Source organism: Ochotona curzoniae, unplaced genomic scaffold (assembly GCF_017591425.1).
Source record: "Ochotona curzoniae isolate NIBS_2020 unplaced genomic scaffold, NIBS_Ocur_1.0 contig_43, whole genome shotgun sequence".
Taxonomy (NCBI): Eukaryota; Metazoa; Chordata; class Mammalia; order Lagomorpha; family Ochotonidae; genus Ochotona; species Ochotona curzoniae.
The window spans coordinates 5,069,325-5,646,040 of record NW_024466218.1 but is presented as its reverse complement, the minus strand read 5'-3'; the positions used below and the strand labels follow the sequence as shown (position 1 = coordinate 5,646,040).

The window sequence follows — 576,716 nt, the reverse complement described above, 5'->3', positions numbered from 1 at the left end:
CCTTGGGACCCTATACCCATTTGGGAGAACTGAGAGGCTCCTGAATCTTGGATGCAGAACGGCTAACCATTACAACCCTTGGGGAGAAAATCAGCCTCTGAAAGATCTCTTTCTGTTTCTCCTTCTCTCTGTAAGATCTGTCCTCCAACAGAAACAAATAATTTAAAAAACAGCATTCAAAAGATTAAAATATTTACAAATAAAATACTGTCAAGGAGACATAATGCATATACACGAAAAATTATAAAATCTGGCAAAATAAACTTTTTAAGGTAGAAAAATGCATAAATAGCTCATTTTCATAGATAGAAAAATGCATATATTTAAAATGTCACTATCATCCAAAATTATTTTAAAGTTCCATGAAATCAGGGTTGGCATGGTAGCTCAACAAGTTAAACCTCTACCTGCAAATGCCAGCATCCAATATGAGTGCCACTTCATGTGCTAACCATTCCACTTCCAGTCCAGCTCTCTTCTTACTGGCTAAGAAAGCAGCAGAGGATGACCCAACTTTTGGGGGCCCATGTCATGTGGAGATCCGGAAGAAGTTCCTAGCTTCTGGCTTCAGATCCACTCAGTTCCATTACATCCACTTGGGGAGTGAATCAGCAGAAAGAGGATCTTTCTGTCTCTTCTTCTGTGCATCTGCCTTCTCAATAAAAATAAATAAATCTTTTATAAAATTCCATGAATCCCAATTCAATTCCAACTATAACTTTTACAAAAATTGAAAAATTCTTTCTAAAATTTATATGGAATCTATTTTTTTAAAGACTTATTTTTATTAGAAAGGCAGATATACAGAGAGGAGGAGAGACAGAGAGGAAGATCTTCATCTGAGTGTTCACTCCCCAAGCGTCCTCAACGGTCAATGCTGAGCTTATCCAAAGCCAGGAACCTCTTCCAGGTCTTCCACACAGGTGTAGAGTCTCAAGGCTTTGGGCCATCCTCAATTGCTTTCCCAGGCCACAGGCAGGGATCTGGATGGGAAGCAGAGCTTCCGGGATTAGAACCGGCACCCATATGGGATGCTGGCATATGCAAGGTGAGGACTTTCACCGTAAAGCTGTCACTCCAGGCCCCAAATTTCTACAAAATCTTAAGAGATCCCAGTTAAGCAAACAATCTTGACAAAGAAGAGTGACATTGGAGAATTCATACTTCGGTCTCAAAACTTAGTACAAAGCTAGAGTAATCAGAATACTGTGATTCTGTCATAAATACTGGTATATAAGCTAATGGAATGGAATTGAGAGCCCCCAAAATAAACTCTCTCTCTCTCTCTCTCTCTCTCTCTCACACACACACACACACATTTGACTATATATGTATATATATTTGACTATGAATGTATATTTTTGACTATACAGTCAAATAATCTTCAGTAAGGGTATTAAGAATATAAAGTTGTGAAATGACAGTTATTGAATGAAATTGGACTTTTATCTTACAAAATATATGAAAACTAATTTAAGATGGGGTTGGTTACTTGGTATAGTGATTAAGACACCACATGCTTCCTATTTAGGTAACTGAGTCCAAATCCTTCCCCTATTTCTGATTCCTACTTCCTGCTAAGGCACACCCTGGAAAGCAGCATGTGCTGGTTCCAGTACCTGGGTCCCTGCCAAGCATAGAGGGGACCCAGATTAAGGTTCAAGCTCTTCTATTCATTCTTGCCTGGTCTTGGCTATTATGTACATATAGGTAGTGAATAAGCAAATGGAAGATCTCTATCTCATCCTCTCTCTCTCCCTCTTGAATTAATGATAAAATTTTAAATTAACTTGTATTAAAGACCTACTCATAAAAGTTAAAAATATAAACAGTTGGAATAAAAAATTTTAAAAAAAACATTATGACATTGGATTTGGTCATATTCTCTTGAATATGACATCAAAGTTTAGGTAACAAGAATACAAATAGATCAGTATCTCAAGTAAGTAATGAATTCCTACAACTCTATAATGCCAATTTTAAAAATCTAGGTTAAAAAACTCCAAAGAATTTGAATATACATTGCTCTGTGAGAGAGAGAGAGAGAGATGACCAAAAATCCATAGAAAGATACTCAACATCACCGATATTTGGGAAACATGAGCCAAAACAATGAGATATCACTTCATATTAATTAATATGCCTGCATTTATTTAAAAAGCAGAAAAATTAACAAAAACACAATGAGGATGGCACCCTCTTTACATGTTTCTGATAGAAACATAAAATTATGCAGCCACTGTGGAAAATAGTTTGCCAGTTACTCAAAAGTTAAACATGAAGTCAACGTATGATTCAACCATTTTATTTCTGGTTTAATTTATACGCAAGAGAAATGAAAGCATACACATGCCCACAGAAATATACACAAAATTTTAAATAGCATTAGTCATAAAAAGGGAAGAAAAATATTCTCACGTGTCCATTAATCTTGTTCCTTGATGACTAAGCTCAAATCAAGCCTGTTTTCTTGGGTAATAGATCTGTTTTTTTCCATCATTGTTGATGGTTTTGTAGCAAATTAGAAGATAATGCCTTTATGCTATCTTTTAAGCATCACTGAGATCCCGTTGTTTTTATGGGATATACATACACTTAGACTTTAAATATAGGAAGAGACAGACAATTACAGTATCTAGCACTGACTTCACATGCACCTTGGTTCATTGCTTATTCATATAGGTCAATGTTTTTCAATTTCAATTTATTTTTACATGTTAAAATACAATTATCTACTTGGTTGCAGTCAGTACAAATTGTTCGTGTTTTCCCTTTAATTTTACATCATCTTACATCATCTTGTCTCAGAGTATCAGTTACCCCGAAAGACCTCAACCACAAATGGAATACTGTAGTTTGGAATTATGCCGTTCTTTTTCCTCCAAGAAGATATTCAGCTTATGAAGCACAAGAGTCTCCTTGCAGGTCCTTCCCATTTGGGAGAGCTTGCTTTGCTGCTGTGTTGGTCCATTTAATGAATGACTGGCTGGCAAATGGGAATGCACATTAACTCAGCCATTATAAGCTTTTGCCAAGCCAGAGCACTGGGCTGTGTTAACTTGCCTTGTCAGAGACTCAGTAGTGTACTGACATGGGAGTCATTGCTTAATGCTGGTCTGGACAGTCTATTGGCCTCACTTCTATGCTGTAAACTATTGTCTCTGCAGTCTCAGTTAGATATAAGGAAACAGTTCTTAAAAAGCCACCCCAAGACTCTACAGAGTTATTTGTCTTCCTGGAAGGGTTAGGGAACCAGTTTGCTGTGAGACACATCTGTTACTGAGATGCAACGTGCTGAGGAGTAGGAAGCAGCTGAGTAAATCCCGGACTGTGTATTTTCTGTCCAAGTCCCTGGCACATTTCTGTCTCATTTAAGCAGCACTTGTACATGAAGTTCAGTGCAACATTTATTGGTAATTGTCTAGAAGCAAAGCACAATATTAGGCCTCATTGGAGGTAACAAAATAAGTGAAACCCTTCCATGCAGGTAGATTACAAACCAGTTGGCAAACAGGATTGTTTTTTAAAATAACAGATCTCTGTATAAATGCCACCAAGAAAATAAGCATATGAAGCTATTAAAGTTTGAAAAGGAAAAATTAAGCTTTCCTTTTAAGTTGAGAACCAGAATCTAACCTTTCTGGGTCCTGTGGATACAAAATTTCCTGGGCATACATGACGGCAAGAAGACGCCTGGTATCAAATCATATGAGACAATTAGGATTTTCATATACGAGGAGACACATCACAGTAGGAAGTTAACACTCACAATATTAGACAGATTTTTAAATTATCATTCTGAATCAGAAATATACTCATCAACTCATTTTGTCATTCTATATTTTTATTGAACAGCAATTCAAAGATAGAGCCTAGGCTGGGACCAGTTAGTAGAATAGTTAGGAAGACATTCTAGTTGGGCACTGCAGCTAAGTAACGTGACAAAATCATTGACAGCATTGTTCAGTGCAGATGGCATATGAATGCAGAAAGGGAACTCCTCACCCATTCTGGGCAAGCTACAGAAAGAGATTAATGTCTGGGCTTAATGTTTAAAAAGCATTTATTTCAATGCAAGCCGAGCTCCAAGTGCCCAAACATTGCATTTTATTTTCACAGATCCCCAGTCCAGAGTATGTCTGCCTTTCAGGAAAACTCGACCCTCTGCAGGACAGAAGCATGCAAAGGCTTCCAATTTCCCATTACAGTATTATTACTGCATAGAAGTGTAGCACTCAGCTCAATTTAAAAGGAAGTATTTACCACAATCTAGAGTTATCAAACATGTATTCAAATCAGTTTTTGATGAAGTCACATGCACTTGTGATGGCTGATTAAACAATTCGGCATTTCAATTTAAATAAGGTAGGAACAAAAACAGGTATGATCATCAGAATTTGTCGTTTATTGGGAGTGAGATATGGATTATTGATGGGAGAAAAAGGCCAGAGGGCTCTGAATGTATCAAATCTACTGCAATGATGACCCAAATCTCAGTCTGAAAAACAGACTGCATGGCTCAAGACACAGCTGCTCTACATTTTCGGCGATCAAAGAAGGGAGGAAAACAATCCCCATGTAGCAGTTAAGCATTCTCCCAGTACCAGAGAGAACTGGTGACATTTGTTCTAGTTCAAGAAGTGAATATTTGGAAGTAGTTAGGTGACACTCAGGAACATTTGTCTTTTTGTTACCATGAATAAAAAAAGAAATCCATCTCATTTACCAAGTCCTTTATATTATAGATCATTGGCAGAGTTCTGAATGTAGGGCAATCTCAATAGAGTCAGGACGAACTTCAATGTGGTTTTTATTTGTATTTACCTATTAACTAGGGAGCCCGAGTATCTTTTCCTATGTCTATTACCCACTTGAATTTTTCTTTTAAAACTGTCCGTTCATTTCCTTTGCCCATTTTTTTTTTCACAGGGTTGTTTGTTTTGTTGTCCTTGAGTTTCTGAGGCTCTTTATAAACCATGGACATTAGTCACCTGTCAGTTGTGTCTTCCCACAATGGAGATTTCTTCCCATTCTGTTGGTTGCTTCTTAACTTGTTGATCGTTTCTATTACTGTACAGAAATGTCTTAGATTGATATAGTTAGATTTGTTTATTTTGGCTTTGAGTAGCTATGTTTCAATGATTTTTCAAAGAAGTCTTTTCCAATTCCTCTAAGAGATTAGACATATTTCAGTGGCATCCATGAGACCTGGGTGTTCATACGAACCTGTGCCCCTAACTGAATTTCTCCTTTGCCCATCTTCATGTGTGAAACTGGGTAGCAAGAAATACCTTTAGAAGCTCTTTCCCATATTCCAGGTATCATTGATCTCATTCACTCTACTGATTTCCCTTTGGCATATATATATATATATATATATATATATTTATTTATGTGTTTCACAACTGTGAAATACCAATGGTGCTCTCCTTAGCCATGCTTCTTCTGGCTCATCTTTGTAGCCTTTGATCCCTAACACTGTGCAATCATCATCCATATTTCTTTACCTTGCATGTCCCTCCAGTTCCATTTTCAATAGTGAAACATTGGGCTAGTTTTGATCAATGCCTTGCTATTGACATTTTGATGACACCTGACTAGTGAGTACATGTTTTTTTAAGTATTTTATTTATTTGAAAGGGGAAAGTTGAGAGAGATAGAGATGGAGGAGAGAGAGCGAGCGAGAGAGAGACAATGAATCAGAGAAAGGTAAACAAAGATGCAGATATTTCCATCCACTGGTTTATTCCTGTATCCCCCAAATTGCCATAAATGATGCTGGGTCTGGCCAAAGTCAAGACTCCATCCAGTGCTCATATTAAATCTGTTTGCCTCTGAAATCACATCCCTCTTTCAAGCCCTGACATTCCTGACTGTTGCTTCTTTCTTTGCTCGCCTTCCCTTCTTCCCACTGATGTCTTTTAACTATTGCTGCTATTAATCACTTTATACAGAGTTTCAAGTATCTCCATTCACCTGGTAACCCTAACTTTATATTATTAGAGTAGTACCATCTCCTTTCATCATGTCTGTGATACCACTTGTCTATGCAAAAACTATACCTGAAATTCATAACAGCACTTCAAACTCCAGGTAGCCAAAGCCAAAGCCATCATGTTTTCATTCCTGGATCTCTCTACTACTTAGAATTGATTAAGGACAATTTTTGGTTCTGTCACTGAACTGTACTGCACACATTTTAAAGCTTATCTATTTGGTTTACCACTGTGTAGTCTGTTTGGAAGAACTAACCCATTCACTCTTTCGGATCTTCAGCACTTAGTAAGAACCATAGTCATTTTGGAACAAAGAAAAAGAGTGGATAGAGTAAGGCGAACAACACATGTATGCACTAAAATTAAGCCTATCATATCATATGAGTCTCAGCTAGTGGTTGAAGGGTCCTCCAGTATATCTCCAAGATAACTTGGTGAAATTATCTCCTGTGTCTCTCCTGGCAATGATAGCCACAGCAAATTCCCTCTAGGATAATCATAAGAATGCAGTCTCAGGAGAACATGTAAGGGAAGAGAAGTGCCCGTCAGAGTCCAGCTATGAGGAATGAGTACATTTACAGGGAAATGTGCATTATGCTCAAGGGTAAAGAAATAGGTCTCTTTTACTTTGATACTTAACATTCAGCAGACTGAAAGCATTTGGTCTTTATTAATGGATAGCAGCCTTGAAAAATGGCAACAGATTTTAGCAATAAGCCTTGCAAATCATAAAATCTTGAAGGAAAAAATGCAGCTGGAAATAGAAAATTACTACAGGGTGACATCAGAATTTGCAGCCTTTAAAAGTATATATACAACAGTGCCAAAAAGCCCAGGACCTTTGTAATGTCCAGCCCATAATAAAATGCAAGATGTATGTAAATGATGCCCTGAAGAACAGAAGAGGGACACCTCATTTGGCCTAGAGGGTACTGGATAAAGTGTTAAAATATGGGCCAGATACTGAAGATCAGCTTTCGAACTAGGCAGGATTAGCAGATGAATGAATGTATACTAAAGAAAAAGGTGGTTACTATGATAAATTTGGGGAAACCGTGACATCTGATAGGCATTAAATACAGTGTAGGTAAGGATACACATTTGGAAAGGCATGCTCTATCCTGTACATCTTTGTAAGTAATAAAATATATCCAACAAATTTACCCTTTTAAATGAACCATTTGGTGACATTAAGTACATTTACATTGTTATACAACTGTTACCAACATCTGTATCTGTAACATTTTTCATCCTCCCAATTTGAAACTCTGTTTCCTCCCCATTTCCTCCTTAGGTCAATCTGTGGTAACCTCTGTTCCACTTTTTGTCAACGAATTTGACCACCTAGGCACTTCAGGTGAGTGGAGTTATACAATAGCTCACCATTTGTGACTCTTTTAGTTCACTTAACATAATTTGTTAAAAACCCATTTATATGTAGGGTGTGTAGCATTTCCTTTCCTTTCCTTTTAAAAAAATATATTTATTTTGTAAGTCAAAATTGCAGAGGAGGGAATGGAGGTAGGGAGGAAGAGAGAAAGAGAGGAAGAGAGAGAGGGAAAGAGGGAGAGAGAGAAAGGGAAGGAGGGAGAGAGAGAGATGGAGAGAGAGAGATCTTCTGCTTTGTGGCATTCATTTTCACCAACTCTAGCCAAGAGGAAACCCAAAACAAGGCGCTTCATCCAAGTCTTCCTTGTGAGTGCGAGGACCCCCGTGGCCATCTGCTGCTGCATTTCCCAGGTATATTAACAGAGAGCTGTATCAGAGGTGAAACATTTCAAATATGAGCCAGTGTGCATATGGGTTGTCAGTGGCACAGGCTGCAGATTTACCCTCTACCCCACAACTTGCCTACCTCTTTTCTTTTCTTTTCCTTAGAAAAACATGTTGGGGCTGGAATCCTGGTATAGCAGATTAAACCTTTGGCTATGATGCAGGCATTTTATAAGGTGCCAGATCAAACTGTGGCTGCTTAACTTCCAATCCAGCTCCATGTCAATGTGCCTGGACCCCTGCACCCCAGTGACAGATCTGGAAGAAGTTTCTAACTTCTGGCTTCTGTCTGGCCCAGGAAGTGCCATTGGGGTCATTTGTCAAGTGAACCAGCAGAAGAAAGATGTCTGTCTTTCCATATCCCCCTTTCTTTGTAACTGTGCTTTCAAGTAAATAAATGAACCTTTTATAAATATGTTGCTTTAAGTCAGAGAAAGATGAAGAAGGAGACAGAAGCAAAAAGCTCCTTAGATGAGGACAGCATCCAGAACTGGAGTCAGAGGCCAGAAACTCAGGCTAGTTCTCTCCAACTGACAGCACAGCACTGTTATTTGAATTATCATGGTAGCAGGAGCCTGGAGTCACAAGCTAAAGATAAGCAACAAGCCCTGGCACTCCAACGTGAAACTTAGCATTTCATGGTACCCTTTTTTATTTAATTTTATTAGGATGGCAGATTTACAAAGAGAAGGAGAAACAGGGAGAGAGGAATCTTTCATTGGCTAGTTAGCCACCCCCCAAAAGGGTCACAAGGGCTAGAACTAAGCTGACTTGAATCTAGGATCCAGGAGCCTCTTTTGGGTCTCACACGGGTGCAGGGTCCCAAGGCTTTTTGCCATCCTCCACTGCTTTCCCAGGCTGTATTGGAAGTGGAACACCCAGGACAAGAACCAGTGCCTATATGGGATGCTGGCACCTGCAGGCAGAGAATCAACCAACTGAGCCATCGTGCCTGTCCCCCCCCCCCCTTTCTCTTTAAGGAAATATTTATTGCCACATTTTGCTCATTCATTAATCTGCAAACAGACATGGATTGTTTCCACCTTTTAGCTCTTGTGATTAGTGCTGCTGTGAACACAGATGTGTAAATAACTATGGTGTATATATTCATAAGCTGAATTCTTAGAATAATAATTCTACTTCATAAATGTCTAAAAGAACTCTAGTACCATTTTCTGCAAGGACATTACATTTCTCACAAATAATGCACAGGAGTTTTAATGTCTTCTTTTCTTCATTAAAACATGTTACATGTTACTCTGTGTGTGTGTGTGTGTGTGTGTGTGTGTGTGTGTGTGACAGCAGTCTAATGAGCATGAAGTATTATCTCACTTTGGTTTTGATGTACATTTTCCAGATTCTGAGTGATGTTGAGTATCTTTTTGTGTACTTATTGATCATCAATCTGTCTTCTTTAGGGAAATGTCTATTCAAGTTATTGCCCAGTTTTAATTTTGTTGGTAGAAGGTTGTTGTTAAGTTTGCAGGAGTTTTAAAAATTTTATGAATAGGGCCTGGCACAATGGCTCAATAGGTTAATTAATCCTCTCCCTACAAGTGCTGGCATCCCATATGGGATGTTCGTGTCCCAGCTGTTCCACTTCCCATCCAGCTCCCTGCTTGTTGTCTGCAAAGAGAATGGATGGTGGCCCAAATCTTTGGGCCCCTCACCCATGTGGGTGACCCAGAAAAAGTTCCTAGCTCCTGACTTCAGATCACCTCAGCACCATCTGTTATGGTCACTTGCAAAGTGAACCAGTGGATGTAATATCTTTCTGTTTTTCTTTCATTCTGTAAATCTGCTTTTCCAATAAAAATTTCAAAAAATTTAAAGTTATGAATATCAACCACTTTCTATCTTAAGGATTGCTTTTTGCATATCAAAAGATTATTTTATTTACAGTACCTGGACATAAGTAGCAGTGATGAAGAGCTGGTAAATATCTATTACTGGTTATAGACAGTGGAATTTGCAAGGCTCTAGAATAAAGTGAGACCAGATCTTTGTCAATAAGTAACATCTACTCGGAAAATTACAGTTTAGAGTCTATTTTCTCCTAAGGGTTTATCCTAAAAAATGGATAGTAATATACTGTTTATGAGTAAAATCTAATACAGACATGCTTTCCAAAAAATTGGAATTGGAATGCTTTTTTATTAAATTGTGTACTGGTATTAAAAAAAAACTTATGTCATAATGGTACAGATATTTATATTCTCATATTTACTTTAAATATTTTATATATTTATAAATAAGAGGGCATCTGATTAAGTTAGATCTCTTCTGTATAAATATCTATTTATTATTCCTCTAAGACTAAAATATAAACAAATTTACTTTAGGCCTTAGCTGAAATTTCTATTTCTAGCTGAATTCCTTCTCATGGTGCCATGATTTAAAGAATCTACAAATTTATGGTTCTTTGGTTCCTGCTGAAATGCATCTTTTTGTTTCTCAATTTACCTTTTCTCACAACCCCATTTATTACAAAGACAAGGTATTTACTCGGTTCAGCCATTGCAGTTAGCAACTAACATGTTTAACAATAATATCACAAAATGCACACCAGTGTTTTGGAATACAAGAACTGATCAGAGTTCAAGAGCTGCTTAAATAAAGTAAATTCAGCAATATTACTGACAATTGTCACAAGGATTTTTCAAAGGTTACCTTGAAGTAATGCTGGGAGAGCAGGGATCACCAGTGTCAAGGACACTATGATCGCTCTTCAGACTTGCCGACCTCCCTTCAAAGGAGCAGGCGACTTCTGAGACAGAGCTCATTCCTGCAGGAGGAAATACACTCCAAGGCAGGAACAGGAAAGGTTCAGTCTCAGGAAGAGAGAGCTGTTTTCCTTGTGACTTGTTGTCTGTTATGTTTTAAGTCTGGTAGACTAAATATCAGATCTAAGAACATAAACATCCCTAAAACTGCTAAAAAAAAAATAAATGAATGAATAAATAATAATAAATAAGAAAGTGAGTCAGAATAACTGTACCTTCCATTTGTATCATAACTGGGCAAGAACCCTTATTTGGGTCTTCTGTTGGAACTCGATGAGGCTCCTAGTTCATCAGACTGTTAAGATGCTTACTAAAATGCCCAAAAGAAAAGTAGAAGCAGTTATGGGGCTGGAATCCCCAGAATTATAGATGAGGAAAGACAGGAATTTGCCTGTTCAGCATTGCTTGTGTACAGTGGCCTCTCTGCTGTGGTGCCAAGGAGTCAAGTTTCCAGTAAACACATGAGCCCTGGGAAGTCACAAGGCTCATAGGAAATGAGAAATGGAAAACTCACATTCCAGCAAAGATTTTTTAAATGGAGACATTCTATGTATTTTCAAATATTCACGTTGCTTTTTTAGAATGCTTGTCGCGTGGGTATGTGACTCGCTCCTTGGAAATTGGAACTGTCTAGCTGGAGAGGGTCAAATGAGCCTACCTCACTGGAGACAGAGTTTTTCAGGCCAGTTATCAAAACAGCCAAATATTTTGCGGGAAAAAGAATTAAATCAGCCAAAGCATGAAAACCATTCTGAAATAGAAAACCTGGTGGCAGAGTACCCTCAGAGTGTTTGGCTGCACTAAGCTAGACACATCATCCGCACAGTCTGTGCAAACACCCTTTTGTGTGATGGATTGTGAAGCCAACACTCACACCAGAGCCTCAGGGAAGCCAGATTTCACACCCCCATCCGCCAAAGCGCTAACACGAGGGAAGAATTCTGGAGTCATGTCATCTCTAAGAAACTTCAGGCAGGAGAGATGAGATGCCAGAGCTGCAGTATTGAATGCCGACCAAGGGGGCTTTGCCTGGTGTCTGGTGCGATCATCAAAGAAAATGCTCATGAAGGTCTTTGCCACTTTTAACAATGTATCTAACGGTAACAATAACAAGGAAAGGTAATCTGACTATGGAGAGACAAAAGATTGTGTGCCCCTAGAGACTGGTCCTGCTTCATGGACAGTCTTTAAAACGGAGACCACGTAGTCTCCAAGGAAATAGACAGTGATAGAAGAGACCAGGATACCATTAAATTGCCATATGTCTGGGACAAGAGACCATAATACTCCCCGAATGAGACTCACGACCCAATGACCAGAGTCCTTTGTTGGATTCATGGCCAGTCTACTTTTTCACTTTCACCTAGGGAGGGCACTCATGTTCTTAATAAAATGTTATAAAATCCTTGGGTGGAGAGACACAAAACATCATCCTGGCTAAAATGAATAAAATGCTTGATGCTTTGCTTGAGTTTTTAACTAAAAAGCAATAGATCCCCTGCCCCTAGACACCTTGCTTAAAAACAAAGACATAAAAGTACCTGGGTTGGAGAAAAAACAACCTCTCTTTTAAGCAGTTTTCTACTCATAACACACACTTCACCTGCAGCTTCCTAAATGCAAGGACTCCTTTGAGTGAGCCCCTGAACTCCAGACAAGGTTAAACACACCCTGTCTTGGGGCATTGCTTTGTTACTCCTTTTTAAACAGCAGTATTGTAGAAATGACTTATGTGGTCACACAGTACATTTTGATGTTCCAGTCTCAATCAACACAAGAGATGTTGTTGAAGGAGCTGTCTTTCGTGTTTGCTGGATGAATCGTTTCCAAAAAATGTGTGGCTTTATCGATCTAAATAAACCAACCTTGTAGCAAAAAAAAGCAATAGTTTTCTTTCACCATCCAATATTTCAATACCAATAGGACTACACTTTGGAGAATTTTATGCACTTTTTTTTTTCAGATCTGTTGCTTTTCATTTTGTTTGTTTCAAATCCATGTTATGGAGAACAGTGCAATTACCACTTAGGGAAGAGGTTCCAGTACTCCTTTCTTTCCATGATATTTACGGCCTCTTGAATGAAATGCTCGGCATACAGCAAGCTGCTAACTAAAAATTAACTGTGCTGTTAGATTCAAGGAGTCACTACACCTTCAGGAAGGGGACACTGAACACAAACACATAATAAAACAGAAATTAAGAAAGGTGAATCTTGATCAAGTAAAGAAGCGTCCATTTCAAGCTAATTGAAGTTGAACAATGAAGTCTTCATCTGCCATAGCAATTAATGGAAAATATGAAGGAAAACCAGTGTAGTATTATGTTTGCTTTTCATTCCTAACAATTCTGGCACAGAAGGGATATTAGAGAATTATTTCATAGTTGAATTTGCTTTGTCACGTTTTGTCAAAATATAAATTCCAAAAACAAACAAAAAAACTTTTCCAATATGAATATTCACACGAGGAGAAGCTTCTCTAGGAAATTCCACCTTGTTATAGGAAATTAGGAATATCCTGCATGAAATAAAATCAAATTCTTAATCACTCATTCCATGTCTTGGTGTTTACACACATTAATTGCAGGAAAACAAGAAAAAAAATCCATATCCATTCCTATTCTCTTCTAATTTACTTTTTTAGATTTCTCTCTTTCTCTCTCAGAGTATGACTACTTTGAGAAAATATTCTGGTTGCCCAACATTAGCAAAGCCATCCACTTAATAATTCATACCTACTTTGATTTTATTAAATATATGTATTCCTGGAATCCTGGTTGGTAGTTCATGGGACAACCTCCGAAGCTGTGCACAAAAAAAAAAGAAAAAACAGGTTTAAAAGTTGGGAAGAATTTCAAAGGACTGTTAAGCACTTCTGCATAATTATCCTCATGTTTATTTGATGTATATAATTATATCCTGGACAATTAAAACATAGTTTCACTCAAATTAATCCTGAGATACATCAAAATAAACTTGCATGGCTTATTGTTACTTTTTCTTGATATCATTATCCTCATATCAAAGTGATATTATTTTAAATATTGATGTTAATAAATATAAAATATTTACGTAAAAAAGTTTATATGAAGTCGATATAATTGCCTGATTAGATATGAGGTACATGATGAAAGTTAAACTAGTAACAAATGCTTTCCTGTACGGTTGCAGAAATCCATTTTTATTACTTATTGATAGGAATCACATAACGGAAAAATTAAAATAGTCATCTATAAATATAAATACACAGATGATAAAAGCAAATTTTTGTAACATATATAATATGTGTTTCAAAGTCATGTGCAAGTGCCAATGTCTTGATACACGAGGGAGAACATATGCAAAAGTATCCACTTTGGTATTTGTGGCAGAAAAATCCCTCAGACTCAGAATCTCATTGGCTGCTCAGATGGGAAATTCATTTTGGTTCTGCTTAAAAATTAACACATCCTCTCATTGACATTTAAGCCCAGTAATTGGCTGTGAAGTGCTCACTGGTGCTTTTAGATTAACAGCGGAATATAGATAATATTATATATGTTACATAATATGTAATATGGGCATATAATTATAGATGCCACAAATATATTAATAATCTCATTACTAAAGCAAATTTGTAGCTCTCAATTCTATCATCCCATTGCTGTTTCTTCATTCACTTTTTATTGCATTACATAATAATATTATAGTGCAGAAAATAGCTGCCTTTTTTTCTTTTCAAGAGAGTTTTGAGGAAACAAAATTGAAATTAAGCTTTTTTTTTTTTTAAGTTTAAAACCCCTAGTAATTGGAAAACTGAAGAGACAGACACAAAGTCTGGGAAGTTTTTTCAAACAGATTTCACTTTCATTCATTAGTGAATGTAATTCTACTAAATAAGATATATATATATATTCCTATGATATTCTTATAGCAGCTGTGATTTTAATTATAAATTTTAAGTGAATTATAAATAAATAATAAATTATAAATTAACTCATGAGAGAAATGAAGGAACAGACAAGAACATATTAAGTAGGGAAAACAAAATACCAATACAACCCAAAATCTATACCCCTTAATGCCTGCTGTTTGCCTTGTTACCTAAAAATCATATTTTTGACACATAGGGCAAGTGAAAAAAGAAAGAAGCAAAAATGAATAGCTAACATATTGCACATATTAATGTATGTATGTATGCACCCCTTAAAAAAAATACAGTTAAAGAGAGAGCAGATCTTCTGTCTACTAGTTTGCTTCCCAAATAGCCATGATGACCGGGCTGGGTCGGGCTGAAGCCAGAACCCAGAAACTTCATCCAAGTGCCATCTTCCACTGCTTTCTTGGGACCATTTGCAGGTTGCTCCATAGGAAGTGAAGCAGCTGGACTGGATCTGGTACCTAGTGGGATGCCAGCCCCACAGCACTGGTCCCATGTCCTTTTTCTTCATCTTCAAATTATTCCTATTAGTTATCTCGCAAAGCTTTGGTTCATCTACTCCATGGAATACTACTCAGCTATTAAAAAAAACAAAATGCAGTTCTTTGTGGCTAAATGGGCACAACTGGAAACTATAATGCTAAGGGAAATGAGCGAATCCCAAAAGATTAGATACCACATGTTTGCCTTGATTTAACCTGTAATTTTTTGTTTGGTGGTTTGTTATTTTCTGAACCTGTCATTGATACTGTCTCAACCCAGACGTTTCGAAGAATGGAACTTGCATTATTTTTAACATATTGTTTACCCAATACTATGTCAATTAATTCCATAATGTTGTATAATGATACTGAGGCCTTGTTGGGGCTTTTAACTGACTGGATCTTTACTCTGTTAGACCTATCTTCAGACCATAGAAGGTCTCCCCAAGAGGCCACTGAACTTATCTGGACAATAGGACACGGAACTTTATGCTAGGCATGTGTTTGCAAGCAATGAATCTCAACTGAACTTGAACTATGGTTATGCAACAAGGTGGAGGAATCCACCATGGGGGGAGGGGTATGGGAGGGGTGGGGGGGATCCCCAGCGCCTATAAAACTGTACTACATAATATAATGTAAGCAACAATAAAAAATAAATAAATAAATAAATAAATAAATAAATAAATACAGAGTTGGTCTTTTAAATGGAGATAGTAGGCTGCTGGCAAAATTTTGTAAGATTTTATTGGATGTGAATCATGAGTGATATAATAATTCATTAAGATATTAAAGATTATTTCTGGACACAGAAAATATTGAAAATATCTTTCAGTTTGTATTAACTTTTAAGCACAATAATCCAAGAAAAAATAAATCTACATCAATTAAAGTGTGTTTGGAGGACCCTTGCTAAATATAGTGCATCATGTGTTGGATACACATCTAAAGATAAACACAAAAGCAGGTTGTTTTTAACGTCTACTTCACAATAAGGACTACATTTAAGATTTGTAAGAACCCCATTTATTTAAAATGTGTGTAGCGGAGCCATGATAATCCTGTTTCTCTCTACCACTACCCTATAAAACAAGAGTTCTGGTTTTTGCATAATGATTTTTTTTTTCTTTAAGAATGAAGAAAGGAAGTTAATGAGAACCTTTCATTTTTTTTTCCTGGCTAAAACACAACTCTAGCAGGAATACTTCGGAGAACACAAAAATGATTGAGTCACTTGAAATTGCAGTATTATTTGTATTTAAAAGAAAAATTTCTAAGATTTTAATCAAGTTAAAAACACACGCAAGCTGCTGCGGGTCAGATTTTGAAAGCATAGATAACTCCTGTGTCCAAGCATGCTTTAGCCTCTAAGACTGCATCTGAACAGTGGTGAAACCTTACCATATGTGGTTCATTTAAAGAACGCAATTACTCATTCAGTGATCACATAACCTAGATTCCATCCGTTGGCCCTTACACAAGCAGCACCGATCTCACATGGGAACTGTTATATTCTCTAGCTCACAAGTTCTCATATTCTAACCCAGAACTGTTGAATGAAGGATCTGGAGAGGAGATTCAGTCAACTGTTCTAAAAATCTCAAGGGGGATTCTGAGGCTTAAGATCCACAAGCTCCTAGAACATTTAGCTATAGAATGAAAACAATACTTACACACAATACTTTTGTGATGTAAAACAGACATTTATAAAATAGCAGGGTATATAATTCTTGCTGAATATTAAAATTTCTTTTTATATGTTTTATATTAGTCATGTTTTCAGAAGTTGTTATAATTCTTTCAGCATCACGTTGAACACATTTATTTGGTCTTATAGAGTACAATATAATTAGCTAACGCAGAATAGCTTTTAGGATGGTACTGTACTGGCTGCGAGCTTGAATTTGCCAGATCAGACGATGTAATATCAGTAAAATGTCCACATAGCATGCCAGTATCTATATTAGAAGTACATATTGGATAAAACACTGTTTTTCACTTGTTAAATGCTCGGGAAAATAAAGGTAAACTTTGACCAGTTGAGTCCATCAATAATTGCACACGTGAGAATAAATGCCGCTTTGTATGAACATAGAAAGCAATCTCCAAATGGGAAGGAAAGTTAAATCCTTAACCACTTCAAAATTACTGCCTTTTTTGTTATTTTAACGAACATGACCTTTCTAAAATGAAATATTTTCCATCCCATATTTCTCCAAAGGGCTAACATATGTAGTTCTTTTGATGAAGATAGATTATAAGAACAATTCAAGAGCTGCAAAACATGGAGCCCAGCACTGACAATAAGAAGTAATTACAGGGCCCAGCAGCATGGCCTAGCGGCTGAAGTCCTCACCTTGAACGTGCCAGGATTCCATATGGGCTGCCGGTTCTAATCCCGGCAGCTCCACTTCCCATCCAGCTCCCTGCTTGTGGCCTGGGAAAGCAGTTGAGGACGGCCCAAAGCTTTGGGATCCTGGAAGAAGGACACCCGGAAGAAGTTCCTGGATCCTGGCTTCGGATAGGCATAGCATCGGCCGTTGTGCTCACTTGGGGAGTGATTCGTCAGACGAAAGATCTTCCTCTCTGTCTCTCCTCCTTTTTGTATATCTGACTTTCCAATAAATAAATAAATCTTTAAAAAAAAAAGAAGTAATTACAGCACCTGCAAGCACAACAGTACCCAACCTGTATCTTGTATCGCTATCAATTATGAAGGCAGAACCTCTGTGTGCCAGCCTTAACTGCTCCATCCCAGAAGGCTTCTCCTAAAATGTCTTAGGAGTCACACATCAGAAGTGCTGAGAAATTCACTTTCTCTAGGAGCAGGCAATGGTAAAACTGATCAATCACCAATTGATGTAGGTAAGGAGATAAGTAGCATGGAGCTGTGGTTGCCATTCTTTTCCTGAAGCTCTGCCTGCAACGCTGTGACCCTCTCCTTGTCTGTGCAGTAGAAAACCACAGCTTCCGCGAGACATCTTAGAACTCCTACCATCCAGGAACAACAAACATAAGTGCCAGCTATAATCCTGTGATTATCTTCAGATTATTGTTGCTGACATTACACTTCCATCATGTACCTAATGCTATCACATTTCTCAGATTTCCACAAAAGCACGAGGAAGCAGACATTACTCAAGCTGTGCTTCAAACTGTGCCCTTTTGGAATATTCCATCAAACCCTACCCTAGACAACATCCTTATACCTCCATTTCCTACAAAGCAATGGATCCAACTCTCAGTAATGTACCTCTCCTGAGCATGTCCCTAATTCTTGCGTGTGCACTTTCACTTGGCATGCAAATAACACATGTTCCTCTGCTCTCTTTTACCTATCTCATCATCAAACTTCTTTTTTTTTTTTTAAAGATTTATTGTATTTTACTGTAAAGGCAAATTTACGGAGAGAAAGAAGAAAAGAGAAAAATCCTCCATTGACTGGTTCACTCTTCAATTGGCTGCATCGGCCAGGGGTGAGCCAATCTGAGCAAGGAACCAGAAACTTCCTTCAGCCCTCCCACGTGGGTGGAGGGTCCAAAGGCTTTGAGCCATTCTCCACTGCTTTCCCAGGCCACAAGCAGGGAGCTGGATGGGAAGTGGAGTGGCCAGGACACAACCGACACCCATATGGATTTCCAGTGGTTGCAAGAACAATGGTGCCAAGCTCTCATCATTAAATTCTTGTGTCAGAGACAGATTCTGGCAGAGGCACTCCTGGATACGAGGACTTGGGTGGTGGGTGTATAAACGTCTCAACCCCTTTGATCCTCTAGTGGGATAATTTTGAAGCACACAGCTCAACAATTCCAAGAGTTCTTATATTGGATTAAGCTTCATATTCACATTTGGGTCAGTCACTTTATGGAGAGCTTCTACTTTCTATACGACTTCCTATTTCTTTAGTAGTATTCTTTACGTCTTCCAAATAAATAGCACATTTTTTTCTTTTAGATTTACTTATTTATTTGAAAGACAGAGTCAGAGAGATGGAGAGACAGAAAGACAGAGGGATTGTCCTTTCGCAGGTTCACTCGTTAAATGGCTCTGGTGGCCAGAGCTGGGCCAGTCCAAAGCGAGGAGCAGGAAGCTTCTTCTGAGCCTTCCACATGTGCGCTTGGGCCTTCACTATTTTCCAGGCACACTAGCAGGGAATCATATTGGAAGTGGAGCAGCCAGGATTCAAATTGCCACAAATATGGGATGCTGGCAGCACGGGCGTCAGCTTTACACACTACACCACAGAGCCATGCCCACTGACTCACTCTGGGACTTTTTTGTCTCAGTGTCAACCTTTTGGGTAACCTACACTATAGCTGAAGTATGAATAATGTGGAAGACAAGATAGTTATTGTGTACTGTAAATGAACTAAAATGCATTTTTGCAAGCCTTGGACATTATATGCATTGCTATAAATATAACGATCAATGTTAGTTTCGCGAATAACACATTGTTTCTTGAAGATTTGAGCACTCCCCAGACTTATTATGAGGGCTTGAACCGCAAGTGATAAAGCAAGAGACACCTACTGGGGTGATATTCAAAACTGCTCAACAATCAGCATGTCAGGATTTTTCCAATCGTTGCAATAATAATGGGCATAGCCATAAATCCAGACCAAATCCCCTTTTGTGAGGTATTAACGTTGTTGGCAGATTGGGAATAGCTGCTAGGGTCTTCAGGAGACTGTGGAACAAGGAAGGGGTATTTGTGAGTCTAAGGAGAGCAAATATTTAACAATAAGCTTGGAAGAATTTCAACATTTTATTAGAAAGAGCTACTAGCTCATAGCAGCTGAATATCCAAGGAAAGATCTTTGACACTATCTATATGAATTCTTTCTAGTAATAAAAACAATCTAGTGCTATTTCCAATGGGATCAACATTGTTAGAATATAAAGTAACTGCCAAGAGGCACCCTTTTCTTGGAAATCAAGCATTCAAAGAAAACAACATTAAAAATATGGATGGTTTCAAACTATGAAACAGAAATGCTTGCAATCCAGCAAAATGACTGTCAACAAAGAATCTGTCCTCCTGGTGATGTGAGTGGAACTCCTCAACATAAATGAATATAACATGCCTATTGAAATACAATATCTCCCTGATTGGAACACCTCTTTATTTATGCAGAGCTGTAAACACAGAAGGAACTCACTCTGAGATGAGCATTGAACAAAAAGGTGAGCAAAAACACCCAGTTACTGAAGCACTTTCTATTCCCCCAAGGACGGCAAAGAAACTCAGAGGTGAGTAGCCAATTCAGGTGGAAATACAATGCGAGTGACAATTGTCGGAATCATTTCTACAAGTCTAGGCAATTAACTGAAGTGCCAGGGATGAGACTGCACCGAAAAAATAATACTGCTCCTGCCCTAATTGTACAGAATAAAAGGAATAAAAAAGGAAACTAATAAGCAAACTCTACCTTGAATTATTCAGGGTTCACGTTTTTCAACAATATCCTCTAAGCCTCAGAACAGCTTCTTATCTAGACAGAAGAAAATAAATCAAATTGAAATGAACTCTACCTGAACTTACACAAACAGATAATGAACTGGACGATTTTTGTGTTAGATTTCAATACCAACACTTAAAAAAGAATCATTCTATATCTAGAAGAGGCAGCTCATCTCTAAACAACAGATTTTTTTTCCCCCACCAAATACAGTAAGAGTTTATTTTACCTACCAAGTAACACCATCACAAGACACAAAGCAACCATTCAATTTATGCATTAGTTCTAAATTATTTGTTTACAAATTTCCCCTGTTTGACTTAAGATGTATATTATTGGATAAATCCTAATTCTTCTAGTAAACACCTCTATGGTCCATGCACAGATTACTTTTATCGTTTAAGCAATTAGTGCTTCTGGATTAATGCAGCATAATTTACATCTAATTGCATGGTGCCTGTACATTTCTCTTGATTCAGTAATCCTAGAGACGCACCATCAAAAATTTTGCATTCAGCAGTTTCTAGATTCTATTAAATTTTTTTGCATCTGTATGTATTTCTATAGCTATCACACCGTTGTTGGTTTGTGTTAGTTCATTCTAATGTTACTAAAAGATGGCATGATTCATACGATGATCTTTTGGGACTCATTTTTTTCCTATAACATTTTATTGCTATCATTTTCCATGGTAGAGTTTGCCGCCGTAATCCATCCAGCTTCACTGTGGATAATAAATAATCCATTGTGCGAATATAAAGAATGTATTAATCCATTCTTGCACAAATGTCATTTGACTTGTTTCCAGTTTTTATTATTGAGAATCACACTGTGAACATTTTCATGCATGTTTCCTTTGTAGATACGTAAGATTTTCTCACAGAGATTTCTTCTAATGTGGAATTGGTGAGTCATGTGTAAAAGAAATGCCCAATCTCAGAAGATAATGCCAAATTACACTGCCAACAACAAAAAGATAAAGAGTGAATGTAAATTCTAATTTCATGCAAAATCATTTAGCCCAGTGATTAAGACCCCAATTAAGATATCTGGGTCCCATATAAGTACCTTGGTTTGACTCTGAGAAATACCAGTGATGACTCACTTAACGGAGATCTACGTTTCCAACACACTTGGCTTTGGCCCAGATCAGTCCCAGCTACTGTCAACATCTGAGGAGTAAACAGGTAGATAAGGGAGCAAGCACAAGCTCTCTCTTTCTCTCTCAAATAAAAATAAATAAATGAAGTGTGCTTTTATATGAATGGTAAATCCATCTATCTAAATTCTCCTTGAATATTGTGATGCGCCATCTTTATTTTCCAGTGAGAAATATGAAACATGTGAGAGTATAACTGCATTACTAGTAAGACAAATATTGCACTTGCTGCAAGTCATTAGTAGCAATTACTATACTGTGAAGTCATAGTATAGACATGATTGTTATATTCTCTATTTTATTTCTAGCTAATGAAATAATATATACATAATTGAATATTGAATAATCTATAAATAATAAAAACACTGAACTTTAAGCTATCATGTAAATACTTGTAGTCATCAGAAAAAAAAAACACAAGAATTATGAAAATTCCCAAAGTAACTGAGGGAGAATTCACTTGGCTATTATCTGAACTTCTTCAATATTCACTAACAGAGAAGGTGTCTTTTCTAGTCTCCTGTTTGATTTGTCTCCTTCCAAACATTCAATAGTGATTCTATCCATGATAGATCTAACACCAATTTTCTCTCTTCCTCTTTGAATTGTCCAGCTAAGAAACCCTACCCAATGCTGATGTTTTAAAATATCACTTAATTATTTATCTGTTATCAATTTTATCTCCAACCCAATTCCTCTCCTAGGCTTTACATGTCAATTTCTATTAATCAGTGAACAAAATCAAAGTGTTCTCCCATATTTCCCCTCTTACCGTCATTGTCCGTGTTTTGGTTGTCATCATTTATCCACCAAAGTAGACAGACACCTTGGTTGATTTTATTTTTTCCCCACTGCATAGCAATCTTGGCTACGTGGAGAATTACACGATATAATTTATTTTCATAAATAAAGATGCTCAGGCCAAACTTACAGATGATCATCAAAATAAGGAATAAAGGTGGAATGCAAGCATCCTATATTCCAAATATAAAAATCTCTGAGTATGTGCTGTTATCCTTACCTAATGGTGATAGAAACTTCTACATTTTATTGATCCAAAATTGGATCTATGGAAATGATGCAACTGTTGATTACCCTCTCAGCTGTAGGTCTGAGAAGTGAGTTGGACTGGCACTGCAACAGAAGAGGCAGGTAATCTATCTTCGATTCTAGAGAGAGAGATCTCTCGAAGAACATAGTCAAAAGAAAAATCACACATGAAACATGTTAACTTAGGACTGAGGGAGAAAAATGTCACTAACATTCCATTCTTGTACCTGGAATACTCAGGAACATTATCAAAACTGTATTAGTTGGAGAAGATCAAGATTTTTTTTTGTGATCACAATTGAATTCATAAATTAAAACATAAAGAGAAACTGATTAACAAAGAGAAACTGACAAAAAAAAAAAACCCATGCGATTTAAAATGAGAGAGGTGAAACTGTGAAAGGCTGCTGAAATAAATAGTAATCTGATTAAAGGGCCATAGAAGACTCAGAGATGTATAGTATGTGTAGGTGATTGATGATAAAGATCTTCTAGAATTCTTAGGTGCTCTTGGAAGGGAAATTCTTCTGTGTACAGACCAAGAAAATCAAATAATAAATCATTCAGGGAGTAAGCTTGATAGTTATAAAATTTATTTAGGCTAACTCTTAAACAGTATGGAATTGGAAAAGGAAATGGAAGCAAATGAAGTACATGAAATAATTTTCAAATATTAATAGAGAAATGTATAATACAAAAGGCAATCATCAACAGAGCAGGACATTAGTAAAGAATTTCTGGGTTTGCATGGGGCATATTAATTGACAAATGCAATCAAAGTAAAACAAGATAAAAAAAATAAGATGGGAAAATTTTAAAAATAATGTTAAGGAAGGTAGATGAGATATTAGACTGAAACTATCAGCAGTGTATATTTATCACAGCAGTCAATAAGAAGATGGGAGTTCTCCATCTCTTTTCTTTTGAAAAAAGAAAGGTAATAATTGGAGACTTATTTAAAAAGATGGAATAAGACATAACAAAATGAAAACCAGAATATTATTATATTAATCGTTTCACAAGGTAGAATTTCAGGTTAAAGGTATAACATAGAAATAGGAACATTTTGTAATGAAAAAGATGCACATGAATGAGATATAAAAACCTAAGTAGTTGCATACCATACATCATGACAATTCAGTGTATAGAGAAGACCTATGGGAAAACCAAGGAAAACGTTAAAAATGGCAATGAGGTGAGGAATTTCAGCACTTCTCTCTCAGTAAATGAAAAACAATAATCTAAAATAATTAACTAGTACAACTAGTTAATCTGATCATAATTATATATATGTAATTTTGTATGACTCTAAAAAAGAATGTTTTATAAATAGAAACAAAATAATCCATGTGTTCTCAAAAACATGCTAACAATTTTTTGAAAGCTGATATTTTACAAGTGTCTTCCTTGATCTTAATCCAATAAAACTAGAAAAAAATAGACTAAATCTTGAAATTATTATCCATATATCATATATTCATTTATTAAGTATAATAAATGAATTAGCTGGCATTTCAGTTAAATATCAATATAATTATTATAAATGATACTGGCACACTGAACATTAATCTTAAAGAAAATAGATTGGAGTTCACATAAATATTATTTTTGAAAGACTATTTAATGTAAAACTAAATAATTAAATTGATGGAAAAAAATCATAAGAATTGGTTTTACTCATCTGAAAGACTCATGAAAATTATTATATTACATATAATATCTAATATATCTATATGTATGTAATATGTTGAGAAATTTCTGAGAAGTGTTTTCAAGTGAGAAAATATTTTCAACTGAGAAAACCAACTTATATATATACATACATATACATATATATACATATGATATACATGCAATAAAGAATATCAAAGGAAAAGTTGATTAATAAATGACACAAAATGAATGGCAAAGCTATTTCATGTAGGATTAGTATCTAAAATACTTAGGGAAATATTTTGAATTATAAATTTTAAAGAAATAGACCATTAGATGCTGCTTACCAAAAAAGAATCTTGATGACCAATTTTTTTCAAAAGCATACAGTCACTAAAAGGGAAATACAAACTAATGAATTAGATGTGATTCTATACCCACCAGAATGACAAATCTTAAAAGACCAAGAAACACATATTTTTGATGACAATGCTAGAAAACAGTAGAGTGAAATTATGAGGTGTTACATTTTCTGGAAATTGATCTAGCCACATTTCGTAAAATTAATAATGGTATATCTTTTGATCCAGCAATCTTCTTGTTGATAATGAATCTCCTAAAAATAATATCCCCAATGAAAATAAAGCAAGTAAGGAGAATGGTTGAATAATTGCAGTGTACCCACAGGGAATAATACCCAGCTACTCAAAGGAATGAAACTGAGCTACAGAAAATCATCTTTTGTAAATTTCTGAGAGGTAATTCCAATTTTAGAGAAGCAAGGTATACAAAGGTGTGTGTGTCACTTTTAACAAATGAATACTAAGAGCAGTTCATGCAGGGGAAAACAGGAAAGGATGCATTCTAGGCTGTTAACATGGAAGTAGAGGAAGGGATTGACAGAACCTCTTTAATAATCAGTGAATAAAAGGGGAAGCTGCAGATTGGCAATTGTTTTAATCATGTGATTTTTAGCTATCAAAATATTAGCAATGTACCTTTACGTATTTAACACATGTTACTCTAAACCAGTCATACCACTTCACTTTTATCTCATGAAAGCATTTCACCCTTATGAGATTTCTTAAAAGACGTAAGGATGTACTTCTAAAAGTTTTAATATATCCTCTATTGGTCTGGAAAATTAGGTGGGCAGGGAGCTTTTGTTCTAGATTCTGTAAGCTCTAAAATCTTTTCCTGTTTATTTCTCTTCATTTTCCCTCTAACTCCCTGACCTTTACTCCCCCAGCACGGTCTGACTGACCAAGTTGGCTCATTTTGAATTAAAAATCACTTATTCAGCACCACTGCTGTTCCTGCAGCTCTAAATGATAGCAATAATTCCAATTAAAAACTGTACCTATTCCTTTATGTATTAGCAAACCCATAAACCTCTTTTTAAAGATAATTGATGCTTGTTGGTGTCTCTGGGTTTTCAATGTCTCTGTGTTAATAGCTTCACTTTTAATCATTTGTTCCTATTAAAAAGCAGAAATAGGCATGAAAAAGAAAAAGAAACATGTCATTTGTATCTCTATAGAGATATTGCTTGCAAAGCTGTCAACATTTCTTTAGACTATTTAAATTAGAGAAGGTGGATTTTACAGGGAATGAATGTAAGGCAAGAGATGAAGCTGGGAAATTCATCAAAGATAATTTTTCTTTCTTTTTACACTGAGGTGTCTAATGCATTGTGTGTATGGATTTGTGTGTGGCTGTGCAAATTCTGATGCGATTGCATGGGTTTGAAAATGTGTGCATCACGTGTAGAGGTCCCCAGAATAAAATAACCTCTCTTGTTTCAGTAGCTCTTAGCAATTTTAGGCTCACTTCCACTCAGTAGAATGCATCTACAATTATTTTGATATACAAATGTAATCAAGAAATGAATATTATCCTAAGAACTCTTGCCACAGATTCAGTCTATTTCCACCTACAACTTAGATTTATGAAATGGTGAGAGATTCTTGCTCACTTCCTTGAAAGCAATTATTGTATCTAGACATATGATAACCAAAAAACTCAACCAATTAGTATTTATTTTCATATTTGTCAATCATCTGATTTTTTGTACTATGTCTGCTTCTATCTCTTGTAAGAAGTTACAAATAAACTTTGGCTAGAATGTATTTTCCTTTTCTGTGTAAGGACTAATTTTCTATGTCAACTTGACCAGGCTAAGCATGACTTCTGAGCTTGTGTGGGAGAGTGTTTCTGAAAAAGGGTTACAGTCACCAGGGCATGTGAGCAGCATCTTAGCCGTTAAGTCCTAACCAGAACAGGAAGGAGGAAGAGGGGAAAGTTGCTGTGTGCTCCAGCTGCTGCCTCCATCTCCTCCTGCCTTAGGCACCGCTGTTTTTGGCTTCCAGTTCTTCTGACTTAAAGCAGGATTTGCATCATTGATTCTGCTGATTCTGGCGTTTCAAGTTTGGACTTTACACCACTAGACTCCCTGATTGTCTAGCTTGTAGATAACAAAATTACCTGATTATAAGAGCCAATTGCTCAGAATCCCCTCTTTCAATGCATAGCCTACTGGTTCTGATTATTTGGGGATCCCTAACTAATGCATTCTATTAAGTCTTTTCCTTTTGTGATGAATAGTTACACCCCTTACTAATCACATATATAATATAAATTCTGAAATTTTAGTTTTGCTACCTATATTCATTTTTCACTACCAATTATTCAGAGTTGCTTGTCTTTTGTTATGTAGGCTATAATTTTCTTTATTTTTAGACATTCACATTATTATCTAAGGATTTTTGAAGTATCCAAATCGTTTTTTAAGTTTGCTTGGGTGAATATTGTTAAATTCTTCTAAAGGTCAAATATAAAATAATATTTGATATCATCGATGTTAACTTACATACTTAGAATATATTTAAATTTCCTTAAAATTGCTCCCACATTTCTTTTATTAATAAATCTGGAAACATTTAACATTTTATAAGGTCTGCTTTTTGTACTCAGACTAATTTCATTTTAAATTGATTTCCATGTCCAAATCATTTGTCGCATAAATCTGACATTTACATTTATCTGTCCTTTAGTTACTGTAATTGTTCAAAAAGAAATTATCTGAAAGAAGGCCTCGTCTTTGCCTTTATATCTAAAATTGTTGGAAACACACTTTTACGATACACCTTCTCCCCTCTCAGCCAGGTACCTGTATCATTCAATCTATTTTCCCTTTTCCTCCCAAACAATTTGGGAAACACAAAACTTATCTGAGTGTTTTTTTGTGTGAATTTTGTCTAGATGTTTTCCCTCTAAGGTGTTTTTGCTTCTCCTCAAAATTCAAACCAATCATAATGAATTGAGGCAGATCTCTCTTCTCTACTACCAATAATTCAAGTATATTTTCAACATCTCAAGGACTGTTTAATTCAGAAATATTTTCCTATCATGAGTACTGTCATGTTATGTGTTGGATTATTGCTTAGAATGCTAGCATCTCCTATGGGGTTGCTGGTTTGAGCTCTGGAACCTTTAGTTATGATCCAGCTTCCTACTAATGGATTCTGAGAGGCGGCAGATGACAACTCAAGGACCTTAACACACCTGCCACACATGTCAGAGGTTTCCATGGAGTTTCAGCCTCCTAACTTTGGTTTGACGTGGCCCCGTACTCTGAAAGTGAGCCGGTAGATGGTAGCTTGCTCTCTCTTCATGGCCCCACCAAGTAGCTCTCTTCCTAGAGGGCAAAATATAAACATTTTTGATAAGAAATCTTTTTTCTTTCATGGTATCTACCATTTATTTACAAAAAAAAAAAAACCTGTAAAAACATAGGCAAGAAAAGGTACTGTTTATTCACAAAAGCTAATTTGAAATAACTTAATATAGAAATCTATTTATTAGTTTTTAAAATACATATTATTTATTTTAAAAATTAGAGTTATAGAGACTGTAAGAGAGGCAGAGAGAGAAAGAGATTTCCCATGCACTTTTGGTTCACTCTTCAGATGAGCACAACGGTCAACACCTAGTCAAGCCAGAACCTGAAGCCGGTGCTCCACTCAGGTTTTCCGTGCTGGATGGGGAGGGACCAAACACTTGGTCCATCTTCTGTTGCTTTTTCCAGGCATTAGCAAGCACCTGGATCAGAGGTGGATCAGCCATGATGTTAAATGGTGTCAACGAAAGATGTTACCATCACCGATGGTGTACCCCGTACACCACAGCCCAACCCCTCTTTCTGTCAGTCTTAGGTCCTGTTTCAGGCCCAGAAATAGTTGTCTATTTGTCATAATATCAGCAGTTTGAATTCCGAGATTCCTTCTGGTCAGTTTAGGTTTAAACCTCAAATCATCCCTGGCTTTTGAGCATGTCAGGTGTGTAGTCTTCTCTTTAGTCTGTGAATATCCATTTTGTCAACAACTTTTAGTTTTATCACACTATAGGCAACAATGTTTTCTCCTCTCTTCTCTCTCTCTCTCTCTCTCTCTCTCTCTCTCTCTTTTTCTCCTCTCTCTTTTTTCCTGGACCCAAAACCATTTTTCCACCCCAAGATGTCATCATTATTATTCATACTCTTCAATTTCTTCTTAATTAAAAAATCAGCACCCTAGTTCCACCATTGTGTTATAGCTGGTAAAGCCAATACTTGCAATGCCAGCATCCCATATGAGCATTCATTTATATCCTAGCAGTTTCACTTTCTATTCAGCTACTGGCTAATGGGCCAGGAAAAGCAGTAGAATATGGCTCTAGAGTTTGGCCCCTGACACCCATGTAGCAGACTTGAATGAGGCTCCTTTCTCCCAATTTCTGCATGGCCCAGGCCTAGGGAATGAACCTGAGGATAGATATATGTCTGCCTTTCTGTCTCCATAATTATGTCTTTCAAAATAAATAAGAAATAACAAATAAATCTTTTAAAAAGTAGCATCTTCTAAACTCACTCCTACAGAGGATCAAAACAAAGGATTTCCACATAATTTGATGGAAGATCATAATGGAAGTTTGAAGCATAGAGCACAAGACATAGCATGCTTGATTTCATGACTGGTTGAGCCTTTGCTTGTGTGTATATACATATATATGTATATGTATATATACATTTTGTATATATATGTTTGTTTGTTTATGCTGAATGTTCTCCCAAGTAAATATGGCATTGATCCTTTAATTGATAATACATTTTAAAAGGTGAGAATCCAATCTTTCCAATTGGATTCACTTTTCTTCCAAACAATGTGATGCAAAGCAGGAGCTAGGTTGAGAATCACATCTCCTACTACAGAAAACAAAAAGTACCTTTAAACTTTGGAGCCAAAGGGATAAAATAAACAAACAAACAAAAAACACTTGCTCACTTCACCTTAATCCATAAACAATCCATTAAATCTCCAAGAGCTGTGAAGAAACACAGGCTATTATCGTGAACTCGTTGCTGCAGCTCCCCATTTTACCACCGTAGGCCTGAAAGTCACATCTTGTCTCTCCTAAGGACTTAGCTTTCTCTAACACTCACCTTCATCTCCAAGTTGCCAATTTGGGGATGGGTAATCATCTTCTATGTCTTCATAGCTCCACAACACCTACTTTAGACTCCTAAATGTATGATCACTGGCTCAATGAACTGAATTATAAATCAACAAATGCATCAATGAAGTAGTTGCTACCCCAGATTCATACCCATCTTCATTTCTAAGTCAAAAGTGAATTCCTCTCACAAATTAAAGTTGGATTTATGGTACAATGTTGTAACGTAAAGCTGCCTATAGGAGGGGCATTTTCTTTGTCTTTGTAACTTTGCTTGGGTCTCTAGAGAAAGATCGCTTAAGAAGCACATCTCTTTCAGGTACATCAATAGAATTGGCAGCACTCCGCTGAGCCTTCACTATTCCTCCTGCTGCCCTTACCCGCCAAGACAATCACTGTTCTATTTCAACCTCAGTCCATTCAAGTGCTCTGGAATTTGAGAGAACTATAAAGGTTACTCAGTGCACTGACACGGCATACTTTCTTCTCTCCCTTTTGTTCTTATTGCTTGACTGAGTTCATTGTATCCCACCTGTCTGTTTTCCTCGTGAGATTTGAGATGGCTTGTCAAAGAAAAACAACAATGAAGAGAATAATTAATGATGCTTTGCTGCCTGCCAGCTCTGAAGAGGTGCTTAGCTTTGGGCTTTCAAGTCTTCTGTAATGACTTGACAGTACCAACGGTTTACCCACCTTGCCAAGATTCCAGATTTCCCAAAGATTGCTGAAGATGGGGCTCGATATTCACTGGTCTCCACTGCACCACAGCGAGGTCTTCTCCAGTAACACGGTCGCAGTGTTATTTTACATGCCCAGGTTTCAGAAGAATGACATGAAGCTAAGATCTAAAATGATTTTTCTGAGAGGTCTGCAATTATCGCTTCAGATCTATTTTACCTTCTTCTGGCCAAAAGTTGTTCTAGCAAATAGACTCATACATAACTCACCCCATTCTGCTCTTGGCAAGGCCATTCAAAAGGAAATTAGTAACTCTTTATTCTACAGAACTTGGTTATTACTCTTTCAAAGATAGATCAAGTATAAATAATTATGTAAAAGATAAAAGGGGTTCAATGGTGCTGTGTGTAAGTTGGCATAAAATGTAAGTCAGGGCCTTCTGGATCTCTTAGGAATTCCTGATATGCCCTCTATTCAGCTCTAGTCCTGATTAATGAACAACTGTTAATGTCAACAGACAAAGAAAGATATGAAATGGGAATGTAGAGTGATTTTTATGTATTTATTTATTTAATAGAGACAAGCAAAAAGGTCATTCAAAACGAAAAAAAAGCATTATGACATTTTGTTTCAAATTAATTGAAAAAAAATTATAACTTTCTCTGGGGCTGGTATCTTGACACAGCAGGCTAAGCCTTTGTCTGAAGTACTGGCATCCCTTAGGGGCACCAGTTCATATTCCAGCTGCTCCACTTTTGATCAAGCTCTCTGCTTATGGCCTGGGAAAGCAGTGGATAATGTCTCAAATTCTTAGGCGCCTGCACTCACACGGGAGACTGGCCATAGCTTTGGCTCTTGCAGCCACTTGGGGAGGAGTTAACTAGCAAATGAAAATTGATTGTCTCTCCTTTTCTATATAATTCTGCCTTTCAAATAAAAACCGATCAAATCTTTTTTTTAATGGCAAATTTCTTCCATGAAACTAAACATCATCTCAATTTTGTACCTAAAGAAAGAGGATATGAAGCATATTTTGTAAATTACAATACTATTTTTATGAACGCTGATGTGTCAGAGGGTCCGTAATGTGGTGCCAATGGCAACATCTAATACAGGAGCACCAGTTCAAGCCTCAGGTGTTTTGCCTCTGAATCCAGCTTCCTGTGAATATACTCTGGGAAATCACTAGATGATGCTTCAAGTGCTTGTGCCTTGGCACCCATATGGGAGACTCAGAAGAAGTTCAATTTGTATTTACATCAGCATCAGGATTCGGGGTAGATTACTAAACTTTGTGCATATGTGAAAGGGGATGCTCCTCTGCATTGGTATACAGTTTGTGACTTTAAGCACTTGAGAGAAATTTCTTTTGGACAGAAAGTGTTGATTTCTACAGTTTGGAGGTTACAGATCAGGATCAGGCAGCCACTATTCCAGTGTCTGTACAGGATGATCAAGGCAGGTATGTGAGAGCAACCACATGGTGGGCTGGAAAGCAGAAGAGGGAGGAGAGAGAGGAAGACACAGAGAGATGCTGGACCAAACTTAAACTCAAATCAGAAGCAGTGCTCTGGTGAGAACCACCCTTTAGGATCTACCCATCATGACCTAAGATCTCTCATTGGCACCATAATTAAGCCAAGTCCTCATTCTTAATGCATAACCATTACAGAGGTTACATAGCTTCAAGGATTGAGCAAATAAAACTTACTGTCCCCATGGCATCCCCTTTTACTTGGTTGTCAGGTTTCAGTGGGATAGATACAAACTTCCCAGTTCAGTGCCTGGTAAATTGCATGTACCATATCTATTAGATGACGCATAATCCTTCCAAAGATTACAGGAATTATTTTCCCCTTTTTAAATTTTAAATAGTGATTTGGGAACTTAATGAGAACAAAACAATACAAAACAAAACCAAAAAAAAAAATCTTACAGCAATGTTATTTTTCAGCTCTTGCTGTATGGTAGGACGTTCCACACTTCAACTGCACTCCATTTGAGCATTTATAAAAGCCTGTGACAGTGATTTCAAAGGCAACTCAGACGAGCTGATTAATCATTTAGTGTCCTTCGCCAAGGCATGTTTCTTTGGCCTCCCTAAGGTGCTTGCTGCTTCCTCTAATGCCCTTCCTGCGTCATGTACTAACAATGCTCTGTTTGCTCTTCCACAGGCAATTCCATTCAGTTACAACATTTTTTAAAAGACACAAATAATGTAGTGACTTGTAAGTGAAGAATACCTGCCTTGTATATGTATATAGGTTTTTAAAAATATATTTATTTATTTAAAGTCAGTTACTGAAACAGAGAGGGAAAGACAGGGGTTTCTCATTTGCTGGTTTGCTCTCCAAATGGTAGTTGAATGCTAGACCTGAGCCAGGCTGAAGCCAGGAGCCAGCAGATTTGTTCAGGTTTCCAGCATGAATAGCAGGGACCCAAATACTTGGGCCATCTTCAGTTGCCTTCCCAGGCACATTAGTAATGATTTGGATCAGAAATAGAGTACCCAGGACACCAGTTCATGCCCATACATGATGTTACTGCTACAGAAGGAGGCTTAACCAGCTGTGTCCAGAGAAATTCTTACATATATCTTAATTTCACAATATTTTTCCTGTTTTAGCACAACATAAATTTCAATATATTTATATAAAACATCTCTTCTTAACTTTGAACATTGTTATTTGCCTTTCATTTTATATTTGAAAGGCAGAGAGATATCTTCCTTCCACTGGCTGACTCCACAAACGACCCACAACAGCCAGGCAAGGCAAGCTTGAATACAAAAACCTAGAATTCAGTCCAAGTTTCTCATGTGAGTGGTGGAGAAGCATGTGCTTGAATTATCATCCGTTGCCTTCCAGCAGGAAGCTGGATCAGAAGCAGAGAATGTGTGAAGGGATTTGGGTAGGGATAGGGGCTTTCCAATGAATAACTTAGTTACATTGAATACCCATTCCTGCTGTCAAGTTTTTTGAAATCGCACACGTTCCATATATTCCAGCATGATAACCATCTTCTCTCTTCACGTGACAGCCATTATTTCACTTCTAAAACAGATAGGAAAATATTTACAGAAATGGCTGCTTTTGTCAAATAGTAATCATACTTGTGCAAATATCAAATGCCTTCATAGATTATTTTTTTTTTAAAGATTTATTTTTATTATTTTTTTCATTGGAAAGGCGGATATACAGAGAGGAGAGACAGAGAGGAAGGTCTTCCGTCCGATGATTCACTCCCCAAGTGAGCGCAACGGGCCGATACTATGCCGATCCGAAGCCAGGAGCCTCTTCCGGGTCTCCCACGCGGGTGCAGGTTCCCAAAGCCCTGGGCTGTCCTCGACTGCCTTCCCAGGCCACAGGCAGGGAGCTGGAAGGGAAGCGGGGCCGCCGGGATTAGAACCGGCGCCCATATGGGATCCCGGGCGTGCAAGGCGAGGACCTTTAACCACTTGCGCCACCGCGCCGGGCCCAGATTATTTTTTTAAAGCTTGTCTTTTAACGCTGGGATGGACAATGTGGCATAGAGTTTAGGACACTGATTGTGAGATGTATGTCCCATATCGGAGTACCTGGTTGCCAGCTTTGTTTGCTCCAGATTCCAGTCTCCTACTGAAAAACACCCTGCAAAACTCAGGTAGTCAGGTCCCTACTGCTTAAGTGGGAGTCCTGGATTGAGTTCCAGCTCTTTGTTGAAAATATTTGAAGAATTAAACAGTGGTTAGGAGCTAACTAACGCTCTCTCTCTCACCCTCAAATAAATAATCATTTGTAAATAACTAATAGTCTAAAGTCTAGGCAGACATTTCCATGATTAAGTTAACTATTCAGTCAATTCAGTTAAATAAATTGGGCATGACTAACTCATTTTGATATTCCCTAACTCAGCTTACTCCCCTATCCAAACATAACAGACACTAACAAATATTGACTGAAGTTGTTTGTGCTATAAAATAAAATGTGCTTATGCTGAAACTAGAGCAAGTAATTTTGATAATACATGTGAACTGCCTAATAGTTTCTATTAAGATTTATTCCAATTCAGGCACACCTTCTCTGATTAGTGAGTTTCATTAGTTTCTGTTTCATTATGAGCTTGGATTTAGATGTAGATTGGCAAATTGTTTTCCCAATATTTACTATCTATTTTGTTGTAATAATTGCTTTTTTGAGTTTTAAGTCGTCTCCCCATCGCCTTTGTCTAAAGTATCCCTATGTTGTAAAAATCATACTAGCTAATATCTATAAATGATTTTAGGGGAAAAAAAGCCAAAGAAGAAACAGTGTGGATGTCAATGAGGGAATGCTTCTTAACAGCAGGTGTGATTCATTAATAAGCGAGCTCACTTTGGAAGGAAAATCATTAATGTTTTCATTCCTATGAGACAATAACTCTGCAAGAAATTTGATCAAATAATGATTAGATGAACTGTAAGAAGATTCAGATTAACTATGAAATTATTACTTCTGGGAATCTGATTTAATATTTTTTATATTTTAAATATGAGCGCATAATATCTAGATCAATAAGTCTGAAGAAAGAGTAAGATTAAGATATCACTCATTGTGCTCATCTATAATCAAGGAAGGATTTTACACATAACTTTAATTATACAATTATGAAATTTGTTAAAATAGTTATGCATTGGATTTTCTTTATCCTTTATATTTTGAGTTATAGTAAACCACCCCTAGAAATCACCAGGGCATAGATTTTTATCACATAACCTGCATTTTGTGATATAACCAGAACAGACCATCAAGCCTGTTTTTTAGGGGCTGGTGCCATGGTGTGATAGACTAGGCATCCACCTGCAGGCTGCCATTATGTACGGGTGCTAGTGAATGTCCCAGATGCTCCACTTCCAACCCAGCTCCCTGCTTGTGGCCTGGGAAAGCAGTGGAGTATGGCCCAAGTTCTTGCACTCACATGAGAGACCCAGAAGGAGTTCCCTGACCTTAGCTTTGCGTCAGTTCAGGTCCTGCAATTGAGGCCATTTGGGGAGTGAACTAGCAAATGGAGGGTCTCTCTCTCACACTCCCCCTCCTCTCTATGAAGCCTCACCTTTCAAAAATAAAATAAATATTTTTAAAGTGCGGTTCTTATTTTTTTCTCTATGACAGAAATGTATAATTGCTATTCATAAACCTACACTGCAGTAGACCTTATAGAACTCAACTCCCAGAGTGGAAAAATGTGTGTCTGGTTGATTCAAAAATCAGATTAATTTTTTGATCTTCTCTTTCTGAAGATTTTGACACAAAGGTCAATACATTTATCCTAGGTACTAATTCCATTATCACATATACTCATTGTACCATGGAGGCCCAGAATCCTACAGTGGTCCTAGATCCAGACAACTGGGACCTCACAAGGCCCCTCAGGTACTTGACATTGGCTTGGACCAGCAGTGCTCTTTAGGTAAGAATGCCCCAAACCTGGACCAGGCTTCAACCCAATCTTCTAAGACAGGCTCATACTAGGTTGACCAGATGCAGAAAGAAGCCCTGTGACTCCCAGCTGTGGGGTCGTCTTTTTGCCCTCCAGGGCTGACATGCATGGCAGACCCTACACATCTGCATTAGTTAGGCTCTGGCAATCTCCTGGCACCATCACAGTCTGTAGTAGACCCAGTTACCAGACAAGCAGTTCAGCAAGCAGCCATCTCACTCTCTGGAACATCATCTCTTGCAAAGATCACAGAGAATGAAATGCTACGAAAGTGCAAGTACACTAATTTGGAGGGAGGGGAAGTGAAGAGAGGCAAGCCAGATGCAAGCATGTCAGGCTCCAGTTATTAAGAAAACTTGAGCTCTGCATCCTTGATGTTGCCCTTCCTCCGTGCCTGGGAGTGATGATGAGGTACAGACATTTTTCACTCAGAGTGTTCCCAGCAGCTGACACCATAGCAACCCTTCTCCCTTTACAACCCCACAGCTATACAAATGTCAAACATTCCTGCAAGTGACTGTACTTATTACCCCTACACTTGAAGGACTTTCTAATTATGTTCTCTCTTGGCTTTGACTGCAGAGAGGCCATATTTCTTCTAAGTAATGACAGATGAGGGATGTTAAGTAATGAGGTGGCTCTTTTTGTTTTTTAAGATTTATTTTATTTTTATTGGAAAGTCAGATATGCAGAGAGGAGGGGAGACAGAGAGGAAGATCTTCCTTCTGCTGATTCACTCCCCAAGCAACTGCAATGGCTGGAGTTGCAACAATCCAAAGCCAGGAGCCCGAGCCTCTTCTGGATCTCCTATGCAGATGCAGGGTCCCAAGGCTTTAGGCAGTCCTCAATTACTTTCCCAGGCCACAAGCAGGGAGCTGGCTGGGAAGTGGGGATGCTGGGATATGAACTAGCACCCATATGGGATCCCAGCAAGTGCCAGAGGAGGACTTTAGCCACTAGGCTACTGTGCCAAGTCCAATGGATTGGATCTTAACACTAACCTTGGTGTCTGGCCTATGCTCCCAACAGGTGGTCCAGCATGGATGTCAGTCACATTCTAGGAGTGCGATGATTATAGTCTAAAGAGTGGTTGGAAGATGTGTTTTTCTTTTTTTTTTTTTTTTTGTTCACATTTCCCTGCATGCATTGAATAAGACATGCCTTTGTGCGTATCTGATAAAACTGTAAAAATCTTTGTTGGATAATGCCATTCATAGGATACTGAATTCACAGTTGGCACAGTGGATGACGCAGTCCTATGTAATAATGTGACTGACGTTAAATATATACTCTATGGAAACTAAAAAGCAAGCAAATCTATATTGTTTTGATAAAAATGTGTTCTGAAGACTCACGGCACTGTAAGAAATTGGAGCCTTGCCACCTTTATTGCACGATAAGATTAGCCAGATATGGATCTATACAGGGAAATGGTGCCTGGACAGTTGGCCTTACACTGATTACATAATAAGCACACACACGATATGTTTATATGTGTGTGTGTGTCTGTATGTACATATAAATCTATAATGTAATATATATGTAGATATATGACATGATACATCTACATATGTATGCCCTGGTTTTCTATTATGTTACAAGTATGTATTCATTAATAAATCTCTATACTTTGTGAATTCCTATAGCACAAGCATTATACATTTAAAATATGAAGGTTTTATGAGAAAATGACTAACATAAAACATTTGCCCGAGGTTTCACACATTCTAGAAGTAGACTTCAGTTCCAGAAATCAGAAAATACTTTGTCCTATTTCTCTGGCAAAGCAAAAGCTGTTAGCCAATGTCTGTCCAGTCTTACCAATGTCAAGTGCTCAGCAGGAAGCTCATGATCTCATAACCCAAGCAGTTGTATCTTGGCTCAGTTCTTAGTTATAAGAACATTTTTCCTAACGTTGAATCAATTGTGCATTATATCCTTCAACAGTGCTCTTCAATTTTCACTGTGCATCAGAACTGCTTGAGAATATTTTTAATGGCTCTTTCATTTCTATTTTCATTTTGCTTTGTTTTTTAACTCTTTTTATTTTTTATGATACACTTCCAGAGACTCAGGGATTTCCTGTCCTCCTTCCGCATTTCCTCCAACCATCCACCCCACTGATTTTCCCTATAGTATAGTAAAGTATAGTATAGTATAGTATAGTATAGTATAGTATAGTAAAGTATAGTATAGTACAGTATAGTATAGTATAGTATAGTATAGTCCTTCAAAAACCACAAGTCCATCATTCTGCTATTTAAAAAACCAAATGACCAAGTTCAGGTCTCAATGATTTGGTTTTGTACAGGAAAATAAATATCTTTCCCTCATGTATCCTTAGGTTCATGGCTAAAGTTCTGAGAACTAGAGACAAGCTTACCAATGTATTAAATATAGCTTTATGAGCCATGGGAGCTTATAAAAATCCAAACAGGTAAACCTGTAAATGTGTACTACATTCCAAATTTGTTAAACTTGATACACGAGAAGTACAGTTAGACAAAAGGAATAAATGTATTGGTAATGAACTGGAGGAAACTTAGTAAGCCTGTTTGTTCAGATTCTTCTCTGTGTCCTTACATCTTCAGAGATCAGGCTATTTCTTCTCTCCAGACACAGGTTTGTGGTTTTCACATGGAAGTCTTATAATCTCCATCCCAGAGAGGCCAGAGAGCTTCTCGTGGCTTGCTTTAAGGGAGAAAGAAGTTCAAAGAGCTTCCTGGCTCTGCTATTATCTGAAACTCCATAGTGCCAAATTTTAGGGTGATGTATCCTAAACCTCGTCAGTTTCTTTGGGTCAGAATGGGACTGAGATAGTTGTAATTTTAGAGAATTCTATTGCTGATCCTAATATACAGATCCACCTATTTTCATCTCTAGTTATGTAGTGGTATCATGTGATCGGCTATTAAAAATGTGTCAACACTCAGGCCCTTATCGTCTAACTAAAGTCACAATTTCAAAAGATGAAGTCCAAACATCCATACTTGAAAAGTCCTAAGATCTCCTCGTTGTAAACCTGCGGTGGGAGTTGAGATGCCTGGCTCAACTCATTTCAGCTAACGCTTTCACCTGCATTACCTCTGTTATTCCAAGTGAGTCTCTTAAATCTACTACAGAGAGAAACTCACTGAGAAATCTCACTAAATAGCCAAAGTGATTACATTTGACCTACAAAAACCACACTTTCCACTCGATTTTAATTAAGTTGATTCATTATTTGCATGGGCTTGTATACGTTCTCTACAAAGGCGGAGTATTTCTAAGCCCACGCAGAATATAGACTTATTCATCCTAAATGGAATCTAGTAGAGTCTGAGGTTACTGAAAGGAGAGGCAGGATCCTGTTAGGCAGCTTTCTGTTCATCTTGCATCCCGGATTTTGCAAGCTCTCTCTAGAACCAGAACTGTAGTATTACCCTGTGGCTGGTGGAAGCCAAATCAGGCTGATTGATAATAAAACATAGGAGCTGGCAAGACTAGGAGGAGCACAATCAAATCGCAGATGTACGTTGATCCAATCAATAAATGCCAAGACTCCTGAATAACTGTTGTTTGGATTCATTTCTCTGTGGCAGAACAAAAGGAATGTAATGAAAGCGATGCTGTTTGAGAACTCATTAGAGTCAGCAGAGAGAAAGCAGGCGCTACGATAATCACTCTTAGACAATATCCACACCATCTTTGGTTCACAATAATATCAGTAGGCAGTGTGGTGGTTAGGCAAAGCCATCTGCTTTATCTGTAGAAAGATTACAGAAAGAGAACAATCAATAGATGCATGACAGAAAAATCTCCCTCGTTTGTGCAATTTTTTCCTTGAATCTTTTGTTGATAATTTTTTTTTTTTTTGTAATAGGAATCTCCTCTACTGCCTTTCACTGTTAACATTTGAGGAGCAGTTAGCCAAGCAGAAAGGCCTCAGATCAACCCTATTGTCTGCTAGCAAAGGCTTCATTGAACCCTAATGGACATAGGAATCTAGCAAAACAAAGAACCCTTAGTGCCTTATTCCAAAGCGTACTACATCAGAAAAAGGGAAAGGAGTCATTCTGATGATGTGAAAAGGTAGTGATTAGATAGTGACCCTATTATGAACCAAAAAAGAAGAAAGGAAGAATGAAAGAAGGTAAGAATGAAAAAGAAAAAAATGAAGCTTCTTTCCCTGCAATGTTTCTCCAAGGACTTGTGGTAAAAATGTACACGATATACAAGACAGCTTAGAATTCCAGCTGCAATAGTCTGTGGTCTGCTTTTTCTACTCTAATGAAATAATTTGCGGCCTATTGTCTCTAAGCGGGGAAAGCCTTGCATTAGACTTTTGATCTTTTTCTAAATTCAGATCACTTTGTGAGAAGTAAAAGTAGGAAAGGAGTTGGGCTGTGCAAAACTTAGCTTTTACTTCTGGTTAGCTTTTAGTGTGCATAAATTATACAAATCAAATACTTTTTTCTTTAAAATTGCTTATTTCTAATCTCCACCTTTTTTCCCCTTATTCTCCCCTAACCATAAAGACAGTCTTTTCTTGATTGGAATCCTTCAATCATATCTATGCTTTATTGAAGTCAAATTTCAAGCTAAGAAAATGATAAGGCAAAAAAAAAGTGACTAAATTTTTTTAAAAACATATGGTAACCTTGAAAAAACAGAAGATGACCATCACTGGGAGACACTCAAACTACTGTTTCACAAAAGCAGAGTTCACTGTTCACATCCCAATCATTTACCGAGTTCTCATCAACTACTAGTAAAGAGTTATTCTCACCTAATATCCTGCTAGATTTCCTGAAGTGTCCATAGAGTTATTTTTATTATTTTAAAGAGTAATAAATTCTGGGTCTGGTTTTGTGGCACAGCATGCTCAGCACTACTGGCATCCCACATCAAAGAAGCAATTCAAATCCCTGCTCTTCCTCTTCTCTCAGTTCCCTGCAACAGGCCTCAGAGGGCAGCAGATGTTGGCCCAAGCACTTGGACCCTGTCATCCATGTGGAAGAACAGGGTGGAGGTCCTGTCTCCTGACTTCAGCCTGGCCCACTCCTAGCTCTTACAGTGACTTAGCGAATGAACCAGTGTATGGAAAACTTCTCTCTCTTTTTTTTTTCCTCCCTGTGTTTTCTCTTTCTCTGCCACTCTGCCTTTCAAATAAAGAAAATAAATATTAAAAGAGTGAAAATATTGAGGCTAAGAGAGCTTTAATGATTTCCTAAGCCACATGCAAATCAAATAGAATGATTAAACCCTTGCTAACTGGTTTAAGACCTTATTGAGTCTACCACATCCTCTATAAATATGTTTTTTCATGCTTCCCAACCTTTAGAGACAATGTCCAAAATTGTCACTTCTGAGACTGGAAACAGTGGACTTTTTGCTTGTAAATTGTAAAAATCTGAGACTGCAGTTAGAGACTTACATAGTCTTCTTCAGTAAGAGCAAAATCAAATTTAGGTGTTTTGTCAGAGGTTAAGGAGCAAGGAACTTCATACTGCCTCTAGCTGTGGCAAAGGTATTCCATTGGTTCTCACTTGATTTTGGGGGGGGGGGATCTCCAAATTTAGCAAATAAAAATGTAGAATGCACAGATGATTTTGAATATCAGATAAACACAAAACAATTTTAATATGTAGTAAGTATGACATACAAATATAGAATATTCTTATGCTAAACTTATTGATAGTAAAATGGTATATATTAACTTTATGTAAAATTTAAATTTAATTAAGTATGGTACACTTTATCAGGTATTCATAGGATTTATTATGATTAGTTTGTGCAAGTTTTGTGAATGCTAAAAATGAATTATTTATATAAATTGACTTCGCTTTTAAACAGCATTCTTCTAAATTTATTCATTCGTTTTTCATCTATTTAACAAATAGCGCGGCATAAAGAGAAAGGGACAGAGAGATAGAATGAGGCAGAAGGAGAGATCATCTTTTAGTTCAGTCCTGAAATGCATGCAACAGCCACGGCTAAACCAGACTAAGCCAGAATCCAGGTACTCCATCCGGGTCTTCTTCACAGGTGGCAGGTACCCAAATCCTTGGGCATCACCTGCTGCTTCCCTGGCACACTAACAGGATGTTGAATCAGAAGCAGAAGTGGAGGCAGAACTTGATGTCATAGGCTAATGATGTCATTGTCCCAAGCAGCGTTACTTCCCTACTCATTAACCTACTCAACAACGCATACCCATTTCTTCTAAAATTAAAAAAAAGAAAAAAGACAAAGTGATTTGGATGTATTCTGTGTTACATAATGAGCAAACTCAACAGAATGTCATTTGGTGTCATTTTGTAACTTTTTTGTGATTTCATTTTATCATTTAATTGTATTATCTTTGGTGGAATATGTTCTGCCTACAAATTTATTCATTCATTCTCTGGAATATATTGAAAGTACAAGGCATTTGACTCATGCTGTAAGGATTCAGAAATGAATACGAACCATATATTACCTTCAAAAAATAATAAGGAGCAAACCAAAAGTGTAATCAAGACAAGATTAAAACATAAAACTATTAAAATAGTGCAAAAACTTGAGAATTCAGAGGAGAAACAAGTCATTTTGATCTGTTTGATCAAGAGATGGTAAGGACAGATGAATTCCCTATCAGACTAAGGTGGAAAAGGAAAAAAAAAAAATCAAAAATCAGTCTTTAATTCAAATGCAGGCATTTGGTCTGATGATGAAGAGACACGATGCTCCTGAAACAGAGTGCATGGGTTAGATACCACGGTCTGACATACAACTTCCAAACTCAGCTGCCTGCTAACGCCAGGTTTGGGAAGGCAGCCTGGCTCACGCAGTTGAATCCTTGCCACTCATTTGGCAGATGTGGAAAGAGCTACTGACTCATGATTAGATTTGGCTAAGCCTCAGCTGAGAGTGCATTTGGGTTCTCAATCTGTGGAAGTGAACTCACATTTTTTTCTGAGTCTCTGGAAAGAATAACAATAATAAATTGTAATCAGTTTCTAAAATTCAGTAAGCCTCTGCCTGCAGTGCCAGCATCTCATACAGGTGCCAGTTTGAGTCCAGGGGACCCCACTTCTGAACCAGCTCCCTGCCAATTTCCTGAGAAGGCAACAGAGGAGGGACCTAGCTTTCGGCACCTGTGTATGAGACCTTGAAGAAATTCTTGCCTACTGATTTCCAATCATCTCGGCTCTGGCTAATGGAACCTTTGGGGACCTTTCAGAAACCAGAGGATGGAGAATCTATTTCTGTTTCTCCTTCTCTCTTTGTTCCTCTGCCTTTCAAATATAAACAAGCAATTCTAAAAATAAAAGTAAAAACTCTATTTTGGCCCAACATGCCTTTCATAGACTTGAGGCTGCCATGATCGCCATGAGGAGCTGTTGGACAGACACTTCCATCTGCAAACTTTTCATTTTGCAAAGTTGCATTGTTGGCGCTTTGGAGATGGGTCTTTCAGTTTTGTTTGTTTGTTTTTTGTTTTTTTGGGGGGTCTACATTGAGTGAACACAAGTTGCAGAGGGAAATTGCTACACTTCTCATTATCATGAGTCTGGGTTGAGCATCAGCCAAAGTATTTGGCTTGTCGACTTCAGCACGAGAATGCATTTCTCTCTGCTCCCTCCAATCACAACTACCTCCTTTTGTTTATTCAGCTCCAAGAGACTGAAAAATATGCTCATGCAACTAATTCCATCAGCATCCTTCTCTAATAAAGAAAGTTATTCCATGAATATCAGGAATAGCCAAGCCACGTTCATCAATATTTGTGTTTACCTTTCAGTTTAGCCATTCTCATCAATGTTTTAATACAAAACAAATCCCAGAATGGTAATGGTGGAACTAACAGGCTGACTTTTCTTACATCCGGAAATCATTTCCCTCTAAAGCACCCCATCTACCTGGAAGCCTATTTCTACTTTTTATGTGGCATTTTCTTTATTATTCATGAATCATAAACACATTAGACTTTGAACACAATTTCAGCAAATTTCTTTTGCTTCATGGTTATTATAGGTTAAGTTTTGAGTAACTTGCATGAAGAGATTGTCAGTTTTTGCCTTCCAATTAACTGATAAGGTCCCACAGAATTTCACTGTAACACGTGAGAGGCCTTAGAGAGAAAACCATCTCTGGTTGTCTAGTTTAATCTGATTGTTCTGTGACAGCTGGGATTACCTTATGTTCCAGGACAATTCAAACTGAGAAGTATTTGTCACACCTAATTGACAATTTAGTATTATAATTACATATTAAGTGTCTTTACTTCAGCCAAGCATCAAAGTAGGTAAATACTAGCTTTTTGCTTTGCAACAATGAGAGCAGAACACTCTTAGGTGTATCACTGTCTCCTTACGGAGAGGTTATCAGTAACCACAGGTCCCTGATTGCGTTTCGCGAGCTTGTCTTTCTGTGTATAATCAGTGTCAGCGTAGGTGAACCCCACTGGGGATCTATCAAAGCCAGGCTGACTCCCAGTCGACTCCCAGGGTCTGCTCAGGATCCCAACAGCAGCTGCAAGATTACCCACTGGGTTTCAATGCTCCTCTCTTAGCCTTTTGCATAAGCCTAAACAAGTCCTATCTCCTCAGTGTGCCCCTCTCGCTTTCCGAAGGAGATGGAGTGTCTGCCTGAGTCGCAGCTGATGCCGGAGAACAGTCAATTCTTGCTAGCAAAAGTTTTTGAGTTTCTTCTTTTTTTTCCTTCCCGAATTTATAGTAAGAAAAAGACAACAGAGAGAAGGATGGCACGTACTTTATTTTCCCATTGTCTATCATCTCTTCTTTCTAATTTTAAAATTACATCTTTTCTCCTGGGGAAAGAAAAAAAAGGCCTCTTTTTTTTTCCATGGCTAAATGTGGCTTTGTAGAGGTCAGGCAAAAATAAGAAATTGCAGTTTTCATAGCCTGGGAGCAAATCCCTGCCGTGCACCATTTTTTTTTTCCCTTTTTCTGTACCAAGATAAAAATAAAGTTTCTTTATCTTTGTGAGTGAGTGAATGAGGTTGAGGCTTTTACTCATAGACTCCCATCTTAGAACATTTCCAGATATCAGGACAAGAGGAGAGCTCCAGGTTTCACTGCTGACACTGCTAATAAAACAGAGAGATGGTGCATGAAAATGGTGGGAAGGCAGAAATCATTCTAGTGCAATTAGTATTATCTGCTATAGCTTAAAGTTACTTTGTGTTTTCACCTTACACAGGTGCTTGAATCTCAAAGTCTTATATTAGTAAAGAGCTGAGAGGGGGACCTTAATCCAGTCCCGCTGCGGCGTCAGAGAGTAAGGTCTTTGGGAAGGGATGAGTCTGGATTGGAGTATCGGGGTAGAGTTCCCTGAATGTGTCATGTTAGCTTTCTAAGAAGAGACCTCCGAGACACTCATGCCCCCCACCTCTGCACTTGCTGGTTCATGTTGCTACAGTTCAACATCTGTCCTGCTACCCTCAGCCCTCAACTAACGCCAGCCCCGATTTGGATTATGAACTTCCAAAACTAATTAGCAAAATTAAACCTTACGCCTTATAAGTCCGTGTCTTTCAGGTACTATGGGTGTGGTGCCAGAAGGCTGGCTGGTATACAACCATTGTTATCAAAAAAAAAAAAAAAAACCCACACAGCTTAAGAAGTTGAAAGAGTGCCTCAAAATAACAATTAAGGGCAAATGCTAATGTTTAAAACATTATTTATTTTATTTTTATCTGAAAAAACAGAGTTACACAAGGAGAGACACACACACAGAGAGATCTTTCATCTACTGGTTCATTCCCTATATAGTCTCATTCAGAACTGACCCAGTCTGAAGTCAGGAACCAGTAGCTTCCTCTAGAGCTCCCAGGTGAGCATATGGGCTGGAGAATTTGCACTATCCACTTCTGCTTTCCCAGGACATCAGTGGGCAGCTGGAATGGAGCAGCCATTGGGATCATGGCATTGCAGCCTACTCTGCCATGGCATTAGCCTCCAAATTCAAAAATTTAGAAGAAGGAAATGAATAGGGAAATCAAGAGATTTTTTACCAGACCTTAGAAATGCCTTTGCTTCCTCCCTCTGCACTCTCAGCCCACACACAGATACACTCACAAGAAGCACAGACACAGAATAGGGCTTAGTCTGTTGAAGTTGATCAAACTGTAAATAAAATTGTTCCTTGGTATCCAAGAGGGGATTGATTCCAGCATACTCATGGATACAAAAATCCATGCATGCTCATATTCCTTACATAAAATTCATGATTTTTGCATATAAACGTAAGCATTTTTCCTGCGTGCTACACATGGTCTTTATGTTGCTTATGATCTTTATTGCCATGTCAATGCTATATAAATCATTGTTTTCTTGAATTGTGTAAAGAATAATGACAAGGAAAAAAAAACTCTGAGCATAGTTAATAAAGACACAGCTATGTTATGAGCATTTCCAATCTGTGACTGGAAAAATCTGCAGGTGCTGAAGCCATGAAGTTGTAGGGCTGATTGTACTGTTGAGAGGGGTGACTCCCTGTAAAACCACCATCCCCTAACTTAAATTATTTTATGATGTCCAGGGAGAAAAGCTTTGAGTTAATTAAGCAGATATATTTTAAATTGTGCTGAATATGCCAGAGAAAGGGTTAGGGTTTGGCCACTTAAAGAGCCAGATAGCAGTTCCCAAATGGAGTATCTGGAGCCACTCGTCAATTCTGCCCAGAGCCGTAGTGAAGGATAGAGGCAGAATGGAAAGCATAGGGTCAAGGAAGGCAAAGCAACTATAAAGGATAGTGAGTCATGGGTAACCTTGATGAAGAGGGCCTCTGGATATTCCAGCATAAGAATCAATAGTCACGTGCTAAAATAGGCTTCCACTTCCCCTCACATTTGTGAGATTCCTTACATGAATCAGTCAAGATGTAAAATTGTATTCCTTTTAAAATGCACTCTCAAGGGGCATACATTTGGCACAGTAGTTAAGGCATTGCATGGAGGGGCTAGCTCTGTGACACAGTCGGTGAGCTATCCCATATCAGAGGTCTAGTCTAAATCCTGGCTGCTCTGCTTCCAATTGAACCCACTGCTAATGCGCTTTGGAAAGCAGTAGAAAACGCCCAAGCAGTTTGGGTCATCAGGAGAATAAACCAAGACAGAATATCTCTCTATCTGTCTTTCTCTGTTGCTATTTTTCAACAAAATATAAAACAGTCTTAATAATATAGTATTAAGCTTCCTGGGATGCCTGTGTCCCATCTTGGCGTGATTTCTTCCAGCCTCAGTTCTACTTCTGATCCAGTTCCTGCTATGAACTCCTGGAAAGTACCAATGATGGATCAGGTAATGGTTCCATACCAACCTGTCAGGGGCTCAGGTTGAGTTCTAAGTCCTGGCATTAAGTTGACCAGTCTCAGCTTTGGCAGGAATTTAGAGAAGGAATCAGTTCATGAAGGATCTCTCACTTTCTGTCCCTATGTGTATGTCTCCCTGCTTTTTAAATAAAATAAAAAATAAGCGAATGAAGTTCTTTAAAGAAGTGCCTTAAGCAAATAATACCTGCATGCAATATTTCTTTGTATAAGCTGGTGAACTATTACATCTGAAAATTAATCAATGGAAAACAATCACCTCTGAACATCTTTGCTGCTGACTAAATAAATGTAAGATAAAATTAGTACAAATGGGTAACAAGAAATGATTTCCATATTTTACTGACAAGTAATGTTAAGAATCATTATCCTAATGGTTTATGAACTTTTCATATTACCAAATGACATTCCAGAATAATATTATGATCAGAAGCAAAATTTCTCATCCCCACATGGCATAAGCAAGGAGGTTCTGTCATTTCAAGTGTATATGGTTCATGCCCTTAGAATCATTGCTTTCTTAAAAAAAAGATTATAAGTTGCTACTGATGAATTCTACATATTCAGACATCCATGAACATTGCCTGGGACATCAGTATTGTTTCTGTTTTCTGTGCATCTCTGTAAGGTGAGATATTTATCTTTATGACTTAAAGAACGCTGCAGCTGATGTGCTGATGTGCAGGGCAGGAGGCTGAAGAGAGCGGGCCTTTGTTCTCCATCCAGGATTGTCCTTCTGTTAATGACTCTGCATTATTCTGTGTTGCAGTGTTCAGATTCAGCTGTGATTGACATACACACTGGTGTTGAAGAAGATGGAACTGAACGTGAGCTTCTGGCCCTCTCCTCCCGTCATCAGGACATCCTCTCAATGCAATCTTGAGGATTGTGAATAGGGCCTCAGGATTATCTGGACTTGGGACAGTACACTCTCCATTAGGACTGAAAGGAAGCTCAGAGCTGGGAATGAATAACAATGACTAGTTAACTGGAAGGAGTTTGGCAGGAGGAGCTAGTTGGTCCCTGGGGAGAAGACAATCCTGGTTCAGACAATTTTAGGCATGATGGTACCAACCTCCCTCACTCCAGGGAGCTGTGTGAGGGTGTGTGTCCCTCCCCTGGATGTGCCACTGACCCCCCCTCACTCCAGGGAGCTGTGTGAGGGTGTGTGTCCCTCCCCTGGATGTGCCACCGACGTTACTCTTGGCAGCTGAAGAGAATCAGAGACAGTAAGACTTCATCTATGTCCTCAGAGTGGGGACAACGTGGAGGCCCACATCTACCTCACTTGTTGCCATTGTCTGAGACTGAAGCATCCGTACCAGAACTGAAATGAAACAGACAGAGGAAACACATTCAGAGGTGACTGCAAAACGGGAAGAGAAGCTAAAACCATTGAGTGAAGAAAGCACAGCAAACAGGAGTCACTTTCCTCATGAATACTTCTAGGATCCTTTGTGATATTTAAGATCCTAGTTAAGGTTGTTCTACTTAACTACTATAACAAATTCCAAAATGTGTCATGGTCCAACCACAGTAAACATTTATTTCTTGCTTATCCCAGCCAGTGAGTACCTTTCTTGTCTGGTAATGAATCACAGGCATTGATTGCCTTTAAAAAGGTGGCCATGTGTACAGGTTTCCCTTTGTATAGCAAAGCTACCAACACTGCTTGGAGGATGCTCTCCTGCTCAATCAGAAAGAGAACAATCCCAGAACATTTCCTGAAACAGGCAGCTGAATATAGTCCATGGCTGAATAAGAGATGCAAGCAAACTTAGCCAACCTGGGAGCTCATGGGGGAAAAAAAAAGAATTGGGTGGAGAAATATCCAGCAGATCCTCCCTCTGTAGTCTTCCAAATTCATTTTGAGTTACTGGTTTCTCCAGAATTTGGAATATTCATAAAAATCAATGCAATCCTCCACTAATTGAGATGCATTCTATAGATAAGACCATCACCACATGTAAATTACCACTGAAGTGATATTCCACACTAAATTACTTATTCTGAAATTTTTCAACTCTCCTAATCAGATATTCTTCTTCTTTTAAAATTTGTTTATTTTCAGACCCAGTGCAGTGGCCTAGAGGCTAAAGTCCTCGCATTGAACACACACCAGGATCCCATATGGGCGCGGGCTCTGATCCCAGCGGCCCCACTTCCCTTCCAGCTACCTGCTTGTGGCCTGGGAAAGCAGTCGAGGATGGCCCAAGCTTTGGGACCCTGAACCCCTGGGGGAAACCCAGAAGAAGCTTCTGGCTTCTGGCTTTGGATCGGCACAGTTCAGGCCATTGTGGCCACTTGCGGAGTAAATCATCAGATGAAAGATCTTTCTCTTTGTCTCTCCTCCTCTCTATATATCTGACTTTCCAATAAAAATAAATTAAAAAAAAAACTAGTTTATTTTCATTGGCAAGAATGATTTACAGAGAGAGCAATAAAGAGAAAAATCTTCCATGCTCTGTTTCACTCCTCAAATGGCCTCAACGGCAGGAGCTGAGCCAACCCAAAGCCAGGAGCCAGGAACCAGGAGCTTCTTCCAGATCTCCCACATGGTTGTAGGATCCCAAAGACTTGGGCCATCCTGCCCTGCTTTCACAGGCCACAAACAGAGAGTTGGATCATAAGTGGAGTAACCTTGACCTGAACCAGTGGACATATGGGATGCCGGAGCTTGGATGTAGAGGATTAATCAATTGAGCCAATGTACCAGTTTCAATCAGGTATCATTATAAGAAGATTTTGTCTTCTCCATTTCCACATAAAAGCTTGATTTTATTCTTTGCTGTGCCATCCACTTCCAAATGTGCACTAAATGTAGAATTCATTCAGTAAAGCCCATCTGGAAATAGGATATGCCCCCTGCAAATTCTCCTTTAGCTAAGGGCTTTGTAACACCAAATGTTCCAATAGCCTCTACCTGGCAAGCTGAAATTGCTGCTGCCCCAGCATGAAACCAGGATAAGGTGATGTGTCAAATAGCTGCTTCTTTCTTCCCCCCAAATCTAGTTGTTGACACCAAAACCTTGTCTGGACATAAGCAAAAACAGAAGATTCAGGATGTGCCAGTCTAGCAACCACGAGGCACCTCCTGACGGCTGTAGAGGCTGACATGGAGAAAAGCTCCTGAGAAATCCCCCTTTGGCAACACAGCCAGATTCTCACATCCACCCTGAAATCACCTGCTGAGCTATTTGCACTTTGCCACCAGAAGTTCCCATCCGCAGAAAGGACAATTGAAAGCTGAGTGTTACAATGCCACTCTGGGCTGTGTTCTGAGAACCACAGAATGGACTCTCACGGTCTTCCTGGCAGTGCTAGTAAGGATCTTAATGGAGCACACCACTTGGGAAGGGTAAAAGAAAATCCTGAAAACAGAAATGTAAATGCTGGGGTCACAGACAAATAGAAGTATTTAGACAGTTTGGGTGTGGAACTGGTGCTGGAGCACAAATGGTAAACATCCAAAACATTTCAGAGTTCTACCAGAGTATGCAGATTTGACCCAGGGGTTTGTTGTAATGGCCCTTGTCTAGCTGGGCTGGACAAGCCTTGGTAAATGAGTCACTGAATCCTGCTGTGAGGGAAAGTTATTAAATGCTACAAGGCACTGCTTAACTTGGGGTATTTTTGCCTATGTCTCACTTTGTCTGATTATAGGTGGTAATCCTGCACGTAAAGCCTTTCCATATGATGTGATAGTCACCCATCCTGAATATGTTGATAAATTGTGTCCTTTTATTTCTTCCTGTGTCATGGGACTGGATCACCATGATGGTGTAAACATTTGTCAGTTCCATCTTCCAATCTTATGTCTTGCTCAAACTTAAACCTGACTGAGACTACCATGACCATTATATCATATTTTCAATATTTCTTTGTATATTTTCTCTTTTATTAAAGTACATATGTGTCTTCTTTGCCTTTTCTAAGGCCTAGCCTCTACTCTCAGGTTAGGAAAGTGCCTTTTTACCTGAGAGATGAATATGCATAAAATAAGGGAAATTCTAAACATGGTGCTTCATCAAAACAGGCAACTCTGAAAGTGGGGACACCTTGCACAGTGTCAAGCTTGCGGGGTGATTGTTCAGGAGAAGGTTTCTAGTGTTCTTTAAACATCATAACAAAGTCAATCACTGTTTTTCTTTTTGACACATTTGGAATCATCGTTGTCTCATGATTATTTAAAGTTTTATGAAATATTAACAATGACTATGGTTATAGGGTTTTTTACATCACTTTTAACTACATTTTTATTTGATTGATGTTAGCACAAACGTTGGAGTGGCCATATCTTATTGCCCCTTTCTAGGAGTAAGAAACATGTGTATACTTTTATATGTCATGCTTCCAGTTCATTTAATTTGGGCCTTGGATTATCAGTAGATTAAAATAGTATAGGGAGAGAGACTATGTAATAGAGAAAAAGAGGGTAGAGATGAAAACAGTAACAGCCTTTCTAAATAGGTAGATGAAGTGCAAAAATGAAAATTCCATAGGTACTGATAGAAGAATCAGTGAAAAATCACTATAAAAACTCAAGATAAGAATGAGCAGTAAAAATAGTAAGCATACAGAGGCTTATAAAATGCTAGCTATCAACAATGAAACTCATTGATCAAGGAGATGTGGTCCCATTTGCGTTTAACTTCAATATTCAGAATGCTTTCACAATGGCATATGATGACAATCGGTGCACATAATGACTGTAAGTCACTGAAAAATCATGAATGCATTTGAATCACTAAAATTTGATTGTGTTTAGTATAATTTTAGGCATAAATGCATTTATTCTTGAATAAAGAGACTAAAAATATTTTCTTTCTCAAGAAGCTATTACACTAAGCATCATGAAATCAGAGCCAGCAAAAGCCCTGTTTCAGTATTCAAGCTGAATTATAATTCAGGACAAAATAGAAAACCAGAAAGAAGAGAGTGCTGGACAAGGCTAGAAAGCTGGGAGGAATCTATGACCTTGACTGCTAGGCAGGGGTGAAACAGAGTCAAGCTTACGGTAGCCGTGTCTAGACTGGCTAGATTCCAAACTGTGTGAATCCACACATCTGAACTCATGTAGTGTGTGTGGGCAGAGTCAGGGACAAACCACCAAAATGGGGCAGCCAGAACAAGCAATAGCTTACTTTTACCTTAGTGGTCTGATTGTCAAAACCAGCATTTTTACCCCAATCATCCTCTTCCATTTTACCAAAAAGCAGTACGAAAGTGTAAATAAAAGAATTGTCCAAGGTAACATACTTTTTAAGCAGCAGAGCTGGGAATTATATTTAGTTTTGTTTTTGTTTTGATGCAATGCTCTCTCCATCTAAAAAATAGCTTCCAGTGTCCCAGCGTGATGGCTCAGTGGCTAAGTCCTTGCCTTGCACATACCAGGATACTATATGGGCAACAGTACATGTCCTGGCTGCTTCGCTTTCCATCCCGCTCTTTGCTTGTAGGTTCGGAAAGCAGTAGAGGAGAGCACAAAATCTTGGGACTCTGCACCCTCATGGAAAACCAGGAAGAACCTCTTGGAAGCTTCAGATTGGCTCAGACTCAGCCACTGAAGCCACTTGGAGAACGGGCCAGTAAATGAAAGATCTTCCTCTCTGTCTCTCCTCTCTGTAAATTTGTCTTTCCAATAAAAATAAATAAATGTTTTTTAAAAAGGGAAGGAAGAGAAAGAGAGAAGGAGAGGAAGGAAGGAAAGAAGGAAGGAAGGGAGGAATGGAGGGAGGAAGACAGACAACTTCTGGGTAGACATACATGTGGGCTCAAAGCATCCAGCAACTGATGTAAAAGACACCAATAGTCAGGGAGAAAACAGAATCAGTTCTAATGCATTAATTTATTTTTTTCAATTTACAATATAGCACCAAGTGTTCCGATTATACAGCCAAACATTCCTGGACCAATCCCTCCATCTGAAAGTAAAGGGGTCAAATTTGCTTCATGGGACTCTAGAGCGCATCAAAGCAGTTACTGGTACAGATGAATCTAACAAGATAAATCTATTCTGTAAAACTTCAATTTAATGTCTATTAGATGCCTCATGTGAGTACCAAATAAGCATTTTGACCTCTAAGAGTTTGCAGGATAGGGTATTTATAATAAGAAGAATCCAAACAATGCAAATATTCTAAATGACTTTTGTGAATGATCAAACCTTGTTGATTTTTTTTTATCACAAAGATTATAACCAGTGTAAGGTTATTTGTGTAATTATAGTTGAAGAATATGTGGAGATGGTACAGTTCACCTGGCTTGGAATTAGCATTATTTACCCATTTTAAGATGAGTCATGATTTATCAATACAGAATTATTTCAACTGATTTGCCTGGTGTATAATAACAGTTTTTAAAATGAATCCATTTGTTTTGCTATACATTCAGTGCCATAATAATTTTTAAAAAGATAAGGAACTAAAACATACCTTTTAGTTCATTTTTTGAGCACTTGCCATTTTGGAGATCGTAAGTAAACAATCTTCTGATTTAAAATGGTGAGCTCAGCGAGTGTAGTTTGAACTCTCCTCAGATATTATTCTGCACACCTGGTCTCAAGGTCATGATCTTCTCCCAGGCAACAGTGTCTGGCTGCTAAACTATTTTTCGCTGCTTAGCCAACCAGTGTCACTTGAGGTTTCCTTTTGTGTATTACTTTTAAACTATTATTCCTGGGTTCTTAATTACAAACATTGTAACTAAAACCAATTGGCTCTTTAATTACATTTTCCTTCCTAAACAGTAACTTAGAACCACCATACCATTTTATTGTGCTTTTCAATGATGATCATTTGCTAGAATGTTGAACTTCATGAACGTTCTCTCAATGAAAAGTCACTTAAATGTTTCTTTTTAAAGATGCATGTGTAAATTTTATTGTAAGTAATGCATTTATAATTATAAACCAAAGGATTAGCCTGGCCTAGAGAGAAGAGTCCTTACCATTCTGGCTGTTCATGCTTCCCTGCATCCCTTCTCCTCCCTCAGAGGTAACTATGGTTCATGTACATATTTTCCTCCACAGTGTGACTGTGGATTGTAAGAGTAGACACAACCACATATTTGCATTCACCTCTTTACATTAATTTTCATCATATAAATTAAAGTGCTTTATAACTTGATTTTCATGTTCTATGCGTAGCTTTTTCAAGAAATGTCAGGGTTGTGTATAGAGTACTCTTATTCCATTTTTTTTCCTTTAACTATATTTAATGGATTATTTCTGAAATGTAGAGTCTCAAGGGCAGGTGTTTTATGCAGAAAAATCGAAATGACTCAACATTATTTTACTTATTCACAACTTAATAAAGCCAAAAAGAGAAAAAAAAAAATAGCAGTACTCCAACTTGTTCAAACATTAACTGATTTGTTCTCCAACATACATTACTCAGTTTTCAAGGGTTAGGGGAGCTTATAAGTGCATTGGACTTAGAATCACTGCACAGATGTTTTGGTAGCTAATTTATGCATGCAAAAGATCAGTGACTGATTCTATATTAGCTCACCCATGAGGGGGAGATCTTGTTTTATCACACAGAAATTAGACTAATTAGGTAGTCTTTACTTTCCACTGTTCTTTCTGAGGCATGTGCAAAGGAAGAATATAATTACCTTCTGATAAAGCCATATGCTCTTAGAATTGACAGTTGTTAATCCCTTTATGTTGTACCAGACTTTATCTGTTTACAAGGTGTTTTTTAATTTATGATCTTAAGATAAAGCTATAAAATTATCTTTCCTACAATACAGCTGAAAGTAAAATTAAAGACAAAATGTAGCACCAGCAATTGACCGTAGTACACAATGGTAAGTTGATGGCATCTGAAGTCCAGTTATGTGCAAACAGAATCCAAGTGCTTAGTCCTGCTAAGTTCAGTCAGCAGTCTCACCCAACACAGTTTCTGAGCAGAAAATCCATCTCTCACATAGAGATTCCATGATGATTGATTCTTTCCCAGTTTCAGTAAAACTCTGGCCCTCCCTTTTAACCTCGTTTGTGTCCTGGCAGCCCCACTTTCCATCCAGCTCCCTGCTTGTGACCTGGGAAAGCAGCAGAGGAGAGCCCAAAGCCCTGGGACCCTCCACCCATGTGGGAGACCTGTATGAAGTTCCTGGCTTCTGGTTTTGGATCAGTGTAGCACCGGCCATTGAGCTCACTTGGGGAGTGAAACATCGTAATCGGGTGGAAGATCTTACTCTCTGTCTCTCTCCCTGTGTGTGAATGTGACTTTCCAATAAAAATAAACAAATCTTTTTAAAAGTTGCTGATTAGGAAGTTATCTGAAATGATAAGATACAGATGAAAAATATATTCATATATTAATCATATATTAAGTCACAAACATGCTTTATTTCTTTAACAGCTGTCACATTCTTCTTTGCTGAATATTCAGTTGCACTTGCCATTGAATTCATCGGTTATATTCTGTTTTTTTCCTCTCTGAACTTTATCCAATATTGCTCCTGGTGTGAGGCAATTCACAGTACAATGCATTAGTTACTCCAATGCTAGTGGCTGTAGTCTTTGTATCAGTTCGTTTAACTGCTTTCCCGCTGTTTTTACAAATGCAACTTCTAGAAGTCACAGTTATAGTTTGACAAAAACAAAGAAGAAATGAATGGCACCAAGCAATAAAATGGATCAGAGCAATAAATAACTTTGCAGGAAATGATATTTCAGTTTGCCAGCCATTATCTAAGATCATGAAGAGGAAGTAAAAGTAAAATTTAATCATAAGTGTAGTTGTGTGTACACTGTTTATGTTTGGTCAGTCTATAAATTTTTTTCTTCAAGGTAAGAAAGATATTTGTGTTATACTGTCATGTCAAAAAGTAATGTTAGCAATATATAACATGAAAAATAAAATAAGCATACAAGTGAATATCATTTGCTTGCTACAATCCATCTTAGAAAGCTGTACAATTGTTTTGATACTTTTTGTTGTTGTTGTTACAGGAATTTCTCTTTTGGTGCTGTCTGTAAAACACACACAGTGGATTCAGAGCATTTTTACAGCAATTTATTGGGTGTCAACCAACTACGAGGCACGATGTTAAACATTCTTTCTAAGGGAATTTTAAATGCTATTTTCTTTTGAGTGAGCTCATTCGAGGCAAATATTCCTCCATGGATGGAGGATTTTATTTGGGGAGATGGTCAAAAGTTATTCAAAGTCATTTTTAATGAATGAGATGGGTGAGATCTATTGCACAAGATGACATTCTTAATGGTCAAAACTATGCCTGACTATAAATTTATGAGGCTGATTTTCTTTTGTGGTTCATTAACTGTCTCTGAAGAAAAGTCTACAAAAAGGAGTTCCAGTAACGCGTTGAGTGATGGCAACAATGACGAGGTGTGTGGTGCCAAAGCAGCTATTTTGATGGATGGCACTCTTTGGGTATATTAGTGCTGGCATATTTTAAAAACATTCATTGCTTATGCTCATGTAATATATACTGCCCAGAAAATACCAGACATTGTAAAAATTATACCCAGGATAATGTCATTTTCCAGAACTATATTTTCAACAATGACAAGGATGAAAGATAGCTGGTAGCACCTGTGGCTTATTATTGTTATTACTTGCACAAACAGGAAGGAGCTGGGGCTTAGGAATGATCTGTTTTAGTCAAGCAATTGACATGGAGGAAAACATCCCAACCAACGTGCACTTTGTTAATGTGTGCCATATAAAATCTTCTCCAGCTGGCATTATTGGTAGAAGTAGTGACAAAAAATGACACTTGCACTTATAATTTATGAAAGGATTACAATTAATTTAACAGAGCCTAAAGCAAATAAACTGTACTGGAGTGTTATGTATTGTTGATTCACTCCGTTCTAAATCTTCCCAACTTATTTGGATTCTATTCATTAAGAAAGCTTCTGTTTTAAAGAGAAGCCAAGAGTTGTAGAAATAGTATAGTAGTCTTCCAGGGTTTCAGTAACAAATCACCACAAATTGGATGGTTAAAATAATAGGAACTCATTGCTTCACAATTCTAGATGTCCATTATCTAAAATCAAGGTATCCGTAAGGATGGTTCCTTCTGGGGACACAGAGAGAATTTGTTAATGCTGTTCTGCTATCTTCTAGCACTTGCTGGCAACTCTTGGCTTCCCTCATCTGTCTATTTTGTAATGCCATTACTCTAATTTCTGGTTCCATGCTTTCCCTCTGCTTATCTGTGTCCAAATTTCATATTTCTTACAAATATAGAAAATATTGGCTTGGGACCAATATATCTAGCCTTGCCTTATCTTTACTTTATTGCATCTTACTTCCAGTTAAGGTCAGAGTCACATTTAGAATTCTTCAAGTGCCTATTAACTTTGCAGGGCAATTATTCAATCCAGGATTGTATGTATACTAAAAAATTGCATCTTTGCAAAAACGTACAGCTCGTTTGCTAACCAACACCATCATTTCTTCTGGAAGTTTACCTTACATCCTTCTCTTATTTCCAGTGAAGAGGAAACAGAATTATAGATACAACATATGTATGAATATAGATGTATATTTATATATCACTTTTTTATTCTCAGCTTATTTGATTCTATAGCTGTTTATTATCAAATTCATCCACATCTCTAAAATATTGAATACTGACTGCCAGTGCCATATAGCATATTATTGTAGTGATACACTACAATGTATAGATCTTACTGTAGATGGGTGTTCAGTCTTCTGCAGTTTGGGGTTACTATAGAGAGTGCTAGTAAGAACACTGTATTCTGTGTCTTTTGATGGCGTATCCTTGGAGTGGAATTCTTGCTCATAGGGATATGTCTGTGTTAGCTTTAACAAATTGGGCTGTGTAAGAGAACTTTATTTGTTCTGCATCCTCCAAAACACTTCATATTTTCCAATGTATATCTTTGTAGCTAATTAATTAATTAATTAATTTCTAAAGGTGATGCAGAAAAAAATTCTTCTATCCATTAGTGCACTGTCAAATGCATGCAACAGCTGAATTTGTACTGATCTGAAGTCAGTAACCAGGAACTCCAATCTTAAGATGAGAACACCAAGTCTTTAACGTGGCTGGTAGGGACTCAAGAACACAAGCCTTGCAGGTTGTACATGGGCAGGACTCTGAGTCAGAAGCAGAGGTGAGACTCAATCCTAGGCATTCAAGTATCAGATGTGTACATCCCAAACAGTGGCTTAATCCACTGCTCCGCAATACCACCTATTCCATTGAGTCTTCTCTCTCCCACTCATGTTTATCCTCATACTCTAGCAGACTTCAGGAAAGTTATACTACAGTTGTATGTGTGTATGACAAGACCGTGTTTTTGAGAAAGAAAGGATTCAGGCACTAGAGAAAAAAATCTTGGCCAGAGGAAATGAGTTAGAGACCCTGAAGTGTGGGAACAGAACCAGGGCAGACACAGAAAACAGTGGAATTCTCAGAGCAATGTAGACAGAGTTCTCCGGGATGGGCAATAAGGAGGACAGAGGGGGCAAGTGGATTCACAAGGGAGATGAAAAGACTCCAGAGGGGAAATAAGTTTTGGAAATGGTGTCCTGAGCCGACTTTAGGAATCAGTTCTGCATCTGCCAGCAGGGCTCTGCTAACCAGAACAATGTTCAGACCCAGGACAAACCAGAGTCAACAGATAACTGAAGGACAAGACTATCCTTTTCCAAAGCCACAGTTGACCTTAATTCCTTTATAATCTTGAGACCATCACAGAAAAGTACCAGAACTCCAAGACAGATCAGATTATTCAACCAATAAAATAGATTTGGAAGCCTCAACCAGTTGCTCAAAGATTCTTCCCTGAAACACCACAAAGGTAGAGAGTCCATCAGTTTTTTCATCTACCTAAATTTGTACGGAGGAACTTATACACAATACACACCAGTAATTATTCATTATATAGTGAGTGACAATTAAGCTGTCAAATTTAAAAATGCTTTCAGCCCAATACTAGGAAAACCTGTTATTACCCCATTTTTTTGTCTCTGAGTTTTGGTGATATAAACAAGGTCACGATTGCCCATGTCATGGACATAAGCTTTGCCGAGTGGGAAACTACTAGCATGCTTCACTTCTTTCCAAACTCTGATGTCATTAAAGGTCTTTCGATGCTTTGTTTCGTGCTCGGTGATAGCTCTGCTGGGGTGATGACATTTCATCTCGACTGTCTAGAGGCTTGTTAGCAGAGACCCATCAATGCCAGGGATCACAGCATTTGTGTGCTCAGTCCTTAGGGTACTGATCTCAGCTGTACAGCTGGACGCAGCAGCAGACACCACATGCTCTAACATGACAAGCAGCTGGATCTTCAGCCAACAGGCACTTATTGTCCTGAAATGAACGGCAGTTTGCAGAGCTGAAAAGGTGTTGGCTTTTTCTTCCTCATGTTCGGAAAATAGCTCCGCTTCAGCAATCACAGAGATCTGAGGAGAACAAAAGAGAAAAACAGCAGCATAGTTCTGCAGTGTATAACTGATGCGTCTGCTTAGAACAGAAAAAATGAGTATCCCCGTATAGCTAAAATATTGCTTCTGAATTTGCTAATGGTTGGATTGAGTATAATGCTAAATTAGAAATAATACTTAAGTATGTAAATAGGCTGAGTCTGAGTGTTTTCATATTGCTCTCGATAAGAATGATTATTAATATATCATTATTAATATGCCATTAATATATCCTGTTCACTCTCTTACCTATGTATTTTTGTTGTGGGGTAACCATCTGTCTCACAATGCTGTGGATGAGAAGGCAGCAATAGAATGAGTGCTGGCTTTAGACCAGAGTCTACTATGAAAGTTGAAGTTATCAAAGATATGGCAACTTCGTGCTTGTCGGCCTGCCTCTAAATTTGAACAGCATTATTGGCAGCTTCAGAGATGTCGTCTCTTATTTTTCCTAAGAAAAGTAAAGTGTCAACCAGTCAAGAAGATTATTTTGTCTTTCGGTATTTTGCTAGTCAGTGGCCTGTGGCACTCGGAACCACAAGGGGAGAAGCTCCGAGCACGGTACATTCTGGGTGAATCTTTGCAAACTTTGTTTTCAAAACATATTTCAATCTTCATGTTCTCCACTTCTAGTGACAGCTGAGTGAGCAAACAAGTTGGAAGGATGGTTTCTTGAATAAAAATATTTTACACTTTAGAGTTCATAGATACAAAGCCATTGGAATTGGGTGGGAGGGTTAAACTCACATACAAGTAGCTCCTGAGTTGTTGACTTTATAGTCACAGGAATAGAAAATTGGTTTGAAATCTCCAGTCTGTAGGGGTATATATATAAACATCCCCAAGTATCACAAGGAAGTTGTAATATCAAACGGTAAATGGGAGCAAAACAATTATAATCCTAAGAATGGAGAATGTCAATGCACAATGGAAGGTTATGTTTGGGTAAGTTGCCTTCCAATTCAGCATTCGAGAGGGGATGGAAGCAAATAGCAGAATTACGTGAGAATTAGAAACTGGACTAGGTCCAGCGACCAGTGGAATGCTTTGGAAGATTAAAACAAGCCAAAAGGCTCTCATGTTGTAGCTACATTTGGACTTAAATATCATTTGAGAGCAAAGTCTACAATCCTTTAAAATGAAGTCTATTGTAAGGAAATCCTAGCAAGATAGAAGGAGATCTTATATTAGTAAGCTATTTGGTGAAACTGTCTTAAGTGGAACTGTGAAGACAAGGAAGACACATCATTTTAGAAAGCAGACAAGAATCAGACAGAATTAAATACAAATGTAATTAAAGGTGATGTGCTTTATGTAATGAAAAAAATCCACAGATTAAATCATTAAAACCAAATTCTAGATTGTTGAAAAGGCACAGAATTGATTAAAAAAAAGATAAGCATAAATAAGTTGTAGCAGTTAAACAAAATATGTGAATAGTACTGTAGAAAATATTTGCATATAAAGAATGGAGGGATTTCAGATATTAAAATATGTAAAATATGTATGCATAAATACATTTTAAAATCCAGATGATGTCACTGCCTACTCCGATGTAGGTACAAAAACTGGCTTAAGATAATTTTGTACCAAGATTTAAACATAAAAGATCATTGAAGATTGACAATATGTGCATCTAAGAAGGAATTAATCCAGATCATACAGGTACATTCCTCACAACCATTAAGGAAAAGGCCATTTTGCAACAACATGGTTCCAACCAGAAATCATCACACTCATGAAATAAGCCAGTCCCAAAAAGACAAACATCAAATTCTCTTTGATATAAGGCAGCATTCATTCAAAATACAAAACAAACACATAAACAAGTATAAACACATATTCTCATAGTTGGACTGTAGAATGGAGACCAGATATGTTGCAGCAGGCATCTCTACTTCCAAACAAAAGGAGGACTCCCAGTGAAAGGTAAATATATCTAGTCGATAAGTTACTAAATTTTCTATCTTTGACTGTACCTACAATGCCATGATGAACTTATATGGAAGAATGTTCATCTTGTAACTGTTACTAAAGGACGAAGTTGCTGTAATGTTATAGGGGGAGCTGGGGAAGGGGAACATAATGAGGGAAAAAGAGAGAAAGAGGAAAATCCCTGTGCTCATAAAAATGTAGCAGGGGGGTCTCAGCACTGTAGCCTAGCAGCTAAAGTCCTCACATTGCACATGCCAGGATCCCAATGGAGGCCGGTTCTAATCCCATCAACCCACTTCCCCTCCAGCTTCTTGCTTGTGGCCTGGGAAAGCAATCAAGGATGGCCCAAGGCCTTGGGACCCTGTACTCACATGGGAGACCCAGAAGAGGCTCCTGGCTTTGGGTTGGAGTAACTTCAGTAGTTGCAGCCGCTTGGGGAGTGAACCAGCAGATAGAAGATCTTTCTATTTTTCCTTCTCTCTGTATATCTCTCTTTCGAATAAAAATAAATTTAATTTTTTTAAATATAGCATGGAAAATAACAAAAAAAATTTCAAAATATCTACGAAATACCATAATAGCAACTGAGAGGAGAGGATGTGGCGGCATGTAGGCCATTGTTTGGGATGTTTGAGCACTGGCCACTTCCCACTGCGATTCCCGCTGCTACAGCCCCTGAGGCTACAGCATGGTCAGCTGGTCAGTTTCTGTCATCAACCTGGGACACCCACATGGTGGCCGCAGGCTGCTGCTGTCAGCTCGGCCCAGTCCTTGTTATTGCACGCACGTGGGAGGGGAACCCATGGATGAAAACACTCTCTTTCTTCCCCTGTCATTCTGCCCTTCAATTAGCTAAAAATAAATAAGTAAATGGTTAAAAAGATGCCAACGTATTTGCTACAAAATAAGGAAATGATGATAAAATGAATTTGTAGTCGGCACTAACAGTCTTCCTAAGAAGCATTGCCAGTTTCTACTGCCCTCAGCAGTATGTGAGAGAGGCGGTTTCTCTCCAGGACTCACTATTGCCATCGTCTTGTAAATTTTCATGTCTTTGATTGATTACTAAGGTTGAAATTTTGTTTTTTAACTTTAATATTTAGGTTTATGTCTTATACAGAACCGACCTTTCTACATGACATGACGTAAGATACAATATTTTCTATTAAGCATATATTAAGTTTATCTAAAGGTAATTATTTAAAATGCTGCCTTCTCCCACCGTATTGCCGTATCACCTTTCCCATGAATCAGTTTTCCTGATAAGTGCGAGTCTATTTCTAGACTCTGTCCTATGACAGTGGCCTGCTTGTTTATCCTTGAATCAATTTCACTCTGTTTTAATTGTGATCATTTTATAGAAAGTCAAGAGATTTAGTAGTGTGTCTTCTAGCTGTATTTTTCTTTCAAGATCATCCTATTAAGTCCTAATATCCATTTTTTTTTGCAAATTAGATAGTCTATTTCTGTAAAAATTTCTTCTGACTTAATGAGGATTAGGAGGAAGCTGTATTTTTAATATAGAGAGTCTTTCGATTTATTAAAAAGCTTAACTTTTGTGTAATTTTTATAGATTTCTGTACACACAAATCTATTAAAAATTAATTGATTTTTACTAAGTATTTATTTTTAATTAATTAACACAGAGTTACAGTTAGAGAAAAAGCTTATTTGTAGATACACGCCTCCAGTGGCTTCAATGGCTGGAACTGAACCAATCAGAAACCAGGAGTTTCTTCCATTTATTTTGTGTGACTACCGGGGCATAAGTCCCGTCTTCCTCCGCTTTCTGAGATGTATTTGCAGAGACCTGGGTGGCCACCAGTGAGCTGGGACTTGAACCAGCACTCACATGGGAAGCTGGCACTGCGGGTAGATGTGCTACATCTCAGTGCAGACACCAATATTTAATATTTTTGATGCCATTGGAATGAATATGTTTTATACTTCACTTTTAATTATTTATTCCTTTATATAAATGCAGTACTGATTTAGTATTTAAAAGCCATAGTAAAGCTACCTACTAACTGTAATAATTTGAATTGTTCATCTATGGAGTATGTTAGATTTGATACATAAATCATTATAAATTTTAAATCTCCTTTCCCATTATACAGTTTGTGTTTATTTTAATTTTTGCCCTATTGCACCTGTATAGCTCTCATTGTGGTATTGGTCTTGGTCTTGTTTTGTTCTTGAACTCAGAGGGCAAGTTTTCAACATTTTATTATTATATTTGCTACTAGTGATGGTATTATTGTGGATATTCTTTGTAAGATTAGAGAAATTCTCTCCTTTTCCTTTATTGTTGATTTCCATTTTCTAAAATTTTTAGTAAAAATGAGGAAGATGGTATAATTGCTTATCTAGCACAAAAAAAAAAAAAAAAGAGTTGATTGTTAGGCCAGGCCAAATCCAGGAGCCCGGAACTTAATCCAGGTCTCCCATGGAGATGGAGGGGACCCAAGTAATTGAGCCACCGTCTGCTACTGCCCAGGATCTGCATCATCAGAGAGCAGTACCAGAGCAGAGCAGGTCCTCCAGCCCTTGTCCTGTGATGCTCAGTGCAAGCATTCATGGCAGCACTAGCGTCATAACCACTGCAGCAAACCTGCCTCTGCTGCTGATTTTCTAAGAGTTATATTCATCAGCAATGTAAGGTTTCTAGTAAAGTTCCCTTTTTTTGCATTAAAATCATAGTCATAGGATTTTTCTTCTTTATGAGGTTAACATTGAATTAGAGTAACTGATTTCCCAAGAATAAGCTCATCTTGAGTTCCTGGAGTTAAACTAACTTGATTGTGATTATAATTTTTATATATGCCAGAATCATTTCCTGATGTTTTGCTTAGAATTTGTGTCTATGTACATGAGCAGAATTCTCATGTAATTTTTGTTGATATCAGGGTTATGCTAAAGTCACTAATTAAGGGGTATATTCTTCTTGCTGAAATTTCCTAGGTGATTTGTGCTTGTTTGTTGTGATTTATTCCTTAAATATTCAATAAGTTAAGCTTTTTATATCCTCTTTGCCTGAAAGTTTTACCATTGCAAAGTTTTAAAGAATGGATTCAGTTTCTTTTATAGCTGTGGAGCTCATCAGATTCTTATTTCCTTTTTATGGTTAGTTTTGTTGAATTGTGATTTTTCTTCAACAAATTTCCCTCTTTAAGCTGTATTTCCAATTCATGGGTTAAATATTAATGTTTATCACAGTAATCCTAACAACTTTTATTTCCCATAAGAAAAAAAATCAGCAGTTGTCTGAAGTCTCACCTCCTACAGGCTGACGACAGAAGTCCAATGGATGCTTTTCTTCCCCTTATTTATTTTTTTAAATTTATTTATTTTTCATATTGACTTGGATTTCCCACCCCCAGACTCCTGATCCCCAACAGATTTTCCCCATTTTACTACAATGGTCATGCAATCCCTTCTCCTGTCACACTCAGAGCATGAATGATTCCATGCAAGTTTAGCATCAAAACACGCACAAATTCAATTCAAAATCAAATACAAAGATTTGTAGGTATAGATAGACATGGTTCACTTTCCCAATATTGAATTATTTATTTTGCTTTTAGGCATGTTAGTGCAAAAGTATTCTGTTCTTTCATTATGTACCAAACTTCAACTGGGTTTTCAGGTTCAGGACTACAGCGTGAATTCCAAGTGTGTTCCTTTCAGAATAATCTGTTGAAATGGTGAAAGCTTTCATTCCGTATCCATACAGGAACTAATGTTAAAGAAGCAAAATAAATTCACAAGCGACCTCCCCACCTCACTCCAATCTTGGAAAGTATCCACATTTTCAGCTCTTTCATATAGATACGTATAAACTTATGCCTCCTAAAATCTTCAACCCAGCTGAAAGTTTTATTCAATTACTCATTGTTTTACAGTACCTACAAATATAATAATTTGTCTAGATAGTGTGGCTTATATTTCACACTGGTTTCAAATGATCTTTTTCCCTTCAACACATTTTTCTCCTCATTTTAGAACTATATGCTAAACCTTGGACAGTTTATTCCAAGTTGATTATTTGCAAAAATGATTAAAGATATTTACAAGAGATTCAACTTCACTGGAGATGAAAGAAAAGCCTTATTTAAATGACAAAGTCTTCCTAAAATCAATGTTCATATAGGCATCTATGGAAATGGCTGTTTTTAAAGTTGAAGTCCTGTGTGGTAGTCCTGTTATTATCTTTTCCATCAAATTAATATGTTCTGATATGAATTCTAGACCAATAAAGCTGTTTTTCAATGAATCAGCCTTGGCTATTTCAACTGTATAATTTACCCTCAGAAGAAAAGAGACGATTTTTATGATGAAAAATAAATTTCATAATAACATTTCTAATGAAAATATGAAGTTTACACTTTTACTGAGAACCAACAGAAGTCTCATGATTCTGCTTCAGGTTTTCTAGCTTCAGGGGCAGTTCTGAGTAGGTGTGTGTGCACGTGTGTGTGTGGCTATGTGGAAGATTTCTGTACGAACTGTCAGAATGACTGAGAAACCATGAAACTTGAAAGGAGGCTTTTCATTCTATGACAAGCCATAGTGCATAAAATGGTCTTGGGATCTCTTGCTTTTAAAAAAAAAAAATCCACCTCTGCCCTTCTGCAAAAGGCACACATTTTATGTCCCTGTCACCTTCTGCCTCGTCCCTGTCATCAGAGGCCATCTGATCGACCTCTCTTTCTTACCCCTGTCTTCATTCATCAAAGAATTGGAAATGAAGCTCATTGCTGCTTTCCACACATCCTGGAGCTATTTTCTGTTTGTAGATGTAAATAATTTCAGATATCAATAATATAAGGTTTAAAATTGACAGGTAAAAAAATTGTTTAATCTTTCCTAATGTTTAAACCTATTTGGTTTAGTTAAACGGCAGAGAGAGAAAGAGGAGAGAGACCTTCCATCTACTGGCAAACTCTTTATTGGCCTAATTTTAGTATATTTGCTGCCAAAGCTAGTATGAGGTGTTCACCAAATGCATAATATCTATACTTCTTTTGTAAAACCACCTCGGTATTTTTTCTTTTAAAATTTTATTTATGTATTACTACAAAGAGAATAGGCTTCATGGAGTTTATAGATACAATTCTAAGAATATAGTGGTATACTTTCTTCTCTCACAGTCTCCCTCCTCCTTCCTTTCTTTCTTTAAAAAAAAAAATTATAATTTTTGCTTTAAAGGCAGAGCTACACAGAGAGAAGGAGAGAGAAAAAGATTACTTTCATTCACTTCTTCACTCCCAAATGGCCAAAATGACTAGAGCTGCGCTGATCTGAAAGCCAGGAGGCAAGAATTTCTAGGTCTCTCACATAGGTGCAGGATGTTAAACACTTGGGCTATCCTCTAGTGCTTACCCAGCACATTAGCAGGGACCTGGATTGAAAGCAGAGCAACCAGGACACAAGTCAGTGTCCACACGGGATTCCAGGTGTCACAGCTATCAGCAGCTTTATCTGCTATGTCACAATGCTGGCTCCAGGAAATTTTAAAATGTTACAAAGGAACATTAACATATTTTTGCAATTTTACTTTTTAAATTTCTTTAATTTATTTGAAAAGCATAAATTCATCAAAACAGAGGCCACCTGTACTGGTTGATTCCCAATTACCTGGAGTAGTTGGGGGTACTGGAGCTGCTACCTGCTGCTTTCTTAAAGTGTGTATTGGCAGCACATTGGAATTTGGAGTGGAGCAGGATTCAGACTTAGGTATAATTCTATGAGCTGTAGACATCATGTAGCATGTAAATCGTTGCAACAAATATCAGCCTCTTTTTGGGTTAACTCTTAATTTTGATCCTATTTGGAGGAGACTGAAAACTCAAAGCTTGACTTCCTATGAATTACATAGGAGATAGTGATTTTTATGTAATCGAATTAGCCAGGTAAATCAGTAGAGACTTTTGCTTCCCTTTGTAAACTTGAGCTGCAAATTTCAACACTTTCTTAAATAGATAGATAATCACATATTTTTGAAACACTGTGTGAATAAGATGGAGCATGTCCTTTTTAACATAAGTAATATAACAGGGGAAGTGGATGACCCACTGATACATTTTTAAAATATTATTTTAATCAAATTAGTCAAAATGGAACTAATCCTTTTTCAACAAGTAAAACCAAACAAATAAAGAAAAAAAAACATGAAAATAGATGGTCACTGTCCTGCAGTGATGGACTTGGTGCATGGAGCAGATAAAAACATGCGTGGACTTTGATGGTCAAAAGCCAAAATTTATTAGTGGCATCAGACTTTCTACACTGAGGGTCATACGGGATAAGGGAGGAGGTATTGAGCTTATCAACAAAACCCATCAACTGTTTCTATATTTGTCTTTGGAACTCTTTTGTTTTGTATGTCCCACCAAGTGTTCTCATTCACATGCTGTCCACTCAGCTGTTCTCATACAAATGATATCCACTCAGTTGTTTTCATACAAATATTATCCTATCAATTGTAGTCCAGTGTTCCCTGACCTTCTGGGGTCACAATGTCCTTCTACAAGATTAAACTTCAACTTAGGGGATTCTTGGAGCTTGTTTTATCATAGGAGTTGTCTAAAAATTCAGGAATTATAAAATATAGGCTTAATTAGCATAAGTGCCAAGGTGCCACATTCAAGTGGGCTGCTTTGTATGGCTGCTACTATTACCACATTGGACCAAACTTTAATTTGGCATGGATCTCCATGAAGAATTGATTTCCAAAAGTATGCTCATTGGAAAATTAAATTCTTTCTTTATCCTCCCCTGGGCAGAACCTAGTCAAAGTCTTATCTTTTTTTCCATTTTTTTTTGGTTAATTTTCGACAATCTTTACATGGTTAATTACTAGCCAAAGTCTTTCAACAGAAATATACCTTATTTAGATTTACTCATTTGAAGGGCAGAGTGATAGAGAGAGAGGAAGAGGAGCAAAAAAGAGAGAGGGAGAAATATCTTTCCTTCAGTCTGCTACTCAAACGGCTCCAATAGCCAGTGCTGCCTTTCCCAGACTGGACCAAGTAGCCAGGAACTCCATCTAGGTTTCCTAGGCGGATGGCAGGGTCTGAAATGCTTGAGCCGTTACCCTCTGTCTTCCCAGACACATAGGCAGTGCGTTAGATCAGAAGCAAAGAAGCCGGGAGCTGCTGAGCTACCATGCCAGCCCCAGAAAATGGAATTTTTGACAATTAGCAGAAGAAAAGGTATGGGAACCTGGCACGTACCATGATGCTTCCCTTGCAGAGCTTCATGATGCAGATTAGTCATAACCAACCCTAAAAACCATTCCTGGAAAGAGCTCTCATTTCATGCAAGCCAGCATAGCCCCCAATGTAGAGTCCTTTTAAATACAATCTCAATTTAAAAAAAAAAAAATCTCTACAAGAGATTCAATAACAGATATTTTCAGAACCCTGACCCAGGATCACAACCTGTCTCCAGTACGCACTCCTAAATGATTACAGTGCAAGTACCTCCTAGGCAAATGTGATTCAGAACTGAATAGCTCTGAAAGTGTCACCTACTTCCAAATTCTCCTTTCTCTTCTCACCTTGCTGAAGCCATTCAGCAAATGTTCCTAATTTGATACTGAATTAAGTTGTGTAGTGATTCACAGCCTAGATAAAACAGACAAGGAAGCATACAATTTAAAGGCTGATTTAAAAAAAAAAAAAAACCTTGTAATTCCTGAACCAGGAATTTTATTCCCAGGGCTTTGTCATTTATTCAAAATCGTGAGACCAATTCAACATTTTATAGGAAGCAGAATTTGCTAGAAAATACTGGCTGGCAATAGACTGTATTTGGATCGGATTATGCTACCTTTAAAGCAGAAAGACAATTCCAACTCTAAATGCTTTCAGTTCATAAATGAGCCAGGAAAGAAAAATGTCAACAGTGATAGAAAATGAAGGTGGTGTGTACTAGCCAGAAAGTCCATAACCAAAGTTGCCCTGCTGTGTATCATTTTGTGGCTGTTAGCAGCAAGCCCATCACTACAGTCTTCGGGCCAACATTATAAAATCTCAAGGTTTACACTGCCATCCGTCAGATGCAAAATGAATGGCTTTTCACGGGTTCTTCATTACTCTGGTATTGCCTCCAGTTTTCTTAAGTGTCTGTTAGAAAAAGAATTGCTGGCAAATTCATTAATTCATTCCCTTATGACCTCAGGGTAAAGGGGTTTCACATCTGCTCGTTGTTAGACTAGATGTTCCATTTTAATGGGTATTCCCCAGTTGGATTTTCATCAGTTGCTTTATGTCAAAATTGTCACCGCTTCCTTGTTTTTATGTTTCCTTTTTGTTAAGAACTAATTTTAAAATGCTCTCCCATGTATGCCAATGCCATAAAAATCTAAGCTTAACTAAACTGAAATGAAGACGAGCTGCTTTCCACCAGTTCCCTTCTTGGCATGTCCCATCAGTTTTGCATTTACATCATTATTACTAACAGTACAATCCCATAAACACTTATCTTGCAATGAACTCCCTTTGGCTACTTGGCATTTGTTCATTCCAGATGATAATCATTATCAAAATCATTATTATCTGAGTTTACATAAGTGTTGAGCCCCCACAGGGTGCATGTCACCAGAGTAGGCTTGTCTCCTTACGACAATGGAGATCATACCATGTAACAGATGACTCTCACAAAGTGGGATTTGAAAAACACAAACCTCCTTTATGCACCTGCCTGTGATCTGTTGTCTGAAAGTTCTCCAAACTTGTGACTTCTAAGTATTTAGTTTTTACTTCTTTAAAATGTAGATAATGCTCATGCCTGTAGCTGGTCTATTATGACTTTATGCAACACCATGCAATGAAATGTAAAGCTTTTTAGAAATTTTCTTGTATCGGCAGAAGATATTGGAGAATTACCTTTTTGTTGTAATTCTCAATTACCCTTCCATTTTCAACAACTCTTCTCCCATCTCCATTGCAAGCCTGAGAAGCCATGACTGTCCATGCCAGTATTATAAGCAGAGAGGTGAGCACAGCCAAGCGGCTGGGGCTCGGGGTTTCTGTTTGGAAGATCACTCATCCTGAAGCCTTGCTGTTCTCCCAAAATGACTAATCGGTTGACTAAATTAACTGCTTGCTTTGCAAACACAAACCTAAAGCCTTAAATAATTGAGAATAGGAAAATCATATAGAAGAGCTCATTTTTCTTTTTTCAGAATAATTGCATTGGATTAAATATGTGTTGTAAATAGAGGCAATAGTTTGATTCTTAGCTTCTCTGCTTACAACCAAATCTCTGCTAAGGTGCCTAGCAAAGAAGCGGAAGAGGGCACAAGTGCCTGAGCCCTTGAACCTACGTGGGAGATCTGGAAGATGCCCTAGCACCTGACTTCAGACTGGCCCAGTGAAATGAATGAACCAGCATATGAAAGTCATCTCTTTCTGTCTCTCCTGTCTCTAACTTGGCCTTACAAATAAATCAATTCTCAAAAACAGAGATACATTTTATTTCCTGATAATTAGAAAGAATAAGTTCTAGTCATTAAACTTTGAAGCTGTAATCATAGCCACACTGTCAACCTGATTTTTCAGATGCCATTGGACCTCGGATACTTATCTGCTACACGTGCGTGAATGACTGAGACAACTCTTGCGCCTGAAACTTAAAATACTGTTGCTGAATTCCTAATGGAAAACTTTCCTAATGGAATATTTTCGCATCTCCCACAGATCTTCCCCCTAACCTGCATCTTTCCCAGAATGATATCACCTCGATACTCAAGACCTAATCTAAAATATCACTCACCTCTTCTTCATCCTTACTTTCCTTACTTCATTTTAGCTTACCTTCTCACTCATTGTTTTTAAGTTCTCAGGTATGTTTGTTTGTTTAATTTTCAATGTTTGTAAGGCAGAGAAACAGCAAGATTCCCCAAATGCCGGAAGTTGACGCAGACCATAAAGTGACACTGGATTTGGAAACTCAGTCCCAGTCGGCTTCAAGAGTAGCAAGAATCCAACTACTTGAGCCATCACCACTGCCATCCAGGGTTTGCATGTATAGAAAACGGGAATTAGGAACTGGAAGTAAGTATCAGACCCAGACACTACAGTGTGAATATGGGTATTGCTATTAATCTTTAAGAACATTCACTCCTCTTTTTAAAATTAGCAAGAACAACTTTCTCACTTTCATCCTTACCAGTAATCCATCTTTATTGCTCCGAATCTCTACTGCACAACACAATATTTTAACTTCTGTCTGTTGATTCCTATAACAGCTACCACCTGCCATTATACAATCTCTTCTCCACCTCACTGCCATATCACATGCTCGCAGAGGGCCCTGAGATGGTTTTCTATCATCTCCAGACACATGAACCTGGCAGTAAATACACATTGCATCCCTGTCTTCACTGACACTCCCAATTTCATTAATCTCCACTCCCCTCCTCCTATAAAAATAGGGCAATCTATAATTCTTTCTGAGCATGCATGGACTTTCATACATCTCACCTGTTGTTCACACAGCTTGCTAAAATGCCATCGGCCCACTTCTCTGATGACCAACGGTCACTCCCTTTTCAGCAGGAATATTTTTCTATCCCATCTCCCTTCTCACATAAAATAAGGGTCCTTTCAGTTCTTGCATATCCACCAAAGTGCTTACGTTGCAATATAAGAAAAGTTGTCTTGTTTTCATCAAAAAGACAACAGTTTATTCATCTGTGCTTCTCTAGCACTTAGTAAGGGTCCTTCTAGATTTGGTGCTTAATTGCTGTTTGTTAAACAACTGAATGATTACAGGCAAGAGAAAGAAATTCACAAATTTCCAGTCTGTTTCTTATGTGTTATCAATAAACACCTACAACCCTGTGTCCTTAAGGGATGAGAGAAACCCTGAGGCTGCCTAACTGTGTCTGCAGGAAGACAGGAAAAGGACTCAGCTGGAAATTGTCAAAGAAAGATCAGAACTTTACTGTTTAAATATCATACCCGGGCTACATTAATGTGATTTACTCAAGAGAGAAGAAATTCAATGAGGAGAGGAAACTAGACAGGAAATTTTTTTAGTCTCTGTGTCTGATTCCCACTCATTAGCTAAATATTGCTGGGAGAAATTCATTAAGGGCACTTGGTTGAAGACACAGTCATTACAAAGCAAAAACTACTGATAGCCTGAATTAAGATATAGGAAATGTTTTTATTATATCTTTACTTTCTACAGCTCAGCTCCATAGCAAATCTTAAATACATGAGAGCCTATAAAAATGATCATGAATATTCATTTGTGCAGCAGTAGTTATGGCAAATATATCACTATACATCTTTCCTATTACTTTGACAATAGTTGGTAAAAATGGAACATCTTTTATTACATTTTTCCCATTTATCTTTATAATTTTGCCAACAATATTCATCATGGAAACAATGTTCTTAACAAATTATTTTAAAATGTTCATTTTCTATTTGAATGGCAGGTGACAAAAAGAAAGGAAGAGACAGAAAAAGAGATCTCCCCATCCACTGTTTCAATCCCCAAATCCATACAGTGGCTAGCATTGGGCCAGACCAAGCTAGGATCCAGAACTCCAGGAGGTACTCTGGCATTGGTGGCAGGGACAAGAGTATTTACACCATCATTCGCTGCCTTCCCAGCTGCATTAGCATGAAGATGGATTGAAAACAGTGTAGCCAGAACTCAGACTGGCATTTCAGTGTGGATGGAAGCATCAGAAGTGTGACTTAAGTCGCTGAGCCACTACAACTGTCCTCCTACCAGAATTTGATGGGTTGCAAAAATAGTATTCATTATTATTCCGTGTCATTTCTCCTTTGACTCTCCCTTCTCATTTATATTTCTGATTTCTTAACATTCTGAAATTAAATAATACATACTTTCTAATCATTCACCTTTTGTTCTATAACATACCCTTTATTGATTGTTATCAAAACTTGAAGCACTATGTAAAATTAAGGGAAATTGCCATGACTTGGAAAGACATTTTTCTTATGACTTTAGAGTACCTTGAAACTCAAGGTCACTTCTTAAGATCATCTGAATATTTCTGAAATGTTAAGGTAGAGAAAAGCTTAAGAACACTGACCTCTAAGTCAGGGATGGGTGTCTGATCTTAAATCCATCTGCAATTCATTCTGGACTTCGGGCAGGTCTCTGCAGACCTTACTCAGAGAATTTTTATCAAGAGATCAGTGATATCTTTCCATTCATTTACCACAGGGACATCTAGGCTTCCATAATGGTTTCAAATGATAGAATAAATGTTTTAGATTTGCAGAGAATCATGATATGTGGAAAGCAGTTCACTCTGTTGAAGATAAGTTTAAAATGCATGAGGAACAGTGCCTTAGAAGGCAAGTTACTTTAACCCCCCAGATGGAGCTTCTCGATCAATTTAATCACAGAAATAGTAGAGGAAAATTACCTGTTCTTCAGATGGTGCATGACTGTAGTTTAAGAAAATGAAAGGGGAATTCATTCATGAAAGAAGATACATCACCAAAAGCATCCACTCACTTATTTCACAAACACATAATGAATATCTCCCATATAGTACAGGCAAATTAGTAAGAACCAATAAACAAAAAAAAATTACGAATCATGATCCCTTACCCAAAGAACACAAACATGGATAAGGGAGAGCCCATGAAGCTGGGTGAGAGGAGTGGCGTAAGACATCAGCAGAATAAAAAAGGAAACAAAACACAATGTCTAAAAGCCATCGATAACTTCTGGTGGGCAAGACTTCATTCTTAATGACTTTTGTGCATGACTTACTTGGTTCTCTTGCTCTCACTCTGAAGAAAGTGACCGCTGCGGTGCCAGTCCTATGAATGAGGACACTAAACCTCAGTACCAACCCTAATTTAGTGAGTGGAGCTGCAAGCATTTGAATCAAGGCAATGAATTAAGTGCTGATAATAGAGCCACCACATTGTTCCTCTATGTATGTAACTGACCAAGGATTCAGTTTTTAAATACATATGGAATTTCCTCAGATTATCAAATGGAAAGAAAGCACACAACCCATATTATAAGAAATTTATTGTGTGTTTAAGCTGAGACAGAGAAAGAAAACTTAAAGACATACTTGCTGTCATGTTGAATGACAATGAGGTCTTTTATAGCCCTCACCCAATCTCCAAGCAGGCATCCCTGAGAACCCATCACATAGGTTCACAGGGGAAAAGCCAAAGGTTAGATCACAAAGGCAAACATGGAAAAGTTGCATGTTTATGAATGTATATAAAAATCCAAGAAACAAAGCGGGTCCACCTCATAGGTAAGATGAATTTCCAAATCATAATGGCAAATAAAAAGATAAACAGAATGGAAATGCATTATATGATAAAATGTATTTTAGACAACAGACAAAATATTTCTCTATCTGTGGTGCACAGATATACATATATGCAAAAAAAGCTGTGAAAGTAAGTTGAAAGAATATATTAGAGTGTGGCATTCTGGTGTAGAGTGTAAAGCTGTAGTTTGTCATACTGGCATCCCATATGGGTACAGCTTTACATCCTGGCTGCTTTGCTTTCAAACCAACTACCTGTTAACACTCCTGGAAGCAGCAGTAGAGGATGGCCCAAGTACAGGGGCTCCTGACATCCACGCAGGAGACCTGGATGAAGCATCTGTCTCCTGGCGTTATCTTTGTCCCGGACCTGGCCAATGCAGCCATTTCAGGTGAAAACCAACAGATGGAAGGTCTTTCTCTCTCTGTCTCTCTAACACTGACTTTCCAATATAAAAAGAAAAGTACTAGCTCACGGTAATGAGTTATGCACTACTGTTAGTCAAATTTTACAAATTGGAAATGAACATTAAAAGTTACATATGCTTTCCCTAAACACAGAAATTACAGATGTTGAATTTATGAGTTGAATCTATCAATTGTATTTTTATTATATTCTTATAATGACTTCATCTTTTAAAAGTTATACAATTTTAGTCCTTAAGCCAGTGATACATTAAGAGTCAGAGAAGATGTCCAAAGTGAAAATGGCATCTATCAAGGCTCAGAGACCTTGTTGAACTGAATGGATTTGTCTGAAATTCAAGTCTGAGGGTACTTCAAAATGTTCACGGAAAATGGAACCAACAATAAGTTTTACGGTAAGAATGTTGAAATCTATAGATAGCATGTCTTTCCAGTGAGTTTTTGAATAACCTCAAAGGTAACAAATGTCTTTTATGCCTCCACTACTGTCAAAGAACAAGTTGAAGTCAACAGTGAATTGAGGGATTTGAGTAAAATATAAAGGGATGATAAAGATAGATCCTATGCCTTCAGTTTCTCCCATGTCGCTCCATTGTACAAAATGCTCATGTATCTTACCTCACTTAATCTTCTACTTTGAGGTAGGAATTACTAGTCTCATTTTATAGACATTAAAAGCAATACAAAGGGAAGTTCAATACCTTCCCACCTTCCCAACATCAAACATGGTAACAGGAACTCATCTAACTCCAAAGCCGATCTTTCCATTTCATCATATCTGAAACAGGTTGGGTGGCATTCCAATCCTCCCATCTATTTATACCAGTGTTTCTATTCCTAGACAGAAACGTGCTGGTTACTCCATCTGTCCACTTGATAGACTTACCAGGTCTCAGGCCTCATGAAGGCACGCAGGAGGAAATGCATCCTGAGCCTTAAAATTGTTACTTTTATGTTTGCAGTATGAACACCAAGGTACTTGGACAGCTAATGTGGGGTGCCTATTTAAGGCTGCATGGTTTGCTAGTAACACTAAGCTTTCTGTGCTGCTGACAAGATATTACATTTTTTGAATGACTAGCTTTTCATTGATTCCTATTTCTATTTTCTCACCGGACTAAAAATGAGCATTTTTTAAAAAATATATGTTCACTACATATGCTAACTCTTTGCCTTTCATTCCTGGGTCTTCTCCTTTTCATCAGAAACTAAGTTTGAAATTTGCAAAAAAAAAAATGTGGATTTGATTTCTCCATTCCTGAAACATTAATCTGCCTTCTCACAAAAAGCAAGAAAGCTTCATAATACGTGGAGGAAAGAGGAAAATAAAACAGATAGTGGTGACTCCTTTTTCATATTTATTAAGTGCCGCAAGAGTTCTTGCCAGCTATGAAGATGCGGCAGAATAAAGGTAACAGGAAGAGCTTCAAAGTTGGGCACACATGTCCTGCAGTTTTGCTTCCACAACTTTAAAGTGGGCTTAAGAGTAGAAACCATTCTAAGTCATTTTGAAGATTCTAAAAGAATACATATAAACACCCAATATAGTGGGTGACATATAAGTTCTCAATGAATGGTTATAATAGTGGTGAAGCTGACACCGAAAGTTTTAAAAGAAAATGTACCTGTATATTCCACTAGGTATACCTGGGTATCTTCTAAGAAAGCAAATATTGGTCAGAGTTATCAAGCGGCTTATGTAAGCCTGCAGATATCATTCAACAGGTGCTGGCCTGAAACAAGACTCCTGATCCACCTGCCTCCATGTTTCACACACTTTTCTGTTATTTCTAGAATGTCATCAGTTTTTACTTTCCAGGTTCGTAACTATTCATTCATACGTGTACTTTTATTGTACCAGTGATAGATTATTATTGTGGTAGCAGCCACAACAATTGACACCCAGTTTGAATGTAAAATAGATTTGATCATTTCAGCGCTTGCTTTGTTTATGTCATATATGAGCAAACATAAGGAATTTGGAGCTTAAAAAAGTTCTTGGGGATTATTTTTAGCCCATAATTTCCTTACAACCTTGAATTCTGCATCCTTTGTGTAATTAATCTATCATGGGAAGGGTGATATTGAAAGAAATTTCCTCTGAGTCTGGAAGACACTGAAAAAGTATTGCAAGAAGTCACAGCAGTAGGAAGGCTGTTGCTGAGCATGGGTTCATTGGAAAGCAAAATAAACAGCAGGCTGCACGCTGACTTCAGCTTCATTAAACATTCATACTGGAAATGCTTACCTTGTCCACAGCCAAGATGTTATCCTTTGCAGATGGAGGGGAGGGGAAGGGGATCACTGAGCCAACATTGTGCAAGTGCTCCATGGTTCTGGGGTAACAGTGTTAGGTGAACTGTTGTAGGATCTTAGCCCAAGCGGTTTGTGTTTTAAACCATTTAGATCAACTTTGGCCATGACATAGTAGTGGAGAAGATCACTAGAACAGAATGATTTTTACTCCACCATGGAGAAAAAAAAATGTATATAAAAGTTGGAGATGCCTTAATGTCACTGCCATTGTGGAATGTGAGTCTGCTTGGCCTGATTGGCTAAGAGGATTAGTGCTCAAGCTGCATGAACTTTGATATAGCTCAATGAGCTTATGTGGTTTCCAGTTCAAAATGATCTTCAGCAAGACCTCTCTGACCGTCAGGAGTTTGGCAGCATATGTACTCTGCCACATTTTTGCAAAACAAGGAAGAGTCCCTAAGGGTCAATGCTATAAGAGCTCTTTTTCATTTGAAGTAGAAAGGGAGAATTAACTGGAAGCCGAAGGGATATGGATCACTTGGGAGGTCATAATGCAAGGTAAAATTTTAATATTGCTCTCTTACAATTTCCTAAAGTTCACACTGTTTAATCGAATTAGATTAAAAAAAAACAAGTAAAAACAAATGAAAAATCTCTAGTTGCTTCCTGATTATGAATGGATTAAAGAGTCAAACAAAAAACCTTCTTCCTACTCATTTACACTACAGGAGACCTCATGGATAACAGGTGACATTTCTTCATAGGAATAAAGGCCTCGTGCTGTGTGATTGATGCGGAAAACTAGATTGAGAGAAGAGCAAAACTCAGATAAAATCACTTTTAACTGATGCCAGAATTGTGGCCAAGAGGTTAGGCCAGCTTTGCTGCAGCCGTCTCATATGAATGCTGATTTGTATCCTTGCTACTCCACTTTTCATCCAGCTCCCTGCTATTACTCTGTGGGAAACAGCAGAAGATGGCCTAAGCGTTGGGGCACCTGCCACCCATATGGCAGAGCACCTGGCTCCTACCCAGCTCAGCCCTGGGGCTGAGGCTATTTGGAGGACAGATCCAGGAAATGGAAGGACTCTTCTCTCCCCACTTCTCTCCTCTCTCCTCTCTCTCTCGCTTTCTCACCTCTCATTCATTCCCTCTGTTCCTCTTTGTAACTCTGCCTTTCACATACATAAATCTAAAACTACTACCCTTACATATCAATGAGCAAAAACATCTCAGCATTAAGATAGTTGCCTGTTTAGTGTTACAATAGTCTCATCAGAAGTTGATCATTAGCCATGACGGATAATGTGGAATCTTCTCTCCTAGAATCATCTACATGTATTTGTCCATTTCAGCAGCCCCAGGGATATTTGACATCTCAGAGGCATGCTTGTAGAATCAGTGCAAAACACACACACACACACACACACAACACAGGCTAAACGACAAAAGCTCCTTCAAGGCATGTGACCTCCAGATACAGAATGCCTGCGACCTTTTGCTAGGGATGCCAGTGGTTCTGGAAGGAACTTACAGGAGCGACCTCATGCAGGAAGCAGCTGGGGAATAGAGACCCTGAAACCCTCCTGGGTCTCCTTTGAAGCTCTCCCTTTTGCTTCAAGGATATCGAATGACATGAATCCTCTTTGTCTCCAGAAGGGAGAAAATGTGAGAGCGGCTTGAATGCTTAAAACTCAGCCCTGTGTCATCAGCACAAAACACAATAGCTCAGACAGCAGTGGGCTCAGCAAGAGAAATGTCAAAGAATCAATGAAAGTTGTCAATACAGGAGACGGCTGGTGGACTCAAATGTTTTTGTTTTCTACAAACTGAGGCTGATCTAGATCATTTAAGAATACAAACAAAAAGAAACAAAAAACAGGCAAGCAAATGCTACTTGATAGCTTTGCAGTATTAACACAGAAAAAAATAGGCTCCATGCTTGTATTCCCTTCTAGTCTTTTTCCACAGCCAGTGGGTTTATGTAATAACTCTGCCATGTTCTCATCCCTCCATACTATGTCCACAGCACTAAGTGAATTCATGAGAAAATCAAGCTGGTTTGATTAAAAAAAAAAAAGCCATAGTCATAGCAGCAGTGAGTTTTTTGCAGAAAATATATTGTATTTTTAACAAGCCATGACTTCTCAGCTGAAGGAGACATAAAGCTTGATCAATTGCACAGGCCAAAATGCTTATGTTCACTGCAGTTGTATTTTCATTTATAATTATGTCATGCCAGGAACATTGCCAGAGCCCCATCTGAGAGCCAGGAACACCCAGTGAGCTGTACAATGTGATGGCATGGTAAGGCAGTGGCTAATGATCTTATGGGACTTTCCTTTAAGACTTTAAAAACAAAACAAAAACTCTAAGAGAGATAAAATGTGTGCAGCTCTGTTCAAGGCAAGGGAAAACCTACACAAATGCTTCAGAATACAATTCCAGAGAGGAAAAAAAGATATCTAAAAGATAAACAAATTTCAAACAGACGTTGTGGTGTTCTAGGTTATACTATCCCCTGGGATACCTACATCCAGTGCCTGAGCTGCCTGGGATTGCTGCTAGTTGGTTCCTCTCTTACAGGTGAAAGGATTCAGAGACAGAGACAGGCAGTAAGCAATCACATGAAGTTTACTGGAGGTTACAACTGGTAGACCACGCAAGCCGCTGAGACAACATTCATGGATCAGGATGATTTTCTTCTCGTCATCTTTCCTCCCCATCTCCTCTGGCATGTTACCAGACAAGGTTTCCAGGGTGCAGGACCAAAACGATATGGAGCACAGCCTCTGGCTTGCAAATTTCAGATGGCTTTCTAGACATCCAGAATCCTTTATGCATGAACTTGCTGGTCTTCTCACACACAGGGGCTCGTTTCTGCCTTCCTGGCAATCCTAAAAGGATGAAGTCCCACCTCCACTTCTAATCCAATTCCACTAGTGTTCGAGGGACACAGTAGCATTCAGGTCTCCTTTACTCATGACAGAGAGCCAGGTGGAGTTCTGGACTCCTGGCTTTGGCTTGGCTCCACCTTGGCTATTGCAGACTTTTGAGGAGTGAAACAGCAGATGAAAGATCTCTCTCTTCCTCTGTCTCTCCTTCTCTCTGTGGATCAAATAAATAAAATTTAAACAAATGAATAATTTTAGTGAAAAACATTTGTCCATTTATTTAATACTTAAAATTTATTTTCTACATTTTCCTGCCTTTAGGAATTTGAACCTCAAGAAGGAAAGTTGATTGATCAGGCAATTCTATCTCTGGCATTAAGGAGAAATTTCAAATTTGTTTTGTCATTAACCCTTATTATGCCATGTGCTCAGGAAAAGACTTAACATGCTTAAAAATACATTAAGTTCAGTTTTCTGCTTTTGTCTAAGTTTGTAGCCTGGGCTCCAGGTTAATAGATAAAGACAGATTCACAAGTCTGTTTACCCTGAAAGACTAAATATAAAAGTAGGCAATGGCCAGATCATATGAAAACAGAACAGAGGCTCTGATCATTGTGGTCATTGGAGAAGTGAACTAGCAAATGCACAAAGACCCTTCTCTCTTTCTCCTTTCAAATAAAAGCAAACAACATAAATAATAAATGCATTTTAAAACCCAGAACTGAGACCCAATAATCTGTCCAGGAAATTAACCATTATAATAATAATCAGCCCTCCAAGCTACTTTGCTTTAAGATAGAATTGCAGAAAGTCAAATTGTTATCTCTATTAACTTGTACATGAAGCCCAACAACATCCCCAGTAATAGTCAACCCACAACGTCCAGAACTTGATTAATAACTGACAGCTTCCTTAATTAAAACTTCACTTCCAACTTGGAACCCATCAGAGGAAGCCAAATATGCATCCCAAACCAATCCTATCACATGCCCTCCTTTGGCTAGCTCCTCTTACACCAGAAGCCTCCAATCATGGCATGTCGGGAGCTTTCCTTTTTCTTAACTGCAAAAATTCCTATTCTTCTGGCCACATCTGAGTGTCTGCCAAACACAGGTGATGATGGCAATGACGGCTGACTCCTCCCTCCTTACAGCAAACTAGTAGCCTCTGCATGTCCTCCTTTTATTATCATTAATTTCCACGATTTATTTCTTATCACATAAAGTACTTTTTTAGTTTACCTTTGTAATTTTCTTGTTTCACAGAACAATATACCGTTATGATGTTATGACTTACTTATCTGGAAAGTAGAGGTAGCAGTCTAGATTTAGGACTTAAATAGTCACTCAACGTGCAGTCACAAAAAAAAAGAAAGAAAGAAAGAAAACATATTGGATGTAGCTCACTGTGTAAAAGGGGATGTTCAGAAACATATTGGTTAAAAAGGAATTGAAATTGCTAATGTTGAAATGAGGAGTGTTCCAAAAAGCAAAGGAGCTCATTGTTGTTATCCCCAGCTCAGGAAGCCATTCCTACTCCTGGACCGGGTACCGGGAGCCCACACAGGTCTCTATTCTGATAGAAACACAGCATTGTTAAGCAGCACTTGGGAGCTGCAACCCCCCATCAGTGCTAGAGCACACACCCACCAGAAGGTCGCAAGGTCACAGCCAAGGCTGAAGCTTCGCCTGAGAGTGATTCCTTTCACTGTGCAACCTCTGCCAGTGCCTTTCCCTGGAAGGCCACACTCGGAAGCCAGCTGGCAACGGAGGTCTAGGGAATGGACTTTCCAGACTTGCAGCCCAGTTGGAAGAGAAGGGCAAGTACAGACCTGAGTTAAACAGCAGGCACCATGAATGACAGCAAATAAAGATGTTTTGGCCTAAACTGGATTATAAATCTAAACCAGGGGATTTATTCAATTTCCTCTTTAAATAAAATAAAGCAATTGAATCTGTAACTCAATTTCCATGTTCCTGGGAGAAAATGAGCAGCAGAAAGCTAAGCCGTGTTCTTCCTTCTTCTGCACTTGCAGCCTTGCAAATGGCTCTGGGGCAGGGGTGGAGGGGGGCTGCATGGAAGGTGGGAGGGCAGAGATGGACCTGCAGAAAGGAAAGCTTTTAAAAAGTCAAAGCTTTGGCTACAGTTGGAAGCAACAGGTGGGTGCTTATTCATCATGTCGTGGAAAGTTCTGATACTCCCTTCTGTTTGTGAGCCTACCAGGGCTGAAAACCTGGAGTTTCTGCAGCTCCTTACAATAGCCATTAGCACATCCTTGAATAGATGCATTCCTCCAGGAAGCACTGCATACAGAACACACATGATTAGACTCTGGGACTAATAGTGGAAACTGGCAGAGATGAAAAAAATCACAGTCTACTGACCTCTTATTCTTCAATCCTAGTTGTTTATTTTATTCACTCATTATTTATTGAGTGTGTAAATATGTGTAGGTATTATTTTAGGTGCAGGAAATTGAGAGACTAGAAAAAACAGGTAAAATCCTGATCTCATTTGAGAACACAGTCTACAGGGAAGAGAGAAACTGCAATTTTAAATGATTACAATTATTGTGACAAACAAAAAGGATGCGATTGGAGAGGATTGAGAGAGGGCAATATAGAGGTGCACATGAAATCTCATATAGATGATTATGGCTTTATTGAAGAACTACTGTTTGAGTAAAGTCTTAAAGTAGGTGAGTCATGTGAACACTAATGGAAGAGCATGCCAAACAGGAAACTGCAAAGCCAAAGGTTCTCAAACAAAATATGCTAGGCAAACAGGCCAGTGAGGCTGGAGAACGGAATCAACAAAGGTCACATCATGGAGGCCCTCAGAGGCCGTGGTTAAGGACAAGCTGTCTTTTCCTCTGAAGGAGGCGCAAAGAAATCTAACAGTTTAGAACTGAAGAGGGGCACGACCTAGTCCATAGGGAGTTTAGTGTTCACTGCAGAGGCTGGGTAAACGCATGGGGTGGGGTATATAGGGAGATGCTTGTGGGAAGCATAGTTGCAGGGGGACCAGGTAAGGAACCCTTGCAATAGTACAGGTGAGTGAAGCCCCAATGGCTATGGTGGTGAAGGTGCATTCCCTGCTTTTTCCCCGGAAAAGAAGCAAAAAAATGACTCAAGTCTTGGGCCCATGAATCTGTTGGGAGACTTGGAGGAAGCTCAGGGCTCCTGGCTTCAGCCAGGCTGAGCTCAGGCCATTGTAGCCATTTGAGGAATGAACCAGCAGGTGGAAGATCTCTGCTTCTCCTTCTCTGTATATCTGCCTTTCAAATGAAAATAAATTCTCAAAAATTAAAGTAAACGAAGTCTTCTTAAGGGACATACAATTACTTTTCGGTTGAAGCAGGGCTATGAGAGAGCTCTGGATGACAGTCAGGAACTTGGATACACACTGAGCATATGCAACTCAACTTCAATCTGTAATTACATTCATCCCCAACTTCTTGGAGAGGACTGGAATTAAAACTCATGTCTACCTGGTCCATTATTGTGTACTTTGCAATAAATGCCTCCTATGTTTTTCATCACCCTGGGGTCAGTTTTCTGTGCATCATATAAGTAAATCCATTTTTGAAAGATCTATAGCAACTCTATGAGCAAGTTTAGTGGAGTATTCTCTATGAACATGTCATTGGGAAACTATTCCAAATGTGTCCTCTTGATGAAGTAAGGTTGGCAGTTTTCTCTTTAGGCCTGCATAGCATACCAATATTCACTTTCTGTGCTCAGTCTTTGTGCCTGACAAAAATTCATTTGACTGAAAAGGTGTTACTTTAGATTCTAATTAAGAGGCAAATCACTATCGGCATTTTGCCTGGAAGACCCCTTCTTTCCCTTCTTTTACATTTTTATAGTGTGGATTCCAAATGAGAATCATTTTAGCACAAAATGATTTTGTGAGCACTTATGTACCTGTATTTTTAATACTGAGAGATGAAATTTATGCAGAACAACAAAAGCTACTATAAAAGCAGTAACATTTTAAAATGCCCTGTTTTTATATGTACTTCAGTAGCATCCCCATTCAATGGAAAAGTGATTGTAGGTATAAGCACAAGACCAAATATTTATAATTCATTGGTCATCTGTAGGGTGATTACGGTTTCACAAACCCCATGATATTGCCATGGACATAGCCTTTGTTGAGCCAGACAGTCTCTTTTGAATCCAACTAAAAGTGATTTAAATATGGAGATCACTTGTCACTCTGATAAGAAAAGCAAGGAAAGAACTCAGAATAGAAGACAGTAATAAATTGTTTAAGAAGAACTAAGCAAGTACTTTAGTCCAGTGAAAGTTGGGTATGGTCATTTCTCTTGAAAATCAAGGAATGAGACATCTCACAGCCTTAGTTGACCACTTCCCCTTGTTAAATTTCAAGTTCTGTGGTTCCATAACTGCACAAGGAGGCTACTTGCACTCATATAACCAATTCCAAATTCACACCCAGCAAACACTGGGTCAATTAGCAACCTACAGAGGTAAGCAGATGACTTTAAATTTAACTCACTTGATAATTTCATCTTGATTAGAACTGCTTCCTGAAACTGCAAATTCTTTAACAAACTAATATAGATATTTTGAAAGTTAAATTTAGAAATAGCATATATATAGAGAGATGTATAGAATATATATAGATGTATAGAAACATATATAGAATATATATTTCTGCTTTTGAATTGTGATGTTAACTTGAATATTATAGGTTTGCATGTAACAATAGAACTCATAAACCTTAACATACATGAGAATCGCAAGCAGAATTTGCTAAGCCTAATTACAACTTTCTAGATCCATGTTCCATTTTCTGACTTTTCAGACTTTCAGTGGAACCTGATAATTTGCATTTCAAACAAATTTCCAACTATTGCTAATGTGGCTTGACCAGAGATAACACTTTGAGGATCCCTGATTTAAAGTATCCTAAAACTCCCCTTGTTCATGAGGTAAATATACTAACCTTACAAAAACTGCTGAAGAACTTGAGAATATTAAATCAGATTTTTAAAAAATGAAGTCAATAATACTAAATGTGTAAATAAAATGCAGTTTGAGATCATCGAAAGTGATTTGTTCATGGGTTCAAACATTAATCAAGGGTCCTACAAAAACTTACCAGTATTATACATAGACTATCATCATAGTCTATCATGATCACCATTATTTTAAGTGAGTAACTTTATTGAACTGAATATTAATCTTTAAATTCAATGAAGTTTCTCATTAACAATCTTTTCTGTGTACAAAGCCCATACTTGAAAACTTAAGAAAATCTGGCCTCAATCATAGCCATTCTGTGTCTCAGAGCTCCGGAGGCTATACCTTGGGAACTGTTGGCCTGAAGGAGTAACAGAAGGCTCACCCTATCCTGAAAACTCTTTGATCTCTCTTGAAATGGTCAACCTCCTCATAGAGTTAGAGCTTGCTATGCAGAGGATGGATAGAAACAAAGAGTTCCCATCTTGATCAACTAGAAGTCTGTGTGCCACAGGGATGAATCTGCTGCTGCTGCTCTGGGAGCTTTTCTCCCCAGCTCCCCTGTTAACTGTCACTGCCTTCATGCTTAGTCAGAAGACACCATGAAAAGAAGAATGGCATGTCAAGATCTATCTTCCTCCAGAGACATTCCTTGAAGTAATGTTGAATAGCTACATGTGGAAACATTTACTTCTGAGACCAATTATCTTCCTGGTACGATGTATTCAGCCTTCACCAGCCTGACTGGTGGACCCAGCTGTTTGCGGTGAGGCCAGATGTGTTTTGAATCACAGATGTGATCACTTAAATTAGCTAAACATTCTGTGTCTTTATAAACATACATTTATTAACCATTAGGGAATACATTCATTTCTTAAAATTTTCCATATTAGAACTTTCATCCCTTATTTCTTTTTTAGTAGTAAAAAGCACTAAATACTTCATAAATAAAGACATACTGGAAGAACTGAAAGCTGCCCTCTCATTCAAGGAGGAAATAATGTTAGTGAAAGTCTTCAATTTCCAAGATAGTATCCTCCATTGAGTAGACAGCTCTATAGCACTCTAAATGTCAATCAATTGCTCAGAGTGAGATTTTGTCCAAAAGCATTCTTATAATTTTTTAAAAGATTTATTTTATGTTTTTATTGGAGAAAGTCAGATATATAGAGAAAAGAAGAGACAGAAAGGAAGATCCTTCATCCATCTTCATCCATTGATTCAATCCCCAATCAGCTGCAATGGCCAGTGCTGTGCCAATCTGAAGCCAGAAGCCAGGAGCCTCTTCCAGGTCTCCCACACAGATGCAGGGTCCCAAGGCTTTGGATCATTTTCAACTGCTTTCCCAGGCCACAAGCAAGGAGCTGGATGGGAAGCAGGGCTGCCGGGATTAGAACTGGCACCCATATGGAATCCTGGCACATGCAAGGAAAGGACTTTAATCGCAAGCATTCTTAGAATATAAACATTTTTTAAATTTAGGTTACCAAGACAATCTGTCATTTTCTAGGGATCTTAATTTTTCTAACTATATTTTTTTATGAACAATAAAAATAATTGTTTGAGAAGCATAGACTGGTTCGCTTTCCCATGGGTCTATTGTCTAAAACTGGATCAACCTAAGCCGGAAGTCATGAATTCAATTCAAGGCTCCCACTAGGGTGGCAGAATCTAATATTTGAGCCATCACCACTAATTCCTGGCATCTTCACTGGCAGATACTGGAGTCAGGAGCCAGAGGCAGCTATTGGGGTGTTAAATCTAGGAACTCCAATAAGGAATGTAGGCATCTATGCAACAATTTAACCGCTACTAAATGCTTCTCCCTGAATTTAATATTAAACAAAATTTATTTTTATCTTGTAAATTAACATAAAATGCACATATTTATGAGGCCTTATGTATTTTAATACATATTATAAGGGCACATGGAAATGTTTGCCCCCTTCCCTCTGTAGAATCACCAGAATAAACTGATTAAATAGGAGAAAAGGCATGCAAACTTATTAATATTCAAAAACAAAAAAGTCACAGCATGGGGGAAAAAATCACAGTAGTATGATTACCTAATCACTTAACATTCACGAATTTGTATGTTCCCCTTTATTACACGGGAGGGTCAGGATGGGGAACAAATAACTTTTAGAATGAAGTGTCCCACCTACGGCCATACCACCCTGAGCACGCCCAGTCTCATCTGATCTCGGAAGCTAATCAGGGTCGGGCCTGGGTAGTACTTGGATGGGAGAATGAACTGTCCCACAGGCAGTCCTGGAATTTGACAAAGCCTAGCAGAAAAGATTTTTCTTGCAATGGGAATCGCTCTCTTACATGTGGTTGCACTGCTCTGGATCCTTCTCTGAGATAGATAATGGAATTTCAGGTGAGGATCGAGGGCAACTGTGCTCCCCTGTTTGCAATCTGGTCTTAATGCAGATAAAGAGGAGTTCCAGAGAGAGCCTCTCTTTTTGCACGAAATTGTTCTGCATGGAAAAAACTACCATATGTAGTGTGTGTCATTATCAAAGGCCCAACAATGTATGTAACATTCAGTTGGAGGTGAGCCTGTTTCCTGAGCATCTGACTTTCCTTTGTAATGAAGCATCCTGTATCCTTTCTGCGAGCATTTATGAAGTATACAGTACCTTTTCACTCTCTGTAGTCACCCTTCCATGCAATAGAAGACCAACACTTCCTCTCTTATCTAACTAGACTTCAATGTCTATTGATATATCTTCTCTTTCTTTTCTTCCCCAGTATCTCATAAAGACACCATTTCTATGCTCCAATTTATATCTGATCAATGTTTTTAAAATCTTAAGTAAAGCTTTCATAGGGGAAAAAAAATCTACATTCAGTCTCATTGAATTTCAAAGTATCATGGTATGTATAACTAGTCCTAAACAACGGTCTAAGAAGTTTTGTTACTACAATAAAGATAGCCTATGTAGGAAAGAGAAATAATATGATTTCTATATCCATCACAGATTTTTGAATGATACCTGTATCACAAGAGATTACAAAGTGAAATACAGAACAAACATACTTAATAAAATTTCTATGTAGCACAGAGCCTTCAAAAAAGGAAAAATCCTAATAAAAAATTGTATTTTTATACTTAGGTTAAATGAAGAATAGTCAGTCATTGAACACTAACTAGACAAAAATGGATATGACAATAATAGTGATAAAGGGGAACTTGCCAACACCTGCTTGTTCAAATCCTTTCCTGTCTATGTTTTTATTCTTAAATTGAATGATATATATATATTACATATATATATCACATTAATGTGAGTCATAATCGTACAGCTTAAGACACACATCTCCTGAAAGAGAGAGGGTAGAAAGAGAGAGGTTAGAAAAAGATCAGGAAGACCTTTCAAACCAGCAAAAGGAAGATCTTTCTCTCTGTTCAGTAAATCTGCCATTCCAATAAAAATAAATATATCTTAAAAAAAGAAACTAGAAAATAAATAAAATTGTCATTTTCATCTTTCTACATTTTGTGAAATGTTTGTGCAATAAATAGACACCAAATAAGAAACTGAGCAAATAAGAAGTTGGAAAGTGCAAATGGGATGTTATTGGAATATTTGACTCTATAATGAATTGCCAATTGCTGTGGAACATTTTATCCCTCACCTTACAATAGTATTTTAAAACCTTTGAATCATTGTCTCTCTTAAAATAATATTTGATTTTTTCAGCATATCTTTGTAGTCATTTGTATGGTTTTGATTTCATTTTACAGGTAAGGATACTGGGAAATGGTCCATCCACCTTCTGTTTTGTGGGGCTGTTACAGAAGCCAGCAATCTACAAAGTGTAATTAACAGGGATCCCCTGGGCACCCCTTTTAAGTCCTCAGTGAATTATTTGTGTGCCTTGGGAAAGTTGTGTCCATGTACAAAATGGAAATACAGATATCTGCCTCTACTTCACGGGCTCATAAGAGCATCAATCACAGAATACAGGAAAACATGTGTGTGTGTGTGTGTGTGTGTGTGTGTGTGTGTGTGTGTGTGTGTATGCTGAAAGCATCTATTGTTATTCTTGTAGAACTCTATTGAAATAACCAGTATGAATTCTGGATAAACATATGCCTCATATTGTTTAGAAGGAAACTGTCACATCCGGTAAGCCCAAACATGTTAATTCCCTTTTTCCTTGATGGAAACTGGTCATGTGGTTAATAGTTCTATAGAATCTGAATTTAAGGAACCAAGTAGTTCATCTATGCAGCCTCTTCAAAGCATCTCTGATATCTCCTCAGTTGCAATAACAGCCAGGGCTGGTTCAGGGAGGATTCAGAAGCCCTATCTTAGTCTCACATGAGTAGTAAGAGCCCACCTGCTTCAGTTATCACACACTGTCTCCCAGGGTGTGCGATAACAGGAAATTGGACTGGAAGCAGAGGCCATAGGCAGTTCCAGGCTCTATGAAATGGAGTACGGGCATCGCAATAAGTGGCTTCATCCAGGGTCCCAAGGTTCTCTGCAATGGAAAGTTAGACTAACCACATGACTCTCTTGCCTTCTCTAGAATTCTACTTCCCATAGGATCATCTATTTCAATGAGTTCCAACATAAAGCAAAGTACCCTTTTTTAAAAACATTTAAGAATATTATAATCAAATATAGTTTGGAAACATTTTCTTTATTGTTTCCTTTTCCAGCTTTCTTCCTCTGTGCACAGATACCTCATTGGAATGTCTAATTAGGAAGACGTGTCTTTCCTGGCCTTACACTGAGCACTGTTACACAGCAGGAAGAGAATTCTAATTTTTTTGTTTAGATTTTCATCACATCCACATAATACTAGATCATAAAATAGAAATAGTGAGAAAGATAATAGCTTCCTGTCGGTTACGGATGCAGGATGAGTAGTAGCAGCTTGCAATGGTCTGCCTTGAACCTGGGAATTGGGTCTGTAATGAACAAACCCCTGTAAAGCAGCGTTGAGCACAGGTCCCTCCCAATGCTCACTCTGTCAGAATGCCGTGGGGCAAGAGAAAGTTTAAGCCTTACAAGAGCAATCTCACTCAGCAGGAAAACCTCCTTAGCTGATACCAATTTACATATGGAAAAGTGGAGAAATCTAAATATGGAGAATATTCAACTTTGCATGCCTTTGCTCATTTCAGTTGTTCTAAGCACTATGCCAGGTTGTTGATTTTTTTTTTGGGGGGGCGGTCTGCTGCAAACACTAGGATAATAAAGATGACAAATTCTGGGCACTAATAGTCACTTGTCCCTAGCATCCTATCTAAATGATGATGACTGTGAGATGGTTCTTAAAATTGGTTCTTTCCCCACACCACAAGATAGTTCAGGGTGTCCACAGGTAGGGTCTACATAACAAAGAAGTTCTCTTAGGAAGACAAACTTCCCATTTTAGAAAGCAATTTAATTAAGTTCAATGTGTCCTTTCGCAATTGCAACCGTGTTAGAAGACATCAATTCCTCATCCTCACTTCCTCAAGCCTAGACCACTCTGCCAGGGGTGTACCAGCCAAGAGAAACTTCCCTTTCTCTTCCTTAACTCAGAGAGTGAAGCAGCGCTCAGGTGCTTGCAAAAACAACATTCTTTTTCAGAATAAGAAGACCTGTGTGGCTATTTCCCAGGGATATCTTAGTTACTAATAAAAACAGTCACATCACAGGTACAGCTGTTTCAAGCAGAAATCACCTAGCCGTTGTTCTCCAGCAATCTTCCATCTCCCTGAGCACTATCTCCCCCAAACTCTTTTCCCAGAATTTTGAGAGGCATTTATCCACATAGGTATTTAGAGTTTCCTGCAGGCTTATGAGCTGAGCTCTGCAGTGAATAAAAATCCCAGGGTACAGAGCTATTTCCTTGTTCTCAGCAGTGAGTTGAAACCTGTCACAGTGCAAAAATAAATGTTGATGTTGTGCTCCGAATAAGGATGCCAGTGTACAATCTATGATGCTTAAATAAGCTGGTTGCCTCCAGCTCTTTCCTCGCTACCATGAAGCAGCCTGTGATGAAGGGAGACCTGGACATGATCAGCTTAAGACACAAACCTTTTATGTAGTCACCAGGTAATTTTGCTCAGAGATGGTTATGTCACTCTTATTAAACAAATATCAGAAAACTTGTTGTTCCTTGTCCTTCAGTATCTGTCCTCAGTATCTGTCAACAAAGATTTTACAATCAACGAACTATGAAAAATATGGGTTGATAAAAGTCAAACTTAGGGGCCCGGTGCAGTAGCCTAACACTAAGGTGCTCACTTTGAATACACCAAGATCCCATCTAGGGGCTGGTTCTGATCCCAACAGCCCTGCTTTCCATCCATCTCTCTGCCTGTGGCCTGGGAAAGCAGTTGAGGAAGGCCCAAAGCCTTGGGATTCTGCACCTACGTGGGAGACCCAGAAGAAGATCTGGGCTCCTGGCTTCGGATTGGCTCAGCTCTGGCTGTTGTGACCACTTGGGGAGTAAGTGAATCAATGGGCAGAGAAGATCTTCCTCTCTGGCTCTCCTAACTTCAGTAAGATGAAAGTTTTGGTAGATGCAACTTATCAGTCCGATCTTCTTCATTTCAAAATCTAATTTGTAGAGGCTGAACAGATTATCAAAAAAAATATATAGATTTTAGATACAACCATGTAACCATTTCTTTTATGTAAAGCCCAATGAAGTGGTAAAGCAGATACACATTGGAACTAGCAGGTGGATGGGGTTCCTATGCTACATACTGAAACCGTTAACTGAGATGAAGACACCGACCAGCATGCACAGACACCAGCTATCACAGGCTGAGGCCAAGGAGCCAGGAATGCATCCCAATGTTGGGGGGCAGGAGACGCAGCATCATTCTGAAGTTGTGGCAAAAACAGCTGTCTCACAGTTCAGGAGATCTGCTTCTGTGAACAGTAGGGAGGTCCATGAGAGGTCAAAGAGCTGAGCAAGCTCAACCAAGTTCACAGGGAGTTTCTATTTTCCTTTTCTTCATTGTCCTTGGCAACTAACTGTCATGGATGTGGAGAGCTCAGAGCTGTGACCATACCAGAGCCAGGGCGCTCATGCAGAAGACGATCAGAGTGGAGCAGCAGTGTGAAGACAAGGAAATGGAAAGCCAACTTCTGCTTACTTGAAAGCAGGAACAGTAAGGGTCAAAATCAGAAAAATTCTGCTTGAAGGAGCATTCCTTCCTTCCTTCATGATACCCAGGCAATTGGTGATACCCACGCAATCTTTCCGAGTCTTGATGTCCCTTACTGCTGCTCCGAGGGGAAGTATAAAACTTAAATGACACCTTTGCAAGCACTGCTGTCATTCAATCCATGGGTCTTGAGCCAAATATCCTGGATTATCCAATAACATCATTTATAGAGCAAAGTATTTTGACCACCATAAGACTGCTCCTCACTATCTGGCATTGTTATTGTTTGGTTCCTGGGTTTCATGTGACCCCTCCATTCTCTGCACTCAGCTTTCTTGTATGTTGAGAGCAAGGAGGGACGTGAGCTACTGCCCCACAGCTCTCTATCCACTCTGTTCTTGGGAATCAATCCTAGGAGCGACTATTGTCTTGCTTTGCTGTTGTATCATTGTTTTGTTATCACTGGGATTACTTACTCATTACTTTAGCCATTAGTTTATGTTCACAACCAGTTAATTTGATAACATTGTGCTGAATAATTTATCTTTATGGAATGCTTTTAATTTAAGTGATTGATGAGCTGCAAGAATAGTATCCTCCCAATGCTAATCCTCTTAGCGATGGTAGTTTGTCCTATGCCTTATGTGTTGGAAAAAAATTGTATTAATGCATTGTCTGTGTGTGTGTGTAAATATATACCATCTTATCTCCTAAGTAGGAAAGCGTAACTGTGAGTACACGCCATGATTCTCAAGATAACCAAAGATCAACCAGCAGTAAAACACCTGGCTGCCAATATCTCCCCTAGTTAACCAATATTCAGAGTAAAGATATGGCACTGTGGTTAAAACAAAAGCAGTGATTCTGTTAGTGTTCTGGAGCCCATCACCAGGATAATAATGGTAGGACGGAATATGCCTCTTCCATGATACTATCATCATGCATTCTCTCACATAATCTCCTGCACCTGCCTAGGTTGTCTCAATTGAGAAGAAAAAGCCCACTGATTATGTAATTAGTAGCAAACTTGCTATTTCTAATATTTTGCAAAAATAAATTGTGGTCATCCATTGGTTTGATCTGCGTGGTTGAATTTATCTTTTTCTTCTCTGGAATTGTACTTCACCCTGTGGCAGCAGAACTACATTCAAGTCTGGAAAGCTCTTTGTATTCTCTTTTTCAATAAAGTTTTCTTGAGAGATTTTCTCTTGGACTTCCTCAATTTACTTTCCATTTCTTGGTCTCTTTTTCCTACTTGTTCTACCTCAGGCTTTCTGTGGGCCCAAGGCCATAGCTCCTGCCAGTCTAACTACTGGAGCCTCTATCTATCACCAGAATCCTCTCTCCTACAAACAGGACACTATGATACTGGTTCACAAACTTATTGCTCTATTTTTCTTTTATGAAACATTTTTGTCTCAGTAAGCCTGAAATTTCCTTTTCTTCCAAGCTCAGCTAGGTGTCAATCTATGTGAGAAGTGTATTTTGTCCATTATTTCTAGGGGTTTTAGAAGGATGTAGACTGTAATAGCACAATTTTCCAAATTGCTGGAACCAAAAGGTCCCAAAGGCAATTTAGAAATAGCTGAAAGAGATTTCACAGAAGAGAATTATACATTCCAAAGCATACACATAAATGTGTGTGTGTCTGTGTGTGTCTGTGTGTGTGTGTGTGTGTGTGTGTGTGTGTGTGTGTGTGTCTGTGTGTGTAAGGAAGTGACATGATACCAAAGATAAGGGAAAAATATCCAAAAGCATCTCACTGAGTAGATCATGCAGCACATTGGATCAGGAAATCAAATGATGGATGATGTCAATTTTATTCAGGTAATAAGGGATTACTAATAATAACTTCCTCTTAATTTAATAGAGACATATTTTATGGAGAAGTAACATGCACATAAAGAACAGCAGTTGTTGCTATTATCACAATCATCAATGATATCAGTAACTGTATAAACTGAATTTTGTCCCACAACGTTGGGTGTTTTAAAAAAAAAGAAGAAAAATTAATGTCATCTGTTTAATTAAGTTAGATTTCAAATTTTATGTTTAGCAATCACCCACTAGGATGGCAATAAGTACTGTGCTAGTCATATTAAGGCTTGCCTTTTGCACATTGCACCGTTGTGGTGCACACACAGGCCAGAATGTCTACAGAAGACCTCATTCTTATTCCACATTTTAGAAGTCCATGATCCTTAAAGAAGATTGGTTCCAATATTTCTGTGCAAACTGCCCTCACTATCTCAGGAGATAAAATTTAGTCTTCAGTTTCCATCAGCACATCTTCATTACAGCACTCCACTGCTGAATCCCCTGGAATTTCCCTGAGCTGCAAAATAACCAGGCACTGGTTTCAGCTTCTTCTGGCATGAAGAAGTCCATTCCTGTCTCATAGTGTCAGAGAGAATGTCCCCAATTTTCCAAACCTCATCAACTTCTGTTGTTCTACCTGAACAATGGCTCATGATCCCACCCAGGTGGAGTTTCGGAAACCGGACTTTCCTTATTCCAAGGGATGCAGTGTGAGGAATAAAATGAGGAAATGTGCAATTTTTAAACTTTATAAGTGAGCATAACGTTGATGATAACATAAATAAGACAAGATATCACGAAAAGTGAGGAAAATTGAACTCGATGAAGAAGAAACAAGAAGAGAATGGCAACCAAGAAAGTACCTTCAGTAAACTGAGTGGTCAGTCCGGTGCGTCTGTTCCATGGGAACTCTTGTGACCAATACTGCATTTTTCACTTGGGCCATTGTTAAAAATGAAACAGGATAAAATCCTAAATATAAGTGTTAATTGTCTAAGTTCTGTGATCGCCTTGCTGATTGGCCTCCAGACATTTTGTTTCCTCGCCTTCATTTAAGGCATCTCTAAGACACTGGTGTCTCTCCTCTGGCTTCGAGGAGTTGAGCTCTGATGAACAGGTGGCATAAGCTGGAAAATTCATTTGATGTTATATATAACACAAAAAGATATGGTGTCCAGCGCCATTCACGGTAGGACCAGACTGAAATGTGCTTGGAAAAGAGTCATGGGATGTGATCAGGCATGAAGTCCTAATGGCTCACCAACCCCCGCTTCCTTCTTCCTTTAGCAACACACATCATCATCCCACATCATAACCGTAATTCCTATCCTCAACAATTGTATTTGGATAGCTGGTGTCATATGAATGTATGTAATCTTGATTGAGACTTTATTTAGTTAACCAGTTCTAGCAGTTATGGTAGTGCTAATCTAGAGGAACGAAAAGTCATGATCTTCATTAAACTCATTATCTATGAGACTTTACTGGTTAAAAACAACGGTGCTGATTGCGAAGACGACAGTGAGAAGTACAATGAGTTCAGCTGTCCTTGTGTGCACATCTGTGGTTGCTGCCTCCCACTGCTTGTCAAACTCCCTGAAACACAGGTAAGCCAAAACTTCACTGTTAAAGGAATCAAAAATAATGTCAAGGTAAGCAGAAAAATAAAGAGAAAATTCACCCTAATAGTTAGATTGTTTGATTGAAAGTTAATTCAGTGATACAAGGTTTTGCTCAAACTCTAGAATGTGCACCAAATGTTTTTTTGAGCTTTCATATTTCCCTTGATGCCATATATTCAAGCGTGCAGTACCCAATGAAATCCGCCCCATCTTTTATTTAGTATTTCCTCTTTAAAAGAAATAAGGCATGTAGCTCACTCTTCGGTGTAAGGAAGCTGCCTACATGCTAATTAGCTGCAACCATCATCAAATTTAACTTGATTTTTTTATTCTTGTACGTGGAAAATTTGTGTCTATTTTCAAACTCAGCATCCTTGGATTGTTTTTCTCAAGCCATGCCAGAGCAGAGAGCAATTCCTTGGGAGATTAGGAAAAAGAAGAAGAAGAAAAGAAAGAAAGAGAAAAGAACAATGAATTGGGAAAGATGTAGGGTTTGGTTGTTTAAACACTGAGGTGATTATCTCATTACCCCAGTTTCTGGCCCACTAACTCGTGGAATGAGCACTCCTGGGTTACTCCTGGTTCTGGGGCACCAACTGGGCTCTACGCTCCACCTCTTCAGCTGTTGAAGTCATGCCTCCTCCTGGAACAGACTTTCATCAACTGGGACAGGTTCTTAGGTGGGGAGTGTTTTTAATTGTATCACATTCTACACTGTATTTATTTGTCCTGCAACAAGTAATTCATCACCAAAGTCAGAGGAAAGTTCTTTGATCCCAGAGGATAAAATTTTCCTTCACCTATCAGTCTTCATCTACTCCACTGTAATTGCAGATTATTTATCCAGATCTCATCTAACAAATGAGGCAACATACAAGGTGATTAGTCATCAGTGCAGGTCGTTAGTTACTCAGTGGTTAAGCCTGTCCTTTCCACAGTGTGTTTTCTTTATAGTGCTGGGCCATGGAAGCCTTCAGAATTTGGATTTTGCTAGGAGAGAACTCATAAACTTCAGTTTTCCAAACCAGACACTATGTGCACCACCATGATTAGTATTTCCACAAATCTCTAGAGAGAAAAGATAATGAGAAAATTAAATCCAAAATGTCAACTAGTATTTGGCTAACACAGTGAAGGTACTAAAGGAAATTATTTGTAATATTTGAATTGTAACTTTACAAGAGAGTGAAAGTATATTCTAACATAGACCTTTGCTGATACAGCCTGTTTCTTACTCTGAATTTCCGCATCAGTCAGTCTTAATGAAGAGGGAAAATATTGCCTTGTGGCTCAGACAAGTGACTCGGTCATGGAGACCGCTGTAAGGAATACATGCCTCATCGGTTCTCCAGCTTACTGCTAAGAAAATGTAACTGTGCTGCCCTCTATTGGTTGTCACCTTACAGGGTTGCCAGCCGATAGCTATTGCACTACCATCTTAAGGTTGTCATCAGATGGGGAGAGCAGGAGACAGATGTTAAACCAACCTCACAGCCTCTTTCTCCAAAGAATCGCCATTGTCTAACAGTACTATAAATATCACTTCCATACATTCTTATTTGACTTGAGAAATCAGACCTCTTGGACACCAGTACTGTATGCCCTTTCCTTAATAGATTAAGGCGCAGAATGGATCTCGCTTTAGATGTCAATACAATCTACCTTCACTGACATCAGAGGACATTTTTTTGAAAAACAAGAAACACCTGGAATGTGCAGCAATGACTCAAAGGTGCTGAAGAGCTGCCATGTCTGCATCTATGTGCGTGTATGTGTTTCTATTTGAAAGCTGTAAATTCATTAACCGGAGATCTTAATCTATTTTACTAGTTTCCCTTATGCCAGATTAATTCTATTTACATAATCAATGTCACTGTCAAATGCTAAAACCAAAATCTTAATCCAAGATTGACAGTTTGAGCTTCCTGGTTTCTTACTTTCAGACTTAAGTTTAATTGACTCCAAAGAGATGAGAGAAAAGTAAAGAAAGCGCTGGGACTTGGATGTGTTTGGCACAGTTTTCAGACCAGGGAGTTGACCTTCGATTACCCCTGAAGTTTGGCAAAGAGAAGAATCAGCTTATAATTACAGGCAAGCGAAAATAGGAAAGCGTCTTCCACACAGCCCAGGGAAGACCTGCATCTAAACTAGCTGATCAAGTCACATAAATATTAATAACACTGTTTAAAGTGGCATGTGGTTCCATTGGCCACGCCTCACTCGGAGCAGCTTCTATAGCCCAGCTGCCAGTTGCTGTCTCTGAGATCCATTTATAAATAATTGAAGTGTTTAGTGTGAAATTACCACCCTGTATATGAAAGAGATCATTGTGTAAGTGCCCATCAGATGAGGAATCCCAAATTACTGTTAGATTGAGGGAGATGCGCACAGGTCATATTACCAGTGTGTGTGTGTGTGTGTGTGTGTGTGTGTGTGTGTGTGTGTGTGTGTGTGTGTGTGTGCATGCTTGCACACAATGTCACACTGTGGACATTAGCTCAACCATTATTTTATCCTCTCTAAGTGAGTGGTCCAGGTCAAAGAATTGGCTTTAATCTAAAACTCCCCAACTTCCTTCTGGTTGGGGAGACTGGATGACAGTAATGGAGAAAGAAAATTGAAAAGAAGGAAAGCAAAATGCCAGTGTAGGGTAACATTTCATCCACATTGCCTCAAAATTGTTTTGAACACAGAGAACAGTCAGTTCACATACTAAAATAATTACAAAGCAGGCCTTACTCAGATAGCAAAAAAGGGAAAGACAGTATTATAATTCTCTCATTTCAGAAACGGTGGTTTCCAAGGGGTAGGGATAATTTACATGGCAAACCTCTTCGCACTAAACTACACAGCAATTTTTTCCTTAATCATTTGATTCCAGGATATAAGAAAAACCCATGTATATATGATTGACAGGGTCAAATCCGGAGTGAGTGAGTTTTTATTTTACAAATTGCAAAAATATTCTCATTCTTATCTCCCCCAAACAGATTACATTAATTCTAAAGGGAAATCCATGTCTGAATTTATTAACAAACAGCTCCTTACAAACATTTTATAAGAAGATGCTGATGGAATTAATCTGAAGAAGTTGGTGAAGAAGCTTTTAAAAAATTAAAGTATTGTATTTCACTCTTCTAAAATTCCAGCAATGAATCATTCTTCAAAGTAATATATATATATATATATATACATATATGCATATATATTGCTTCAAAAGCACATACGGATTTATGAACAATTGTTGATTGAGAATCCTTCCTGTTCAAAGTTTGGTACTAGAGTCTGTAGGGGGTTCAAAGATTTATAAAGCGTGGTATCTGCCCTCAAAGAACTAGAAGCACAAAGAAATGTTCCAGCAGAACAAAACCATGTTCCGCCATTGATTTTTGGATCATATCTAATTCAAAAGATTTCTAGACAACTCTCCCAAGCAGCATCTGCTCAATTCCCACTGAATCATAAATATGAGGAATGTGAAGAGAAAGGGTTACCATATAAAATGTTGCTATTAGCAGTTACTAATGATAAAAGCAGAATTCATAACTCCAATAGCTTTGCCCTGAGATTATAATTGATCAACTTGGGGGAAAAAATAACTGTAGTTTCTCAGCATAGCCAGAAATTCTGAGAAGGATGAGAAAGAGTTCAATTGTTCTCTTTAACCTCGACAGCCTGTGCTGTCAAAGGAGAGGCTTCTAACTGGTCCAGGAGCTCAGATAAGGGAAAGCAAGAAGGAAAGGCAATGCCCATGTCTGGTATATTCAAAAGGCTTTATTACCTGGAACTATGAGGATAGGCTGGTGCTGAGACAGCTGCTGTAACTGAAGTGAGTATCATTTGCATCATCAGCTCCTGCACTTTACTTTCAGCTGCACTCCCTTACTGAACTAAACATTTGTGTGCTACTCAGCTTTAGTCAGCGTACTCTGGCAGTCTATTCCGCTGACACATTTCTACGCTTCTGCATGTCCCTCTGCCCCATGAAATCTAGGGGGGTGGCACAAACACCCACTTTTCATTCAAAGTGCACTTCCCTTGAGCATGCAAGCAGAATCTTCGGTGGCACCAAATGGGAGGTGGAGGTGTTAGCGCCTCACAGACAGCTGTTCTCTACTTAGACACATGGTATGTCTGTCAAAGGTGATGGCAGGACAGAGAGACTAGGAAAATGATGGGCTGAAAAAGCAAAACAGGGAAGCTTTGTTCTTCCACTGATTCATTTATTTTCTCCAGGCACACTGGAGTCTTCCCCTGAAACCTATTAGTGTTTTGGCCCATTGCTTCCTTTAGCTCTTCCGTACTCTTAAAACTTTGCTCCACGTCCTATCATGATTTTCAGTCTTAATCTTCAGACATGGAAGAGGTCACAGCTTGTCAAGTAAGGTGACCTTAACGGAGTTGCTACCAGGCCTGTAGACAGAACAATGTGTGTTAGTGCATGGAATATGGTTAGCTCATCACTTCAATCCTTTCTTCTTCCACACTAACTCAACAGAGAGCTTCTCAAAGAAAATGGAGCCGAGTATCAGAATAAAAACTCCAAAGAGATGTAATATTTTAATCTCTGTGATGAAGTATTTTAATCTCTGGTCACAGACTCCCATGGGTCAGTAAGGAAAAGACTTACATATTAAAGGCATAAAGGTGACTTTGCAAATGCAATTGTTTGGGGTTCATTAAACTGATAATTCCACTTTTTTATCTTTCCAGTTTCGTATGAGGTTTAGAAAGGGATATTTTCCAGGTATAAGGCAGTAACTCTGGTCTTGGGGAAATAAGCATCCACTTTCAAGTGGTCCCAAAAGTCCCTAGGCCCCTTTTAACGTGCCCATAGCCCCAGATGAGCACCCAGAAGGCATCGCTGGGAAGATGGGGGAACCATTTGTCAACAAATTAGGTTGTCAGTATCTCCTACCAATGTACACTCTTATCTGACTTTCATATTTGCGATAATCTGACCCTGATCCGCCCTTTGAAATCACTGAGGCCAGGATATGTCTTCTCCAGATTTGTAAACCCAGACCCAAGAATAGTACCTGAAACATGATAGCTTCCTGCTGATTGCTGAATTGAATATCTTATTCCCTACACAGGGTGCTTGTCCCAAATAAGTGTTATTGTAACTGAAATAGATACGCAATATTTGATCAGTTAAAGTTAACCTCTAAAAAATGAAACATTTGAACTATTATTTATCAAACAAGGGAAAATTTTATATATAATTAACCTGAAAGCTGGTGTTGTAGCACAGCAGGTGGAGCCTTTGAGCTCATATTAAAGCACTCATTGGAATCCCAGGTACTTCACTATTTTATTTTTTTTCTTAAGATTTATTCATTTTTAATTCAAAGGCAGATTCATAGAGAAAAGGAAAGACAGAGGAAAAAACCTTCCATCTGCTGTCTCACTCCCCAGATAGCCGAAACAGCCAGAGCTAAGCCAATCTGAAGCCAGGTACTAGGAGCTTCCTCCTGGTCTCCCTCACCCTGCAGGGTCCCAAGGCCTTGGGCCATCCTCTACTGCCTAAACCGAAACAGGGAATTGGACAGGAAGGGGAACAGCCGAGACGGAAACCCTTTGCCCATATGGAATGCTGATGCTGTTAAGGCAGAGGATTAGCCAATCAGGCTACTGTGTTAGCCTCCTTACTTCACTTTCAATCCACATTCCTACTGATATTCCTGGAACAGTGGTGTATGAGGGGCCATGTTTGGTCTCCTTCCAACCACATGGGAAACCTGGGAAACCGAGAAGGAGTTCCTGGGTCCTGGCTTGGTTCAGTCCCAGCTATCGTGTTCATTTAGGCTACGAACGACCAGATGAAAAGGTCTCTCTTCATCTATCCTCTACCTTCCTCTCTCTTGCTCTGCCTTTCACACAAATCCTTTAAAACAAATAGGGCCCAGTGTGGTAGCCTAGTAGCTAAAAGTTCTTGCCTTACATGTGCCGGGATGGCATATGAACACCAGTTCTAATCCCAGTGGCCCCACTTCCCATCCAGCTCTCTGTTTGTCACCTGGGAAGGCAATTTGGGACAACCCAAGGCCTTGGCACCCCGCACTCCTATGAGAGACCTGGAGGAGGCCTCAGACTCCTGGCTTCAGATCGGCTCAGCTCCAGCTGTTGTGGCCGCTTGGGGAGTGAATCAACAAAGAATCTACCTCTCTGTCTCTCCTCCTTTCTGTATATCTTACTTTCCAATAAAAATAAAATCTTTAAAAATAAATAAATAAAATTAACATCAAGGACCGTTTCACCTTGTTAGGAAGTGTTTTAAACCCCAACCCATGAGCAGATCTTAATTTTTGTGTTGCCTGACATTTTTAGTATTGGGTTAACAACGCTAAATATATGATAAGGATCCAGGAGTAGAATTTTATCACAATAAAAAAAGAAAGAGCCACCTTTTTCAAAAATATTCAGATTGAAATAAACACACTATTTGTGGTTAATCTGTTCATTTCACATGCCTTGGTGTGAAATGACACCATCACATTGCACACCAAGGATGAGGCTTGTCTGGGGAGATTGAGATCCTTCCACTCCACAGAAATACAGCCTCAGGATGAGCTCGTTATGAACACGGTGAAACAGGCAACAAATGACCTTTCCATAACCTTGCAATAATAAAATCTACACAAAGAAAAGATTCTCAGGTAATTAAATAAGCTATTGTCCTTGAAAATATTTTCCAAATCTCAAAGCATTAGGAACTTATATCATATTATTGGTGTTTAGAATTTATGAAAGTACCTCTACTTTACATCTTTAAGATGTCTAGCTGATTGTATAAAATACCAAAAATGAAAAACTAAGTCAATTGCTTAAAGTTTCAGGGCTTTAGTTTCCTTGTGTGTAAACAAAAAGAAGATAAATACTTATGTTACAAGGTGTACTACTAATTGCTAATTTAAAACACTGCTGTGAAGGATTCTTAAGTGTTTTACATGGGATTATCAACAGTCATTAAAGGGTTCATTAGATATAAATCATGGTCATTTGTCTATGAAGTACAATAATACACAATTATATATATGCATATAAGCATATTTATTTTAACAATTTCAAATCAAAACTCCTGTACCTGTTACAGAGAATCTTACTTGAGAAACAGCATCAAGAAATAATAAACTTGCAAAAAAAAATCTGTTTTCTTGCTTTATGCTTTTTTCACATTAACATAATTCATGTTACCACTAATAGTAAGAATGAAGACACTACTGAAAACAGAACCCTAAGGGATTAGAGGTCCATCAATATACACAGCTAAATGACCAGCTCAAGACAAAGGACAGGGGGAAGAAACACCAAACTATCTCCTTTGGGTATATAATGTGATTCTTACAGCCAAATTGAGCGTTTTACTAGTTTCTGCAGAATGGCCATGAACACGATTTTTGTGGGTTTTTTGCCTGTTTGTGCAACTCCAAGAAAACCCAATCTAGTGTGAATTGTAGCCTTGCAATTCATTGATGGATAGAAATAAAGCAACAAATATCTCATTTTAATAATCCTAACAGCATAAATAGAAAAAAGAAAGAGAAAGGATGGCAGAAAGGCAGGAAGGAAGGAAGGAAGCCAGAAAAAAAGGAAAGGAAAGGAAAGGAAAGGAAAGGAAAGGAAAGGAAAGGAAAGGAAAGGAAAGGAAAGGAAAGGAAAGGAAAGGAAAGGAAAGGAAAGGAAAGGAAAGGAAAGAATCATGACAAGCATTTCTGAATTTACTGCTATTACCAGGCTGGGAATTCAGAAATAAATTGCAAATTGTGGTTTAGAAAAAGATGGTTTGGGTATAATAAATCTATAATAACAGGGTTTGTTTGCTTAGTTTAGTTAAACATACTAAACATATCTCTATATCAAACAAAAGATGAAAAGTACTATTTTCAGGATGGTAGTCAGTCTGGATGGTCTGGTATAACTGGGCAGTTTGTGTTCTTCAATGACCACTAATGAGGGGATGTAAATGTAACTCAGTGTTGTCTATGAGAAGCCTACCATGTCGAAGTATAACGCTATACTATTTAATCAAGATTCTCTTTATTCTCCATTATATACTTACTTGCTAACCTTTTAGAATGTTTAGCACTTGGATTAATTTAAAAATCTAATCTATCCCTTCTTGAGATCTGAGCTTAGAATTTCATTTGATTAAGTCCACATTGAGAAGCTATAGTGTTTTAAAACAGTTTCTATCAGGCAAAAGAAACAGGTTCCACAGCCCAGATAATTTAAGAGCAATTATTTTTTTTTCAGTTACATAAAGAGACATTTTCAGACCTCTAATTGCTCCAAATTTATCTGCTAAAGAGTCATTACGATCCATTTTTAACCCCTCTCTGACATCAAGAACTAATGCTGTAATTGAACTATGTCATCATTGATCTCAATTCTACACCATTAGAAGAGCTGGTTTTTGCCTTTCACTGCAATTGTACCGTTTTCTCTCTGATCACTCCAGTACTTGCAGATATGCGCTGTGTAGCCAAGAAATGGTTGTTTAAAGCCCAGCCAGATGCAGTGACTGGCTTGCATTGCGTAGTAGACTATTACTTGCCATTCCCTCAGATTTAAGTAGGGGTAAACGTACACACATCTCTTTTTTTAAAGCTCAGTTTCCTGGTTTGTTTTGTTTTGCCCGAAAGATCTTTTTGGTAAATTAATTTAGTTTGCGAATTTATATTTATAGTGAATATGAGAGAACCAAAGAATTCCAGCTATGTCCCTGTGCTAACACCAATTACATCAAACAGTGTTGTTCTAAAGGGATTTGAGACCAGTACATGAAAAAAAAAATGCATTAAAAATAGAGGGAGAGCAAGAAAGAGTGTGTGAGCCTTGGAATTATAACTGTCCATTAAAATAGCTCTAATGCATTCTAACATTTTGCTGTCATCTTGAGTTAAATCTTCAGTTCAGTCCTAACCGCAATGACAGACAGGATATGTATGAAGGGACCCAGGTGAGACATGTAATTCTGTGAAGACTGAGTTGATCAAATTGTTGCTTTTTGTTGTTGAGCACACCATGTATGTCTTGTTTCATACAACCTTTGTGAATTTATGCGTTTAAATCTGAAAAGGTTTTTTTGTTTCGTTTTGTGTGTGAGGTGTTTTTTATTTGTTTTGCTTTGTGCTGTTGCCTCAGAAGCTACTTTAGATTTTATCTAGACTCTTGGTCTACCACAAGAACAATTTTGTAGAGTAAAGCTGTGCTTCTTCTTTCTTTCCTTTCCTCCTTTGATTTGCATTTAGTGCTCCCTTCTGTTCCTTCTTTCTTGTTTTGTTTGTTTGTTTTCTTGTTATTAATTAATGAGATTTTTGTACACAAGAAAGGAGATCCTGCACCTACCTCATTCATTCTGCTGCCTCCCCAGGTGCATTTGGAGTGCTGGGCTCCTGGCGTCATTGGCACCAGCGTGGCTCAGACTTGGCTATTGTAGCATTTTGGGAAAGAAGCAACAGATCTCTCTCTTTTTGTTTTCTCTCTCTCTCTCTCTCCCCGATTCTAAGTCTGTAATTTTCAAATAGCTAAATAAATAAATATGTACAGAGAAAGAGGGAGTTTCCAAGTCCATTGAGGAGGCTAGTCACATGTAGTGGAACAAATTTATAGCCCAAAGGAAAAACAGAATTAACCAGTGAAAGCTTTCTCACAGGATCATTTTAAGCAGTGGGGCCTGGATCATCCTAAGAACATGGCAGGCTGCTAAAGGCAATTCCACCGAGTTTGGATAAAAGCAACCGATTTCTTGTTTCAGGTTTGCTTTTTTGGTAGCAACAAACCAGTCTAGGACATTCATCACCATATGGTATCTTAGAGGAAACCAAAGCTCAGATGAGAAGACTTTCTGCTCCAATATAAAATCAAAATATTTGAAGTTATAAGAAGAGTCCACTTACATAACTAGGGACTTTAAAAAAAAAAAAAGAAGGAAAAAACCTAGTTGTCCCAAATTATCTTAGCCAATGGCTCCTCTTAGCTTTATTATAGCACTGTCCTGAATTGTTGAAATATCTATAGCTCTGTTTCTCTAAAGCTTGAATGTTCAGTTCATCAAAGCACTGTTTCTACCCTAGAAAAATGGGCCAAATGCAATAGGACCAAAGTAGAGAATGACAAGCCTGTTTGGTTTGTATTAATAATTATCGCTCTTCATATGCTCTGACCATCTTTTCTGTAAGAAAGAATTTTAAAGTGAAAGAACTTCAGAGGTCATTTCTATGAGAAGTCTTGTTTGACATTCATAAAAATTAAAGTGTGAATGTTTATAAATGAAAACAAAAATATTAAGAGTGCTCAACATATTCACAGGGGAGATTGGTATTTTTTCATGCAATATTGTTAATGCACAGACCCTCTACAGTGGTACAATAATTAAACCTGTTGGCATTTCCATTTTAAATCCAGTCATAAAAACAACCCTCTGAGTGATAATGTGCCATTCCAAGACTCAAGCCGGTAGCTTGCACTGTTTGGGAACAATATTTGAGAATGTTTTAGCAGGGGGTCAAGTTCTAATAAGGTAAAACATTTAGCAGAATTTTTTTCTTTGTCTCACCCTAGATGCTTTTTTGCCCTCTGAAAACTAATTTCATTCTGATGTGTGATGTTTATAAATAGGACAGACATATAGCATGAGAAATGCATTCAGCTACACTTGAGACAGAAAAATGTGATTTATTATGTGATGGTGTTTCCAGCTTCTGCTGGACCTAGAGTTTAAGTGATTTGGGAGGGCAATTAAGACAAAGCCAGAATTATAAATTCAAAGTAGAAATGGAAGTGACTATTTAGGATGGGAGGTATAGTCACAAGATATAAAGTATAAAAGGACTGACAAACACCGTGAATATGCGATCCCGAAGTATAGCAAGATGCTCATAAAATGAGCCTTTGCAATACCATCATACGTTGTTGTTGCTTTGGCTGCATACTTTTTGTCTGCCATCAGAGGTTGGCAAACTTTCTCCTCGTATAGCTAATGAAAAATTTGTCTTGGAGCACATGCAGTCTTTGTCCTAACTACTTGTCTCTGCCATGACAGCACAAAATCAGCACAGGATAATGCACAAGTTAATTAGGATGGCTACATTCCAATCGAATTTGTTTATGGACCTTCACTTTTGAAATATATATTCTTTTCCACATGTCATGTATAATATTATTATTTTCCCAGAATTATCCAGAACTGTAAATATCATTCTTTCACTTTGTAAATCCAAGCCCTAGTCTGGGCCTTTGATGAAGATCCTGGAAATGCTTGGGCCCTGGTCACCCTCAGTCTCACAGTCTCTTTTCTTTAAAGTTTCTTTTTCCTTTGATTGCCAGTCCACTCCTTATTAAAATGAGGTCACCAAATTGGGGGAGAATTTTAGCCAGTAGGGTCACACATCATAAGATTCATGATTCATGAGGTGAATGACATGAGGACATTTGTCTGCTCCACAGGTCATATTCTTATCTTGAGGCTTTTCCAGACACTCCAGCCATGAACCAAAGTCATTACCACCAGCCTGACTCAGGCCTACTCGGCCATCATAAAAATTATTACTGCCTAAGCAGTGAAGAACAACAAACATTGCAGACCAACCAGGGACCTGCACACAAGCTGAACATGCACCCCTCCATTCCAGCTTGTTAACAAGATTCCTTATCCTTAGTCCCTCAAGGAGCCTGGAGAGTTGCCTGACACTGTGCTCCATGCCTTGCACTTAAATTCCAAACCTTCTTGACCATCCTGTGTCAGTGGTCGTTTTTTTTTTTTTTTTTTTTTTTGCACATCAAGAAAATCAGCCCCGTTTTAGAGTATCTGCAGTAATGAGTCATACAAAAACATGGTCTGTTCATGTGCTGACATTTGCTCTACCTTGGTTAGTAAAAGTCTATTTTTAAGTTATTGGTTATTTTAAAAAGTTACTTTTGGGGTTGAAGTAGCAGTCTAAGCTACATGGATGCTGTTTCAAGTCCCAGCTGTTCCACTGCCATTTCAGCTCCCTGATAATGAGCCTGGGAAAGCAAGTATAGGATGGCGCTGTGTGAGAGACCCAGAAGAAACTCCCGGCTACTAGGTTCATACTGGTCCCACTAGGGCTGTTGTGGCCAACTGGGGAGTAGACCAGTGGATGGAAGGCTGTCTCTGTTTCTCCTTTTTTTCTCTGTGACTCTACCTTTTAATTAAAAACTAAATCTTTAAAAAAAATTACTTTTAACATTTCAAAGCATTGTTAATGATGTGCATATTTTATGACACTTTTCATATTTGAATTTTTTATATTTCAGCATTTTGAGGTTTTTTTATTGTGATTAATGTGAACACTCATGGAATTAATACTCATTAACAAGTCTGTCAATGGTATCCTTCGTGTTGTAATATGAATTTTATTATCTGTGCTACATTATTAGCATAGGATGTAATTTAGAAAACAACCATTCAGTTTTTATGAAAAAAAAACAAACTAGAAAAGTCATATATTGAGGTTTATTTTTATAAATTCAGTTTATTTTTGATGATGCTTACATAGTTGATAAGGATGCATATCCTTATGGACCACTGATTAGGGTCTGGAGGGTTGTAAATACGCAATCCGGAAGGATAGCAAGATATTCATAAAATGAGCCTTTGTAATACCTTCATACTTTTTTGTTGCTTTGACTGCATACTTTTTCTCTGCCAACAGACAAAAAGTGGATGAGGCAATTTCTTCCAATTTTATTTTTTCTTTCAGTATCTGGAGGAGAGAGAAAGGGAGAGGACCTCGCCCAGCAAGCTAACCTCATCAGTATCTAGGGATGGGGGACGTCAACTTGATGTCATCCTAAGATCCCCGATGTGGAGCATGTTCTGAGGGCACTGCTTAACTGGTTTCCATTGTTCTGAGATGCTGTTGATTTTGATGCTGCAAGGTTGAGGAAATCCTTCCAAGGTCCACTGGCTGACATAGTCTACCTTAGAGTCTCCACTCACCCAATACTTGCTGTCAAAGTTTGACCAGGATAATTGTCCAATGATTTCTGTCCTCCATCCTCCTCCATCCTTTGCCATGATATTAGACATCCTCTGCAATCCTCAATGAGCTATCACATCCTCCATGGGCATCTGGGCATGTGGTCCACTGCACAGGCTTTCAGTAACTAAGGAGGTCCAGTTCTGACACATGTACTCCACAGTCAGACAACAGAACCTGTGGTTTTCGCTATTATTGGAGTTTTGAGTACAGTAGTCCAGGTTGGAAGATCCTCAAAGAAACCACATCTGAGGTGACCTCAGACCTCAGACCACATCTGAGGTGGCACTCCTTGTGTGCCAGCCAGTGTGGCGTCCAGCTCAGTCCATCACCCACATCAACCTGCTACACATTGGTGGTTATAACTGCTCGATCAGTTCTGTCCTCATTCCCATCTCATAGTCAAATTAGAAGCTGCAGCCCAGCCTAACCTTGCTCACCACACAATCTTATCACTTGCAGACCAGTAGGAACTACTTTTGCTCATCAGCAGTAACTACGTCCTGATGGAGGCGTTCCCCAGGCTCCTCTATCAGGCTTCCTCACAGTCACAGATCTCAAGAGCACTTGTGGTTGCTTAACCAGCCTTGCTTTGCCCATCTGTCCCAGCACTCACTGGCAGGTTCAGTGGCCTTGCAAGACTGGTCCATGCTCATTTCAACTATTACTGTTGGGTGTTGCAGCTGAATCCCACCTAACCCAGACTATCCTATACCTACACTGGCTCTTGTGAGCACCGGAGTGTGTAAGAGCCTGGCCCAGTCTAATATAACCCCAGACCCAGTCCATACACACATGCTTCAGTCATGGCCAGCCCAGCTCACTGCTCCCATTCTGGCTCTCATGCTCACCAGTGGGAACTGCAGCCCAGCAGGGACATCCCATTAGCTACCCCACCAGGCCTGCTCCCAGCCACGTATCTTGCATATGCCAGGGGTTATTCAACCCAGCTTGGCACGACCTGTTTACTATCTTGGCCTTTGTCATTGGATGCTGCAGCCTGGCCTTGTCTGGCATAGCCTGACCTGCCCCCAGTCCCAACTTGTGGGTGCTGCATCTTAGCCCTCCGCAGTCTGCCCCCAGGCCAGGTTCCCATACAAACAAGGAGGTAAAGAAATCTAGCCCAGCAAGCCCTGCATCCCATCCTGTCACCCACATGTGCCACTGTGTGCTATAACTTGATCTAGCCTTACCCAGTCTGCACCACTAGCCAGCCCACCAAACTGCCAACAAGTGGAACAACCCTGCCTCTACTGGCCCACACCCAGCCCCAACTCTTCTGCTCACCAGCAAGAGCTGCGCCCTTGTGGGGGAATTCCACAAGCTCCCTCAGCAGGCCTGCTTCCAAAGCTGAATCTCATGCATGTCAGCAGGAGCTAGGCCCCAGCATAGTCCATCCCTCAATCTTGGCCTTTGTGAGTGCTGGTGGATGCTGTATCCTAGCCAATCCCCACACCAAATTTTTGGGTTCGCCTTTGGGTGCTCCAGCTTGGGACAGCTCAGCCTCCTTTGAATCCCAGTTTCCATGAGTGTTGGTGAGCTCTGTGGTTATGCATAACTTGGCTATTATCACCTCCAGCTCTCACACAAACCCAGTGGTTATTGTGGTCCCATAGGGATGAGCCCACAAATTTCCCTCAGAATCTGCCCCCAGACCCAGTTCTCTTGCATGCTATTTAGTATTATGGCCCAGCATAAAATGGCACACTGGTGGGTACTGTGTCCCATCCCTGCCAAGCAGGCCCAAGGCCCTTGCTTTCATATGTTACCAGTGGGCTGTGATCAATGCCAGCTTAGCCCAGCCCAGTTCTCCCCCAAGGCAGGTATCCTGGACTGACCCAGACATTTCCTCCGGTTTCCTGCTCCAAGCCACCTGTCTCAGCCCCCTTTTGTTTACTTGCAAGCTTCGGTGGCCCAGTCTGTGGAAGTCCCCCAGAAGCCATTCCTCACCTGTAATGTGCTTCCTCAACAATCCCTCCACTCACACATTCCCAAATCCCCTTCTAGGATAATTTATAGCCACCACATTCACGGCCAATTTGGCTGCAGCTCCAGGGCCTGGTCTTCTGACAGCATGGCACATGCCAGCCTGGGCACTGTCCACACCTACCCACGGTGTACCACCAGGTCTGGGAATTTTTTAAAAGGCTTACTTATATATTTGAAAATCAGAGTTACAGAGAGACCTCCCATCTGATGATTCACTCCCCAGCTTTCATGAGCCAAAAGCCAGGAGATTCATCCAGGTCTCCCATACGAGTAGTTGAGGCACAAACACTTGGGCCATCTTCCACTGCTTTATCCGTACAGTCAGCAGGAAGCTGGATTGGAAATAGAGCAACTGAAATTTGAATGGGTTCTAATAAGGGAAGCCAGCATTTCAGAAGGCAGTGTTATCCCCTATGCCACAATACTGGCCCCTATAAACTGGAATTTTGAATGTGAGATGTATATATATGCTTAGCACATTTCATCCAATAAAAATTAGTTTAAAAATTACATCACAATAGTATCATAATTAAAGATTCTAATTTATATTATGGCACATATCATTTACTTTACTATAATAAATCTGCAGCAATTAAGCAGCATGATAATGAAAAGGCTAAATTTTATAGGAAAACAAGAATTTCTTCTGAAGTCTCTTATAGGGAAAGAATATTTAGAAGCTGTGTGACCAAAACACAGAGAGAGTCTATGCTGATTGGTAAGATCATTAGGCCATTGTCTTTCTCCACCATACCAAATATTCCCTTTCAAGAATGGCAAACAAAACAAAACAAAACAAAAGTTATATGGGAATTTCAGGTTTTAGCTTCTTCACAGCCTAGGAAGCAATCAACATTCTCCCGATTATTTCCATAAAACTCCTGGAGTGTAAACAGAGTCATTTGAGGGTTAATTAGTCTGCAGCTCCAACTTCCTTCTTGCTTCCCTGCCTGCATTTCTTTTAGCCTTGGGGCCTTCATAACGCATCTCTGGACTAAACCCGCAGGTTTTGTGTCTATTGTCTTCCTAATATAAACCTAATAGCTTTTTTTCAGTATTGTGATTATCCATGGAAAGGATAATTAACTCCAAGAAATGACTATTCTTTTTAAGACTTAGACACTATAGCAGCACAGGTACACTAACTGTCTTTTCCAATCTATTAAGCTAAATGCTATGCTTAATCTTAAAATACATGCTTACAGTTCTGTCTGGCTTTAAAAAAAATCAAGTACAAGACAAAGGATTTTTAAAAACCAGATAATTAGGATAAAAGAAATATATTACACAGAAAGTATTTTATTGTATTCTTCCGTTGTCTTAGTTTCTGTACATCACAAGCTAGCTTACGGTATTTTAACATAACCTTTTTATCGTCAGTATATCAATAGAGTAATAACACGTTTGTCTTTTTCTTCCTTTCATTTTTGCCTTCTCAAGGTGTCTTTCTCAAGGTATGCTTCTACTCTGAGCAAGTTGATGTTGTTGCAAGACAATGAATTAACTGAGAGACCAAAATGGTGATGTGGGGGTGGGTGATCAACTATAATAATTGTGTTAAAAAGTTAACTTCTATTCACACTTATTCCCACTTCTATTAAGTAACACACAATTTGTAAATACCACAGAGCTTTAGGGAATATATTTGGAGGAAATGCTTAATTAGGCAATAGTGTGAATTCTGACATCTTCATGGTTCAGTGGATGCTCTCTCGTTGACACATAACTTCCACAGTTTGATGAACAGAAAAATTGTGTTTTCCCAATATCAAAAACAATATTACGAGGTTACAATATGCTGTAAAATGAAAATTTCATTTTTAACAGTAGGCTTAAATTATGAAATAGCATTGAATAAAATCTTCACGAAAATATACCACTGAAAAATATGATGGTTGTGCAATGGACTGAAATTGGCTTTGAAATCAAGAAATCCCCATGTTGTTTGTGAAGAAGCGTGGAGCATAAGTACCATGCTTCAGGAGGCTTGAAGCAATACATTCATTGTTCCATTGATATTGTCAGAAGTGACATTTGTGTCATGAATGACTTTCCTTCCAGAACTTGTCTGAATTCACTGGGTCCCCAAAAGATCACCAAGTGCTATCTGTGCTAAATAACTGGATATCTCCTGGAGTTTTCTACACTTACGTAACTCACAATCTCAACATGGAAGCCATTATTAAAAACAACTGACACATGATCAGATTTCTGAAATTTCTAATTCATAGCATGCTGAATCCTAAAATGAATTAGTTTAGGATCCTGAGTCAGTAATATTTATAGACTGTTGGATTCAACTGTAGGATGATTAGATTTCCCTTTGTATTTTGTCATTCAACAATTTCCTATTTTTTGTCATATGATTGTATGTGTGATTCATTGCCAAAGTCTATGCCATTATAACAATGGCAATAAAATCTGTGCTTATTTTCTCAGTATTGGCAAAGAAAATTGCTATCATCTAATATAAATATAACCATACTGTAAAACAATTTTTTTCATAACATAACCTCAGAAACTTACCAATAATGAACCTCCATCAATTGAAAAGAAAGAGGTATCTAGAAAGAGTTTTATAATTCCTAAATATCATCTTGTTTCAGAATCTCCATGACTCAGAACACTTTGCTATTTCTCTCCGTAAATAGGACGGCGTTGATCAAGTTCATCTCTTTTGATCATGCCGCTCAGCACGTAGGTGCCATGGAAGCAGATGGAGCAAACGAGAATAGTTTGTCTTCTGAGCTTCTCGAGTTACTGTACTCATGTACTGATAGTACACAGTGTCAATACTCCAAGGAAAGCATGGCACAGGGTATGTTATGGAAGTAGGACCTATATGAAAAAGAAATCAGAAAATCAAGGGAGGGGGGCATTTTAGTAAGTTTATCTTTTCGCCTGCAATTCACCAACCGAAGACATAGACCATGGCCTTTGTTCATGCCGCTGGTGCTAGAACCTGATTCTATCAGAGAAAAAGCAGTCATCACCAAGTTCACCAACATCGACCAAGTAAGCCAGGAAGCATGTTTTTGTTTTTATTTCCTTCGGTACTTTTCAAGGCTGCTGGCAGCAACACATGGAGCCTGGTGAGGTTCTGCTTGCTTAACAGTTCTGTAGGCCCTCTTTCACCCTCTGTGGTGCTTTTGTTTTTTGATACAGATGGACAACTAATGTTTTGTCAATGATGTATCAGATGTGGATTACAATACTTCTGTTTGTAACATATATGCTAAGCCAAAATTACAGACCTAAATTCAAACACAGCTTCAATCACCCTCTTTTCCTAGCACAATATTGCATCTTAACTGCTCGTGAAGAAGAATGCTGAATCTGGCTTTATTTTGGAGTTTTCCAGGTTTACTAATCACATAGGATCAGAATAAAAAAGATCCATGCAAAGTTGCCAGTTATCCTGTTCAGCTGTCAAAACCCCATGCAGAAGTTTTTAAGACCACAGTACCAGAATTCATCTCTAAACAATCTAAATGCCTAATGGAGTTGGGCAGAGATGCTCTCTGTCAGATGGAAGAATCTATTTGCTGCTATTGCACACTACTGAGTTTGAATGGATGATGTAAAGAAGTGATAGATTATATTTTCTGAATCTAGAAGAAGTCTCTAGGTATGCAATGTTGATTCTATCCTGGAAAGGTATGAGAAGCAACACAATGACTGATACAAGAGAATGGAGAGCACTGTAAAAAAAAGTAGTATGGCCTAAAAACATACAGTAAAAATATAAAGTAATTCAATCTTTTACTTTCCATAAGATTAGTAAGCTTCTTTTATTCAACAACTCATATACTCAGGAAACAACCTACTACTTTCCAGAATCATGGTTTATCTTGTTTTGTCAATGATAACAGGCTTTAATGTAATTTTGACTCTACATGATACTTGGGTTTAAGGATTTTAACGATTTTGCCTGAATCATTAAAATTAAAATTCAAGTTGCACATTTCAACACATTTCCTCTCTGATATCTTATACAAAAAATGCAATATTTTAAAACATTATGCCTCACAGAAAAAAATATTAATAGTGCTTATCCTCTTTTTAATCTCTAAAATGAAGTTAATTATACACATCAATCATGTTGCATTTCAGGGATGACAGAGGTCAATAATATATTATGTGAGTTAAATAAGGATTTTGGCATTTGATTAATTAATTCATGCAGCATTATACTTCTCTCTATTCTTTGAAACGGAGAATTTCCCATGAGGATCTCTACTTACAAGGTAAAATAGAAGCACAAGTAAGCAAAAATAGTTTGCAATGTTCCCTCATGACCCCGTGGTTCTTCCAGATTAGGCCATTCTGAATAGCAAACCATAGGCCTAGTGTCATTTTTTTTCTTTTTTTGTCATGACACAATGAATCACAAATGCTATCCCACATACTCAGCCCTCTTACTTGGCTCACAGGCATCTGACTTCCGACTCAGGTGTAGGCTTCATATTTTCAGTCTGATCTAGCTGACACTTATTATAAGTAATTTCACCATGTGTATCTTAGAAAGCTGGTGTGAATAGTCTTTTTTCTTCTTTTTTTTTCTTTTCTTTTTTTATTATTTTTTTTTACAATCTTTACATAGTTAATTAGGGTAAAAAGTTTCAAGGACTATAGGAAAGTGGGTAAGACTATTATTTCCATATTGTTTCCTTCATGTTTAAAGGGGGATATTAAGGGAGAAGGCCCACCCAGTTTCCCACCCATCCCAGGTCCCAGATGTAGGGCATACTCTGAGGTTCCTGCTCAAGTGGTTTTAATGCTTCAATAGTTATGAATTGCTGCCAATCTTGCCACTCCAAGCACTATGAGGTCTTTGAAGAATCCACTGATTGACATAGTCCATCATAGGTGAGATGGTTGGTTGACCTGTTCTGTCTTCTCTCTTTTCTTGGTTAGGGTTCTGAGTCCAGCATTTCGGTTGGGGAGATCTCCAAAGAAACTTTGTCTGAAGTGGTCTCAGACCAGATTCTTGTATGTACTAGCAAGTACAGGGCCTGGCACAGTCCATCACCCCGATCAGCTGGTGGTTGCAATTGCTGGGTTGATTCTGTCTTCAGACCCGACTTCCACTGGAACCAATGGGTGTTGCAGTCCAGCCTGGTTCTGCCCAGCACATACTCAGCCGGCGCATAAACCAGTGGGAGCTGTGGCCTAGTCGGAGCAACCCACACTAACCCCCACCAGGCCCGCCCCTACCCTGGTTTGCCAGTATGTGTAGCAGACTAGTCCAGTCTGTCCCACACCCCATTCAGCTCTCTTACATCTCAATGGGTATTGAAGTTTAATTCCATCTAACCAGCTCCACTATGCAGCCCACACAGATGCTGTTGGGTGTCTGTCTAGCTGCCGCTGGTGTGAATATTCTGTAAATTTTCTTGGTTTAACACCAGACATCATGGTTCACTTATTGGCTGTTGACACACATGCTGCTATTGACATTCAACAAAAACTGCGTGGAAAGCATGGCTTTGATGGAGCACTCAAATAGAGACTCAGGATTTGTCCCGGATGATACTTACACTGGTATCTGGCACCAGGTCCAGAAACACTGCTATGCATTCCCATAGCTTTGTGGTTAAGCTTTGTACATAATGTCCAACACAGCAAGCTGAATTTTTTTTTTTTTTTTTACTTCTAAGGAGGATTTAGCAGCTTGTCTTTTTGGGAGATTCTCACAAAGCAGTGTCCTAGAATCCGAAGTTAGCTTGAGATGTTGCTGAATCACATCAAAGAACAACCACCCTCCCTACATACAGAGAAACACAGCTAGCCTCTGCTAGCTGCTTTGCACACATTCTCTGTAAGGCTAAAAGCTTTACTTGACATGGATGCTCACAAGAACAATTTTGTGGCAGACAACACATTCGCTGATGAGGCTATAGCAGAGAACAAAGTATAAACACCCTCAAACACCATGGCACATGTCTTCTAATGGCGGAATGGCATGTCCTCATCTGTTTGGACTGTTGAAGTAAGTGGCTGGAAGTTATTGCCTATGGTTCTAAAGGTTGAGATGTCTAAGATCAAAGCACCAGCAGCTTCAGTTCCTGGACAAGAATTTGCTTCCCAGAGACCCAACTTTTACTCCTAGCTTACATGGCAGCAGAGCTGACTGCGCTCCTATGGAGCTTTTGTAATAAGGGCAAAATCCCTTGCTTAAGAGTAGAGCTTACAAAAGGCCCCACTTTCTAATACTACTGCTGCTTTGGGGGCCAGGATTGCAAAATCCAGATTTAGGGGACACACAATCAGGCATTACCAGGAAGACAGAAAATATAGAATCATGGCTTATTAGTTGGAAATAAAATTCAGTGGCAAAATAATAGGAGAAGAAACAAGTGGATCTGACAATGATGGTTAGATTGGCTTCTTAGAGAAGATGCCCTAGGGAAAAAAATGAAGTGAGGGGCATGAGTGGGTCAGGATTTTTTTATCTGCTTCAAAGACAGAGTCAACAGGATTAGCTGATGGCCAAATTCAAGTAAGAGAGAAAAAGAAAAATTGTGGATGATATCCGAAGGTTTGGCCAGGCCTCAGTCTATAAGCTGAACCATTCTTCCTTGCATTCCATTGGAAAAATTAAAATACATAGGTACATACTCAATATGAGTTTTGCACAGGTAAACAGCTTGCACCTACATGGTAGAAGGCAGTTCTGAACCAAGTTAGTAGGACTCAGGTACTTATATCCTCAACCACAGAAGCAGTTCTAGGATCCCTTAGTTTCCTCCTCCAGGCTTGCTTTGAACATAACCCTTAGAAAGCCAAGCAGTCTAAATGAGCACAGATTGAAGAAGTAGGACTAGACTCACTCCAGCTGTGCTCTGGGATTTGAAAGCGCTGCTGTGCCAGTCCATTGATACCACTCTGCACAACTCCCAAACAGAGCAAAGACCCTGCTGTTCCCCAGGCGTGGCATTTCAGAGATTCCTGCTGCTCATTTCTATTTATATATAGTCCGGTCCAGCCCTAGACCAGGTGCAGGACGCAGAGGAAATCTCAGTGCCTCTCCTCTATACCAACAGCCTCCAGCATATGGTGAGTGGGTGGAATCAGGTCAAAAAGAACATCAATGGCAACCCTAAAGAAGACATGGAATTATCACCAGAAGGACCTGTTGGGTAGAATAAAGAGAGACTGGTGAGTGGTAGACAAAAAGAAAGGAGCTGAGGTGCTGATCATAGAGTCATGAAATATGCCACTATAGTCCACTGTTTTTCACAATTTTCTACACAGACTGTTAAATTTCAGGCTTAGCAAGGAAGGGGAAAGGAAAGAGAAAAATATTTGAGGATTTCTGCTGTGAGCCAGACATCACTCTAGGTGCTTTGTATACATTTTTGCAATACCATGTGACATGGTTTTTACTATGCCAGTTTGTACAGATGAAGTCACTCAAGCTGAGATTACAGTTCAGCTCTGCTGCTCAAGGTCAATCTGGAGGCTCCATTAGGGAAGAAAATGTCTCTGCCAGGTTCATGCTGTACCCCAGGTGCGGTATGAAGCACTTGGTACTATGAGGGGCTCATTGATTCTTTAGTGAGTCGAAACCGCTCTCCTTCCAACTATGATTCCATACCCAGGATCACACCTCCCTCTGTCCTCACCAAAGGAGGGGAAAATGTCCAGGACTACATCTGGTTTAATATGGCAGTGGCCATGACTGTAAGCTTAGAACGGAAGAATAAGCCAGCAGGTGTATCCTCCAACAGTAAGGGGTGCTATCACAAAGGGATGTAAGGTTGAGAAAAATAAACAAACAAGCAGGTCAGGCAGGCAGGCAGGCTTTCCTAGGCATTTGTGGCTTGCCCACGCTCAAGATTTGCACAGGAAAAGGGAGCCTTCTCTTTTAAGCCAGCAGTTGTGTCTGTACAGGAGATGACCTCCTGAGCATTTGTGATCCCCGGGGGCTCTGTCTTACAATTGAGCTGTGGATAAAAGTCTCCACCACCCAAGCTCTTGTGCAGTTGCTCTGAGGCTTCCTGTCTTCTGCCACCTGCTTCTCTGAGTCATGGGTCTTTAAGTTTCTGAAGAACACCCAAGCCCTCGAATGGCTTTAATTCACTGATGCTCTCAGTGACCAGTTTTTCTTAGCAGAAGCACTAGAATTCAAGATGGCAGCATGCCCATGAAACAGGTGAAGTAATTATGTGCCTAGACTGTACCTGCCCATAGTTGTTAAAGTGGAACAGGAAACCTTCCTTTTAGTATTGATTTACTCCAACAATTAAGATGGGATGGGTGTTAGCAAAGCTTTTAGCTAACAAAACAAAAGACCAGTGTCAGTCCACATCAAGGTGACTTTTGAAAAACGTTGATTGAAAGCAGATCAAATTCAACAGCAGTTTTAACTAGGGGTTATCTAGTTAGGATGCATTTTTATAATTTTCCACTTTAGAGTAATAATTCAAAGCACAAAACTTAACAATCCCTCAGATATTTCAAAAATAAACAAAGCAACTATTCTTTCTCTTTCTTTTTTTGAATCCCACATCAAGCCATGGGATCTTCTTCATCAAAGAAGTGTATCTATGATCTAAAAAATATTTAATCATTGAGTCATATTTTAAGATAATTCAGTTTAAAAAAATGCCCATTCATATTTTTAAATTATTCCTCCCCAGTACATCTGTGACCCTGTCTTACATTCCTTCAGCATGTAACCTTATCAGGAGAGAATGAATAATATCCATGCTTTTGTTGCTACACTGCTTCTGTCCACTGTAGAGATTGGGTTGTCTTCCAGAGCCCAGTGCCATGTCTAATTCTCACCTTCTCCTTCCATGGGCCCAGATCTTATTCCTTGTATTTCCGAAGTGAGGTACATCAGTTTCAAAACCCAAACAGAAGGATGGGGCAAATGTTTGGTAGGGATAAATGTTCGAAAATTATTAGCATTGAACCATAGGAAAGAGAATTTTTCCAAACAAACTCCCTTCTATTTTCTCTCCATCCTTAAGAAAGAGAAGTCTTGTTCTCTACAATAGACATCCACTGCCTAGGAAAGTAGTAACATGGCAGCAACAGCCATGTACTAAGAGTTAAAAATCGTGACTTGGTAAATAACAGACTACTTCCGATGACACACAGAGTACTTGTACCTCATAGTTCTAGAAACACTTCCTCTTACTTTATAATGCTTGCAATTCTCATTGTTGTTCTTTAAAGATACATTTTAAAATTTGTTTATTGGAATGATGTAGAAAGAGAAATATGAGCAAGAGAGAGAAGCTCTCATCTGTTGGTTCATTCCCCACATTCCCACAGTAGCTGAGGGTGAGCTGGGACCACTGCCAGCAAGGGGAATTACAACCCAGTTCTCCTACATAAGTTGACTACCAGAATCTGCATTCTTGGAAGGCTGGGCTCATGAACTGGAGCTGGGGAGCAAATCCAACACTCTGATGTGGAAGGAGAATGTTATAACCTAAACACCTCCCCTCGCTACTTTTCTTTAACATGTTTTTCTCTTCTTATGAAAAGTGAGAGGACATTCTGATAACTCAACCAGATAAAGCTACTGCTTTCAAAGATAAGAAGGTTTTAAAAAGTTCAGAGGAAAACACACATTAAGGAAAATGGGCATAATTTTCTAATTTTTAAAACCAAAATAAACTTGGCTTTTAGTTTTGTTGTTCCACGAACTTTTCGAAGTACCCCTGTGTGCAGAATCTTTAAACTTTTGGTTTCCATTTGACTTTATTCTAATTTGAGCTTGAAATATTTTCTCACCATTTATAAACACACAAAAAAAGTCTGGTTTGCCCAGAATTTCACAGAATCCTCTCTGAATCTGTTTTTTTTTAATATACATAAAAAATTTAATAAAAGGACCTTCCACCAAGTAATGAGAAGAATCGGCACTTTCTTGATTTAGCCACTTCGCCATTGTGGTACAAAGCTTTTTCGACTCATGCATTTGGGCTCCTGAGCATCAGTACAGACCCCATTGCATTACAAGCTGTAGAGGTTAGACTATGCCTCAAATACACTTAAAGCCTCGCTCTAGGGTGACTTTCCCAGGTTTGTCTACGTGGCAGCTTGTAGTGGGCACATTTGGGAACTACTATCATTGTTTAGGACAAAGATCCTTGTTTCCTAACAAATCCTTCATCAAATGCATCCTTTATTACAGCAGACAGTAACCACCACTGATTAATTTATTCATAAGACATGTGATTTTGCCAAAGGAAAATAGAAGTCTCAGGCTAAAGATTCTATTGCCATAGTCCTTGCCCTTTTTCATGTTAAGCATATGGGGTCAATTCTTTATGATCTGAGAGATTCTCGTTCTGCCTGGACCACCTCTGATTTTGTGATGCTGATGTGAACATGCTCCTAACTCAAACATTTTTCTTTTCTTTTTTTTTTAACAAATTGCTTTATTTTTTTATCATGATTACATGGTTGATCAGGGTGGGAAGGATCAAGGCTTAGGGAAAATTGGGTGAAGTCATTGTTTCCAAATTGCTATTTCTTCTTGTTGTTTCTGGGGACAGGGGAGAGACAAAGGGGAAAGCCACACACAACTTTCCACACGTCCCAATACCCAAGGATGAGGAACCGCCACCTCATCTCAGCCATGGGTCCAAATGTGTGTATATTCTAAGGCTTCTGCCCAAGTGGTTTGGATGGTTCTGAAATGCTGTCGATTTTGCCAACCCAAGGATTGTGAAGCCCTCCCAATGTCCATTGGCTGACATAGTCAGACTCAAGTCTGGATGGTTCTGAAATGCTGTCGATTTTGCCAACCCAAGGATTGTGAAGCCCTCCCAGTGTCCATTGGCTGACATAGTCGGACTCAAGTCTGCATTGACCGAGATTTTTTGCTGTTATCGTTTGGCTGGAGTAGTTGTCCGGTTTGTTCTGTTCTGCTATGGCACTGAATGAGCTGCCATGTTCTCCTTTGACATCAGCGTCTGTATCCATGCATTTTTCTAAGCCAACATCTCCAGAAGGAAGTAGCTCTTCTTCTTTACAGGTGATCCTTGTCTTCCCATCAGAAATCTTTTAGTTTTGCCCTGCAAATTAATTGCTCCATAATTAAGGTACAAATGCCTCAAAGCCCTTGTTTCCTCCTCTGTCACAATAAAGATAGAAAAGAAAATAAATATTGTCCTGGCAAGATGGCTCAGTGGCAAATTCTCACCATGCATGTGCCAGGGCACCAGTTTGTATCCTGGCTGTCTACTTCCCATCCAACTTCCTGCTTATGGCCTGGGAAAACAGAAGATGATCCAACGTCTTGGGATGTTGCATTTGCATGGCAGATCTGGAAGAAGCTCCTGGCTTCTGGTTTTGGATGGGCTCAGTTCCGGTGCGGCTGTTATGGGCACGTAGGGAATGAATCAGATGGAAGATCTTTTTCCCCATCTCTCCTCTCTGTAAATCTGCCTTTCCAATAAAAATAAATCTTAAAATAAAAGAAAGTAAATGTTGCATGACATTTATTCTTATGCCTTATGTAGTCCATTTTCTCAACATATATTGTATTATTTGAGTAGGCATAGATTTAATATAACCTAAAAAATCATGGAATATGCGCCAGTTCAGAAATCCTTCTGCCGGAGGGTACTCTGCAGTCAGCCTCCCCCCAGAATTTCCCAGGCACCAGCACTACACTGCCCAATCCCCAGTGTTTCACTTTGGCCATGTCCCACATTTGTCTTACAATAAAATCGTAAAGCCCCCAGTCAGTACACCACTGCCATCAGACAGAAAGTAAGAGTGGGAGATAATATGTTCAAAAGCACCTGCATGAAACAGATGTTTTCTGGGAGAAAACTGAAAATTAGAAATGTGAAATTCTTAAGACAAGTTTTCACAACAATTAAATGTGAGATGGTAAAAAGCAGCATAGTTCACATCAAACAAAAGCACAACAGGAATTTTTTTGTTAGAAAAAAAAAGAAGCGGTTTCCTATGAAAATTATCATGAAGGATGATGGCCCACCCTTCTTTCAGGAGGGTATCAGCGCTGCTTCGTTTTGGCAAAATGCAAGGACTGATCACATGGAAGAAACACCCCTAACTATGCTTCCCCAACAGATGTGGATTGTTCCCTATTAAGTTGGCCAAAGACAGTTCTTTTATTTCTTGGGGAACTGAGGAGAATAACAAAAGACACTTTGTGCTCGCAGTCAGCTAAGAACGAGAAAGTTCAACAACATGAGTCTGTGTTGGAATAGGAAATGCTTATGGGCTTAATGCGACAGCCTGAATTCTTCACTCATTTTTAGCATTCTTACCCATCTTGGAGGAAGTGGAGACATAAAAGAGGAGTTTCAGAGTGGCCGTGGTGATAATGACAGCATATATGTACACACAAGGAGACACATAATGACATGTCAATACCCGTGGGCACTCACACAATTACAAAAGGGTAGTGTGTATCATTTCACAAGAAAATTAAGCATATGTGTCGCAGCCCATCTTTTTAAAGAATTTAAAACTAACAATTTGTTTTTCAATGAAGAGAAATAGACAACAGTTTCCTTTGACACCTGTTCTGCAGGGGTGGGGATAAGAGCTCAGGCTTACATTTCCAAGCTCACCCAAGTCCAGGCTTCTATTTACATTCAGGAACATTTACTGGAGTCTGTGCATCAATCAATTAACCTAACTAAATCTATTGAAATAACCTTTACATCCTGCTTCAGGATCACTGGATCACCAGGCACCAGGTGCTGTGGTCAAGATTTATGAAACATCTCCAAATTCCAATTCAGGATACAAAGACTTTACATCAGAATGTGATGGCTGCGAATGGATAGAAACAAACATCCACCAAAAAATGAAGTATTTGGTGAGTAGAACAAAGAAAATGAAATTCCCTTATTTCTTTTCCCCTTCTTTCTCCTTTCTCAAATGATCAGAGAGCAAATATCCCTTTTCTCCGCGTCTTTGTAAAAATGATCAAGACTGGATATTTTATCCCAGATATTTAATGTTAATACTTGTTCCACATCAGAAATAACCTCCATGATAAATGACACCTAACCAAATATCCCATAAAATTAAAAGAGTTTGAAAAGAGAAGCTGATTGAGAGAAAGAATTTTCATTTCAAAGTTTGGCTTCATGGTACAAGTTCTTTCACAGTGGAATCTTTCTAAGTCTGTGGTTAGGAAAGTACATGAAGTTCCCCTGGAATTGATGCTGGTGGCAATTTCTACACAAATGAGGGTGTTTCAAGTTAAGCAATTAGTCAACAACTCCAAAATGGTTAGCAAAATTTCATCAAAACTGTGCTTAGTATGGGCTGGCACTGAGGCTCAGCAAGTTAAGCCTCTACCTGCAATGAGAATGCCAACTCAAGCCCCATATGAGTGCTGGTTGTAGGCCCTGCTGCTCCACTTCCCATCCGATTTTCTGCTAATGCCCCTCAGTGGTAGAAAACAGCTCAGGTATTTGGACTCCTGCTATTTAATTCATAGACCTGGATGGAATTCCATGCCCGAAATTTCGGCCTAGATAAGCTTTAATGGTTACAGCCATTTGGGGAGTGAACCAGCAGATGGAAGATCTCTCCCTCTGTCTCCATTTCTGTTTCTCTTTGTCATTCTTCTTTGCAACAAAAACAAACCTTTAGCAACAGCAACAAAAAAATTTCAAGGCTTAAACACATATTGCTTATGAAATTATGAAGAGATAGAGTGGGAGAGAGAACGACCTAGAAAGATATTACCCTCTGATTCACTTGATTCACTCCCCAAATACCTGCAACAGCTGGGCTTGGCCAGGCTGAAGTCAGACCCAGAAACAAATGTCAGTCTCCTACATGGGTATCAGGGACCCCAGTACCCAAACCAACACTGCTGCCTTTCAGAGTATGCATTAGCAAGAATTTGGACTGGAGAGCAGAGCCAGAATAGGAACCAGACACTTTGATGTGAGTTCTGCGTAATCCAATCATTATCTTAACTACTACACAAAACTGTCTTCTCCAGACTCATTTTTTGCTCCATCTGGGCACCACAGAAAGTGTGATGAACACCTTCTGATCTATTGTATTTGGCTACAAGACACTGTAAGTGTGATATGATAAAAAAAATTGTCAATTGGAAAAATAGCCTAGCACTGACCACCTAAGTTTTGGTCATTTTTAACTTCTAACACAGCACTGGCTCATACAGCATAGAGAGGATATTAACTGATAAATGGAATGTATTTTTAAAGTTCTTTGAAAACTCTAAGGAAAATGGATCCAATTTTCTAATGCCTTATGAAAAAGCTGCACATAAAATTGCTGGAGAATAAAAAAGGGAAAAATCTTAGCTCTGCTTCAAACATCACACAGATCGAGCTTTCTATTCTGGAAGAAGTGAATTTTCTTATAATCAGAGTACTGTAGCTAGAAGGAGCCTCAGAGATGCTCTTTCCAACCTCTTACTTTATACAAGAGTAAGCTAGCCACCAAGTCACTGAAGTGACCTATTCAGGTCATCTCCATTCTCAGCTTCCTAGAAGATATCTTAGGTAACTCAAAGCTAAGATGTGTATTGCAATTTTCCTCACTCAGGGAAACCACAAGGATAAGAAAGAGTGTGCACCTTTGCATGGCACCCACAACTGGAAAGTTAACAGTCATTGTTAAACAGGTTCTACTGCTATGGTCACAGATAGAAGATCCAAAAGTGAGTGTTAGCATTTCTTGCTCTCAAACTCTTTCACTCTCTGTTTTGAGAAGGAAGCACAATACCTATTTTCTATTCTCTCCTTTTCATTCCTTCCACCACCATCCACCAACACAGGCTGCTATTGTCAGAAGGAGCAAGCAAAAACAGTAAGCCTGTACTTCCATCATTTTTATCTGAAAACACTGGGAATTTAGGAATGTTGCATGTTCAAGTAAAGCATTTCCATCAAAAATAAAACGCTATTAATTTTTAAAGAATGTTTCTTTGATAGCATAACAAGCAATGATTGAAGCAAGGTGTAGAAAGAGAGTGTTGGCTTGGGCCTAGTGGCCACCTGTCAATTCACATAAAATTGGCAGATGGATAGAGCATATGGACTGGTGGTTAAGATGCCAGATGCCTGGCATCTCACATGAGCGTACCTGGGTTCAATTCCTTGTTCTGGCTGCTGATTCCAGCTTCCTGCCAGAGTAGACACCGGGAGGCAGAGGTTATGCGACAACTAATTGTACCCTTGTCCTCTCATGGGAGACCTGAATTGAGGTCCTGGCTTCAGATTTAGTCCAGTGAGGTCCTGGCTATTACAAGCATTTTCACAGTGAATAACAGATGGGAGTGCTCACACTGTCTTTGTTTTATTCTCTCTTCTCTCTCTCTCTCTTCTCTCTCTCTCTCTCTCTTTCTCCTTCTTTCCCTCTTGAATAATATTTTTATTGTTACTATATATCAGAGATCCAGGTAAGCACTGCCCTGTGTTCCACTTCTCTTTAAGGAAAATGGTCTCCAAACTTAAAATGAGTCAAATTCAATCCTGATACATTTTATAAAGGAAGAAAGAAATTAACAAATGAAACAGAGGAAATTATATTAGTGAATATAGAAGCATCTTATGGATTTGATCAAGAACTATTTGTGATCATCCTTATGCACTCAGACAGGACAGAAGTAATTTACCTGAATGCACTGAAGATGGGGAAAATCTTAACTTAAACTCCAAGACACAAATTCCAGGAATTGTACAATGTTCAATGTTACTATAATTCCTGACAGAATTCTGTAATGCACCCATCTTGGTGCTTTATATATTGCTAATAGCACAATAGCACAGATTGAGTAAGTCATAAAAAAAAAGATTTTATTTAGTTCAAGAGTCTAGTGTCTAAAAGGTCCAAATAGCTTGGTTGGTGCCAACATCTGGTCAGACACCCCCAGCTCTCTTATAATATTGCAGTAAAATGGACAGGGAAATGTCTATGCACAGAAGGGGCCAAGCTTGCTTTGAAACTATTCATTCTCAAGAGAACTGATCAATGATGATACTTAGCCATCTCCTAAGAGACAGGCATTAATCTCTTTCAAAGTGGTGCCCTATTACCTAGTCATCTTCTGCTAGGTCTCACTTCACAATATCATTTTCTTGGAGATCAGAGCTTCCACCACATAAATTACTGGAATACAAATCACATCCAAACTCTAGCAGGATCCACCATCAAGTACGCTAAGAACCAACCAAACAATTCGGTTTACTAAAAACAAATTCTGAAGAAATTTAGGGGCAGTTACAAATCTACAAGATACAGGGTAAACCAAGAGTTTGCCAATACTTTTGAGAGAGTTTTTTATATTCTTATGAAAAACATAGATAAATGCATGATGTATAGCACTTCAGATGTATGGATTGTTTACCTACTGGACAAAACTTATTGACACTCCAGAAAGAAGGGATAAGAAAATTGAACCTATTATTACACATAATCCATGGTGGCCTTCACAACTTGCCCTACCTACTGCTCCCCTCTTGGCCAAGCTGAAGCCATGCTAAAGGTTTTCTATTCTTAACAAAGCCAAGTCTATTCCTTCCTGGTTGTATTTGCTGTTCTCTGTCTAGAATGTTCTCCTCTATCTCTTTGACTAAGTAGAAGCTATAAACACTAGTTTCATTGATTATTTCGACGTCATCCAATGACACCTAGAATCCCTGTTACACTATCTCCTTCCCTGTTTAGTCTTTACCAGACTGCTTATTTTCCACCTTTCTCACAAAAACCTCAGCTTTGTGGACTAAGTCCTAATTATTTACCAGTGATCCCCATCTTGCAGTGCAAAGTTTGGCATGGTCAAAGCTTCCATGGACATTGGAACAAGTTAATAAATGAATTAGTGCACTATGACCCTAATTTGTGACAACATGTTCTCTATTTAATATAATTCTATTATCAATATTTTATGGATATCTAGAAAGTCTGTATTTTTGTTTATTTTCAATTTTTCCCATAATAATGTCATACTGGATACTGCCTGATAAAATTAGAATTTATACAGGTTTTTAGGAAATGACTATCATAATCACAAAACAAAACACCATTACATGTGGATATAGGGAAAGTTTTATGGTTAGAATCAAAGGAACATGGGCTCCAGTTTCTGTCCTACCTGATGCACTTCCTCTTCAACTCCCTGCGTATGGCCTAAGAAGACAGCGGAGGATGGCTAAAGTCCTAGGAACCCTGCATCCACATGGCAGAGCTAGAAGAAGCTTTGTATCACCTCAGCTATAGTCATTATGGCCATTTGGGGAGTGAAACCGGTGGATGGAAGATATTTATCTCTGTCTCTCCTTCTTCGTAAGTTTGCCTTTCCAATAAAAACAAATAAATCTTTTGTAAAAAGTGAAAGGGAGTGTTTGCATTATTACAGAAAGAGAAAACCTCATGTATTACCAGGATTTTTTTTAAGCACTTCAAGTTTTATTTATCAAAATCTTTTTGTGAGCCAATAGTGTGATGGTGGCATTAAAAAGCATTGGATGAAAGGGTATTTAACCTAGTAATTAAGTGCCTGTGTTCCATGTTCAAGTACTGGGTTCATGTCCTAGCTCTTGACTCTGGGAGGCAGCAGGGGTGGATCGAGTATTTGGCTTTCTTTACAGTGTAGATTCCCATGGAAACAGCACATAGGATGAAGTAGAGAGGATTCCTACTCAATTTAAGCTTGGTGAGTGATTGATGATTGACTTATACAGAGCTACTTCATTAAGTTCATGGAAAATGCAATTGATAGGCAAGTTTATTCATCTGTGCTTCAATGATTTATTTATTTCAGTGGTAGAGTGACAGAATATGGAAGGAAATGAGAGAGAGAGAAAATCTCATGTGTTGATTCCCTCCCCAAATGGCTGCAAATGCCAGGACCTGGAGCAGGGGCCTAAACACGTAAGCCTTTCTTCTCATCCGTCCTGGGCACAACAGGAAGGAGCTAGATGGAAAAAGGATCATTCAGTCTGGACTTTTGTTATTGTACAATTCAAAAATGATCTTGACATAATAGGCATTTTCCATGAACTTTTGGCAGACCCAGTATTTCTCAAGGTTACCCTCTGCATTGCATTTACTAAGCAACTCCAGCATGATGGACTTCTCATTACATTACATTATGCTCATCTTAACCACAAGATAAATATATTTCCAATCGTAAAGCTCATTATGGTTTATACAATTTAGTACCATTTTGATTAGCATAAGGTTTTTGTTCCAAGTCCATAAAACTCTACACAAAATAAAGAGGCTGGTCATGGGCTACAGTCATATCACAACATAATGGCATCTCAAGTAGCTTTCTGGTTGACAGCCACATAGCTGGCCTCCAACCCCAATACTGCTCTCTTTCAAAGTTATGACAACTTCTGTTGACTACAGGCTTAATCATGAGATATTATGCCCTGGCGCAGATAATGAGAAAATTTTTGTTTTCTTGACATGAATAACTGATGCTACCCAATACTACTTTCTCAATAGGTACTCAGTTGCTAAGTTACTATTTCACTGTTTGTATAGATTTCACCCCAAAGCTCAGCTAATGGCAGTTTCAAATGAACTGAAGCTGACCAACTGAGCTGTACAATGGGGAACAGGCTGACACCTAGATCCAAAAACAGCACACCTAACTGTTCAAAACTAAGAGGTGGAAAGAGAGGAGCCAGACAGCTTACAGGAGGAGAGGGTCTGATGGACTGCCACACCCATTGACTGGGTTCTTCCTCACATCAACTTATACATAGGTCTGTCTCAGACTGAACCAACCAGAAATTAACTCCTTAATGTATCCCTGCTGGATTTCTCCTTCTTGACCCCAAAAATCATAGCCAGCCTGCACACCCAATGGATAGTTTTGAGTCTTGCTTCCTATTAATTGCATCCTATATACACAGGGTAGTGAACTCCTACTCACTATCATACCAATGAGTAAATAGAAGAATCAATTAAAACTTCCCCGAAGTGTAGAAAGTAATTCAAAGTGTAACAGAGCATGAGATAATCTGGCAAGGAAACATTCAAAGACCAAGGAAAGGCATAGTTTCCAACACTTGGCTATTTTAAACTTTAGAAGTAAGCAGCAAAGCTTGACTCTTCTACGGGGAAAGGACTGCAGATACACAAGGTGACCATGAGGTTTGGCATTTGAGAGATGCCTGTGCAATGATCTGTAGACCGGATATAAGACTACTTTCACTGCAGCCTCAGTGGGGAGGCTACAGATGAAGGCGATCAGATGATGCAAAGAGACCTCTGAGAAAAGGATGCTGAATCAGGTTCACACATTTAACCAGAAAGAGAACAACAATACAGCCTTCATCCCTGCATGCTTTTGGAAATAGAGAAGTTCCTGCTTGCCTTTTAGTGCCCAAAGAATGGAAAGAGAAGCTATTCTGAGTGTGGCTTGGGCAAGAACTGTGAACCACATCACCTGCACAATGTAACATTCAAAAGCCAACTGCCGAGTCATTATCTCCAGTGAGGAGTCCTTTTTTTCCTTCTGTCAAGAAACCCAGGGATTCAGAATGTCCACATTCTAAAAAAAAAAAAAAAAAAAAAAAAAAAAAAGGATTTACCTTCTTATATTGTTTATGCTTAATCTGTAATCAGGAGGGATTCTGTGGCATCATAAGTAGATAGTTTACAAGCAATTTGTCAAATGAGATGTGCCTGCCCAGTGCAGAAAGGATATAATCATGGAAAGCTAAGTGACCCCTGTCACTGGGCATTCGGCGTATCTGTGTAAAACACGCATTCACGGCTCACATAATTCCTCCCCATCATCTTAGGTCTTCAGAACATTTGCTTATATTCCAATGCAATGCGTGCTCTGTATTGGTTCTCTTTAGACATTCCTTCTGTAATATTGGACTATAGATTTGGAGAGTAGATTTTATCTACATGCCTGAGTTATGGCAGCTGTGAAGAATTCATAATGAAGATAGCATTTTTTACTTTCTTTCCAGAAATGTTTTTGAAATTTGAATGAGAAAAAAAAAATCAAGCAATAGAAAGAGAAAGTGCTACCATTTGGCTGTGTAGTTGGTATATTCAGTGAGTGCAGTGAAGTTGGTAGTTGCCTGGTGTGTTAAGATCAAGAATCTATATATTTTTCCAGGCTTACTAACACTGAAGCCAACTAGCCAAGGAAAGGTGATGTCCTTGCCATCCAGAAACAGGGGGAAAATAGGCCTGGCAAGATTTCTAATCAATACCAAAACAGCCAGAAATTTGGTAGTAGAGGCAGAAATTAATAAAGTTATTCTCAGTTCTTTCTCCCAGGTACTAAATTAACTTTTAGCCTTCTGATAAGGCAGCAGCCAACAAATGAGGATCTTAACAGTTCCCTGGCATACTCCGGGTTGACAACAAACAGGCAAACTTCTTTTAGACAAATCAAAAGATAGCATTTTATGTGTTGTGAAATATTTAAGCACCTGAAAATCTCTAGAAGCATAGTTTTATATCACGCATAAATACTGTTAACTGCTATCATAGGACATTAGCTGTCTGTAAGCAGTGCTATTAAAACAGGAAAAGAAACAAACAGGCCCCAGCAGCCTGTTAAAATTAAATCAGGACATGTGAGCCTTTTTATTCTTTCTACCATTAATTTACTTTTGAAAATAGTCAATTGTTTAGCATGTGGAACCGAACTATTTAAGGAAACAAGGGGTGGCTATTAGTTGTGGACGATAACAATCTATGCATTTATTCTCTGGCTACTCTATTTTATCAATGACTAATTTCTCTTCTTTAGTAGGCTTAGATGCTTCCTGGCTATTTCAAATGGTTGAGAGTGAGACTGAATGAATAAGAATCTGTTTTCAATAGCACAAAGATTCACAGCAAAAATTAAACCATGCAAGTAATGCAACCCCCTCTCTGAAAAGCACTACTTCCAAGATGGAAGTAATGAGAAAGCTAAGCTGGGATGCCAATGTACAGAAACCATATTCACCTGTTTCTGAAAAGTCACCTGCTGGGAAGTCATCAGTCTCTCACCAGCCTGCCAAAAACACTGGGCATCCTGCCTGAATCTGTGGAAGACGTTAACAACCCAGTTGCCTCATGATTGTTCAGCGACAATGAGTAGACAGCAGTCACATTGCTCCAGTTCTCCACCCAGGCTGCTTATCTTGAAATTCACGAACTTGATGGATTCTGTTCAGTGGCCCCAAATGCTATGACTTCCTACAGCCCTGGATTGTCATCAACCCGCTAGACTCATGGGTTAGATTCTGTCATCACCACTGAAAGAGAACATCCAACATGTGCTAGCAGCTTGAAGCCTGGAAACTACGGATGGAGTTAGAGTAACTTCAAGTTTTTTGAGACCTCAATAATGAGGAGCAAATTCTGGGATACCTAAGGAATGCACTGCTTCTGTTTCTGTTTCTGAAGTGATTCATTTTGATAAATGGAGGTTTATGGCACTTTGGCAAAACTGACACACATAATTTGAGTTAAAATACATTCCTCTCTCATATGAATGCCATTCCTAGTAGGCTGCAGAGCCTGAGGTTTTTAATTTAGGCATCCTCTAATTGGATGATATTTTTAATAAGTTATGGGAACAGAGGAGATCAAGAATGCTTCCTTAGCATAAAGAGCCACTTTTCTCTGAATGCAAAAATGCTCTTTTGCTCATTTTCCTTAGGTAAATTTGCATGATGTTTTAACATCTGAAACTGCCATCCATGAATTTAAATTTCTGCATCATTAAATGGGCAACAAGCTAGTGCTAGTTGATGAAAATATGAGCTGGAAGATAACAGCACCATATGGAATGATGATCACATAATGAACCAGAAAACCAAAAACTGAATGAGTCAGGCTGCTTTGAATCAGAAAACAAGGTTAGGGCACTCTTGAAATCTACATTCACAAATGATGAACAATGCAACCTTCTAAGTGGATATTATCGCCTCAGCTTGGTCTCACAAGGTCCCCAGATCACGTCTAAAAGATGCCAAGAAGTTCTCATGAATTACGAAGAGAACTGGTGGGGATTGCGGCAGGTCGGGGCAGGAGCTTAACCATTTCGTTCCAATAATGCTGTAAGCTATACCTTTGTCTCACTCTGCTAATTTTCCACCCACAGTAAAAACATGATGATGTGCACCACTATTTTTACATGGAAGCTTTAGACTTCCAATCATAGGCATGGTGGGATTTATATAACCCAATTGTTACTTAACCAACAGCAACTGGTTTCACTGAACCATGAGGCTTAGAATGATGACACAGCAGGTATCAGTTATTCTCCTATTGGAGCTATCTTTATTCAAGATATTTTGATACCTGATGATAGTGAACTCCAACTCAGTGTCTTATATTTTAATATAATCTCTGTACTTCAATATAATATACGCAATCATATCAAGAGATGTGTCAAGGAAGATGTAATGATCTTGGTGCTCCTGATGTTTAAATGATGCTCAGAGAATGATGGATTTTAAGAGACATAGAGCAAATTAATCATTTTGGTCACCAAAGTATCTTGAATCGCACATTCAAAGAGAATGGCCTAAGCTATACATGCACCAGATTTCTATGTGAGACATCTAATTTACCATAAAAAGCTTATGAGTAGGCTCTGTTATTCACATTTTACATTAGAACATTTGAAGAATTTTCTGTAGAACAAATTAAACCCAGAAGGATAGTAACTGCTGCCTAGAAGTGTAAGTGTGGAGAAGCGCTGCTCTGAGAGTGTCAGATCCAAACCTCAGGAGCAGAAGCTGAGGCCCAAAGTCTCCTGACTCAGGTCAGCTGTGTGCCTCCAGACAGGGCTTGCAGCCATCACTTCATGCTCCCTCTGCTACATCTAGGAGCTACAGGATGAATAAACAAAAATGCAAAGCTAAAGCTTCAGGACTCTGGCTCAGTGTTCCAAAGAACCAACAATCCTACAGTGATAATAATTCAATGAAAAAGACTGAATACCCAAACTCTGCAAGTACATAAAACAATACATTAAAATGCTAGTCTTCTTATTCCTTTGTTGTTTCTTGACAGTGTGTTCAGAAACCAGCAACCTTGTTCCAAAACACTTAAAATTATTTCATAAATGTTTTCATCTCCAACAGGTCTAGAGAACACTTCCATGCACTGTAAGACAATTTTTTTACTAAGACCACAGAGGAAAAATAATGTAAGAATACTGATCTTATATAAAACACTATATACCTGCTTCTGATAATGCAATACTTTAAGGATATATATAAAGAAAAAGAATTAGATAACTAGTTGTTTTAAAGTAGTTTTACTGTTTTCTTTTAAAGCTTTAAAGACATGGAGAACACATTTGGAAGTCATATTCTTATCTTCAGTTTTTTGTTAAATATATATGATAAATGATTCCTGAACTTGAACATTCCTTCTGAGCCATCATACTGGTCTCAAATAAATCTTTAGAAATGATGAATCGTAGTTAGTTCTATATAACAATGGAATTAAGTAGTTAGAAATTTATGAAGTATAATATTTGTAGTTGTGACTGATAATTGAATATATATCATGAGTGACAGGTGGACTAAATACATTAGCTATGAGTGTTGGTTAGTAGGCTGGCATCTCAAAGCCAATATGGTAATAAGTCTCATGGAGTAGCTTAAAACATGTGTTTAGAGGAAAGCATGTTTTTTAAAGGGCAAAAATAACATCCCATTACACAGAAAATGACCATCATGTGATTTATAAAAGAATGCGTATGTGTTAGGAAGCTTCCATGTGAAGCATTTCTCTGCATTCTAATCTACAGAAGATTTAAAAAATGCTAAATCGATTCAATGTAGATGTTGTACAAGAAAAAGAAGCAGATACAATTTATAAATAGCCAGTTTGAGGTTTACTTGTCAAATATCACAAAGTTTGTTCTGAAAAAGAGGTGAGCCTTCTTAAGACAAAAACAAAGACACAGAAAACAAAGAGACAACTCAGTGAAAAGTTCTGAATCATAAAATGTGAAAAACAACAAGGATGGCCCTACTCCCTGCCGTGCACACTATCACTCACAATGAAAGTGGACTCCTCCGTTTCACTCAAGGGAATTGCCATTTGATTGGAGAATTCATCTGTCAATCAAAGAATGCCAAAAATTGACAGCAAACCATTAGAAGCTGGAAAAGGCAAGGAAGGATGCCGCTAGAGGTGTCAGAATGGCTCTGTCAGTGCCTTGATTTTAGAACTCCAGCACTGAGAACTGAGAGATAACATACAGAGGCTTAGGCTGGTTTAAGACACACAGTGGTGTATTGCTCCAGGAGCCTTAGGAAACTAATAAAGACACTATAGACATTCTATTTTTGGTTTCTGTTTGAACACTTTCTGTTTTTACAGAGGATCTGGTAGAAGGAGTTTGATAAGCCTGAGTTGGGAACCTGATGTCACTGTATAATAGCGACCTGCAGGCAATTCTCTTCACTTCTCTAAGTTATAGGTTACTTATCTGAAAGTGAGAATAAACCTCTTTAATGTTCCTAAGAATACCATCCTTAAATAACATGATATATATGAGAATCTGGTCCGTGCTAGGAATTGAATAAATTTTAGTTCCATCTCTCCCTCCTCCACCACTGTATTGTAGCAAAAATTAAACGAGATTACACGCATCACTTTTCTTAACTAGGGTAGATATTTGGCATAGTAGTTAAGGTGCCCCTTGGGGAACTGACATCCATAACAGAATGTCAGGGTTTAACCTGAGGCCTTTGCTAATTATAACTGCCTGCTACAACCCTACCCTTGGAGGGAGCGAGTGCTGGCTCAAGTAATTGGGTCTCTGCCACTGATGTAGAAGAATGAACCAAGTTCCTGGCTCCCAACTTTGACCTGATCAGATCCTGGCTGTCGCAGGCATTTGGGGAATGAACCAACAGAAAGAAGCTCTCCACTTCTCTGTTTCTTTCTCTCCCTCTCTGTGTGTGAATCTCTGCTTCTCAATAACTAACAAAAATGTCTGGTTTCTCCTTTAAAGAGGTAGCTTTCCTATGTAAACAATAGCATACAGTTCTACAAATCACCTTCGCTTGGGCATGTCATGAAAGGCCTGAAAAGCTGCTTCTGAGAAAAGGGTTTTGAGTTCCCCAGAACCTATGAAAAGAACTCGGGATGGAATTGAGTTGAGCCCTGTGGGATACAGGGACTTACAAACGAGCCATTGGAAGTGCCTAAGAGGACGGGCTTATGTGTGTCCTCCATCACAGACCTTGAGAACTTATCCTGTGTCCTTGATCAGCGTACAATTGAACTTGAAAGAGTAAAATCACATCCTTTTCCAAGGAAAGCTACTGAAAGGGAAGGGGCACAAGCGTCCCCTGGCACTTGCTGCTCCTGTGAAGACGAGTAAAAATGTGCTATTGGAATAAAACGTCCCCGACAAGCATCAGTAGTGCTAGTACTATTGGCAAATAAGGTCAAGGCCGAGTTCAAAGGGCAGCCAGGGCAGAGATACTATATACCAAGTCTCGCTCGTGCTTCATCTTCTCAACTAAATTACAAGAGCACTCCAAAAAGTTTATGGGAAGTAAGTTTAAACAATAAGTTTATTTTCACAAAAATAAAAACAAATCCACACACAGCTTCATCATATTTTGCATCTTTGCATGAACTTTTACAAGTACCTTCATTTCTTACTCCAATGGAGAGAACAAAGCCATCAAACACTCTGCTAGTCATATATCAAAAACATACATTTAGGGCTCTACTACCCAAACGCCCTTGGTGGTTAGAACTTGCCTAGATGGAATCCAGGAGGCTGCCCATCTAGGATTCCAGCATGGCAGGTAAGGACCCAAGTACTTGAGACATCACCTACCGTATACCAGGATCTTTATTAGTTAGAAGCTGTTATAAGGAGTGATCAGGACTCAAACAAAAGCACTCTGATCTGGGATGGGGTATAACACCCAAGTGTTATCTTACCACTAAGCCAAAACCCTGCCAAGGAAGTCTGTTTTGTCTTAACATTTACTTTCATCTACTTGAAAAGCAGAGCGACAGGCAAAGACAGAAAGATCTTCCATCTTCTGGTTCATTCCCCAATTTCTCACATCTGCTAGTGCTGGGCCGGGCCCAAGCCAAGAGCTCATAAAGCCCACACAGGTGGCAGTTCATCCGTCTTCTCCTGGCTCCCAGGAGTCATTAGCAGGAAGCTGGAGCACAAGCACAGTGGCCAGGGCTTGCAAGGGCACTCTGACACACGATGCAGTCATTCCAAGCAATGGCTTCATCTATTGCATCCCACAATCTGTTTTTAAGACCACCTTATCTTGGTTCTTACTACAAATAGGAAGATTATCCTAATGACAATTGGACATTTCCAAGACTTCTTGTTCACCAACTATGTTATTGATGAATATCTTTGGGGTGTATTTCCTCGGGCTTGGAGGGACTTGGAGGTGAACATGCTCCCATACCTTCTGGGTAACCTGGAAAGGCATGTCACTCTTTACTTTTTTTTTCCCCAAGGAGAGCCATATGCAGGTTGAAATCTCCATGGAGGGAAAAGTCATGTGAGTTCCTCCTTAGAAAGCACACATACACACAGAAAGCAGTGACAGTCATAGAAGGCTCAGCCACCAGAGGATGAGCCATAGGAAATCATCCCTGCCCCTTTCCTACGATCTTATTTCAGTGCCTAACCCCAGAGAAGCTGGAAACCCTGAGGAAGGAGAGAACTGGGAGTGACAGATCAGAGCATTCTCCTTTCTCAAGGCAGGTGGGCAGCCCTAGGGCCAGGGATCCACACTGCATTGGAGTTCCGAGTCAGGTTTGTCTGGCTTTAATACCTGAAAGTGAACGGACTGCTGTTCCAGATCTCAAGGGACTAACAAGTAAGTCAACACAACCCTGTTTAAAGTGGTGACTGAAGCAAAACAAAACTTGTCATGTTTGTACTCCCATGGAGTAGAGAATCACTTCACTTCACACGCTAGTATACACTCTGAGAAGGCAGCCACTTGAATAATGCAGTACCCAATGTCCCCAGGAGGGGAGCACTGCAACTGGAGTTCACCTGGGCAAAGGTGAATAAGCCAAGAAGACTGGTGCAGGGCAGCCAGAGGATCAGAAGAGAGGCCAGGAAAGGGTATGTTTCTGGGTTACCAGGAACTCTGAGCAAATGAAGTAAGTATAGCACTTTAATGCTTTAGGAAGTAAATTCTGACAATCGACACATTGTTAGAGAAGTTGTTCAAGCAGGGTGGGCTCAAGGCTTGAAGGCTGAATCCAACTGGACAAATCCAGTCCTCTGTTGCTCTTCCAATCTAATCTAAACAGAGAGAGAAAAATAGAAGTTAGGACAAAAAAAAGTTCCCCACGTAAGACAGGGAATTGGTGAAAGGTGTGGACAATCTAAGGTCACTTCTCACATCATTCAGATCAGAATTTAATCCATTTACTAGTAGAGGAACATACACTTCTGCTCTAAAAGCAAATAGAATAAACTTTAGATAAGGAAAAACTGGATGTTTGGCTTGAATTAAATCTTCTCTCAGCCATAGGAGAAAATTGAGGCTCGGATTCAGGGAAGGAAAAAGTGGTTTGGATACTCAAACCCTAATGAGTATTAAGGTAGAAAACTTGGACACTCCATCACTGCTGTGCAATATAATTCTCTAACCTAGTACAGTGATTGACGACTGCATGAAGACCTAGGGAGTGAAGGTCCTGCCTAAACGTAATTCCGAAAGAAACAGCTAAAAGTACGAAAGGACTAAGCAAGTGACTGTAGAATCTGAGGAGGAATGATAAGAAAAGCACAAGCGGTAAATTGGAAGGGCTTGCCATCTGCAAGCTATCAAACGTGGAAAGAGCTAGGAAAACAATTGCAGGTTTAAAGAAGCAATGAGTGGAAATGGCAATTACATGAGCAGGAGTGAGAGCATGGGAGGGGATTCAGACAAGAGGGGAGAGATGAGTTAGATTTAACCATGCTGCAAGGAAAGCACCAGCAGTACACACACACACACAGTACTGAGAGTAGGAGGCTGGAACTCCAGGAAGTGACGGCTTCTCCCACCCACCCTGACAGCAGCCCATCCCAGGGATCTCTGTGTTCCTGTGCCAGAAAGGAGAACTAAGCCCCAGCTTTAGTCCACACAGTGGTTACAAGGCATACACAACAACATGTTTTTTTTTCACATTGACTGATCTAACTCCCCAAGGGTTGGCAATGTCTCCATGTGTCAGGGAGCAAAGACCCAGCATAACTAATAGCTAAGGATTGCAACTGTAGATGCTGTGATGTTTGTGACAAGTGGTAATGAAAATGTCAGATGCCACATGGATGAGGAACTTGGTGCATAAGGAACACATGTTATTTAACAATCTGCCACTGATTGAACAAAAACCAGCTGAAATCAAGCTGGAGGCAGCCAAGAACACACCACTGAAGTCATTACTGAGCAAACCTAGGACTGGCTCAGGAGCAGAGAGCTGTAAGGCTTGTTTTGTCGGAAGTCCAGATCAGAAGGGACGGTGAAAATGTGTGGAAAATCCAATAATAAATGGTGGGGAGCAAGTACTACTCATTGAAAGCTGGTTGCTGCATTGGATAACAAGACTAAAAGAGAGAGAGCAGGGTCACCCACATCCCCCGTAAACCTTGCTTGTCTGGGCTTACCCAGGGACAGTTTCATCTGACTGTGGATGTTCCCTATTCTTCCTCCAACAACAACAATAATGGCCTCTTGAAAAAGCACTTTCTCAAGTACCTTCAAGGAGGCATATGCTAGTTCCACTACAAGAGAAGGTGCTGATTCACCAGTAATCTTCAGTACCCCAAGTTTTAAGAGCAAAATAATGCTAAAGGCTTGCATCTATGAGCCTAATATGCAGAAAAACAGCTTCAGCAACTACACAGATTAAAGCTGGAAAGACCATTTTGGCCCAGCAAGAAAAGCATGGGTTATTTCAGCTGCCAACAGTCCGCAGTGAATGTGACATTGTGATCAATTTCAAATTTCTGGTAATTTAACTCCAGTTTTCTTGTCTGCAAAATGGATGTAAGAACCCCTCTTTTGTCAGGTTTGTCATGGTTTGAATAACGCCACCAACACTCATGTTGAAATCGAATAGTGGTTGTGACCTATTAAGAAGGTAGGCATTTAATTTGAGTATGGTTTGTGGGGAGAATATTTGGGATGTTAATCAGGTTAAATGAGGCCAGTAGAGTGGGTCTCCAATCTGATTGGACTGTGGCTTTTTAAGGAGAGGAGTCAGTGTTGTGGCATAGCAGGTAAAGTTGCTGCCTTTGATGCTAGATAGCAATCCATATGCATGCTGGTTCAAGTCTAGCTGCTTCCCTTCCAATACAACTTCCTGCTAAGGTGCCTCAGAAAGCAGTGGAGGATGCCTCAAGTCCTTGGGTCCATGCATCCACATCAGGAACCCAGAAGAAATTCCCGGCTCCTGGCCATTGTAGTCGTTTGGAGAATGAACCAGCGTATAGAACAGATTTCTCCCTGCCTCTTTCTCCCTCTTTCTCTCACCATTTATCTCAGCTTGTAAACTTTTGCCTTTATAATAAATAAATAAATCTTTTAAAAAAGAAAGGGCGAAATGTGAAGCAAGCACATAGTCCCTTAGACCATGTGGTACTATGGTGCCAATTCAGGGCTCTACACAGTCTCCCATTTAGTACGACTGACCCCTTCAGATTCAGCTATCTGATCTTGAACTCGCCATCCTTTAGAATTGCAAGTTGAATAAACCTTTATAAATTACTCAACCTATGATAGTCATTTGTAGCAACAGTCAATGGTGTAAGATGGGATTGCTGAATAAACCGCATAGGAAAAAATTTTGATCAGAAGAGCAATTGAGTAAGTTGGATGGTTAATAGAAGAACTGTGATATACTCAATAGTCATAAACTTTTATGTTCACTTTTCATGAGAAGCAGTGTAGTGGAACACTTAGCCTGCTCAACACAAGCTTGGCTTGTCAAGTTAGCAGCCAGGAGGCTCACCTTCTTCTTCTTAAAAGTGGATCTAATAAGGGCATTGTGTTTTTAGGTCTATTTAGGATTAATTTTAGCAATACGAGTAGCATTTTTATACAGTGACAGACACACAATACATACTCATTAAATGGGGACAAGATTGGGTTTCTTTTTCCACAACAAGAGGGAACTAACTGGAAGTTTGCAGCACATAAGCTCTTTCATGTTGAGAGATAGGGATTGTCTGAATGATATCAGTTCGCCAAATCTAATTATGATCCTAAAATCATAAAATAAAGAATTTAAAACACAAACCCCAAAGAATCAGATAACTTTGAAGAGAATGCTCCAAACAAGACATAGTCTTGCACATCTGACATGTGACACTGTTACCTAGTTGAATGTCTTTGACACTGGTGAAGAAAAATCCTATTAAAAGATCTGATAAATTTGGTCTCATTCAATGTGGCTTGATCATTAGCCTAAATACAACACAATGCCTTTAAAAGTTTACTTTGGGAATCAAAGCTCTATAGTACTAAAAAAAAAACAAAATTAACTTCCTTGTGCAAGTATGAAAATGTTTCATCTGAATTCCAGTTCAGAATTTTTACTATTTCTCTTATTTGCAATCCCAAAGATGGGAAAATAACTTGCCCAAAATGCCCTCAACAAATATCCCCCTGCAGTACCTATCAGTGTAAGTTAATCCCCCTCTTGCTAAGGTTCTTGCTCTGCAAGAATGCCTTCCTCACCACCTAGAAGGCTGGGACCTGTAAGCCTGGCTCCAGCGCAGTCGTCCTAAGGGACTCTCATGGGCTGTGACGCCATAAAATAGTCATAGGTAAATGAAGCCATTTTTTCTCCATAAAAGTGGCTGTCACGCCTGATTAAGTGAGAGCCATTCTCATACCTGATTGAGAGTCATTCTTATATGTGACCTCCCAGTCAAGAGCATCATGACATGTCTGATGTTTTCACTTTTGTCCCTTTTTGTAAAAAAAAAAAAAAAAAGCAGATTATTACTAAGCAAATAGCCAGTCTTACTAAAAGTGTCTAATTTGTGGCATGGGGTGGTGGGCAGTTAATGAGAAATGGATACCATCTGAAAATCGTACATTTTTTGTTTAAAATACCAGTGTCTACTAAAATTTGCATTAGTTATAAATAGCTTAGGAATAAAAGGGTACTTGTGTGCATATGTAAAAGAGCAGCCTCTAGATAAACAGCATTCAAAAAAAAAATCAGTAATAGAAATGTTCTCCTGGATTCATTCAGTCCTGTGTAATTAAATCACTCTGTGTGAGCTGTTGAGTTAGCAGATTCAGGAAGCCGTCTGCTTCTTAGCGAAGAAGCGGCTGGAAACTCTGACTCAGCCCATTGGTAAGCAACACCATCTGCACCCAGGGTCTATTCTTAGAAGAGTCAATAGTTTGAAGTACCTGCGCTTGTTCTGTGACAATACAAACTGTGACACAAATGCTGCTCACTCAGGTTAGAATCAAAGTAAAGCAAAAGCTACCTGCTGATGACAGAAATGTGAACTGGGTATGACTATCTACAACTGATAATTTCAAAGGTGAAATATGTGAATAAGGCAACTGATAAAGAAAAGTGGCTTTTTCTGTAGCACACAAAACAAGCGAATAAAGCCATTCCAATATTTTTTAGGCAAATATATCTAAGAATGCTGATAGGTCTCTCTTGAAATATTACACCAGATTTATAAATGCATGTACATGAGTCCAATAGAAAAAAAAATTCTGTAGAAAAATGTACAGTCATTCTGAGACGTTGACTAACTGATATCAAGAATCCACTAAGAATGTTAGGTGAAGAAATTTCAATAACATTGCTATAGGGTCCAGAAATTTTTATAAAACTCTAGGGGTATGTGTGATGTCCTTTATATTTTAGAAGCATGGAACAGTCATGCTAGATTCACATTCAAGTAGTTGATGTGTTCGAGCTAAGTATTCTAAATATTGACTGAAACTAGCGGATAATATTGTACTATTTGGGCACGATGTAATTACGCAGGTTATCAACAAGATTGTGATCAACTGAGACATATCCCAGACCTCGAGGACACCAACAAATCTCTGACTTTCCTGAAAAAAGCACCGTTTCTTACATATTTATGATATATTTTATGTGTTCAAATTTAATCTCAGGAAATCTGATCATATCTTATGATTTGGCAATTTATTAAACAAACAACTATTACTGGCTTCATTTTATGGAAACTAATCTTTTTCATTTCCAGAGATCTTCAGGGAAATATCAGAGGCAGTTTTAGGTATAAAAGATATCCTGTAATTTTGTTTCCTATGTAATTTGAATTCTATCTTTGAAGTGTATTTTTCAAAGGTCACAAAACTAAAACTTTGAAGAGATTATGGTTAAGATAGGACCTCCTATGGGTGGACACTTGAAAAACGTTAATTGATTATCTTTTTTATCTAAGTGTCAAGAAACCATGTAAACATAAAGATAAAAGCTACACAACTAAAAAAAAAAAACATTAGTTTTTCATGAAAGGAAGCTTGGTTCAGTGCTGGGGGTTGATTTTTTTCCATCAGATGAGCTTCGAAGATCTCCACATATTTAAGAGAAAAAAAAATTTAAGTAACATCATATAGACATGAAATAAACACACGTCAAAGAGTTTATTTGATTTATGCGTTCATTAATGGGGGAACCCGAAAGGTGTTGTAAACAGTTCCAAGGAAACTTCAAAGTTCAGGTAAATGCACAAGTCATTAAATTGCTTAGGAGATGTAACACCTGCTGTCTTCCTCCCAGCAAATGAACCCCCAACAGACGCTTCCACGTGCCTGCAGAGAATTACATTTGTATCAGTTTTTTACAAGCTCACTTTCCTTTCTACATTGTTGTCAAATAATCTAAACTACTAAAGCATCTGAATTTCATCGAATTGCATTGCCAAGGAAAAAAACCTTCCTTGCATCACTGTTCCATTGGAGCCAACCTAATACATTATTATTATTATTATTTTGGTCCATTGACGCCTTTCATAATTTCTCTTCATACCTGACACAAAAGAGGACTTTCAGAACCCTTTTTTATCATCTGTTCAGACTGGTTAAAATGTACCATAATTTTACAAATATGTTTACTACCACTCCGGCACACAATAAGGAAAAAAGGCAGATTGTCTTGGATGAGCTCTTATTACACTGGCAAAGACACACCAACAAATAAAACAAGGAGAAGCACAAAGATGCTTATAGGATGAGACACCTAAATTCAATTCGCAACACACACAAGGAGGTTGAACATCAGAAGGGAGGAACAGCAGAGAGATAGAGAAGGTTGGGTGTAAAGGAACAAGAGGAAAAGGATCCAGGAAAAAGAAATGGAATAGACTAGAATCCAGGGACAAATCAGACCGTAGGGAGTTCAACTGTACAAATAGCTCACTTTAGCTTGAAGGTCCACTCTGGGGATAGAAATGGGTATCACCTTTCCGACTTGACTTACTGATAAGCACCCTGGTTAGCAATAGTATCCTTCTAGCTTTAAAGGATCTTGAGAACATGCATAGTGAACATATGACCAGCAAAATGTGTGAGCAGGATATTGTAAATAATTCTTTGCCAATTCTAAAAATGGCTTGCAGCCATTCTAAATATTGCCTAGGAATTATTCATAATGCCTGATATAACATTCTGTGATAACACAAGCACATGTAATTGAGAGTGTGTTAAAATTTAATCTCAATTTAGAAGCTAGGCAGAGGGGTGTCAACACTAGAATAGGAGAAGGATTTCTATCAGGAGTATCCTACTCAAGTACAAGTTAGAAAGGACCCTTCAACAAAAATCTTCAAATGACCATTTCCCGGAGTTGATGAATTCTTAAATCAACAGCTGGTTATCTGTTCCTGTGATTGATTGTCATATTGAGCCTAGGATTAGATTACATTGGTCTTAGTGAGAAGGGCTATTGAGAGTAAATTCCACTCTTTGGTGAGCATGTCCCCAGCCTCTCCCAGCTCTAAGGTTTACATCTGAATAAAGGAGATGGTAATCAGGCTGGCAGATGGCTCCAAGAGTGAAGAACTCTTCATAAAAATACAAGATGCCATTTATTTACTATTTGCCATAAAACAGCACTTCAAAAACATTACAGATTGAATCAGAATATTGCCCTATGTGATAGCAAATCACCACACTAATTTTACAGGTGAACAAGAAGCAAGGAGAGTAAGTAAATTACTCATTTCCCCTTATGTTTTAGAAAGTGGGATTCAAGTTCTGATATACACGTATTGTTCCTATGGTCCATGGCTAAAAAACAGAACCCTTTCAGAAAAAATTGGATAATTCTACAAGGAATTTTAAGCTATAGCATTTCTTAGTTATCTGAGTTTATAAAATGTATTTGATACCCTTAAAATTTTTAGGGCTGTAGGAAAAAAATATAGTAAAAGTCTACATACCATATGTCTCAATATTCAGATCAATAAGTCAATCTAATAAGTTGTTAAATAAATTATGTTCTTTACTCCTGCCTTCATATGCACATCTATAATATTGGAATCCTGGGTTCAGATTTAGAATCTACCAGCTTTGTAGCAGGACAATGCACCTCTTCCCAGTCCCCTCCACAAATTATTCCTGTCCAAATATTCCCACAGGCTTTGTCCAATAGAACAGGGGCCTGACAGGAACCATGTCCCTTAGACACTATTGTGGTCAGCTTTCTACATAGAGATTGAGAGGAGTGTCCTTGCAGAAGTTGTGGAAACAAATTCAGAGTCCTTTGGCCAGGGGACCCTAGGAACCCGATCATGGTCTATGTTGTTCTATTTAAATCCCTGTCTTTGAACTTTTCCTGCTCTTCACACAGCTACCTGTCAATCAATTTGCACAGAAAATTAATTTTAGCATCATCCAGTCATAGCAATTTCACATTGCTATAACACTCAAGTGTAGAGTTAGTATTTTGGAAAATACCAAAGATGTTAAGATGTTTGAGTGGAGTGTTTAGCCATGGGGTTGGGACAAAAGCAGCTTCCTGCAATGTGGTGGCTGTGTGGGGGTGCCCCAGCCAGGCTGAACCCAAAGCTAGGGACTCAGGCCATAGTCATTGCTACCAGGCAGTGACCAAGTCCTAGGTTTAAGCCAGCACACTGAGTGGTGCCAGGCTCTGCTTGCTGGCTGTCCAGCAGCAAACTCTGGGGTTTTTAGGATATGTAATTGCTGCCCAAGGACATCCATGGATAAGGCCAGTGCGAGTGTAGGTGAGGGATGAATTCTAGTTGATTCCCAGCAATGGGGTCATGGAACTTTATGGCAAGAGGGGGGACTGAGACCTGGTGGTTTGGAGAGGAGAGTACATAAGATCTATTTGGGCCAGACTGATTCACCAGCTCAAATGGGATCCTGAGATGGGCTGTTAACAAAGAGCATCACTGACTGTCACACAGCAGTCCACACGAAAGCTATGGATGGGGGCCTGTCTGGCAGAACTAGGTACAGTACCTGATGAGTGGTGGAACAATGGATGGGTCACACTTGTCATGGTCAAGACACTAACCAGCACACGAGAGAACCAGGTCCAGGGGTAGATTCTGTAGGGGAAGTGTGAGCCCAACCCTGTGGAAATATAAGTCCCACTGGTTAGCTCAAAAGCTGCAGGTGTGACTGGCTGAGCAAGGTGTGATCATGGAACCTGCCATCACTTACGGGTAAAGGAACTGACAACAGTATGGGCAGGTCAAGGCAGAAGCTCCTGAATGTGCATCCTAAAACAGGGTGTGGGGTGGGCCAAGTTGTAACTGGAAGAGGGCAGACCAGGCAGGTTCGAGCAACCTCAGCTCACAAGGAAGAACAGAAATCAGGATGGAGCACAGGTCATGCCAAACTAGGCTTTTATACCAACTGGTCTGCATGAGCCAGGGATACTAGGTCACAGCATCGAAGGCAAACACCGAGACAGGTGAGGGGCTAAGCCAACTGGGTCAGAGCAACCACTGGCATGTGTGTAATCTGTAGAATGGGCAGGGAGTGTCCCAGGGTCACCTCCCTTTGTTTGATGACTCATTCTGTATGAGGAAGGTCCCAGACAGTGCAGTACATGAGCAAGGTCTCCAGAAAGGATTCCTCTTATCCAGGTCTGAGAGTAGCTCTGCACACTACAATAACTTTATCCACTTTTTCAGTCCTACTTTAAAGATCTGCAGATCTGAGGCTCAGGGCTGTGAAGAAACTACTACAGCTGCAAAAGCAAGTCCTGGTATTCCTCTGTGAGCTTTGGGGTCCCACATGACAACACACAGCTGCATAGCTAATCAGTGGCTAATCGGAAACCACTAAGCCTCTAGAACTCCTGCTACTTGCATTCTACTGATTAGCTCCAGCAGGAAAACCAGGTCAAAGACAAGAAAATCCAGCTTCTATTATTGCAGGTTTTTTGTTTTGTTTTTATCGTTGAACAAAAAATATTTTCAACTCCAGTTTTTTTTTCCTTATGCAAAACTTCAATTCCTGTTGAAGAGACAGTCCCCAATCATTCTTCCCCTTGTCTGTTGTTAAAGGAAATGTTTAAATAAAGGATAAGTACTTACGGTAGATTGAGATTTGTTTTAAGGAAAAGACTTTATTAAAAACAAAACAAACATAACTCAAAATAAAATTCATAATCATTATGGTGTTCTTGCCTAAAAAATGTGGACAGGGAAAATTTGCTTTTTGAAAAGCCTGAAACAAGGGAAAATATCCACCCTTATTTCTTCCCCTCATGACTCTCTTTACTCCATTAAATCTTTAATTTAATGTGTATATTCAGCACTCTCTTCCCACTCCTTTTTGCCGACCTCCAAAACATAAATTCACAATAATCTGCACCAAAATCAGAGAACTGATGAGAACTATAATAGCTATACATGGTTTAAACAGCATATTTGATTATTAATACATGACAAGCTTAGCAAATACATGTTTCTGATACAGCTCACATCATGAAGAACTACGCTTTTGAAAGCAGTAAATGATGAGCAACAATTATTTTTCATGAAATTACAAACCTCTAAGTTAGCTCTCATATACCATGTAGATTTTTTTTTTAATTTTTTATGAAGAAAAGCAGCTTGGAAATAAAGTGTCCAAAGCCTAGCTAAAGGGTAGCTTCCTTACAGAAAACTCTTACTCTGCTTGGCTCACATGTGTTTTGTGACAGTTTATCCCCTTACAGGCCAAGGTTTTGTTCAGCAGCAAAGATAACTATTAACTTTTCATGAGGGTTAAATTAAAGAATGCAAACCAACAAGAGCTTTCAATTTCTCACCTAAGATTACATAAATAGTGTTCAGTGGCACCAATACCTTAGTGAAATATGGGTTCCCATAAGTACATATAGGATTTTAACCCTGGAATAATCTGTCAACACTAACCCCACTTTGCTCAAACAGTGACTTGATCTCTGGAGGCACCGATGACTTAGGTCTGTTTTTCCGGAGAATTTCTTGGTATTAACTTATCTTAGGCAGGCATCTTCTCCTCCCTCTAGACAAGCATGCCTAAGCCTTAGAGAGCATAGGAATCATTTATAGCACACAAATTCCCAGGCCTTGTCGTTAGAGGTTTTGATTCAGGAGGGCTAAAAAACATTTGAATATATAGAACTCCATAATCAGCTGTACTCACCTCGCTACGTGTGGGGGGCGGGGTGCTGAAGCCACTCCCAGGAATAGGAAAGGCCATGGCAAGATGGCGGCTGGCCCAGGGCCAGGAGGCAGGGTTGGTCTCGCCAGCAGGTAAACAGGAAGTCACAGGGATAGGCTGATGTCCTCACTGCAATTATGTCATTGCTACTGGCCTATCAGGTAGTGCCAAGTGTACCCACAGGGAGACGTGATTGGTAAAGAGCAGTATAAAAGAAGCTGCTAAAAGCAGTAAGACAGACAAGGGAGAGAAGAATGAGGGACGGAAGGAGAAGAATGTGGCAGCAGAGAGGGGTAGAAAAGCTAAGATCTTTGGAGAGAAAAGTACAGGGAGAAAAGCAGCGGAAAGAGGGGTATAAGGCCTATGGGGAGAAAAGCAGCAGAGAAAAGCTAAGATCTACAGGAGAATAACTGGGAAGAAGAATGGGGAAAGGGCAGCAGAGAGGAGTACAAAAGCAATAAGCCCGATGGGGAGAAGGTCGGAGGAAAAAGCAGCGGAGGAAGGGTATAAAAGCTGCCACTTTTGACAACAAGGGGTCTGGTTGAGATTCCAGCTTTTCCCAGACCCTAAGAATGTGCCTCATAGGTAGTGTCACTGCAGGCCGGCGACAGCTACACAACTGATCGGCCAAAAAGAACATCCCTCTGTCTGTGCCTTTGTGTTTGACCATCGCTTCCCTATTCTCCTGACTCATCAGCTTCTGGGAACAACAAGTCTTTCTGTTCCTATGAATACAAGTGTTTCAGATTCCACATCTATGTAATAGTATGCAATATCTGCATTTCAGTTTGACATAATGCTCTCCAATTCCTTCAACATTGTTGCAAATGTCTTGGTTTTTAAGGCTGAATAGAGAAAGAGGAAGAGAGAAAGAGAGAGGTAAGGTCTTCGATCTGCTGATTCATTCTCCAGATTGTCACAACATCCAGGACTGGTCTGTGCTGAAGCCAGGAATCAGGAGCTACAGCTCCTGTGCGCAGATGAGGAGCAGGGACACAATACTCAGGCCATCTCCACTGCTTTTTCCAGGCTGCTATCAGGGACCCGGGTCAGAAGTAGAGAAGGTGGAACACGAACCATATTGAATGCTGCTATCTCAGGCAGCAGCTATTTCCACTACACTCCAGTGCCAGCCTCTATGATTGTATTTTGCAATCCCTCTATCCCTAGAGGAATTCGGGTGGATTCTATAACTTGCTAATAGTGATGTAATGAACACGGGAATGTACACATCTCTCCAACACGCCGATTTGAAATATCCAGATAGGATATTTTAGGTAAATACCCAGATGGGATGGTTGGAGAATATGCTAATTCTATTCTCAGTGGGTTTTTTTTTTTTAGGGAATCTAAGCAATGTTCTGCATAATGACTGTGCAAATGTACCTTACCACCAGCAATGTATGAAGATCACGTTGTCCTCTCATCCTCACTGACATCTGCTCTTTTGTCTTTTTGATAACAGGTACAAATCTGAGGCCTGTATCAGTGAGGTTTATATTTATATTTGCCATATTGTCTAGTAATGTTGAGTATTTTTCCATGTATGTTATGAAGATTTTGTTTACCTTCTCTTGATAAATGTCTGTTCAGGTCTCTTTCCCATTTCTTGATTAGATTATTTGTTTTATTTCTATAGACTTGTTGGAGTTCCTTTAAAATTTTGGATATTGATTTCTTAGCACCACAAGACAAGTCTTAGAAAACTTTGGGAGACTGAAATTATATTTAATGCCTTTCTGCTCACAATATTATAAGATTAGAAGTTAAGAGCAAAAGGAATCTTAGAAGATTTATACTTATATGGAAATTAAACAGCATGATCCTAAGCAGAAATGAGTAGATTTAAAAAGAAACAAAAATCTTGAGACAAATGAAGAAAAATACAACATACTAGAATTTATGGTTTACAACGAAAACACTTATAAGAGAAAAAATTAGAGCAATAAATGTTTACATCCAAAAATAAAACAATCACAAATAAACTGCTTAACAATATGTTTCAGGAAAAGAGAAAAAGATAAACAAAGCAAGCCCCATGTTAGCTGAAGGGAAAAAAAAGAAAAATAATAACAGAAATAAATAAAACTGAGATTAGATAATCCATACAAAATATCAGTCAAACCAAGCATTGATGTTCAAAAAGAAAAATAAAATTGGCAGACCCTTAGCTAGATTAATCAGAAGAAAGAAAAAAACAAAAGCTCAAAATAGCTCATTTGTAAACACCCTCAACATTTAACATAATCATGAGGAAAAGCAATAAAGCTGGTACATCACACTACAAGATTTTAAACTATAACACAGCAGTAGAAATAAATCAACAGAGTATTTTCATAAAAATAGATACATCAGGCAACAGCAAAGCCAGAGGGCCATGAATGCACAAGACATCACAATTAGCTGTGGCAAAGCTGCAAAGACTCTGCAAAAGAGAAAGGACACTCTTGCCAATAAATACAGAAATTAGATATTCAAATGCAAAAAAAAAAAAAGTGAAATTAGCTCCTCCATGACATATACAAGATCACCCGAAATGGAATAAAGCCTTAAGATTAAAGCATGAAATGACAAAAACCACCTTCTATTCTGGCAGATTTTAAATCTTTCAACTTTTTGTTTTGCGTGTTTTCCATATTCATCTGCACCCTCACCTCTGGAAGATGGCGTTGCCGGGTTGGTGTGCTGTATCTTTGGGGTTTTCTTTTCTTCATTCAGCATCTGATCTGTATCATCACATGCTTTCCAGACTTTTTCAGAATTTCTGCCGAAGCGCCTCCTGATAACAACATTAAGACTGTTCTGTGTATCATTCTTAAGTTATTGTTGCTCTCAGAATATATTTTGCTTTGATTTTGTTCACTTAATTATCACATGCATGTATAAAGATGAACTCAGGGTTGGATTTGGTTATTGAGCATCTCAGAAAGTTTTCTTGTTGGTTTCTTTCTTCAGGTCGTGATTTTCATCCATTGCATTTTTAGATATGTTTTCTGGTCCTTCTCTTCTGTCTTCTTTATATTTATTATACATAAATTAGTGATGCTACTGATACCCCAGAGTTGGCAGTTTTCCTTGTTCTTTTTTTTTCTCCTTTGACCCCATGGCAGATTGTTTTAGGTGAATACGCAAAGTAAAAGTTCTTTGGAGAATGCAGGTACTTCTAGGCATTTGAATCTGTGAGATTTCAGGTGGGCCAACTACCAGAGTTTAGTTCTGTGCTTTGAATATGTTTCTTGGACTCCGTGAGGACTTTTTTAAAACCTCTTTTTAAATCTTCCACAAACTTTTCTTTTGTGCGTATGAAAGTAGAGTTCCTGTTATTGGGAGATGTGAGTGGTTAGCAGTCCATTCCACCATCTTGCTGATACAGGCATCTGCATCTTTACAGGTGTCTCCCATGATTCTAATGCAATGCTTTCCAATGAACTGCCCAGGAATAGAATCATCATGGTATCTTGAATGATTTTAAGTTCCCAGTGGATCAATTTGTGCTTACTGGGTATTTGGCTTCAATTGATTTTGATAACTAAAATATCACGAAGGGAAAAAAAAGAATATAATTTCACAGAGTAATTACAAAACCAATCAGTATTCTGTAGAATAATGGAGCAATATTATTGTCAGAAGTTGCCAAGGTAAATATATTTTGGTGGTCTGTTATCATGAACTCTTTGTTGCAATTACCAAAATTTATAAGTAAAGCAAGAGGATGGTTGCATATCATGTCAATCCCAGGGTTTAACAGACTTAACGGGGGAAACTATCAGCTGTTTAACTTTTAGTCAGAGCTCAGACATTGTGAATCACATGTAAACTTGCATCCATCCATGGGAAAGATAACCTAAAATTTAGAATTACATTACTCTAAAAAAAAACATTGACCATGTTTGTGTTTGAGAAAATTAATCGAAGTATTCCTGTATCTGATTTTTTTTTTACATTCTTCACTTTTCAGAGTTTCCTTTGAGCTTTCTTATCATCACTGCTTCTCTTCCCCTAAGCCATGGATCAACTAAAAATATCAACATGTGCTCACTTTATATTTCTGTGAGAGTCCTGGTTTTGAATTTTTTGAGAATTTTTACTTTGACAGTATTGGAGTTTCCACAGGGCTACTAAAGAGCACTCACCTGCAAAATCCATTAAAATCATGCTGGCCAAGCAGTAAAAATGGCATTGTTTAATTCCAGGCCCATCTTTCCTTGGCTCCCTGAGTGAATCCCAAGCAGCAGGAGGATTCCTGAGTTTCTTGACTCTTGTTTGTGTTTGATTTCTACTTCTTGGCCACTTTTGATTCTGCTTCTAATTTGAGCACAATCAACGTGCTGTTTCCCTCTGGGGGCGGCGAAGGAGATCTGGTTTCTTGATCTCATAACATAGCTCTTCTAGATCAAGATGATGGGCATCTGTCCTCTGTCAGTAGAGAAGTCAGTGAGATTTCATTCCCATTTGCCTTTTTTTGTGCTCAGATCAATTGAAAAACTATTTTGTGCACATTAAAAATGAAAACACATTTGGAGACAGAAACTGGTGAGTTTTTCTGTTTCTGCATTTATTCTGTTCATTGTTCAGACTATATAGGTGGAATGTGCAGCTGTTTGCTTATAACTGAAAAACCTTTAGCGCCTCACTATAAACATTTGAGATGTTTTCTATCTCTAAGGGGTATTGGCATGTCAGAAGACAACATCTCTCACGATAAAGGTGCCATGTATTGTACTGACTTGTGGATCATAGAGAATGCGTACAGAAGTAGAACATTCTGGAAATGCCTCAGAAAATTAACAGAATGGGTATTAAATATGATAGTTTTTTCACAAAACAGGTATTTATAAACTGCTAGCACAAAAGTATATTTATATAAGAATCCGAAATCAAAAGTCGAGAGGACCATATGACAATTAAGACAATTGTGTCATTCTGGTTTAACAGCTACTTCATTATATCTTTCCAATGATTATATCAAAGTTGAATATAAACCATCATATGATTGTTTGGTTTTTCTTATATTAACAAATCTTCCTATACTCTTTTAGTGATTGAAAAAGCTAACATGACTCCTGTGTTATTTTTAAGAACATAAAAATTGTAAAATTGTGTTCAATGAAATTATTCAAAATTTTGATAAGCTTTAGATATAAACACTAATTATGTTTTGTAGAGTTTCAGTTTAAACATGATTTTCAAGATCCTTAGTTAAGTAAAGAGAAACCTTGGAGCAATTTTAAAGAGTTAATTGCTGAAGAATCTTCATGAACTTAGGTAATTTCAAAGTAACATAGAATACAGATGTTCCTCATCTCATGATAAAACTTGTTCCCGAAAAACCCACCTAGTTGAGAATGTCATAAGAGGAAAGCACAATCATACAAAAAGGGAGAAGTTCATGTGGTTCATCGACACAGTTCTGAGAGTGTAATGACACATTCTTCCTCCCTCCTTCCTTTCTTTTTAGTTTTTGCAATAGCACGTTTCTATTTTATAATCATAGTCCTAGTGCTGCACTAAGAGCTCAACAAGTGAAAATGAGAAGGAGCACTGTTTTTTTTCAGTGTTTTTTCCCATGATAAATTTCTGTCTTTATAAGAACTCCCCACTTGCTTTTCCCTTTGTTCCTTCTCGTTCTTCCACCACCCCCATTTCCCCATATTATTACAATAACATAGTCCTTTTATAATAATTACAGGGTTAACATTCTATTATTTAAATATATTATGGAATTGTAGGTAAAGACAATGATAGAAAATCTAATATCATATTATCAAAGTATATTTAACTGCTTCACTGGAGGTTCTACTTTTATTAGGGGAGTAGAGATGCCTGCTATGGCTTACCCTTACTTCATGGTATGCTAAAGAAAACTGTTAAGCAGGAGTCGTGAGAAAGGCTGTAAAAATGATCAAATCCCTAGATAATCAATTTCATTCAAATAGGGTAAATTTTTATATTTATTGATTGGCCACCACAAATCAGAAAGTCTTGGCCTATGCCAATTCCTTGCATCATTTCTTCTGTATTTTTCTCTGGGAATTTAATGGTTTCAGATTTGAGGATTAGATCCTTGATCCATTGTAAATTGATTTTTGTATAGTGTGAAAAGTAAGGGTCTTGTTTCATAGTTCTGTATGTGGAGATCTGATTTTTCTCAGGATCATGTGTTGGAGGAACTGTCCTCACTGGAGGAGAGTGCATTTAATACAGAGTCTGCTGAACACTACAGCCTAGTAGCATGGTGACTTTGGCACACGGCTGTTTGAGTGTGGCTCACTGCGCTTGCCACATATCACCAGAGGCTGATGATCCTTCATTATCTAGGAAAAGCTCAGCATTCAAGATGAGAGTGCTGTTTCTGCTGAATGCAAAGCACTATCATACCACAGAGAAGTTGAAAATTTGTGAGGTGTAACCATTTCTAAATCAGTGACTATATGTCTTGAAAGTGAAGTAAAGTTTATATATATATATACACATATATATATATCTTTGCTTTTTTAATGTATTATAAAAGGCAGTAATTTTGGAAGATGTAATTAAATGTTCTCATGACCAATATCTTAGTAGTGTCTACAACTATTATTTGTAAATATAAGACCCAGTGTGTTGGTTTGTTTCCTGAACTCCTTGGGTAGCAGGTAGCTATCAATGATTATTGTTTTCGTGGGGCAGAAATGACAAAAGTCATTTCTTGACAAAAGTCAAGAACTTGACAAAAGTCACGTTTAATATGACAACTGTGATGACACCAGATGCATGAGCATCAGAGAAATACAGCTGTGGATGAAAGGTAACAGACGACGTTTTATTTTTCTAGGAGATAAGAGTGATTTTGTGCCAAAGTGCCACATGATCTGCCATATAAAGGAATACAATGAAGAGCAAAATTTAAATTTGTGTAACAATTTGTAGACAGTTTGAGAAAAATGAACTTTATTTATCTTGATTCATAGCACTCACAAACAGCAACAAAATGCTTAACTTTGAGAAACCTTGCCCAGTTTTGATGGACTTACACATCAGTTACTTTTTAAAGGTCGTTGAGCACTCTTCATAGTCAGTTATACCAACACAAATTAGAACTTGGCTTTCTGACTGTTAAAATAACAATGCGTTTTGAGATGTTGTATCTTAACGGTGAGTGGGAAATGGTTCTACTGTCCCTCTCTATAACCTGTTTGCAGAGAATACCACACTGACCAGGCAATTTTTCCATGATTTTTATTCCTCTATTAAGTCCAGGAATACCAGTTTACAAAAGAAAATAAAACTCTTGCAGAAGTGACAAAGTCAGCGGGTGGATTCTGCCAAAGCAGATGCTGAGGCAGGTTGACACACAGGGCTCAGTATTTACATAAGGGACAGGACAGGTCAGGAGTGGAGTCAGGCATTGAAAGGAGTGAAATAACACTGTCGGCTGGTTGTGCACTCTTTAGACAACCTTATGAAAAAACTGTGGCACATATGTGGAGCTCAGGGTCCAGTGTTTCACTGTATATGTTTAACAAAGGACCTGACAAGTCACAGGTCGGGCTGCGCAGAGAAGATGTAAGAATGGACAAAGTCAATCTGCTCAGCCAAGCAAACTTCTGAAAGGGCCACATTGAACCTCCTTGCTGACAGCTGTGTAAGGAGACCTACGACCAAAAGAATTTGTACAGCTTAACTTGATGTTTGCCACAGTCTGCCATAGTCGTTACTTTCAGTCGTGTTCATTTTTAAATATTGTATAAAATCTCTGACTGAATAAGTAGCCCTTGGTGATCCTGCCCAAATCAGGTTAGAACTCTGTTCTCACAATCCTTGATTTCTCAAGATTAAAACCTAAAGTTTAAAAAGTGTAAACTTTCAAGATATTTTTATATCCAGTAAAACTAATTTTGGTGCTTCCCAATAAGCCTCAGTATAATCACAAATACGTCATCTAGTGCCGTATAGAATGAGATGATAGGGTGTTTTTGGTGTGCTCCACACTTCTCAATTGGCTCAACACTAATGTAAGAATACCATCATATGCTATAAAATCAAAAGATAAAAGTGAGTAATTTAAATATTATCAATAAAATCATTTCATAAATTATACACTTGATAGCATGCCTTCAGAAAACGGAATCCAGCATGCATATGGAATACCAGCACTACAACCATGGTTTAACATGCTATGCCACCACGCAAGCCTGTATAGATCTTCAATAATAGACTGTGCTTCTTATTAGACTGCAATTGTAAAGTTTATTATATAAGCATGAGCATATATGGAGTATCATATTTTAAAATAATTTTTATCTGACGTGGTATATTAAGTACCTGGTTTCAAGCCTTGGCTGTACTCCTGTTTCCAGATTCTGGCTAATTTGCACTCTGGGAGCAGTTGTGGTTCAAATAGCTGAGTTCCTGCCAGCTGTGTGGGAAAGGCAGTCTGATTTTCTGGTCCCTGGCTTCAGGCTGGGTAAGTGCTGGCTATTACAGGTATCTGGGGACAGAACCGGTAGTTGGAAGCACATTTTCTCTTTCTTCTTTCCCTTACTCCCTCCCTTTCCAATAAAATGAAAATGCAAAAGGAACACAATTTTAAAGGATAAACATTGAATACCATGATTATAGGTGAACAAGTATGAAAATGATTCAAATGTAGAAATAAATACGACTCTATGAACTTCAGTGTCACTGTAAAAAATATCTGGCAGAATGGCTTTTTTATTTAATACTTTTAATCTTAGTGCAGAAATTCTGAAAATTACATGATAATTTGTAGATTATTGTTTTGTTGCATAGTTTAGCCCATGTTTCGTACTTCAGTGTACCATTGGCCATTACTTAAAATCTATTCATGGACCTGGTGCAACGGTTCAATGACGAAGTCCTCACCTTGCATTTACTAGGATCCCATGTGGGCACCGGTTCAAATCCTGGTTGTTCCACTTCTCATCCAGCTGCCTGCCTGTGGCCTAGGAAAGCAGTACAGGACGGCCCAAAGCCTTAGGACCCTGCACCCCCATGGGAGACCCAGGAAAAGCACCTGGCTGCTGGCTTCAGATCAACCCAGCTCCAGCCATTATAGCCACTTGGGGACGGAAGCTAGTCTTCTCTGTCTCTCCTTCTCTGTGTAAATCTCCCATTCCAATAAAAATAAATAAATCTTTTCTAAAAATAAATATATATCCGTGCAAATTTATTTCTGCATTTCTCTTAGACTGCCTAGCTGGGGACACTTTTATTTTCTAACTTCTTCGAATCTGCCTCACTGCGCTACTGGTTTCCTCATCAATTAATGAAGTCAAAAAAAGTCTTTGACATGTGTTCTTCTCACGTTTGGAGGAAAGTCTTATTTTTTACATTTTCAAAAATTCTGTTTTGAGATGGGACCAGATGTGCCGTGGAATTTTAAATTCATCAGATTTAAGAAGCTGCAGAGATGTTTATTTTATATAATACATATTTTTATGATACGGCAACTGCCAGCAGTGTCTGGGAAACCACTCCATCTGTAAACATCTTAATATTTCTGCAGTGAAACATAAACATTTACACTCGATAGGCTGAAAAAAGTTCAGGAGTAGTTGTACCATTTCACAGTTGATTTTACCAAATTGCTTTTGGTGTTTCCCAGACCAGGTCAGGATGCTACAAAAAAAGTTACGAACAACTTGACAGTTTGTGGGATTTGGGTAGGTAATTAAGGGATTGAAACTTACAATGTCTACTGCCCCCGCAAACCTCATTTACTCAGTTAAAGGGGAATCTTGTCATAGGTAATACGTAAAAGAAGAGTGAGTCCTCATAAAATTTTCATAATGTAACATTTGAGAGTACAATCCAAAGTAACTCATTTATTTCAGAATAATTATAGAGTTGCAAAATGTAACACTGTTAAAATAATGGCTACTACTCTGTGATCCAGGTACAGAAAAAGTTCACTTTCAAGAGCTGAAGAAGAGCAAAGAAATATGAAAGGTAACTTGTCCAGAAGTGATACTTCAAGAAAATTATAAATCTCTGCATAATTTAACAAATCTGGCAAAATTTTGTAAAAAATATATAATTAGGTGAAATTTTTAATATTCAGAGAAAATAAATACCAACTTATAGCAAAATTGAAAAGCATTGATCAATTCATGAGAAAATCATGCAATGTGAATTTTTAAAGATGTACTTTATTTTTTCTTATTGAAAAGTCAGATATTCAGAGAGGAGGAGAGGCAGAGAGGAAGGATCTTCTGTCTGTTGAAACACTCCCCAAGTGGCTTCAGTGGCCGGAGCTGAGCTGATCTGAAGTCAGGAGCCTATAGCCTCTTCCAGGTCTCCCACCCAGGTGCAGGGTCCCAAGGCTTTAGGCTGTCCTCTACTGCTTTCCCAGGCCACAAGCAGGGAGCTGGATGGGAAGCAGAGTTGCTGGGATTAGAACCAGCAACCATATGGGATCCCGGTGTGTTCAAGGCAAGGACTTTAGCTGCTAGACTACCCTATTGTGCCCACAATATAAAATTTTTTAAGATTTATTTATTTTTATTGTAAAGTCAAATTTACAGAGAGAAAGAGAGACAGAAGATCCATCCACTAGTTCACTCTCCAAGTGGCTGCAGACCACAAGCAGTGAGCTGAAAGGGGAGTGGAGCTGCTGGTTTAAGAGTTGGTACCCATATGGGATCCTGATGAATACAAGACGAGGACATTAGCCACTAGGCCACTACATTTATTTGTTATTTGAAAAGCCTTGGACATTGCACCCAAGCAGGAGGCCCAGAGGAAGAGCTCCTCTCCTGGCTTCACATTATCTTAGCTTTGGGAACTGAACCAGCAGATGGAAGATCTTTCTTTCTCCTTCTCTCCATAAACCTGCTTTTCCAATAAAAATAAACAAATGTAAAAGCAAACAAACAACAAACAAAAAGCTCCTGAATTTTTTCCTTGGCAAACAAATCTCACAACATTTGCAGTTTTCCATTTTCTACCATTACCACCTCATCACCCTGCAATATATAAGATGTGACAACATAAGGAAACAAAAGAGGGAAGACGAAGGGAAGAAGTACAAGAAAAGAAGGAAAGCCATGGCCACTGGCAGACAAGGTGTCCATAAGAACTCATTTCTTGTAAAAATGGTTCAAGTTCAGTTTCCTGCAAATGGTACCTATCAGTTTGATTTCCTCACATAGGAGAGGAAATTGGAAATTTGGTATTTAGTCCCCAACTCTTAAGCTTTCTATCTGGAGTACAGGCGTTTCTTTTCCACCTTTTTGTCTTATTCTGTGCAACTTATTTCAATACATGGTGGAAAGGGGCAATCAAAGCCCGTAAGACTGTCTACCAGATAGCAAGCAGGATGAACACTAGAGTCAATCCTACACCTGTAACACATGCAAGAAAATCAGGCCAGAGGCCAGAGCTCCACAACATTGTTCTCCTCTAGCTGTAAAATATCAGGAGATGTAGATGTAGGCATATAGATCTATAAACTCAGACCTTCAAGCCTGGAGTCCTACAAATCTTTGCATCAGGTGAAATAGCAGCCATCACTTAGACTATCAGCTAACAGCTTTGTAGTTCCATTTCAGAATATTCAGGCTATGGAGTTTGAGAAATATATATAGTTATTGCAAATATCTGCTGCCTCAAAACATATTTTAACACAAATATTGTAGATGGAGAAGAGGAACCTGCTGAAGAAGGTGAAAACCTGATTCCAGCAAAATGGAAATGGAGTGTCCAGGTAGGCCCTGGACAGATACTGGCCTTGGCCACTTGTGGCTAAAATACTCAAGAAAGGACTGTAAGTTGTCAGTAAAACATTGCTGCATATATTGCATGAATAACATCTAGATCTCTAACAAGTGAGACATATATCAATACCAAATTTATTATAGCATCCACTTATCCTAATCCAGCTCTAAGTCCATCAGAGCAACCTTGGAAATGTCTCCACCTGTTGTTCCTGAAAACCACCAAAGCTGCTGCTCACAATTCATAAAGAAGCTCCTGCCCTTTTTCCCACTTCTCGATGAGGAGCCTGGTTGCTCAGTCCAGGCTGCTCAGCCTCCCCCATGGAAATGCTGCATTATCAGGCCTAGACTTCTGTCCAGATGCTGTCCCTACCTTTCAGAAATTCAAATCTGAATGTGGTCACTGGCAAAGTGGTTAATTACCTCCTGTGCAATCAAATCCTGTGAATTTACCGACCCTCTGCTTGTTGCCCAACACTTTAGATGCCTCTCTATTCACTTTCCTACTAGGAGATGCGTGATGGGTTACTTGAAAAAAAAAATGATGCCAACTCTTCATCACCCCTCTTTTATTCATGATATTTCCATTAAGAGGTGGAATTTTTCTGTCACATAAATCTGGCCTAGACTTACAATGTGATTTGGCAAACAAAAAATACCAGAAATGACATGTGCCTTTGTTCATTTGGCCTCTCTGAAATGACCAAGAGAAAAAGCCAAGCAAGCCTCCTAAAGAGTGAGAGACTGCGTAAACCAGTCAACCCCAGCCAACTCCAGGACAGCACACGTTCAGAAGTAAGACCACCTAACCAGCCCACAACACTCCATAGATGCAGGAGATAACCCAAAGAATGTGAGCATCATCCAGCTGCAGTCAGGCCAGATTGCTTACCCACTAAGTCACGAACCAAATAAATAGTTGCTATTTTAAGTCATTAAATGTAGGACGGATTTGTTATATGAATAATTACCACAATGTTATCCATGACAAATGGTCCATATCATAGTTAATTCTGATCCATCAAATTTCTGCCTAGCAGAAAAGTGTGGATTCTTGTTGTATGTTACAACTATATACTAGCATATATTATAATAATACTACAATATATTATACTATCGTATTGTATTACATGTACTAATTACACTGTACTGCATTACATTATTAATGTCCCTCTTTTCAGATGCCTAGATGTTCCAGAATTGCGGTGAGCAATATTGGGAAGGAGCACATTAGAGTCAGGCCAACCCTCTGCAGGAACACTACTCAAATCAGTGGCCAAAGCATATGACACTGTCATATCCTTCAACTTCTCACAGGAACTTCTCAAATCTTCACTCTAACTCTCAAAGTTTGTGACTCTATCACAGATACCTGTTTGTACAAAGACACTTCAAAAAAACTGAAGGAAAATGCAGTTGATTTGGGTGCAAACAAATTTGAAATTCTTACAAAGTTTTTTTTCATATGTACATCATCCATGAACTTTCTGAAAACCCATTTATGCACGTATTTCATTCTTTTCCTGAAAATAAACAAAGACCTTTTTAAGAATCATATAGATTATTTAACAGGGAGCGGGAGAGGGCTAAGGATATAGAGAGAGAACTTCTCACCTACTGGGAGAGATGGGATTCTCCGACCGACGTGTTTCAATGCCCACATAAGCTGGAACTGCAGTAGGAACAAAACCACAATGTTGATTTTCCACATGCGTCACAAGAATCCCACTGCTTAAGGAGCCATCACAGTGACCCCCGGAGTCTGTGTTGGAAGGAAATTGAAGCAAGCAGCTGTGTGGCGTTAATGTCACACATCCCAAGGAGGAACACGGGTGTTCTGATGGTTAGACCAATTGTCTTACACTTACCTTTTAATTCCATTTTCCATAAATTTTCGGAAGTGTCATCATAGATTTTCTGTATCACCTAGATTGACTGTCTTAAGTGTTGAGAAAGCATATTTCCTCACATATCAGAAAACCCAGACATAGGTATGCTAGTTTGTGTTCATTTTCAGTGGCTTCATGACAACATCAGAAATTCAACCTTCTCATTAATTATTCTCAATTTATCATCTTTAACCTCACAATATTTCTTTCCTGGGCAGCAAACTAATGCTAAAATTATGAAATTGTGCATAAACTATGCAAATATTATTACTTCTCTTATTAAATGTGTATTTTTAAGAACCTAACAATCCTTTCCCAAAGCCCACCAATCTGCATATATCATTGGCTCCAGCTGAGTGCCAAATACCTAACCCCTGCGTAGCAAAGAGTTTAAAACATGTTCATGGCATTCAGAAATTCCGTGTAAGATGGCATATTTATTTGAATATGTACATGCATCCAAGCGTCTTTCCTATTTTCATGAAAAAAAATCTTCTGGTAAAAATTTCTTCACAAGCGTATATGTGAGTTTAGCAGACCTACGATGGGTGGCTTCGGCCAAGCGACACCGGAGACATGGCTGGAGTTAGAGACATTCAGTTTTACTCCCTAGTTGTGTTCTTTCAGCCATGTTTAAATTTGGCCCCTGTATCATCAATGACAGCATCCTCTGGGAATTTTTTAAGATTCTACCTCAAATTAGTGTATCAGAAAATATGGACCTGGTGCCTAGTCATGTACACTCTTAGATCAGTAAAATTGGGCCCAGGGTGATAGCGTAGTGGTTAAGATCATTAAAATATTCTTTAAAATTTGTGAACCATTCTACTGTGTAATACCTATGTGGCTTTGGCCAACATAGACAGTAACTGTGGTCTTTAAAGCAAGATAATGTAACATCTCTACTGTAGTATTATTATTAAATTGAAATAACAATATATTTAACACTTTTTTCAATATTAGAAACATAAACACACATGTTTAAATGTTATTGTAGCTTTATATGCACACAGCACTATATGCATTCTCACTTTAAGAGATGTTTGCAACTACAAAGAAAGCATATGTGTAAATATGTATGTATTCAACCACATATGATTAAGTTATATATTTTAATACATACACAGAAATCATTGTGAATTATTGACTTTTGTTTTATTTGATAACTTTTAGTTTGTTATTTCTATTTTTATCAAATCAGTTTATTGCCATTAAAAAAAAATCTATGTGAACAAGTTTACAAAAGAATGGCAGCTCCCAAGCTACATTACCTCCTTTACTTAGTAACAAGGTGCACTGACCTCAGCCAGAGGGAGTCCGGAAAAACAAAGGAAAGATCAAATTCCCAGAAAAATGATGATGAGACATTTTCTGCAAAGAACGGACAGAATAGAACAAATTGTTCAATTAACGTTGAACTGTGAAGAAGGGTAAATTGACAAAATACCTGAAAGAGAATTTATGAGAAAGAGAAACAGCTAAATAAAATAAGAAAATCGGTGTCTGATATGGATAAGAAATTCTGCAGAAATAGAAATATTGAAGGAAAACTAACCAGAAATATTAGAAATGCAATATTCAGTAAGTCTAATAATACAGTGGAAAGTCTTAACACACTTAGGGAAGTAGGGAAAGAAAAGTTAATCTAGAACACAGTTATTCGAAATATCTCAGACAAAAAGAAACAAGAAATTCTTAGGAAGTCCATAAAGTTTTAGACATCGATGGAATACCATCAATCAATCAATTATGTGAGTTCAAGGTCTTGGGGGACCTAACCAGCTGGCCCCTACAAACACCGAGGGCATGAGGCAGTGGTGTTCCTTAACAAGAACCACCTGAGACAGTCTGGTCAAGCATGTCAGGTTCTTGCCAAAAAGCACAATCTTATATAGCCCCCACAAAGGGGAAGGCCGAAGGGTGCCTCCTGACACTCCTCCCACCCAGCAACAGCACTGCCATTGACTAGAAGGCATTTCTATCTTTCTGAAAACTCCAATCATGGTGCAGGTCACATACAGCACGTACGTTTGGCAGGTATGCTACAGGTCATGCACACCACATAGGCTTGCAGATAACGTGGGATTGCACTAACTTCTCAGAGTTGCTCATCAAGAAAGTCCCAGCTGGGGGGGCAACCCACTGCTCTCATTTGGATAGCTAGTGATCAGCTCAGGTTGAGATCTAAGTGTGCCAAGACCATTGCCAGGGGGGTTCTTCTGGGGCACAAAATGCCATGTGCTTATGACCTGCCATATAGACCAAGCAGGCAGAGATCCAGGGGCAACCTCTCACATTAAGGATTTGTAAAGGTATAGGAAAAAAAAGAAAAGGATGGCTTAGAAACCATATTTAGTACAATAAAAATATTTGTTCATATTTTAGCCATCTTACATAATACTTATTTCTGTCTTCCTATTTAATACACATCCTTTTATACCTTAATTTCTTAGTCGTATGTTTTCCCATTACATTGTTATACCCAGCTGCCCACAACAGACAGGCTTGTGCTAGGTCGAAACTGGGATTCTGGAACTCAATCTAAGTTCCCTCTGTAGGTTTTAGGAACACTTGTACTTGGAGTCATCATGTGCTGGCATCCAGGGTGCACAAAAATCAATATTTTTTGTTGTTAATTTGGCCCTGCAAATATAGGATTTTTTTTTCCAAATCGATAGTTTACTGTGACATTTCTTCATGTATTTTTTTCCTTTCTTTTCTGAGGCAATAAATGGTCCGACATTCCAGTAGTACAACCTTTCAAATAGCTTGGGAAAATCACTCTCAATAATACTCTCTATAGAAATATATTGTATACATTTCAATCCATGTTTTCCCCAGGGAAATTCTTCCTAGAACTGGGTGTTCTTTTAGAGAAATTGCTTCTTTTTATTCTACAACTTTCCTACCATTTTTTGAAGTTGTTTTGGATGCATTCTCTGATTCATTTTGTGGCAAATATCTTTTAGCAGTTTGCTAAAAAAAAAATACTGTAAATATTTGCTCACTTGAACTCGATATATTTAGTTCCTTCTACTACTAAAAAGATGAAAACTTAATTAAATTGCATTGTTTGAAAGTGGAACCTCTAGGGAGTGATTGGATTAGATTGGGACATCATGGAGCCCTCATTATTGAATTTCGGTGGTTTTTTAAGGTGACTATACAGACATATGCATGGGCGTTCTGTGTGTTTTGGTCTCTAATTCTTTGCATTTCCTCTGGAAGCAAAAAGGTCACCTCCTTGGAGCAGGCTACACGTCTAGTAGTTAAGATGCCTTCTTCCGACAGCAGAATGCCCATCTGCAACTGCTAACTGTGGCGTCGGCTCCAGTTTCCTAATACCCTGTGCAGGAGTAGTAATGGCTCAGATAACTAAATATTATTCTTGCCACCAGCCATATTGGGAAGACCTGACGTTCCCAATTCCTGACTCACATTTGGGGAGAAAATCAGCAACGCATGAGATTGTGTACTCTTTCACTATCCATCTCAAATAATTTTTTCCTTTTCAATTAATGCTTCTTCACTGATACATAATACTTATAATACTTTTATTACTATAAGTGTTGTTTAATATTTTCTGCTCTGTTTTCTCCCATTGCCTCTTGTGGTTTACTCTGGCCGGTTCCACATAGGATCTTTCTCAAATGTACATGCTGTTTTGATACCAATAGACAATTTAAAATGAGGCTTTAAAAATCCAATTGATGTCCTATTTTATTGAGTGTTTTTTTGGCAAGGATTTTTCTTATAGCACAATGAGGATGCAAACAGCCTCTTTCTTCAGAGAGGCTCCAATTTTCATTATCCATCAAATCCCACAGCAATTCGTCTACTTATGAGGAAAAAAATCCCAATTTCTGCCCAGAAATATATATGTAGACAAAAGAACCTGGAGAAGAAGATGTCATTTGACATTTAATTATTTGTATTTAATCTCCAACTATTCCCTCAAGTGAGAACATGAAGAAAATTGTTCATTGCATGAGGAAATGATCAGTAATCCTCTATAGTTGCCCACATTCTTAATGTGCTTTAGGATTTGGGTAAATTTTTATTTTCCTTATATATCTGATAGTTCTTACTGTGAAGTTTTAACCTCTAATCTCTCTGAGTGTAACACAGCAGTTAATAAAATTAAAATGAGGCCAATGCGATAAGCCCTAATGCAATGTAATCAATGTCCTTATTAGAAGAGATTAGGACATGGACACACACACACACAGGAAAAGACCATACAAAGATATAGAAGGAAGACAGTTCTTTGCCAGTCAAGAGACGCCTTCTGCAGAAATCAACTGAACTAACATCCTAAATCCAGCTTCTATAATTGGAAAAGGTTTCTGCGGTTTAAGCCACCCAGTCTGTGTATTTTGTTTTAGCAATCCTGGCAAAATAACACATTTACTTTTACTTAAAAAGTTACTTTTACATAAAATTTTCTTGACTGTATTCACCACTGACAAGTTATTTGACTAACTGGCACCATGTTCATATGCTTTTCCAGACTAGGTCACCAACTGAGAGCCCCATCACTACGTACACGAAAAAGTGAGTAGGGCTGGTCATATTTCATACTCTTGGCTGACACTCAAGAGAAACCAAGGTCAACTTGTAAGCACTCCAGCTTCCTGTCCCCTTAGTAGAATAATCCAGACATCTGTCTCTCAAGGAGTTATCACTATGCCAGGCCCCTTTCACCCACTGGCATTTCATAGTACATTTTCAAATTGAAGGTCTCTGTATAGGAGAGGAGGAAACAAAAAAATACAACAGGAATTATTTCCTACGTATAATAGTTCAGATTGGTATTCTATCCAGTGATGTCGACTGTGAAAAGGGCTGCTCTGAAATCTGTTGAACAAAAATCAATATGGAGACTGTAAAGCTCTATAAGAAATTTATTTGGTGTCTGGGAAATGGGAGTTCAGAAGACATGGATTTGTTTATAAACAAATGGGTATGTGAAGAGGGAACAAAGAGATAGGATTTAAGAAAGCCATACATTGCTTTGAGAAAAGCAACAAACAAACAAACAAAAAGAAAACCAAAACCTAGGATTATTGTAGGCAGGTGTTGGACTCCATGAGAACATAACTAATTAGTCAAAAACACCATAGATGACTGACCAATTGGACAATGTGGGAGCTATAGCCACAATGAGTTCTGTAAATTGAAAGAGTGGAAAAGTGCTATTTTACCAGTTCTGCCTGATTCTATGTAAGTGCATCAAATCACTCACTGTCTATCAGAATCCTCTCTTTTGTCTTAGATAAAATTTTCTGTGACTTCACAAGTTCAACGGAAGACATTATATCAAGGATTTTAAAAAGAAAGTATGCCTTTGAGAGAGTTGTTAGTGAGATAACGGACAACATATTATTGGAAACCATGCACATATTTCAAATTTTTAAGCTTTTAGTTTTTTTACACAAAAAAAAATTATTTATTTTTATTGGAAAGTCAGATATATAGAGAGGAAAAGGGACAGAGAAAAAGAGCTTCCATATGCAGATTCACTCCCCTAGTGGCTACAATGACCAGAGCTGAATCAATCCAAATTCAGGAGCCAGGAGCTTTTTCTGAGTCTCCCACTTGGGTAGAGGGTCCCAAGGCTTTGGGCTGTCCTCAACTACTTTTGCAGGCCACAAGCAGGGAGCTGGATGGGAAACGGGGACACCAGGATATGAACCGGCACGCATATGAGATCCCAGCAGGTGCAAGGCAAGGATTTTAGCCACTTGACTAGAGCACTGGGGCCAGGTTTTAATTTTACATTTTTATTATCTCTTTGATGTATCCTCATAGACTTAAAATCCCTGTCATATGGAATCAAATGTAGAAATTAAAATACTGTCAGTATGAGATATACTTACATACATTTGAGACTCCTTTCTGGTGAGGAAGTTCTGATTTACTCTTTATCTGTAACCATGCTGAGCTTTCATTCTCAAAGTGGTAGTTCATTGTTTTTCCCTTAACACTTGGGAGAATTTTTATATAACTACATTATACAGAAAAAGGAACCAATAAAAAAACTTAATGAAAAATGAAGTGATGTTCAATGAAAATGTATGACATCATAATGAGGGTATTAATTTGTTTGCCCTGAGTCTACATTCTCCATAATGTGCAATTTCTTATCCCTGGTAAATTATTCTGTTAACAGTTGCTTTCTTAGTCACAGTTGCTCAAATTCATTCTCAATCCAAGTGACTTCAAGGTGCTAGAATCACCCCAGTAGAAAAAAATCAAGGAAGAGGAGCCAGACTGGTAGAGCTTAAATTCTCTAAAGACAAAGTATCTCCAAACTGATATCCAATTTAATTTAAAGATGATTCAATCCAGAAGAGATCAAGGTATCTCCAAGTAATTAATAGCTGAGGTGACATTGCATTACATGTGATATCCCTTAGTAATGGGGAAAAAAAAACTGTAGCAAAGAACAAAGATTTTAAATATTAATTGTGGCCTGGGAATAGCAAATGTTAAAATGACAGAAGGAAGGGAATTTGAGCTCCACAAGGGCAATGCTAATTGTCTCCTGTTCATCGCAGTGAACTCCATGCTACTGTGGTGTCTCAGACATGGGAGCTTCAGAACAAATATTTACAAGAGGAAGGAAGGGAGAATCACATGAGAAGTGGATCAAAATTCTCAATAGCCTCACTTCATCAAGAAATTAACAATTAATTAATTAAAACACAGCATCCTTCTGAAACTCTGACTTGACAAGACCAAATAGGGGAAGTGCTTAAAACAAGAAGATTCATGGAGATTTGCATACGTATATGGTGACATTTCTTTGTAGAGGAAAATTGAAGTTGATTTTTCATTCTGAAATGTAGCCTTTAAAACTAGGTCCAATATAACTGGGGAAAATATGTATGAATGTTTAGAGTTTTGGAAACTAAGAGTTTGGATCCACTGGGGCCTCACTCACTAAATTAAAATCGTATCATGTTATCCTTAGCATGTTAAGTAGTAGTAGTGGTAGTGTAAAATATACAAATTAGAAGCTATACTGAGTACACAAATAACAGAAAAAATCCTGAAATCTGTGCATTCACCTTACTCTGAAGATCTCAGAGAACGACTTTCCACTGGACCTCAAATACTAATATTTGAATGCAGAATTACTGGCTCCTCAACCAAGCTTCTGACATCTCTGAAGCCCTACTCTCTCATCTGTGAAATATAAATAACAATAATGTTATTTTTCCTTAGAATGAGATTACTCATATAAAGCATGCTGTGAATATCTGTCACTGGAAAGCAGCCATTGTGCAGAAATCAGAGAAGAAGAACTTGAGTGTCATCTGATGGCCCTGCCACGTAAATTCTTTATCTGCCAACCAAGTATATTGGAATAGATCCCAAGTGTTCCGTTCATTAAAGGTACTTACTTCTATTAGCACATTAGTCCTCCACCCCCTTTTTTTTCTTGCTTCAAAATATATGAGAGGGAATTCTTTGGGAAGAAAAAAGATTATTTCATTTTTCAAGATTTACTTATTTTTATTGGAAAGAGAGCTTTTCAGAGAGGAGAAATAATGAGAAAGATACTCTGTCTGATGGCTCACTCCCTAAATGGCTGTAGTTTGAGCTGATCCAAAGGCAGGAACCAGGAGCTTCTTCCAGGTGTCCCATAAGGCGCAGGCTCCCAAGACTTTGGGCCATCTACTCCTGCTAATCCAAGCCACAAGCACGAAGTTGGATGGGAAGTGGGGCAGCCAGGACACAAATCTATGTTCATATGGGGTCAGTGTGCTTGAAGTTAGATTATTAGTAAATTGGGCTATTTTGCCCAGTCCAGATTATTTCATCTTTAATTTGGAGGATATATACAGTTCATGGCTGGAAGTCCATAATCTGATCTCTGATAGAGTTTGATCACAATGAACGCAGAATGACTACTTGATGAACCAGGAAGAAAAGAGAGAGAATCTTGGGCAAAAAGTGTACTGAAATGGTCAACTTTCTCATGAGAACCACCCTCCCAAGGCATGCCCCCAATAACCTAAGCACTTCCCACCAGAGAACTCGATCAAATCTCTACCCTTAACCCACCAACCATTAGTATTACAACACCAGAGTTTAAAAGTTTACATGAGCTTTGGGTAGACTAGTTCTACTAGACCCATGATAGTCAGGTTTTTGCTATTGTACCTAAAAACTTGACTAACTCATGGCTCTGGGAGGCTCACAGTCCAAGAGCATGTGGCTCTGGTGGTTTTGTACCCAATTAAATTGGAAGAAGGAGGAAAATGCATGGAAGGTGAACATGTACATTAGGAAGCAAAAATGAATGGCTAGACCTAATTTAGCTCATACAGTCAACCAGCTTTTGGGAACCACCATTCAAGGGTACACCTCAATGACACAAAGATCTCCCATTGTGTCCATCACCAAAATGTAGTCATTGAATCAAGCCTCTAATCTTGATCTGTCAAATATTAACATTAGTTCACAAGCTGTTAATATATCATTTTGGGTTTTAAGCCTCTGTGTGAGTTGAGTCAATGAATCATAAACAAACCACAGCATTCCTACTTAATAATAGGCTTTAAAGTATGCTACTTCAAAATGTAATAATGTGATACTTGAAAAAATAACAGTAGCAGAATGTTAACCTGAACCTCGCCCTGCTCTTGTCTCCAGAAGTGGTTCCTAACAACCAGCTGACAGCGGACATCCCAGGACCCAAAGGGGAGTAACATTCTTACTTTGGAAGACACAAGATGAATCTTAACAAAAAGCTCTTTTAAGGGCCCCACGTTTATTACCATTACATAACACTGCATTCCCCAACCAGATGTAAACATGGCTTCTTGCACTTAAGCTAACCCAAGTATAGAAATATGCAGACATATGTTTCTTCCAGTCTTCATTGTTTCATGAAGTCTCCCATGTATTATAAAATTAAATACATTTTGCTTGCATTTCTCTCGGTAAGCGATCTTTTTATTATGGATGCCTCAGCCATGGACTGAACAATGGGTTACAAAAAAATATATATTTTCCTTCTCTATACTAATAATATTAGATCTAATACTATGATTTCATTATATTCCCCCAACTTAGTGTGCCAGAAACTTAATCTCTAACGCAACCATGTGTGGAGAAGGTTAGTAATAGGTAAAATTACCTAATACTTGGCAGTTAATAAGTCATGAAAGTAAGTTATCTGGAGAGTGGGCTTGTTAGCCACATAAGGTTAGCTCTACTTGCTGTCTTTCCTGTGAGCTCTTTGACCTTTGATTTCTGGAAAACACAGCAAGAAGGCTGCTACCAGATGCCAGTACCATGCTGTTGCACCTCCAGCCATGTTTGAATGCCGCAGTTTGAACAAGGATGCCATGCAATGTTCTTAGAGCTCTCAATTTCTTAATATAAGTTACTCACAGCCCTCTCTGCGAGATTGTTAATTTTGTAATATGCATGCAGGAAAATCTGTTTAATTATGATTAATTTTATTTCCTTAGTCTTGAACCATCATTCCAACCGCATAATTAAGTCTGCTTTTCATGTGTTGGATAGTGCTGAGAGCTGAAACGGAGCCCAGTGATTCCCATCAGCAGCCTCCATGCAGTGAGACTATAAGTATAAATCAATTCTGCTTTAATATCATCTGATAAACTTTTAAAGTTGTCTAGCTGACCTGTCACCTCGGCTAATCTATCTGAACTCAGAATGAGGAACATCTTGCAGTGCTGAATGCAGCAAAAACATGTATTTAAAAAATGTTTAGCAGAGTTTGAATTAAGAAGTGAGCTCTCAGTGAGTGCTAGGTTCTTCGTTCCCTATGCAGTTGTTAATGTTTCCTCAGGGTACAAGCTTTATACTTACTTTCTCATGATACATATTTTTAAAAGATTTATTTATTTTTATGGGAAAGCAGATATACAAAGATAAGGAGAGACAGAGGAAGATCCTCCGTCCAATTGGTCACTCCCCAAGTGAGCGCAATGGGTGCAGCTGAGCCAATCCGAAGCCAGGAGCCAGAGCCTTCTTCAGGGTCCCCCATGTGAGTACAGCGTCCCAAGGCTTTGGGCCATCCTCAGCTGCTTTCCCAGGCCACAAGCAGAGAACTGGATGGGAAGTGGGGCCACTGGGATTAAAACTGGTGCCCATATGGGATCCCGGTGTGTTCAAGGTGAGGACTTTAACCACTATGCTTTTGCATCAGGTCCATACTTTCTCATGGTATTTTTCCTTGATTTCATTGTCTAAATTGGCTGAAACCTGATGACAAAAATCCGAGCTGATTATTACATGTCAATTTATGTACAAAACGTGAAAACATGATTGGTTTTTAATTCTCAATATTGGTGGTTTAGGGACTTTGTTTTAGCTCTCAATATCATGTGGCACAAAGTTACTTAATTCTTTGGAAAACAGGTTTGACTTCGTAGGGATGATGGCCTGCCCATGACCAAGAAAATAAAAGTCACTCCAGATCCACAGGTTTTGGTTCCAGAATAGGTACTAGCATGCACAGATAACAGTCCCTCTTAAAAATTGGCACAGCACATTTTTGTAATTGATGCACGTCTTTCTGTATACTTAAAGTCATCTTTAGATCATAATATATAATACAATGTCAATGTTACATAAATAGTTATAGTACCATACTCTAACGATAAATGACCAAGAACAAAAGTTTGTGTTGGTTCAGTGTGGGTGCAATTATATTTTGATATTTTCTATCAAGAGTCGGTCTAATCCTGGTAAGTACAGGCTGAGCGATTATAGGCTAGCTGGTCTTTTCCCTGGCTGTTCCAGACTTTTTATATCAGTGTCTCTCTTTGTCTATCTGAAAAGCCAAATGGGAAGCCTGATCAGTAAGGTACAAGCTGAGTGATTATCAACTAGCTGACCTTTATTTAACAACATGGTAGCTCAGATCTAAGGCCTCAGCTAATATCCTCAAGATTGGGACATAGTTAAAAGGAAACACCAAAACATTAAAGTTATGCTTGAAAAGTAGAGTGGGGAATATACTACCCCTTGTGAACTTGGCCTTATTCACCCTAAATTTCCTTCATATTTTGCGTTCTGCTGAGATGCCAGCTGTGTGTCACTGGAAGCTGCTTACAGGCCCAGGGCAGATGCCTTTGGTCCGTTGGAGGAACCCAGCCACCCTAAAGTGGAGAGGTCCCAACCCCTTGCTAACTCTGGAAAGAGGGTTTGCTTGTGTTTTCCCGGAAACTGAGCCTCAGCCTGTGTGGGTCCCTGCTTGTAATGTCAAGCCCTGAACCCCATCCACTGGAGGATGCCCCTGTAGCCAGACAACTTTGCAACTTCATCCTGAAAGACCCATCACCATCAAGGAGACAACGGAGGAAAAAGAGGCCAGACCCCTCCCAACGCCAGATGACAAGGGGGATTTTAAGAGACTGGTGCATCAAGCACCACTGTCCCTGACCTCATGATGTATTTGATAAAACAACTGAATGATTGATATTCTGGAACACTGATAGTCCATGGATATTCTGGAACACTGATAGTCCACTCTTGTCTCTAGAATTTGCTGATGGATCCTCAAAATCTGTGAGTTTCCCTGTGGCTCATCTGACCTCAGAAGTGCAGCAACTCCCTAGAATACAATGCTGCCCCTGGAGAAGATGAACTCTGCAGTGGAACTGCCTCTAAGAACTGGAATGCATGTCTTAAGACTTGCATTTGGCATCAACTCCCTTCTTCCTAGGTTTCTCTTTGCTGTCCTACACATAAAAACTTATTACACCTCCCCATGAATTTCCTGGAGGTTTACTCATTTTATGTTGTCACAATGAGTCTGATCACAATTTTTTTTTTAAATCCCAACCTTTTAGGATATGGTTGCACATGTACAGAGAAAACTTAAGCTAAGAAGCATGTCATGCAACCCAGGCACATGCAACGAAGAAAAACCTAAGTGGCAAAACCAAAGAGGAATCTGTACAGTGGCATAGTATCCTAATCCTCTGCCACATAGTGCCTGTTCATGGGAGGGCTGCTCCACTTCTGATCCAGCTCTCTTTTGAAGGCCTGGGAAAACAGCAGAGGATGGCCCAAGTCCTTGGGACTCAGCATCCACGTGGGAGACCTGGAAGAAGCACCTGGGTCCTGATCAGCTCAGCTCTGGCTGTTGTGTGGCTATTTGGAGACTGAACCAGTGGATGGAGGACCTTCTCTATCAATCTCTCCTTCTCTCTCTTTCAAATAAAAAACAAATACATAAGCCAGAGAACAGTGGAACTTGAATGCTTCTGAGCCCTTTAGGATGGAGGTGCACGCTGCCCTCGTTCCAAGTCTCTCAGAACAAGATTCGCCTTGCTGGGCATTCCCTCACAACAGATTTCTGCTACCTGACTTATGAGGCTTCCCCCAACCCCTCAAGGAGACAGCTTTGAGCCATAATTGGCTGCCTCCTCAGTGAGTAGTAATAATAGAACGTCTTTGCCCCCAGGCCTGGCCCCACAGAAGTGACTCAGATCCACAGGCATGGACCCCATAACACTGTCAGGCAATGAGAACCAGTTTATGACCATCCATCAGGGAAGAAAGGCAGGAGGAGGTCAGGCTGACCTTATTGCTTCTACATTTTTCTCCATTGCCACAATGCCATATTTGGGAATATCGTGCCCTGAGCCCTGGCAGCCATGTGTTTTAAGCTGAAATGGGGATGAGGGCTCCATGGGGAGATCTTTCTGCTTAGCACATTCTGTTAAACCCTCACCCAGGCTGAGCTAAAACCAAGACAACCCAATGCCAAAGCAGGGCTTAATTTAATTAATGCGATTCAACAGTTTCACAAAATCAGTGTAGCCAGGTATTTGTGCTCCATACGCAAGACATAAACTAGAAAAATTTTCTAAATGTCTTAATGTTTTAAACTGGTAATTTTAACAACATCAGCACATACACACCTCCACCTTTTATATTAAAACATAGCAAGCGAATATGCATAGATTTCCATGTTTTTTGAAATAAAAATTAGCTTATCTTTAATTCCATTTTCCATAAATCCAAAGAATATTTCCATGGGTTCAAATTTGTATAACTCAGGCCACATTTTTTTTAATATTCTTTTTTTTTAAATTGTTTGTTGATACAATTTACTTGGCAGTGGGCTCTCCCGTTCCCCTCACCCAAACCCCCTCCCCTTCCCTCTGTTCCCCCCTCTAGGTTCATAATGTGTGTCCATTGTGAACTTCCCAAGTCCATCATGCTTGAACCGGTGGATTAAATGCCATTGATAAGCTGCTATTTATTGACATTCTCAAAGATAGCATGTATGCATACTTTAAAGTTATACCTGAGAAATAAGATGAAATGCTACCCTTATTTTTTTTTTTGTCTAGCAGAAATGATTTGGTAAATAGCATTACCATGAAAGCAACTAGTTCTTTTTAATGCTTATCATGCTTTCGTTTTATTCAGCTTAAATGTCACACATCAGCATCTATAGGCGGGCTATCATCAGTGACCTTTATGTTCTGTTTGAAACACATCAGGGTTTTATTATTTTTTTTTCGTTGTAGTCTCAAAGAAATAGGGAAAATACTCAAAACCCTATTGTTTCTCTGCCAGAAAGTTGCAGTCAGAGCTCTGCCTTCCTCAACAACAAAATTCCATGGATTCCTTCAGCTAATATCCAAGTGGATGGGGTGGGTAAGCTCTTATTAGGTTTTCCATGTTCTTCTACAGAAAATGGTAACCTTAACCTAGGGGTGTTCTGGGCTCATATTACTACAGTACAAGCATTTGCACTTGGCCATAAACTTGTATGATGAAGTGCTATATGCACACACATCATATTTACATATAATATAATAATCGTCTTCAATAGAGTCTGAACATCCTTCCTGCCAGGATCTGTGTGGAGAGGACCATAGAAAGCTCTCTCTTTCTCTTTCTCTTTTTTTAGCTGTGCTTTGCTCAAACAACCAAGCCCTCCTTGCTCTCTCTCTCTCTCTCTCTCTATATATATATATATATACACATATATATGAAATACGTGAATAATATATGCAAAGATTTTACCCTTGTATTATATATTAAAAACAGAAAATATTGGACAATTAAATGCTAAGGACTCAAACTGAAAGCTTGAGTTTTGAATTACTTGCCTAATAGTGTTAACATTTAAACGGTCAGCTTTGAAGTTAACACACAGACATTAAGATGCATCAGGGGAGTTCTCAGGGGTTTTTTTGCAGCTATTCTTTTCTTACAGCTGGATACAGACTGAACAACAATAACAGCAACAACAACAAGGGCAGAGAGGGGATTTACATCATGAGGTTTGCTTTGGTTGCTGGGAGGGGTAAAATGTTTTCTTCAAAATAAATAAATAAAAGCGATGATCTTGTGAGACTAGCATGTGGGAAAAATCTAAATCCTCCATTCCTCTCCTCTCTGGCCCTGAGATTTCTATTGTCATCTTCTTTCTATCAAAGGCTTCAATGCAAATTTTTTTCGTTCCCAAGCATCGGCCTTGTGTGTCGCTCACAGCATCTCGCCTCCTCTCAAAGGATTCCTTGGATACTGAGCCAACTATCCACAAGATTCATTATTCTGGACTTGGTGGGGTTAACACCCACATCCCCTTCCCTGGCAGAACAAGTCAGAGGAGCAAGGAGGGGGAAAATTACAGGAAAATTCCTGACGGCATTGTCTATAGAAAAGAGGGCAATAATTAAGAGATAATGCGAAAGGGAGAGAACATTCTCACACTGTAATGGTCTCCTGCTGCGCAAAGAATGCCAAGCCAGAGCCAGCCCCATTTATGGAAAATAAATGTCATGGCGAAGGAGGTTAAGACATTTACTTTCAAATCAGAAGAGCTAGTCCCTTGGTAAAGACCTGCTATTCCCAGTCATCAAAGCTGATTAAATCATTTAATCCAGTAGATGTTCGTGCAGAAAAAGAATATTCACTCTGTCACTAACAGCCCGCAGTTACAGGACTTGCACAAATAAATTAATGACGTAAATTTCTTACTGAGTGTACATGTCTTTTGGCTGGTTAAGAGATAATGTGAGGAAAGCATTGTTTTACCAAGTCTCCAATAGGCTGCTCTCTGAGCGAGTCCAAACACCATCAGTGCATATTTTGCAAGTACAGAATCTCTGGAAGACAAACACCCATTTCTCTCTGAAGTGAGAGTAGAAACTGAAGGTGAATCTCTTGGTAAAATATAGTAAAAGTATTTTAGGATAAGGTGGGCCCCTCAATACTCTCAACTCACTCTTACAGAACCAATGCCAATGCTGTAACTCACAGGACAATTTATAAAGAAATTGCAAATTCCCTTATTGCTTTTAATGGCTTGAAGTGAAGCGTGACTATGATTTAGTTCATTGTTTTGGCCATTCAAGGAATGACACATCAACTTATTGCTGTAGAAATGAAGAATTAGGTTGGGTCAGGTGAGGGGTGGAAGGAGGGGACTGCATAGCAGGCTAATTCCCTGCCTACAGCACCAGCGCCTCGTATGAGAGCCACTTCAAGTTCTGGCTGCTCCACTTCCAATTCAGCTACCTGCTTCTGACTAGAAAGGCAGCAGAGGATGGCCTGAGGCCTTGGACCTTGGACCCACATGGGAGATCCTATCTCCTGCCTTCAGGTTGACCAAGCTGTGGCCATGTAGCCATCTGGTGAGGGAATCAATGGATAGGAGATCTCTCTGTTTCTCCGTCTCTCTATAAAATCTACTTTTCAAGTAAAAATAAATAAACCTAATTTTAAAAAATTTGTCCTGCACCCCATCCTCTGCTATAGTACTAGATGTGCTCTGCCAGCCCCAATGAACTGCCATAACCCCCATTTGCATCTAGCCATGCTGTCCACTGCACCATTTTCAACAACTGAGTAGGCCCAGTTCTGACTCATGCATTCTATGATAAGACCACAAATCCTGTGATTCTCCCCAGGGTTGGAATTCTGTGTTGAGAAGCTCAGTTGGGTAGGGGTGGGGAATCCCCAAGAAGCCTCACCTGAGGTGACGCCAGATCAGAGTCCTGTGTATGCTAGCCAGTATGGGGCCCAGCTCAGTGCTTCATCCACGTCACCTACATACACAGTGGTGTTGCAGTTGCTGGGTCAGTTTGTCTCCAGCACCATCTTTTATGCAAATCAACGGATGCTGCAGCCCAGCCTAACCCTACCCATCACACTCGCCCTCATGTACACCAATGGGATCTGCAGCCCAGTCTGGGAGACCCCAGTAACCCCACCAGGCCCACTCCCAGCCCTGGTTCCTGAACTGGTCCAGTCTGTCCTGCATCCCATACACACCAATGGGTGCTGTATCCTAGCTCAACCCAACTCTTCCATACTATTGAGCCAAGGCGGTATAGAAACTGTCTTACTTAAGCGAATTGATTTTTCCATCTACAAAATAACCATAGTTTGAATAATGCCAACCACTTCATGCAGGGCATGTATATTTAAAATAACCAATCATTATTTAAACCAAATTTATAGATTTCTGTTATTTCATAATCTAGTTTATCTGTTTATTTAAGCATCAAGTATATTTTATGTTTGATGATATATTTATTTGATGATATGCCCAAGTAGCTGGTGGGTGTCGGGCATGTCAAAATGTATACTTCCTATTCTACAGCATTTTTCCTGAACTCCTCAATGCCAATCTGATTCATCCTCATGTTTCTTTTAATTACCACAGATTCTCAGACTTTTCTTTCTGGCAACACAGTTTTTTTCCCCTTTATTTATATGTTATCCCTCAAGGAGAATATTCTAGCATTTGGCAGCCATGCTGAACACTATCACATGTCACCTGCTGATTTTCCACTGAACTCGATTTCACTTGACAATTACCAAGAATTATTTCATATAATAACAAATTAGAATTCTGAGAAATGACACAAGAATCCTTTAGGCTCAGAGTTGAAAATGAAAATACACAATTCAACCAACACCAGAATACCTAGCCTAAATCTAACATAGATGTTGGCATTACACTATTATGTTACAGGATTCAACAGGATTCAACAAAATAACAATCTTTTTTTTTTAAAGATTTATTTATTTATTGAAAAGTCAGATATACAGAGAGGAGGAGAGACAGAGAGGAAGATCTTCCATCTGACGATTCACTCCCCAAGTGAGCACCACAGCCGAGGCTATGCCGATCTGAAGCCAGGATCCAAGAACTTCTTCTGGGTCTCCCACAGGGGGACAGGGTCCCAAAGCCTTGGGCTGTCCTCGACTGCTTTCCCAGGCCACAAGCAGGGAACTGGATGGGAAATGGAGCTGCCGGGATTAGAACCAGCACCCATATGGGATCCCGGTGCGTTTAAGGTGAGGACTTTAGCCACTAGGCCATGCCGCCCGGCCCCCAAAATGACAATCTTTGCCTTAAATGTTTTTGCCCACCAATTTTGACAAAAATCATAGAAATGTTAACAGTATCAAATGTATGCTGAAATGCCTTCACTAACTTTATGTAAATTTCATGAAACATGAGTACTAATGAGTATTGCATATTTAATGCAAAATAGTTATATTTTTGGACTGTGATTAATTTAGTAAAAGTTATATGATCTGTAAGAACTTTTAGGTATAATTTGGTGTCTTTTCTCCAGTGGGGTAAGGTTTTAATGAAAATCATAAAAGTTTAGGGAACAATGAGTTTCAAGTCTTAATTTGTATTCTCTAAGATTTCTGAGTGAATGGATTTTCTTTGTATTGATAATATGATTGGACTAATTAGAGCTACTTTGACTTTTTTAAAAGACTTATTTTTTTTTATATTGGAAATGCAGATTTACAAAGAAGAAACAGAGAAAGGTTTTCCACTTGCTGCTTCACACCCAAAGTGGCCACAATGGTCAGAGCTAAGCTGATCTGAAGTCAAGAGACTCAACCTGGGCACAGGTTCCCAAGGACTTGGTCCATCCTCCAATACCTTCCCAGGCTCCAAACAGGGAGTTGGATGGAAAGTGGAGCATCCGAGGCATAAATTTGCACCCAAAAGGGATTCTGACACTTGCCAGGGGAAGATTTAAATAACTGAGCTATCCACTGGGCCTGAGACAGTTTGATTTTAAAGTAATTATTTCATTTTAAGCATTTTCCTTTGAAGAAAGAAAATTCTTAGTTCCCTGGAGTCCAGTTACTTTCCAAACCTATGTGTAACAGACTGATTGAGAAACAGAGAAGAAAAAAGAAATTTTTCCCAAAATAAAATAGACACAATTGGAGAGCATTATGCTTAGCAAAATAAACAAGTCCAAAAAGGATAATATAATGCTTTCACTGATTGGTGATAATTAATATGTATAACATGAAAAAAATGTAATGCATATGAATGAACTTGATATATTGAACTTTTATTATTGCTATAGCCTTTAATCTCCTAACAGTGATATTTTAACTTACTGCTCATCAAATTGTTTATTTAATAAAGAGTTAATCCTGCAACTGTGAGTTTATGAATGTGTGTAATTAAAAACATTGCAAGAAAGTTCAGAAAAGAAGGAGGGAGGGAGGAAAGACAGGTCAGAGGATAGGTGGTATCATTATGTTCTTTAGACTGTACATATGGAACATGAGAAATCTGCTTCCTCTGTATAAATAAATGGAAGGAAGAAAAGAGGGAAGGGAGGAAGTGAGGAAGAAGGGAAGGAAAAAAGGAAGGAGGGAGGGAGGGAAGGAGGGAAGGAAGGAGGGAGGGAGAGAAGGAGGGAGAGAGGAAGAAACGAATGAGGGAAAGAAGGAGGGAGGGAAGGAAGGAAGGAATGAGGGAAAGAAGGAAGGAGGAAGGGAGGAAGGAGGGAAGGAAAGAGAGAGGGACGGAGGGAGGGAGGGAGACAGAGAAGGAAGGAAGGAAGGGAGGGAGGAAGAAAGGAGGGAAGGAAGAAAAGACATGGAGATGTTAGGATATTACTTCCTAATGGCAGGGTAGAAAATCTTGAGTTTTTTTTTTTTTCTATCCGGACAATTTCCAAAAGTATTTGAGGATATAATTAATATTTTAAAGTTATTCAGAATGATTTATCCTTCATTTCCTCTCCAATCTTCCAACAATATTTTCTCTTTTTTCATTTGTAAACCATAATTACTACCTAGGACATTTTGAGATATGGAATATCTTTTTGAATTATTTATTTTATGTTTTTGAAAGACAGAGTAACAGAGACAGAAAGAGACGTTCCATCTGTTGATTCATTCCTTAAGTGGCCTCAATACGGTTAAGGCTGAGCTGGGCCAAAGCCAGAAGCCAGAATTCAATTTGGGTCTGTCACTTGGGTACCAGGGTTTGTATTGCCAGTCCATGTTCTGTTGCTTTCCCCTGAGTATTAGTAGGGACCTGGACTGAACATGGAGCAACTGGGACTCAAACAGGTGCCCGCATACGATGTGGCATCGCAGATAACAGCATAACCTCCTGCTGATAACACCAGTCCTCAAATACTATTTGCATTTAGAATATGTTAAATATTCTAAAATACTTTAAAATGATAAACAGAAAAATTTTGATAGAAATTTTCACTGATTTATTCTGAGTCAATATGAAAAAAATGTATTCTCACTTCTTTATTCCTCTGTGCTTAAAGAGCAGTTGAACCAAAAGTACTCAAACACATAATTTTTGGACTATTGTTACTTCATGTTTCAAGGGAAGCTTGCGAATCCACGTAGTTTTCCAAAATTATGATATTTACTCTACTATCTTCAAAAAGTAAAACTTTGGAAAAATTTTAGCTCTACATTTGCCTGTCTGTCTTAGGATGTCTTCCACACGTGATGTTCTTTCAGTAATGACAAAATGACAGATCATTCATATTAGGAAGTCTGATTCTTGCTCAATTTACTCAGGAAATGTAAAAATATTGGAACATTTGATATTAAAACTCAAAAATCTCTTGGGAGGAAAGAACGGATAAAAGAAAAATCCACACTGTGTTACTGTGTATATATGTCATTTCACTGTCTTCCTGGAGTCTCCTACCCAAATTAAAATGTTGTGTTGTCTCCTCTTGGGGAAAAAAGTGACCCCAGAATTTAAATATCCCTTTAGCACTTTTGATTGAGTTTTAAATTCTTAATTTAAACTGTGCAGTCTGTCTAAGATAACTACATCATCGCCTTACCACATTGCCTGATGTTTCTGACACAAGTATCCTTTCTCAGGGAGCTCTGAAAAACAGAATTCTAACTTGTTTTACAAAGGCATTGTGCACTGGCATGTATAAAACAAGGATTTGCTGTAATTATTTTGATTGAGCCACTATGAAGAACTCTCAATGAAAGAGCTGGTTCTATCCAAATTAGATGAAGAAGTCATGTAGTATTAATTGCAGAAGAAAGAAAAGCATGCTTTATTTAACTTAACTTTAGCACACTTGACATACACTGTTTTTGTTAACCAATTGAACATTTAGTAAGACTATCAACACTGTTTATTCAATGACATGTGTTTACTTAATTTCCCTATTGTCACATCTTGGCAATTGTTACAATATTTCAAACTATTCAATTAGTAGTGTTACATTTCTCAAGATGATCTGTAAAAACTAAGCTTTGATATTATTATGTAGCTGTTTTTGCAGAACCGTAAACCATGCCTTTAATGGAAAGTTCATATCCCAGCTGCTCCACTTTCCATCTAACTCCTTTGTTGTGACCTGAAAAAGCAGTAGAGGACGATCTAAAGCTTTGGAACCCTGCACCCACATGGAACAGCCAGAAGAAGGTCCTGGCTCCTGGCTTCAGACCATCTCAGCTCAGGCCATTGCAGTTACTTGGGAAGTGAACCAGCACATGGAAGATCTTTATCTCTATTTCTCTTTCTCTCTGCAAATGACTTTACAATAAAAATAAATATTTTCTTAAGTGAGATATGTCTCACTTTAACTCAAAAACTAGAAATAGTTATTTCAAGAGGAAGACATGCTGAAAGCTGAGACACACTGAAGGTTAAGTCCATTAAACTAAACCATTAGCCATGAATTAAGTGCAAGGAAAGGTTCTTGATGGAAGTTAGAAGTACCATTCCAGTGAAGACACATGTAATAAAAAGTTAAATCACCTTATTGTTCATACAGAAAACAGTTTAATGGTCAGGATAGAAAAATCAAACTATTCACAACATCCCCTTAGATTGAAACATAATCCAGTGCAAGGCCCTAATTCATTTCAATCCTCCAAAGTCAGACAGGTGCAGAAATAAGAATCAGAAGCTCGCAGAGGTTGGTTCATAAAATTAGTGGAAAGAAGCCAGATCCATAATACCAAGTACAACATGAAGCAGTTGGGGTGATGTGGAAACTACAGTAAATTAACCATAAGATCCAACTCAGATCATGGATATTGAAAGGAAATGTCATCAAAGATTTTCACAGCTGAAGCAGAAAAGTTAACACTTGGATGCATACCTTAGAAAGTCGATCAATTATCTTGCTAGGGACTACTGTAGTTGGTGACTTTAAGAGGAGCCAACGCCCATTTCTCATCCCCAACAGGCAAGGACCTTTAGAACCTGTACTCCATCTACCATAGCTACTTTTTCTAAAGAGAAGAACAAAACTCAGATGTCATGAGTTTCTAAATATCTTGGACCCACTGTTGGTACTTTCTGTTTATGGCAAAAAGATTCCTTTTTTGAAATAGCACTGACAATGCAATTGGTCAGTCAAGAGCTCCGGTGGCTAGATTCAGTGAAATTACTACTGTTTTCAATCCTGCTAACACAATATCCATTCTGTAGTCTGTGGATCAAGGGGCTCTTTTAATTCTTATGTAGAAAATAAATGTCTTAAGGCAACAGATGCTATAGATACTGAATCCTTAGATGAATCTAAGCAACATAAGTTCAAAAATCTCCTAGACAAGATTCACAATTTGAATGTCATTCAGAACAATTGTGAATTATTGGAAGAGATCAAAGTGTCAACACCAACTAGCATTTGGAGCACATTGATTACAACCACCACAGAGATGACTTTGGGGGGTTGAAGTTCTCAGTGCTGGACGTAACTGTAGATGTAATGGAAATGGGAAGAACTAGAATTAAAAACAGAGCCTAAGGATGTGACTGAATCGCTGCAATCTCATAAAAGTTGAAAAGATGAGGAGTTGTTTGTTATGCTTTAGACTAGAAAATGGTCTCTTGAAATGGACTCTGCTCCAGGTGGAGTTACTGCGAACATAATTGAGATGACAACAGAGGATTCGGAATGCTCTATAAACTTAGCTAATAAACAGACTGTGGAATGTCTGCGGATTGATTCCAACTTTGAGAGAAGCTCTCTTATAAAATGCAATCGAACAGCATCACAAGTTACAGTCAATCAATGTAGTAAAGTTTGTTCTTGTTTTATTTTTGAGAAACTGCCACAGCCACGCCAACCTTCAACAACTACCTTCCTGCCCTGGCAGGAGCTGTCAACCTTGAGACAGACTCTCCACAAAAGATCGTGACGCACTGAAGGTTTAAATGATCATTCACAATCTTTAGCAATAAAGTGTTTTTAACTGAAAGATATATTTTTAGAAATACAGTGTTACTACATACTTATTAGCCTATTGTAAAGTGTAAGCATAACTGTTATATGCCCTGAGAAACCACAATAAAATTATGACTCGTTTCATTGTGAAGTTTACTTTATTAGAGTGCTCTGTAATCAAATCATACCAAAGTATACCTGCATATGAAAGACCCTTTAGAGATTATTGGACCGTGAGATCAAATCCAAGAGGCAGAAGTAGCAGACTGATTTTGTCCATTTTGTAATTTTTCCCTATATTAATAACACTACTTACTCAAAAAACTCTTTCGGCATCAATTACAAACTCTTAGTTTCTATGAGTTTTACAGTTTAATCAAATATCCCAACCATTGTGAAGGCAAATATTGACCTAAAACAGCATTTTAAATTCTACATTTTAAAAGATTTCTTGTAATTTTTTATTGGAAAGGCAGATATATGGAGAGGAGCAGACACAGAGAAAAAGATCCACGTACTGGTTCAAACCCTTCAACTTCCTGAGCTGAGCCAATCTGAGGTCAAGAGCTTTCTCCAGGTCTCCCATGCAGGTGCAGGGTCCCAAAGCCTTAGACCATCCTCTCCAGTTTTCCTAGGCCACCAGCAGGGAGCTAGTTGGAAAATGGAGCAGCCAGGATATGAACTGACACTTATATAGTACCTCAGCAGATACAAGGTGAGGATTTTGCCACTAGGCTACTGAACTGCGCCATAAATTCTATTTTTAAACTCCAAAGACATACATATTAGTTGGCTTTCCAGGAATTTAAAGGATTTTGTTTGATTCTATTTGTTGTATTTATTTTATTCACTGGAGAGGTAAAGAGAAAGAGAGAAAGAAGGGAAGGAGTGCCAATCTTCCAGTAGACTCCCCAAATACCTGCGATGGGCAGGGTTAGGCCAGGACAAAACTGTCAAAAATTCAGTCTAGGTCCCCAGGTAGGGATGGAGGTACTGATGCTGTTGAATCATCACTTGCTTCCACGTGGGGTGCTTATTAGCAGGAAGGCAGAATCAGGAGTGAAACAAGGACTCAAACAGAGTTACTCAGTGAGCAGTTTCCTTACTACAAAGCCAATATCTGCCCCTCATATGTTTTAAGCAATATTTTGCTTATCTCACTGAGACAATGTCCATCCATGACACTAGCCTAATTTCTGCATAAAGAGAACTCATAGTCTTTGTCCTATTATCTTCCACTGCTGTATATCCTAACACTGATCACTGCCATGACTGTAAAGGCAAATGCTGATGTAAGGTTGTGCATGTACCTCAAAGCTTTGAGCCTCCCCTTTCTTGAAAATGGTAACATTAAAGCAGAGGAGGAGATCAGGAGAGTGGATGTCTTATTTGGACACAGAGAGCTTAACAGGTCTCCCTGCATTGCTTCCTTATCAACAGAACTCTGCTAAATTCTTACAGTGCCCTCATCCCGCATGGGTAAAGTTTGTGCCTCAGCTGCTCCACTTCTAATCCAATTCTGCTTACAGCCTTGGAGAGTAACAGAGGATGGCCCAAGGTCTTGGTTCCCTGCACCCATGTGAGAGCTCTGGCTCCCAGCTCCGGATCAGCTCAGCTCTGGCAAGTGCACCCATCTGGGAGTGAACCAGAGGATGAAAGACTTTCTCTATGGCTCCTTCTCTCTGAAAATTTGCCTTTCAAATAGAAACAAACAAATCTCTTTTAAAATGAAAATATCCATGTTTACTCTTTTGTCTTATATCCAAGCTGGAGAGAAATACCAACTAATTATTTCTATGTCTATTATACCATAATCATACTGTGCATTTCTAATTATAAGCTACCTAATATGATTTTTTTTAATTACCTAGTTTTCAAAACATATTCAATGGCACAAAACTGTCCCTAAAGCATGCAGAGTGGTGGCATAACTGGAGCTGACTGGAGCATCAGCAAGAAGTCCTTAATCTTGTGAGTATTGGCCACTGTAAACTTCAGCTGGGGACTTTTCTGCATCAATGCTTCAGAAGACCCTTGGGATAGTGTATGTAGAGAGAGCTCAGCATTGGACATTGATGGATTCTAGGGCTCTCAATAAGAACAAGCACAGATCCTGAGAAAATCCAAGCAAAGTGTGTGGATAATTTCTTCTAACTATGACTGCAGCATGGTGTGTGTGTGTGTGTGTGTGTGTGTGTGTGTGTGTGTGTGTGTGTGTGTTAACAAAACTGTCATTTTCTAAACCATTCATTCATCTGTGAGAGGTATCAGTTCATCCCAAGCAGGCATGATTATCTGAATTATACAATAATATTGCAAGAGTTATCACAGGAAAAATACACACACATATCTCATAACTTCCTTTTCCCCTACATATTCAATTCTTTCTTTCTATTGGATACTTATCAAGAAAGAATTCTATAAAGTACATAAACATTTAAAATTTAATCTGTTTTTTACTACTTCTTCAGGTCATTGGGTCTGCACTTAATTCTTGTTTTAAGACTTATTATTTATTTATTTATTTATTTATTTATTTATTTATTCACTTAAAAGGCAGATTTACAAAGAGAAGTAAAGACAGAGAGAAAGATCTTTCATCCCCTGGTTCACTCCCTAAATAGCTACAATGGCTGGAGCTGAGCTGATCCAAAGCCAGGACCCAGGAGCCTTTTCCAGGTTTCACAAATGGATGGAGGGAACCAAGGCCTTGAGCCATCCTCTACTTCTTTTCTAGGCCACAAGCAGGGAGCTGGATGGAAACTGTAGCAGCCAGGACACAAACCTGTGCCATAAGGGATCCTGGCTCTTGTAAGTTGAGGATTTATCCATTGAGCCATCGTGTCAAACCCCAAGCTGTTTTCCTAAAGAAAGTATACAGATATCTTTGAAGGTGATCGGGGGAGGGGAGCATGCTTTTGATGCCTTGCATGAACCTTGAGCAGGTTAACTACATATGTTGCCATTCTCATCAGATGTTGAATTTAAAACCTCTAACCAGTCCCCAAGTGGGATCCTGGCATTTGCAAGGGAACGATTAGCCAATCAAGCTCTGCACTCAGTTTTTCATTATGTATTTTCAATACCTCACCACGTATCCTTTATGTATGTGCTATAATCTGCCTTCAACCATCACTGAAGCCACACTTATAACAGAAACCAGTACTTTGCCAGTTACCACATCTACATGCCTTTCAATGCTGTTATCTTTGTACAGCATCACACCACTCATCAATAACTCTTCTCTGAAGTCTCCTTCCTTACACTACTTATCCTAGATTGTTGGTCGCCTTGCCTTCATTTGCTGGGTTGCTTTTCTATGATGTTGTCTATGGTCTGTTTGCCTACTTCTGTATACTATATATACTGGTGCCCCCGAATTCTCCATTTGGGCTTCTTATCCATCCTCTGCCTTCTAGGAAAATGAAATGTATTTCCTCTCAACATTTCAATTACATCTCTATCCAGAGAACTTCCCAATAGATGTCTGGAGTCCTGACTTCTGCCTTGAACTCCATTCCCAAATACCTGATTGTGTTCCAGACCAATTGGTAAAACCAGAGTGATGCAGCTTGGGGGCCATTTGCATAATATGTAAGTGAATCATCAAATCAATGAGCGAATGTACCCAAAGCAGTGCTTCCTGAAAAAACAAAGTAAAATATGAAAACATAGAAATGATTGTGTTGGTATTCACTGTCACTATAAATACATCCCTCATGCTAAATTACCAAATTGTAAATTTTGCAATTAAGAGATAGATTTATACCTAGTTATGTTCATTTACTTCTCCCAGATTATATAGAAAGCATCCTATTGACCCTCAGAAAGGAAATGCTTACCTCTCTCTATTTTTTCTTATTATTTAGTGCTCAGTACAGACATTTTCCAATTCCTGAAAAGTTTTCTGATTTCACCAATCTTTGTAACTCTACGTGCCATGTTTACTGTGCCTCAAAATTTAGCCCAATGAACTTTTTATCATTCATATCTCACTCAAAGATATTGCTATCTAAAAGACCCTAGCTAAGCCAATGTCTTGCGATGTATCCCATCTAGTAATTTTATGATTTCAGGTATTAAGTTTAGATACTTGATCCATTGTGAGTTGATTTTTATGTGGGTATTATGTAGGGATCTTGTTTTATGCATTTGCATGTGGAAATTCTGAATTCCTAACATCATTTATTGAAGAGATTATTTCTCTCTGCTGAGTAATTTAGCTTGTTTGTCAAATATTAGTTAGTTGTAGATGTGTGTATTATTATTTGGGGCTTCTATTATATTCCATTGGTCTATGTATCTATTTTTGTGTCAGTACAAGGGTGTTTTGATTAAAATTGTACTGTTGCATGTCTTGAAATCTGGTATTGTGATGCCTACAGCTTTGTTTTTATTGTTTAAGCTGGTTTAGCTATTTGGGGTTTCTTCTATTTCTGCAAGAATTTTAGGATCTGCTTTATTCTAGATTTGAAAAGAATGCGCTGTTATTTTTATTACAATACAATTGAGTGTATAAATTTCCTTGGATATTTTCATGCTATTATTTCATCCGATCTACAAACATGGGAAATTTTCCCATTTTTTTTCTGTTTGTCTTTTATAACTCGATATTTTGTAATTTTTTTTTTGTTGTTGTTGTAGAGATCTTTCACATCCTTGGCTAAATTTATCCCATCATATTTAACTTTTATCAACTGTTGTGAAAGGAATTGATCTTAGCAGTTCTTTCTCATCCATGACAATGTTTGTGTATACAAATGCTGTTGGTTTGTGTGTGTTGATCTTATATCCTCCAACTTTGTCAAACTCCCTTATCAGTACCCGAAATCTCCCCGAGTGTCAGAGATCTCCCAGAGTATTGCTTTGTTCCTTCAGACACAGGATTATGTCCTCTGCAAACAGGGAAGAACTGGCATCCATTTTTAAAATTCGTATTCCTTTTATTTATTTTTCTTGCCTCATTGTGGCTAATATTGGATTTGTCATACTGTACCTTGATTCTGTTGAGGCTTATTCTATCTCTAGGCAACTATGTTCAATATATTTTTCGGATTCTGGTAAGAACAACACAATATAAGCATCGTCATGGCAGAGAGGGAGTGGAGAACAAGCCTGAGCAATGGCAAAGGGAGTGGTAATGAATGTTCCCGTCAACATCACTATTGTCTCACAATTTACCTTCAAGATACAAATAATAGCTCATAATGAAAAGTTCCATCTTTAGAAGCATACAGATCTGACTTGTCCTCTCAGCTTTCTTACACCTTATTTGTGGGGTTCAAGGAATTTCTCAGTCCCTTGCTTCATGTGGGGAGAATAAGCATTCACTCACTTTCATTATGAATATATAAACCAGAAGAAAAATCAGACTCATTTCTGAAAAAAAAAAAACGTAGTAACTTTGTTAGTTAGTTATTGCTAACTTGTGGTTCCCGTTATTTACTCACAAGGTGGGAGGAAAGAACTAGATCCCATGTCTGAACTTTAATCCCATCCATGAGGGCTTCATCTTCGTGTCTGATGATCTCTCCAAATCTCTATTGATGTTTTTCTCATGAAAGTATGTTCTGTTTTTCCCAATGCTTTCTCTGTGCCTTTTCACATAATCATATGTTTTTACTTTTTAATTTGTTAATGTATGGTATCATATTCATTGATTTGCCCATATTGGAATAACACTGCGTTCCTGAAATAAATACCACTTTATCCAGAGGATATTTTTTATATGCTGTTGAATTCAATCAGATGGTATTTTGGTGAGGTTTTTTTTTTCTTTGCCTCTATATCAAGGATATTCATCTATAGCTCTCTTTCTTCTATATTTTTCTGGTTTTGAAATTATGGTGATGCAGGCCTCATAGAAGTTTGTGAGCATTCCTTCCCTGGTTTAAGAAGAATTGGGATGAGTGCTGAGTTCTTGGAATTTTCAGTAAAAATCAGCAGTGAAACCATGTGGTTTTGGGATTGCCTTTTTTTTTCTGTTTGTAGGGTCTTTATTATTGATTCAATCCCTATCTATGCCATCAATTTATTTATGTTTTCTATGTCTTAATGTCTTGATTGTGGAAAGTTATATGTGCTCAGGAATGAATCTACCTATTTCTTCCATATTTTTCAATTTGTTTATGAGCTTGTGGAGAAAGAAATTACCTAACTCACTATTGATAGGAATGTAAGCTAGTACAATCATTAGGGAAAATAACATGAAGATTGCTCAGGAGTATGAAAATAGAACTAACTGTATAATCAACCCAACAACCTCACTCCTGGGAATATACTTAAAGGAAATGAAATTGGTACTTGAAAGAATTATCAGTACCCCCATATTTCTACAGCTCAATTCACAAAACCTAGGATATGGAATCAATTCATGTTAATCTATTGACTGGATAAAGAAATGTGATTATATAAGTGATGGAGAGTGACTCAGCTATAAAAAAGCATCCTGTCCTGAATGTAACTGCATGAAACAGGAGTTCTTTCTGTTCGTGAAATAATCCAGATCCCAAATGACAAGTGTCTCATGGGGTTTTTATTGAAAGAGGGGGAGTAGCAAATATATAGTATTTTGAAAAATCCTATAATTGACATCTTATGATTTGATGATTGTTTGTAACCCTTAACATATTCCTGTGGATCGATGGCCTTTCTGCTTTTCACTTTTTGAACATTGTATTTACTAAAATACTATGCCTGTGATTATAAAGTAAATTGAAAATATCACAAAAAAAGTTTTTAAAGAGAGGAAAGTAGGGGGTCAGAAGAGTGAGGAGAGATTCATTTTGTTCTTAGGATTATATTTTTGAAACACAGAAAATAAGTTCTATATATGTTAACAAAAATATAAAAAAAAACTAGGAAAAAATGTTTATACCCATCTGCAGTAAACTCCACCCTTAAATATTGTTCTGGGAAGATTATTTTTGATAACTTGATTTGAGTTGGATCCTCTGAACTCATACACATATAGGTAGCAACCATCACTTAACTCTGACATCTTTTCTGGTGACCCATACACTGTAGATAGTCAACAAATATTTGTCAAGTGAATTAAGCCTAATAGCACTAAGTAATTAACAGCGCCTTCATTTTCGTATGTTGGGGAAGATGTTGCATTTGTTCATTTACCAAAAACATACGGAGGGATGCTTTCCTTTCCTAAGCTCTGCCAGAAGTTGCCAAGTGCTTTTCAACTCTATGAACAGATCTGTTATTCTCCTTTTTTCCACCCCCTGAATTCACTTCAGCATCCAAGAGATGTTATTTAATCAGTCCAGATTAAAATACCACCTCCAAGGTTCCTGACGTCCTTCCTGTGCAAATACACTATTCTACATTAGTCTGTGTCAAGTAAAGCTGTTTCACAATATAAGCACGCACAGTGTTTTATGTTGCCGATAGATTACCCCAAATTTGCTTAAATGTAGGATCACGTTTTCCAGGTGAATAGCATTGTCATTTCAAAGATTATGTTTGCTTCATTTTCATTGAATTTCAACTGGCAACATGCCCTCAGGCTTTGTGTTGCTTCCGAGTTTTCTCAATTAATTAACTTCACATAAACCAGACTTAAAAGTAGCAGAAGGATATCTGTTTAAATAACTACTAAAATAATTCCTCATTTTAATGAGTGACACATTTATTTAACCTTTTCGTCGTAATTCTCTGCTAAGCAACCCACACATAGCTAAGATGTAATGTATGCTTTCTCTAAGGGTGTTCAATCAACGTTTCATTTTCGCAATGACATTCAGAGTCGGTTTTCCCTTTTTAAATTTCTTTTCACCCTTACATTGCCAATATTGGAATTGCCACTAACAGATTTTTCAGGAGTGAGGATGAAATAATGTGTGAGAGGGGGAAATGTGATAGGGAAGTTTGACAAAGTGCTTTAAGTAAGCAGAGGCTGAAATTAGAAGCTGGTTATATGAGACATAGTTAAGACATGACATTAAATATGCAGGGGTGCAGTGAAACCCTTCGCAAATAACAGATCATCACAAATAAAGGTATAAGTAGTTATGGTTAACTACTTTTATCATGAAGAGTAAAATAAAAGTGGAAATCTTAGCAGCTTTGCTAATTGAGACCAAAATAATACAATCACAACTGGAAGAAACAGGTGAGTGGGGATTTTCATAACCCTAGTATGAACTCTACCTGTGCTACTGCAGCAACATGGGCCATTAGACCACCCATTACCTCTTTATAGCTGTGTCTTAATCCAGTAATCAAGAGCATTTTACTACCTATATTACAGGAAATCAATTCATTCACTTGGAAACTATACTATCTCTGTGGAGTATGAATCAGACAAGGAAATGTCATGGCACATCTGTAGCCATGCCAAGAAGAGGATGTGCCTAAATAATTGCTTTCAACAGTGAATGATAGAGAGAAAAAATGAGAAAAAAAATATTTGGGAGGAGAATAAATAATTTATAACCCAGAAGAGAATAGGTGGAAGTTATTTTTATGGACCATCAAAAAAGAAGCCAATAAAGGGATGGAGCCCATTTTAAAGGCAACCTCCCAGCTCTTACTGAGTACTGACTTAGTATTGGTACAAAGGAGGAAGTGCTGCTTGTTTGACAACACTGCTTACTGCATCTCCCCAGGAGGTTCTGCATCTGCCATCCAGGTGCTGGCTCAGGTCTACACTTGTTTTATTTATAAGATCCAGTAAGGCTGTAGCCAAATGGCTATGACTGCAGAACTCCGTGGAATACAACACTTTGAAGTGTCTTTTTCAGCAGAGATGATCAGCTCAACATCTGGTGGTTTCCCTCTACTTGTGTCCTTGCCCTGGAGTCTAGAATGAGCCAAGGCAATATGATTCTGCTAGTGCTTGTGTAATTAAGCTTGAATTTACAGGAAGGTTAGAAATCAGAACCTATTGCTTTGTCCACAGGATGGCATAACTAGCTGCAAAGTGGGAGAGATAAGTCTGCGTTTTGCTTGTCTCATCACCATTCTCTAGAAATAGTAATTGTCACTAAAATGAATGTTCTCTCTATAGTCTCGCGCCACCACCTGATAGAATTCTTCATTTAGGTAATCCAAAACTGTCCCCTGGGATATGGAAATAATGTGCAATGTCTCCATCACTAAGATGCTTGGAGACCTCTATGATAGAATCAGCAATGACTCATTAAATCATTTCACAGAATAAAGCAAAGGGAAAGCTACAAGCCTCTTCAGGGACGTGTGACTAGCAAGTAACTAAATATGAGTAGTACAGATGATGCTGATTTTAGGACTCTTCAAAGCAACAAACGACAGTTCAGCAATATTCCTATCTGAGCTATTTCACTCTGCTAGCCACCATGTGGCCTTTAAAAGGCTGAGTTCCTAGCTCACCATCTGAGCAGGACATAAATCTATTCCACAGAGAGGGAAGCATGTTAAATAGCAAGTGTAAGCTCAGCTTCACACGATGGGCAAACGTTCTCCTTCAGTTTCAGGCACAAAGAAATAGCCCTGTGTCATAGACTGTGTATCTCTGCACAGCATAGCCTCCTCTGAAGATTCAGGTGTTGCAATCTAATACGATGTGGTGTATCTGGAGATGAAGCGTTAGAGAGATGATCAGATCGTGGGGGTGAAACCCTCATGAATGAGATCAGTCCAGGGCCACAGCTCTTTCTTCCCAGCCTGTGATCACACTACAGAGGTCACGTGTTAGCAACATAAAAGATCCAACAACCACATAGGATTACTTTTCTCAGAGATGCATCTGTTACTCTGTTTTGTTTGATTTACATGTTCACAATAAACCTGTGTGGTACTTCTGATTAGACACCTATACAGAAAGGGTGAGAGCATTCGTTTTCCTCATTGAATAACATGGAAGGCAGCAAGCTGAGAGGCAAATCAGGGCTGAGTGCCTCCAGAAATTGATCTTTCCACAAAGAGCCTGTTATTTCCACTATAGGAAAATTGTAAAAGACTGGCAGGATGATGAGAGTGACACTGATGGGAACATTAATTACCTCTGCCCTTGCAATCGCTCAGACTTTTCTACCTCCTCACTGCAATGAGAATGTTTAGTTTTATTTGTTTGTTTGTTTTCATCAATATCTGGGAGAAAAAAAAAACGTGAGACCCCAAAGAGAGAAGCTACTGGACTATACACCTGTGAACCAGTTGGTAACAATCTCATCACTAAAATATTCCTTACTTTAATATCTTCATTACTAAGAGTGTAATGTATCATCCCATTTTGTCCTAGCTCAGTGTCAGCACAGGAGGCAAGAGAGGCACTCAGTATCCTTGATTCTCCATCTAGATATTTTATAGACAAAACCATGCTGCATCATCTTGCCCAAGTAAAACTAGGACAGGGGAAATACAGAAGAAGGGCAGAAGGGGCATGGAAAAGAGCATTCATGCTCTCGTTCCTCTGGACAAGGGAACAATGACACCAATTCAGCTGGAGGTACAACTTTGAAACTGCAAGAACTGTGGCATTGCCTATTTAACCCTGCTTCCCACTCCAATTTGTCTGCCTCGGGCAATGCAGCACAAAAATTGAATAAAGCTTGACTCAGGGATTCAGGGTGGGGCACAGACCCATGAGACACCCATACAATACAAAATATTCAAGTACACTATAGTTACAGTTCAAGGAAAGAATTGGCTGAGCTTGCTAACTACCATGAGATTTCCTGATCCTTCTGCCAAGGATTCCACATTCTTAATTTATCCTCCTGGACAAAGATGGAAACTTCTGCTTCATTCTTGCTTTCCTAAAGGAACTGTACACATAATGGTCCCATAGAAAAGTAACCCAAACAAGTTTTCTTCAATGAACATAACTAAGCAGCAGGGGTCTTTATCTAAAATTTAAGAAATGATCATGGGGGCAGACATCTGGCACAGCAAAACTTGCCCCGTTTCTATACCGACATTCCATACCAGTGCTTGATGCCTATGATGTTGTGTGATCCATCTTCCTATTCATGTGTATTCCAGGAGGCAGCGGGTGATGCCTCAAGGAGCAGATAACCACTGCCTACATGGAATATATGACTCTTGGCTTCAGCCTGGTCCAACCATGGTTGTAATCAGTATTGGAGAGTGGGCCAGCAGATGAAAGATATGTGCTTGTCATTTTGTGATTTGGTGATTAATTGCACACTAATAAGTGCAATTTGTATCTAGAGTTCAGATCTTTTATCTTACTTCCAATTGCATATAACCTACTGCTTACTTCCCATAACCGGCTAGTCTTAAACTAGAAAACACTAAGATGTCCATCTGTATTTGCAACCTCCTGATAATCCAGAGGCTTCATTATTTATTTTTGACATTCTGATCTCCACCCCTCACATTTTAAGCATAACAAAGTCCTACAGATTACTTTCTTCCAAATATATCTAAAATTGGTGCTGTATTTCTACCTTCAATACCACAGTGTTGGACTACAGCAATAACCTTTTAACCCATCTTGTAGCCATTCTTGTCCTCCCTCTAATTCATTCTCAGTAATAAAGCCAAACCTATATACTAAAAGGCAAATACAACGTTGTCATTTTCCAGTTGAAACATGTAATGGTTCACTGTTGCTCTTAGATTAAAGACCAGTCTTTAACGACGCTGCCAATGTTGGGAATTCTACTCTTGCTTTCCATTCTAGTTTCATATTCACTGGTTCAGTGCTACACACTTTCTGTTTCTAAACATAATGTCCAGTTCCACTAGAGAACCCAAGCTTATGTTTATCCCTAGTAAGTTTGTATCACCACACCAACCCCTTGAGTTGCCTCAAACTCGACGATTTAATGAAAGACCTCGTATCTGACATTGCTCTGCAGCAGCTTAAACCATCTCCTATCACACTGGCTTTCCATAGGAATGCCAACTCACGTTTCAGCTGCTCCACTGCTAATCCCCCAGCTGAAGTGCCAAGGAAGGTCACAGAGGATGCCGTTGGTGTTTGGGCCCATGAGTAGGGGACTGACAACTGCAATTATATGCTCATGGCACTGCCCTCAATTTCAGAACCATGCAGGAAGTTCAGTCTCTCAATATCTCTCCTTCTCTCTGCATAACTCTGCCTTTCAAATGAATAATTCTGTAAAATAAAAGATACTTCAGTTATCTGGGGCTGAAATCTGAAACCAAGATGATGGCAGGACTGTGGCTCATGTGTCATCTCCCCAGGAGGATGCACGCTCTGTCCAGTTTCTGATGGCTCCTCGACCTTTCTTGACTTGGAGTAGTGACATAACCAGTTTCTGCTTGCACCTCCACATGACCTTTCTTCTCTTCTCTCTGTATTTATCCTCTCTTCTGTGATAGTTCCTGTTCTTATAAGGTCAACTTTTATTGGATTTAAATGTCACCCCCCTTGACTCAGATCTTTAATTGAATTATATCCACAAAGACTCTTTGAACACACACTTCTTCATGGTCTTTTACCCAATTCCTACAACAACGACGCTGCCTTCTCCATAATGCCACATGGGTGAATAGTGTCGTGTATGCAACCACACAGAAAGTGAAACTCTCAGATTTACCGAATCATGTGTGTAGGCACATGTGTATAGGTACTCACACCTAATAGAATTCAAGAATTTTTGGTTCCCCTGAATCCCCTCTTCCACACTCCTCTAGACCTGACCTGATTACCTCACCAGCTGTTTGTGCACATGGAGTGAATGCAGCTGCGGTCCATGCAATGTGTGGTGAGGTATGAATATATTTCAACCAGACTATTATCGGTCTGGATTATTTAAAAGTTAACCTGACTCGCAGGCAGCCAAAGTTGTTATCCTAGTACACTATTACAGCTTAAGATTTTTTTATTTAAGTAAGTAAAATGCATTTTTCAAGTATAAACAGAGACATGGTGTCTTAATCAGTCTGTGGTATGATGACAAAATTCCACTGACTGAGAAAATTTTGGAGGCTGAGAAGTCCGGGATCAAGTGCAGGGGACTGAAAAGTCCAAAATCATATTGCCAATATCTGATGTGGGCCTTCCTGCTGTGTCCTCACACGGGGAAAGGCAGAATAGCAAGAGAGAATAAATCCATTTCCGTACGCCTTTTTTTTTTAAAGCATAATCTACTCAGGAGAGTGAAGCTAATGTGGTCTAAATACCTCCCGTTAGGGGCGACCTCCCTAAGCCACTGTGTTGGGAAATCTCCTTAACTTGTTGCGTTGGGAATTGAATCTTCAAAACATGAATCTCAGGGATACTTTCAGAACCCAGTACATAGCACGAGAGAGTTATCAGCGACACCCTCCACCTATATCCACTTCCTTTCATCATTGCCAATACAATGTTAATTCAAGATGCTGCTAACCCTTGCCTAAAACTATTGTACCAGCTACCTAACTATTTTGCTATTTCCACATTTGTTTGTTTATAATCAATTCTTCCATATACAACATCCATTTCTATCAAGTCAGGTCACTTTAAACTGATGTCATTTCACTTGTTTTTACCAGTTCAAGAACTTTCTGGCCAATATGGAATATTAGTCAAGCTCCTTACTCTAACTTTTAGCTCTTATGTTATCTGAACATCATTGTCTCACACCAGCCCCTCCATCTCATTCCAACCTACTGCAATGCTACTTTTATCTATTTCTAGAATATACCATGTTAGGTTTCATCTTAGGTCCTCTCCAGGGACTATTGCCTATGTCTGGAATACTACTTCTCTGGAAATTTATATATCTGGCTTATTACTTGAGTCTCAATGTCTGCCTTTTATGCTAGCTAAAATAAACCTCCTCGAGCCATTATCATTTTATCTTATTTTGCTTTCATCCTAGCAACTATTATTGTCTGAATTGTCTTGTTTTTATTTATTTCCTAAAACCCTCAGGAAAATATAAGCTTTATGAGATACAGTTGGCCCACAATAAATACTTAATGAATGAACAAATGCTTTATACCACTAACTCTACACAAACAGCAAGAGGATCAGGCCTTAGGAATACTTATGTAACTCTTCTTTCCAATGTTTCTCTTTCTGTTTTTTGTTTCTCTACACTCAAAAGTGAAAGACTTTCTGTGAGAACTCAAGATTTTTCAGTCTTGGGTTCTTGTCTCCATTGTATGCATCTATAGCCTTGGGGCCTTTATATTTTTGTAGCTCTAAACAACATTGGTAATGTCAGAGCAATTAGACAAACTCTCAAAAGAGTAAATAAATTCACACTACTTGATCCTCTCTTTTGGAAAAGAACTTTCTATATCATACTTTTGAGCCAGTAACTTTCCTCTCAACACGCTGTGAACCAAACTACAGATTTAACTTCATGCCTCTTTATGCAAAAGAGAATCTCTTTATTCCAAAGAGACAGAGCTGCTCTGAGCTGTATGCTGAGACATACCTTTGGAATTACAACATTGGATGTGGTCTTCAATGTTTATTGTGAAAACTGAATAAACCTATATCTCAGCAGTTATTAAACCTTAAAAGAGACTAACAAGTAGTTCCTTCCTATAAAGGGATGGGAGAACAACTCTCTTAGAATCAGATTTATTGAATCAAAATGCATAAAACAAGTTAGACAGAAAAATTCCCATACAAGATCAAAATCATCTCCTCAAAGTTATAATGAATGTTGCTACATTTGAATCACTTCAAGCTATGTTGAGCAATCTAAATTATGTAATTATAAAACCCTACAAAAATAAAAATCTGCATTCCAAGGAAAGAAGTTGGGCTTTTGCTTGAAATCCAGATGGAACAGTGTCCACAGGCTGTGAATTTCAGTTTCCACATCTGATAGCAGATACCTGTGCTCCGGGATGATACGGAAGCTAACGAGTTCCTGCTGCCAACATACATGAAGACTGTCATATTAAAGGTGCTGTAGAAGCTCACAAAATCCACAACGGCTCTTGTTTCAACTGGAAAATTCCTTCAGATATTACAGGGAAAAAATCACAAATGTCTCACCAGGTTTTGATTTTTCATACAATTTAAGGTCAAAGATCTTATAGTCAGATAATAAATAAGGATTATGGAAAATCTTGAATGACTAAGTCCAAGAGCTCTGACAATGGCCAACCATAGACACATCCATTCCTTGTCTCTAATGATAGTGAAAAGGGAATTAGCTTTTAATCTCAGCAGAGGATTGCAAACAAAGGGAACAGGCTTGCCTCACAGTGCAGTCATCCCCAGACATCCTACAGAACCCATGGGAAACAGTGTGAGAAGGACCTGACCCTGTGTTCCGAAGCAGCAGAATTTGATTCACTGTGCTATTTATATTATCTACTCTATCTGATGGAACCATCTTATCTTTAAAAGAATATTGTTATGATAAAGTTTTCCTAAATCTAAGAATTAACACTGGAAACAAATGCTGTCGTTTCATCCCATTTCTGAGTCTGTTTTCCTAGAAAGCAAAAGGCCGTAAATCATCTATGTATGCATACATATAATGAAAATACAGCTTTCTTACATTCGAATTTCCAAAAGGAAAGAATCTTTTTTAAAATTAGCTCTGTTTCTTAATTGTATTACATAAAAGAAGAACAACAATGTTGCAAATTTGTTGAAATACTTTTTTCTGAAAAGAACATACTTTAACACATAATTTTGAAAGGCCAAAACTAAAATGGATTAACAGATAAAGATAGCTCATTAGCTCATCTGATAGGATTGTTGTCCAGAGATAAACTATACATTGAGCCAGTGACGTCACCCCACCAGTCCTACTCTGGGCCACTCCATGACTAGAGAAACCCAGGCATAAGAGCTCTTATCTGTGTTGCAAATAAGGACAGAGAGAAACCAACAGCCCTTCATTTAAAAAAAAAAATACATGTATTTATTTACTTGAAATTCAGAGTTACACAGGGAGAGAGATTTCATCCACTGGTTTACTCTACAAATGACTACAACATCTGGAATCTGGATCGGGTCAAAGCTAGGACCCAGGAGAGTCTTCTTGTCCCCTGCCTGGGCCATCTTGTGCTGCTTCACCAGGCCCATCAGCAGGGAGCTGGATTGGAAGTGGAACATCCACATCTTCAACTGGGCACCCATATGGGATTGCAGGAGGCAGCTTAAGTTGGCTGTACCACAATATTGACCCACAACTGTCCATTTTTTTAATGGTCCCAAGGGCAGATTTTTCTGTCTATATTGGCAACAGACATTTTCAAATTGTATCTTTACCCTCAGGAAAACGCAGACATAGCATGCAGAGCTTGAGTCACCACATCTTATTACTCCAAGTGTATATAATCTTACCTTCCCGACGTCACGGCATCTCTCCACTACTTAGGCAAAACAAAAGAAAGAAAGCAACTAAGAAAGGTATATGGCCAGGTCTTTGCTAAAATATCATTTTTCCCAAATATGTCATGTGTCTTGTCACACATATTCATAGCATTAAATCAAGCTTCCTTACGACATGTTTATGGGATTTCATTCTTACCTTATTGTCAATCCCATAATGCATCATTTGTACATGACTTTTTCTACCTTTTCTGCTTATGTTGGAAATCCAATGAGAGCAAAAGTTGTACAGCGTTTTGCCAAACACTTAAAATATATAATGAATACTGATAAACTAACACAATCATTATGGAAGACAGTATGGAGATGCCTCAAGAATGTGAAAACACATCTACCAGATGATTCATCCATCCCACTCTTAAAATCTACCCCAAAAATGAAATCAGCATACTAATGAATTATCTGCACTCCCATATTTGTAGCAGCTCAAGTCATAATAGCTAAGACATGGACTCAACCATCTAGATGTCTGTCAACTGATGACTAGATAAAGAAAATGTGGTACATATATACTATGGGATAGTATTCAGTCATCAACAAAATGGATGCAACTAGAAACTGTTACGTAAAAATTATGTAAAAATAAAATTAGATAAAATAAGCCAGCTCCAAGGAGACAAACACCATGGTTTTTTTTTTTTTTTCTGATCTGTGGTAACTAACACACATAGTAAAAAATTATATGAGCAAAAATGACATTTTGAGGTTTGATTGTTGTTTGTATCTTTTATTTGTATATTTGAGGAACAAGGTTTATGTTCATTTTATTTTGTTTTTCTCTGCTGGTTTGTTGAGTTTTTACATATGGAGTGTGGATGAGCTGTGATTGTAAAGTGAGAATAAAATGTCATTATAAAAGATTAGACTATAATAAGGGAAGAGGGTGGGTAGGGAATGAGAAGTAGGGTGAGTTGAATGTCAGACATCACTATGCTCCCAAATCTGTACTGTGAAATACATAAAATTTATGCACTAGATATAAATGCAAAAAATTTAATAAGTTTTTTAATTTTTAATTTTATTTCTTCTTATTATCATCATCATCATCATTTTATAATACTGTTCCATAGGCCTTAGGATTTCCCCTACCTATTCACCTAGTTCCCCTATAGTATTACTATAGTATAGTTCTTCATAAACAGTCATATATCCATCATTGCTGGCACAGACAATGGCAGAGAGTCCAGCATCCCATTATCAACAATAGTAAACAGTTTCATTGGCAGTTCATCTTTGGTTGGGAAGTAGAGATGCATACTGCATTCTATCTTCACATCTAGAAATTATACTCTGTATTACACAGTTACTATACATCCCTTTAAATGAAAAGCCACAAAACAAAATCAATAACAGGAAAAAAAAGAAATTACCAACGCCTTGGAGTTAAATAGCATGCTATTGAATGACTAATGTGTCGCTGAAGAAATGAAAAAGAAAATCAAGAACCTTCTTGAAGAAAATGATGCTATGGTATGACCTATGAGTCATTGAAGAATTTAATGAGAAAGTGTTTTGAAGAGATTAAACTAATAAAACAAAGACAAATCAAAATCCATGAGATATAGTTGCTGCTGATTTCTGTTGGTGATATCTGTCTACTGTAGGCAACAAATAGATAGATTTTGGTATTTTAATCCAGTCTATTAATCTATGATGTTAAAAGAATATGTCTCGGACCCAGCGCAATAGCGTAGTGGTTAAGGTCCTTGCCTTGAACTCATCGGGATCCCATATGGGCACCAGTTCTAATCCTGGCAGCCCCATTTCCCATCCAGCTCCCTGCTTGTGGCCTGGGAAAGCAGTCGAGGATGGCCCAAAGACTTGGGACCCTGCACCTGCATGGGATACCCGGAAGAAGTTCCTGGCTCCTGGCTTCGGATTGGCGCAGCACCGGCCATTGCAGCCACTTGGGGAGTGAATCATCGGATGGAAGATCTTCCTCTCTGTCTCTCCTCCTCTCTGTATATCTGCCCTTCCAATAAAATAAATCTTAAAAAAAAAAAGAATATGCCTCTTCCAAACCAGCCCTACAAATTATACTTAAAGATGTTCTCATGACAAAGAAGAATAGCCCAGCAAAACCAAAGGCAAATGTAAAGAACATCCCAGTAAGATAACAACAGAAAACTAAATTAATACACAACTCATTGCTAAAAGTGTCAGAACCAAATTACTACCCAGTCATATTAACCCTGAATATAAATGGCTCATACTCATCATTAATAACTTTTAAAAATAAAATGAATTTCTAAATGCTTTCTTCATTTTAAAAAGGATATTCATTGTTTGGAAGCTGCTTGTTATCACCCATGTGTTGGTTACTCAGTGGTGCTTTTTTTTCATGGTGCTGTAATTTTGTTATTGTAATTCATACCGGTTGTTGACGTTATTTCATAGCTTCTCATTTATGGGGATGTATAGTGATGCAGTAATAGAGACTACCGCATCCAGATGTGGGATACAACGCAGTATGCATCCCTGCTTCCAAACCAAGGATGAACTGCCAATGAAACTGCCAGAAATGTGTAGACAATGGGATGCTGGACTGTCTGACATTGTCTGTACCAGCAATGTTGGGGCACACTTAAACAACAGACTGATGGAATCATGACTTCTTATGAAAGACTATAGTATTGCAGCAACATGGGGAAAATCTGTCGGAGGGTGGGAGTTTGTGGGGTGGGGGCAGTGGTGCAGGTGGAATCCCCGTCTCTATGAAATTATATCATAAAATTCAAAAACTCAAAATAAAAATTTAACAACATATTTTTTAAAAGATCACTCGATACATACTTTTTAAAAAGGAAATATTTACTTTTACTGGAAAGGCAAATTTACAGAGACAGAAAGAAATATCTTCCATCCGCTGGTTCACTCCCCAAGTGACAGCAATGGCTGGAGCTGAGTTGATCTGAAGCAATGATCTAGGAACTTCTTCTGGGTCCCCCATGCAGGTAGACGATGTCAAGGCCTTGGGCCATCCTCTACTGCTTTGCTAGGGTGTAAGCAGGGAGCTGGGTTGGATGTGAAGCAGCTGGGACGTGAACAGATGCTCACATAGGATCCAGACAGATGTAAGAGGAAGACATAGCCATTAGGCTATGAAGCCAGGCTCATGACATACATATTTCTTATGTGAGTGCCTGGGCTTGTATCCCTTTTCTCCTCCCAATTCTTGCATCCTGCAAACATGTACCCTGGAATGTAGCAGTTAATGGCCTCAAACAGCTGCAACTCTACCACAGTGTGAGAGACCCAGACTCAATTCCTAGCTCTTGGCTTCAGCCCGACCCAGCCCTGATTACTGTGCAAGCATTTGGGGAGCGAACCAATAGATTGAAGATCTCTGGCTGTCTAAATTTTTGTTGTTGTTGTTTACATCAAAAAGAATATCATAAAACAAACCTTACTAGGTCTCTACCTATACGCTCACTCCCTAGTTGTCTTCTGAGAATCAGAATCAAACACATGAGAATCTGCTGGGCATCTTCCTCCAGCGATCCTAACGAAGGCTTTAGATAGATCTCTTACAGAAAAGTACCATTTCATGACAAGAGTAGCCTCTAAAATAAACCACCAGTAAAAACACTCAAAATGGCATCAGAGATGCATAAAATACAGTATTATTCAGTAATATCCATGCTTCCTCTCAGATAAGACCAGCATGGCACCTAGGGCTCACATGACAGGCATCATAAACAATGATCATTTATTGACTCTGAGTCTGCAGTTCTAGGTCCAGATGTGGTCAGGTCAGCAGGGCAAAGCAAAGAAAAATAATTGGGTTGTCCAAAAGGAAGCATTCGAAATTCCTCGTGCCTTCTAATTATGCCTGTGCATGAGAAACTACTGTCAGACCTAAAATACCGACTGAAAACCTAGCTACATATTTCCTAAGTCTGAGAATGGACATTTCTTGCTTTCATTTGGACATAAGCTATACATTCTCCATTAAACAATTTAGACATGCAAACCACTACAGTGTAACTGCCTCCAAGCAAATAAGTACCCAGAGACAACCCACCAGTTCTGGAGACTTGTACTTAACTGAAAATATTGCCTTCTATTACGGGAAACCACTCAAGGGTTCTCCGAGGTGGTCACATAAGAAGAGCGCATAGCCTGTGAGAGAAGTGTTTATTTCCTAACTTCCCAGGGTAGCCCTGCAAGCTTTTGACCAGACAGCGAGGATTTTATACTGGTTTGACAGAGAGGGTAATAGAACACACTGTGAAGACATTTTTTTTTAATCTGGTAGAAACATCAGGAATTAATACTTATTCAAACTAATTTAACCTGATTTTCCTTCTGCCGTAGGCTCATGCAATTCTTTTATTTAATCAGTGACTGTGCTCCAGACATTGAGCCCATGGAGACATAAAAGAGAACAGGGGTACAAGGCTGTCTTCTGGCCAGTGTGTGAGAGTATAATCTTAGAGGAAGTAAGAGAGTCGAAATGATACACACAGAGATATCTGCAGAAGAATGTGGTGGCAAGGAGAGACAGCTGTAGCAGCTTAGCAGCATAAAGAAAGAATGTTTTATTTCTTTACCTGGCTCTAACTTAATCTTTTTTTTCTTTTTTTTAAATCAATTAATTACATTGCATTATGTGACACAGTTTTATAGGTACTGGGATTCCCCCCACCCCTCCCTAAACCTTCCCCCCATGGTGGATTCCTCCACCTTGTTGCATTACCACAGTTGAGATCAGTTGAGATTCTTTCATTGCAAGCATATACCAAGCAGAGAGTCCAGCATATTATTGTCCACATAATATTTCTTCCATTTAAAACAGAATCCTGGGGGTGAGTATTCAGCTTGGCAGTCAAAACATGAGGCCCAAACATCAGTGTCAAACATGAGAGTAACTGAGTGTGTTCCTTAACTCTGCATTCCGACTCCAGCTTCACACTAATGCAGAGGTTGGAAATCTGTAGTGAACGTTCAAACAGTTCTTATGCCACTTTCATGGAAGCTCTTGATAGAGTTCCTGACTTCAGCCTCACACAGTTACAGATTTATTATGGGCATTTGGGGTGTAAAACAGGGAGTAATGGGCTCTTTCACTCTCTCTCCCACTCACCATCTCTTAAATCAACTAAAAAAATCATATAAATATTTTTCAAACACCTCTTGAATCATGACTGAGAGACAAATTGAAGCCATTTTCAGGTCTACCATGCAAAGATGCTCAAATTAGTATAGATACTAAGTTCCAACTGTATTCAAGTGTGTTCTCTGTCGCTTCTTTGTTACGTTTCTAAGAACAAAAGCTAATCCTTTGCATCAGATCACACTCAAAACCTAACACAGAACAACTTGCCCCACATCCTTAACTTCTGCATGTCACTTCTCTCACCACTGCAGCCATTGTAGAGAACCCTGGGTGTGTATGAGAAGCAAGTGTGCAGGTACCTGCGAGTGTCTAGCTAATGCCCAAGTTGGCTAGAGTTCAGGAAAATTCCTCTGAAGTCAAAGTATACAAGGAATGCTGATAGCTTTGGATGAGGCAATTTCTGTAATTCCCAAAAAGGCACTAGCAAAATCACATCCCACTTTTGTGCTTTCTCTCTCTCTCTCTCTCTCTCTCTCTCTCTCTCTCTCACACACACACACACACACACACACACACACACACACACAGGCCACTAAACATTTTCCTTGTTCTTTGTATATTCTTGTGGAAAGATGATGACATGAGACAAGGAATTCTACCACCTAACCAGCCACGCCTTTCCATGTTTTGCACATGTGGGACTGCTTTGATCTGCAGCTGCAGTGGCTATTTCTAGAGGCTGGCACTGCACTGAGGAATTTCTGGTCAGCCAGAACTTTCACTCTTGGAAAACCATCCACTCCCTGATTGCAGCCTACTAGGCGATCTCAGCAGCTATGGTGGCTTCCTGGCTTGCCCACAGCTCTGTTTGAAGCTGAGCCACCCTGGGCCTTGCCAATGTTCATTTATCCTTGCCGTTTGCTGCAGCTTTGCTGCAATTCACTAAAAAGCAGCAACTCAGGCTCTTTCTTGCTTTTCATCCCTCCCAGGGTGAGTTAAACTACCACAGGTAAAAATGTGAGTTTCATTTTACAAGTATCTTCCTGGAATACACAATTTCTGCCTCCCAAGTGACCTCTCTTAACTCGATAAGATTCTTAAAACACCAACAAAGAAAACAATAGGGTTGCATTTTATTAATGCCCTAAAAACACATAATAAAACATCAGGAGCAGGTGACCTTCCTCACTTGAAGCAAGAAGAATTGTTAAAGCCTCAGAATAATCTCCTACTTTGGATCCCAACTGGATCTTAAAGAGTGAGAAATCGCAAAGCCATATAAATGGCACAGCACTGGGAAATGAGGGAAGGGACGATAATATCACTCACAAGCTGGCTTTGGAAGACCATAAGCTATCTTGCTTCTCTGATTTCAGGATGGCCACTGCCACATGAGCCCTCTTGCAAGAACGAAACTATTTGAAAAACTATCCCTTTAAGGTACAATTGATTTAGCCATAAATAAATCCTGAAGGGAACACTGCTCATAGGAAGAATGGCCAGCATGCACAATGGGCATGTTCTTTCACACAGCGATATTTGATAGCACCCAGCATTGGCTGGGAAATGTAATTTGCTCAGTGAAGCATGCCCATCGCTTCCCCCTAATGACTTGCTGCTCCCTCTCCAAAGGCTGCAGCCCCTTCCAGTCAGCATCTGCCAAGGTTTCCCCCAATCTGACAGCGAGTATTTACCAGGTCACTGATGATTTTTACTCTAAAGAAAAAAAAAAAACCCTGCGATGGTTCATTTCTAGAAATTAAGTCTTCCCCCCAGGTATTCCCTAATTGACTGAGTGTGAGGATTACAAGGCTCACAGTGGCTGCTGGATACCAAGGATGTATTAGCCTCTGCAACGTGAACCTTTTTCCCCTGTTATACCTACCACGAGAAAAGGTTAATCAATACCAGCAAGGCATCAACTGAAAGGACATGGGTGCTCATCAGTGTTAGCACTTTTGGTGAGATTGGTTTCATCAGGAGCTTTGAGAGAAACAACTCCTGGGTTTTCCGGAAACAGGAAAGGCACTAACAAGAAATGTGCTTTGATCTGGCCTCTGCATGAGGCCAGGGGTGGAGGCAAGCTTCCCTTTCTGCCACTCTACCACCGTTCCTTCAGTTACTGCTCCTTCCTGATGTTCAAGTCCTTCAGTTTGGGCCCCACAGGCAAAGGCAACAGCTATTCCTATCTCCATGGGAGTGCTATGCAGTGTGGTTCCTCCAAACGGCAAATGATTTCATATCTCTCAATTCAAATTTAATCTTGGCCATCCGTCTAAGTGCATGATGAACATGATTCTTCATTGCTCCACAGAGAAACCAGCATCTTGACAAAGCCTTTGAAAAATATGAGTAGTAAATAACAGTCTATGAGGGGCATCTGTTTTTGAAAAGAAGAAAGATTAAAAATATAGAAGCTGTGGCATAAATTTCCCCTATAAAAAGCTCAGAAATGAACTGCATGGGGATAGACACTTTCTGGGCCTCCCTGTTGCTATTGTATTGTTAGAAACAAGTTTGATGTATTGCTAGAAACAGTGGCCAAGCAGCAAATGAACAGATTGCTCAGTGACAATGTGATAGAAAAGGGCCCGATCTCCCTCCCTAAATACAAACTCTACGGCCAGCTTCCTTCTCAGTCACAAGTGCCACTTCTGGCAAATACTTGTACTTCTGTAATGGTTCAACTGTTCAGAAGGACAAAAGGGTGGTACAGCCATTGGCTAGAACAGCCATAACCACGTCCCCTAAACTGGCTGACCTTAACATCAAGAGGTATTGCCAACCATTCTGAAAGGTGGTAGTTGCAGGACTGCTGTCTTCTGAATGACCAGTGCCAGGCTTCTCTCCTTGGCTTACAAGTTACAAATTAGAGCCTTACCTAATGACCTACCTCATTTTTAACTAATGATATTTAGTATTTCCCAATAAAGTAGCATTCTGAGTTGCTGGGGTCAAGTCTTCTAAATATGTATCTTGCAGGAGTATAGTTCAACATTTAGATTGAACAAAAAAAAACCAAAACAACAACAACAAAAATAAAAACCCTAAAAGTTCCCACTCAGCAGAAAAATTATGTAGGAAGGAGGAAGGAAAGGGGAGGGATATAGGATAGAAGAAAGAGTAGGAAATATCATATGTGCTTGAAATTGTGTATATGAAATACATGAAATATATGCCCTTTATATAAAAAAAATAGAAAAATCAGCTCAGAATTGCTTTCTGGAAGCAAAAAATCAGAGGTGATTTGGTTAGACGCCATTAATTATTTGTCACATGGAATTAGCTAGGTAATGCCTCTCCCTTTTGCTGTCCTCTCTGATGAGAGAGGAAGTAGCTAGTAGAGCCATTCTCCCAGCTGCATGGCACTGTCCCTTCAAGAGGACACAGAAAGCCTGGCATTTCTCTGCCACTCCATGCCCAGGTTTGGAATCCACCATTGTCACTCAGAAAGAAGCTTCAACAGCAGCACTGAGTCACATCCCTATTTTTTTTTTAACTCAGCATCAAGCTTATAAAGCATACATTGGGTGGTCCAATCCTACACGGTGGAGATATTAAGTTATGCATTACACTGTTTCTTAACTTGGGGTTTAAGTTAAGGAGAGAGTTGTTGTTGTTGTTAACATCCCCAAGCATTGCACTGCGTGTGCAGGAAGTATTTCACATGTGAAACATACATGCAAGCAATGGGTGCCCTCAGCTGCCGATGTGGTCAGATGGTGTGGGGTAGGGGAGACAGCGACCAGGACTTCAGTGCCTGGGCGGAGGCACTTAGTATGGACGCACTGCTAGAAACAGCTTAGAACTGATCTTCAGTTTATCCTGCTTTAAACTGAAAAAAAAATATATATCTATCCTAGAGGTAATGAAGTATGGTATTTTGAGATTGTTGATATTATTAAAAGGATTTATGCTTCAATGGAATTTGGTAGTGTACCTACGTCACTCAACAAGAAAAACAAGATTTCTTAGCCAGGCTGACCAAAGGCTCACATTCTTCAACATGTGTTCATTTTTGTTCAAGATCAGCAGCAAAGAAGATCTACTAAAACAAAGGCTGTACACCACCTTGTAAATATTCTGAACGCTCATTGTCCCCTAACTTTGTGAAATTGCTTTTATTCAGTCAGATAGAAGAGTTACAATGACCTGGAAAGAATTGAGTGTTCATTTTATTTTAGGATGAGAAATGAAGTACCAGGGCATTTCATCACAGCCAAAAGTCTGTAGGTCCTGCACACATTCTAAGTCTGAATGGTCTGATTGTTTTTCTCTGCAAGCAAAAGCCCAGTGCCCTCCTGGGTACATGCCAGATGGACGGGCACTGCTCCTTCCTAGCGAGAATTCCTCAGTTCCTCCCAATGGCTCCTTGTACAAGATGACTGATACCGGTGAGATCTTTTCAGTGACTGAAAAGGAAACAATTTGTAGTCATGACTAATTGCAGCTAACTTTTAAATCTACAGGTATTGCTCCATTGGAGTGGAGCACAGAAAATTGATGAGAAAACCCTGTATTGGTCAAGACGTAAACATAGGAAAGGAGACAGAATGAACTCTCATATATGAATTTCAAAAAGTTTCTGCACCAAAACATAATCTAATTCCATTTTTCATAAATTTTTCTAAGTACCCTCATCTTTGGTTGCCTTTCTGAAAGAAAAAAAATGTAATTGTGTAACTTCTGCATACTGGACTTTCTTTAAGAGTACGTGTGTGTGTGTGTATTTACACAAAGTGTTTAATGCTAAGGGTATGAATGCTTAAGGTGAGTGTGTTCAAAGAAAAAAGAAAAAGTAATATACTAATACGTAATATAATCACATATAAAGTCATTTCTGAATATAAGTAGAGTCAGGGTATTTTTCGGTTTCTTCTGAAAGATTTATTTACATATTTAAAGACAGGGCTATGTAGAAAGAAGGAGAGGTATGGTGAGGGGAGAGAGAGCATTTCCATTCTGGGGTCACTACTCAAATGTCCCCAACAACCTGGGGCTGCGCCAAGCCAAAGCCAGGAGCAAGGAACTTCTTCTAGGTCTCCCATGTGAATGACAGGAGTCCAAACACTTGGGGCACCTTCTGCACATTAACAGGGAACTGAATCAGAAACAGAGCAGCCAGGATACTAAACAGTCCCCATGTGGAATGGTACTGAGGCAGTGGCTTAACCCATGGTGCCACAGAGTCAGTCACTAGCTCATCTTTAATGGTTAGCCTACCTAAACATTCAGAAAGATAATCTTGCAGGTATTTTTCAAGAGTTAAACAATAAAAATCATATACTAACTTCAGAATTCTACTTCTTTCAAAGCCATCTATATTAGTAAATGTTTCCAAAAAATGGATTGTAATAAAGGAAATCCTCGAAAACAGAGATTATATCCAGCTTATTGACATAGAAGAGAGTAGCTCTTGTTTACTCAATACTATGTCAATTAATTCCATAACATTGTATATTGTTGTTGATGTTATGTTGGGGCTTTTAATTGATCAGGATTTTACTCTGTTAGCTCTACCTTCAGACCAGAGAAGGTCTCCCCAACAAGCCGTTGAACTTTTCTGGACAATAAGATGCTGGACTCTATGCTGGGTATATGCTTGCAATGAAGGAATCTCAACTGAACTTGAACTGTGGTAATGCAACAAGGTGGAGGAATCCACCATGGGGAAGGGTTATGGGAGGGGTGGGGGAAATCCCAGTACCCATAAAACTGTATCACATAATACAATGTCATTAACAATAAAAAAAAGAGAGAGAGAGTAGGTCACAGTTCTATGGGATTTAGCATATATAAAATATAAAATCCTCTTCTTTGTCCAGGATTGGAGATTTCTAAATTGGTTAATTAAAAGTAATTGTTTTTCTATTAGATTTCACTGTGATTCATTTACATATAATGCCTTTCTCTAAAAAAGCATTAAGTACAAAACGGATCACATGTCAGTGTATCAAGGATCTCCCAAACATTGAGATGTAGGCACTCTGACATCAACAACTGTGACATTAACAACTCCTCATACTACTTGCTTTTTACTCTCCTGTTGTTTTGTTCTTGAGGTGATTTACTTCTATAAGTAAGAGTATAATTTTTATTTAAGTTTTTATTTAAAGTAGCATAGAGAGATGAATGAAGAACTAATGAATGAAGAATGAGAAAAAAATGCAATGAGCATATAAAGTTATTTGACATTCCCTTGACCCCTTAAAATTGGTACATCCATAGATAATGTCATTTTTTACCATGTTAATGACAAATAATTCCTGAGGTCTATGATATTAAGTAGAACTTATTGAATAATCAAAGACTGAATCTAATACATGGGGGAATTTAATAATGCAAATACAATCTGTAATTTTGCATTAATCAACACATTATTTTTAGCATGGATTTAAAACATACAGGCTTTTGGGCCCAGTGTAGTTGCCTAGTGACTAACGTCCTTGGCTTGCTGGCACTGGGATCCTATATGGGCGCCAGTCCTAATCCCAGCAGCCCTGCTTTCCATCCAGCTCTCTGCTGATGGCCTTGGAAAGCAGTGAAGGACAGCCTAAAGCTCTGGGACTCTGCACCTGTGTGGGAGACCCAGAAGAGTCTCTGGGCTCCTGGCTTTGGATTGGCACAGCTGCAGCCGTTGCAGCTGCTTGGAGAGTGAATCAAAAGATAGATCTTCCTCTCTGTCTCTCCTCCTCTCTGTATATCTGACTTTCCAATAAAAACAAAGTAAATATTAAAAAAAAAAACTTAGAGACTTAAATTCACATGCAATTAGAATGACAGCATATGCATAACCTGTTCAAGGTCAATGCAAAATATCAAAGGCATGATGACCAAATAGCCTATATGCATACTTATTTTAGGACAACAACTCAACAGCTAAATTTTCACCTTACAGGTGCTAGGATCCCTTATGGGTACCAGTTTGCATCCCCATTGATTACTTCCCATCCAGCTCCTTGCCTGTGGCCTGGAAAAGTAATAGAGGATGGGCTGAACCCTTGAAACACCTAGGAAGAAACTCCTGGCCCCTGGCTTCCAGTCAGCTGAGTGCCAACCACTATGGCCATTTGGGAAGTGAACCAGCAGATGAAAGATCTTTCTCTATGTCTTTCCTTTTCTCTACGAACATGATCTACCTTTCTAATAAAAAAAAAATAACTCTTAAAAAGTACACATATGCAACAACTTGAAGTTCTTTAGAAATATAGTCAATCTCTTTCGCACTAAACAAAGATTCAGTTTCTGAATAATCAATTTGCTACCATTTCCCCAAGCAACAACCTGTAGAAATGATAATGCTATTTATAGTGGCCATGAGGAATAGCCCCAGCATTTCTTTCAGATAGTCACAATTCCGTTTCATGACACTCTTAGAGCAATCCTGGTAGTCCAGGGTTTTCCAGGGGCTCTTGCAGAAAGCAGCTGACACCGAGCTGCTCCAGAGGACAGGGGTCTCAGCTCCCAGCGCATGAACACCCTTTCCTGGGAGCAAGGTACCAGGTGGTCCACACGACACCTTTGTGTTCCATATGTCCCTCCTGTCTCTTTGTTCTTAAAGGTATACAAACTTCTCCTTACTTATTTTTAATGACAATTTGCTTAATCATCTTTAGGTTATGTAATCTTGAAAGAAGTTAGTGGTCAGTAATGGCTTGAAGTGTAATATATTACTTCAAAGACAAGTACAAGCTGGAATGGAAAGGGAAAATTTCCACCTGAGTGCCTTCAGCTCAGATGGTGATAGGAAAAGCTGTAAAAGAAAAATATTAAAGAAAAAATGTTAAAACTTCCTGTAAATTCTCCTCTTAGCATTCTTCGTATGAGCCATATTTATACAAAATAATAATATCACAACTATAGAAATTGAAAAAAACTGAATACAACCATCTCACAAGTGACAATTCTGATTGTGAGCAACTTGGGAATAATAATAACTTCATTTTATTAAAGATGTGAAAGTGAAAACGTTGCACAACCATTTATCTACAAAATCATTGAAAGTTAATCACACGAAACCCTAACATGGATTCATGCACTGCTAGTAGCAAGTTTGACTTACGGTAACTTTTATTCATTTTAAAAGTCTAGTCTTCACATTGCATGGGAGAAATAAAGCAAGAAAGAGCTTTTTCATTCATTCATATACTCCCCAGAAGGCTGGGGCAGGGAGCCGAGGCTGGGGCTGCGGATGAGGCCGGGGCTGGGGATGGAGCTGGGACTGCTTAAAACCAAGAGTGAGAAACTCCATCCATGTCTCCCGCATGGGTGGCAGGGTCCACATATTTGGGCTATCATCTGCTGCCATCACAGACACATTAACAGGAGCTGGCTCAGAAGTGAAACAACCAAGACTCGAACCATTGTTCCAATATGGGATTCCAGTATCTGAAGCAACGGCTTACTCCACTACACTGTAACACCAGCCCCAACAGAGAATGTATTTCAAATTTTAATAATGTTCCTATCACCTTTTCAATAAATCAAAGTTACTAAAATGTGTTTTTTTCCCAAAAATGTATGAAATGTAGTTCCAGGATATTTAACGCAAGGTATTTTAACAATGAATTAGAAAAATAAAAGTATGTATATCCAATATGAGAACAGTTAAATTCATTGCAGACTATCAACCTTATAGAAGGTATTTTGGACATAGTTGATTAATGTAATATAACAACATGGAAACACGACTTTCAAATATTATCAAATAACATAAATTAGTTCTTCATGAAGACTATACAAGAGCAAATTTATTAAGTAAAATACAGGCAAATCAAAATATTTTAGGGCATTAGAGAATGTAACATGGATATTCTTTTTATTTTTGTTTTCTATTAGTTTTATTATGATTTAGTGTTTTAAAATCCATGATAATATTATTTTTGTGTAGGACCACAGTCTGAACTTCAACAACTCAATTGAGTCAAAATCCCTCCATTCAGCGCTGAAATTCAGTAGATAGAACTGGTAATGTGAATTAGCCAAAATAGCGGATAGAACGAAGAATCTAGTTCTTTAAGGAAAACTACCTGCTTCCCACTGTCTATGATTTCAGAAATAATTTCATGTTAGGATGCAGTCCTGGGTAGTTAAGCTGAAAGGGAATAATTCCAGTGAGATGCACATTTAAAAACTCAATTTGGCTTAGCTTCTTGGGAAGCTTCACCATGGCCTTTCCAATCCACTCTGGCAACTTCCCAGACCCCCAAGTATCATTAGAAGCTCTAAGAAAAAAATAACCCTGTATGTGAGGCACAGCCTTGTCAAAATTAAGCTGAAAGTCCATCTGGCTCCACTGTCTTATTGAATTTGTCACATTTTATAGGTAGTTGAGTTTCTTTCCTAATAATCAATCTATGCAAAGGATGACAGGAATTACTTCATTGCATAAGCAGACTGCTACAGTTGGTTACCTCGACATACAATCTCTCTCTCCCACAATTTCATGATATTTATAAATCTCCAAAATTTTTATTTTGAAGATTCAGGTGTTTTGGTTTTTCTTTCTCTGTTCAGTGATTCTCCCATAGATCCAATCCTATCATTTTTATCAGCACCCAATTCCAACCAGCATCGCGTTTCACCCTGAACATTAAACAGTCTCTTAAATGATCATGTTACCTAACGGCAGGTCTCTTAGTCTATTTTCACTTGGGAACCAAAGTCATGTTTTCAAAACACACTTTGCCTGTAACCTCTATTTTTCTAACCTTTCCCAGCACTTGCCTCTTAAAACCCTACAGAGATCTCTTCCTAATAGGCCATCCTACAATTTTTCTTCTTTTTATATTTACTTTATTTTGTTTTGTTTTATTCTATGTATTTGAAAGGCAAAGGGCAGAAACAGATCAGAGAGAGATGCAGATATCTGTCTTTCATTGCATTATTCCCCAAATGTTTGTAACCTCACTTTTTCAATGAATCTTGAATCCTCAGTAGAACACAAAACACATCATGTTTTCTTACTATATCATCGGATCTCTGCTTATAGAGTAGGAACTCACTAAATGAATGAAAGCCAAGGAAATTTATTTTTTCTTGGTTCCTTCACCTTTCTTTATTCTCTCCTGTAAAACTAAAATTAAGTTCTATTTACTCACCTAATATAGATTTTGGGGATTTCTGTGATTGCGCATAAAATATTGGATACAGACACTACTGGCCAACTTAAAATTCTGCATGGTAGGCACTTTACAGCAACAACAAACCTTGGAATCAAAATGTCTCCCCACATGTGGCCAACAGGCCAACTGTGGGAAGAGTGAGAACATAAGCATTTCGAATCACTGTTTCTTAGCTTAGGTGAGAACTTCTGAAGAAAACCAAAAATAGCTCCCTTGCCTCTAACAATAAAAACTTTGAAATCAACTGAGTCCCAGACACCACATGGCTAGGATACAGGGTGAAACATACATGGTGCCAGCTCTCAGGCAGGTCCCTACCTTTGCAGCCCAGGACACTGGAGAAACCTTTCAAAACATTTGTGTTGTAACACCCAAAATCTCAAACATGAAATTCTTTCTCTATCAAAACAGTCTCATAAATTTACTAAGGGTTTACCAAGAGCTTCATAACCTTAGCTTGGGTAATAGATGAGTTTTAAACTTTTCCATAACAAGTACTAAACAAATCTGTGCCGTAGGGATTGATTTGTTGATTTATATTTTATGGAAACTTTAAGATAAAATTATTTTATTCTCTTTAAGCTCATCCACAGATCCTTCAAAAATAGTAATACTCAACTGTAGTTGGAGACAGATATTTCCCAAAAATACTCAAGTTCACTTAGGGTTATAAAAAGCAAATTTACACACATAAAAAATATCATGGTTAAGGCTCTCCACTCCAGTAGGTAAATAGTTTTCAACAAATTCAAGATTTCTTGAAATATCAAGAAAAAGATTGGCAACTTCAGACGGAAAATGTTGGCAGGCACTCAAGCTAGTAAGTCAGTTTTGAAATTGATTGCACATTGAAAAGTTCAATGAGCAATTCTCCTGAAAGATAGATCTTCAGCTGTAAAATGGGTTGATAACATTTGTTTTTTATTTAAGTGACTTCATTTCTATTTTGAAAAGCACTTTAATATGTGTGTGTGAGTGTGTGAGTGTGTGTGTGTGTGCGCGCACACGCAGGGAGATTTTAGTCTTAATCAGTATAACCATAGCTTTTCAAGAAGATGGGAGCTCAAAGGGATTTAATTTTCAAAGCTTATTTTCAAAGAAAGATGGAGCTTGCATGATTTTTTACATAACATTTCTTGAGCTATTTATCAAGACACAGAAATGAAGAAACATGATAACAGCTGGTACTGTCTAGGAATTACTGCACTTAATTAAAAATTAGATGTAGGTCCTGGCAGCTTTGGTTTCACAAGCTGCCTGTCTTACCCACGGAGGGAAATTTTAATCCCACTTAGTACAACTAGAGCATCGACACACAGATGCCTCTTGTAAGCATATACTGTTTCAGGATGTGAAAGAATTGATACAACTAAGAAAACGGACAAAGACCTAATCTCTATTTTTAAATTACTCTTACTGTGTTAGTTTTGATCAACTATCAAAGTAACATTCACGACTATACTTACAGAATTAATAAACATATAAGAAATAAATGAAATTTACTCCTAGCGTTAAAACATATCCTTCCATATTTTTATGCTGGCAATATATATTTTGATCTTTCTTGAAATTTTTAAATTATATCAGGGTTTTTTTTGCTAAAGGATAAATAAAGAATTGGATTTTTGTATAGCCTCAATGTAAAGGTTATTTTTAAAACTTTAACCTGCTTTGTTCTATATGATTAAGAAAAAAATGTATTTCATGGTTATATACTATATAATGATCTAGATTTGAGGTTTCAAAGTACATCTTCATAGTAAATACTGAAATTGGTTTATATTGTTTTCTTTCTTATACATTGCTAAGTCTCTATCATCACCAAGTAAAATCTATATAAAAAAAAGTTATTTCAGATAAAAATGCTTAAATAGCCAAAAGGCTTTCTATATATACTACAATAGCAATATGAACTCTAGGATATCAAAATGTCCATTTAATCCAAACAACATATTTAAATATTAAAGTCTTATCTTTTGAACCAACTCATGAAGAATATGAAATTCCATTTCTGTAATATGTATTTTGTCTACTGAGGTGGTTGAATTTTATGCACGTACTTTAATTTTGTGACTTACCTTTTCAAGTATGATTTGCTTATTTTTTTCAAAAAGAAATGCTATTTTGTTGCTTATTAATTTATAAACACATAAAATATCAGCTATATCAAGTAATATTTGAAATAAAATTTGGAATCTTTCCTTTTGCATCTGTTTTCTTTCTTCTGAATACTTTTGAAATTTATTCCTTTTTCTATGTGTTACAGCTCACTACGGGCTGCACACGGTTCTGAGGCTGGTGATACAGGAATGAGAACAAGACCATCAAAACTCTTGACATTTGGAAGTCTGAGTAACTCAGTCAAGCATCCGAGTCTTTATGAACCTTACATTCTAGTCTGTGGAAAAGACAGAAAATAAACTGGTATTATGTTTGATTGTGGTAAGCATTATAGACTAAAATGATACAGAGAAAAGAAATAAAAATGTAAGTGAAGGATTTACAGGATTTATCAGGATAGCTGGGGAGAATAAAAAAGTGAAAGCAGTGGGAAATGCCAAAGCCTACCAGCGAGATGTTTAGGAAACAATAAAACAAACGACCACGTGGCTGAATTCATGGCAAGTTGGGATTCTAACAGGCAGGTTATTGGGAGTATGACCATGATGGGTATGATACAGCTTGGGTGGGGAGCCTCAGCACTTCCTGTGCTTTAGCCACACCCTGCTGAACTTCATTCCCTTCTTACCAATTTTCCATGACACACCAAAGTCGTCTCCATTGACCAGAAGAAGCCTTGACAGGTGAATGTGTACTGAGCTTCTCATGGACACAACTTGAAGCTTTCCCAGAGATTGCCTCACCTAAACTCCACCCCATTCCATTTTAACATTCAATTAGGATACCACCTCCTATCCAATAAAGTGAATGATGACGAACCTAAACTGGGGCAGATTTTTCCTCTAGAGGCTATCCACAATCACCTCGGATATGTACGATTTCTTTAATATCTCTTAGTAAATCCTGCTCCCAGTCTTGCGCTCTCTCTCTCTCTCTCTCTGCCTTGAATTGCTACTCTCAAGCTGAGACAAGAACTTGCAATAAATCCAACCCATCAACACCATCACACCCCATAACGGTTCTTCAGCACCACTCTTAGCCTGTCTGCTTTAAGAAAGTGACAATTGGAAACTTTTACATAGATTGGTTCTATAATTTAATTGGTAGTTTCATTTTGGGGGCTGGATTCAGATTAGGTGAAAAGTATCACCATACTTGAAATACAGGAAGAAATGCTGTGGTAAGAAATAGAAGGATCAAATTTGCTATACACATTGACAAAGAGCAGAAGGGATTTATCCAAGATAAAAATGAATCACTGATGATTCTAAGACTTTGGGCTTTTCTGCTAGCGACTAGAAACATAGTTAAATAAGAATAATTTTAGAAGAAACAGATTAAAGAAAGATTATGAAGAGTGTAGTTTTTGGCATGCTGAATTTATGTCTTATTAGACATCCATCCAAGGTGACCAGTAGTCAACTGGAGAAAAGTGAATTTAGGAAAGAAATTAGAGCTAGGAATATTTATGTGAGCATCCTTAGCATATAGGTAATTTTAATGTTAAGAGGCAAGGCCACTAAAAAAGAGTAACAAAGACAGGAAAACTCTAAACTGAGGATGAGTATGAGAATTGGCCATTTAGATCTCTGAGTATTAAGAGACTCCTGAAATACAGAGGAAGAAACATTCAGACACAAGGTAATAATCAATGAGGTTAAATATCAGTGCAAAACACAAGATCAATAGAAATGTAGGAAAACACGTATATACAAATATTCATCTAGAAGAACTATATAATGGAAATTAGTAAACCAGAAATTGAAGGTATCTTGCAGTATGCATCTCTACTCACAAATTAAAGGACTCCCAATGAAACTGTTACATATAGCTTGACCACAGAATACTGACTTTCTACTATTGTCTATACCTACAATGTCATGATACATTTGAACAGTGGGATGATGGACTTGTGACATACAATCAGGTTCCATATAGGACTGAGTTCACACAAATGCACTTGTGTGGCAAGAGTATAGTAGAGATTGAGACGTTACTTTATGCTCCCATCTTTAGAGCAGCTTCTTCGAATAATTGCAGAGAAAAATCAGAGAAAGGGATTGGATGAGAGCAAATAAAGAACAACATTTACGATGAGTTTGGCTGCAGAAAGGAACAGTGGTATCTCCTAGGGAAACTAGTATTATTAGTTATGTCCTCGCTCACCTTAACTCAAGCATCTGAGAGAGCTGCTTGGGAAGGAAAGGATTCCTTTGGCTTCACAATTCAAGATCTGGTATTCTCATTGCTGAGTTATCTGGTGGTGGCTGAGAAACACGCAGAAATCATTCCATGGAAAGCCAGAAAACCGGAGCTGGGAGAGAGAGAGAGAGAGAGAGAGAAAGCCAGGAGCACATTCTGCTATCTTTATAAAGATGCTATTTCCGACAGGAGTATGCAGAGTTCATTTAGAGAAACATCAGGAAAACATGAAAGTAGGCAAGAATTGCAGATAAAATGGAGGAAGTTTTGATCTATTTCTTCTGTTGCTTACTAAATTTGAAAGCAAATTCATTATCTGAGAGTGACACACGTTTTATTTTTAAAAAAAAATTGTTAAGCATTTTGTTTGTTTCAATTACCTATTTCCTGCTTCTGCATCTTCTGTTCTCTTCCTTACTGAGATTCATTTTAAAAATTTTCATATTTTCTGAAAGGTTTATAATGTATAATTTTAATGCATCAATATATTTATAGATTTCAAGTGAGCAATCATCAAACAAGTAAGCATACTTGAGACACAAAATCCAGGATCTATAAATCGGAAATTGATAAAAGTTTGGCATTCAAATAAGTAAGAACTACAAGAATTTATTGTAAAGAAGAATAAAAGACCAATTTAAAAGTAAAACTGGCAGTTGAGTTGTTCTTATGACTTGTTTTAGCTAACAAGAATGTGACAGCGTGTCAGTTCTAAGCCTACATTTCCAGAGTCCTTCATGCTGCTATGCAGTCTCCTGGAATCCAGCCACCACCAAATGCAGATTCCAGGTTAGGCTTCAGAAAGAAATGACATGGATGGCAGCTCGCCTCCTCTGGCACAAGCTCCAGAGTAAGCCCACCTTGCTACAAAGCCACATTTCTCACAGTCAGGTGAGTCATCACCAGTTGAGTCATAGATATTACTGTTTTAAGTCTATTGAATTTGGTAGGTTTGTTATGCAAATATAATGCGTTCCCACACTTAATCTTTTATGTGTTTTGAAAGAAAATAAAACACTGACTTAACTTACTTGCCTGTTCCCAGAAAGAGTAACTCATAAAAATAACTCCTTATTTTACAGCTGGTATTCATAATATGGAAAACATAAGCTTATGATATCATTTCCTAAATTTTCCTGTACCAAACACTGTGCTGATACATGCTCAAGGTAAGAGGGACTTCCAGGATGAAGCAATCCTAACAAAGATTGTATAGATTTAGCTATTCTACTAGAGTTTTATAACCTACATTGTCATATCAAGCCATTGAGTGGTAGTGCATGATCTGAAACCCAGTGAATTCTCTACAGGTGCTCACGTACTCATCATTATTCCTTGCTGTCATGAGCAGCAGTAGCATCCTATATTGATCAGCTACAAATTAAGTTTGTCAATTTGGAGCCTTAGATTTTTATAATTAATTGATGTATTTTTTCAGGTTATTCCAAACAGTTAATTCTTAGAATAGGTTAAAAACCATTTTATGAAGTTTTTCAAATATTTGAATTTATAATTTTGGATATTAAAAAAGAACTGTTATTGGTATGTAATGAGTCGCTTGTTAATAGAAGATGAATTTTAAGAAGTATTTGTAAGCCGTAGATGTAATTGCTATTGATAGCCTATGGAACTAGAGTTTTTTGAAACTTTTTGAGATTCTCTGCTCTGCAGTGATGATAGCTAAATGGGAAATGTCACAGGTGAAATACTCTCTGCTCTTTTTAAGACTGCACAAGTAAAAGGCAGACAGAAGTTAATTATCTTACTTCCCAAGTAAGAAATAAAGAACCATGAAACCAAGTTTCTAAGTAACTCTAGACAGTGCCCTTGGAGATCCAGTTGTGATGAATGCTAGTAGTTTCATATTATAATAAAGAAGTTTCACACGACAAAGAAAGTGGAGCACTTCCTCCACTTTCCTCCACTTTTGAAAACACTGGTCTTCAAAACAAAACAAACCAAAAAAACTGCTTTCATCTCATTAAGCATTTCTCATTGCTTCAATTATTTCTCTTTGGCATACAGTCCTGATTGATTATTCTGTTTGTGTGTTTTCCCCCCTTTTACTTTGTAAACAATCATGATAAATCCACTGGGTTTTCTCTTATAATCATTTTCATAGCAGCAAAGCATTTTGTAGTCCTCACACATCAACAGGAATAAGAAATGGTATAGACAACTGGTGTTTGCATGTTTTGCCTGACTTAGAAAGGGTTTAACATATTTGGATCTGGATCATAACAATTCAAGTCTGCTTAGATATCATCCTCAATCCATGCTAGACATAAGGAATAGTGAAATAAATAAATATTTCAGAGGTTACTCTAAACCCAAATTCTAGCAATCTTTTCAATGGTTTCTGTGACTTTGCTAGTGCTTCCCTTACAGCATACCATAGGGATCCATAACAAAATCTGTGACTTACACAGCAGGATTCTGTTTCCAACAATTCTGCAGGCTGGAGATCCACAAATTGTACATTGGGTTCATATCTGTGCAAGCCTTTCTCCTTGGTGTGTGGCTCGCTGTCTTCTCCCGTATGTCTTCATAGCATCTTCCTTCTCTGTTTGTGTCAAAATTCCCTGTCTTTATAAAAACAGCAATCAGATTAGCATAGAGTAGGGCCATCCAGTGACCACTTTTAACCTGATTATCCCATAAGAGACCATATCTTCAAGTACAGTCACATTCTGAGATCCTGGCAATTAGAACATCAACTTAGCAATTTGATAATTGCAACGAAGTACACCCCAGAGATGGTCTCCTTAGACATGTGATGCAAACGCTTTATTCTACATCTTTGAAATATGGGTGCTAACATATTTAAAACAATGCTGGGAATGCAATACAATCCTTTAAGTGTTAGCTGACACCATAGCAGATTGTGACCCACTCTGTCTATGTGGAACGAATAGTACAATAAATAATCAAAGCTACAAAATCAACAGTTTATTATCTCCAGTTTAACACAAGAATACTCTGCAATTGAGCAGGTGAGAAACCTGACTCTAGAGCAGATTCAGATACAACCTTGCTACTTATGAATCATAACTTTATTAACTGTTTGAAGATTTATATAGTTCATAAGTTTAGCTAGCTCGTAGGTTGTTGTAAGGCTTAAAAGACATGGTGTAAGGAGAGCACCATGAAGACACTGGGCGCACTATAAACCTGGATAGCCAGTAGCTACTACCATCAATCACCTTCAGGATAACAAAGGCCTCACTGCATATTCAACTCCTGAACAGCTTTGGTTTTTGTCCAAAGAAATGGATGTGAATATTGACTAAATCATACACTTATTTTCATTTAAAATGAATAACCAAAGAAATATATCCTTCTGCTTAGGAAAGCAGAATAATGACCCCATGAATAACAAGTGTACTGTTTGTAGAGTGAGGATAAGGCCTAGTAATTAAGCTTTGTAAGCTATTTCTTAGGTTACACACACAATTTCAGAGTCTGATAAGTTGTTTCATTAAAAAAATAGTTGGCCAAAGATTCACTTATGAAATAATAAGCAGACATCTAAATAATTTTCCAATAATTCATGTAGTAGATAGTGGAAAAGCACTTGGAGTCAAATTATCTTGGCTTTGAAAATAATGTATAATAATAATAATAACAATGTATAATAAAGGTTTAATAAAATTTTACATCTAAAATTATTTTATTTTTAAAAATCAAAGAAAATTTGATAACCAAAAGGATATTTCAAGTATTATTAAATTTTTTAATTTGCAATGAAAATCTCTTGGGGAGGTATTTTGATTTTCATCCAATATATGAAAGACTTGAAATTCTTTCATTCTCTCAAACAATAAATGAAAAGATGAGCAAACTAAAACTCAGCAATTCTTCTTCAGGTCATAGGACAAGGTACTGCTCCCCCAAAAACTAGACAGACAGAAAGGCAAATACGAACCACCACAACATTACCATAGTAGAACCCTATCCTTGTGATGAACCATTGCCATGGTGGGAAATTTCAAATTGTAGTGCACAAGATGATGAAAGACCAGCATGCAACGTCTGTGGCTAAAACTCCAGGAAGACCAATGACAACAAGGACAAGCACGTGTGTGAATTCTCTCCCTGGGTCCTCTACTAGGTTCGCACAAAGCAGACAGAAAAAAAAGTGCTCTCATAGTTCCAACATGAATATTTGTCTCAGCTTTACGTACAGTTGTCAAAACTTGACAGAAACTAAAATGTTCTTAACAAGATTAATGGATAAATGAAGTATAGTACAGTGTGCCATATATACACAATTTTTAGCCATTAAAAAAAAGTTAGTAATCATAAAAAAAGACATGGAGGAAATGTAAACGCATATTATTAGGCAAAAGAAACAAGTATCAAAAGTTTGAATATTGTGAGTGATGGCTCAACTGGCTAACCCTCAACCTACAAGTGTCAGAATGCCATATGGCAAATGGTTGGTGCCCTGGCTGCTCCTGTTCCAACCCAGATCCCTGCTTGTGGCCTGGAAGTGCAGTAGTGGATGGCCTAAAGGCTCAGGACCCTGCGCACACATGGCATGTTGGAAAGCGGCTCCTGGCTCCTGGCCTTAGATCGGCTCAGCTCCTGCTATTGCAGCCTTTGGGGGAGTGAACCAGAGAATGAGATTTTTCTGTCTCTCCTTCTTTCTGCAAATCTGCCTTTCCAATAAAAATAAATAATTTCTAAAAATTTAAAAGCAGTTTGAATACTGTATGATTCCACTACATATTCTGGAAGAGGTGAAACTATCAAGAAAACACAAGGATCAATGGCTGCCAGGGAGAAATGGGAACACATTTGTAAAGAATATCAGAGTTTTTTGGATTTGTCTTGTTTTTGGTTTTGTTTTTTATTAGAAAGGCAGATTTATGGAGAGAAGGAGAGACAGACAGACCATCCATCCACAGATTCACTCCCCAAGTGTCTGCAGCAGCTGGAATTGAGGTAATCCAAAGCCAGGAGCCAGGAGATCCTCCCAGGTCTCCCACTCTGGTTCAGAATCCCAAGACTTTGGTCCATTCTCCACTGCTTTCCCAGGCCACAAACAGGGAGCTGGATGGTAAGTGGAGTAGCTGGCACATGAGCTGATGCCCCTATAAGATCCCAGTGCAAGCAAGGCAATGACTTTAGGCAGTAGGCTACCATGCCAGGCCCCCCATCAGGTTATTGAAACGGTGAAACTGTTCTATGTTAATGCTAGAGTGGTGCATATCTGTCATTATACACTTGTCCATGTCTATAGAATGTGCAATACGAAGAACGAACATTGCTGCAAACTCCAGAGTTTGGGTGATAATGATGGGTCCATATAAGCTCATCGACTGTACTGAATGTTCTACTTAGTACTGGGTATTGACAGTAGAGACTTAATTTGTGGGAGGAAATATATAGGTCATCTTCACACCTTCTCATTAATTTTGCATTGAAGATACAACATTTTCTAAGTAATTTTTAAATAATTCTTAAAAATGTTTTGGGAGTCACATTTATTCTTTTTAGTAAGGAAAACATCTGAACTATTATATTTAAAAAATCTACTACTATGATCATATGACATCAAAATGGGGAAAATATTTCCCAAGTATATATTTTGGATGTTTTGCCTCTATTTTGCTGAAAATAATAATGTCATTTGCTTTTAACTAACTCTCATTGAACTGAAATAACACTTATGATAAAATGAAACCCACTCTTGAGACAACAGCTTTCAGAAAGGTGAAATTATTTCTTATTCATTTTTTTCATGCTACAGATGCCTTTAACAAGATGATCTCTACAGCTTAATCATATTTTCTTGTATTTGTTTATTTTACTTGGAAAGCGGTGTCACAGAGAGAGAAAAGACACACAGAGAAAATAAAGCTCTTCCACTGGTTCACTCGCCCAGATGGTCACTCTCCCAGTGCCGGGAGCTGTGTCACATCCGAGCCAGGAGTCAGGAGCCAGGAACTGCATCCGTGTTTCTCCCATGGGAGGCATGAGCCCGTTCACGTTGCCTTTCCAGGCACACTAGCAGGAAACTGGATCTGGAGTAGAGCAGCTGGGACTCAAACTGGCACACATACATATGATATGTCAGTATCTCAGATGGCGGCTTAAGTCACTGTGCCACAATGACAGCCCCAATCTACTGGGGGAGTAATAGCATAAACTTAAAGGAATAAATGAAAATATATATATATATATATATATATATACTTTTAAAATATAAACATATATTTATATTTTATGTATATACAGAGAGAAGTTGAACAAAAGCAATTGAACAATCACAGCTATTCAATTCCCTTCAGCAGAAATTTTCCAGAAACGTAAATGGAATCTGAAAGATCATTCCGTAAATTATGAACTCTTTTCAACTACACTTGACATGAAATAGATATTTTTGAGAAAAAGATACGTGTTGCTCAACATCTTTAAGACTAAAGTAGAAGGATCCCAGTGTTGTGTTCACACTAGTGCCCCATCAGAAACTTTACCATTTCTATTATCATAAGCATCATTCCTTATTAGGAGATAAAATAATCCAGTACATTTTTTTTCTGTATGGAAAAAAAGTAGTAACAGTTCCTTAAGTTTGTACTCTAATTGTACCTATCTAATGAGCCTCTGTGAATATAGCAATGTCAGCATGTTATTTTATAAAGGATAAAATTATTCTCCCTGCTTACTGAATTATTAATGGCCTTTAATTTCTCTGACCTTCACTTTCTATTTAAGGGTCATAATCAGAAATGCATTTGCTAATTCCCAGTATCAGGAGTAAAAGAACTGAGCAAAACATTCTGCAATGTGTGCAGGTACCGGCAGTAAAGCCCTCAGTCCCTTTGTTTCTCCTACATGGTTTCGAACCACATGTGTTATTCACAAGAACTTTTGACAATGAGAAGAATAGCTTCTAATTTTAAATGAAAAGGAGACGTGCTGTTTTGAGGACACCAAGGAATCCTCCAAAATACAAAACTCTCAAAAGGATGAACAGTTTCATTTGGGAGCACATACTTGCCACACCAGAGCTCATCAGAGAGGATAGTCGGGATTTTAACAGGATTTTCAATTTCTGTACTTAACATATAAATATTAGTTATTTCCCCAGATGGCAAAGGCAGTTCTTCCATTCTTGACACTGGAGCTAATATAACTAAGATATATCTTAGAAGACTAAGGTGATCACATTAAAGGAAAAGAACAGCAACATATCCCCAAATGACGGAACTGTCTCGTTAAATGTAATATACATTGTGGTTGTGTAACTTTTCTGATTCTGCAAGATAACATTGACACATTATTCTTCTTTGAAATGAATACAACCTGGCTAATTGAAACCAGGAAAAAGAATATTTATCATAAGCTATTAGGAACTCGAAGGATCAAAAACCAAAAGAGTAATTATTAAATGTTGGGAAAGTTAAATGTCCAGGTAGCTCTGAAGATTTCAACAGTCAGAAGCACATCTTCCCCTTTATTGTTCAAGCATGACAATGTTCAGGATGAATCATACCACGCCCCTTTAGTGTCTTGTCCAACACTCATTTTGCAGGGCTCCGATGTTGTGTTGTAGTAGGTTAATCCACGAATGCCAGTATCCCATATTATCAGGAAATAAGCTATCTCAGATTTGGAGGAATGAGTATGCAGTCGTAGTAAGTTGAGAAAGTATAAGGTAAGTTGCAAGGACAACAATGATGGCAGGGTAGAGAGAAGACGGTTGTGCCTAGAATGCTGCTGTGTGGAGGGAGGGCGATTCTTCAAATAAAAGAGAAGCAGCAGTAGGTAAAGAAGCTATCCCTGGCCCCACCAAAGATAAAGAAGAAATCAAATTAATTACTTAGCACAGTACCTAAAACAGAGTTCTTAATAAATATTATTCATGCTGGTTCGTTTGGACACATCTAGAACAAACTAAACTCAAAATTTAATCTAGATGCAGCATACTTATACCCTCAAGAATGTGCAGTAATCATTTTTGCCTACTTTGTTTTCCAGTGTTTCTATGATTTTTTTTAAAAAGGAATAATTTTCTTCTACCTTACCCGGGAGTAAGAAACAAGAACTGATTTCTAAGCAGGCACAAAGCTGAGTAAGTGTCTTGGATGTCATGTTCATCTCAAGTGCACAAGATCCATCTAACCCCTCTTGTCTGGAGAAAGCTATCCTTAGCAATCCCACCCCCATCATCGAGCTCCTATTAACAACCTTATTGGCTGCTTTCCATGACTTTTTATTGACAGAAATAAGGATCTCAAAGGCGGGAAAGGAAGCTCTGACTTTGGGGCCTGACAGATAAAAGGACAGAGTTAAACAGGTAAAGTACTTTGCTGGTTCTCTATTGAGTTATCACCATTTAGGTAAACAAACAAACAAACAAACAATCCTATGGTACAAACACAGCGACACAAATAAGAGCCAACTCTAATACAAGCCATTCTTCTTGTCTGCAGAATCACTGTAAGATTAAGCTCCTCCCTAATAATTCCATTTTGAATGTTTAATCCACCAACTGCTCCAATCTTTGCTTTCAATGCCTAGTCACTGCATGATACCACTCAGAGACTCATACATGATCCACTTCTGCTTCCAGGATGCTCTAGGTCAGGCCCGCTGTGCTTCAGTGCCTTCTGGTGATGTGTCCTTTGCTCCCTCCATTTCTCCCTCCCTCCTCTCTTCTAATTCTTCCCTTCTCTCATTCCTTTTTCCCCTTCTTGCTTTCCTTATTTTAACAAGACATAACAAGATTCTGTGCAAAATCTAGATTCAGTGAAGATGTGGCAGGATATAATAAAAGTCATTGACGAAGATAATAAATACATTTTCAAATCTGAACTGGTAACTAGAATAAAACCCTCAAGACTTCTGAGACTCAGTTCTCCCACCCCTAAATGGAAAAGGTTATTTAATCAATAACTCACAAGTGTTCTCTCATCATAGCCTGTTCTGTGCTGGGTCGTGCTTCTATTTCCTGCTTAACATAGGCAAGGGTCTTATGAAATTATCTCTACCCTCTATTTCCCTGCCAAAATACTAAAAGGTCCTTTAAAAAAATCTCTCCACCAGTCTCACTGGATCATATTGATGAAGAGTAGAGTTATTTTCTGCACGTGGATTGGGATGGCCTACACCATCTCAGAAATGCTTCCCAGCTCCAACATGGAATCAAAATGGGTTTGAGTTGGTCACATTTTACCTCCAAGGCTAGAACAAAGATACATCTCACTCTTACAGGAGGTATCTGTAAAAGGCATACAAGCAGGCTACTCTGGCTTCTAGAGTGAAAAGCAATTATAAATAGCACAGTGCTTAGTTAGCCCCTGCGAAGATTGCTGTCTTCATATGGCTCTCTGCTCTTTTCTTTCTGCTCTCCCATGTGGCTATAATTAACAGTCCTCTCCGCTTTTGGAAAGTAGAGCAAGACTAGACAGGATCCTAGAAAAATGAAACTCCTCTGGGCTTCTCAAGTGTGCTCTTAACGATAGGGACTTCTAAACTTCACCTGTGGAATGCAGTTCAGGAGAGCAGTGGGCAAGTCAAGATTCAGAGAAGACACTCCACACGGTATAAAAGTCACACATATGTCTGGGGTGGACATTCTGCATTTATTTCCCCAGGATATAAGAAGTACATCAACAACTCAACCAGATTCTGGGTCATACTTTGAGCATCTCTGCTGACCTAGGACACAAAACTTCCACATGGAGTATTAGCTGGTCCTGATGGTTTAGCTGCCAGAGTGATGATTAGTTTAAGGTAGAAATCTGACTCATGAGAACTTAGAGCATTAAGATTTCCTGTTAATATTCATGTATTAAAAGTCCTTTAAAAGCCTGCAACAGGTAAAATAATTTAGGATAATTTTGTAGATAGATTATGTATGCCACCAAATCTCCAATGAAAACCATGAGACTTTCTAATAGCAACAAACTATTCAGCGTCTCTTACTCTAATTTTTATTCACTCTTATTTCTAGGATTTCAAGGAATGGTTATGCTTGAAATTAACATTGCATTTATATACACGTTCAAACAGTCTTTGTTGAATACTTACAAGGAATGAAGTATGGCAATCAAGATATATGGGCTATATTAAAGGCATTTAGAATACAGCATTAAAAGAGAATTAAATCCTCTCTATGTAATGTATGTTTTTAGACAGGAAATGAGTAACTATTTTGGATTCACTCTAGTGCTAGAAATAAGCCGCCTTAAATGTAAGATGTAGTATTTTCAAGTTCACATCCTTCACATGACACTCAAGGATCTCTGACATCTTGCCCACATGTACATTTCCAATGACCTTCTCTTGTTTCACTTTACAAACCCATGTTGTTTCTATAGATAGGCCATGCTCTTCTGTGCCTTCACTCATGGCTGCTTGCTTTTTTTTTTTTTTCAATCTTTTCATTTCCTAAATACACAATAAGATCCTTGAGTGAGATTTTATTGATGCTCCTAGTTCCTGTGCAGGGCACAAGGTCTCACATATCTCTGTATCCATCAGAATATATGAGATTAGATGGAGGTAAGAACTTACTCTGAGGCCAGGCAGGATGGTTCAATGGCTGAATCCTCATCTTACTAGTGCCAGGACCCCATACGGGCACCAGTTCATGTCTCAGCTGTTCCACTTCCCATCCAACTCTGTTTATGGCCTGAAAGCATTAGAGGATGGGTCAAAGCCTTCGGACCCTATACCTGTGTGGGAGACCCAGGAAAAGCTCCTAGCTCCTGGATTTGGGTCATCTCAGTTCTGGCTGTTGCAGTCATTTGGGAAGTGAACCACTGAATAAAAAATCTTTCTCTCTGTCTCTCCTTTCCATAAATCTGATCTGCCTTTCCAATAAAGATAAACAAATCTTTAAGAGAAGATTTTAAAAAAAAATCTCTTCTCTGGGAGACCTTGACAGAAATCATTGCTTCTCTGAAGTGTGTTCACCACATTTTCTCCACTTTACTGTCATTTTCTCTGTCACGTAAGAGTTATTTCATTTTCCTCCCTTGACTGTCTCCTTGTACAGTGTCCACCACGTATTGGAGTCAGATAAATTAACCAAGTTAGTAATAATTAGAGTCGGAACAGATCAAACACCTTAGCCAGTAATATCAGTGGATGACGTTTGATTCTTAGTGATTATTTGATACTTTCAAGATTTCAGATATGTTCTGGTTATGTAAATTATTATGTTAATGATTGTTAGGAGTTACTATACTGAGAAAAGCAGCATAATTCAATCTCAAAGGGCCAAATGATAACCTATAGCTATATAACTAGTATTCAATAAAAGCACCATCTAACAAAGCTATATTCTAAGAAATATGTCCATTTTGATTTTTACTTTTTCGGCACTTATTTGTTGGGTGATGATGATTCCAAGCCTGAGAGACAGTGTTAAATGAGCATCACTTGAGCCCAGCATCCTGGCATGGTGCGCTGCATAGCCCCTTTTGTTGCAGCTTATTCAAGACAACCAGCTTCCCTCTAGCTTCATCAGCTGATGACCTAGCCGGCTCAGACTTTCTTCAGTAATCACATAAAGTCATGCTCATCCTGCAATGCTCTGAGTTTATACAGTGCACATGTGATGAGATGGAATGATACTATTGCTTTCTGGCACAGTATGTTGCTGTCAATTAGTACTTGTTTTCTGTTCGTGTTTTCCACCCACATGTTTAACGCTCTTTCCATCATAACTAAGTTCTTATATTATGGCCATAAATTTTACAGTGTGAAATGTGCTAGCAAAACTAGCACAAGTTTTTCTTTTTTGTTTCATAATTTCACACAGAGTAGACTGATTTATATCATAGATTTTATCCGTTTTAGCATACGTTATTTTTCGTTCACTAGTAAGTCAAGAACATTCACGTTTGTACCGACAGGCCACACTTTTTAGCTGCTCTGTAGGGTATCTGAATCGCCAGTGTCACTACTATTACACTTTGTGACCATTACTAGGTGAAATAAACATCACTTGAGAACAAACACTGAGCTCTTCAGTCAGTCTGTTAATCAAGGCTGCTACCAAATGACATACAGGAGGATAGTGTATGTAACAGATACACGGGACAAACCAGTGAGTCATGCCCTTGATCATTGCCAAATATCATCCCACTATGCAGGGAAATAGACAATTTTTAAAATATAAATTTTTTTCTAGAACTTTCCAGTTAATATTTTCAGATAACAACTGACTGTAAGTTTTGGAAACAGCAGAATATAAATCTGAAAAGAACAGGGAATTAGTGTGGGTTGTTGGAGAACCAGAATCTTCTCTGTTATTCAACAGTGAAAGCAAATGGGAAGCAAACGGAAAGGGGAGTTTGTGGGTGGACAGCAGTGTTTGCTATGGTCAAGAAGAGCAAAGAGCACATTGACACCAACACAAAGGACGCCTTCTTACATTTTTTTGCTACAGACAATGCATTTTGTCGTAAAGAAGTTGTTATAAGTATTTTTCCCTTGGATATCTCTATTTTCATCACCACACTTATCACTAATTGATGAAGATGTAAAGATGTACAATTACAAAACTAGGGGAATAATACTTCCTCTTTTCTATTGCCTTATTTCTATCAAACTGCTTCGTTGGTTGAATTAATTCCCAGATAGTTGATTATTTTTATACTCTAGTAAATGAGATTGTTTGCATGCTGTTACTCTTGCGGATAGGTCATTATCAGAACACAGAAATACAGCTGATTTTTATATCGTGGATTTTAATTTTTGCAAACTTTCTGAATTCATTTATCTGAAGAGCTATTTTAGAGAGTACTTGTGGTTTCCTACATCACGTCATCTGCAATTAGTGACAATTTTAGTTCATTCTTTCAAATTGAGATGCTTTTTAGTTCTTTTTATTGTCTAATTGCTCATAATAGTACTCTCAGTATGTTGAATACCAGTACTAAGTGTGGGCTTCCTTGCCTTGGGTAAGTCCTGGAAGAAAACATTCTGATCTCTCCACCTTTGATTGTGATTAAACTGTGGGTTTTCATAGAAAGCCTATATTATGTCAAAGAAATTTCTTTCTACACCAAAATTGCAGGCACTTTTTAATCAAGCAAGGGTGTTGAACTTAGTCGGATGCTTTTGCTACATGAATTGAGATGATCATGCATATACTGTGTTAATGAATTTTTACACGGCAAATCAACTATACCCCAAAAATAAATATCACCGGATCATGATATATAACCTTTTTAATGTGTTATTGAATTTGTTATGGAAAACTTTTATTGAGAATTTTTGCACCTGTATTCATCAGTTATTGGCCCATAAGTATCTTTCTTTGTGGTGTCTTTGCCAGAGTATCAGGGTAATAACAGCCACACAAAACAGGACTGAAGAGTCCGTCTAGTTCCATTCTTTGCAAGAGTTTAAGCAGGACTGATATTCCTCTTTAAATATTTGGTAGAATTCGTTGATGAAGCCAATCATTCCTGATTTTGTTCGAGATTTTTGAGTATCACTTCATTAAAAACAATAAAAAAAATGAAGCAAATAAAAGAAATAACAAAATGCAAGGATATTTTATATTCTTGGAGTAGAATAATCAGTCATTTCTAAATGTTCATAATATATAAAGCAATAGGCAGATTCGGCACAATCCTTGTTCTAGTTTTCAATGGTATTCTTCATAGGAATAGAATTTTTTTTTAAAAGCTAGTATATGTATGAAGCCACAAAGACTCCAAATGATCAGAGTAAACTTGAAAAAAAAGGTAACACACTTGCTGAATTCAATACACACTATAGAGCTATGGTATTCCAAAGTTTGGTATTGGCTTAAAAACAAGCACATAAACGAAGACAATGGAAAATAAATTTCAGAAATTACCACGAGATTTATATCAACTAATTTTCAACAAGCTTACCAAGAACACATATGGGGGACGGGTAGCTGCTTCACTAAATGGTGCCATGGAAAAAAGATATTCACCTACAAAAGAATGAAATTTATCTCTTGCCAGACCAAAATTAAAGGCAATTCAAAAAGATTAAAATTTAACTATAAGCCAGTAAATCATAAAACTCTTAGAAGAAAACATGAAAATCTTCAGCTCATTTCTGAATGATGATGACTCTTTTGCTACTGTACCCAAAGCTCAGACAGCAAAAGCAAAAGAGGCCAATAGGGTTACAAATGAAAAAGTTCATACAGCCTAGGAAACAATCAATAAAAAAAATGTAGTCTACAACCTGGGAAAAAGTGTTTGCAAACCATGTATCTGGTAAATATTGCAGATTTGCTGGGTAGAATTTGGGCACTGTTAACAAATACACACACTACATAAACGTGTGATTTCGGGACATGTTCTTGTTTGGGCTACGGTAAATATCGCACTGTACATATCAAAACATCATGCTTTCCACCCAATCTGCGGATGTTAAGAAAGCACTACTAACTATATAATAAAGACACAGAATTATTTTTGTTTGGGACTTTTAATATGTCTTCCTGTGCAATTTAACACATGTAGTTATACATTTCTTCATGATAGCCCTCTGAATGGTAGTTGTGAATCTGCTATATAATTGACATGGAGCATTTGTCACTTTGTTGGTTGTTAAGCACTCCAGAATATTTTTTTTTTCGAATTCTAGTTTTGGTACTTTGATACAGTGATTATAAATTCTTTGCAGTGGAACCTAAAAATTGCAAAAAAAAAAAAAAAAAGTGTTCCCGGGCATAACGGCTCCGTGACTAACATCCTCACCTTGCAGGCGCCAGTGTCCCATATGGGCAACAGTTCCTGTCCTGGCTGCTCCACTTCCCATCCAGTTCTCCGCTGATTGTCTGGAAAAGCAGTAGAGGATGCCATTGCAGCCACACGGTGAGTAAGCCAGTGAATGGAGGATCTTTGTCTCTCCTTCTCTCTGTAGATCTGCCTTATCCAATCAATACAAGTTAATCTTCAAAAAAAAAATTGTAAAGATATTCAGGGTTTTCCATAATAAGAAAAAAAGAAATGCAGCAGCTAATGGCAACCTAGGGGCTTGCGCTGTTGTTGTCACTTATTTTTTTATTCATGTGCATCATTTCATGTACTATCTGACAGGATAGCAGGTACTGTTGTACAAAGACTTGCATCTAGTTTGTGAGTAGCTCATAAAGTATCCAGTCCCTGAGGCCCAAGTTGTGATTCCGTGACAAAAATATATTCTAGAAGTCTTCCTTCTTTTCTATTTGGAAACATCCTAGACTAAACTAAGAGGCCTTACAATGATTATACTGTGCTCCTCATTAAATTACTTGCAGCCTCTGTATTGAAGACATTATTATTACGTTAGGGAGGAAACATTCGCTATTCATCTATTTTTCATTGTGGATTCATTAGGTCATATCTGCATCGTGCTTTGATCAATTCAGTAGCCAAGAAGTAGACTGTTATAATTCCATTAATCATTCATCACTGTCCACACTGAAATGCCCAATAAACTTGACATTCAAAACACAATTTGACATCCGCATCATTCTAGCACCATCCTGGCATTGACAGCAAGTCATACACACGCAGTGGTGTATTCCAGAGGAAGGAGTTCGGCTGATCACAGCAGCAAGAGAGAAAACATTCAGAATTCTACTTACATCTTTTTTCTCTAAAATACCTTTTTCAGCCCAAACTAAGCAAGGTAAATTAGATAGGCAAAGGTATTTTTCCTTAAAAAATTATTAGTGAATGAAAAACAGAGATTATTTCACTATAACCTTGGCAGCCTAAATTGGAGCATTGTTATTTCTATCCTTAAATTAGATTATCAGTGGGCCTAGCATGGTGGCCTAGCAGCTGAAGTTCTTGCCTTGAACGTGCCAGGATCCAATATGGGCACTGGCTCTAATCAGAGCAGCCCCACTTCCCACCCATCTCCCTGCTTGTGGCCTGGGAAAGCAGTCGAGGACAGTCCATAGTCTTGGCACCCTTCACCCACCTGGGAGATTCGGAAGAAGCTCCTGGCTCCTGAGTTCAGATCAGCAGTTGCAGTCACTTGGGGAGTGAATCATAGGACGGAAGATCTTCTTTATCTGTTCTCCTCTCTGTATATCTGCCTTGCCAATAAAAATAAATCTTAAAAAAGCTAGATTATCAGTGTGATCTACTGCTCTTCTTTGGGGTTTAACGTTGCTATAGCACATACCATAGAAATATGAACAGCAGACCAGTAATTAGATCAGCTCAGGTGGATACCAGCTTCTGTTTTCAAAATTTGTTAAGTAAGGGTTTAGGATGCAAATATTATTAAAATAATAAACCAAAGGTTGATCCTGAATTTGACTTCTTTTGAGTATTCTGGTTTATTTTAATCAAGAGGCAATATCACATCTCCGGATTGGTTTCCCAAGGCTTGGGAACTGTGTCAATTAATCCACGGAATTTTTGAAGTCCATATGTAGTCCTACCCCACTATTTGCTCCCCAATTCCAGTTTTCTTACTTTCTACACATGGGTATGTGTAATTTTTTAAACCTGTGACTATTTCAGATACTACAAACCTCCTATCACAATGGCAAGGATTGTTGAACTAGGTTTATGCTACCAAACCAGAAACTGGAATAATATTGGAGTTAGCTCTTTCGCAATAGAAGAAAAAGAGGGACATGATTTTGTCCCCACATACAAAAGAAAAAATCAGACTTATGTCAGACACGAAGAGTCAAAGAATATGTCCCAACAACTGGGTGTTGTCCAAAGCAGAATCTACACCCTAAGCCTGGCCTGGAAAGGAGAGTTTTCAAGGGTAGAAGACGTTATTTGCTCCCCAAGTAAATCCTTTCTGAACTAGTATTGTCTGAAACCACAACCAAAATTATAGCATCATAATTTTTTTTCATTGTCCAAAAGTGTTTTCTTTGTGATATTACTATCATGTGTCTTTTAAAAGCAAGAAAATGTTCTCCAGAAATGCACCATTGGTCGATTTCATTGTTATGTAGAATCATAGAGTGTGCTTACAAAAACTTAAATGAAATAGGTCGATTACCTGACCTGACCTTTGGACTCAATCACAAAATAGAAGAGCTATATGTATGAAGTTGCTGGCTTAGTAATCAGGTACATGGTTTAACATTAGAGTTTGTTGGTTGTTCTTTGGGAGGATTTTTGTTGTTGTTGTTAAGTAGCAGTATATTCCAAAACAGCTGCAACAGTTATAGTAAATGCATTGGTAACATTTATCATGTGTCCTCTACATAGTTATATGTGTTTATATTGACCAACTGAACAGGTTACCTGTAAGAAGACTCTCAATTTTCTTTTTCATTTATTCAGCAACACATTAGTCATTCAGTAGCACATTGTTTCACTTCATGGCATTGTAAATTTCTATTTTTTCTTCCTGTTGTTAACTTTGTTTTGTGGCTTTTCATTTAAGGGGATGTAAAGTAACTGTGTAATGGAGAGTATCCTATCTGGGTGTGAAGATACAACGCATTATGCATCTCTACTTCCACCTCGAAGATGGTTTCCCAATGAAACTGCTAAATATATCTTGACAATAGGATGCTGGAGTCTCTGCCATTGTCCATACTAGCAATGATGGACTTATGACTGGTTATGAAGAACTACACCATAGTAATAATACAGGGAACTCAGTGGGAAGCATGTAGTTGGGAAGAGAGTAGGGAAATCCCAGAGCTTATGGATTGGTATCATAAAAGGATAACAATAATAAAAAATGAAAAATGGATTGTTCCTCATTCAATGACTGTTTATAGAGCACCTCCTATGTCCTATGTAGGGAGTGGAATTGTTCAAGAAGCTTGTAAATAATGCATGTTATAAAAATGAGCAGACTGGGCCTGGCGCGGTGGCGCAAGTGGTTAAAGGTCCTCGCCTTGCACGCCCGGGATCCCATATGGGCGCCGGTTCTAATCAGAGCAGCCCCGCTTCCCTTCCAGCTCCCTGCCTGTGGCCTGGGAAAGCAGTCGAGGACGGCCCAAAGCTTTGGGACCCTGCACCTGTGTGGGAGACCCAGAAGAGGCTCCTGGCTTCGGATCGGCATAGTATCGGCCCGTTGCGCTCACTTGGGGAGTGAATCATCGGACGGAAGATCTTCCTCTCTGTCTCTCCTCTCTGTATATCCGCCTTTCCAGTAAAAAAATAATAAAAATAAATCTTTAAAAAAAAATGAGCAGATTTCTGGTGGGTGTCTTTTTTTAAACCAAACAAATGTGTCTCTTAATTCCATTTTGTTCCATGAATTTTTTGAATCTACCTTATATTAGGTACTAGTGTTATAAAACGAACTTCTCATTCAATTAAACCTAAATTAAAGAGAGAAAAGATTTGGTAATATAGCATACTTTTTGTGGTCCTCTTATCTTTATTTATTTTATGTATTCTTTAATGGAACATTTATTTTTTGATTTTGTGGAATAAATATGCTTTAGCAGTTTGCTTTGGGAAACATGTAATTAATTTTCTCCTCTTTCTCTTCAGATGTCTAGACTGTTGACTACTGCCTCTTTTGGCAGATTGGTTCTAATTTAGCAAGCAAGGTTTTCATACTTATTACTGTCTCACACACAGACCTGGAAAGTTTATATAGATTTTTAACTGCTATCAGCTGAAATCTTGAGGTTTGGTCATCACAGGCTCTGATAACCACAACAATGAGAAAGTAGATCATTTGGAACTGTCAAGAAAGAAACAGCCATGCTTTGTTTGGAAGGAATAATCTCATTAGCAACCCTGTGCTAAAAACAAAAGCTAAAATAAATGGTTGTATTTCTTTAAAAAGTAGAAATGGAAGTTTCATAATACACAAAAACCTCACCTCTGGATATAAATTCAAAATATGTGAAATTATTGTATCTGAGATGCCTACTCCATGGTATCTGCTACAGCGTTAGTCACAATAGCCAAGACACAGGATCAATCAAGATGTCCATCACCAGATAAATACACAAAATAGGGTTTATAGCCACTTAAATATTGTTCAGACATTAAATATCCTGCCCTTTCAGCAGAGTGAGTGGAACTGGAGGACATGTTATTAAGTAAAACAAACCATACAAAGAAAGGCAAACACTATATGTTTGTCCTGATATGGGGAGGCTAAAAAAAACTCTCAATCAGAACAGAATAGTGATTGGTAGACGCTGTGAAGTGTATCAGAAGAGTGGAAATGAGTGCCAAATTAAAGTTAAACTGAAGTTGGTAAGTAGCATTACACAGCATAGTGGGAGAATACAGTTCGCAGTAACCTATAGGGCTCCAAAAGTCTTTAATCAAAGAAATATTTATTGTCCCATTGTGATCAGCACAACTTATGAATGTTACCGAAAGCTCACAGTGTAGCCCATAAATAGCCCAGCTATTATTAATGAAAATATTTCAAGGAAAAAGCAGCAAAAAACAAAAATATTCATACCTATAACTCACTAATTATATTCACAGAAAGTACCAACTGAACATAGTTAAGTTCTGTAATTAAGATTTATTTTCCCAGTTTATGGCACATATGTTTAACATCATTCTATGAATACTGAATACTATTTGATTGCCTGGAACATTTTTGATTAATTAAAGAACAAAAACTTCTAGCAGGGACCAGCATTATAGCCTAGTGGCTAAATCCTCACCTTGCATGCACCAGGATCCCATATGAATGCTGGTTCATGTCCTGGCGGCCCTGCTTGCCATTCAGCTCCCTGCTGTGGCCTAGGAAAGCAGTCAAGGACAGCCTAAAGCTTTAGGAACCCTGAAGCCACGCAGCAGACCCGGAGCAGGCTACAGCTCAGCTACAGCTGTTGCAGCCATTTGGGGAACTAAATCAGTGGACGGAAGATCTCTCTCTGTCTCTCCTTCTTTTTGTATATCTGCCTTTCCAATAAAAACAAAACGCTTCTTAAAAAAGAAAAGCTTCTAGCAACTGCTTTCCGTGGAGTACGAGGACTGCCTAAGAATATTGTCACAGGCAGTAAAAGCAGCTATCTGAACAACAGTGAGGACAATGGCAGACTGTGAGGAGAAGATGGAATTGGCTAGCACCATGCACTGTGCCTGGTATGTAGGAAAAAAACAACACAGAATGAATGGTATGGTTGTATATTAGGACCCTGTGGCTAAGCCTCAGCATTTTGATAATAAAGATTGCAACAGGCAGAAAAAGCTGGAGTAGATATATTCATATATCTGCACATTGGTTCCTATATCTGCTGTACCATTTGGATACTGGGCAATCTATACCCAGAATGACTCCTTAAACAGAGAAAAGACCTGCCCAGGAACATAGAACTGCTCCCTGCATGTTTCAAAAATCTTGCATATGTATTATTCCATATGATCTTTAATATATAACATTTTTTCTGTGTGTTTGCATAGATATCATTCACTTATTTATCTCCTTTGTGTTACACTGCACTGTATAGAATAGACTGAAACATACACAGTCCACTGCCAGTGTTCACTTGAAGCCTCTCTATACAGTTTTTATTATCATAAACTCCACTGTTTTTGAATAATGGAGAGTATGCCTTTAATGCACAAATGCAAGGACTTCTCTAGAGAATCAAAATGCTCATAGAAACGTATATTACTAAATACGCATGGTTGAAAATATTCGTATCAAGATAAATTTTAAATGTAATTTTCGCTGTCCTTTTTGAAGTACTCTAGTATATGCCTATAATTGTATAGGTATTGTCTGCCATTGTCACATCCATAAGATTAAAAAAAATGCTCGACTTTACTAGCTAATGTCATCTTCCTTTCCAGGGGAACCATTTCAGTAACACTCCCAAGATTTGAAAGCAAAAGAGTACTTATCAATAATTAATCACAGACTTTTCTAGTTATTGTTTTCATTACACTTTTAAAAATAATTTCATTGTGTACTATTTTGGTTTTCAATGCCCAAGCTTATAACTACTTGTAGCAACATGGTCATCATACCAATTATGTGGAATTTAGATTAATCTTAAGATCATTTATATGTTCTGATACTGATTTTTCCTATTTCAGTACAATAATACAGACCTTCAAAAGCAGTTATATGTCCATAGTTCTGCTATTTAAATATATCCTGACATTATAAGTATAGAGAATGGCAGAGTCCAGCATCCTGTTGTTAAGATATATTTAACAATTTCATTGGGGGTCCATTATTAATTTGGAAGTAGAGATACATACTGTGTTGTAGCTTCAAATTTCAATATGATAGTCTATTATACAGGTCCTCTAGATGACTATATACACATGCATGCTTACCTATATATTTTGATCTTGCATTTTGTATGAGGGTTGCCTTATATCAGGGAGAACATATGTTATTTGTTATTTCAAGATTGACTTATTTCACTGAGCAGAATGATCTCTTATTGGGACAATTTGGTTGCAAATGGTAGAATTTCATTGTTTCCAATGGCTAAGTAGTATTCCATAGAGTAGACATACCACAGTTTCTTTATCCACTCCTCTTTTGATGGACACCAGGGTTGTTTCCATATCTTTGCTATTATAGATTGTGGCGCTGTGAATACAGGATTACAGATCCATTTCTCATACGCAAATCTATTTCCTTTGAATATATTCCCAGAAGTGGGATACCTGGATTATACAGCAGGTCAGTTTTCAGTTCTGTTAGCAACATATACTCAAATATAAACTTTTATGTTGGATGTTCCAAGGTCCATTATTTGACATCTGTAAGTTTACAGGTAAATTGGATACTGCATGCCTTTATTTATTTTTATTAATGATTCTTTGCTTTTATAATCAAGACAGGAAGTCAGCATTGTGCTCACTGCAAGTAGATACCCAGTCCAAGACTCCTAATTGTGTTATGGGGGACAGGAAATGGAAAATCCTAAAGGTGAGAAAGTAGCAGCGATCTTAATTTCTCTCTACTTCCACCCCTGTCTGTCAGATTAGAGACCCCAACAAATCTTGTAGTGGAATCACCAGAGAAAGTAACCAGACTATAAGAACCCACACTCTGAAATAGGAAAAATGTAATCTCTAAGAAAATTAGAGTTCCAAGATGGAAGAACCCTACTCTACCATTTTCTACTTGTTCTTTCTCTTTTCTCACTGCTCTGTGTAGTAAAATAGCGATTCTAAACCACTATAATAAATAGCTATTAAGATAGACATATGTACATAGTCATCCATACAACAAACTAAAAAAGTGTCTAATAAAAAGATATGATCAAAATAACAAAAAAGAGTTCAAACAGGTTAATAAAAAATTCAAATAATCCAAAGAAGTTAGGAGTAAGAACACAAGCAACAAAAGAACAACCAGGAAAAAAATAATAAAATGATATATCTAAAATTAAACATACTAGTAACTCTGTCACATCAAAATGCTTGAAAGACACCAGTCAAGGTTACTTCAGCATTGATTTTGATGAATTGTTGCAGGTTTGGTCAGCCAGGGTTCTTAAGAGAAACAAAGTCAGTATGAAAACACTAAGAAGTTGAAGACTGTACCACCTAAAGCCATATCAGACATTAACTGGGGTCCCTAGCATAGCCATACTAAACATGCAGTTAACTTCTATTACCCAATACAACAGGCCTTGATTTTCATAAATAATTACAAGGTGTATCATCTGGCAAGCAAGAAGAGTTGACAGAAACAAGTCAGAAGATACAGTATGAGTTACCTTCAAAGAATTCGTGGAAAGGTGATGTGTAAGTTTATTTTACTGTTAATTTTTTAATTCATTCATAATCTTTTCATGCATCTATGAATTTTTGAAGATGCATTGTATGCCCAGATTTCAAGTTTTGCATGAACATAAAATTATTTTAATTGTATTTTCAACAACTGTCTTTTAAAAACCTATTTGAGAGTCAGGCATAAATATAAAGAGTTCCCATCTCCTGGTCCACCACACAGATGGCCACATCAGCTAAGGATGAGCTAAAATTATGAGTAGAGGAACTCAATCCAGGTCTCCCAGGAGCCAGTACTGGGACCCAAATCCAGGAATGCTAGCGTGGCATAACATCTTAAGTACCAGACCAAGTGCTTCCATCAACTCTTTAAAGTACTTTGTAAATACTGAATTTATCATATGCAAAATTTAAGAAAATTATAGTCAAGGGAGAGGATTTAGCCTAACAATTCAGACTCCTGCATTGGAACTCCTGGGATTGCGTCTCAGCCTTGGCCCCTAACTCCAGCTCTATCAAATGCCATCCTGAGAGATGATGATGATAATTCAGGGAATTGGTTACCCGCTACCCGTATGGGAGACCTGGGTCGTGTCCTTTTCCCAGCCTTGACCATTGTAGGCATTTGTGGAGTGAACCAGTAATTGAGAGTTTGTTCATCTTTCTTTATGTATGTCTTTCTGCTTTGCAAATACACATATGAACAAATGCATAAATACAAAGGTTAAAAAAAAACAGTGAGGAACCAGCTGTTATGCTACAGCAGTGAAGAATATAATAACAGACATGAGGAAAAATGCATTCGGTGGAATCATCACGAGACTGGTCAAGGGAAGACCAGAAAGTTTGAAAGAAATAGAAACCTTCTGAACTCAAATGCAAAAAGAAAGAGGTGGACTGGAGGGGAGCACAGAGCAGAGCATCCCAAACCTGTTGGACAGTCACAAAAGGGATTTACTATGTGGATAATAAGGTTATGAACAGAAAAGAAGGGGAAAGAATGGAAGAAATATTCAAAGGAATAATCTCTGGAGAGAGACTTGCAAAACTAGTGGCAGTCAAGAAAGCATACACTCAGGAACCTCAGAGAACATCAAGCAGCAAAGCTGACAATGCCAAAGGAACTTACATTCAATCTGCATGAAGACAGAGGAAACATTCTGCAGATCATTGTATAACTCTACTAATTGCCCAACTCGAATGGGTGAATTTCATGATCTGTAATTTATACCACAATAAAACTGTTAAAAATGAGTCAGCGGCTCAGAGAAGTATTAAAAACAAATGTCAATGGCAAGGCGGAAAAGCAACATTTACCTACCTCAGGGAAGCTTTCCGTATTCTTCCTAGGCAATCAGAGGTAAATTAAAAGCAGAAACCAAGTCGTGGGAAGTCGTTGTGCTAGGTGGCTTCCTGAGAGGAAATCCTTGGCGTTACTATCCCTTTTATATCTGGTAACCTCTTGAACCCGGATGAGAAAACGCAAAGCAAATCAACATTTTTAGCTGCCACTGTTTGGCACACAGACATGGACTCTGTTTCAACCATGTAGTTCCCCTCATTTTAAAATTTGTTCATGCAGTTAGCATTTACTTTCCTACCTGACTGACACCTACTTTTTTTGGTCCCTAACTCTTTCAAAAAGATAAGGGCACGCTGTCCTGTGATGGCACAAGGTCAAATGCAAGAGAAGCAAGGGATGCCGGGCAGAGACCTTCACGAGGAATCATCTTTCTGTCTAAAATGCTCACGCAGTTTTCTTTTTTTCTATTTTTAATCAGTGCTCTCTTCTCTCTTCAAGAGAAAAAAAAAATAATAAAAACAACAACATAGCCTCCAGAGCAAAATAACTCCACTGACATTTAACTCAGACGCAATGCTTATCTGCCGTCCTTTGATGGTTTCTCATTGGGTTTATCTGTCTTATGTTTTTAACAGTTTCTGATTCGATTATGGCTATTTGCAAAAAGCTCTGAAGCTTTTTAATCTCCACGGGTGGGGATCTGTTAGAAGGGCTTATTGCTGGAGAAGAGCATGATTTTCTCAAAGACTTCTGTCTTCCAGGGGTAGTCAGCACAAAATGCATCCTGCTCCAGCTCCCTCTCACTTCCTCTGCCACTCAGGGGAAGTTTTCACGCAATCTTCCATTCTTTCATTCGGTAATTAGCTAGAACAATTTTATTCTGCAAAAAATATAGTCTATCCTCACTATGAGCAAGAATAGAATATTGCTTTTTAAATGAGCAAATGCATCCCCCCTAAAGTCTGACTCATTGGAATCCTGGCTGGCGGATTATTCCAGACAGTTTGGTGTGACAGGCAGCATAGTTCTGGGGCATTTGAGGATGACATTGTTAGAATTCACAGTCACATACACAACAGATTATGCACAAAAGGTGAACTGAAATCATTTCATTGAGATGGATGCATCCATCCAGAAAAAGGGGCATAGGGCAAAATGCTTCCTAAGAAATTGGTTTGATAAATTCTTCCTCAGGGGCAGGGGACAAGGGACGGGAGTTGTCCATCTTTCAACAGCTAAACCATAAACTGTGTCTACAAGCCTGCTTATAAACTATCCGATCGCTGTCACTGCTATGATTTCAGAGAAAGGTGAATGGAGATACGCTCCTTCCAAGTTTGAACAAAGCATGAAAAGCAACTGAGGTTATTTTCAAAAATAATATACTTGCCAAAAGAAAAGTTCTTGGGGCTGGCATTATGGCATATCATGTTAAGTCTCTGTGTCACCTGGCAACCCATGTGGACACAAGTTCAAGTCCTGGTTGCTCCACTTCTGATACCGATCACTACTAATGCATCAAGGAAAGCAATGGAATGTGGTAAAAAAAAAAAAAATGCTTGGACCCCTCAGCCTACGTGGGAGACCTGGAAGGAATGCCAGATGCCTGGCTTCAGCCTGGACTAGTCCTTGCTCATTATTGCCATTTTGAAACTTTCTCTCCCTCTCTCTCTCTGTCTAACGGTTGCTGCATTTGGGGAGTGAACTGATGGGTGAAAGATTCTCTCTCCGTCTCTTCTTTCTCTGTAACTCTGCCTTTTAAATATATAAAAATTGATATTTAAGTTACTAAGGAAGAAGGAAAACTTGTGAACTTCAATGAACTCAATAATATTGATATGTAAACTAAAATAAAAATAAACTTGTCCCCAGGCTGTGAGCCACCTGACTTCATTCAGTGTTATCTCCCTCTCCACAGTCACTCTGCATCTCTTATCAACAGTGTGGATCTCAAAACCTAAGATTGAAAATCCTAGAAATTCCCCTGGACCTGCAAATGTGAAGATAAAACATTGAAATTTCTCCAGAAAGGGAACTTCCATTGCATGATTTAAAGCAAAATGCATCACCACCAGCTGATAGGGCAATGGACTGTGCCCGGCCCTGTACCTGCTAGCACATACAAGAATCTGGTCCGAGAACACCTCAGACAAAGTTTCTTTGGAGATCTCCCCAATTGAAATTGCTGGACTCAGAACCCTAACCAAGAAAAGAGAGAAGACAGAACAGGCAAATCAACCATCTCAGCTATATGTTGGCAGTGAAATACAGGGCAAAGAGAGACTTTATGATGGACTAGGTCAATCAGTGGATTCTTCAAAGACCTCATAGTGCTTGGAGTGGCAAGACTGGCAGCGATTCATAACTGGTGAACTATCAAAACCACTTGAACAAAAGCTCGGAGTATGCCCTACAGCTGGGACCTGGGGAGGGTGGGAAATTGTGTGGGCTTTCTCCTTTAATACCCCCCTTTAAACATGAAGGAAACAATATGGAAATAATAGTCTTACCCACTTTCCTATAGCCCTTTAACCTTTTTACCCTAATTAACTATGTAAAGATTGTCAAAAATATAATAAAAAAAAGAAAAGCAGCCAAATATATTTTTTTAAAAAAACAAAATGCATCATAGGATTTTCTAATCAATCTTGGTAAAGCAAATATTGTAAAACATAAGAATGTAAGTGTCGGCCTGGTGCTTAAAAGATGGTTTATGGGATGGAAGTTGTAGCATCGCAAGTTATCTTACTGCCTGAGACATTTACAATCCACATCAGAATCCCTGATTCAAATCTCAGCAAAAGCTGCACATTCGAGCACCCCCTGCTCATGTACCTGCGAGGCACTAGGTGATGACCCAAACACTCGGATTCTAGCCAACTGCATAGGAGACGTGAAGGGAGTTCCTGGGTCCTGGGTCAGCCAGGCCTAACTTCACCTGGGGGAAAACAACGGACGGAGGACATCTCGGTCTCTTCCTTTTTCTCTGTCACCCTGCCTTTCAAGCGAATAAGGCTTTATGGAAAAAAGCTATAAGAAAACATGTGTGTTTCTTTTCGCCTTTGTAAACAAAATTACCTACAGAGTCAATAGGAGAAAGTGTTGCGAGAAGAGGGAATGGAACTGAACCAGTGTGAGAAGGATTTGGCATTTTCCAGAGTCTCCTTTTGTGTAGCTCTGTTTCTTACAGTCATGTTTCACCTGCCCCAGTAGTAAACGACCAAAATCATATAGGATTTGGGTAATTCAAATGGAATACCGACACTAACAAAACCCACCAAAGTGTACTACAAATATGTAGTAATAATAATAATAATATTTATTATCACACTGGAGGAGACAAAAAAATAAAACTAAATCATGTGACTATCATCAAAATGCTGTATTTTGACAGTGGAGTGTCAGGATAAAGGCAAAGAAAGCTGTACACAGGGGACCGTGAGGTGGCCTTGCTCACCAGTCCTCTAGCTATAGTGTCAGCATCCTACATGGGTGCCAGTTTATGTCCTGGCTGTTCCACTTCTCATCCAGCTCTCTGAATGTGACCTGGAAAAGCAGTGGAAGACAGCCCAAGTTTTTGGACCTCTGCACCCCTGCCAGGCTCCTGGCTTCGGACAGGCCCAGCTTTGGCCACTGTGGCCATTTGGGGTGAAATAGTGGGTGATAGTGCACGCTCTCTCTCTCTCTGTATATTTCCTTCTGTCCCCATACATTATTTTATTCAAAATATAAGCAAAAAGAACTGTACACAAATATTCCCTTGTCAATAGATTTTTTTTTTATAGACGGTTGGATTAGCAATTTCTCAAGCACTTTATGTGCGTGTACTAATTGACTGAATAAATAGGACACATTCTGTTATTGTTGTGAGCTCGGCTTTTCATTATTGGAGAAATACTCAAAACAAGGGAAGGAAAAAAAACAGAACAAACCTTCTGTTGCTGGATTGGCTTAGACTTTAGCATGAACTTATGGTTATGGGTCCTGGGGTAGGGTAGGGGGGCACGCGAGTGGGTGTGTATGTGTGATTACAACAAATACTTCTTTTTTTTTGTAGCCAGCTATCTACTTCTGATTGTAGTGATTAGCATAAGCATGAAGTAGAGGGGTTACGCTACAGCTCCAAAGGCTAATCCTCCACCATGTGGCACCAGCATCCCATTAGTACTGCTGCACTTCCAATCTAGCTCTTCACTTACCATATGGAAAAGCACCAGAGGATGGTGCAAGTCCTTTGGACACTATGCTCACATAGGAAATCTGGATGAAGCTCCAGGCTCCCAGCTTCAGATCAGCTCAGATCTGCCCAATGCGGCATCTGGGGGAGTCAATCGGTAGCTGAAAGAACATTTCTCTCCCTCTTCGTAAATCTGCTTTCCAAATACAAATAAACAGATCTTAAAAACTAAAGAAGAGAAAGAAGGAGGAGGAGAAAGTCAAACCTGATCTCCCAGCGTAATGAGATTGAGACGGTAAGTGAGATGTTCGGCCTATGCTGTGTCCCAGTGTCTCAGTCTGCGAAGTGGACACGTTGACAGGATTGTCGATAAAGTTTGCTCTTTGACATTTTTGAAACTTATAAAAAAAATGAAAAATGAGATCACAAAAGTCTAGAGTTCACAGGTTCTTTCCGTGATTAGTTTCCTGGCTTCTGATGTTTAGTCTCTGTGATGGACACTTCAGGACCATCTGGATTAAGTACAGACTGCCTAGGAATTTTCTTTACTAGTTATGCAATATTTTAATAATTCTAAAAGCATTTCTAAATTAAAAAAAAAACTTTTAAGGGCAATAAAAAGCCATAGCAAATTTTTTCAATAACGTTATCAAACAACATAAAGGAAAGAAACCATACAAAGTGCGAGCTGGTGGTGACATTTGAAGATGACAGCAAAGGAAATAGGTTGAAGAGAGATGCTCAGGGGACTTCAAAGGCAACTGTTACATATTTTTTAAATGGTTGTGAAGTTATGAAAATCTTTTGTAACATGCTTATTTTATTTCTTCCATATGCTTGATAGTATTTGAAATCATACATTTAATAAATACAAATATTTAACATTTAATGCCAAGGCTTTTATTAGAAAAAGTCTCATTTGTAGCAATATTGAAGTTGCATTGTGTTGAATCAGAATAGTTCTTTTTAAAAGGCCTTTCAATGTTACCATTTAAATGTGATATTTGCTTCCTGCTCCATCTGGAGGTCTCTAATGTGAGTTGGCTTGCATTTGAGGATAGTGAAATCTTGGCAATAATGTCATTTAGTTCTGAGTGTGTTATCACTGGAAAAAGGAGAGCAATTGGGATGTTCGCCTGTGGATACAATTTTAAGTAGAGCAAATGGGAGAAAGCACTTATTGGCAGATACTACAGGACAAAAAAAAACCTGCAGTGTGTCTCAAGATACCCAATTAAGATAAAATTAAATCATACAAATATTGATCCAGATAAATTTGCCAGGGGTAAGTCTTATTATCAGTCAAAATTTTTGCAGCAAATAGGAAGGAATTGTAGAAAACTCCAAAATCGTAAGCACACACACAAATAACACAAATATATGTGTATATATAAAAAAAGAATAGTCATGGTGGAATAAGACATATTTCATGTGTATTATTTGAATGGGATATTGAATTTCAGTTTGCTTGCTATAACTAATTACATTTACAATATCAAACTCTTTCCAGATGTTGAGCATTAACATGGTTAATGCTTTACCCTCAAGGAGCTAATATTTTGTTTAAATAAGATGTGCACAGAACACAAAATTATGATAGTCAGCTTTGCTGCGTTATAATGAAATGCCTTGCACGGGATCCTTACAATTAGGGGGTTTCTGTAGCTCACTGTCAGAGGTTTCACTCCAAACAACACAGTGTAGGATCTCTGATAAGGGCCACCCTTTAGCTCCATTGCCTAATAACGCACGTAGCAACCCTGGGAATATCTAAAGGAGTAAAGAAAATGGTTCCATACCAATCCAAGAGCCGAAGGAGCTTACTCCTGTTATAACAGCCTTGCCATGAGATTTCTTGAGTGATATCGTGTGATTTCAATGGACTTTTTCATTACCCTATAGTGAATAAAATGGCATGCGGGGTTTTTTTATGAGACCTCCTCCCTCAGACTCAGCCACTAGGAGGAGGCCTTCTCACTTCAGCACCGCTACCACTGTGGAGAAGTGCCCTGATGCCCTTTGCCTACTCTGGCTGGCCCTCCCAATGAGAAAACTTCCATTTTCTTGTTTGACACTATTGGTAGCCTAGAAATCAAGATTGTTTCAAGCAAGTGTTCAACAAAAGCCACAAGATAGGGTCCCCTATACTTACCACTTTGTCAAAACTTAACCTGAGTGGAATGGGAAACAAACTCACTACAGGGAAGATGCACAGCTAGAGTCACACGAGGAAGAAGGGAAAACGGCCATCTCCACTCCTGGCAACTGACCACAGGATCCTACTGCTCAGTTCTGGTGGCACTCTTCCACTTCTCTGTGCCTTTTCTACATGATGTCATCACCTCCGCCCTAACTCCCACGTGCATCTGCACCTGCCAACCTCCTGTATCCAGTTCAGCTTGACAATGTTCTGTGTGACATGGATAATGCTCTGACCACTTACACGTGTCTGCTGGTCTAGTTCCTTTCCTTCTCACTCCTGATACTCATTGCAAACACCAGACCAGCTTCTCCTCTCTAGCTTCCTCATTCCTCATCAGGAATCGCAGCCCAACTCCTTATGAGCTTTCGATCGCACTCACTGGAGGAATAAAGGAATGAGGGCCGATGAAGCATGCGGCATGGCACTTGGCCCAGAAGAGGCCCATGGCAATGATATCACTGTTGCTATTAGTACTTTATTGTCTTTGTGCTCAGCAAACATAATTCTCCTATGCCACCAGCAAATAATCTGGAAATATACGGTCCAGGTCCCACCTCTTCCTGCTGGCACTTAGCTTTTGAGGTAGGAAGAGCAATGCCCCACACCTTCCAAGACTTTTTTGCAGGAAAAGGCTTTATCGCTTTCACTAGGGGAATTTTCCCCCTAGGATCCTTTGTTTTCTATTTCAGAGCTTATTTTGCCTTCCTTTTGTGTTGCATTTGCTTCTATAGGGGAGTAGAGTTGCCCTATTTACAAGAGTAGTTATCACCATGGTAACTTGGTATTTTGATACAGGCATGAAACTATTCTGGGGGAAAAATAGGTCCCTTATTTTTCAACATTGGCATGTTGATGTATGGGAATGAAAGGACTTGCCCAACATTATATAGCTGGTTCAAATGTCAAAGCAAAGAAACAAGTTTTGTTGATATTTTAAATGAGTATTGAGCAATCACAGCATGCCATTCATTGAGCAGAATATTCCCACAATTAATTTCTGCCTCTTAGGCACTAACGCCTAAAGGCATCGTGGCATACATATTGGTGAACTCATTCTCTGAATGAAAAAAATCAGTACCCATAGTTGGACAAAGAATTTTTGTATCCCCTCACATTGCAAAAAGTGTTGTAAAGCATGTCATTTGGAATTTCTGGGATATTTTGTTTATTGAAAGGGAATAGGGTAAGACAGAAATTATGAAAGTCACAAAATTGTTGATGGTCACAGAGATGTCACTGATGTAGAAGCCACATACTCATTGCATGTGGAATGCAGAACAGGCTGGCATTCGTCGCTGAAGGCCCACGGTGTGCCAGACCCCCTGCCATGAGTTACTAACAAAAACTGTCATTCCTGCCTTTGGCACTTTTCATTTAGTGAGGCAACAAATAATACAAAGTGCTGTGTGTCGAAAACCAGCTATCAGAAATGAAAGGAACAAAAAGGGGCTGATGAAGTTGAATTTTCGACAATGATTTGAATTTTAAGTGTGACCAGCTGCTAAGTTTGAGGCAGTAGACTTTAGCTAGGTTTCGGTTTATGGGTTCTCTCCTGAGCATTAAATATTTTTCTTCCTTCTGCTGAGCAAGGGCAACCACAATCTTCATTTTGGTTTATTTCAACAGGCTTGTGGCTGCCGATGGATTCATTCAGAATTGCCGGAGCAGGAGAGGGTGGGACACAGTTGGTGAACTTACTGTGTTGGATGACCAACTACTTTGCTTCATTGCCAGATTCCTGCTAATGTACTTGGGAGGTCAGAAGATTACCTAAGTGCCAGGGCCCCTGCCACCCACGCAGGAAAGGTGGATGGAGTTCTTGATGCCTGGAGAACACTTTTCTCCATTTTTGAACTTTGTAGCTTTCAAAAACATGATTTTTTACCTTGCTGTTGTAGTTAGAAACTCCAAATCAATGCTGAATAGTTTGTGAGGGAGCATATTCTTGCTTTTCTCTAAAATTTGGGCAAGAATTTTATCCATAATATACAGAGAGATATGTAGATTTTCCCTTCTGCAAGTTTGGGCAAGAGGTATTTGCAAAGAATTTCTCTCTTTTATTTAGATCATTAAGTATATCGTCATGAAGTTAATTAATCATACATTCTCTTTTATCCTTGTACATCTAACCTACAATGATGTCAACCCCTGTGCTAGTTAATTTTGTACACTTATGTGGGTGTTTGATGGTGAAATGTTATTCTAAATAGTTCTATGAACATGATTAGGATGAAATTAACATTTAAATCCCTGGACTTTGAATAAAGCAGATTGCCTTCCACAACGTGGGTGGTCCTTGCCCAATCTGGTAAACGATCTAATAGAAGAAAAACCCCTGTCTCACCCAAGCAACAGAGACATGTTCAAAAGGCAGCGTATGACCTTCAGGCTTTATCTGAAATATTTTCTCTTCCTAGATTTAAGCCTTTCAGTCAGTCTTTAGACTCAGCTTTGAGCATTAGTTCTGTCTTCAGCTTGTCAATCCAAATTGCAAGATTATGTAATTCCCAGAATCCAAATCTTAGGAGCCATTTTGTTATGTCTCTCTCTCCACCCCACCTCTCTCTCTTCCCCAGGGATCTGTATCAATCTATTTGTCTATCCACATGAGCGTGACAATTCTGAGTGTTGCTTTATTTCTATTCATCTTGCTTTGGATTTAAAGTCCTAGATTTAGGCACATTCACATTTAAGATTCTAATCATTTTAAGTAATGAAATATCTTTTCTTTTGGAATACTTGTGTTCCTGAAGTTTATTATTTGATGCTAATTAAGCCACTCTTATAGCATAGCTTTTTTCATATGCTTTTTTAAAAAAAATATTTATTTCATTATTTGAGAGACAGTTATATGTAGAGAAAAGGAGAGGTACAAGGTCTTCCATCTGCTGGTTCTCTTCCCGGTTGGTCACAGCAGCTGAGGTTGTGCAGAAGCGAGGAGCCAGGATTTTCTGGATCTCCCATGTGGGTGCAGGAGCCCAAGCATCTGGAGGCCGTCCTCTGGCTCTTTCCCTAGGCCCTTAGAGGGAGCTTAAGCTAAAATGGAGCAGCCAGGGCTCACACTGGCACCCGTAAGGGATGTAGGCATTGAAGGAAGCAGTCTTATCAGTTTTGCCACAATATTGGCCCCCTTTCTGATATGTTTCTAATTTCTCTTTGCTTTATATTTAAAAATGCATCTTTTATATATGGATATATAAAATCACACTTTGCTGTATTATTTTTAATAATGCCTGCCTTATTAAAATACTTTGTCCAATCATTGCCAATACTGGTAATAGTATCATTATTATTGACATGATTATCTTTTGTTTTCTACTGTGATGTTTGCTTTTTTATTTTTTCCCATTTGTTCCCAATTGCTTATTAGTTTTTGTTTTGTTTTTAGTCCTCCTTCTTTTGAGTCATCCAAATGCTTTGCATTATGAACGTTTAATGTCTTCTCTGATTTTTGGTGGTCATAGTATGAATTTTTGTATGAATCTTAAAAGTATGTCTATCCAGAGTCAATATAGTCATGTGAAGCATAAGAACATCATAACTACATAATTAATCAACCCTATCTTTTGTCCTAATGTTTTGCTATGCCTGTATATTATAAACTCTACCAGACGTTGTAGAATGTTTTTAATTACTGTGAAACAAATGAGGAGAAATAATATCTACATTTACCTAAACATTTGCAATGTCCTTCACTGTGTCCAGTAGGCCTGTGTTGTCACATAGTGTCATTTTCTTCAGCCTGAGGGATGTCCTGAGCGTGTTATGTAGAACAAGTCTGATAAGGAAGGATGTTTATATTTTCCACTATCACTCAATCATTAAAACATATTTAGAGTAATTATAAAATCAAGGTTTATAGTTTCTTTTCAATCAGTTTGAAAATACTGTTCCGTGGCCTTGTTAATAAACAAAAGCTAGGGAGCTGGCATGGTAGGTCAACAGAGTAATCCTCTACCTACAATCCCATTTGGGATGCCGGTTCCAGTGCTGGCTGCTCCCTGCTGATATCTTGGGAGGGCTACGAAGGTTGGCCCAAGTCCTTGAGAACCTGCACCGATGTGGTCTCAAGACCTGGAAGCAGCTCCAGGCTCCTAGCTTCAAATCAGCTCAACTTCAGCCATTGTGGCCATTTGGGGGATTGAACCATCCAACGGAATATCCTTTGTTCTCTCCTCTCCATAGATCTGCTGTTCCAATAAAAATAAGTATTTTTTAAAAGAAGAAAAATTGAATGTAGTTTATCTTTGCATATAATACATTATTTTTATCAAGGTGTTATCAATTTTTCTCTTTATGGTTGTTTTTAGCTGATATGTGTATGTGCCATTTTCTGTGCCTAAACTGCTCAGGATTCACTTAATTTCTATCTATAAGTTCCATTTTCACCAAACATTGAAAAAAAATTTTTTTTTGGTTCCTTATTTTTTTGTCATTTTCTGCCATTCTAGGATTTCAGCAACACACCTTGAAGCACTGGATCCCACATGTCGCTAGTAAGCTCATGGTTAAAGACCATTTTTCCCTCTCATCAGATTGTTTTAGATTTACATTTGAATTCATTGACTCTTCCATCGTTTTCTATCTGCTAATAGGCCATTTAGGAAATTTTCATTTTAGAAATAATATCTTTAATCCACAATTCTCCACCTAGTTTCTTGTCATGGCTCCCATCCATTCATATATCATTAATATATTTTTCCTTAAAATCAACTGTTAAGTTCCTTAAATATAGTTATAAAAGCTGCTTGAAAGCCTCTCCCAACAATTACAATGTCTCTTTGCTCAGTGGTGGGCAGAAGAAGTTTTTTTTTTTTTTTCAGACTCGATGATACATTTTTTCTTATTTTGTGAGTTGTTATCAGAAAAAATGCTGTAGAAACCAAAACTCAAGTTCAATTCTCTTTCATCTACCAAATCCAGCCAACTCTCCTCTAGACACCCAATTTTAATTTTCTCTGCAGTATTTTTAATAGTTGCCTAAAGTCTGTAAGCATTGTATAAGGGAGAATTCATTTAGAAAAAAAAAATACTCTGTAAATACCAGAAGTGGAATCTACCAAAAAGCAGCCGTTACTTCTACAGACAAGTCCTCCACGTAAGACAAAGAATTGGTAACTCATTTACACTGAGTATTAGCCTAATTCCTTTTTAAATATATCTTTTTGAGTGATTCCATCTGTAGCTATAACTTCCACTATCTGCTATGTTGTTGTTTTCTCAGATATCTGCCTTTGGATCTTGCCATCCTCTTCAGTTCCAGGACTAAACTTCCAATTACAGCCCCATCCACATTCATCAAATGTCATTTTCATTGCGAAGGAGCATCCAGCCGCTACCTGTGGAAATGGTTATCCCATCTCCAGGCTTCCAAGGACTTTTTCCTGCCTCTGTCTTGTCAATATCCAGTTCCCGTTTCCATGTATTTGGACGTACTTCTTTCCATACGCTTTATTTGAGTTTCCCGTTTCCAGGTTTCACTCCTTGTTTACCTTCATGTGGTGCCTAACTCATCTACTTTGTTCCAAATATTTGTTGAAGTCAGATTTCAAAGGCAGCAACTCTTCATTGCATTCTCTTGTGTAATAGAAGATGGTATTATTTCAAGAACCTCCTTTGTTTCTTGCAAAAAGAGTTTAGATTAAAATAAAAAGGGAAATTGAGTAGTTTATTAATTATGAACAATGGTACTAATTATGAGATGCCAGCAGAAGAAATGAAGTTGAGGTATTTGGGATTTGGTTGCATTACTCCCTCACAATTTGTGTTTTGTGACTTTAAGATTAATCCAAAATAAAATGTCAAAAAAGAGAGAGAGAAAGAAAGACACTTGAATTTTCAGGGGAAGATATGAGGAATATTAGTGAAATGACACACTGTGACCCACTTTGTGTAGAAACACTTTCAGCTCCCAACACTGAGAAAATATAACCCAAATCAAAGGCTCATTGTCTGCATTGATCCATGTACGGTGTGCCTAAACATTGAAAAAAAAATGATTGTATTTCCAAAATATATAAAATGATTGTATTTCCAAAATATATAACTAGTACATGTTAATAAAAAAATGTGAAAAGTTGAAAAGCACAAATGTTTAGCTCAGGATTTGATGAGATATTGACGTTTATCTCTTAAGAAAAAAACAAGAGGGGTGGAGGGAATCCCAGGACCTATAAAATTGTGTCACATAATGCAATGTAATTAATAAAAAAATTAAAATTAAAAAAAGAAAGTTAAAAAAAAGAAAAAACAAGGAGGTATTTGATGAGTTCAAGTGCAAAACCTTAGACTCTACTCTGAGAAAAGTTTCACACAATGCTCTCCCGCCCTGAGATTAGCATAAGCGACTCATTCCTTGGAATGAAATCCTGTTCCAAGCTCTGTGTTTCTCATGAACAGTAAGAGCAAGTAATAATTTGTTTGAAACATTTGCTTATTTTGCTTAAAAGTTAGAATTACAGAGAGAAGGAAAGAGAAATGATAAAGAAATTGTGGTATTTATTCCATGAAATATTACTCAGCCATTGAAAAGAATGAAATGCTACCATTTACAACCAAATTGTCCCAACTAGAGACCATCCTGCTCAGTGAAATACGTCAATCCTGAAAGGACAAATATCATATATTCTCTCTGATATAAGGCAACCTTCCTGCAAAATATAAAATCAATAGCCCTTCCAATATTGGTTTTGCTACAACTCATGGCTTTTGATGTTTTTGTCTTTATTTTCATTTCTTCAAAATAATTTCTTTTATTAAATTCTTCGCTGACTCATAGGTTACACAGCAGCATCCTTTTTTTTAAAAGGTATTTAATTTTCTTTTTCATTTCTTCATCAACACATTGGTCATTCAGTAGCACGTTATTTAACTCCATGGCATTGTAAATTTCTGTTTTTCTTCCTGCTATTGATTTTGTATTATGGCTTTTCATTTAAGGGAAGGTATAATAATTTTATAATGGAGATTGTCATATCCAAACGTGAGGATATAATGCAGTATGCATCACTACTTCCAGACAAAGATGGACTTCCAATGAAATTGTTAACTATATCTTGACAATAGGATGCTGGAATCTCTGCCATTGTCTATGCCAGCAATGATGGACATATGACTGTGTATGAAGAACTATATGTTAGTAATGATATAGGAGAATTCAGTGAGGGAGGAGGGAATTGGGAAGAGAGCAAGGGAAATCTCAGGGCCTATGGAACTGTATCATATAATGATAATAATAAAAAGAAGTAAAATTTTAAAAAATAGAAGTTAAAAAAACTACAGAACAGATCCAGTGCCGTAGCCTAGTGGTTAAAAGCCTCACCTTGCATGCATTGGGATCCCATATAGGCACTGTTTTGTGTCCTGGCTGCTCAACTTCCCATTCAGTTCCCTGCTCGTGGCCTGGGAAAGCAGTGGAGGGTGGCCCATAGCCTTGCTACCCTGTACTCGTGTGGAAGACCAGGAAGAAGTTCCTTACTCCTGGCTTCAGATCGGCTCGGCTCTGGCTGTTCCTGCCACTCGGAGAGTGAAGCAGTGGACAGATCTTTCTGTCTCTCCCCTCTGTATATCTGACTTTCCAAATAAATAAATCTTTTAAAAATTAAGAAACATTATTAAAAATATGTATGATGACTGCTATCTCTGTTTCTTCAGTTGAGCAAATGACATGGGAGGCAGAAGGAAGCTGAAGATATTGTATAGTGTGCTTTTATAATCAGGTGATCAACCCCTTCCATCGCTGGAGTGTAACTCCTGTCCCAATATCTGTTTTTATCTTACCAACTCATTGCTCATTCAGTGCCTTATGCTTGCCTTTCACGCATTTTATGTAGCGTTATTTTACTAGTGTCAAGTTACCTAGCTTCTAATTTTTATGCTGAAAAATACTCTCCAGGCTTGGAAAATATTCCCTTATCTCCATCACGGCCGTGACCTTCCATCTCATTCTCTTCGCTGCTAGGCTTGCCTATCACCAACACCAGCTTTGATTTGAAGAAATCATCTTTTTCAATCATGAGAAACAGATAAGCAATTTCTCTCCACATAACAACAATCCGTAGCCTGTTTTAGTTCGCTGTCTTCTCTGTTGAATTATGTGTACTGGTAAATTGAATTGATAGCCAGTAGAACTGATTAGGCACAGCAAATCTTTTTTGTGTGTTTGCTGTTGTTGTTGTTGTTGTTTAAGATGGTTATACAGAGAGTAGAAGAGACAAAGATCTTCCATCATCTAGTTCACCCCTCAAGAGTCTTCAACAGATGAAGCTGAGCCAATTCGAAACCAGGAGTCAGAAGTCTCCTCTGGGTCTCCCATGCAGGTGCAGGGTTGCAAGGCTTTGGGCCATGCTCCATTGCTTTCTCATGCCACAAGCAGGGAGCTGGATGGGATACAGAGCAGCCAGGACACAAATCACTGCCCCTATGAGATCCTGAGCTTGCAAGGCAAGGATTTAGCTAATAGGTCTAATAGCTGCACCTGTTCAAAGTCATGTGCCAGGAGCTTCTCTGGGTCTCCCACAGGGGTGCAGGTTCCAAAGGCTTTGAGCCATCCTCTACTGTTTTGCCAGGCCACAAGCAAGGAGCTGGACGGGAAGTGGAATAGCAGGACATATCCTGGTGCCAATATGGGATCTCCACGTTTGCAAGATGAGGAGTTAGCCACTGGGTGACCCCACTGGGCCTGAGGACTTTGTTATGAAAGATTAAAATGTTTAAAAATTGTACTTTGCCCTATACTCTTTTATGAAAATGTAGGAATATAGTACTATTGATGAGATCATATAGAACAATTAAATAATTATAATTCATTAAGATGCCAGATTCGGATATCAACTTGGTTCTAGTACTGCATATCTAGTCACGGTCTCAACTAACTCATCATTTTGTTCTGGAAAGATTCAGGATATATATAAACCAGTATTTTAGTTAAATTTAAGCTTGTATTTTTAGTTGAAACTGCCAAGAGAGCTGGCACTAACTCAGAAGCATGGAAATGGCAACCAATAAGAAGAAAATGGTTTCTCTTTCTGAAATGTCTATTTGGGAAACTACTGTTAACAATAGCAGGAGTTTGTCATTTGCATTATGAGGGAAAAACAGCCAAAAGTACTCTTTAAAAAGCAAAAAAGATTAATGCACTTAATTCCATTTTATTTGAAAGGCAGAGAAACAGAAACAGATAGCAGTCTTCCATCAATGTGTTCACCCGCAAATGCTTGCAGGAGATGAGGTGCGATCAGGTCAGACCCAGACACTCTGAACTCAATCTGAGCCTCCCCCGTGGACCATCACCTGCTACATCCAAGGGAGTGACTGGAATCCAACGTGAAGCCCACTCTAACTCAGGTACTTCGGTATGGGACACAGTAGCCCAAACAGCATCCTAACCATTAAGTCTCATGGTCTCCTCCCCAGTAGCAAGTAACTCTTGAAACAACTTACCAAATTCGCCTTTTTCTAAAGTCCTGAATCATGCATCTTATTCAATCTCCAAAGCACATCCTATAAGTAAACAAAAAATAGTCATTTCTTTTTGTTAATAAGGAGGATTATGAAAGGGGCAGCTGAAATATAATTTCCCAAAGACGCTAAGAATTGAAATCATTTTTGTGACTCTCCAACTATCATTTCCAAACCACAGTTCACACGTTCAAGATGTCTAATGCTAATGATTTCTGGACACTGCAGTTCCGTGAACTAAGGAAGTAGTGAAGACTGATATTCGTGCATGTGTTAATGAATAGCATTTCAGAAATGTAAGAGTGCTTCAACTATTCAAGATAACTTAAGGATCAAGATGTCCTGTTTCATTGAATTTTTGATCATATACTTGAATTACTTCAAATTCTAAAAATTTCTGCTAGTAACCAACCACAGGTATTCAATTTAGGAATCACAATATTCATACTACTATTAAAATAGTATAAAATTTAAAAATTTTAATTACTGAAGATATAAGTTGTAATTCAAAATTTGCTAGAAAAAAATTCTGAAAATAAGTAATTTGGAATTTATGTAATCTTGTTAAAGCAAGTGATGATAAAAATGCAAATATGAAATTGCCTCCTGCTCTTAGCCAGCAGAATACATTTTAGCTGAATCATTTATCCCCTTTATACACATTCATATTTTTGTAGCCTAAAAACTCAGAGGTAAAAAGTAAAGGGTTTTAGAGGTATCTGGGATGCTATTAGTAAACAGATTAAAAATCATAATATTTGGTGATACGTCTTAGTGTCTCTTTTTTCTCACTGCCTGTACTCATCTCCGTTGGTGCCTCCATCTCAAGCAAAGCACTATCTTTTCTTTCCAAAAATGAGCTAGAGTCAAATTTATATTTCATTTTAATCTGTTTATTTTAAGAAATTAATGCCTGACATGCAGAATGACACGCCCTTGTTTGGGTGAATTGTTAATGTAATATTAGTCCTTCTCGAAATGATGTGTCTATTTTTTTTACATCAGTGTACAGGAAAGACTGGGCTTACTAGAAACTTTTCAATCATCTCTTTGAGACAACTTATTGACTATATATATTTTTTGTATATTTTATTTTTTATTTATATTTATTTATATATTTGTTTATAGTTTATTTTATACATTTTATTTGTGTGTATATATTGTATATTGCTTTTCTATTTGTGAGAAGTTCTTAGGCCAGATTCTTGTGCATTTAGAAACCAATTAATATTCTTTGATTTGTCTTTGAGATCTCCTGATTCAGCCTTTATATTTCTTTGGATTTCAGTGGTCTTAGGTAAAGAAAATCATAGGGATTTTTGGAAAATTTTATTTTAATTGTATGTGAAAGGGTAAAGAGAAATAAAAAAAAAAACAGAAAAAAACTTTCCAGACACTAACTCACTCATCAAATACCTGCAAAAACTAAGTTTTGCTAGGGCGTGGACTGGAGCCACAAACTCCAACCAGGTCTCCCGGGTGGGAGGCAGGGACCCTGTCCATGAGCTAGCAGCTGCTGTTCGTCAGGATGCCCTTTAGCAGGAAGCTGGCGTGGAAGAGGAGTAGACAGGACGCAAACTACACATTCTGAAATGGAATACGGGCGTTCCAAGTAAGAACTCAATTACTGAAATAAATGCTGTCCACACTATTGCTTTAAGCATAGTGTCAAATTCAGTGCAGGTATTTAGGAGCCCCCTTTGGAATCTACATGCAGTAATGAAACCAGAGCTACAGAATGTCACAGAAGGCACCGGCTGCCTAGCCAAAGGAGCCCAGCTGTCTTCACTCATTTCTCTGGAACTGTGTGCTTGCTTAATCTCATGTTGTAGTCTAGATTTCTTTGTTCAGTCCCTGGGATAGAAAAATGACTATTGAATTTGGTGTTTACATTGCTGCAGTTGAGAGATGGGCAAATTGGAGCTCACGTCCCTTTTGCAATAACTTGTTTTCCAGGATAAACTAGGGTTAACCACATCTATCCGGCCTGAACGCTAAATCCTGTCACACAGACATGGCTGTCCCCGTGGCAAAAACATTCAAATCATGGAGCAGGGCTAGGTGTCGCTTAAAGGCTACACGGATGCCTTGATTTTACTCTCAGATTGTTTAAATTACTTACCAGAAATAGACAAATAGAATACGAAGTTAAACTTTTCTATTTGTTGATCATCAGTGTTTATCAATGACCAATGAGGTCTGATTAAATACATATAGAGTTTCATTATTAAAAGGCAAGTTAAAATTGGCTTTAATTTGTAACCATGCCAGTTGAATCCTTGTATTTATTGTCTCAAGGTTGTAACAATATTCGTATGTTTAGAATTGCATTTGGTAGATAACCCCATCATATATTTAGCTCCTTTTTATTTTAGAAATAGATAATACTGTACCACAACACTGCTAAAAATTCAGGCACATAGATTCATATGTAGTTGCAACTCCAAAGTATTAATTATTGATCCTGGACCCCTTCTCTGATGCAATGTGGCTCATACTCATGAGGTCAAAAGGCAGGGATGACACACGAGCTGCTGAGCTCATGGTGCTGATGAACACAAGGTCACGCGTATCAGCTCTGTAAGGCTGAGGATGTCTGTCGAGAGAAAATGAAAAGCTAGCATCCCATAACTCATCATACCATTAACTTTTTGGAAAACCGATGATGATGTTATGGATACTAAACTGAAATATATGTACTCATCCTGTTCTGAGGTTGTTATCGATAACAACTACATGTATTTGGGGGATTTATTTAGTCAAGTTCCAACACAAACTCAGACAGTGCATAGCTTCTGGATTTTTTTGGAAACAGGTACTCTTTACTTGCAACTAGTTATCTGAAAAATGTGCACGTATGTTCTGAATTATTTAGCTATCCACATAACCAACATAAAATGTATGCTATTCCTAAATCTCTAATTCTGTATTTTTGGTGCAGGAACTAGCTGTTTGTTAGATTCTAGTTCTTAATTTGGCTAATTAATTAATGAATTAATTAATCAAAATTGTGTGGGTTGGGGGAGATAGTATGGGAAGGAAGAAGAGAGGAAAGAGGAGACTTAGAGGTTTAAAGAAAAGATTGCAGAGAGAGAGAGATTATCTTGGGAGAAAAGATGAGTCTTGAGGCCCAATACAATAGTTTTTACTTTGCAAGGCTAAGCACCTTGCAACTCTGGTAATTGGGATGCCCAAAGTCAGCTAAGTTTTGATACTGTCTGATGAATCAATGATTATTTCAGGAAAAGCAAACCAGGCATATTTTTGGAATTTAAAGGAAGTAGCATGATCTCTCAGCACATCCTTTCAAAGACATTTGAATTATTCTTAATTAAGGCTTCCCATATCCAGTAAGAATTTGTCAGAACTTGACTTTGACATCATAGTGTATTAGGAAGAAGCAAGAAACTTTAATTCCTTTGATCAAAGCTCTTAACTTATTTGAGATCCTTGTGAAGAGTCTAACCGAAATAATTTTTTTTAAAGAAAGGGTATTTTCCGCTAACAAATACGAAGTATTTCTCACAAAGTATGAAAAGATGATGAGCCTAAACTGGCTATGCGCTCTTAAGTTTAATAAATAAATACACAAAGGGCAATAATACGCCAAATAATGTTGTGAGTCCTTGACAACGCTCTTTTCTTCTGTATACACCAAGTGTCCCAACACATCCACGTGCACTGTCTAAGGGCCTGCTCCTTCCTGGCTCTGACTTCAGCTTCCGGACTGTCTCTGCTGCCATCCGCACCGACGTCCTTCGCACAAGCCAGCAGGTTGTGTCGGCTAACTCCGTATTGCCTTCTGACATGATGCTGAGAGAAACCTGAGTGCCGTTTCTGCTTTGATGCCCTGATTCCTTTCAAGCCAGTGAAGCCTCCATTACTGAAACAGGGAGGAAGGGATGTCTTTTGCTACAAGAATCAGAGGGATCTATTGTCTGTTTGATAGTGTTGGATTTTCTTTCAGGAAGTTGGGGTTTTTTTTTCTTCTATTTTAAGCACTATGTTGCTTTCCTACTCTAAAGTTCATTTATTTTCTAAACTAAAATCTCCTTTAATGGTCCAGGCAACAATATTGGAAACTTGGAGAGTGTCGCGCCTATTAAGTATTGCAACAACGACAGAAGTAAGCCAGAAGAAGTTACACGGTTCTTCTAATCACTTCAGTGGCATTTGGCTCATCTTTGCTGTGGCATCACCGCATCTGAGTAGCTGATCATGCAGCTTAACTTTATATTAGATCAGAGGGTCCTTGAAGGCAGACCACGACTTTCAATCACCTCTACAGATCCATGTTTGGCACGACACGTGGCACAGTACAGTTCAATCAAAGTTTTCCAATGACCATCTGCCTTTGTGGCCTGAAGTACAAAGTGGAATGCATATAGTTCTTTGTAGTTTCTTGCACCTTGCAATATATCTTAAGGATTAAAAAGGAATGTTTTCACTTCACAAAGTATGAAACTTAACCAAATCATTTTACGGAAACTTCACTAAAAACCTGAACTCTGAGTTAAGTGAACAGATGTATTATTCTCCTGCCTTGTAATCACATGTATAATGTTGGCAGAAAAAATAGATTGCTTGGGGCAGTTCTGATATATTTAGTTTTTTTAATTTCATTTCTTTTGACCATGGAAGACTGAGCTGAAATTATAAAATCAATTCATAGTTTGGTATATAATGAACCACTGCTGTGATAATCACCAGTGAAGGTTACAAGACCAAAATTAATATTCTCATGCATTTACATTTTACTGAAGTCTTTCGTACACCTGTTATTTTTTTCTATCCTAACAGCCCTTTAACTTCAGCATGCTGCAGGCATTGCAAGATGTCCTTGGTACAGATGAGCTTGTGGTCACTTTGTTCCTAAGCAGCAATGCTAACAAGTGAACTCTTGACTATAAAATCCAGCTCTTTCCACCACAGCGATAACATCCAGGACCCTGTCCAGTCCGGTTATCTGAGAAACTCATGTTAATAAACAAATGAAATCTTTTGTATCTTTAATAGTTTTCTTTTTTTCCCCTTTGGAATTACTTCAGTTTTCTCTTGAGAATGAGGAGTAGGAGAGAGACATATTAATTTTCCTCCAAGTTATAAAACAATTCCATTTCTCAGTAAAAACCTCATTATTAAAATATATTCTAGTACAAAAGGAAACCCTCATTAATACCAAGTTATTATACTGCTACAGAGAAAAATAGATGTATAACAGCTATATTCATTCAAATTAAAAATACACATTAAATTTTATGTCAGGATTGATAACATCCTGAAATCCCACATTTGATTTCTCTTTTGCTAGGGACATTAGCAGAATTGATGGCCAAAACTGTAAGGCCAATTTTCAAATATGATAAAAGAATGAAATCTTATCCAATGTGTAAAATTCATAAGCAAATTCTAAAACTTTCTAACGTTAGAGGTAAAATGAAATTTCTGAGTATTTTACCACAATTAAAGTGAGCCCTCTTTTTAAAGATTTATTAATTTTTATTGGAAAAGCAGATTTGTGGAGGGAAGTAAAGAGAAAGAGAAAAAATTTTTACCCACTGCTTCATTCCCCAAGTGGCTGCAACAGCAGGAGCTGAGCCCATCCAAAGCAAAAATCAGGAGCTTATTTTGGGTCTTCCTTGTGGGTGCAGGGTCCCAAGACTTTAGGCCATCATCTACTGCTTTTCCAGGCCACAAGCAGGGAGCTGTATGGGAAGTGGAACATCTGGGATTAGAACCAATGCCCATATAGGATCTTGGCGTTTACAAGGTGAGGATTTAGCCTCTGAGCCATCATGCCGGGCTCAACACTACAAGTTCTTTTAATGAAAGCTTACTTAGGGCGCAACATGCAACTAGGGGAGTGAACCAGCGGATGAAAGATCTTTTCTTCTTTCTTTAAATTTGCCTTTCTGATAAAAATAATTTTTTTAAGAAGCCAAAATATTGGATATAATGCAGTATGCATCCTTGCTTCCAAATCAAATATGGACTCCCAATGAAACAGTTGGAAATGCATAGACAATGGGACACTGGACTGTCTGCCATTATCTATACCAGCGATGTCCGGGCATACTTAAATAACACACGGATGGAATCATGACTCCTTACGAAGGACTATACTACTGTAGCAACATGGGGGAAATCTTTTGGCGGGGTGGGAGTTTGGGGGGGAATCCCAGTGTCTATGAAATTTTGCCATAAAATTCAAAAACTCAAAAATTTAACAAAAATCAAATAAACTAAAATAAAATACACCTTTTGGAAACAGTCATGCCTGAATTTACGTTTCAAGTCTCTCATCTTTCATGTGATTTTTTTTGTTTTGAATCTTGGTTTTACCACTTCTAAAATGGGCTGATGTTTGGATCAAGTAAGACAGCTTATTTAGAGCAGGAATAAGGATAAGATATATGCAATAGAAAACATTAGTATTACTTTTATAACATTAGCTATTTTATCTGAGTAATCTTTTATGAGTACCTCTGAATAGCATGAAATTAATCCATACGTTCAATTTCTGATCTAACGTCCTTTCAAATTTTTTCTCAATATTTGCCTAAAATACCTCTGAGAACATGATATGACAGTAGGTTCAGAAGCAAGTGAAGGATGTAGAAACTACATTTTAAACTTTCTTGACATAAATTGAACTTGTAGCCGGATACTTCAGGTAACCAAGAAAATCTATAACTTCTTTGCTTAAGGAATACTTTGAGCATATCCAATGGTCAGAAATGTTTCTGCTATAAATGCTGAGCTATCACATGCATTTTAATTTGAAAACACCAACACTTTCCTTTATCTTTTAAGAAATAGAAATACTTGGGCCCAGCACAATAGCATAGTAGTTAAAGTCCTCGCCTTCCACGCGCCGGGATCCCATATTGGAACTGGTTCTAATCCCAGTGGCCCTCTTTCCCATCCAGCTCCATGCTTGTGGCCCAGGAAAGCACTTGAGGATGGCCCAAAGACTTGGGACCCTGCACCCACATGGGAGACCCAGAAGAGCTTCTGGCTCCTGGCTTCAGATTGGCGCGGTACCGGCCGTTGTAGTCACTTAGGGAGTGAATAGTCAGATGGAAGATCTTCCTCTCTATCACTCCTCCTCTCTGTATATGACCTTTCATTAAAAATAAATAAAGCTTTTTTTTAAAAAAAAAGAAATAGAAAGACTTTTAAAAATGAAAAGAAAAACATTTGTTTTATTTTTTGGGAAAAAGTTAATAAAAGGGAGAGACAGAAAGAGATTTTCATCTGCTGATTCACTCCCTACAATGACAGGGACTGGACTAGGCCAAAGCTGGTGCCACAACCTCTAGCCTGATTGCCCACAAAGGCAGCAGAGGCCCATGTACTCAGACCATCTCATTAACAGGGAACCGGATTGGAAGTGTAGGAACCCAGATACAAACTGGCGTCCTGACATGTAAGATGGTTGTCATCGGTGGCTTAACCCACTGCACCACAAGGTTACCCCCAAGGTATACATTCTGAACATCTTAGATTCTATTCACTCATTTGATGTGTTACTTAACTCTGTGGGTACTATTTGAAGACCATGTTCATTCTCATATAGTTGTTCCTAATTTTAGATTGGACAATTTTTATCTTTGATATCAACATTAAGGTACAAAAATTAAAAAACATCAACCTTTGATTTGTTTTTAAATATATATATATATTTTTATTTGATTGGCAGAGAGAGAAAGAGAGAACTTTGATAAGCTAATTCAGTCCCTGAATGGGTACAAAGGCGAGGGCAAGCCAGGAATTCCAGCAGGGTGTCACACATGTGTGGGAGAGGGCCAAGTACTTGGACCATCCTTTGCTGCTTTCCAGGGTGTGTGAAGCAGGATGCTGAGTTGGAAAAAAGTAGCTGGAACTCATAGCTGCCCTCCTTAGGATGCAGGTAACGTAGGTGAAGGCTTATCGTGCTGCGGTACAACACCGAACCCTAGGGTATCTATTTTCAGTCAAAAGCATGTTTCAAAGATCTATGACCAAACTAAGATTTTTAAAATTAGCTTTAAAACATGCTACTCATTGGTAGTTACTAGTGACAGTCTTCTATTTTTATAAAGTAATCTATATATTTGTTTTGAGTATTTATTTTATTTTAAAGAACCAAAACCTCCAGCTTTAAAAAAATAGCCTTTTATGAAGAATTGAACAGCACAATGTAGTGCGAGGTCAAAGCCTCTATACTTGTAGGTATGATCTGGAAGAAATTTTAAGGCAATGCATACCAATTAATTGGTCTAGTAACATGCAAGCATATGCAAATTGTGTCTGCCAAATTGGGATATTTTAAGGCAAGCAAAAATATTTTTAGCAAGCAAATCAAATGCTGAAGTGGTATAATATTTGTAACTGAGGTAGGAAGAACTTGGTTAAACTGCAGAAATACTTTCCAAGGGACGCGCCCAGGGGGTTAGCTCCATTTTTCAAGAGAATGTTTGGAAAAGATGGCTCCTCTTTTTTTTGCTGCGTTTATGCAATATGCATTTCTATCTCTTCTGTTTCTGGAGTTTTTTACCCGCTCAGTTTGGCCATAGTCGAATGCTTAGTGACTTTCCCTACATTCGTTTCCTAAAGTCACCAAAGCAAGCATCCGTTTCACTCATGAACTAATCACTGTGGAGAAACACGGGGCCTTGTAAGAGTAATCTCTTGTGGTCAAGATGACTTTACAAGCTGCAATATCTTCATTTCACATGCCATTCCCCATTACACTAACTTTTTTTTTTTTTTTTTTTTTTACCAAATCTCTCCTTGATTTTCATAAAGGACCAGAAACACACGTGATGACAGAATGCAAAAGAAAATTCAAATTACATAAATGAACTAAGAAACGGCATTGTTTACTTACTGTGCTGCAAACAAACTGACCTTGAGTGCTGAATATCCCCCCTAATTCAACTGCTTCATGCTTTTTAATCCAATGTCATCACTCCTGTGCCCGTCTACATTCTTCCTGTGAATTGAAATGAAGCACTGTGTACTCACCTCTTTCTGCACTTAAGGCAGAGAAGTTGCCTTCTTGGCAAAAATGTCCTTCCTGGAAGACAAATTCTCATGCTGAGTGTACCCAATGAAACCAAATCACCTGGGCTAAACCCAAATAATTCAGCACTCGCTAGGAGTGTCCCTCTCAGAACCTTCTGGAATCCTAAAGAATATGCTTCCCCAATTCTGAGAGTGCTGCAAGCATACAACCGTCTGGAGTTAGCTCCCATCCTGGTTTATTGGCCACGGCCAAAAATCTTCCCAAGGCTGCACACAGATCTCAACTGGGAACAACCCACAATGACCTAATGATCAGTGAGGGCCTTGGCTAGATAGCACAAGGGGCCAACTTGTCTCTGAATAATTTTGACTTATTTATCTTCCCTTCCACAAACCTGATCTTTTTTTTTTAAGATTTATTATTATTATTATTATTTTATTGGAAAGGTGGATATACAGAGAGGAGAGACAGAGAGGAAGATCTTCCATCCGGTTGATACTATGCCGATCCGAAGCCAGGAGCCTCTTCCGGGTCTCCCACGCGGGTGCAGGGTCCCAAAGCTTTGGGCCGTCCTCGACTGCTTTCCCGGGCCACAGGCAGGGAGCTGGAAGGGAAGCAGGGCTGCCGGGATAGAACCGGCGCCCATATGGGAACCCGGGCGTGCAAGGCGAGGACCCTAACCACTTGGGCCACCGCACCGGGCCCCACAAACCTGATCTTAACAACACTCCCATCTCCATCTTAGTAAGCTTCCTTTATTATCTATCGTGAGATCTGTTGTTAATTAGTGTTCCTCTGATATGGTTATCAGCTATCTAAGTCAGATGAAACCCTAAGGACACAAAAATTCAGACATGTTTTTCTTTTGGGCAATTCTACATGGCAGGTTCAGCTCATAGGGTGGTCTTGGGATTTATTAGCACAGAAACAAATATCATTAATTTTTAAAGATTCCCAATAAATCTGGTGCACAGGCACTTTTGGAGCCACCAATTCATAAACCATACCACTGAATGCCCTTGGTGTCTTTCCCTGGTGAAAGAAACTTCCTATCCATTTGTCATTCATTTTTATTAATGATCTGGGCAAGTTTCATTTAAACACATTGGACGAGCCATGCTTTTCCTTCTAATTCCAGTGAGTGGCTTGAGCTCCTTTGATGAGGCTGTCATTCCCACCTTGTTCAAGATCACTGAAATTTGTTTATCCCTGAACTGCCCCTCTGCAGAGGATTAGTCATGTTAGAATTATGATTTGACAACAGAAGGATCAACACAACATGTAGGTTCTTTAAAACATAATGTCACATCAAGGTCAAATAATTGATTTGTCACATCATTTAATCATCTTAGCCCATCATTAAGTAGTCATAGTTACAATAAATTATTTCAGAAAAATAAAAAAAGCAAGCAAAAAAATTCTAAAACAATTGGACAAACTAGTATCACCCTTTCTGTTTTATTTCACTAGAGTGTGACAGGATGTTCTTGAAGAGCTAACTTTAACCTTCAGTATGTAAGACAGATGTGTTGTTGAAGTCTCAGGACACATAGCACCATTTTATAACACATGCCATTCTTTTATCCAAGTTAACCATTTTAATACTTAAAATCTAACATTGATGCAGCATTGCATACTCTATAAAATGCCTTTATAGTATTTGTCTCATTTCACATTCTCCAGCTCACTTCATTTATTTATTTATTTTGGTTAGGCAATTGATTTTTCCAGATTGCTTTGCTTTTATTGGAAAGGCAGATTTTATAGAGACAGAGAGAAAGATCTGCCATCATTGATTCACTTTCCAAATAGCTGAATGGCCAGAGCTAAGTCGATCTGAAGCTACGAGTTTCTTCTGAGTCTCCCATGTGAGTTCAGTGTTCCAAGGCTTTGGGCCATCCTCCACTGATTTCCCAGGTCATAAGGAAGGAGCTGGATGAGAAGTGGAGCAACCAGGACACAAAACATTACCCACGGGGGATTCCAGCGCTTGCAAGGTGGAGAACTAGCCAACTGAGCCATCATGCTAGGCCTAATTTATTTATCTTAAAGATTTATTTAATTTATTTGAAAGATGCTATGATAGAGAAAAAGTCAGAGAAAGGAATCTTTCATCTGCTGGTTCATACCTCAAATGGCCATGATGGTCATGGATGGGCCAGGCTAAAGCTAGAAGCCAGGCATTCCATATGGGTCTCACCCCCGTGGGTAGCAAAGGAGGAAGCACTTGACCCACCATGTACTGCTTTCTCAGATGCATTAGCATAGAGCTGGATCACAAGCAAAGAAGCCAGCCTGTTTGCTCTGATAAGAAATATCACGCTCACAGAAGGCAGTTTATCTCACTGCACAGGTACACCAACCCCAATTCCAAAGTGATTTAATAAGCTGGTTGATACTGGCATCAATATCATGCAAAAAGTACGATTATGCCTAACAAAAGCAGTTTGTTCTATGTGTTGCTGTTCCCAGTCTATCCAGTTATTATATTTTAATATTGCATAATGTCCTCATTTTTTGGAAGATTACTACACGTGTAGTCAAAAAGTCTAAGAGGAATGATGTTAACTACTAAAAAATGAAATACTAGAAAGGGGATATAGAAGTAGGTGATCTAGGCTAATATGGGTGATTTTGTGAACATGCTTGAGTTATTAAGTCTGCATTTCTTCATATTCAAACCCACAAGGAAAATTTCCAAAGCAATACAGTTTGATCTCTTTAGGATTTGTTATTTCCAGAAAATTTAATCAACTTTTTAGTATTTCTGTGGTTTTTCGTTTCCTGGATGTAGCTGGATATGCTTTCGGAATAGGCAAGTTAAGAAAGCAAAACTGGTAGGCATTGAAGCGTTTTGATCAGTGCAACATGAAATCATGCACAATTTTACCTCAACAATGTTGATCCTGAAGCTCAAATAAGTTATAAAAAATACATGAAATGTTTCTAAAAAAAATAATGATAGAGGAGTATGAGAAAGCAAATTCAGAATACTTAGGTTTTCTTTGAGTTCAAGATATGTAATAATGAGCTGGTTTATGACAAAGTTTTGAAGCCACCACGTGCAATGCTGACATCTCATGCAGGCACTGGCTCAAGGCCTGGATGCTCTGCTTCCAGTCCAGCTTCCTGTGAATGTACTTGGAAAAGCTGTGCAAGATGGTCAGGCCTTTGGGACCTGCACCATATTGAGACAGGGAGAGAGATGAAGCCCAGATTATTGTTTTGACCTGGCCCACTCCTGGATATTGAAGCCTTGTGGAGAAACAAGCAGCAGATGAAAAATCACTGTCTCTATCCCTCTCTTCCTCTCTCTGTAACTCTGCATTTCAAATACGAATAGATGAATTAAAAAATATATACAGAAATTATAAGCTTTTGTCAACTTAAGGGAATGCTCTGAAAGAGCAAAGAGGATATATATTTCAGAATTGTGAGGTTTCTATGGAAGTTCTGTCTAAAATTTTATTAGTAATATTTGAGAAAAATTAGACTATATTTTAGCTGGAAAGTTTTCTAAAGGTAAAAATGTTTTGCTTCTACATTGTAAGTAACTATGGACATTGAGAACAATCTGACCATGGCTCTTTCACAAAAGACAGTAATGGTGTACTTGTTCACGCCAAGTGACAAACTGTGTCCTTACAACAGCCCTGCCATGGACCTATCTTCTAATATGAGACAGACTCTACACAAGTATTTGGAAGCTCTGTAGCTTTTAAAAGGTGGGCGTGGGATATGAACTAGGGAAACTTGTGCCTTTACTAGTAACAATAGGCTTCTCTTCAAAGCACTGGAGCATGTTGTAGCATCCTGGAAGAAAAACCAAACCTAGCTATGCTGGATAAAGCAGCAGAATAAAAGCCTTCATCTTTTTTAGTGCAGAAGAAACAGGTTTCCATTGACAACTAAATGCTCCCTCAGAACCAGGAAATGCTACTTTGACGTGCAAAGCTCTTCATCTTACAACTGGAGAATGAAAGGTTTGGGACAAAGATGTCAGATCCCCCTGTTGCCTGTATTAAAGGAGCTGTCCAGCAGAACAATGCATGAAGCCACTTTCCAGGCTGCACAAAGACTGAGTGAAAGTGCTAGGAAAACCCTCCATGGCAATCAGGTATGGTTCAACCTAAGACACAAAGGAGACTATGCAACAAGGCTACTGTTTTTTAACTCAGCCTTATTTTTGTCTCGGTGTTTGTGGTCCTATGTTTGGGTTGTAGAGTCACGTAATTGGGCTTCAATCATGGCTGTGCTGTTAGTAAGCCCAGTTTCAGTGGACAAGCCATTTAACTTTCCCTGATAGAGCCTCTCCATCTAAAGAAACTGGGGTAAGTAAAACTGGTCTTATTTATTGTCATATGTATTTCATAGACTCATGGACCCTCTCGTTAGTAACAACTATCTGTGTGTCACTGAAATAACATCAACGTGGTTTTCACACAATCACAGCAGGATACCACCTAGCTGCAATGCTAAGTGAATCACCTGACACTTCTTGATCTTAGAATTGCTGCAATGTGAGAAACAATGATCACTTTATTAGAGGTGATAGAGAAAGGCAATTACTGCAAAGATTAAATGAGTTACTATGCCAACGGCCCTGAGTAGTTATCTATGCACATGAAGAAATTTGGAGTTACTGAAATCCACCTGCATTGTGAATGTGCATAGCCTTGCACAGGACAAGTTGGTTTATAAGACCACGTAGTCTCTGATCAGAAAAGAATTATGCTTATCATGTTGGTACGGGGTGGGGAGAAGGATGGCTTGTATTTCATTCAGTGTGTTGCAGCCAAGCAAAGGGGAGCAGATTCCATGGCTGTTACTATTTTGATGCTTAATGACTAAGACATTACTTTGAAAGGAAGAGAAGAAAATTATCTAAGGAAACAAGAAAAAAAACATTTAAATAGTCCCATACAGTCTCAAAGAAGGAAGACATTGAAAATGAAAATACACTGAACTTAAAAATATGCTTATCCAGCACAGTCATTCTCTCTCCTGCCCTGGATTGTTTTTAAGATTTATTTATTTTTATTGAAAATTCAGATACACAGAGAGGAGAGACAGAGAGGAAGATCTTCCGTCCGATGATTCACTCCCCAAGCAGTCATATGGCTGGAGCTGAGCCAATCCCAAGCCAGGAGTCGGGAGCTTCTTCCAGGTCTCCCACATGGCTGCAGGGTCCCAAGGCTTTGGGCTGCCCTTGACTACTTTCCCAGGCCACAAGCAGGGAGCTGGATGGGAAGTAAGGCCTTGGGATTAGAACCAGTGCCTATATGGGATCCCTGTGTGTTCAAGGCAAGGTTTTTAGCTAATAGGCTATTGTGGAAGATCCTGTTGTCTTTAATTAGGGGAATCTAGCAGTGTCATAAAAACTTCACATTGAATACATACACTTTTCTCACAGAAAATAACTGATTTTATAGGGATTCTAGAACTTTTGTGTTTTTTTATTGGCAACGTTGCAGAAGAAATCCAAATCATGAATAGTTTAGGAAAACATGTTTCTGGATAGGGCCCATAAACCATGTTTATAAATACAGTTTTAGAGGTTTTATTATATTCCCAGTTACAGTCGTGTCAGCACGGCTGACTCAAAGGTTTACTTCCAAAGAAGTGGATGGCCTTGGCTAGTTAGCTTGCATTTTGTGGTTACTATTTTAAGCTACATAAAATCCTTTTTGCCAGAGGAAGAAGTTGATGGGTTTTAGAAAGCCTGATCTTTTCCGCTGAAAGGCACTTTGCTGTAATGCTACAAAATTTATAATTTCAGCTATGTTTAGTTAACTTCTCTCTACACTCTTTAATCCTGCAATTCCATATCCAAACGTATAATTTAGAGAAATGCCCCATGCAAAGGCTATTATGGCATTGTTTTTAACAGAGAGAAAATTGGAAACAACAAATAAATGAGGATATGGTTCAATAAAACTACTATGCCCATGTTTGTGTTAGAGAATACTATGTTTTCGGTTGAAAAGAATGAGGTAGGTGAATATTTATATGGATTTGGAAAAATATCCACAATACTCTTAGTGAAAAGGACACAAAACATAAAAATATATGCTAAACCATTTCATGTTCATGAAAACAAACCAAAATCTTGATGGAAATGGTTTATACTCAAAGAACCAGAACTTCTCTCAGCTAGCTAAACAGATACATCACCTGTATAAAGATGCCAAATTCCATTTTTTTATTAGTTTCCTATTCTTTTGCTCCCCAGAGATTTATTTACTTATCCAAAAGGCAGAGTTTCAGAGAGAAAGAGTGAATTGAGAAAGAGATCTTCCATCTCTTCCATCTTCTTATTCACTTTCCAAATGGCCCAAAGCTAGAGTTGGGCCAGATGGAAGCCAGGTGACATAAACTGCCACCCAAATTGGACACCAACATCTTAATCAGAGACTTAACCTGCTGTGCTGTAACATTGGACTCTCCCATTTTGTTTCTGACCAAGGAAATATAGTTATATATTATGACGTATACCAAAAAAGACAATCTGAAATACATAGATGTTTAACTTATACAATTGTGTATATAAAAGATTTACTATGAATGCTTAAAGTTGATTTATATGTACACACACACACACACACACACACACACACACACACACTCGCAGGATATACTTTCTGTTTCTGTCTGAACCATCAAGAAAATAATCTGAATGGTTGCTGTTTACCTAAATGAGGTATGTTGTCAATGTTGTGAGGTTTGAGTTGGTAAAGACAGCTCAATATTCATTTGTGTAAATACTGGCACAGTGGCACAGCCTGAATCTTAGAAAACACTGCTGCAACTAGCAAATTTAGTAGCTTTGATTAAGGAAATTCCCAGTGGCAAGCTCCAGCATATAATGATTAGAAACGGAAAAAGAAAATATTGTCTCCAGAGTGAATCAACAGAAAAGTAAATTTCACTACCTCATACTGAATAACTGTTATGTTACGCCCAATAACATGGAATCAGACGCTTTGTAAACACAGTGTACGATATAAGAAAATGTTATAATTGTGAAGCAATAAAAAAATATACTAAAATTTCTTTCACTTTTTTATATTTTACTGATGCATTATAGTCCGATACACAAACTATTTTATAAAATGTATTAGCTTATCTCCTTTCTTTCGGTCCCTGAGTCTACATTGAACTTAAGCGAATGAATGGTCAAATCAATAAATACAAGTCAACCAGCCAAGTATTTCCTTCGATACGTTAAACAGTGGCTTCAATGAACTGCGTGAGAATTCCAGGTGTCCTGCTGAAGTTTCAGTCCCAGTCCCAGTAGCACAACACACTGCATGGAGGAGGTCCTTACTCCAGGGCCCTAATGGGAGGAGCCTGTTAGGTGCCAACGTAACCATGAGCTTGAGCAAAAACAAGTCAAAACCTAAATTATATTAAGAGTGATACCACAGCTGATGGTAGAGGATGCGGTTTTCGCATCACCACCAGCAGATGCTGTTGCTGAGTCACTGCTGCTTTTGCGCTATGAAGACAAAAAGACACAAAACCATTCTCCCTGTTGCTATAGTACGTGGTTGCCGTGCTATGCGCTTCAATGCTGAATGGTGCAAGAACAAATACATACTTTTCAGTACTGCAGTCCTCCACAAAACTCCAGTATTTGGGAATTTTACAACATTCAAAGCAGCTCATGTAGAAAAGAAAAAGTTCAAACCAGTCACCAGATCCAAAATTAGCATTTTATTCAGAACGCTGGGGTCAGAGGTGTATCATTTATATTCTGGTACACAATACAGAGGCAAAGCTGTTGTCAGAAGTCTCTCCAGTTTTAAAAGCTTTCATTTTTCAATTTTTCTTTAAAAAAAACACACTTTCAGTAGTGCCACCAGTGTTGGGTCACCCCACCTTTCCTTTCCTTTTTTCGTTTTTTTTTTTTTTGTTGTTTTTTGTTTTTTGGTACAAATTATGTAAAACATTTGTGCTAAGAACTTTTCTCCCTCCCCAAACAGAAAAAGAAAATAAAAAATTAAAAAAAATTAAAAATTAAAAATTGAGTATTCTAACTACAGCTCAACAATTGAATCAAATGTCACTGTTTTGTAAATACTTTATCCATAACGAAAGATATAAACATGCAAAAAACCTGAATCCGTAATCCAAATAATACATACACATGTTCTGAAGTTTCTGCACTTCTCCATAGACTATGCTGATAAAACATTATGTACACATACCATTTTTACAGTGAAGTGGAAAAAATACAGTAAATAAAAAAGTGTACATGGATTAAGACCAAAATGTGTCTAACATTCTAGTTTATGAAAAAATTCAATTTTGCTACAAATTGGTGATATGAAAACTCCCTTTATTTGCAACCAGCTGCGTAAGTTTTAAGATTTTAGTGAAAAAAAAAAAAAAAAACTAAAGTCTAAAACTAGAAGCAATGTACATTTTCCAATCTCATGGTCTCATCCCCCAAGATAACAAAATCGCTCCATGAGTTCTTTTTTGTTTGTTTGTTTAATTCTGTATTTTAATAAAAGCAAATGCAATGTAACAAAAGCGTGTTGAAGCATATCATGGTTTAACTTACTGCTCCCACCACAAAATATTTTGTCTTTTACTTATCGTTTCAGAAATCAGTACCATTAAAGCCTTAAAACATAAAACTAATCCCAATCTGGAAAAGGTACAAAAAGGCACATAAAATCCCAGTGCTTCTGTACTGTAAAATTCAAGTGTAACTGAGCTCAGTGTTTTTCCAAACAGCATTGGATCACCGATATTCCCTCTGAGCCCAAATGGGTTTGCAGCCTATGCCAAAGCCTCCAGCAAGCACCGTGCTAGTAGACTACAAAGTTAAAGCCTAGCTTCTGTATGCTTTTTTGGGAATATCAGTTGAAATTGTTTGTACTTGTCCAAAAACCAAGTTCACCCTGAAGTTCAGTCATCACCTCCTCCATACATGTCAGCGAGTTTCTTGAACCGTGGTCCCCAGTCGTTCAGGTAATCATAGTCCTGCTCACCGCCGCTACTGGAGGAATTCAGGGAGCTCAAGGACCCAGCGGTGGAGCCACTGCCTTCATAGTCAAAGACCAAGAGGGAGTCGTACGGCGGGGCTGTGGGGTCATTGTCAGCAGCTTTAAGGCCCTGCAGGACCGAAGGAAAAAGAAAAGGGTTAAATGAGGCGTCCCCTTTCGCCAGACTACAAGCAGGATCAAACACTTCTTAGTAAATTTTCATTTGCAGACCACATTATGACAACAGAAATGGGTGTTATCTGGGAAAGTGGAGGGAACCCTAGCTAAGGAGGCCAAAAGTTGAAATAGAAGGGACGTAACTGGAGAAAATGTGTGACAGATGGCAGAAGTGAACAGAGGAATACTCTAAGCAAAGAGGGAGAAATATGAAATACTATGATATATACAACAGGCCTGCTAGATCCTTTTGATCAAAGTTATATCATGGTGCTTATGATAAATCAATACATCCATCGATTCAACCAATACTATGGAACAGCACTTGTCAGGAGGTCTAATGGCAGGGATGACTATATGACAGCCCATTGTGTAAGACCAGTGTTGAATTAGTAATTTGCTGGTGACATAAGTTACACAAAAATGATACAGAGGGTTACTAAAGCATATGACAGAATTAGGGTTAAGACATTCAATTACTATTTGAATGAAGAAGAAGAATGCGTAAGGGAAAGAAGGGAAAGCACCGAGTGTCACGTGCCCCTATGACAGTCTGAAGTCAAGTGGAACAAATAGTACTGCAATACAATACCACATAAATAACAGGACTCTGAAGTCTAAGCAAAAGTTTTCATGATTCTGAAAAAAAATTCAGACTAGCATGGAGAGTTAGAAGGTGAAAATAATTTAATTGATCTAATAAAGAATTGCAAGAATGAAGGTAGGAATATGTGATCATTATTCGAGAAAAGTCACTCATTAGATCATTTATGCTGTTAACAGAACACAACGCAAACAAGTATTATTATACACACATATGTGTGTGCCTGTAATGCATATATAACTTTACATATATATAATAATTTTACATATATAATAACGCATATATAATAATTTCTAGTTCCCGTTGTTCCCAAAAATGTCATGATTCAGTCTCTGTACAAAATCAATACTGAGGACAGCAAGAAGAATCCTGGCAACATGAAATACAGTGCATAACTGTCTAAGAAAAAGAAATCTAAAGTTATGAAGAAAGGAAGTACCACCTATGTTCTCAACTCTTGTAAATAGATGACTTCAATCTATTCATGAAGTATCTGTACATGCTTCCACCATTATGCACAAGATCTTTAAGGATCTTTCTGTGGCATTTTCACAATCCACCACAGTACTCCATGCCACTGACACCATCAATGTCTTGTTTTCGCTCTCCTGAATGTCCAAACAGGTGTGCACTGAGCCAGCTGAAGCCAGCAGCCAGAAATTCTATCCAGATTTCCAATACGGGTGGTGGGAATACAATTAATGGAGCTACCACAGTGCTTTTAGTGTCTTCAGTACACAAGATGTACAGTTAACAGCGAGAGATTTTAGACAACAGGACACAAATATCAGAAATAGTGTTGTGACTAGTAGGCCAAATGATTACTCCTCCATAATTATCTTTTTGAAGATTCACAATTATTTTTATTTGAAAGATACAATCACAGAGGAAAGACACAGCAATATTCTATCTGCTAGTTCACTTTCCAAATGACCACAATGACCAGAGCTGGGCCAGTTGAGGCCAGGATCTTCCTCCCAGTTTCCCTCCTGGGTTTGGCGGCCCAAGGCCTTGTGTCATCCTCCACTATTTTCACAGGCCATCAGTAGCAAGCTGGATCAGCAGCAGAGGAGCCAGGACTGGAACAGGTGTCCATGAGTGACAACAGTGCCACAGGCAGAGGCTTAGCTTATTATACCACCATACAGGCCTTATCAGCAAACATTTTAAAAAGAAAAATATTATTTTATACAAAAACCCCCTGCTTTAGAAACTGAAAAAAAAAAATTGAAGGTAAAATGGTTTGAGAAACAAAATGACACCTGTTCACTCCAATGGAAAACAAAGGAGAAATCTACACATAACCAGTTTCACATCTCCAGGTATCTCTCACCAACTTTCCTAACCATTTCTGTTTTCCTCATGTCACGTTACACTACGCATAGCCCAGAAAAAGTCTGCCTAAAGTAAAACAATAAAGCAAGTCCTCAGCAAACCACTTCAATATGTATCTGTTAACTTTAGATAGGGTTTTCTTCATCTTCCGTTTAGAATAAGGTGTAGGCAAGTCTGCTAAGATGGAGAATCATACCTGCAACTTCTCCAAATTCACAGGCTCCTCTTGTGCTCAATTTTGACGATGCTCTCAGTGACTTACTATCCTCCCTGCGTGGGGGATCCCAACACTCCAAATCCCTCTTTAGAATAAGAGTTTACTTCTGCAATTCAACTGGCAAGGGGTCTGGCTTTAATCAATAATTGCTGGTAGCAGTGAAAAGTCAAGGGTTTAAAAGCTCTATCTTTTAGGTTTCCGCAAGTTCCTTCTCCTTTCCCCTCCGACCCGACCTATATGCAAAGTTTACTTCGGCTTGGATCTTAAAATGAAGAATGTGGAACAGAAACTGGGCTACTGGTAGACTTCAGTACAGAAGTAAACCTTGGGTATTTGTTTTTTAAAGATTTATTTTTATTATTATTTATTTTTTATTGGAAAGGCGGATATACAGAGAGGAAAGACAGAGAGGAAGCTCTTCCATCCGATGATTCACTCCCCAAGTGAGCGCAATGGCTGATGCTATGCCGATCCAGAGCCAGGAGCCTCTTCCGGGTCTCCCACAGGGTGCAGGTTCCCAAAGCTTTGGGCCGTCCTCGACTGCTTTCCCAGGCCACAGGCAGGGAGCTGGAAGGGAAGCGGGGCTGCTGGGATAGAACTGGCGCTCATATGAGATCCTGGCTCGTGCAAGGCGAGGACCTTAACCACTTGCGCCACCGCGCCGGGTGCAAACCTTGGTTATTACAAGCCAGCCCAGCCTGGGAATTGTTAGTTACTGTAGCCTCAGCTAGCACAAGCTTGGGGAAGCACTACCCTTCACTTTTCATTGGGAAGTGCTCATTCAATCTTAGATATATTTGTGGAGGATCTGTGGTTATTATGATTTTGGCTTAGTGATGGAAGCAACACTGATAGTTAGATCTATTGTTGGCCCTCCCAGAGTTTCGAGTCACAGATTAGCATGTGCCCCTCTTTGCTTTCCCCTGCAAACTGAGCAATTAAACAGATCTAAGGGAAGATCTAAAGGAAAAATCGAGAAAATGTAAACCGTTGACAAGCAGAATGTGTGTCCAGAGACAAATTTTAATTTTTTGTGATGGATGATTTATAATACAGACAACAAGTATAATGATTAAGGTTACTTTCCAAAATCATCTGCTTTGTCGCATTTTCATTTTCAGGTGAAAATAGATATAGCTCTGCCAAATCCTTACAGTGTGAGCACCAAATGGGAAAAATGGAAAAGGTAATACTAAAATTAGCTCCAAGAGAACAATGGCAGGGCCTTCACTGCATCTGGATTCAACGGTGAGAAAATGCTAGCTTGTGTTTAAGGACCCTGGGATCCTTTGTCAAATGTCTAAGCCAACTAGCTGGATTCCCTAAGTATATATATATGATACTAGTGATAACTTATTCCATACCCACTACTGAGATTCTCAAAAATATTTGTTCAGGCCTGACACAGTACCCTAGTGGCTAAATCCTCTAACACCTCTCCTTGCATACACCAGTATCCACATGGGTGCCAGTTCAAGTCCCAGAAGCTCCACTTCCCATCCAGCTCCCTGCTGGTGGCCTGGGAATGTAGGAGAGAATGGTCTGCCCGCATGGGGGACCCTGAAGGAGCTCCTAGCTTTGAACTGCCTTTGTCTCTCCACCTTTTTGTTCACTGCCTTTCCAGTGAAAATAAATAAATCTTAAAAAAAATCTTTGTGATTTTTCTTTGGCTTCTATATTGGCTTCTGGATAAGTATCTAAATCCTTTGTTTCCTGTTTTCTTGTGAAAGAGGTTAAGTCATAAAACCCATGGATGCAACAAGGCACATTGTCTTGAGATTTAATCATTACAAAAGGGCAAAGCCACTCAACTGTTCAAGAACTTTCAGGCAAGCCTTATTTCTACGAAGGATAAGTACATCATTTCCACTTGGATAGAACTGATTTTTCTCTGAAAATAAAATATGACTCTTGCGAATGAGACATTACATAAATTCTGCATAATATTTTGATAATTCTAGAGAGATCATATCCAATTCTGAGAAAGTGACAGTCACAGGCACGCAATCAGAGTGAAGAAATGCATTGTGGGGGCAACAGAGCCTTCCGGTGCTCTCAGACGGAGATGCCTTCATTCCTGAATGTGGACACCACTGCATGTGACGTTTACTGCACTGTTACCAAGTGTCTGGACTAATGCATGTGGTTCTCTAGGTTTCATTAATTCCACCAAGTGTGTGAATTTCTTCCTTCCCAATCTAAAAAGGCAGATCTGGATAAATCTCAAGTATTCTCAGTAGCTGAATGCTGCTTTGCGTTAAGGGTGATGACTGGATTCTTGCTGAGCTTATATTTGTGGACTTCTGTCCTCTGCTTCATGGGTGGAGACAGGCCTTTGTGGATACTATAAAAACACGCACTCTTCAGTGAGGAACACATGAAGGGGCCAGGAGGAAAGAGGCCTATTGATGCTGTCTTCGACAGTCTCAGAAACACTTCTTTGGTTCAGATCCTCACTATTCCTTTCCTGAATCAGAGCAGAATCCTCTCTAAAGGATCTTCCTGTCCTAGGTACTATTCCTGTATCTTTCATACAAACTATTGGTTTCTATTTCAAATGTTATTTGATGTCAGTCCTCTAAGTATTTCCCAAATAAGGGAAAAGTTCCTTCCAGGTGTGCAAAAAGAAATTCTTTTTTTTTTTTTAAACTAACATGGTACTTTAAAATAATCTGGGGGGAAACTATTATGGCAAAGTGAGTTTAGTTACTATGTAGGAAGTCTATATCCCACACGGGAGAGCCTAGGATTGAGCTCTGGCTTCTCTTGAGACACAGTTTCCTGATAGTGTGCAGACTGGAAAGCAGAAAATGGCTCTAGTCCTTGGGCTCCTGTCATCCACAGGGCAGACCAAGACGGGGTTTCCAGATCCTGGCTTCCGAATATTACCTAAAGTTTTTTTTTAAAGAATTTTGATTGGCTTATTTTAATTAGAGGGCATCCTGAAATCTTTTGTTCCTAAATTTTAGTTAGTCTAAATAAAAATTAATATAATATTAGTAATAATTAAGAAATGTTGTGACTGGCACTATGTCAAGTAGGAGGTCAAAAATCTGTGGAAAGACAAAACAGGAGGTTATTTTAGTGCAAAGATTTTTTAGACCCATCCATTGATCTTGCATTATATGCATTTTCCAACAACTTTTTGAAACCTCCTCTTTGCATAGATAGTAGCATTTAGTTTAGTTCTCAGTACAATATTTAAAGGTAGTTTTATTACTACAGCCATTCTGCAAATAAAATTATTGGAAATCCAGGAAGTTAAATACAAGCATTTTGACCTTGCATACTATAATAGTAAGTGTTTAAATGCAAACAAATGCCCTATGCCTATAAGAACAGAATGAGCTATTTTCTAAAAGGATAATCAAATTTAATTGCAGGGGAAAAAGGAAAATGTTTATAGACTTTTAGTTTCAAGAAAATTATTCTTGGAAAACCATCTGTTTTTAAGAAAGGAATCAAAACTGCCTTTCAGCAGCAATGTGCACTTGATTTTACATTTTGTGTGATAAAGCCATATGATGATATTAAGTTATTAGATAATATCTGCCTTTAGGTTGAGATTAAATGAATGTTTCAACTTTACACCCAGTGAGGTTATATTTAAAAACTCAAAATAGAATGAAAATCTGCAGCTGAAACTCAAAAACAATAGGACTTGCTTCATTTTCCCTACCAGACTACAAGTTAGACTACGAGGTTGAAGGCAACATTCATTTATTATTTATGTAAACAAACTAGAAAACATTCTCATGAGCTTTCCTATTTCTTCCATCCATAAAAACACTTCACTCTGGGAACAGTTAGTACTCTGTCATATAAAGTCAGACCTGGAGATAAAGAAATTGGTCTCTATCTTAAACTTCTTCTAAAATGTATACCTTCAAATGTTAAAGAACTTTGCACACATCTGTTTTTGTCATCTCAGTTAATGAAAAAGATTGAGTAAGTCTTAGTGGATACTCTGGATGGACGAATCTACACAGTGCTTTGAGGCTGATTCACATCTGGATACTCTGAGAACTTTGGCCTGCCAAAGCTTTCCAGTAGAACTGATGTCCCAGCCCTGAAGTTACTTCAGGTTGTTTCCTGTGACACTTCAGCCTCCCTGGACTCTCATTTCCAACTGCACAACTGGTCCTCCTCCAAAACTTCTCTATTCTTACCTTTAATTGCCAAACTGGACCCTTCCGTTCATTCATTCACCAAATCAGAGTGCCCCAGGTCGCTGCCTGCCTGCCTTCTCCTCACCCTCGCAAGCAAACAAATAGAAAACTGACCTCTTCTCTAGACAAGTGAAGTAGAAAGAAACTGTGAAAAAACATAGTCTGAATGGAGGTGAGCTTTAAGCATGATGGGGGGCCCTGGATGGTACCCAACACCCACCAAGTATGCCTGAGCCTTCTTGGGGTGGGAAAGACCTAATCAAGCAACTACTGTCTAGAGAATTCCAAAAGCAAGGATGAGCAGCACGAGGCCTGAACTTACAAGCTGAGGCTGCAAACTGCAAGTCGAGTTCTGTCACTGGCCTGTGAGTGCAGGCTGGGAAGATCAACTTGCAAAGCCAAGAAAGAAGCACCTACAACATGCTTCTATTGAAGTGAGGTTTCCAATGCCAAAGCATGTGCATTTCAAAGGCTGTGATGGCACACAGTGGCAAGCGTGCACAGAGAAAATCCATGTGCAACATATGTTCTACTCCCACGTTATCGATACAGTCGTAGAACACCACAGGAGATATTCAATACTAATGACTTGCTAAACAGATGAACCTAAACCAAGTAAGAATTCACTGTATTTTAGAATTTGCAGTCGGTTCTTTGGAACGAAGTTTTTCATAGTAATTACATGTATCTGTGATGATCTAAAGCCACTTTTTAGCCTGTGCACCTGAGCATTGTTTTTAGAGGGAAGAAATTATAAACGACAATCTCTGTTGTAATTGTTTCTCCTGTGGCATTAAAAGGATTAGCTGATTAACAATCTCCTTTGTTCTGTCAACTGAAGACAATGAAGACACCATGTAGAAAAGAAAAAAAAAAAAACATGCCTCAAACATTCTCTTTGCCAGCACATGGAACACACATGCTAAACATTCTGTACAGTAACCTATCTCCTTGTCTTCTGAATGTAATCAGCAGCAGTGGAAGACGAGCCCAAGATTAACTATCCACTAAACGCCAATCAAATGCAAACTGAGTGGTGCCCACTGCTTCATGCTGCACTTCTGCTACCATACTGGAATTCCTGCAAGCAATGCAATCTAAGTGCTCATCAATGTAATATGATCTTAGGTTATAACATCACAAACAAGAAACAGTTACTGTCCTGGGGAAAACTCTCATGCGAGCTTTGCCCTGACTGATAAGGAATAAGGCAGTATCTTGTTGGTGCCTCCAGTGAATCCAAGCGGGACTTCCCGATTTAGGGAATACTAAGACGGGGGGTAGTGGTCTGGAACATGGTGACAAAGGTACAAATTTAACTGGGCAGAGCCCAGCACGGTAGCCTAATGGGCAAAGTCCTCACTTTGCACATGCAAGGATCCCATCTGGGCGCCAGTTCTAATCCTGGCAGCCCCGCTTCCCATCCAGCTCCCTGCCTGTGGCCTGGGAAAGCAGTCAAGGACGGCCCAAAGCCTTGGACTCTGCTCCCATGTGGGAGATCCAGAAGAGCTCCTGGCTTCTGGCTTCAGACTGGCTCAGCTCTGACTGTTGTAGCCACTTGGGGAGTGAATCAGCGGATAGAAGATTTTTCTGTCTCTCTTCTTTGTACATTCAACTTTCCAATAAAAATAAGTCATCATTAAAAAATTTATTTGGGTAAGGTACTGCACGTTTAATGGTGTGGCTTTTTGAGTAACTGGACAGTTCGGGGTAGCTGTGGCAGAGCAGAGGAGTGTGGTGACAGAGTAGGAAGGGAAGAGTGTCGGGAATGGAAGAAAGCCCTACACAACACTGACACTCATAATCATTCAGCAAGTGTCTTCATCGTCTTTCTTTCTTTCCGTGCAATCTCAGGGAGCTGGATCGGAAGTGGAGAATCTGGAACTCCATCCACTAACTGTGTCCTAGCCAGCGGCTAAATCCACCCTGCCCAGATAAGGCTCTTTAATTATATTCACATCTGAATTCTTACTTTGAAACAATCTGGTTACTCTGTCTAAAATCAAAAGTTGCACTATGTTTGGAAACCCAGATACTGCAGGAATAACCCACTGGTTTCTCATGACAGTGTTCATGAAACTAAAAATAAAACCACCAGGGACCCTTCCATATTTCCAAAGACACAGACAGATACATAAATTCCTGAAAATATCACTAATCTCGTTTATATATACCTGAGCTGAAAAAGCAGGCCACATTTCTGCAGCTGAAGGGAGGTACTGGAATTCTGCTTTATGTACTTCAGTTGTTTTTAAACTATGCCTACTACAAATGAACCTAATACTTAACAGAAATATGTAGGGCCGCATGGTCAGAAGGCAGTACACACTCCAGGGAACAGTCAGGGACAGACAGTTATGGGGATGGATAAGCCTTTCAACTGGGTTCAAAGCTTTCTCTATAACTTATACATGCATCTAAAAATTTAAGGTGGGCTGACAGCATTTAAAATTGTTGTGCTATTTCCAGGAAATCCAAGCAAGGGGAAGGTTATTGGGCTGTGACTGAAGGCCAATTCAACAGGTTCCTGAGACCAACTCTTGTGATCTCACAGATTCCGAAAACATGGCAAGACAACAGGAACTCCACCACAGATTCACAAATACATTAGTACATACTATTCTCTTATCTTTATCATAAAAATTCAAAGGGACAAATACAGAAACATTATTGTAGAGCCACAGACATGATCAAAAGAAGCAACACAAAGCAATTTACTTCAAAACTGAAGTATTAAATAGAGCAGACCTTTCGGTGGGCAATGAAATAAAAGAATGCCATAATGCTTTGGACATTGAACCATATCTGTCATATGCACCAGAGAATTAGATTCTTCCATAGAAGCTCTTAAAACTCCTCAACTAGGCAAGAATTTAAATTAGGTACCGAAGATTCAATTTAATTGCTCTTCCAACCTGGTTATTCAGATGGAGTCATTGTGTAGGTACTCAATTCTACTCTTGTGTAGGACTTAAAGGGTACAGTGTGAGAACATTAAAGCAAACTATTGATACATACATAGAGTTAAATTATATACAATAAAATGCATAACATAAAATGTATCAAATGTCTGAAATAAAGATAAAAGTATAAAAATAATGCAAATTTATATATATTATTTAGTTATACAAAATAAATATAAAATATAAAATTGATATAATATAATAAAATATTATATAATAAAAGCATATAATTATAAAGTAAATATTTAAAATATTCAAAATAAAAATAAAATTTAAAGCAACCTATCGATTAGGTCTATTCATTAATTATGGTATAGCAGGAAAAAGTCCTTGTAGCTAACGTGAGTAAAACTAATAATAACTGATACAATTTTGTAATTTAAAAATGCGGAATATTCACTGATGGAATCTCTTTGGGGTTGGTCAGAACAAGTGAATGTGTTCTCGACTACTTGTTTTTACATATACTTCAGAAAAACAAGTATGTTCAGTTACTGTCTAAGCGATGTGTGGTCTACAAAGATCTAACCAGGAGCACAAAACATGCACAGAGCAAGTTGTTCTTCGCACCTCGTTGATGAAGTCCCCGATGTCCCCGGGATGCGGGGCTGCAGAGCGGACAGGGTACTGGGGCTCTGCGTGGATGGGCCTCTCGTCCAGTCGGCGGATCCCTACGGGCTTGATGGCATCAGGCTCCACAGTGTCAGGCTGCTGAAGCTGGCTCAAGTCATAGTCCTGCAAAAGACAAAATGAAAACCTCTGGTTGATGGGCACGGAGATGGAAAATGACAACCTTTGTTTTTAAACACATACTCCGAATGCATAGAAATGAGTGAGATTTAACATAATGGAAAAGTTGCCACTCGGAGTTTTTCATGTTATGATTCAATATTTCTTTCACACAGCTCTTTCTTCTGTGTTTCTCATGTCTGCAGTCTGCGCCCCATCTGCTTTACAATCTTCCTCATCAGTTTCCGATGGGAGACAGCAGTGTGCCGGGGTCTCCCTATAAAGTGACAAAAATACTGACAAGAAGATAGAGCTGGATCACAGTGGTAAAAGAACTAAACTTACTTAATATTAATGCATCTAGTGTTAAAAAGAAAAGAGGTTGGTGCTGTTTTCTCTAAGAAAGGCACGAGTGCATCTGGGTTTAAAAAACAACCCTCTTTCCTCTTTCCCTCGTAAGGGAATTTGCAACATATGGACTCTGGGCCCTGACTGATCCCTGGCCTATTTTGCTCTGAGGATGGTTGTTCCATTTTAAAATGTTCCTTAAAATAACAACAACAAAGAAAGATATGCTATAGACACTACGGGAGGCCCCTGAAATATACACTCTTTCATCTCTGATCCTTTCCAGAAACAGAGTGCTGTCTTGTGGCTCAGGGAGAGTGTGGTTTTTCTCCCAAATGCAATCTTGCAAGCAGGTCTTGCAGAAGTCCCCGTCCACGTGCAGGGAGGTGGGGCAGCGCTCATGAAGACGGGTGCTCTGGGCAGAGGTTGAATCCTTAGAGCTATTTTCGGTGAAAGCTTCAACTGGCTGGGCAGGGATATAAAAGGAACTGACTATAATGGGGAAGTGAATCAAAATTTTAGGGTAGCCCAAACGTTTTGTAGTTTTCAAACCTCCAAGTTCTGGTGATATAAAATGTCCTACCCCAGATTAACCAAAATTCCCCAATTCAACATTGTGATTTACAGAAAGTACAGGTTTTTTGGTACTTTTCTTAGTTGAGGCTTTTTCTCTCTTTTAAAACCATTTGCAGTGCTGAGTCTCAGAGCAATTTTGATTTATTCTGCAGTTGAACATTTTCCATGTTTTGGCAATGTTGTAGGTGTTTTACATACTCATATGTTCACTTAGTTAATCCTCTTAACAACGTATACGATATTAAATTTTATAATCCCCATTTATACGATGGGGATACTGCATTTCAAATAAGCTAAGTAATGCACCTACTGCAGTCTACTAAGCCACAGAAGCAAATGGACCAGACTCCAAATCCTGGCTCTGCTCACAGCTGACTATGAGAGCGATTCAACGCTGAGCCCTGATGGGAACAGAGAGAAGAGTACAGAGGAACAAGATGGTTGAAATAACGTAAGAGAGAAGAAAGAGAAAGGTCGCAAACCTTGACCTTCACCACATCCCATCATGTCTAAGTGTCTCCTTATTATCAATACTTCCTAAACAATCTGTAAAGAATATTTCATTATCATCTTTTGAATAATTTGCCCAAAAGCATAATAACCAGTGTGTGATTCAGATGGGAATCAAATCTAGGTGTGTCTGATATTGAAATCTCTCATCTAAAACTGAACACTATGCTTGCTCACGAAACTGGTGCCTGAAGAATTTCTTTCCAACAGGTTGGTCTAACAGGTAAGCGTGTGGTAGTACTGCTATGGAAAAGCTCCTCCTCAGAGTGTGGACGTTACTGGAAGTACATAAAGAGCAGGGAAAGGCAGAGTGGCATGGAAATGTGACAAATAAGTACAAAATGCTTGGAGATGGGACTGACATTGTGATGTGGCACAACACAGGCATCCCATATCAGAGGACCAGTTCAAGTCCTGCTGTCTGGAGGGTTCTGATCTGCTCCCTGCTAACCCAACTGGGAAAACAGCACAAGATGGCCCAAGTGCTTGAACCTCTGGCACTCAAAGTGGGAGGCCTGGGTGGAATTCCTGGCTCCTGTGGGCCACTTTGGTAGGAATGAAGCAGCAGATAGGAGACGCCCTTCTTTTGTACTCTTCTTATCACTCTGCCTTTGAAATAAACAACACAAATGTCAAACATATGTTCAGTGGAAAAACTGCTTTGAGGTTTGATGCTTGACTCACACCTGGGCTAGGGAACACGCACTATGCCAGGACGATTAACATGACTAAAGCACAGGCCACTGGTCTCTCACATCAAGACAGAGGGTTTCAAACCATCCCTACAAAATATACAACATTCTACCATCCAAAATTTATAGAATTTATGATTAGAAATTATTTATAGAATTCCTTAAAACCTTATGTATATAGAACAGATGTGAAATGTTTTGAAATGTTAAAATGCTACCAAAGAGATTGATTTGGATAATTTTGAATGCTTTCATTCTAAGAAGCAGGGTTATGTGGGTCATGTTTAATTATGCAACTAACAAGCAAAGTGGAGTGAGGTAAACCACGAATACGCACGCCTTCTAACAATGACAAAAGCTTTCCTAGAAAGTGGAAAAGGGCTAGCAGGCGTACTGATGACTGCTCAGGTGTGTTTCTACACTGAGGGTGACAAATGCTTCATCAGAGGTCTGAATCACACAAGGCAAGAACCTGAACCTTATGCCTATGGGCTGCCTTTTATCTGGTGACATATTCCAAGGTAGTACTGGATATACGATGCAGCATTTCGTATAGGTAACAATTGTAACAGTATGATGGAGTTTCTTTAGTATAAGGGACAAAAACAAATGCGACATTTTCTCATGCTCCTTGTTTTACCTGAGAAGAATCTTTCTAGCTTGGCTTCACAGACAATTTCGAAGGTTGTAAATGCAAATGAAAGATTGCTATTAAGACACACAAAAGTGACCAACACTTAGATATTGTTACATTTTACTAAAAATAGGGAAATCTGGCAAGAGAACTCATATTCTGTCAACTGTCCTCTGGTCAAAGATGGCTGTCTGCTCCCGGCTTGCTCTACTGATCAGTGTGTATAAATGGGCACTTCAGAAAGTTTGTGCAACATGGAATTAGAATATGAGTTTTTATGAAAAACAAATTAAAACTCAGACAGAATTTTTTCATATCACACATTTCCATCAATGTTTTGAAGACCTTTCGCAGGACATACATCACAGCACATCAATGTGTATTGTTTTGCCTTTCATTTGATAGCCTTTCCTACTACTTACTACTTTAAGAACCAGAACACAGCAATAGCTTTAAAATCTTGGGTATTGCTCAGTTCTTTTGATCATCACTGCATCTGGCCCACAGAAAGTCCTTTAACCTACAAGGTTGTTAAGAAACGTGTTTGGTGTAGCAACCAAGACATCTAGAACACGTTCTGGAGTGCCTGGGTTTTGGGCCTGGCTCTGCCTTCAATTCTAATCTCTTGTAACATGCATTCTGCTATGCAGAAGGTGATGGCTCAAACAGTTGGGTCCTTGATGCTCAATTAGGAGATCTGGATGGAATTTCTTGCCCTTAGCTTCAGCATGGCCTAGACTTTGCCATTGCAAATATCTGGGGATTGAACTAATGCATGAGAGTTCTTGGTATCTCTATAACTTAAATAGATCATTTTTTCAAGGTATTGATTATAACCTCAGTGATGATCTTCATTCTGTATATCAAAAAAGCAGCCAAGTAAACACATTTCACTTACATTGCATCATACTCTAGAAGCAATAATTCACAGTGGAAAGGAGATGTGGCCTTGGTTCCAACGTTAAGTCATGACCATGCCGAGATCACCCATAACAATGGGAGCCAATTAAATTCCCCAGTTTTGATGGTTTTTAAAATGAGGTAGAAAGATCATGGATTTATAGAAAACCGGAAATTGGTTAAAAATAGATAACCTAGAGATCTTTCTATTTTGGATTCTCATTGTCTACTCCAGAGCCTTGGTTGCAGGGAGAACGCAGAAGTGTCCTCTAGTCACAAGGGCGGGCTTTTGCTGCCAACGCCCATCTGTGTCAGATGCAAGAAGTTCTGCTCTGAAGGTCTGATTTTAGAGCTTTTGTTAGAGGAACACCCTATGTGGACATCCTAAATTATACATCTTCACACTCCAATACCACTTTACATAAATACACAAATTATAACATGTAGGATGAGGATTACAGAGAGAATTACAGGGAATAAAAACTTTCTCAAGGGCCTTACAAAAATTCCTAAAGAAATTTTCCTTTGGTTTGTAAAACTCAAGACAAAGAGTAGATTTGAAAACTTTCTTACAATTTTCAAACTTTACATTGTTAACATCTAAAGCAAGTTAGTTTTCAAATGAAGGCTGAGGAAAACATTATAACTGATGTTTGGAAGGTTAATTGGCAATGATCATGAAAAGTAGGCATGGAGTTAGGGATTTCAGAACACTAGCATTGTAAATAACTTAAAATATTTTGCCAATTAGTTAAAATGTCTTAGGGTGATTTAAAGCTGAGCATATTGGCAAAAAGTTAACCAGCAGGTGAAGCTTTAGTTCTGGCTTTTCTTGTTAAATTTTACTGTCTTGCACTGATTGATAACGGCTTCAGAAACTGATGAATCTTCCTTAGAGTACTTGGTTATGTTAACAAAACAAAATATAAGTGCTGCAATGGTACAATTTTTTTTTGTCACTTGCCAGTGAGAAAGCAGACCAAATTGGTGCCAAGGGGGCAAAATCCCTGAGAGATTTTTAGTTGCAAGGAAGAATTCCAGGTGGTTATGCTAACAAAACACTGGGTTCCAGCACACCAGAGAAGATGCAATGAGTCTGATTTTTGTACATAGTTGGTAAAAACAAGACCTTCTGTTGAGGCAGATTCTTTCACATAGGTCCCACACGGCTCTGATCTTCCGGGGAGTGGGGTTAGTACTCAAAGTTCATGGCCCCTTATCATACTCCCTGGAAGAATCAGTGACAACACACAACAGAGGTTTGTTATCAGCCAGGCAGGGACTGGTACCATTGCAGCACTTTCCTTTTATAGCAGCTAAGGCAAGGAACTTTCAAATTCCCATACAGAGCAGGTAAACACTTTTAATGTTTCAAGACTGAGGGCCTATGAGAAATAAGAATACTGACATGAAAGTACATAGGAAAAAAAATTAGAAGGGGAAGGGGAAAAAAGATCTGAAAAGAAAGCTGACTGTGGCACAGGCAAGAAATTCTTCACAAAGACACAGAAAGGAGCGGAAGCTAGAAGAACATAATTATCTCACCCTCTATAGCTCCTGGCATTAAAATAATTGAATAAAATAGTGATAAGGTGTCAACCCATTACCATGCAACTGCTGACAAGTAAGTCAAATACCCTTACAAGCCTTTATGTAAATTATGTTGGGCCTGATTTTCTCCCCCAGTGAAGCCAAGTTATGATGGTAACTCTGCTCAGGTGAAATGATGTGAGAAACTAAGTAGATTCTACGGATTATTAAAGTCCCACCAATTCAAAGATTTGCTAAAAGCTTTCTTGGATTCAACTGTAAACCTAATAGAGAGAAAATAACCAGGGTACTTGAAATATACAGGGGAAGGAACTCCCCCTGGATTTTTCTCCACATTTTAATCTCAGGGGAGTCTGCTGCTCTCCAGTGGGAAGCAGCCTGGCCCCTGTTAGTGCTTCCACACGGTGTCCCGTCGCAAAACGACCTCAGAAATACAAAGGAGATGAAACTTCCTTCTCTGGTTCTTCTGCAAAGACAGAAGGTGCTGACCTTTAACTCCAACACTCCTGCCATTGCAAAACTACGGCATAATCTCCTTGGGAAAATGAAGTGACCAGGCAATTCTATTTGGTATGATTCCACAAGTACTTTTCTGTCTCTTAGAGCACAGACCTGGTTATTGATCTCACTGAGTGTTTAGAATAATGCCCTTTAAAAGGACATAGACAAAACAAGTCAAGATAATGCAGTAGCATAACTGTTTAAAAAATAGGGAAGTGCATGCATAAGGAGCCTTGGCATAGGGTGTGCTGCAGGGAGAAGGGATGCAGCTAGGCAGGGCTGGGCGGTCAGCAGCTGGCAGAGGATCAGGCATTCAGAGACACCACCGATCTCCTAGAGTCTGAAATTTCTTTCTTTCCTAATGTCTGTGATTTCCACTCTTTTCTTGTAACTCGTTTTAGATGAATAAAGATGAACATATTTCTTAATCTTTCCAAGAACTGTCTATCTTAAAAGACAAACGTACAGTCATCTAAATGCACTTTCAGTTCAACACTGTTACCATTAGCTACATCTTTCTGTTAAAACATCACCAGTTGAATAAAGAATCCAAGTCCTTGGATCCTGGAATGGAGCATTATTTGATTGTGGAGGAAACATACACATATATAATAAAGGAAAGATGACAACTGACTGTGAATATGAAAGGAAGGCACCAAAACACTCCTTCCTAATTTCTGAAACATCGTTTTAGAATTTCTTAAAAAAAATACATTACTGTTCAAATAAATTTACACAGAATATACAGTCTTCAAAAATTTATGAAAATTATGTATTATAAAAAATGTAGGTATAGATTTCAAAATGGGTGGGGTTTTTTTGCTCTAAAATAATCAACTTTTGCATTTTACATCCCATAAAACTGAAAGCCCCTTGTGTTTGACTTCTTAAAAAAGAGATTATGAAGTCAGTGTACTTTGATTCAGATTTGGCTCTTGGGGCTGGTGAGGTAGCACTTCTGGTTCATCTGCTGTGTGCACCACCAGCATTCCATGAGCAGATCTTCTGGTCGAGTCCTGACTATGCCGCTGACAGCTCCCACTGTTCACGGCTTGGGAAAGCAGAGGCAGGTGACTCAAGTATGGGGGTCCCTGCTATCCTTATGTGGGATCCAGGTTCGAGGCTTCAGTCTGGACCACCCAAACTGCTGTGCCATCTTGAGGATCTCCTTCTCTCAGTCTACCCTTTCAGTTTTTCAAATAAATAAAATACATCATTTTTTTAAAGCACAAAACCAAATCCTAAGTCCATCATATTTTATATTTTCCCCAGGCACTCAGTTAAGGGATATTTCCCAGTGGAATTTATTGTGTCACTTTGTACGTCTGATACACAAAATATCCCATAAACCATCCTCTGTGTTCTGTTGTCACGAATGTGTGTATGCTAGGTGGGGCCGCAGCCACATCCGGAGGACGGCAGAGCCACAGGCACACAAGGTCTCTGAGTACTGTACAGCACACCTCGCCTATCTCAAACACTTAAAGACCTTAAGCCTAATTACTACTAAGGAAAGAAGTCATTTCAAGTAAGCAAAGGGCTCTAAATTTTTTTTTTTTAAGAAACTCATTTATTTTAACTAAAACATACAGTGCCACATCATTTTGTGTCAATTTTCTCCCCTGCTCATTGTCCTCTTTTTCCCTCTTTTCATCCTTTATTTACTACAGAAATATCCCCCTGATTTCAGAACGCCACAGTACATCTTCTTTATAGATATCGGCTTATATTAAGCTCAAGCCTAATCATCATGACATAATTTAATCAAGATCTGCAAAAATAAGTATCTATGAAGCACAGGCTGACAACATAAACCAATAAAGTTGGTCTGGTATCAAAAAAGGAAACATAATTTCTGGAATATGCTTGCCTTCTCTAAAGAGGAAAATTTCCATTTAGTTTCCAATAATTGTTGTCACTTCAAAATAAGGCTACATTTCTAGATCTTCTCATTTTAGGATCAAGAAGTAAGAAATTGGTATTTTTTTTTTCTTTCAATTCTTGAATTTTTCAGGCAACGTATACCTGTTCTCAGAGTTCAGACCCTTCCAGGTGTAAAAGAAACTAGCTCTGGGAAGGCCTCTGCTATTTAAGGGATCAAATTTGGGAATTTGGTCACAGGGTCCTATACAAAGTCCTGGGTTGTGAGGTTGGTAGTATTTATTGAGCTGAGAGCTGCTGGGCCCGGACAGGCGAGGCAGGGACTGAGATACAGAGGTAATGCAAATGAGAAGACAGATCTAGAATGCCATGGAGTAATCTGGTGTAGAGAGCTGACTGGCAGGGACTCTCATCACCAATGGCTTAGCTCTGCTATGGTGATGACCAGCCCTGATTCCCAAACATGGCCACTGCTCCTTGAGCCTCCTGCTCATAATCCAAAGGGGGTTGACCTGCAGCTGTTGGTCATTTGGAATAATATTGACTCACACAGTGAAAAACCCTGGAGACAGTCAACATTCCAAGCTGCAAGACACCCCAGAGCCAATCTCAAGAGTTGGACGGCATTTTGATGGACTCAAACAATACAATGAAAGGCTGTGTTGTAACTGCCCAGCTGACGATAAACTCACCCCTTTTACCGGACACAGGTACATGGAGTAAATCCCCATTGTGCGGCTTTTTCTAAAACTGTGTGCCCACCTGGTTACTCTTTCATGAGCACCAGATGAGACATACATATGAAGCGTTTAGTATGGTGTCTGACAACACTAGCTAGTGATTTGGTGATAAAGAATGAAGCATACTTTTGGGTGATGTAAGAAAAGATGTTCACGAACAGCACTTACAAATGAGTATTATAAACATAGCAGCCACTCTTAACTATGACTAACCCTTACATTGTAAAATGGCTATTTTTTATTAAATGGAGTGAAAGAGAGAACAGCTATTTCCTATCCACATCTACTGGCTCATTCTCTGCCTACAACAACCAGGGTTGGGCCAGGTTGAAGCCAGGACATGGGTGCAGGACCTCGCATGCCATGCTGCTGGAGTACCCCAGGTGTATCACTTAGGAAGTGGAACAGCTGAGATTTAAACTGTTACTCCTTTATGGAAAGGGGGATTCCTAGTGGGGCGTAAGGCTCTGTGTCAGGACACCCACCTGCACACCTAAGTTTTAAACAGCAAGAAGCCGGCTGTTTCTGCTTCCAACCCAAGGGGCTGAGAGGCGATGCTTCCTAAGAAAGAGAGCTATTGGCTGTTTCGTCCATTCGCCCTGATTTGATTAGTGTTGCAGATATAGAGGGAAGTAGATGCACAGATAATAGAAGGCAATGTAATTTATCTGCAACCGGCCCACTGGCCTAAAGGGCACTGAAGGACATGTACTAATGAGGGTAATGAAACGTGCCTTGGTAAGCACCAAAAGCCTTGCTGATAATAGCAGCGGAGCAGATAAAGGAACCTGACCCTCTGAAAATAGACTGGACATAATACTCAGGGTGCCTGTCCAGCAGCCAACAGCGCTGTACACAGATAACACTCCTGTCAGGACACATCTCATGGTACTTTATCAAATGCAGGGCCAGCCTCTCCCTACCCTGACAATCTCAACAGAACAGAACATCTACAAGCTCGGACAAATACTCCTCCCAGGACTGCAGAAGCCACAGAGGTGGGTGGTTTTTCTACTTTTGTTCTTTTCTTAGGCCGTTCTTCTTCTGTTAAATAAATTAACACCCTGTACCTTGGCAAAGAACTTAAATAGAGATGATAATCAAGAAAAGATAAGAACAAGTGCTCTGGAGGACTGTTTTCCCTTTGTTTTCTTCCTAATCTGCCAATAGGAAGGGCTCAACCAGCTCCAGGCTTATCTTTTCTGGTTGATGCTACTGACCTGCCCACAGTGCCCCAAGGTCAGCTGTTAATCAGCCATCCATTAAAGCTGGATAAAGGCACTGTGGTGAATGTTTAGGACAAAATACGGTTTAATGGCTGCAAAAAATGATCTTTAACAGTGCTGGCCTTGAGGGGAAGGTGTGGCCCAGCAGGTCAAGGTGAGCATTCCACACCAGAGCGCTGACCTCAGACCCAGCTGCTCGCTTCTTGTCCAGATTCCTGCTAGTGCCTCTGGGAAGGATGCAGAGAATGGCTCTAGGATTTAGGTCCCTGCCACTCACACCGGAAACCTGCATGGAGTTTCTGGTTCCCAGCCACCATCTCAGTCTCTCCTCCTCATTGTTTCAAATAAATAAGATGATAAATAAGGTAACCTTTTAAAAGGCTGTCCAGCTGAGACGCTGAGCAAACAGACCAGGGCTTGATTGTCTCAAGATATATCCAGTTACGACAGTGTATGTACCCCATCCATACTTTGGGGTAACACACACACACACTGTACTAAATAGCAGCCATGGATAGCAGAAATCACTATACCTTTGTCTAGGAGACATGGTACTGATCCCATTTCCATGGCCTATTTCTGAAAAGGAATAATATCCTTTAAAAACATTTTAAAAAATTATGAATCATGTTATTTTGCCAAAAAGGCTTCATGTACACTCCAAAGGAATATACTTTCTAACATGTGAATTATGGAAACAGAATACAGTCTATTTCACAACACTGAATTTTTCAGGGACTAACCCTAGTTTTAAGGCTTACAAGAACCATTGTTTAAAAAATGAAGCATAGTGATGGTGTAAATACACTTAGAAAGTAAGATCATTAAATAAATGATAAATCTATTTTCATAATCATCATCAAATAAATAAAAAAGCAAAGGGCTATCAAGAAGTAACAAAGACAGCAGTTCAGACCCGTTGCAAACGGCTCCAGAGTGGACCAACAGCAGCTCAGCAGAATCACGAAGCACATGCACAGGCCTGCACACCCACAGCGGCCTGCCTTCTCACAATGCGATAGTGCCATGCAGAGCTGAAGGCTGATCTTCCCTTAAGTAAATGTTACTGAATATCCATAAAGAAAAAAAAACCTTGACCTATATCTAGATTTATATCTCATACAAGTGAAAAAAAAAAAAAACAAACACCATTAAGGATAGATCACAGCTTTACCAGGATGAGTCAAATAACAAAAATTCAGAAGATCATATGGAGATACATTTGGGGGAAGGGTGGGGTGGTTGGAACATTCCTTTTTACCCTGTAGCAGACAGTTTTCTTCAATAAGCTACAAAAGCAAGAGCCACAACAGGAGAAAAAAAAAAAAGTAAAAAATGACAAGCTGGACTTCATTGAAAATCAGTAACTGCTCAGCACATTGCATCACTAAAAAGCAATGGAGGACACGACACTGCATTTATGAGAAAAAACTCATTTCTATAATATATGAAGATCTCTGCAAGTCAAAAGAAAAGGACATCCCAATGAAAAGTAGACACACAAGCTGACATAAACATCACGAAGAGAGATATCCAGGTGGTAAACAAGCTAGCAGTTGTAGTGGAACAGACACATTGCCTGAGTAGCAGATTAAAAGGCTAAAACATCCAACTAGGGAGAATGACCGTGAGGGGGCAATCAGAAGGCATACATCCCTCTAAGAAGGAGGTGAAACTCAGAATGACAGTGATAGGATGGGTGCTGCAGCCACGTATGTGTTCATTCCATAATCCAGCCATTTGATTCCTATTCACAGAGCAACAGAAATGCACCAACACACACACACACACACACACACACACACACACACACACACACGAATATTCATAGCAAAGTTTTATGAAAAACAGAATAGCTAGAGAAATTCTATAATATCCAAGTATAGAAGAAGACTGGTAAAACATGGCTAACTCTTACAACTGAACAGTATACAATCACGGAAAGAATGAATTACTTCTAGATACAAATGAATGGATCTCATAAGTATAATGTTGTATAGTGCAAACTACAAATAAAAAAGTACCTATAGCATGTTAGCTATCACAAAACGATTCAAAAACAAGCAATGCTAGTCTACGGTGACAGAAACAGTGAAAAATGATTACTCTTGGCAGAAGTCCTATGGCCTAGCTGCGGGTAGAAGCAAGTTCCTAGGGTTTTGGAAATGCTGCCGACATGAGAGGTGGTTACATGGGGAAACCCCTAGGAAGGTTTCTGTTGCTTGCTGTGAAACAGAAAGTCAGGAGACTGTTTATTATCCTCACACTGTCAAATACAAATCTCATAAATGACCAGATCGCAGTTTCTACAATTCATAACATAACTGAGAAGAAAATGATATCCCACTGAATAAAAACACAGAAATGGACAACTCGTTACTAAGAGAAAGGAATCTGCTATAAGAGGGAAATCACCCAAAACTCTGAAGGAAAGTTCAGCAGCCATGGGTGCCTGGGACTGACAGATTTGTATCCTGCGGTTAGAATGTACTCATCACTCACTCTGCCCAAGGTTTTTTTCCCAGACTGTATACCAAAGACTGTGTGCAGGCTGGAACAGTTGGCATGCTAAGGAAGAAGTTGGATTTGACAAGTTTCAGAGAGTGGATGGGATGTTACCCATTGGCAGGACACTCATTTGGATGCTGTGGGCAGACTGAGATAACGCTGACCTCTTTATTTAACTACCACGAAAAGACTTTATTTATTCATGGCCTTGGAGACTCAAGTAAGTAAATGGATGTCAAAAACCACTTAAGAGATAGAGAAGACAGAGCCCTTTGTTGGAGAATTCCTATGCCAAGTATTTTACTCTGTTAATGAAGGAAAATCTGGAATGAATTCCTTATGTCATTTTGTCATAATTTTTATTAATAAAACCACAAATAAAAGTTGCATCAGAGGATCAGAGATATATGGTCTTGACCTAAACTAAAATCTAGTCTAGAACCAAGAGATTAGAAAAAGATCACAGAAAAACCAGCAAAGATAGAGGAAAAATCCTGAGGCAGCCTGCCCCGTGGGTTTTACCTGGGGGCCTAGAATTCCTCAGCAGCTGTGGTGGGGGCAGAAACAGGCTAAAGACCTATACAATGATAATTTGAGCAAATAATACAATAGCTAAGTTTTAGCCTTTGGTCTCAAGCGTTGAAGTGGATGAGACTGATAAAGTCTGTACCAGAGAAAATACGGAAAGTAAACAATCCTTCAAGGAACTGGGAAGGAGGGAGGAGAGAAACTTAGATGAGGTTAAACCAAGTGTCCTTGGTCCAAACTCAAGACACCGAGAGAACTACCTTACTCTTCTCTCTGGACCTCCATTTTTTATTTATTTATTTATTTATTTATTTATTTATTTATTGCAGAACCCTATTATACCAATGATGTTCCAGTTATCACTATGCTTACTGAAGCTTCACTAAATAAGGTACAGGCTTATGCCCTCAAGATTATGCAGGATGATGTTAGTTAACTTCATACTGTTCTAAATTTCCCATTTTTCTTCCTGCTGTTGATTTTGTTTTATGGCTTTTCATTTAATGGGATGTATGGGAACTGTTTAATACAGATTATCATATCCAGAAGTGGAGATACAAGGCAGTATGGATCTCTACTTCCAAATGAAAGATGGAGTCCCAATGAAACTGTTACATATATCTTGACAATAGGATGGACTCTCTGCCATTGTTCATACACTAAAATAGCAGGATGATGTGCTTATGACTGTTTATGAAGGCTATGCTACCACAACATGAAGGGAATCAGCGGAGCTGAGGGGTCTTGGGGAGGGGGAAGGGAAATCCTAGAATCTATGGAACTGTATCATAAAAAAAAAGGAAAATATTAAAAAGAATTAAATGAAACATAAATAACGGAAGTGGAAGATTTACAAGAATATGTGATCAACACACATGTGTTGATCTTAAACAGAGCTTAAGGAAGTGAAAGGACAGGTTAATTAAGGATTAAGCCAAACATGAGTTTTTAATATTCAGATATTTATGAGAAATTTATGTAAGAAACCCTGGGGTATATTTATAGAACCACTTTAAAACAGCTTTACACACTTGAGTCAAATTTTCGATATGTTTTAAATACATGTCTCTTATAAACGATGATTTAGGTAATGTAAACTACGCTTGGAACCCGCATCAGAAGGGTGTGAGTCCTGGCTTTGCTAGTTACAATGGCAAAGAAAACTGCACAGCATTCTGTAAAAGCCAAACTGAAAACCGGAATGGGTTGCTGCAAGGATTTAAACACAACAATGGATGGAATGTGCTTTGTGAACTGCAATGTGATCTGTCATTTGCTTGAGGGAGTCAAGGGGAAAGCCATGTCCACAAAACTTGCTCTTACTCATGTTAGCAGTCCTGTCACTTATATTAGCGTATACACACACACACACACACACACACACACACACACACGCCTAAGGCAATGAATTTTAATTTAAAAGTTTATAAATAGAAATATTAATCCATAAATTGTCAAAAAATATGAATATAATTTTAAAAGTTTTATTGGAAAGGCAGATACACAGAAAGAAGGAGAGACAGAGAGAAAGATCTTCCCCATGCTGATTCACTCCCCAAATGGCTGCAATAGCCAGAGCTGTGCCAATCTGAAGCCAGGAGCCTAGAGCCTTTTCTAGGTCTCCCACTCAGGTACAGGGTCTCAAGGCTATGGGTCATCCTCAACTGCTTTTCCAGGCAACAAGCAGGGAGCTGGATGGGAATGGGGGCCACCAAGAAAGAAACTGGCATCCAAATGGGATCCCAGCACATTCAAGGTGAAGCCTTTAGGCGCTAACGGCTACCATGCTGGGCCCAAAATATAAAATTTTAATTTATAAGTTATTTTACCAATAAATGCGCTTTGATTTATTAAAGCACTTAATTATAAATAGCCAACCCAAGAGCCTTGGGTTCTTTTTTCAAACTTCTATACCCACTTTTAATATTGGTAGGTAGATATGTTTAAGGAATGTCTCCCGTAGTAATACTACATAAAGGTATCTTATGGATTACAGAAACATCTTATAGGTAATTTTGAGGAGAACTGTATCACATTAAATTAAGTTGTGATAACAGACAGAGCTGTCTTAAAATCCATGTCTATTACTTCCTGGATATTTGTCTTTGTAGAATCAAACCACTGTGAGATTCCCCAGGGCAGGTATTTGTTAATTCTGTTCAATTCTGAACTGTTAGGGGTTAAAATAGTATCATGAACACTTTTTCTGCCATTTTTGTAAATAAACATACAGATTCCAGTGTATAAAACAGTTTAATTCCTATTTTGGAAAAAAAACATATAAACAAAAGTATTAAAGGAGAGTTATTATTTACAAAGTATTTATTATTGTTACAAAAATATTACAAATATTATTAGTCCAAGAATCACTAACATTGAGTTCCTGGCACCTTTAGTTGGCTCAGTCCAGCATGTGGAGAATGAACCAGCAGATGGGAAATCTCCACTTGTGTTTGTCTCTTTCTCTCACTTTCAAATGCAGAAAGTAAATAAAACCTTTTTTGATAACATAAAGTCTCCCATTTGAGTGTCAGGGGTCTAACTACTTGATCCTCATGCCTCATCCACCACTGACCTGAGGATGTGCTGGCAGGCAGCTTAGACGGGAGCAGAGCTGGAGCTGCGGCCTGGAGACAGCACACAGGTGTGCTTAGCAGCTTTTCATCTTCATTCTTACTGCCCAAGATCTGTCCCAAGTGGCTTTTATTATCGTTATTAAAAATTTATTTTCTTAAAAGCAGGGTTTCAGAGAGGGAGAGACAGGCAGACAGCCAAATACACACATATGCACACAAACACCCACATACAGAAAGAGAGAGCAAGATCTTCCATCTTCTGGGTCACTTCTCAATTGGCCACACTGTCCAGGGTTGGGCCATGCTGAAGTCTTGGTAACCAGGTGACTTCACCCAGGTAACCCAAATGGGTGCAAAGGTTCAAGCACTCGAGCCACGTTCCACTGCTCTCCCAGGTGGGAGAGTGGCACAAAACTAGACTGGAAATGGAGCAGGTGGGACTTAAACTAGCGCCTATGTGGGATGCTGGCGCTGCAGGTGGCAACTTAATCCACTGTACAACACTAGTCTCTAACCCAAGTTAATTATTTTTTTAAACAAGATAAACACAATTACATATAACATCTTGAAAAAAAAAGTGCAACACATAGAGGATAGAATTTATCAAGTGAATGATAGCATAACACGAAAGGTACCCGACACCATTTCTTATTATGTATACTAACATTTTTCCTATCATTTCATTTATATAGTCATACTAAAATTTTCTTTCAAAGACTTAAATTATTGCTCACCTGGTCTTCTTCTCCTCCACCTTCTTCATCATATTTCAGAATATTATCTCTTACATCATCTTCTGGATCGATTAAAAGTTGCTTGGCCTGGCGTTCTTTATCCCGGCGTTTCATCCACACCACAAACATCAGAACAAGGACTAGGCGGGACAACATGAAAAGCGAACAAAAACAACCCATCAGACATCATGTTGAAAAGCTGGCCTGTGGTTTTAAATAATTTATACTGAAAGAGGTCAAACGTCCATATTCTTTTTTTTTACCCTCCTGTCCATTTCTAACCTCACATCAACAGAGGCAAGAGAAAGCCTGCTTGAGTACAGGCAGAGTGAAGACCCAGTCTCCAGTTTCTGGCACCTGTGAGTTCATAGGGGATTGTCTCTGTGCTCAGTTTTACCATCTACACAAAGGGCCAATAACCTTTTTCTCTGTGCACTTGGGCTCCATAGAGGAAAGACAGTTATAGACAGCAAGCAGCAGGAACTTGGGACAGTTAGCCGCTGTTTTATTCAGGTTGGTGAATCACCACCAGATTCTCCAATTCACAGAGAACGGTACCTCTCCTGGGGACCACAGGCCTCCCCAGGTGACCTGGCATTTGAGTTCTGACTCTCAGAAACTAGAGCATTTCTGCCACACTGTTTTGCATTTCCTTCACTATCAAACTGAATGCTTCAAGCAAGAAGTCTAAGAAACTAGGTGGCGGGCCAATAACGTTAGGCTTCACATTTAGGTGCGAGGGCTAGAACCATGTATTTTCCAGAGAGTGGATGTTAACATCAGTACCAAGTCACCGTGCTTCAAAATGTCAGCGTCCCTTCTTCTCACCATGATCCATCAGACCTAAGTCCTTCTTGATCGGGTTGACATATGTGCCACATTTCCATAGACATGAAAACAAGGACTCCAGTGCATATCTAGGAACCAATCCTCTCTAAAGTCTAGGGGATCCATTTACAGTCTGAAACAAAAGATTTAATGACTCCCATTGGAGCACATTTTTATTATTGGCCGTAAAAGTAAATATCCTCCTTTTAAGACCAGATACATGATCTCATTTGCCATTGTTCCAGGGCTAAATCTAGCAAGTGGATTATTAGTACAGCACGCAGGTTTCAAATTATAGCCAAAGTAGTCTCCACACAGGAAGTAAAAAATGCTTAGGCTTCTGTGGTAATTGCTTAGAATAAAGGGACAGAATTCTAAATTACCAGAACACTTGTAAATGGAGGAAACATAAAAGAAATGGCCAACATTTTCAAGGAAGTGATTGGTGCATAGCATGATCGCACAATAAACTAAGTCCTGCTGCTATTCCACAATAAACTGCAGGGCCCAGGCAATTTATTCTTCTAACCTACATACTCAGAAGTGGTTCCTAAGTACTTTCCAGTGGTTAATTTCTTGCATTCCATTGAACCAAAGATTGCAAAATATCTTAGAAAGGAGCAAGTCCTTAATCTACATTTTTTAAAGACGGACAATTTATTGAGCTGTGTAATCATTTCTATTATCAAATGTGAAGTACAATCTCTCACTATTTTGCTCAGCCCTTTAGAAACAAATACCTGAATCCTCGCATGACTGCAGCAAGTTGCTGACTGCGCTTTTTGTGAAAGAAAGCAATATATTTATTTTCCTAAATCATCAACTACGTGCCATAAATTCATACTCCCATCACACGTGCTCAAACTTAGGACTGTTTAACGTTCTTCCATGAAAAGTATTTGTTAGAACTCCCCAAGCCATCAGCATCAGAAAACAGTAAGGGGCCACGAAGAAGCATTTGGATGATGCTTTTGGCAAATATGCAAGTGCTTCAGACAGTGCTCTGGGTTCTCAGTACTATTACAATTTTAAGTTGGATCTGATTGTCTCCTGTACTACTGGTCAAAGACAGTTGCTACATTACTTTTCCGGGCAATGACAAGAGGTGACTTGGTTGATCACCCTGTGGATGAAAGGCATTAACGTTCAAGAGACAATGAAGGCACTCACTCAGCAGGATAATGATGCAGAGCAGGATGGCAATGATGGCTCCGGTGCCCAGCCCTGCACCCACAATCCTGTCCACATCCGTGCAGTCCCCGTTGGAGTCACACTGGCACACCTTCACACGCAGAATGGAAGTGTTGGATTTGGGAGGATTACCCGAATCTGTGATCACGATGGGAACCTCATAGATACCAGCCTCAAGAAATTTTATCTTCAAATTCAGCTGAGCAAAATCACCTATGTGAAAAAAGAAAATCAAACCCTCACAATGTAATAATTAGTACCTACTAGAATTAAAAATGCTTAGCATTTTCTAAAGTGTATTAACTGCTTAATTGTAAACATGAAGATTACAACTGCATTCATTGGGAAACTGGTGTTTGTGGGGGAGGGTAAGAATTGGGGACATTTAATATCTTACTTAAGCTTTCAAGTAGCTTTTAAAACATGTTTAATGAGAAGATGATGAAGCACTTAAAAATTAACTTTTCATATTAGGCTTCAAAACCTCTTAACTGTACATATATCCAAATAATTAACCTATTCTTACCATTAAGCCGAGTGATGGTCCAATTTCTCTTAATAGTCACTGGAGACAGAGGAAGATCAAACGCAAATGGTCCAGCATTTGGATCGATGTCATAATCAAGTGCTGTGATGTTAATTGAATTGGGGTCTGGAGTTTCACAAGTCTCTGCCTCTTGAGGTAGCACTTGGGGGGCATTGTCATTAATATCAAGTAAATAGATCTGCAGTGTTCCTGTTCCACTCATAGGAGGGATTCCTTAAAAGGGAGAAAAGTCACACATTGGCATGGAGTAAGAGTCTCCTCGATGAGCCCCAATTACAATGAAATTTTCAAAATTTTCCAACTGTCATTCCCTTATCACCAAGCAACCTTGTTAACATGGGAAGAGTGTTTTTGGAGCAAGTCCACTTCCTGCTTCCTCCCAGCTCAGCCCTCCCTGCTACTCCAACACCTGGCAGGAGCTCAGGGTGGTGACGGCGCTTTCCCTGGCCTTGCTGTCTGTTACCTGGGGCCAGCACATCATATTTTCCCAGGCACTGTGGGGAAGGTCAGAGAGGCAGACACAGGCTCAATATCTTGTGGCCCCTTCTTTGGGCGGCGAATCAAGATGTGTGTAGGCAAGCACCTAAGAATGCATGTAAGGCTTAAACACAGCCAGGATTCTGTTAACAGAGCCTACAGACCAATGACAGAGAATCAAAGATCTCATGTCAGAAGGCATACCACAGAAAAAACTGATCAGTGCAGATCCGTCTGCTCTGCTTGAGAAAGGAGGAGGCTTCTCTGTGGATGTTGTTTCATTGCAACCCCAAGAAGTAGGTTTAAATGATGAGGAATTGAAGCAGGTGTGAACTACTTATAATTACATATTCCTGGACAAAGAGTTGCTACTGAAGACTGACCTTCATGACCTAAATCTATTCTCACCGCATTGTAAAATGTTGTCAGTACCATGGCATATCATAATGCAGTCTTTGGCTTTCACTATGTTACAAATTCTCATACGTACAAGCCAAATATATGTGTAATGTATACATAAATAATATTGTATACTGAAACACAGGTTTAAGGGACCCGCTGAAGGCCATGCACCTAGGAAGGTATACACATACTCCTGGAAAAAGGAGCACAAATGTCTGCCGCCCGCTGCGATGTCAGGATGTCTCAGAGAGGGCAGGCCAAGGGAAGGGCACATGCCTCTTAGGATACTCCAACTCCGCTAGGATACCTGATAACTGGAGATGCTTTCACATTTATCAGCATATTTAAAATTGTCTGATTCTTATGACAATGCTAGAACAGGAAAGTGGCCAGATAACTGCTCAATAATGAAACTAAGGCGCACGCAGTTTCACCACTTGCTCAGTGAATTTAGAACTGAGGCTCCAAATTCAATCTTATAAATTCTAGTGCATTTACAAAGAATCACAGCTACATAGATTTAACAGTTCACTTCCCTCTCCTATCAAATGCCCTTTCAGTTAGAAAATAATCCCCCAGAGACTGCACTGTGGGCACAATGGGGCAAGCCTCTGTCAGTGAGGCAGAAATTCCCTAGGGGCACCGATTCAATTCCCAGTCGTTCAGCTCTGTACTAATGTGCCTGGGAAAGCAGCAGAAGATGGCCCAAGTCTTTGGGGCCCTGCCACTCTTAGGAAGACCTGGTCTTGGCTTTGGCCTTGCACAACTCCAGCTACTGAGGCCATTTAGGAAATGACTCATTCAATGGAAGGTCTAGCTCCCCATAAGTGCTTTCCAAGTAAATAATCTTAAAAGGAAAAAAAAAAAACCACACACACACACACACACACACACACACACACACACACACCACAATTCCCTTGGGTGCCTGAAAAACTTGGCTGTAACTCATCACTAGTATGCATACATATAATTTCACAGTTTTTCAAATCGTAACATAATAATTTGGGATATATTACTCGTAAGTTCCTGCACAGAGGGAAGCTATTGTTACACAAGGAAAAAAGACACTCATTCATGCTATGCTTTGACACAAGGCTGCACAGGCTGGTCTATGAAGTTCCATCACCGAACATGAATAGCAAGTCTGATATCAGCAAGAATATGAAATACTGCTGCATCCTTGTCACTATATGAATTTCCTATAGATCACATCCTATTCCTCATAGAGTGTGGCAGAGATTTGTGCTCCCTTTTTCAGGTGTGTGTGTGTGTAACAGAGAGAGAGAGACAGACAGACGGAGAGAGAGAGACAGAGAGAGAGAGAATGTGAGTCTTTCTAGCTGCATGACATTGAGCAGGTCACCTAACGAAATGTCCATGGAGGGTGTACAGACATGGATGACACACATTAGAGAAATAAAGGATGCATGTCATTGCAAGCCTCTTATAATTGGAAGATAAAAATCAATTCAATCTTGTAGTAAACCATGACAGTACAATGAGGCTGTCGTGTGAGAAACCAGTATGCAGGCTAGTACACAGAATATACTGAATTACATACCATTGTCAGATGCAAGGAAAGTAGCATTATATATGTTGTTCTTCACATGTGGTGATTCTCTGTCCAAAACAGCAATTGTAGTTATCTGTCCGTTGACAGGATCTATCTTAAGCCAATTGGCAGGATCAGATAATTTTGTGTATCTACAAAAATAAAGTTCGGTAAACTTAAATATTTTGATCCAAAACTTTAAAAATAGAGCATATTGTATAGGCTTAATTCAAAATGCAACCAGCTCATTAACTTGTATCTTTGCTGAAGATATTTAAAACACAGCGTTAATGAGGAAAAGCACTTTTGTGATAGTGATTTTTGGAGTCACACAGAGGCCATGCTTAGTCAGTCATGCAGCAAACATTCCACAGGTGTTTATGGGGCGACATAAAAAGCAACCTCCTGTGGGCTTTAGCAGACAGTGCACATTTCATTAGAGGCGCTTATCTACCTGAACAAATAATAAAACAGCTCAAACATAACCTCTAAATAAGCAGTCACTCTGATATATAGGACGCAATGTTAAGTTACAAGAGAAGTTGAATTCTGTTTCATAGGGTACTCCTAAAACTTCTCCTTCCTTCTCATGACAGAGAGGAAGTCACACTGGAGAATTTCCAGAATCGCATTAAGATTTCCGGTATTCGGCCAAGGGTTCGCTCTCCTTTCCACAGAAGTTCCATCCTCGTGAGCCCTTGTCAACAGGTTCATCAGCTTAAACTCCTTCGGGGTGTGGCTGTACTTTTCAAGGTATGGCAACACATGGAGACCGAACAAAAGATGTTGTTCTGATAGGGAGCCACTGAACAATTTTGATTTTGACTTTAATGTGCGGAGAAAAGGTGAATGAGCGCAGTTATCTGTGCACTGCAGTTCTGAATTAATTTTAAAAATTATCATCACCAACTATGGATAACAGTCATATTGAGTATGCTCGGCTAACTACCTACTCTCTCATCATGAAGGATAAATTAGATTGTGCTGAGGTTGGAAATCTTTGCAGATACATCTTACAAATTCTGTAATTACTGCATAGGTCAAAGATAAAAATAATTAGCTCTTAGGTTTTGAATGCATTTTCCTTTCTACCTGAGGTGTGGAAAATAGAAATGTTATGTTGTTGTTTGTGAACGTCTTCTATTTATTTACTGTGGAAACTTTTCTGGGTGTTTAAATGCTAATGCAAAATTTTTATTCAATTTATTTTTAAAGGAGAGAAGGCAGAAGCAAAGGATGCTTCATCAGCTGTTGAAGATATCATGACAATAGGATGCTGCACTCTCCGCCATTGCCCATGCCTAAAATGTCAGGAAACACTTCAATAGTGGCATGATGGACTTGGGACTGGTCATGAAGGATTATTTATTGTAATACTAGAGGGGAAATCAGCAGGTGGGAAGAGGGAATTTGGGGAGGGGAAATCCCAGAGCCTATGGAACTGTGTCATAAAATAAATTGTTTCATCAAATTATGCATGAGTAGATCATTCTTACATTTGCTATTTATCATTAGTTTATGAGGAAGGCATTTCATCAGAGAAATTTACAGTATCTTGGAAAATGTTCACATCTTTACGAGATTTTTCTGTAAGTCTTGAAAAACTGAAGAAGCATTTTTAAAAATAAATATGGGAAGAGTGTTTGGCACATGATTTAAGACATAGCTTGGAGTGTTTGCATCTTGGAGTGCTTGGTTCGGATTCTAGCTTCCTGTTAGTGGGAAACAGCAGGTGATGAGTGACGCGGTTGGGTGTCTGTTGCCCGTAGGAGTGTCCCTGACCAGGTTCCTGGCCAGACTTGACTTCAGCACACTTCAGGCCGCAGCTGATGTGGGCATTCGGGGAGTAAATCAATGGATGGAAGATTTCTCTCTCTCATCCATTATTTGTTTCCTTAAGAATCTGGCTACTACATGTAAGATTTGAAAAAGATTCAAATACAATTAACAAATCTAAAATAAAAGTATCTTGTAATACATAGCTTGGGTTCAAATCAAAATTTCTTATTCAAATGACAACTTAACCATCTTGATAGCAGAGTGTAGAATGCAATGTAAATGACACAATACCATAAATGATGTTTCTTACCTAATATTCTGCTGCATGTATCGATCTGGGTCTTGAGCAGTGAACGTTGTCAACATTGTACTTGCATGAAGGCCTTCCTCTTGGCGAATGATCTTAGGATTTGGGGCAAAATATGGGTTTTCGTTTACATCAATAACTGTAACAGACACAGTTGCAGTTGACTGGGGTGGGTGCTGGATTCCCTTGGCTAATGGCACTTGGTTTTCTGCAGCAACAGTAAGGACAAACATCCTATTTGTTTCAAAGTCAATTGGCTGAAACAGAAAAGGGAAGAAATAGTATTTTTTTTGGTGAAAATAGGAAAGCTTGATTTCTGTAGTTTATTGTCCAACTTTATTTAACTCCATTTATTCTTAATAAATTATTTCCAATGTATTAATTTTTTTGTTGCCTACACCACAATGTTTCCTTCAAATTCCTGGAAAACATGCATTATTATGGTCAATGACTGCAAGATTTATCCTAATTTAGACTATTGGGGGGGGGTACTTTTACGAGCTATGTTCACAAAATAATGCAGTTGTCTTCTACACAGATCTGTTGATTTAGGCACAACTGAAAAGTTGATTATTCTTAAAAACAAGTCCATTGGCCCAAAATGTTAAATATTGTGAGATATGATGAGAGGATAGTCTAGAGAATACTCTCCAATACAAGTAAAAGGAAAAGCTGTTACCAGTCTCTGACGAATTAGAAAGAACAAGAATAAAAAATAAAACAAAACAAAATAGAAAACTGGCATGTCACATTTTTTCCAGAAAGTTAAACTTAACTGATTGAAAAGTCTCTTTCATAATCTGATTATGAAATTTGGATTATACAGCACGTACATGCACACACATCAACCTCTAATGTAACTAAGTGTTTTCTGCTCCTTTCTCTTACTTCAAGTAAAACGGACTGTTTTCTAAAATAATTTTATATATCTTATGGGTTTGGAACAATTCCAGTCCTAAGAAGAGCAAGCTAGATTAATGCAATGCACGAATAACCCTTCATGCAAACGCTAACTTCCAACGTGCTTTGAAGAATTCTGTCACTTGAATGTCACAGGAGTCGTGGAATCAGCCTGGACTTTCACTCTCACTTTCTACTGATCACCCTCCACGGGCGATGCAATGTGGCCACTAGGCCGTAACAGGAACAAAAAGCTGAGCTCTCCTGCCCTCACCCTCAGCCCAAGAACACTCAAGCACTGAAGCCACATAAGCAGCGCCCAACACATCAGTTTCCTAAGCCAGACCACACCTCCTCACACACAGCTCTTCCTCAGTCCTCACACACAGCTCTTCCTCAGTACCTCCACTCAACTTCCTTTTCTCAAGCATTTAAAATAAGATGGGAAAGAAGCCTGAAAGGAAAATCACAATATCGTATGCCTTGGGGTGCTCTCATCAGTCACCTGCAATAAGCACCTCCCCACCATGCAGCATGTATATAGGCTATATGGTACCTGCAGTTCTCAGTCCTTTAATAGATGTGCCCATCACTTATCTGACAACCACTCTGTGACCTGAGCAATAATCAACCTCAGTGTCTGCTTGAGCAGCTTCAGGACAGAGCTGGTGTCCAAAAACAGACAGCCAGGCTGGTTGCTCTTAACCACGTCATATCTGTTCAGAGTTTCCAAGCCTCATCTCACTCCACTCATGCATGTACAGAATTCTTGGCAACCGGCACCTGTGTGCACCTTTCTGTGAACGGCTAACTTCGGCTCACTTCCACATCAAGAGGGCTTGTGTGGGAGGTAAAAAGCTGGGTCTCCCCACACAGCATTTCAAATGTAGGGATGTTTGCTTTAATGGACTTTTACTGACATAGTTTTGCATTTATTATAACTGAAGAACATCTCCTTTGTTTCTAGCCTTCAATTGTTTTGCTTGGTTCTTTTTTTGAAAATTAAAGATCAAAGAACCAATTTCTTAAAATCTTGAAAGCAGCACTTAAGAGAGTGATGCAACTGCAAAGCTTTTTAAAAATGAAGACCCTCTTTTTACCTACTTATTCCATTTCATTTCTATGATAATTTCTGGTTTGTTCACCGTCTGCCAATACTCCAGCAGCTGTGAACACAGGACAGCAGATGCACTGCTTCGTTCCCCTCAGCTCCCAACTGGAGGTAGAAACTTGACAATGCAGTTCAACATTAGGATGTCAACAGTCTTGGCAGCTGGCACTGCTGAGGCCAGGCCTTGCTCAGGACTGATCCACTCCTTGCACTTATTAAAAAAATAATGTTATTCTAGTGGTAATGGAAGATGACCTATGTGAGCATCAATGTAAACAAACATTGGCAAATACTGCCTCGCCCCCTTAGATAGGATGCTACATTTACCGATCAGGTGGCCCGGCTGCTTTGTGGTGCACTGTGTTGGGTCTGTGAAGCCAGTGGCCCCTAAATGGAGCTCTGGTTTGAATCTGAGACACAATGCCTTTGACCCACAGCCTTGCTAACGCATGTGGGAAGGAAGCAGGAGCAGAAGGCCCCAGTGTCTGAGCCTTTGCCACACATGGGGGTGCGGGACACAGTGTTCAGATTCTGAGCTTAGACCCTGACTCAGACCTGTCAGAGGTACTCAGAGAGTGAACCAACGGATTTCTCTCTCCATACACGTTTCACGTAAATGAATAATTTCTTAGATGGAGGAAAATAAGCCCTGAGATTTAACAGTGAACGAGGCGGTTGTTGAGCAGCTGTCACAATGCTCTGACGACACATCAGTGCTCTCAGACACACTTACTTTCACCACAGTGACCAGTCCATCGTTGCTGTTCGGATCAGTCTGAATGGCAAAGCGGCCAGTTGGATCTCCACCACTGATCCTGTACGCTGCATTCCAGGCTGGTGTATGGGGCTGATCCTTGTCGGTCACAGTCAAATTGGCTACAATGACATCTACCCTGTTCTCGGGGACTTCGCCATAGAACTACAAGGAAGGCAAAACTCAGTCACAGGAGTGCCGTGGACCACGGAAGGACATTTGTTTAGAGGACTACCTGGCTCTCATTTTACTGCCCCATTAAATCTTTATTATTCCCACTAAATGAGGAGATCAGTAATGCAGGTCATCACAGCATTTATGCTGGACTTTAAAAATATTATAACATTTTCCAGTAGCCCATTTCCCCCCAAATTATGTTACAGTTTCATTAATATTAAAATTAGCATCCATTTGTGAAGATCTGGGTGATGAATGTGGGAGTTAAGAGAAAGGACTTGGCTATGGGAAATAATTCACCTGCAATACAGGTAATTATATGCTGACGAAAATGCACGCATAAATCAGTTGAGTGGCTCATGTACCTGAAAATATTTGCAAGTATTTTGTTGTACCAGCATAAAGTATTTTAGGACATATTTCCAGGCAATGTATTTTAATAACTGTATCAGTAATTTGGACACCAAGAGAAAATAAATTAGTCGGACATGTCATGTAAAGGCTTGGGGACAGAAATGTCCTAGTCAGTAGCTGTTCAGTTACGCAAGTTGCACCTCCACCAAATACATTCATTATTCACAACAAAACTTCTCAGTAAAACGGCACTGACCTACGGTTCTGTGAGTGACGGGCTGCACTTACCGTCATGGCCATAAACTCAGGAGGATTGTCATTGACATCTGTCACGGTGATGACGGCTGTGGCTGTGTTGGAAAGGCCATACGTGGGATTGCCTTCCATGTCTGTAGCTTGAATTATTAATGTATACTGCTGCACTTTCTAAAAAAGATATCACCATAACTGCATTAGTGATTCCTGCAGTCTGCAGTTCTTTATCACACACTGAGAGCACAGGACCATTCGTTCTGACTGACACATCTTGAAACTTCCCAAGTGGAATTTGCACTAACAGGAGGCACGGGTCTGGTCATCCTGTGTACCTTTATTCTGGCTGGCAGACACACACGGAGACACGAAATTCACAATTACCCCAAACCAACCCTCCCCCAGCCTCTGGTGTTCACAAACTGATCAAGCACTGGTTTCATTTACTCTCTCATATGTTCGTTTCTACCCAGGGTATTAGGGTCCTAAAGACAGCTGGAAAACCTTACGAGAGGGAGGGGAAAGTACATACAATTCACCAAGCATATATGTCTTGCTTTTACATATTCATAACCATTTATTCTTTGTCATAGGACTCACATAACACACAATACTCCATAGTAATTCCTATTATTATGTACTATTACAGTATATAAAAGGGATATATTCTTAAAATCAAAAACTAAATGGTTTGTTTTTACAAAGAGATATATTCCTTTTTTAAAGATTTATTTTTTTCATTGTAAAGTCAGATATATAGAGAGGAGAAGAAACAAAGAGAAAGATCTTTCATCTTTTGATTCACTCTCCAAGTGGGTGCAATGGCTGGAGCTGTGCCAATCCAAAGCCAGGAGCCCGGAGCCTCTTCTGGGTCTCCCATGCCGGTGCAGGGTCCCAAGGCTTTGGGCCATCCTCAACTGCTTTCCCAGGCCACAAGCAGGGAGCTGGATGGGAAGTAGAGCTTCCAGCAGTAGAACTAGTGCCATTATGGAATCCCAGTTCAAGATAAGAACTTTCGGGCCCGGCGCGGTGGCGCAAGTGGTTAAGTCCTCGCCTTGCACGCCCGGGATCCCATATGGGCGCCGGTTCTAATCCCGGCAGCCCCGCTTCCCTTCCAGCTCCCTGCTTGTGGCCTGGGAAAGCAGTCGAGGACGGCCCAAAGCTTTGGGAACCTGCACCCGCGTGGGAGACCCAGAAGAGGCTCCTGGCTTCGGATCGGCATAGTATCGGCCCGTTGCGCTCACTTGGGGAGTGAATCATCGGATGGAAGATCTTCCTCTCTGTCTCTCCTCTCTGTATATCCGCCTTTCCAATGAAAAAATAATAAAAATAAATCTTTAAAAAAAAAGATAAGAACTTTGGTTGCAAGGCTACCGCGCCAGGTTCAAAGAGATGTGTTCTTAAATAAATTCAAAAATGAATTAAACAGTTTGTTGTTACAACTATATATCCTGAAAAACAGTAGGTATTACATAATTGCACCATTAACAGTCTGGTAATTGGTTGTGACATAGAGTTCAAGCCTTGTACACAAGTCTACAATGGACACAGATATGGGCACATTCCCATGTACATGATTGGCATCAGGCAGATACCACTTACGTCCAAATTCCAAACTATTGTAAAGTGAACCAAATTATACTGCAGCATTCCTATATGAAAATCTTGATTCTGTCTAGGTAACTGCAGATGTACTGACCAACCAAGTTTTCCACTAGGAAAAACTAATCACAAATAATACCTAAAATCCCTGGGAATGTGTGTTGAAACTGGCACACATGAAAAATACAGGCCATTTTCAAAAATGTTAGAATGTTCTGAACAAACTCATTTCTTCCTATGAAAATAAACTGTCACTGGAGAGAGAGTGGTTTTTCCCTGATTCTAAATATAGCTAGCCTTATGAATGGTCATTCTGAAGGGATTTCGGGAGCTTGGATAGAACAGACACAAATTATAGCTTTTGATTTAGCTGTGAGAGAGAAGGGCAGGGAAAGAATGGAGTAGGAGGGAAAGTCAGATCTCACACTTTGGACCTTTATTCTGTCTACGCAAGCGTCAATCATTTGCACTTATTTTACTTATTTTTGCCTTCCTAAAAGAGAAAAAATCCCACGCTGTTCTGAGTGAAAAACAAACCACAAAGGAGCAGAGCTGGTGGAGTCATTTACATTTTCCTTCATTCCTAAAACCTCACTGTGATGTCTACAGTAGTTTACAATTTCTCAATGGTTTCCTTTTCCAACCAAGATTGCCGCTTCAGCTCAATGCCTTCACGCCTAGGGAGGGGAATTATTGGTAGGGCACTATTTTAGTCTTCCAGTTCAAAACCATAGAAATAAAAATTCGCTATTTCTTTTAAAATGTCATTTTTGCAAGCTGCTGTTAACAGATCCAGATAATAATCTCTAAAGGAAAGGAAAATTGCAGTTTGTTTTTCAAGAAGATACAATAGTAACACAGATATTATACAGAGATATGGCTCTTTCCAATTTCTGTTCCACATAGTTAAAATTACATCAGCCTATGCTGAAGTAATATAATTTTCCAGTGAACTGAAATACTGGGATCAGCAGTAACTGATAGCTGAAAGTCCCTACTGCTTTATTCTGGTCTCAAAATCTTTAGGTCACTGGTTACATGGTAGCATAACTAACTAATCCTCCACCCTCACCACCAGTATCCCATATACCCGCGGCACCAGCATCAACTCGAGTCCCGGCTATTCCACTTAACTCCAACTCCTTGCTAACAGCTTGGGAAAGCAGTGAAGGATGGCCTGAGATCTTGGGTTCCTGCATGCCCATGGGAGACCTGGCTCCCAGCTTTGGACCGGCCAGGTCTAGTTGAAGTGGCCATTTGAGGAGTGAACCAGCAGAAAGAAGACCTATCTTTCCCACTCCTCTTTCCCTGTAACTCTGGCTTTCATGTAGAATAAAATAAATCTTAGAGAAAATGTTTAGGTTACAAAAAAAAACTTATTTCTAAATTGCAGTGTCTCTTTAAATATATATTCACTTTGTAAACCACATGACCTTCATTTTAAAATTCCTGGTTGGTAAAACATTCTTACATTGAGTATGGAAGACTCAACAGCCTCTATTTTGGAAAACCAAGCTCTCCAGAACATCTTGACTGATTTAGTCATTGGACATCTGGTTCTAAATGACTGACATTTAGATTTTTTCCTCAATCCCCATGACTCCACATCTGATCAGGAAGATTCTTGCTTAAAGACTTCCTCTCTGGATGGAGTAAAACCTCCACTCACCTGCTTCCTCTTAATCCTCCCCTCTCTGATTCACCTGCTAATAAAAATTGATGTGTTTATATATTTTATTTGTTCTGTATTTATTGTCAAACGACTTTCACGATCCTATGCCACTGTAGCTGACAGTACCCTCTGCCTCAGTCAGCGGTTTGCAACCAGGATTATATCACCATCAAGGGACATTTTTGCTTGTCACGACTGGAGGATGTTGTCAACATCCAAGTGCAGGAGCCAGGGAAGCTGCACCACAGGGAAGGGATGCACAGACAGAGCCCTGCAGTCCAGGAGATCGGGCTCAGAAGGCTCAGGTATTGTGTCTGAGCAACCCTGGGGCAGGGCAGAAAACCCTTCCTTTCCAAGGCAGAGCTTAGGAGTCTCCTTGGAGGTGATTTCTGAAAGTCTCAGAAGCCCAACGGCTTGAGTCCTCAGGACTCTGACGCCACAACACAACCTTTGTCTGTTACAAGTTGTAGTTCTGTTGGCATCTTACTAGGCAAGCAGGAACACACACCCCTCTCAGGGCCTTGGTTCACTTTTGTCACTAGTATTCAGCATGATAACTGACAAGCAATGAGCAAACAGCAGAGGTTTCTGAGTTTGTGGCTGGCTGGCTGGAAAACCTCAGGCTTCACACTACCTTATAAAACCATTTCAAGTTACGGGAAAATCTTCTTTTTTATTTATCTGGGAACTATAATTTATTTACTAACACATAAACCAGAAGCATGCACTAGCTCACTTTTCCCAAACTATAGCTATTGATATAAAACGTTCCCGATTCTGTCATGTCCTCATATTTCTATACCAAGAGTCATTTCCCATTTACTTTAGCATTAACTCTCTTTTTAAAGCTTAAATTAATTTATGATGAAAGAACCACAAACGGAAAATGGGCATCGCTTGCTGTAAATAAAAGTTGCACATAACACAATGTTTCCATTCTGGTGTCTCTGTTTGACAGAGTGGTTGTAAAAGGCTCGTGAGCTCATGTCCCTGGAGGATCTTGTTCATGTGCTGATGAAATCACACACGTGTGCCACGTACTTTCAAAGCTCAACTGGAGTGAATGAAGAGGTGAGGACACTTAATCTCTCATGTGGCAGACATTCACTAAATATGTAATAGATGCGAGTTAATGTACTGTTTACTTGGATAAAATAGCAAACACAAGCAGATAAACACTGCTTTATAAAGTGATGAAGACAGATAACAGTCCAGGTAAGAACGAATGCAAGGAACATTTGTTAGTAGTTCTCAAAGCCTGGAGAAAATAAAAGAAGTGCAAGAGGTGTTTTGGTGGTACCCAAGAAGATGACTGGATATACTAGGTGGATGGACACCACTGCACAGCAACAGGGAGTCAAAGTGACCTGCGGAGAAGGTACCGGTAATCCATAGCAGAAAATCCAGCATAGATTACTGGAGATGATTCATCTCCATTTGGATAGACTGGATAAGGGGATGGACAGTGAAACAGGAAGGAAATACAGGTTTGTGATCCTGTACAAATTCATACTTGATAAAGTGTAGGCTCCACTGCAAAGTAGGTTTGTACCTTACAGATTTTTAGCCTAGAGTCTTTTGTTTTTCCACTCTCCCAGTTTTAAGGGCCTTGACAGTATAATGCAATAATGTTTGCTGAGTTCAAGCTCATGGTGCAAGGCACCGTTGTATGTATTGCACATGATCTCACTTAGTCCTCACAATAACGCTGTAAGTGAGGTAGGTTTTTGTTACAAGGTTATGTGTCCTCCAGAAAAGTTGGAACACCTCGCAGTATGTCCACATCCTGAGTAAGGCAATCTGGCAGAGATTTCAAGTGGGATGAGCAAGGATTGGGGGCTGAGCAGTAAATAGGAACTGGTGTTCAAGTAGCCAGTCTAAGAACTCAAAAGTTTAAGATTTCTGTCCAGGGTAAAACACAGTGCAGATATGCCTGGCTGACTGTTGACAATGGACATCTAGATATAACTTCTATGTAGCATGGTCTTTGCAAAGAAAGAGGTAGGCAGAGACTACATCGGTTGCCCTGAAACAGGCACTGAGGGCTGATTCAGAGAATGAGAAACAGCCTGCTATTTAGACACTGGGAAGGGAGTATTTAGGTAAATAAGAACAGGAAAAAACAGGAAACTTACTATTTGTATAAGTAAATATGTGCATGTAGTTCTGTGAATGGTTGGGCATCATTTCTTGTTAAGTGGGAGGAAGAGTTTGGGGGGTGGGGAGTAGGCTAAGGAAAGTATGGGGACCAAGATCCTGGAGGGTCTGGAATATAATAATCAAGAGCTCCATGTCCTCTGGGGGGTATGGATGGCCATTTTAATATAAGAGCCACTCAGTGTGTTTGAAGATGATGAGGAAGCCTGCATGTACCACGTAAAACAACAGAACACACTTTCAGGACGAAAACAAGCAATTGAGAGCATAAAATAAAGGACAGGGGCCAGCATTGTGGCTCAGTGTTTAAGCTGCTCCCTGCCATACAAGCATCCCATGCACATGTCGGCTGGAGCGCTGGCTGCTCCACCTCCCCTCCAGCTGCTTGCTAAGAGCCTGGGAAAGCAGCGGAAGATGGCCAGGGCAATAAGAACCCAGCCCCTCATGTGGGAGACCCAGATGGAGAATCCAGGCTCCTGGATTTGACATAGTTCAGCCCCAGCCACTGTCGCCATTTGGAAAGTGAGCCAGTGGGAGGAAATTTTCTCTCTCTGTGTATCTCTCTTGCGCGTTGGGCTTTACTCTGCCTTTCAAATAAATAAATGAATATGTTTAAAAGATTACTAGGCTTGGAAAACAGGATTTTTTTTTCTTTTGGCATGAGAAAAACTATGGGCAGGGGTAGAAATGACAGTGCTTAACCTGCACACGCTCCTACGAGAGTTATGCCAATAAGGAAAACAAGACCTAACATTTGTAGTGTCCTATACCGAACGCTTCCTGAAGGATGTTACATCACCCTTACATCTGCCGTGTAAGGGACAGAATATTACTAATCACATTTCCAGATATGGGAGTAGAGGTTGCATTTTCATATACTGAAGGTCAAACAGCCCCTTAGAGGAAGCGTCAGAACCCAAGTCTCATGAAGCAAGAGTGAATCATGCTAAGTCTGTGCAAGAAGGGCCAGAGCGTGTACACAAAAACACTGGAAAAAAACCAGAAAATGCCAGGAACAGCCACCCCGCAAAGCAGGAAGAAGTCAGATAAACAAAGTCAAGGCAACGTGGCAGGTACAGCGAGAGGCTTGCAGAACCTCAACAACCGATTTTTTTAAATTATTTTTAATTCTATTTATGTGTATAAAGTGAATACATTCCACATATTCCACGGTACAGATTTAGAAGCATCGATGCCTCCCACTCCACCTCTCCTCCTTCCCTATTTCTGAACTTTTAAAACTTGCAGATTAAAGAAAAATAAAAAGTTGAGTCCCAGGAAGTATTGCCATGATTAGGAGTTCAATCACTTACAGGTGTCATACGTCTTGGGAGAAAGACAACTGAAATCAGTTTTGACAGAATGAAAACTATGAATTCTAACAGAAATAAAAGAATTTCACCCCTACACAAGGCCTGAAAAAGTCAAAGTAATTTATCCCTGGCCTCAGGCAGAATTACCATAAACCATCCAAGACAGATACATTTTTCTATGCTAAATGACTTTCAGAAAAAGAAGGTTTTCTGTAATTTCTCCTAGTAACTTATTGTTGTGTTTAATAATTTGTTTATGCGAAACTATTTCTCACACTGTGATACCGACCTAGGGTCCATTTGCTGCCTTGGCTTCGCCCAGGGTTTGTGCCTGGCTATGCTGTCCACTGGTCCAATGGCAGAAATACTCAGCCATGATGATAGTATTGCTTCAGGTTTTTATCCTTTACAGTTTTCACGCAATTTCTTTTGACAACGTGGTTAGTCTACTCTAGCAAAACTATCTTTAATTATCCATGCCTCTTTGCTGTGACAAACATCCAGGCTACACGGGATAGGAACACGGCTGAATGAAAACAGAATGAAGCTACATCTCTGTATCTCCCAAATGCCAGGGTGAATGAAAGAGAAATACCAGGATTGTGAAATGAGCAATCTTGCACTCAAGAGGGAATATTGAAAAATACCCCATGTCCTCACATAAACTATGGCATCCATGCTGAGTTTACTGGCATAAAATGATAGTACTTCATACAGTAATTGAAGAAGTGAAAAACACATACTTTTTCTGAATATCACTGAACTAAAGTACTACTGCACAAAGCAAGCAGATTGCACCGATCTCTGATGCAACGCATTCGTAGAAAAAGAATGGCGGAAACCTGGATGTGGTTAGACACAACATCATAGAGCCAAATTTTAAGTAAGGTTCTCAGTCCAGTTGCAAGTGTTCACTGGCTCATATTACGCCATTATACTGCTTCCAGCACTGTAATGCTTTCAGCATTATCTGTTATAGCTTATTAATTGCAACAGTTATGTTTTCGTTGATGCACTTCAAGTGAATGCCACTGCGGCAAATAAACCACACGCACACACCTTTCCTAAAATCCTTGTCAATAATATTTATTGTGCTGGTAAAATGTTTCCTTTTGCAGGACACAATCTGAGGCATCATTACAGTAAATCCAGGCTCAGCCAGACATTTACAAAGTACAAATTTCTACAAGATGGAACTTCACTAACCCACTCAAACAATAATTATGGATGGTCAAGCAGTAACCTTCAGAAATTATAAGAAAATGGTCAAGAGAACAGAGGAAAAATAGTTTCACTGGTGCTGGGATTTTCAAAGAAGTATTTAAGTAGGGTTAGAATCAGAACTCAAAAACCAAAATGCTGAAGATCCAGAAAAATATAAAGCATTACTGCCACAAGTGATCACACACACAAAACCACACAGGTATAACGGGTATGTGACCAATGCGCTTGGAATTAAACGTGTAGTGTCACAATAGCTTCAACATTTGCCTGGCTTTTCAGAAATCACTATCCTCAAAGTGCGTGTCTCTGCATCTGCAGCTTTTAGTACTTAACAAATGAATGCGATCCCCAGTATTCAAAACTGTTATATAAATTAACATTAGAAATAAGTGGTAATTTTCAATAAAGGAGACATCATTACTGGTATTAAATCAGGCTAGAGAGACCATAAAAAATAATCACTTACTATCATTTATATCTCTGAAAACTGCTAGTGTTGGAGCCAGTGGGTTAGGTCACTGTCTGAAGCACCACTTCGCTTCTTCACTGCTAATCCAGCTCCCTGCTAATGCTCCCAGGGAAAGTAAGAGAGTATGGCTCAAATACTTAGATCCCTACTTCACAAATGTGAGACCTGGTTGGAATTTCTTGATTCCTGGTTCTGACCTAGCCCAGCCACAGTCACTGTGGGTATGCGGAGCATGAACTAGTAGATGGAAGATCTATCTTTCTCCCTGTAACTCTGCCTTTCAATCAAATAAATACATCTTCTTAAAAAATACAAGTGTTTAAAAAATTATTCTAAATTTCTGCACACAGTATTTAACCATGAATTTTAGGTATTCAATTGACAAGCAAATTGTATACTTACAGTATACTATGTAACATTTCCATACATGCATGTATCATGTAATATCTAGTCAGCTGACCCATCTATTATGGCAAATGTTTACTATTTTTTGGTGAAATTTCACTATCCTTAAGGTGATGACATTTCAAACCTCTCCTAGGATTTTTAGGAAAGAATATAGAACTCATTACATATAGTCTCTCTCTATCCAATAGGACACTGGAAACTTATTCCTGTCTAACATGCTTTTGGTTATTCTCCTTTTCCTCATCTGTTCTTCCTTCCTTTTCTCCCCACCCTCTGGTAGCCACCATTCTACTCTTAACTTCTGTGAAATCAAATTTTATAGATAGTACATACAAATGTGGTCATGGCCATTAATTTTTGAAAACCTAATTTCACATAAAAGCTTTGACTCTAAAGGAGATTTGATAATAAACAGAGTACCCAATTTTCCCCCAGGATTACTATGGCACTTAAAAGTGAGAAAAGTGACAATAAAAGGCGAGTTTATTTTGGTGCAAAAGATCATGAAATCCATGAATACTTTTAAAATTACATGTATTCTGCGTGTGAACCTTTTGCGAATGCCTCACACACATCTCCTTGAACCAGTGTGAAGCTCTAAGAGAAAGCTGTTTACCAGGTCAACGGTTCTCCTAACAAAACCTGAGGATTCGGAATGATTGGGGTATATGATTACCTGGAAATAAAGTATATGTTGATAGTACATACTTGATAGTACATACTTCTAAGATTAAAAACAACTTCAAACACAATTTTGGGAGACTTACTTCTCGATCCAGCCCAGCTGCCACGGTGATAATGTCCCCGGTCTCATTGTTGATTGTGAACATGTTGGGAGAAGGCGTGCTCGGGGCCTGAGACAGGATCCTGTACCTCAGCATCCCATTTAGCGCATGCTCATCATCAGCGTCAATAGCAGTCACTGTCATCACATACGTTCCTAGGGAGAGTGCAGAGGTGCATCTCAGGGCCCAGGGAAAGCAACGCAAGTTCCCATTTTTATGCATCGTTTCTTCACTTTTTCAAAACCAACATGTTTAGTCATTCAGATTTACTGAAAACACCACTGATGAGAATAGTACTCATCTTAAAAAACATGCGGTAGGTTTACACACTTGAAAGAGAACTAATGAAGTATACATTCCTACAGAGTACATTTGCCATCGTCCAGGTAAATTCACTCTATGAATCCTAAAGGAGGCACATGACTTGATATTAAATAACTTATATTAACATATAAAATACAAATGATAATGTACAGATATCACTAGAAACGTATTTTATGGCTGCTGATCCATCTTGCATCTGCTATGCAGCTGCAATGTCATGCTGAGTAGAAAATTCCCAGTGCTGGGGTCACTTTCTGAAAGCAGGCATTGTACACCACCAGGCACACTTTATTTACCTGGGTCATAAGGAATCAGTTCATGCATTACTGTTTGGGGACACTGACTAGAGATCTGGCATTGTGGTTCATTATTTCTTCAGAGATTAGAACACTGTAACCAACTCAGAGATTTCAATGTGTTAGGCATACTGGAACAGCAATCTATAAAGACTATGATCAAATAAGTTCAAAAGGGCTAGACAAATAATTTGTAACAGAAAATTACTATGTAGGGATGATCTGTTCTATGGAAACTTTCAGCAATCAAATCAAAAATTTTTCCATATCCAGCCTAGCTTCTTTGCATACTCTCAGCCCAATTCACTTCAGAAATGTGGAAAATCCCCTATCTGTAATTTTCCCTACATGGCACAATTTTATTCAAGAATTGACTGTGGATCAGCCTTTTTTTAAAAATCTCTTTTCAGAGCTCAATTATTTAAACCAGATACTCTCTAGATGATGTCTCTTCTCTATGTCTTTTTTTTTTTTTAAAAGAAAGTTACATTTGTTTGCTTGCTTTTATTTCTCGGACATTCTAGAACTAAAGCTGAAAAGGGCAAGAACTTGGTTACATTGCTGCAACCACAGTGCCAGAACATGGCCTAGCCCACAGCACACAATTTGCAAACACTGTTTTGGATGAAACAAACAAACAAACAAACTTTCCAGATCCTTGAACCAAAATATTGATGAGGCAATTTAACATAAGATTTGGTACATTAGTAAACTTGTCCTGAAAAGACACATTCAAACTTACAGAAGAATCATGGGAAATAATATTATCATGAAAGTCCCCATCTCTAGTGACCACAGAGTCTTTTATTTATTTAAGACTGATATGGGAATTCATGGTTCATGCATAAAATATATAACCTTTGTGCTTTATTTTGAACAATTTGGTAAAGCAGTGTTTTTTTTTTTTAAAGTAGAAATAACAGAGGCAAAAAGAAAATAAATGATTACAAAGCAATATTCTGCAGCCAAAATAACTAATGTTTATTTATCATTGGAATATTTTTTTAAGAGTAGTGTTTTATTACGGGTATTCTTAACATGCTTCAATTGTGTTATATTCTAAACATGAACGTAAACTGCTTTGGAAACCATCACTCAAAGGAGTCACTGATGGTTGAAATCCTGCCCAGGCCCTGTCCTTCCTCCAGCCACCAAGACATTCAACAGTGTCTTTTTGAGGATGCTAGGAAACTCACTTGGACCAAAAAGAACATGGTTAAGCACAGCTGCTTTGGTCTACACATTGGCTTATGTGCTTTGTATACTACCACAGATAAGAAAGGGGTTATTAATTCTATAAAATTTTACATATTGAAGCTTCTTTTTAATACTTAAAAACCTGTAACATAGCTAATTAATTCTTTGCAAACTCTAATTTGTCTTGGGATGGCTGGCCAAACGGCTACCTTTACCATCAGTATACCAATGGATGTTCTGGTATATTCATTTCTTAGACTAAATAAGCTATTTCTTGCTTGGCTGTTCCACTGTGACGAAGTCTGCAGCGCCTTCATTACAAGAATCTGTTCTTGTCCAACACTGCTTGGCAGCGGTGAGAGGAACTGGGCAAGTGCTGTTTCAGATCAGGCCACTTGTGAGGAAGTTGAAAACATGTGACTGCAGAGGATGCCAGGGCTGCTCTCAACATCAAAATCTAGGGTAGGTAGCAGGCAGCCATCACACCTGTCATGCCATTTGCTTTTAGTTTCATTTCCCACCTGCACCCCAAACCCTTACTTGCCTGTTAAGTTTTTCCAACTGCATTTTTTATGGAGGCAAAGTCTTATAAGGTCCAATCGGTATGTTGTGAACAGTTACTAATCTTCCTGTATCTAATCTGGTGTTCACTTTCAAGCTACACTGACAACAGCACCGGCATCCCATATGGGTTCTGTTTGAGTCCTGTCTGTTCCACCTCCAATCCAGCTCCCTGTCTCTGGCCTGGCAAGGCAGCAGAAGATGGCTCAGGTCCTTGGGACCCTGTACCTACATCAGGACCTGGAAGAAACTCCTGGTTAATGGATCCTGATCCAGATCAGCTCAGCTCAGCTCTGGCTACTGCAGCCACTTGGAGAGGGAAACAGCAGATTGAAAATCTCTCTTTGTAAATCTAATCTCAAAATATAATAAAAAAAAATCTTTAAAAAAATAAAGAAAAGGGGATTCCACAGATTTTAGAGGGCACAGTCAAGATAGTATTTATATATATTTTTCAAAGATGGGAAAATTGAGTAAACAGCAAGATATAGTTTTCATTCAAAACCTGTGTCCAGAAGAATAGAGCACCATTCAAATCACTTGCCTTTCATACTTTTCTTGCTGAGTTAACACTGCTGAATGTACTATATTTCCTCAAGTCATCAATATTTTAAAAATTTATTTCTGCTTATTTGAAGTGTAGAGAGACAGAGAAAGAGAGATATGTTTTAACCAATCTTCACACTTACCAGGCTTTGATCCTTCAGGAACAGTCCCATTCCAAACTTGGTGCAGAAATTCGGGTCTGTTATCATTCATATCAATAACATTGATGACAATGTCAATGGGATTCTCCACTTGATTTCCATTAATGTCTACTGCATGTGCCCTCAACTGCAAAAATAGTTAGAAAACAAAACCACTTAGCAGATTTATATCTGCGAAGGGAGAAAATACACAATCAATACAAACAGACGAGCCTATCACACGGTCTTTACTAAGCTTCCCCATGAATGTTATGTCAGTTTGTACAATGGTTATTTTCACTTCCTTCTCCAAGTTTTAGAATAACAGAGAAAAGCACTTGAATAACCTGTTTCTTCAGTAATTTCAAAAGACTAGGCTGATAAAACAAACAAGGTCTTTGGGAAGAGGAAATAGTACTTAAAGAATCTTTTATTTCTTATGCTTGCCTTTCTTGTAGATCTAGGAAAGTCTACTATATTTTTAAAAACTCAAATAATTTCTAAGACTACACTTGTATAAGAAGACAATACATGTATCAGGAGTAAACTAACAGTCTAAAAACAAAAAGTTCTTATGACTAAATGTCAATGAGAAAGTAACATGGAAACTAGCTCAAGAGATAGTTTTGGGAAAATCCTGGCTGGCCCTAAAAGAAAAACACGGCTGGTATGCACCCTCTCTTTTATTAAATAACCCCACAGAGATTAAAAATTTAAATGCAGAAAGTAAATGCAACAGATAACAATTGGGAAGTTTAGCATCCTTGAGCATGGGAGGCCTTTATTATATCTCTGTAAAGTCACTATATATAGTAAATTAAAAAGATAACTTGTATAATGCAAAAACTATATTATACTATGGCAAAAAATATAAGCCAGTTCAGAGCAACAAAACGAAGAAATCAAAACACCAATGTTGATGTTCTTAATAAGAGGGAATGATAATCCAAAAGAAAATCTTAAAAAAAAGGATAATCCAAAAAAAGAAAAGAAAATCCATAAGGCAAGACAGAAAATCAGCTTTAATTGCAGTAGTATGCATCCACTAATAATGTGCTATCTGTATATCTTATACACAACAGTTTTGGCTCTATTTGTACAAATTTGTTCTTGTAAGCTTTTAGCCACACATCTGAAGACAAGTATCAACATGTGAAGAGTAATGAGATTTCAGGTCATTTTGCTTTCTTCTTTCTTGGTGTTATTTGTTTTTTTCTCAAGAGTGTTCAACACTTCTATAAAAGTCATTAAAATAATCAAAAGGCTACAAATATATTTTTGGTGTCAAAGCCAAGTATCAAGTCTTCAAAACTGATTGGAGGGGCTGGTGAACTGTGGACACATTCAGTAAAGCACGAATACACAGGATTGTCAGCTGGCTGGAATCTTACATGAAACCGGGCTATGAGCTCGCGATCCAGAGGCTTCGTCACTGACAGCTGACCTGAGATGGGGTTGATAATGAAGATGCCCGTCGGAGGCTGGTCAGCTCCTGGCCCCGTTACGCTGTACCGCAGGGAAAGGTTTTTGTCTCTATCAGACCTGATCTGTGGATCAAGAAAACAATCGCATTACACGAGAGGCTAAATGAGCTCATTATGAGAGACAGGGCAGCCACACTTCATGCCCTTTTTCAGTTATAATCTTAGACCATGTCTTCCCAGAAAGCCACCTCCCCGTGTCGAATCCTCCTCTTTCTCTTCTTGGTGATTGGCTTCAAAAAGAGATGTCACCTATCCCCAGAAAGACTGGGGGTGACATTAACATCTAAAAGAACTTCTTCTAAAAGCAGTGCAAAAAGTCAAAATTTAGGAGAGTCAGCTTTTTAAATAGCAAATTCTACTCTGGGAGTTTCTAGTGAAGCTACTGAATACAGCAACATATGATGCATTAGATTTTTAAATAATTTATTTGCCCTTTTGCATCAGTTATTCAAAGACACAATCATCCAGTCATAGTGTGAAAGCTTTCTATTATAACGGAACTCTAGGATGACTGAGGTTGGGTGTCTTGTTGCTTTACTTGCACTAATACTATTCATTCCAACCAAAGCTCTGTGGATCATTAGAACGTGGCATCATCACTACACTTCTATATTAACAACAAAACATATGAAAAAGGATTTAAAAATGCATGTATATATTTTTAAATGTTATACTCCTTATAGAATCACTTTCTCCTCCCTTTGTAATTATACTCCTAAGAAAGTTAAGTAAAGGTATAAGTAGTAACAGGAGGCAGAACAACTATTAGAAGAAGGTAAGATGGAAAACAGGCTTATAAAAGGGGCGAGTTGGATAAGGATACTGAGAGCTTCTACGAAGAGATTTCTTCATCCATCAGGATTTTGTTGGGTTTTGTTTTGTAAGCTAAGGCAAAATTCTCTTTTTCATATTCCATTAAGACAGAGCAAAGAAAGCAGCTTTATTGGGGGCTATGCTCTTTGATAAAATGAATTAGAATATGCACAGGGACAAATTATACATCATTTTTTAAAAAGTGGCTTATTGGGAAAAAAATGTTTTCAGTATTGGAATGCACTGGAATGTTAAAATAATCAAATACACAAACATCTAAAACTTATCTTACTGTCCTTTTGTAATAAACAATGGCCCAATAATTTTACTAGATCTGCATAAAATAGCTGTAATTTATTTTTCTGTTTCTGATAATGTGCATCTGGAGTGACTAAAAGAAATTTACTTCTCTCATTTGAAGCCTACAGTTTTGTCCTGCCCCAGGGATTCTGTTAATGGTATCAAAGGTCATGTTTTTTCCTTCTTTATAAATCTCCCCAATGCACCTGGTGCTGGCATTTTTAGCAGTAGTTGTCCTTAAATTTTTAGGAAGGCAGAGATTAGCATGAACAACCCAACTGTCAGATGGGTTGCTGGGGTCCCTTGCTGGGACAGTGGGCATGGCACTGATAGGTACCAGAACTCAAAAAGTCCAAGTGGAACAAGCCTTGTCAGCCAGTGTCCAGGCCCCACAGAGAGCTCTAATTAGAAACGATCCAAGAGACAGAAAAAGAAAATAAGAGACATTCTATAGCACTGTTAGATACCCCAACTATGCTTTCTGAATATATGAAAACAAAACAAAACAAAAAACAATTTTCAGTGTATACACACATGCCGCAATTCTACTTTTTACTTTGAAAAAAAATGACCGAACCATTTTTCACACGCACTTCCCACACGCCATGGAAACCATCAGAACTGCAGCTCCCTACCCTGACAAGCTCTTGGGGAAAAGGTCCTCTGGAGTTCTCCGGCAAGTTGATTGGCGGGATGACCCAGTCTCTCTTCTGCCTTTGTAGGTAGCCATTGTGCTTAGTGAGCTGTCTTGGGAACACTATTTCTTCAACTTCTTGTGATTCCTTTGGATGAAAATACAAGACATTCCTAAGTGCCAGGAAAAACATTTTCTGAAAAAACATCAATATTAATGGATGTCTGAAAATATGTGAGTTCCAGTTTATTATGATCAAAATTGAGTCAGGGGGCCCTTCCCTTGCTCCCCAATTAAAACCATAGAACAAAACTAAACAACAACAACAAAAAAGGTTATGCTGTTCATTGAAATAATTGAATTCCAATTTATTATATAGTTCAGCTATGTAAACTATTTGCAGTTTGTATAAACTACCTTAGATTGTAGTTAATATTGATCAAAATTTAATAGTACCCTTTTATATATTTCTCATTAGTTTAAACCACAGTTCAGGTAATGTGCTACTGTACATTAAATTTAGGTCTTGATGTGCTAAAATATAATTTGAATTCCAAGAGGAGTTTAATACATACCGCTAAGGAATGTCTCAAATATTTATGACCCTATTAAATCCCACAGAATTAATGCTGTAATTATTCTAAACCTATGTCAGCCATGATGGATGCTGTAAATGACCCACTTTGCACACTAGGTATTAATCTCTGCTGGATGTCAACATTTTCTTCTGTTTCTTCCTATAACAGCAGGCATTAGCCCTTGCTACTTCAGTGCGAAAATACAGGTTAGTTTGCTGGAATGTGGAGAATCAACAACAAAAATAAAAACATATTTCAGTCCATTAGTTGCCCGTTTCTCACCTCATACTACCCAGATGACATGACTTCCCTGAAAACTGAATAGATTAACAAATTAACTGCACATAAAGAATCCCAACACTGCTATAAGGAAAAAATGAAAGTTATTCTTACTTGCTCTGGGTACACACAACACATGTACAACTAAATACCAGGTATGAATGTGTGTGCCCCATTTCTCACAATATAAGTATCATATAAAATGTAGTAGTCACAGCTCATAAAACTAGGACTTTAATACATGTGGGTATGCCCCTCATACCTATTGTGGATTCAATGCAAGTACAATATTCAGGAAACAGCATTATCATAACTTTGCTGAAAAAAGTTATTGTGCCTTATTTAAAATTCCTAATCAGTGATGTATACAAAATAAGTACCCAATAAATGTTTGTTGAATTGAACTGTATGGTGCTCTGTTGGAGATGGATCTCATTTATTTTATCTAGGCTCACAGCAGCTTCCACCAGAGGGAGTAAATCATTCCTAAAAGTCCTATCAGTAGAATGAATAATTCATACTCGCCAATTTGATTATTTTTTAAGGGACAAGACAAAAAAAACCAACCCTTATTGCCAGAAATGTTTTTCTGTTACCACTATAAATCTGGACTTCCCATCCACTAAATGTGACTGATGACATCTTACAGGGAATTATTTATTATGTGGCTGTATTTAACAGCTTATAAAGCTCCTAAGAAAATCCAAACAGCTACTTCTAATTTTAAATAAATTTAAAAGTAAAAACAAACCTTTCAAATACAGCTTATAGTTGCTTAAAGTATACTTAGTCTGAGTATTCCATAAGATTAAAAGCAGAACGAAATACTATTAAAGTGGTTGATATTAAATATAGAGACAGAATAAAATTTGAAAGCTGTGCACATTTGTTTCATGATACGTATGCTATCTTCCATTTTTCATAAACATGCGCCCTCTTAGTTCAGATGGTGGAAATCAGATTTTTAAGACATATCTGGATACTATACCTTCACTGCATCCTCAGTTAAGGCCGGTTTGAGGCTCACTGCCACTTGCCACTTCTCCTGGGTCTCTTTATCTCGGGCATATATCAGGAACTTGGCCTGCTCAGAAGAGAGTGGAAAGCTCCTCACAGCATACACCATGCCATCTTCGTCCACCTTGAAATCTGCTGGTTCACTGCTCTCATACTGTACTTTTCTTTTTCCATTGCAGTTGCTAAATTTCACTGGAAAAAAAAATAGTAAAAAGTATATGTCTAATGATACTATAAAGGCAAAAAATAATATCTCAGGTCATATCCTGCTTGAGTCAAATGACCAAATACAATAGGATTAAATGTAAAGGGTTTTGCATTATTACAGGCATTCTCACACTGCAGTTTTGAATCATTCTCTGAAACCTTCTTGTTTTAAAGTTTCCTCTTTCCCCTCACATTCTCCTGGATTCTTTTTACTGTGAGATATTTCACTGATGTTGCCTCCCTCCTCCGATAGACTCCCACTCATCCATCAGCCCACTTCAAATCCACTGAAGACAGGGCAGAGTCTTCATTCTGAGCTTGTGTGTGTCAATCTGAGCTCTACCACCAGTTTCACAGCCATATCAGACACCAGTTTCACAGCCATACCAGACACTCACACGAAGAACCCCATACTGTCCCCCCATGCTGTCTATGCATTTCATGGCACATAGTCTGAACAGATAATTGTTACTGTCTGCCTGTAGTCTGACCCAAGATTTCTTCAGTGACAAGGTGCTGGGGATTTTAAGAGATGCAGCCTCCTCGTAAGACCCTGGGGGCACTTCACTCGGAAGGCTTGCTAGCACTTCTGGGACTCTGGTGAGTTCTGCCAGGGAAAACTGACTCCATGCAGCTCTCAGCATGGTCCTGTGATCTCTCCACATGCTCCCATCAGATTCACATAGCCCATGGAGTCATTCTCAATGCCTAGATGCTCCTGAACCTGCAAAACTGAGCTCGATAAGCAGCTTTTCTCCACTAAATAATCTACCTCCGGTAGTCCACTGCAGCAATGAAAAACAAATGGAAAAAGTAATTTTTGAGCAAATGCTTAAGGGGAGAAAACAAAATCTGTATTGATGTTGACTGCTTGCTATGCTTTAGAATTAAAAGATCAAGTGGTAATCAAAAGGTGAATAATTTGTTAACTTCTATTGCTCATGATATTCCAAATAACTCTATTAAGCAGTGGCAGTTCTATAAATTCTCAAACGAAGAAAGATGAAAACTACAATAAATTGTAAATGAAAAAACTGATACCCTAAGAGTAGAAGAAATTAAAAATTCAGTGTTTTATCTTGATCTTATAGGCTTAAAATGGAAGAGAACTAGACGGGCACTTGGCACTGCTATCAAGGTGACCGGGGGGGGGGGGTGCCCATGTTCCCCATCAGAATCTCTGGGTTTGAGCTGTAGCTCTGCTGCTGGTTTCAGCTTCACGCTAGTGAAGACCCTAAGACAGGGCTCATAATACAAGTCACGGGGATTCCTGTGACCCAGTCTGGAGACTTGGAATGAGTTCCCAGCTTTCAGATCCAGTCCAGCACAACGCTGACTGTTGCGGACACTTTGGAAATGGATTAGCAGGCAGGACCTCTAACCCTACTTCATATCCTTTATCTCGATACCTCAAATAAAGAACAAATAGTTAAAAAATTACTTTCCTGAATGCAGTAACAACTGATTTGTGCCTCAATGGATAATAAAACAAAGTTGAAACCATATATTTATGAACATTATAATAATTATTTTCAAGGCAAAATAAATTAACAAAAACATTCTCCCAGAAAGACTTTTCTTTTGAAGTCTTTGCTTATATTCTTGATAGAAAAATTCTGTGAGAACATAGCAAGGAACGGGATGAGTAAAAAGCAGATTTTCATGTCTGTAAACATTTAATATTATATCCTCACTACAATTACACAGCATGCATTTTAAAATTCAATATATCAGATGACCATTGTAAATATAATCATATACACCATTCACATCGCTCATGGATCCAAAGTTTTTACAAACTCCCTCACTCCACACAAAACTGATAACAATTATTTTGCTTTCATTAATATACATTCATTGAGAGGTGTGCAAAAGCACAGATGAACACATACTTATTTCCTTTAGTAACACAGAATCTTTGATAGAAGTAACAAAATGCTTTAACTACTGAATATATTATTTCCCACATAATATTGCACATTATCCTTCATATTTCCATCATTTCAAAATGAAAATAGAAGTTGTTTCTCTAGCTAAACTATATTCAATCAAAATATTTGTCTTTCAGATAAAGTATCCCAAAAGATATCTAATTAGCCCATCTCCTATGCCATATGATTTAAAATTGAAAAAATGATTCTTTTTAAAGCAAATGATGCTATTTACTTCTCACCTTTTATTAAAGACAAAACATAAGGTAAAATTGTTTTTTGGGAACCCTGTTGAGAAATCAAAATCAGAGGCTCTCTCTTTCTATATAAAAGCACCTTTTATGATCAAAAAGAAACTCATATATAAAAATATATTCTCTGGATCAGAAACAGTATTCACACTGTTCACTTTTTTCTCACTAGCATTAGTCCTCAAAAATTTACACCTCTATTTTTTCACTATCTCCCGGGTGCGGGCTTCTCCCAGCTTCAGATCAGGATACAATGGCTGCTAGACTAGAACTCGACTATGATTTTCTCCTCCCTTTTGAAAATTAATATACCGTATTTATTTGAGAGATGGACAGAGAGCAAAGGCAAATGTTCATCTGTTGGTTCAACTCCCCAGATAACCACAATGGTCAAAGCCAGACCAGACGGAAGCCAGGAGCCTGGGACACAATTGCTACTTCCCACGTGGCAGCAGGGAACCAAGCCATTCCTGCAGCCTCCACCGTGTGCATTGGGAAGTTGTCATTAGGGGCTAATTTGGGTGTGCAATCCAGGCCCTCAGAGGTAGGATCCATCAGGCTTATACGTAACCCGATGAGGATGATTTTATAAAAATGCTGTTTAAATTTCCGGTCTCTTGATTTCCTTGGTTTTATTTAAACGATTGCATAAGATATATTGTGCCAGTCAGATTCCATAGGCCTCCCTCATCTCTTTCCATTGTTGTCCACAGCCAATGTCACTGCCTTGTTCCGGCTACCCTTGCACTGCCCTAGGAGAAGAGTCAATCCAAGTAATCTTGAGGAAATATGAGCGTAAGCCCTTATCTGAGATGGATCATGATTGTTTTGGTAAAACTCTTCTCTATTTCCTGCCTACGGAAATACATTAATATTTTATTAAAACAACATACACCAAAAATTGCCCATCAGTTTAAAAAGACTATGTGTTTACTGAAAATGTGGAACATCACTGAGGGTAGAAGAGTGAGCGAGTTAGCAAGAGACCCTGCAGTCCTCTGGTTCACTCAACAAATTGCTATAACAGCCACAGGTGGGTTTGACTAAAGCCAGGAACCAGAAACTCCACCCACGTCTCTCACATGGATGGTAGGGGCTCAAGTACTTGGGTATCCTCCACTGCCTTTCCACGTGCATTAGCAGGAGCCTGGACTGGAAGTGGAGAAGCTGGCACTTAAAGTGGCACTCCTATAGTGGTCTTCTACTGTGGCAAATGTGGGCCTTCATGGCACCACACCCCTCCCCCTGCTTATCATTGATAATTTCATGTAACTGGGTTCTCTTTCCCTACCTTTGGGCTTTCTGCTAGTTTTTCCTATGATACCTAACTGTGATGTGGGCATTGCAAATGTTGATTAAATATCCATTTGTATTGTTTCGGATTTCAAAAATTAGATTTGAAACTAAGACGCATGCACAATCTGCTATAGCAACCTCCAACAACAGAAACAAACAATATAGACACATCAAGACCTCTGACTCTCTAGTAGGTTCTTGGTGGTGAATGACTGTTGATGATCAGACATTGCAGAAGTCACTTAAGATCACGTTACATACTGAAATCTCAACATCCGCTTCCTGAGGCAGGAATCATGACTTCCCTTTGACTGATGGGAAAACAGAGCCAGCTAAGCTTGTGGCTATGTGACTCATATTTCAGTCTCTCTTCCACAAAAAAAGCAAATCAATCTAACGAAACTCATGGGTTTTAAGTTACTGACATCCAAACCCCTACTGCAACAGTAAAATTAAGGAAATGAGAAAGAGACCTAACACGTGCTTGGGAAGAGAATAAGGCCAATCCAGATTGCTGGGAGTGTCACATGTTCTGAAGTCGCCCCTGCAGGTGGGTGACTACTGGCTGGCTCATCTGTGACCTGGAGGTAGCTAAGGAGAGTTTCTTCGAGACAGGCCTCGCTTCTGCTCTAGGACTGAGCACTGGTGACACTTTTTATTCCCTAGAAACTCAGAAGTCAATGAGAAAAAAACTATGAAGCTGCTGTTATAAAATGTTGTTACCCTACTAATATATATTCCCAACTTATGTTATATTGATTTATAGCTTGTAGACTTCCAAACTAGTTTTCAGATTAAAAGTAAAAATGAGACTAGATATAAACTAAATGGAAAGGAGCAGAATATAAAAAGCATATAATTTAATTAATAATATTATAACATAAATTTAACTTTGAAGATGAAAATAAGACAAACCACATAGATATTTACCTCTTCTAAAGAAAATTATAAAATTCACTGTCATATTTTTCTGCTATTAAAACATCCATCTTATGGAAAGTAGATAAAGATCTCATGGTGCAATAACGAACACGATTTTTAACATTTAATCTTTTCAAGACATTAAGTGGCTTAACAATTTTAAACATATAGGCTTAAGAAAAACAACACCACATTTATCTTAAAACATACCCTGAGAAGTAAAACTATTTGGTATGACACACTAATGGTTGATACATAAAATTATGTTTTTGGCAAAACATATAGAACTATGTAACACAATTTAAAGTCTGTGCTTTAGTTAGTAATGTCTGATGATTGGTTCTGCTAGAGAGGAGAAACAAGTAACTCTGCAATTTCTACTTAACTTTCCAGTAAACATAAAACTGAACTAGAAAAGTAAAGTTAAAAACCACTATTTCCTTACAGATGACCAGTTTTGGGATTTGATATGCTGCTGCTGGCTCTAGTTTGCTGTTACCGTGGACTCTGGGATGCAGTCGTCATGGCTCACATAATTGGATCCCTGATACTCATGTGCCAGACCTGGACTCGGTTCCCAGCTCCCCAGCTTCAGTCTGGTCCAGCTGTTGCAACCATTTGGGGAATGAACCAGTAATTGTATTATCTGTCTCTGTTTCCTTTCCTGTCATAGAAATGAATACAAATTCAAAAATAGCTGAAGCCTACACGCAGTTAAATGTTTCTGGTTAAAAGGATCATATTAAACAAGAAATTTCTTGCAGCTCTTGCATACTTTACATAAAAAATATGCAGTTATTGTGTTCTAGCATAGCTAAAACTTTGTTAAAATGATGAATACAAAATTAAACACCAGAGAAATAATTATTTTAAGGTACTTAGTTCTTCTTAAACCAATACTTAAAATTGATACTTATGATAAAACCATAATATCCTTATAAAGTGTTAAGAAGAAACCACAGATCTTTTATATATATATATATATATATATACACACACACACATACATATTAATAAAATATTTTAGCAGTTAATAACACTACATAAACCATATGGATATAAATGTGCAAATACATATGGTTTATAATTTGTATTCAACTAAGCATATTTAGAAACAATTAAAGACCATGCTAAAATATTTTCACATCTAAATATGACTTAGACTTTTTATTATTTTATTTCTGCTTTAATGACTTTTTGAAGGCATATTTGGAAAACAGAGATTATTCCAAAATGTTAACAGAAGTTCCCTTTTAAGAGGTACATTTTTATGAATGAACAGAGTCATAGGAGAGAGGGAGGCAGCTGTCTCAACATTTAGGATCTCCCAGTGTTTTTACATATCAGTTCCAGCGGAGAGTCTAAATGATCTCCTCAAGTTTTCCTATACCAGCTCAGATCTCTTTTAAGTTTCAATCTGAAGAACACTTTTTTTCCCCTAGAAACATTTAGCAGCAATTCCAGGCCTTAACAACTCTTTTCACACATTAAACTTAAGAGACAGGGCTAGCATTGTGACACCACAGGTAAAGTCTTATATGGGAGCTGCTCCACTTTCATTCCATCTCCCTGCTAATGCTCTAGGAAAGTGGCAGAAGATGGCCCAGGTCCTTGCGTCCCTGCCACCTGCACGGACGAAGCTTCAGGCTTCTGCCTTGGCCTGTTCTAGCCCTCCATCTGGGGAGTCAATCAGCACATGGAAGAATTTCTCTCTGCAATTCTGAGTTTCACAGAAACAAAAAGATAATAAATATTTTTTTAAAAGCAAGGCTATCTATGTAGAGCTAGGTGAAAAAATTATTGCATATTCTTTATATAAAAAAAAGGAGCTTTAGGGAACATATGACCTATCTAAATATGTAAATGCCAATTAAGATTTTACTGATCAATTTGAGCTGGCATCAGATGACTTGTTATAAAAGTTCTATGGTTGAAACATGAAATCCTTGGTAGTTTGGAAAACAGTGAAAAACTTTATAGTGCAATATTCATAGAGCTCTTATCATAAGCCATGATGTTCAAATTATTAGATATTTCCTGTTCTATCCCCTTTATACATTGACAAACATAATGTTGATATTCCTTGAGGAAATGTTAATGTTTTTCAATTTCTTCCTATTAAGTATTTCACAATAGTGAGTAAAATTGTACTTAATTTCACACATTCACAGGTACAGCTCTCATAGCTTTAATTTTTCTTAAGAAATCATTCATATCCAAATTTGAATTTTTGCTTCAAATCTTTAAACCCTTTTGTATTTCTTTTTAACATGCCCTTTGCAGTTTTCAATTAAGCTAATTCAGACCCTCCTAATGTCAGGTAACTAAGCTATTTGTACAAGTGAATAGTTCTCTTTGTACATTTACTACAGTAAGTAGTATTCAAGCACACTTCCAATTCACTTTTATATTAGCAAATGTATTCTTGGGGAATAACGTATCATCTGAACTGCCTGTAAACCTTGGCATACAAAGGCACTTCAAACATTCAAGGGAAAGTGGAATTAAAAGATAGGTATTTTGATACAAAACAATTTGAAATCCTTTCATTATACATATATTTTTTCATAATGCACCTTTCCCATGAAATCTCCCTTTTAAAAAATTTATTACATATTTTTAATTATTTGAGAGGCAGAGAGGGAGAGTTTAGTTTGTTGGTTAATTCCCCGAATGTCCACAAGAGCTTCCAGCTAGGTGGGGTCACAGTTGGCTGGAGATCAGATCTGGTCTCCCAGTGCCTGTCAGAAACCCAATCACTTGAGCCATCAGAGCTGCCTTGCGGGGTCTATGCTAGCAAAAAGTTGGAGTCAAGAGTCAGGTCCAGGTTGTCAAAGTCAGGTGCTCACAGATGAAATGGTGCTGTTTCACCTGTCCCCCACGATCAATTTTTTGAAGATTCGCTCTGTGTCAGTAGATGTACCATTTTGATCTTTTAACTTTGCCTAAAGCCGAAGCCACTTGTCTAGATTCGTATTTTCATAGCCATTGATATGTAATTGTTTTATGAAAAACTTTTATTCACAAAACCTTCCACTCTATTCACAAAAGCTTTACATGTACAGTGGGCTCTCAGATTCAGGGATTGTACTGCCATCGACAAGCCACTACGTTTGGGGCCTCGGGTAACATCTGCTTAAGGCCAGCTGACCTTTGTTGCAGTGCCTGTGTCCAGTAACTGGGCTCCATCTCCTGACTCTCCCTTCTGCTCTGTTCCCGGAAAGCAGCTGTTATGCGGTTCATAGGACTGGGTTCCTGACACCTACACGGGAGGCCTGGGTAGAGTTACTGCTCCCCAGGTTTGTTCTCTACCTTGTCTGGAATCATTGCGGGCACATGGGGAGTGAGCCAGCAGGTGAGAGTTTTTCTTTCTTTGCCTCCCCCCAAAAATAAACTTTAAAAAAAAAAAGCAAAATGGAAATGTTCATTTATCTTTTAAAGTATCCATTTGCCCCCTCACTTATTAAAGCAAGTTTTTATTTATTTATTTATTTATTTATTTATTTATTTGGAATAAATAACGATCTTTAATGAGTCTTATTGCTCTATTAGCACATTTACTAACACCTTAAGGTCATAAGTCTTTTATTTAACAATGTCTGACTCTATGTCACTGTGATGCATGACATGCCATGACGGTCTGCCCTGGCAGTGTTAGGCATACACAGCTCCTTTTCCATACCTCCGTGTTACTGATTCCCAGTATACCACTCAAGAAGTATAACCGGCTGATAAAAGAAGTAGTAACTCTGCAGACGTGAAAAGCACAATGCCTTAAAATATTAAATTGAACTTGAAGCCTTATTAATGACTTTTCAAGTTTGATATTAGCATACTATACTCAAGCTAACAGAAGTACTTTCATATTTACTATCTGAGACACTGAAAAATTATCTCTATGTAAAACATCTGCTTGGGAGTACTGTACCAGAACAATCTGCCATACAAGAAGCTTCACTTGATCACTTCTGCATGCAAACAGAATGTGACATGATTATGAGGGCATACAAATCCTAATCTGAGGTGATCACTTTGTTCCAAATTATTATCTTAATCATATGGGGGATAGATTCTCATGACCCTAAAGTCATTTCAAATTGTTCACCATGTTGGGAAAGCTAGCATATCTGAAAATGACAACTAAACATAAACCAGATTGCAGGCATGTACAAATTCCAGGAAACTACGTGTAAATAATACGAAATATTAAAATTAAAATAACACAATATGGACTTTCCAAATATAAGACTTAAAACAAATGACTGAAAATAAATCATATGAAAAGCTTGAAAGTTCAATATAGAGTAACAAAACACTATTACTGCATAATTTTCATGTGAGATAAAGCAAACCATTACAACATAAAATATAACACATTTCTTTAAAACTTACTTTCATTTTGTTTGAAAGGCACAGAAAAAGAGACGAAGAGGAGTCTCTCATTTTGTGGCTCACTACCAAAAGTCGTACAACAACCAGAGCTGGGTCAGGTCCAAGTGAAGAGCCTAGAGCATCATCTCTGCATCCCATCTGGGTGGCAGTATCCCAGCTTCTGCAGCCAACACCTGCTGCCTGCTCAGGAGTGCCTCAGCAGGAAGCAGATATTGGAAACACAGTTGCTACTCAAACTTAGCACTAAGTCACAAGATGCTGGGTCGGTCCCAGCTGGTGTCCTAAAGGCGCCAGACTTCTGTCCTTACTTATTTTTATATTTCTGGATAATCAAATATATTTTGAAAACAATTTCTGTTACTTAAATTTTCCTTTTAATAATGCAGCAAACTTTATGGCCTGGGAAATCCACTAACAAAGTACTTTTAAAAAATGGGTAGAAATTTAATACAACAGAAACTCTTCAACTGGAGATCACAGAACAATTAATTATTGAGTTCCATCAGCAATAACCCTTTTCAGTAACTGTTAAAATCAAAAAGGAGGGCCTGGCATGGTAGCCCAGTGGCTACCTTGCATGTGCCAGGACCCCATATGGGCACCAATTCTAATGCCAGCAGCCCAGTTCCCATCCAGCTGCCTGCGTGTGGCCTGGGAAGCAGTGGATGGCCCAAAGCCTTGGGACCCTGCACCTGGGAAGTTCCTGGCTTCAGATTGGCTCAGTTCTGGCCATTGGGGCCACTTGGGGTGGGGGGTGAACCAGTGGATGGAAAAAGATTTTCTCTTCCCTAAGTATAAATACATTGACATAAATGTCATAATATGGTTAACTGGGGGATGCAGTGGCAAAGTCAGGATATTTTGTGTGAGTTCTCAAGGAGACGATCTGGGGAGATGTTGTACAGAGATGTCTCCCCCAAGTCCTATCCAGATAATAGAAAAGATGAAATGAAAGTTGCCTATTTTAAGAAGTTTTAAGACAGAGCTACAAAAACAGCATTCAAAAGTATAATTTTAACTGCTTAATATAAAAATTCACTGCTTGTAAATTACAATATAAGGGAATCACTTTATTAGTGAATTTGTGTCACGATCATTTGCAAGGGCAAGGTGTTAGCCATTCTATGAGTCCTTAGATCTCCTTGTTCAACAACTGTTGTTGACCAATAAACTGAAAAGCCAGAAACATGAACTTTTTTGTGAAACTATCCTTATAGAGAAGAGGTCACATTAGCCAGTTTAGCATAGTTTAAAAACATGCTCTGTCTTACTAGTGCAGCTTTTTCAACAAAGTAATTTCATGTTCTTCTCATTCTTCGACCTCCCCTGGGAGGCCAGATGATAAAACGCAGGCTCTAATTTGCTCAGAAAATGAGACTACTGAAGTGCTAGCCAAAACCTTTTTCTAGTATAATCTTGCTTTCAATTACCTAACCCTACTTCTAGTCTGTCAACAAGATAAAGACTGGATCCAAATACAATGGTGGTCTGAATCAGTACTGTCTTTTGAAACTTCAGTGGAGGTGGGGTGTGGGATCATATCAGAGTGACAGAAACAGCAGGACAGGCATGTCTGGTCCTTGTGAGAGCACCTACACCCTGACATTGCCATTCTTTGTATATCTTTGAGTTAATCCCTCCCAATACTGGGAAATTGCATGTGCCAGATAACAGCCTAGATGGCTGAACTGAATTGCTCAACAGGAACATAATGTGACTGATGTTTGTGTTATTTTACCTATTCTACTAGAAACTACATTAAAAACTTAAAGATTGGCCGCCATTGTAGCACCTGAAGGGCTGGCATCCTAGAGTCTCAGCTATTCCACTTGCATTCCAGCTCCCTCCTAATGAACATAGGAAAACAGTGGAAGAGAGCCCAAACTTTTGGGCATCTGCCATGCATATGGGAGACCTGGTTGGAATTCCAGGTTTCTATTCTCAGCCTGGCTGGCCCGGCCCTGGTTTTTGAAGGCATTTGGAAGTGAACCTGCAGATGGAAGATCTCCCTCTCTCTCTTTTTCCCCAATTCTGCCATTTAAACACACAAAATAAAAAAAATCTTAAAAAAATACAGTTGAAAATATGTATCAGTAGCCCATCTGTATCTATTCTTTGCATTCTGGAAAGAAAACATTATTTTCTTGTTCCGGAAATATCAGATGTTACTGAAGCCCAAGCAATGCTTTGCTCTGTTTTCTTAGATATTCACAAAGATGATATTTTTCATCTATCCTGATATTAGACACGGTCATGTCATCAATAAAATCTGGCAATCGAAGTGACATACATCACTTCGCAGCAGATGCATCAATAATTTGCTGTCCCCTTTATCAATAGCAGCAATCACAAAAGAACACGTTAGATGGAAACAATACAAAAACCAACCCAAGGAGTGGGAGTCACTCCACAGAAAGCAGGCTTGAGCGTTAGCTGCACTCACAATGAACTTTGCATGCAGGAAATATCAATGGTTTTGTGTAAGTAAACTGGTAACTGTTCATACAACACATCCCAGCTATCGTGTCCGATAAGACCTCACCCTGGGTAACCCCAAGAACTCTCCCCACAGCAAAATCGAGCTGAAATGCCTAAAAAATGAAACAAATCACCATCAAACTTACTAGAGGTTCCAGTTGTAAAAACCAAAGTATTATTAATTCCAAAGGTTTTTACTGCAATATTACCTGAAAATGTAATGAACTCGGATAAACCGTTATTTCCTTTCTTTCTGACAAGTGAGGTAATATTTAGTCAGCATCTGTACACTAGTAGCCACAAATAAAAGAGGAATATGATATTCTTCTCTGAATTAAAGTTGAAAAAGATCAAGACAGCAAGCAGGTAGCAATGACATGGCAAAATGACTATGACATCAAAAATATGAAATTTAGATTTTCAAGAGTCTAATATGTTAGGCACAGAATTTTATATTAAATTACTGGAAGCACAATAGGATTATTGCATTCTTTCTTGTATACAACCTAATAACTCAAAAATCGTAAGCTGTTCTTCACTTCATTGATATTCTTCCTCCAGGCATCTCTCTTCCATGAAATTCAATGAAACTCCACTTTCCACCTATTTTTGACAGAATCCAGCAAGAAATATATATAATTATCAGGGTTCAGGCAGAATTGTTCTCTTTTTCCTCTCATACAATATGCCCATTAACAAATTACACTGAAAGATCACTGCTGCTAATTAAATCACTTTCAAGAGTCCAGGTGGTGTAGAAGTTCCTTTCCTCCGCTGCACAGTTATTAGTCTCAGATATTTGATACAATTTCGTCAGCTCCACATTCCAAGTTACTTATGTCAGCTAAGAAGAAATCTTAATTCCTAATTTTTTTTCATATACTGGCTTTTATTCAAATTCCTAATTTTGAATAAGAGGTTTTGTTAATTTTTTAGGAGAAAAGTTTTCAAACTATACTTTGCGTGAAACAGAAATTCTTACCAACTAGAGTGCAAAAACCATTCCTAGAAAGGAAAGGAAAGCAAAACAAAACAAAACTGTATCTTTGTTTTAGTTCCAGGAATGTTACCTCAAAATGTACCAGAATTCTTAGTAATAGCTGTTATGTCCCAAACTACTGAACCCATGGATACAGCAAGGATAAGTGAGAATGGTGTGCATTTTATCAAAGCTGATCAAAACAGCAAATACAGAGCCTATAATGTTCATTAAACAAAGTAGTCCTACTGGTACGACATGATACCACATTAATTGAAAGTAAAGTTCATTCAACTATTAAACTATTTAATTCATCATTTGCTGGCAAGTTGCAAAATGAACAAAGTGATAAGATTATGTCTTAGGCCCTTAAACAATTTAAGAAGTGTTTGTTCTTTACTTGCCAAGAGAAAAAAGAGCATGATTGTGCATGAAAAAAAAAGCTTCTCAAGCAGCTTATGAGAACGTGTCATAATGCCAACTCCAGAAGTTAAAAGCTCAACCCCCAGTTCTTACTGTCATTCCACCAAAAGAATCTCGTAAATACCGAAGTTAGACTTGCCACAGAAAGCCAAGTACAAAACTTACACAAAAGCTATCCCCCAAACCTGCTATTTCTCAACAGTGCCTACTCTTCTGAACTTCAGAGACATCATATGTATTTAGTATTTAATGAGGGTATTTATACAAGTTATATGGAAATAAAATAGAAGTCTGTTTTTCTGCAAAAATAAAATCTATCCACATACATTATATTTTTCATACTTATTACTACTACTACTATTGTTATTATTAACAACAACACAGAGAGACATGTCTGCTGGATCATTCCCCAGATGACTGCAATAGCTAGAGCTGGGTCAATCCAAAGCTGGGAGCCAGGAGCTTTTTCTGGGTCTCCAAAGTGGGTGTAGGTGTTCAAGGCCTCGAGCCATTCTCCACTGATTTCCCAGGCCATAAGCAGGGAGCTGGATTGGAAGTGGAGTACCCAGGGCTTGAACAAACACCCATACGGGATGCCCGACCTGCAGTGCAGAGGATCATCCTGCAAAACCACATCACTGCCCCCCACTGTTTTTTTTTTTTAGCATGCATTTTTCATGGACTTTTTTCATGAAATCCTCATATGTAGAATTTCATTAAAATTTCAGTAGACTGTTATCTTTCACAGAGGCAATGAAGTATTCCAAAAAATTATGTAGGATCTATAAATTGCCAAAATCAGTTAAGTAGTAAAAACAATGAACAAATTCTACTATTAATTCAATGATGCATTAATAATAGAAAATTATTATTTAGGAAGTGTCATCAATTAGCTTAGGAAAAAAACCCAGCCTCTTCAGTCCACTGTTTTATGGTTATCACAGTTTCGCACTTTCAAAATTCTTGACAAACTATTGCATAAACTCTGGAAAGCTGCCCTGATAGCAGTAGGTCTTCCAATGTCCTTAATGGAATTACTAGACCCAGCTCAATTCCATGTGGTTTAGCACGGTCGCTATGAGGACAAGTGCAAATAAGCCATGCAAAAACTTTCATGCATTTACACAACAGTAATAAAAGGCTTGTTCAATCATTTCTGATTTTACACACATTTATTAATGCTTAAGTAGTGCAATAGTATTTTCAAATTCCAGTTACTTACATTGAGATCTTACATTTTACATTCACTAAAAGTTTATTATAGGGTCCAGAATTGCCCTGTCATTATTGGTCTAAAGGAGATAAAAGAGACAGAGAACAAAAATCCTCTTCAAAACTGTTCCTTCCCATTGCGTTTGCCTAAAGCAAAAATCTACCTCTGAAAACACCAGCTCAGCAATCTGACTAGATGCTGCTTCAGATATCTGCTGGTTCAACTGACAATAAAACGCCTTATCCTCATTAATGGGCTGATATTTCCTCTCTGAGAAAGGACTGCCCTTGTACTTCACCATTCTCATTAATTATATCAAAGTGAATGGGATTAATTGTCACATATTGTCAGACTAGGGCCAGCTCATGTCCAGTTCAGTTCCACAACGCGTGATGTATCCAGAAAACATCTGAGGTGCACTAATGCTCTGACAGAATGAATCCTTCTCTGCCCCTCTGTAAAGGCCACTACAGCATTTTAGTACAGCCATTAGATGTATTGTACAAAAAGGTCCAAGTGTCTTTAAACTTTAGAGGTAAATATTTTTCCACATTTAATTTACCATATGTATACACATAAGCAACAATCCAAGGATTTGTTAACTAAAATGATGTTAAGGCCAGTATTCTGTGCACATTGTTATTTGCTTCCAAGATACCACTTCCCAATCTGTATGACTAGCGACAACGTATCAAGTTAGGCTAAAATAATACCTTATCTTGTCCTGATAAGTAGATGCATTAAGCTGACTAAATTACATTCTTCTATATACAAATCTCAAAATCCAAATGCTTTTGGAGGATACATTTACAATAATACATTTATTGTTGAAAATTAAACTTTGATAGCATTTGACTTCTCAAAGCATAAAATTGAAAGAAAACAACACATATGGTTAAGTTTAGGGACAATAACAACAACAACAACAACAACAACAACAAAAACACCAAGTGGGGAAGAAGGAACACTAAGCACAAAATTCTGGAATTGATAGCACCGACTAAAAGAAAGAATTTTGCCTGAAAGTAAAAGGACATTTTCTTCAAGGAGGTATATGAAATTTAAGGGTCAAACAGGCACTGGAGTATGGAGACCTCTGGGCAACACAGCACAGCAAAACAGGTCCCTGATTTTAAAGTGCTGAAGTGCTCCAACTGCACGACCTATATAATGCAGGACAGTTAAAAACCAGACTGCCAGACTCAACAGCAAGATAAGCCTAGGTCTGAAAGAATGAGTACAAACTGCCACATGGAGAGGAAGTCAAGGCAACTGAAGTTCAGCCAGTACCAGGTCAAGTGCCATGGGGTTGACCAGAAACAGGGTCTAACTGGACTCCCAGGGAGGGAGCTTGAGCTGCAGCTGTGTCTGAGTCTGGGCAAGCTCAGAGTGAAAAGAGAAAAGCTGAAAATAAATATCTCACTAACAATGAACCTGAAATTCCCAAATCATGACATATCGAAAATATGTCCTGCTAAGCACAGTACACAAAATGAAAGTGCAGATCTATCAGACCCAGAATAAAATTAATTCCAGAAAAAGGATCCCCCACCACCCCCATCTGAAATCAACGCCTCTCTATCTCCTTCAGTGACTAAGGGTTTATGCCGAAACTTCCACTTATCCGTAATTCCACGCTATGTAACTTCAACTAGATATAAGGTTTAAAATCTATCTATCTATCTATCTATCTATCTATCTATCTATCTATCTACCTAAAACCTTAAATATACATGTGGAAATGCTATGCATCCCACTGAGATCTAGAGTCCTACACTGAATGGCCCAATTGACACGATCACTTTGAATCTACCAGGAAATTCAAACTGAACAGAGGCTTAAGACAGTCCTCGATTCACCTCTTTCCTCCACAATCATGGTGGACAGCTTCACTCCTCGCCCAAAGACTCAGACAACAGTTCCGGCAGTTGAGTACAACTTCTGCTTCATTATAGATTTATTGAAAATCTGGTCAATACCACTTTTAAAACATATGCCGCACACAGCCTTGTCACCACCACAGCTACCACCCTACTGTCTATCCCTGTTTGGGCTAAGTCACAGAGCCTCTAGCCTATCTCCCAGTCCATGGTTCATGCTGTCCACAGTGATCTTACAGAAACAGAAACCAGAACACGCCCAAAGGCTTCTTTTGTGCATACCCACTGGATTGCCCATTTCATCAACTTTGTTGTAATACCGCTAACAGACCCAGTGGACCCTGGCCTTGGATCTGTGTCTGCATGTTTGCAATACTGCGTGGTGGTTGTAATACCTCTAACAGACCCAGTGGACCCTGGCCTTGGATCCGTGTCTACATGTTTGCAATACTGCACAGTGGACTACAGAAAAGATGACAGAATAGATGATGCAAGAATACTTGGAAAATCAGGCAGATGGAATCAACTGTTTAGGCATAGAAAAGTATTATGGTCGTTGCTTTCTCTTACAGGGTATATTGTTAATTATCTTTATTTTTTTTTTCATTCTTTTATCTATTTAAAATTTTTTTTACTTATTTGAAGGGTCAAGTTACTGGGGATGGGGTGATGATACCTTCCATCCACTGGTTCACCCCTCTCCCCGAAATGGTCACAGCAGCACTGGGCTAGTTTGGGCTGAAACCAGCAGTTAGGAGATTCTTCGAGATCTCCCATGTGGATGGCAGGGGCCCAACTACTTGGGTCATCTCCCACTGCTTTCTCAGGCACATCAGCAGGGAGCTGTGTCATAAGTGGAATAGCCAGACTCAAACCAGTGCTCATAAAGGAAGTATAGGAGGTGGCTTCACCTGCTACTCCACAATGCTGGCCCCCTTATTTTTCCTAAGAATTATTTTATTTGGGCCTGGCATGGTAGCCTAGCAGCTAAAGCCCTCACTTTATATATGTGTCAGGATCCTATATGAGCACCAGTTTTAATCCTGCTTCCCATCCAGCTCCCTGCTTGTGGCCTGGGAAAGCAGTTAAGGTTGGCCCAACAGGGATCCTGCAACTGCATGGAAGACCCAGAAGAGGTTCTGGGCTCCTAGCGTCATACAGGTGCAGCTCCAGCTGTTGTGGCCTCTTGAGAAGTGAATCAATGGGATGGAAGATCCCCCTCTCTGTCTCTCCTCCTCTCTGTATATCTGACATTCCAATAAAAATAAAAACTAAAAAAAAAAATTATTTTATTTAATTGAAAAGCAGCGTGACAGAGAGAGAGACCCAAACATTCCACCCTTTGGTTTACTTCTCATATGACAGTAACAACCAGGGCTGGGTCAGGCTGAAGGTGGGAACCTGGAACTCAAAGCAAGGGCAGCAGGAGTCCAAGCACCTGGGCCACCTGCTGCTTTCAAAGGATTGTCAGCAGGGATCTTGATGAGAAGTGGAGCAGCCAGGACTCGGATCAGCATTCAGGTACGAAATGTCAGCACACAAGCAGTGATTTAAATCATTGCACCACAAATCCAGTCCCTCTTCCTTTGTTTCAAAGTAGACCTTTGTCAGTTAAACCAGGTAAAGAACAAGAGAGATCCTAGGAACCGGAAGGATTTGGTATTACAGTTGGAACACAGTGAGTCAACATTAGTCTCATCTCTATAATTCCTTTGTCATGAGCTGTGTTCAGAATGTTTAAGATATAATGTCACTTTTTGGGCAGTTACTGCAATGACCCAAACATTTTCACATGTTGTTTCTTTTTTTCTGTTCATACAATAATCTTCCCCTTTTACATGCAGGAAAACAACAGGCCACACAGTTTAAGTGACCTGAAAGTAGTGAACGGCACTGATGCCTGAAGCTCTTGAGAGACAACCTAGGAGGCACGTACTGCCAGTTAGGACCATTTCTTACTGAACTGCCCACATCAAAGGACTCTTAATCTAACATTAAATGTCAACGCAGAGACAGATACAGCAAGTTCTTTGATCAGATGTTTAAATTTAGAAAAAGGCTTGCATCAACCAAGAGTAAAGTGGACGACACACAGGGATTCCTTTAGTTGCCATAAAAACAGGATCAGGTCCCAGCATGGTGGCCTAGAGGTTGAAGTCCTCGCCTGGAATGGTCTGGGTTCCCATAATCGGAGTCGGTTCTTATCCCTGAGGCCTTGCTTCCCAACCAGCTCCTTGCTTGTGATCTGGCCTGGCTCCTGGCTTCAGACTGGCACAGCTCTAGCCATTGTGGTCACTTGGGGAGTGAATCATTGGACAGAGGATCTTCCTCTCTGTCTCTCCTCCTCTCTATATATCTGATTTTGCAATAAAAATAAATAAGTCCTAAAAAAAACTGGATCAGGCTTTTGATCTGCACATAGAATAAGCATGTTTCTAGTAGGAGACAAGAACATATTGGCTGCTTCAGCATCAGCAGGGTGTGGAAGCCAGGCAGTGCTTCCACGCTCTGCACTTACTGAAAGCAATACAATTGCTACTTGCTCAATGCTGTATTAACGGGTACTTACATTTTTTACAATATTTTTTTCTGGAGCAAATTTATTTGGCAAGGTGTTTTTGGGCCATATTATCTTTGTAGCGAAGGAATTTCTATGGATGAAAGCCCTTTATTGAAAAACAAAATGTAAGCCAGGTAGACTAAAATCCATTAGGCTGAAAGAAGTGTCAACATAGGCACAAAATAAAAACATCATTAAGGATGCACATGAATTGGCTCCCAGACTCCAGGTGGCTGCATGTGTGCGTTAAGTGGGTGCACCACGTGTTATCAGCCAACAGAAGGGAGTGTGAACATTCTATAAAAAGGGTTAGCATTACCCCTTTACTTGTTCCCATAGATATGGCCTATTAATGAGACCAACAGTGGCAGCAGCACCTTTTAAACACAGGAATTATTCAAAAACACATACATAATATTCAAGATGTGATTATACAGAAATGAGATTGATTCCATAAGTCACACCAAAAACATTAAATTCATTACATAATAGTCATGCTTTGCATAAGTTATAGTTTAACTGACATGGGTACTAAAAGTGCACTTTAATTTGGAGTAGAGAAGAAAAGAAACCTCAGTATTTAATAAGATGAATTATTAATAAATTCTGAGAGACACTAAAAAAAGTCCCTGCTTCTATAAAGGCCAACTCTAATCTCATGTATTTTACAAGTAATCTTCAATAAGCCATTATCATTTTGTACCCAATTGAACCATACCTCACTAGTCTGATACAGTGAACTCTGCATTAAAATGGAATAAGTCGAATTGGTAAAGCTATTTTTATTTCATTCAGTCAGATGCAAATATATATATATATATTTATATATAAATATAAAACCACAGTGGACTGCAAATATATATATATATATTTATATATAAATATAAAACCACAGTGGACTGCAAGACAGTGAGTTTGGTTCTGGGTGTGGCTCCAGTGACACAGGAATAATCTCCAGATGGCTTAGAGCCTACTTACTTCAGTTATAACATGAGTGAGTCTCCCTGAAAGACTACCCTGCTAATGCAAGAGGACTTTCAAAAATCTACATAAAGATGGAATTAAGGTAAATTTACTATAGTGCAAAACATTCCCGAAATTCATGTACATAAGGGGTCTTAAACAGATTCATGGAAACCCAAGTTAGGAAAATCTATGCATAGATTTAAAAAACGTTGCACCAAACCAAACTTACCCTTTCGTTTGATTTCTAGGCACTTTTTAAAGTATTGTTTTCAGTATGCAAAATAGGTATAGCCTGAAATGTAAAATTTCATAATCTTGAGTCCCTGAGTGAAAGCTGATGTTGCACTCAAAGTTGTACTTTGTTTTGATTGTTGCTAAGCAGACAATAGAAAAAAATATATATATAACAGTTTTTCTGGGACAGAAACAGAAAACTCTACAGGCAGAATAAGTGGAGTGGTAAATATTTGCTTTTATTGTTCCTACCCATAGGTTAAAAAAAAATCACTCAGGTATTAATGAAATTAAAATGTACCTTCTTTAGATCTTCTAATAAAATCCATGTCACCACAAAAAAGCTACCCTGCATGAAACAAAACTCTTCCTGGAACAGCCCAGTCACCTTTTCGGCTTGAGACAGATTTTAATCACTTGGGCCCTAAGGTATGTCACAATGGGTACTCATTTCTGAAGATGACTTGATACACACAGACCTCAAGTTGCAAATTCTATGCTTCATTCCATTTAAAAGCAATGCATGTCAACAGGAAAAGGTGAAATTCAAACTTCTTGAGAACACTTTCAGTAAAGTAATTATTTAGAAAAGAAAAAGAGAGAGATTTCTAGCAACAAATTAAATGATATGGACCAAGCATGGTAGCCTAGTGGCTAAACTCCTTGCCTTGCATGTGCCAAGATCCCATATGGGCACCAGTTCTAATGCCAGCAGCCCCACTTCCCATCCAGCTGCCTGCTTGTAGCCTGGGAAAGCAGTTGTGGTGGCCCAAACCTTTAGGACCCTACACCTGTGTGGGAGAACTGCAGGAAGTTCCTGGCTCCTGGCTTCGGATTGGCTCAGCTTCAGCCATTGTGGCTGCTTAGGGAGTGAATCAATGAATGGAAGATCTTCTCTGTCTCTCCTCCTCTCTGTATATCTGACTTTCCAATAAAATAAATCTTTAAAAAAATTGATATATTCCAAGCTTAAGACAAAGTTTTTCCTTTGCCTTTTATGTAACATCTTTAAGCTTCTAACAAAATAAATTCTGTTACAAAATATCTATTCTATATTCAGCTTTCTTAACATAATGGCTACACATCCACACTAGTGCAAATATTGGTTCCTAATGAGTAGCATTCTGTTTTCTTATGTTCAAAGACACTTTTTAACAGCCTGCCTTGTGTGCACACATACCTTTTGATAATTCTTTTATGGACTGCAGTTAAGACTTTAAAACAAGCAACTTTACTGAGTCCCTCATTGTTTTTCTAGGCTGTTTCAAACCCTTGATGTTTGGCAATTTTTTCCAAAATTAATGAGGTTATATGATATTAACACTTTCTAGACTTTTAAAGTTGTGTTAACACAGACCTCTGATTTAATGATGACTCACATTCAAAAGCTTTTAGGTTTGCCTTTTTTTAAGAAAAGAAAATTTTCTCAAAGCAAATACTAAACAAATACAATTTTTTCTCCTACTAAACAAATCAACATGTTAATCCCATCTACATTACACTTAGAAAAATCAAGATTTCTGAACTGAGAAAAACCTATGAGGAATGTTTATCCTTTTGCACAATCCCATTTCATAGTCTGCCGTCTCACTTTCATCTTAGAGTGAGTATCTAAGAAGGGGCATGAAAAGGTTCAGAAAAACCGTCTCCACCTTTCCATTCTATTTGTTTTCGAACTTTCTGACCCTCTGGTACAGGCCCCACTCCAAGTCAGGCTCTGTGAGTGGCACATGTATTGTAGCATCAAGAAAGTCCAAATCTTATCTGTAACTTCTCTTGTGCATCATGTCAATTCAGATGAAGGTTTACTTAGTGAGGTTTAGGAACAGTGGGCCAAGAGAGGCAGAAACAGAATTTGATACTGGGTATCATACTTCAGTAGACTATAACAGAAACTATTGCAAAATACTTAGTTCATAATATTTTACTGCACCTGCCTTTGCTGATATCTGCCTTTATTTTGAAAGGAATAAAAATGTACAATGACCATTGAAAATTAAAAACATGCCTAGTTTTGAAATACAGACATGCAAATCTCTGCCCCCTCTACACCTGCAGCTCTCGGGAAGGCCAGGGAGAACCACAGGTTTTCACACTGCTTTTGTGAATCATCATTTCCCCACCCGCACAGAAAAAAAATTGGAGTTTTTCTGTGATTATGTTTTAACTTGCTGCTAGAATAGCTGCAATTTATAGGTTCACTGAGTTCCTTGTTTAAAAGATAAAATATGCTTGGTGCCTAGGCTTTCTCATTAACCCACGCTGCTTTCCAAGTGAACAGAATCATTATTGAAGGGAAGGAATTTGTCAATTTTTGTTACCTGAAAGGAAAACACACAGAATTTTGTTTGGTTCTTTGAGTTTCCATTTCCCATAATTCCTTCTGCTTAGCGAACAAAGTCATAATAGGTACATGAGAATGAAAACAGGATAAAGTCCCTTTGAGCTGACGGAAATGCCTACGCGGCTTTGTGTAAGTGGGATCCTGACCGTCAGCAAAACAGATTGGGTGGCTCAGACAGAGCCCACATTACATCTGATTCACTGATCCCTTTGAAATGCTCGCCTCCAACCTTTGGCCGAGCACAAAACCTTCCTGAGCTCTGCCAGTTCTTTTGTCTGTTTGCAAAACAAAATACAACTCAAGAATAAATTGACAGGGTAAAACTGAATTTTCATATCTCATACTTGGACAAATATCTCCCTTTGCGTCACATCAGACGCATACTCTATCTAGCTTTTTCAGCTGGCAGCTCTTTGTCACTAGTTATTTAACAATATGTTGACTAAAGCTATCTGTGCATCTAGCTTTCTCTAAAGAAAGGCAACTCGGGCGAACAATCAATAATAAATGTGCTTCGTGTGCTCAGCAAGCACTCAAAGTGCTTGTAAGATAATTAACACTGGGAAGGAGTCATTAGTTTTGTACTAAGTTGGAGATAGATGTAAGCTTAACTGTCAAAAAGAACATACCTGAGAACACTTGATCAAAATACAAAATTTCATATTTAAAGAAATATACTCCAGGTAAAATGGAAGATGCTGTATTTGCAACCCATGCCCAACACATAGCTTTGATAATGAGTGGAGAAAAGATTCTAAAAGCACCTTTTCTTCCAGGTTTTTAGAGATGTTAAGCATGCCACGAGATTTCAGATCCTCAGGCTGCCGACATGAAGGCAGAACTGCTTTCAACAATAGCTCCTCGGATGTCTTGTTTTCAATACCCCTCTTTGCACAATCAGCTTTCTGATTCACACCATATGCTACCTTGCTTGGCACAGCCCAGGAGTATTGTGGGTAGCTGTGAAAAAGCCCGCAGCAGTACTTTTGGACAATGCTAGGCCTTAGGGTTCTGAAAAGTGAGTCTAGGAACAAAGGGAGTCCTGGTTAGTAGCAGAAATAACACAGAGCAGAAGCCGCAATGACATGTTCGGGGAAGGCAAAGCCAGCCACTGCTTAAAATCCAGATTTTTTTGAGGGCAAAATGGGACATGTAAGTTGAGTGTAGACAAACCACACAGGACTAGAAAAACTTAGGGAAGACAAGTGCTGAAAATTCTTGGGCAGGAGAAGAGAAAGTATTGTTTTAAGATAAGCAATGAAATTCAAACATAAAGATACAGGCTGAAATTATGAAGACAAATCCAGACACTGGCAGAGCATCCAAGAGGTCAGTCTTTGAACATGAACTAAGGATTGTGAGCCAGAGTGATGGAACTGGGAATTCTCCAAAGAAGGTTTCTTCGCACAAAGAGGTGGTCAAGAAGGAATTCACGGAAATCCATAACTAATCAGACGTAGGGAAGAGGAATGGCTCTGGAAGAAAAGTAGGGAGTACAAAAGAATTTCAATGTTTGCATCTACCTGTTGACAAGCAGAAAGATACATGGACACAGGTACTATGTGAAGGAGGAGATAATTTCACAAGACACTGGTTTTTGGAACTGCTGGTTTAATTCAGCTTTACAAACATACAGAAGACACACATCTTCGGCGTGTCTGACATTGGTGAGCTCAGAGCATTTATAGGCCATCACTCAGAACTCACTGTGGGAGCTCTATTGGTCCAATTACAGAGGCAGACACTCAAATCATCTATGCAGGTAAAGTTCTAGGACTGAGGTGAAACCTCTCAGGAAAAACACTGATCTCTAATTTAACATTTGCCTGCTGAGATTATCTTGTTTAGTTGTCTTATTGACAGAAACATCTGACAGCCACCCACTATGCAGACAACTCTTCAAAAAGATGGAAATAATGTACCAATGCCAGCCTTTCCTCTGGATTCTATCTTCATTGAATTTATTAGCTTTTTTTTTTAAGATTTATTTTATTTTTATTGCAAAGTCAGATATACAGAGAGGAGGAGAGACAGGTTGGAAAATCTGCCATCTGATGATTCACTCTGTAAGCAGCAGCAATGGCCGGACCTGCGCTGATCCGAAACCAGGAGCCAGGAGCTCTTCCAGGTCTCCCAGATGGATGCAGGGTCCCAAGGCTTTGGGCTTTCCTCAACTGCTTTCCCAGGCCACAAGCAGGCAGCTGGATGGGAAGTGGGGCTGCCAGGATTAGAACCAGCAGCCACATAGGATCCCAGCGCATGCACGGCGAGGACTTTAGCCACTAGGCTACCACACCGAGCCCAAAATTATTAGCTTTTTCACTCATGGGTTTTTGCTACTCTGTTTATTCTTTTCTCTAAATCATACTCTACATATACTATTACATTTTTAAATGTAATAAAACGGAACTCCTCAACAGTACAGCTGTTGGTGTAAATCACTGCCATCTTTAGGCATCAACTCAACATGAAATATTTTTTTTGGTTTCTATGACTCCCACGGAGATTCGGCAGCTTTTAGTTAGCTTACAAACCTTTGCAGTGCTGTGAAGTGAGCATTCCACATCACACTGCTATGAATGTACAGAAGACGGCGACTGCCCCATAGCTCTTTTAGACTCTGGTCCCTTGCTGAATGCTGCATCAGATTCGCTCTATTGTCTTGCATAGTCTTTTTCACTTTCCTATTTCCGCAGACACTGGAAATTGTTTTTTAGAAAGTTAATAATCTATTCTATCTGCCCAGATGTGTTAATCCACATTTCTGACAACCAAATGCTCTGCCACATTGGGCTGTGATATAGCATACATGACACATCCCATGTTTGAGGACAGGAACCACTGGTACACCTAGGCATGTTTTGCTCATATAGAGTCCTCCAGTGGCCCTTTCCACTCTGACCTTGGGTTTAGGGAACTGATATGATATTATTTCAGTTGTTTCACATGTAAGAACATCTTTGATCTTTACAACTCCAGTCTGACTAAACAACAATTGTAGTTTCATTTTATAAATGAATTAGTCATAGCTTGGTGAGATTAAGCAATTTGTCCTTGGCCCCAAAACAGTGAAACAGAACATGTTGCCATTATTAGCAATAGGCTGAAATTCATGCAACAGTAGGATTCCAGCTCACACTCAGTTTACAACTTGTCATAATCACCTCTTGCTTTCTGCTCTACCAGTGTCAAGTCAGGATTTGAGTCTGTATTGCATGTTCTGTTGTCAAGTTACATTCTATCACTACTGATTGATAAGAATAATTTCCATCAATCTTATCAGACATGGGATCAGGCAATTACAAGTGTTGCATATATGTGAAGTGGATCTCAACCTTTTAAAGCAGCAGCATAAACACACAGAAAGTAAAGTTTGGGTCAACTGACATGGAGAGTTCAAGAGGACTGGACAACCAAGAAACAGTACATTTCCTTTGAACTGTACATCAGTGATAATGTATACCTTAGTACCAGGAACAACTCGGGGACAATGCCAAAATAAAAACAAATCTCTTTGACCACTTGAACCCAAAACCTGCAAACAGTGTTAACGATGGTGATCCAGTAGATTTACTGAGGACAATACTGCTTACAGAAAAACAAGCATTTGCGCAGACAGCTTTGGAGCTTAGGTGTGCAAGCACGGGTGTGGTACAAAACTGTCCTTACTTCTTGCTTTGTTTTATAGTTAAGACGCTGGATTTTAGTAAAACAAGGAGTCACAGAATTTTACTTTTTGATCAATATAGCAATTGTATCCTTATCAATCAACTACATGGCAGTGACATAGGCACAGGACTGTCCTCATATAAACAGAGGCATATTATGATTCCTGAGTATTGAAAAAAAATGGATGCCAGTGTTATGACACCTAACTTCCAAGTAACCAAAATTCTGTGACCAACAGAGACTGTTAATTTTTTAAGGTCAGCATCCTGACAAATATCGTGTTCCTGTGTACACATTCCATACAATAACTTCAGCTTTCATCTTATTAATAGAAGTTGTGGGAGCAAAAATTTTCCATAATTCAGTAGAGTGTCCATGTCAGCCTGCAAACCTTCCTGCAATGAGAACTGCCCTACTAAGTGTAATGATATCCCTACCAAGTACGGACTGTCAAAACAGAGAACCCCAGTGCTAGGCCATGGAGCATGCAGCGTGGTCACAGAGCAACACACACCAGGAAGCTACTTCATTATTCTTGCATGGGGAGATCTTCCGTCCTTTTACTTCAGTTATTATCCTAGGCAAAAAGGCTACAGGAACCATCACACCGAATCCTGAGAACAATTCTATAAAGTAGACAGTATTTTGGAGATGAAAACACACTTGCATTACAGAGTATCAGTTTTAGGTCACATGGTGGGGGTGGGGCAGCGTTAATACTTCAGTACTGCCATGTGATTCCAAAACCTGGGCTGCGTTTCCAAGGCAGGGCTCCCCTGCCTTGTCACTAACGAGAGGATTCTTCAATGAGTATCTCTTGAGAGCAAACACATGCCAATATCTTCCATATAACTTCGTTAGAAACACATATAAACTTACAAACTAATGGAAACTGTATCATACGATGCATTCTTAATCTATTTTAATTGGCACTTTTGCAAAAGAGGGTTTCTGAAATGCAATCTTGTCCATTTTACTTTCAAGTCTAATATTCACATGTCCCTAGACTACTTAAATATTTTTAACTTTACTAAAAAAATCAGAGTACATTTAATTTCTCACTGGAATCACACATCAAGCTGTATACAAAAGAAGAAAGGATAGCTACAGCATACTTTCTACTTTAATCAAAGCTTGAAATCAGACTCAAGTCTCACCAGGCGATGTGTAAAGATGGACAATCAGCAGGCGTCTGTGTTTTCAGCGGATAAGTGTCCATGACAACAGGAAAAAATGCCACAGCAGTGCAAGCCACACTGTTAGCAGACTCAAAGAGATTAGGAATAGAATTAGCCTAGCGATCAATTTACCTCGTTCCCATCCTTTTTGGAGATGAATCATTCTTAGCAAAATTAAGAAGCCTCGCAGGCACCATGGGCCTGCCTCAGCATCATGGTTATAGCAAGTCTGAACTGACAGCAGGCCGTGATCACTCTCCATGCTGCTACTCTTCAGCAATCCTACACCTTAAACACTTCTTTGAAACTCATAAACAATTTACGGTGTTCCCAATAAGAAGAAGAATGGATGACAATATAAACCTGTCTTCTAAATGTGAATCTACAGTACGCCACTCCAAAGAAATGTTTCCAATCGCGTGAAGAATTTTACCTTGAAATAGAATATAATTTATCTATGAAACAATTAATACTAAGAAATCATTTTCCCTAAATAGCTTTCTTCAATTTTTATTACGCCTTTAGTAATGACCACTTAAGTATGGGAGCTGGTATGGCAGCACAACAGGGTGAGTGAGCTACCACCTGTGACACCAGCAACTGACATGAGCACGATTAATGTCCCGGCTGTTCCACTTTTGACTCAGCTCCCGGCAACTCCACATGGGAGAGCAGCACAAGACGGCTCAGCTTAGCTCAGCCTTGGCCATCGTGGTCATCTGCGAAGCTATTCAACAGATGGAAGATGCCTCCACTCTCTGTAATTCAGTTTTTCAAATAAATAGAGAGAGCTTGGAAAAAAAAACATCAACTATGAAAGTTGGAATTCAAACGTCTGAAATACTGAACTACTAAGAAGCATTTTCTTAGCACTATACGTGGTTTTATTTTCACTAACACTTTATTCTTAAGGATCTGACAGTCTGAATATAAGACATTAAGAAATCTGTGTACTATATTTAGAACCTTTTTTCATGTTTATTCATATGCTGGCTTTCTGCTTTTATAAAGCCCAATAATGCAACACTGAAACTACTGGAATAATGCTTTGTCAATTCTCTTTAAAAGCCTTCAATGTTGGGGCCTAGCGTGGAAGCCTAATGGCTAGAGTCCTCACCTTGCATGCACCAGAATCCCATGTGATCACTGGTTCTAATCCTGGCAGCCCTGCTTCCCATCCAGCTCCCTGCTTGTGGCCTGGGAAAAAGCAGTCCAGGACAGCCCAAAGCATTGGCATCTTGAACCTGTGAGGAAGACCCAGAAGAGGCTCTGGCTCCTGGCTTCAGATTAGCTCAGCTGCAGCTGTTGGGGCAGCTTGGGGAGTGAATCATCACGTGGAAGATATTCCTCTCTGTCTCTCCTCCTCTCTGTATATCTGACTTTGCAATAAAAATAAAATAAATCTTAAAAAAAAAACCATTCAAGGTTAGAGACACTTTAGTAATTCAGTGACTAGCCTGGCTCAGAAGACAGAAATTTATTTTTATTGCAAAGTCAGACATACAGAGAGGAGGAGAGGAAGATCTTCCGTCCGATGATTCACTCCCCAAGCTCCCACAACGGCTGGAGCTGAGCCAATCCCAAGTCAGGAGCCCAGAGCTTCTCCAGCTTCTCCAGGTCGCCCACGCAAGTGCAGTGTCCCCCAGCTTCAGTCTGTCCTCACCTGCTTTCCCAGGCCACAAGCAGGCAGCTGGATGGGAATCAGGACTGCCATGGTTAGAACCAGCACTCCTATGGGATCCCAGCGTGTTCAAGGCGAGGACTTTAACCACAATGCTATTGTGCTAGGCCCTAAAGGCTCTGTTTTAGCTTCCTTCCTGTTGGAAGTCTATGAAATAAAGGGATCTTAATATCTTCCATTAAAGAAACAGAAAATGTAGAATAACTGCTTTCAGTAACACACACACACACACGAATCACATGGCACAGAGATGGAGGGGAAACAGAGCTCTCTCCTAAGGAGAAGCAGCAGGTCTGCTGTAAACATGGAGACAGACTTGTTTTAGCAGTCCCTAACAAGATCTTCAGTGGTTGATGGCACCCAATTATCATCTTGTCACAGTTTTCACTCCAAACTTCATGGCATTTCTTCAACAAAATAAATATCTCCCCAGCATTATTTCTTACGATTGCTACCTTTGAAACATTTTAATTCATCATTAGCAATAGAAAAGAGAAGAAATGTGATTTCTGTAAAGTCCAAATTTGGACAAGAACCCTGAAGGAATTAGAGATGCTGTGTTTCCTATTGACTGGTGCAGCCATGAGCATCCTTCTCGGTGCCTTAACTTCCTCAGCTCTTAGACTTCTGAACAGAGATAAAGAAAGACAGGAATCCGCTGGAGCTGTGTTAATTTGCTGGTGGCACGCTAGAGGTGAAATTCAACAGACTACTCCAACTCTTGCCTATTAATCTTTTTGCTTTGCCAAGGTTCTCCGTTATTCTTCTGATAAACAATCTCTTTTGCTTAGTTGGGATTTGCTAATTACTATGAAGACACTATTAGTATCACAGCCTCTCCAACTCTTCAATTTTATATGTTTCATTTAGATTTGTATTCTTTCTTCTATTCATCCTGTGAAACTTTTCAACATTTCTTACCATCAATAACATAATATCAAGTCTAACAATATTCTCTGTTAGGATGTTGTTACAGGCTTTCAACTCTAGGCCTGATCAGCTATTTTTGTGCAAAGTGTATATATGGCAACGCTTCCCATTCTTCCTAAAACACCTGTAAAGTTTGGACACATCAGTGAACATTATTTTAATATTATGTTTGGATTTAAATGTTGTAGCTAATAATCATCGTATGTCGAGGCCTGCATAGTTGTTGAACATTTTTAAGTCTTAGTAAATGTAATATCTTGTTCTCAGAACTGTATTAGTAAGACTTTAAAGTACTATAGATATCACATGGATATTATTAACATATGTGTATATGCATATATGCATGTAGCACATACGTGAATGTGTATATATGTAGCATGTACATATGTTACATGCACACACATATAGAACACATTCTTGTTAATCACTGGAAAATCTGAAATACTAAATGCTTAAAAACACGATATGTTTTGGGCACCAACATGAAGCCACAAGTAGAGAATTCGTGATTTCACATGACGTTTGTAGCCCAAACACAGCACATTAAAATACTAAGCAAATTTATATTCAGGTTATATGCATGATTGCACATGAAACCTAACAAATACTTCTAGTCTCAGGATTTTAGAAACAGCATATTCAATCTAAACACACATCATCTTTTACTATATGTATAATATATAATAAGCAAGGCCTGTTACATAGAATATTTTCAATACATGAGAGCCATTATTATCTATTATGACTTAAACCCCTATGTATAACGCAGAACTCTGTTCTTAAGATTCAGAGCGATAGATTTCAGTCTGTATCAAATCTCTGATGTGGATACACCTCAAACTCTAAATTCGAAAGGAAACATTATCTCCTCCTCCTCCCAGCCCAGCTCCTGCTACATCCTTTCCCTGGAGGGATGACACTAACCCTACCCATCACCCAGCCCAGGAATGACAGCCCTACATTTTGGACTCCTTCAACTATCTACTAGATTAGTAGATGTTACTCTCTTACAAGTCCTGCATCTATCCTTTCTGCTTCTCTTATGTATAAAGGTCTCTGGTAATAGCCTCCTATACGATACTTTACCAAAATTGCCCTTCCAATATTTAATGAATAAGTCTTTCTAAAACTCAAACTTTGTAAGGCTGAAATCTATTCAATGCTCTTCCCTATATGATAACACAGAGTTCTAACTTTAGGGGCCAGGGGGAAGCATTTGTCCTAGCAGTCATGATGCCTGCATCCCACATCAAGTGTCTGGGTTTGATTTCCAGCTTCCTGCCAATCCCACCCGTGAGAGACAGCAAGGACTGCTGAAATAAGAGTTCCTAACAACCGTATGGGAGGGCTGCACACTCAGAATCTCAGTGCCAGGCTTCCATCCCAGCCTGACCATTGAAGGCACTAAAGGAGTGAACCAGCAGATTGGAGTTTTTTTCTGTCTTGCTGAGTCTCAAAATGCAAACCAAAAAGACATAATACCAATAACAATGACAAAAGCACAAAACCAAAATCCACTACCTTTCTTTGTTTAAACTTTTGTACATGTTCCTTAACAGTGTAGTCTCTCATCAAACCTTACTACTGAATTCCACTCCAACCAAATTTACTGGTTTAAAATTTCTGGAACGTGTTCAGCCCTTTCGGGCCTCTACACCCAGCACATGCTGGTGCCTGGGAGTGGACCTGATTCCTCCAAGTACCCTGACAAGCAGCTGTTGAGCTTGCAAGGGTCAAGTCCTCTGTGAAGCACCAAACAAAAGCTTCTCCCCAGGGCTTTCCAACTGCACCTGTCAACATCACCATCATGTCACTGAGGTAGTCTCATCTGTGCTTGTTTACATATGTTCCCAAACCGAAGGGCAGAGCTGTACCTTAGCTCTTCAGGGACTCTCGTGCTTAACTGCTTCACCTAACCCAAAGCTAAACATGAAAGATGAAAACCAAAGACAATTAAGGGAATTAAATAATTAAGAGACTCTGTGGTCTGAAGACATTTAGTGTCACAGGGTCCACGCTAATAGGAAATACAGTATGTGTGGATGGTTACACTTTCTACTAATTAAGCAAATACTACAAGTGTTTCATGATTAAGATGTCAGTAAAGAACACACAGTCCTTAGCTCAGCACTTGGGTTAATTTCCTGGCTGTGGTTTAATCGCTTTTTGCTAATGTAGACTCGAGCAAGGCAGCAGTGAATGGACAGGTTGTTGAGTCCCAGCATCCATCCACAGGAGAGACTCGGATGTAAGTTTTGGGTCATCATCCAAGCTCAGCCCAGGATGTTCAGGTATTTGCAGAGTGAACTAGTGGATTGGAGATCTTTCTCTGTCTCTCAAAACAAAGTTAAGAATAAACATAAAATTTATCAAGCCCTGTTATATATCTTAATAATAATAAAAAGCCAAGCATTCCTTTTTATAAAATGGCTACTGTTTCTAAATGTCATAGTAATTACAAATACTACATAAACATGTAATAAGTATTTAACTATAGTATGTTTATTTTATTTTTTAAAGATTTATTTATTTTTATTGGAAAGGCAGATACACAGAGAAGAGGAGAGACAGAGAGAAAGATCTTCCGCCCGATGGTTCACTTGGGCTGCAACAGCTACAGTTGAGCCAATCCAAAGCCAGGAACCAGTAGCCTCTTCTGGGTCTCTCATGCAGGTTCAGAGTCCCAAGGCTTTGGGCTGTCCTGGACTGCTTTCCCAGGCCACAAGCAGGGAGCTGGATGGGAAGCGGCGCAACCGGGAATAGAACCAGTGACCACATGGGATACCAGCATGCTCAAGGCGAGGACTTTAACTGCTACACCATCACACTGAAGATAAAAAGTACACTGGGTGAATATTCTTATCACTTGAATAAAATAAAGAAATAAGTCTTTAAAAATGATGTAGCTATGCCACAAGGAAACATTTAAAGCACATAAAAAACCATGTGATCACACACACACACACATACAAAAAGAGATTTTGACCTAAAGTAATCTTAGGTGGGGGGAGGTGAAAACATAGCTTGTATTCTATAGGTCAACCTCATAGTATTACGCCAGATTAAACTAAAATCTGAAATTCACTGCTGAGAAACTTTCTTTGCAAATGTACAGAATACATTCTAGGCAATGCATCTATGAAATTTTGTCAAAAACCTGAATTAAGTTAATACAATCTACCACAATTCAACCTAACGGATTAAAAACTTAATAATGCTTTGGAGATTTGATAGGCATCAGATGCAATATTTATTTAAAGTTTAGCAAATTGTCCTTAAAAATAATCTGAACACTTTCTGATGAACTTCACTCAGAGAAAAATCCATGACTTCGCATTTCAGATTTCACTTACACTGAAGTGGCAGCATGGATGAAAGCGGCTAAGCAGCAGTAAATGTCTCCTTTCCAGGCCACCTGAAGGCAGGAACACAACATTACCTTTGTAGAATTTAGCAGGGAAGTAGAAGAGAAAGGCTGTCCGCATTTCAAGATCACGCACTGCTGGGATGTGCTAGAAACAAATGACTACATTGGCTGTGAGTCCTGGAGGGATTCCTTTACACTTCAAATCCTCTATGGCCTTGTGGTCTGCCAGGCTTCAGGCAGTTCACCAATTACCAGCAATTCCACAGAAAGTGAATTCTTAGCTCCAGGAGAAGCAGCTGTGTGACACACACACATACACACACACACAGAGGCAGATTTAAATATCTAGAAGCTTGCTGGGAGGCATGAAGAAATGAGATAACTGGTAAAAGTGAGACTTCCCTCACAGAAAGCCTTGACCCTCTTATATTTATGGCTGAGTAAGAAAACATACGCACATCCTCACTTCACCCTCCAATAAAATCCCTCTTCTTTCCACCATTTAAGATATTTCCTTACGCCCAGAGGGTCAGACTGGCTTGCCAAGTGCTGAGCAAATAGATTGTGGTACTTATGTTTTTATACTTTTAAAAAGAGGTGAACAAGCAGCATTCATAAGGCATCCTAGACTCCAGTTCAGTTAGGTATTGCCAAGGGAGGAAATGGGATTTTTATCTGATCATTCAAATATGGATCTTGTAAAACTTTAGATTTGACATAAATCATTTCCATATGCTGGATAAAGACTTGAGTTTGAAGACCTCAAGTAAACTTTTCCATTACACTTTCACCTCACCTATCTGTTTTTCACTTGAAATTATGGGCAAGGATCTTATTATGTTAAATGTATAAATAGCAACAACTAACCTTGCAGAAATGTATCCCAGTCAGGTGATAAATGATTCCTGTTGTTATAAAAAATAGCCATGTTTGATATGTAATGTGGGTCAAATGCCCCCGAAGCATACAAAGCATGTCCCCAGAGACTTGCATTACAGTTTTTTGGCATTCCCTCAACACTACAGTGTTATTCATGGTGCTATTTCCCAGTCTACTGGAAGGTGTTTCTACTTAATAAATCTGTAGCACCATAACCATGACATGAATTTGAATGTAAGTAAAGAATGCTAAACTCTTAACTAAATGCAGCAGTCTTTCTAGTTCAGAACAGGCAAACTCTGCCAGCAAAAACAACCAACTAAATTTCTGTTGAAACAAAAACGGCAGAGCGTGAAATAGCAGGCTGCCATCAGACATTGGGAGTTCGATTTTCATCAATGGCAGCTCAAACAGCCTTCTCCTCCCTCTCCTGTATGGGGGAAAAAGAGGCAACATCATCTACATGAAAACAGGAGGCTAAACCCTGCCAGTGCCCTTGCTAAACCCCGGCAGGAAATCAGCAGCAGCCTCACATCGCTACTTGAGTTCTATTCCACTCCCCGAACGGCACTGTTACTCCCAGTTATTGTACATGCACAGGAATACACAATGATGCTTTGAAAGATCCTACTGGTGCCACATCATCCATTGAACACTTTTCAACCAGAGGACTGCTGATTGATTTGTTTGGGGTCATGTGGAGGTGAAAAGAAAATCTAGAAAAAAATAAGCACTTAAAAGTGGTGAGTGGCAAATCCAACCAGCAAGGTGAATGTGTTTCAAAAGCCTCCTCTGCAATGGCTATAGAGAAACGTGCTATGGGCATACAGTACTTGCACCAAAACAACAGCTGCTAGCTGCTACAGAGCTGCTTCCAGTTCACCTGTTACCATGCTAAACACTCTCTGGAAACTCTGATTTCTTTGAGAGAAGAAGCTCACATGCAGAGATAAAAAGAATGGTACAGATACACACTGTGATAGCACTGAAGGAAGTTTAGCCATAATAAAGTAGATTACTAAAACAAGTGGAAGGCAGCTTCACCTGGACTAGATTATTACCAATATCAGAGAAGCCACAATGTGCCTGCAAACTTTTATATGCATTTATTCATCAAGAGTGGCATAACAACCAAAAGGCAGAGTCATTTGGATTAAGTTATCAATAGTATCGAATGCAAAGCCCCAAGGCACTATACAGATATGATCTGAATATTACTAGAAGGTTCATTTCCAATAGGCTTAGTGCCCAAGATGGCAGAGTTGGAAGACAGCCTTAACCTTAGAAAATGAGGCCTCCTGAGCGGTAATATGTGTGTTAGGGCTATGATTTTCACCAAGGGATTTCTCCTGGGACCCTTGTTAGTTACCATAAGAGGACTGTTACAGAAGTCTGAGCCTATTCGAGCCACTCTTTCTCTGGTTTTCTGTTTTGGGATATGATCTCTTGCCCCTTGTCACTGTCCTACCACTGCCACTGGCCATGATGAGACTCAGCTGAGACTCAGTGCCAATGTCTGCCCTTCACCCTTCAGGTCCGTGAGGTAAACAAACCTCTCCTCACAAGTAATCATAATTCTTTTATTGTAGTATTGAAAATGTAACTAATGCTCGCACGTAAGGACCAACAACCAACCAAGCAACACTCAACCTAAACATCTCAGTGACAGCCTTCAGACGCAGGCACTGTTTGGGGGGACTGTCAGTCCTTCTCATCTGGATGAAATTAATAACTATGGTGACAGTCATTTCAATAGTCTGACTTACTGCACAGCAAATGCTCACTACCCCCTTCTTCCCACGATGCGAATACACGTTCCTGTTCCCTGGATGTTGCTGGTGGCCAGCTACCTGCTTTGGATGCTGGGATGTTGGTGAATGTGACCTAACTTGACTTCTTAGAGAATCCCATCACCATGCAAAGGAGCACATTCTGCTGACGTCCTGGGTTAAAAGGACAAATGGATGCAGAGCAGGGTTACGCTCAGTCTGCAGCCTGGATCGAAGCCCAGACTCGATCAGCTGAGCCCCAGTCAGCTCACACATGCAGAAGTGAGAATGACAAGTGCTGCCTGAAGCCACCGAGATTTAGGAGGGTTTGCTATGCATTATCACTGTAGCAACTGTTAACTGTGATACCGGCACTAATAATGGCCTAATAAACATCGTTATATATACTGCTTCTATATGAGCTAAATGGCATAGGATAACATTAGACATCGCAGTCTTGCTGACAGTACTGAACAGTTATGATAAGCTCAAGACAATTGAACTTTCTTAGCCCTATAACCTCTCAGACATTCTAAAATATTTCAGGTAGTAAAGTCATCATTTTCTAATCAATTTGTTCTTAATAACAATTCCTGCAAAATAAATGCTGCCCTGCTTTCCCAGCGAGTAGAGTGAGGCTCGCAGAAGTTAAGCAACTTAGGGCAGATCTCGGGCCGATAACAGGTTACAGCTCAGGGTGGTGATTCCTCCACATGCCTAATTCCCTGGTAAGGTTTATCTCCATTCAGAACTGCTTAGCAGGAGACTATGCAGTCTCCACAGGACAGATACATCCTTCTCACTTTTGTGGCTCTGCAGGGACTCATCCAGCACTGAAACAGCCCTCCCATTCCACCCCCAGATGGCCCACTTGACAAGGAGAGCCTCTGGGGAGGCCTGAAAACTCTTCTTCTTGCAAAGAAGCACAGCCCAGAAAATTCCTACAACAGCTGTAAGTTTTAGCTCAAGAGGATTCTTTAAAAAAAAAAAAAGATTTTTTTTCATCTATACATATTAAGATACTTCAGTCTTGATAATAATTATGAACAGGAATAATCGATTTTATTTAAAAAAAAATCATACACTTCCCCAACCAGTCACATTCATGATTAACCCAAACCAAGGGACACTTGCAATTTGCACTTCTTCCCAGTTCTAATCTGCATGCTTATTATTTAAAAAATGAACATTTTTGGGCCCGGTGCGATAGTACAGTGGTTAAAGCCCTCGCCTTGAACGTGCCAGGATCCCATATGGGAGCTGGTTCTAATCCCAGCAGCCCCACTTCCATCCAGCTACCTGCTTGTGGCCTGGGAAAGCAGCTCAGGACAGACTGAAGTTGGGGGACCCTGTATCCGCATGGGAGACCCGGAAGAAGCTCCTAGCTTCAGATTGACGCAACTCCAGCTGTTGTGGCTGCTTGGGGAGTGAATCATTGGATGGCAGATACTCCTCTCTGTCTCTTCTCCTCTCTGTATATCTGACTTTGCAATAAAAATAAATAAATCTTTAAAAAAAAAAGAAAACATTTTTATTAGGACAGGTTTTAAAAAAGTACTGTTACAGAGATAAAGTCCTTCTAAGCATTATATTAAACTGTAATTTCTGCTGCTTTCACATGCTTTAATCTATATTTTCTAATACTTTAAGGTATTCAAATTCATTCTATTTGTGTACTTCAAAAATCTCATCAGAAATGGAATTTAAGGACAAGATTATTTGATGTAAAATTTTTAAATCCACACACTCAAGGTGTTTCCAAAAGTTCTTGGGTTGTGTATACCCATTATGAGAAAATTAGGTATAACTCCGAGAATTTGGGGGTGGAGACAATGTTATGCTCTAGCAGCTAAAACCATCATCTGTGACACACCCATTTATACAACTCTAGTTCTTCCCCTGGCTGCTCAACTCCCAATCCAGCCAGCTGCTAATGGCCCGGAAGAAGCGGTGGAAGGTGTCCCGAGCACCTGGGCCCAGACCACAGCAGTGGGCTATCTGGATGGAACTCCTGGCTGTCGTAGAATGAACCAGCAGACGGAAACTCTCTTTCTCTCTCTGCTTCTCCCTCTGTGTGTGTCTATGCGTGTTACTGCTAACTTTCAGATAAATAAATAAATCTATTAAAAAGAGAAAAAAATTTGGGGGCACCACAACAAACATCTTCTAATTGAGTTTTTCCGGGTAATGATCTTAAGTGCTCTGATAGCTCATGCGGTATTAGTATCAATGAACATGGGAAAGTAAAAGACGCACTAAAAAGGAAGCCCTGCCTGATTCTTCAGATGGCATTACTCCCAAGCAGTAACACAGACTTACAACGGAAAATGTCTGCTTATCCTAACAGATGAGGAACATAAGGCCAAAAAAAGGGATTTGCATATCAGACAACAGATTCAGAAGACTGGCTCTGATTATTATCAGGAATAGCTGAGTTTTAAAAATGTATGCTATTAAGAGAAAAAATATTTTTAATATAAAATAATTATTTGCTCCAAATGCATCTGCTCAAACCATGCTGTCCTCCAACTACCAAAACTGTCCTGCTCTGGATACAATGGTGTTCGTGGCAAAGTTCCCGTGGTTTATCCCACAAGGACTGAGGAATGCCTCTACGTGCAGAGGAAAATGCACAATCCCACCTCTCAGGTGTTGCAAGTGTTTCCACTAATTATTATTATTATTTTTGCACAAAAACACTGCAAATTCGATAATTATGTCTCTCATTAACTGGAAATGTTTCTAAAATATAAAAAAAAAAAGTAGTGCAATAAACATATACCAGTCATCCAGATTAGGCAGTAATCAGAATTTTGCCAACTGTGTTTAATTTGTCCTTTCTATTTTACTTGCTTAAGTAGTTTAATCAAATCTCAGATGCCATTGGCTTGCATCCCTAAAACCATGAACACTTTTCTTGAGAACCACAATGCCATTAAAATCCCGACACATCTAAATACAATAACTTGGCACCAAAGATAACTAATTCATGAAGCTAAAGCCATTTTCCCCCACCCAATACACATTTTACAAGTTAAATTACTTGAATTTCCCAGCTCCGTATCTTTTTTTTTTTTAAGGAACAAAAATGAAGAGACACGAAAATAACAAGAATCATACTTTCAACTTTCTTGTCAGAGCAGAACAGGAAGAATACACATGATTTGTCTAAGTACCGAAGTTAGAGATAAGCACATGTAAGAAGAGAAATTTCTAGTTGAGTTTTAGTTTACATGCAAGCCACAACAGTAATAAGAACAAAGGAAAACCTAAACTTAAACTTTTCAGTATATTTTGGTCATTAAAGAATCCACTAAACCAAACTCTGAAGTCCCTCCTACATAAGGTTAATTCAGTGGTATATTTCTGTGCCAGGCCTTACTCAAGTCTGTTTGGAAAAGCAAAGAAATATCGAAGAAAGTAGGGAAATGTTTTAAGATCATTAAAAATGCTAAAACTTTAGGGTTGCCAATGCATCAAAAGTGTCCATCCAGGAGAAAACAGAACACCAGGGAAGAGATGAACACAAATGAAAATGGACGTCCTGACAAACAGTGACAAGGCTTCCTGCTGCATCTAACATCTCAAAACCAGCAAAGCATGGGTAAGAATTTGCTGACTCCCTCATTTTTAAAAATTTGAGAAACCAATCTCTCCCCTTCAAATCATTACAAAAATATATATTCTCTGCATTACAGACTGACTTGTGTCTCCTTAAAATTGATGTGTTAAAATATTAAACCCAAGCCCCGCTTCCCATCCAGCTCTCTGCTTCTGGCCTGGGAAAGCAGTCCAGGATGGCCTACAGTCCTGGACCTTTCACTTGCATGGGAGACCGGGAAGAAACTCCAGGCTCCTGGCTCCTGGCTTGGGATTGGCTCAGCTCCAGCTGTTGTGGTTGCTTGGGGAGTGAAACATCGGACAGAAGATCTTCCTCTCTGTCTCTCCTCTTCTCTATATATCTGCGTTTCCAATAAAAATTTAAAAATCTTAAAAATTTTTTTTTAATACATCTGCAATGAAAAGTTTTGCTTTTGGGCCCTGGCGGCATGGTCTAGTGGCTAAAATCCTTGGCTTGAACGCACCATGATCCCATATGGCCGCTGGTTCTAATCCTGGTAGCTCCACTTCCCATCCAGCTCCCTGCTTGTGGCCTGGGAAAGCAGTCAAGGACGGCCCAAAAGCTTTGGGACCCTGCACCCATGTGGGAGACCGGAAGAGGTTCCTGGCTTCGGATATGCACAGCTTTGGCCGTTGCACTCACTTGGGGAGTGAATCATCGGACGGAAGATCTTCCTCTCTGTCTCTTCTCCTCTGTATATCTGACTTTGTAATAAAAATAAATAAATCCTAAAAAAAAAAAAGTCTTGCTTTACTGCAAGAAACTGGTACAACATTGCAGTTTTCATAGTCAACTATTAATTTTTCCTTAAAAATCAAAAAGTGGTGAGAATTATTTCAAAACGTTGAGAATAATGCAACTGACAAAAAAATTTAAGTATCTATCAATTTTCCCGATAGAAAAAAGTAACACACTTAGTTGATCATCACAAATCTAATCATGCTCAGTACCTCTGTCATAATCTGTAAGGCTTTTATAAATAAATTCTGTTATTATTTCCAAACTTGTTTTTATCACAGGCTAACACTGCATATCAAATGATCCACATTTTAAACTGAGCTCGTGATATAAAATGCCAACCAAATGGACATGCAATTAGCTATTGCAAATATGAAAACTTTACAAACGTCATTGGTAAAACATTAAGAAAATCAGAATAAATTATCACAAACTGAAAAACGAGTATTTTACAAAAGCCTAAAAATTCTCAGGCTGTTCAGATCATAGTAAAACAAACAACAAAGTACTGTTTCAATGCTAATGTCATTATTATAGTGACTTAAAAAAAAAAGAAAATACACAGCTTGTCAACTCCTGTTTGCTATTTGTTTCATTGAAATTAGTGAAAAAAAAAAAAAAAGATGCCAGACTGCAATGTTTGTATTATGTTCCTGTGTCCTGAAGCCTCAGTGTCATTTCGACCATAACCTAACACGTTAAAGAAACCACCATCGACAGAGAAATCAACAACCCAGAAGGAAGCATCTGGAGAGGCGGAAGGCCACCAAGGTTTTGGGGATAGGAAAGGAGAAAGCTCTTTAGATCCTGCTCAGAGAAACCTCGGCAGGCTTTCTCAGAAGGAGCAAAGGAAAAGGGGAGTTATGCAGCTATTAATAAAAACAAAATTATTCTATTTACAACCAGGTGGTCCCAACTAGAAACCATTATGCTGAGTGAAATGAGTCAATCACAAAAGAACAAATACCATATATTCTCTCTCATATAAGGAAGCCAACATGGAAAGGGTAACTCCAACAGTCCAATCTATGCTGGTTTTTTGATGTTTTTACTTCAGTTTGGTTGCTTCCAAATAATCTCTATTCTCTAGTAGAATTCATCATGTGCTTATGAAGTATATGATGGCACCATTTTTCCCGAGAGACTTCTGTGTTTCCTTTTTGTCATGCATGTGTTGGCTATTCAGTGGTGTTACTTTTTTTCAGGGTGATATACTTTGTTGTCGATGTTGTTGGTGTTGTTGTTGATGTGGTTGTTATGAATTGATGTCAATCTGAAACAGTAATATTATTTCAACCCCAAACAACCTGTATCTCATGCAATAAGATATTGTGAAGTAATCAAGGAATCAATAATCGATATGAGTAGACTGCTTCTGATCTACATCAAAGAATTGTAAAATTGTAAGGCTCTAAACAAGATGGAAGAATCCACCATGGGGGGGGGGAGCGGGTTTTGGGGAGGGGAGGGGAGAATCCCAGTGCCTGTAAAACTGTGTCTCATGATGCAATGTAATAAAATAATAATAATAATAATAATAATAATATCATCAGATAAAAAAAACCAAAAAACAAAAAACTGGCATACACCCAACCACTTCCGTAGGTCTCCTAGCCATTGTACACAACACTCAAACATCATTAACACATGATAATAAAAACTTTTCACAGGGACTCTGCATGCAAAACTCCATGTCAGCAGGAGACCTACAGCTTCAGGAAGCTATAAAGGGAAGCTTAAAGGCAGTAATGATTGGCAGCAGGGTGTCTAAAGAGACAGACTTCCTTAGCTGGGACAGATCTGACAGTATAACTCTGTGTTTAAAATTCAGCTACATTCCCTGACATCTGTAGACAAAAGCACCTCCTCTCACAATTCAGAAACTACTCACGGTGTCTTTCCACATAGTCTTCAGGAATGAGTTTCACATTACAGGTTACCACCTAGATCCTAAAATCTTCAAAAATTACCAGCGGCACAGTGTTTTACATACAACCAACCCCAACTTATATGATTGTTAATATTGACTTAAGCACAGGGAAAGGTAATATAATATTCATTGGTTGTCTGAGAGGCGTTAACAACTAGGCCACTTTAAAATATATGCTGTTCTCATTTATTGCTCCGAACATATCTGTAATGAGAAACACCTGGAAATCTCCTAAAGCAGAAATTCTGCAATGCAAGCAGGCACGGGTATTAGGACGGAGGCTTTCTCTCTTTTATCTTGAAAGGAATCCCACCTCTTAAGTATGATATTTGCAGGGAATAACCCCTCGGGAATTGACCGTTTTCCCACCCTTTTTCTTTCTCTGGTATCCTACCGTTAATTTTTCCATGACGACTAGCTGCAGAAAAGGACATATCAAGTAGTGAGAAGAAAAAAAAAAAAAACAGGATGAGAAAATAAATGAAAGGAAATAAAGAAACTAAAACAGATGAGGAAGCATGGGTCTACATATCTGCCCAGGTCTGAGATGGCTTAAGGAAAAATAAAATTTATTCAGAAACGTAAGGCTTTATTTGATCAAAGCACAACATATAAAATGAATGAATATTGACTTCAAATGAGAAATTAAATCATCAAAGTCCCTGTACCCCTGAGAGATTTCAGGTCCTTTGAGACTCTTGGGTTTCCTTGCACAACTAGTCAGAAATGTTTGCAGATCACTACCTGGAAACTCTACTCCTTTTGAAAGCATGCAGAAACATCTCGAAGCAGATGCTGATATTCAGGCCTGACAGTGGCTTCATGTTAACGCATCTGTGCCGCACATAAGCCTAACTATGTCTTGTGTTAACCTAACTCTGCTTCTGATTTACCCATTTCTGCTGAATATTAACCTGCCCGTGCTGTCTGTCTACATATTAACTTACCTGTGCTGTATGCCAACCCATGCGGCATGTTAACCTACTCACTCAACTTATCCTGTCCAACAACCATGAACTGTCCAGCTTTCTTCATTCCCAGCAGTCAGAGATCATAGTATGATTCCTCATACCCATGGAAGATGGATTCAGATGAATCTACCAAAAATCTCTCAGTTCATATGGACCATCCCTGTTTGCTGCTTACTTCAAACTTCTTCATTCTCTTTCATGAAGGGCAACTCTTGGGAGTTGAGCCAAACACTCAATCACCAAAGCTTTTTATCTGCTGCTTACACTTCACTGTTCACAGAGGCAAGGAGATCTAAACCAAGATTTGAGCCACAGTCCCAAATCTCTTTAGCTTCACAACTGATAGTACCCAGACACAAGGATGCAGGTACCAAGCTGATTACGGGGCAGCCAAAACAGAATTAATCACCAAAGCTGTCTTAGGAAATAAGGCTCTTGGCTTACTACGTGCTGAAAAGAATACATTCTAGTAGATTTTGTGACACACCTGGGATGCCCACTTCTTCTATCTGAGTGCTGGTTGAAGTACAGGCTATTTTTTTTCCCTCCATCCAGTTTCCTGGCAAGGTACAGGGAAGCAGTTTAGGATGGGCCCACAATTTGTGTTTCTGCCACCCACATGAGAGACCTGGATGGAGTTCCTGGTTCCTGGTTCCTGACTCTGACATGGCTCTGCTGTGACTGTTGTGAGCATCTGGGGTGTGAGTCAGTGGACAAAAGACGTACGTGTGTGTGTGTGTGTGTGTGTGTGTGTGTGTCATTGTCACTCTGTCTTGCAAATAAATTAGCTTTTCTGGAGAATTCATTCTAGAGGCAATAGTAATAGAACAACCTATTACAACAGGACTAGCAGTTTGAACTATATATGCTTCTATCTCCTAATATGGAAAGGGGATTGCTGTTTGACATTCTCAGACGCTGGCTCAAGTGTCAAGAATGCTGGCTGCACTGATAATCCAGTCATTGTCAACCTCCAAGGAAATCCACAGTCACTAGTACAGAATTGGGTTCTTGTTTGCCAAGAGTGTCCTCATTATAAGTATTGCATCATTATTTTCTCCATAGCATTAGCATCATTATCACCATCTTCATCATCCAGTCTGCTTCGCCAATCTTGAATTCCACAGAAGGTCACACCAGAACCTATCTGAGATGTACAAGAAGATCTCGTAATCTCCAAAGTTACAAAGTGATTAATGATTCAGAAAAACAAAACAATCACCACCCTTTATTTCACACAGGCAATTTTAGACTTAAATGCTAGGGGTCTGGAGATAATCGTAACATTAAATTGTACTCACCCTAGGCTATGATGATTTTCCACTTAGATTTGTATTAGATCTGACAAAGCCTTCCAGTTAAAAAAGAGGGTGGGTGGGTAATGATAGCACTGACTTCAGTCAAATACCCTCTCTCTTCCATGCATTGGAGAGTGTGCTACACTTTAGAATTTACATGTCAATTTATGTCATAACACTCTCTGACAACCATTTCAAAAGTACTTAACCACCGGCTTTTGGAAAATTGTTCTTAAATGCAAAGCATTCATCTGAAAAGCTATAATTCAACTGGATGAGTTGGATGGCCTATTTCAACTCATAGAAGAGAAAGACCAGCCAAGCTCCAACATACTAAATATAAAACATTTTTCACTTTAAAATTAATTACAAGTAAACTGTAAAATGCAGTCATTTCATAAGAGAAATAGTGCTTTGACACTATTAAAATAAAACTTGAGTTCCTACACACAGTATTTTTAGATTTTAAGGTTGCCACCTTTACAACAAGAGTTCGAACAAAGCTTCTTATGTTTAATGCATCAAGAATTTTCAGAATAATTCTTGATAAGAATGCATGGAATTGTATTGACAACTACCTTTTCTGAACAGACCCCTTTCTGTTTCAAAGGCAAAACTTTCCTTTTCTTACTGCCTATCAGACAGACAAGCATGTAATTAAAATCATTTCCCTAATTCTCTTTTTAGTATGGATGTCCTGAAAAACGTGTCCTACGCTACTCTTTGAATTATGATTTCTGTAATAATCAGGCTGAATCTGAAATACAAAGGGTAACATCTACCAATGGATCAGCCAGGAAAAAAAAAAAACATTTACTATAAATTACAAAAATGTTTTTGGTCAGAATCTGAAATCCATAGCATGAGCACATTTAGTATTCCGAAGACTTAACTCTTGGAGATTTTATAGGTCTACCACTTCCACATGAAGGAACTCACAAAACATAAAGACCAAAAGTAAATTTTAACTGAAACTCAAAATAAAAGCCCTAAAATAAGAACATCATGGAAATTTGATTTCTTACTTGTATATTCTCATAAACAGGCAAACCTAAAAAGATAAAACTTTATAAACTGAAGGAGAAAATAAACTCTACAAATAAACTAAGTTAGTTTGCAGGAATGTATGGAATGTATATACCTATTGGTATATGGTATATGATATGGTGTATCTGGTATATGGAATATCAGGATATGCTATATCCTGGTAATGGTAATAACTAACAACTCAAAAAAACTTTCCAAAATCTGATAGTAACAATCTGTATATATTGATTACAAAATAAAACTGTTGTGGTTTTTGTTTGGTTTGACTTATTTCGTAGCATCACTGATTATTTTAACAGCTTTACGGAAATATACAATTCACCTATTTAAAGTATACAAGTCAATGTTTTTAGCGTATTTGTAGCTACACATCAACTACCATCATCAATCCTGGAACATTTTCTTTTCTCAAAAAAAAAAAAAAAACTTTGAATCTCTTAGCCATTGCCTCCTCTATAAAGAAAAAAAAAATCAACTTGAGATAGGGGATCATGAGCATTTACTTGCTATGGCTCAAGGTCTTCAGTAGCAAGTCACTGAAGTCAGGAGCTAGAGCCAGGAATCAACCTGAGTGCTCTGACACGGAGCAGCTCAACCAGTGTCTCAACCTGCAGGCTAAATGCTGTCTGAGGAATCTCTTTTCTGACTTAATAGACTTCACTGTTTTAGAGATTTCATACAAATGAAATTACATCATATGTTGACCCAGTGGTTGATTTCTTCCATGTAACATGTGTTCAGGGTTCATCCTTATAGTTTACATGTCAGAACTTCCTCATTTTCCTGACTGAATAATGTCTCATTTGATGAATAAATATGTTTTGCTCTCTTCCCCGATCTGTGTGTGTGTGTGTGTGTGTGTGTGTGTGTAGGTAGATGGAAGGACAGACAAATAGATAACTTTGCATATATCCCATTATCACCTGCTAGACATTTGGGTTATTTCCACTTGACTAAATTTTGAAACAATATTTATCTAGTTTTGCTTTCTTGACTAAAGATATTAATCATATGAACCTCTTTACAGCATTCTCTCCTGAAAGTAAAATAATTTACTTCCCTTTTAATTTCGTGATCAAAAGTTTTAAATGTCCCAGAGAGGCAAGTTTAAATGTTCATAACTCAGGTCCTCTCTCTTACTTGGGTCCCAATCTTCTCAGGTTTAAAATGACAGATTGTATAGTTATAAGATTATTAGGAATCTAGAAATTGATGCTCATAATGTAGTGAAAAACATGAATAAAATCAAACTGAATAAACCCCCAAATATGGAGTGGTTGTCCTAGTCTAAAGCCACATTACCACAAGGGTAGCCAAATTAATATCCTGATTCCCCTCACCCTTCTCCCCTTAGTTGAATCCATGTAGAACCAGAGGGCAAAAGGACCCATTAGGAATCCACACAGCCAGGCTCCTGGAATGGAGAGTAATTGCAGAAAGGACAAGAAAAATCTCTTCCTGTGCAGCCACTTCAAATAGCACTTTGAACTCTGGGGCAAAAGCAGAAAGATATTTAAGAGCATTCTGGTCTTAGGAAGGCTGACAAGAAATGCCATCTGCCTAATAAGTAGCTATAGTCAAGAACCAACTCATGGCCAAATAGATCCCATGCTGTTTCATTAACTGGTGACTAATTTGACACAATCTGATGGCTATGATACTGGCGAAAGGCTCAGATAGTTCATCTTAGATCTATTTAACAACATACAAATTTTATACTAGGACAGAAAAGGTCATTATATATATTATATTAGGTTACTCTCTAATATAGAATAAACCATCTTCATTCCATTCTCTCTCTCTCTCTCTCACACACACACAGGTTTTTTTCTGTCTCATTATTATTTTTTGGAGAGTCGAAATGCATGATGCTGTCTTGTATTATCCAAGGGACAAATTCCTGGAATTCTTCCTTAATTCAAGACAAAACATGACAAAGGAGAAAGAATATTGCTGTTTACCCTGAAGTAGAACTACCACGAAAATTAGTTCTTCTAAACATTATGTCAGTAATCTTGGCACATTTTTCATTTGGGGAGATTCAAATTATTTCATACATAATACATGCACAAACTATATATTAATGACAGTAACTTCAACTTTGGAAATCTGATAATAGTATAATGCTAAACCTTTCCTTTAGCTTGTTTAGGTGGAACCTGACAAGCCTCATCAAAATTCTTTTAAGGCAACAATCTGAACAGATCTACAGATTAATTCTTTTGTGAGAAAAAGTATACTTTATATTTTGAGCCTCCATTACTACCCTTACTCAATGGGCACTGAATTCCTGTCTTCCAAAGAAACTATTCTTTTGATTCTATATTCTTTCTATAATAATGGCCGACGTTTCTCCATTCTGACATACAAATAACCAGAATCAACAGAACCAGTCACTATTTATTCACTTTCATGTTGCCTTATAAGTACTGTGGCATCTTTGAAATGGTAAGTACCTCCTCTATGAGATCTTGCAAATATAACACCTGTAATCTCGTTAACAGACCATCAAACTTAGCACTTGGGCTTTCACAGGCTAATCTGGTTCAATTATTAGCACACAAAGAATTATGTACACCAAAAAAATAGAGAGAGAGACCTATGAAGCCATCAATCATACTGCATGTGGCAGATGAAGTCATCAGTCACCAGTTTAATAGCCTGGGAAAAGAGTTACCTAGACCTCCATCCAACCCTGTAAGTACCATTTCCTTGAGAGTTCAAAAATCTAGTCTCCAAAACACAACAGACAGACAGATTTACAGAAAAGCATGGATCTTCTATTCCCTGGCTCACTTCACCTGGTCACTGTAGCTGGAGTTGGATCAGGACAGAGTTGAGAAAAAGGAACCCTGTCAATGTCTCCCACATAGCTGGCTAAGACCCAAAGAGCGATCACTTGTTGCCTCCCAAGGTGAACATCAGTAGGAAGTTAGACTTGAAAGCAAAGCCAAATTTGAACACAGACACTGACACAGGGAAACAAGTACCAAGCAATGACTTAGCCACCGTGTCTAAAGCCCTCTATTCAAAATGATCCCTCAGGCTTCCACTACAGCATTACCCACCAGAATCCGAGGCAGGGGTTGGTAAGGAGAATGAGAATCATGGTGACAAATCAACGAGATAGTTCATTCCATCTTAAAAGAATCACAGAGAAGGTGAAAACTGTGAAACAGTTTGAGAACATGACTTTGGAGAAGACTGAAATTCTGTATGCCAAGAAAATGCATGCTAAATTATAGATATACCACCTTTCTCCACAAAGCACTTAGTTAAAATTAAAAGTGTTACAGTATTTTCAGTTACTGTTCTAACATCTCACCCAAAAACAACTACTGTCAGCATAATTCAAAACGTACTTTCATGGCTACTGTTGCAACACAGGGAAAGAGCTACCTTCTGCAATGCCGGCCTCCCACAAGAGTACCTATTCATCCCAACAGCCTCACTTCCAGTCCAACTCAACGCTAATGAGCCTGAGAAAACAGTGGAGGATGGTCCAAACGCTTGGGTCCCTGCCACCCACATTAGAGACCTGGAAGAAGCTTCAGGCTTCTGGTTTGTACCTGGCCCAGCTGTGGCTGTTGTAGCCAACTGTGAAGCAAATCAGTGGATGGAAGATCTTTCTCCCTCTCACTCACGCTCTCTCTCTCTCAAAATAAATAAATAAATAGATATTTTTTATAAAAGATGCATTCACAGTTACATTTTCCCTATGAGCTAGATATACCATGATTGCTCTCTTAATTGCTGAAGTTTGGAAAAGAATGAAAAATGTTAAAGGAATAGAGGTAGGATTTGCTCTGGGGTCTCCCTGTTTGCAAAGCCAGCACTCCTTCAGAGCATGATGTTGTCTCACCGCCACTGACCCACAGCCATCCAGGGAGCCAGTGAGACAATGATGGCAAGCGGGCCGGGCGGCGTGGCCTAGCGATTAAAGTCCTCGCCTTGAATGCACCCTGGGATCCCATATGGATGCTGGTTCTAATCCTGGCAGCCCCACTTCCCATCCAGCATCCTGCTTGTGGTCTGGGAAAGCAGTTGAGGACAGTCCAAAGCCTTGGGATTCTGTAACCATGTGGGAGACCTTGAGGAAGTTCCTGACTCCTGGGTTTGGATCAACACAACACCAGCCATTGCACTCACTTGGGGAGTGAATCATCGGATGGAAGATCTTTCTCTCTATCTCTCCTCCCCTCTGTATAATCTCACTTTGCAATAAAAATAAATAGATAAATAAATAAAGACAATGATGGCAAGTGCCTGGTTAATGCATCAGAGACAGGAACTCTTACCCTCCAGCCTTCCTTCAGGGCTGGTGCAATCCCTGGACCAAACAACCTCTGGAAAAGACAAGCCTCTGATTTCCTCCGAGACACAGAGGCTTTCTGAACACCACTTTGCAGCAGGACTGGGACTGCTGTGTACCTGCTTCCAGTCCTCACAAATCCCATAGTCTAACTGGACACCACAAAGCACAAGCAAATAAATGTGGGAGGAGAGAGAAGCACAGAGAGGCAGCACAGGTGGAAACCTCAGGTCATGGTTTTTTGTGTATGTGTGCCTGTGTTTTTAAGTACAATGTATCATGGATAATCCATTAAGGGTAGGACATGGATGAAATTACAGCTAGATTTGACTTGCTGATTATTCAGAACTTCTGTTTTTTAGGTTGCATTTTGTACCCTCTTTCACATTAGCCCGCCCATTTGAAAACCTCCAGCACTGATTTGATTTCCCGCCAATAATTTCAAGATAATGATGTCTGTCTCGATTCTGCCTGTCCCTCTGATAAATTGGGAGAGAAAAATGATGTGCACCTCCCCGCTGTTCAGACAGTGGCCTAAGGGATTTTATTCACTGTGGGGGCAGGGTCTCGTTTTCCTGACAGATTTAGGGAACAGGAATCCAGAACCGAACAGATCTGTCAAACTCATTTTCTTTCAGGGTTTTCTGCCAATTTTCGCTCCCTCCCTCCCCCAGTGTCTTTGTTTCCGTCCTTTAACAGAGAGAGGAAGAAGTTGGGAAAGTGCAGATGTGCTGTTCCTACAGGGGAAGATGCAAAGTGCAACTGGGCAAAACTGCAGGTGTGCACCCGTGGAAAGGTCACTCTCCTCCTTGGAGATGAAACAGGAAGTCGAGCAGGGAAAGTGGGAGTGAGTGTGAGGGCGAGAGAAGAGGCAGGTGGGAGGGACAAGCTGCTCCAAAACTGTCACTCCTTCCTTAAGACAGGAGGCGACCTCCGTCTTCTCGGGCCTGAAAGACTCTGCCCTTCCCTCTCCTTCTCCATCTCTTACTTTGCCATTAGCCAGGAAGTAGGGAAAGAATTAAACCTATTTTACCGCTAAATAATTAACAACCTACTGGCCTCTGGACAATCTGGCATGCATTTTCTTAATCAGCAACTCAAGTAATTTTGTTTCCAAGTTACTTCAGATAAATACTGTCACTTACATTTCCTAGAAGACTCCACTGCCCCTGCCCATTTCCTTGGATAGCTTGTACAAAGGTCTCTGCCCTCACTGGTCCCTTCTCGTTCCAGGGTGGTTGCTCTCCCACTCACTGACTGCACTACTAATCCACAGGGGCAATGGCATACCTACAACGGCTCTAAAGTCAGTAGAGAGAAGGTTGTCCAGACTCAGATCCTAAAAATTCAACACACAACAGGGAGAATGATACTGTTCTTGACAAGGTCACCAATGACTGCTTAGTTGAAAAACTCAATGATTCTGTGGAGTTTTCTAAGTATATCAAGTTGACACTGAGCCAGTTCTCTGTCTTGAAACTTGCTGCTCCTTACCCCATCTCTCAAGTTCTCACCAGTCTCTTTCCTTACTCCTTTTCCATGGCTCCCTGACTGTAACTTGTTCGAAAGATATGAAAGGTCTTTTGAGCAGCTGCTAAGGTTTGGAGAGTGGCTAGATTAAGCCATTCACAAGCGTGCTCAAGACTGAATCATAGCAGTTCTGCATGTCAGGGATGCTGACTACAGATGACAGGTGCCCCCTCTCCTATGACGACATGAGGCAGTCCAGGGCTCCCTCAGCTGAACCTGCAGAGACTGTCTGGATCTCGGAACCCCCAAACAAGAATCCAACAGAAGCTTCTTTCCCCTTCTAAGGTAGCTTGTCTCTGGTATTTTGTTTTTAGTAACAAAATAGCTGACTACTACACGATCCAAGCTCAATTGGTGAAGTACAGGCAAATATTCCAAAATCTGGAAAACTTCAAGATTTTAAAATACTTTTGCTTCCAAGCACTTCAGAGAAGGAATATTCAACCAATTTATTCACATATACAGACACAAACTGGGATATTCAACCAGTTTACTCACATATACAGACACAAACTCAGGCGCAGAGTCATCTCCACTGGTTTGAATATCAGTATGTCAACTGTCAAAAATGTCATATAAATTACTTATATAGTGACTATTTTTCTTTAAAAAAAAACATTTTGTAGAAGCACATAAGCCAGAGCACACTGCCAGAATATCAATGAGAATCATTATGCCTCTAATTTGGATTACATTTCCACATTTCTCTAGGATAAACAAATCTTCTCCCAAACAGCTCTATTAGGAAATGAAATATTTACTACATCGATAAATTTGCCACAAAATTTGCTGACCAAAAATGTTTTTAATGTAGAGAAGTTCATTTCACGAGGCATTTATCTCATGTCCTTTGTCAGGGTTCACAAACAACAAAGGGCTTTAACAGGCCCATTTGCTAATGACACTTTTTCTTTTCTTTTTTTTTTTAATCAATACAAACATAGCACATCTTAATTGACTGTTTTTCTTTGAAAATAAGAAATCTAGATCCTGAAGCTGTAGGAAATAGATTCACTATTTAAAATTTTGCTTTTAAAACATCCCTTAAAATGAGTCTTCACATTATTTTATCTTTTAAGGAGAGGGAAAGACTGTCACAGAAACAGTACAACTGTGACCTTGAGGCTTCTCAGCTTACTAAAGGCAGAGGAAGGACTCTACTCAGCAGAGATTATCCTCAAGATAATAACATACGGAACATATCTGTGCAGGTGCCTGGTGCACAGAAGCACATCATATGCACGTGTTGAACCACAAAGCAACACAAGCGCAGCAGGGAGCGAGCACAGGAAGATTCAAGGTTCTGCAGTGAGAGTCCCTGAGTTCAAGGCCAGTTCCACTTTCCAGGAGGTATGTGACCCCTGGAGCCATGTACCTAACATACCAAGGTTCATCCTCCTTACCAGAGCTACCTGGCAGCAAGATTCAGTGAGCTCCTGCACATAAAGGGCTTAACCCAGTGCCTGGCCATTCATCATTCCTATTTCCACTCTACTAATTAAGGAGGCCAGGGAGATGGGCCTCATAAGTTGCAGAGGCTCTATCAGATTAAAAAAAAAAAAAGATGTATTTATTTGCTTCTTTGAAAGGCATCACTTGTGGGATAGGGAGCAGTGAGATGAGTGCAAACAGAGATGAAGAGAGAGCGAGAGAGAGCATCTAGCCACTGGTTCACACCCCAAGGACTGTAACAGTCAGGGCAGGCCCAGATCAAAACGAGAAGCCAGAAAGTACGTAGGTCTCCTACACGGATACCAGAGGCCCAAGGGTTGGACCAATTGGCACTGCCTCCCCAGGCTCTGTAGCAGGAAGGTGGATTGGAAATGGAACAGCAAGCACTTAAACTGGCACTCCAGCATAGCACAATGTTGCAAGCAGGGGTATAATTTGCTATACCACAAAGCCAGCTCTATGGGAATGTTCACAATCAATTTATCTCAATTCTCACTACTGTTCCAGCTAACAAACTTAGTTAACAGTCACTTGTATTCACATCTACAAAGGAATAATGATGCAAAGATGAACCTAGCATGTAGGTAATACATTCCAGTCAAGCAAAGGTTAACAGCGCCATGTCAATCCTTAGAAAAAAAATGAGGAAATTCAATGATTTAGTCCAAGCACACGTGAGAATGCCAAGCTTACCAGTACACCTGCATACGTTAGTTTCAGCAAGCATCACTACTCATAACATTAAATTAACTCTCTAATTCTAGTATTTGTGACTCTTTCATTTTGTAATGTCTGTTTAAAATTATTTAGCTCTTGCAATTACACAGGACATATTTTTAAGGAGAGATTTAACTAGCTTTAGATTGTGTATGTCTGTAACTAACAAGACATCATTTAAATCCTAAGTGCAAGAAGTAATTTCATTTCTCAAATTTCAGAAATATTGTTTTTAGGAAATGTGTGGATGGATTTATCAGATTTCTCCATTACAAAATTATACCCAAACAACTCTACCAATCCTTGCAAATAGAAAAGCAAAAAAAAAAAAAAAAGTGAAAATTAAATGATGTAACTCATGGGAAGGACATAAAGCAACCACCACTTGCCTTCCATAAAATTCTGCCTTTGTCATTATAATTATCCTGACCATCACTCATCACCATCTGCAGAAATGCTGACTTCTTTTCCACTTTAAGGATAAAACCTGGGTGGTAAAGCATGCTTACATCAAATTGCCCAGTTATCGCTTTTATTTTAAAAAGTTACTGCTTTATGACTCACTAGTCATATTCCTTGCTGTTCTAAGTGGACTAAAATTGCTAACAACCAAGAAGTAACTAGCAACACACCATTCCGTTTGCTTACATCAGCAGAAGTCAACATTTCTGTAGCACAGGAATGAATTACATCACAAACCTATGGAATCTTCAACTGAATAAAATAAAAATTGTCATAGGGAGCATGGAGCTGTAGCATAGCTGCCAAACACCTCTTCCTCCAGTGCTGATATCCCATATGGATACATGTTCGAATCCTGGTTGCTCCACTTTTGATCCAGCTTCCTGCTAAGGCACCTGGGAAAACAGTGGAAGGTGTTCCAATTGCTTGGGCCGCCTACCCTATTTGAGAGACCCACCATGGTGGAGCTCCTGATTCCTGCTTTTGGCTTGTCCCAGCCCTCGTCATTAGAATCATTTGAGTGTGAATCAGTGGGCAAAAGATCTCTCTCTGTTTCTCCTACTTTTTCTGTAACTCTTCTATTCAAAACAACAATAAATCTTAAAACAATATTTACAGGGGCTGGCACAATAGCTCAGTGGCTAAATCCCCACCTTTTATGTACCAAGATCCCATATGGGCACCAGTTCATGATCTGGCTGCTTCACTTCACATCCAGCTCCCTGTTGTGGCCTGAGGAAGCAGCAGGGCATGGCCCAAAGCCTTGGGGTCCTGCACCCCACGTGGGAGACCTAGAGGAGCTCCCAGCTTCTTGCTTTAAATCAGCTCAGCTACAGCAGATGCTGCCACTTGGGGAGTGAACCAGTGGATGGAAGATCTTTATCTCTGTATCTTGTTTTCTTGTATTTCTGCCCTTCCAATAAAGATAAATAAATCTTTAGAAAAGAAATTACAAAGGCAGAAATTATTACTTCTGAAATTTAAGCAAGCTCAAAAGAAATCCTTTAATAAAATGAATCACCAGTACCAGAACATTCTGACATCCTTGCTTACATTCAAGCAGAGCATTCTTCCAACAGTGTAAGAAACACTGGAAATGTCATAATTTTTTAAACTCTGGAATCACTCTAAAAATCAACAGGAAAAAAACTATGAAATTGTAAAACATTAACCTTGTTTCCATACAAAAGGAAGAGTGGTTAACAGTGATATTTATCCTCCTTCAGCAAGGTGGAAGCCTTGCAAAATCCCAAACAGCAAATCAAATCCGTAGTTACAGCATGAGAGGAAGCACTTGCTCTGTCAAGTTCAAGGCTGATTAACTTCTGTTGTGAGAACACCCAAGTTTAATGGAAGTTTTGTAGTAAGACTTCCACTTCACAGCATACATCTGACTGCCTACAAATTTTCTTCACAAATAGAACTTACTATACTTTCCTTTGCATTTTCACCTGACATCCAAAAAAAATTCCCAAGTTCAAACCTTGGAACGTGCTTCTCAAGAACCCATTCTGTGCCTGGGCATCCGCATGCGGCTAAGAATCTCTTAAGACAACACAACTTTCAGGATCTGCTAGATGAGCACCCTGTCTTGAGCAAACACTGTACAGACAATTCCTGTAAAGAGACCAGTAATGTACGCAAATAAATGAAAACAGATATTCATTTATTGCAATGTCCTTGAGAGAAGAGGGACATCTTCACTGATACAGTAAATAGTGCTGGATAAGACTCCAACTAAAGATGGGTTCAAGTGTCTTGGACCACAGTGGATGTGGGGAGGGAATGAAAAGATGCTATACTAACATGAGGATGGAGGATCTGTGTCTTAGGCATTCAAGTCTGCCTTCCATGACCTTCCCTCCTTGCCGTACATTCATGACACCTCCATGCCCAGTTGATACTGCTGTTTGACTCCTGACCACGTCTAAATTCTTCCATCTGTGTCAATATTCTTTCAAACACCCAGGCATTTCTCATTGAACTTTGCTGCCTGAAACACCATCCTCTACCTGGAAAAAAAAAAAAAAAAGAACCTACTCTTCTTTTCAGACCCTAGGAAAACATTTCCATACACCAAGCTGTCTGTACCCTTCCTCCAGTGGTTTAATCCCGGTCTTTTATGCATTCAAATCATCTTGCTTACTCTTCCTCTGTGAGCAGCTTGTTTCACATTGGATTCAACACTCAAATTCCTGATCATTTAGAAAGAGGCTTTCCTGTGGACACTGATCACGGCATTGCTACACTCCGGAACCCGGCTGCAGGCTCTCTCGGGCTGTAATGATGGCTCAGCTTGTTTCACCACCACACTCTGGGTCTTCTAAATCTGCAGGGATGTTTCTTATTTATCTCTGCATCGAGCAATTCAGTTAAGAGCTCCACAAATATTTGCTAAATGCAAAAGCAAAACAGTCTGACATCTACTCATAACTCCTTCTCACCTGTGCTTAGCTCCATTTATTAAAATAAAGCTTTAGTTACAAAGTAGCTTCCCTCATCACCATGAGTAGATTAGGACACACAGTTACTCTGTCTTTAGAACTATTTTTACTTTTTAATCATTTTCCCAACTTTTACATTATTCCTTAATTATTAAAATACGGTTATACAGACAGAAAGTAGTCCTTTACAAGAGAGGCATAGGGGAAGGGTTGCAAGTGCACAAAATACAGTAAGTTAGATTTATGTCTGTGCAATAATTTTTGGTTTACAGCTTTGTACTTCCACTTGATGTAAACGACTCTTCTTTGTAAGAGATCACAGCTCTTTTTCATAATCCTGGTTATTTCTTCCTTTTGTAAGATAAACTTACTAATACAAAATACCAAAATGAAGCATAGACACGCAATTGGTCAATGGCTTAAAAGGATGCAGGACCCCACTGCAGCTCCGCCGTGAGGTCACGGTGTGATGACAGGTCCTTGAAAAGCGGAGACTTCATTCTAGAACAGGCAGGAGGTAATCCTTTTTAAGGTGAACTCTTTTTGCCTGAGAATATGCATTTACATGCTCAGGACTTAACTAGTTCTTCAAAGTTCATCTGGTATTGTACAGTTAAAAAAAAAACTGCAGCAAAGTAAAATTTTAGCTAAGGGAAGGATACGGCCAGTAAAGGTCTCCTTACGTCTACCAGAGGAGATGAGGTCCCATATCAGACATTCCCACAACATGACTCACTGCAAGGAGTTCCAGTGACCAGTGGCAGACTCTGAGGAAGAAGACACAGGGCTGAAATTCAGAAGAGTCAAGAATGCTCTGGTAATTAATTTGCCCAAAGGTGGAGGAAAGAAAAGACCCTGAGGGCAAAAACATAAAATCCACAAACAAATCCTGAAAATGACACTGGTTCCAAGCTGAAAAAAAGAATTAACAATGAGTGGGAAAGGTCACCAACCAGAACTCTAACACAAGCCTTGAGGACTCACAGGAATGAATCTGAGAATCATCAACATCACCAACCAGGTCCACTGCGGTTCAGTGGGTTAAGAAACAGCCTGTGATCCTGGAGACCCACACGAGCACTGGTTCAAGACCTGGCTGCTTCAATTCCAATTGAGCTCACTGCTAAGATCCCTGGGAAAGCAATGGAGGATGGATCAAATGCTTGGGATCCTGCCCCCATGGGAAGATCCGAAAGCAGCACTGGGCTTCTGGCTTTTGCTGGGCTCCTTGTTTCAACCTAGTCTGGCCCTGGCCATTGTGAACACCTGGGGAGTGAACCAGCAGATGGAATCTCTTTGTCTCTGTTGCTCACTCTAACCCTGCTTTTACAAACAAGTTTTAAAAGGAAAATACAGTACTTTGGGCCTGACACAATAGGCTAGCGCCTAAAATCCCCACCTTGAACACACCAGGATCTCATATGAACACTGGTTCTAATCCTGGTTGCCCCACTTCCCATCCAGCTCCCTGCTTGTGGCCTGGGAAAGCAGTAGAAGATGGCCAACAGCCTTGACACCCTGAATCAGCATGGGACAACCAGAAGCTCCTGGCTTGTAGCTTCAGATCAGCGCAGCTCTGGCCATTGCACCCATTTGGGGAGTAATTCATCGGACTGGAGATCTTCCTCTCTGCCTCTCCTCTCTGTATATCTGACTTTCCAACAAAAATAAATAAATCTTTAAAAAGAAGAAAATATAGAACTTAGAACTATATATTTTCATTTCCTTCTCACTAATCCACTTGAGGTGTGGATGACTGGTATGTAGGTTAAGATGCTGCTTGGCACATCGGTTTCCAGCTCCGGCGAATCCACTGCCCGGAGGCAGCCAGGAACGACCCAGGCCCTTGGGCTCCTGCACACAGGCTGGAGGCCAGGACTGAGGTGAGAGCCGCTAGGACTGACCGGCTCCAAGCCTGAGTGTTTCAGATATTTGAGGAATAAGCCAGATCAAAGTGCTCTCTCCCAAACAAATGGGAATATCTTAAAGAAATTAAAGATGAAAGTAAGCAAGCTGGAAAAAATTTAAATTTTACATAAATTCTGTAAAACCCACAAGTTCACAGTTCTAATTGGTTTGTACTATAAAGCTATGAAGATAGCTCACTTCTACTTTTTGAAGTTGTTAGATTGATAACATATGTACTTAACAATTGAGTTTGTAAAGTCCTAGATAAGAAAAGGAAATACTGCAAAAAAAAAAAAAACCTGGCAGCCTGTCAAAATGTGCTCAACAAATCATCTGAAACCCTAGTAGGATTCAAGCTTATTTTTCACGCTTATAGTTTATCAGATAATGTTTGCTCTAAAATTTAAGTAGTAACTAAATTTATGTATTACAAGAAAATTAGCAGATTTTTATCAGCTAACATCACTAAACATGTAGGGCAAGGCCATGTTCTAACACGAGCCAAAACATTGAACACTGCCCTAAAAAGACACTAAATTTCCTGCGATGTACAGACTTTCTGCAAGCCTTGCTCCTTCTAACTTCTGAAAAGCACAGCCATGCCTCCTTCAGTGACTTTTTCAAGCATTCAGCCACTTGGAACGTCTTCTGCCTCCAGAAGCAAGCGGCCAGCTGTGCAGCAAGATGTTCAGGAGAGAAAGACTTAACTTTGAGTCTGGATTCTTCAGCCAAGCAAAGGGTGCCATGAGGTTCAGTCACACCTCAAGGGCCAGGCACTCTCATCTGGTACTCCACAGGCATTAGATACACGGTCCCATCGTGCAAGATTCAGCCCGGGATTCTGCAGATGATCCAAAGCAGTAAATAGCCAGTCGAGTCCATACTTCCATCTAGAATTCAGCTCTTGGCTGGGGCTACAGATAAACTGTGTGACTCCCTGCTGTGATGTGGGTAGAGCCAGTACAACACAACTCCCCAGTGGCCGTCAGACACCCCCTACTCTACAGTGCACCACGCGGCTAAACTGGGTGCCGTGTTCGGCAGGTTGGGGTTTTCAGTACATATTTCACGTAAAGTCTTTTTGCTTTAAGATTTATTTTATTTTTGAATTCAAAGGCAGAGTTACGGAGAGATAGATACAGAAGTCTTCCATCTGCTGGTTCGATGCCCAAATGGTTGCAATACCCAGGAGACAGGATCTTCTCAGCGTCTCCTCCATGGGTTGCAGGAGCCCAAGGTAGGGCATCCTCTGCTGCATCCCCAGGCCACAGACATGGAGCTGGATTGGAAGTGGCTCAGTTTAGAACCAAACCAGCACCCACAGAAGATGCCATCACTGCAGGCAGAGGCTTAGCTTACTATTATGGTACTGGCTTGCCCACTTAATCTCCTTATGGTACAAACAGTTGATAGGACAGAACTTTATGGTAGTCTTGGAGCATACAGATTTATTTACTTATTTCAATATCAACTCTCCTTTTCTAAATTCATTTAACCCTGACAGGGTAGTATGTAATCACATTTTAACTTCTTATATAATATTAGCAATTCTACCTTATGATTTATAACCTTGGGACCCATCTCATCTTACACATGGCAGCCATCCATTAGCTTCTAATTGAAATAGTCACTGATTCTTTCATTGTGGAAGGCATAATAAAAGCATTTAAGAAAAGAGGATATGGTCTAGTTAGTTGTCAATATCAATTTCAAGAAAAGATTTTAAAATCACAAGAAATCTCCCACAACTTAACTAGGTTGAGACTCTTTTACAAGCCAGTTGTAACACTTTATCTCACAATGTTTTAACAGGACACGATATTATAAACTTTAAACTCATAGATACCAGAAAGGTACCTTTTCCCTATTGTGTGGATAATGCACAATACTCATTGTATTACTTCACTTGTACAGAGGAAGGCTTCATAGGGAGAACATATGACTTCAAGGTTATTTATACTTTTCCTGGGTAGTGATTACATTGCATTATAATACTGATTGTTTTCTATGCTACTAATGTAGGAACAAGTTGAAGTGGTTAAACAGTTACCTATAACTTAACATTAAGTTAAAGTAATACCCTTGCATAGTGCTTGTCTAATGTGGAACATTTTATAATAAGATGTTCTATATGATCAAAATTAACAAGCAGATAAGGAAGCAAGAGTTTCTTAGCACCTGCCTCCTCCCTTGACTACTACCTCCTTCAGCACCTGCTTTTAAAATCTCACTATCAGGACTAGGATTTAAGTTTATAGCCCTGTGAGGTCTTGCTATGATCTACTGACAAACTTACTGTGATCAAATGACACAATGAAACACATTCTACATATGATAAACCTTGAAATTGATATAGAATTTCCTCAAATTATTCAAAATGGCAACACATCAGAGATCTTAACAGGCACCCCCATCTCAAAATTAATTTATATTTCTTGCTAAAATTGGCTGAAAGATTCACAAGACAGTTCTGATCTCATTAATTCGATCTTGCTAGATCGTAAAATGGGGCATTAAATATGCTTTTTTAAAAAAATGTGTTGTTTTATGACCACACAGATGTTCCTTAAATAGTTGTCTTAACTGCACATATACCTTACTTTCCCAGATAAAGTGAAAAAAATACTTCATTATTTAAGATGCTACAAAAAAGAACAAGAAAAACATTGTTATTGATAAGAGCTAACATCTCTTCTGGAGAGCATTACAGCACCATGTTGCAGTTGAATGGTCTCAACTTGAAGGTCCTTTCCCTTACTGATTTAAGACCTCCGAGTTAGGATTTGTTGTACTTCACCGTGAACTAACCTAACATGCTCTAAAAATACCATGTGAGCAGCCGAAAAGCAAGTAACAATTTATGCCAACTGAGCAGGAAAGAACACAGATATTAAATTTCCTGCCTGTGAACTTCCTAGGGGAGAAGGCCTGGTAAAACATGTTTGTTGCTTTAGATCTCTTTACATGACTCATTCCTCAATTAGCTCCTGGGGATATGGATAGTATAATTAAGTAACCAAAGATAACACTCCCAAGAAACTCATTTTCAACATTAGGATCAAGCCATATCTTGCTTGAATTTTGTATTTTATTGTCTCAGTCCACCCTGGACTGGAGGTACTAATGAATAGACAAATAGTCAAAGTCACTTGGCAAATACAAGACTACAGGAGAAAAAAAAAAGGGACGGGCTCTCATCTGACAGAAATGGGGACAATCTATAGTTTGATTGTCAGCACCAGAGTACAGGAACAACAGATGGACCACTTTGGACTGAGTAGAAAATAGCAAGGAAAAGAAATGTCTTAAAAATCTTTCAAGCATTACTTTAAAAACCATGAATTATTAAGCACCGAGAAAAGACTTTGGTGATCATTTTCAGGGTGAGGAAAGTAAGACCTTAGAGACAAGGCGCTCTCTCAAGGTCACAAAGCAGAGCAGGGAGAGGCCACTTTCTGCTTTGTTTTGAATGCTGAGGGTCAGGTTTATACTACTAGCTTCAAGTTTGACTTAAAAAAGCTCTCATTCATAAAAGGTACAGTGAATTTTAAGGCTGATTGAAAATGCAAATACACACACTCTAGTTAAATGAAATGCAAACGGACAGAGACAGCAGGAAGTTAGGCCTGGCAATCACTGCCCCACAGTCAGTATTGTGAGAGCACACCCCAGTGAGTCTGCGAACAACATCTTGCATTCAGCCTGGGTTTTGTTGGGTTCCACTTCCACCCTGCTGAGCTCTGCAGAGAGCTGTTTTGCAGAGAGAGCTGTGTCCGACTCAGTTCACAGACCCAAGTCCATCCTGGGTAGTCAGTAAGCAAATCAACCATGAAGATTTTTGTCTGACAAATTCAAATGAACAAGTATCAATAAGACTCAGTGCCACGAACCTGGTTTACCTAATTTTCTATAGTGTATTCCTCTTCAGCCCTGAAGACAAAAGGCTATGATGTCTAAGCTAACATGGGACAACGATGCTCACTCATTTGGTAGTATTTTTTAAATTTTACTTTGTTTTCATGAGAAGACTCAAGTAAGCTAATAAGAAGAGTAGTTAGAAGCTCCGACACTTGAGGAGTTACTTTATGTGATTTCATGAGTGGTTGAGCATAGGAGAAGTAGCCAAAAGACCTTTGTCCTTACCTGGCTTCTTCAAGCTACATGGGGCACAGAGCCAAAACACACACACACATACACACATATATACACACACACACACACACACACACACAGAATGCTGCTCATGGTTCAAGGAATCTAACAGCTATATCCCAGCCCATCTCCTTCTTCCTAAACCACTTGCCAGCTAAACACCTACCGATGCCATTTAAATATACACATATATATGTATATATTTACTTAGTTATTTATTTGAAAGAGAGTTACAGAGAGAGAGACAGGGAGAGAGATTTTCCATCTGCTGATTACTGCTGCTCCCCTTCCCCAAATGCCTACAACATCCATGGTTGGGTCAGGTCACATTCAGAAGTCTGGAACTCCATCTGGGTTTCCACGTGGGTGAAAGGGAGCCAAAGCACTTGGGTCATATTTCATTGCTTTCCCTGGACCATTAGGCTGACAGCTCCATGAAGGAGCTGGACAGGAAGTGGAGCAGTCAGGAACCAAACCTGCGCTTTTAAGGGAGACTGACATTATAGCTGGTGGCTTAACAACCTGTGCCACAAACATGGGACTCCAAAACCATGATTCTTTTCCTAGTTTTTTCTACCGCTCCTATCCTCAGGATGATTGAGACTCTGACTAGGGTCTGGCCAAATCCCACGCTGCAATGCCTGCTCCTCTGGGAAGATGAAGTACTCTAGTCAGTGTCAAAATTCAGTTCCCCACTCATCAACTACAAGTGTCTAGGCATCTTACATCACCTTGAACTCCAGTACTTGCAGTACAGAAGCCCTGCTCCAGTTGCACACTAACTTGAATATTTGTCCTTGACCTTGATAGCATCTGACATAACTCCAAGTTCTTTCCTTTTTGTCAACTTCTCTCTTTAATCCTTTCTTTAGACGATCAAAAACGCGTTTATACAAATAGCCATTTTACCCATAAGCTTTGTCTGAATGTACATCTCAGCTTTTCTAAGGAATCGTTTTTGCTTGTCCATCTCTTTCTCTCTCTCTTTGAAAGAGAGTTGTGTGTGTATATATATATATATATATATATATATATATATATACATATATCCCTCATATATACATAAATCCCTCACAACTCAAATCTGCTGAGAAGAGGCATTCCTCAACCTAGCGACCGCAGCACTGCACTCACTGCCCCAAGCATTCCACATTGCTTCTCTACACAGGCTTGCTCTTCCACGCTGGGTTCCTAATCTCGCACCTGCCCCTCCAGTCTCAACTCCCTGGGATGCCATTCCCACTTCATTCTCTTACTGTGATTTTTACCTATTACCACATGGGATCAACAACTCCCTGCTGCTGATTTCTAGTTCTGGATCTTCTGACTCAGAGTTCACTTCTATCTGCAGAAAGTCATGATCAAATATCTGCTCGGTGCCCATTCATTTTTCAGTCTCTGCCAGATTTCTGGTTAGAAACAGATTTTCTCCTAAGCCTGGTCCGCATTCTCCATCACCTCACCCAGCCCCCAGTGTGTAATGCTGTGTTGAGGATTTAGCAATTGTTTAATGGCTGAAGGGTTAACTGATTAATTACTTGTAATACAGTTATTAAAATTTCCTATAATTAGTACTAGCATCATGTGAGCTAGTAGCACAATGCCACAGGATTCAAATTAAAAACTCCCTCTGCACTCATATTCTCTAAAGGAGAGTAAAAATATCTACCTGGAATCATGCTGACTGCAGTGTTGTAAACTTGCTTTAAACACTAATGATATTCAGTGACTAGATTACAGGGTCTCTGAGACCGCAAGAATTTCTGTCTAACACAAAGGAAAACTCAAATTTTCTAGCAGGCAGGACTGGTGCTGCTAAATTTATTCTGGAATAACCTGGTTTGTAATTGCAAAGTTGATACAATTAGGAAAGTGTGTTTAGACAGCTCTAAAGCAGGGATTAATGGGGTTACTATTTTCTTGGCTTAATGAAGCAGCTTTTCAGTTGGAGGATTACCCTACCATCCCTTCTAGCATTGAATTGCTGTCATTCCTCAGTTTTCGTTATGCCTCCTTTAGTTCAGTTCCCTAAATCTCCTGGTCAGATTTTGCTAATTTTCTTTATTTATTAAGCCTTCATTGTTTCCAAGTAAAAGGTCCATTTGCTTATCACTGAATCCCGTTAGAGGCCTTTCATCCCCCACTAAGAAGAACTGCACACAACAGCAATCTTCAGGGTGTATCTCCTGGGTCAGTCTCACATCCTGTCAAAATCGGGACCCTCTGGGCTCTGTGGAGACATTGACCATGGTTCTAAATAGTATATGGATGTGGACAATTACAAATGTATGTTTTTGCTCTTTGCTCATACACAAGACACACCAGGGCTGGCCTCAAGTTGAATGGTCTCTTGTATTCACTCAGTTCCCAGCCTATGCTCTCATCTCATTAGAATTTCTGTATCCTCTGGTCTTGCAGAGTTCCCTCTACCTTCTTTTGTATCAGACAAAAGATGGTAATTTACGTCTAATTAACGGAACTGAGTCATAATGAGCTCTTTTTCTTAGACAGTATTTGAATGTCCGAAATAACTAGTGAGATTGGGCTTTTTAGTCTTGCTCTCGCTAAAGGTTTTGGAACACAATGCTCTCATTCAGGACTCCTGTTTTGCATACAGTCAGAGGGCTGGAGGTTATCCACATTGTGAAATTCACTGGCGAGCTGTGGCCAGAGCGACTGCACGGCAAGCAGACTGATTTAATATTTGCTGCTAACCGGCTCTGCGGAAACAGGCACGCTTACGCTTGCATCTTTTATGGCCCTTACTTATACTCTGAAATGATATCTTGTGCCAGTTGATGGGTTTGATAGCATTCTTTAGGAGATCAATTTCCTTGCAAAAGATACAAAAGACAGAAAAAAAAAACAAGTTTGATGCAAAATGCATGAGGGCTGTGCCTCTATGCAGAGAGATGCATGACAGAGCATAAAGTGGAGCTTCCCCAGCCATGAGGAGGGACAAGACACTGTGATGGAGACACAACTCGTAATACCAAAAGCAAATGCATGTTTTAATAGCTACAGTGACCAGGTTAAGGCTCCACAGATCATCTCATCCTCTCACATGCCAGAGGGCTTTAAAATGCCCTCCGCACACAGGGACGCGCCAACACAAACAAGCTGGAGCTCTGAGTTCCATTGGCAGCTCACCCTCCTGCAAACACCAGCTAGACACTCTGGATCTGCAGTGCTGGAACTGTCTCCATCCAAGCCTCTTATTACACTGGGTTAAGAAGACCACTAACAAAACAAAAACAAAGCAAAACAAAAACACAAGGCTTTTCTTTTGCCTCAACTACATCTATTTCCATGCATATATTCCTTTGCCATGAAACTGTTACGTTAAAAAAGAATGCGACCAGACTACTTAGCTGCCATCATAGTCTAATGTAATTTAAAGTCACCTCTGTTCCCATTTTTACCAGCCTAGCCACTCACATACACACACACACACACACACACACACACACACCACCACCACCACCACCACCACCACCACCACCACCACCACCACCACCACCACCACCACCACCACCACCACAAGGCTAGCCAAAGATTCATGATGGGGGCCCTGGGACAAGGAAATTATAGCCATGTTCTACAGGACAGGCAAACCAGACTGCAGACACTCGAGTGACAATCTGCTCATTTTCTCATCTCCTGCTCTGAGGGGTAGAAAGCCACAAACAGACACCTGCTTGGTCAAAATGGAAAAAAGACCCTTTGGCACTAGGCTGCTTGGTGAAAGTATTAAACCAGACAGCAAGTCAAAGAAAATTAAATACTACCTTGATTAATTAGGCTTAATGGGTGAGGAGCAAATGATTTATAACATTTAAACAGACAAAAATAGCTTAGAGAAAAAAGAGGCTATTTCACATCAAAGTGTATTTTTTTTTCCCTTTGGCAGGGAAGTCAGGATGAGGAATATATTGATATTAAAAGAAATTACCTATATTTTAAGCATACCAGAAAAACATTACAGGTATTTCCTTAAAAATTTTTTGTAAGGCAGAGTTGCAGACACAAAGGGAAGACGGAGATGACTTTCATTGCTCGTTCATTCACCAAGTGGTCACAGTGGATAAGGCAGAATCAGGCCAAATCCAGGGAGCTAAAAGCTTCTTCTAGGTCTCCCATGCAGGTGGCAGGTCCAAGCATTTGGGCCATCTTCTGCTGTTTACCCAGGCACATTATTAGAAAGCAGCATTAGACATGGAGCAGCAGGGACAGGAACCAGTACTCATATGGGAGACTGGCATTTTAGGCAGCAAATTAACTCACTTTCCAACAACGCATGCCCTGTTACAGTCACTTCTAATGAACTCTCCCTGCCACTGGAGACTGAAAAGCTAATGTGAGAAATAAGATACCCCAAACACACAACTGGTTTTGAAAGTTAATTTAAAGGGCCCAGCGACGTGGCCTAGTGGCTAAAGTCCTTGCCTTGAATACATGGGGATCCCATTTGGGCGCCAGTTCTAATCCCGGCAGCTCCACTTCCCATCCAGCTCCCTGCTTGTGGCCTGGGAAAGCAGTCGAGGATGGCCCAAAGCTTTTGGACCCTGCACCTGTGTGAGAGACCTGGAAGAGGTTCCTGGTTCCCGGATTCGGACTGGCACAGCACCGGCCATTGTGCTCACTTGGGGAGTGAATCATCGGAGGGAAGATATTCCTCTCTTTCTCTCCTCCTCTCTGTATACCTGACTTTGTAATAAAAATAAATACATCTTAAAAAAAAAAGGAAAGTTAATTTATAAATCTGCCGCCTAAATCAAACATCTTTTCATTTAAAGTAAATTAAAATCATTGGAATTTCCCCAAGTGGCAGAAAGCCTTTACAATTGTGCCTTGCGGGCTCACATACTTAAAGGCATGATGACCCTGAAGGTACCCCAAGGAACTGTGGGGTATAAACCTGTCCTAAAGGAGCCCGGCGATCCGGACAGAAGAGCAAGATTTTCTAGCACCACCAGCTCCTGCAGAGGTAGATGATCCAACAACAGACAATCGGGTCATGAGAAGTCTGAAAGAATCGAGTTATCCCCAGGGAGTAGTCAGTCGCTGCCAGAGCGGGCTGGTCCTAACAGGAGTTTGTGACCCTCTTGCTCCCATGCTCTTTTTCCCTTCTGTTTTCTGTCATGGGATCAGATGACCCAGGATGCTTCACCAGATGCCACAGCCATGCTCTGGACTTCCAAGATCCAAATAAACTTTTATTGTTTACTAATTGCCCAGTTTCTGGTACTCTGCTTGAGTCACTCGAAATAGATGAACACAGAAAATTGGCATCAAGAAATCACGTTGTTGCTATAACAAATACAAAAGCATTTGGAAGTGGTTTGGAGCCAAGAGAGAGAAGCTGACAGAATCTGTAAAAGCAGGCTAGAACAAACCTTGAATATCACGAAGAGACCATCACAGGTGAGCCTGGAAAGGACTCCAGGAAAGAGAAATGGCGGGAAGAAATTTCTTACAGAGTACTTTTGTGTCTGAGACCAGAATGCTGTTCGCAGAAATCTAGACAGTCCAGGAATTCTAAGGATGCCCCATGATGGGAAAGACAATGACTCTGGAAACAGAGACACCCTCCTAATAAACTGGCCAAGAACTTGAGCGAATTATATCTACGTCTGAGGGCTTTATGGAAGGGGGGATTTATGATATTTAGGATATCAGGTGATACAAATTTCTAAGAAACATGTTAATGGTGCTGCAAGGACACTTTTTATTGCTTACAATAAAATGAGAGGAATTATGCGAGGATGCCTTTTAGAAGAGATTTCCAAACTCTTGGCTAAAGACCTGTTGAGGACAGCAACCCCTGAAGCTACGGGTGTCCAATCCTCAACCCAGTGTGCCCAGAATGCAGAACATGAAGTCGAAGGAGAGTGTACCCCAGTTCTAACATGTATGGATTTGGGGGTTGAGTTTTGGCCTTAATTGAAATCAGTTTCTCCTTCCTCTTAGAATTGGAATTTACCCTGCACCTGGTTCAACACTTTATTTTGGAAGCATCTAATAGCCACAGAACTGAAAAGGAATTTGCCTCAGGATGAATAGTCCTAAGTCTCACACATATTCTGGGACTGTAGATTGTTTTTAACTAAGGTTATAATCAGTCAAGACTTTTGGCAATATGGGAGTAAGTAAGTCTTGCATCGCGAGGAGGATATGAATTTTGAGATTGGAATGGGAATTCTACTGTTACAAAAATATAAAACGAATGGAAAAAGTCCCTCTTTAAAGGTCCTTGAGTTGTTCAAGTACTTTAAAGCAATTTCAATCACAATTTTATTCAAGTTCAATAATTTTTTTTTTCTAAAGTAAATGATTTTATCTAACTTACTTATTTCCTAATTAGTCCTAAGTGTAGCTGGCTTTCTTAAAGCAAGCTCAGAGGAAGTAAAGCTAGCCAAATTCATGATTAGTAATCTTATCAGGTCTTTGTCCAAGGCCTACAATTGATAGCAAATATTTATTGAGAACCTACTACCTAAAAATATGTGAAACTTGCCTGAAATAAGCAGGAAAGGAGACCACCAGAGTCCTTCCCAGTGGACTTTTCAATGCTGCAGAATTTTTAATATTCAACATTTTTAAAAAAATATTTTCAAATTATATCCTTCTAGTCAATTTTCAAGATTTCCATGGTAATATACTAGAGTGCAGTTAGTACATTTAAGAAAAAAACTGTTAGGAAAAAAGGTATTTAGCCTAGTAGTTAAATGTCTCTGTCCCGTATCAAAGCACCTGGGTTAGAATTTGAATTCCAGCTCTGAACTCCAGCGTCCTGCTTTGTCGACTCTAGCAGGCAGCAGCGATGGCAGCTAACTGGGTGCTGACACTGACCAGGAAAAATTTAGAATGAGTTCCTTGCTCTGGTAGTGGTCCAGTGACAGTACCCGTTTTTGCCATTGTGGGCATTTGGAAACTAAACTAGTAGATGGACTTACTGATTGATTTCTCTTTCTCTCTCCTTTTCTCTTTCTACCTTTCAAACATTTTTTAAAATGTATTGTATTCTATAAGTGTAAGGGGCTCAGAAATCAAGTAGCCTGCTCCGTTTCTTTTTGAATACAAGTACAATACAAATTTTATTAACAAAACTGCATAAAGCCAAGAAAATATACAGACTCCACTCAGCTTTTAGTAATTATGGTGCTGGTTGTGTTTTTTTTTTTTCTTTCTTTTTTTCGCATCTGTTGACTACGACAAAGCATAATGAAATAACTATTTTGAATTCAGCCTGCTTTTAAATACGTGCATATCACATTAATCCCAATAACATCTAAATTAATTTGAAGAACAATGACAAATGTGTGTTATTGGCTGACATATGGATTTGTGTATTGGGCAGTAACTCTGCAGCCCCTTAGTCGCAAGAATTAAAAACCTCATCATCTCCGTCAGGTTGCTGCTGAAGCACAGCTGAAGGCCAGAGCGGACGGAGCCATCTGGCGGAAAAGAACGCTGAGGGTCAGCCCTTCTACCCAGGTAGCATGCAGAAACATCTGCTCAGGTGCCACCCACAGCCTCCCTCCCACAGAGCATGGTTGTCCTTCAGCCACCTAATAAAAAAGTATAAAAAAGTAACTGCACATTCTTAGCAAACTCTCAGCAGTGCGATAAATGTTCTTCCCCTTTCTAAACTTTACGGTAGTAGATAAGAACTTAGCAGAAGTTCAAAATGCAACTTCAGGGCAAAAGACAGCTTTTCTTTTATTTCACCACAGGGAGTTGTATACATTATGACCTAAGCACACCCAGGAGCCCGGATCACATTTCTAAAGCAATATGTATCCTCCTGGTCGTGGGAAGAAGAATCCCAGTATTTCTTGCCACTTTGATACAACCAGAATATGAGATAATTGAGATTAAGGCTTAAATTTCTATATCCAATAGTGATTGAATTACAGGAGAAAGTGAAAAAGCATTTGTCTGTAAAACCCAAAACCCAACATGTTCATCCTCTGGGCAGTTTGCATTGATTTTGCATTTAGCTGCATAGGCTGAGTTCCCCATATTTTGCAGGATAAACTGTGAAAACTGAAAGGATCGAGATACACTCCGATGTGATGCCAAAAGAAAAAGGAACCTTGACAGTGCTGGCTTTTCTAACGCCGACGTCTGTGGGAAGTTTTGCTTTTCTATTAGATATTGACCCCAGGGATCATGAGGTAAAAGAAGAGGAGGTGATAAAATTCTCCTTTCTCCACTGTCACTCATTCCTCCAACTCTTCTTAATATTACTTTCAGAAATAGGAAGAAGCTGGGAAACACTTGCCGACGCCTGAATGCCTTTCACCTACACTGTAACTAATTGGGTTTAATTCCCTTTGGTTCAGTCAGCTAGCAGACTCTGCACTTCACTGTGTTGCAAATACTCATATTTCACAATTCTTTCCATATGTTTGTGTAAGGTGGTAAAAAAACAAAACAAAAAAAGACCTCATTTTTCTTACACTCAGAGAAAAAAAAATTCGAAGGGAAATGCGTAATTACTTATATTGATTCAGTCAGGTTAATTTTTAAAGCACACGTTTCCTGAAACGTTACAAAACAAGCAGGATACTTCATACACAACCTACTGAGTCACGTGCGGCAGCTGCCATTGGAAAATCTATCAACAAATTACCAATGATTTGAAGCATCCTCATAGGAGTTCAGCAAGTCATCCCGACAGAAATTTTGTTTCCAAATAGAAATGATGCGTTTAGCTTATTATCTGTCTAATTAAACTATTTTTCTTAAACTCATCAGAAAGCCAGAGAGACTGAGTAGGACACAGAACAACTGAAAGCACTCAGTTGGTCTACTCCTCTGAGTTCTGCAAACACTGGAACAGAGCTGGGCCAAAATGAGGCCTTAGCATCTCCAAACCAAGGCTTCCATGTGAGCGGCAAGTGGGCCGGACCAGAACACTGCAGCCAAGAACTGCTGCCTTCCCTGTGGCACACTGGAAGGAAGCTGTAACCAGGACATGGAGCAGGGCACCGGACCAGGCATTCTGTCAGGGGATGGGCGTAACCAATCAGCAAAACCAACATCCTCCCCTATGTTGACTCATTCATAAGAATCTCCAGATACTTGCAAGGACGGCTTAACAAAGCACCTTACGCTTGGTGGCTTTAACAGCAAACACGTGATTTCTCACAATTCTAGACGTTGGCAGCCTGAGAGCCTGGGGTTAACAGGCTTGGCTGCTTCTGAGGCCTCTCTCTTTTCACCTTGGAGAGGCAGGGGGCTCATCTTCTCCTGTGTGTTCACAGTGCCCAACCCTCAGCCATCTGCATCTAAATTCTATTTCTCATAAGGACACACACCAATCACACTAGTTTAGAGCCCACTCCAGGGACTTCACAGTAACTTCATGGTCTTTCTAAAGGCCCTTGGGAGTTAAGGCTTAAACTTACACCATTTACGTAAAAACAGCCTCCATCAAAAATCAGGTTTTTATTTTGGAGTGTTCCACACTCTATAATTTTCATATTCTGGTATTCAGTGTCATCTTACTTCCAGGCACGGGAAGAAGGAAAGTCAGAAATCACTGACCATGATGTCAAGACATAGTGCCAGGCATGGTCCAACTTCCGCCTTTGTTACCGCAGAGTGGATTACTAATCGGTATAAATCCAAAATGTTTATTTCTTAAATGAAACATGGGATAGAGGACCAGTACTAGAAATATGAATTCTGGCCATGCTTACTTCCTCTGAAGCCCGTGTAATTAAACTTTACTCAATTTAATGATCTAATTTTCTTCATCACCCCTATTTCAACCAATCAATACACTACTGATCAGAAGACAAAGCAAACAGGCAAGAAAAGACTCTAAACTTGTAAAGACGACCCCGCAAAAACTAAGAGTTGAACAGGCTTCATATTTTTTGCAAGATAAAAAATCTTTGAGGAACCACAGTAAGAAAAAGTCTGTGATTCAGAGGTGGTATTGAATAATATTGTTAGTATTATTTCTGATTTTAGTTATCATCAATAGCATGAAGGAAATATTGGAGTGAATTACAGAACTCTTCACGTTGGTCCCCTCATTTTATGTATGCATGTATAAAAAAACTGGTACCCTGGGGAGTTGAAATACCTCCATGAAGTACTCTAAAATTAAAACTTCCAAATCAGAATTTTTTTAAAGAGCCTAATCTAGAAGATATTAAGCAGGGGCCAGCATTGTGGCACAACGGGATCAGTCTTCTCTTGCAGTGCTGGCATTCTTTATCCAAGTGTGGGGCTGAATCCCAGTTGCTATTTCCTATCTAGTTTCCTGCTAATGCAACTGGGAAGCCAGCAGAAGACGGCCTAACTCAGATGCAACTCCTGACTGTTGAGTTTGGCCTGGTCAAGCCCTGGCTATTGTAACCCTTTGGGAAGTGAGCTAGCAGAGAAAAGTGCTCTTGCTCTTTCTGTTCCTCATGTCCTGCCCCTTTCCACAACATTCTTTTAAAATAAATAAATAAATACATCTTAAAAAAAAAACCCTAGAGAATAAAGTCTCTTTTTCCCAAGTCACCATCTCAACTGAAAGATTATTCCTGTGTAATAAAGCAGGAAGGTCAGACTTCTTAACTAAGCTTTTAAGATTCAACATATGAATAACATGGTACTTCAAAGCTTTCCTTCTGCCATTTATATCATCTTAATCCCCCACGGAGGCTACTGTGATAGCTTTGTCTGCAGTGAGTAAGAGAGATATGTCTGTATCTTTTAAAGTCGAAGCAAAGTGAAAAACAAAACAAAAAAGTGAATTATTCCCCAAAAGAACAGACTTGGTTACAAGGTTCAGATAAAACACTGTGAAAAACATGATTACTTCCAGCTAGTTGCATGATTAATTCATTTTTTTGGCACAATCTCGTTCCTTTACATATTATACATTATACTCCCCCCCCCAAAAAAAAAACCCCACTAAAATTCACCATCTCATCTATAAATGCTTCTATTCCAAAGACAGCTATAACCAATCTGAAAGGTGAATTTCAATATCAGGTTTTGGAAAGCAGAGTGTATCGATGCCAGGCATGCCGCAACACTCAGCTTCTGGGGACATTCTCAGATACACACAGCACAAGGGAAATGGCCACAGCTTCGACCCTCCAATGTCACCTGGACATGCTGCACAGGCCGCGCATGCCAAGGTCTACAGTTGTGGGTCTGATGAAAAGCTCTCACTCTTACATGTGCACGATGTGCATGCCATTGTTAATCACACTTACAAAAAGACCACATCCTCCCACAATTTTGAAATAGTATTTCTCTGAAAAACTTCACTGCTTAGGAATCCAGTTTTCTCAGTCTTAAAAGAGAGGAGCTAAAATAGATGACTACTACAACTGCTGTCCACTTTAAATATTACACTTCTGTGACTGAAAGTCCTTAATGAAAGACAGGCACGGTTTACTTGGCTAGGGTAATTTAACTGAAACTCTGTAAAGTTTGAGAAAATAAACTATAAAGAACTTGCAGCTTGTTACAACATGCTTTTTCCCAGTAACTTCTGATTCTTGTAACTTTAATAAAGCGTCTTGACTCTGATTTTTAATGGTTAAACCATTCTCAGTTCTAGTATCAGTTTTCACACTCTGCCAATTATCTAGGGACCCAAGATTTTCCTTCTCCCCATAAATGGTCTGGCCAGACTCCAGGGCCCAGGACCGTTTTATCTTTATGCACCCAATAAAACTGGGGAGAGCACCCCGCCTCCAATAAATGCCTTTGCTAAGTGAATGAATGCCCCAAGGACTGCACTGCTAGGTGTTTTGCACAATGAATTAAAAACCCAACAAATCTGATACTGGGTTTCGCAACAGCACAGCGTACAACAGCAACACAGAAAGAAAACAAGGCATTGGCAGGAAGCTTAAGGGGTTGGCTACTGCTGTCCGTAGCTGGGTGCACTTCCTTGTTAGAAAACAAATGACCAGGAAGTTGTGTGGTTTTATACTCTGCCTGCCCTTCTAATGTCACTGTGAGGGTGGTCAGACATGTCTTCATGCCACGAAGTCTGGAGCCAAGAGAGAATAGGAAATTTTATTCCCACTACCCCACTGGGGATATAGAGGTACACACAAAACACTTAGTTTAACATATATAAAAATATTTAACTTGGAATAACTTCATAGAGAAAGCAATGGTCTTACACATGGGGGAAAAAAAAAGACTGTATTAGGCAAATGCTTCAACAAAAATAATAAACAATTTTACACAAGGCAAAATTGCATTCACAAATATTATCAGAAAAGGAGTGATCCTTGCTAGCAAGCAAAGAACAGATTAAAGCAACCCTGAAATGTCATATAATCACTGCTAATGAAATGTAATTTTTAAATTATATTTGTTTATTTGATAGACATAGTCACACCAGAGAGATAGAGAGAAACAGAGATCTGCCCGCTAGTTCATTCCTCCATTACCCACAAGTGCCAGGACTGGACCTGGCCAAAGCATGGAGTCAAGGTCTCCAGCCAGGTCCTACTCCTAGGTGGCAGGCAGCCACGTATCTGGAACATCACTGTCCACCTTGCAGGATGTTGAGTGACAGGATGCTGGAGTGGAAGTGCACAGCAGCTGGTACTTGAACCAGCCACTCCAATACGGGGAGTGGGGATGCCATGTGGCAGCTTACACCTGCTGTGCAATGCCACCATGCCTGCCCCGAGGATCCTTTTACTTTTAACAGCACACCTAACATGCAAGGATAGGATAGCTACTGCAGGGAATATTATTAACAAGAAACACATGGTTGGAAATCAGTAGGAAAATATCCAATTTCACTCCTGATATACATGGCTTCAAAATGCCACACAAGACAGAAAGATATAAATATTAACCTATCGTCCGTGACAATTAAAAGAAGTTGAAAAGTTCAAAATGGCTGATGTAGGTTAAAAGCATTATATTAAGCTGTATTGACAGAATCTAGTACTATGTTCTCGATCATTTCTGATCTCAAAGATATTGCACAAACCAACCAAAAATCTGCTATAAGGGTAAGTAAAAAACATTAGATATGACTTTCATTTTGTAAATAAGAGATAAATGGTACAAATCAACATGTTCTCGCCTGTGAAAGTGATGCTTAGAGGGCCCGACGTGACAACATAGTGGTAAATGTCCTCGTCTTGCACACGCCAGGATCCCATATGGATGCCGGTTCTAATCCTGGCAGCCCCGCTTCCCATCCAGCTCCTTGCTTGTGGCCTGGGAAAGCAGTCGAGGATGGCCCAAAGCCTTGGGACCCTGCACCCGCATGGGAGACCCAGAAGAGGATCTGAGCTCCTGGGTTCAGATTGGCTCAGCGCCGGCTGTTGTGCTCACTTGGGGAGTGAACCATCGGACTAGAAGATCTTCCTCCCTGTCTCTCCTCCTCTCTGTATATCTGCCTTTCCAATAAAAATAAATAAATCTTAAAAAAAAAGTGATGCTTAGAATAGTAACAAGTGGGGTACATTTTCCCACAGGAGAAAGATCACATGAAAACCACAAATCTGCCACTGTAGTAGAAATAGAAAAATGCATAGCATTAGATAATTCTCCCATGATTATCTTAACTCATCTTTCAATTTCTAGCATGGATGCCACTTCCTTCAGCTTCCCAATCCTCTCAGCAAAATAGAATATTCTCTCCAACCTCTGGCTCCCCATGTCCTCTGCTTAGACTCCCCTTGCACAGGAATCCAGATCTCATTTGCCACAGAGGATGTGGGGGCGTGTCCACCCTGACCTGCTGAATGGCAGGGAGTGGGACCTGCTCTCCGCTTCAGCATTGTGTGCCTTGAATTTTGGAATCACAAGCAAAACCAGGGAAAAGAAACCAAAGACAGGTTGGAAATAGAGACGGACAGGTGGACAGGTGGAGTCCTCCTACATACCTATGTTTACACAAAAAATAAAACTCTCTGTCCTGTTAAAAAAAAAGGTAATGAGATAATCAAACCCGAAGTATCTGTGCGGAGGACACTGGGCTACAAAGCCATAAGCATTCTGCAGTGTATTCATATTCCCACTGCAATTTTTTCCAGATCTAAAGTAGACTGCACTGTAACTTACATACCTTAAAATATTTACTATGTCCCTGAAATGAGGAATGGAAACAGCTATTTCAGCTTTCCACAGTCCTACAGATTTCTCCAAGCGCTGCTTAAAAACAGAGTTTTTGTTGATTTCCTTTTAATCAGGAAATAGAACAATATTAAAAAGCTAACCAAGGAATCTTACAATGAGACTTTTTACTTACATATATTTTGTCTCCAAAATTTCAGTTACAGAATATTTATCCCAAGGAAATATTCATGGATGTGATAAAGTTTAAACTTCCATGAGGTTTATTCCAAAATTGCACATAACAGCAGAAAGTGGGGGAAGAGGATGCCGCTAAATGACCTACATGAAAGGACTTGTGTTAAATAAACTAATAGCTCATCTCCTTGCTATATTATCACACAGACATTAAAATGACACTAAAGAAGATACAATGACAGGAAAATATTCAAACTGTACCAATAAGGAAAAATGCAAATGCACAGTGGAAGCCAATGTTTGAAGAAAGCAAAAAAAAAAAAAATACTAATAGGTGATTCCTGCTAGTCAAGGTGGCTGAAATCTATTCAGTTGTGGAAACTGAATTTGCAATCACCTAACCACTGCTCCGAGGGAAAACGCCACGCTTTCCTGCACGCTTCTGGTCACATTTCATCCAAACAGCAATTCCTTGTTTTACAAGTGTTTTTGTTTAAAGACACCTTACTTATCATACAATGCTGACTCATAAAAACGAACCCACTGTCAGCAGTGTTATAATTTGTACCTAAACAAAATTTATCCAGCACACAGGCATTCTCCATAAGACGCGTCAAAGCCTTCTTACACTTAGTAACATTTGGTAGTATACTTCAAGACTATACCTATAAGTAATTTTAAATAATGAAATTGCCAACACAAGGGCCCGGCGCCATGGCCTAGCAGCTAAAGTCCTTACCCTGAATGCGCCAGGATCCCATATGGGCGCCGGTTCTAATTACGGCAGCCCCACTTCCGATCCAGCTCCCTGCTTGTGGCCTGGGAAAGCAGTTGAGGATGGCCAAAAGCCTTGGGACCCTGCACCCGCGTGGGAGACCTTGAGGAAGTTCCTGGATCCTGACTTCGGATCGGTGCAGCACCGGCTGTTGTGCTCACTTGGGGAGTGAATCATCGGATGGAAGATCTTTCCTTTCTATCTCTCCTCATTTCTGTATATCTGACTTTGTAATAAAAATTAAATAAATCTTACAAAAAAAAAAAGAAATTGCCAACAAAAAGCATCAAAACACATGGGGTTTATGATACTAGCAGTTATTCAACATTAACTAGGCCTCCTGAACACTGGCAGTATCTATTATTGCAGGAAATGAAGGAATCTGAAGACTAGAGTACTTCATATAATTCTACAATGAAAATACCAGGAAAAAACCGGCCTCAGATTATTCAAAGTATATGCAATTAATTTTCTACACATTGATGTTGCGCCTCATTTTTAGTGTTTGTCGTCATGCTGATAAGGCTGTTCCCAGTTTCAGTGTTTTCCTAAATATTTTGCTTCAATTAGAACCTAAAAATTCATTATCTATACAGCAAAAACAAAGGCAACTGGCAAGAAACTATCAAAATTAACCTGAAAAATGATAAAGGCAGTCATAGCTAAAAATAATAAAACAAGATAAATATTAAAGAGATAAAATTAAATATATGTTGGTAAGCAGCACAACTGATTTTAAAAGATGCACAAAACAAATCTGAAGGTGTACAATTTCAGAGATGAAAATCGCTTCGATTCCCTTTCCATGTCTTGGAGTAAATACAAAGGCCGATAGGCCCATCAGCTGGCTAACATGTTAATTACAGAGATCAAGCAGTAGTATATTTCCGACAGTGCATTTTTAATCAGTAAACACCAAGTATTTTTGGACCTACAATAAAACAAAACAAAACAAAACTATGGCTCTGTAACTTCTTTGATGAATGTTCGTTCGGTTGCCCATTCATCTTTCTGTCCACTCACGCATGTATTCTTACAATAATTTATTTAGCAATGATGCTTTTCTGCAAAGCACTGTCATGGGCCCTGGGCAGACTTTATGAATAATAGGTAATGTTACATGTCAATCTGACTGGTCCATGGGAATCTAAATATTTAGATAAACATTATGCTAAGTGTTTCCATGAGCATGTTTTTGAATGTTTAACACTTAATCCAGTAGACTGAGCAAAGTACATTTCTTTCCCTAATTTGGTGAAGCCCAGGCCATCATTTGAGGGCCTCAATAAAAGACAAAAATCTAATCTATGTTTATGTAACAGAGAAAGTCTGCGTTTTGATAGCCTTTGAACTTCAACACCAACCTCTCCCTGGTTCAAGCATCAGTTCTGCTTGGACCAACATGACACCATTGGTGTCCTGCAGCTGGAAGATCCTGTGGCTTGTCATGTTGCATAACTGTGGGAGTCTTTCTTTACTGTTTTCTGTTTCCTATCACTGTTTCTCTGGTGAATCCTAGCATACCACGCTAGTATATCAGGACACACATGACCAAGCCCACAGCAAGTTACCTATGGCCTTCCGTCTAGCCAGCAAGGTTTTGGAGCCATGAGACAATCAAATTCATCTAGATACAGATATCATTCCCAAAGTTTAAAGAAACTGCCAAGAAAAATATGAAAATCTCTTTTGGAACTTGAAAAATACAGTTTAAGAATACTGATGGTTTCATTATAAATTTTACCTCAGAGTTTAAAAAGGATTACTAAATTATTTGTTTGAAAGATAGACAGTGCAAGATAAAGTGATGAGAGTCATCTTCCATCATTTATAGGAGCGTACAGCCCCATCCTAGTGCCCTATAAGGCTGGCAGGGTCCCAAGTACTTGGATTATCTTACACTGCATTAGCAGAAAGTTGGACTGCAAGTGGAGCAGCCAGAAGTCAAACCACCACTGGACTATGGATCCTCACAAGCTGGACCTTTCTTTAAAGTTTCTAAACACACCTACTTCCTAGGAGCAGGTATTGTGGCACAGCAAGTTAAGATGCCGCCTGCAACATCAGCACCCAAATTAGCCTCAGTCGGAGCCCCATCTGCTGTACTGCCAATCCTGCTTCCTGCCAGTGCACCCGAGAAAGCCTTAGAAGATTGTCCAAGTCTTCTGGTCCCTGCAACCCCTGTGGAGACCCAGAAGGAAGTCAGAGGCTAGAACTTGGTTCTGGCCTTACCCAGCTCCAGCTGTTGCAGCCATTTGCAGAATGATTCAGCAGATGACAGATCTGCCTCTCTCTGTGTAACTCTTCCAAATTAAAAAAAAAAAAAAACTTAAAAGAAATCCACCCCATTGTATCTTTGAAAACATAGCTTACACATTACGGGGTTGCAACAGCTGAAACTTTAGACCTTTGTAACCCACTTGGCAAAAAGTTCTGAAAGCAGGTGGGTGAGGCCGACATCATAAAGAATGTTTAATTAAAATTCATTCAAACACATGCATTGAAAAAGTGGGTTTTTGCAAAGCATTAACAAGTATATACCAATTGCATTACTGCGAGTGTTCTATTTTCTCTCAGCACACACACATCCAGATTGCTAGTTATTTTAAAAAGGTTAGAGTTCTAGTTCAGATGATATTACGATATTATTATGATATTATTACGCACAGCTAATTCCCGCAACCTGGTTCTTTACCATGAGTCGAAAACACCAGAAGCAACGAGGTATCTTAGGATGTCTATTCCAGTGGGGCAGGAACAGGGTGGAGGTGGTGGAGATCAGCCTGGTGGGGGGGTTTGGGGGTAAGGGGAAATGGAGGCACCTGGGGCCCCTTAGGTTCAGTAGGCCTGCAAGGTGTGGGGGGCAGGACTGGGAGGGATTGAGGGCAGGCCCCAGGGGATTGGTGCCTGCAGGTGAATGCCTGGGGATGATTGGTGAGTGGGTAGGGTTGGGGAAAGGGGATGGCAGATTGGGGGTGGGATTCTCAGGTGGAATGCCAGGTTACATCTGATTGGTGAATGGCTAGACCAGCACGAAGTCTGTGAGCTGTGAGGAGGAGGAAAAGGATCTGGGTGGAATATTCAAATAACTCCTTACACAGATTACCCCACTGCAGGAATGACCGCAATGATGTGTGAAAATAAGACATAAAATATTACCTCTCACCCAGACAGCCTTCACGGTAAGAGTCCACGCTGATGGTTTAAGTAACTTGCTGGTCAGGTGAGTCTAGAATACCTCTGCTCCTCACTAAATAGTTTATTCCCTCCAATTTTGTTTCAGGGAATGTTAATTTCCCATGTTCCTCAATGACCTCTACCTCCTGAGTAAGTCTTGTCTGACCCTGTCACTATTTTTATGACTTTCCTAAGTGCAACTTAATTTTCATCTACCATAATGACGTTAGTGGTGAATGTTCCTGCCTTTTAAAGTCATCTGCACCTGTATGGATTTCTTTAATAGCACTCTATTCACTTACATTTCTCCAAAAGCCACCTGGAGATTTAACTGAAACCGCACCTGTGATTTATAAACAAATGCACCATAATACATTCGGGAATTTAATCTCAATACCAATATGTAATTCAATGCAAGTAAAATGCTAGGTTTGCCTGAAATAGCAGATCTGGGGGATTTAGAGTTATGGAAAGAGAAAGATCTGGTTGAAGTATAAGGATAAAATTTTCTGGAATTCAGGAAACAAAACTGCATAGCTTGACAAAGCACACAACAGAAAACAAAAACCTGCCCTAAGCATTAAGTGGTTTCTAATTTCCTTGATTACTTGAGAATCCCAAATATACAAAGAGAAAGAATACTTCACCTTTGGGAGACACACTATTACCTGGGCCGTACAGGATATCCTATTAAAGCCAAAATGAACAGCCTGTGCACCTATTTCAGTTTTTTCCTCTGCCCTCTCCAATTCCATTTACATTTCTTCCCATCTCAAATTGCTTAAGAGGGAACCCATGGCCATGTGCAAGACGGGAGGTTAAAGCACATACCTATTTCTCATAGCTAACTATAAGGCAATGCCACAGTCACAGCAGCTCATCGTGCAGCAGAACCTTGACTGCTAGGAAGTTCGCCCTTGTCCCAGATTTCTAGGTAAAAGGGAGCACAAAAGGACAGTGCTTCTTCCCTTTCTCTGGGGAAAAGGTTGTTTTCATATACTAAAAAAAAAAACAGAGTCAATTTTAGCTGCAACAACAAACAAAAACCCACAAAATTATTATTATAAATGAGCAAAGCAATGAAATTCCAAGAGTTTAGGATTGAGGGACACAGGCCAGTGCAGTAAAGTAACCCTCCAATATGCACCCAGCATCCCAGATGGATGGCGGTTCCTATAGGGACTGCTCTTTTTCCTAAGGCCTTAGAAAGCAGCAGAGCATGGCCCAGGTCTTTGGGACCGTATTCCCACACAGGAGGTTCAGAAGAGACCCCTGTCTCCTGGTGCCGAATCAGCCTTAGCTCTGGCCCCTGTGGCCATGCTGGGAGTAAACCCTAAAATTTGCCTTTCAAATAAAAATAACTACATCTTAAAAGAATTGAGGGACTCTAAAATGCTTACAAAATGAAAATACCACGCCTGCTCGGGATATTCAGATTCTTCTCTGCAGAATCATTGCTTGTTGCAATGGTTTTTACTGGAAACAGAAAGGAGAAAACCACAGAGTGGCATCCTTGCTTTCTTGTGCTGTATGCGCAGTGCTGGTCAAGGACATGGAATGTGTGCTGAACAAAAGGCACATTTCTACACTGAGCATCCTGCAGCGAGTGGCAGAGATTGATAACTTGACAAACAGCATTTTCTGAGCACACTGTTTGTTTTGTAATGAATACATTAACTATCCCCATTCCTTTTCAACTCACGAGTTCAGGCATTTAATGTAAATTATAAATATAAACAATCCTAAAACTTGCGGTTTGGAGCACATTTTTGTCATTGAAAGGTCTTATTACTTGTGGGAACAGTGGCAAAGGGAAGTGGGTGGTGCCTGAAAAACACTTTTCTTAGAAACTGAGATGGAAATTAGAAGCAAACAGAAAGGCAACAAGCAGGCTCTAATATTTAAGGGGCAATATTAATATCTAAGACTTCCTAAACATGGCAGTTGAAAGTGGCTTTCAGATTATTAAAAAAAAAAAAAATTTAAACCGCAAATTTGAAGTCAGGTGAAATATTTCTCATATACATTAGAGATGATTATAATAATCAAAACATACTATTTATTAAAACCATCCTGCTTTTACAAGCTGTTTAATTGTAAGTACTCATAGCAGGTAGGTACTTGGTGAATTGCCAGATAAGAAATAGATGAAATAATGTAAGTAAGGGTCTCGAGTCGAATACAATGATTTTCACCTGTTAGTAAATTTAAAGAGTTCATGGAAAGTTAGGATATTAAGATAATTTTAATTTGGTGGAAACTACTTTTGAAATTTAACCTTTCTTTTCCCATAATAGCATTTCTCATAGGCTTTCAGAAGATCCCACATATACATGGCTTTCAAAATTTTCTGTACTAAAATTAACTACTTTTAATGCCATTTTGCACAAATCTCTTGATGTTTCCTTACATACATACATACAAAAAATAAATGGGATTTAGAAATGTAATTAAAAATTTTGGACTTGGTAATTGAAAACAGGCTGCACACTGTGAATACCAAGGGTCCAGGAGATGTTACAACAGTAGTTTTCCTGGAAAATTTTACCAGCTGTGGCCAGTGGCCTTGAACTCTTACAGCACTTTCGGATGCCAACTGGCTTTGACTTTGTTCCATCTCCCTACCCATGAAGCACTCAATGTTATTCCATGTTATTGACCCTGGTCATTAAAAAAGCACCACAAACCACATTTTCTATCAAGATTTCCTGTTGATTCTCTACCAAACATTATGACTATGAAGATACTCATCAAATATACTCATCTAGACCACAAACCTGAATTCTTCATGTTTCTGAGATTATGAACTACATTAAAATGGCACAGGTATTGTTTTGCATGCTAAAATTAGGTTACACTAAATTTGAGAATGCTGGAATCTCAATTACTGGTACCTTCAAATCATAAACAATTAATTCTTAATTTTCATCTTTATTCAAATATTTTTACAACCATGAAGCAATCTAAGAATTACTGTTTTACTCAGAATCCTTATTCCTGTCCTTTATTTTATGGAGGTATTATTAAGAAGCAATGGTTCCAGAATTGGGTCTTGAGAATAAGTAAAATCACCCTCATCCCCAAGTAAATATTACCATTTCTGCAATGAATTTAAGCACAGAATTTGGAGCGAGCATTAAAGCATAGCCAGTAGAGCCACTGCCTGCAACACCTGCATCTTACATGGGCACCGGTTCATGTCCTGGTTACTGCACTTCAGATCCAGCTCCACACCGACAGCCTGGAAACAACAGTGAAAGAACCCGAGTGTTATGAGCCCTGCCACCCATGGGTGTTATGACCCCCGACACCCATGTGGAACATCTGGAAGCAGCTCCTGGCCCGGGCCTGGCCTAGCCCTGGCTGTTGTGGCAATCGGGGGAGCAATCAGTGGATAGAAGATATCTTTCTGTCTCTCCCTTTCTCTCTGTAACTCTTTCAGATGAATTTCAGATAAATATATAAACAATGGAATTCAACATGTTTCAATAAGCAAACAAATAAATGTTCTGACTAGATTTACAGATGTAAAGATGAATAAACAAAATGCACAAATGCAACTATGATAATATACATCATTAAAGCATATTTCAAATTCACTCCCTTCCAGCTCCACATCATGATTTTCTAGCAATAATACGTTTATTGAAGAATGAAGTTTCATGGTAAAACGGCTGACGAGGAGTCAGTGAGTTCAGGCTTAAAATCCTCTTTTGTTATTTATTTTTTAACTTACTTGAAAAGCAGATGGAAACAAATTTCTCATCTGCTGGTTCACTCCCCGATGCCCCAACAGTCCGAATGGACCACATTGAATCCAGGAGGCAGGAAATGAACCTAGTTCCCCTGTGAGGAGAGCCAATACTTGAGCTAGCACTGGCTGCCTTCAGAGACCATGTCAGCAGGAAACTGGAGCTAAGCCTGGACTCTAACCTGAACATTCTTAAAAGGATCTAGAGGTATCCCATGCGATGCCTTCACTGTTCTGAGAAATGTTCCTTTGTAAGTTACTTTTTAGCTGTGTGTCCTTGGGCAAGTCATTTGATAGTTCAGGAAGTTATTTCTTCCAACTGTAACTTGAGAAGGTTGTGGCTGAACCGCTCTGAAGTGCCATCCTGCTGCAATAACCTACGAGTCTGCGAGAGAGAAAGTTCATAAATATTCCATAATCTCCTTTTTACCAAAATGTTACTTCCAAATATAGATAACCTCTCATGACACAAAGCAAATGTTATGACAAGGTACCTTTCAATGAATGCAAATGTTAAAGTTACTATTTAAAACAATTCAAAAATAGAGCAGACTCCATCAAGATGTTGTGATTTGGAATGTTTCAGAACACAACATAGGGATCACATGCCAATCAAAATAAATCTGAATGAAGGAAATTATTATGAATTTTAGAGAGCTCTGGAATACTTCCAAAATCCTGCTATCATTTTCAAAATAAGGTTTTCACTAGAAGTAATAAAGTCTCAACGTAACAACATCTGTGAATTATATAGAAATTTTAAAATTTACTGTGATCTTAGAAGAAACATTCAGAAGTACAACAGATTATATTTGTGTCAGTATTTCAGTAAACCCTTTTTATTCTCCTCTAACATCTAGTCTATGCCTTGTATCACAGAACTCTAAATAAACTTTTACATGCAGAAAAAGTCGGCGCAGGTCAATGTATGCACGTTACCATGAACAGCACCACGATCACCAAAAGATCCCTTTACATTTCATACAGCTGCTGAGAAGTAAGCTTGAAATTAACACAAGTTCCTGATGAACTCCTCCATGACGTAATGAATCAAAAACAACAACTCATTCCACTATGTGGATTAGATAATTGAGGATTTACTGTAAAAGCAGTAACTAGAATTGTAATAGATGGGAAGTGAGTACAATGTGTTGTCTCTCACAGTACCCTCCTGGAGCCGCTTCACTCGCAGAGCTTATTCACAGCTCTCTGTTCTGAGATTGTGAATGTGAGAGTCTTGAAAATTTTAATTTCCTGTCAGCAGTCAGTCACTATTAGCAAATGTGGGACAAGAAAGTGTTATATCTATGTTACGGGCATCAATTTGCCAAGTGTCTCTCTCTCTCTCCCTCCCAGATAGATGGTGTGACCTCACTTTTATAGGAGAGCAGGAAAAATATCCACTGCAGTTCCAGATTTCTACAAGTTTTAAAAAGATCATGTAACATGCAGTTACTAAACAGTAAGGAGGCCTCAAAGATGAACTGCCTGCTTGTGTCTGACTTTTCAGCACATGTCCCATTTCCTAGACTGTTTTAATTTAGGTCTTCTTTTATTATAGATTTATTTTATTTTATTATAGGAAAGTCAGATATCCAAAGAGAAGGAGAGACAGAGAGGAAGACAGAGAGGAGCCCCTGGCTCCTGGCTTCAGATTGGCATAGCTCCAGCTATTGCGGTCACATGGGGAGTGAATCATTGGATGGAAGATCTTCCTCTCTGTCTCTCTTCCTCTCTGTATATCTGACTTTGCAATAAAGTAAATCTTAAAAAAAAAAAAAAAACTAATAAACTGAAGCTAGACCTATAACATTGCAAATCCAATGGATTCTTGACGCGATGGCAAAGTATGGAATGAGAGGCAGTATGCATTTTAGGTGAAAATGTTGAGGTTATGTTGTAGTTATGTTGTAACAGAAAAGACTATAAGGACATTATCAAGGGCATTAAAATTAAATGAGCCTAAACACTCAAAGCTCAAAGCAGAAAATACATGTAACTGAGTAAGTGACTTATAAGGGTTATAACATGTACACTATGGTACTAATAAATACAAGAGTGATTCTGTGGGGCAGCGGGAGAAGCTGGCTGCAATGCCTGTACCCCATATCCTGCCTCTGCTTCTAACACAGCCAGCAAGTGCACCTGGAAGCCAACAGATAACGGCTCAAGTACTAGAGTCTCTGCCATCCACGTGGGAGACCAGGGTAAGTTTCTGATTTCTGGCTTCAGACTGTCCTTGCTCCGGTTGTTGAAGGCCTCTGTGGAGTGAACCAGTGTCTGTCTTTCAAGTAAGTGAAAATGAATACACATTAAGCATACTGATAAATATGGGTACAAACCTTATAGTTTTAAGAACGAATTTCCTTAACTCTTAAGAGTTACAAATAAGCATATGAGAGGTTTTTAACTCTTTGATGCAGCAGCCAATAAAACAAAGAAGGTGGCAGCAAAGAGTGCAGAAAGTAAACAAGAAAGGTGGCAGATGTCAAAAACTCAATGTTTCACCCTGGGGGCAAAAAAGTGCAAGTGTTTATGAATTTCAATTAGCTAACTTGCAAAAGGGAAAAAAAGTAATCAGCTGAAGACTTCTAATTATCACCTTCTAGCCCCCCAACACTTTGTAGTCTAGCAAGAAAAGAAGGGGGCGGGGGGGGGGGAACAGCAAGAGGAAGGAAAGAATAACACCCACCTGACTGAGGCCATTAAAAGAAAAAAAAAAAAAACCAAGGTTTCTTCAAGCATCCTTTCAACACCTACTGACAAGATTTATCTTCAAAGAACTTTCTTGTTTGCAATACAAATCTTCCTCTCTGTACAAATTAAGCTCAGTTTCCATAATAAAACCTGGCAGACAGAGGAAACAGTAAGCTTTGCTTGTTTTCATCTTCCTTGGAGAGCCTGCAGGTTTGGAGGAGGGAAAAGGACTCTTAGCCCAAGAACACAGCTAGGGTCTCATCTTTGGACTGGTTGGCAAAGACAACTGGCAAAGATCTGGAAGAATGTTGAAGATTCTCAGTTGCATACTTAATCCGTAAACTTACAAACCACTACTTGATACATAACATCCTACTGGAGAGCATCCTTAGCTCTTTGTGGTCAATGGAATCTGCGATCACTGGTTTATCTAGTTCTTTGCTGAAGCACAAATTACAAAGAAATTGATGCACTTACTGATAGAGCTAATAGAGGGAACAGAACCAGTTAAGCTTGAGCCTTGGACAAATCTAATTTATTCTGACAGAGTGGGGCTCAGCTTTTAATCAAGCAGCTGCTCAAAGAATCATCTATGTCCCTGTAACAGTCAAACACAGCACCCATGCAATGAGAACTGTCAGAACATGAGGTTCAAGGCACGTTCAAAGCACGTGTGTGTGTGTGTGTGTGTGTGTGTGTGTGTGACTGGCTAGTGCTGTGGCATAGTGAATAAAGGCACCAGCATCCCATGGAAAAGCCAGTTCCTCCTGTCCTGGATGCTCCACTTTCAATCTAGCTTCCTGCTAATGAGCTGGGAAAGCAGCAGAGGATGGTCCAAGCGTTTAGACCTCCGCCACCATGTGGGAAACCTAGATGAAGCTCCTGGCTCTTGGCTTCAGCCTGGAATAGCACTGGCCTTTGAAGCTACCTGGGGAGGGAGACAGTGGGTCAAGATATCTCTTCCTGTGTGTCCATCGCTCTTGCTAACTCTGATTTACAAACAAACAAACGAATGAATCTTTTTTTAAGTGCTTGTGTGCATACCCAATACATTTAAATCTGAATTATGAATGTACACATATTATATGATGTTCTTTTGCATTAGGCAGCTGATTTATCAGAAGGTTTTCACTAATCATTTTCCATTTTTTTTCCCCTAAGCTGATCTGAAAGCAGAAGTAATATCCAGATATATAAAAAGCATCCTTTCTGTCCCTTCTATTCTTTAGAATTCCACTTACCTGGCCATTCAAGAAAAGCAAAATCATGAAACTCAAGTCAAGTCATAGCTCAATAGGCTTTGTCACTCTGAACATCAAATAATACTGTGACAGCAAAACTGCACATTTTCCAGTATGAAAAGCAGTTTGATTAAACTTATTAAACCAGGATCTGAACCATGGCCATCGTGTTATGGAAGAATAATTAAACTGCCAACGACAAAAATGCTCTATCTATAAACTGTTACTTGAGCTTGTAAGTAGGAAAAGGGAATATTCATTCTTGAAATGCCCAGTACAAACTAAAAACATTTTCTACAAAACAAAATACCTGCGGTGCAAAATAAATATATTTCTGGTATACTGGCCTGTGATCCTACAGTAATTTTTCCCTAGTAAAAAAATTAACACTGCAGTGACAGAAAACACAACCGCTAATTTGCAAAGACTGACAGATTACAAACACAGAAAATCATCCAATTTCAATTTGACAAGTTCTAGCATCACTACGTATTTAGAAGTAAAGAGTGAAGCCCTGCCCCCTGCCCTACACTGCTCCTGAAGGATTTAACATGGACACTTACTGAGCATAATGAAAAGTTAAAGCTGAATTATTTGGTGTTACCTTTTTTGTTAAAATTGCTTTATTATTATACATTCAAAATGCAGACAGAGAGAGAAAGAGAGAGAGACTAATTCCCATCCATCAGAGTTTTCTTCAAATGCTCAGGAGGCCAAAGCCAGGAGCCAGGAACAGAATGCAGGGACCCAACTACTCCAACTACCGAGCCTCAGCATGTGCATTGGCAGGAAGTGGTTATCCTAAGTGCTACATCCAAAACCAGCCACACATCTCTTTCTTAAGTATCACAACATCAAATATAAACAGACAACATGAGGAGTTAGGCATCGAACCACCATACAAATAAAACATTTTGAACTGTTCTCCTCAGGAACTGGGAAGTGATTTGTTACCATCAATTTCAATAATATTCATGGCCAGACCAATACTTAGCTTCAAGGCAATTTCACTCATACACACGCACACACAAGTATGACGTCAAATCTTTTTGACATTTCCCCCAATATATGACTTACAAAACCCTTATTTAAAAAAAATCAGTATAAAGATTATCTGAAGAGTGAAAAAAAATCTTTGCTGTTTGTAACATTTTGTATTTTTGTTATAACTAAGAATACTTAAATATCCTGAATTCTTACGGGGGATTCTTAATTCCTTTTTCCGCTACCAAAATATTAATTTAAAAAATGATCATTATCCAATTCTATTATTTTCCTTTTTTCAAAGCATGGACCTTAAATATACACACGATACCTCTGGAGAAGACCATTTCTGACAGAATCAGTTTCATGGCAAAAGCATACACCAGCAGGGCCCTACGGTATCCTTTCTTGAGAGAAAAAGCTATAACCTGGCATGGTTGTAAGTCTATTCCCTTTCTGACTGAAGAATTTGGTGTCGCCCATGTTAACACACAAAGCAAGAACAGCCTCAAGCTGTTCTAACTACGCACAGGGACTCTGGCTGCTGTTTGCTACCCTGGCTCATGGATAATTCTGCTTTGTTTAAGTTGCAACCAAGGACTGACATAATAAGCTTTCCCCTCCATGGGACCTTCTTTCACCACAAGACTACATTTTGAGAGGAAACTTCAGTTTTTGGAGATGCTGTGTGAAGGATAGGAGGAAGAAATTCTGGGCTCACTTGAGCCAGGAAGTCAGAAGCACACGCAGGCAGCCAGTCTTACAGACTCACAGGAATGGTAGAGAATCTTCCCATTGCAACATCCTCACCCTTGCCCCTCACCAAGCCTGAAACGATGCACCTGGTTTGTAAACCAGCCAGCCAATGCATCTTAGAGCGAGGATTTTCAGGGAAGGGCTAAAGAATACATTCCCCTTGAGAGTAATGCTTAGGATGCTTTTCTGCCATATTAAAAAAAGAAAAGTAGTAAACATGAAATAGGCACACAACACAACGTATCTCTTTCTCCAGAAGGGTTCAGAGCAGTAAAACGACTGCCTACAGGGGGAAGGTAGAGGGAACACGTCTGATATTTGAATGTAGTCGCATGTAACACAGTTGTTTGCAGAATGCAACTGCTGTATCCTAATTTGTGGATTCTGGTGCAAAAGGTTATACAATTGGTTTTGATGCCCATATCTCAAATTGGAGTTCTTGTTCTAGTTCCAGCCACTCTACTTTCGATGCAGCTTCTTGCTAATGTATCCTGGGGGGCAGCAAGTGATGGTTTAAATGCTTTAAATGCTCAGGATCCTTAAATGGCTTTAAATGCTCAGGATCCTGCCACCCATAGGGAGACCAGAAGGTCCATTCTCCTGGCTTCAGCCTGGCCCAGCTCCAAGTCTCCTCTTGCTGACATTTGGGGAAGGAATGAGCAGATGGAAGATTCTCCTCTCTCTCTCTCCTCTCTCTCTGTCATTTTGTCTTTAGAGTAGATGAAAATAAATAAACGTTTTAAAAATCAAGAGGTTTTCTTTGCTACATCACACTGTTTGCACATCACACTTCACAGACCAAGCCCAGCCTGGGGCGTCAATCAAGCTGCGTGAGGTCAGCAGGGGAAGAGCAGAAAAGGCCGAAAGAAGAAAGAACTTGTCCATCCAGTAATCCACGAATTCAGAGCCGCAGAGGATGGGCCTCTTGTGCAGTGCAGCAAGGGACACAGTTCTTATCAGCTCTCCCAGGGACTCCAAGGCCGACCTGCAGTGGCTGCCTGGCCTACTTACCAGCCTTAAAAACAAGCAGAACAAACGTTGCCAAGGACGAAAATAACAGAGCAGGACTTCATCCTCAACCTCACGGCCACGGGCAGGAGTCCTCAGCTTTCTCAGCTCGCCTCCTGGCCCTCACAGACACCTCAGGGCACACATGCCAAGAACGGGCATGTCTACTCCATCCCACCCTCCAAGCTCTGGAATTTCTTCTGGATTTTCAATGCTACTTCACGTAACCTTGAAATGTTTTATTTGCTGTAAAGACTGAAAAATATATATATAAGAGAGTTCATACTGTTTATCTTAAAAGAAGAAAGAACACTGTGCTATAATTTGTACAAGCAAATAGAATCTCAGAAATCACTCAAGCAAGGACTATAATTTATAAATGAAGCAACAATGGAAGGGTAAGGAAGTGTTGTGTCTGAAATGAATGACAGTGATTTTTCCTGTCTTGATCAGCCTAAAACTTTCCAAGTGATGAGTCAAATAATGTCAGAAAGAAAACAATACCTGTATTTCAGAAAGGCAAAGTTTGGGTTAACGTGTGTTACCATCATGGATGCAAAGTCATCCAGCTTCTACAAACCCAATCTACATGCAACACGAAAAGAGGGGGATTTGGGAGGGGTCTCTATACGTTTTGTTTCTGTCCAGTACAAAGTTTTATGATTCTGTTCCAACATGAATAAGAATAAAAAATAAGATGTAAATTCCTTGATGGCAGTTGAAATGACTGCCTTCAAAATTTTAAACTAAACAAGTTTTACAAGTGTACATTTACTTTTTATAGATTTTCTTTCCTTGCCTCTGCCACACATTGCATTTTTTTGTCTACAAACCAGAAGGACAATTTGACCTTAGCATTTGAGACTCACGACAATGAACGCCCGACAGACAATTAGCTGTTAACAGTTAGATATATTTAGCATTTAAGAAATGTGTTATCAGTACACTGAAAGTATTTGGAAAGTTTAGTCATCAGTAGATAGAGCATGAATCATGTCCATGTCACCAACAGTCTACTTATCTAATCACTTCCACTATAACTGCAAGACTGCACGTCTCCAGAGCTGGCGTGTTTCATATTTCAGCTTCATGGTCACAGACAAATTCACTGAACCAAAATAAAACCTCCTGACTTCCCGCAATCCCTGGCCTAAACAAAATGGGTTAGTGATGCCCCCGCCTGTAGAATTCCACATGGAGATCTTAATGAGCAGAAAAGGATTCCATGCTGCTCTCAGCAGAGATGACACCAAATGGCCAGTTAAGAGACCAGACTCAAATTCCTTTGAAGGAAACACGGAGGTGATGGATTCAGCAAAAGCCTGTGAAGCTTATGTAAAATTTCATTTAAAACTTCAAAAGCTCTGGAAAAAAAACACACAGAGACTGGCTCAAAAAAAAAAAAAAAAAAAGTTTGTGAAAACCAAATTGTAGTGCACATTTGGTCATCTTTTAATATTCTTCCATGAAGGATGCAGCTTCTTATATCTTCTAATTAGTGACCCAAGTCTTACTTTAAAAGAAAAACTTTTTGGAGATTTCAGCCCACATTCAAAGCAGCAGACTGACCAACTGCAAGGAGCAGATCAAAGTCTACACTAAGACCCCTTATCAACCCCTCCTGGCAAGCAAACAAGTCAGTGAGCCACTGAAAAGGTGTAGATTCATTCTCTGAAGAAAAGAAAGTTAAAACCACATGGAGACTACAGAGGCAAGAAAATCAAAGAGGTTAATCCTGTGGCTCAAAAGAATGAAAAAATACATAAATTTTTTTGGCTCAATTCTAACAATGTTAGAGAGGATATACTAAATATATATTTTTAGTAGAAAGTATTCCCAGAATATGATGACACCAATGATTCTTTCAGCACCTCAGATACTCATCGGGCCTTGAATAAAACACATCTGGGTGCTAAGGTGCAAGGAAACTACGTAATCCTGAGGGCAGAATTGGTCAACTCTGTATTAGCTCAGCTCTGTATATAATCCAAAAATCTTCAGCAGTTCTATTAAAAAAGTTAAAAAGGAACAAGGGTAAAACACACGGTAATACATGCAATGTAACTCAATACATTAAGGTATCATTTTTTTTTAAACATTTGTTTATTTTTACTGGAAAGGCAGATTTACAGTGAGAAGGCAGATTTATAAAAGAAAATGATCTTCCATCTGTTGGTTCACTCTCCAGATGGCTGCAAAGGCCGGAGTCAAGCCTATCCAAAGTCAGAAGCCAGGAGTTGCTTCTGGATTTCCTACGTGTGTGCAGGATCCCAAGGCTTTGGGGCGTCCTCTACTGCTTTCCCAGACCACAAGAAGGGAGCTGGATGGGAAGTGGGGTGGCTGGAATATGAGCTAGTGCTCATATACAATGCCAGTGCTTGCAGGTGGAAAATCAGCCAGTTAAGCTAAAATGCCACCTCCTAAAACACCGTTTCTATGGTCAATGCATAAGGAAAGACTACTTACATTCTTTTTTCATACTTGGTCTTCAAAATCTGGAGCTTACATGTGGCAGATACTAATAAACTGAACAGAATATTTAAACATCTAGGTAAAGTTCCTGCAATGCAGATATATTAAAATACTGTGGAAAGCCAGGAAAAAGAAAGATGAGGATGAGGAAGGGCAAAAGTGTGTTTATCAAGGCTTTGGCACAAACATTCCCCACTGCCTGATGAGGGAGGGTGAGACAGGTTGAGCATAAAGAGAATGACTCAGACATAAGGAAGAACTCCATAGCTGATCAGAAAAAAACCTGTCTGCTGTAGGCATTTCCTCAGAATCATCTCCTTCGGAATACTATGTAAACTAAGCTTGAATTTTAAAAGCAACAGAATTACTACTGAGAAAAGGGCAGGGAACACGCAACCCTATTGCTATTCATCCCTTCAACTTTTCAGTAATTCCTCATGTATATAGTTACTCTCCCTACAACACTGGAGTAATTTGAGTAAACTTCATGGAAGTATAATGAAGGTATGTGTTTTACTGTCCAGAAACACTAAGGGGAAATTATAGCCTCTGGAAAAGGAGAAAGGAAAACGATTATCTAAAATAAGAGCAGTCATTTGGAAAGAAATCAGACTCCACAGTATTTAGAGTGGCATCCTCCAACAAGATGTCACGTTGGAAAAGACCTGGGTGCTAAAACGTTTCCAATTTATTACAAATCTGTGTGCACACATTAACAATTATGTTTCTGGGCTTGGCAAGATAGCTTAGTGGCTAAAGTCCTCGGCTTGCATGTGCCAGGATCCCATATGGGCACCAGTTCTAGCCCTGGCAGCCCCGCTTCCCATCCAGCTCCCTGATTGTGGCCTGGGAAAGCAGTTGTGGTGGCCCAAAGCCTTGGGACCTTGTACCCGTGTGAGAGACCTGGCAGTAGCTTCTGCCTCCTGGCTTCAGATTGGCTCAGTTCCATTTGTTGCTATCATTTGGGGAGTGAACCATCAGTTGGAAGATTTCCTTCTCTGTTTCTCCCCCTCTCTGTATATCTGCCTTTCCAATAAAAATAATAAATAAATCTTTAAAAAGTTATGCTTCCATTGGCACTCATAAATCAGTACAGAAACATACCTTTAATAAGAAAAGCGCATTTAAAGATATAGTATCTGGGTTGTTTCAGCTTTTACTTAAATTTATTCCTAAATTTGACTGACACTGCTGAGCTAAAAAATACACTTTAGATTAAGTTCTTTTCCCATAGAGTCTCTGCCATGGAGCTGCAAAGATGGTTTTTAATAATGACTTGCATGTCCAGCTTATAGTTCAAAGTTGACATTATCTGAATCAGGTGTCAGTATAATACTCAGGTTACTATATCATAAGAGATTTTAGATATCAGGTCTACCACTTTCAAGGCCTTCACTCTGTTATTAATATGCCATGGTCTTTGGCACCGTGCTCCACTTGGCTCAACCTGTCCATCATCTTAAAAGGGAAAAAAAAAAAACCAATGTATTTTTCTACATCAAGATTGCAGGCTGCCTTCAGAACGGAAAACAAATAAGCAATACTTGAAGGAAATCTTACAATGAACAATATTAACAATTAGCTTCTGTTTTGTCAAAATATTTAGGTATATGGTGATTTTCAAGCTTTTTCCAGCTCAGCACAACTTACGGGATATAACAAACCGATGAATGACAGGTATCTAGATGGGCTTCTGTGGTCTCCAAGAGGGAGAAGCATATAAGCTGCCTGCAGAAATCCAGTGACCCAGGTCGTCAAAAGTCCTCAACCTCCAATGGAAACCAAAGTCCTATCCTGGAAAGAGCTGGAGTTACTCCCAGGGCTGCTAGAATGGGAATTATGGCTGAAGAATTCTGTGAGAATGATTCTCCTGCCCACGAGGTGCTAGAAGGATCACTTCTGCCAGTAATACTATGTGGGAAGCGGACATGAGTCACATCATTTTAATTCCTGCCTTATTTTTTCAGGTCCTCCATGCCAGAGGGTGCAAGAATGCTTCCAGCATGAATCACCGTGTTCTTACATAGCTGACTCCTTCAACAGTCAGCAGTGACAGAAGACATCAGACAGGTCAACCTTGAAGAAGGCACAAACAGTGCAGGGAAACTATTTTCTCCCAGCTGATGACAAGATTTCCATACATTTTCAGAGAAATCTCTGATATCAGGGCTGAGCATAAATGGGGAGATCATTACAGCACTCAGGAGACTCCCACCCAACCAGCACAACTAAGGATGATAGGCAGGTTTTCCAATTTTCTCAAAAATATTCTCAAGTCAAGGTACTAATGGTACAATTACTACATCCATGTATACAAACATGTCCACGTAAACCAAAATTTTTACTTTTTCTAAAGTGATAGAGCAGGTGGAACATCTGAAATCGTCTCATACTCTCTGGTCTAAAACTGTCAACAAGAACACAAGTTGGGTCATACATTTCATAAAATTTTAATGCTACATTTTAATTAATTATTCCAATATTCTTGGTATTAAGAATAATTTTTTATTTAATGCAAAGTTTCTCAATGAGGCAATGACATTCTGCTTTACACAAAATATCTGGCAATCTTTGAAGGTATTTTTGGTTGTCACTATGTGGGCATTCAAAGGAAAGATGCCTTGGATGTTGCTAAACGCTCCATGCACAGCAGTCCCAAGAGATCCAAGAATTATCTGGTTCATAATAGCAGAGGCACCAAGGCTCAGGAATCCTGATTCAAAATCAATGTTCTCCAAAGGCATTCATTTTTAAAAATTTTACTTATTTTTCAATCTATTGTGCCTGGCATTTCTAGGCTAAAACAATATAACTGGTAAGGGAGAAAGAATTGATTATATTTATATTTATATTTCTGGGCTTGATAACTTTGAAACCTAAGCATCTCTCATAATAAAAAATGGTAGCAGTTGATGTATTTGAAGATTATTTTAAATTTAACATGGTGTTTTACCATGGTTATTCATTCAGCTCTGTGTATTCTTTTGAAGTGTCCTTTATAACCCACTTTGAAAAAACAAAACAATATAGATTTTAACTTAGTAAAAGGGAAAGTTTCTCAAGCAAACCATCATTTCAATAGGAAATCAGAGTTTAAGTAGAAAGCGAATGACCAGGCACTTGCTTCTTTTAGAAACAACTCTAAAAAGACCAAAGCAAATCAGATGACACCAGAGGTCACCGACATTCAAGGTTTTCCTATAAAACCAATCAATAGCTGTTATTTCCTTGCTTGTCTTTGATCCTGAGCACAAAAATACATGACAGAATGGACACTCAGTGTTTGAATAAGTGGAAGTAGGAACTCTGGAATTCATGAGCTGAATTCAGGCTTGGAAAAGATAAATAAAACGAAAACACCTGAAAGAATTAATACTGATATATTCTAAAGGACCAATGGCTTATTTTGTGTAATAAGTACCTATCTTAGGAAAGAAAGGAGAAGAACCTGTTTAAAAATCAGATAGCTTGAATTTTGTAGGCAACGCAGGGTTTATTCAGCAGTAACTTCTACCAAAAAATGCCTGCAATTAAATTTTTGTAACATCTCAAGCCCTCATAAAGCATAACACATTAGTAAATCTAACTTTTGGAGGTTGAGAAGTGACTTGCTTTCCACTTTCATGTTTTTCATACAAATATTTAATATTCTCTGAAGTTGTTATTAGTAGGTACTACCCAAAAAGAGGCTACAATAAGATAAACATATTTTGCTTGCTTGTAAAATACTGAATTTATTTTAAGATTAACTGGGGTTGGAAATACCAACTTCCTATAAAGTAAACTAAATCCATATGAGCAGATAGGTGATCCAAGGAGAACATGGTTGAAGGAAAAACATAAGACTGGGACAAATGCTCACACAGAGCAGGGCATGGTATCCGCTCCAGGCTGGCCAGCTGGCCCCACGCTAATGAAGATACGTAAGTGGTGGGGCTGCCCACACCAGGCTCACACCGACAGCTAGCTTGGGAGCCGGTTCAGAGTACTGATCTAAGTGCTACCACAAAAAAACTCTACACTGTAAATCAGAACGAGAATCTACCAGCATTAGGTCACCGAATTGATTTATACAGAATTTAAACTATCATGGAAAATATGCAGATTTGGGGTAAGATAAGTCACACAGACATGTACACAAATCCTGTTTGATAGAACATAGCTTTTGAACTTTTATGTTGTGTTGGTTTTAAGATAAAAGTGGTCAGTGATATGATAAATGCAGGTCTGAGAAGAATCTCAGTAATCATCTTGAGCAAATTCTGCATTTTACAGATGAACAAAGGGTTTCCAGTAAGCTTTAGAGAGAGGTCACACCAGCTGTGCCCAACCTAAAATCCAGGTTTCCTGACTCCTCAACTACTTCTCTTCCGAGTGCGTGTAGTCACCAGTTATACAGTGAGCACACAGAATCCTGGAAAGCAGCTTAAAAGCTCTCATGGAGCATTAACCTAAGAATGCCATGTGAGTGAGTTATTGAAAATGAAGGCAAGCAATGGTAATACTTTCATCCTAATTTAAATATGATCTATACACCTAACAAATTTAGGGCAACATACAAGGCACTTCAAAAACTCAGTGGGAAAACTGAAGATAATCAGTATATCTCAAACACATTTTGCAGTCCTCTCTATATACATTCCTTTTCCATTTTTTCCTCTGAATTTGCTTTTACCACAATGAAGCAACACTATTTAAAAACAATCTTATTTATCTGAAAGAGTAACACAGAAAGTGATCATCTACCTATTGGTTCACTCCCTAGATGGCTGCATTGGTCAGGCTGAAACTGGAGTCAGGTATCTGGAACTCCATCTGGGATTTCCATGTGGGCTGCATGTGCCCAGTACTTGGGCATTATTCACTGCCTTGCTAACTGCATTAGCAGGCAGATGGTTCAGAAGCAGATGGTTCAGAAGATGGGACTTCACCCAGTATTCTGATAAGGAACACAGATGTCCCAAAACTAGTTTAACCTGATTTGCCACAGCATCAACCCACAACGAGTGATTTCTTTTTTAGTTAGTATCATAGACCAAAATATTTTGTTGGGACCAGCACAATGACTCAATGGTTAAATCCTTGCATATACATGACAGTTCATGTCCTGGCTGCTCCACTTCCCATCTAGTTCCCTGCTTGTGGCCTAGGAAAACAGTAGAGGATGGCTCCAAAGTCTTGAGACCCTGCACTCACATGGGAGACCCAAACGAAATTTCTGGCCTTTGGCTATGAATCAGCTCAGCTCTAGCCATTGCAGCCGCTTGGAGAGTGAACCAAGTGGATTTTTCTCTTTGTCTTACCTTTTGGCCATAAATCTGCCTTTCCAATAAAAAACAAATAAATCTTTTTAAAAAAGTGTATTTTGTGGGCCTGGTACAGTGGCTAGAGTTCTCCCTCGCCTTGCACATGCCAGGATCCCAGGTGGGTGCCAGTTCTAATCCAGGCAACCCCACTTTCCATCCAGCTCCCTGCTCACAGCCTGGAAAAGCAGTCGAGGATGGTCCAAAGCCTTGGGACCCAGCACCCACCTGGGAGACCCAGAGGAGACTCCTGGCTCCTGGCTTTGGATTGACTCAGCTCCAGCCATTGCAGCCACTTGGGGAGTGAATCAACAGATGTTAGATCCTCGTCTCTGTCTCTCCTCCATTTATATCTGACTTCCCAATATAAGTAAGTCTTCAAAAAAAAAAGTGTATTGTTACATTACCTGAAGAACATTCAAAATCTTTTTTTAAAACCCCCTAATTAAACACATATAGACAAACTTATTTTCCTTACTCCAGATACATATCTGGAGTTACTGGACCACCAAAGGGGAAATTTCCTAATCCATTGTAAAATTCAAAATGAGTAAAAATCCAGGGAACATACTGGACTGGAATCTTCAGAAAATTTTCCTCAAAATAGCAACCTGGTGTAATGTGGGTTATGTTTAAGGAATATGGAACAAAGCAGCACTGGGTGATGAGGAGGAAGCATTCTTTGAGCAATTTTTCTTGGGAGTTGAATCAAGTGCAGCTACTGTCATCAAGGCCTGCCTTTCACAAGGTTTTACATATGGGAACTTTAACGGTAGGGTTAGTGTCTAATTCATTTTGTATCCCACACAGGGATTACAATGGTACCTCCACAAGTAAGGGGGCTTCATAAAGAACTGCAATGCATGAATAGATTAACAATCAAGGAACAATCAGGAGCCAGCATTATGGCACAGAAAACAAAGCCTACACCTACAAAGCCAGCATCCTATTTGGGTGCTGGTTTGGGTCCTGGTTGCTCTACTTGCTGATGCAGTTCCCTGCTAATGTTGCTGGAAAAAGCAGTAAAAGTTGGCCCAATTACCTGGGACCCACATTGGATGAAACATCTCTCTCTCTCTCACACACACATTCAAATAAATAAATGAATCTTTAAAAAAAAAAAAGAAGCTATCAGATACTGCCCACCTCTAACCTGCTAGAAAATAAATGGAGCTCCGTCAGTAATTAGGTGCCCTCTACCACTTAACCAGATTCCCCAGAGATTAAAGCTCTGGAATTTGAGATAACCAGGTTTCCAAATAAAGGTTGTGTCATATGCATAACTGGTAAAGTTTTAAATAATGCCTTGATGTTAAGCAGTACAGAGTAGAAATTCTATAAATGATCAATTATAATGCAAACAGAAATGACATGTCTGCTATTTATAACACCAATTCTACTGTGCCCTGAGGAATAAAATGTAACCCAATATTCATTCTCACCTTCTTCCACAGTAGCAGAAGTTTTAGCTGGGCACTTTGCCATTCAGAACAAAAAGCACCTTTCCCTGCCTCCCATCAAGTTGTACTGCCTTATAAAATAAAAAGGAACAAAACAAAACAAAACCTTCTAAGCAACAGGACACATGGCAATGTGTGATGTGCAACTCGGAGGTAATGCATTTTCAAAAGGGGCATTCTCTGCCTTTCAGCTGCCTGGACTGTGGCCTTGACTACTAGTAGCCACCTTGAACTTTGAAAAAATAAGGGCAATGCTTTAGAAAGGAAGAACAACAGCAGAAAAAGTACCCGGATGTCTGGAGAACTTTATGAAGCAGGGCAAAAATGCTGCCTTCTAAATGGTTACATGTAAGAGAAATTAGAATTCTTTCTCGTTTCAGTTAGTGTTTTTTCTAGTTCTAGTTCACAGAACACATCTGTTATCTACTTCATAGGTCAAATCCGGTATCTTACGTACTTCATCAGCCAAGTAAAAAATTGTTTCAGAACTACACCTTGATACTCAATTATATCACACAGGTAGCTAGCACATTATGACAGGAACTATATACATCAATAAAAATATGTATGTATCATAGCTGTGTACAATGTATGTATAAATATATGTAAAGGGGTTCTTCAGAAACTCCATGGAAAACACTTATTATTTCAAAATTTTTTTCACCCTACAATGAAATCATTATATTAACTTGTGGTAACATATTTCAAGGGAATTAGTTTGAGTAACTACAAAGAGTAAGACATCATCTTGGAAAGACTTCTTATCCGAGCTCAATATATTCTGCAGAAACAGAGGCAAGAACAAATACAAACTTTACAGCGAGGCTTGAGTGGAAGGACGGTAAAAACGGAGATACTTTAATGCGAAGTTAACGGGGACAGTTATCCCAAAGAAATCAGCAGATTACAATTGACTCACATTTTTTCAAGAAAGGATAAGATGATGCTAAAAATAAAGCCAAAAGGAAGACTATCCCATTTCAATTTGTGGGTTTAAAAATTAATTTTGTAGGTCTCCTACTGGAAAAGACAAATAATTAACAAAAGAAGAAAAAGTCAACATCTTAGACACCTCAACTGTTTCAGTTTAGCTTATCCACTTAAGTATAAAAAAATCAACAGGTGTTATTTTATTTATTTGAAAGGCAGAGTTCTGAGCAGAGACAGAGAGAGCTAGCCAGACACAGACAGAGTGTGAGGTTCTTCCATTCAGTGAATCACTCCCCAAATGGCTGCAAAAATACCGGGGCTGGACTAGGTGAAACCTAAGAGCCAGAAGCTTCTACCTGAGGCTCCCATTTGGGTGTGAGGGCTCAGACACTTGGGCTATCTTCTGCTGCTTTCCCAGGCCTAATGGAAGGCAGCTTAGAAGTGGAGCAGCAGAGAACTGAACCAGTGCTGAAAAGAGATGCTGGCGTTGCAGGCGGCAGCTTAACCCACAATGCCAAAACAACAGTTCCAACAGTGAGCTTTCAAGGGAAATTTTACACAAGTGGAATCAATGCTGAACCAGCTCTTGGAAGAACTACTTTAAATAATCCATTAGGAGATAAAACATAGCTCTTAGCAGGAAGATTCCGAAGACCAGGCACAATCAAAGCAATGGCTCCCAAGAGATGGAAGGGTTTCAGGCAGACTCAGCCAGAGCCACAGTCATGGCAAAGCTCTTGGGAAGGCTCAAGGCATTTTGCCTGTTGACCTTTGGCAGGGCCTAAGAATGACAACATCTGCTTAAATTAAGTGTTTTGACAAAGTTAGCTGAAGTTTCACCAAGAAAAAGTCCAGGAAAGCTTCAACCAAGTCTTTATCCACTACAACATTCTTGCTTACTCTTCCTACAAAACAAGAGCAAATATGGGAGTATTTTTAAAAAATATATTTATTTTATTTTTATTGCAAAGGCAGATATATAAAGAGAAAGAAAGACAGAAAGGAAGATCTTCCATCTGAGGATTCACTCTCCAAGTGGCTGCAAAGGCTGGAACTGTGCCAATCCGAAGCTAGGAGCCTGGATCCGCCTCCGGGTCTCCCACACAGGTGCAGGGTCCCAGTGCTTTGGGCTGTCCTCGACTGCTTTCCTAGGCCACAAGCAGGGAGCTGGATGGGAAGGGGAGTTTGCCGGAATTAGAACCGGCACCCACATGGGATCCTGGTGTGTTCAAGGAGAGGACTTTAGCCGCTAGGCCACTGAGTCAGGCTGTACGTGAGCCTTTTTTTAGGGAAAATCATTAGAAACCTTGCAGTATTGATTTTCACCCTTAGTTTGGATTTATTTTTGTGTGCTAATCTCAGTAGTTAAAGGGTGCACAGCTATCTTTAGTCAATAATGCAAAAATATGGTGCACTGACGTGGCTAAATGCTCAGGAGATGCAATTCTCCAGTAAGGGACAAAATGGCTGATAGCATCTCTTATTATTGTGTCTTGTAGCTGATGAAGCTTTTGTTGAGAAATAAGGTTTACACTTTTATCTTTTAGTGGCACTTCCCAAAATTTCTCGAGTCACCTTAAATAAGGCTCTGATCGCGTTTATAGAGGATTAACATACTGACAGGCTCAACACATTTTTAACAATGACTTTTATTTACTTGAGAAAAGAGAGAGAGAAAGACACAGAACTTTCTTTTGCTAGTTGTCTTCCCAAATAAGCGCAGTGTCCAGTCAGGGGCTACGGGTGAGGCCTCGAGCCAGGAATGCAATAAAATGTGACACCCATACGGGTAGCAGGAGCCCAAGTACTGGAGCCATTAACCCTGGCTTATCAGAAGGCTTGTAGACACAGCCAGAGTCACTGATTGAACCCAGTTTCTTCAATGTGGGATATAAACATCCCAATCATTTGGCTAACTGGTTACCATAACAACATATTTTTTAACTTCCCTCTCCCTAATACACACACATGTGTCGGATGTGGTAAGCCAAGACTAGTAAAGAATCTGAGCAAATAAACTGCATAATAATTACAGGAGATGGAGTTGTTAGAATACGGATTTTGACATATAAGTTGTATGCACATCACTTTGTTCTACCCAAAACTTTTGATTTTACACAGAGATATACAACGAACATACACCTATGACGAAAACTGCTGCTTTGCCCGATGTTATATCATTGAATAGTCTGTGAAGACATCATAATAAAGGAGAAAAATGACCAATAATATATAAAAGGCAGTTATGAAAGGAAGGCTACGTATTATTCACAAATAAGGCAGAGAACAAGGCCATCCCATCCGTCCTGCCCTAAACTGTAAACCTACTTGTGAAAGAACAATGCTGAAGAAATATTCAGATACAATAAACTTGGGCCACCTCTAAACACACACATCACACACATTATCATCAAACTGTTGTTCTCTTGCTTTTAGTTCTTTTGAAAATTATTTCCTGTCTTGAAAATGAAACTTATCAGCAAAGGCTCCAACCCTTCTCAAGAGTGATGTCCTTGGGTCAGAGGCACAAGCTTAGCTGGTACTTAGTACTTGGAGCATGTTTGACCCAATTTCTCCATCAACTCCAACAGACACCTGAAACCCTTAGCCTTTCACCCAAGGGTGAAGGGTCAATAGAAAACACCTACATAAACCAAACCTTCCAACATGTCACTACAAATGACATGTGAAAACATGCAGATGTTTTCTCAAAGAAACACATTATTCTTATCTTAACCACTTTATTTAAACTACGTTCAAATGCCTCAACAAGTGTCATTCACCTAAGACAACCATTTCACTATGTCTCTTTTTGCTTTGTTTCCCTGCAATATTCTCTTTGGTCATTCCTTGATTCTTTAAAGCTTCCTTGTTAAAGACAGCTTACGTTTCACTGTCTTTTCACCCACAATTCAGTCCTCAACAGTCTTCCCTATCTTCACCCTGTGGCTCTAAAGTACCTGGCCTAGTTATCCAATTCCTAACATACTTCCTAACTTGAAGCGTAAGCTAAGAACGCTCTCTCTTTATGCTTTTTTTCAAAAGCCAGCACTTTTTTAGACGTTTTCATTAATATGACAGGTATTGGAGTTTCACCTGTGTCCAGGCATTTGGGTTGCCAAGGAAAACAAGGTCACTCTAGTCTAATAAGGCCACACTCAGATTAGTGTAATAGAGAATAAATGGTTCAACTGGTGACATGAAAGTGCCTGTCTCAGTGGTTGTGCACAGACCTGTGACACTTGACTGGAATTCTGTAAATATCACAAGCGAGAAGTTAGCAGGTAGTAGGGGTGAGAAGGCTAACGGTAATTTGAACAATGGTACACTGCTGCGGCAATTTATGAATCATGACTACTTCACTTCATAGAGCTAGAAAGATGCTGGGGAAGAGAATGGTTTTCTATTTCTTCTTGGTCTTGGTGTCAGCTGGATACACATAACACCATTCATAGGCCCTACAAAATTATCATCTTAAAAGTTAGTCTGCTATGAATTTATTGATTTTGAATCTTGCCTGCACTCTCCTTGGAGGACCGGATCAAATGATTTCATGTTCCACGGACCAGACATTTGCCTATTCCAATCTAAACCTACAATTAAAATCCTGAAAGTCTCTGGGTCGCATTCCTTTGGTAAACCAGCACCAACAAACACTGAAAAGAAAATCTCCGTTGGTTCCATTGAACTGGATATTCATGTTCAACTGCCGAGAACCTTTCCCACCCACCACCATAGACAGAAAGCTTGACTTTTCTTCTTTTAAAGATTTATTTTTATTGCAAAGTCAGATATATAGAGAGAGGAGGAGAGACAGAGAGAAATATCTTCCATTCAATGGCTCACTCCCCAAGTAACTGCAACAGCTAGTGCTGCACCAATCCGAAGCCAGGAGCCCAGATCCTCTTCTGGGTCTCCTATGTGGGCACAGGGTCCCAAGGCTTTGCGCCGTCCTTGACTGCTTTCCCAGACCACAAGCAGGGATCTGGATGGGAAGTGGGGTTGCCGGAATTAGAACCAGCACCCATACGGGATGCTGGCGCATTCAAGGCGAGGACTTTGGCCAGTAGGCCACAGAGCCAGGCTCAAGGTTTGACTTTTTTTTAAAACTACACACTTTACAGTCTGGTTTTCCTTCAACTAGCTACAACTAGTCAACAAAAGGTCACGGGAAGCAAAACGATTTCAGTACACATCCACACTGCAGTACTTACTCATCAGATAATCAAAGCTGCTAGCTTTTCACCAAGACTGTCTTACCTTCTTGTGTGTTCATCATTATAGTGGTTCTTGCTATGAAGTGCATTCAATGGACTAATTTCACAGTCTTACAAGGTGAACACAAATTTGTAGCTAAGTAGTCTTTTTTTAAAAAAAATATTAAATATTAAGACTTTACAGCAGCAGGAAAATCTGAATACTTTGAAAAATCCCTTCCAAGTTTGGAATTCTACTAGCCTTCAACCATATAAAACATGGTTAACGAAAAAGAAGAAGAGTTAGTATTACGATGTCTAATTATAAAACACAGAGAAATAAACTATTTTAGATCAACACCTTATAAGGTGATTTCTCTAAACTTTCTTAAACAGAACTTTTCACTGACTAGATGCACTTCATTCTTAATGCCCACGAATATAAACATTTAATGCCTATGAATATAAACATCTCCTTATAACACTTAGTAAAACAGAAACTAGAAAACAAAAATGTCCAGTGTGCTTCATATGAATTATTTATGCCATAAATAATGTTTGTGAGAGACGTATTGAGGCATGATAGCCAAAAAATGACTAACTGCATGTTAACACTTATAGGGATCAATTTTTCAAGTTCAGTTACGCGTTCTGATACAGGTGCTAGAAAACTAACTTTTCAAACACAGTTTAAGTTACAATTAAAACTGTTTAGAAGTCTCACTGAAAGAATATCATAATCAAAGCATATAAACTCAGAAGGAAAGTCTAAGAAATTCTAATTTGTTGTATCATGCTGTTCATAAATATATCTATCCTAAAATTACAGTTGCCATGTCACCACTCAGATGCTATGATTATTATGCATTCCCTAAGCATGCTGCTAACCTGTGGGCAGAGATTCAGAAAATGAAGGATTTGATTCAAAACCATTTAGCAGCAATCATCTTATGTGATTAAGTCAAAGATACTTAACTGAAGCAGTGTTTTAGCTAACACTCATTTTTTTTTTCTTTCTCAAGTCAAATGTTTCTGCTCACACACTCCTCATTATTCTAGAGTCTCGTCTTTGGAGGAACCGCAGGAGTGAGTGATTTCTATGGAGCCTGCTTGCAGAGTACTGCATCCTGGATGATGAGAAAAAAAAAAAAACCCTCAAGCATAATTTTGACTGTGTTTTAGAACAGAAAACACAGACGCACTCTTCCCCTAGCAGCGATACTTGGAAGGGAATTCGAGCACAGACTTCATTACACTCTATCGATCTCACTAACTAAAGGGTCCCGATGTATCGATCAGCTCAGACTAAACCCCTGACTGTTGGCAAGACCATGCATGATGGGAAGCTCAGCTCCCTGAGGGAGGAGGGACAGAAAGCACTTTTGTTCTCCAGCAGCCACAGAGCAGCATTTCACGTTCAGTAGTAGATTAACATGATTAAAATAACAGACAGTATTCAGTGAGGGAACAAAACTCGTACTGCATTCAAAGAGTTCTCAGTTTTAAAAATGGGCTAATAATCAATTAAAGGTAAAATGACTTTGAAAAGAAGAATACTTGTTTTGCACATTCCCAATCAGAAAGGCAACTGTGTCTCCCTTCACACAGCTGTTCCCTTCAACCCCTCAAATGTCTATGGGGATTTCTGTTAACTGTGCAGTGGCTCCAACTCCGCCCCCCACCGAGTCCTCCCCTTAAATGTTATCATTTTTATTACGACGATGAAATGATGTGTTGAGGAAAAGGTAAATTCAAGATTAATTTAAGGTTTATTGTGTACATCTGCCTATTTTCATTTCCACCTGCAGGACATGGTTTTCCACAGTCCAACTTAATTCTGATTCAAAATAAGCCTGAATATGCTATGTATTGATCTTCACAATAAAATATTGCTGCAAAATTTACAACGTGCTTTCATCTGAGAATCAGGGCACCCCCACTCCTTAGTGTTGATGGTCAGCAGACAGACCAGGGATGTGCTTCCAGGTTATTAGTGTTCACCACTACCCCTTCCAACAGTTGTTGATTCTAAAACAAACAGAAGGAACACCTGTAACATGTCCTAAACACCAGCCTAAGAAAAACTGCCCATAAGGTGGTCTGTTCTTTCTTTTAAACTCAAAGCTTACGTGGCCCTATCTGCTTTCTCTTCTATCTTTCCTCCTGCTCTTTGGCTATTTAAAAGACAATAATTTTCATTAAGCCACTGCATTAAACTTTCTGATATTTTTTAAATCCTTCTCAATCTAAAAGAAATCAGATCATTGGCTCAAGATTAAGGAAACAGAATTTCAGCACAGCAACAGTATTCAAACTATGAATGCAATCCAAATGCTGGTATGGCTTCTACACAATTATACAGTGAGTGTAGACTCTGTAGCAAGTGGCCATTCATTACATTGGATCTGAAATTCAGATAATGACTAAAAACTGCTTCAGATACAGACTTGATCGACCCTACAAACTGCATAGATTCCAGCTTATTTATATTAACTTTATCATTACAAAAGATCATGCAGATATTAAAGACTCTGTACGAGGGGGAGGACAGGAAAGAATTCCACTTTATAATTTATTTTCCAGTTTATGAGATATGAGCAAACTTTTCCCTGAAGGTCAAGAAGCCAGAAATCCAGTCTCCTACTGCTCAGGCATTGATTAATCTAGCCAATATTTACCAAGTCCTAGAAAAAAAAAAAGGAGTCACTGCTGTTCAACTAATAGATTGAAAGTAAAAACTAGCATCTGGCAGAAGATGTTCCAAGGAAGACTGCAGATGGGAAGAAATAAAACTCAAGGGAATGGTGCTTTCTAAATACACCTTTTTTTTTTTAAAAAAAAAGGGGGGGGGTGGGCCAAGATTAAATGGAAAAACAGTAGGAAAGACAAGCACTGACAGACTAGGCCTGAAAAAAAATTTACAAGGATGTAATTATGAGCCAAAATATATCCATGTAAACATGTAAATGTCAGTTTTATTTCTGAAAATGCTTCATGCTGAAGAGTTGTGAAAAGAAAAACCCTAAGTCATCAGAATGAATGGTTATGCAAAAAATCATGGAAAATGAAATGAAAAATGTTTACTTTGATGCAAAAGATTTTTGAAATCCATGCATCGAGGGGAGTTTTTAAAGTTTACAGAATATATGTATTATTAAAAAGCACAGATTTCAAAATGTTTTTGCATCAAAATAAAATTATATTTTAGTTCAATTTGCCCTTGAACATTTTTCAAGTACCAATATGTTTACTTTGAGTTGCATTGCTCTAAATACTTTATAGCTATTAACTTGAACACTTATCTTCATAGGCATGGAAGCAAGCAATTGTCATTATTCTCAATTTTCAATACGGAAATTGAAAAGATTAAATTTCAGGTAGCATTTATGACTCAGAAATCACAACTCCTGATTACAAAATACAGTTCAGAAATACTTTAGGGCATACAAAATAAACAAAATGGTATGAGTTTTGGCTTGACAATTAGCATGCCACTTGGGAGTGCCTAGTGCAAGTGCCAGCTTCGTTTCTGACCTATTTTGCTACTAATGTACCTCTGGGAGACTGTTGGTGATGGTTCAAATACTTCGCTCTGTGTCACCCATGTAGAGGAATCACACTGTGTTCTGGAGTCCATTTTTTTGGCCTGGTAAAGCCCCAGCCGTTGCAGGCATCTGACGAGTGAACCAGCCGTTGCAGGCATCTGACGAGTGAACCAGCTGATGGAAGGTTTCTCTGTCTCTCTGATTTCAAGTAAAGCCACAATAAGTAATTTTTTTAAAGATTATTTATTTAATTTGGGAGGTAGAGAAACACAGAGAAAGAGATATCTTCCATCCAGTGGTTCGCTTCCCAAATGGCAACAATGACTGGGGCTGAGCTGAGCTGAAACCAGGAGTTTCCTCCAGGTGTCCCACGTGGGTGCAGGGGGCCAAGGACTCAAGTAATCCGCCACCATTTTCCCAGGCCAGAAGCAGAAAGCTGGATTGGATGTTGGAAAGCTAGGATCCAAACCAGTGCCCATATGGTGCCTGCAGGTAGAAGATGATTCTGTTAAACCATCATACAGGTACAGACAAATAATTTTTTAAATTACACAAAAAGGTTATATCATTTTCCTTAGTTCTGAATAGAAAGTAGCACGGATATTTAAAACTATGAAAATTTACCCTAAATAATATTTTCATAGAGATAGGATTGACTACCAAATTCATTATCTACTACTTTGAACTGTTCTGTTAGAACAATGCTTCATGTTTATATAAAACAGGTAAATACTTAATCATAACGAGATATTGTTAAAAGCTCACACTTATTTGTTCTATGCAAAATATTCATATGGATAAGAATAAAAACTCTGCCAAAGACTTTCTTTTCAATACTGTTGCTACCCTGCATGAGAAAAATAGACCTTAGGAACCCACTGATGTTTGATATACATTGTCACCAAACAGATATACAAATCTTCAAAAACTCAAAATGAATCATTTAATAAAAATAAAGTTCATAACATTATCCAGTTAGCAAAAGATAGTATGCGGCAACTGAGAACTGCAGGACCTTCTGTTTGCCAGCTACATGTTTATGCAAACTCCCTAGCTTTTCTTAATCTGTTTATTCAATGCCTTTAAAATATGCACACAATCTACTCCAACTGGTTGTTACTGTAATTAAGTTAAATAATGCAACCAGAGACCCTAAAATATTATTTGGAAATTCAAGAAAACTTGGTACACTTACACACACATAAAATTTGGTCAAGAGACTTACAATCTTTTATCACACTTGCTTTTGGATTAAGAAATCACAATTTGGAGTCAATTGTAATTTTCTAATCTTTTAGATTAGGAAAATCAAAAATAAGCCATCATTTTTTTTTTTTCCCCAAATGTTACTGAGTTTGCTTGACACAGGAGATAGAAATGTGAATGAGCCATGGGCTGTCCAGTAAGAATAGTTGGTCAGGAGAGAAAAAGGGACCTTGGACCTGGACAGGAAAAACTGTTTAGCATATGAGAAAATATGGCAACATGATCCCATGTGCAGCAAGGATTGAACTATAAGGATTCCATGTGATGGAGACTCAACTGTCCACAAGGTGATGGGTGAAGATGCTACAGAAGGGCCAGATCAGACAGAGGCTGTGCTTGCTATACCGGCACCTGCTATACCGGCAGCTGGACTCTCTCAAGGCTCTGGGGGTTACAGGTTAAGTTGTCAAGCAGGAAAAAGACCTGGTGTCCACTTCACATAAAGCATCTGCAATTGTATGAATGATAATCTGAACATAAAGCGTACAATTTTTTTTTTAAAGGTAAGAATTTTGTACTTACAAAATCTTCTTTTGTAGAGAGAAAAAAAAATTGTCAAGACATCCTATTCACCAACCTGATGTAGGGGAAATAATACTAAAATCTATAGGGCTTTCCTCTTAGCTCCCACAGGAGCAGTTATGGATTTAGTTGATGGATTCTGCCTCTGAGTGGCTTGGGAATTTATAAGCTTCTCTCTAATAACAGCAAATTGAAATTCTGGTAGCCATAGTGACAAGTTTATTCCAGCTCTATCTGAAATTTAGAAAGCAGTCCTCCACCCAGGGCTCGAGGCAAAAGGAAAGTACTTCATGGTGAGCAAGGGTCAAATCAATTCACCTATTCAAAAATACATTTAAGACCTTCCTCAACATTACATAAATAATAACCATTCCACTTTCTAATCAGGAAAATATTCACAGAGCACCAAGGCCAATTACAATGCAGTAATTGAAGGCACGCCAAAACAAAAAGGAAACCACCATACAAATACAGATAAAGATAGCTGGATGTGCAAAAGTGAGGTTTTCATGGTTGGAGAGAGATGCCCTAAAATACACAGGTCCTTCACAGCTCCTTCAGAATAAATGCCCTTAGAAAATTCTTTCATGAAGGGATTAAAAAGCGTGACATTTCCTCTTTCATTTTCTATGTACATAGAAACTCTGCCCTTGGTCGAGCTGGAATATTTTGAAACTCTGTTTACCTAGTCATCAAAGCGTACGGCTAATACCGGCCAACAGATGACAGTGGTCAAATATTTTTGCAGAGCTAAGCTATTAAATATTAATGCGTAATCTGAAAAGAGTTCTTGGTGATTGATACTTTAGACAATGGCCAAAAGGACAGTGGAAAGATCTTCACTATTTGCCATCTCAGAGAATCCCAAGGCATTGGATACCATGCAATAGTTAAACAAACGATCACTATACCAGCAACGACTAGATGGAGTCTGTGGCAACTCATCATCACATTGCCGGTGTTCTTTAAAATTTTTATCATGACATTCTTTGTTTTTCATTTAACTGTTCTGTAACGAAAAGAAACATAAAATGAAAACAAATAGGCTATATCAAGATAAACAGGTTCTGAAAAACTTACAGTATCACTAAACCTCATACTCTGGTCACTCAGAAATACTCATTATTCAGAACTCTACACAATATACAATTGTGCCTGTATACCTAAACTATAAAAATTTATATTTCATAATTTACCAACTCCTTCATAGAAGCCTAACTGTTAAACTCTAATACCTCAAGTTTTAGTTAGTATTGTTCAAAGGCAAAAATGAATTAAAGATTAAGTGAAGATTACATTTAAAATGAACCCCACTATGAATAAAAACTACCTCCAACAGAAGGCCAACCAAGCACAATGCAAAGAATGACCTCTGCCCCATACCCAACAGGCACATGATCTAATCCATTCTGGCAGACGCCAGTGACACAACCTAAAAGCTTGTTTAAATTGCTGTTTTGCTTACATTGCAAAGCTGATTTGTAAACTAATTTAAGATGCAAAACCCAATGGATAAACCATGTCCATAATATCTGCTGACACTGAACCTTTATATACAGGTTTCATATGGGTCTCAGTGTGTTCAAAAGAATTACACATCATATATTAAGTGTTTTTTGTTCCTGATATATCTAAACCAAACTACAAACTGCCCTTGTGATCTTTTGATTTATAACTAATACGCTGAACACTGAAATTTGCCTACCCAAATATCACTGAGTGAAAACTTGATGCATTGCTAAAGCTAACTGTTCTCCGAAAAAAAAATTCACTTCTATCAGATTATTTTTCATATTTCAATTTTTTTCTTTTATTTCCTTATTTTTTAAAGATCTTTTTTATTGGAAAGGCATATGCACAGGGGAGGAGAGACAGAGAGGAAGATCTTCCATCTGATGATTCACTCCCCAAGTAGCCATATTGGCTGGAGCTGAGTTGATCTGAAGCCAGGAGCCTGGATCCTCCTCCGGGATTCCCACGAGGGTACAGGGTCCCAAAGCTTTGGGCTGTGCTCAACTGCTTTCCCAGGCCACAAGCAGGGAGCTGGATGGGAAGCTGGGGCCCCTGGGACATGAGTCTTTGCCCACATGGGATCCTGGCACGTGCAAGGTGAGGACTTCAGCCACTTTCTCATCTAGCGTACAGAAGGCCCTGCAGAGTGTGCAGGTGCACTGGAACCTACAATACGACTGCAGATATGGGCTGGTGACCATGAGTGGCCATCAGAGGTCCATGCTGCTGGAAGGTAGACAGATACCAACTCTTGTGAGAAACCCTGAAGAGGAGTAATCTCTGAAACTTAAAAACCAGAGAGAAAGCCACATTTTGCACAGAGCAGAGAGTAGGGTACTATTCATAGACTTTGGGAAGGAATGGAGTGGAAACTGGAATACGCCAGTCAAAAGGAAGCACAACACCTTTTGAAATACATATGTAGGGCCCAGCGGCGTGGCCTAGTGGCTAAAGTCCTCTCCATGAACACGCCGGGATCCTATATGGGCGCTGGTTCTAATCCTGGTGGCCCCACTTCCCATCCAGCTCCCTGGACCCTGCACCCGCATGGGAGACCCAGAAGAGGTTCCTGGTTCCTGGCTTCGGATCGGTGCAGCACCGGCCGTTGCGTCTCACTTGTGGAGCAATTCATCAGATGGAAGATCTTCCCCTTTGTCTCTCCTCTTCTCTGTATACCTGATTTTGTAATAAAAATAAATAAATCTTTTTTAAAAAAAGAAATACATATATAAAGGTAGGATCATGAAAAGTACTACTCTAAAACGCATAGGTATATCCTACTCTAAGTCAGACACCTGTTGAGTAATCATACCAAATCAGGCTGGAACATGGGAGCCAGAATTTAATTGGCACAGTTCCTGAGAAAACCAAGACTATCCAGATGTTTGCATGGCCACTGAGCAGGCCTCTTCCAGGCAGCCCTGCAGGAGAGGATTTGGGCTCTCTCCCCAGCGACTGAAATTGAAAATTGTGTTACATCCTCAGGGGCACACAGAGCTGTAATGCTGCCAAGACTTTCCAAAGTGGAGGTAGATTCTGAGAGCTATAACCTCTGTGTTACTGTGGTTTAGAATAGCAAAAGCATTAACTCCTATGGGAGACTGTAAATGAAGGAATCCCAAGTTTGGGTGAATTACATTTGAAGAACTGAGTTCACTAAAAATTTAGACTCAGACACATATACCGGCATACAAACCCACCAGTTGAACCGAATTTTTACTTAAAAACAATAAGGACAAAAATGCAACAAAAACAGATCATTAAAAATAAGAAAAGAAGACATTAAGATAAATGCTTTATCCCATTTTTCCAACTAACCTGACATAATCAATAAACAGATCCAAGGATCTGAGAATGCTAATGTCACTTAGGAGCAATAAATACTACATAACTGGCCCCTCCTCCATCTAAAGGCCTATCACAAAAAGCTTAAAAAAACAAAATACTATGTCCAACAGTATTTGAAAGTAATCACTTCCTCCCACTTCTCCCATCATTTAACAAATTTAGATTGGATTCTCAAAATCTGAGCGCATGTTTTCAGGTAGGAATTTTTGGTCAGGTTTTATGACTCTGAAAGACCTTCACAGGTAAACACTTCGATTTTTAAAATTTTGATTAGCAGGTAGCACCTGAGCATTTTGTGGGCAGACATTTTTAAAAAGATGTATTTACTTTTTAAAAATTTTTAGACAGAATGATAATAGAGATTGACAGAAGGGGTGGGAGGGAAAGAGGGAGACCAAGAGGGAAGACAGAGAGAGAGAGAGGTCATCCATCTGCTGGTTCACTCCCCAAATGCCTATAAAAGCTAGGGTTTGGATAGGCCAAACAAGGAACCTGGAGCTCCATCTAGGAGTCCTAGTCCTCGTGGCAGAGGCACAGGTACTCATGCCCGTGTCCCCCACCACCCAGGCACATTAGTGGGAATGCTACACTGGAAGCCCAAGTTGCCAGGACTCAACCTGGGGTTGTTACACAGGATGTGGCCCGCTTCACAAGGCTTGCCCCTAAAGGTCTGTCTTCATTGGTCCAACCTTTCCTCCATCTGGACATTTGGATACTGATTTACTACGTGAAGATTATAATATTATCATGGTGATTTTGTATTAAAATCTGAAGAGGAGGGATGAATCCCTATATTAATAAAAATGTATTGTGGAAAACAATAATAATAATAAAAGATTTGATCTAGGAAAAGCCTATGATTTTTCCCAGCACTTTGTATCTTGCAATATATTTTTACAACAAAATTCAAATATTTTGGAAGGTACTTAAAAAAATATTGGTCCATTCAGAATTGAGACTTAGGGACAGGAAAGAAATTGTTCCCAAAGCATTTTTTTTGTTGTTGCTGTTGTTGTCTGACAGTGTGACACTACAGATCCATTAAACATTTCCTTGTACTCAAGTACTTTTCACCCATTTGCAAGCTGGCAATGCATTTCCATCTTTCTAAATTACTAACTACTTCATTAGAAACAAAACAATAAAACAAGACCCTATTTTCTACAACAGATAATATGCTCCCAGGCCTCATTTCCCACCTCTCTGTGAATCCCCAGGCTTTTGTTCACACTCACTCGTTTAATCTATCAACTGATTTGACAGGCATTGTGCTGGGCAACTAGGGATACTAGGTAAACAAGCCACACAGTCCCAACCTTAGAAAGTCATTTTAGCCCCATAGCAGAGGCGCACAGTAATACAGACTCTCAAAGCAGCCCCAGCCTCACACGCTCCCAGGTTAGGAAGCCTGTGCTCACATCCTCATGCAGACCTTCAGTGAGCCCCTATATCCATAAGGATGCAACTCACTGCATGTAGCAGAAAACTCATCTCACGCCGCCTTACACAATCGATGGGGCTTATCAGCGAACATGACTGGAGGCCTAGGGATAGGAAATGCTTCTGGATTATATTAATTCAGCAGTTCAGTAATTTCACTTAGGGCCAGATTTCTTTCCTGGAAAGAAATTTTGCCTGGAAGCGGATGACTGACAAGGGCTCTTGAGATTAGTAACTTCCTCGTCTCCAAGCAGGAGGGAAAGAACCTTGGTAGGAAAAGAAAAGAGGTAGAAGGTGGAAGGATATGGACAGGCAAAAACAAAGACTGACAGGTTGAGAAGGAGAAGCAGCTCCCTAAATTTGATAACACTGATACAGAGTTCCACTGTGGTCAGGAAATAGGGTTATGGGCCACATCCTCAAAACCCGAGAGGGACATAGATTCTCCCATATTTATGGATGACATGGGAGCAGCAGAGAAAAAGAGAGCCAAGCCTCACCTGGGGAACTGAGTTGACACATAATACTACGTACCTACTGTTCGTAATCACTCAGGCCAGTTTCATCCACATAACCATCTCCCCAAACCTCACTCCTTAATGCTCCTTGAGAGGTAGAGGGTTTCTACCTCACTAGCAAATGCAAATTCTTCACTTCAGAACCTGAGCATCTCAAGCAATGGGTGCCACCGTAGCGGTCTGCATTTTGGAAAAGTATTCACCAATAAAAATCTTCCCACCACGTCAATCTGATCACTCCCTTCTCCCTCCAAACTGCCATTCATCTCCAAGTGCAGCTCAAAGGTCTTATCTAGCAAGTCACACCAGCCTTGCTTGCTCATTCACTTCCCTGAATTTTCAGGCACAACGTACACAGACTGCATGCAAGATTCTCCAGGCTATTATCGTACATGGACGTACAGGCATGAATTCAAATCGAAGCGTCACCTTTTGTAATATGATTTTCACAAAGCACTTTAAATCTTTGTGCACTCAGAACTTTAAAAATTTATTTAACTATTTGAAAGAGTCAGAAACAGAAAGACGGAATGAGAGAAAGAGAAAGAACATTCATTCATGGGTTCATTCTTTATATGGTCACAATGGCCAGGACTGGGCCAGGCTGAAATCAGGATATCCACAAGCTTCATCCAGGTTGTCCACACTGGTGGCAGAGGTCCAAGTACATGAGGTATCTTTGGCAGCTTTTCCCAGGCCATTAGCAGGACAGTCTGGATCAGAAGTGGAGCTGTAGGGATGCTAATCACAGCCTTTTATGGGATACTGTTGTCCCAAGAGGTGGCTTTACTCGCTACACCACAATGGAGAACCAAAACTGCCACTTGAATGGCCATTTTAAAGACTAAACATATTCCTAATCACCTGGTAAATAAAATCAGTTACTAATGACCCATGAACTCTTGTCTGTTTCTCTACAATTTCTGTTGTTTTCTAGAGTTTTCATATACTTATAATTTCATTTATCTACAAGTATTCTATGGAATACAAAGGAATTGCTGAGCTCAATTGCTTGCTGGCTACTATCCTGCAAAGCTGAAAAGCTGCTTTGTGAGGTCTGTATTTGTCTTCTGTCATCTCACACAGAATGAATTTTTCCTTCTTAGACACAAAAACACTCATTGCTTAAAGTAGAGTGGGCAGAGGGCTGACCACGGGCAATACCTGCTCCCCTTCCCCATCCCAACCCCGGAATGAATGCAGTTGCTGCTGAGAACCCATCAGCATTTATAGACATGGAGCGATAGGACTCCCGATCTGAGAAGATCCCTGAACACGCTCGCTGATGTCTCCAGGAAGCAAGGCAAGGTTCCAAAACCATTCTTGTAAAACACATGGAAAAACCAGATGTGTAGCTTGACAACCAAGGTTTAAAAAAACAGACAAACTTGGGGGCCATGAGAAAACCAGAAGTGCCATACTGGCAGCACTGATGGCAGGTAATAGAGTCTACACAGTGGCCAGAAACAAGTCCAATTACAGATCACGTTCAGCTACCTATTCATTTTCTGATTCCAAGTGAATCACTTCGACTCTGTGGACTCAGCATTATGTGAAAATAGAAATGCCCTGTTCTCCCTTGGCTCATGAAGCTTCAGACAGCTAAAATAAAATAATGAAATTGCTTCACAAGTACAAAATGCTATGCAAATGTAATACATTTACAAAGCACCAATCTGTGCCAAAGGTAAGGCATTTCACATATATTTTAATGTAATCTAACTTAAATGTCCATGAATGACAAGCAGACATCATCAACAGTCAACCGAAGGATACATGTATTCTCGATTCTCCACATTTTTTAAGTGGTGGCTTCAATGTTACTAATCATTACTTGAGTTAGGCTAAACAGGAAATGTAAATAAACAGCTATTAAAACTCATAAAATGGTGAACTAAGACAGGTTGAGAATACACACTGATACTAATTGGTTAATCATTAGTGGAATGAGAATACCATACTGAGATTTTATTGGCTGGACAAGTCTGTGAGAGGTTACCTCACAAGGGACCATTTTCCTACAATATAAATGCAGCAAGATACTTGAATAAATTCGCTTTTTACAGGATTAGAATGGATGACAAGTCAACAAAAGATATTATAGCAGACATAAGTGGTTATACTGGAGGAATAATTATACATATGCACAATGTGAAAATCTGCAGGACCTGATTTTGCAAAGAAATTAAGAGAAAAAATATTCCCCACCACTGAAAATGTTCTCCTATCAATTCATTAATGTGGCCCATTATTTCTTGCCCTTTAAAACTACAGAAAATGCTGTGAAGCAACACTTAGAATCTAAATGATTACCACAAATTATTCCTATTTTCCCTGCTACCACAACTAATAAGTATTAGCTGGGCACTGACATTTTCCAAGGTAATGCACAGTGACTTTCCCTACCCACATCAGAAAACAAACATTTGTTGAATGGATGTACAGAACAAACACTTTCCAGGCCCTAAGAATTTCCTCATTATGCCTCTTTAAAATCATAATGCATGCTAAATTTAGGTATACTTAATTTAAAGCTAACCTTTGAAATGAAAGACAAAGCACTAATGAGCAGGCTGTGATTTGCAGGTTTTGAAAACACATACTAAAATCAAGTGCCAACTTGAAACAAGAACATGAGGAAGGTCAGCAGGTGGCAGAAGAAAATCAGCGTCAGAATGAACAGGTGTTTCTCCTCTGCCAGAAAGGTCCTTGGATACAATGAAAATTGCCAGAAAGGAGCCTTCAGTTCTTGGTAAGTGAAGCAAAGAATCCTAGTCTCAGTGTAACACTTGATTAGAAGCTACTAGACCTCCCTTCCTTTTTTTTTTTTTTTTAAGCATCCCAGATACTTGAGAACACAATTTAGGCTAATGCTGTGTACAGCAGATTAAATTCCCAAACTGCTGCCTGCCAAGATCAGCATCCCACTGCAGTCCCGGTATCAGTTCCACATGCTCTGCTTCCAATACAGCTTTCTGCTAACGCACCTGGGAAGGCGGTAGATCACAGCCAAGCACTCAGGGACCCAGGGAAGGCGGTAGATCACGGCCAAGCACTCAGGGACCCAGGGAAGGCGGTAGATCATGGCCAAGCACGCAGGGACCCCAGCATTCACATGGGAAACCAGGACAGAGCTCCTGGTTGCTGGAGTTGGCTGGGCCTGGTCGTGACTGTTCTGGCCATCTGAGATGTGAAACAGTGTAGGACAGTGTGACCCTACAGGGTCAGCGAGCACAGGGTTACAGCTGATTGGATAATATTTGCATGAGAACAACTGAATGGCTACCTTTTGTATACCTGATTGGATGTCATTTGTATAAGAACAGTTGAATGGACAGTATGTGTGTGAGAACACTTGGAATATACAAGACAAAAGGAGTTCCAAACAAAAGCATAGAAACTGTTACTGGGTTTTGTTGATGAGCTCAATACTTCCTCCCTTATCCCATATGACCCTCAGTGTATAAAGTCTGATGCCACTAATAAACTTCAGCTTTGACCATCAGTCAGGGTCCACGCGTGTTATTTATCGGCTCCGTGCACCAAGTCCATCGCTGCGGGACAGCGACAAAATAGCAAGTGGATGAACTCTCCCTCTTTCTCTGTTTCTTCATGTCACTCCACCTTTCAACTAAACAAATGAATCTTTAAAATATAGGGGAAAAAAAAACAAGAAAAAGTATAATAATAGTATATAGAAATATGCTCTGATAACCAAGGCTGGAATATCTGTCTAATGCTGGCAGTTAGGTTTCTAAATAATGAAGGAAGATAGAGCAAATTGATAAAGTCCAAGGTATAACCTCACCAAAATGTCCTGTGTACTGATATGATGTGACTATCCAGACTTGGAGCACAGAATGAACTCTACCGAACATACAACAGCTCACCTCTGTAATTATGGGACGAGACCAATTTCATCAGAAGCACGTGCAAGTCACTTGAATGTCTTTGTTTAGGATCCAGACTTGAAAACCTGGAGTGCAGCCCCAGCCAGCACTTAAAGATGCTCATCAAGGGTAACTCAAGCACGTGGAAACCTGAACATGAGGACCACTAGATGGTTCAAAAGATAAACCATAACAACTCTGGGAGAATTATTTCAGTTTACTTGTTTATTTTATTGTTTTATTTTATTTATTGTTATTTTATTGTTTATTGTTCAGTTTATTTGTTCATCTTATTTATCTCACTCATCTGGAAGAAAGAACAAAATGAGAGCAAGATCAAAACAGAGACATTCTGCTGGCTGGTTCATTCTCCACACGACTGTGCTGAAGCTGGGAACCAGGAAGTTCATCTGGGCCTCTTCCATGGGTACCAGGGACACAAGCACTTCAGCTATCACTTCTTATCTCCCAAGTTCTGTATTAGAAACTGCAATCAGGGCCCGGCGCAGTGGCGCAGTGGTTAAGGTCCTCACCTTGCATGCCCGGGATCCCATATGGACGCCGGTTCTAATCCCGGTGAGAGAGGAGTTAGAGTGGGTAGTAGGCAGTTAGGGTATTCTGGGTCCCTGAGTAAAAGAGAATTTCTCCACCATGTCTTGAACTCACCAGGGCACGTCTCTTCCAAGGGACAGTGGTGCTATTAGCATATCAATTCCCCACCTGAAGTATCGGCCATTACCTTGGCTATTGTGGAAGGGCCTCAGGCTGATCTCTTTATCATTGAAAGGAGTAATACACCTCTGCCTAAGGCCTGGAATGTCCTATGTCTGGTATCTCTGTGACCTTTTGTTCCAAGGCCAGGTACCTTGGAAACCAGGAATTTTCTTTGTTTATGGAGAGACATCTTTGAGGGAATCCTTTAAAAGGTGCATTCCCCACCATTGATACGGGTTTTACTTCTTTGCCCCCTGCCACTATGGCAGAGGACTAGGGTTCTCCTTTTTCCTCCTGCCACATGGCAGAGGACTAGGGTTCTCATTTACTTTTCCTCCTGCCACTATGGCAGGAGGTAAGGGTCCTTTCTATCTCAAAGCCCCCTCCCGTCACTAGGACGGGAGTCTTCTCTTCTCAACTTTCCTAATAAATCTTGCGTTAAAACTAAACTGTGTCCGCATGAAAATTCTTCTTTCCTGCGAGACAAGAATTTGAGGTTGCTGCCATACTCGGAGTCAAAATTCCTGCAACAGTTTTGGTGCCGGTGACTCGGATTCTACCAGCGAGACTTGAGTTCATCTCCAGCCAGCCTCCAGACATCCATCTCGTCGGACGGTGAGCAAAGCGGACTCTATCCTGTTTTTCGGAGACACTAGCTCTCCACAATTAGTAACTCTCGGAAAAAGAAACACCGGGTCCCTGTCAGCCAGTTAAATGCGGTTAGCGCGGCTGCCGGTCTTAAGACTCAGGGGCGAGGCTTGCTGAGTTTGGCTAAATTGATCCCCTGGAGCTGGGGTCCTTGGCTCCAGGAATGTCGGTTTTGTCCAGACTCAGTTTCTTTTCGCGGACTAAGCCCGTCGCGTGAGACTGGGAGAAGTCTTAGGGCGCCTCAGAAATTCTGGTCAGGGCCACTCCCTGATGCTTTTCGAAAGGCCTCTGGACTGTACCCCAGACTCCGACAGCCCGTCAGGGTGTCGGGCTGAAATCTGCACTCTTTCCTTCCTTCTGCGGGGACTCAGTCACCACTGCGAGGCCACGAGCCCTGGGCTGTGTGCCTCAATTCCCAAATGGCCTCGGGCACTGATGAGTCCTCCGTTACCTTTCTGATATCTTCTCCAAAGGCTTTTTCTCACTAAGTCTCCTCATTCTCTATGGATTCAGTTTTTGGGTCAGTATGTGCTAAATACCAGCTGGTTTGTGATGGGGAAAATGAAAAGTCAGGCAGAGTTTCTTTCTAGGCCCCTCTAAAGACGAGATCTAAGATAAACTTAACTGGAGAGTGCTTTAATTCCTTCACAAGGCAGTCAGCAGAGACAGTTCCTCCAGGTTAGCTTTAAGGAGTGTGGTCGCTAATGTGAGCAGAAAACCAGAGTCAACACAGGTATTCCTCCAGCTCTAGTTAAGGACATTGTTACACAGGCTTATAGAATCAGGCCGAAGTTTGAGGTCAGGCTTGTCAACTCGAGGTTAGAACAAATTTCAAAAGGAGAGCATATTTTGTCCGGCAGAAGTCCCAGATGCAGCAGGGTGCAGGGGATATTTTTTGGCACATGCTGCTTCTGACTTATATGTTCTTCAGGACATCAGATTATTGCACCAGGCAGAGGCCTAGGTCTAGCATGGCGCAGGAAACAGGAGCGGATTTTTCACTCCTGGCACATGCTGTTCTAACCGAGACATCCCACAAGGCGTGGAAGGTCGAGCGACGTGAGTCAAGTGTGCTGACTTCACTCCCACCTTCCTCCCTTCTTCTGTGGTCTTCAGCAGCGCACACCTGGACACCACGGGCGAGCTATAGGAGTCCTGAGAGACGTCTCAGACTCAGGAGAGATAGAAACTGAGGGACGCTTCTAGTTTCTATCCTCATTTCAGTGCTCCCAGCACATGCTATTCTGACGAGTATGTCCAGGTGCAAAACCAGGATTTACTTGTACTGGCAGGAGTCCCAGAGTTAGCATGTCACAGGAATGGGGGGCTGAACGGAGATACCCCTTGGGGTGCCTCCGCAATTACAGGGATGCCACAGCCTGGCTGCCAGCTTTGAGCTTTAGAGTGGAGAGAGTTAGTCTGGATGGGTCTCTTTGCATAACTATGCTGCTGTGCTGTGCTGGCTCCACCGCCATGTGGAGCACACAACTGTCTTTTACCTTGGTCCTTCCCTGTTCTGTTTTTTGCTTTAATTGTCTAGTTTTAGGCTTAATTCTTAGAGAGATCTAACAGGAGGTAGAAGTTCATTTTGTCTCTCCTTGGTCACTGATCTCGGGAACCAACGGGAATATTGCTAGTTAACAATGGGCCAGACCCCAGACTCCTGCACCCCCAGGGAGAACTTAAAACTCATTAACTCTTTGTAGCCTGAGAGATTCTTTCCCTTTGCAGTCTCCTCTGCCCCCGACTACTAGTATTTCATTCTATGTGCCTTTTGCTTCATAGTGTATCTCACTGTTCATGCTGTGTTCATGTTTCAATCAAAGTTTTTCTGTGTCATTGCAACTGGCTTCAGCGATGAGTTCTCAGTGTTTTTGCAATGTTTTCTGCTGCTTTTGTTGCTATTTGGTCTTGAAGTTTAACCATCTACTGATTTATAGTGCCATCCTAGCTCTGACCAGATCTGGCCTACAGTGTTTACACCCAGAGTAGTGCTTGCTATAAGGAGGAGCAGATTCTGTGTGCGAGCTTGTATGTTCTAACTAAAGTTAAAGAATACTTGCATAATTACAAAGATTCTTGGTGAAGTTTCAAAAGCTGCTAATGCATATACTGGTGGTTATGTTTATTGATCAAGTTGTCTTTTAATCGCGAAGCTGTATCACGTTGTGGAATTATTTGTATTCTTGCATTGTTGATTATTTATGTTCTAACTTGCAAAAAGCATCGTTTGTGAGACTTTGTCTTACAGGAAGACAGCAAGTTCTTAAAGGATGTATGGTACAATTGAACATTGTGTACAACATCTTAATGTTCATCTTTGGTGCAATGGAATTGAAATCTGATTCTTTGTCAAAGCAACTTTTTAAGTTCTCTTCAAGTTATTTTCATCTTATTGGTGACTAAATCTGCTAGCTAGTTCCAGTATAATGAACTATTAACCTAACAGACTGCTATTGGTACAAATGTGAAAACCACTAAAGTCTAATAATCTTATTGCATTATTGTTTATAGCTGTTATCCTAATGAACAAGGCCTAAAACAGTGCAAATGTGTGTATAAGTCCTACAGGTGGTCCCACAGTGTGCTGTGTAAATAGATGTTTATATTTGTTATTATAATTCTGACAATGAATGCTTCATCTTCTAGTTCCAACAGATACTACTGCATCCATTGCAGATAGAACTAAAGCTAAGCAGTAAGCTACAGGTTCCAGACTAAAAGCACCTTCAACTAGTGTTACTAAGAGCAAGATGTGGTAACTTTAAAACACTTAAAGAGATTTTTCAAAAGCTGTTACAAAAGTTTTGCTTTATAATGTATGTTATCTGGCATACGTGGCAAGCTATGTAGTCTATTTCAATTGACTGGGCAAATGTTCATAAATGAGAATTGCTAAGCTGAATCTTATTTTGATTTAAACAAATCTGAGATTAAGAGCCAAAGAGAAATCCCCCAGCTTCTTAAACTGCTTGAGGAATGACTTTAAGTATATTCCACTAGATTCTATGTAGAGAAGAATAGGTGATATAGATAACAGATTCTTAACTGCCCAGGACATTAGGATAGGACTTTAGACAAATGGGACCTGAATGTGCCCTGATATCCTCTTAAAGGGGTCACCATGGTCTTTTACCTCAGAGACCAGGAGGGGATCCCATGGCAAAGCAGGATGAGAGAGGTATGTGCTCCTGGTTCCAGTGAGACCCCCGGAGGCCTCCCAAGTGCTCTTCATTGCAGAAGCAATGGACACTTCATCAGAAAGGCCACCCAGGGCCATGTCCCAACTGACCAAGGAGGTCATTGGAGATCTGACTGTCCTCGAAGGCCAAGTACTTCAGGTCAGTCATCTCCCATTGGATCTCCTACATGGGACGGAAGTAGCCTGGGAACCTGCACAGGCTCAAGGCCAACCACGGACTTCGGTGACACCTCGGAACAGCATCGAGGAGCCCTGGGTGCTTCTCACAGTGGAAGAGAAAACTGTAATTTTGTCTGGACACTGCCTTCTCTGTCCTAGCTAGCTTTGGCTTCTTCCCTCTCTTAGGGTGACCATCAGGGTCTCTCAGGAGCCCCAAATTAGCTTAGGTGACAGACAGATTAATCTAGAAGCTCAGAAAAGAAGTTTTTCTAGGGAAAAGTTAGTTAGCCTGTAACTGCTCAGCCTGTATCGCTGACCAGGCTCCTGACAGGGCATGTTTGCCATCACTCTTCAGTTTGTACTAGACATCACTAGGTAGAACACCCTCACCATTCTGAAGCAGGGTTCATGTCTTCCTCATTGACTAAATTATTGGGATCTCTCTGTTCATATATTTAAGACTCTTCTGTTCTCCAACTGTCAATGTATGGCTTGTTACAACTACAGGACTAGTTGCCCTAATGTGTGGAGTTTTGTGAATTCTTACTAGAATGCCATAAGCTGCTGGGTTATTGTAACTCACAACTAGTTTAGTCTTTTGCCACCTATGCTATGATCCAGATAAGTCTTGCAATGAAATGTTTTCAGCGCTGTGCTTTATGTTCTAGGCTCAATGTCTTCTGACACTCTTAGGGTTTCCAGCAACTGGTAAAGTACAATTGTTATTTTAAAAATCCACCATTTGTATACAAAGCAACTGTAGTAGTTTCAAAAGTCAAGTAAGTTTAAATCTTAATTCAGAATCGTCAATGCTAGATGAAATTGTAACTCCATGGAAACTTAATGTTTACATGCCCTATATGGGTTCAAGTCCTAAAGCTACATGTTAACTTTCATTAGTTCTGTGCCTTCTAATGGACCTAGATAGCAATTTCATGTAGCTCAGAAAGTTTCATGTGTTCTATAATGTTCGTTGAGTCTAATTGTTTCAAAACTTGAGCTTAAAAAGAATTATTTCAAACTGATAAATCTAGTTCATAGCCTTAAACACTGCTCAAGTCCAATGTTCAACAAAATGTTTCTCATATCTAAGTTCTAAAACTCAAGTATTTAAACTGATGTTTCCACCTATCCCATTACATACTAGGTTGGGAGAGATTATAATTGTCTTTGTTTTGTCATCTAGACTTCAACAAGAAGGAACACCCAGAGTTCAAACAACCTGCCAGGCACCTCTGATGACTTCTGCCAGGCGTCTTTGATGACTTCTACGTTCCACTGGGGACCCTTAGACCGACCCCCAGAGGAATGCCCAACTGCTGCCTTTGAACTTCGTCCCATGTCAGCAGGAAGCAGTCAGAGCGGTCACCGTCCCATTTCCCCCTAACAGCAGTTAGGGTCACTTCTTCTGGGGGGCGGAATGAGAGAGGAGTTAGTGGGTAGTAGGCAGTTAGGGTATTCTGGGTCCCTGAGTAAAAGAGAATTTCTCCACCATGTCTTGAACTCACCAGGGCACGTCTCTTCCAAGGGACAGTGGTGCTATTAGCATATCAATTCCCCACCTGAAGTATCGGCCATTACCTTGGCTATTGTGGAAGGGCCTCAGGCTGATCTCTTTATCATTGAAAGGAGTAATACACCTCTGCCTAAGGCCTGGAATGTCCTATGTCTGGTATCTCTGTGACCTTTTGTTCCAAGGCCAGGTACCTTGGAAACCAGGAATTTTCTTTGTTTATGGAGAGACATCTTTGAGGGAATCCTTTAAAAGGTGCATTCCCCACCATTGATACGGGTTTTACTTCTTTGCCCCCTGCCACTATGGCAGAGGACTAGGGTTCTCCTTTTTCCTCCTGCCACATGGCAGAGGACTAGGGTTCTCATTTACTTTTCCTCCTGCCACTATGGCAGGAGGTAAGGGTCCTTTCTATCTCAAAGCCCCCTCCCGTCACTAGGACGGGAGTCTTCTCTTCTCAACTTTCCTAATAAATCTTGCGTTAAAACTAAACTGTGTCCGCATGAAAATTCTTCTTTCCTGCGAGACAAGAATTTGAGGTTGCTGCCATACTCGGAGTCAAAATTCCTGCAACACCGGCAGCCCCGCTTCCCTTCCAGCTCCCTGCCTGTGGCCTGGGAAAAAAGCAGTCGAGGACGGCCCAAGGCTTTGGGACCCTGCACCTGCGTGGGAGACCCGGAAGAGGCTCCTGGCTTCGGATCGGCATAGTATCGGCCGTTGCGCTCACTTGGGGAGTGAATCATCAGACGGAAGATCTTCCTCTCTGTCTCTCCTCTCTGTATATCCGCCTTTACAATAAAAAAATAATAAATTAAAAAAAAAATCACTTAAAAAAAAAAAAAAAGAAAAGAAACTGCAATCAGAAATGGACCTGGTTCTTCAACCCAGATGTGGATATGCGGCATGTTAAGTGGCCACAGACATATTAACTGCGGACACTGGAAAGAGATGTTGAACTGAAAAGAATAGAAGCATATGGATACTGCATGGAATAGCCCATTGACAAAGTATTATAACTAAGATATGGTATGTGTTCATGCTAAAGGTACATTTTTTCACGCTAATAAAAATCTTCAACCAGGTAAAGTGACACATTGTCATCAGGGCATGACTAACTCCAAGAAAAGCACAGGAATGGCACCTAAGGAATAAAGACACATCTTCAAAAGCAATGAGCATGCTCCTATTTTGTTCTTGATATGACACAGAATATGAATGTAAGCATCAAAGATGACTACACTTAGAAAAAATAAACTTTAAAAAGTAAAGTAAAACATTGATAACAGGACCTTACCCACCAGAAGAAAGAATACTTTAAGATCTAACTGTCAGTGTTCTCCTTATATGTGAAAAAAATCCCCCATGAGAGTGATTTATATAAAGGATTAGACCATGAACAAATGAAAAAGCAAGTTTTAGGCTTCTTAGGAGACTCAGCTTAAAGCATAAGGTGATTGAAGTTGGGGAAAAAATGTGCTCAGATCAAGAAGCACCAAAAGAAGTTCATCCTCGTTCTATACCCTGTCCATCTAGGGCGCCAGCACCCACTGACCAGAAGTCCACAAGATGAATTAGAGGCTTCAACAATCCTAGATGTGTGGTAATAAGATATACATGTTCGTGAAAAACTGGTTTTACTTTGCATACTAGAAATTCTTTTCATTTACTTATCTTACTAACTTTGAAAGCCAACAGAGACACAGAGAGATCTTTCATCTGCTGGTTCACTCCCGACTGCCTGTAAGAGCCACGGCTGAAGCCATGTGCCAAGAACTCAACTGAGGTCTCTGGTGTGGGTGGCAGAGACACAGCCACCTGAACACTGGGCGGCTGCCTGCAGAGCTGCGTTCAGCAGGAAATCACCATCAGAAACAAAGCCAAGATTCAAGCCTATGTACTCCAGCACAAAGGTCACATACTAAGCACTCATCTACTGTGCTACAGTGCCCATCCATGAAATACGTTTTCATAAGGAACTTAAAAACAGTCAAAACTGGGATGATCTGAATCCTGGTATTTTTACCCTTAAATAACTACAGTAGGCCTTTTCTCTAGCTCCTGACATTAAGAAATTCTATTTTAAGAAATCTATTGGATATGCATTCGAATATTCTTAACATGTGTTTTCAAGTTGCTGGAGGATGAAACTCATTGATTGCTTCTTTTTATTTTTTATTGGAAAGTCAGATATACAGAGAGGAGGAGAGACAGAGAGGAAGATCTTCCGTCTGATGATTCACTCCCCAAGTGAGCAAAACGGCCAATGCTATGCCGATCTGAAGCCAGGAGCCAAGAACTTCTTCCGGGTCTCCCACAAGGATACAGGGTCCCAAAGCTTTGGGTCATCCTCGACTGCTTTTCCGGGCCACAGGCAGGGAGCTGGATGGAAGTGGAGCTGCCGGGATAAGAACCGGCGTCCATATGGAATCCCGGTGCGTTCAAGGCGAGGACTTTTAGCTGCTAGGCCATGCTGCCGGGCCCAACTTCTTAATCACTTAATAATATAAGGAATGTATGAGTGTGTATGTGTGACTGTGAGTTTTATGTCACCTAAAGCCTACAGATTTCACACTTGTAATTCTTGTTCAAGTGAGGATTTCAAGTCAGTACCGGTATAGCTTACTTGGGTTAGTATGTTTTTGGGTTGTCAGAAGGGTCTGCAGAGAGTGTCAACCGCAGAACTTAAAAAAAAGTCAACTGATGGGTTCAACATTTGTGTTCAAAAATCAATTTTATAAGTGAAAGATGGTAAGAAGTTCATGTAAAAAAAAACTACCCAGGAAATCTAGTTGACTATAGTCTTAAAGAAGCCATCAGAATGATGTAGCCATAAACACTGCCGCAATAGAAACGTTGCATCTTTATCATTCCTTGGTAGCACGCAGTAGGACACCCACACACATGAAGTTCAGTGCAGAGGGAACCCCGGTTTTCTTTATCTGAAAGGAAAGGGCAAAGCAGAATGCTCAATCCCTGCTGCAGCAATTGTCTGATGTTTAGCCTGGGGCAGAGACTGAAAGAGACAAGGTGATTATGCCCAGGCATTTGAAGGATCTCTAGCATGCAAATTCTGACCACAGGGATTTTGCTTCTCTGTTACCCACCTTAGTCTGGTGCCTTGAAAAAGGACTTACACATGACAAAGGTTAGAAAATACTACTAGAAAACAAACAAACAAAAGAAATAAGTTATCTCGGTGCATAAGAGACTACTCTTGCTTAGCGTGGTTGCCAATGGCAGCAGTGGGCAAAAATTTTAGGAACATATGCTTCGGCTAAACTTTGTGAGAAATCACTTTTAACAGTTAGAGCTCTCCAAAGATGGAGCAGACTTTGTAAGGCAGTGATCTCCTCCTCGTTTGGGGGAAGCGAATATTCTGCAATAGTATTCTTGCGGAAAATGGATAACCATCTGTCAAGGATGCTACAGCATTGAAAATACAGTTCACATCATTGAACACCACAAGGGTTTCATTTTTATCCTCTCTGCCGTTTCTGCAGAGAAAATCTTCTGCTGACATACAATCAGCAAGCTGAAATGAAGGATTTTTAACCATTTTAGGAGTGACTCAACAAAAAATGTATCACAGCAGTGTCCAAGAACAGGTCCACACAAATATCTGTGGGGCTTGTCACAAACACAGGTACGCAAGTCTCCCTGGAAATCATTCCTCTTCCACAATACTGACCTAGTGATGTCCACTTCACTTCCACAACCTCACTTCTTCCCTCCCCTCCAGATCCTTTGTACTCAACATACAAATATATTCATTTCCATCTTTTAACAAGAGCTTTTGGGTGGGATCCGCTTCCTTTTCCAACTACTACCCAAGTTCTCTCCTTTCTGTTCCTGGAAAATATATTCTGTCTCCAGCTTACACCTGAATTCCATATACTCAAGCTTCTGATGCACATCTCCAGGAGCCTTATTTTATACCAGGTTCCTTCATGTTGGTAAATGTAATGGTAAATTTTGGGCTTCCGTGTCAAGCAACCATTTGGTAGCACCAGGCAAAATGATCAGTTCCTTTCCTCCTTCAAAATACTTCAGCACTTGTCCTCCAAGACTTAAAATCAGCCAGATTTCTCCCCTACCTCGTCGGTCATTCTCAGTTTCCGTTCATTCTGATGTTCCAACACTGGAGTTCTCAAAAACTTGGTTTTCAAACTTTCTTTGCTTTCCTTGGTTTCTCCTTCCCACACTCAGCTCCTGTGAGCAACTTCACACTGATACGGCTTTGCTTGCTTTTTCACGTAATCATTTTCACTCTATATACCGCCTTCATCAAAATCCTAGATTTACATGTAAATGTCTCCTGAGAGTGGACATTAAAGTCTGGGATGTCTTCAACTGCTGGTGGAACGTCAGGATTTGAGTCCCAGAGTCTCTCCCCAGTGCAGCTCTCTGGTAAGGCATACCACATGGGAGGCAGCAGGCCCAAGTAGTTCATCTCGGGGAACCCATATGAAAGACCCACTGTGAATTCTCTCGGCTTCAACCTTTGACTTGGTGCAGTCCTGGCTGTTGTGGGTAGTGGAAAGAATCAATTATAGGAAGTCTGTTTCTTTTTCTGTTCATCTTTCAAATAAAAACAGTGTTTAAATTTCATGTCAATAAAAATCTAAATGCTCCTCTAATATCTCTGGTCTTCTTAAGACTTAAAGCAAAGCTCCATACGTTCTGTAACAAAGCAGTATCCTTCTTCCCAATATGCAGACCAAACACCAGAGAATGATCTTTGAAATATTCAGTCCATCAATCCCTGTATCTTCAAATATATTCAGAGAATGAAGTTAGTCTTCCATCTAACATCAGAGACAAAAATTAATTCAGAGTAAATGTTTGAAACATGAGTGTTTCAAAACCAAAAAGTTCTTAGAAGTAAACAGAGGGGTAAATCTCCATGATCTTGAATTTGGCAATGGACTGTCAGATACAAATAACAACTAAACCAAGTCAACAGCAACATGAAAACAAGTAAGACCTCATCAAATAAAAACGTTTTGTGGATCAAAGATCATTATCAACAATGTGAGAAGATAGCTATTATGGTATGAGTGTGTGTGTGTGTGTGTGTGCTTTCAACTTCACATGTTAAAATGGTAACCCTAAAAGTGAAGCCACAAGGAGGTGAAGCCATTGGAAGGCATGTAGGTCCAGGATCTCTTTTCTTAGAGATGGGATTAGTGCCCTCAGGGGAGGCTTCAGAGAGCTCCCTTGCCCCTTCCGCTGTGTGAGAGCACAGCGATGAGATGATTCCAAATCAGGAGGCAGGCCCTCACCAGACCCCAAACAAGCAAACTACATGACCGGACTTCTCAACCTCTACAGTTTGAGCAGTAAATTTCTACTGTTCATAAGCCAAACCACCAACATAATTTTGTAATAGTACTCTGATTAGACTAAGATAAGACCTACAGAATGCAAAAAAAATAAAATCATGAATCATAGGTCTCACCACGGTCTAGTACCTAGAACATATAAATAACTCGTACAACTTAAAAATATCATTAAAAAAGAACTTAGTTTAAACATGGGCAAACTAACTGCACACACAATGTCTTCAAAGCACATACACAAATGAAAAATATGAAAATAAACCCAGAGAAGGAAGACAGAAAGATCTTCTGTCCGCTGGTTCACTTCCCAAGAGGCAACAAAGCCGGAGCTAAGCTGATTCCAAGCCAGGTGCTAGGAACTTTTTCTGGGTTTCCACTGGATACACAGTCCCAAGGCTTTGAACCAACCTCTACTACTTTCCTAGGCCACAAAAAGGGAGCTGGGTGGGAAGTGGAGCATCCGAGACTTGAACCAGTGCCGTGTAAGGCAAGGATTTAGCCACAGAGTCATTGTGCCAGGCCTGAAATTGGTACCTTTTTGCACTGATAATGGGAAGGAAAAATGGCTCAGCTACTATGGGAAAATAATTCAGTATTTCCTAAAGAGTACTAAATAATTCAGCATTTCCTTTTAAAAAAGTAAATACACAGACATATGCATACATACCTATATACACCCAAAGGGTGAAAATTGTAACTCAAATGCCATCAACAGGTGAATGGATAAAATTGCCATGTTAGACACATCATAGATGTATGTAATGGGATGTCTTACAGTTATTAAAAATGAATAGGATATTGATACAAACTGGAACATAGATGGACTTTTAAAACATTATGCTAAGTCAAAGAGGTCATACACAAAATGTTAACCTGAGGAAAGGTGGATAGTGCAGATATACTCTGGTGAAGAGTTTTACTTTAAGGTGATGGAAATGTTCTGGAATGGGATAGAGGTAGTGTTGGCACAAAACTATAAATCTGCTAAGTGCCACCATACTGTAAATTTTAAAGTAGCTAATTTTAAATTATGTGAATGTCACTTCAATAAATTAACATTTTAAAAAATTCAGATTCAAATCTCTATTGTTACAGTCTGAGTCCATTCACAAATTTCTATTACCTGGATTATCAGGTGCCTCCTAACTGGTCTACCTTCCCTCTCTTAGCCATTGGTCTTTAATCAAAACAATAGCCAGAATGATCCCATTTTGCTAGTCAGCTCATGTCTTTCCTCTTCTTAATGTTTTCTCTACTTATTACCACCTCATATTGAGAGCCAAGTTCTCACAATGGCCTCCAAGACCCCACAGAAAATGGCCCAGTACTGCTCTGATTTGATCCCCTTTATTCTCCCACATCACAAGGCTCCCAGGCAGTCCCCAATGACATCAGTCACAGTCCCATCTCTGGACCTAGGCACCTGCTACTGAGATATCCATAGCTCTTGGACATCACCAACATCACCACTTAACCAACTTTCTTCTGTGAATGATGCATCCACTGATCAGGCCAATGAGGAACTGCAGAAGCATACATTCTCCCAGCTTCCCTTCTCTGCTCTATTGTCTCCCCACAGCTATCCTCACCACCTAACTTACAGTCCATTTTATGTATTTACTATGTTCATTGTCTAGCTAGAAGAGAATAAAACGATGGTGACCCAGAACCCCTCTGATCTTAAAATGATGGATATTAAACCACTTGGGTCCCTACTTGCTAATATGCTTGTATTTGTGGTAGATTTAGAAACATGGCTTGCTTTCTGTGATGTCTATCTCCTGGCTCCAAGTAGGAGAGTGAGTAAATCTCAGGCATTTATACCACCCAAGGCCATGAACATCTCTGAAAAGACTTCACTGCTTGAACTAGCTCATCTTAGTTTACTGCACCACACTAAGTAAGCTAAGCCTAAAATATATCTGAAGGAACAGAAAAAGGACAAGTAATAAGTAAACTTAGAAAATTACAATGAAAAGCTGAAAAAAGTTCTTAGCTCCTGATCTTTTTGTATAGTCGGTTGTTCTTGACCAAGGCACAAAAAAGCTACACAAGATTTAAACAGATACTCTTCACTTTTAATGTACATGGCTCAATCTCACTCATTTTTCCCTAGACTTCAGGTCCAAAAGCACCTCTACGATTCGTGCCATTTATCACAAATGACTGAAAATCAGTAAAGCACAAGGTTCTAGCTGGCTACCTAAACCATTTGTTTGTAAACCTACCTCTGAAATATTTTTAAACATTTACACTTTCAATAACAACAGCAATTGATTAAAACAAAGAAAATAAAATCAAAAGCCAGTGTTTCACAATAGATTAACGTAAGCCTCTTTTGCTATTCAGCAATTCATATCCTACAAAAGTGCTCCTATTATTTAAAAATGGTGCCGTTGTACAGCTGCCTAGTCACCCTACACTCATTTTCAGCACTGTTATCTGAAGACACCTTACTGCAGCTTCGTCCAAGCATGTTAACTCAGACAAGGCCTAATCAGTAGGCAAACTAATCTAAATCAAATCTCATCTAGTTGAAAATAATCATCATGTACTGCCCAGAGGTGGTGAGTACGAATGGATTACTGAAAATATCCACGGTAATTGCTGGTTGCTATTTATGCTGATCAGATTCGGAGTTTACTTAGAGAAACATCTAAGCAGGCAGAGCACCAATGCAAAACACACAGGAACATCACTCTTGACACTCTCGCTAAAAACAGCCCAGGATTCTCCCTGCAATGTCACAGTGTGGTTGTTTTTTCATACTGTCTGATACACTACTGATGACAGACTGAAAATTTACAATTGCAGTTATTTTATTTTCAAGTAATGTGCTACCACAAGAGTTTATTTCTGTCCCCTCCCTGCAGCTCATTACAGTATTAAATATTAAGGACTGCATATTATCGTCCACCACCCTAGATTTTTCTGCTTCTAAGCAGGCATGCAACAATATGGACAGTTAAAATAACTGAGGTATAGTTTGACATTAGAAGGGTATTGTTTCCCTTAAAGTACACAACTCTCAAACACAACTAGTAACACGCAAGCATGATTGTAAGTGGAGAAAGGGAGATCATCTCTAAGAGAAACTCGCCATAAGACACTTGCATATTCAGGCTAGCTCCCAATCACCCTTCTCTGTGCGATATCATAATGGGCTTCTGCCATCGCCATCACATGAACTGGACTGGAAATCAGAAAACCTGAGCTCTAATTCCAGTCTGTTACTCACAACCTCAAGAGATCTATAATCTTGGGAAAAGCCTATAATCTCTCTGAACTCTAATTTGCTTGTCTGTAAAATGAGGGGGTTGGCAATAAATGCTTTAAAAACAGAATAGAAAAATTCAAGATAAAAATGACTACCTGAACAGACTAAAATTGATCCTAACAAACAAACATACATAAGGCACAGGATAAAATAAGGAACGTTTTTCATCAGGAGGGAAAACTCAAATTGAAAAACATGTGAAATTAAATGGCAACTAGGCAAAATAAAATAACCTACTTTTAACCCTATAAAGAAGTCCAACTCGATAGGTGGCAAAAATTTATTACATACTTTTTAAAAGACTAAAAGAAAAGAGTCAAAGTTTTCTACAGCAAGAAATGATAAGAGCTTAAGGAGATAAAAACACTAATTATCCTACTTTGATCATTACACACTATACAAAATTATACTGAAACCCATAAATACATGGAACTTAAAAAAGTAATTCTAAAAGAAAAAAAGGGCCCTACAGGATGACAATAAGAGTAAAGCAGTTTTAAACTCCATCTACCCTCTAGCCTAGTAATTTGCTTTTGGACATAAATCCTCAAAAAAGTTTAAAGAAAACATAAAAATCCCCCCAAAATAATATCTACAGCAGTACTACACATAAGGGGAGAAAACTGGAACCAACCTATATATTAAAAAAAGAGAGGCATTTGATAACAAATTGGAACACAGGTTTGCACAACCATTGTTGAAGAAAACAGTCTCTGTGAAAATTGAAAATATTCATGTGAACTAAGATAAAACGCATGGCTGGTCATAAAATGCATTCATCCCCCTTGGACTGTCACAAATCATGCACTTACAAAACCAAGGGATAAAGCTAGTTCTTTGGGTTTCTTTTTCTCTTCTTAAGTGTGTCTGTTCTAACTTATTTTAATGAGTAACAAAATAAAAGGAGAGAGGGATGGAGCAAGAGAGGCAGAATATTCCATCTGCTGGTTCACTTCCCAATATGACATGTGTGTCTGGATCACACCAATGTCTGGATCTCTCACACAGGTTGGAAGAGACCCAAATACTTGAGTTGTCACCTGCTGCCTCCAGGGAAGCATCAAAGTGGGAACCAGCATCGTTGGTGGAAACTGATTACAGACATTGCAGTATAGAAGGCAGGCATCTCCAGACGCTGTGCAGCCTGCTACATTGCCATGCCTATCCCCGCACCACCATGCCCATCCCCGCACCACCATGCCCATCCCCGCACCACCATGCCCATCCCTGCCTTGTATTTTTCCTATAAAATACATTACAACAGAAGGAAAACATGAGTGGGAAGAGGAAAGATGAAACACTCTCCAGACAACAGTCCACTTTTCACATTTCACGTCCCAGCAAATGACTTCTCTAATATGACTAACACCGCCTTATGTGTCAAGCTCATGCTTAGTATTTTGCAAGGACTTTCATGAAGATTGTTATTTCATTGTTTGGAAACAGCATTCATGACATCTGTACACAAAAATATGTTTTTGTACAAGATCTGGTATGCTGGACACATCATACTAAACCACATTATACACAACTGATGGGCTACTTACTACAGCTTTCCTCCCCCTAAGTGTCACAAATGGCAAAGTAAAGGAAACTTGAAAAGTTAGAAGTCATAATTATGACAGGTTCTTGGACTCTACTGTCAACCTTGCTATGGCAGAGCATGTAATGAAGCCTTGGAATGCTTCACTTACCTCTTGTGCACAATTACTTCTTAAACCCCAGAAGGCAAGAGAGCTCATTCTAAAGAACACCTTTCTAAACGGCAAAATCCTGAGTAAATTTTCTTCCTTCCAAAAAATTATGCTTTTTCTCTTTTATCAATATTTTAAACAACATGTTTTAAGCTTCACAACATTAGTGTTCCTTAAAATATCTTAAAAATGATAAAGACAAAATATAATGGTGTGTCATATGGGAAGCACATGTGGGAAGCTAAACAATAAAAATGGTTAGAAATTCTACCACAGGGCTGCCATCGACACCGTTCTCAGTGATGACTAGAGTGCAAGATAAAAAAAAAATCAATCTTTCACATGCAAACAAGTTAAGCAACAATCTTGAGTTTCTAGGCTATAATAAAAAAAACACTAGGAAAAGCTATGGCCAATTTCTACTGTCACCAGTATGATTTAATAATTAGCAGATTATCATTTTCCAAACTATTCAACATGCCAAAGTAATTAATCTCAAGTCAAAGTCTACTGACAGACCATGTGTTCATTTACAACCAACATATTACAAACCTTTAGGAAAAAGAGTGACCCACTTCCAAATGAATCTTAACATACTGCAAAACTGCAACAAATGCTGATGTATTTCATTCATCTGATTTTTTTTCCGCACATTCAAATCACATTTTATATATTAAACAAGTTCTAGGATGCCACCTAAACATTCAAAAGTGTAAAGACTCCCATTAAGTTAAACAAAATCTACATCCCGTGACTTAAAGTGGACTTCCATCATGTCAACCATCACCCATAGGGCAGGATAGCAGTTCAGCGTTGAGAAGGACTAAACTCAAACGCTTAGTCATGAAAATACCAGGAAGTGAGGTGGGCAGGAAGAAATGTTTGAAAAACTTAAAACATTCTTCAACTTCACAGGTGTGACCAAATCATCCATCACATAGCAATTAAAATAAAATGTAAGCTACAGCAAAGACTCCAACAACTAGAGTCCATTTCCATTTTGAAGTCCTCCATCTCAGGTGCTCCAAAGTGTCATGCCACTTTGTTTTGTGAGTGTAGCAGAGCCACTTCAATGAAGACGGTGTGATACAGCTCTGTGCAAATTAACCAGTGAGGGTTCACAGGTTTTCCAAAATAGTTCTCTAAAGCACACTCAGACATATGTAAAAAAAAAAAAAAGTGGGAAATCAACTTTCAAATACAACTTATAATAATCAGTCTTCTTAGTTTTACACTTTGTACAATACTAAAGTTCATGAAGATACCACTATCCCAAATTTTATTTGCTTTCAATTAGGGTTCAAGAAGTGGAGCTCTTAATTTTAATTGTTTTGATATTCAGGTTTTATTTCACATTTTATCCAGACTTACTGGTGAGGGATTTCAAACAGTAACTATAATGAACTTCCATATTCAAGTGGAGAATGAGACTATATTTGAAACTCACATATGTTACAACTAAATTAGCAAAATTAGCAATCCCATAATTTCTATAAACAATATACTCTATTCAGACTAACTCTTTCGAGAGTAAATTGTTCTTTATGAGCTAGTTAAATATTAAAGTTTGACACATTTTTGTCAAAGGTAGTATTATAATAAAATCCTTTTTTCTAATTGCAGATTCTGAAAAGATGCTTGCCATAAAAAAATTTCAAAAACATTAGTACTAAATTATGGCAAATATTAGTCTTCAACTTAAGCTAGATGCATACAGGAAATTTACAAAGGAAAAAACCCTGAATTTTTCAAGAGACCAGGAGCCATCCAATTATGTACCTAAGAGACTTATGAGCTCTTCTGGAATCTAAGATAGTCCCTCTACTCTCCTGAGTGACTGAAAAATTTATGCCTGAGATGGAGGAAAGCTGACCCAGACACTGGTTTGTGGTTTGTGTGCTGCATGGAGAAGCCTGTATGGGACAGTACCATTGAGAAGCGGCTGTCCTTCATGTACATCCTTCGGTAAGACAGCGCTGTACACATCTTCAGGAAATCCAGTCTTGCATAATTCAATCTCATCAGAAGCCCCCACAGACACCTACAACACAAGGAAAAAAAGAAACGCATGTAACAATTGCTGCCTCCTTCAACTGAGAAACATTCCACTTGGATAAAGCCACATTTTCCCAACTCCGTCCTACAAACAACCCCTTTGTTTCCAAATGGTTACAATTAAAATGTAGAGGGCAATGGGTTAATCTTTTTGATAACCAGAGTAGAAGAAACAAATCCCATTTGTCCAGTCCAGAAAAACCTAAATAACACACCTTCCAGGTCCTGGTAGGGACCTCGCATTTCCATGAAAATGGCCATTGTGACTGAAAAACTATCAAGGGGGCCTGGAGTTGACAGGCAACCAATGTTGTCTGGGCCCCACAATTAATCATCACTCCTTACTGCTGCTCACGGTAAGCGTATTTGTCCAAATGTGTAGATTTTCATAACCTCTTCTGATTCTCTATGTAGTTCAATGTACTTTGCTCATCAAAAATAAACAAAAACACAAAACAGCTACTGCAGAAATACACCGTACTGTACAAGTAAAATCGAACAACGAAAAGTATGTGTTTCTCTAATGTGAAGGGCAGAGTTGCTTTAAGATATGCAAGTAAAGAGAAATCAAACTGTCTCTTATTAAATATCAGAATCAGAAAGTAACTGTCTCTGGCCCTTGAATGCAGCATCAACATGCACAGCTAAGGATCCAGTGAGCTTCAGGCTCAGCCACAGCCAGCGCATTAGCCCCTTTAGTTTCACTACTTCTTCCAGCCCTACTGACACAATCACAAGACCATTAGCACAGAGCAGAGCTCCTGGAGGATGGACACTAATGATGTCAGGCTCCACCCTGCACTGATGGGGATCCAAGCACAGGAAGAGGAGGAGAGGCCTAAGGCCTCCCTAGAGGAATTGCAGTAGCCACAGGGACAGCATTATAATCAGTTAACACCAAGAGGAGAATCAGAGATGGAGAAGGAGCAAGGAACACCCCAGAAAGTCAGGAAGCCCAGAAGAGTCCTCAGCAACACAACTTCCTCATTAAAGACCACCTGTTTGATTACACCTGAGAAACTGCAATACTAACGCCCACCCCCAATCGTGACTAATACCTGAACTTGTGTTTTTGTGTTTTCAAAGTGGAGAAAACAGAGAACAAAATTAACTTAAACTTCATTATCACAGAATGCAATCTCAAAAATGACTTGACACAATAGTGACAGACTGAGACCCACCACAAGAAAAGCCTGTAAAGAGGCAAGAATGAAGAGGAACCAATCCTCTTATACAGGTGTGAGTGGAAGCTAGTACCATCACACCGGGTTACAACTGGGCAATTCTGGCAAACAAATATATATACAAGGGCCCTTCAAAGAGCTCATGCAAGTCCATGTTATTAAAAAGTGCATGTTTTTCTATTTGTTTGCAATGAAGTAAATGTTTATTTCATTCCACTTCTCTAGGAAGTACCTTTGTAGCCTATGTTGGGTTTTTTTTTCTTTTTGTTAAGATTTATTTTTATGGCAAAGTCAGATATACAAAGAGGAGGAGAGACAGAGAGCAAGATCTGTCAGCTAATTCACTCCCCAATTGGCCACAGTAGCTGGAGCTGAGCCAATCTAAAACCAGTAGTCTAGAGACTCTTCTGGGTCTCTCACATGGGTGCAGGGTCCCAAGACTTTGTGCCATCCTCGACCACTGCTTTCCCAGGCCACAAGCTGGATGGGAAGCCGGGTGCTGGGACTGGTGCCCGTAGGGAATCCAGGCATGTGCAAGGCGAGGACTTGAGCAGTTAGGCTACCACACCCTGTGGGTTTATTCTTAGGGACAGTCTCCAATGCACATGGGCAGGGATGTTCACTGAAACATGACTGTAACAACAGGAACAGGAGACCACTGCAACGTCCATCGATAAGAAAACTGTCAGATTTTCACACAGCTAAAAAAACAAAGCAATACTCAACAAGATTATAACGGAGGAGGTGGAATTATAGCTATCCATTGTTATGTCTCAAAAACAAAGCCCAAACAAAACAAACCAGTTAAGCTAAATGGAAGACAGTGAAATTCAATCATAAATCAATCTAGAGATGAGTACTATTTTTAGTAAATTCAAATACCTGTTTGGTAACAATCCAAGATCAGACTAAAGACAAGCACAGAGCAGAATGAACTGTACAACAAACAAAAACAAAATCAAAATCTTGATTGATGGTTCAAATTGTATGAAAGTTAAACTCAAAAGATGGATACAAACACTTGAGCAGTAAAAGTAGAAAAATGCACCTGGTCTAAAAAATATTAAATTTAAGGTAGTGATTACCCTAGGGGAGTTATAAACAAGAAATGTGTCAGGATGTATAATGAGGGTGACTTCAATTTTTCTGTAATAATTCACTTCTTAAAAAAAAAAATCTTTAGCAAACAAGTTAAAATGTGAGATTGCAAAGGCATATGGGTACCAATTTTATCATGCCCCCTACTTTTTTCTTTTTTGCTCCATGCACTTCATAATAAAAGATCAAATACTAGGAGCAAACGGAGAAGAAGCAAGCTCCTAACACCTGTTAAAGTTGGGAATCTGTGAGCTACTGTGACACTTAACACCAGTAAATACCTGGGCACTTAGACTGACCTGGCACAGAGCAGCCATTCAGGATGAGAAAATTTCTGCCTTTTACTAAGCAAAACAAATAAAGCCAACTCCCCAGTCTGCCATATGAAAGAGCCAAATGTGTTATAAACCCTGTCCCACTGCCCAGTTTGGGGTCTGCCTCTTCTGCTCTGGTCCAGGCCTCTAACAGAGTCCAGGCTGCAGCTGACTTTGGCCCAGGGAGGCAGAGCAGAGTTCACCAGGCCAGGGCAGAGTTCACCAGGGCGACTGGCCAGCAGCAAACAACAGAGGCCCACAGCACCAGAGCAGTCACACTTCCACCTGGACAGTCAGCTTCCGTCAGCTTGCAGTTTTACAGGAAAGCTCCTTTAAACTCTAAAGAACAGAGAAAAACAGAAAGCTTTTCTTCAATTCCAGGACTAGTGGTCTGCTGCCCAATGGATCTGCCCTAAGGGTCAGGGAATTAGCAACAGGCATGTGGTATGAGGTACAAGTGTGGTATTTCAAGGTTGCATCAGTGCCATTGGAAACAGGGTGACTGTTCACTTCTAATATGCAGTTTCCAGCATATTTCAGAAGAGATCCTTCTGTCCTCAACATGCTGCCTACATACACCCTAACTTAATCTTCTGTGCTGTGAATGGGCACTCTACCTGCTTAGGCTGGCTATGAACATTGTGGAAACTGTATTTATATTTATAAAGTACATCTCTGACAAACACTGGCTACTAATAACACCCCAGATCATGCATCAGTTTTAGATCTCTTTATTCATGTTCAACAGCAGCAAAATTGTCTAAATTCCTTTTTCCCAAGACAAAAAACAGACCCACAAAATGATAGCTATTATTAATAAAACAGTTATTAATCTAAATTGTGTTCCCTTAAAAAACAGAAACTACTAACATACATATTTCTCATACTAATTTATGACTTATTTTCCCCCTTTTAATCCAAAATAACGAAATTATCATATTGAAAAAATACACAGGAAGCAACAAATCAATATAATCTCTAAACTGGAGACAATGATGCAGGCTTCCTTTATGCTGAGCCCTGTGCTAACAAATTAATTTCATTTAATTCTCGCAGCATCGCTACAAATCCAAGTCTGGTGCTAGACCTGATGGTGCAGAGAGCCACAGAGCTGGTGCCTCCAGGGAAGCCAACCTCCAGTCCCAAGGCTTTGATAGTCATAGCTTTGTGGACACCCAGAACCCAGTACTCAATCCCCCCCTCAATAAAGCATAAACATTTGACAACAGTGGTTGTCAATAAGGAGCCATGTGCAATTTCTGGACACATTTTGGGCTGTCCCACCACGGACATGGAAGTGCTACTGGTTTCTAGTGGGCAAAGTCCATACCATAGGTGCTGCTAACTAGACATGATACCAACCAAGCAGGACAGAATCCACTGCAAAGAAGTACTCTGTGGCAAATGTCAGCAGAGGAAAGGTTAAGAAATCCTATAGCAGTCAACAAAAGAGCTATGTCCAACTGTTATCCTACATTCCTCACCAGCAGAAAGCTCATTATCACCTAAGCGTTCATCAGATTCTTGTTGGAACTCCTCCCCAAAACAATGCCAAAAAATAGCACCTGTGGCTTATCCTAACTCGTTTAGGCCAGGGTGAAACTCTAGAAGTTTGAATAAGAGAAAGAGGAACTTCGGCCTCCCAAAGTTCTTAGCAAAGGAGAAGGCTGTGAATAACATGTAAATTCCTGTTGATAGTGTTAGTTATTTAAAACAGTTTAGAGTTCTAGTTCTAGTTCATACGATATTACGATATTTTACGTGCAGCTAATTCCCACAACCTGGTGTTACCAAGTTTTTCCATAAAGGGCCACAGAGTAAGTTTTTTGGGCATCTTTTCTGAAAGCAATAGCTTTACTATTATAATACAAAAAAAAAAAAAAAAAGACTGGCAAAGTTCATTCTCATATCACTTTATGTATAGACACCTAGAATTTTATTTGTCACAAGTCAAGAACAGTATTTCCTGTTATATTAATTTTGGCTGAATTCTCTTTCTTTTTCTTTTTTGAAAGAGAAAGAGATAAAGAAACACACAGAGAGATCTTCCATCCGCTAGCTCACTCCCGGAACTCCCAACTACCAGGTTTGGATCAGAAAGAAATCTTGAGTTGGAAATCCATCCAGGATTTCTGCTGGGGTGGCAGGGACCCACACTGGAGTCACTGCCTGCTGCTTCCCAGTGTGCACATTATCAGGAGGTTGCATTTTAAGTAGAAAAGCCAGAACTTAGATCAGACAATATGACACGGGAGATAGCCATCCCCAAGCGGCAACTTAACCACTGTACCAAATATTTGCCTGTTGATAATTCCTTTTAAAGCACCTATACATTTAAAAGTATGAACACCCTACTACTGACTGTCTAGCAGGCAGCAGAACTGTACCGCGAAGATCCCAGGAATCGCATAAGTTTTGCACAGCATTGCTATCCCACTTAATTCGCACAACAGCCCACAGAAAACAAGCATGATTATCCCTATTTTTACAAATGAGGAAATGCATCTTTTTCACAGAAGAGCAAGGAAATATGTGAGACCTCCCATCCAGGAAGGGGAAGAGGCAACATTCTAACCCCTTGAAGTCTTTCCAAACACAGAAGAATTAATAGCATTTCTTTCAAGAACCAAGTACTGAGTGCCTATTCGCTGCTGGACAAAGGGAAAACACGATGTAGCTCCTGCCTTAGGCAGCTCCAGGCTTACTGTGGGAGGCAGAGATACACAGGAACAAAGTCCAGGGCAGGGAGTCTGGGGGCTCTCCAAGCAGAGCCCCCCAGGCACTGAAGACCGCAGGAAAGCCATCCCAAGCAGCCTCTGCTTGAGCTAAAACAAGGCAGCGACAAACTGCACAGTGCCTCAGGAATGACAATGAGTTCAGTGTCGCTGGAGTCCAAGAAGCAAGGCAGGAAGTGAAGAGTTGAGCTGCAGAGTTGGACAGGGTTCCATCATAGGTAGTTTGGGCCTGGGATTATCTAGAAAGCTGGGGAAAGGCCACGGGAGCACAGGTGAAGTGTATTTGCTAGAGAGCTAGCTAACTGGTTAATGGGAAGCAGGTAGTGGGGCATGGGGGCAAATTACACCTGCAAGTGCAATCAGGACATAAACTAGAATCAGGGGAGAAGCTGCAGGAGCCGAGAAGGGGCAGATTTGATCAATATGCAGACAATTAAAATCAATAGGGCTGAGGGAGGGCAGGGACTCATGGTGGGAAGGAGAGAGAGGAGGAAATGATGTCCTCCACTGTTTCCAGCTGGGTGACTGCGAACAGGGGTGTCACACGCTACTAAGAATAATCACAAACATCAGAAACAAAGTGCTAAAGCAGCAGAAAGAAGGGGCTGAGGAATCTGCCTGTGGATGTCAGAGGACTCCGCAGCAGAAGTGACATTTAGGCTTTGACTTTAAAGATGATTAAAAATTTGCTGGGAGAGAGAGGAGGAAATGGGAAAGGGCATCCCAGGCATAAGGTGCAGCTGAACAAAGCCCATGTTGATTGATGTTCAGCTTGTCATGCCCCAAAACAACTCTGATCTTTACTACCAGACAAGTGCAAACCATGGTGTCCTTAGCCAGCGTTTCTGCTGCTGCTGATCGCCTTTTATTGGGCAGATATCTACACGAAAGCCTTCAATTTCAGTCTCAATGACTTTGAGTCCCAATATACGTATCAAGAAAATGTTATCATCCCAAGTTCTTCACGAAGATGTTCCTCAGATGTTAAACACGGGCAAGGCAGATTATACGCGCAGACATGGCCCTTCCGACGAACCCTGGGGACAACGGCCACAAAAGAGGGCAGCTGATGGGATGCTGGGTGCTTAAAATGTCGACATGCTGTAAGGCAGGGTTTTGAATCCCATCCTACAATACTTTTGAGAGACATCAGGCAAGTTACAATGCACCATCTATGCAACAGGAATAAAAAAGGTAACAACTTTTTATAGGGTAGAAATGAGCATTAAATGAGTTAATATGCTGGAAGCCATTATGACAGCATCTGGCCCATAGTGATTCAATGCACATAGTAGCTATTAGTCATAATACTGTTCACACCATGAGGACAACACAAATCCTATACAAGGTATTTCTGTCATCCGAACAGTTCAGCAGTTCCCCAACCTGGTCGGCATCACAAACCACTTGGAACATTTGTTTAAAATAGTTCCAGTACAACCCAGTTCCAACCCAAGAGTCACTACAACAAAATTCTCCAGAGCCATGATGGGCAAATCTGTATCTTTAATGGGTGCCTATGCTGCATTTGATGGCTACATGCTCAACCCATTTCTCCACCTCCAGAAATGTTCCCAAATTCCACTTATCACACCCCAGCCTACCCTAGGCTGTCCCTTTCAACTCTCAGAGCTTAGAAAAAACAATAAAGGAATTTGGAAACAACTGTTTTTCTGTGCTTAACTATATCATGCTGTGTTTTCTTTTGTTTGATAACTACACCTTTTTTAGTTCTTATTTGCTTTTCATAAGAGACACTGCTGTTTCCCCAATAATGTAGTAGTGAGTAATTCTCTTCTCCTGTTTCTCAAAGATTGCAACCAGTCAGCAAGTTCTCTCAGTCCATCAGGGTGAAATTCATGCTGTTCAGAGGATCTGAACTCATTTAGTGCCGCTCCATGCTCTTAGACAATCAGATCACCTATCTTGAGTTTCAATTTCCTCTTACAAGTATTTGCTCTACTCTTCCCAGGCTCAAGATCGACCTCCTTGTCTACAAAGGACAGAAGTGTAATAGGAGTTGAGGAGTCCTCCTTCCTGTTCGTATTAGTCTCTCTGTTCCAGTTCTGAACTTGCAGCAATGTCATTTTTCTTCTTGCTGAAATTTTCCCATAGTCTCAATACAGTGAGTGTTAAAGCCATGAGTCCACAACTCTCTCCATTTCCTTTTATAATAATGGTTCTTATACTGTCATGTTTGGTTACTGGATATTCTCCAACTTCCTCCAAGTCACTCCTAAATCCAACTTCTTAGATACATCATCATGTGGAGTCACAATGGTCTAACACCTCAGTTAGCTCACTTCTCCACTTTTTTCCTGATTAAAATGCTATCCAATTATTAGCTATAAAGTTCAAATCTGCAACAGTTCAAACCCAGACTGGTGGCAATATCTGGTCAATGATGTTTATCACAAACTCTTAATTGGATATCTCCCCCCTCTCCCAGGGCCAAGGCCTCTATATTTCCCCTTTTCCCCATCAGATATTCTATTATCATTATATTGTCATATACTAGATTATCAGATAAAGTCAACAAGGCTAAAACAACCTCTCAATATCTTTCCTTCCCCTATTTTGATGGAAATAAAGGCAGCCACGTGTGTAGTGGTTAAAACTGAAGTCTCTATGGCAAACCTACTAGGGTTGAAACCCAGCAGCCATCCCCAAATGGCAATGTGACCCTGACACGCTATCCAGCCTCCTCTGTGCCTCAGCTCCTTCTGTCTTGTCACAGCCACATGTAAAGAGAATACAGTGCTTATAAAACAACGCCTGCTTGACCACCAGACAGGGATTGTTATTTTGAGGCTGGTTCATTGTGAAAATTTTTATCTCTCTGTGTTGTGAGTACCTGAGAAAATTTTCTTTATCAACTTTACATATTCCTATGAGAGTGAGGGGAAGGAAGAGAAAGAGAAGGGGGAAGAAAGGGAAGGATGATGGGAGAGAGACAGAGAGATAAGATAGCTCCCCTTCGCTGCTCTGGTTCACTCCGCAGATGCCCACTGGAGAGGGGACCGAGTCAAGGCAGGAGCTGCGATCTCAATCCATGTGTCTGCAGAGGTGGCAGGACTTGAGTTATCATCTGATGCACCACAAGGTCTGCATTTCCCAGGGCAGGGACCTGACTCCAGGTGCTTCAATGTGGAATGAGTGTGTCTTAACAGCTAGACCACCCCCCTGAGAAAGGTTTTTTAATAAATGTTCTGTAGCGTGGACACTGCAAAGAACTCAAGAAAAAAAAATCATCTCTGAAAGACAAAAGAAACCCAAGTGGGATTCCTTTCATAGTATGTGGTTTGTGGGTTAAGGAACACGGAACGGTCGTAGACACGAAAGAGGACAATAGTATTTTCATTATGTGGCTTGTTTTTCCAAATAATGTGAGAGAACAAAGACAATTAGTGAAAAAACTGTTAAAAAGCGGTTAGTTGAGTACACAGTAATAGAATAGTAGAACTGTTCAAGATAAATTCTGCATAACTATTGTTTTTGTTTTACTTTTTAGTACAACTTAAAACCAATTACATTTGCCAGATTCTCCACATTTTTCAGGATTCTCATGATCTTGGAGGCTATGTTAAGATGATTCAAGAGGACTGCCGCTGTGAAGACGTTCTGTGTCAGAAATGTCGTGGATGACAAGCTGAACTGCACATCCCTGGAAACACACTGCAGTGTCACAGAGGCTTAACCCCGGATGACTTCAGTATTTCTGTTTTTGTCATGTACCATTACAGAGTGAGCACACGGCATTTAGTATGGGTTCCTTAACACTGTTATCTCTAAGACATGCTCCAGACCAGCATGAAAAAGATACCTTATTGAGCCCACACATTTGCCCCCTTTCACTCAACTGTATTTATAGGACGTGTCTTTTAAGCATTTCTGTCTTTTATATTTTTTGATTCTCGTTTACTTCAATGAGGCAAAGACAAACAGAATAGGCACATAATTGTACTGAAAGTAACACAGCAACCTCACAGTTCTGCTCAGCCGTAAGACAACACCACAGTATAACTTGTGGACAAAAGACTGAGTCCAGTATTCGAAATGTGAGTTAGAATCCTCCCAGGAACTGAACCTATCAAAGCTTACAACAACATACAAGCGTATGTCCACTGACACCCACGTTGATGGATGTCTACTCAGGGGAAGTAGGAAACTCGTTGGACCTCCAGAATTCTTTTAGTGGAATCTCAAAACAAGAGCTCACCATCATGTGCACTTGTTAAACATCTTGGGGGGGGGGGGGCAGGCAACGATATACCAATGAATTGAGTTGGCTGATCAAAGTACAGCATCATTGAACAGTGGCTCAGCCAGCTGCATGATTTAACTTCCATTAAAAGTTCTAGAAGTGCCTAAGGCAATTCCAGGAGAGAGGGTCAATCCCGACTTACATTGATTCTGCCTCATCAACTCATTAAACTCACTATAGATGGCAATATACTTATATATAAACTCAAAATGCCATTAAATTATACAGTACTTGGCATTAGACTGCATTTGTAACTGACTTGGAAATTCATTCAACCAAATACACTAAGCACAGGTGACGGTCAACACCTGTCGAGTGCTTGCCACGTTCAGGAAGTGTGTCAGGTTGTTTTCTGTGCATAATATCCTAAATAATGCCTTAAAACAACGCCAAGAGGTAGATCCTGTTCGCAGTGCCCTTCTTTGGGCAAGAACTCCAACTGAGAAGCAGAGTCCAGAGAATTTTTTTCTAGTAAGCTTAGGGAAGGTTGTGTAAACTAACAGCAAATGGCTTTGGTGATAATCTTTAACTATTGCTCAATCACCAAAAAATCCAGCAGGATTTATGCATAATCTTTGAAACATAACATGTAACTAACTGAAGGCTGGAAGCTGTTCAATATAAATTGAGACCAAGTGAAAATTCTGCCTGCTGCTTTTAAATTTTTTTTCCCCAAAAATGTGATTGTTGCTTACATGTGATGATATATGGTGATAAATTTCAACGCTTCTGTTCACCATGGGGAAAAAATGGTAAGCAAATTTTCTTAAACTTTCTTAAATATCTTGTTTTTCAAGACATCTGAATTGATGATTCACTTCTCCATCTATACTCTGCTAAAAGAGTACATATGAAAAGATGGTAAATTTCTATCATGGATACCATGGATATTGATGGGTGACTAAACGACACATTGTAATAATCTCTGTATATTTTCTAGACTCTGGGCCTTTTGTATCTGTTTACAAATAGATCTGTTTCATAAAACCTGGGGTGTGGTTCCCCTATTAAAAACAGCTACAGCTGTTTACAGCCCTGTAGCTCTGATCTAATTTGAATAGCTGGTCATAGTGCTGTTTTACCTAATTCCAAGCCCTTGATAAGATAAACACATCACCATAACAACATTATTCTTGTGAGAAAACAACATTTGTGGTATAGCTTCCAAAATGTACTGTGGTGAAAGGAAGCTAGTGTCAACACCACTGGAGCTCAAAGCCCTGGCCAGTATTATTCTAATAGAAGAAATAATCAAAGGAAAAGCCTAGAAAGCTTGCATGTTCACTAAGAGACTGCCCAGCGACCATAGCCAGTTCTGGTGACAACACAGGGCCCAAAGCTGGCACCTGGATAGGCTCACCAAGTAATCTGTAGAGAGGGAGTGTTTATTCTCTGCTTTCACTTCTGTCCAGGTGTTGATGAAGTCTGCTAACTCTTAACAGTTCCAAACCTTGCCAATCTAACAGTCACATGCTGAACAGCGGGTCTCAAAGCAAGGTCCAGGAATGAGCCCCAAGGTCAATTAGGCAGCACTAAAGACAAAACTACTTTCATAATACATTATTTGACTTTTTCATTCTCATTCCTTCACAAATATAAAGTGGAAATTTACAGGACCTAAGTGCAATGTGGTATCTTATCAGAGAAAATACAGATGCATAAATGAGAAACTAGCTTTCTTTATTAAACCCTGGATATGAAAGACAAAAGTGTAAAAGCACGACAGATCTCTGCCCACTGTCTTCTGTTTCGGTTTCAAAAAAACACAAACTTATTATTATTTGTATAATAAATTATAATTACTTATTATATATTGATTATTACCCCCTGGAGTATTCAACATTTTCTTTTCCGAGCGTAAGAGTTTTGACACTCAAACATTTTCGAATTGCTGCTCTAGAGAAGTGAGAGATGGACTGAACTCACCCGAAGGTTGCATCTGAAAAAAATGGGGCAGCTGGTGCCCAACCTGTCCCCTATTCCTCCCACTTGGGAGTCACAGTCCCACAGAAAATAAACGTGGTGATCTCATTTTCCGCTCTGGGAGTTGGCAGATCCTTGACAGCCCTCAGGAGGGGAGGAGAGGACATCTGTGGAATTCTGGGAATCAGATTTAGTAACGGGGCCTATTCCACAGATAAAGAACACATCTTCAATCCCAGGACTCACCAGAATCATGGTGACTCCCCTTTCCTGTCCACATGTCACCTGTTCTGAACTCAGGCAAGGAAGAAAAGCCCTACATACTGGACCTTTCAGAAGACTGACCTTTGGCAAACTATCTCGAAAACCTGAGAAAGAAAAAAGAATTCTAATGTTAAAGACGTAATAATCAAGAGAGGAACGGGACTTCTGGCAGGCGCAAACCAACATTTCACTTTGTTCATATACATTTCTCACTTGGTTAGGAAGGTGACTTTTGCAGTCAAGAGGCTTTAATTCCTACACCACAGGGGACATTTTGATCTTGATGCACAATCAAAACTTAGTGGGATTTATTCTGTAGAAATGTGGCTGTTTGGAGTTACACAGCCTAGAGTGACAGCAGCCTATGGAAAGGCCATAGGTCAAAGGTCTTAGAAGACAGGGAGGATGCACAGTGACCTTACACAAATGGTAAACTCTTCTGGTGAAAGGCTGCTGACACCTGGCTCTGGCAAGGCTCTGAGTCAATTCAGAACTTCCAGAGGTGCCTGTGGGTCTCACCTTAAATGAGCAGAGGCTGCTGTGGGACAGAAAAATAAAGATTATTTCAACCACGACTGCCCAAGGACTAGTGAGTGGAGCATTTGCAATTAAGTGACAAGTTCAAGAGTTTTTGCAAGGATCTCACTTTAAATTATTAGTGACAAGTCTATGAGAGCTACAAAGGATTGGCTGCCTCTAATTCTACTCCGGTCAGGGCAAAGCTTGGATCTTTATGGCTCACAGGTCATGCTCCAAGGTCACTAGCTCAAAGGTCAACTTCTACCAAACTCTCCAGAGCTTTTTCTTTCTTTTTTTTTTAAACAAAAACAAAGGAAAAAGAAATATTCTCTTGAAGATAGTATTCTTGCACAAAAGTGATCCTACAGCAAGCGGCACAGCAAGCCACCAGGGCACAAGACTGTAAACACTTATTCCCAAGGCAGGGTGTCCACCAGCACACGACCATGCAATGACAACACTAGGCCATCTCTTGCAAGGAGATCAAAGAAACGTGAGTTCTGAAAGTGTTGGTTACCAAACAAAACTCAACTGAGAGAGGCTCCCAGTGGTATATAAAGTTTAGCACTTTGCATTCTCCATCTGGAGTGGGATGTACCCTACACATTGGGCTTCCTAGCAGAAAGTTGGCATTTGAGATACCGTCACCAAAATACAAGGTTTGAAAATGTCTGATGGCTTCTTCCTTTGAGAGTGCTTTTCTTTCTCAGCCAGCAGGTTCAAAAGCTTTGAACTCTGGCCTTACCCTTCCAGTCCTTCACTCAGCCAGTCCCACTCTGTGTGATGGTCTCTGCAACGCTAAGGATAAGCTCTGGAATACTAATTTTCCTGAAATAACTCTTCCAAGGGCTGGACTTTGCTTGCTAAATCTACAGGCTGTTTGACTATTGCTGTGTTCATCTTACATGCCCCATTAGGTTTAAACCATCAAGCTATAGACGGACACATCATGATGCTGGCAACAAGGTGGTCCAACGCATATGTATCTACCTCTCTGACGGGCTGAGCACATTTCTGGTTGAGCACAGACTGGTTAGAAAGTTAACCTAAATTTGGAGACTATGACAATGGAATCCCTGTTCCCTATTTCCAAGGACTGGGTGCTATCCCCCTCTTGTTTATCTCTGTTAACTCCTCTGATAAGTCTGGATGAACAAATGGGCTTAGAGGCCAGTTCCCTCTTCAGTGCTTTTCTACCAGAAGCCAGGTTAAGCCAACCAGGATCAGCACTGTTAATATGCTGAAGGTCTTGCAGCCGGAGGTCAGTCCTGAACCCAGCACTGTCAGACAGAAGAAGGAGCAATTAGTTCTCTGACGTGATACATCTAAGTCCCATCATCCAACTTTGTCTTCATCAGTAATAAAGGATGTACTTTGATCTTTATCTGCTGATTCTTATTTTTAAAGCAGTGAGATGCATAGAAAGCACTAGTCTTTTAGGTCCATTCAGGGACAACAAAATTATCTATAAGTCATTGTCTTAGTAACATTCCAAAGCAAAAGCTCAAAGAATGGGAAGAACAAAGGTCAAACAGTGTCACTAACCACCACCAGATCTCCAAGCCTACTGAAATGGCTCAGTGTTGAATATCTAAGGCTAAACAATCAAGAGGACCTTTAAGTATTTGGAGGATCCAAGTGCTGAGAACAGAAAACTACAGATATTCCTGTATTACTGGGTTAGTACAGGTCTAGCTGAAGCAGGTGCAAGATCTGGAGAAACTGGGCTATTCATAGAAAGAACCACCAACCATAACGAGACAATTTCTTTAAGCCAACACCAAGGAGCTCTGTGAGCACTGAGAAAAATCACCAGATTCCATGCCAGCTTATCCTGAGTCAATCTGTTAGAACTTTCCAATCCTAACGCCAGAGTTTTCTGCCTGAAAACTCTGACATCCTTTGAGTATTGATTCCAAAGGCAAATTCTCCCTCAGGCTGAAACCCTTCAGGGTCTAGAACACATTTATCCTACTCCCACTAAGTCCGTGCTTTTAGACTTTCAAGGAACCAACAGAGTTAACAGGGAGTTACCAGCCAAACTGCACAGTTCAAGCAAGGCCACATTTAGACACTGATAAAAACAGATCATGGCATGAATGTCTACCTCCTATAGTGGACTGATATGAAGATTACTTGAGAAAATGCAATCAAAACACTTGACTTGTGACATGGTAAATACCAAATAAATACTGGAGATGTGATCACATCAGTCATTTTTCAGAAAGGTTCTAATCTTTGGAAATGCAGCCTCACACGACCCTGCAGGGATATCATGACCTTGCAGGGATATGTCAGGCAAGGGAAAAAGGCAGCAAACACCAAGAATGAGTTACAGTCAAGTTACAGGTTTGATCCAATATGGCTTGGGGTTTGCACAGACACTTCAAAGAAGGAAAGGCCAACACACAATGGAAGACATTCTCAAACTCATTCACAACTATGACCATTCAAATGTAATCCAAAAAGAGATACTTTGAAGTCTGATCACATTTGTAAAACCCTGGATGCCTGATTAGAGTAGTATCATAAAATTATGGGTAGGGTCCAGTGCAATAGCATAGGGGTTAAAGTCCTCACCTTGCATGCGCTGGGATACCATATGGTTGCCGGTTCTAATCCCAGCGGCCCTGCTTCCCATCCCTGCTTGTGGCCTGGGAAAGGCAGCTGAGGATGGCCCAAAGCCTTGGGACTCTGCACCCAGAAAAGCTCCTGGCTCCTGGCTTCAGATTGGCTCAGCTCCAGCCATTGCGGTCACTTGGGGAGTGAACCTGAGACGGAAGATCTTCCTCTCTATCTCCCCTCCTCTGTATATCCGACTTTCCAATAAAAATAAATAAATCTTTAAAAAATTAAAGATAAAATTATGGGTAAGTAAATACATACCCAGTGCTGGTGGACTGCTATGGGAAACACTTTTGCACTGGCTGGTAAGCATGAATACTCAGATTAGCACCCATCCATTCTACCGCACGGTCCACACCCCGGAGAGGAGCAGCATCCTATCACCGGGAGATTCCCAGGCATGGGAGTTCTCAGGCTTTACTGACTCAGAAGTTCAGGAGACAGAGTCAGAACTTTCCCGTTTTAACAGGCTTTCTGGTCATTCACATACATACTCAAAATTTGGGAAAAGGCCCTAGAGAATGTCACTTATGTCCACAAGGCACATAAAGTCATGCTGAGCAGAGTGAAAGTCTGAAACCACTCCAAATCCAGCAGCAACACATCGAATAAACTTGGCCATATTCATAGCATACAATGAATGCTCAACAGAAGTGTGACTGAACCAATTCCAGCTCACAATCCAACTGAATTAATCATAGACACATAATGATAAGTAGAAAAGGCAAATCACACACATTCATGGTATCTACACACATATTGAATGTATCCTACATCTTCGCATGATGCACAGAGAAATCACACATCTCCGTGTGTGTGTGTGTACCTAACAAGTATGTACACAAATGTTGAGGCTATAAAACAAAGCAAAGCAATGGATAAATACATAGGATAAGCAGGATGGCAGTTTGGGAATAGAAGCAGTACTCTGGCCATTTACATGGTACTGCAGATACTCTACTTCTTAATCTGGCTGGCTGTTAAACTTATTTTATAAATCTTTAAAGTATATACATATGTTTTATAAACTGATGTACACAGAGCATGTTTTTATTGAAAATTGTTTTTTAAAAAGATAATCATCATACATACACCAGAAAATAGGGGTATCAATCTACTTATTTTTCTAACCTGAGTTGAAATCTGTATGAAATCTAAGAATAGCCTCTAACACAGGATGCTTGTATATGAATTTCAGCTTCATCACTATATCTAACAAGTTTGGACGCATCAGTTAACCTGTCCATGGTTTGGTGTTCTCCTAAGTAAAACAGTGTCTGCTTTTGAGAACAAATGAGTTAATGTATGCAAGGTACTTAGAACAATGCCTGACACATAGTAATTATTCAAAAATTATAAGCTATTATTAGGAAAGAATAATAGTAAGCTAAAAGCAAAATTTCCTGCATCTAATTCTCAATAAATCATCAGCCTCTATTCAGTTTGTTTTTGCAAATACTATGTTGTCATCAACCAGTATGATATAATAGCTTCAACTCTCTCCTTTTCTGGGTCCTCAGTATCTTGTGAAAAGTTAGTAGGAGACTGAGCAACTCCAGTTCAAAGCCGGCCTCAGCACATGTTGCGCACACGAACACAGACACACACACACACACACACACACACACACACACACACACACACACACCCAAACATTCACATCCCTATCCAGAAACTGAAGAACTAAAGCATTGAAGCCAGAGATCACCTGTCATTTCCACCACAAATCACCAGGACAATAAAACAGTATACATTACTATCTTTCTCTAATGATAAAGATGCTATCAGCCAAGATAGTATTTGTTGGGACTTAAGGAGGACTGTCAAAGACTGTTAAAATATAAGTCCTCCCAAGACTTACAGATTACTAACTGTTGTCTAATGAACCCAGAAGGAGGCAATCCATGGAGGGCTGCAAGTTGTCCACCTATAATGCAAAACATACTTCCTTGTGTTTATTCAAATCTCAAACTTATTCAGAATTATTACCCTACCCTGTGTGACACAGGGTAATATGTTGTCCTCCAAATCTTGATAAATTTAGAATATTGCCCCAAAACACATAAAGAACAAGATTATGTCTATATACATGTATATTACATGTACAAATATAAATAGATACATAATATATACACAAATCCAATTTAACTCTTCATAACAACCCCTATGATGGATGCCATTTAATATTCCCATTTCACAGATGGCATATTGAGAGCTAAAAACCACATACAACATATCTGCAAGTTCCCCTTAACAAGCAGATGTCAAAGCCAGGGCTCTAACCTCAACTGTTTTGCTCTAAGGTCCCAATAACTCTCCATGCTGCCTTCTTGCATCTCCAGACGGCTAAGCTGCTGCAACTCAGACAAAAGAAACTGAAGATTGAAGGAAGTACCACACTTACTATATGTTCAGTTCAGAAAAGCAGAAATTGTACTTGATTAATGTGTTACTCCGTGCACATAAGTTATATCTGATGGGGAAAAAAACAGAACAAGACTCCTTACCTCACACCATATACAAAAATAAATCTCAGGTAAGTAAAAATTTTAAATAAAATGTGATAGTATGAACACTTGAGCAAAATCTGATACACAAGAGGTTTGAGACAGCTGTTTATGCAGAATGACAGGCCTCAATTTATACCTGTCTCAAGGTTGTAAGATTCCTGATACACATGATAGATATGCATCCATGCATTTTCATTAAAGAGAGTGAAAGCCCAGGAAAATAAGGAACCAGCATTGTAGCTATTTCTACAAGCAGAATCAACACTGAAAAAGCAATCTATGTTGCAAAACTAACCTTCCACGTTGACATGTTAAGTTATCATGCAATCCGCATGATAATTCATTACTATCTACATGTAAATCTACCTCTACTTCCTTTTAGAACAGTTCCTGTCAAGATGGGAAAGGGAAAGGTCATACACCATATCACCAATTTAATTTACTTTTATTTACAAGGTGCTTAACTCTAAATCGATTCATAAATTAAATTAAGTGGTTATAATACTGTCCCCAAATGTTCTCAGTTATGTGTCAAACAAGAAGACAGAAGGGCAAGTAAAATTTAATGCTCAAAATACAATCACTATGTATAAACAATTACTTTCATGGAAGAAAAACAATGTTGGGGCAAGAGCAAATAAAACGGAAGGCATATATCAATTATACCTTTGCAGACCACACAAACAGTACCATCTATTTAAATACAGCAAAATAAAGATGACACATGTAAAAACACAAATAAATCAGAGCTGGTCTTGAAACAGACAACTCCTTGGTGGGCAATTTCCTGCGGAGCTGCAGCCCTTGGCTTTCATCATTAGGCATAATCTCCCACCTACAATCTGGACTTGCCAAATAATCAATATAAGCAGAGAAAAAAATCTTTTGGACAGTTCTTTCTAATGTACAAGCACTCTACATCCTTCATGGTAAACTCTCATGTGTTCAAAACGCTATACAAAAGGGTCAACTGTACCCAAATAAACGCTGAAAAGCCAGCAAATTACAAATTTGCGATATTATAAAGCCCTTGATGAAAGCTTTCTGAAATTAAAACCAAAGTAAATACTGGATAAAGCCTTCCTGAAAAGTGGGTCACTGGGAAGCTCAAGAGAAAGAATTAAGAAACATTGCTGAAAAGGTTAGGATCCGTTAACACTCTAATCTTCTGTAGGAAAACTTGAGGTCAAACAGAGTTCTTCACTTCCAACCTCCTTTTGGTTAAAGAAGTGGCACAAGAGTCAGTAAATTACAGAATTTCAGACGCCTCTGTCAGCTGAAGCCAGATTGCCAATGACCAGGACCAGAGAAAAACACTAGGAAAGTCCTCAACAAGTGTTGAGTGCCTTGACCCCATTAACGCTCAAGGGGCCTTTAGTTACAATAAAACAATCTTTCCTTCTTGCTAAAATCATTTTTCAACTTTATTAACTTCCCAGGCATTTCTTTCTTTTTAAATTTTCCATGATATGGCTTGATAGCCACAGAGATTTCCCCTTTCCATTGCATCCACCCCAGTCTTTCCCAATATTGTGACATAACATATATGTATGACAATAATACAGGGATGATTTTACGGCTTACCTGGAAGATGCCAGGTACAAAAGGAAAGGGACTTCATGAAGTACAATAAACAAAAAAGAAGATACGTTGTGAAAAACCAACTAAACAATTAGCATTGGAGATGGTTGAAATTGGGTCGGGGTACTCGTGGGGAGCTGGCACGCAGTGTGCCGGTGCATGCTGATTAAACACCATGTTTGGTTTAGGAACATTCAGTAGTCTGTTCTCTCAGATGTGAAATTTCCTGTATGCATGTGACATATCCATAAAGTAGATGCATGCATGTTTTTGGTTTTCTGCATTTTGGATGTTCTGAAGCAAGATACTGGAAACCAATTATTCTGCAAAAGGTAGGTGCCAGAGGAGCTGCAAAAAGCCAATATTTTGGCTGCAAGAAAAAAAGAAAAAAAAAAAAACCACTTTATTTTACTTACTGGGCCAGAAAACCATGAAGAATGAACTTCAGACTTTGAACTTTGGTGTCAACCAATTAAGACAACAAAAGAAAAAAAAAAAAATGTGGTCACAGTCTTTGGTTCACTAAAGATTTATGTTAAACAGGCAAGTGTATTAAATCCCCTTTAAACTTAATAAAATTAATGATTTTTTTTTTGGCAGTTTATTTCAGGTTTTCCTTAATAGCTTTCCAATCAGCTAACAGATATTTTGTGCAAGGTTACAGTCAAGTGAAGTGTATCCACGCCAACAACAGGTCAAGTTACAAATAAAACAGTTGTAGGCAGTCTCAGGGGCGAACAAAGCAGTGTCCACACTCGGAGCTCTGCAGAACACTCAAAGCACGCGCTCAGTGTCCTGGAGAAGTGGACAGACAGATTTAAGAGAAGTCAAATAACTTCATCTGTGGGGGGAAATAGCTTGTACTAGCCAAGCATGGAAAATATGCCATTAAACATGAAAACATTTCAAAAATCGGCCCCAGAATCTCTTGCGTTTATTTTCACAGTCAAGAATGTGAAAAATATACAACTTCAAAAAAAAAGGGAAAGAAAGGAAACCAGGCCTAGTCCTTAGCCTGAGAGATGCTGATCAAGTTTCTCAAGTTCCAGAATCCAAACGCGCACAAATATTTCTGAGCACCTCAGCACATTATTGTCTGTTGAAGAAATTTAAAAAGCAGATTATGAATCACCTCCCTAAGTGCCTTCTTCTCTTTCCGCGGGTAACGTGCAGAACAATGACAGAAAAACCTAATTAATCATGACATTTCTTTGGGTTTCATTTGACAAAATTAAGCAAAAATCGAAGGCCAAGAGTGACAAGGGTATCTCAACCGCTAATCTTCCTCTGTGTGACTCACTGGATTGCTGCAGCCTAGCGCACAGAAAACCACATGCTTCCGCGTCAAGCCACGTGCTTCCGCGTCAAGCCACGTGCTTCCGCGTCAAGCCACGTGCTTCCGAGTCAAGCCAAGTCAGCCATGACACAGACGGCTCCTCCTGGGTTCTCACACTCACCGTGCCCAAGTCCCAGCTTCATCAACTCTGAAAGGGGAACAAACCCACACACAGAGCACAGACGAACTGAAACAACCACCTGAAAATACAAAATTGTTTCTCTCCTTTAAATTAAGAAACACCTACTCATGAGGGGGGTGGGGGGGACGAGTTCTGTTTACCACTAGAGACACCAGTTTGAAAACAGATTTTGAGGGAGCAGAAAACACCTAGAGCAGTGACTTTTCTCTTTTTAACATGCTCTGCCATGTTACCTATTACTACATACCGAATGACAATTACTACATATGAACATTCTGGAATGTCTTAAAACAGAAAATGTGAGAACAGCTCCTGAGAGACAACGCTTACTGTAACCAGGAATATGAAAGTCTAACAATTCAACAGAACAAAGTCGAACAAACTCAAAACTGACTTGCAAAAAAATAATGTTATATTAGTAGTTCCAGTAATGTACGGAATAACAAATATTCCAAGTTCTGCACACCTCTGAACTGTTTTTCTTTGTTGGTGAGTTCTCATTGAATCCAATGAAACATTAAATAATGTATCATAATGGGTGCATCTTATTGTATATGTTCTGGTTCTGTAGGTAGGTCACTTTTTAAAAATTCAAAGAAAAACCAACCTTAAATCACAATGTGTAAGCAGTAAAAAAAAAAAAAGTATACTATCATACCCTTTTTACTCATTTATTTATTTAATAGGCCTTTCTTCAGGGGAATAAAAAGTCCTAAGGAGAGATCATATGTCAAGTATCTCTCCAATTTACTATGATGTGGTGTGCCAGGAGAAGAATTTAATGTTCATTAAAAAATGGAATTAAAGGCTTATTTTGGTGCAGTTTTGAAGTTTATGCATAGTTCTCCTTAAAAGTACATGTTTTCCATGAGCTTCTTAAGACTTTTGCATTTATAATACTGTCTTTTTTAAGTGGCTGAAATGTCTTAAAAGCACTATACAACTAATTTTCTCAGCGCTAGTTGCAAAAAAAAAAAAAAAAAATTACATTGTTTACTTAATCAAAGCAGTCAGTAGACCAGGACATTTTATTCTGATATTAAATGGTTTTCGGTAGCCTAAGTCCCAGATCTTAATAAGGCTCACTTTAGACAACATTTCCAATCAGAACAGACAGAAAAAAAAAATTAAACATTCAATCAGTGAGGAGAAGGCAAGTAATTTCACAACTGTTTAACCAACTAGTAGAACTTATCATTCACAAGATAACAACACAATGTGGTCCTTTGGACCTATTTCTGGCTCAGCCTGTCTAGCTTTGGTTGTCCCAAATTTAACTTCAGAATATCCCAGTGTTATCTCAGGTTAGCTTCATCTCCTCTTGATCCTGTTCCTTAGCTGTATCTACTATTTGCAGTCTTTGTCCAACTGATCCTCACTCCACAGTCAAGTCCCACAGATTTCACCTGCCCTTCTCTGTAGCTTTCCTTTATAGCTTGTTGCATAACTATTTTTAAACCATGGGGCGGTTAAGTAATATTCTTGAACTGAAAGTAGAACTCAATTTTTTTTTCCGCCCAGTAGGGGTTCTGAAAATCAATCACTTCCGATGGACTTCCAAACACAAACTAATGCAATCATTTGCAAGAATGAACAATGCTCCAATGAACATCTTTGTGTATATGTGTGTATATGTTTTCTAGGACAATGCACTATTTTTAATATTGACCCATATCACACAATTCAGTGATTCTCTCAGACTATTTTCTTTAAAACAAAATGAGGTCACAAAATAAAGCAATTTTTACTTTCAGTAATAGCACACTGTAAGCCTACCCTTCCTCACCTCACAAAAGCTTACTTCTGCTAATAAAAGTAACAGCCAAAGAACAAAACTTGAGTTTAGAGTCAAACATATAGAAAGTACAGATGCCTTTCAACAAATCATAGCTGAACAGATGCAGTAACAAACACACCAATATCCCCTTCACCCACGGACAACCCGAAATTCCTTATATTTTAGGTTGAAAAAAGTGATTCAAAACCATTGAAAAGGAAGAAATATTGAGTATATTTTCAAGCAGGCCCAAATAACAGACACAGAAAAAAACCTTTGAAATCAACTGATCCAACCAACTTCACTCCTAAGCAAAGTGAGGTCATGAGAGAGTTTAAAGCAGTAGACCATATCTAAATCCCCAAATTCCTGGCTTTGACACTGGCTCTGCCCTAGACGGCCCACAAGGGCAACTCACTGGCACAGAACAAGTTGGTACATTCCCACTTTTCATGCCACATAGAAAGTAACCAATCAACTATGGACTGGCACTTCACATCCAACCGTACTGAAGGTTGTAGGGGACACATACAGATAGCTGTCCTCAACATATATAGTGCATGTATGTGTATGAACACACAACACAAGGGCTTGGGTGTTACAACTTACAGAGGGAAGCTCAGTACTTAGGAATGAACAAGAACTGAGACTAGTTAAACCTGCTATATATCATAACCTTCAAATTTCTGTGTTTCAAATAGTCCCATCCTAACTTTATACCTATTACTATACACGTGCAGAAGATACAGCTTTTACTAACACATAAATGAACTATACCTCTTTCCTAGCACCTTGCTCATTATTTACCTCTTCCCACATATGAAGAGTTCAACACAGACCAATTATATATTCAAATTAACTGAAATAGTGTTTGGAAAAAAATTTTTGAACAAATTCAAACTGGAAAAAAAGTTGTATGATTTATTGATACAAATTGTATTCAGAACTTGCAGTTCGTATCTTGCAAATATTTAAGTTCTAGGAGGTGTACTGATGGCAGATATGAACTACTTATTCAAATGACAGAACCCAAATTCCAAATCTATCATATTTTTAAATGGCTGATAAAATTCACTGCCAACTCTAAGCAGTACTTAAACTTGATTACTTTTTGTACATGAGCCAAAAGAACAAATTTGAATAATGCTAACTTGGGCGAAATGGTGGAGTGTATACACAAACACTGCACTTCTTAAATAACAGCTCTGATTTTTCTTTAAAAATTTACTCTTCTGACTTAAGAATATCTCTTTGAAAACAGGACAGGGCTTTGAGTTAGTTAAGACTTCCAAAAAAAGCATTTCAAAGTGAGATTAACTGCTGCTGCATGTCTTGACATTTCCCAATTAATAACCCTAACACTTAATGAGGTGCAAACAGATTTCAGAATTGAAAAATTTTAGCAAAAAAGAAATTAAGGAAAATTCAACACGGGATACTATCTCCAAAATAACGTGCAAGAAGACTTCAGTTTCCATCCATGAAAAACAAAGCCATGGAAAAATAATTCCCTCCTAAAACTTTAATTCTGAACTTTCAGAAGGTGGTCAAAGGCTAATTTTGACAAGTATAAAGTAAAAAAAAAAATGTATATATATATTCTCAAAGTATATTCTTGCAATTGAGGCCTAAATGTATAGGTATGTAAATGTTAACATATTTGTGAAATATGTCCAAAAATTATTTTGGGATGTATAAAAAATTATTTTTCAGATCACTCCTCGTAGGTTTGTAACATACTACAAATCAGTCATGTCCACATGACCAAGACATCACTGTCCAGCTAAAGACTAACTGGGAACAGCAACCAACCACTTCTTACTTTCCTAAGAACTTACGTTACATGATGTAGGGAAGTCCTATAAATACTGAGAATCAATGTTTTATGCTAAAGACAATGATTGAATCCAAGACTTTGACATTCTAAAGCAAACCTTTTTTTGTATGTTTTATGTCTTGAATGTTAACCCATAAAATTGGCAACTAATAACTGAAACACAAATGTGGTTTATATATATATATATTTCCCCCAAGGTAGTCATTCCTATTTTCAGCCAGGAATTATGTGCTCAGACTAAGAATGAAGAATTTCTATGAACATCAAGGTACTGTCCTTGGCATGTCATAATCCAATCACAGGTACTTAAATGAGAACAATGGCTATGCAATGAAGACATGAAACAGAAGAGCAGGTTTGTAAGCTATTAATTACAGGCTCAGAGGTAAAAGTAACTGATTTTTTTTTAAATGATCAACTCAAGTAATGATTTGAATGCCAGTTGTATAATTAAAGAAAAATAATCTAACTTCATGATAAAACAGGAAATCACTTAATGTGTGAATTTTAATGTTCACAACTGACTTTCTAATGTAAAGGACAATATCAATATCTTAAATTAAAATGAGAAGGAAGCTGAACATCCTAACAGGTTAACCTGAATCACACAAATGCAGGTAGCAGAATAACCTAACTAGATTGCTCTGAGAGCAAGACACTAATAACCAACACATTCCCTTTTCTAAAAACTCTTGGCTGCTTGGTCCAGATTGGAACTGCAGGTGCGTGCCAGGGAGAGATCGAGAGCGAGAGCGAGAGAGAGAGAGAGAGAGAGAGAGAGAGAAAGAGAGAGAGAGAGAACACAGACTTTCAATAGCAGAGGACTGCAGAGGAACCACTTTCACCTTGCAGATACAGCTTGGCTGCCCTGGGGTGTAAACCAGCCCCGTTAGCTCCAAGTGGTCTAATCTAACTACGATCCACATGGTACACTTAACCGAGCAGCTCCTGAGGCACAAACCGCCCTGTTTCCACTGCTAATGACCTTTCCATCAGTCAGTACCAAGGCGTGACTGGCACTCAGGCATCAGGCTGCATGACAAAGTTATCATGTCCCTTTTCGGGAAGGGTTATAAAAATCCACACAGGAGACACTGCTCGGGAACAATGGACAAGATGAGCGCCGTGATTTCACTTCTCTAAACGACAGCGGGTAAAAAAGCTAAGGCCAGAAAGACCACATCCCAAATCCACACCTGACCTCAAGGCAGATGAACAGGAAATGAGACTGCCCCCGCCCGAACACATCTGGGCTTCCTACAGTTTATGAAAGACCAAGAAATATCTCCCCCTGCCCCCAACTCCGTGATGCGGCATCCAATTAAAACTTAAATTTAGATCCAAAACTTAGCGGGGATAACTAACACTCAGAATTTAACGTGAATCGGGACCGTCGAAAAAAATGCCGAAAAACATTGTCTTTAAATATTTTCAAAATATATTTGTTGAAAAAGAAAACATGAGATGCCCCGAACTCTCAAGCCTCGCCTTCCTTTTAACTTCAAAAACTGCAAGTGGCGCTTTTCCCCTAGTTCCCTCTTAGCCTAACCTTTTCTTTCTTTTATTAAACCACTGTGAAAGAAGAAACAATAAATGAAGTGAGGAGAGGCTAAAGAATGAGGAGTACGAGCTGGGAGAATAAAGGGCGGTTTTATAACAGGAGGTACTTTTGTTAGCAAGTGACTGGCAGGTCTCCTCCTCCAAGTTAGAAGAAATTCCATCCACTCCCCAAAACTGCAGAGGCCGAACACGTCCCCACGAACAGTTTTGAAATCCCAGAATCAGGAGAGAGATGGGGGTGGGGGGGACCGGCGAGTGGGGGAAGGGAAGAAAGCAAGCCAGCCCAGCAGGAGACTTAAGAACAAAAGGAGAAACCTAAGAAAGGAGAAAGGGACTAGGCGCACGGGCGGCCAAGCATCCAGCCAGAGCTCAGGCGAGCCGGACAGGGGAACACCACCCGGGGCGGGGACGGGCGAGCCAGGCAGGCTGGGCGCGCCGCACCACGGCGCACCATGGACAGGGCTCGGCGCGGCCGCGGCCCACACCCCTCTAGGGGGCAGCGGGCACGAGAGACCAGGGCGCCGGCCGCGTCCCGTCCCCGGCGCCCCAGGCCCCCCAGCCCCTGCGGCCGGAGCGCGCCAAGCCTCGACCCGTGAAGACCAGGGAGGGGTCCGATACGCACCATCTGTGCTCACCTCCCCCTCCCACCCCGCGCAGTGGGCACTTCCGAGACGCGCGAGCCCGCACTTTTCGGGGCTACAGTCGGCTGCCCTTCCCCCCCCCCCCATCACTGCCCTCAAAGCGGTGCGCCTGGAGGGGAGGTGGGGGGATCTCGCTGGCTTTCCCTGTCCCGCAGCGAGAGTGGGCACGCCCCTCTCCTGCAGCCTTCCCGGGACTCAAACACTGGCGAGGGCCAGCTCGGGACCTCGCCTTGGCCCCCGCCCAGCTGGAAAACCGCGCGGCCCAGGCTGCACGGTGTCACCTCTGGGGACCCAGTTAGTGGGCCGGGAGGGCCCTTGGGGACATCCCCCACTCCGGACACGGAAGGAAAGTTGGGCAATCGGCGGGGTGAGAGAAGGAGCGACCCGCCTGGAGCAGGTGCTTCCAGGCGTGTAGGATGAAAAGGCTTGCTGGAGCTCTCCTGAGGATGTGAAAAGTGCGGGAGGCTCCAGGCGAACGCGGGCCCGGGACTTACACAGGGTAGCGGGAGCGGGACAGAGAGCAATAAATACTCGGGTGACGGAACTTCTCCCCGCCCGCGGGCTACGGGGCCTGAGGAGACACCGACTGGGGGTGCCCCGAGGCAGGCCGACAGACTCCGCGGGGCAAAGGGTGTTGGGGCGGAGGTGGGGGGGGGGTGTAGGGAAACAATGCCTTCTTTTCAGGTGGGACCATACAGACAATTGTGAGAATAACAGAAGAATGGGAGACAACTCTAGGCTGGGTAAAGACAATAGGACTGTGGAGCCCTTGGGCGCCTGGAGGCGCGCGGGTGCCAGGGTGGGGTGGGGTGAAGGCAAGTCCCGTAACTAAGACACCAGAGTGAGAATTCCTACAGCAAACTCGAGACCCATCCCTGCAGAAATCCACAAAACAACAACAGAAAAAATCGGAGCAAAGTGCAATGCGAAGGGCCAACAGCTGAGCAAACTGCGAAACCCGAGGTTCGTCCTGCCTCTCCTCCTGCCCCATCGCCTAGCTCGTCTGGTCCCTAAAGGAGAAGCAGAAAGGGCCCGCGATGGGTCCTCTCATCCCCGCCGGGAGAGGCGCGGGAGCCCGGCTGGCCCGAGCCTCCTGCTTGCGCAGCTCCCGGGCCGCGCGGTGCGGCACCTCCCTTCCCCGGGTGCGCAGCCCGGCCCCGCAGCGGCGCGGGGAACAAAGGGACCCGGCGCCGCCCGCCCCACCCGGCCCGCAGCCCGGCCCCGCGGGGACTCGCGTGTACCTGAAGCAAGGCCGCCAGCAGCGGCAGCAGGGTCCGCGTCGCTCCCGCTACCCGGCACATGGAGGCGGAGAGGAGCCGAGCGAGGAGCCGGAGGCGGCGGCGGTGGCGGCGGCAGAGGCAGCGGCAGCAGCAGCAGCAGCAGCACCAACAGCGGCGCGGAGAGACGGCTCCCGGCAGTTTCCAGCCCCTTCCCTTCCCCTCCCCTCCCCACCCCCTTCTCCGCTGCTCTCCTCTCCCCGCCAATGGAGAGCGAGCTGATGACAAATAGCGGGCCGCGGAGTCCGCGGGACTCGCACTAGGAGTAATAAAACAGAGCGAGGGCTCCTGGAGCCGGGGAGGGCGCGAGTGTGTGCGTGTGTGTGTGTGTGTGTGTGTGTGTGTGTGTGAGTGTGCGCGCCCGCGCGCGCGCAGGCGGCCCCGCTCCGGCCCGGAGCGCAGCGGAAGCCGCGAGGGATGCAGCGGCGGGGACCTCGGCCGGTGTGTGATGCGGAGGCGGAGGCGGAGGCGGAGGCGGAGCGGGTGGCGCTCCTCGGGAGCTCCGCCACGACAGGTTACGGGCTGGTGGGTTTTTTTTTTTTTGCTTTCCCCCTCCCTCACCCCCGGGCTCGCTTCTGGGCGGCCGCCGGGCGCGACGACGACGACGACGACGACGACGAGGCTGAGGGGGCGCTCGGGGCGGTGCGCGCTGCGCCCACAAAGGGCAGCAGTCCCGCTGCGTGGGCTTGGGGGGGTGGTGGTGGTAAAGCTGAGGGCCGCTGCTCGGCTCCTCTTCTCCCGTGTCCCCTCGCCTCCCCGGCGCCGACACGGTCACTTGGGAGACTCTTCTCCGGCCTCGGCCGCGCGAGGCTCAGGCGGGGGGGGGGGGGCTGGCGCGGCGGGCACCACCACCACCACCACCGCCGCCGGCACCGCGACCACCGCCGGCACCGCCGAGCTCCGTCCCGCGCACCGACCGCGGCGGCCGCCCCTGCACCCTGCGCCGCCGCTCGGGGGGCCCTGGCCCTGAGCCGCTCCCTCGCGCGCCCCGCTCGGCCTCGGCCGGCTGGACCTGGGGGTCGCCGCCGCTCTCCCGCGCTCTCCGCACGCGCTGCCCCGGCTGCGCGGCCCGTCTCCCGTCCCCTCCCGCCGCCGCCGCCGCTGCTGCCGCCGCTCTCGCCGTCGCCCTCGCCTCCGCCTCTCTCCTCCGCCGAGCCTCCCCGCCCGCGTCGTGGCCAATCGGAGGCCACCGAGCTGAGCGGCAGCCGGCCGGATCCGCGGCAGCCGCCCGCCCCCGCCCAGCCGAAGGCGCCCCGTTTTTTCTTTTTCTTTTTTTTTTTTTTTTGCTGCAGCCCGTGGGGGGCCGCCGGAGGGAATCCTGGGGTGCGCAGAGCACCGCCCCGGCAGGTGGAGGGGCTGCGGGAAATAAAATAACTTGCGAAGGAACTTGATTGGTGGCAGGTTCACGTTTGGTGGAAATCTTGGAGATTAGGGGTTGGGGCGAGGGTGCAGATGCGGGGAACGCCGGTTTGGTTGGTAACCTAACGCACGCTCCTCTATTTTGTCGCATTTTTTCGAGATAGGGTATTTTTCTGGCCAGGGACACCCACACAGCAAACTGGCGGCTCCAAGCACAGCCCTGACTGGCCATTGTTGGAGGCGCTCTCCGGAGCACCTGCGGGCTGGGTCCGGATCGCCCAGGCCGCGGCTCCCCGCTCGCGCCTCTCCAGCTCCTACCGTTAAGGATGCACTGGAGCCACCCAAGTTCTTGGGTCTTGTTTTCTTTTGTCCTCGCTGAGAGTTGGAGAGTGCTTGGTGTTTCATTGGGCATCTCTGGTGCTGTAATAGTACTCGTTAATGTTAGTCACGAGTTGGGGCAATTTTAGGGACTTGGAGGTCGTTCACCACCACCATCCTAAAAAATAAAGTCGGGAGAGAGAGAGAGAGAGGCTGGAACTCGCAGTGAAAATGGGATTATCAAAAGAAAATAATTGATACAGAGCATCAAGTAAGGGATTTTTATGTCTGGCACGAACTTGGCAAGCAATTTCAAGAATGTGACGTTGGGTCACAAGCTTTTGCCAGATGGAGGGGCGGGATGGGGAGCGATTTTTCTAATGAGGTAATAAATTCTTCTCCGGAACTTTTGAGGTTTTTACAGGTAAATAAAAATGAGTTTTCAACCCCTGGTGGGGGAGGGGAGGCACATGAACTTCGTTAACACAGTGAATAATCTAGTGCTTACTCTTCAGCTTTGAGTAGCTAAAATATTAACACTGTTTGAGTTTCAAGGTACTGATCGTTTGAGAATCTGATTATGAGGCTCGAAAAATCAAGTACTAATTTCTTGGACATAACCGATGCAGCTTTTAATAATGTCCTATCGCTCACTAGGCTTTTAAAAATTTAATATTCATAGGAAGGCTTATTCAATTTTAATTAAAACATCATAGTGTAAGCCACTTTTTTATGAAACTCAAAAATGTTCCTGGGTTTTCTTCTCAAAAGAAGAAAGGCCATGTTAATTAAATTTAAAAGATTAGATGAAAGGCTAGGTTAATATAGTAATCAGAGGCGCTTGTCTCTCTTCTTTTTTTTTTATTAAATATTATTGTCATACTATTGCTAATCAGAGTAAAAGTTACCTTTGCAGTAGGGTATTTATAATTTGCACTTATGAGGAGTCATGCATGATGATAGCACCAATGGGGGAAGATGTTGTTTCTGAAAGTGGGGTTGTGTTTTCAGACCTTCTCTCCAGGCCGGAGAACGAAGCTGTGCTGATGGGCGTGGAGCCTTCAGGTGCTCCTCCGAGCCCTCAGCAGTAGCAGTCAATGTTATTCCCATTCTCATTAAGCTAAAGAACATTCAGCATGAACTGCTTGCATATTATTTACTGGAGGCTTGTGAACATTATTTCAATTATGAATTAAATGCTAACTATGGCTTTATTAACTGGAATCCAGTCTGCATGCCTCTCGCTAGTCAGTGATTTGGGGAATTGTTCTGGAATATGTCTGATTTAAATATGATCTCCTGGTTGGCCAAATCACCTTTGAGTCAAGATGTAATAAACTAACCGAAAATTCATGCGGATGGAGACTTGGTACATTAGTTGGTGTGAAGTAACTCCAACTCCAACTCTGTCCCTAAAATACCATTCTTAGTCCTCAGGCAACATGGTGACTAGATCCTAAAGCATTGCTTGTCTGTAGGCAGGCTTTCCATCAGCATACAGAATGGCAGCGGTAACAGGGGCTTGGCAGTTACACTGAGAAGCCACCAGGTGGTTAGGAGGGTAGGGTAGAAGGAGAAAACAAATTATTCATATAAATTAGGGCTGGGCTCATACATCAAAAACCCATTTCCTCCTTGATGTCTGCCCTGTGCCTTGCTGCCATTCATCGCGAGACGGCCTGTGCAGGTACGCTGAGCCCGGTGCACCATCGTGATGGCTCTTGCACACGTGGCGAATCTTCGTACTCGCATACATATCGTGGTCCTTTGCAAACACTGGTTTCCAATAAAATCCTAATGACTTTTAGTTCTGTGTGAATGGAGGAGAGTGTGAAGTATGAATGGTCGCATGGGTGTTTGTGTGGAAAGAATCCTCACACAAGGATCTGCCTGTGGCAGCCCCACCTGTCCCCAACCCCCTCCCCCTGTGTCCACACCTCCTAGGTGGGCCTGCGACATCCTGCACCGTTACCCTAAATACTGAATGAAGACTCCCTCCTTCTCTCCCAACTCAAGGGCAAGCCGAGGTTGTCACCTATCTTCTGGCAAGTAGCCTCACATGTTTTTCTCTTCAGTTAGTTTTTGTACATTAAAGTTGACCTTCCCTGGGTCATAGCCCATTCATAGAGTAATGGAATGTTCTACAGGAACGTTTAGTCACGGTCAATGCAACTCCTTCATTTTACAGATAGGGGCAGCCCAAGGCTTTAAAAAGATACACAAAGCTTACCAGTGGGGAACCAGGATGGGATCAGGGATTCTTATTTTCAGTCTTACCTGCGTCATTTTCCTTATTCTGGGAAATTCCTTTGACATTAGAACATTTAAGTATATGGGATGAACAGGCTTAAAAAAAAAGTGTGGGGAGAAAATGTGATGCTAGGGATTTGTCCACTATTTTCTCAAGTATTTTGCTCTTCAAAGCATGTGTGAAGTCAGAAACGTTATCTTGGCTCTTCTTTCCACTGGACCCTATTCTGTGTGTTTTCCAAGGTCCTTAGCGTGACTCTGAAATTTAAAATTCCATGTGTTTGAAATAATTAGCTGCTAAGTACAGTGCAGCCCTCAGCCCTGGACCTTAACTAGAGACAGGAAAACTGGCTATTAAAAAATTAGTCCAATTTTATTTGGATATGAAGATTTGAAATCAAATTCAATGCTTTCATGGGAAATACAATAATGGAGTAACTTGAAGTCTAGAAGCACCTACTATAAATTTAACTGATGAGCATTTTAGCAGGGACAAGTAGCCCCTAGGTTACAAGAAACTCTACCAATTCAGAAAAAAGCAATAGATCCGTGTCTGAACGGCAGGTGGTTATATTGAACACCTGAAGCTTTCGGTGGCGCGTTGACCTAGCTAGGGCTATGACTTCAAGTCACTGTCTTCCTTTATTGCTGGAATATGGATGATATCAGAATCTCTCAGTGAAGTCTGAGGTGAATACAGAGGACCACAGTGGGTCTTCAGGCTTTTCATTCCATGCATCTGGAATTCACACATTTCCATAGTGGTTTCAGAACACAGTTGCTCAGGGATCACGGTGATTGTTCTTACTTTCCTGAGTTCTGTCTGCAATGGGAAGGAATAAAAAAGTGCAACATGGGTTTTAATCAGAATTTCATTGACACATGTAGATTTGGCTGAGTGGTTCAACAGTCAGCTAGGGCATCGTGTTACCATGTCAAAAACCTAGGACTGCTCACTGGTTTGTGAGTGGCACTTCCTGCCAGTACAGACCCTGAGGGGCAGTAGTGATGGTCTAGGTGGCTGGGTGCCTTCCAGCCATGGAAGGGACTGGCCCCTAGTTCCTTTCAACCAGATGGGCCCAGCCCAGGGCCTTGCTGGCATTTGGGAATTGATGCAGCCAGGGGATAGGCTCCTCCTTTTTCCCTCCTCCCCACTCACCTCTCTGGTATATGTCTCCTTGTCTTTTTCAGAAAGAATTTTTTTAAAGTTCTTTTAAAATTTGGTGTGCATGGTTCACATTTGACACACTCCCTAATCTGTAATGTAAACACTAATTGTTGAGGAAGTAATCTATAGATGGATGAAAGAAATGAAAGTTCAGTGTCTGTCATGAACAGAAAAAGAAATCTAGACATATGCAAGTATTCATAAAAATCAATGTATTAAAAATAAATTTACAGATTTTTATATGAAAACTAGTTTTACGACAGTTGTATTATAACTTGATAATGGCAAGACTAACACTAAAACTCATTCTACCTAGGACGTCCATTCTGTGAGCTGGAATTTGTTGTTTCTTGAAGTACTTTGCACATATGTGTTGCCAGAATTGAGTTTGCATTGTTGATCTCACAAGTCCTATTTTAAGTCTAACAATATTTCGGGGAAATGTGACTTGCATGATGTCCAAGGAATCTGCTCCAGAAGCAAGAATACTTGTGGGTTAACAGCCACACTTTGGATCACTCATGAGTTAGAAGACCTGTTTCTCAAAGCAAACTTGAGAAAATAAAGCACGCTGAAGAAAATGGTAGTCTTTACTTGCGCTGAACTTTTATTCTCATATCCTTTTTTTTTTTTTAAAGATTTATTTTTATTATTTTTTCATTGGAAAGGCGGATATACAGAGAGGAGAGACAGAGAGGAAGATCTTCCGTCCGATGATTCACTCCCCAAGTGAGCGCGATGGGCCGATACTATGCCGATCCGAAGCCAGGAGCCTCTTCCGGGTCTCCCACAGGGTGCAGGTTCCCAAAGCTTTGGGCAGTCCTCAACTGCTTTCCCAGGCCACAAGCAGGGAGGTGGATGGGAAGTGGAGCTGCCAGGACTAGAACCGGCGCCCATATGGGATCCCGGGCGTGCAAGGCGAGGACCTTTAACCACTTGCGCCACCGCGCCGGGCCCTCTCATATCCTTTTTAAAAAGCCAAGATCCCCCTTCAACAGAGTTGTGAAATGCAAGTCTCAGTGGTGAGAGGGTGGTAGAGTTTCTTTAGTATCTAGGCTTACACTAACTCTGCCTTCCCTCCAATGAAAATTGAGGCAGTTGAAACCCCGGGTTGGGCTTTGGGGACCAGTCATCCATGGCCGGATGCACAACCCCAAGCCTGCTGTTTAATTTCTTTACATGTTTTCTCGCCGATAGAACAGAAATAATGCCACTTTCTCACAAGAATACTGGAGGGACTCTGTCAGCAAAGCCTGTTGAGCTCTTTAGAGAGAAGGCTTAGAAAAATATGTGGTCCCTTTAAGACTGTGTGGTCAGCCCGAAAGAGAAAAAATTGTCTGCTATTTAAATTTGAGTCACATTTTAACGATGTGGCATAATGAACCAACCACTAAATGCTTACTAAATGATCACTTTTCCCATGGAAAAGGTAGATATTTGGGGAAATTATCTTATTAACTTGTACCTTCATCATTCATGGGTTATGCTTACAGCTCCAGGATGTGCAGTACCAGCTGAGTGGAAGTGGTTTGTGTTTCCTTTTAAATTGTTTAAGTGTTTTTTTTTTTAAATCAATATTCCATGTACTTCAGATTTAATGCTGTTTGTCACTCTGATCCATTTTTCATGTAACTCAGAGGACTGAGTTGTTATTCCCAATAAGCATTACGTTTTGGGGTGGGCTGTTCTTTTCAGTCATCTCTGAGAATTTTTCAAACGCGTATTTTCAAGAAATGAGAGCATTCTCAGTTCTGAAGTTGTTAGAGTTACCTATGATAAACATGGCAACTTTGCTTTCCCAAGTTCATTTTTCCTAGTATGTGAAATTGTAAGTTCTTGGAGACACACAGGATGCAGGATATCTGAAATTGGGAAAGAGAATGGGGGGGACCCTGCACGATTTTCTGAAGGCGGGGAGGCTAGGCAGGGACAGAGGTAGGATCAGGCAGACCCCTAGGAAGTCCGGGAGGACTGAAGCTGGCACATAGGGGATGTAAGAGCAGAAGAGGCTGCGTCTAGTGACAGAACATGGACTATGACAAGCGACAGGGTTTGGGTAAGGTCATCATATTGATAACTGCTCCATAAATATTTGCCAGTGTAAGGAGTCAGTCACGCAGGCAAACAGGATATGGAGTTTGGACTGGAGCGTGGGGACAGTGTTTCGGGTCCGTGGTGATAGGAGGAGCCGCACAGGGGGCCACTGCATGGAACGGCTCAGCCTGTCCTCTCCCAGCGTTGGCACAGCCCGCGATAAGGACAGCTCAACAGCAAGAGTTTCTCATGAAATACGTGCTGAAATGTGTGCTGCCTGTTTCAGTCCTGAAATTGCTACTTTGACAAACGTCATACATCCAACTGTACTTCAAAAATTCCCCTCTTGTTTTTGTAGGGTAGATATGATATGAATTTTTTCTTTTGGTATTCTGTAGCCTGTTTTAAAGTCAAAATAAGTACAATTCATATCTTACTGGATAGTATAAACTTTCACTGCACAAGATAGAAATTGGTCTCTTTGATATTCTTTCTCACACTTCCTAAAACTCCTGATTTATTTAAGGAGTAAGCCTTTCCAGATTATTGGTCTTTGACTTTTCTTATCTTTCTCATTTTCTTCCTTACCACTCTTTGGCGATCCCCCTCCTCCACTTTCTGTCTTTCTTGCTCTTAAATTAATTTTCTGGGAGATTTTTTAGCACTACCTTCCAACCTTTCTATTGGGAATTTGTGAATATATTTTGATTTCCAAGAGCTTTTGATGTTTCCCGTGTGTGTGTGTGTGTGTGTGTGTGTGTGTGTGTGTGTGTTTGATAGAAACTTACTCTTATTTCATGACTATAACGGCTTCGCTTAGCTTGTAATATGTTATTCAAAAGTTTTGGTGGGTTTTTTTTTTTTTGCCTATTCCTGTTATATCGCATTTTCTTTGCATTTACTTTTCTTTAAGTATTTGTTTGGGACTCTTTTGTGGTCAAGACTTTCTTGGGGAGAAGATTTTGTCTGCCAGGCAAAATCATTTGATCATCCCAGCTTTGAATTAGTCATCCTAGGATGTGGTAGCAGTGCTTGGATCATGAGTTCAGAACTCTCCAAGCTCCTGCTTGCCCACGTGTCTAGGCCGTGGGGAAAGTGACTCCCTAACTTACATCAGGTACCTCATGCTTGTCTGCACCCCTCAGACTGTCCACCTGCTCTGACATGTGTACAACAAGATTCCTGGATTGAAACCGACTCAAGTCTTCTTGAACTCTGCTTTTCATCCGTAGTTTATTCCAGGCCTGCATCATTTTCTGAGGCAGGACAAGTGCTGGTAGTTTGTTGCAGTCTGAGCTGGCCTTCCACCCCTCCCGATGACTCACTGGGCTCAGTGGAGGTCCGTGTCTGTAGCAGACATCAGCTGGGATCCAAGCTGGGGTGCTCCCTGCCATTCAGCATTTCCTGAACTTCACCGAGGACTCTTCTTTTCTCATGTTGTGTGACAGAAAGTGTCAGCTGCCCAGATCACCTGGTCCCAAGCTCTTGTTTAGTTTCCATATTTTTCAGCTTGAAATAAAATGATTTTTTCCTTCAGATATTAGTTAGGAAAACCATTTTTAAGGTCTTACACATTCTTTTGAAGTGATCCACAAGGGTACACTCACCCTAATGTGTCTGCAGTTATAAAAAAGCATTTGCACTTGCATGGTCCAAACACAATGCACTTGCATTGGTGATCCAAACCAGGAATTTTTAGTAGCTAGGAAATACTTCACTAGCTACAGTTGCTTGATTTAGCACACATGTCTTAAACTTTGCATAATAGAGCTGTCATGTTGTGTGTAGTTGTTAGTATACCCTAGAAAGAATCATCAGTATTTGGGTGAGGTGCATTCTCTCTAAATGAATCAATTCACTGCTCTTGCCCCAAATGTTGAGATACGATCCTTTTTTTTTTATGTATTTGTTTATTTGAAAGACAACGTTACAAAGAGAGAGGGAGGGCACGGGAGAATGCATGCACGTGAGAGGGTAATACAGAGGTCCTCCACCTGCTGGTTCACTCCCCAGATGACCAGAGCTGGGCCAGGCTGAAGCCAGAAGCCAAGAACTTCTTCCCAGCCTCCTACATGCGTGCAGGGACTTCGGCCACATTTTCATTGCTTTCCCAGCTGGATTATCAAAGAACTGGATTGGAAATGGAGCAGCCAGACCTCGAGCAAGTGCTCCTATGGAATGCCTGGTGCTGCAGGCCATGGTTTGACTAGCTGTGCCTCAGTACTGGCCTGAGACAAAGTCTTCGTAGGGAAGGTCATTGTTGCTTTCACCTCTAATACTTTCCCACGAATGCTTTCCCACTAATACTAATACTCTGCTCTCGAGAGTCATGATTTAATATTTAATTGCTCTTCTCTTTCACTTAGTAGAACCATTCTATTATTCATTTGAAGTCTTAGGAAGTTGCATTTCTTCATTTGTGTTTTTCTACAGTATACCATGCACTTCATCTTACAGATATTTGCAGAAGTTTTATTCACATGGTGATTTCATATGGTGAAGTTGCAATGCTAGGACCCATGCAACAGCTCAGGCTATTAGGACCCACATAGCACATGCATCAGAATTACCTATACACCAGAAGTTATATTTCAAAAAAAAATCAATCTTCACTGCTTAGAATATCCAGATTTATCTCCCAGTATAATTGGATAGGCCAGATGCTTGCTAGCAACACATTTATAAACATATAGGAGGGAAAGGATTGCTTTTAGTTAAGTAGAAATACTTTCTCTTTAAAAAAAGAGGTTCTTTTGGGGGAGATTATGTTCACACTGGAGAATTATCTGAGAGTCAGCAAAAAATCTGGGAGCAATATCATAACGTAGGGGACCGTCGGACTTGGGAGGAGCCACGGCACAGACTGTAGGGCTTATGGCAAAGGAAACAGTGGGATCTTCAGCTAGCTCAGTGGGAGAAGGTGGTAGAGCTTTCCAGCGAGAACACAGACAGTGGAGAAGCCCACCCAGGTTTTTAACCAGGAAGTTCCTGGCACCAGCTGCTGGTGAATAGCTCATATAGCTCCTGTTTGAAAGAAGGCAGCCTCTTCAGATTTCCACCATCATGACATCCTTCTAGTTGGTTGGCAGAAACTGGTAACATTAACCCAAGGTCCTGGCTTAAAGCTTAAAAGATGTTCCTACGTGCGGAACGTGTTTGTTGGCTAAAAATCAGAGGTCAGTGCAGCTGCGTGCATGCTCCAAACCTTTCAGGGGTCCTCCTCTCATCCTTTCCTGTCCAGCATGAAAGCTTAGTGGTTAAAGTCCTCGCCTTGAATGTGCCGGAATCCTATATGGGCGCTGGTTCTAATCCTGGTGGCTTCACTTCCCATCCAGTTCCCTGCTTCTGGCCTGGAAAAGCAGTTGAGGCTTTGGGATATTCCACCCACGTGGGAGACCCGGAGCAGGCTCTTGGCTTCGCTCAGCTCCAGCATTGTGGCCGCTTGGGGAGTGAACCATTGGACAGAAGATCTTCCTCTCTATCTCTCCTCCTCTCTGTATCTGCCTTTCCAATAAAAATAAATAATTTTTTAAAAAAAAATCAGAGTTTTATGCTTTTCACTAACTGAAAAATCCACTTGTAGTCTTCATATATGTTTAAACAGCCATCATCAGATTTTTTTTTCCAGAAAATCAAATTCTTAAAGTCTTTATGCGAAATTCTGAACATAAAAATTATTTTGTATCCCTAGGTATTATTTTCCCCAATTCCCTTTTCATTTGGAAGTATTTGCTTGGGGGGCAGGCACTTTGGTGTAGTGGTTAGGATGCCTGCTTTGCAGTCCCAACTTCACGGAACCAAGCCTGGTGTTAATGTGCGCCCTGGCAAGCAGCACAGGCTGGCTGATGGACGGGGTTTTTGTCACCATGAAGCATTGATTTCCCAAGGTCCTGGTCTCAGCCTGGCCTAACCCTGACTGTTGTGGTCATTTAAATGGTAGCTTAGCGTTCTCTCCCATTCTCTCTTCCAAAGAAATAAAAATAAAACGGACGTTTTAAAAAAGCAATATTTGCTTTGGAACACAGTCTTCTTCATCGAGCACTTTCTACCTGCCTTTGATTTGAATCTTATACAATGTTTGGGCTCTCTTGGCTGATGTAATTTTTTTTTAAATCTCCATTTACTCTGAGTCAGGAGACAATATCTGAAAAACAAACAAGAAGAAGATGTGCGGAGGGAGCAGGTTGCAGGAGTAACAAGAAGATGGTTCTGAGCACCTTGTTGCCCCCCTGTGCGTCTGGGACATCCCGGAGGAGACCCGGTGCAGACTTGCTCCCTGAACTGGCTGTAGGGAGGAGCTCACCAACCAGAACAAACCCCTCGGGCCTCCAAGGCTGCTGCAAGCCCACTGCTTACGTTTGACAGAAGGTATTTTTAATTTTAGAAATTTCATCTCACTTGAATTTACCACTTACAAAAATTGTCAAGCTCACAGCTCCGGGAACCAAAGCCTTCCAATTCATCCAAAAAAACAAACGTTTCTAGAGCGAGCTATCATCACAGAACACCAATAGGCTGTCAGGCAAACCTATCGGATTAGAGGAAAAGCACGTGCATCTGGGCTGGGGGAAAGCCTTGACTTCCTCATCTTCGGAGAGATGCCGTTGATGTGGTTTGGTGCAAAGAAGTGCTTTTCAGGAAACTTTCCCAAGAACCAGCTTTAATTTTGTAACATAGGAAACATCATATTTTATCCCAACAACGTGCTCAGGGTACAGTCTGCTTTCATAAAGCAGATTCTCTGCTGGTTATTACACAAAGGTTCCCACTGTTAACCACTCATTTTGTTTTCTCCATGATTGTTTTTTTATTTGCTGTAACAAATCCAAATCGGTAAGGGTTTGGCACAAGTGCGAACACATATGGAACTAAGAAGACTAATGGCCAATAAACCCTATACTTGTTGGGTTCACATTGGCCTTTTAGGCAGTGTGGAAATGAGTTAAGGATTTTAGGTTATTTAGTTGCAACAGAAATTATTGTTGAATTGTAGATGTCTGTAGAACCACCTAAATTAGACACTACTAGGGCTACTTAACCGATCTAGTAATGACTTCAATAATCTTATAACAGCCGTCAAGTTTAATGGAACAATGAATGACATATTTAATATTACTTTAAAAAATTCCAAATCGCTGGAAACAAGTACATACAATTTCAAACTTGCGCAGCCAAGCAAGTAGGAAGCCAACTTAAAAATAATTATTATTTGAATTCGATTTCTAATGAAAGGAAGTGTTTGTCTTGCCTTCATGTGTTGGTACCCGACTCACTCTGTCTCCATTCCAGCCATGGGATTGGCCTTTCGTCCAGCCCAGCTAAAGTGGATGGTGACACCTACTGGCCACATGGGATTTTGCACCCTAGTTCCATAAGACACTGAACCTGTCTGAACAAAAACGGTTATTTTGAGCCTCTGCTTACATAGATTCAGGTGAGATAACATTAGATTTTAGTGGAGAATGGCCGTCAGTCTGGATAAGCTGAATTACGCTTTGTCCAAAAAACTCCCTAAAATTTAGTGGCTTAAATTAATGATTCCCAAATTGCACTTACTCTGTGCCTGCCATTAATGATAAAAGAGGCAAAGACTGAAAGTCAATTCCACCTTCAGCCCCATCGTTAATTAAGAACATAGTGTCCCAAGGACACTCAGTGAGTGACTGCCCTCACACACGGGCTTGTTATGTGGTCATATATTAAACTCTCCGGATTGGGTTATGTTTTTCAAGGTCTTGCTGTATTTGCATCAGTTTCATGTTATTTTTATTTTTATAGATTTATACTGCAGATACTATACTAGAATGCCATCATTGCATCTTCTGTGACTTTTAAAAAATTATTTTTGCCCTCATTAGATTACTTTTTTTTTAGCTTATCCAGAATAATATTTGATTTTCATTGGGATAACATTAAACTACAAATTAATTTGGTTATTAATATATGTAAAATATTGATATTTATTACCTAGGTACTTTATATCTCTGGAACATATTTGTAATTTTACACATATTAATGAACATTTTTAAAAAATAGGTCATTTTAACTATTTCTTAATTTTTATGATGCAGTTCCATGGACTCAATGATTTGTCCTCCTCCCACTGAAACAGATTCTTGAGACTACGTTTTTGTTACATTGAATTAGAATGCTTCATAAGCTTTTATTTCCACATTTAAAACTGTTGACACGGCCATGCTTTTAAAAAAAAAATGTGTCTTACAATGAAAACTTGTAAGAATTTTCATTGGCTAAGTTGTGCTTAGTTAAACGAAACAGGGCGTCTCCTGTCTTGATTTATAACTCTTACTTGTGTCGTGTCTTGAAGCACTGGCGAATGCCTTTTAATAAGGATGTTTGATTCTTTTCTCCTGATTTAATGATTGTGTTGATCAGGCTTTACCACTTGAAATGTATGATGCTGTACATTTTGCAGTTTTGCTATTGGCACAGCCTGCGCTCCTTGGTGTTGTTAATAATTTTGACAGTTGAATTTTACTCCATTCTTATAAAATAGGATCATGTTTTAACTACAGCTGTTGCGCTAGTAAGTTATGCATTCTTGATTCATTCCTGAAAAAAAAAATCCTACTTGATAATTTTTTTTTGTATTGCTGAGTTCTGTTTCTAAGAAACTAAGTGTAATTTTTTTTTATTATTATTGATTTATTTCATTTGAAAGGCAGGGAGAAAGAGAGATAGAAAAACATCCCCCACCCATTAGTCTACTTCCTGCTAGACACTTGTAGCAGCGAGGCCCGAGCCTGCTCACTGCTCAGGAGCCAGGGTGTCAGGAGCCTAACTGGGGCCCTCGTCTGCTCTGCACCTGGGTAGCAGTTAACAGGCAGCTGGAATTAGGAGAGGAGTTGAGGCTTGAACTCAGGTATTCTGGGGATGCAGGTAACTCAGGTGGTGTCTTAACAGCTAGACCAAGCACCTGCCTCATTAGTCTATGATTTTAAAAATTCACACTTGCTATGAAATGTGTTGGCGTGTTTTTTTTTTTTTTTCGTTTACAGTTGTGTTCAGTAGAATTGGAACATATTTTGAAATATTGGTATACTGTATTCTAAAAATATTGGTATACTGTCTTCAGCACTTACAGTTTTATTTCATATTTGCTAATCATACTATTAGATATTTGCTTTTATTCTATTTTTTAAAATACTTGGATGCATTTTAAATTTTTTTGCTTAGCTAATTTTGTTACTCAATTTCTCTTACTCCAAATTAATCTTACTTTCTGTTTTTAAAATCAAGGTTTTCTGGCATTCTTTAGAACAGAAAGAAAGAGATTTTAAGTCTTGAAGCAGTGGTGCAGCAAGCTAGGCCTCCTATGATGATACTAGCATCCCATATGGGCATCAGTTTTTTTTTTTTTTTAAGATTTATTTATTTCTATTGGAAAGGTAGATATACATAGAGGAAGATCTTCCATCCAATGGTTCATTCCCTAGCAGCCGCAAAGGCCAGAGCTGGGCCAATCTGAAGTCAGGAGCCAGGAGCCAGGAGCCTCTTCTGGATCTCCCACGTGGGTGGGCACCCGTTTTAAGTTCCAGCTGCTCCACTTTTGATTCAGCTCCTTGTTAATGAACCTAGGAAAGCAGTGGAGGAAGACAGTTTAAGACCCTGGGTCTCTATACACATCTGGGACACCTGGAGGGAGTTCCTGGCTCCTGGCTTTGGATCATCTCAACTCTGTCCATTGTGACCATTTAGACGGTAAACCAGTGGGTGGAAGATCTCTCTCTCTTTCTTCTCTCTCTCTCTCCTTTCTCTGTAACTCTGCCTTTTGAATAATTCACTTTTGTGTACCACTTTAGTTTGGACATTTTTTTGTGATATTTTTCCCCCCTTCAAGTAGTTAAATATTGCTTCTAATGACAGGAAAATTCACAACTTGCATTCCGTTGTTGTCAGTTGCAGTGGTACATAGTTCCAGCTTCTTTGGGCTACTTCTGTACTATGGGTCTGGTACTGATTTCCATACATGATTCTTTTGTCGTTTACATGAAGGAAGTTTCTGGTGAAGTCAACAGCCGTGAGTGATCGCCATTTTATCTCATGTAACAAGACACCTGATCGTGTGGGTGACATGCACCCAGTCGTAGATAGCACAGCATCATTTTGTGAGTCAGTTTCCCACATCATGATTCCCAGAGGATGGATGAAGAGAACCAGGCCACACCCGCACGCGGGCATGTGTAGGAAAGGAATTTCGAATACAGGGAATCTGATTCTTTTGTCAGAAGTAGCAAGCATGAGTGCCTTTTATTCTAAAGGGAGAAGGTACCTTTATTAAGATGGTTCCCTTGCATCTGAACTTAGCTCTAGAGACGCTGTTCTAGTTTCCCTGACCAGCTGCTTGCTTTAGAAGTGGGTCATTGTGTCTTTTCTCCACGACGGTATTCTAAACGAGTATCTGTACAAGGTGGTCTGTAACAGACATACAGTGACTCTGGTCACAAGCAGATAGAAGATGTCTCTGTTCTCTCTCTCTCACTCTCTTTCTTTCTCCTCTCTGCTTCTCAGTTGTGGAACTTGCCACATCTGTTACTTAGGTATCTATCCTAGAAGTAAAATAATTCACTGGATCTTTTTTTTTTATTCAGCCATGCATTTCACTTTATAAAAACTAATAATTTATTTGAAAGTCAGAATCATATATAGAGAAATAACCCACTGATTCAGTACCCCAAAAGACTGCATCAGCTGGGGCCGCATCAGGCTGAAGCCAGGAACCTTTGAACTCTGTCTAGGCATCCCATGTGGGTGATTCAGACCAAAAAAATTGGGTTATCTTTCACTACTTTCCCAGGCTCCTGAGCAGGGAGCTTGATTAGAAGTACAGCAGCCTGGACTTGAACCAGCATCCGTACGGGGTGCTGGCGTTGTAGTGGCATTTTAATCCACTCTGTCTTGATGCTAGCACCACGTATTTATCTTTTTAGTCGAATTTAAACTCTATTCATTGTTTGCGCTGGTTTCACTTAGATTGTTTTGTTGTCTGTTCATCTTTTGGCCTCTCTTCTGCTCAATATCTTGTTGATGTTTGCCTCTCCTTGCTTTAAAAAGCAAACATCCTGCGTTGAATTCTGTTTAAATCTCATGATTATTCTGGCATATTCGTAGCTATTTGCTTTTTATTCAAGAACAGCAACAAGAGAATGTTGTCTGTTGGTTCTGCTTCTCCCAACTTATTTCTTCCTGTCCTTAATGAATTACAAAACTAATATAAATTTTATCAACATATGCCTATGCAATTATTCTTCTTAAGAAATTTGGGTTTTTTTAAAACATGCTATATTTATTTGAAGATAGCGAATTATTTTTGAGTATTTAGTTCATTCTCTATAGCCGTGTTTTACAGTAGCTATTGGAACTGCTATAGGTGGAAGACTAGGAGATACTCCTAAAATTTTCAGTGTCTTTGTGCTCTGGGATTGGGGGATGTCCAGGAATCCATAGGATTGGAGTGGTCAGCTGAAGGGAGTGATGGAGAAGGGAGGGAGGCCGAGGGCTTTTCTTCATGGATACTGAAATTTGTGATAATCTTTCAAAAACTGTCCCTTTTTCCAAATATTGTATTGGGGTGGTGCCTATTTCTATTCCCAGTTCCTTCCCTTCCCCCCTCTTACTTCCTCACATCTCCAATACCACATTGCCCACCACCAGTTTCAACTTTACAGTCTGCTGGAGGGACTTCTAAGTGAACAAAACACACGAGAATGGTTTTCATAGTTTACTTGCATTTCCGGAACAAATTACGATAGTCCCCCTCCCCCATCTGCAGTTTTACTATCTATCATTTCAGTTATTTGTATTCAGTGATGATCCAGGTTACAGTACAGTTCTATACAATATTTTGAGACTATGTTGACATAATTTTGTAATAGCACAATATTATAGTTAATTTTGTTGTTATTTGTGGTTATTCCCTCACTGTGGCTCATCTGTAAACTTCAACTTGAGTGTGTATATATGGGAAAAAATAGAGTACACTCATAAATGGGGCCAGCACTGTCGTTGCTTAATGGCACTCATTGGAAGTCTGAGCATCTATTCATTGTGGACAAGGCGATACTGGATGAGTGAAACAAAAGTCTCTTCTCATAGTTCTAGGGGGTTGCCATGGTCAGGTCCTTTGGAGGGCCGTCTTCGTATCTTGTAAGTTCAATCTTCTGCCTGCTTAATTGCATGGCTTTTTCATGGCGTCGTAGTGTGGAAAGCTTCTCTCTCTCTTCCTTTCCTTATTATACTACCAATCCTATCAAATTAGGATCTCACCATCATGATCTTATTTAACTTGTTCATCTCCTAAACACTGAATTGGAAGTTAGAGCTTCAGCACAATGGCTTTTGGATGGGCACATTATTTTAACACTTAAGGACTTCATTTATGCCATAACTTAACCCCCACCACTCAAATGGATGGCTTGCCTGCATGTGTTAAGATTAATTCAAGGGTCTTCTTCAGGAAGCCTGGACGCAATCCTATGGGTCCTGGCAGCAGTTGGTCCCTCACTGGCTATGGCTGCTTTTCCCTCAAATGGTGGAGCTGAACTTGCCTCTGTTTACCTTAAACACTTCAGTAGCAGAGTTGGTTTCTCAGTTAGCTTGCGACTGTTACTGCCTTGGGCAGTGTCTAGCTCAGAATCAACCTGTATCAATGTTAAGTTCAACCAAAGCACTAGACCCTCTTTGTCCACTGAAGCCCTTGGGCAGTGTGAGGAAGAGTGCAAGCAGTTGGTAGGTAGGGAGGAAGGGAGTGCTTGGGGGTTCATGCGAGCAACAGAACTCTGGATCTGATTTCTTGTCAACCTGGGCATTTCAGGTCCCTAAACAGAGGAAACCACAAGTTTGTACCAATTGATGTCAAATGAAACCCCTTTCATAAATAAACATTTTGTGAATTAGGAAAAACTTTCCCCCAAGGATCCAAGCATACAGTGTGACATCTGGGACGTTGTGCTGCATAGCTAAGATGCCCAGAGGACAAATACTTCATAAAGTGGTAGAAATCACTGTAGCAAAAATGGTGAGGAGTCTTTAGGGAATAATAGTAATCTCCCCAAGCAGTCTTTCATCATTAACATTTTTTGTACAGTAAAGAAGGCCTCATGGTGATAAGCATGTCCTTTATGGATTAAACAGGGATCAGTGACCATTGAATTTAGTTAGAAAAGAATATAAATTTTTAACTCTAGTTAAAAATTTTAAAAAATGTAATGTTGCTTTATCAACCCCAATTATTTCCACTATTACTATAGACAAACATCATAAGAAAGGGGAAAGTTACGGGGGTCAGATCTCCTAACCAGACACTATTCTCTCTTTCAGGAACATTTTGGACCTAAATAACACACTCTTCTGATTTCAGAATAACGCTAGACCTTTAACTAACAGCTTTGCACAGGGCGCTAAGCACTTGGGGTGCAGTGCAATGTCCGTGCATTCATTGAATAGCATCGTGCTTTTAGCCAGTTGACCGTGGTTTGTTTTTGCAGTCTGAACTGCCCACTACTTTCCAGGTCAGAGAGAGGCTCATGAGATTGCCACCCTAGCAGCATTTTCTCTTTCTACCCTGGAATGTAACTGTGCTCTCCTGATTCCTGATGCAGCATTCCCCACCTGGGAATCTATCCTGCCTTCTCCCATGTTAAAACCCACCCCCACCGCTGGTGGAGACTCTGTTTCTGGTGTTAAAAGACCAGTGCTGGGTGGCTGGTGTGTCGGGAATGACCAGCACAGCGGCATGCATTCTTGCCATGTCCTCTGTGTACACTCACTTGAGTCTGCCTTTCCTAGTCAGCTCCAGCTCCATTCCGGAACCCAGCCCTTCCTTCCCAGCAGCAGAGGCGTTATCTTGGCCAGGCCCTCAGTCTTTTCGCCTTCGTAGAAGACGTGATATCTTAAATAGTTTCAACGTGAAGTACTGTGTTCTTCCGAGAGTATTTTTGAACTTATGTACTTTCCATTTATTGCTATAAGTATCTTATCTCGATTTGTTTGTTTTCTAGATTTAAAAAAAATACTACGTAAGAAATGAGACATTCCTCATTATAAAGAAACAAACAAAAAATCAACACCTTAGCCTGTGATTTGTTAAATAAATGTGTACCTAGAGGGTCATTTATAATTAACAAATTAAGAAAAGCTTTTCTGACACTAGTGTGGCTACTGAATACATTGGTTGTTAGTTTTAAATTTAAGTGGATTCATTCATCTTAGTATTATTTTTCCTTAGAGATGAAATACAGAATAGATAAAGAGGTCTTTGGGTTAGAAAGCTGCTCTTCAGACAGCAATTTAAGTCAGAAAATGATCTTTTGTTGTTGTTGTTGTTGACACAGAAGGAGTTGAAGTTGTGCTGGTTGGTGTTGCAGACTCTAAGCACTGCTTGCTGCAAATGTTCTTGCCCACTAGTAGTTACATGATGTTATTTTCCAGCATCATGGAAATGATTTTCATAGTTTCATAAATAGAGGATTAACACAAAGATTGAGATGCTGACATGTATTCTTTCAGATAGTGCTGTAGTAAAAACAAAAATATGAAGAATGTAGAAATATTTCAAACTATGAATGGATGCCTTGGAAAAATTGCCTTCATTGACAACTGAGTTAATTATAGTAGTTCTGTTATTCAAAGCCCTATTATTTGGCTGTAAAAAAATCATTGTAGGTTAAAAATGGACTGCCATTGGCTTCTCCATAGGTGTAGTATTTTTAAATACTTAAATAAAAAGCTTGGCTCTTTTTTGAATGCACTGAATACAAATACTCTAAAAATATCAATACTCAAAATAGCTACTCTGTGTTATGAAATCTGCATTGTTTACATTTTAGTAGCACAATAATTTTTTTTTAAATTTCATATTTTTTTAAAAAGAACTTAGTAAGAACTAGCATTGTTACCCTAGATATACATTTCATAAATTATACTTAGAGAAGGTTTTTGTCTAATCTGTGTCTGATGTTTTCCATGGAGCTATCTGGGGGCTCTTGGTTACTCACAGAGGTTCTTTTCTTTAGAACTAATTCAATGCATGGCTATCTGGGTAATCCTGAACAAGTGGATCTTTCTACAGTCGGAAAGGCTGCCAGGATGGAGAGTGAGTGAGAGAAAAAGGGTTTCAAAAGGAGTCACAGAAAACCAGAAAGTGAGCCCGGGGCATCACTGTCTTGTCCCCGTCCCCTCACAGACACGCACAGAGAAGTGCTTGCTGTAGAGCAGAGGAAGCATGTCACCACCATCAATACTCTATGATACTTGGGACAGCAGGTGGAAGTGATTTTTTTAAAATCAAATCATCTAAAACTGTAGGAGGTTTGACTATGTCTGCTGTGAGATATTTTAAATGATTATTATGCCTTTTTATAATTTTTCAGATTTTCATTATAGAGTGAAGTATTAAATGCAAAAACTAAACATGAAAAATAGAAATTACTTTTTTTAATTTTTGACAATCTTTACATGATTGATTAGGGCTCAAAGGCTCAAGAGCTACAGGAAAGTGGGTAAGACTATTATTTCCACATTCTCTTCTTTTTCTGTAGCTGGAGTAAAAACGGGAGATAAAGGGAGAAGCCCCACCCAGCCTCCCACCCATCCCAGGTCCCCGAAGTGTGCTCCGAGGGTCTTGCTAAAGTGGTTTTGGTAGTTCAACAGTTATGAATTGCTGCCAATCTTGCCATTCCAAGCATGATGAAGTCACTGCAGAATCCACTGATTGACATAATCCACCCTAGAGTTTCTATTTGCCCAGTGTTTCACTGATTGTGCTGTCTACTGCTCTGTCTGAGCCTCTTAGGAGGCTCGGCTCTGGCATTAGCACTCCATGGCAGACCATGGAACCTGCATTTCTCTTCATGGTTGGGGTTCTGAGTCCGGCAGTTCGATTGGGGAGATCCCCAAAGAAACTTTCTCTGAGGTGATCCCAGACCAGATTCTTACGTGTACTACCAAGTACAGGGCCCAGCACAGTCCATTGCCCCGTTCAGCTGGTGGTCGTAATTGCTGTGTCAGTTCTGTTTCCAAACCTGTCCTCCCTTGGAACCACCTTTATATATCACTTGTAATTAAAAAACCTTTTAACTGAAAATTGTATTACACAAAGTACAAATCATGATTTAATACTATAAATTTAGATAGGATTAGTTATATGCAAGGTGTTGTAATAATTTATTAAAGAGGATTATGTCTTCTAACCTTATGAAATCATGACAAATAGAATACATTCAGGGTCATATCATAGTAGCAATACTGTAATGATTTTGATTTTTGCAAATGGCAATGGAAACACATTATTAGAATGAAAAATGATCTCAATAAATTAAAACAATATCATTGAATATTTAATAAACTTGTTGAATTTTAGCAAAAAGGAAAAACCTAAATTAAATATGAAAACATCAATTAGGAATGAGGTAACAATTGATTTTTGGAAATAAACCAGGAACACCTTTTTTTGTTTGTTTTTAATATTTTAATTTATTGATTGATAACAAACAACTCTTCCATTTGCTGGCTCACTTCACAAGTGGCTGCAATAGCAGAGACTGGGCCAGGCCAAAGCGGGAGCGTAGAACGCATCTGGATCTTCCACATGGGTTGCAGGAACCCAAATATTTGGGCCATCTGCCGCTGCTTTCCCAGGCTCACCAGGCGGGAATAGGATGAGAAGTGGAGCAACTGAAACTTGAACCTATACTCATATGGAATGCTGGCAGAGGCAAAAGTTTAATCCCCTGTGCCATATTACCAACCCCACAGAAACCCTATTACAACAGAATCCTAATGGGCCACAGGCTGACTTGCTTCTGATGGTAGATGTCGTATCTGATGTTTTTTAAGTCTTCCTTGTTAAATATAAAATTGATACTGGAATTTGGAGTCAGGATAAATGCACAAATTGAGATCTCTTGAGGATATAGGTCAGGAGATAGAATTATATAGTAAAAGTTCATTTTTAACATGAACCCTTTATGATGTAAATTAGGATGAGGCTAATGGGAGAAGGTGATGTGTAGAAAAAATGCTTAATTTTAAAAAGTGAGTTCAAGTCAGGGATGGGTTAAAATTTATTAATTTTCCAGTGTTGTACATATACATGAAAACATGAATTTTGGAATAGTTACCTAAATTAAGTTAAAACGACACCCATTGAACGTATCTAAAGAGGAAAATCACACGTTAAAAGGAGTGTTTTGCGAGAACTATTTTAGCAGCAGCAGGATTTCAGTGTGAAGTGATTAGAATCACAGGGTAAATTTGAGAAGCTTTTACAGTGTTTCCAATTCAGTTGAAATTTTAATTGATATGTCTGCTTTTCCACACATCCGTATACTTCATCGTCTTCTTTTCCACCAGTGATCTTAGAGAAAATGCGGGTGGTTAGGACAGGGATGCTGGAATCCATGGTTTCTCCTGAGCTGGTGCCGCTGCAGGGGTGGCATCCCTTGCTTACTCGGCATCATGACCATCCTCACACCTCTTCTGAAGCCCATGGTCATGACAGGCTGAGCAGCTCGTCTGACACAATGAGACCCATGGGTCAAAACTCGGTGGAATCTGTGAGAGCCTTGCGGGTACTGAGGGCAAGGTGCAGAAAGGACTCACGGCCAGATCACGATGTCCAGCACTGGTTGTAGGAGTTCCTTGCATGTGGCTTCCAGAAGTTCCTGGTCCACGGTTGAGGATATGGAAGAGCTGCTGAAGTGCAGCACAGTGAATACTGATACTCAGATACTTCCCTCCAAAAAACCAAGAAACCATCACGAAAAGAACGACTCTGCTGGCCACCAGAGTCACCAAGCCCAGTGCAGGCTGTGCCATGAAGAAAATGCGTGTGTCTTGTTTGTGTTTAGATTAAAAAAAATCACAAAACTGGCCCCAAATGTGAAAATAGGCTTGCAAGTTAAGATTTTTTTTGCAATGGTGGCCTGGCGCAATAGTGTAGTGGTTGAAGTCTTTTCCTTGCATGCACCCTGATCCCATATGGTGGCTGGCTCTAATTCCAGCGGCTCCACTTCCCATCCAGCTCCCTGAGTGTGGCCTGGGAAAGCAGTCGAGGACAGCCCAAAGCTTTGGGACCCTGCACCTGCATGGGAAACCTGGAAGAGCACCCGGCTCCTGGCTTCGGATTGGCTCAGCTCCAGCCATTGCGGCCACTTGGGGAGTGAACCATCAGATGGAAGTTCTTCCTCTCTGTCTCTCCTCCTCTCTATATATCTGCCTTTCCAATAAGAATAAATGAATCTTAAAAAAAAAAAAAGGTTTTTTTGCAATTAGATTGGGCATTAATACAGAAAAAAAATTCATGAAGATGAAGAGCTCTTTCAAAAGTAGTGGTAGTCTGTACATCTAGACCGAAGTATTTGCTTTGTGGTAGGGGGTTTGGGGGTTTCTGGTCGATAGACCAGCCAAGCAAGCAGGCAGGGACTTGGTGCGGTGAAGTTAACAGAATCGCCAGATGCATGTCCGTTTATTGGCAATCAAGCACAAGCTTATATAGGGTGTGGCAGGCAAGATAAATTTTCGGATTGTAACAGTATTTCTATAGGGTATGAGTACATATAATGTATTATCAGTCTAGCCAATCAGCCTAAATGTCACATTTATGTCTGGTGGTCACATACATGTCTGGGTGGCACTATGTAACCCACTCACATTCTAAAGTTGTTTGTAAGAAATGGGCTTTTGGTAAGGGTAGGTGGGGTGGGGGGAGGGGAGAGAGGAAGAGGTGACGCAATTACCAGAAAGTACTGAATCACCACAAGAGGTAGATGGGGAGGGAAGTGCGCTGGGGGCGCTGCCTCCTGCCAGCCGCATCAGACCAAGGCTGGGGTCTTCAGGCATCTGTACAGTCCACAGAGCCTTTAGGAGTCCATCGCGTCCAAAGGCGGGGCTCTACCTGTGCACTGAGCTTATGGGGTCTTTAGGTAAGTTCCAAGGCCTTGGGACCACCCGAAGTATGCTTAGTCCCAGGAGTTTTTAGGCGTGAATCAAGGCTGGCGTCTGTGGATATACCCTGGTGCAGCGGGATCTCTAAGCGTCTGCCAAGGCTCCACCAGGCTTTCGTCTTTACCGTAGTCCGGGTAGGCTGAAACCCAACTGGGAACAGACTCGCCCGAAAAACACAGGCTAAAACCAAAGAAAGCAATGTCAGAACAGCTTCCTTATTGTGAGGGAGAAGGAATGAGACGGAGAGGAGGACAGCAAAATAATCTATGTCATGGGGAGAGTTGATAGAGTTACGTGGAAGCCTGGTTCAAACGACATCCCCTAAGCCTTGGCCTAATGCAGCCGGTGCAACTGCACGTCTCATTTTCCGAGTGGTGCTGATGTTGCTTAGTGAGGACTTTAGTTTGTTCTAAGAAGGTGCATTCACCCTGCTAGCTGCTCTCCCCCAACACATATGCACAATTTATATGGCCCTTGCAGAGAAGTGAAAGAGAAGGAGGGAGACATATCCTGAAATCAAAGAAGTTACCTAAAAGACTTTGTTTATACTCTACTAAGTAATCATGAATTCGAGTCAGTAAACCTTGATTTCCACACAAAATCTCTCCCTAGCACTCAAAATCAGGGCATCCTGGCTAAATTCAGCTAAGTAGTAGTATTCTCACGCTGCTATGGCTTGGATTTCGGCTCCTGACCCTGTAAATCAGTTTAAACTCCACAATCTTTTGCTCATGCATTAAGAGGAAGAAACTTCACCTGGCTGTGATGTGTGGCGGTGGAGACTTTGGGAAGTGACTTAATTATGTTGGTCATTAGAATGCAGTCTCCGAGGATGAATCACGGTGGTTTCCTATGGAGAGGGATGCAGCTTGTGGACAGGTCCTCTGTGACCTTCCCTGCGTTACCAGGGCAACTGGCTACTTGAAGATCTGCCAGCAAATACATCATCACCAGGGCACCGAGGAAACTTCTGCCATGAACCCCCAGGACCATGAGCAAAATAAACTCATATTCTTTATAAAGTAGCTGCCTCAAGTTGACCAATGTGAAGATGACCAATACATATAACTAGGGTTTGCTACTGTGGAAATGAGTACCAGTCTGCTAGTATTGAGTACGAACGTTGCTCTGAAATTTGAATAGAAGTTTAGGCCTCCTGGAAAGGAATCATTCAGAAAGGATGGCTTTGTCTTTTGCTGCAGGAAAGCTTTGTTATACAGCATTTTGCTTTTTAAGTCACCTGGAAGTCAGATGTTTCTGTAGCCCCAGCAGCACCATTCGGTTATGCATCCTCTGGGCCTCTTCAGAGAAGAGAGGAAATACAGGCTGTGTCTGAGTGGACAGCCCTTCTGAGAGCTCACAAGAAGCCAGAACATCTGTGCGTTTGGGAACACTGCTCCCGTATTCTCACTTCTCCATCTGGGCCCCTGCACAAGCACATTCAGTGGCGCATTCACAACTTGCTCAGGGGCCTCAGGCAACCATGGCAAACAACAGCATGCAGGCTCCAGGGGAGTAGGGTCCTCTCCTCCAAGGGCCCCGCCTGTCAGGTGGCACTTACCCTTGGGCAGCTGGCAGGGCTGTCTCTTTAGTAGTAGTTCAGACACAGATTAGACTGTGCGCCTTTGCTTTTTGCATTTCCCCCAAGCTGCCAAGATGTATGTCAGTAATGTATGATTTTTATCCAGCTGAGTACACATTTAAGGGCTTTAGCTGAAATGAACTTACTATGCAGGAGATCCAGAAAAATTCATGGAAAATTTATATTATGAAACGTGTGTGGATTTTAATGTTTTGCTCTAAGATTATTATTCAGTTCCATCTTCCATGTACTTTCAAAATTTGTGCGTGTGTGTACGAAGTGCCCTCACATCCTTCAACCTCTTGTAGTCAACAATTGCTTTGATACTTGAGCCTCCATCCCAAGCAATTATTGGGAGACTAATAGCTTCCTATTAATTCTAAAGATTTTTCAGTGCATGCAAGGTGTTTCCATGCGTGATATTGTCTACATCTCTTTATCTGAGCCGCTAGTCACAGCTTTTCTTTTATCACCTGTAGCTGTTTCATGTGTATGTCTTGCATTCTTATACTTCGCCACAAGCACAAACAGAAGATCTTGTAAACATTAAAAGAAACACTCATCCAGTTTCCTTTTTATTTTATTACTCCTTCCCTCCCTTCTTCCTTCTTTCCCTCCCTCCCCCTCTGTTCTTTTCCTCCTTCCTTCTTTTGCTTCCATTGCCTTTTCTCTAAGACTGTCTATTTTTTAGCATTAGACATTTGTTAAAGTGTGGATGTGATAGGAACCCAGCAGTCACATTTTTGGTGGCACTAACTTGAGTCATTCTCAATTAAGATGGTATTTAGAAGGGGGAGAAATTACAGGGGCTGGGAATCACCCCTTCCTAATATTTGCTGGGACCAAGAACTAACATGGAAAGTATATCCTCAGGCTTTTCCTGCGTAGCATAACAAGCAGGTAGGAAACAGGCTGCACTGTATTTACCTGGAAGATCTGGCACGTGAATTTTATTTAGCCTTGTCCACCATTCAGTCCTGGTTTCACTCTCTTAAATAAGTTTGTGAGTCACAATCATATGGTTAAGAATCAAAATCTCTTATTACATAAATACATTTAAAAGGCTTTAATAACATTGAAAAATTATCATTTCATATTGACTTCATTGCCCTCTTCAAACTTGTGTCAGTGAAAATTTCCATGACATTTCCAAAAGCACTTAGGTTTTTTTTTTTTTAAAAAGAAGTCTATAACCATAGAATCTGAAATTAGAAAAGCCAGAGTTCAGGCCCGACTCGGTAGCCTAGCTGCTAAAGTCCTCACTTTGAATGCACCAGAACCGCATATGGGCGCCAGTTCTAATCCCAGTGATCCTGTTTCCCATCCAGCTCCCTGCTCGTGGCCTGGGAAAGCAGTCGAGGACGGCCCAAAGCCTTGGGACCCTGCATCCGTGTGGGAGACCTGGCTCCTGGCTTTGGATTGGCTCAGCTCCAGTCATTGAGACTGCTTGGGGAGTGACTCAATGGACAGAAGATCTTCCTCTCTCTCTCTCTCTCTCTCTCTCTCTCTCTCTCTACCTCTCTGTATATCCGATTTTCCAATAAAAAATTTAAAAAGGAAAAATAAAAATATTAAAGAAAGAGAAAAGCCAGAATCACATAAAACTCAAACATCAATAATCAAAATTCGCCCGTCCAGCTGTAGCCTGTGATGGTGGAACATGTGCTGTTGTTGCAGGATGGTATAGTAAGCAGTCTTTCTTTTTGAGATCCTCCTCTTCTGGCCTCTTAATTTTGATTTCTTCTCAGTCTGTTTGATCAGAGGGTTGTTGAGGAATTCTCATTGCACTCTCTCCCCTCTGGCTCACTACTTGTTGTTCTGAAGTTGAGAGCATCTGGGTTAGCTTCTCTCGGTAAAGATGAGCTCACCCTACCCCACCTCCAGCTCACCTCTGTGTGATGACTGGCTTTTGTCTCAAGAGAAATGTGGATCCTTGGTCCACTGCTGCCATCCGTCTGTCCCGCACCTCCATGGCACAGAGGTTTGTGGAATGGGTGGGAGTCTCACAGTTCCCTGTTTCCGTCAATTGCAGTGTACTTCTATCAAAGTTTTTTCCAATGATCTGTTTGAAGTCTCTTGTTTTATTTTCTGCTCAAAGATTGAAATAAGTAACAGAGAGTTCTCCTTCTTTTCTCTGGGAAGCAATGCATGTCATAATACAGAAATAATTCTTCCATACCTTCTCTAGGATCGTGTTTGAGTGCTGTAACAAGTTTGAAATGTTTATTTTGGAAATCTTTGTCCTCATATCTGGCTTCTCAATTTAGAATCTCGTATCTGCTTTTCCTCCACAAATGGGCTTCTGATTTAACATTCGTTACATTTTCTTTTCCTGTAGTAGCATATAGAAATATTTTTGGTTTTTACGCACTTTTAAATACCTGGTGACCTGGCCATTGTGGCCATGTGTGGAGTGAACTAGCAGATAGAAAACCTCTATCTCTCTCTCTTTACCTCCTTTGTTGTGTAAATCTGCCTTTCAATAAAAATGAATACACCTTCAAAAAAAGTGTGTGGTGACCAAGTGAATTTTGGATGCTTGAGAAAAGTTTATATGTCTTTTTTTTTTTTTTTTTTTTTTTTGGTATAAGAATAGAACTATGCAATTGTATTTTCTGAATGTCCTTTTGGAACCAGTAACTCTGTCTGGAACTATTAGAAGAGTCTTGCAATTTTCCTACCTTGTTTTAGTGTGCAAAGTGAGAGAAATGGAAGGAAGCCCCTGTCCATTGGTTAGAATTCTACTGCGAGATTACGATGGTTATCTCAGTCATCCTACAAAAGTGAGAATTGGGTACACTTTTTCTTTCTTTTATTATTATTTTTTTAAAATATTTTCTCTTTCCTCTCTGGAAAACTGGTTAAAATCTGCTTGAAACAGTTTGACTTGTATATGTCAAGTATTTAATGAGTATGAAACATTTCTAAACAATAAAATCATTGTGTTTCAGAGAAACATTTCTCACGTATTCCATATGTGTAATTCTAAAAACATAATGGCACTCACCCTCGCTGCCTCATTTACTTCCAACCATCCTTCCTCCTCCCTTTCTTGTTTTCCTTTTAATTATTGCAGTGGCACACTTCCAATTTATTTATAATCACAAACTTAATCCTCCATTAAATAAAGAAATTAATACGTTGTAATCAGGAAAAACACTCTTCCTCAGAAGTATAGACAAGCGCTATCCACAACAATCAAACTTCAAGATGTTAGTTTCACTTACACATTAATATTTTTTTGTACTTTGTATATCAGTTACCACAAATCAGAAAAAAAACATATAGAATTTGTTTTTAAGGCTGGCCTCTTTTTACTAAGCAGAGTGGCCTCCAATTCCATTCATTTTGTTGTGAAATGCAACGCAGATTTGTTACATAGACCAAATGGCCAACTAATTCAAGCAATCACTTTATTTGATGTATATTGATTCATTCTAATTAATTCTCTGGTTTAAATGGGAAACTGAAGACTAGCTAGTTCTCACATATATCAAACTGCATATAAACAAAGTCTTATCCTTTGAGAAATTATTTGAAAGTAGAATTGCACAAGAGAGAAAGAGACAGAGGCAAAGGAGGAGCGATCCACTGGTTCCATCCTCTGGTTCACTCCCCCAAAATGCTAATAACATCCAGGGCTATGTGTGGCCAAAGCCAGGAGCTTGGAGCTTTCTCCAGGTCTCCCACATGGACGCAGGGGTCCAAGCACTCAGACTGTATTCTGATACCTTGCTAAGAGCAATGGCAGGAAGCTGCATCACAAGTAGAGCTGCTAGGTGCAGGTGATGGCCCAACCCACTATGCTGAAACATAGGTCCCAAAAGTATTATGACTTGCGACACTGCAGTATGTATTAAAAGCAGCTCGAAAGTACTAATTGAAGCTTAAAAGTATGCTCAAGTTTGTGCTAGCTTTTTTTAATGATACAAAGTGTAATATTGGAACTTTGTTTCAGTGGTACAATTGAAAACAAGACATTCCTCTAAAATTATAAGCTGTTTTAAAGACTGCATTTTTTTCAACAAATGGCCTTCCTTATTATCATAAAAGCACTTTCTCTGAGAGGGAAATTAGTTTGTATAATGTGTTTTTGACTTTCCAGACCTTTGCTCATCTGATTTCCCTAAACTTTTTTTTTCTTTATTTCTCATTTTAGCTATAAGTTAACATGGTGACACACATTACTGAAGGAAAAAAAATTTAGTCCACAAGAGCATTTATAAGTTAAAGTCAAGTACAACAAAGATGAGAATGAGTTTAATGTAGGCAAATGTAATCAGTCACAGTGTAAGAAAGTTTAATTTATTATATCTCTAGGGAGAAACAAAAATCTAAGTATCATTATAAAAGTGAAAGACATGAAGAACAAATTAAAGCAAGAGCATGAAACCCATTGTTTCATCAAATCATTCCTCTGAAAAAACACCATACTAGAATTTGTGGCCACAAATATTTCCTTTTTGCATGAATATGACACCAACTATTTCCCATGAATCATGGACTCCTAACCCAAAGGAGTAATATTTTACATACCACGTTAGCCTTTTCTTCTGGGGTAATCAACATATTTTTAAGTTGATCTAGAAGCAGGTTACCCTCAAATTTGCTCATGATTTTGTTTAATGTTTTCTTCCATTTTTCTCATACTTTGATACCTTATTGCTACAGAAATAGATGGTGATATTAAGGAAGTAAGAGGAAACTAATTTACTATGAGATTTAAGTAATCTTATAACTTTTATATTAATATTAACAATTTACCTGGAAGCTGGCAGGCATCTATTTATTCTACTGAAGATTTCCTGTGGACAAGATTTCCTGAATTCTATTTTGTGTAGTTCTAACAAAAGTTAGATATATAATGTATCTAAATGGCCTAGCATAACACCATATATTTGATGAACTGGCTATTGGTAACTGTTTCTGTTATTTTAATTACTATTACATGGGAGCCGATTATATAAAACCATAAAAATCTCAATTTCTTAATCTGTAAAAACACTCATAGTAATTTACACAAGTAAAAAGATTCAGTTACAGACATAACTCCTTATACAAACATTTTCACAGTGGAGATGCTCAACATTATTTTGTCCTCTCTTCCTGCTTCTAACAAAGGAACACTATTTTTATGTTTCCCCAAGTTCTACAACTTTTCAGTGTACTGTGTTGTGGAAACTATAGCAAAATAAAAGCCTAAGGACTTTGTCTTTAGGTCAGAGAAGTTATGGGAACGTTGGGAATAAACCTTCACCCATCTCCCATAACCATTACCTTGTAGCATTCTTTAATTTCCCATGGGCATCTCCAGTCTCAAATTTTCAATGATACAGAGAGAACTGGTCCTTCAGCTGTTATAAATAGTATTCCTGAGAAGTCATATTCCATTATGTAGTTTCTATACTTTTTCCCCAAGGATTTTTTATAGGAGTTGTTGATTCTTTATCTGAACAAAGTGAAAAGATCCCAAAGCAAAACCAGCATAAGGGTGATGGCTCCCTCCCATGACCTCATGAAAGAGGCTCTAGGAAAGATCCTAGAGTTGTGTTTGCATAATGCTCCCCAAATACGACAAGAAATCTTGTGCAGGTCTGCGGTTGTACATCCGGGCACCTCTTTTAGAGAAGATGGAATTTTATATTGATGGCATGATTTTATTGTAAATTGTTATTATTATCTCTTTATTAAAAGATCAGGATTCAAACCACAGTTGTCATCCTTGCCAATCTGAGCACGGTGTCATTGGTAGTACTGACAGTTCAATTACATTTTGTGCATATTTCAACAAGGATGGGAATCATGGCAATTTCAGAAGATATGAAAGTACTGAACTACCTATCAATTGGCTGGGACTGAGAGCAGTCTCCCACATTCAGGAATACTACTGTGGAAGCATCCATCTGAGAAAATAGGGCAGACATTGAGAAACTTTGATGTTTTACACACCACTCTTGCTTAATAATCTACAATATACGACACATATAGAGCCAAGCTTTAACTAGATCCACAACATGAGTGAATTTCTGAATGCACTCTGCTGTAGGGAGAAAGAAGCATAACACAATGAAATATAAATCAGTATCTGGTCAGTTCAGATTCAGAATTCGATATACTACATCTTATTACCCCAACAAAAATTCATACTGACCCCAAGGCACTACAGAGTCATCAATCATCAAAGAAATATCAAATTAGCTTTCAAACACTGTACTTAGCATGGCTGTAAAGTGGACTAATGGATTTTGCAAAGATTTTTTTTCCCAGCCATTGAGATTGAAATAAAACAGTTTTTTTTTTTAACTCCCTAGTTACATAGAAAATTATAGTAATGAGCAGTGAACAGAAGTTTTTATCACACAAATGACTGTTAAGGTGAGTTCTGTTGGAATTTTTAAATTTTACCAGCTACTATAATACATATTGTATAATATAAAGAACACACTCAAGATAGGTTCTCCTTGAACCATTCATTATCATGCCTGTAAGTCACATGTGGGCACTAAAGAGAAGGCCAAGTATTTAACTCCTAGTCAGTGATACTGATGTCTGGGAAAGGGACATCATTAGAGGGAAACGTAACCCAAGTCCCTCAATGAACTTTTGTGGAAAGAATATAATTAATCACTCCCAAGTCTCCCACAATGTTACATTTGTAGATCCTGACTTAAGTGAAATGTACCTACCATTTATCTTCATTATTGGCCAACAGCATTAATAAAAATCAGCTTAAGTTCTGAGTGTGGGATCACCTCCTATAGATTTCAATTTAATCTAGGAAAGCCTAAATGGAAGGAAACATCCTTTATCTGTCTTTGAGGAATGGGTTGGTTTTTCTCCACTACCTAACTACTGCAATAAACAAAGATGATGCAGACATGAAGGTGCAGAGCCAGCTCCTCCATTGATTACCGCCAGACATGAATTTTCACTTTAATTGCTTTGGTTGGCACTTTCACCCCAGCAGTACTTATATATGCCTACAGATCTGTTTGATCACAACTCTTGGGTTTTGAATTATTTAGTACTCATTCAGTTTTAGAAATGTTGCCCTTCATAGCCTATCCAGGATTTTTGCAAAAGAATAAATGAAATGTGATATTTAATAAAATGGATTCTTCAACCATAGGTCTCCTTAATAGTTTACCCTCTCTGCAATCCTGAATCATTTCCTTTGTCCTTGAAACAAATGATCTAGCAAGATCAAAATTAAAACACACTTTGCTCATTACATCTGCGTTCAAAGAGCAAGAGAACATATCATATTTACAGAAAGGATGCTAGAATGTCGTTGTTTCACCATAAAATTCTTTTAAAAAACTTCATTCTATTAGCTATATTCTTATAAATATTCAGTTCTTTTAATTGTTATTCTATGTAGTTGTAAAAATAGTATATACCAGGCTTTTTTATATTTGCATTCCAAACAAATAAGCAATTTCACCTAATGCTGAATATATAATACTGACTTGTCCAGAGTTGTACAGGCATGGATTTTTGACTGCCCAATGCTTGCAATGATTTGTTAGACATTACCATTTAAAAAATGTAGAAAGCCCTCTTTTCAGTTTCTTTGTTTACCTCTAAAGCTGCTTAGTATTAATGCTTTTAAATAACATTTGTAGGATTTTTTTCACAAAATATTACTTATTTGACATTCAGAGAAATAGAGAAAAAGAGAACCATGTAAATATATATGTAGTCTCATTTCTTGGCCCCCCTCTCCAATCTCTGGGTTTAGGCTAAGGTGACCTCAGGCACTTTAATGCAGGGTGTGAGCATCTCAACTGCTGAGCTGAATGACACTCTCTTAATATTATTTTATTGGTAACATTAACTCTGAGGGTTATATTTTCTGTATTTAATTGTGCTGTGACATTTTATTTCCTTAGTGTTTCCAAAGAAGCATTTGATCTTATTCATTGGTATATACTTTGAATCAACTTTAAGTAAATTTTAACCTCTTTCCTAGAAATTACTTATTTTGTAGTCCAAAAATTCAAGTTAAAGTTTATCTAGTTTTCAAAAATGTTATATATGGGCACAGACATATACACACACATACACATGTCTATATATAAACTAAATTTTTTTTTTTTTTTTTAAAGATTTATTTTTATTATTTTTTCATTGGAAAGGCGGATATACAGAGAGGAGATACAGAGAGGAAGATCTTCCATCCGATGATTCACTCCCCAAGTGAGCCGCAACGGGTCGATACTATGCCGATCCGAAGCCAGGAGCCTCTTCCGGGTCTCCCACGCGGGTGCAGGGTCCCAAAGCCTTGGGCCGTCCTCAACTGCCTTCCCAGGCCACAGGCAGGGAGCTGGAAGGGAAGCGGGGCTGCCGGGATTAGAACCGGCGCCCATATGGGATCCCGGGCGTGCAAGGCGAGGACTTAACCACTTGCGCCACCGCGCCGGGCCCCTCTATATATAAACTAAAAAGTACATAATACATGCAAGAATATTTAATAGAAAATGATATTAAATGTTTGTGGGAAATGGAATTTAAAGCTAAATTATTATTCTAAAAATATTTATTTGTTTGTTTATGATAGAGAATAACAGGGAGAAGTACTCAGGGAGAAAGAGATCTTCTGTTAGCTACCTGGTTCATTCTCCAAATGGCTCCAACAACCATGGCTGGACTAGGTTGAAGTCAGGAGCTAGGAACTTCATCGAGGTCTGTTATATGGGTGCAAAAACCTGAGGACTCGAGCCAGCTTCCACTGTAAGGCACATTAGTAGGGTGCTGGAATGGAAGTCGAGCAGCCGAAAATTAAATTGGCTCCCATAGGTAATGGTGGTGTGACAGAAAGCAGATTGACTTGTTATGTCACAATGCCTGTCCTGATAAAATTTATTTTTTTATTTTGGTGAAAAAAATTGAAATCAATGCATAAAATTTTTATATTACACATTCCCATGAGCCTTTTGAATGTTCTTGCATATAAATATGTACAGTCAGTAAAATCTACCAAAAATTTAGATATGTGGAAAAACTTCATGTAACCTTGTTAGATTTCTCAGTGACTATGTTTTACACAAGTGCTTCCAATGTTCAAACTTATCAATGCTAATGAAATGCTATTTCTAAAATATTTGTTTCACAGAGAAACTAAATGGAGACTTATCCTGAGAAGTCATTGTATATTGTCAGAAAAGCAATTGTGTTCTGCCTGGTAAACCTGCTTCAGTCTGAGTCATTCAAATAAGCTGTTAATTCTACCATTCTTGTAAATAGCCTCATACATTAATCAGTGTGCTTTGGTGGTCCTTTAGGAATGCTATCTTAATGTGTATTTAAGTATAGCAAACTGATAATCACAAAAATAAAGGAAACAGGATTAAGCTAGAAAATCTTGTGCTCAGTTAAAACCTAAGGATTGGCTCTGTTCCAAAGGAGAAAGAAATGGAGTCTGTAACAGACAGCTCTTGTGTGCTCCAATCCACCTTTGTGACACACGATCTTCCTTAGGTAGCCTTCTTCCATGGAAAACACATTCAACCCAACCCTGAACAAAAAGACCAATGTCCCAACCAGGATCTGTATGTAGCGTAAGGTCCAAAGAATCTCCCATGTTGTTCTGTGCATTCCACAGATTTGCATGGCCTCCTGGTGTGCAACAACTCACACAAAATCATATTTCCGCTTCCAGTGTCATAGCCAACAAAGAATGATGAAATGTCATAAGTATATTTCCAACAAAATGATTCCTTAGGAAAACAGCAGTTGAAGAGAAACAAAGAATGTTTGCCCTAGGAACATTTTTCTAATAATATTTCAAGCTAATTATATTGCCAAATCCAGGAGCCAGAAAGTCAGCAGGTTTTGCATTAGTAGGAAACTGGAGACTGGAACCAGAATGAGGACTCGAATCTAGGTTACCTGGGCATTGTAACCTCTGGACCGGCTCACATACGTGAATAGTTCCTTGAGCCTCCTCTGGAGATAGGTTTTGTGGAGCAAACTTTTTTTAAAAGACATATTAATTTTTATTGAGAAGTCAGATATACAGAGAGCAGGAGAGACAGAGAGGAAGATCTTCTATCTGCAGACTCACTTCCCAAGTGACAGCAACAGCCAGAGCTGAGCTGATTCGAAGTCAAGAGCCTGGAGCTTCTTCTGGGTATCCTACACAGGTGCAGGGTCCCAAGGCTTTGGGCCATCCTCCACTGCTTTCCCAGGCCACAAGCAGGGAGCTGGATGGAAAACAGGGATGCTGCATGGCTTGGGAAACATCAAGTGGTTAATTTATGCGCTTTTTTTTTTTTTTTTTTTTTTTTTAGTATCCTGTTGCACAGCGCAGAGAAAAGTATACATCAATGCTTAGGCATTTTCTAACTATATTACATTGCCAGGTAATTTCAAGTTGCCATGGGTGGAAGTTGAGAAATTTTCATTAATTCGTAAGAATAATACAACCATAAACTTCCTAACCTTACCATCACAAAATTATCACCTTTGGGCCATGCTCTATTGCTTCCCCAGGACATAGCAGGGAGCTGGATGGGAAGTGGAGCAGTGGGCACATGAATCAGTGTCCATATAGTTGGTTGCACTTGAAGGTGGAGGGTTAGCCAATTGAGTCATCCTGCAGGGCCCCACTTGTACATTTTCAACAGAGTGGTTCTTTTGAATTTAGTGTTCTGAATAAGATAATCTATAAGTTAAAAAGGTAAAATTTAATGGTGTCATTATGTTCTTAGGTTTATAAACAAAGCAGAGTATGTATGGTCATTTAAAAAAAATCTTTATTTATTACTATTATCATTTTATGATACAGTTCCATAGGCTCCTGGCATTTCCATTATCCCCTCCTTAACCCCTCCCTTCCACTTAGTTCCTCTGTATCATACACAGTCATATGTCCATCACTGAGGGCATGGACAATGGCAGAGTCCAACATCCTATTGTCAAGATATAGTAAACAGTTTCATTTAAGTCCATCTTTGTCTGGAAGTAGAGACGCATGCTGCATTGTATCCTCACATCTGGATATGTTAGTCTCCATTTCACAGTTACTGTACATCACCTTAAATGAAAAGTCATAATACAAAATCAACAATAGAAAGAAAAATAGAAATTAAATAACAGGTTACTAGGATATGACAGTCCCCATTACACAGCTATTATACATCCCGCTAAATGAAAAGCCACAAAACAAAATCAACATCAGGGAGAAAAAAGAAATTAACAGCACCATGAAGTTAAATAACATGCTACTGAATGACTATTGTGTTGCTGAAAAAAGAAAAAGAAAATCAAGAACCTCCTTGAAGAAAATGATGTTACTGTATTATCTGTGAGTCATTGAATAATATAATCAGAAGAAAGTGTTTTGAAGAGATGAAACTAACAAAACAAATACATCAGAATCCATGAGATATAGGTTCCGCTGATTTTTGTTGGTGAAATTGTCTCTACTAGGCAACAAATAGTTGGCTTTTGTTTTTAAATCCAGGGTACTAATCTATGACCTTTGATTGAGCTTAAGCCATTTACGTTCAGGGTTAACATGTATGGATGGTAATTTGGTCCCGTCATTTTAGGAATGGGTTGTTCATTGGTTTAGTCTTCTGTTGTCATTTTATGGGATGTTCTTCACATTTGCCTTTGGTTTTGTTGGGTGCTATTCCTCTTCTCTGTCAAGAGAACATCTTGAAGTATCATTTGTAGGGCAGGTTTGGAAGAGGCAAATTCTTTTAACTTTTCTTTACTGTGGAAGAATTTTATTTCATTTTCAAAGACAAAAGAGAGCTTTGCTAGATATGTTATCCTAGGTCAACAATTTTTTTCTTTTAGAATTTGGACTATGTCACTCCATTATTCTCTTCTTGCCTGTAGAGTTTCCTGTGAGAGATCTCCTGTGAGTTTCATTGGCTTTCCTTTATATGTCAATTGATTTTTTTACGTGCATATTTAAGGGTCTTTTCTTTATTTTCGATTGAAGAGAGCTTGATGATCATGTGTTGTGGTCATTTTAGCAGTTAATTACCGTCAAAATTGAAAGAACATATAATTAATAAGTTTCATATTTACAACTATTTGCTATTTAATGATTTAAATGATTGAGCTATTTAAATGATTGAGCTATATAAATGATTGAGCACTGCATTTCATGTGTTTGCCTACTAGTAAGCTAAAATAGATATAAGAACTTATTTTCAAGAATCTTCCCAAACTACAAAATGTCCCGTGCATTATTAAAAGACAATTGAAAGTGTATTTATTTGAAGCTCCTTTGGTCACAGGAATCAGTTTAGCATAACAAAACAATATTTTTCAGCTTTCACAAATATTATTATTTGTCCTACATGATCTGATACTATTCAAGAAGTCAACATCAAAGTCTTTACATTTTAGATTAAATACTTATAAGAGTTTATAAGATTGTTTGGCACATGACTATTTTGTATTACATATTAATTTCACAGATTTTTACACTTTATTTCAAAAGCATAGTGACAGAGAAAGGAGAAGAAAGAGGGAATGATATTTCAAACGGTAGTGACTCCTAATGCCTGCAAGTAGCTAGGGCTGGTTATAGTCTGCAACCATGAGGCAGGAACTCCATCTGAGTCTTCTAACAAGGTGGCAGGACTCCAAGCATTGAGGCCATCACTAATCCCAAAGGCATTAGATGTGGAGTAACCGGATCTCAGGGTAGGCATTCTGTTGTGAGGTGTAAGAGCCCACACGGCAACTTAATTGCTGCACCATAAAGCTCATCCCACCAATTACCTAAATATATTATTATTATATTTGAACTGATCCTTGCCCTTTGAAAGTATTTATTAAGAAATCATATTCTCAAGAGTGGCTTTAGCAATCTGATTTTAACTTTAATGAAAACAGTAACTGCCTTACTTCTTTCTTTCTTCTATCCTTCTCTCATTCCCTTTCTTTCCTGTCTCCATCCCTTCTTTTTTCCTTGCTTGCTTTCTCCCTCATTTTCCTTCTTTCATTACTTATTAAAGCTCATTTCCTAAATACTTACAATATCATTCTAGGCATATAAAAAGCTATAAGCCCTAGCCTTACTTTTGGACATTTGTTTTCTTGTTAGTGTGAAGACGCAAATACTCTTCTGTAAGTGTTAGATAATGAAAGAGGATGAGGGTGGTGGAGAGTGTGTCATGGCTTGGAGGTAGTATAGATGGAAAGAACACACTCAGACACTACAGGAATCTCAGCAGGTGTGTGTGTGTGTGTGTGTGTGTGTGTGTGTAGTGCACCTGCTTGCACAGTGTGTTAATTTAATTAAAACATAGAAAGGCATGTCTTACCAGACATACGGTCCCCAAATAAATAAAATTGCAGTGTCATTGAAAGCACACAGACATACAATTTTACAGGATATGATACAATTTTGGTGATGCTTTTATTTTTAATCCCAAGAGAGATAAGTAACATTTATAGTGAATAGTAACTTTATTGAGTTTCATTTTTAAAAGTTATCATCTTAGTTGTTTTCTATGTTTCTAAAATCTTGCTGGTTGTAAAACCTCAAAGGATCTGTGTTATTATAATCATCTTATGAAACTAGATATTTAATTTCTTATGAAATACAGTCTTTAAAGTTTTAGTTATTTATTTGAAAATCAGAATTACTGGAAAAGACAAGGTGAGACAAAGAGAGAGATATCTTCCCCAGATGACTGCAACAGCAAGAGTTAGGGCAATTTCAGATTTCCCAGGTGGGTGGCAGGAGCCCAAATATTGGACCATCTTCCACTTGCTTTTCACAGGCTATTAGGAGGGAGATGGTTCAAAAGTGGAGCCAGCATAATGGGCAACGACTTTACATGTTTTGTCACAGTGCTAACCTCCAAGTCGATTAAACAGAAATGTGTCAACCTTTACTTTCCTTGAAGATCATCCGTCCTTTAGCAAAAACACTTAAATAAAAATATCACATAAGTCAGATTGGATAGAACATGTAAGACTATAAACGATGGATGGGGCTGCTTTAATATGGTATTTTGTTTAATATGCTATCTATGGAATGCCCAGTAAAATTTTTGCTTTGCACTTGAGTCTAGGAATAAGACTACAGGAATAGGCTTTATTCCTAAATTTAGAAAACTGTAATTCCACATAATTAGCTGATGCAGTATGTCTGGTAAAGCAATCATAGTAATCACTGGAGAGAGTATTTGAATTGGTATAAGCTAAATAAAATAATTATTTGGTTTAATTTTCTGTTGGGAGGGAAGCTCTCTCTGTCATTCTTGCAAAACGATGAAAAAACTTTTTAAAAAGTAGTAGTTTTTTCTTTTCTAATGAATTCCTTGGAAATAAAAGACAAAGACAATTAAAATAAATGTAAGAATGTTGTTAATCCCTTTCTCCCACCACTATCCGGATATTATCTGGTGGTTAACGAAGAGAAGTGATGCCCGAATGAACTAGAACAGTAATACTGAAGACTGAGAAGAGCAGATGAGACTGGAGTAAATTTTGGTGAGGATATAATGAAATCTGCTGTGAACAATGAGATGCATATTAGGCATTCTAATGAAGATGTTAAGCAAGTCATTGAATTAAGTGTTGCTTTCAAGGGAGACTTAAGGTCTAGAAATAGATCAGTTATCAGGTTCTGTTAAGACAACTTTTCTCAAAAAGCTCGATCTATCTGTTGGGTATAGGGTTGAATTTGTTGTGTCCATTGGTGATGAGCAAAGATGAGCATAGCTGCATTCCAAGTTGAATTTGTTTCACTGTCTGTAGGACAAAGGTCAAGAACGTTGTCCAGGCTGATAATATGCTCTTGGCCTAGAATATTGTCTTGGCCTAGAATATGCTCTTTGAACTCAGACAGTATCGTGAGGCTTGATTTTGTTTCTTGATGTGTGTGTGTGTGGGTGGGGGGGAGGTGTGATCTTGACTCTGTTTTTCACTATCCTCAACTGGTGATACAGAATTAGAAATATTTCTGAGGGTTAAAGGAAATCACACATGCAAGAATGTTATTAGGTATAAAATAACCACTTAACAGTATCAGTTCTCAGTAATCAAAGGTGGAAATATAAAAATATGTATCACTTAAGAATACTGAATACAAGGAAATGTACCTAGAATTCATGGCAAAATTAATGTGAACTTGGCCTGAAGTGTTGTGCCACCTGTTATTCTTTCCTTCTTACGAGGAGATGCTTGAGATCTACTGGGTTAGAGGGTCTGATTGTCTTGTCTTTTAAGTGTATCTAGGTATGCTTTTCATTCTTTCTCTGGTATCCACAACGGCAGTGGCGCAATCCTACAACATGTGTTCCACCATTGAACCACGGGTTCATGTGAAATTCTCTGGGACTGGAGAGCCCTGTGGGGCTAAAGTACTCATGTGGTTCAGTGGCGGCATGAACACTAGGGCACCAGCCCACCCCTGGTTCCAGTTCTCACATTTCTTGGTGGATGCTACTGCCTGACCCAGACCACTGCCTGCCCTGTTTTATGTTTATGCGTGTGTCAGCACGTCTGGGGGGCCCCTCCAGATCTCCTGCTGCCTGGTTACTTTCATAAGTGTACTGTTTGAATTTTTAACCTGAAAACAACCATTTACTGGCTCTTTTTTTTTTTTTTTTTGCAGTGTGTAGTCTTTTTTTTTTTTAATTATTATTTATTGTTGCTTACATTGTATTATGTAGTACAGTTTTATAGGCACTGGGGATTCCCCCCTTTTGTTTGGTTGTTTGTTATTTTTTGAACCTGTCATTGATACTGTCTCAACCCAGATGTTTTGAAGAATGGAACTTGCATTATTTTTAACATATTGTTTACCCAATACTATGTCAATTAATTCCATAATGTTGTATATTGATACTGAGGCCTTGTTGGGGCTTTTAACTGACCGGATCTTTACTCTGTTAGACCTATCTTCAGACCATAGAAGGTCTCCCCAAGAGGCCACTGAACTTATCTGGACAATAAGACGCTGAACTTTATGCTAGGCATGTGTTTGCAAGCATTTACTGGTTCTTTAACTAATGAGTTAAATTAGGTATTGAAGCTATGTTCATTTTATAAGTGTATGACATTTATGACTTTTCTTTTAAAAATCATGCTGTAACTAAAGAATTATTCTTATCTGCCATCCTTCAATTTGATTAAGAAAGATTATAAGGAATGTGAATGCAGCAAAGGAAGCTTCAAAAATATTTCATTAGAAGAAGAGATGTAGGTAAACATTTGATAAATGTTATTAGACCTGGATCATATTTCCATTGTGATAAAAATATAATAATCCTATCTTGGCATGCCTAGTCCATGTCTTCTGAATATGTTTTATGACACATTAATTTATTAGGAAGTCTTTATGCATATTCTTAGAAAGAAAAGAATACCAATTCCAGTTTAGTTTGGAAAAACACTAGGTTAGAATAAATTACATTTCTTTACTGCAGAACTCCATGTATATTTTTAAAAGGTATATTTATTTGGACCCAGTGCAATGGTTCAGTGGCTAAATCCTTGCCTTACAAGCAGCAGGATCCCTTATGGGAGCTAGTTCGTGACCAGGCTGCGCCACTTCACACTCAGCTCCCTGTTGGTGGCCTGGGAAAGTATGAAAAAATGGCTCAAAGCTTTGGTACCCTGCCCTTGTGTGGGGGACCTGGAAGAAGCTCCTGGCTTTGGATCAACTCCGCTCTGGCTATTGTGGCCATTTGGGAGTGAACCAGTGGATGGCAGATCTTTCTCTCTGTCTCTCCTCTTCATAAATCTTATCTGTCTTTCCAATTAAAAAAACCCTTTAGTAATAATAATAATAGTCTATTTCTCTGAAAGTTAGATTAAGGGGGATAGTGCAAGAGAGAAATAGACTGAACTTTGTCACCTGGTTTAATCTCCAAATGGGTACAAAGATGTTTGAACTTCACCCAGGTGTTCCACATAAATGACAAGTGCACAAGTGCTTGAGCAATCTGCTGTACTCCTAGACACATTAGGAGGAACCTGAATTGGGAGCAGTGCAGCCAGGATTTGAACCAGTACTTCTATATTGGATGTCAGTGTTGCATGCAGTGGCTTAATCCTCTGTGCCATGATACCAGCCTCGGAGTCTTTACTTAGTTACAAGTTGAATAAATACCTGGGAGAGAGAGAAGGTGGACAGCATATTCCCAACTTACACATGTGTATGACAGTTTCTTCTCATTATTTTCACTGCCGTTTCTCCAAGACATATTTAAACAAGCAGATGTTTAACACCTGATTTGAAGGATCGTTTTTGGAAGTTCCCATAAAAAAACGGATATTTAATATCAAATAAAAGATAGGGTGGAATGATGTTTCCAGTCATTTGGTTTGTATGTTTTCTTTCATCTGTATTGGCAGGGTCAGCCCACCTCTCAGTGAGTCTCTGCTGGGGCAACAGTAGCAGGGAGGGCAGGGGTTGGCCATTTGATCCTTTCTGTTTATGAGGCCACCTGAGGCCAGCTGTCACTCTCTAAGCAGGAGTAAGGCACAAACACCATCAAAAACCCTAAGAAAAAGGTTTCCTACATTTCAGGCGTACTACTAGTACCTAAACTCAAATTGTGCTGTTATAGGTTGGTTGCATTGTTTGCTTAATACATAAAGTCCATGTGCTTCAAGAAATTAGTGAGAAAGGGAAGAATGAAACAGGAGAGTGACATTTGGTTTGGAGATCTTAGTCCTTTGAGAATTTGTCCTGGAAACCTCTAGAACATATCAGGATTTTGAAAATATTTCAGTTTGAAGAGAGTTATAAAATTTCCATGTTATAGAACAGCTCTTTGGAGAGCATGACTTAAACCACGAAGTTGATGAATCTAAGAAATTTCCAGTGTTCTACTTCTTAGCTGATTTTTATATAAAGCTTTTATTAGAGTATTAAGGCTCTCTCTCCATATATATGTATGTGTGTTTATGTGTGTGTATAATTATAAAAGAAGTAAAGCTATAAGCATGACTTCTTTTTAATGGATTATTCACTTTAAAGTATTTATCAGTTATCATTAGTGCTGTGTGGCAGAATGTATATGAAAAACGTAGGACTTGGCCATTTCACTTAAAGCAACACCTGTTACTACAGAGTTAATATTATTTGTGATAGCAAAAGCATTTGGGAAAATCATGCAATAGCAACTATAAACAAGTGAGAATTTGTGACAATTTCAATAGTATGCGTGAGAAAGAAATCTGTGTACATTCACATGGGGAAAATGAGAATGATGAACTTTAAAATAGAAAAACGATTACAAGAGCAAGAACATTCTAGAGAGTCTGTTCCACGCTGGTAACTAAATAACTGCGGAATAAGAGGAAAATAGCAGAGAAAAAAAATAAGTAAGACTTTTCTGTAACCAGGAGTTCGTGCTGAGGCTAATGGCAAGTCGTTAGGAGAGGGCATAAGGAATTTGAGGGACTTTTGATTTATATGTATATATGTTATTCTAAGAAGTCACTAAATTTTATGGTTATTTTCAACAATCCTATTAATTTGAAGAGGAATATCACTGGTTGCTTTTTGTAGTTTTACATATGTTAAAACCTCACTAATTCAGATAAACTAGATGAACTAGAAAGATATGAGTCTTACAAATCTGTAATTCAATTTATAGGTTGTGATGAACTTACGTAAAAAGCCAGTGTAATATCTCTTTTGTCATAACCACATTAATTACATAATGAATGTCACCTTTTTAAGTTTTATGGGAGAATTAACTTATTTTCAAATATGGTTTACAATTGGAATTATTTTCCTAACTTAAACAATGCGTTTTTTAAGGAAAAATTTCTGTAAGTAGTCAACTCCCTTTGAGAGTGTATTGAGTTTGTAACCCACGGACCTCTGATTTTTCCCCTTACTGATCTAAGCACATGCTTTCTTTGCGATGTTAGTGCAAAGTAACCATCCTCCTGGTGTGGCCTGCTTTTTGCTTGTTCTAAAAGTGTCCCCTGCAGTCTCCTATCCCATAGTGGGCTCTTATCACAGCCACAAGACCCCATCTTATGCTGCTTTCTGGTAGGGTTTGTCTCCATTAAGAGTATTGCTTCTTAAATATTTAGCAGTTATAGCGTTTGTACGTAGTTAGGAAGTGCTATGTGTTATTGCTACAGGTATACATTGCAGTGTCCAGTCAGGGTAACTGTATTTGACCATTCAAACATTTAACATTTCATTATGGAGAAAGCGTTATGTTATAGAAAAATCTTTACAGAGATACCATCTGTTAAATCTGTTCTGTTGAACAAACGGATAGCAAACCAAAATTCTGTCTTTCAGGTTTTTGTTTTTTAATAGAGAAGAATATACTAAATAACATCATCTATAGTCACTCTGCTGTGTAACCAATGGGAAGTGGCACGAGGAGCGTGGGAGGCAGGCAGGATCAAGGGGAATGGTTTATTCCCTTGTTTTTGCACCACAGGTTGGCTGCCGCCCTGTAGTGAAAAACATGATTTTTCTTGAGATCTCCTTATTCTCTTTTCTTCAGGTCCCAGGAGCTACTTTGTTTGATGTGAAGTCTAGGAATCAGTGACTTTCTGCTGCTGTTGGTAGTCCAGGACCTGTTCTTGTAATTGGTCCTAATATTAACCATACTTCGATCAAGAATTTCATTATAAAATATCTCGAATGTCATGTCTGAAAGAAGCCTATCTGTATGTTTCCAATTTAAACTCTGACAAATTTCATTCAAATGGATAATGCCCTACTAAACATATTAACATGTTTCAAATGTGTTTAGTAAGATGTTTTGTGAATAATTAATTCTTCCAGTTACTTACTTATGAATGAATAGGAGGGTGTCTGCTCAACACCAGGCATTGCATATTTAGGAATGCAGTCAGTTGAAATTTACATGCTATTTATGCATATTGATTACTATTTATAGTATCGATATTACCATTAATAACTCATATACTCATAGCCACTTTTAGTATTTTTCAGAACAATTTAAATAATAATGTAGAATTTTTCCATCACCTACAGGTATATACGGAACATTTATGATAGGTGAGCATTGGGTTTATAATTCCTGAAAACATTGCTTCAGTTTTTTGTGTGTAAAAAATAATGTACTAAATCTCTGATTCACTGTGTTAGATCATTTTTGTGCTTCTTATACAAGATAAAGTGTGAGAGTAACAACCTATGTATGAGTACTGTGTTATTTCCATAAGGAATACCAATTCATTTAACATACGGTAGTGAGTGAAGAAGATGAGGAAACATAGAAATAATTAATTAAAACAAGAACTATCAAATTCTGTACTACACAGGGTATTTACTTTCACTTATTTGGGCATTTGTAAGATGTCTGGCCCTTTTGGAAGGGTTGATTTTTCTCTTTTAGAGTGTTAGAATGATATGGTAATTAGTTTCATTTAGCTAAATTGCAGAAATTGTGTGGTCATGCACAAGGGGACATCACCAAATGGAGTTAAAAAATGTGAGTTTTTCACAGACTTCTAATAGTTCCTTCGTATATTCAATTTTTTTTCAAACTTGATCATTGTAATATTTCTCCTAATAAATGGCAATTATATTTGAAGACTGTTTCTTGTAGAAATGGGCACACTGGAATTCATTTTTTTTCAAGCATTTAGTCCAGATAAACATTTTTATCCATCTCTTATTTTAGAAAGGTCCAGCCAAAGAAACGGATATTAAACCACCTATTGATTTTTAAAATCTCCAGTGAATCTGCATCCGTGTCCAGCTCACTTCCATCTTCCCTATGGGTGGAAGGGATCACTGGCTGTCATGGGTGATGGTTGCGTTTTCCACTTTAGTTGACTGTCAATAATACTGACAGAGAAATCATTTTGTGGTTAGTTTCAGGATAGACGGCAAAGTAAATTATCTCAATCAGCTTCCTAATTCTTTTGTTTCTGACATTTAACTCTGGGCTCCTGTCAAAGGACATAATAAAGTCACAGGTTTTGCCAATAAGTATTCATGGCACAGTGAAGCTTTTTGCTTTTTTTTTTTTTTTAATGTAACCTCAGAATTGGAAGACATCGTGACATTGAAACTGGAGTTGAAGATGCATACATTGGCTTTAATTGCAGATATATTTCAGGCCATCTGACTGCTGCTCTACTTAGATTTTAGGGAGGGAACGGAAAAGGATATCTGAATTGTTATCTCAAGATTGTTACTCAAGTATTTCTCAGATTAATAAGAAATGGTTAGCAAATGATAGGGACATTAGCAGTACAGGCTTACAAATATGTTCATCATGAACTAAATATAAACCACAATAGTCTAGGAGTTCTAAACATGAAAGGTAGCAGGCCTTATTCTTCATACACACAGATTTAGTGTTAAAAACATTGTGACAATAAGAGCAGCAGCAGGAAACAAATGCAATTAGGAAAGGAATCATGGGTAAAACATTTAAACCCATAGCTTTTATGCATTAGCTCAATGATTCATTTCAAATTTAGCTTTCCAATTCATCTGTCTCCAGGTGTCCTCTATTTCATATCTTGATCTGTTTTTTTTCCATGGAATTATGTGTCATCTACATCTGAGAAAATAAAATTTCAGCCTCCCAAACTGCAGCTTCAGAGAGCATAATGCAGCGTTATTTTTGTACAGAAAGTCCTGTCTTTTGCCTCCAGGAGCAGTTTTCAGGTTTTTAACTTATTATTACTATTTTGGGTTTTACATAAAACCTATCATTCGAGGGGTTTACAATGTGCTGCCACATTAATCCCTTTCACAGTGCAGTATTTTGAGATTGCCATCACCGTTGTCACATAACAAAAATAATGCAACGCTTGTGATTTCCTTGAGAATTAATACTCAGCAAAGGATCGACCTGAGGGTTCTGATGAGCAGCTCTTTACCCAAACAGTACATTCTCCCAATCTGTTGTTCTGCCAGGTAGAACATGGTGATTTTTCTTAGCACAGATAGCCATAAAGTTAAGCGATAATATCCAAGATTTGACTTACTATGCGATACAATAATATGAAATTATTTGACTGTAAATTCTTAGCAATATCTGGCTCCTGTATCAAACTCTTAAAAGGATCCAGAAAACTTCTCAAATATGTGTTCTAAATTGCCCAGATTAATTTTATCAGTGGATTATAAAATTACAATTTTTTTTTAAAGATTTATTTTTATTATTTTTTTAATTGGAAAGGCGGATATACAGAGAGGAGAGACAGAGAGGAAGATCCTCCGTCCGATGATTCACTCCCCAAGTGAGCGCAACGGCCGATGCTATGCCGATCCAAAGCCAGGAGCCTCTTCCGGGTCTCCCACGCGGGTGCAGGGTCCCAAAGCTTCGGGCCACAGGCAGCTTCCCGGGCCACAGGCAGGGAGCTGGAAGGGAAGCGGGGCTGCTGGGATAGAACCGGCGCCCATATGGGATCCTGGGCGTGCAAGGTGAGGACCTTAACCACTTGCGCCACCGCGCCGGGCCCTAAAATTACAATTTTTAAAGACATACACATACACACGAGAGCTTCTAATCTCTCATAAAGTGTAAATAAATTTCCATTTTGAACAAATATTGCAAGATAGAGTTATTCTCTATCCATAATGCTTTTCCTACTTAATTGCTGATTTTTTAGAAGAAGAGAGTAAACAAAAGAGTTTAGGAATTTGTCCAGTAACAAAATACAATAAAATTTTAAGCATTATTTTTCTCTTAATAGACATCTTTCGAAAATAAATGGGGGTTTTCTTTACAAGTATTTATTTTCAGATACTATTTCACTGTGGAAGTATTGCAAAATACTTTAAATCATCTTAGGTGCTTTATATTAGTTAGCTATAACACAGCAATAAAGGAGAGGAAAATTATAGTTATTGCTATTCCTAGTGTGATTTTTTGTTGTTGTTAAAATGTTGGCACTGAGCCTAATGGCTAAAGTCCTCACCTTGAACTCGCCAGCATCCCATGTGGGCATGGGTTCTAATTTCTGAAGCCCTGCTTCCCATATAGCTCCCTGCTGTATGGAAAGCAGTGGAGGATGTCCAAAGCCTTGGGACCCTGCACCTGTGCAGGAGACCTGGAAGAAGCTCCTGGCTCCTGATCAGTTCAGCTTTGGCTGTTGCAGCCACTTGAGAAGTGAATCTGCAGATTCTCTGTCTTTCCTCCTCTCTGTATATCTGACTTTGCAATAAAAATAAATAAATCTTTAAAAAAGTTGGTACTGTCTTTCCCCATTTCTGTCAAGCAAACTCTCCCATGATCACTATGGGAGAAATTATTTGTAGATGTCTTTGTGTGTACTTTTATTTTTATCATTTGTCAGGAAGGTAGATTTCAGCGCTAACATCTATTGCTGTTCCTCTTCATGGAGCAAGCTTCATGACTTTGATTACATGCTACTTTTACATCATAGGCACTTTTCTTCCCATTTCGGGGTGAGGCACCATAGGGATCAATGACAATGTCAAAATATGACCTTTCTGATTTTGAAGACCATGTTTTATTATTCCAACAAACCAGCATAATGTCTTCTTCCTTCCCTTCTTCCCTTTTATTTCTTTATCTAGATTTTTTTTATTTGAAAGAGTTATAATGAAAGAGGAAGCCACACAGCAGCAGAGGGAGAGAGGGAGAAGCTGTTCAGTCCCCAAGTGGCTGCAGCGTCCAGAACGGGCCCAGGCCAGGACCAGAAGCCCAGAACTCTCTGGGTTTCCATGTGTTGGTGGCAGCGTCCCTAGCACCAGGGCCATCTTAATGTTGCCTTCCCTGGTGCATTAGCAGGGAACTGGGTCAGAGTGTGGCAGTTGGGACTTCAGTGATGCTCTGATGAGATGCTCATAGCATACAGTGGTTTAGTGCTGTTTATTACAATGCTGGCCGCAGCACAGCATTTTCAAGACAGTTATTTTACCAGTAGTTTAAAGCCATGTAGATGTTGGACAGTATTTCTTCTCCAATATGACCTTATATATAGAAAAGTAGGACAATATCGGGTGAAAGGGGAGTAAGTCATGAAAGTATATCTGTGGGCCTGGCGCGGTGGCGCAGTGGTTAAGGTCCTCGCCTTGCACGCCCGGGATCCCATATGGGCGCCGGTTCTAATCCCGGCAGCCCCGCTTCCCTTCCAGCTCCCTGCCTGTGGCCTGGGAAAGCAGTCGAGGACGGCCCAAAGCTTTGGGACCTGCACCCGCGTGGGAGACCCGGAAGAGGCTCCTGGCTTCGGATCGGCATAGCATTGGCCGTTGCGCTCACTTGGGGAGTGAATCATCGGACGGAAGATCTTCCTCTCTGTCTCTCCTCTCTGTATATCCGCCTTTCAATAAAAAAATAATAATAATAAAAATAAATCTTAAAAAAAAGAAAGTATATCTGTAAATTATGGGCTGATTTGTGCATTGAAAACTGTGATATTACTCAGGCAATCACTGACATGACAAAATCAAGCACTGGACCTTAGAGAAAACAATGAGCTTAAACCAAGAAACTGAATTAAAATATATTAAATGTTTAAATGTTTTTTTTTCATGGATTCAGGTTTTATGTGTAGCATTTTGCTGATCTACATTATGAAACATGAATTTTATGTTGTTTTAAGATAAAGGACGTGCCCAAACAATATGTACACTAGGATGAGCTACATGTGACTGTAAAGAAGTAAAGATGTGAGAAAATTCCTCTTAAAATATTTTTGTCCCTGTCACTTTTCATTTCTGTAGCATTGTTTTTGTGTAACTTCTTTTGTATGTCTCATTTCTTCTAAAATATGTTTATAAATATGAATGAGCCTACATCTGTAGCTATTGTTTTATAAAATGGAAAATGAATAGGAATATTTATAATGCAGCTTGACTTTGAGGTTAATAAAACGACACGGATAGTCTTGCAGAAAGCGTTTTAACCATAGTGTATACTTTCACACTGATAGAATTTTAAACAGAGATCCCAGGAATTTCAAATGGAAAACACAGTCTTTAAAATTATTATTTTTATTCCATCTGGGTTTATACAGACTAGAGCGATTTAATTCTGGAATGTGTTTTTAGAGGCAAGTGATAAGCTATCAATTTCCTATTTTAGAAGGTTACTTTGTGTGTGAATCCCATTTGTTTCTGCTTTTAAAATTCGTTCCACTGGTACCTTCTTAGCCTAAACCCAATACTCGCCTCATCAAACATTTACTGATCATTGATTTTTTTGCATGAGAATACAACAAAAGATCTCGCCCTTACCTTGTTGTGATTTGAAGTGTCACTGTAGGGACCATGGCATTTATAATCACAAGGAATAAGAATTCAAGGTAGTGCATTTGAAGGGCTGTTTCACAAATGGCAGCAGGCGATCTGAGACTTTCTCTTTTGTATTCACCGTAGCCACTGAAAATCAAATCAGTGCTGGTTGGCTTCAGACTTTTATTCCGGTTAGAACCTATCTCCTCCTTCATCACCAATAACCTAATTCAGCCCAACATCATCTTTTTCCATTATAGTGATATCCTTTCTGCTTCCAGTTTTACTTAAATCTCTTCTTTTTAACCCACTGTCTGTGTTGATGATCTCTTTACAAGAAAGGGGCACCCTAATATCAGCCGGGAAGATGAATATCAAGTGACTCATTGAAATGTGTTGGATGTAGAAAATTCTGCTATATTGTTCATTAGGATAATGGCTCTCTCTGGTTTCACCGTGGTTGAAAATCTTACACATCCTTAGCCATGTTTACTCCTCCTGTTGTTGTTTTTCAAATTTCTGTGTTTCGCACAACATTCATGTGGCCACTTCTCGTTTGTTCATTGCTGTGCATCTTAAGAAGCAATTCCTTTGGTAAACCTTCGTCCCATCCAACAGTGCATATAAGGCCCATTGCTCATGGATCTCCAATAGCATCTTTATCTTCTCCAATCATAACGACGATCATTTTTGAGGAAGTCTTTAATTTCCTTGTTTATTTCTTTGTTGTTTTGGTAAGAATTTAAGGAGAGGGACTATGTTGACCTCATTCATTATTATTGTCACAGTGTATAGCACACATTTATGCAATAAAGATACATTTGATTAAATCGCATATGCCAATGGCATTCAGGAAAAAAAGAGAAAAGATAGGAAAGAAGTATGACATTGAGCCCTCCAGAAACCATAACTGATTGTCATTCTCTACATTTTCCATGTGCAGATCTATTCAGAAGCATATTCGGAAAGAAGTAAACATTGAGTAATCAATTTATTGATGTTATTACCATAGCTTGCTCGTTTGCATTCCTAAGCTAGGTACAAAGCATCTGTTTGCAAACTATAATAATGTGTATTTGGTTTTTGTCACAAAATTTTGTTAAAATTATAAAAAAAATTACTTGAAATAAGTTGGTCCCCAAGAGCTGAGAAAGATGCGATACAACATAGAGAACCTAAGAATTCTTGTTAACATTTTGATATAATTGGTGTGCAATGTGTTTCTATACAGACGTAACATTTATGCTTAAAACAGCAATTTCTTTCCTTGTATATTACTTCTTGTGTCAAATATTACATATTTTCTCCTGTTACCAAGTGTTTGTTTTCCATATGTGTCTGGCAGAATCATCATTTTTAGATTCAGGACTTTAAACTATTTACAGGGAATGAATGAATGAATGAATTCACTTTGAACACTAGGTTTTCATCATTGGGAGGTTTTTAGAGAGGTATCATCCCTCGAATGCCAGCCCTAATTACTTATGGTCTTGAAGGATCTCTTGCTGACATGATTTTCTAGCTCGTTGGGTTTTTCCCCTTTGCTTTAGACTGCTCAGAGGAAACAGAGTTGTATCTTCTATTTTTTTTCAGGAATCTGAATATTCTGAGAGGAGTCTGAACTGAAAACATTTTCTTCATGGTTAGATAAGGACACTTTTATCTTTAACTCGCTTAATTTTCTTTTCTCTCCCCATTTTTTTTACCTATTTGGTTGTACATACCACTGTTTAATGTTAGCTATGTGATATCAATTATGTCAGCATGACCCTATCCTAATCATTTACATTGGTGAATAAATCATACAAATGATATACATCTACACACATATATACACAGATATGCAACAATGCATAAGCCATTCTAATCTATTTTTAAATTGGAAAAAATTCAAGCTGTCGGAAAAAAATTTTTAAAGCATGTTGGGTCTGTGAAAAAAATATAGAAGCACTGTTACAAAAGTCCAAAGGCAATTCTGTACTTTGAGCATGACTTGGCTTCCCAGCTCATGCCAAAGTTAAAACTCCAATGAGTTTTGTTACTAACAGTCTTGAGTTACTGTTAACTGCTGATGGATGAAGGGTAGAGACTTGATTCCATACGGTGTTTGAGAGGTGGGTCTTATTGGATATCTGCCCTCGGAAGGCACACACAGAAGACTGGTTATAGAAATAGCATTCTGTCCAGCTCTCTCCTCTCTCTGCATCCTGACTCATCATGTGACCCACCCCTGACCTGGGTTCTACCTCCCATGCCTGTCAGACACCAGAAGAAAGATGCCGTGGACTGCTTTCTTGTTCCCTCCTAAGAAACTCCTCCAGGTATTTGTGGCAGCAATATAAGGTTAACTAATACATAAAGCAATGGATTTCCGGTTATTTCAATGTTCTTCCCTCATTTCTATGTCTTTTTCAATGTTCTATATTAGTGGAGCAAGACGTGGATAAGGGAATTAACATGTTTGATTCGATACATGCATGTATTTTTCATTTTTTTTTAAAAAAAGATTTATTTATTTATTTTTTAGTGAAGAGGAAGATCAGAATTACAGAAGGAAAGAGAAACGGACAGAAAGATCTTCCATTCACTGGTTTGCTCCCCAATTGACTGCAATGGCCGAACTGGGCAGATTCGAAACCAGGAGATAGGAACCTCTTCCAGGTCTGCACTTGGGTGGAAGTCCCAAGGCTTTGGGCCTTCCGCTGCTGTTTTCCCAGGCAACAAATGGGGCTAGACGGGGAGTGGAGCACCCATGACATGAACCGGTATCTGTAAGGGAACGTGGTACTTGCAGGTGAGAATTTACCATTGAGCCATTGTACCACGCCCATATTACTCATCTTTCACTTTATTTCTTCTACATCAATATTTTACTAATGAGAAAAAAAAATAGAATCTAAAAGGTTAAGTTATATATATATTTTTTTAGCAGCACATAATGAGAATTTACTGCAGGTCTATCATCATTAAAATCTTTTTTTCTGCTTTTCTATTAACAAAAAGAGAACAGCTTTTATAAATTTGTTTATGCAATTCCAAGAAAACAATCACATTCTCTTGTTCCTCTGCTTTCCTCTAATCTCCCTCCCTTCTTTCCCTTTGTTCAGCAGTATTGACAGTCATAAATTTAATTCACTCTAAATCCACAGACTTAATTAGCCACCAGTAATATTCAACAAACAACAAGTAAAAAGACCACAAGACCACATTTCCACTGGAGTATAAACACAGACTAAAAATGTCAACCCTACCCCAAAGTGACCATTAATTTCTAGATTGCTTTGTGTGTGTTTTATTAGCTGCCACCTATCGGAAAAAAAAGATGTGGTATTTGTCCTTCTGAGACTGGCTTATTTCACTAAGCCTAATGATCTACCATCTTAATATGGTGAATGCGACAAGCACATTCACTGCCCTCCCAGCACAAATACCTAACTGTGTTAAGCAGACACAGAAACACATGAGGAAATTCAAGACACCAGGAAACACACACACACACACACACACACACACAACAAACCAGAAACAAAATAAAACAAAACAGAAACCAGAACACAAGACCCTGGAGGAGTATGATAGGAATGACTGAGAGAGTCCGAAGTCAGGAGAAAGTGTGGCTGGAGAGTGACTGCCTGCATGTCTGTGATGAGCAGCCTCTTCCAGGATACCCAGACATAGGATGGATTCCGAAAATGTTGCTGCCAGAGAATTGAAACTGAAAATTTGAATCCAGCTCTGTTTAGCTTCGAGCCTGCACTCACACTCTATCATGTCACATTAATTATTAAATGACAGAAATTTAAATGAGTTCAGCATCATAGCCACTAACATACTCTGAAAGTTTTCTGGAAGTATTCTTTCATTAGTAACTTGGCAGCAAAGCAGAAGCAAAATTATTTAGTATTAAATATTGATCTTCATTTTCCCATTCTTCCTTTTATTATCTCCTCTTCATCTTTCATTTTCCCCATTGTCTTCTTTGCCAGTTCATGTCCAAATGCTCATCGTTCCAGGTTTGATCTAGAAAGAAATTGCAAATTTATATACTCTACAGACTACTCAAGTACTTTATTGCAGCAGAACTCAATTCTGTAACTCTTTAAGTGGTAAATTCCAATGTATCCACAAAAATGTGTTAATGAGGCAACCAGATGAGCTTCTGTTTGTAACCCAGGGCAACAGTTTTCAAAGTTCAGAGTGAAGAGCAATCCTTGATAGAAATTCAGAAAACATGAACTTAGAAAAGGTTTGACACAGAACTCCAATTTTTTTGCATTATTGGTTTGAGTTTGACTTCAATAATTATAAAATTATCTTAATAATTGGTTCTGTGCTTATTGTCAACCATGAGTCACCTCCGTTCATTTTCCTGTGGGCCAGAAGCCAGATCCCTGTGATCATAAGCACAATTTGCCACCCTTGAGGAGTCCCAGTGGAATTGTGATAATTAAGTTCATCAAATCTATGTTCAGCTCATAAGCCAAGCAACCACTCACTGTTGGGAATGCTTTTTAATTGCTGCAGAATTTTTCAAGTATACAGAGGTTTCGAGCTTTAAGTAACATCAATATGACACTCTCTTTCCTACTACAATTCCATTAAATGGATATTGAAGATAAAGATGTATATTTTAAAATGTAACAATTGTGTGGCTGACATTACTGGGTACAGTGTACATTAGTCATCTTGTATTATCAAAAATTTTAACCAGAAGTACATATGCACTGCCTCGGGTGGGAGGAGCTACATAATCATTTCAACATTTCCAGCAAAATGCTCATTGGTGTTGCTAAAAATCTTCTGTGAGGTCTAAGGGTTCTGGGAAATACTGGTTTTCAAAAAAGTTCTCAATACTAAAGCTTTTCAAAACCTTTAGTGTGCAATTCAAAAATTTCATGGGAAACAATTAAAAGATGAATTTGAGGGGTAAAACATGTTTAAATTCATGTGCAGCTTTTGATGAACTTTCTGGAGGTCCCTGATATCCCAAAAGAAATTATGAGTCTCTAAGACAGATGTATAGAATACTAAATATCTCAAAGCTGTTTGACTACTGATGATTTTTAATAAAGCATCTTATCAGTGTACCAAAGTAGACTTTGGAGGATGCTGGATTAAGCATCTACCCGACCCATTTACCACTATGTTAGCACTTACCATTATCTCCTGCCACCTACCAGAGTGCTGGGCTGTGCCCTGAGGGTGTTGGTAGCTTGCAAAGCATATTTAATAATATTTATTTATTTTTGAAAGATATGGTTACAGAGAGAGGACACACACAGGTCTCTCGCTCTCTCTCTCTATATAGAAATTATATATAGAGAGAATATATACATATATGTGTGTGTGTGTATATATATATATATTTTTTTAATTTTTTCCCCTGCCATCTGATGGTTCAAACCCCAAATGCCTACAGTGCTAGGACTGGGCTGAGCTGAGGAGAAGGGTCAGGAACTTTTCCCAAGTGCTAGAGCTCAAGTTCTTGAGTCATTTTCTGCCGTTTTCCCAAGTATACTAACATGGAGCTCATCTGGAAATGGAGCAGCCAATTCGTGAACCAGCACCCAGATGGCACGCCGGCCTCACATTCAGGTTTTAATCTGATCTGCTGCAACGACAGCCATGGAAAACTTAAAAAAAACCAAAACTGGTTTCTTTTCTTTAATGGTATCTCAAATTCAGGCTTTTGACACAATTGTGAAATTAGCTGTAGTTCTCTTTGGCAGGTTTTTGCCTTTTTTTCCCTTCTATTTTATTTTTAATCTTATGATAGAATTCCATGGACTCTGGGATTTTTCTTACCTCCTCCACAAATCCTCTCCCTGCAAGTTGCCATCGTTTACAGTTTTTTTCTGTCTTCATTAAGCTTCTTTGTTGTTCACAAGTTTCTTCTCTTTTAATATCATGTGTTTTTTTCATTTCCCTTTTTATTTTCAAGTTATATTTTCGTTTGAAAGTCAAGGAGACAAACAGGCAGAGAAACGTAGGCTCATTTCATCAAAGCTCAACAATGCCTCGAGCTTGAGCAGATGAAAGCCAGGGACTGGGAACTCAGTCCAGGTCTTCTCCAAGGGTGAGAAGGACCAGCCACCTGCCTCCCAGGCTGTGCATAAGCAGGAAGCTGGAATCGGGAGCGGAGATGAGACTCCAGACACTGCAATATGAAGGCACCCCATTTTACCCACCGGGTCAGTCACCTCACATGTGCTTGCTCTTGTCAAGGCTCAGTGCCTGGTACCCTCTCATTGGGGACCATCCCACAGTGCACATCATTTAAGATATAAAGACCAATTTCCTCATCATCACTGCATTTTACTGCATCTCACTGTGCCAGTGAGTGTTCCGGTGCCAAAGAAACTAGCAGATCATGACGCCTAAATAGAGGTGGGCATTCACAGAGAGAAGCCTAGGATAAGTGTGTTCCCAGTTTGCTAAAAATTGGCATGTCCTTAAGCTGCACCCTCAGAGACTTCAGCGGCGGGGAGGGGGAGGGGACGGGGGGGGGACACAGTTTTCCTCTCTGAGATCTTCAGTCCGTCTCATTATCACAAAAATCCTTTATAGCATTGTCTAGGCAACGCCAGCTATTACCAAGTTTTAAAATTTAAGTTTCGTTATGTAAATAACTTTAAGAATCTAACTGTAGTCCAGAAAACAAATAAATAAAACTTACAAAACTATATGGTAAAATTGGTTATCTGACTAAGAAATATTTAATCTGGGAAAATGTTCTGAGTTACGTTAAAATATAAATAGGAAAGTTTACATGTATTCAGATTGCATATACAATCATCAAACAAAATTAACCTGGATATGCAAATGTTTTCTGCTAAAGCATCTATCAAGCTGTAAAGCAATACACGAAGATGACTTTCTAGTTGGCCTCAAAGTTCTAATTTTACTGTCAAGTTAGCAAGATATCTTCAACAAAATTGAGTCCTGGATGTTTTAATGCTTAATCATGTCATGAAATGTAATAACTAACTCAGTAGTGCCAGAGTATCTAATGTTTAAAATATTGCCATTTTATCCTTCTAGTTTTTAATATCCATCCAGGAAAATATATATGGACATAGAATCTTTTTTAAAAATAATCCTCAAAATTTCTCATACTAAGGCAAATACTTTTATGCTTTGATGGATTCATTTATTTTCTTTCTAAAAAGATATAAATTAAAAAAAAAACCCTGATGTCACTGGAAGCCTCTTTTACTGCACATATATTCATCTTCCTTAAAGAAACCAGTTCATTAGTAAAGATAAGAAACAACTTACATCTATAAAGTAATATTATACCAATAGATAATTGATATAGGATTTATATACATAGATTTTTTTTCCTCCACTTTTTTTTCATGTGAAATGCATGTGATTATCTGAGAATTTCCCACTGAATTAATTTTTTTTTTTGAGATTTAGTTTATTTTTATTGGAAAGTCAGATGTACAGAGAGGAGGAGAGACAGAGAGGAAGATCTTCCATCCAATGGTTCACTCCCCAAGCAGCCTCAATGGCTGGAGCTGAGCCAATCTTAAGCCAGGAGTCCAGGCCTTTTTCTGGCTCTCCCACTTAGGTACAGGAACCCAAGGCTTAAGGCTGTCCTTGACTGTTTTTCCCAGACCACACTCAGGGAGCTGAATGGGAAGCGGGGCTGCCGGGGTTAGAACCTGCGCCCATATGGGATGCAGGCTTGTTCAAGGTGAGGATGTTAGCCACTAGGCTACTGCACCGGGCCCTAGATTAACTTTAAAGTCGATTTATTTACTTGGAAAGCAACACAACAGAAAGAAGGGACAGGGAAGGGGAAAGGAGACTGTCCATCCACTGACTCATTCCCCAAATGAACAACTCTGGACCAGGCTAGAGCCTGGAATGGAATTCAATGCCTTAGGGTTTCCTGTATGCGTGGTAGGGGTCCAAGCACGTAGGCAATCCTCTGGTGTGCCTCCCAGATGCTCCAGCAAGGCAGTCTGTTTATAGGCGGAACAAATGGGATTCCTACCTGCACTCGGATATGGATGCAAGCTATGGCTTAACCTGCTGTGACATAAAACTGGGCCTTCACTACATGAAATCATTTGAAGCGTTTTTGCATTTCTATTGTTTAAACTTTGAGCTGCGATTTCAGGGACTTCAGCTGGGTGGGAGAGATTTGAGTAACAGATCTTTTTCTAACATTGCAAGAAATTTTATATTTGATATTTTAGTATTAGAGAAGTTATGCCAATGGCATCTGGATGTTTTTGAAGCACGATACCAAAATGCTGCACTTGCTTGCATAAATTTCTTTCCTTACAATGAGCCTCCCCTTTAAAAATATGTATGTAATTTTGCTAATGGCATTAACACTTGTTTAAATTCACACATTTCTTTCATATCAAACCAATAGCCATTTTATTTCCTTGGTTGATCACTGCTGTTGGCACACAGTGTTGGAATCAGATTGGTCTGTGTGGCTGCAATTCCCACGGGAAGGACCGAGTTTTGCATTCCATTTGAAATATTTTGGTGCAAATAGATGTCACATGCAATTATGACACAGGCGTCCACACGCTAAACTTACCTGTGGACGCTAGCACATCACAAATAACTAAACTAAACTTCAAACTCCGAGAAGTAGTGTTCTTATTTCGAAAAGGGTGTCAGTAAATTACTCTCTATCTTCATGGCTTCCTTTTATATTTTCCTAGTTGGTAAGTAAAATGTGAGTATAACTGACATTGCTTACTCTCTTGCATGTATATGTTTCTTTTTACATCATACTTTCTTGTCTGTTATTCTTTTGATCCTCAACACATGAAGGGTATTGGCATCTTGATTCGATAGCAGGAAAAACTAACCTGATCACCAAAGGACAGAGTGATGGACGCTATAACTTGCTCTCCAATATCTGTTTTCCCTGTTGCACAAACAGATCTGTTATCCTGGCAAGTGAAAGCCATGAATGGTCATCTCTCTAGTTTACCTTACAGTGAAGTACAAAAAGTTAAACAGACGTGATGGGCTGAGGTCTTAGTCATTTCTTAATAATCAAAGATCGCCCTCTCTGTTCTGCTCCTTTAGGATGCCTGAGCTGTAAATGGTGCCTTCATCTTGGGGTTTGGACTCAGGATAACATGCTGACGGTGTCTCAGCATGAGGTGGAAGGCTGCTTCATCACCGTGCTTGGAGCAGAACCACCCCCACTTAAGCCCAGACTGTGAGATTGTATGAATGAGAAATAAACTTTCATCCTTAAAAAGACCTGATTATTTTCTTTCTCATTTATACCAGCTAAGCCCATATGAGAAATGAAACAAAACCGAAGTATTTTTAATGGATCATCTGTTTGCTATGGTTTCTTTCCATTGCCGACTCATTTCTGTGCAGTGATTAATACCCTTCCACTTCTGGGAGTTTTCCATGCATGTGAAAGATGCTTAGAGTTAACTGAATTGTATATGTGCACTCTTGCATTCACTGAAAAATAAATATTTGTTTTTTTCCCATACAAAGGATTGGGAGAGTTCTTAGTGATATATTCTGATTCTATACTTTCTCAAAAAAATGCAAGTTGTGCTTGGATTTTTTTTTTACATGCATTTATTGTATTTCAGAATTTAACATTCAGGACAAAAGGTGTGCTCATGCTGGCATTCGTTTTGTCTTCTTCTTTTCTGTTTACAGTGACGACTGTATGGCTTGGAAAGCAGTAGTGGGAATTTATTGGAGTCTTCCCTCTCAGCCCAGAACAAGGAGTAATCAAACATGACTATTTGGGTAGGATTATTGTGATATGAGTATCCAACATCACACTGCCAACAATTTGCTGGAAGATTTAACTTGGCAAATAAAAGTGGAATTTTTGTGGGATCAAAGCAGCCACATATTGAACAATCTTTTTTAATAATCTCAAAGCCTGGAAGTTTCTCAGTTCAATGGTTTTCCTGAAACAAAAGCAATATTGTTGCTAATATACATATTTTGAACCAGATAGAAATACAACGTGGTATTTCTTTTATTTTGCAAGTTTAAGCTTCTTAGGCTACAATTTGGGCGTGGATCCAGCCACTTGAAACATATTTTCATTTTAATTTATTCAGATTATTATTTCATTGTAAATGAAAGGTGTTTATAAGTAAGCAACGAAGTAGATAGATGTGTTTTAGATGTCTGTGTTTTCTAAGACTGTAGGCACTGGCATATTGTGGGAAAAAACCAATATGTTAGGAAAAGAAAACATTAACATTTGAAAAAGGGTTTGTAGTTAGAATTAAATCTCAAATGCAAGGAATTTAATACATTTAGTAATTTATTTTACACATCATGACATTCTAGCTATATGGCTGTTTCAGTGGGTATATCTTTATATTTTTTCTTTCTTGGTGATTTTTAATTAATTTTCTTTTCATTGTATCACTTCAGAGGTAAATAAGAGTGCTTTCCGGAATTTAATAACAGGACGATGTTCCCTCCCCCTTCTCTGTTGATGTTATCGCACTAAGTCTTACCGATTCTTTTCTTGAGCAGTAACCCAAAACATTGAGGACTGACTGAAGGAATTATAAAGCATTCCATTTTTACTGACTTTTTAAAAAATTCAGCACAATCTAAAGAAATGTGCAGACATAAAATAAGCTTCAAGAGTGATTCCTCTTCTGATTTTAATAAATGTTTAATCATTTTATTATGATTTTTTAAAATGTGGTATGATTCACACATTTTAGCAGTTTTGGGCATATTTTTATATTGCAATAGAAAATTGTATAAATGTAAATTCAAAGAGATCTCTTAGAAGTCTTTTCTGATTTCAAAGTTCTACAGTTCTTTGTTAGTCATTTTATTCTCATTGGATTAAGTTTTCAGCTCATTTATCATGGAGTAAAACACAGATCTCCTTATTGCTCAAAACGTAATTCAAGGTCAAGCAGCTTAGGCATCACCTGGGAACTCGTTAAAAATGCAGACACTCAGCGCCATTGCAGGTCCCCAGGTGAATGGTGCTGGTGCTAAAATTTAAGAAGCACTTGCTATAAAAGATAATCTTTCAGACATGGGTAGGCTTCTGCACGATTGCATTTTTAAATGAAGCCATTATGTGGCTCTTTGTTGCTAGAACTGCCACTCATTTTTGTTTTTCTATTATAACTGATTTCAATTTGGAATCAATATGATCACATGTGAGTTGATATACATATAGTGAAGTTAAGTAAGTGATGTACCCTTGAAGTTTTCTGGGAGAATTGATGGTGTTATCACAAACACACTTCCCCGCAAACAATGATTACTATGAGAGAAGATGAGTATGTTAATAATCTTGATTGTGGTACTTCACAATTAAAATGTATATCAGAACATCATGTGGTGTACCTTAATTATATTTATTTTTTATCCATAGGTATATCAGAAAAGTTGGAAGAGAAGAAAAACTGTATGTGATTATACAATAAAGGACTTAGGGTAGACTTTTGGCCTAGCAGTCAAGTTTCTGTTTTGTTCTCACAAAGGAATACTCGGGTCCAACTCTCAGCTCAGGTTCCTGCCAATGTGGACTCTGCAAGGCAGCAGTCATCCACTGCCTCTCAGGGTATGCAGTGGAGAAAATCTGGAATCAGAAGCAGAGCTGGGACTGGAAGTCAGGCACTCCAGCATGAGATGTGGGTGTCCTCAGCAAATTCTTTTTTTTTTTTTTATTGCATTTCATTTTATAACATCGTTTCATAGGCTCTGATGTTCCCCCATCCCCTCCCCGTGCCCTCTCCCCATGGTGGATTACTCCACCTTATTGCAGTATTATAGTTCAAATCCAGTCTTGCTTTTTCATTGCAAGTATGTGCCACGCATAAAGAGTCTACTTCAGAACATTGATATTCAGAATACTGTTTGCCAAACTTTTCACTTTATTACAGATCATTTGTAGCCTGAATATAAGTGACAAACACCCGTGCTTTTAATTGGTTTGGACATGTGCAGGAGGTTGATGAGGGTGACTGCCCTGTGATATTGTCCCACCCACAAGCATCTGTGATCTGCCAAACCCTTTCTTTGGACTTAGGTTCACTCCGCAGCCAAAACTTGGGTTGTTTCTTTGTAGCTTTCTTTTGCTTCATTTCACTCTTCTCCTTTTTTTCTTTATTCACACATTCATGCTTCTCCCTTCAGTAGATATTGGCTCTGAAATATTTGATAGGTGCACATTACTTTGTCATCCTTATTGTATAATTAATGAAGAAAATGATACATACTTAAAGTGCACATTATGATGTTTTGATATACATGCACATTCTGAGGCAGCTACTACAGTCAGGATAATTATTGACATTTCTATCACTTAGCACGGCCCCCATTTCACCATCTTTCTCCTTTTCCTCTCTCTCTTTCTGTGTCTCTGTGTGGTGAGAAGACTTAAGATTCACCCTCTCAGTAAATTTCAATTAAAGGGTTTTATTAACTACAGTCACTGTGTTGAACTCTGGAAATAGTTATCCTGCATAACTGAGTCTTCCTAATCTTTGACCAACATCTCATATTTCCCAAACGCCAAAACACTGGTAACTGCAGCTTCTTTATTCTCTGCTTGTATGAGTTGACTTTTTTCAGATTCTAAATATATCTGATGTAATGTATACTTGTCTTTCCATGCCTACTTATATCACTTAACATTATGCCCTTTAAGTTCATCCATGCAGTCAAGGTATAATGGAACTATATAATCATATGTAACTATATGATATAATGTCTTATAATGTGCTATATCTTATATGTGGTTTCTTTATCCATTCCTTTATAAATAGTGTTTCATAGTGCATAGTTTAAATAGTCAAACTTATATTTTTGTAAGTACATGTTTATTATTTATTCAACAGTGTGTGGGATTTTTTGGTTCCTGTTTTTGTTGTTGTTGTTTGTTCTACCATATTAGTACATATGCATCAATTTCTAAGTAGAGCACTCCTCATACAATAGTTAGGTAGAGGACTGGGTAAAGATGGATGTTGTAAAAGAAGAGGTACACTACTTGACATTGAGACATAGTCTAAATAAAGCTAAGAGGTAGATTAAGACTTCTAAAATCTAAGAACCCCTTTTGAACCATGAAATTGAACTATTTACTTATTTGAAATAGTGCATTATCTTTTTGCTTAAGGCACCTTGAATTGGATTTCTGTCATGTACACTTGAACAGTCCTAACAGAATATCTTATAAACTTCACACAACTAAAAATGAACCAGATGTGTCTTGAACTTTAAAGTTATCAACATTATGCTGTTACTTCATCTTTGTTGTTAAACAAAGATGACAATCTCATGTTGACTACCTTTTATGTAATGAATTGTATTGTTCTTGGTAAACATTATGTTAATCTATTGTTACATAATCTGAAATTATTTAAAAATATGTTTTCAACTATTTTTATGCACATGCCTAATAAGACTATGCCATAAGAGTATTAATGGTCGTGGCCCAATGTGGTGGCCCAGTGGCTAAATCCTCACCTTGCATGTGCCAAGATCCCATGTGGGCACCGGTTTGTGTCCTGCACGCTCTACCTCCCATCCAGCTCCCTGTTTGTGGCCTGGGAACGTAGTAGAAGATGCTCCAAAGCTCTGGGACCCGGCACCTGCATTAGAGACCCAGAAAAAGCGCTTGGCTCCTAGCTTTGGATGGGCTCAGCTCTGGTCATTGTGGCCATTTGGGGAATGTGAACCAGTGGTTGGAAGGTTTTTCTTTCTGTATCTCCTTCTCTCTGTAAATCTTCCCTACAAAAGTAAGTCAATATTAAAAAAAAAAAGGAGTATTAAGGGCAAAAATGTGTTTCACATTTATAATTATGTATACCATTGATTGGAGTCTTGCATTATACAAACACTTTTTGTCAAAATTTTTTCACTACTATAAATAAAATATAACAATCTCCAAAATCATAATTAATATTTGATATTGTTTGTGAAGTAGAACATAGTGCTGCTTTTTAATAGATAGCACTCTTTCTCTAAGTTGATTTTGATGCATTTTCTCCACAGGGTGTGCTATGTAATTAGAGGGTTTGTCTTTTAGAAAGTGAAAAAGAGGGTGTTGGTCACTTCATTATCTCTAATAGATGATCATTAATTGTATCCACTTTGATTATACCAAGGAACTGCAACATTTATCTATACTTAGCATGACAGCTTATTATTAACATTATTTAATATAATTGTAGTGTATCCTTTGATCACTATTATATTGCTTTTTAAAATCTTGGATTTTGTGATTTTTAATTCGTATGCTTTGTTATTAAAGCATATGATATTGCAAACAAGAGCTGGTTGGTGTGGCACCTGTGACTCTGAAAGCTGGGTCCCCCGGAACATCTCTGGGAAAGAGCAGGACTACAAGACTTAATGTTCACCATATTGTTGTCTGTTGACCTTCCAGGCTTTCCCAAATGGTCTCAAGCCTCACTTACAGAAAAGCCAAATAGCTTTCTATCCTTTCTTTGCTTATGCAACCCACTTCTAATTTGAAAATCACAATGAAAAGAAAGCTGATGCTTTTTTCATTAGTTTTTAGCTAATTTAGAGTGCATTTGATGTTTCTGCCAAAAGAGGAGGTATATATTACCCTTTAAGTAATATGGGTGTATTTTTCCTGGTTATAACTTGATGTTTGCTTCTTATCACGGTGCAGTGTTCATCCTTTAGGGAAATTACAGAGGGGGTAGGCTGTATGATTAATGAGAGAGTATGTTCAATGACTCTTGCATTGACTTTGGGATGTTTTACTCGAGCCTTTGAATTTTTCTCTGTCTTTCTGAACATTTTCTTTTTTTTTTTAAAAGATTTATTTTTATTATTTTTTTTATTGGAAAGGCGGATATACAGAGAGGAGAGACAGAGAGGAAGATCTTCCGTCCGATGATTCACTCCCCAAGTGAGCGCAACGGGCCGATACTATGCCGATCCGAAGCCAGGAGCCTCTTCCGGGTCTCCCACGCGGGTGCAGGGTCCCAAAGCTTTGGGCCGTCCTCGACTGCTTTCCCAGGCTACAGGCAGGGAGCTGGATGGGAAGCGGGGCCGCCGGGATTAGAACCGGCACCCATATGGGATCCCGGGCGTGCAAGGCGAGGACCTTTAACCACTTGCGCCACCGCGCCGGGCCCTCTGAACATTTTCTGTACTAGCATAATATGATTTGGATGTGGTTTGTCCCTGCAAAAACTTCTGCTGAAATTTAACTGTCAGTGTAATAATACTGAGAACTAGTGGGACCTTTAACAGGTCTGGTTGTGGGGACTCCACACTCATGGGACCAATATAACTTCTCTGAGAGTGGGTTAGTTACCATGAAAATGGGTTTTATTAGGCGAGCTTTTCATCTTCCCTCGCTGTCTCATGCATGTGTCTTTTCCAGAAATAGACTGAGTCAATGTTAGACAAAATTCTGGAAGGGAAGTAGATGGTGATGCTCTACTTGACTCTCTCCTGGCAATACTGATGTCTTCCTTTATAGCCTCACGACTCTGATGTGATTCTCACCTATTTATATGTGATTTTTTACAGTTATCTGGTTTCTTTTTCTCCCTTTGACTTAGTCAAAATCTTAAGGTTTTGCTAATGAACATCATTTTTGTGGAGAGGTTTTAACCTTTGAGATTAACATGAGTCTCTCTTTCTATGAATCAGCCACGTACCTATTACATTTTCCCTAATTGTTCATGCTTTGCTGACTCAGAACATAAGTTCAGGAAAGATATTTGGAGGTTAATCTTCAGTCTTGCTACAAGTTGGTAAAATATTGAACAATTTATAGATTCATACTAATGTTCATTTTTGGGGGATTTCAAGTAATTTTAAGGAGTATAACACAATGTGAAGGAGATAAACATCTTTCACCTGTTGTTTCAACTCTGAGAAGAAAGTATGTTTTGGGAATATGTCATTTTCGTACTTTTATTGTTATTGTTTCCATGATATGTATTATAGGTATAAGGATTTCCCTTTTCACCTCCCCTATTTTCCTACACATTCTTCCCCAACCATTTTTCTCTATATTATTACAACAATGTAGTCATTCACCAACAGTCACAAGCTCTTTGTAAATACTGGATATCAGTCCACTCTTGGTTGTGTAGTGTGTACAAAGATTTTCTCCCATTTTGTTGGTTGCTTCTTCACTTTGTTGATCATTTCTTTGCTGCACAGAAGATTTTAGTTTGATGTACTCAAACTAAATTGGGAACGTAGTAGATATTTATTTATATTTATTTATTTTGGCTTTGACTGCCTGTGCTTTTGGTGTCTTTTCCAAGAAGTCTTTCTCTTGTAGCATATTTTTGTATTCTGTTGGCAAGTATTTTGTTGAGAATTTTTGCAACTCTTTCTCTGTTGTATCTGTCTACATTAGCGTTTATTGGCTTCATAGAAAGAGTTTGAAAGGATTGCCTCTTTTGTTAGTTTAAATAGCTTGTGGATGATTGGGGTGAGTATTCTTGAAACATTAAGCAGAATTCAGCAGTGAAGTCAAGTAGTCTGAGCCTGGGATTTTCTTTATTTGGAGAGATTTCATTACTGATTGAATCTCCATCCTGGTCATAGGTTTATTTAAATTTCTTTTAATGATTTACATATATATATATTTTAATTAGGAAAGCAGATTTACAGAGAAGGAGAAACAGAGAGAAAAGTCTTTCATTTGCTAGTTCACTCCCCAAATGGCTACAATGGCCAGAGCTAAGCTAATCTTCAGCCAGAAGCCAGAAGTTTCTTTCAGGTCTCACATATGGGTTCAGTGTGCCAAGACTTCCATCTTCTACTGCTTTCCCCAGCCACTAGCAGGAAGTTGAATTGGAAGTGTGGAAGATGGGGCACATACTTGTGCCCATGTGAGATTCTGCTGCTTGGAGATGTAATATTAGGTGCTACTAGGTCTTCTGATTTGTTGGTGTATAGTTGCTTGTAATAGTTATTGTTATTTCTAGTTTTATTGATTTGTACTCCCCCCTCCTCTTTCTTTGATTATTTGGACCTGTGGGAATTTATTTTGTAGATTTCTTTTCAAAGAACTAGCTCTTTGATTTGTTGATCTTAAGTATTGTTCTTTTGTCTTTATTTGACTTATTTCCTCCTTTATTTTGATTATTTGGCTTTTTGCCCCCTGTTAATCTTGATACATTGCCATTCTACTTTCTTGACATAGACACTAATTGTAATGAACTTTACTTTCAACACTGTCATGACTGTGTTCCATCAGTTTTGATATGTTGTGTTGATGCATCCATTCATTTCAAGATGATTTTAATTTCCTTTTTGATTTCTTCAATAACCTATTGTTCATTTAGCAACATTTTGTTTTGATTCTAAGTAGTTGCATGTTTTCTAGGGGTGTTTTTACTTGTTGGCCTCCAGTTTTATTCCATGATGTGTGGTATATTTTTGATATTTAAAAATTTGCTGGGTTAAGTCTGAGCAATGGGCAGGTATCTGAATGCCCCAGCCACATATGCCAGGTGAGGCTTCCTGCTGGGGATACTGGTTCCCCATCCACCACTACTGGGTAGGAGGAGGGTCCTGGGCTTGTGCAAGGCCAAGGTCTGAGAATTTCCTCCACACACAGTGATCATGCTGGGGACAGATCTTGGACGGCTCTGGGCATGCTCAGTACCATGATCTGCCCACTGCCACCATGTTGGTGGGCAGAGTCAAGGTGAGTCTGAGCAACGGCTGGGTGTCTGGATCCCCCAGCCATGTGGCTGTGGCTAGGGGAACCCATGTCAACCCAGGCTTCCTGCTAGGCATCCTGGTTCCCCATCCAGTACTACTAGGTGAGGAGAGGGTCCTGGGCTTGTGGTGTCACCTTCTGGCTGACCGACGGTGGTGAGCTCTGGGGTTTGAGGGATATGGAATTACTGCCTAGGGACATCCATGGATAAGGCCACTATATGTGTAGGTAAGGAATGAATTCTGACACCCAACCACAGGGCCACTGTACTTGCAAGGAAGCAAGGGGATGGAGACCTGGTGGTTTGGAAGGGAAAGACCTGAAGATCTTTATGGGTCAAACTGAAGCACCAGCCCACATGGAAGTCCCGGGTTTGGCTTGTTAGCATGGAACATGGCTGGTCTCCACTTGCCAGTGCACCCACAAGCTATGGCTGGGGGCTTGTATGACAGGGCTAGATCCCAGTACCTGACAGTGAGTGTTGGATCAGGGAACGTGTCACTTTAGACAGGGCCATGACAGCATCCAGCTTGCAAGAGAACGAGGTCTGGGGGGTCGATTCTGTGTGGTGGGGGGAGGGATATGTAGTTCCATAGGACCTAACCCTATGAAACTACAAGTCCCACTGGTTAGCTTGAGAATTGGGATGGTGATGGGCTGAGCTAAATGTGACCATGGAATTCACCAATGCTCATTGGTACTAGGGTTGGGAACAAGTGGGGCAGGTCCAGGCTGCAGCACCCAGATGAGCACCCTAAAACAGGGTGTGGGGCAGGCCAGGACGAACTAGCTCGTGCAAAGGCTGGGACAGATGGGTGGGCCATGTTAGGTAGGGGCCAAGTACCTGCTGCCATTCATGAGATCTGGGTCTGGAAATAGCCTGAGCTGGGGAATCTGGGAAACTTCCCCTAATGGCTCATAGCTCCTGTTAATGAGCTCATGGTCCAGGTCTGGGTATTGGGCAGTCTGGGAAGGGTAACTCCATCTGTCGGCAAATATGTGTGTTGGTTTTGGAAGAAGGCAGACTAGGTGGGATTGAGCAAATCATAACCCACTGACAAGTGCAGATACCAGGATGGAGTGCATGTCATGCTGGGCTAGGCTGCCATACTTACTGGTTTGCATGAGCCAGGGATGAGAGCAGACTGAGTAGGTTCCAGCACCCACCAACAAGAGTTAGGATTTGGGGCCCACAGGGCCAGGCCAGGCTGCAGCATCTGAAGACAAAGACCAAGACAAGGGAGGGACTATGTCAAGCTAGCTAGGTCAGAGTAACCACTGGCATGTGTAAGATCTGTACCTTGGATCAGGTCTGGTTGGGGAGCTAAGAGGACACCCTGATTGGATTGTGGGTTTTACTGGTAGGCCAGGGGCCAGAGTGAGGGCTGTGGTCTGGTCTGGATATGGTTGTAGTCTCCCTAGGCACAGGTGTGAACTGGGTGTGGGGTGTGCCAGACTAGGCTAGACTCCAGCATCCTCTGGTGATCATGAGAACTAGGGTGGGTGTAGGATAGGTTAGGCTAGGTCTCTGCCTCTGTTGAACCTTGTGTGGGCTGTGCTGGGGGTGGACTAGGCTTGGCTGGGCTAGAGTAGCCAGCAATAAGAACCAAAATGGATGGGGGCCAGTCAGGAAATGCTACTGTTTCTGTTGGACAGGAGGTGAACTACGTAGATTTGGCCCATGGACCCACCGGTGTGCATGAGTTCTGCATTGGGAAAGGTTCTGATGGAAGAGTTTGGAGAATTCCTCTGTCAGGGCACAGTCCCTGCAGGTGAGTGTAAGAATCAAGAAAGGGAACAGCCCAGACCCAGCTAGGTTATGGTACCCATGGGCTTACCTTTGGCTCAAGTCTGAGGCGAGTCAGGCTGGGCCAGTTCATATCACCTGCTGGCAAACAAAAGGGCCAGAATGGTATGTGGGTCATGCAACGTTGTGCCCCAGTAGCAGCTGGTTCACATTAGGGCTGGGACTGAGGGCTGAATGAGCTGCATAGGCTATAGCCCCCACCAGCATGAGTTGGAACTGGGGGCACGATGGTGTGGGCCAGGCTACAGCACCCACTGGCAAATGCTGAAGTAAGGCGGGCTATACCAGCCCAGACCACAGTGCCAAAGCAGCACATGTGAGACCCAGGGGAGAGTGGGTGAACCTGGTAGGGGGGCTGCAGGGAGGTTCCCTGATGGGCCAATATTCCCACTGGAGAGCATGAGAGCTGGGATTGGAGGCAGACCAGGTTGGGCAGGGCTATAACACCTGTTGGCCTGTATGTAATCTGGATCTGAGACAAGCCAGGCTGGGTGAGCTGTACCTACTGGTACATGCATAAGCCAGAGGGGGTGTGGGTTGGTTGAGCTTTGCCACAGCACAGGCTGGCAGATGCTGGCATGAAGGGAAACTCTGTTGAGCTAAACTGCAGAACCACCTGTAGAGTGCAAGATCCAGGAATGGGAGTGAGCCCATTAGGGAAACATTGACACCTCCCACTTAGGTTGCCACTCTGACTGATGAGCATAAGAACCAGGACTGGGACAGGTATGGCCAGACAGAGTGGTACTTACTGGCACATTTGTGGACTTGATAGCGGGGCTGGTTGGGTCAAACTAGGCTTAAATGCCCATTGACATATGTGAGAGCTGAATGGGATGTGAAACAGACAGGACCAATCTGCTGTACATACTGGCAAGCATGGGAACCAGTGTAGGTGGCAGGCCTGGTGGGGGTTATTGAGGGTTGCTCCAATTACACTACAAATCACACTGGTTTGTGTGGGGGCTGAGTGTGTGGTGGGCAGAATTGGGCTGGACTGCAACACCCATTGGTGTAAAAGACAGCTGGAGACAACTGACCCAGCAATTGCAACTGTCAGCATCTGCATAAGCTAATTTGGGCTGCAGACTATGCCGGACCCTGTACTGGCATGCGCACATAAAAATTAGGTATGGGATCACTGCAGATGAAGTTTCTTTGTGAATCCCCTTAACTGAGCTGCTGGACTCAGAATTCCCACCATGGAGAAAATTGCAGGTTCCACGATTTGACTGGAATGCATGGGTCAGAGTTGGGCCTCCTCTGTGGTTTAGATGGAGCAGTGGACAGCATATATAGATACACACGGAGGATCTGGCAGTATATTGGAGCCCACAGAGGACATGTGGTACCATAGCAGAGGAAGTAGGACAGAACAAGTCAATCAACTATCCCAGCCTAGAGCTGGCAGGGAATACCTTGGCAAATAGAGACTCAAAGGTGGATTGTGTCAGCCAGTGGAGTCTGGGGAGATTTCATTGTACTTGGATGATGGCAAGATCAGCAGCAATACAGAACTGTTGAATTATCAAAACTACTTGAGTACAACCCTTGGAGATGCTCTCCTCTTCCACCCGCTTCCACCAGCACAGATACAGGAAGGAAAAGAGAGAATGTGAAAACAGTGATCTCACCCACTTTTCTCTAGCCCTTGACCCTTCTCACCCCAATTCAAATATGTAAAAATGATAAAAATTAAAATCTATACAATGAAAAAATAAATCATTCCTCTGGCATTAAAACAATTGCTGGGTCTTGTTTGGGGGCCATAAGATGTTCAATCCTTGGGAAGATCCCGTGTATAGATGAAAAAATGTATACTCCATGTCTGCAGAATTAAAGTTTCTGTGGGTATCAATTAGGTCTGTTTATTTTATTGTCTCTGTGAATTCTGTTGTTTGCTTGCTGAATTTCTTTTTCATCAATCTTTCCATTGAGGTTAGTGGGGTGTTAAGACCCCTGCTGTTATTATACTACAGTATATTTCTCCCTTTGAGTCCAATAATATTTTCATTAATATTAATATATTAATGTATTAATATAAATGTGTCCTCACCCTATTTTCTTTCTTGCTGTTTCAGAGAATATTCCAGCATTTAATGACTTTAAAAAATATCTCCCTCCCTGTCCTTGCTTTTCTCTCTCATTCTGTGTTGCTCTGCGTTTCAAAAAAACAAATTTTAAAGAAATGTTGATGGCAGGCATGAGTTGGTCTATATTTTAGCTCATCATATTACCCGAATTTCATACTTGATTTATGGTATCAGTAGCCTCATTTTATTAAAATTAACTTATACTTCTGTGTTGGTATGATACGCAAATATTTAGCTGACTGCTAATTGCCAATTAGAGTTCTTGAACTTGTGTCTTTATAGATAATAAAACCATGGAACTTGTTTCATTTTATTTCTACTTGTGGCTTATTGTTCTAGGAGATATTCAATTGTTATGTCATTTGCCTTACTTCATGTATTAAAAAAATGACTGACATAATCATTACCCAGGGCAAAACCTAGTGTATTGTGCTCAGATGTTTGCAAAGGCTGTACACATTTATCAAAATCTAATAACTTTTACTGTCATTTAAATTAACTTAGAATGTGTTTCTTAGTGTTGAAAATGTGCTTTAACCATGTTTACCCACAGTTTGAATTTAATATTTTATTGCAATATTATTTGGAATAAGCAGGTTTCTGTGTCATCTTATTTTTGGATTAAAAATGAAGATTGTTGTAAGGTGTGCTTTCCCCTGACATCTGGTAACTCTGTTGAGTCTTGTGTTTCACAGAAATGGTTGAAGGATATTCACAATAGTCAGATGTGGCAGCTCACCCTTGTGCACAGCTGCCAGAGAGATGGACCACTGGATTCTGGTTAATTGCTTAACTTTTGTTTGTTTTGTTCACGTGTTTTTATCTTTCTGACTGTCTTTTGGTTTGATTGCCTACTTGTTCATCTATTCCATGCTGTAGTTCATGATTTATTGTGTAATTATTTCTGTTCATGATACCTTTCTGGAAACTTCAATTAAAGATGCCAAATTTTTGTTCTTAATTTTTTTTGTATATAAGCACAACAATTTTCTGTGCAAGTGTATTAATGTGTTAAGAAAATTGAATTACTGCGTTTATACTAAATTAACAGTTTATATAGTATGAACATTATTTTAGGTGGAAATGAATAGAAGTCGGATGAACATTGTCATCAACTTTAAGTGTTTTATTTCCTTGCAAATTTAAAAAAGTTAATTTCAGATCACAGCGGTGTTCCCAAGCATAATTTAAAATGTTTGAAGTTATATCTGTGGTAGCTGATGGCCTGCTATACAATAAAAATCAGTGGGCCCTCACAAACATGCTATTCTTAACCAATATAACAGATATTATATTTATAAGATGTAATCAAAAAGTAAGTAGATAGACTGGATAGGAAAATGAAGGCGTGTTATCTAAGGAAGCTTCTCAAATCAGCAAATACATGGATTTCATTCTGTTTTCTGTCTTAATATATTGAAGCAATAGAGCTATTGGGTTTATTGCAATTACCTCACTAAAGAGAAACAAACGGAAAATTTTGATATATTCCAAATTAGCCATAGGTCTGCTTAGTAAAACATACTTACAGAAAGATAAATGGCATATTTTCCTTCAATCTCCTTATACAAAGTTAAGGATGAGGCAAAGAAATTCTTGTAACTCAGACAGTTACATGCAATGGTGAGGATTCAAAAATTACAACTAAGATAACATAGTATTTTAGCAGCTTAATGCTTTTCAGAGGAGAGAAAATGATTGAGGTCTAGTCTCCAGACAGTTATTTTTATTTAGTTTATTCTGGTCTTACACACAGGCTTTGGGAGAAATTCATTTTGACATGTTTAGGAGCACTAGGATATAAAATACTGACTATAGCAGTTGCTGTTGGGACAAGTCACCAACTATGGCACTTTTCACTGTTCCACATTGCCTAAGTAAACTGTAGTGTAATTGACAAAATAATAGCTCAATGTGGGACTATTTCTCTGAAGGATGGTTCATCCCTAATAGTTCTGGTGCCATTTATTTCTACTATGGCTTTGAAAGACCCTATCATTCAGAAAAACAAATGGAACAGCATCCATAATGTCGCTCACACGCATATTTACATAAATACATGTGCATATAGCTACACAGGTGTGTCCTTTTGCAACAATCATTTGCTATTTGAGGATAATTTGTTTTAGGGGGACATTCAGTTCATTTCCCAGTTCTTGGGAAAAAGCAATAGAGGAATTTGCTTTTTATTAAGATGATGCAATTTATCTTCCTTCAAAATTAATGACAAAAATCCTTCTAATGCTTTTATCACTTATTATATTCTATTGAGTTATTTGCTTCTATTTTTTTTTCCTTCTCTTTTGATGGCAGGAATGATGTTTTACTGAAAACATCAAAAGAAAAATAAGATGTTCACTTCACAGAGGGAAACATTAATTCATTTAGTGGTTGAAACATCATGATAATTATGGAAGCCAGAAGGCCATCCGTTCCTTTTTGATATTTTCATTTTCATTTTTATCAAACATGTAATTGTTTAAATGTAAGATTATTTCATTGTCTTTGAAGTGTATTGTGTATGTAGATATAATACAAGGATACTCCAACTAATCATAGAAATGGAATTAAAGACATGCTTATTTGGTACAAAAATCTGAAACTGGTGCCTAGGGGGGAGTCTTCAAAAATTCATCAAAAATGCATATTTGAAAAAATGATACATGGAACAGAGCTCTTGGTAATCCCCTGACGGCTGGCTTACGGAGGATGCTGCGGAAACAGCTAATTCACCACAAATGTGAGAAGAGCCATGCATGTTGTTTTAAGCTGCTGCATCTGTGATGATAATGTTGTGCTTAAAAAAAACAACTGGCACAGATCGTGATCTCTGAAAATGGGCATATTCGTTTACCAGGGCTGCCATAACAAAATACCACAAAATGGGTGACTTAACCAACAGCAATTCATTGTCTCACAGTTCTGGAAGAGGCTTAGCACCAATGTGTCCTAGTTCCAGGTGAGTTGCTGAATATCTTTGGTATTCGCTGTCTGATACATACATCACCTGATCTCTGTATTCATTTTCATATGGCATTCTCGCTGTTCGCATGGCTGCCCCATGACAAATTTCTCCTTTCTGTAGGAACACAGTCAAATAAAAGAAGATGGATCACCCATGCCAGTGATTATTCTAACAATACCTAAAATGTGTAGGTGGCTTTGGAATCAGGCAGTGGAATGACTGCAAGGATTTTCATGACTGCAGGAATTCTAAACTATAGTATCCCTTCCTGGTATACCTGCATCGATATGAGATTGCTGATTCAAGTCCCACCTCCTCGTCTTCTTGTATACCTTCCCGATAACACGTGTGGGAAGGCAGCCGGCAGGCCAGACACTCGAGTCCCTGACATCAGCATTGGATGCCTGGATGACGTTCTGGGCTCCAGGTTTTGGACTGCTCCAGACCATCTCTTGTAGATATTTGGGAACTGACCCGGTGAATGGAAGTTCTCTGCTTGTGTGTGTGTGTGTGTGTGTGTGTGTGTGTGTGTGTGTCTGCCATTTTGCCTTTGAATCAACAAATACATGTTGAAAAAAAAAGCTAGCTACTCCATATGGCAAAATTCTATTATTAATTAGTGCAATTGAAACAGAGTCAGCAACCAGAGATGCCATCTCCTCAGCTGTGAGATGTTGATAAGCTTCAAGTAACTGGGACCCATCACACAGAGAGAACCTACCTGTCGAATAAGACAACATCATCAAAGCAGACGTGGGAGACAGAGTCAATCATGGACAAAATAGTTCAACCCATGGATCTGTCTGCAGGTATTTTACATTTAAATTTATCAGTCAATAAGTGCACTTTATTTAAAACACAGTGAAGCTCTCTTTGTCATGTAAAATCGTGAGAATTTAAATGAAACAAAAAGAAAAAGGGGCCAATACTGTGGTGTGGCAAATTAGGCCAGGGCTTGAGATGCCAGCATTGCAAGTGGACACCAGTGCCTGTCTCAGCTATTCTATTTCCTATCCAGTTCTCTGCAAATGGCCCAGGAAATCAATGAATAATTGCTCATTTGCTTGAGTCTCTGCTACCTACATGGTATACCTCGAAGAAACTCCTGGTTCCTGGCTTCAGCCTGGCTCAAACGCAGCCATTGTTGTCAACTGGTGAGTGAACCAGAAGATGGAAAAATCTTTCCGTCTCTTTTTCTCTTTCTCTGTCTCTCCCTTTCTCTCTGTAACTCTGACTTTGAAATAAATATAAAGAAAAACAAAGCAAAACAAATAGTAAAATCCTTGTTCCTGAAATAAAGAAAAATCTGTTTATTGGTGTATAGGTTGATAAAAAATAGGGCCTTCTACACAAGTCATAGTTTATAATCTTATAACTTGATGCCCAGAAAGATATAGTCAGTAATGCAGTAATTATAACTGGAGCTAGTGTCCAAATCCCTTCCCTGAGTGATAAGGCTTATGTTAAGCATCAGAGAAAGTTTTGGCTTTATTTTTAGTATCCTCGAATTTAGAACAATGAGAGCTCATGGGGATTTATATAAAAGATTGAGCCTGCAACACCTGTTAGCAAGGTTTTTTTCCATATCCACATCATACTGCTACGTTGATACTGGAAGAGTCAACGTGTTTCTCCATTTCTGTTCACAAAACTTCAGCTTTTTCTTAGATTCTATATGTGATTAATCATGTTAGCATGCACATGAATGACTCAACCCTTAAGGGGATTTAAAATGAGCATTAGGAGAAGTAAAATTATTTCTGCATTTTGATTGAAAAACATGAGTCAATATGAGATTGGGTATTGTGAGAGGCAGTAAGTCGAAGCTGCAGGGGGCGTTTGCCTAGCAATCTAAGTGAACGTCCTTAGAAATTTTTCTTTCTTAAAATCAAACTTAGATTTTAAGAAGAATGTTTTTCCACTGAAGTTACTAAAAATAGAGCTGATAATGTTCCCAATGGGTAGAACAATGGGGTGTGATTGCTTACGCTGGCCCAAGATTGGGCACAGAGGCTGTTACAAGCCAAACACAGAGTGGAAACATTGCAGCCAGCCTGTGCACTCAGATTTGAGTTCATAGTAATTAGTTCTGTGGAAGCACACTAGAGGAAATCATTACTTGCTTGACCATTTCTTTTGGGAAAGCTTTGATGAAAACCATTCCTTTGAAGCAAAGGGAGGCCTCGTGATATCCCCAAACACAGTATATCTCCTCCTTCCTTCTGCTCTAAAATCCTGGGAATACTTTGAATCATTTCAATTGTTCCTCTCTAAGGTGGAAGTATGACTATGAAAATACACATTTAGTACAAAACTAATGAATCTTCACTTAGAATTCAATGAGCACTTGTAATTTTAAAATGTGAATTTTATTTAAAACGTTGAATTGCTTAGGATTAAATCTTTAAATGCCAGTAATAACCCATTTTAGACTTTCTCTAACAAAATGCTGATTTTCTGCCGTGTTATTGCTAAGAAATATCATCATTCGGCTGGCTATTGTGTGGAAGACTTGTAATACTTTTTTGTATGGAATAGCTTGATGCTTTACTATTCTAAAACAGTTTCCTCCTTTTTAACTTAATAAGGAAAATTAAGGGAAGATAAAACCTGAGGAAAGTGATTATCCTGAGTTGGAATCAATGCTATCATTGCTATTCAAAGGCAGGAAGCAGTCAGATGTTAA

General features: G+C 39.3%; 1 protein-coding gene across 1 annotated transcript; it reads right to left on the bottom strand.

Annotated features, from left to right (window-relative positions):
* Window positions 1-276,966: 276,966 nt before the first annotated feature.
* CDH2 (cadherin 2) lies at window positions 276,967-499,091 on the bottom strand. Its single transcript, XM_040984837.1, has 16 exons — window positions 498,618-499,091; window positions 470,941-471,052; window positions 332,762-332,982; window positions 330,918-331,064; window positions 329,077-329,232; window positions 327,689-327,833; window positions 324,604-324,776; window positions 315,028-315,165; window positions 314,188-314,373; window positions 311,447-311,700; window positions 309,367-309,509; window positions 306,903-307,136; window positions 306,356-306,589; window positions 304,358-304,497; window positions 288,294-288,458; window positions 276,967-278,388 (listed from the first exon to the last, which is right to left on the bottom strand). The coding sequence occupies exons 1-16, from the start codon at window positions 498,675-498,677 to the stop codon at window positions 278,182-278,184; spliced, it is 2,715 nt and encodes a 904-aa protein (XP_040840771.1). The 5' UTR covers window positions 498,678-499,091; the 3' UTR covers window positions 276,967-278,181.
* Window positions 499,092-576,716: the final 77,625 nt, after the last annotated feature.

What these genes read in the sequence shown, in the direction of transcription:
- CDH2 (XM_040984837.1), bottom strand. Translation starts at nt 498,677, where the DNA reads ATGTGCCGGGTAGCGGGAGCGACGCGGACCCTGCTGCCGCTGCTGGCG. An exon ending in GACTGGTCACTGTGGTGAAA is followed by an intron (nt 311,701 to 314,187) that starts GTAAGTGTGTCT and finishes TTTCTGTTTCAG; the next exon opens with CCAATTGACTTTGAAACAAA. An exon ending in GTGGAGGAGAAGAAGACCAG is followed by an intron (nt 288,459 to 304,357) that starts GTGAGCAATAAT and finishes TGTCTTTTGCAG; the next exon opens with GACTATGACTTGAGCCAGCT.